Here is a 576,716-nt window from a genome sequence, read left to right as displayed (position 1 = left end):
ATGATTGCCCCAGGCAGGGAAAAAATGGTTTTTGGAAAACCATCCACTCTGCTATCCATGACATAATTTAATGATGTTAAAGGCAAAGGTAATGTTGATTTTCGCACTAATCAAATGACATGCTTATCTACTTTAGGAGTCACCTCCCTTTTTAAACAATCCCCAGCTGAAAGAGGATAATTGTAATTCCATTTCTTAGGAATTCTAAGCGTCTTATTGGGCGTAGCCCAAGCCTCTTCCACAATTTCCGTCAGCTGATCTGACCCTGGAAACTCAGTCTTAACTGTTTGGGATGTTTAAACACAGGTGCCTTGGATTTTTACACAGGCTCTGCTGAATCCTTTAAGGATAGAATGGCTTTCATTGCTTTAATTAACTCAGCTATATCCACTGAGCTGAGACCTTCCTCCTCCTCTTCATATGTCAAAGTAGAATTTATTGAGCTTTCTTCTTCCGATGAATCCTCATCTGAATCATTTGTAGCCTGTGAGGGTGAAGATTTACTTACCACTGTCTTAGCTTGTTTCTTTTGAGAGGCTGCTGCTAGAAGTGATACACCATAGGTGGGAAGCTGCATGTAAGGGTTAATAGTGAAAAGGAGGGCGCTAAACATAACAGAGGATAGCAACACCAACCTAACCAGGATAGCACAGCTCTCCCCACAACAAAACGGGACCACAATGGCAGGCCAACCAAATACTTACTCAGGTAAGCAGGAATCGAAACACTGAGGTGGTCACCCAGTATCCACTATGGACTAGGAGAAAAGGAATTACCCGTAGGTATTAAATTCCTATTTTCTCTAACATCCTAGTGGATACTGGGGAACTGTACTTTAGTACCATAGGGAAGACCCAAAGCTCCCAAATGGGGGGGGGGAGAGTGCTGGGACCCCTTTAAAACTGCCTGATCAAACTGTAGGTCATCCTTGGCCAAGGTGTCGTACTGATAGAATTTCACATAAGTGTTCGAACCAGACCAAGTAGCAGCTCAGCACAACTGTAAGGCAGAGACATCCCGGGCAGCTGCCCGGGAAGAGCCCACAGACCTCGTTGAGTGGGATGTCAGCAAAGGCAGAGTATAGGTCTGTTGAATGGTTAACCTGAGCTAATGAGCAATTGATTGCTTAGAAGCTAGATGACCAATCTTGTAGGCATCATAAAGGACAAACTGCGAATCAGAGTTCCGATGATGATCCGTCCTCTTGACATAAATCTTCAGAGCCCTCACCACATTCAAGGACTCTGGCCCAATGGAAGCATCAGACAACACCGGAACCACAATGGGTTGATTCACATGAAAAGCTGAAACCAATTTTGGCAAAAACTGAGGTCGGGTCCTGAGTTCCGCCCTGTCTTCATGAAAAATCAAATAAGGGCTCTTACAGGATAAGGTCCCCAATTCAGAGACACATCTGGCAGACGCCAACGCTGATAACATCACTGTCTACCAGGTGAGACATTTTAACTCCACCTTATGTAAGGGTTCAAACCAGTCCAATTGAAAAAAGGACAGAACCACAATGAGATCCCACAGAGCCGTGGGAGGTACGAAGGACGGTTGCATATGAAGAACTCCTTTTAGGAAAGTTTGAACTTCCGGCAGCATGGCAAGTTGTTTCTGGAAGAAAATAGAAAGCGTCGGAATCTGGACTTTGATGGAGCCTAAACATAAGCCCATATCCACTCCCGCTTGCAGGAAAAGTAGAAAACGACCAATTCTAAATTCCATGGGAGGAACCTTTCTACTTTTACACCAGGAAACATACTTTTCCCAGATATGATGATAATGTTTTGACATAATCATCTTCCTGGCCTGGACCATGGTGGAAATAGCCCGGGAGGGAAGACTTTTTCTTGATAGAATCTCCCTCTCAACTTCCAAGCCGTCAAACGTAGCCGCTGTAAGTCTGGATAGACGAACGGACCTTGTTGAAGAAGATCCTCTTGGAGCGGCAGAGGCCAGGGATACTCCAGAGCCATGGTTAGGAGGTCAGAGTACCATGCCCGCGAGGCCAATCCGGGGAAATTAGAATTACTTAAACACTTTCCCTTCTTAGTCTTTTTAGAACCCTTGGGATTAGCGATAGAGGAGGGAACAGGTACACAAACTGGTACATCCATGGTGTCATCAGCGCGTCCACTGCTACAGCCTGTGGATCCCTCATTCTGGAACAGTAACGGCATAGCTTCTTCTTGAGATGAGAAGCCATCAGATCTATCTGTGGACAGCCCCACCGGTGAATTAACTGTTGCAACACCTGGGGATGTAGGCCCCATTCCCCTGGATGGAGGTCGTGTCTGCTGAGGAAGTCTGTTTTCCACTCCTGGAATGAATATGGCTGAGATGGCCCTTGCGTTGGCCTCCATCCAGAGGAGGATTTTTGACACCTCTCGCATTGCCGCTCTGCTTCTTGTTCCCCCTTGCCGGTTTATGTACTCCATCACCGTGCCGTTGTCCGATTGAACCTGGATCACCAGATCCTTCAGGAGATGGGAAGCTTGCAGAAGAGCATTGTAAATTGCCCCGAGTTCCAGGATGGCAGAGCAGATTTCTGATTTGACCACATCCCCTGGAACTGGACCTCTTGGGTCACAGCCCCCCAATCCCGGAGGCTGGCATCCGTTGTCAGTAGAATCCATGAGTGGATATTGAAATTCCTGCCTTCTACCAGTTGAAGAACTTATAGCCACCATAATATAGAAATCTGGGCTTTTGGAGATAAGGTCACTTCCTGATGCATGTGAAGGTGAGACCCTGACCATTTGTCCAGCAGATCCAGATGAAATGGCCATACATGAAATCTGCCATGTTGGATTGCCTCATAAGCAACTTCCATTCTGCCTAGCAAGCATATGCAAAGATGTATGGATACCTTGCGAGGACGGAGCACCAATCGGACCATAGCCTGGATAGCCAAGGCCTTGCCCATCGGAAGAAACACCTTTTGAGACACTCTATCCAGAATAATTCCCAGGAACTGAAGGCATTGGGTCGGTTCCAGGTGAGATTTCTGAAAATTTAGGATGCACCCATGATCCGTAAACAGGCGAGTCATCAGATCGATGCTGTGCAGTGGATGCTGCCTGGACATAGCCTTTATCAGGAGATCGTCCAAGTAGGGGACAATGTTGACTCCCATCATGCGCAGTTGCAGCATCATCTCCACCATGACTTTGGTGAAGACCCTCTGAGCCACATGGGAATGTGTAGGTAAGCATCCTTGATATCTAGAGATACCAGGAATTCCCCCTCCACCAGACCAGACACCACTGCACGCAGAGATTCCATCTTGAATTTGAACACCCACAGATATGGGTCTAGAGACTTCAGGTTTAAGATGGGTCGCACTGAACCATCTGGTTTTGGAATGACAAAAACACTGGGGTAAAAACCCCTGTTGTGCAACAGAGGAGGTACTGGAACAACCACCCCTGTGTGCAAAAGTTTTTGAATAGCCTCTTGCAAGGTAACTTTTGCAGCGGTCAAAACTGGTAAGCACAATTTGAAAAATCTGTGAGGAGGAAGTGCTTGAAATTCCAGCCAGTATCCCTGGGAAATGAGGTCCCTCATCCAAGGATCCTGGCAGGATTTTGCCCACACGTGGGCGAAGTGTTGGAAGTGAGCACCCACCTGAAAGTCGCCTTGCTGCTGGGGCCAACCATCACATTTTTAATAGAAAGGAAAGGGGAAAAGGAAGGGACTGTTGCACAGGAATGGTTGTATCTATCTCATTCAGGTGTATGTAAAAGGAAAAGCCCCTAATCTTGGTACTGTATCAATTAATTATACAGATAACGGGGATGCTACCACAGATCATGTAATAGTACATATAGCAAAAAAGGGAAAGAAAGAAAGGATCTGTTTTTGGTGCACAAATGTACATTTGTCTGCCAACCGTCACATGGAAGGCTTAGCGGCAGGGGTTCCGGTGGTCTGGTCCAGGGATGCAGCAGTTGCAGGTTTTCGGGACTTACCACGAGATCCTCTCGGAGTGGTGGGTGGTGCCTCCCCAGCCCCTGCCTCTGAATCTTGCCACACGAAAGGAATGCAAGGAGCGTCCTGTGTAACAACGTCTAGCAGGTGGTGCAACCGACGGCAGATAGGTAGACTTGCCCACCATTGCCTGGGAGATCCATTAATTTAATTTGTCCCCAAACAAGGCATCACCTGTAAAGGGAAGATTTTCACCACCCTTTTTGGAATCAGCGTCCACTGATCATTGCCGTAACCATAGAGCTCTACGTGCCAAAACAGCCATAGCAGTAGTGCACCCATTTATCTTACACAATTCCTTAATAGCCTAGCTCATAAAATTAGCAGCATCCTGTATGTGTTGCAGCAGAGTAATGACCTCATACTGGGGCAGAGTGTCTAATCCATTAATAATATTATCGGACCACTTGACTACTGCCCTGGAAATCCACCCACAAATTATTGTGGGGTGCTGTGCTATGCCTGCTGCCATATATATTGCCTTGAGAGTGGTCTCAATTTTACGGTCAGCTGGCTCTTTTAGGGATATAGCCCCCAGCACCGGCAGAACCAATTTCTTAGACAGTCTGGACACCCACATATCGACTGACGTGGGGGGTTTCCCATACTTTCCTATCCTCAGCTGGGAGGGGACAGGTAGCTAAAAACCTCTGAGGAATTTTACATTTGTTCCAGGGTTTAACCATGTCTCCCTGGCCAGGGAGTTTAATTCCTTAGATATAGGAAAAGTGACTGAGGTCTTTGGTCTAACATTAAAGTACAACTCTTCATCTGGTTCTACCTCCTGATCCGGTATCTGAACAACCTCTCTTACTGCAAAAATGAGGGCCTCCACCCCGGGGGACAGAGAGCTGTCCTCATCCATATCATCATCATCATCATCATCCACAGCAGGCTGGTCAGAGTCAGACTGGAGCACCTGTGGCAGTGAGCGTTTATGTGAAACCAACAGAGGGGGCTGAGAAGCCTTTTTGGTATCAGCTGCTTTTGCCAAACAATCAATAGACTGTTTTAACACCTGCCTCTCCTTTTAAGCAGCAGCTAATTCTGAATTCACATTCTGAATCATGCTTTTAAAACTATCTAGCCAGTCAGGTGCCTGTGAGCTGTGTCCCTGAGGAGATAAGAAGCACTGTTCACACGAGGGACCCCGCTGAAGAAGGGGTAGCGTTACAAGCAGCACACATAACCATGTCAACAAACATCTTTACACAACTGTAATACAGCGCAGCTCACTGAAAAACACCTCCACACAGACCCTAGAGCAGGCATGTCCGATCTGCGGCCCTCCAGCTGTTGTGAAACTACATATCCCAGCATGCCCTGATATAGTTTTGCTGTCATAGAATGCTAAAGCTGTGTCAGCGCATGCTGGGATGTGTAGTTTCTCAACAGCTGGAGGGTCACAGTTTGGACATGCCTGCCCTAGAGAGCCCCTGGAGTGACAGTGAGGAATGGAGACCAGCACACAGAACACAGCAGCACAGTGTGTGAAATTATGTGTACAACCTGATAGAAGTGCAGCGGCGTCACCGCTGGTGTGCTCCCCCCTGCCATGACCCCCTGGTACCAGTACAGAGTCTGTAACAGCGGGGGTCCGTGAAGGAGCAGCGTGCATGCAGCCTTGATGATCCGCAGCAGCAGGAAATGGCACCTTCCCTTCTCTGGTCCAACTCTCCCAGAAGCCCCACCCCCTGTTAATGGCACGTGGTCCCCTAAGTTTTATACTGGGCATGAGCCCCGAGCCAGTGTAGTCAGCGGCTGGCACCGTGGCTCATGGCCCGTGACCGCCACTGGACATGCTGCCAGAACCGCACCGGGGACCCGCTAACCAGGACCTCGGTGTTAACACTCACTGCACCTATCTTCGGCATCTGTTAGAGGGTGGTGGTTAGCTGCTCGCCTGGGCACACACACTAACGGTGTGCAAAAAGCACCTCAGGAGCTCAGTGTCCTGTCAGCTGGGATTATGAACCATTAACCCTCTAAGTCTTATGAAGCAGGTAGACTGGTTGCCAACCAGTACTACCTGAAAATAAATAACTAAAATAAAAAATGAAGGAAACTCTCTGGAGCTCCAGAAAAATGGGCACATTTTTCTAAACTGAGTCTGGTAGGAGGGGCATAGAGGGGAGGAGCCAGCACTCACATACACCCACTAAAGGTTTCAAAGTGCCAGGCTCCAGTGTATCCGATCTATACCCCATGGTACTAAAGTATAGTTTCCCAGTATCCACTAGGACATTAGAGAAAAAATGGTTAAAAATAGAAATAAAAACCCACAAGCATAATTAGCCCCTAGCTCTTTGAGCTGAACCTGGTTCAAAGAACACAGGGGTAAAAATGTGTGAAGCTCCCATGTATTTTAAGAACCACCACCAGGCTCTTGGACTGGTTTTGGTTTCACAAATATTGGGGAGGGGGAGATATAGAGTCCAACCAGCACAGGGCTCCACAAGTCAGGGAGGTAATACCACAGTCTTGATTATATTGATCCGTGTGACTGTAGTATTAACCCCTTTAACTAGTCAGTTCTGTCTGGGGTTACCTGGGGAGTGGGGAACCCCCAGTAAAGGGGTTCCCCTCAATAGGCACACAAGACCTGGGCTGAAACCTGGGGCTATCTCCGGCACCCCTGGGCTATATGTGCTGAGTTGATAATCCATTAGTTTGGGTTTAGTAAAAAAAAAACGCTGCATTGTCTTTTACAGGAGAGACTGCAGGTCCCACAAGCTTCCACCACATGCTGGTACTTTGAGAACAAGTACCAGCATGTGGGGCACTAAAGGCCCATTGATACCTATAGTCCTTCCATAAAATAAATATTTAAAAAATACAAGACACACCCTGAAAGTATAACTTTAATAAGCACCCTTGCACACTTACATTCACACATTCTTTCCTACACTCCCTGTAACCATTTGGTCCTCTTCTCCAGTAGCATAAACAAAGCCTGTAAAACAAGTCCCCATTCACCTATTCCTAGTGTAGCTCACATCTTCTTCAGTCCAAGCAGGCATCCAAGGGGTTAAAAAAATAAACTTAAAACCAGAACAAAGACATACATGAGGAAATGTATATGTTAACACATACACCTACTTTCACAAATGATTGGTCATGTCATTAGGCAAGCTACCAGTGAATCAGCAGGTGCCTGCATAGGAGCACCTGCACTGTCATTCAAAATTCCCCCTAGACTTCAATGGTGGGAAACTTCCACTGCAGTATGTGGTGGGAACTGCTACATTGCATACTATAATTGGAACCGCAATGTTTCTAGAACTCAACCTTGCTCCCCCAGGAAACCCCCACCAGGGCTAACACATTAGGGGGGTTAATGCTAATCAAAATAAGGTGTCTGCTGGCTGTGGCATTACCTTCCTGGCTAGAGGAGCCTGGTGCTGTTTTAAAAAAATCCAAACCAATCCAAGAGCCTAGTGCTAATTCTAAATACACATGTTGGACCTCACACATTTTTTCCACTGTATTTTTTTAACCAGGGTGTCTCAAAAAGCCGAAGGCTGGTTATGCTTTACAGTGGGTTTTTTTTTTCTATTTTTAGCCCCTTTTTTCAAATTTTAACAGAGAAGCAGTGTATAGATTTCACTGATCTGTGCATGCTTCTTTTCTGTGCATGCTTCTCTAAACACAATGCTGGAAAGTGCATTTTGCTTCGAGTTGCACAATTCAAAGGCGTGTTTGCAGAAAAAATTCTAGGTAAATTCCTGTGTTTCAGTGTTGTCTATGGAAATTACATCCAAGTTTGTACTTTGGTGTATATGTCCATGTCCACCCCATGTTTTGAACTTCTATTTGAACTAACATATTTTTATCATTTAGTATAGTTCCGTGGTTGAAAAAAAAGCCTAAGCACTCCCATGTTTGCCAAATAAGGCAAACATGGAGCTTAACAAATTTACCCCTCCGAGTCTAGAAGAGAGGTAAACTAAAATGAAAACTTGAAAATCAGTGCTGCTTACAAAAAAAAACACACTAAGGCAGTAAAACACACTGTATGTTCAGAAACATCAAAATCCTTGAGAATTGGTTAAAAGTATGTCCACGAGAGCAATTTGTGAGCCTGACCTTTCTGATACTGTGCTCATAGAGAAGCCTCCTTTCTTATTTCTGTTAGAGATGAGCGAGGTTCGGTTTTACTCGGTTTTACTCATTTTCTGTACCCTTTGCAAATGTGGGGATGAGCAGCACAAGTCAACATGCTGACATAGAAATTGAGGATGCTACAGTGGAAGCGCAATAGGATGAGGGGGATATGTGTTGGGCTGATGCTGGCGCTAATGAAAAGGTTGATGATGAGGATGTTGTTTGTGTAAGTCAGTCACCAGTGGAAGCAGTTCTTGCCTGTGATAAGAAGGCAATTGTCATGCCAGGGCATAAGACCAAAAAAAACAGCTCCTATATGGGGATTTATTTTTAACCAAATCCTGACAACAGTTGTCAAGCCAACTGTAGTGTTTGTAAAGCCACAGTAAGTAGTGATAGGGAAGCTAACCATCGAGGACAAAAAAATGAAATAGTAACTTGCGCCCAAACTGCAGCTTGGCATTCGCCCAAAAGAGCACCACTTCTTTCTAGATACAAAATGCTACTTCTGTATATTTTGTATATAGAAAGATTACCATTCAAGAACCTTCCTGTTATGTCAGTTACATAGAGTTCATGAAGTTTTTGTCAAAATCAGACTTCTAAAAAAGAACTAGCAGTCCAGCATCAGCTAGCTCCCTTCTCTCAACTATATACCATCACCTGCTATCTTCATCACCAACACCACCTTCCTCATTGATTTCCTCACTAATCAGAGGTAGTCATGCATCAAATTTGATAAATATGACTCCTCCCCTATTCAGGATTCCTCAAATGAATCCTTGAGCACTACACCTGAGGCTGCTGCTGGCAGTGAATCTTCATCCCGAAAAGGGATTACCCAATTCTAAATCTCCCTACACGTGTTACAACTGCCTACCTGCACTGCAACATGGTTTTGTCCAATTGCTTTCTTTTTTGGTTTGCTAAAAAACCTAAATAACCCCATAGTGCTGACAACCTAAGGAATGTCATAGCAAAATGGCTTACCCTGCATGGGCTCTCCTTAAGATTTGTGATTTATGATATTGCCACAAATAATGAGAGCATTACATCTCGTGAATTCAAACACATCCCATATCTTGCTCATACACTCAACGTGGTGGTACAGAGGCTTTTGTAAAAATGACAGGTATGTATAGGAGATGCTGTCTGTGCCCCCCCCTCCTACACACACACACACACACACACACACACACACACACACACAGAATTGGGACATTTTTGGCATTCAGCAGCTATATGCTTCAGTGGATTGAGGAATAGCAAAAAAAAAAAAAACTACACAACAAGCCATGACACTGGGAGAAGAGGAGAAATGTACCTTAGTCCAGCACAGTGGAGAATACTTTCCATGCTGTGCAAGTACTGAAATCAAAGTAGTCACCTGTGAATTGAGTTCAGACACTGCCAGCTTGAGGACCTTATTCAGAGATGGATGCAGATCACTGCATATGCAGCCAGATCTGCGTCTATCTCCTCATATGCTGGGGGCGCCCAGCATGTATAGTAACACCTCACAATACATCCACAATACCATTGCAGACACATCAAATTAAGTTTGACCCCTGGCTGTGCTGTCAGGCAGTTCACGGACATTTTTTTCAATTGAAGTGACTCCATGATGTCATGCAGATGCCCATAAACCGCTCCCGGCCTGCCCCCATTCAACTTGCCCTGTCTGTGATACGCTGCGTCACCACCACCCTGACGACCGCCATTGTCACTCACCTTACGGCCACATCCTGGAAGGATGTGGTCACAAGGTGTAGGGTCTTGCACATGCACTGTGGCCAGTGTGCATGCGCAGACCACCCCGAATGCAGTCACTGTGTACAGATGTGCATCTGCATTCCGGTCTGAATGAGTCAGGTGATTCCTCTAATAAGACATTTGGAAAAGCAGCTTGAGAAATTGAAGGAGGATCTGAAACTAAGCAATTCTGCTAAGTATGTCAGACTTGTAGATCAAGTCTTTTATTCGCTTTGCCAGGATTCATCTTAAAATTAGATCACTATATTTTGGTGACTTGCCTCATCCTAGGTTTAAGTCATATGTCATGTCCTTCTTTTCAACTGACCCAAATGTTAAGAGATACAAAGAGCAGCTGGTGAGCAAGTTGTCAGCTCAAGGGGCATAAAACACGACAACATCTCCTCTGCATTTTCCTAAAAGACCCACTGGTGATGCAGATTAGTCAACAGCATTTTAACTTCTGGTTGGGTCTAAAAGAATTGCCCAAAATTAGTGACACCTCTACCATAACTCCATCTGATATGGTCACCATCCATAGAATGATGGAAAATTATTTTAATGACAGTAAACAAATAGGCATGTCAGACAGTTCCTTTGACCACTGGAAGGAAAAAAAAGGCAATTTGGATGTCTTTGTACAAACTCACTTTGCATGACTTAAGCTGCCCAACCTTAAGTGCGTACTCGAAAAGAGTTTTCAGCACAGCCTGGAACCTTTCCGGCAATCAGCACAGGAGGCAACTCAGTCAAAATGTGGAAAAGATTATTTTCTTCAAAATGAACTACAAATTCCATGAGCAAGACCTTTACAGCAATTACTTAAAAGTACAGAAACGTTTGTAATGGTAGATTCCAGTGGGGAGGAATTAATAGAGCGAATAGAGTGAAGATGATGTACACACCGATGAAGGTGAGGATGATATCAAAGATGACATCTTGCCACTGTAGAGTTCATTAACAGACCTATTATTTTAGCTGCCTTAATCCCATCATAACAGTAGCTTGTTTTGTGGGGGCCCTAATAAACCAAGCACTTCATCCACAAAAGTGGCAGTCCCTGTCACTGAAGTACTTGGTTTGTTAAATTGTGCATGTCCTTTACAACATAAGGGTGGGTAGGATGGCTCTAGGACAATTCCATCTTGCACCTCTTTTCTTTTCTGGCGCAGCTGTTTGGCAATGCTGCATAGATGTGCTAGAAACTGCCGTGCATTTGTACCCCTGCTCTGCTGCTTAGTAATCAGCCAGCTAGCTGCAATCGTTACCCAATATTGGTGAAAACAATATTATGAGCTGTGAGGTAGTAAATAAGACTGGAAATTACTAGAAATTAATTTTATTCAGGTTAATAATATTGTAGGAACAAAAAGGGCCAGTTTTAAGTAATTTTAGCAGCTTTTATCAGTTTTTACAAAAAATACAGATCCAAAACCAAAACACGTGAGGGTGGTTTTGTCAAAACGAAAACCCGACAATAAATTTGAATCAAAACACTGGGCTTGGAACACATCTCTACCACAAACTATCATATGTCTTATGAATAACCAACAGCTGAGCTGGTGTTTGTTTACAAATATAGTTATATAAAGCAATAAAACTAATTCTGCAGACATAGAATTAAGGGTTAAAGCTCCATTTGCCATTATATTTTTAATAATTCAGCTTATGTTTTACATTCATATTAGAAGAGTGTAAGCAAGCATGATTATAATAAACTCTGCAATCCAACATAGAGCAAAATTGGGGTGCTTAGCATAATTTTTGGACAAAAAAATATGAGTCCACCAACCAAGACCAGGTAACCTCATCTGGTGAGTCCTTAACAGTAAGGTTCAAGTCCAGGGCACATGCCAACTGCCCCAATGCATTACACTAGTGAGAGGTTAAAGTTTTAGTAAGTGTTGCATAAATAAAAAGCAGAAGTTATGAGTTAGGAGTGTTACATTGGTGAGAAGTAATAATTAGACTGTTAAAAAAGCAATGGGCTAATTCTGAGTTGCATGGAAAAGCAAACAAGGCAGTGTCTATTGGTGTCCATCCATCTGAGTTTATGCAAATGGGATACAAACTCCTTCTGTAGATGCATGATGCATGTGGATTGTGGAAATAGCATCGTTGTCATGCAAAGTGTTTCTTATACAAGAAGTATTTTGTTTACTGAAAGCGCTTCTACAGCTAGTTGAGCAATTATTTGGAACTGCGCATGAGCAAAAATGAACAAAAACCCACACTGTGTATGTGTTACATAGGGTGTACACATAAAGCTGCTGTTATGATCAATTCAGAGAGCATCAGAAAATGTAAAAGTGATGACAGTTCTATTATTATTTACAGTTTCTTATATAGCACAGCATATTCCATTGTGTTTTATCATTGAAATCAATAGTGATAAAACAGTCGGAGCAAGTAATGCGTGTGGCTGAGAGATGCTGATCTTGTGCAGATCGGAGAGGTTGGGTTTAGATATAGTATTTGAGATAAGCAAAGAGATGTATGTTGGTGTAGTTTGGTTAATGGCCTTATATATAGGCAAAAGTAGTTTATATGGAATACGGTAGAATACAGTTAACTAATGGAGGGACTGACAGAGCAGATCAGCAGACAATGAACATTTAGCAAGGAAGATCAGCCTCACAGCTGTATTCAAAGTGGACTGTAGTGGTGAGAGCCTGTTTTTGGAAAGACCAGTAGACCAGTAATGAGACAATTGCAATACTCGATGCAGGAGTTAATGAGTGCATGGATTAAAGTTTTTGCAGTGTCTAGTGTAAGATATGATTGTATTTTGGATATCTTTTTTAGATGTATGTAACATAATTTAGAGACTGATTGAATGTGGGAAACAAAGGACAGTTCAGAGTCAACAGTGACACCTAGGTAGCGAGCTTGTGGGGTAGGATTGATTGTCAAGTGACTAAAAGTGATAGAGATATCAGGTTAACTACTATTGGCCGGTGGAAATATAATTAATTCTGTTTTGGAAATATTAAGTTTGAGGTGGCAAAATGATATCCAAGATGAAAGGGCAGAAAGACATTCACACCGCAAAAATAACCCGGTATCAACCCAGTATACTGCCGGGTCAACGCAGGTCGCTGTGTGATGTGAAAGGGGCCATGGTCGAATTCCTGGGTAGCCTGACATGGTAATTCAACACGGGAATAAAGCAGTGTTATTCCCGGGTTAAATAGCAGGTCAGGTGCAGTGCGAATGGGTTGCCGAGTCGATGCGACGCAGGACCCGTTCACTACATAGGGATCTCATATCCCAGTGCCACCTCCACACCTGCCCCACATGCCGGATTTGCCCTCACCCGTGATAGCAACCCGACCTGGCATATTTCTGGGTCGAGGTGACAGTGTGAAAGGGTCCAATCCGGGTCCCACCAGGAAAGGACCTGTTTCCAATTCCCAGGTGGGACCCAGCATTGCGATGTGAAAGGCATATGAGTGACACATACCAATACAGATGGTGACAAATCTTGGGAGGATAGGTAGATTTGAGTATCGTCCACATACAGATTATACTGAAATCCATTGCCAAGAGATGTGGTAAAGAGATTGAGAAAAGCAGACGATCCAAGACTGAACCTTATGGTTCTCCAATTAATAGAGGTAGCAAAGAGGTGGATTCAGATAAACTTACTGGGCGGTGTCTGGTAGAGCACACACAAATGGTCTGTTCAGTCGGAGTATCATGGGCAAGTCAATGCAAGTGGTTCTATTCAGAGATGCACAGCCACAAGGAAAGGAAGCCATGGTCAGACAGAGAAACTGGACTTGCCATAGGGCTGGTGCAAGTTTTGATAGTGGCATATGATGCACCAATCGGTATTACTGCATGCATGGGCACTAAGAGTGGCCATCTCAGTTCTTTCACATTTGGCCACATGGTTGTGAAGGAGTTTTAGAACAGTTTGGGACAGCAATGAGCAGAAATGTAATTGACATTGCCGTTAAGTAAGAGACATATTTATTTTTTTCTGCAAAGCTGTAACAAACCAAAATATTTCAGCTTTGTAAAGATACATAGCCTTAAGAAAGCCACATACACTAATCATCTACTGTGTATTGACTACACATGCAATGATCAAAGTCAATATTTTGTTTTCCAGCATGCTGATCAATGAGGTACAAACACATATGCAATATCAGGACTTTTTGACTATATCATTAATTATATAACTGTATGTTTGGCTTATACTAATATTTTCATTCTCCTCAAATTCTATTCTATAGTATCTTGAGATTGCCAAATCCAGATATACAGTATTGATGCGATTAATAAATTGAACACTGAAATTCACTATGAACACAAAATAATTGAGAACAAATATGAACTAAATACCTATATAATAACCAGATATGTAGCAAAGCACAGCTTAAATATTATACAACTAAAACATCTTGATGAACAATGACAATAATATTCATTGTAAAGGAAACAATTACTAAACTACTTCGAAGTACATGAATCGACTTCTTAGAATCTAAAATACATGATTTCTTGAAGAAGCTTTATAGCAAAAAAACAACAAAAAAACACATTTATGGCAACATCCTATTAGCATATAATAAAGGTAATGCTTTTAAAACCGTCTCAGAGCCTATGTTTATAACTTTAAGTCATTCTGTCACTTATCTGGGGAAATATCCTTGTAGCCAGGGCTATTATGGCCAAATGTCATGTGCAATCAAAGTGAGAATACATGGACAAACATTTTCAATCTCAAATACACCAATTTTTTCTGCAGAAGCATCATCCATCTCAGTTAAGGTGGCAGGTCCTGAAGCATGTTACTTTACAGTGAAGAACAGGCAACAAACATAATTTACTACTTAGACATGAATCTCAATGGATATACAGACTCTCTCTGATGTATCCTTGTGGACTAAGCCAGAATTATGCACTTAGGTGCCTATTCTAATTCAGAAAATATAGCAAGGCTTGTTTTCACTTGCTATTTCTCTGCGACATACTTTATCATTGTCATATTTATTTCAAAAATTACACATCAATGTAGTTTATCTGTAATGCTGTATAACGATCTATTTTCTCTTGACCTCAATGGGAAGATGTACACTATAATGCATAGTGCAACATGTTCTTAGTCTAGTCAGTCCTATGTCGTAAGGTAACATTTTTGTGAGATGACATCTATGGAAACAGATGTCTCAAGCTGACCAGGATAGATCTTTAGAACTTATTTGGGTTAAAATGGTTTGTCTTAGATTCCTAGTATTTTTAGATGGCAGGTAAACTATAGGAACTGAACATGATGCAGACCACCTTCTTATATATTTAATACATGAGAATTAGCATTAATCTTCCTAATAGGTGCAAGAATTGTTAATATAATTTCTTACACTGCTTTACACACTTTTCCATATTTGATGGTACATTCTTTTCTAAATTACACAAAGTGATCCAAAGAACACATAACTTTGAAAATCTATTAAATAATTCAGTACAGTAGCTGGTAATAAGAGAATCTCCAGATGATCAAGAATAGCTAGTCAAATCTAGAGAAAACTAGCATTCTAGGATTTGTGATCCAAGCCACAATTCAAGACACCAAGGTTAGACTGAACTATGGGAATACCTACACAGTGCATTGGCATACTGTGATTAAGCAAATACATGGTCAAGTCACATTATTATGACCACCAGCTAGTAACCGCTTCGGAGCCCTATACGCAGCAGGGTTCTCTGAACTGTCATTTTAGGCACACGTCCAGCAGTGACCGAACATGTCAACAGGAGAGTGTGGACAGCCATTTTTTCACCTTCATCATATCCTACATGAGGTAACTAGTGATGTGCACCGGACATTTTTCGGGTTTTGTGTTTTGGTTTTGGATTCGGTTCCGCGGCCGTGTTTTGGATTCGGACACGTTTTGGCAAAACCTCATCGAAAAATTTTTGTCGGATTCGGGTGTGTTTTGGATTCGGGTGTTTTTTTCAAAAAACCCTAAAAAACTGCTTAAATCATAGAATTTGGGGGTCATTTTGATCCCATAGTATTATTTACCACAATAACCATAATTTCCACTCATTTCCAGTCTATTCTGAACACCTCACAATATTATTTTTAGTCCTAAAATTTGCACCGAGGTCGCTGGATGGCTAAGCTAAGCGACACAAGTGGCCGACACAAACACCTGGCCCATCTAGGAGTGGCACTGCAGTGTCAGGCAGGATGGCACTTCAAAAAAATAGTCCCCAAACAGCACATGATGCAAAGAAAAAAAGAGGCGCACCAAGGTCGGTGTGACTAAGCTAAGCGACACAAGTGGCCGACACGAACACCTGGCCCATCTAGGAGTGGCACTGCAGTGTCAGACAGGATGGCACTTCAAAAAAATTGTCCCCAAACAGCACATGATGCAAAGAAAAAAAGAGGCGCCCCAAGGTCGCTGTGTGACTAAGATAAGCGACACAAGTGGCCGACACAAACACCTGGCCCATCTAGGAGTGGCACTGCAGTGTCAGGCAGGATGGCACTTCAAAAAAATTGTCCCCAAACAGCACATGATGCAAAGAAAAAAAGAGGCGCACCAAGGTCGCTGTGTGACTAAGATAAGCGACACAAGTGGCCGACACAAACACCTGGCCCATCTAGGAATGGCACTGCAGTGTCAGGCAGGATGGCACTTCAAAAAAATTGTCCCCAAACAGCACATGATGCAAAGAAAAAAAGAGGCGCACCAAGGTCGCTGTATGACTAAGCTAGTATACTTGACAACACAGAGGTAGGTAGAGCAGTGGCCTACTGTACCGTAATGATATATATTATATACTGGTGGTCAGCAAACTGTGCAAAACAGAAATGCACCACAGGTATGGATGGATAGTATACTTGACGACACAGAGGTAGGTACAGCAGTGGCCTTCCGTACCGTACTGCTATAAATACTGGTGGTCACTGTGTCAGCAAACTGCAAAACTAAAATGCACCACAGGTATAGAATGTAGATGGATAGTATACTTAATGATGACACAGAGGTAGGTACAGCAGTGGCCTTCCGTACCGTACTGCTATATATAGTATACTGGTGGTCACTGTGTCAGCAAACTGCAAAACTAAAATGCACCACAGGTATAGAATGTAGATGGATAGTATACTTAATGACGACACAGAGGTAGGTACAGCAGTGGCCTTCCGTACCGTACTGCTATATATACTGGTGGTCACTGTGTCAGCAAACTGCAAAACTAAAATGCACCACAGGTATAGAATGTAGATGGATAGTATACTTAATGACGACACAGAGGTAGGTACAGCAGTGGCCTTCCGTACCGTACTGCTATATATAGTTTACTGGTGGTCACTGTGTCAGCAAACTGCAAAACTAAAATGCACCACAGGTATAGAATGTAGATGGATAGTATACTTAATGACGACACAGAGGTAGGTACAGCAGTGGCCTTCCGTACTGCTATATATAGTATACTGGTGGTCACTGTGTCAGCAAACTGCAAAACTAAAATGCACCACAGGTATAGAATGTAGATGGATAGTATACTTAATGACGACACAGAGGTAGGTACAGCAGTGGCCTACTGTACCGTAATGCTATATATTATATACTGGTGGTCACTGGTCAGCAAAACTCTGCACTGTACTCCTCCTATATAATATTATACTGGTGGTCCCCAGTCCCCACAATAAAGCAGCACACTGAGCACAGATATGGAGTGTTTTTCAGGCAGACAACGTATACTGGTGGTCACTGTCAGCAAAACTCTACACTGTACTCCTGCTATATAATACAGCTGCTCCCCAGTCCCCACAATTAAGCAGTGTGAGCACAGATATATGCAGCACACTGAGCACAGATATGGAGCGTTTTTTCAGGCAGAGAACGGATAACTGGTGGTCACTGATCAGCAAAACTCTGCACTGTACTCCTCCTATATTATACAGCTGCTCCCCAGCCCTCCCCACAATTAAGCAATAGTGCACAGCACAATCAAGTTCAACAATAACGGAGAGGACACCAGCCACGTCCTCTCCCTAACATTTCCAATGCACGAGTGAAAATGGCGGCGACACGCGGCTGCTTATATAGAATCCGAATCTCGCGAGAATCCGACAGCGGGATGATGACGTTCGGGCGCGCTCGGGTTACCCGAGCCATACGGGAGAATCCGAGTATGCCTCGGACCCGTGTAAAAAGGGTGAAGTTCGGGGGGGTTCGGTTTCCGAGGAACCGAACCCGCTCATCACTAACATATACACGCACAGCACCTGACACACACACATACATGCGCAACACCTGACACACACACATACACGCACAACACCTGACACACAAGCACGCGGCAGCTGACGCATATACACGCAGCATCAGACACACTAATCTACACACGCAGAACCTGACACACATATTCACACGCAGCACCTGACACACACACATACACGCACAGCATCAGACACACTAATATACGCACACACATACACGCACGTAGCATTTAATACACACATATACATGCGCAGCACCTGACACACACAGCACCTCACACACGTATGGCAGCACCACATGTATGTACACTCACGGCACCTCACACACACACGTACATACACGTGCGGTACCTGACACTCTTATGGGTGACCTAAAATAATCTTATGGTTTACCGCAGACCGCAAGGTTACCACCATTGAGTATAATGGGAGATTGCTATCCTCCATTAATTGCCTATGCGCTCCCGGCCTGATTGACAGGCCAGGAGCAGACAGCCAAGTAGGTGAGCGCTATGATGTGGTGTTCCCTGATTGGCTGCCTCTAGTGACAGGAGTCATGAGGGGTCCCGGCATTCAGGAAAAGGCGATACATGTGTAAACATGTATCCCCTTTAGTTGCGTGGACCGGGTTGTTTCCTTTTATTTATTTATTTTCCCTGTGGATGCCTACTTGAAACAAAGAGGACCGATCTCCGCCAGATTGTTGGTGAGTTTTTTTAATTCTTTTTTTTGCAGGTACCCTAATGGATTCTGCTGGAGAAGGGGACGTGAATGGCAGCGTGGGATGTACAGTAGGTTAGTATGTGTGAGTGTGTGTGTTTTAATGAACTTATACTGTCACGGTGTGTGTGTCTTTATTTGAATATTACTTTTGTTGTGGGACTACAGGTACCAGTGGGCCCTTTAATGTCCTGCATGCTGGTACTTGTGGTTCTCCAAGTACCATCATGCGGGGAGGCTTGCTGGGACCTGTAGTTCCACAACAACAAAACAATATATACATTTTTTTTTTATCAGCCTGGCACCTAAAGCCCACGGGTGCTGAGGACAGTCTCAGGTTTCATCCCTGGCCCTTGGGTGCATGGAGGGGGGAACCCCTTATTTAAGGGGTCTCCACTCTCACAGGGAACCTCATCAGGGGTGACTAGTTGGGTGAGTGATACTGTGGCCGCAGGGACCTGTATAAAAGTGTACCCCGGCTGCGGCAGTACCTCCCTGGCTAGTGGAGACAGGTCCAAGAGCCCGGTGCTGGTTGTTGAAATACGGGGAACCCCTAGTCAATTTTTTCCCCATATTTTTGCAACCAGGACTGTCCGGGAATGGTTAAGCTCTTGGGGCGGACCTGCACATTGTTATTTTTTTACTATTTCTTTACTGTTCCATACAGAAGCATGCACGGATCACATTGATCTGTGCATACTTCTGGCTAAGTGCACAAAGTAATGAAAACATATCTTAAAAAACACATGTTTTTATTACTAAAAACTGTATGTTTCCTTTACTAAAAAAAATGGAAAACATTGCATGCGACTCCCATTTTTACCGAAAAGATCACACCCTATTACATTTGCGAATTTTAGCAACAATTTGCACGTTACAAACGTGCAGTTTGATGCAGAGGCGTCACCGGGTGCGGTGACACCCGGTGCGCACACCTGGTCTCCCAGCACGCTTATGGCAAAAAAAGGGGGCATGGCCTTATAAACAGGGGGCATGGCCTCATGGGGATCATGGAATCGTCACTCTGGATGCATGCGCAGCATCTCCAGAGATGCTGGGCTGCCCCCCAGAGACAGTCTCCATGTGCTGTTGGTTTCTCTTCTATGACAGGAGCCGGGTGCTGTATGAGACTTTCACACTGCAGCACCTGGCTTCTGTAACCGTGGAGGAGCTGACATTTGGTGTCACCCCCCTCCAGGTGTCACACCCAGGTGCGAGCCACACACCCCTGCCCCCACCTTGTGGCACCACTGATTTGATGAGATTTTTTTAGGCACCCGAAAAATTGCATTCCATTACATTTGGCCCCAAATTTTTATACTTACAGTGAAATATTACATTTCTGAATTAAAAGAATACATTGAAAAAAAGCTATGAAATTCCATAGACAAAAAACCTTACGGTTTCACATGTGCCATTAAGGCTTCTTACACATGCATGCAATTCAGAAACCTGTTGTAACTCTTCCACTCAGACTACAAAAAGCAATGAAATTCTGATCATTGAGGCTGACGCCTTAATGGACGTGTTCCTTGTGCAATACAGATATGGTATGCCATCACACCCTGTGGGTAAGTGCAGATTCAGCACTCTCACAGAGAGAGATTGCTGTCACTCAAGCAATGGTGGAGCTGCTAATTCACAGATTTGTGTGCTCATTGGAATACACACATGGGGGTATATTTACTAAAATTCGTAATTTACTGAATGAGGTTAAAGTTCAAACACGAATGACATCGAATGTGTGAAATTGCAACTTTTTGAATTTTTTACGACTCATTTACTATGCTGTCGTATTCTGCATTTTTGAGTTTTCCGATGTTGATGTCATTCAGGCAGTGTTTTACGGGAGTGAATAGTAAAACACTGCCGACATTAACACAATGAATCTCAGCCGGATCTGTGAGATCCGTGCAGGGCTTCATTGTGCACCTTTAAAAATAAATTAAAGTGTTAAAAATCCCCCAAAAAATGCGTGGGGTCCCCCCTCCTAAGCAAAACCAGCCTCGGGCTCTTTGAGCCGGTCCTGGTTGAAAAAATATGGGGGGGAAAATGACAGGGGCTCCCCCATATTTGATCAACCAGCACTGGGCTCTGCGCCTGGTCCTGGTGCAAAAAATACAGGGGACAAAAAGCATAGGGGTCCCCGTATTTTTTTGTACCAGCACCGGGCTCCTCTAGTCAGAGAAATAATGCCACAGCCGGGGGACACTTTTATATAGGTCCCTGCGGCCCTGGCATTAAATCACTAACTAGTCACCCCTGGCCAGGGTACCCTGGAGGAGTGGGGACCCCTTAAATCAAGGGGTTCCCCCCTCCAGCCACCCAAGGGCCAGGGGTGAAGCCCGAGGCTGTCCCTCCCATCCAAGGGTGGCGGATGGGGGGCTGATAGCCTTGTGAAAAAATAAGAATATTGTTTTTTGTAGCAGTACTAAAAGTCCCAGCAAGCCTCCCCCGCAAGCTGGTACTTGGAGAACCACAAGTACCAGCATGCGGTGGACAAACCGGCCCGCTGGTACCTGTAGTACTACTACAAAAAAAATACCCCCAAAAAAACAGGACACACACACCGTGACAGTAAAACTTTATTACATACATGCACACCTACATACACACATACTTACAGTACAGGGTTAGGTGCGCCAGATGGACAATAATCTATTTGTGTAGGAGAAATGATGTGGTGATAATGATACTCAGACTAGATGTTATAACTAATACGAATATTTCTTTATTTATACCAAAAAGATGTGGGGGTGGGGGGGGTTTGAGCGGGATTTAGGTATTGATGGGAGAGGGGAGTGAACACGAATAGATACAATTAACGTGTATAGGGGATTATCTGTGGGTACCGGATAAAATAAATTGTTTTTGTTGCTGTAACTTTAGTGGGGGGCACTCAGATCGGTGGCGTCCCACCTCTGTAGTGCCTTGAGTCTCGTTATGCTGTCCAGAGCACTACAGAGGTGGGACGCCACCGATCTGAGTGCCCCCCACTAAAGTTACAGCAACAAAAACAATTTATTTTATCCGGTACCCACAGATAATCCCCTATACACGTTAATTGTATCTATTCGTGTTCACTCCCCTCTCCCATCAATACCTAAATCCCGCTCAAACCCCCCCCACCCCCACATCTTTTTGGTATAAATAAAGAAATATTCGTATTAGTTATAACATCTAGTCTGAGTATCATTATCACCACATCATTTCTCCTACACAAATAGATTATTGTCCATCTGGCGCACCTAACCCTGTACTGTACTATATTCCTATAGAAGTTTGAGGCACTTCGAAAAACAGGTAGCAGCCTTAGGACAATCTAAATACGCAAATACATGAGCACTGGAGTACCTTCTTTTCTAATACACACATACTTACCTATGTTCACACGAGCCTTGGTCCACTTCTCCATGTAGACTCCACGGGGTACCTGTGAAAAAAATTATACTCACATAATCCAGTGTAGCAAGTGTAGTCTTTATAATCCACGTACTTGGCAAAAAAACAAACCGGAAAACCAAACCACGCACTGAAAGGGGTCCCATGTTTACACATGGGACCCACATGGGACACATGGGACGATGTGGCGCTCCCTGATTGGCAGAAGGGACCCTCTTTGACAGGAGTCAGGGGGGGTCCTGGCAGTTGGGGAAAGGGGTCCCATGTGTAAACATGGGACCCCTTTCAGTGCGTGGTTCGGGTTTCCGGTTTGCGGGAGAGGCTTGCTGGGACTTTTAGTACTGCTACAAAAAACAATATTCTTATTTTTTCACAAGGCTATCAGCCCCCCATCCGCCGCCCTTGGATGGGGGGGACAGCCTCGGGCTTCACCCCTGGCCCTTGGGTGGCTGGATGGGGGGGACCCCTTGATTTAAGGGGTCCCCACTCCTCCAGGGTACCCCGGCCAGGGGTGACTAGTTAGTGATTTAATGCCAGGGCCGCAGGGACCTATATAAATGTGTCCCCCGGTTGTGGCATTATCTCTCTGACTAGTGGAGCCCGGTGCTGGTACATAAAAATGGGGGAGCCCTACGCTTTTTGTCCCCTGTATTTTTTGCACCAGAACCAGGCGCAGAGCCCGGTGCTGGTTGATCAAATATGGGGGAACCCCTGTCATTTTTTTACCATATTTTTTCAACCAGGACCGGCTCAAAGAGCCCGAGGCTGGTTTTGCTTAGGAGGGGGGACCCCACGCATTTTTTTTCCTTAAATTTAATTCTTTCACACCCCTTCCCACTGATAAACATGCACGGATCTCACGGATCCATGCATGCCTATCAGAACACGGTAAAAAAAAAGCAGGTCTATTTTAAAACTGCTTTTTTTTATGATTTGTATTTTTTCACGGCAGTGTTTGGCTATTGCCGGCAGTGTTTGTGAAATAGAATTTTTAGTAAATTACCGAGTTGTATCAAATAACAGCCGTATTTGACCGATGGTGTATTCATTCGTATTTTTTTTCTTTGACTTCAAAAAAAATACAAATGCCCTCATCACTGCCGAGATTTGAGTTTAGTAAATTCCCGAGATGACACTTTGATGAAAAAACACCAAATCGGTCAAAATCGGGAGCTTAGTAAATATACCCCATGCAGTCTATGCAACTGAAGTCCTGAGCAGAAGACAAAGCTGCTCGGATGAGGTAAGAGTGGTGTTGTTTGGAGGGAGGAGACAGAGCAGTGTGGATGGGGGGACAGAAATGTGTGGATAGAGGGAATACTAAGCAGTACTAATGGGGGGACGACAAAGAAACATGGGATAATTCAGACTGCAGCTGCAGCGATCGCAGTCTGAATAACTTTCTGGAGTGCGCACGCACAGCAGCCGCACTGCACGTGTGTACCCCCCAGGAGCCCAGTGAGATGCTATCAGCATCTCACTGGCTGTGCTCGCCTTGCCTGATTGACAGGCAGAAGCGGTCGCGGGGCAGGAGGGGGGCATGCCAACGGCACTAGAACACCATTGGCAGGGCAAGGTCAATACAATGGAGGCATTTCTGGACCATTGGTGGGGTGGGCTGCAGCGGTTAGCCCCTGCCAAGCGTGCAGGAGCTGCGCTGGCAGGGAGCTACTTGTCAGGTACAAAAGCATCGCCGCAGTGTGATGCTATTATACATGGGGGAAGGGGGGTGGGGCCTGACATGTGGGGTGGACTAGCCCGGTGCTGGGCATCCCCCCCCCCCCGCATGTCAGAGTAAATTATCGTAGATGTGCTACATTTACCACATCTGCGATCAACTCTAAATTACCCCCACAGTTGGGGGGGAGGTAAGACAGTGCAGCAGATAAGGAAAAAGTGGCACAGATGGGGGAAAGACAGTGGCACAGATTGTGGGGAGACAGAGCTGTGTGGATGAGGGGGAAAGAGCAGCACAGATGTGAGAAGGGTAAAAGCAATACAGATGGAAAGAAACGGCATGGATGAGGGGAATACAGTCCCAACATCGGAGGGGTTAAGTATTTTTACCTTCTCTTGGGGGGTGGCAGCAAGGCCTAATCCTCTGGTGGGGTGGCTAGGGCAACTCCCCCCAACTGTGACCCATGGAACTTACCTTCAGGATGTCAGCTTCATGAATGGGGTAAGAGAGGTGTGGATAGGGGGTAGATTAAGCAGCAAGTATGGGAAGGGAGACAGAGGGGTGCGGATGGGGGGCAACGATGCAGATGGGTTGAAAACACTGGCATAGGTGGGTAGAAAACTGGTGCAGATGGGAGAGAAGATAATGTGGCATGTATTAGAGGAGGCAGCATGAAGAGGGAAACACTGAGCAGCACAGAGAGAAGGAAACGGTATGGACAAGGCACAGATGGGGAAAAACAGATGGTGCAGATTAGTTCGTACAGACTAACACACATGGGAGATAACAGCAGTAGGGATTGGGGAAGACAGAGCAGCATGGAGGTGTATAGGGGAAGTGTAGATGTATAGACCGTAGATGGGGTATTATAGTTTTAGCAATTAACCAAGATGTTTGAGGGAGCTAAATGTTTATACTAAATGAGATGGATGTATGGAGTGAGAAGGATGTAGGAACAAGATGGGATTGTTGTAGTGACCGAATGGGATGGTTGTGGGCACTGAGTGGGATGGGTGCACCACACAGCTGCTCAGACCTTCAGCTGCACAGACTGCATGTACGTATTCCAATGAGCACACAAATCTGTGAATTAGCAGCTCCACCATTGTGTGAGTGACAACAATCTCACTCAGGCCCTCATTCCGAGTTGATCGCTCGCTAGCTACTTTTAGCAGCCATGCAAACGCATTGTCACCACCCACGGGGAAGTGTATTTTCGCTTTGCAAGTGTGCAAACGCCTTTGCTGCCGAGCTCTGCAAAAACATTTTGTGCAATTTCAGAGTAGGTCTGGACTTACTCAGCCCTTGCGACCACTTCAGCCTGTTCATGTCCGGAAATGGACTTCAGACACCCGCCCTGCAAACACTTGGACACGCCTGCGTTTTTCCAAACACTCCTAGAAAACGGTCAGTTGCCACCCACAAATGCCTTCCTTCCTGTCAATCTCCTTGCGATCGGCTGTGCGAATGGATTCTTCCTTAAATCTATCGCTCAGCAACGATCTGCTTTGTACCCGTACAACGCGCCTGCGCATTCTGGTGCATATGCATGCACAGTTTTGCCTTTTTTTTACCTGATCGCTGCACTGCAAAAATTGGCAGCGAGCGAGTAGTGCAAACTACAGGCATGATCAACAGCCTATAAACTGATCTTTAAGTAGGAATACCATCCATGTCATTGCAATGAAATCTACAATACACTCCCAATGAGAAGCCAAGAAATAAAATTGGCTTAAACAAACAAGCAGGGCATACCAACACACAAGTACTTAACATAAAATCATGCCTTCACCCAATTTACAGTTAAGTGTAAGTAGTTATTCCAATTTATCTACAATAATATATCATAACGCACTAAAATTTAAAAGCAGATGTCGGATTACTATATCTTTAATTCAGATGTTTACCTATTCACATATTTTCAAAGCAAAACTAAAGTTGCATTTGTCTGCATTGATGATGTTTACCCGATGATGAAAAGGAGAGAGGAGGAGTCAATTCACAATCAATACAGTATCAGCTGAAGGTGTAACTAATAATGCCACTGAAACATCAAAATTATTCTTAAATTCTAGTTACACATAGGAAAATGTGCAGTTAGGATAAATGGGCACACCGCAGCCTATAGCCAAAGAACATAGGAGTAGATGTATTAAACTAACTGTTAATTTACATATTGAAGCTGATTGGCTGGTGCATTTATCACCTTGCACATATCACTGGTTTATCACTCATGCCTTCTCCAGGTTAATACATCTGCCCCATAGATAGAATAGAACCATGTGAAATACTGCATGACAGTAGAACTGGTAATGTGTTTATTACTGCAGTGGCACTGGTGGTGTGTATACTCCTAATAAGAGAGAAAATGATGGTGAACACTCTAAAAACTAGGAACTGACAATCAGAATAATTAGTGAAATTGAGAAAGTTAGCATAATTTTTGGCAACAAAATATGGGACCACCTACCATGATCAGGTGACGCCATCAGGTGGATCCCTAACATTCCCAAGGCATCACACAATTGAGTAGCAGTGTAAATGTGACCTGGTTACTAAAAAAAAGTAAATTAAAGAGGCTGTGGCAGTTTTTCATAAATCTGCTCCAAAAGGCCTTTAATATATTAAAGTGAAACTAAAATAAATGTAAATAAAAAAAGGTATGAAAACACCCTTTTCACATTATTTTAGTGACAAAAATTAATAAATCTGCTCCTTTCTACCAAGAATTCAGCACTATTGTGATGCTAAATCATTTTATTTCTTTTTTTATTCAGAAGAAGCCCAACATTCAAAAGCATTTAGCATTGTACATAATGACTACAACTACATGGTCTTTGGCGGATTGAACACCAGGGCCAATATTTACTAAGAATTCGAGTTTGTCCGATTTGTGTTTTTTTGTCTAAGTCCCAATCCGGGAATTCACTAAGCACCAATCTCGGCAGTGTTTGGACTATTCGTAATGGTTTGATTTGCCAAGTTCCGAAATACGAATGAATAGACCATCGGTCAAACGCGGCTGTTGTAACATAGAATACGGGAATTCACTATTCATTCGTATTTGGGTGTTAGTTTCTGAGTGCTCAATTGCGGTCGTATTTTTTTGTGATTCGGTAAAAAAAGCGGCAAAAAAATAGACTCAAAAATCAATCACACCTGAATACGGATGCCTATAAAAGGATGTTAGGCCCATTTCAATACACCTACACTCAGAAATGGCAGCAGGACTGTGGGCCAGTGATCTTTTGTGTGCTGTGGGATTCCTCAGACTCAGACATCAGCCTGTAAGTACCCAGGGCCAAGAAACTGAACATGGTCAGCAGGTTGTACAGGTTCCGCGGAGGCTGCGTAGGCCTCGTTTTTTTAGGGGGCGTTTAAACTTGAACGCATTGTCCGATGATAAGGTCATACAGATGTTCTGTCTAAATCGTAACAACATTTTCCGTCTGTATGACCTTGTCAAACTGGGCCTAGACCCTGAGACAGCACGCTCTCGCCCTGTCTCAGGCCTGCACAAATTCCTGGCTGTGTTGCACTTTATTGCTACTGGCAGCTTTCAGGCTGTGTCTGGGGATGTCATAGGAATCTCACAGCCCTCATTTTCCAGAATCTTAACACAGGTGATGTATACCTAACTACCTCTTCTGTTTTTTGTTGGTTTTAATTTCTCGGTGGCCAGTTCTGTCCTAAAATCTCATGTTTTTTGTTCTTTAAAATATACACACAGGTGTTGGCTGTTTTGCAGCCCCACATCGAGGCCTCAATCTGCTTCCCTACCCAGGAGTCTCAGTGGCATGCCGTCAGGGTAGATTTCTATGAGCTGGCTGGCATGCCCAATGTGCTTGGAGCCATAGATTGCACACACATTCAGCTGAGACCACCTAAGGGAAGGCAGCACATATATACAAATCGCCATTTCGAACACTCCACAAATGTGCAGGTGGTTTGTGATGCAAATCTCAAAATAATGAGTGTTGTTGCTGGTTACCCTGGGGGCTGCCATGACTCCTTCATCCTCAGTCAGTCATCCCTCTTTGATAAGTTTGAGGACGGACAAATGCCAGATGGATGGCTGCTGGGTATGTAATTTGATATGTGTAGGTCTGCGTATACTTTGTCCAAATACAGGTGCAGATGTATTAACCTGTAGAAGGCATAAGGAAGTGAGAAACCAGTGTTCTGTGCAAGGTGATAAAGGCACCAGCCAATCAGCTCCAATATGTAAATGAACATTTAGGAACAGTTTGTCTGCTGCCTTTATTACCTTGCACATATCACTGGTTTATCACTTCCTTATGCCTTCTACAGGTTAATACATCGGCCCCACAGTGTGTTACTTATGTGTTGCTGTATCTTAACTAGTGATGTGCAACGGAAATTTTTCGGGTTTTGTGTTTTGGTTTTGGGTTTGGTTCCGCGGCTGTGTTTTGGGTTCGGACGCGTTTTGGCAAAACCTCACTGGAAATTTTTTGTCGGATTCGGGTGTGTTTTGGATTTGGGTGTTTTTTTCAAAAAACACTAAAAAACAGCTTAAATCATAGAATTTGGGGGTCATTTTGATCCCATAGTATTATTAACCTCAATAACCATAATTTCCACTCATTTTCAGTCTATTCTGAACACCTCACAATATTATTTTTAGTCCTAAAATTTGCACCGAGGTCGCTGGATGGCTAAGCTAAGCGACACAAGTGGCCGACACAAACACCTGGCCCATCTAGGAGTGGCACTGCAGTGTCAGACAGGATGGCACTTGTAAAAAATAGTCCCCAAACAGCACATGATGCAAAGAAAAAAAGAGGCGCAATGAGGTAGCTGTGTGACTAAGCTAAGCGACCCTAGTGGCCGACACAAACACCTGGCCCATCTAGGAGTGGCACTGCAGTGTCAGACAGGATGGCACTTGAAAAAAATAGTCCCCAAACAGCACATGATGCAAAGAAAAAAAGAGGCGCAATGAGGTAGCTGTGTGACTAAGCTAAGCGACCCTAGTGGCCAACACAAACACCTGGCCCATCTAGGAGTGGCACTGCAGTGTCAGACAGGATGGCACTTGAAAAAAATAGTCCCCAAACAGCACATGATGCAAAGAAAAAAAAAGGCGCAATGAGGTAGCTGTGTGACTAAGCTAAGCGACCCTAGTGGCCGACACAAACACCTGGCCCATCTAGGAGTGGCACTGCAGTGTCAGGCAGGATGGCCCTTCAAAAAAATAGTCCCCAAACAGCACATGATGCAAAGAAAAAAAGAGGCGCAATGAGGTAGCTGTGTGACTAAGCTCAGCGACCCAAGTGGCCGACACAAACACCTGGCCCATCTAGGAGTGGCACTGCAGTGTCAGAAAGGATGGCACTTGAAAAAAATAGTCCCCAAACAGCACATGATGCAAAGAAAAAAAGAGGCGCAATGAGGTAGCTGTGTGACTAAGCTCAGCGACCCAAGTGGCCGACACAAACACCTGGCCCATCTAGGAGTGGCACTGCAGTGTCAGACAGGATGGCACTTGAAAAAAATAGTCCCCAAACAGCACATGATGCAAAGAAAAATGAAAGAAAAAAGAGGTGCAAGATGGAATTGTCCTTGGGCCCTCCCACCCACCCTTATAAACAGAACATGCACACTTTAACGAACCCATCATTTCAGCGACAGGGTCTGCCACACGACTGTGACTGAAATGACTGGTTGGTTTGGGCCCCCACCAAAAAAGAAGCAATCAATCTCTCCTTGCACAAACTGACTCTACAGAGGCAAGATGTCCACCTCATCATCATCGTCCGATTCATCACCCCTTTCACTGTGTACATCCCCCTCCTCACAGATTATTAATTCGTCCCCACTGGAATCCACCATCTCAGGTCCCCGTGTACTTTCTGGAGGCAATTGCTGCTGGTGAATGTCTCCACGGAGGAATTGATTATAATTCATTTTAATGAACATCATCTTCTCCACATTTTCTGGAAGTAACCTCGTACGCCGATTGCTGACAAGGTGAGCGGCTGCACTAAACACTCTTTCGGAGTACACACTGGAGGGAGGGCAACTTAGGTAGAATAAAGCCAGTTTCTGCAAGGGCCTCCAAATTGCCTCTTTTTCCTGCCAGTATACGTACGGACTGTCTGACGTGCCTACTTGGATGCGGTCACTCATATAATCCTCCACCATTCTTTCAATGGTGAGAGAATCATATGCAGTGACAGTAGACGACATGTCAGTAATCATTGGCAAGTCCTTCAGTCCGGACGATATGTCAGCACTCGCTCCAGACTGCCCTGCATCACCGCCAGCGGGTGGGCTCGGAATTCTTAGCCTTTTCCTCGCACCCCCAGTTGTGGGAGAATGTGAAGGAGGAGCTGTTGATGGGTCACGTTCCGCTTGACTTGACAATTTTCTCACCAGCAGGTCTTTGGAAAGAGAGATACAACGTAGGTTTTAAATCTAGGATCGAGCACGGTGGCCAAAATGTAGTGCTCTGATTTCAACAGATTGACCACCCGTGAATCCTGGTTAAGCGAATGAAGGGCTCCATCCACAAGTCCCACATGCCTAGCGGAATCGCTCTGTTTTAGCTCCTCCTTCAATGTCTCCAGCTTCTTCTGCAAAAGCCTGATGAGGGGAATGACCTGACTCAGGCTGGCAGTGTCTGAACTGACTTCACGTGTGGCAAGTTCAAAGGGTTGCAGAACCTTGCACAATGTTGAAATCATTCCCCACTGCGCTTGAGACAGGTGCATTCCACCTCCTTTGCCTATATCATGGCCAGATGTATAGGTTTGAATGGCCTTTTGCTGCTCCTCCATCCTCTGAAGCATATAGAGGGTTGAATTCCACCTCGTTACCACCTCTTGCTTCAGATGATGGCAGGGCAGGTTAAGGTATTTTTGGTGGTGCTCCAGTCTTCTGTACGCGGTGCCTGAACGCCGAAAGTGGCCCGCAATTCTTTGGGCCACCGACAGCATCTCTTGCACGCCTCTGTCGTTTTTTAAATAATTCTGCACCACCAAATTCAAGGTATGTGCAAAACATGGGACATGCTGGAATTTGCCCAGATGTAATGCACGCACAATATTGGTGGCGTTGTCCGATGTCACAAATCCCCAGGAGAGTCCAATTGGGGTAAGCCATTCTGCGATGTTCTTCCTCAGTTGCCGTAAGAGGTTGTCAGCTGTGTGCGTATTCTGGAAAGCGGTGATACAAAGCGTAGCCTGCCTAGGAACGAGTTGGCGTTTGCGAGATGCTGCTACTGGTGCCGCCGCTGCTGTTCTTGCTGAGGGAGGCAATACATCTACCCGGTGGGCTGTCACAGTCATATAGTCCTGAGTCTGCCCTGCTCCACTTGTCCACATGTCCGTGGTTAAGTGGACATTGGGTACAACTGCATTTTTCAGGACACTGGTGAGTCTTTTTCTGAGGTCTGTGTACATTTTCGGTATCGCCTGCCTAGAGAAATGGAACCTAGATGGTATTTGGTACCGGGGACACAGTACCTCAATCAAGTCTCTAGTTGGCTCTGAATTAACGATGGATACCGGAACCTCGTTTCTCACCGCCCAGGCTGCCAAGGCCTCAGTTATCCGCTTTGCAGCAGGATGACTGCTGTGATATTTCATCTTCCTCACAAAGGACTGTTGGACAGTCAATTGCTTACTGGAAGTAGTACAAGTGGTCTTCCGACTTCCCCTCTGGGATGACGATCGACTCCCAGCAGCAACAACAGCAGTGCCAGCAGCAGTAGGCGTTACACTCAAGGATGCATCAGAGGAATCCCAGGCAGGAGAGGACTCGTCAGACTTGCCAGTGACATGGCCTGCAGGACTAATGGCTTTCCTGGGTAAGGAGGAAATTGACATTAAGGGAGTTGGTGGTGTGGTTTGCAGGAGCTTGGTTACAAGAGGAAGGGATTTAGTGGTCAGTGGACTGCTTCCGCTGTCACCCAAAGTTTTTGAACTTGTCACTGACTTATGATGAATGCGCTGCAGGTGACGTATAAGGGAGGATGTTCCGAGGTGGTTAACGTCCTTACCCCTACTTATTACAGCTTGACAAAGGCAACACACGGCTTGACACCTGTTGTCCGCATTTGTGTTGAAATAATTCCACACCGAAGAGCTGATTTTTTTTGTATTTTGACCAGGCATGTCAAGGGCCATATTCCTCCCACGGACAACAGGTGTCTCCCCGGGTGCCTGACTTAAACAAACCACCTCACCATTAGAATCCTCCTTGTCAATTTCCTCCCCAGCGTCAGCAACACCCATATCCTCATCCTGGTGTACTTCAACAGTGACATCGTCAATTTGACTATCAGGAACTGGACTGGGGTGCTCCTTCCAGCACTTGCAGGGGGCGTGCAAATGGTGGAAGGCGCAAGCTCTTCCCGTCCAGTGTCGGGAAGGTCAGGCATCGCAACCGACACAATTGGACTCTCCATGGGGATTTGTGATTTTGAAGAACGCACAGTTCTTTGCTGTGCTTTTGCCAGCTTAAGTCTTTTCTTTTTTCTAGCGAGAGGATGAGTGCTTCCATCTTCATGTGAAGCTGAACCACTAGCCATGAACACAGGCCAGGGCCTCAGCCGTTCCTTGCCACTCCGTGTTGTAAATGGCATATTGGCAAGTTTACGCTTCTCCTCAGACGCTTTTAATTTTGATTTTTGAGGCATTTTACTGATCTTTTGTGTTTTGGATTTTACATGCTCTGTACTATGACATTGGGCATCGGCCTTGGCAGACGACGTTGATGGCATTTCATCGTCTCGGCCATGACTAGTGGCAGCAGCTTCAGCACGAGGTGGAAGTGGATCTTGATTTTTCCCTATTTTTTTAACCTCCACATTTTTGTTCTCCATATTTTAATGCGCACAACTAAAAGCCACCACAGGTATACAATGTAGATGGATGGATAGTATACTTTATGGATGACGAGTGACGACACAGAGGTAGGTACAGCAGTGGCCTACCGTACTGCTATATACAGTATAATGGACCTGGTGGACACTGTCAGCAGACTGCTAAACTATTAGTATAAAAAAAAAGCCACCACAGGTGTACAATGTAGATGGATGGATAGTATACTTTATGGATGACGAGTGACGACACAGAGGTAGGTACAGCAGTGGCCTACCGTACTGCTATATACAGTATAATGGACCTGGTGGACACTGTCAGCAGACTGCTAAACTACTAGTATAAAAAAAAGCCACCACAGGTATACAATGTAGATGGATGGATAGTATACTTTATGGATGACGAGTGACGACACAGAGGTAGGTACAGCAGTGGCCTACCGTACTGCTATATACAGTATAATGGACCTGGTGGACACTGTCAGCAGACTGCTAAACTACTAGTATAAAAAAAAAGCCACCACAGGTATACAATGTAGATGGATGGATAGTATACTTTATGGATGACGAGTGACGACACAGAGGTAGGTACAGCAGTGGCCTACCGTACTGCTATATACAGTATAATGGACCTGGTGGACACTGTCAGCAGACTGCTAAACTATTAGTATAAAAAAAAAGCCACCACAGGTGTACAATGTAGATGGATGGATAGTATACTTTATGGATGACGAGTGACGACACAGAGGTAGGTACAGCAGTGGCCTACCGTACTGCTATATACAGTATAATGGACCTGGTGGACACTGTCAGCAGACTGCTAAACTACTAGTATAAAAAAAAGCCACCACAGGTATACAATGTAGATGGATGGATAGTATACTTTATGGATGACGAGTGACAACACATAGGTAGGTACAGCAGTGGTCTACCGTACTGCTATATACAGTATAATGGACCTGGTGGACACTGTCAGCAGACTGCTAAACTACTAGTAATAAAAAAAGCCACCACAGGTATACAATGTAGATGGATGGATAGTATACTATTACTTTATGGATGACGAGTGACGACACAGAGGTAGGTACAGCAGTGGCCTACCGTACTGCTATATACAGTAAAAATGGACCTGGTGGACACTGTCAGCAGACTGCTAAGCTACTAGTATAAAAAAAAAGCCACCACAGGTATACAATGTAGATGGATGGATAGTATACTTTATGGATGACGAGTGACGACACATAGGTAGGTACAGCAGTGGCCTACCGTACTGCTATATACAGTATAATGGACCTGGTGGACACTGTCAGCAGACTGCTAAACTACTAGTATAAAAAAAAGCCACCACAGGTATACAATGTAGATGGATGGATAGTATACTTTATGGATGACGAGTGACGACACAGAGGTAGGTACAGCAGTGGCCTACCGTACTGCTATATACAGTATAATGGACCTGGTAGACACTGTCAGCAGACTGCTAAACTACTAGTATAAAAAAAAGCCACCACAGGTATACAATATAGATGGATGGATAGTATACTATTACTTTATGGATGACGAGTGACGACACAGAGGTAGGTACAGCAGTGGCCTACCGTACTGCTATATACAGTATAATGGACCTGGTGGACACTGTCAGCAGACTGCTAAACTACTAGTATAAAAAAAAAAGCCACCACAGGTATACAATGTAGATGGATGGATAGTATACTTTATGGATGACGAGTGACGACACAGAGGTAGGTACAGCAGTGGCCTACCGTACTGCTATATACAGTATAATGGACCTGGTGGACACTGTCAGCAGACTGCTAAACTACTAGTATGAAAAAAAAGGCACCACAGGTATACAATGTAGATGGATGGATAGTATACTTTATGGATGATGAGTGACGACACAGAGGTAGGTACAGCAATGGCCTATCGTACTGCTATATACAGTATAATGGACCTGGTGGACACTGTCAGCAGACTGCTAAACTACTAGTATTAAAAAAAAAGCCACCACAGGTATACAATGTAGATGGATGGATAGTATACTATTACTTTATGGATGATGAGTGACGACACAGAGGTAGGTACAGCAGTGGCCTACCGTACTGCTATATACAGTATAATGGACCTGGTGGACACTGTCAGCAAACTGCTAAACTACTAGTATAAAAAAAAAGCCACAGGAGTGTTTTTCAGGCAGACAAACATATACTGGTGGTCACTGTCAGCAAAACTCTGCACTGTACTCCTGCTATAGCTGCTCCCCAGTCCCAACAATTAAGCAGTGTGAGCACTCAGCACAGATATATCATGCAGCACACTGAGCACAGATATGGTATGGAGCGTTTTTTTCAGGCAGAGAAGAGAACGGATAAAAAACTGGTGGTCACTATCAGCAAAACTCTGCACTGTACTCCTCCTAACAGCTTCTCCCCAATCCTCCCCACAATAGTAAAATAAACTAGCAAAGCAAAGCAATCAGATCAACTGTAGTGTCTCGTATAAATGGAGAGGACGCCAGCCACGTCCTCTCCCTATCAATCTCAATGCACGTGTGAAAATGGCGGCGATGCCCGGCTGCTTATAGAATCCGAATCTCGCGAGAATCCGACAGCGGGATGATGACGTTCGGGCGCGCTCGGGTTAGCCGAGCAAGGCGGGAGGATCCGAGCCTGCTCGGACCCGTGTAAAAAAAGGTAAAGCTCGGGTGGGTTCGGTTTCTCGGAAACCGAACCCGCTCATCACTAATCTTAACATGAATCACGTTACTATATCTGTCTTTTAGGTGATGGAGGATATGGCTGTTTCTCTTGGCTTCTAACTCCATTGTCCCGACCTGATACCCCTGCTGAACACAATTACAATCATGCACATAAGTCCACGCGGAATGTGATAGAAAGATGTTTTGGTGTGCTGAAATCTAGGTTTCGGTGTCTGGATAAGTCTGGTGGCCTTTTGTTGTATAGTCCCTCCAAGGTGACTCAAATTGTGTTCTGCTGCTGCTTTCTTCATAACATGTGTTTGCAACAACATCTGCCACATGTTGAGGAGGAGGAGGAGGAGTAGGAGGAAGAAAGCAGCCAGCAAGCAGAGGAATTAGAGACATCTGGTGATACTTGGAGTACAGATGTAGGGAGGCAGGTTAGGCAAGAGATCATCACTCGCTATTTCTAAGGTAAGTTTGGTTTGCTTATTTCATTTGTTGTGTAATCATAAATAGATGTTTGGGCATTTTTATTGGCAAAACCATTACTCAGAATGTGTCTGTCTCCTTGACACATACAAACATACTCTCGCTTTATGCAAAACAAATGTCGCATGTGTATTGTGTGTATTTGTAAACTCAAAACAACAGATTATGAGTGGCATGCATGAAGTCTGGATAAGTGTTCGTAAACTTGCAGTGCTAATTTATTACCAGCCCACAAAATCCATTTAGTATTTCACTTTAGCATTGTGTGTAACGTCTTAATGCACAGGTTCACAAACTCGGCCCTCAGGACCACACACAGTGCATTTTTTTCACGTAACCCAGTAGAAGCACAGGTTTATGAATTACTCACAGACATATGTTAAAAGGTTCACAGGTGGAGCTAATTATGTCACTTGTGATTCTGTGAGTAGACCTGCAAAACATGCACTGTGTGGGGTCCTGAGAGCCGAGTTTGACAACCTGTGTTCCCAAAAAACACTCCTCAACATATAATATGTTAGCCTTGAGGAATACATGTGTCCCTATGTGTGATGCTCCACCATATTTAAGAGACACAAACTTACTGTAATCAGGATTAATTTATTTCCAAATGTTTGATGCAGTAAACTTGATGATGTGTAAGTAAATACAGTTTGCCACATATATACATTATTATACACATTTTTTGTTTTTTGGTTAAAAAGTTCTTATTGGTTGGTTTCTGCATCATGGCCCTCATTCCGAGTTGATCGCTCGCAAGGCGAATTTAGCAGAGTTGCTCACGCTAAGCCTACGCCTACTGGGAGTGTATCTTAGCTTCTTAAAATTGCGACCGATGTATTCGCAATATTGCGATTACAAACTACTTAGCAGTTTCAGAGTAGCTTCAGACTTACTCGGCATCTGCGTTCAGTTCAGTGCTTGTCGTTCCTGGTTTGACGTCATAAACACACCCAGTGTTCGCCCAGACACTCCCCCGTTTCTCCGGCCACTCCTGCGTTTTTTCCGGAAACGGTAGCGTTTTTATCCACACGCCCCGAAAACGCTGTGTTTCCGCCCAGTAACACCCATTTCCTGTCAATCACACTACGTTCGCCAGAGCGAAGAAAAAGCCGTGAGTAAAAATACTATCTTCATTGTAAAATTACTTGGCGCAGTCGCAGTGCGAATATTGCGCATGCGTACTAAGCGGAATTTCACTGCGATGCGAAGAAAATTACCGAGCGATCAACTCGGAATGAGGGCCCATGTGTAATAACATTCTTACTAATTTTTAACACACACAAACATGTCCCAACAATGCTGACATTCATTTTGACAATGTTTTGTTAAATATTCAATGCCAACATATTAAAAGCTTTTTACGCAACTCAATTGTGTTCTTCTTGTAATGTTGCATAGAGAAGAAAGGTAAAATAGTTATCAATAACATTGTCATTTGGATTGTCTGCAGGCAAAGAGAATGATTGGAATATAGAAAGAGTAATGATTAGAAAAAAATCAAGTGTTCAGTTTACTTCCTGCTTAAGACATTCTGCCTGGCTGCCAATTATTGTGTCTGCAGGCAAAGGGAATGATTGGAATCTAGAAAGAGTAATGATTAGAAAAAAAATCAAGTGTTCAGTTTACTTCCTGCTAACATGTATGTGTGGCTCCATCAACATTTCCCTACTCCAATACCAAAATAAATGGTAAAGAAGAAATGTGTGTACAAATGTTATATTGTTGTTTGTACCACTTATAATTAATGATGTTGTAAAAATTGTCAAGGAGCTAAGTGTGATATATTTTTTGCCAAACATACACTGACTAACTATTTCAAGTTACTTATCACAAATGTCTAACTTGTATTATATTCCCTTTTTTTTGGTGGCTGCTTGTCCTGCCCTTTGCCTTTAGCACTGTCATGTTGTCGTGCTCTGGTGGAGCGTCTTGGTGGTGATGAGACTGGCGTGATATTTGGAGTAGTCGTACCAGAACTGCTGCTTGTTTGCTGTTGGTGCATGCATCTGAGTGTTTCATTCAGGTTAGTGAGGGTGGCATTGAGTTCACGTGTAGCAGCATTTTGATTGTCTACAATTCGGAATAAACTATCATTTATCTTTTGATTGTTTTGAAAAATGTTCATATAACTTTGCTGTTGTCTGTGCTGTTCTTCCATTAGTCTGTGCTGTTCTTCCATTATGCACTGTAAGTTGCCCATGACCTGTGTAATGTCTGTACGCATGAGTTCCATGGTATTGCCTATTCTGGTTGTTTGTTCATTTTGTCTACTCAGATTTCTTGATATTCTTCTGAGGTGAGATGGTAGGCTTGCAAACATTTGTGTCTGCCTATGCAGGCAATCTTCATTAGTGGCCTGCTGTCTAGCCCAAATGGTCCAAAACACCTGATCAGGGCCTTGTGTTACTGGTGTTGTTGGGCTGTGTTGTGGTGGTGGTGTGCTTTGCTGTGGTGGTGTACTCACAGGTGCTGGGGGGCTCATTCCTTGCCTTAATGCCTGCATTTCTAAGATGTTTGTCTCCTCCATGTCACTGTGTTGCTGTTGTTGCGGAGGGATGCTGTTCCCAGGACTAGAAGCTGAAATGTTAAACAAATCTCCGTTAGCTATCCATATGTTTGAGAAATGTAAACAAATCACTACACATGGAACACATGTCATTCACTGTTGCTTTCAACTATTCTGCCTAGCAACATCATCACTCAGAACTTAAATACATACATATGCCTGTTTGTGGTAAATGTGTCTGGTTACTTAATGGTGAAAGCAAACACTTTAGTTTTATTGTAGCTCACACATACTCTACCATAAAAACACATTGCAATCCATAATGTGTTACCTTATAGCAGGGATAGGGAACCTTCGGCCCTCCAGCTGTTGTTGAACTACACATCCCAGCATGCCCTGCAACAGTTTTAGCAAGGCCAAATAGCAAAACTGTAGCAAGGCATGCTGGTATGTGTAGTTCAACAACAGCTGGAGGACCAAAGGTTCCCCACCCCTGCCTTATAGCTTTGATCAAACAAACATAGTAATGTTTTTTTTATGTATTTTGCAATGTTACCTCAAACACACATGTGAAATTTGGAAAAACAACCTTACTTTTTACAATTATAAAAATATGCTTTTTTGTTGCAGCATCTTACACACAATGTCATAGTGTATGGCTCAAGTGGACATACATATCTTTACTGGATGTGGACAAGGCCATTTAGGTTGGATTCCATTTCAGCTTTTACTTACTGCGGTAAGTATCTAAGTTTTTTTATGTGTTTTGCCTTAATGCGGTTATGATAAATTTTGATGACGTTCAGAATTTTTTGACATTTATTTCAGTTTGATACTCACAATCAAGATGAGGGGAGTGTGGATGACGTGTTGGAGGTGTGTCCAAAATTTGGAGTGGGGGTACCGAACATACGGACGATAATCTTCGTGGCGGGGTAGCCTGCTGTGGCTGGTGCGAGACATACGACCTTGCTTTCTTTTCGGTCACAGGTTTTTTGTGTTGATGTCTTACAGAAGTGCCACTTCTGCTGCTCCATACTTCTTTTGATGGACCTTTTAATGAAAGTGCAAATTTGTTATGGCTATTCCTTTACAAACATACCCTATACTACAATGGACACTTTACCTGCTTCCGCAGCGTCATCATCATCAGATGTGATAGGAGTGGCCGACGAGTAGTACTGCTTTTTACAACCACTGTATAAAATTAAAATAAATAAAAAATTCATGCTATTGTGGATAAATCCACCCATTATGCTTATAAACATTTATTCTTTAAGAAATGTTTGTTTTTTTCAGGAAAAAAAACATAAGGAGCGGAAACCCCAAAAAAAGAAAAATAACATTGTCCAATAGATATATGCACTATGGCACAATCAACACAGGAAAACATGTACAGGACACTGACATAGGCCACAAGTAAAAAAAAAAACACACACATCTTCATTTTGTATTGAAAGGATAAATATTACAGATGCAATATAGAAATTGCTATGGGATGTGGCACTCCAAACATACATTACCACTATATGAGCCAAACCAAAATGTAGCAATATTTAACTAATTACACTGCAGTGTGGTGTCACGGTACAAATACAAGCTTAAAATTATCAATGAAATAGTGTTATTATGTGTAAAAATTTAACATTATCTAATAATGACATTACACATGTAAGTGGTTTCCAAACCACTTTCCACTACTCCAGCCTCTAACATGACAGCCACTGTTTTTAAAACATTGCACATGGATCACATAAATATATAACATAGTCACAATTTTTTTTTTAAAAACGCACAAAAGGAAAACATTATTGCAGGCCAATTCAGAGACACACCAAGTCCAAACTACACATGCAAAATATCTTTCATAAAAACACATGACATACAATAAAGTAAGATGTTACATTGTCTTTTGTATAAAACATTAACCAAAACAACGTATTTGCTGACACACACTTGAAGATGGGAGTAATATGCAACATCGCATGACACACATTTAAAAATAAAAAAACAAAAAAAAATAAAAAATGTAAATGCAAATACACATGCTCACCATTCTTCCTGGGCCTATCTGAATCCCGGACATGGGTTGCAGAGACAACTTCAGGAGGTATTACACTCCGCATGGGCTCCTCATACTCCAGATATCTTGCAATATAGGGCTGCCCACCACCGGTTTTCCAAGCCGACTTGGCCTCCTTGGCCATTTTGGACTTGACACGTCGCTTTATGTCTTAGTACCGTTTGCGGCACGTGTCCTCCGTCCGCTTGACCACCCCCTCACTATTGACAGCAGCAACAACTTTCGCCCACAACACCGTCTTCCTCCATGTTGGCACCTTGGAGGACTCAGGGCCAAATAGCTGCCTCTGATACTTCATCAGCTCCCGCACCAATGCCACATTTTCAGCAAAACTAAACTTTACATCCCGCCCAGTCTTAGTAGTGGTGCATGGCTGCGGAGCACTCTGACTGTCACTATCACTTGAGGCTGCTGCAGCAACCTCACCCACCTCCTCCACCTCACTAACCTCACTCACACTCACCTCCTCCACCTGACGACCTCCTCCCCCTCACTCACACCCTCCACCTCACCCACCTCTGAGTCACACATAATTGTGTGTTTAAACACTTAACACAGAAAAAAAAATAGACAAACAACACACTCCTCCACTACCACTACACAACTCACACACACACACACACACACACACACAAACACTGACAAGGGACTATAAAGAAAAATAACTTGGACTAAAAATGAGACAAAACCACAAAAAACAAGACAACAAGAATGACAAGACGACTTTCAAACACAATACCAAACTCAAAAATCGCTACCAACACTCGTCACCAAACCACAAATTCACCTACCTCCACAGCACAACCTCCCTCCTCCTCACCACTAACTAAACCCACAAGGTGCGGACGGTTTGGCGCGTATTTATATGGTTGCGCACAGACACTCCTACCATCTGAAACACAACCAATCACGAACGGAGATGAAAATCGAAACTGAAAGTGAAAATGCGGCCGCGGGAAAAAAAAAACCCTGCCGCGTTTAACTTAGGAAAAAACCCACCAAAAACAACAAAAACACGTACGCAAACGACAATATCGGCCGTAAATGTGCCCAAAAAAAACGACTGGCATCGACATCGGAAAATACGACAACCATAAAGTCGACTGCTTCGTAACTTTGCGTATATGGATTCAAAAAGTTGCATGAAAATGCACCCGATACAAAACGAGTTTAAACACTACACAAACCGACTCAAACACAAATATTAGTAAATACTGGCTCATGTTTTTATTAAAGACAAAATTACATCAAAACATGATTTAAAAGCGTCAACTCCAAATCTTCAACCTGGTTTTGCCTTTAAAATGATTGCCACTTTAAAATACCAGGCAGACTACTGGGAACTTTCTGATGCCTGTAAGTTGCAGGCTATTCAATTCCAAATTAAAAGACAATCTTATAACAGGTCTGGAGCAAGGTTCCTTGGCAGCCTAGGCAAGACATCAGCTTACTGTCCCTCCCCCCAACCCACACACCAATGTGCCCCTCAGGCATTGGCGCCTCTATAATGGGTGCACACAGGCACCTGGGGCCAGGGGGGCCCACACTGTACACTTTGAACCCATAGTATTATACTAATCCCTCAGGAGTCCTGCGGTGGCCAGCACTTGTGACATAAATGACTGGGGAAATGGTGGCTTTTTTCCCAGTAATTCATGCATGCAGTGTAGTTATGTCCTCAAGGATAAGGCAAAGACGCCATTTACCCTGAGTCCTGCACATGCGCTTTAGACTCTGGCACACACACACACACACACATATATATATATATATACATATACACACACATGAGTTGAATGACACTTGTTAACGTAACTCAGCTGCCGGGGTGCCTATCACGAGTAGTGCATACCATAAATCTCACTTGTCATCTCTTCCTATGAAAGAGCGATTTATGGTGTTATATATATATATATATATATATATATATAGGCAAGTGTCCAGAGATTGGAGGTGCACTCATCCAATAAATAATTCTCAGCGACTTTTCTTAATTCACAATAACTTTATTAGTAAAAATTCGGCTTATTCAGTCGACGTTTCGATCCTCTGTTTCGGGATCTTTCTCAAGACAAGCTTCAAAAATATAATCAATGCTCACAAGGCATCATATATTGATTTCTACAAAACAATGGACAATACATACATAAACTCAAAGCAATACATTACATGGACTTAAAACAAAAAGACAAAAAGGCATATAGTAGTGGACCACCGCGTCACTCAAGCCCACTCCGCACCCAGTGAGATACAGATGGAACACCAAAAATTCAGTGGGTGAACACCTTCACCACAAATGCGAGTCATCAACTACTAAGACTCAGGAGACAAAATGTATATATATAACTCAGCAAACTTACTCAGCTTAATCAATATATCGGGTTCAGACAATACCAAGGCTGCATGGCTAGTAAGGCCCTATGCAACGTAGATTCTGAAAAAATACATCAATATAAGTGTCTAGAAAAACTTAGACAAGTGCAACATATCTCAAACCACTAATGTGTTATTACACATTGGAGTACTTACATGTGTGGAAATAAAACTCATGAAAACAACTTAGACAACTCCATTGATCACTGCAAGAGATATATGGTACATATAATCAGACATCCAATATGTCTGGATCTTACTACACAGAAATCTCATGGTGGTAATAACTCATAACCCAAGGAATACTTAGGTACTCACCCACAAGGATCTGGTCCTAACAGCCTCAGCAGCCACACTGTTGCACCACTAGTGGCAAGCCATTAAATACCCCTTCACCGGAAATGGAGCGTGCACCACTCTAAACGAACCCCACTGCTGAAAACTCGGGGTACGGGAAAGCTGGAGGAGCACAAAAACACCCCCACCTATTCTGAAGGTCTGCGCCTGTCAGGCAGTCAAATTCCACATCGCCACGGCTATTCACTAACACTAAATCATGAGGATGCCGTCCGTGGAACGCACTGCGCTCCACGGCCCTGAAACCGGAAGTGTCAGACGTAGTAACAGGAAAATTAAATCTCGTGGACGCCATCCGTGGAACGCATTGCGTTCCACGGCCCCAGGGACGGAAGTACCCGACGTCATGACGGGAACATGATACGGCGCACACGGCGCTCGCCATGACGACCGTGGAACGCATTGCGTTCCATAGCCCGGGAGACGGACACACTCCTCCAGAAGGAAGGTGGCCTATAGAGGCTGCAGCGATCAATGTATGATAATCAAAGTAAATAAATAGATAAATTCTATGGGCATACAATACTACTTTAAGTATACCTCAGTGGAGCCTGATGAAAGGATGATAAGGGACTGGGTCTTATCCTAAAAATTCCAGTCCTCAGGAAGTGGGTAAAACAAAAAATCTCAAACATGGGTGCAGTGATACTCGAGGTGACGCGGTGGCAACAACACCAGACATAATAAAATTTACAAATAAACAACACATTAAAATTAAAACAAAACATAATTCATACGACGCAACCTGACATCCAACAGACCATTATTAAGCTTAAATGACCTACCCCCCAATATTCTCCTTGGGTGGGCATAAGATAAAATGATGTACTCATGGTAGGGTATGTACTTTACTCAGTAAGAATAAACATGGTCTAGTTGTGTACAGGTTGCGTCGTTCACATATACCAAATAACGAAAAAACTCCACGGACCCACAAGGTCCCCTGCCTCATTGGCTCCTAACCTGTTCATACTGGTGAACTTTTAATTGAAAATAGTATCATGATAGTATTGTATCCTGAGTGGGCTAATTCACTGTATGAGAACTACGGAACAAATCCGCTAGGGACCTGACTGTACTAATCGTTCAGAGAAAAACATTCATGGCAGAATGCTCGTTGAGGCCTTTAGGGGAGACAGTATTGAGATGGGAAATCCAGAAGCTCTCCCGTTGACGTAAGGCGAGAGTACGGTCCCCACCATATGGCATTGGTGGAACCCAATCTATGAGCCTACATTTAATATTTGCCACCTGATGTCCTCTTTGCAGGTAGTGTCTGGCAACGGGTTTGTCGGTGATACCAGTTTGAATAGCAGTCCTAATGGACAGCCGGTGGTTTGCCATTCGTTCCCTAAAACAACGGGTGGTAAGCCCTACGTAATATAATCCACACGGGCAGGTGAGTATGTAGACCACAAAGTCAAACCTACAATGTAGGTGATACCTGATTTTAATATTTCTCCCTGAGTGCGGGTGCGGGAAAGTGGGACCAGTAAGTAGAGATCTACAGGTGGTACATTTACCGCATGAGAAACAACCCGGTTTGCTACTCATGATCTGGAGAAAATTCAATTTGGTCTCAGGTACCACTGTGGGTCTCATTAGAATCTGTCTCAGGTTGGGTCCTCGCTTATAGGCCATCATGGGTTGGTTCATATGTATAAAGGGTAACCCTGGGTCTGATTTTACAATGGGCCAGTGTTTACGTAAGGTTTTACACGTGAACTGTGCGTAGTTGTCATACTTAGTCGTAAAGACCATGCGGTTATCAGTGGCCGTAGCCTTGGGTACAGTCTCGTTAAATTTGCGTCTGGCCTTTTGTAGACTGTTGTTAATCACCTTGGTGGAATAACCTCTCTCACTGAACCTGTACTTCATTTCTTCAAGTTGTTTCTCCCTATTAACCGCATCATTGTTTATGCGCATCACTCGCAAAAATTGTGAGATGGGTAAATTGTTCTTTAAAGAGGGGGGATGGAAACTGCTTGTTAATAAAGTGGTGTTTCTATCAGTAGCTTTTCTAAATACCGAAGTGACGAATTTTCCATCGTTGATGGACACTTCAACGTCTAGAAAGTGTACAGAGTGGTCAGAACTCTCACATGTGAACTTAACCGGACTCTCTAGTAAATTAAGGCTACTGACCATCTCCGAGAAGGCTTCCTGTGTATCTTCCCATATCAGGAAGACATCATCGATAAATCGTTTATAAAACGAGATCCTTGAACCATATACGGGCAAGATCCGTGTCTCCTCGAAGTTGGACATGTACAAATTTGCATACGCGGGTGCCAAATTGGAGCCCATAGCTGTGCCCGATACTTGCAAAAAATAAGAATCTTTGTATTTGAAATGATTCAGATCCAAAACAAGTTGGATCAATTCCAAGACAAATTCTGTGGGTACATTTTCAACCGGATTATTGGTGAGCACCCCCTTGATGGCTTCAATCCCTTCGATGTGGGGTATAATCGTGTACAGAGATTGTACATCCATCGTACACAAAAGGTAATTGCCCTTGGGTACTTCAGTCTGCCCAAGTTGATACAGAAAGTCACTAGTGTCGCGGATATAGCTGCGACATTTACTAACATGGGGTTGAAGTATGGAATCAACCCACCTGGCTATGGGCTGTAGCAATGAGCCTTCAGCTGCAATAATAGGTCGTCCGGGCGGTTTGATCAATGTTTTATGGATTTTTGGGAGTGTATAGATAATGGGGCATTTGGGCTCGTCTATACTCATGTAGTCAAACAAATCCTGGTCAATCCAATTACTCTCAAGCCCTCTTTTTAGACTCTGATCAATGGTCTTCTTGATCGAGGGTATCGGATTGGTCGTAACCTTACGATACACGTTGGTATCTGCCAACTGTCGACTCACTTCGAAGTCATAATCTGTCCAATCTTGGACTACCACCGCCCCACCCTTATCGGCGGGTCTTATTACAATGGAGGTGTCGTCTCTCAACTTCTTAAGCGCCTTTCTTTCGCCAGGGGTTAGGTTATCAAAGAGGCGTGGTGGTTTAAACTTTTGGACATCGTCCTTGACCAGTCTGAGAAAAGTCTTCATGCTAGAGTTCTGGGTAGTAGGATCAAATTTGGAACTCTTTTTAAAGGTTTTTTTGTCAGCAGATTTCGGCTGGCCAGCAAAATATTCCTTGAGTCTCAGATTTCGTCCAAACCTGTACTGATCCACATCACCTTGGAATGTGTGGTGTGGAAAAGTAGGGACAAATGACAATCCTCGTGTTAAGAGACTTAACTCAGACTGATCGAGGTCACGTTTGGATAAATTAAATACCAGATCTAATTCTGTTTCCTGCGCCCCCTTCTTTTTACGACCGCCCCTCCTCGTGAGGGTTCTGTGCCTCGTGAGTCCCCGTGGGCTGGTGGAAGACCCTTGGGTCCCGATGCTGTATCTAAAAAATGTGAGGTGTTACCTCGCTGTGTATCGGATAGATCAGTATCTGATGTGGTTAGGGAAGAGGTCATCTCCCTCGGGAACGGGGCATGTCTACGCTTTCTGAAAAAACGGCCTGTTCTTTCACCCTGCTGTGTATTGGGTAGAAAGACTACAATCACAGGTGGATTCCTATAGGAAGGAACTTACCTCGTTCAAGAGAAAGAAACTTTCCACTGTAACAGCAGACTATCAAAACCACACTGTGTATCGGTGGTTGTTAGGCAACAGTAATACACAGCAGGGTGAAAGAACAGGCCGTTTTTTCAGAAAGCGTAGACATGCCCCGTTCCCGAGGGAGATGACCTCTTCCCTAACCACATCAGATACTGATCTATCCGATACACAGCGAGGTAACACCTCACATTTTTTAGATACAGCATCGGGACCCAAGGGTCTTCCACCAGCCCACGGGGACTCACGAGGCACAGAACCCTCACGAGGAGGGGCGGTCGTAAAAAGAAGGGGGCGCAGGAAACAGAATTAGATCTGGTATTTAATTTATCCAAACGTGACCTCGATCAGTCTGAGTTAAGTCTCTTAACACGAGGATTGTCATTTGTCCCTACTTTTCCACACCACACATTCCAAGGTGATGTGGATCAGTACAGGTTTGGACGAAATCTGAGACTCAAGGAATATTTTGCTGGCCAGCCGAAATCTGCTGACAAAAAAACCTTTAAAAAGAGTTCCAAATTTGATCCTACTACCCAGAACTCTAGCATGAAGACTTTTCTCAGACTGGTCAAGGACGATGTCCAAAAGTTTAAACCACCACGCCTCTTTGATAACCTAACCCCTGGTGAAAGAAAGGCGCTTAAGAAGTTGAGAGACGACACCTCCATTGTAATAAGACCCGCCGATAAGGGTGGGGCGGTGGTAGTCGAAGATTGGACAGATTATGACTTCGAAGTGAGTCGACAGTTGGCAGATACCAACGTGTATCGTAAGGTTACGACCAATCCGATACCCTCGATCAAGAAGACCATTGATCAGAGTCTAAAAAGAGGGCTTGAGAGTAATTGGATTGACCAGGATTTGTTTGACTACATGAGTATAGACGAGCCCAAATGCCCCATTATCTATACACTCCCAAAAATCCATAAAACATTGATCAAACCGCCCGGACGACCTATTATTGCAGCTGAAGGCTCATTGCTACAGCCCATAGCCAGGTGGGTTGATTCCATACTTCAACCCCATGTTAGTAAATGTCGCAGCTATATCCGCGACACTAGTGACTTTCTGTATCAACTTGGGCAGACTGAAGTACCCAAGGGCAATTACCTTTTGTGTACGATGGATGTACAATCTCTGTACACGATTATACCCCACATCGAAGGGACTGAAGCCATCAAGGGGGTGCTCACAAATAATCCGGTTGAAAATGTACCCACAGAATTTGTCTTGGAATTGATCCAACTTGTTTTGGATCTGAATCATTTCAAATACAAAGATTCTTATTTTTTGCAAGTATCGGGCACAGCGATGGAAAATTCGTCACTTCGGTATTTAGAAAAGCTACTGATAGAAACACCACTTTATTAACAAGCAGTTTCCATCCCCCCTCTTTAAAGAACAATTTACCCATCTCACAATTTTTGCGAGTGATGCGCATAAACAATGATGCGGTTAATAGGGAGAAACAACTTGAAGAAATGAAGTACAGGTTCAGTGAGAGAGGTTATTCCACCAAGGTGATTAACAACAGTCTACAAAAGGCCAGACGCAAATTTAACGAGACTGTACCCAAGGCTACGGCCACTGATAACCGCATGGTCTTTACGACTAAGTATGACAACTACGCACAGTTCACGTGTAAAACCTTACGTAAACACTGGCCCATTGTAAAATCAGACCCAGGGTTACCCTTTATACATATGAACCAACCCATGATGGCCTATAAGCGAGGACCCAACCTGAGACAGATTCTAATGAGACCCACAGTGGTACCTGAGACCAAATTGAATTTTCTCCAGATCATGAGTAGCAAACCGGGTTGTTTCTCATGCGGTAAATGTACCACCTGTAGATCTCTACTTACTGGTCCCACTTTCCCGCACCCGCACTCAGGGAGAAATATTAAAATCAGGTATCACCTACATTGTAGGTTAGACTTTGTGGTCTACATACTCACCTGCCCGTGTGGATTATATTACGTAGGGCTTACCACCCGTTGTTTTAGGGAACGAATGGCAAACCACCGGCTGTCCATTAGGACTGCTATTCAAACTGGTATCACCGACAAACCCGTTGCCAGACACTACCTGCAAAGAGGACATCAGGTGGCAAATATTAAATGTAGGCTCATAGATTGGGTTCCACCAATGCCATATGGTGGGGACCGTACTCTCGCCTTACGTCAACGGGAGAGCTTCTGGATTTCCCATCTCAATACTGTCTCCCCTAAAGGCCTCAACGAGCATTCTGCCATGAATGTTTTTCTCTGAACGATTAGTATGGTCAGGTCCCTAGCGGATTTGTTCCGTAGTTCTCATACAGTGAATTAGCCCACTCAGGATACAATACTATCATGATACTATTTTCAATTAAAAGTTCACCAGTATGAACAGGTTAGGAGCCAATGAGGCAGGGGACCTTGTGGGTCCGTGGAGTTTTTTCGTTATTTGGTATATGTGAACGACGCAACCTGTACACAACTAGACCATGTTTATTCTTACTGAGTAAAGTACATACCCTACCATGAGTACATCATTTTATCTTATGCCCACCCCAGGAGAATATTGGGGGGTAGGTCATTTAAGCTTAATAATGGTCTGTTGGATGTCAGGTTGCGTCGTATGAATTATGTTTTGTTTTAATTTTAATGTGTTGTTTATTTGTAAATTTTATTATGTCTGGTGTTGTTGCCACCGCGTCACTTCGAGTATCACTGCACCCATGTTTGAGATTTTTTGTTTTACCCACTTCCTGAGGACTGGAATTTTTAGGATAGGACCCAGTCCCTTATCATCCTTTCATCAGGCTCCACTGAGGTATACTTAAAGTAGTATTGTATGCCCATAGAATTTATCTATTTATTTACTTTGATTATCATACATTGATCGCTGCAGCCTCTATAGGCCACCTTCCTTCTGGAGGAGTGTGTCCGTCTCCCGGGCTATGGAACGCAATGCGTTCCACGGTCGTCATGGCGAGCGCCGTGTGCGCCGTATCGTGTTCCCGTCATGACGTCGGGTACTTCCGTCCCTGGGGCCGTGGAACGCAATGCGTTCCACGGACGGCGTCCACGAGATTTAATTTTCCTGTTACTACGTCTGACACTTCCGGTTTCAGGGCCGTGGAGCGCAGTGCGTTCCACGGACGGCGTCCTCATGATTTAGTGTTAGTGAATAGCCGTGGCGATGTGGAATTTGACTGCCTGACAGGCGCAGACCTTCAGAATAGGTGGGGGTGTTTTTGTGCTCCTCCAGCTTTCCCGTACCCCGAGTTTTCAGCAGTGGGGTTCGTTTAGAGTGGTGCACGCTCCATTTCCGGTGAAGGGGTATTTAATGGCTTGCCACTAGTGGTGCAACAGTGTGGCTGCTGAGGCTGTTAGGACCAGATCCTTGTGGGTGAGTACCTAAGTATTCCTTGGGTTATGAGTTATTACCACCATGAGATTTCTGTGTAGTAAGATCCAGACATATTGGATGTCTGATTATATGTACCATATATCTCTTGCAGTGATCAATGGAGTTGTCTAAGTTGTTTTCATGAGTTTTATTTCCACACATGTAAGTACTCCAATGTGTAATAACACATTAGTGGTTTGAGATATGTTGCACTTGTCTAAGTTTTTCTAGACACTTATATTGATGTATTTTTTCAGAATCTACGTTGCATAGGGCCTTACTAGCCATGCAGCCTTGGTATTGTCTGAACCCGATATATTGATTAAGCTGAGTAAGTTTGCTGAGTTATATATATACATTTTGTCTCCTGAGTCTTAGTAGTTGATGACTCGCATTTGTGGTGAAGGTGTTCACCCACTGAATTTTTGGTGTTCCATCTGTATCTCACTGGGTGCGGAGTGGGCTTGAGTGACGCGGTGGTCCACTACTATATGCCTTTTTGTCTTTTTGTTTTAAGTCCATGTAATGTATTGCTTTGAGTTTATATATGTATTGTCCATTGTTTTGTAGAAATCAATATATGATGCCTTGTGAGCATTGATTATATTTTTGAAGCTTGTCTTGAGAAAGATCCCGAAACAGAGGATCGAAACGTCGACTGAATAAGCCGAATTTCTACTAATAAAGTTATTGTGAATTAAGAAAAGTCGCTGAGAATTATTTATTGGATGAGTGCACCTCCAATCTCTGGACACTTGCCTGAATATTGTGGGCCTACCAAAACTTGGAGAATCCCACTAGGAGCACCCCACTGTTGTTATTTTTCTTGATGTGAGTGCAGGAGTATACATGTTCTATATATATATATACATATATATATACATATATATATATATATATATATATATATAAATAAATAAGAGAGAGAGAGGGAGATGTTTGTCCCAGGTTTCCGGCCTATGTATTTTAATCCCCCAGGAAATGTCTGTGTTGCTAGACAGATTTGATTACAGTTTGGGCTTTCAGTAGAAAACGTAAATGGGTCCTGGGCCTGTGAATGATAAAAAGATAGGGCTTCATCCACGAGGCCCATTTCGTGATTTTAGGCCTTCAGCCTTAGCGCAGACTAATTTAGTGCCCTGCCTTTAATGCCCTGTAAGTCTTGTAAAAGCTATACCAGGGCTTGGCTCAGGGTCTGACTACCTGGGGAAACATGTAGCAGGGGAAAAAAATAAAGGATAGGTACTATAATTTTTTTTAGGTGGCACTCTTAATTAATTATAACTTACCTTTTCTTTTTTCAGAAATAAAATCAATATAATGCTCATTGTGTAGTACACCACCATATAGGACAGAAATCAACAAAGAATTTTCAAAAAGTTTTTAAAAGAGAAAACAAAACACATAAAGGCAGAGTATGTATAATGTGAGACTACACCAGTATGTAATCTCAGATCAGTATATGTAGCTATACGTTTGCCAAGTAACACGCAAAATATAGATATATATCAATAACTTAAAAAAAATGTTTCAAGTGAAAGATGATTCTTTTAACCTATTATTGTCAGTTATTGATATTGTAGCACATAAATGATCGGAGAATAGGTCACAATATAGCATTGTGATTTGATACATATACAGTAATCTCCCATGCATAGGGGTACAGTGTTAGATATCACTAGGTAAAATCACGTGTCCTATGTGTGTAATCAATAAATCAATGATCATAGAGTTGTTCCAATAGCAGTCGAGTTTCATACCAACAGATATATAGCACAGAGATAAATTGCTTATTAAACAGAAGTTTATCACAACAGTAGATATATATATATATATCTTAAAGCTATCAAACTGCAGAGCGATGGTAGTTTCTCAAGTGTCTGAAATACTTATTTAATTGTACGGAAAAGCCAGACCTCTTGGTTCACCATACTTACAGTACTTACATACACTACATACAGGATAGATAAAATTAAAGGGACAGAGGGAGAGGGAAAAGGCAAGAAAGGATATATCATTAGGTGGTAAAGCAGGAGGTGCCAAGCAGTCCACTGTGCGCATTAACACCTGTGCAAAAGAAGCCACCCAGGGTGGTTAAGGCACAGGGGCTGGTTGAATCAGCCATTGTGGGTTTGCATATAGCATTTAACACACAAACTGTCCTGCACAAGGTCCTGTGGAGAAAATGCTGCTGCACGGGCCTTACATGAAACCAGCACAGGTGCATTTTCCTCTTTTATTACCTTTGCCTTTGGAAGACATTGTAAACAGATAACTAAAAGCTAAGCACACACAATGTACAGCTTTAACAATTGCAAATGTGACCACCTTTACAAAACACAAATGTAATTGTGAAGTACCACAGGCCTGAACCAGTGGCGGAACTAGCGACGAGCGGTGGGCCCAGGTGCGACAAAATGCTTTGGCCCCCCCCATCCCATCCAAGTCCACCCCCTCACCCCTGGAGAGGATCTGGTGAGGGGGACCTGCTCAGGGCCAGAGAAATGGATACCTAGCAACAGTGCCGTAACTAGACATTTTAGCACTGTGTGCAAGAAACGGCATCGGAGCCCCGCCCCTGCATGCAAAACAGGGGCAGTGCGCGCCATAGACGCGTGCAAAAATATATAGGGGCGTGGCTTCACGGGGAAGGGGTGTGGCCACAAAATAATACAATTCATAAAACAGCGCACAGTAGTCTCCATTATTCAAATTACGCCGCACAGTAGCACCACTACACCAGGTAGAGACCCTTTTACACCTTACGGCAGACAGATTCCCCTTTTTACACATTACGGCAGACAGCGTCCCCCTTTTTACACATAACGGCAGACAGCGTACACTTTTTACACATAACTTCAGACAGCGTGCTCTTTTTACACATAACAGCAGACAGCGTGCCCTTGTTACACATAGCGGCAGACAGCGTGCACTTTTTACACATAACGGCAGACAACGTCCCCTTTTTACACATAACGGCAGACAGCGTCCCCTTTTTACACGTAACGGCAGACAGCGTGCCCTTTTTACACATAGCGGCAGACAGCATCCCCTTTTTACACGTAACGGCAGACAGCGTGCCTTTGTTACACATAGCGGCAGACAGCATGCACTTTTTACACATAACGGCAGACAGCGTGCCCTTGTTACACATTACGGCAGACAGCGTCCCCTTTTTACACATTACGGCAGACAGCGTGCCCTTTTTACACATAGCAGCAGACAGCATGCACTTTTTACACATAACTGCAGACAGCGTCCCCTTTTTACACATAACGGCAGACAGCGTGCCTTTGTTACACATAGCGGCAGACAGCGTGCACTTTTTACACATAACGGCAGACAGCGTGCCTTTGTTACACATAGCGGCAGACAGCGTGCACTTTTTACACATAACGGCAGACAGCGTGTCCTTGTTACACATTATGGCAGACAGCGTGCCCTTTTTACACATAGCGGCAGACAGCATGCACTTTTTACACATAACTGCAGACAGCGTCCCCTTTTTACACATAACGGCAGACAGCGTGCCTTTGTTACACATAGCGGCAGACAGCGTGCCCTTGTTACACATTACGGCAGACAGCGTGCCCTTGTTACACATTATGGCAGACAGCGTCCCCTTTTTACACATTATGGCAGACAGCGTCCCCTTTTTACACATTACGGCAGGCAGATTCCCCCTTTTTACACATTACGGTAGACAGTCCCCCTTTTTGCACATTAAGAAAGAAAGAAAAGAAAGAAAGAAAGAAAGAAAGAAAGAAAGAAAGAAAGAAAGAGAAAAAGAAAGAAAGAGAAAGAAAAAGAAAGACCCCGGGACGGAGAGAAGGAGGAGGAGGGAGGTGGAGGAGGGAGCCGCAGCAGCGCTGTGCTATTGGTGGAGGCGCTGCTGCTGTCCCAGTCCTTCACCATAGGCTGTTCTCCGCCACTGTGAATGCTAAGATGCGCTTCACAGCGGCGGAAGAGAGCCTATAGTGAAGCAGAGGGACAGAAGCAGCAGCAGCGCCTCCACCAGAAACAAAGCGCTGCTGCGGCTCCCTCCTCCACCTCCCTCCTCCTCCTTCCCCCCGTGTCCGCTGCGCTCCTCTCCGGGCGGCTGTGTGCTGTGGGCAGCGGTTGCCCGCAGCACACAGCGGCATGTACTGTAGTATGAGTATTTGACTTCAGTGCCCATTGCAATTGTTATTTACTTGCATTGTATGTGACTTGTTCTAGCCCTGCTGTCTAACTGCATTTCTGTCTGTTAGCTATATATATCCCTATACATTCTGTCTGTTAGCTATATATATCCCTATACATTTTCTATTCTATTTAGCTATATATATCCCTATACATTTTCTATTCTGTTGTGTGCTGCATTTCTGTCTGTTAGCTATATATATCCCTATACATTCTGTCTGTTAGCTATATATATCCCTATACATTTTCTATTCTATTCTATTGTGTGCTGTGGGCAGCGGTTGCCCGCAGCACACAGCGGCATGTACTGTAGTATGAGTATTTGACTTCAGTGCCCATTGCAATTGTTATTTACTTGCATTGTATGTGACTTGTTCTAGCCCTGCTGTCTAACTGCATTTCTGTCTGTTAGCTATATATATCCCTATACATTTTCTATTCAAACAGCCCTGAGTACAGGTGTTCAGGACAGAGGCAAAACTACCGCCAGTGCAACCAGTGCGTTGCACTGGGGCCCACCACTGTCCAGGGGGCCCAAAGCATGTAATGAGTCAAAGAAAGAAAGAAAGAAAAAGAAAGAAAGAAAGAAAGAAAGAAAGAAAGAAAGAAAGAAAGAAAGAAAGAAAGAAAGAAAGAAAGGAGAGAAAGAAAGAGAGAAAGAAAGAGAGAAAGAGAAAGAAAAGAAAGAAAGAAAGAAAGAAAGAAAGAAAGAAAGAAAGAAAGAAAGAAAGAAAGAAAGAAAGAAAGAAAGAAAGAAAAAAAGAAAGAAAGAAAGAAAGAATTATACTTACTCTCTCCGCTGGCTCAGTCTCCTCGGTGCAGCTTCTCCAAAGACCCCGGGACGGAGAGAAGGAGGAGGAGGGAGGTGGAGGAGGGAGCAGCAGCAGCGCTGTGCTATTGGTGGAGGCGCTGCTGCTGTCCCAGTCCTTCACCATAGGCTGTTCTCCGCCACTGTGAATGCTAAGATGCGCTTCACAGCGGCGGAAGAGAGCCTATAGTGAAGCAGAGGGACAGCAGCAGCAGCAGCGCCTCCACCAGAAACAAAGCGCTGCTGCGGCTCCCTCCTCCACCTCCCTCCTCCTCCTTCCCCCCGTGTCCGCTGCGCTCCTCTCCCGGCGGCTGTGTGCTGTGGGCAGCGGTTGCCCGCAGCACACAGCGGCATGTACTGTAGTATGAGTATTTGACTTCAGTGCCCATTGCAATTGTTATTTACTTGCATTGTATGTGACTTGTTCTATCCCTGCTGTCTAACTGCATTTCTGTCTGTTAGATATATATATCCCTATACATTCTGTCTGTTAGCTATATATATCCCTATACATTTTCTATTCTATTTAACTATATATATCCCTATACATTTTCTATTCTATTGTGTGCTGCATTTCTGTCTGTTAGCTATATATATCCCTATACATTCTGTCTGTTAGCTATATATATCCCTATACATTTTCTATTCTATTCTATTGTGTGCTGTGGGCAGCGGTTGCCCGCAGTACACAGCGGCATGTACTGTAGTATGAGTATTTGACTTCAGTGCCCATTGCAATTGTTATTTACTTGCATTGTATGTGACTTGTTCTAGCCCTGCTGTCTAACTGCATTTCTGTCTGTTAGCTATATATATATCCCTATACATTTTCTATTCAAACAGCCCTGAGTACAGGTGTTCAGGACAGAGGCAAAACTACCGCCAGTGCAACCAGTGCGTTGCACTGGGGCCCACCACTGTCCAGGGGGCCCAAAGCATGTAATGAGAGAAAGAAAGAAAGAAAGAAAGAAAGAAAGAAAGAAAGAAAGAAAGAAAGAAAGAAAGAAAGAAAGAAAGAAAGAAAGAAAGAAAGAAAGAAAGAAAGAAAGAAAGAAAATGAAAAAGAAAGACAGAGAGAGAGAAAGAGAGAAAGAAAAGAGAAAGAAAAGAGAGAAAGAAAGAGAGAAAGAGAGAAAGAAAGAGAGAAAGAGAGAAAGAAAGAGAGAAAGAGAGAAAGAGAGAAAGAGAGAAAGAGAGAAAGAGAGAAAGAAAGAAAGAAAGAAAGAAAGAAAGAAAGAAAGAAAGAAAGAAAGAAAGAAAGAAAGAAAGAAAGAAAGAAAGAAAGAAAGAAAGAAAGAAAAAGAATTATACTTACTCTCTCCGCTGGCTCAGTCTCCTCTGTGTAGCTTCTCCAAAGACCCCGGGACGGAGAGAAGGAGGAGGAGGGAGGTGGAGGAGGGAGCCGCAGCAGCGCTGTGCTATTGGTGGAGGCGCTGCTGCTGTCCCAGTCCTTCACCATAGGCTGTTCTCCGCCACTGTGAATGCTAAGATGCGCTTCACAGCAGCGGAAGAGAGCCTATAGTGAAGCAGAGGGACAGCAGCAGCAGCGCCTCCACCAGAAACAAAGCGCTGCTGCGGCTCCCTCCTCCACCTCCCTCCTCCTCCTTCCCCCCGTGTCCGCTGCGCTCCTCTCCGGGCGGCTGTGTGCTGTGGGCAGCGGTTGCCCGCAGTACACAGCGGCATGTACTGTAGTATGAGTATTTGACTTCAGTGCCCATTGCAATTGTTATTTACTTGCATTGTATGTGACTTGTTCTAGCCCTGCTGTCTAACTGCATTTCTGTCTGTTAGCTATATATATCCCTATACATTCTGTCTGTTAGCTATATATATCCCTATACATTTTCTATTCTATTTAGCTATATATATCCCTATACATTTTCTATTCTATTGTGTGCTGCATTTCTGTCTGTTAGCTATATATATCCCTATACATTCTGTCTGTTAGCTATATATATCCCTATACATTTTCTATTCTATTCTATTGTGTGCTGTGGGCAGCGGTTGCCCGCAGTACACAGCGGCATGTACTGTAGTATGAGTATTTGACTTCAGTGCCCATTGCAATTGTTATTTACTTGCATTGTATGTGACTTGTTCTAGCCCTGCTGTCTAACTGCATTTCTGTCTGTTAGCTATATATATCCCTATACATTTTCTATTCAAACAGCCCTGAGTACAGGTGTTCAGGACAGAGGCAAAACTACCGCCAGTGCAACCAGTGCGTTGCACTGGGGCCCACCACTGTCCAGGGGGCCCAAAGCATGTAATGAGTCAAAGAAAGAAAGAAAGAAAGAAAGAAAGAAAGAAAGAAAGAAAGAAAGAAAAAGAAAGAAAAAAAGAAAGAAAGAAAGAAAGAAAGAAAATGAAAAAGAAAGAAAGAGAGAGAGAAAGAGAGAGAGAAAGAAAAGAGAAAGAAAAGAGAGAAGAAAGAGAGAGAGAAAGAGAGAAAGAAGAAAGAAAGAAAGAAAGAAAGAAAGAAAGAAAGAAAGAAAGAAAGAAAGAAAGAAAAAGAAAGAAAAAAAGAAAGAAAGAAAGAAAGAAAGAAAGAAAGAAAGAAAGAAAGAAAGAAAATGAAAAAGAAAGAAAGAGAGAGAGAAAGAGAGAGAGAAAGAGAGAGAGAAAGAAAAGAGAGAGAGAAAGAGAGAAAGAAGAAAGAGAGAAAGAAGAAAGAAAGAAAGAAAGAAAGAAAGAAAGAAAGAAAGAAAGAAAGAAAGAAAGAAAGAAAGAAAAAGACTTATACTTACTCTCTCCACTGGCTCAGTCTCCTCGGTGTAGCTTCTCCAAAGACCCCGGGACGGAGAGAAGGAGGAGGAGAGAGGTGGAGGAGGGAGCCGCAGCAGCGCTGTGCTATTGGTGGAGGCGCTGCTGCTGTCCCAGTCCTTCACCATAGGCTGTTCTCCGCCACTGTGAATGCTAAGATGCGCTTCACAGCAGCGGAAGAGAGCCTATAGTGAAGCAGAGGGACAGCAGCAGAAGCGCCTCCACCAGAAACAAAGCGCTGCTGCGGCTCCCTCCTCCACCTCCCTCCTCCTCCTTCCCCCCGTGTCCGCTGCGCTCCTCTTCGGGCGGCTGTGTGCTGTGGGCAGCGGTTGCCCGCAGTACACAGCGGCATGTACTGTAGTATGAGTATTTGACTTCAGTGCCCATTGCAATTGTTATTTACTTGCATTGTATGTGACTTGTTCTAGCCCTGCTGTCTAACTGCATTTCTGTCTGTTAGCTATATATATCCCTATACATTCTGTCTGTTAGCTATATATATCCCTATACATTTTCTATTCTATTTAGCTATATATATCCCTATACATTTTCTATTCTATTGTGTGCTGCATTTCTGTCTGTTAGCTATATATATCCCTAAACATTCTGTCTGTTAGCTATATATATCCCTATACATTTTCTATTCTATTCTATTGTGTGCTGTGGGCAGCGGTTGCCCGCAGTACACAGCGGCATGTACTGTAGTATGAGTATTTGACTTCAGTGCCCATTGCAATTGTTATTTACTTGCATTGTATGTGACTTGTTCTAGCCCTGCTGTCTAACTGCATTTCTGTCTGTTAGCTATATATATCCCTATACATTTTCTATTCAAACAGCCCTGAGTACAGGTGTTCAGGACAGAGGCAAAACTACCGCCAGTGCGTTGCACTGGGGCCCACCACTGTCCAGGGGGCCCAAAGCATGTAATGAGTCAAAGAAAGAAAGAAAGAAAAAGAAAGAAAGAAAGAAAGAAAGAAAATGAAAAAGAAAGAAAGAGAGAGAGAAAGAGAGAAAGAAAAGAGAAAGAAAAGAGAGAAGAAAGAGAGAAAGAGAGAAAGAGAGAAAGAGAGAAAGAGAGAAAGAAAGAAAGAAAGAAAGAAAGAAAGAAAGAAAGAAAGAAAGAAAGAAAAAGAATTATACTTACTCTCTCCGCTGGCTCAGTCTCCTCGGTGTAGCTTCTCCAAAGACCCCGGGACGGAGAGAAGGAGGAGGAGGGAGGTGGAGGAGGGAGCCGCAGCAGCGCTGTGCTATTGGTGGAGGCGCTGCTGCTGTCCCAGTCCTTCACCATAGGCTGTTCTCCGCCACTGTGAATGCTAAGATGCGCTTCACAGCAGCGGAAGAGAGCCTATAGTGAAGCAGAGGGACAGCAGCAGCAGCGCCTCCACCAGAAACAAAGCGCTGCTGCGGCTCCCTCCTCCACCTCCCTCCTCCTCCTTCCCCCCGTGTCCGCTGCGCTCCTCTCCGGGCGGCTGTGTGCTGTGGGCAGCGGTTGCCCGCAGCACACAGCGGCATGTACTGTAGTATGAGTATTTGACTTCAGTGCCCATTGCAATTGTTATTTACTTGCATTGTATGTGACTTGTTCTAGCCCTGCTGTCTAACTGCATTTCTGTCTGTTAGCTATATATATCCCTATACATTTTCTATTTAAACAGCCCTGAGTACAGGTGTTCAGGACAGAGGCAAAACTACCGCCAGTGCAACCAGTGCGTTGCACTGGGGCCCACCACTGTCCAGGGGGCCCAAAGCATGTAATGAGTGAAAGAAAGAAAAAGAAAGAAAGAAAGAAAGAAAGAAAGAAAGAAAGAAAGAAAGAAAGAAAGAAAGAAAGAAAGAAAGAAAGAAAGAGAAAGAAAGAAAGAGAAAGAAAAAGAAAGAAAGAGAGAGAGAGAAAGAGAGAAAGAAAAGAGAAAAAGAAAAGAGAAAGAAAGAGAGAAAGAGAGAAAGAGAGAAAGAGAGAGAGAGAGAGAGAGAGAGAGAGAAAGAAAGAAAGAAAGAAAGAAAGAAAGAAAGAAAGAAAGAAAGAAAGAAAGAAAGAAAGAAAGAAAGAAAGAAAGAAAGAAAGAAAGAAAGAAAGAATTATACTTACTCTCTCCGCTGGCTCAGTCTCCTCGGTGCAGCTTCTCCAAAGACCCCGGGACGGAGAGAAGGAGGAGGAGGGAGGTGGAGGAGGGAGCCGCAGCAGCGCTGTGCTATTGGTGGAGGCGCCGCTGCTGTCCCAGTCCTTCACCATAGGCTGTTCTCCGCCACTGTGAATGCTAAGATGCGCTTCACAGCGGCGGAAGAGAGCCTATAGTGAAGCAGAGGGACAGCAGCAGCAGCAGCGCCTCCACCAGAAACAAAGCGCTGCTGCGGCTCCCTCCTCCACCTCCCTCCTCCTCCTTCCCCCCGTGTCCGCTGCGCTCCTCTCCGGGCGGCTGTGTGCTGTGGGCAGCGGTTGCCCGCAGCACACAGCGGCATGTACTGTAGTATGAGTATTTGACTTCAGTGCCCATTGCAATTGTTATTTACTTGCATTGTATGTGACTTGTTCTAGCCCTGCTGTCTAACTGCATTTCTGTCTGTTAGCTATATATATCCCTATACATTCTGTCTGTTAGCTATATATATCCCTATACATTTTCTATTCTATTTAGCTATATATATCCCTATACATTTTCTATTCTATTGTGTGCTGCATTTCTGTCTGTTAGCTATATATATCCCTATACATTCTGTCTGTTAGCTATATATATCCCTATACATTTTCTATTCTATTCTATTGTGTGCTGTGGGCAGCGGTTGCCCGCAGCACACAGCGGCATGTACTGTAGCATGAGTATTTGACTTCAGTGCCCATTGCAATTGTTATTTACTTGCATTGTATGTGACTTGTTCTAGCCCTGCTGTCTTACTGCATTTCTGTCTGTTAGCTATATATATCCCTATACATTTTCTATTCAAACAGCCCTGAGTACAGGTGTTCAGGACAGAGGCAAAACTACCGCCAGTGCAACCAGTGCGTTGCACTGGGGCCCACCACTGTCCAGGGGCCCAAAGCATGTAATGAGTCAAATTGACTCATTACATGCTTTTGGCCCCTGGACAGTGGTGGGCCCCAGTGCAACGCACTGGTTGCACTGGCGGTAGTTTTGCCTCTGTCCTGAACACCTGTACTCAGGGCTGTTTGAATAGAAAATGTATAGGGATATATATAGCTAACAGACAGAAATACAGTTAGACAGCAGGGCTAGAACAAGTCACATACAATGCAAGTAAATAACAATTGCAATGGGCACTGAAGTCAAATACTCATACTACAGTGGTAGGTAAAACTAGTGCATGTATAACCTGGCCACAGGTATACAAGGAGACAGAACGCAACAATCCCAGAGCCCTGCAGCACACCTGTTCCCATTTGAAATGTGGCTCAGAGACTCTTGCAAGAGAAGCATGTGGGAGAGGAGCAGACCAGAAACGAGAGACCCAGCTGTGGAATCTGGCTCTGGGCTGGGGAAGGGGCTGCTGGGAGAGTGCTTACCTCCCCCTGGCTGACATCATCCACCAGGTACTCCGGCCTCCATTGTCCCCAGCGCCGGTATATATATATATATATATATATATATATATTTATATCAAACAATGAAGTCGGCACTCACATAACTGACCAAAAGGTATGTCGCTCCGGTGCCCTTCATGAAGCAAAAACTCCAGCATGCACACAAGTCGAAGGGCGGCACTCACGAGACTTCCAAACACAGAATGAATCAGACGGACAGCGTCACGGTGTTCAACGTTTCAGTCTATTTGCAGACTTGTTCTTGAAAAAAGTCTGCAAATAGACTGAAACGTTGAGCACCGTGACGCTGTCCGTCTGATTCATTCTGTGTTTGGAAGTCTCGTGAGTGCCGCCCTTCGACTTATATATATATATATATATATATATATATATATACACAGGTTGAGTATCCCATATCCAAATATTCCGAAATACGGAATATTCCGACATACAGACTTTTTTGAGTGAGACTGAGATAGTGAAACCTTTGTTTTTTGATGGCTCAATGTACACAAACTTTGTTTAATACTCAGTTATTATAAATATTGTATTAAATGACCTTCAGGCTGTGTGCATAAGGTGTATATGAAACATAAATGAATTGTGTGAATGTACACACACTTTGTTTAATGCACAAAGTTATAAAAAGTATTGGCTAAAATTACCTTCAGGCTGTGTGTATAAGGTGTATATGTGACATAAATGCATTCTGTGCTTAGATTTAGGTCCCATCACCATAATATCTCATTATGGTATGCAATTTTTCCAAAATACGGAAAAATCCGATATCCAAAATTCCTCTGGTCTCAAGCAATTTTCCTAACTGGAATACTGACTAATGACTGATATCAGTCATTAGTCAGTATTCCAGTTAGGAAAATTACTCCCTTCGCCAAGCGCACACCTTGCTAAGGTGAGGGAGTGTTTACATCTACCTACTGGATTCTGCTGTCAGAGTTATCAAAATCCATGTATAACCTGTTGTAAAAAAATTCTCATGTCAAAGACTTTTATGAATTCTTTTTGTATTATATAATAATAAATATTTTATTCTAATTGGCTTTGGGCCATTTGTTTGGGTGACTTTCTGGTGAGGGGTTATCCACTGCAGGAACCCAAGAAATCCAATTATCCATAGTATAAGATACACCTACTTGGAAGGACTTCCGCTATATCTATACATCAAACAGAGCGCGCTCAGGATTTGTGTTTTCCATATATATATATATATATATATATATATATATATATATATGTATGTATAGTAGATTTTATGTAACACCTAGGGAGTTTACCACATTACACTTAGAAAACAGTTCTGAGATTTAATGCTTAGTTGATATGATAAAATTCATACTAGCTTACAATGTGAATAATAAGAGGTGAGTACTGCAGTATTAATGAACAATGATGTCAATTATAATTTGGCAATACTGTACATGATAAAAGTAATCGACATAAAAATTGTATACATGTAGTGCAGTAGTACTACAGTAAATGAACATGCTTTGTTACCAGACAACCACAAGAGGGTGCCATAATACCATTTCTATGTATTAAGTTTATTTTGGATAGTAGAAAACATTGAAAATGTGTCCTCAAAGTAATGTCACTTAGGGATCAAGCACATGACAATAAGATATTAAACTTTGTTTTTAGTGTGTATGTATACAGGAAAATATAAGGGAAAGAGCAATTGGTCCACAGCTGCATGAGTCTGAGCAGTGAGGGCATATATTCATTGTTACTGTATATTAAATGCATAAATAACGAAATATTACAAGCAGCATGGTACTGTTTTGTGCAAAAATAAATACACTATTAGGCTTCATATAAATCATAGTAACATAGTAACATAGTATCTGAGGTTGAAAAAAGACAATTGTCCATCGAGTTCAACCTATTTGTGGTGTCCTCTGCATGATGATTTGACTAAATAGTAACTATAATGCATGACTATGCACCATACCCCTGGATATCCTTATCCAATAGGAATTTATCTAACCCATTCTTAAAGGTGTTGACAGATTCCGCCATTACAACTCCCTCGGGCAGGGAATTCCAAACACGTATTGTCCTTACCGTGAAAAAGCCTTTACGCCGTATTGTGCGGAATCTCCTCTCCTCTAACCTGAGCGAGTGTCCACGAGTCCTCTGTGTTGATCTAACCAAAAACAGGTCCCGCGCAAGCTCTGAGTATTGTCCCCTTATATATTTGTAGATGTTGATCATATCCCCTCTTAGTCTCCGCTTTTCCAATGTAAACATGCCTAGTCTTTCAAGCCTTTCCTTGTATTCCATCGTCTCCATGCCCTTAATTAGTTTGGTCGCCCTCCTTTGTACCTTTTCAAGCTCCAGGATATCCTTTTTGTAGTACGGTGCCCAGAACTGTACACAGTATTCAAGGTGTGGCCTCACTAGTGATTTATATAATGGGAGTATAATACTCTCGTCCCTAGCATCAATACCCCGTTTTATGCATGCTAATATCTTATTAGCCTTCTTTGCTGCAGTCCTACTTTGGGTACTACTGCTTAGCTTGCTATCTATGAGGACACCTAAGTCCTTTTCCAGTACAGAATCCCCTAGTTTTACCCCATTTAGTAGGTAGGTGTAATTTTTGTTCTTGTTACCACAGTGCATTACCTTACACTTGTCTGTGTTGAAGCGCATTCTCCATTTGGCTGCCCATGCTTCTAATTTAACTAAGTCGTTCTGAAGAGACTCGGCATCCTCCTCTGTATTTATAGCCTTACACAATTTGGTATCATCTGCAAAAATTGACACCATGCTCTCTAGACCTTCTGTTAGGTCGTTAATGAAAATATTGAACAATAGCGGTCCTAATACTGAGCCTTGCGGCACACCACTTAGCACTTCAGTCCAAGTTGAAAAATATCCATTAACCACAACGCGCTGCTTCCTATTATCTAACCAGTTTTTGACCCAAGTGCATATTGTGCTTCCTAGCCCTGATTCTTGTAGCTTGTATATAAGTCTCATGTGTGGTACAGTATCAAACGCTTTGGCAAAGTCTAAAAAGATTACATCCACGTCTTTACCCTGATCTAGGTTTGCGCTTACTGTTTCATAAAAGCCAAGTAAGTTGGTTTGACAGGATCTGTCCTTCATAAACCCATGTTGATTCCTTTTAATGACCTTATTGGTTTCAAGGAACTTCTGAATACTATCTCTTAGAATACCTTCCAATACTTTCCCCACTATAGATGTAAGACTAACTGGTCTATAATTACCTGGTTCAGCTTTGCTTCCCTTTTTGAATATAGGCACTACTTCCGCTATACGCCAGTCTTTGGGAACCATACCTGATATAACTGAATCCTCAAAGATCAGAGATAGCGGTTTTGCCAGTTCAGAGTGAAGCTCCATTAGAACCCTTGGATGAATACCATCGGGCCCTGGTGATTTATTAATCTTTAAATGTTTTAATCGGTGACAGACTACTTCCTCGCTTAAATAAGTACCTATCAGTGTGATATTGTCCTTATTGAGATTGTGTGTCAGTCCCTGAATTGGGTCCTCTCCAGTGAATACTGTTGAAAAAAACTCATTTAGTGTGTTCGCTATGTCATTATCATTTTTGCTTAAGACTCCCAACGTGTCCTTCAAAGGGCCTATACTCTCCTTTTTTAATCTCTTGCTATTGATTTATTTAAAGAATTTTTTGGGATTTGCTTTGCTTTCTTTTGCTACTAGTTTTTCAGTTTCTACTTTAGCCGCTCTTATTTCCTTTTTGCAATTTTTGTTACATTCCTTATAGTGCTGAAATGACTCTGCTTCCCCGTCAGATTTGTATTTTTTAAATGCTCGCCTTTTCTTGCCCATAAGTTCCTTAATCTTTTTGTTAAGCCACATCGGTTTATGATTTTTATTCCCTTTTTTGCTACTCATAGGAATATATTTGAGTGTATTTTTAGCTAGCAGGAATTTTAGTACCTCCCATTTCTCCGTAGTATTTTTTCCTAAAAACAAACCTTCCCATTCAATATCCCTGAAAAATACCCTCATCATTTCAAAATTTGCTTTGCTAAAATTTAAAGTCCTAGTTGAGCCAGTATAGGGCTGTTTGTAGAAACTGATATTGAATGTGACCATATTATGGTCGCTGTTTCCTATGGGTTCCCCTACTATAATACCCGATACCAAATCCTGATTGTTTGTTAATACCAGGTCTAAGATTGCATTGTACCTAGTTGGTTCCTCAATTAGTTGGACTAGGTAGTTATCATTTAGTGTGTTTAAAAACATACTGCCCCTAGCAGTATCACATGAATCGTTTTTCCAGTTTATCTCTGGATAGTTAAAATCTCCCATCACTACTATGTCTCCTACTCCTGCTGCTTTTTCAATTTGCTTTAGTAACAATTCATCATCAGATGCGTTGATACCAGGCGGCCTATAGCATACACCCAATACTAACTTTTTTGTTCCTTTTTCCCCGCATGCAATTTCTACCCATAGTGTCTCAACAGTGTCTACAGTACCCTCCTGAGTATCTTCCCATATATTAGGTTTTAAAAACGGCTTTACGTACAGACACACCCCTCCACCCTTTTTATTTAGTCTGTCTCTCCTAAACAGTGTATAGCCCTCTAGATTGACTGTCCAGTCATGAGATTCATCCCACCAAGTTTCAGTAATGCCTATAATATCATACTGTTTGCTTGCTGCAAGTATTTCTAGTTCACCCTTTTTACCAGTAATGCTTCTGGCGTTTACATACATACAACTAAGATAAGTATTTTCCCTTGCATTAGGGACATCTTTCACCTTATGTGGCAAGGATGACCTGTAATCGTCATTGGTTAGAGCTTTGGTAAAATCCCTTTTAGTACGCATGTTAATAACCTTACTGCCTGCTTTTACCCTCCCCCCAACTTCTCCCCCATTTTGTTTACTACCGCCATCCCCACTATTCTCACTGCATGACCCGTAGTTTTTAGCTAAACCCTCCCCCCATGCTCCTAGTTTAAAATCTCCTCCAACCTTCTAACCATCCTTCCCCCCAGCACCGCTGCCCCCTCCTCAGTCAGGTGCAATCCGTCACGACAAAAGAGATGGCGTCTGACTGAGAAGTCCGCCCAGTGTTCCAGGAACACAAACCCCTCTTTCCTGCACCAATCCCTAAGCCACACATTTACCTCCCTAATCTCCCTCTGCCTCCCTGGACTAGCGCGTGGCACGGGTAATAATTATAATATATATATAGTCCCCAATAGAAAGACGGCACTCAGAGACTTGAAAATGCAAATGTAACAAGCTGTATTGAGATCAACATTTCGGGGTGCAACCCCCTTTCGCAAGATTCCATCACAGCACAAACAGACATAATAAGAATGTACAACAACTTACCCTTTAAGTAACCCACCACAGAGTGCACAAGGAGCTCCCGCCGGCGTCCGCGTCCCCAGGTGCTACCGCAGCTCTCAGCACAACTTCCAGTCTGCGCGTTCAACCTGACGGCGGAAGTCCGACCTGCATTCCACCTGTTCCTATGGCAACGCCATTGAGTCTAGGCGGAGCAGCGCTTCCCTAGCCATCCCAGTGACGGCTCAGTATGTGATGAGAGTCTGACAGCGCATACACGGGTCGCAGTCACTGCAGCGGTAGCTCCATAACCTTCACCTATGTGACAATAAACTGTTTTTAATTTATTGTCACATAGGTGAAGGTTATGGAGCTACCGCTGCAGTGACTGCGACCCGTGTATGCGCTGTCAGACTCTCATCACATGCCGAGCCATCACTGGGATGGCTAGGGAAGCGCTGCACTGCCTAGACTCAATGGCGTTGCCATAGGAACAGGTGGAACGCACGGACCGGAAGTTGTGCTGGGAGCTGCGGAAGCACCTGGGGACGCGGACGCTGGCGGGAGCTCCTTGTGCACTTTGTGGTGGGGTACTTAAAGGGTAAGTTGTTGTACATTCTTGTTATGTCTGTTTGTGCTGTGATGGAATCTTGAGAAAGGGGGTTGCACCCCGAAACGTTGATCTCAATACAGCTTGTTACATTTGCATTTTCAAGTCTCTGAGTGCCGTCATTCTATTGGGGACATTGTATTATTATTTGGATGGAGCACCTGAGCCCGTTTGTCTTCAGTTCCTGAGTGCCGGCTGCTTATGGAGGATATATGTTGTACGGGGGATTACGATCCACTTAGTACCTGTTGCAAGGCACCTATTAAGTTTTTATACAGTATCACAGCACCGTGTGTTCTAGCTTTCCTGTTTTATTTAAGACAACATGGAAGTAACCCAGGGATCATCTGGAATGGTGGACCCGGAGGGTTGTCATGGAGTGTATACCCCTAGAGGGGAAACGTTTAGTTTCACAGATGTGGAAATTGAAAAGACTTTATTTAAGGAGGATGTCACCATCACAGACCCTGTGTTGAAAGCTGAATTTGTATATAATCATCTATACAAATTAAAACACCGGGAAATAGATAACTTGTTGCATGGCTCATTGCTATCTGAGTACTACAGAGAACGCAAGATCCCACGTGGCTTTCGGGTACTTAATGTCCCGACTATTGGCAGACAGAATCCTGAATTCGTAAGAAAATGGATAGCCATATTAAATAAGTGTGCCCTGAACTTGATGATTCTCGTGGTAGAGGAAGCCGGTAAGGAGTTGTCATCCACTAGAACCAAAATTGAGGAATATGAAAAAGTACATAGAAAGATCTTGGAGGAAGATCCTAAATGTGAGTGGATGTCTAAACTGGAACAACAATGTAATAAATACAAGAACGATTTGATCAAATTTAAAAATAATAAAAAGCAAATTGTGGATCAAGACTATGAAGAAAATGCTGTCTATCGATGGCTAACGGGTGGTGGTAAACAAAAACCACAACAACACCCAGGGCAAATAAGAAAACGCCGCCCCTGGCAAATGAGAAAAACGAATATGGAAACACCACCTTCCACTACAGGTCAAAGTGATAGTGACTTTGTCTTTATAGATTCTGACGACAATACTCGAGGGCAGACAGTCCTTTTAGGGGCGGAAGCCCAAGGACATTCCTCAAAAAATCTGCCACCCGCCGGGGTGGTCAAAACAAGATGTGTCCAAGGAAAAATTACAAAGTGAACTAATTTTCAATTTGTCTGACCGGGTATTGACTGAGGAGGAAATCCAGGTGCTTAATAAAGGACTATCATATGTTCCTACAAACTTTCATAATGAATTCCAATGGAGGAAGGATCTTCATAGCTTCTCTAGGAAGCTACGCCTCAGGGAGTTCTATCAGAGTAAACCAGCTCCTGATAATGTCCAAGCACTCAGTGAGTTTATAAAATGTAATTCCACTTCTTCATTTGATCCCATTTCTACAAATCCTTTGATTAAGACTTTTGTTAGACTCATGGATGAAGCAGTCACCAAATACACCAGCAATCCAGCTCCAGTACGTCACAGTCTATCTAACATGGAATATAAAGCGCTCAAAGATCTGGAAGCATACCAGGATATCATAATCAGGCCTGCAGACAAGGGCGGGGCAATTTGTGTAATGAATATTACAGACTACCGCGCGGAGATTGAAAGACAATTGTCTGATACCGGTGTGTATGTTAGACTTTGTGGTGATCCCACCACACAGTATCAAAAAGAATTGCATGATATCTTGTCTTTGGCCAAACAAGAAGGAAAAATATCTTTGAAGCTATTTACTATTCTGTATCAATAATTTCCAGTGGTTCCTATCCTTTATACACTTCAAAAGCTTCACAAGAACCCTGTGCAACCGCCGGGTAGACCCATCATCTCGGCGAGGGACTCGATGTATCAACCAGTTTCACGCCTACTGGATCATATTCTTCAGCCATTGCTTCCGCGAAAAAAAGTATTTTTGAAGGACACCACTAGCTTTTTAAATCTACTGACAAGTTTCAAGGAGTTGCCGTCCAATACACTATTATGTTGTTTGGATGTTTGCAGCCTCTATCTGTCTATCCCACACGATGAAGGTCTTGATGCGATGAAGTTGTTCTTAAGTGAACATCTATCTACTAATGTGTTTGATCAAAAGTTGTTCCTCCAACTATTATCTCTGACTCTACATCGGAATTTCTTTCTTTACGATGGAAAATTCTATCGTCAAGAACAGGGCTGTGCCATGGGATCTTCAGTCGCACCATCATATGCGAATATATATATGTTTGCGCAAGAAGAGAAATTGTTCTTCTCAGATGAGAACATTTCGCAACATATATTGTTATACACTCGTTATATAGATGACGTGTTTCTGTTATGGTCAGGTGGTGCATGTCGATTTGAGGAGATGATGACATCCATCAATGCACTTAACAACTCTATTAGATTCACATACACATATAGTGAGGAATCCGCTCAATTCCTAGATGTGATGGTTCGAGTCAAGGATGGCATCTTGTCCACAGAGATCTATTATAAACCTACTGACAGGAATACGATCCTAGCGGCATCCAGCCATCATCCGGAAGCCCTGAAAAGGGGACTGCCATTCTCCCAAATGGTGAGGGTAGCAAGAATAACCAGTGACTCCAAATTGGTACCCAAGCTTTTGGATGACTTAATTAACAGATTCTCACCACGGGGCTATGATGAGAAGGAACTGCTTCAATCAAAACACAAAGTACTGACATTAAAACGTGAAGAATTATTGGGTACTAAGATCAAGGACAGCAAGAAAATCTTGCCATGGTCAAGTGACTATACAACAGCAAGTCCCATTATTAGACGTGCCTCCCAAGCTCTGTGGCCCATTGTGAAGTCAGATGGAGATTTGCTGTGTATGAAAAATATCCTGCCTGTGGCGGCTTTTAGACGTGGACGCAATCTGAGAGATTTTTTTGGTCCACACGGACATTACCGGATGAATATTCCTAAAACCCCCAATGTGTACTTTAAGGCTCTGGGATGCTATAAATGTGCACAATGTGAAACTTACAAATTCATGATCAGCACTAAGACGTTCAAACATCCCCACAATGAGAGGATTTATAATATCCGACATGTATTGACGTGCACTACTACGCATGTGGTATACATTATAGTATGCCCATGCGGGTTTTATTATGTGGGCCAAACTATTAGAAAGTTCCGTGAGCGGATGGCATTACATAGATCTGCCATTAAAGCGTCCCTTTCGGGCAAGGAAATCGAACAACCGGTGGCGAGACACTTTAAAGCACAGGACCATTGTTTATCTTCTCTGAAATATTTTATGATTGATCATGTGAAGGAATCGATCAGAGGTGGTGATAGATCTAGAAAATTATTGAACCTAGAAACTAGCTGGATCTTTAGGCTTAATTCTGTACAACCTTACGGCCTGAATGAAAGAATCAATTGGAATTCCTTAACCTAATGCTTCATTCTGTATTAGTACTCTTATATACTATATGATAGAATATCTAATAATTGATCACTATTTGTTTGAGCAATAACCATTTAATTCTGTTATTGGTGTATTATGCAGCTCTGTCTATCCTCTTACAGACGTCCCATTGAAGTCAATAGTTATTATGTTAGTCTTTATACACTTTGCATTTTAACTGTTTTTAATATATTGTCACATAGGTGAAGGTTATGGAGCTACCGCTGCAGTGACTGCGACCCGTGTATGCGCTGTCAGACTCTCATCACATGCCGAACCGTCACTGGGATGGCTAGGGAAGTGCTGCACCACCTAGACTCAATGGCGTTGCCATAGGAACAGGTGGAATGCAGGTCGGACTTCCGCCGTCGGGTGGAACATACGGACCGGAAGTTGTGCTGGGAGCTGCGGAAGCACCTGGGGACGCGGACGCCGGTGGGAACTCCTTGTGCACTTTGTGGTGGGGTACTTAAAGGGTAAGAAGTTGTACATTCTTGTTATGTCTGTTTATGCTGTGATGGAATCTTGAGAAAGGGGGCTGCACCCCGAAACGTTGAACTCAATACAGCTTGTTACATTTGCATTTTCAAGTCTCTGAGTGCCGTCTTGCTATTGGGGACATTGTATTATTATTTGGATGGAGCACTTGAGCCCGTTTGTCTTCAGTACCTGAGTGCCGGCTGCTTGTGGAGGATATATATATATATATATATATATATATATATAAAAATGCGAAAGCCCTCACTCACTGACTGACATCACTACTTCTCTTACTTCCCAACATGTTAGGAAGCTGAAATTTAACATAGTTTTCCTATTTCCCATCTGAAGAATACCTATGTACTTGGAATTTTAATAAACCTCCCCTAAGGGAATGAAAAGGGGGTTGACACAATGACATCATCACCGATGCGTGGCTTGCTTTGCGCGAACAATAACGCCCAAACGGACAATCGGATCAAAATTTGGATTGCACCTCCAGTGTGTAGTATTACATTAACTACAAAAATGGTCCTATCACCTTTTCCCATATCTGCTACAGGTGCTCCTCAGGTAACGCGAAGGACCATTGATTAAGATTCACTTACATTAAGACGTCTCAAATTTACATCTCTATAGATTTACCAAATTTTGAATACCTATTTATATTTACAACAGTGAAAATCAGAAACTCTTGTGTGAAGAATAGGTAGAACAGCTAGTATACAGTATATCCCTAAATATTTGTTATTAGTAGTTTAGTTTTTTATTATACATTGTGGAGTTTAACGTATGCTCGAATTTTCCAATTTTAGGTTGTATTGCAAGATTTTTTAACTCATTCCTGCTGTACCACAGATATCTGCTCCACTCCATGTGTCCATATATACTGTAGTATAGTATAATATAATATAGTATAGTAGTCTATTTTTTTTCTATGAACAATTTAAGCACTGAAACCAGGATTGAACAATTATACATATCACAACTATAAACATGTCAATGAAGATTACAAAACATGTTCTAATTACTTTATATTCATGACACTCTTGATTAAAATACAAGATTTCCCAATAAGCACTAACCAGCAACATCATCCCCCTACAAACATCAGAAAATTGTTCATCAAAATATTAGCCCACCTTATGCATTTTGGAAGACAAATGTTTGTCAGCAGAATTAAGTATTAGGTCCTATTGTACCTCAACTACACTGAACAGCAGAATAAAAGGAGATTTATCTAAAAATTCTGCAAAAAGCAAATTTACAACTTCTGTAGAGCAGCATGGTAGTGCAAAGAATCTAGAAAATTGCATTAGTATTATTCTATATTTACACAGTTTAACAAGCGGTTTGAAGAGCCAAATTAAGAGCATATAAAAGCACAGTATAAACACACCAGGATATTACTTGCAAACAAAAGTACATTGCAAACATAACCAGACAAAAATAGGATTTTAATTACCTACCGATAAATCCTTTTCTCGTAGTCCATAGAGGATGCTGGGGTTCACATTAGACCATGGGGTATAGAAGGGTCCATTAGGAGCCATGGGCACTTTAAGAGATCAGTAGTGTGGGCTGGCTCCTCCCTCTATGCCCCTCCTACCAGATTCAGTCTAGAAACTGTGCCCGCGGAGACGGACTTTACTTCTAGAGAAGGAAATACACAGATAGTGGCGAGATTCATACCAGCTCACACGTACAACAAAAGGAAAGCCAAGCTAACCAACTTGGAATGATTCAACAACGGCTGAACCAACAAATTGAACCAAGTAACAATGCAGGAATATGAAGCACTGGGAGGGCACCCAGCATCCTCTACGGACTATGAGAAAAGGAATTACCGGTAGGTAATTCAAATCCTATTTTCTCTTACTTCCTAGAGGATGCTGGAGTCCACATTAGTACCATGGGGATGTACCAAAGCTCCCAGTATGGGAGGGAGAGTGCTGAGGTTCCTGCAGAACAGATTTACCAAACTTTAGGTCCTCAGAGGCCAAAGTATTGAACTTGTGGAACTTAGCAAACGTGTTCGACCCTGACCAAGTAGCTGCTTGGCAAAGCTGAAGAGCCGAGACACCCCGGGCAGCTACCCAGGAACAACCCACTTTACAAGTAGAGTGGGCCTTAACAGATTTTGGACACGGCAAGCCTGCTGTAGAATAAGCATGCTGGACAGTGAACCTGATCCAGTGAGAAATTGTCTGCTTAGAAGCAGGACACCCAAACTTGTTGGGATCATAAAGGACAAACAGAGTGTCCAACTTCCTGTGATGAGAAGTTCTCTTCACATAGATTTACAAAGCCCTCACAACATCCAAGGACTTTGAGGTAATTGAAGAGTCAGTAGCCTCTGGCACCACAATAGGTTGATTAATATGGAAGGCTGACACAACCTTTGGAAGAAACTGCTGACGCATTCTGAGCTCAGCTCTATCCTCATGGAAAATTAAATAGGAGCTCCTACAGGACAATGCCCCCAATTCTGACATGCATCGAGTAGATGCCAACAGAGTGACCACCTTCCAAGTAAGAAACTTGATGTCCATGTCCTGTAAAGGCTCGAACCAATCCGATTGCAGGAACTGCAGCACCACATTTAGATCCCAAGGTGCCATAGGAGTCACAAAGGGTGATTGAATATGCAGAACCCCTTTCAAGAATGTCTGAACCTCAGGAAGAGCTGCCAATTGTTTCTGGAAGAAAATGGACAAGGCCAAAATCTGTACCTTTTATGGAGCCCAAGCGTAGGCCTACATCCACAGCTGCTTGCAGAAAGAGGAGAAACCGTCCAAGTAGAAACTGCACCGCAAGAAACTTCTTGGATTCACACTAAGACACATACTTTTTTCAAATTCGATGGTAATGCTTTGGCGTTACTCCCCTCCAAGCTTGTATCAGGGTAGGACTGTCCAAGCTAAGATCTGGCGTTCAACCTCCATGCCATCAAACATAGCCGTGGTAAGTCTTGATAGGCAAATGGCCCCTGTTGGAGAAAGTCCTCGCGAAGAGGACTCGGATCCTCCAGCAGTAATTCCAGAAGATCCGCATACCAAGCCCATCTTGGCCAGTCCGGAGCAATAAGGATCACCTGAACTCTTGTTCTTTTTATGAGCTTGAGAACCTTTGGGATGAGCAGAAGTGGAGGGAACACATACACCGACTGGAATGTCCACGGAGTGACTAGTGCATCCACCGCCACTGCGTGTAGGTCTCTCGACCTGGAACAGTACCTCCGAAGCTTCTTGAGGCGAGAGGCCATCATGTCTATCAGAGGTACCCCCCATCGGCTTGTAACCTCTGCAAACACCACCGGATGGAGGCCCCATCTCCTGGATGGAGATTGTGTCTGCTAAGGAAGTCCGCTTCCCAGTTGTCCACTCCCGGAATGTAGATTGCTGACAGCACCACCATGTGCTTTTCTGCCCAGAGGAGAATTCTTGTTACCTCTGACATCGCAGCTCTGCTCTTCGTTCTGCCCTGTCTGTTTATGTAGGACACCTCTGTGACGTTGTCCGACTGAACCTGAATGGCTTGATTTTGCAGAAGATGTGCTGCTTGTAGAAGGCCATTGTAAATGGCCCTCAGTTCCAGAACGTTTATTGGAAGGAGAGATTCCTGACTGGACGACCTTCCTTGGAAGTTTTCCCCTTGGGTGACTGCTCCCCAACCTCCGAGGCTTGCTTCCATGGTTAGGAGGATCCAATTCAGAATCCCGAACCTGCGGCTTTCAAGTAGGTGAGACGTTTGTAGCCACCAGAGGAGCGAAATTCTGGCTTTCGGCAACAGGCGTATTCGCTGGTGCATGTGAAGGTGTGATCCGGACCATTTGTCCAGGAGATCCAGTTGGAAGAACCTCGCATGGAAACTTCCGTACTGAAGAGCCTTGTAGGAGGCAACCATCTTCTCCAGAAGACGAATGCAATTATGAACCGATACCCTGGCTGGTTTCAGGAGTTTCCGGACCATTGGTTGGATCACCAACGCTTTCTCCACTGGTAGAAACACCCTCTGTACTTCCGTATCGAGTATCATTCCCAGGAAGGGCAGTCTCCTTGTCTGCTCGAAATGTGACTTTGGAAGATTCAGGATCCACCCATGATCCTGGAGTAGACAAGTTGAGAGAGCAATACTCTGCAAAAACTTCTCCTTGGATGATCTGCTGATAAAAGCGTCTTCCAAGTATGGAATTATGTTCACACCCTGTTTGACATGGTCAGCGCACCTGCAACTGATAGTATGAAAAGCACAACAACAACTTTTTTTCCTGCAATGTTTAAGGGCTGCAGGTGTTGATGCGCAGACCATGTTAAATTTTTATAGGTGCTCGATAGAGAGCATCCTTAGTTACGGTATTGTGACATGGTATGGTGGTTGTACGTAAAAAGATCGGTGTGCATTAGAGAGAAATAGGAAAACTGCTAGTAAAATCGTTGGTATACCGCTGCATATCTTTTATGAGTTGTATAGGCATAAGGTTTAAAGGAAAGCTAGGAGTATTTTATCGGAAAGCGAGCATCCCTTCAGTGAGTTCTTTGTCAAACTTCCATCCTGAAAGAGGTTTCGTGCTTTGTTAGCACAAACCAGTCATTTTAGGAGCAGTTTTATTCCATCTGCAGTACGGATGCTAAATGTATGATCGTATTAATTTTATGTTGTGACTGTGTCGCCTGCTACTTGATGCTATGTACTATTGCAATTTCGTCTGTCAATTTGTTTTGGCTGATGACAATAAACTGAACTTGTTTGTGGAGGAGTAGCATCATCTGTGCCATGACCTTAGTGAATACCCTAGGTGCTGTGGAGAGGCCAAATGGCAGTGCTAGAAACTGATAGTGACAGTCCAGCAGCGCAAATCTGAGATAAGCCTGGTGGGGCAGCCAGATCGGAATGTGAAGGTATGCGTCCTTGATTTCCAGGGATACCAGGAATTCCCCCTCCTCCAGACCGGAGATCACCGCTCTCAGAGACTCCATCTTGAATTTCAATTCCCTCAAGTAGGGGTTCAATGACTTTAGGTTTAATATTGGCCTTACCGAACCGTCCGGTTTTGGTACCACAAACAGGTTTGAGTAATAACACTTGTGTTGTAGGTGGAGTGGAACAGGAACAATGACATTTGTTTGAACCAATTTTTGAATGGCATCCTGTAGGACAGCGCCGTCTGTCAGCGAAACTGGTAAGCCTGATTTGAAGAATCTGTGAGGTGGTAGTTGTTGAAACTCCAGTCTGTATCCCTGGGCCACAATATCCTTTACCCAGGGGTCTAGGCATGATGACGCCCAAATGTGACTGAAGACTTTTAGTCTTGCTCCCACCTGCCCGACCTCCAGGCAGGGAAGTCCACCGTCATGCTGAAGATTTTGAGGAAGCAGAACCTGGCTTCTGTTCCTGGGAACCTGATGCTACAGGTTTTTTGGACTTTTCCCGACCTCCTCTAAAGAAGGTGGGAGGGGGTTTCGGTTTCTTTAATTTTGCGGTCCGAAAGGACTGCAGTGTAGGCGAAGGAAAAGACTTCCTAGCCGGTGGTGTTGCTGAGGGAAGAAAAGTTGACTTACAGTTGCCGTGGTGATCATGCATCTAAGGTGACCTGTGAAGGGTAGGTTCTCCACACTTCTCTTGGATTCCGCATCTGCAGTCCATTGGCGTAGCCAGAGCCCTCTGCATGCCGAGACCACCATAGCAGTAGCCCGTGCATTCAGCATGCCAAGGTCCTTCATGCCCTCCACCATGAACCCTGCAGAATCCTGTATGTGACATAAGAACAAATCAATGTCACTTCTATCCAAAGTATCTAAATCTTCTGAAAATGTGCCTGACCATTTTACTATGGCTTTAGAAATCCACGCACAAGCAATAAATGAACGTAAAGCGATGCCATTAGCTGCGTATAGTGATTTGAGTGTATTCTCAATCTTGCGTTCAGCCGGTTCTTTTAAAGCGGTTGAACCAGGAACAGGTAAAACCACCTTTATTGACAACTTAGATACAGATGCGTCAACTATAGGGAGGTTTTCACACTTTTTTCTATCCTCTTCAGGAAAAGGGAAAACAATGAGAACCCTTTTTGGGATCTGGATTTTTTTCTCTGGGTTTTCCCACGATTTTTCAAACAAAGAGTATAGCTCCTTGAAAGCCAGAAAGGTAATCGAGGATTTCTTATTTTCTGTAAAATAAGATTCCACCACCTGTTCAGGTACATTCTCAAAAATGTGTAAAACATCCCTAATGGCTTCAATCATTAGTTGCACCCCTTTTGCCAGGGATGCATCCCCTCCCTGCATGTCCCCATCACCGCCCCCTGTATCAGAGTCGGTATCAGTGTCAGCTTGCATTATCTGGGCAAGTGTACCCTTTTGTGGGTATGTAGGTGGGGTTTTTGATGAAGTAGTGGGGGCCAAATACTGTAACCCCTCCACAGATTTCCTCAAAAACTGCGTCTTCTTCTCAGTATGTGACATCCTTGTAGAAATCTGGGATATCATTTAGAGATGAGCGGGTTCGGTTTCTCTGAATCCGAACCCGCACGAACTTCATGTTTTTTTCACGGGTCCGAGCAGACTCGGATCCTCCCGCCTTGCTCGGTTAACCCGAGCGCGCCCGAACGTCATCATGACGCTGTCGGATTCTCGCGAGACTCGGATTCTATATAAGGAGCCGCGCGTCGCCGCCATTTTCACACGTGCATTGAGATTGATAGGGAGAGGACGTGGCTGGCGTCCTCTCCATTTAGATTAGGGTTGAGAGAGAGAGAGAGAGATTGACCTGAGGCTGTGATACTGTAGAAGAGAGTGCAGAGTTTAGTGACTGACGACCACAGTGACCACCAGACAGTGCAGTTGTTTGTTTTATTTAATATATCCGTTCTCTGCCTGAAAAAAACGATACACACAGTGACTCAGTCACATACCATATCTGTGTGCACTGCTCAGCCCAGTGTGCTGCATCAATGTATATATATATCTGACTGTGCTCAGCTCACACAGCTTATAATTGTGGGGGAGACTGGGGAGCACTGCAGTGCCAGTTATAGGTTATAGCAGGAGCCAGGAGTACATAATATTATATTAAAATTAAACAGTGCACACTTTTGCTGCAGGAGTGCCACTGCCAGTGTGACTAGTGACCAGTGACCTGACCACCAGTATATATAATATTAGTAGTATACTATCTCTTTATCAACCAGTCTATATTAGCAGCAGACACAGTACAGTGTGGTAGTTCACGGCTGTGGCTACCTCTGTGTCGGCACTCGGCAGCCCGTCCATAATTGTATATACCACCTAACCGTGGTTTTTTTTTCTTTCTTTATAGTCATACTAGTTACGAGTATACTATCTCTTTATCAACCAGTCTATATTAGCAGCAGACACAGTACAGTGCGGTAGTTCACGGCTGTGGCTACCTCTGTGTCGGCACTCGGCAGCCCGTTCATAATTGTATATACCACCTAACCGTGGTTTTTTTTTCTTTCTTTATACATACATACTAGTTACGAGTATACTATCTCTTTATCAACCAGTCTATATTAGCAGCAGACACAGTACAGTGCGGTAGTTCACGGCTGTGGCTACCTCTGTGTCGGCACTCGGCAGCCCGTCCATAATTGTATATACCACCTAACCGTGGTTTTTTTTTTCTTTCTTTATACATACATACTAGTTACGAGTATACTATCTCTTTATCAACCAGTCTATATATTAGCAGCAGACACAGTACAGTGCGGTAGTTCACGGCTGTGGCTACCTCTGTGTCGGCACTCGGCAGCCCGTCCATAATTGTATATACCACCTAACCGTGGTTTTTTTTTCTTTCTTTATACATACATACTAGTTACGAGTATACTATCTCTTTATCAACCAGTCTATATATTAGCAGCAGACACAGTACAGTGCGGTAGTTCACGGCTGTGGCTACCTCTGTGTCGGCACTCGGCAGACCGTCCATAATTGTATATACCACCTAACCGTGGTTTTTTTTTCTTTCTTTATACATACATACTAGTTACGAGTATACTATCTCTTTATCAACCAGTCTATATTAGCAGCAGACACAGTACAGTGCGGTAGTTCACGGCTGTGGCTACCTCTGTGTCGGCACTCGGCAGCCCGTCCATAATTGTATATACCACCTAACCGTGGTTTTTTTTTCTTTCTTTATAGTCATACTAGTTACGAGTATACTATCTCTTTATCAACCAGTCTATATTAGCAGCAGACACAGTACAGTGCGGTAGTTCACGGCTGTGGCTACCTCTGTGTCGGCACTCGGCAGCCCGTCCATAATTGTATATACCACCTAACCGTAGTTTTTTTTTCTTTCTTTATACATACATACTAGTTACGAGTATACTATCTCTTTATCAACCAGTCTATATTAGCAGCAGACACAGTACAGTGCGGTAGTTCACGGCTGTGGCTACCTCTGTCTCGGCACTCGGCAGCCCGTCCATAATTGTATATACCACCTAACCGTGGTTTTTTTTTTCTTTCTTTATACATACATACTAGTTACGAGTATACTATCTCTTTATCAACCAGTCTATATATTAGCAGCAGACACAGTACAGTGCGGTAGTTCACGGCTGTGGCTACCTCTGTGTCGGCACTCGGCAGCCCGTCCATAATTGTATATACCACCTAACCGTGGTTTTTTTTTCTTTCTTTATACATACATACTAGTTACGAGTATACTATCTCTTTATCAACCAGTCTATATATTAGCAGCAGACACAGTACAGTGCGGTAGTTCACGGCTGTGGCTACCTCTGTGTCGGCACTCGGCAGACCGTCCATAATTGTATATACCACCTAACCGTGGTTTTTTTTTCTTTCTTTATACATACATACTAGTTACGAGTATACTATCTCTTTATCAACCAGTCTATATTAGCAGCAGACACAGTACAGTGCGGTAGTTCACGGCTGTGGCTACCTCTGTGTCGGCACTCGGCAGCCCGTCCATAATTGTATATACCACCTAACCGTGGTTTTTTTTTCTTTCTTTATACATACATACTAGTTACGAGTATACTATCTCTTTATCAACCAGTCTATATATTAGCAGCAGACACAGTACAGTGCGGTAGTTCACGGCTGTGGCTACGTCTGTGTCGGCACTCGGCAGCCCGTCCATAATTGTATATACCACCTAACCGTGGTTTTTTTTTCTTTCTTTATACATACATACTAGTTACGAGTATACTATCTCTTTATCAACCAGTCTATATATTAGCAGCAGACACAGTACAGTGCGGTAGTTCACGGCTGTGGCTACCTCTGTGTCGGCACTCGGCAGCCCGTCCATAATTGTATATACCACCTAACCGTGGTTTTTTTTTCTTTCTTTATACATACATACTAGTTACGAGTATACTATCTCTTTATCAACCAGTCTATATTAGCAGCAGACACAGTACAGTGCGGTAGTTCACGGCTGTGGCTACCTCTGTGTCGGCACTCGGCAGCCCGTCCATAATTGTATATACCACCTAACCGTGGTTTTTTTTTCTTTCTTTATACATACATACTAGTTACGAGTATACCATCTCTTTATCAACCAGTCTATATATTAGCAGCAGACACAGTACAGTGCGGTAGTTCACGGCTGTGGCTACCTCTGTGTCGGCACTCGGCAGCCCGTCCATAATTGTATATACCACCTAACCGTGGTTTTTTTTTCTTTCTTTATAGTCATACTAGTTACGAGTATACTATCTCTTTATCAACCAGTCTATATTAGCAGCAGACACAGTACAGTGCGGTAGTTCACGGCTGTGGCTACCTCTGTGTCGGCACTCGGCAGCCCGTCCATAATTGTATATACCACCTAACCGTGGTTTTTTTTTCTTTCTTTATACATACATACTAGTTACGAGTATACTATCTCTTTATCAACCAGTCTATATATTAGCAGCAGACACAGTACAGTGCGGTAGTTCACGGCTGTGGCTACCTCTGTGTCGGCACTCGGCAGCCCGTCCATAATTGTATATACCACCTAACCGTGGTTTTTTTTTCTTTCTTTATACATACATACTAGTTACGAGTATACTATCTCTTTATCAACCAGTCTATATATTAGCAGCAGACACAGTACAGTGCGGTAGATCACGGCTGTGGCTACCTCTGTGTCGGCACTCGGCAGCCCGTCCATAATTGTATATACCACCTAACCGTGGTTTTTTTTTCTTTCTTTATACATACATACTAGTTACGAGTATACTATCTCTTTATCAACCAGTCTATATTAGCAGCAGACACAGTACAGTGCGGTAGTTCACGGCTGTGGCTACCTCTGTGTCGGCACTCGGCAGCCCGTCCATAATTGTATATACCACCTAACTGTGGTTTTTTTTTCTTTCTTTATACATACATACTAGTTACGAGTATACTATCTCTTTATCAACCAGTCTATATATTAGCAGCAGACACAGTACAGTGCGGTAGTTCACGGCTGTGGCTACCTCTGTGTCGGCACTCGGCAGGCAGTCCGTCCATAATTGTATACCACCTAACCGTGGTTTTTTTTTCTTTCTTCTTTATACATACATAGTTACATAGACATCTCTTTATCAACCAGTCTATATTAGCAGCAGACACAGTACAGTACGGTAGTTCACGGCTGTGGCTACCTCTGTGTCTGCACTCGGCAGGCAGTCCGTCCATAATTGTATACCACCTAACCGTGGTTTTTTTTTCTTTCTTCTTTATACATACATAGTTACATAGACATCTCTTTATCAACCAGTCTATATTAGCAGCAGACACAGTACAGTACGGTAGTTCACGGCTGTGGCTACCTCTGTGTCTGCACTCGGCAGGCAGTCCGTCCATAATTGTATACCACCTAACCGTGGTTTTTTTTTCTTTCTTCTTTATACATACATAGTTACATAGACATCTCTTTATCAACCAGTCTATATTAGCAGCAGACACAGTACAGTACGGTAGTTCACGACTGTGGCTACCTCTGTGTCTGCACTCGGCAGGCAGTCCGTCCATAATTGTATACCACCTAACCGTGGTTTTTTTTTCTTTCTTCTTTATACATACATAGTTACATAGACATCTCTTTATCAACCAGTCTATATTAGCAGCAGACACAGTACAGTACGGTAGTTCACGGCTGTGGCTACCTCTGTGTCTGCACTCGGCAGGCAGTCCATAATTGTATACTAGTATCCATCTCCATTGTTTACCTGAGGTGCCTTTTAGTTGTGCCTATTAAAATATGGAGAACAAAAATGTTGAGGTTCCAAAATTAGGGAAAGATCAAGATCCACTTCCACCTCGTGCTGAAGCTGCTGCCACTAGTCATGGCCGAGACGATGAAATGCCAGCAACGTCGTCTGTCAAGGCCGATGCCCAATGTCATAGTACAGAGCATGTCAAATCCAAAACACCAAATATCAGAAAAAAAAGGACTCCAAAACCTAAAATAAAATTGTCGGAGGAGAAGCGTAAACTTGCCAATATGCCATTTACGACACGGAGTGGCAAGGAACGGCTGAGGCCCTGGCCTATGTTCATGGCTAGTGGTTCAGCTTCACATGAGGATGGAAGCACTCAGCCTCTCGCTAGAAAAATGAAAAGACTCAAGCTGGCAAAAGCAGCACAGCAAAGAACTGTGCATTCTTCGAAATCCCAAATCCACAAGGAGAGTCCAATTGTGTCGGTTGCGATGCCTGACCTTCCCAACACTGGACGTGAAGAGCATGCGCCTTCCACCATTTGCACGCCCCCTGCAAGTGCTGGAAGGAGCACCCGCAGTCCAGTTCCTGATAGTCAGATTGAAGATGTCAGTGTTGAAGTACACCAGGATGAGGAGGATATGGGTGTTGCTGGCGCTGGGGAGGAAATTGACCAGGAGGATTCTGATGGTGAGGTGGTTTGTTTAAGTCAGGCACCCGGGGAGACACCTGTTGTCCGTGGGAGGAATATGGCCGTTGACATGCCAGGTGAAAATACCAAAAAAATCAGCTCTTCGGTGTGGAGGTATTTCACCAGAAATGCGGACAACAGGTGTCAAGCCGTGTGTTCCCTTTGTCAAGCTGTAATAAGTAGGGGTAAGGACGTTAACCACCTCGGAACATCCTCCCTTATACGTCACCTGCAGCGCATTCATAATAAGTCAGTGACAAGTTCAAAAACTTTGGGTGACAGCGGAAGCAGTCCACTGACCAGTAAATCCCTTCCTCTTGTAACCAAGCTCACGCAAACCACCCCACCAACTCCCTCAGTGTCAATTTCCTCCTTCCCCAGGAATGCCAATAGTCCTGCAGGCCATGTCACTGGCAATTCTGACGATTCCTCTCCTGCCTGGGATTCCTCCGATGCATCCTTGCGTGTAACGCCTACTGCTGCTGGCGCTGCTGTTGTTGCTGCTGGGAGTCGATGGTCATCCCAGAGGGGAAGTCGTAAGCCCACTTGTACTACTTCCAGTAAGCAATTGACTGTTCAACAGTCCTTTGCGAGGAAGATGAAATATCACAGCAGTCATCCTGCTGCAAAGCGGATAACTGAGGCCTTGACAACTATGTTGGTGTTAGACGTGCGTCCGGTATCCGCCGTTAGTTCACAGGGAACTAGACAATTTATTGAGGCAGTGTGCCCCCGTTACCAAATACCATCTAGGTTCCACTTCTCTAGGCAGGCGATACCGAGAATGTACACGGACGTCAGAAAAAGACTCACCAGTGTCCTAAAAAATGCAGTTGTACCCAATGTCCACTTAACCACGGACATGTGGACAAGTGGAGCAGGGCAGGGTCAGGACTATATGACTGTGACAGCCCACTGGGTAGATGTATGGACTCCCGCCGCAAGAACAGCAGCGGCGGCACCAGTAGCAGCATCTCGCAAACGCCAACTCTTTCCTAGGCAGGCTACGCTTTGTATCACCGCTTTCCAGAATACGCACACAGCTGAAAACCTCTTACGGCAACTGAGGAAGATCATCGCGGAATGGCTTACCCCAATTGGACTCTCCTGTGGATTTGTGGCATCGGACAACGCCAGCAATATTGTGTGTGCATTAAATATGGGCAAATTCCAGCACGTCCCATGTTTTGCACATACCTTGAATTTGGTGGTGCAGAATTTTTTAAAAAACGACAGGGGCGTGCAAGAGATGCTGTCGGTGGCCAGAAGAATTGCGGGACACTTTCGGCGTACAGGCACCACGTACAGAAGACTGGAGCACCACCAAAAACTACTGAACCTGCCCTGTCATCATCTGAAGCAAGAAGTGGTAACGAGGTGGAATTCAACCCTCTATATGCTTCAGAGGTTGGAGGAGCAGCAAAAGGCCATTCAAGCCTATACAATTGAGCACGATATAGTAGGTGGAATGCACCTGTCTCAGGCGCAGTGGAGAATGATTTCAACGTTGTGCAAGGTTCTGATGCCCTTTGAACTTGCCACACGTGAAGTCAGTTCAGACACTGCCAGCCTGAGTCAGGTCATTCCCCTCATCAGGCTTTTGCAGAAGAAGCTGGAGACATTGAAGGAGGAGCTAACACGGAGCGATTCCGCTAGGCATGTGGGACTTGTGGATGGAGCCCTTAATTCGCTTAACAAGGATTCACGGGTGGTCAATCTGTTGAAATCAGAGCACTACATTTTGGCCACCGTGCTCGATCCTAGATTTAAAGCCTACCTTGGATCTCTCTTTCCGGCAGACACAAGTCTGCTGGGGTTGAAAGACCTGCTGGTGACAAAATTGTCAAGTCAAGCGGAACGCGACCTGTCAACATCTCCTCCTTCACATTCTCCCGCAACTGGGGGTGCGAGGAAAAGGCTCAGAATTCCGAGCCCACCCGCTGGCGGTGATGCAGGGCAGTCTGGAGCGACTGCTGATGCTGACATCTGGTCCGGACTGAAGGACCTGACAACGATTACGGACATGTCGTCTACTGTCACTGCATATGATTCTCTCAACATTGATAGAATGGTGGAGGATTATATGAGTGACCGCATCCAAGTAGGCACGTCACACAGTCCGTACTTATACTGGCAGGAAAAAGAGGCAATTTGGAGGCCCTTGCACAAACTGGCTTTATTCTACCTAAGTTGCCCTCCCACAAGTGTGTACTCCGAAAGAGTGTTTAGTGCCACCGCTCACCTTGTCAGCAATCGGCGTACGAGGTTACATCCAGAAAATGTGGAGAAGATGATGTTCATTAAAATGAATTATAATCAATTCCTCCGCGGAGACATTGACCAGCAGCAATTGCCTCCACAAAGTACACAGGGAGCTGAGATGGTGGATTCCAGTGGGGACGAATTGATAATCTGTGAGGAGGGGGATGTACACGGTGATATATCGGAGGGTGATGATGAGGTGGACATCTTGCCTCTGTAGAGCCAGTTTGTGCAAGGAGAGATTAATTGCTTCTTTTTTGGGGGGGGTCCAAACCAACCCGTCATATCAGTCACAGTCGTGTGGCAGACCCTGTCACTGAAATGATGGGTTGGTTAAAGTGTGCATGTCCTGTTTTGTTTATACAACATAAGGGTGGGTGGGAGGGCCCAAGGACAATTCCATCTTGCACCTCTTTTTTCTTTTCTTTTTCTTTGCATCATGTGCTGATTGGGGAGGGTTTTTTGGAAGGGACATCCTGCGTGACACTGCAGTGCCACTCCTAAATGGGCCCGGTGTTTGTGTCGGCCACTAGGGTCGCTAATCTTACTCACACAGTCAGCTACCTCATTGCGCCTCTTTTTTTCTTTGCATCATGTGCTGTTTGGGGAGGGTTTTTTGGAAGGGACATCCTGCGTGACACTGCAGTGCCACTCCTAGATGGGCCCGGTGTTTGTGTCGGCCACTAGGGTCGCTAATCTTACTCACACAGCTACCTCATTGCGCCTCTTTTTTTCTTTGCGTCATGTGCTGTTTGGGGAGGGTTTTTTGGAAGGGACATCCTGCGTGACACTGCAGTGCCACTCCTAGATGGGCCCGGTGTTTGTGTCGGCCACTAGGGTCGCTAATCTTACTCACACAGCTACCTCATTGCGCCTCTTTTTTTCTTTGCGTCATGTGCTGTTTGGGGAGGGTTTTTTGGAAGGGCCATCCTGCGTGACACTGCAGTGCCACTCCTAGATGGGCCCGGTGTTTGTGTCGGCCACTAGGGTCGCTAATCTTACTCACACAGCTACCTCATTGCGCCTCTTTTTTTCTTTGCGTCATGTGCTGTTTGGGGAGGGTTTTTTGGAAGGGACATCCTGCGTGACACTGCAGTGCCACTCCTAGATGGGCCCGGTGTTTGTGTCGGCCACTAGGGTCGCTTATCTTACTCACACAGCGACCTCGGTGCAAATTTTAGGACTAAAAATAATATTGTGAGGTGTGAGGTATTCAGAATAGACTGAAAATGAGTGTAAATTATGGTTTTTGAGGTTAATAATACTTTGGGATCAAAATGACCCCCAAATTCTATGATTTAAGCTGTTTTTTAGTGTTTTTTGAAAAAAACACCCGAATCCAAAACACACCCGAATCCGACAAAAAAAATTCGGTGAGGTTTTGCCAAAACGCGTTCGAACCCAAAACACGGCCGCGGAACCGAACCCAAAACCAAAACACAAAACCCGAAAAATTTCAGGCGCTCATCTCTAATATCATTCCCCTTAAAGAATCCACCCATGGGGGTTCGGATTCAGAAGGCTGAGACAGTATATTGCAGTCCTGAGTACATGGAATAGACTCCTCATGAGAAGATAAACACTGTGCAGCACAGGACACCGAGTCCTTAGACATGGTAATGTGGGATACACACACACACAAAAATGTCAGATGCAGTTTCCCCCCAGAGTACCTACAGAGAGCCTAAGGAGCCAGCCACACAGCACCCTTTGGAGCAGTTATTATGATAAAAGCCCAGTGCTGAGAAACCAACCTTAATAGGTTGATTATTACTGACACTTCACTCCCCCCCTGTCTATAACACCCTGGTACTGCAGTAACTGGAGTTATGTGGCGGGTCAGCGCTTCCTGTCAGCGTTTCTTCTGTGTCTGCAGGGAGGAAAATGGCGCATGTGAGTACTGGATCCACTCTGAGGAGAAGCCCCACCCCCTGCAATGGCGCATGGCTTCCCGCACAAATGTGATTATACTGGCTAGAGGTCTCTATGCTAACAGCGGGATTAGCCCGTGTTAGTGTCTGTGACCAGTTTAGGGTGACTGAGCTGGCCCAGTATGCCACTCCAAGCGCCTACACAAAGTGTTGCTGAGCCTTCCAGGAGCGCAGCCTGTCAGAGCTGCACTCCCACCCTTGTGCCACCATACCCGCTGGCGACCCGCTAACCGGGACACTGGCGCTGTACTCACCACTCTTCTTACTTCTGGCTCTGTTAGAGGGTAGCGGCCGTGCTGCGGGACTGAGCGGTCACCTCGTGGACTTGCGATCATCACCCTCAGGAGCCCAGTGTCCTGTCAGTGGAGATAGAGAACCATTAACTTCTAGAGTTGGTTCCTACTCCCCCCCCCTAAGTCCCACGAAGCAGGAAAGCTATTGCCAGCAGCCTTCCTGTACCTAAAGATCTAATTAAAATATAAAAAATTAAGAAAACTCCTAAGAGCTGCACTAGCTGTGACCGGCTCCTCCGGGCACATTTTGTAAACTGAGTCTTGTAGGAGGGGCATAGAGGGAGGAGCCAGCCCACACTATTGATCTCTTAAAGTGCCCATGGCTCCTAATGGACCCATCTATACCCCATGGTACTAATGTGGACCCCATCATCCTCTAGGACATAAGAGAAAACAATACGTAAATTAATTTCCAGAACTCTACGCCTGTTCAATCATGAAATTTGACTTCTCTTCAAAGCTGTAATCAGCAATGATTATGGTATAGATATGGTGCAGACATACCAGTAAGGTATAGTATATTGGAGGTGAAGCACATGAAATATTAATATACACAATAGGCATATCAGTGGAGATTTAATAGCATCAATGATTGCCAGAGGTGCGGGATGCCGGCCGATCTCGGACAATAACCAAGCCAAACCCATGTAAATGACTGTTGGTTTAAAAAAAGTCTGAGATCAGCTGGCACCTCTGGCAATTTTGGATGCAATTACATTTCACCTATAGTCAGTACACACAAACAAATGAGGGGATGCTTGCTGTGGAATATCACATACTCCATGAAGCAACCACTGGTGGTTTGGAAGCAACAGCATATGACACTGCTCCTGTTTACTGGGCAATTCCTACCTGCTCCAGTTTTACCAAGATCTCTACCAAAGATTCCTTTATAAGAAAATTCTAAGCATGAATATTCTTCTCAACTGATTTCTGAGTTTTCTTCCACTCCATACCCTTTCCACTTGACTTGAATACAATAACTGTTTCTGCCTGATTCAGGAATCCAGTATTTGCCCAACAATTAATTTATCTTGTCCTTCATCTTAACTGGTCAGAGTGGAGGTAGAAGCCAATTTTACGGGTGAAATATGAATGACATATCTTTTTCTCTATGGAATGTTGCTCTAAAAAGGACTCAGTGAGCTTACAGAAATCATATATTATAGAGATTTTAGATTTGCAAAAAATACAGAAATTATGAACATAGGGCCTGATTCATGTTTGTATGGCATTGCACAGCCACAAGCAAGCAGCTGTGCAATTCCATCTCTTTAAAATTCTATTGCAGCATTCTATCTCCTACAGACTCCCCCTGTTCGCATTAGTGAGGATCCTGAACTCTATTGCGGGTATTCCTGGCGAAGAGCATAAGCATGTTTGACTATGCACCATTGTTTGCAGTTGGACTATTCCTGGCTGACTTTAGGATTTAAACTTCCTCAATGTCAGCGTCCGGAGTCTTACCTGTACACTGGGGCTGTGGGGCTAGCTTCTCTGGCGGTGTGCGGGCAGCGGCAGAGGTGTGCTGCTGCGCCGGATCCGTGGGCAGCAGTGGCGGCAGTGAGGGGTTCCGCCCGTGGCGGGGGGACGCCGCTACAGCAGGTCGCTCTGCTGAGCCGTTGCTAGGAGACCAGAGGCAGTGAGCAATGTGGAATTGCAGAAAGGTCTGCATTACTGGGCGCTGCCATGTTGGAGACCAAGTTTTAAGCATAGTTCCTGTTTCTTCCAGCCAATCCAGGGGAAGCTCTACCTATAAAAGGGGTCTGTTTAGGACAGGGATGCCAGTGCTTCAAGTTACAAATCTGTGCTTCAGCCTGCGCTCCCAGGATCCTTGTCGTATTCTGGTTACTCCTGCTCCTGCTTGGTCGGTTCTCTGTTGCTGCTGCAGTCCTGCCGTTCCTAACCTGCTACTGCCTGTGGAAGCGCTCCTGGAAAACCCGGTCCAGTAAGACTCTTTGGGCACAGTCGGCCCCGGGTCTTCTGCCTCGTCTTTCAAGCCACACTCCACAGATCTACTTCACCAGCCACGTCTTTGTACTACCGACCACAACCTGCAGATTGTTATCTTCAGCCTCATCCTCCAAACCACAGTCCATAGTCCTTGTCTCCAGCCACGTCTTTTAACCACCATCCAGTTCCACAGTTCATTATTAACAACCTCGTCTACCAAGCCACAACCTGCAGTTCTTTATCTGCAACTACGTTCTTTAACCATCGTGCTCCAGCCACAGTTCTCTACCTCAGCCCTGTACATAATAAATACTATTCATTGACTTTCAACCTCGCCTACGTTCTTCATTGCTCCGTGTCCTATGCGAAGGAACTATATCCAACCCCCTCATCGTGTTCACCCACAGCCATCTACCTCCTCGGGTAAGTCTCAGCTGCCGGATCCTCAAACTTTGCTAGACGTGACAATCAATGTAAAAGTGAAAACATATTTATTGAAGGAGGCAGTGGCGGAACTAGCACTGCACAAAGGCTCTGCGCAATGAAGAGGTCCAAACCCAGTGGCATTTCAATGAGTCAAACTGACTCATTTACATGCTGCTGCCAGCAGCTGCCCCCAACGAGGAGCTGCCCTCCACATACTGAAGTTCTACCGGGGTACAGTAGGTGGTAAGTAAAATGATTTATATTTGTCACCCACTGCCTGCCAAATTATGCCTCTGCTCATTACCCACTGGCTGTCCCTGTCATTCTCTTTCTCTCCCCCATCACCCACACCATCTTTTTCATCTACGCTCAGACACCCTCAGCCTCTCATCACTCTACCTCACCCTGTAACCCTCTCCCAACCACCTTCTGCCTCTCCCTTTTAGACTCTCCACTTTTCCTGTCTGCCTGACACCCACTGCCTCTCCGTTACCCTCCCAATCCAAACTCAGCCACTCCTTGTCATTTTTTTCAGGGCAGCTAAAGGCCAAAAATTTCTCACTGACATAATCAGTAAATGTATTAAGTAAATTGTGCTCACTTATTATCCTTAAGTTCAACTATATGGTGGTGGACATGGTTGCACTTTTGTTTGCGTATTTTATGTTTACCAGCACTGGTAATGCCTAACACATTGGTCAGAAATCATTTGTTTGGAGCTGGACCACCAACTTGTGGCAACCCTGCCAGTGCCCGGTTTCGAAATCATAATTTTAAAATGAAGTGCCTATAGAATGTTCAACAAAACTTAAATAATAAAGAAAAAGTAGTAAAGAAAGAATTATGGATAGTAATTTTTCTTTTAATCTCTTTTTCCGTTTGCTAATTAAAAAAAATAAAAAAAATTACATGTTATTAAGGAGCATATGTCAAAACAACAACTTCAAATGCCATGTTATACATTGTGAGAAAATGTAAGATTTGCATTTAAGGGGGTAAAACATATAAATGCTGTGTAAACCTTGGGTTGAACATAATTGGGGAAACATGATAGAGAATAAGCAATTCAATTTTGGGCACACATTCACAAAAGAACAATGTAATTGAACTGGAGAATGGATAGGGAATGGCAACTAATCAAACCAAGGATATGGATAATCTTAGATCTGAGCAAGTTAAAATTATTGCAGCAGAGAATATTAACCCTTTTATGCATTAATTATGATAACCATTTTTTTTTTTAATCTTGCATTAGGTTATTAGTATTCAGGGCTTCTAAAAACACAAGATAGCGAGTTGGTTTTTTTAAAGTTGGTATGGTTCCAATTTGTCCTGATGCTTATAGGAGTATATATATAGGAGGCGGTGACTATCTGAATGCAGGACAGCAAAGTTAGCAGCCCTGCTATCTAATCTGAATGACCCCTATAAATCAGCAACAGAAAAGAAAAGTTATTTTATAACTTTAAAATATACCCCTTTTTAATAAAGAGAAGCAATAGGTTATAGCAATGTCAGAGATAATGTATGCTCTGTTCATGAACCCATTATAATTTCTGAATCACACATTGAATTGGTAAAAAGAAAAGAAAAAGAAAAAACTGCTCTCTCATCGTCAAATGCAGTTCATACTTATAGTAATCTGTCACTGATGACCCAATGTATACGTATACATTACCTTCAGATCATTCACTCCACCCACCACATGCTGCAGTTCCTATTACACCATCACAGGCCTCTATTCTTCAATCCCTTGGCATTTAAAAAACACACATGCACAGTTGTGGAAAGCGAGCAGGTTGGAAACTTCCTTTCCCCTGTAACCACTTACGTCCCTTGCTCACCACCAGTTTCAAAGAGTAAACAAATAGAAGTGCTACCCAACAGACGGCCCTGCTTTTTGAAGAACAGAACTTTTAATTCTCGCTTTGTGACTCCCATAACTACAGCTCCTGCACTTAACATGAGAAAACTGCAGGCCCTCTGGCATACCCAACCAGGTCCTTTGTAATGCCAGATCTATAAAAAACACGACTGCTACGATTGCTGACCTTATTGAATCTTCAGATCTAGCCTGTATGTTACTTTTCTGGATTGTTTTTTAAACCTGCTCTGCTATATTTGAATAAAAATATTTAACATAAATCCCTGAAGCGTGTGGGCAGATACATTTTTCTCAGCCATTTTATTTAGAACTTATTGCATCTGTAGTAAGTTTGGTAGAGGTCCGCCATGTACTAAAGCTGTCAAAAGAGAGTCTCTAAAGGATATGATTTAAAAATAGCTGTCCACTGTAGTGACCTTTAAGGATGAAAGGTTTCAGGGAACATGACCAGTCTATAAAACATATACCTAACATTCTGTGGCGACCTGTTTAATTTAAGGTCCCCACAGGTTAAAAAAAAAAGATATAATCTGCAGCATCATTGTTTAGACACAATAAAATGTAGAATACAAGAACAGATATTAGTAGCTACTGTAGAAAATTGTTCCTTAAACCTGGAAGAAAAAAAATCTATCAAAAATAAAATAGACAGAGCACAAGATAGTACCTTGATCAAGGGATTTTCCAGAATAGAGCCAGAAAAGTGTTTTCCCCACCTCTAGAATTTTAAGTCAACTAGACTTTGAGGAAATGTTTAAATATGGTATACACATGGATTTTCAAACTATGAAACACAGAATAAGAAATTAAAAATATGAACAAGAAAATGAAGCGCCAATGTCTTTTGTGACAAAACGCGTTAGAAATACTCCTTTTCCATTGGAATTACTCTCTGTTACACCGTGGACATCACTACCGCTGCCGGCTACATCCCGCTATCAGCTGCTGCCGCGCTTCATAGAGTGCACTGCAGGTGTCACCACTGCTGTCGACTTCATTCCGCTCCAAGTTGCAGCTGCATTATATGGAGCACGACCATGCAAGGTCCCATACTATCCGGATCCATTTGGCACTGTGATCTTCACCGATATTTAAACCATCACCATCTGTAGAAACGGACTTGAGATGACTTCGAAGTAGATATAACCTGAGGAAGCTCTGATTATCCCAACCATTGGGAGGAAAAAAACCCTGCTACATAGTGTCTCTAGCCACTGCAACATTCAGCTACATTCTGATACAGTGACCTAGTCTGGTGTGCCCTCAGGTGCTTATTGATATATGAGACTCCATATTGCTACTTAAGGAACACGATTTACATTTGTCTGAATACTAACTCGGCTTTTTCTAGAGCTCTGCTTTTTTTAAACACTTTATTGCAGTCTAAAGCTATTAATATCCTTTGTAAGGATTTCTGTAAATTCCTGTCCTGCTATTAACCTCTTCTACACGTTTTATGCATTGCTGCTTGGACTAACTACATCAGTTTAATTTTGGAGGTGGATAATTATCTGTTTTTTATGTACAGATCTGATTCTACCATTTGTGTACAAAGTGTGTGTTTTTATAAATGTTTGCATATTAAATGTGTAACTTTTTGACATTTCCGGCACTTTTATTATTTAATGTGTGATTAAAAATATGAAACTACAAAAATGGTTCTGATCGGAGGTACAGAGTTTAAGGCAGAAATTAGTTTGCATTTTGATTTGTAGTACCTTCATTAACCATAATCCAACAAATAGTGGTTCTGTCATTGAATCCATTCATCTAATTACTGTTAAGTACTAAATTTATGAATTTACCATGAACATTACTTAGTGGAGCACTCAATGATGGCCATCTGTGGCAGTCAGTTATTGAGTAGCAGCCAGAATCATACCCAGTCTACTGTTATCTAAATAAGTAACCCTAATATGAACCTTTGATATACCCTATTTTTAAAACTATAGTTATCAAGGTGGCAACTTTAACTGGCTACTTAATTCATCCATTTTTGGCATGCATGATATTATTTATATTATTCCCCCAATTATCAAAATGACAACAGCCTTATTTGGAAAGATAGCCACTCTGGCATACAATGTTATTTCATGTGCATTATAATGCTTGAGTTTAAAAATAACAGATATGGTTGCCTTATGAAACATCTAACATACTGGTAAAACTGGCACAACAAGTGATCATCCATTGTATGCGTTCTTCACATAAAATCATATACAGTATGTAAAAATGTGGACTTTAAACATGTCTAAAGTGTGCTTGTCTGATGTTGATGCGAAAGTATTTACATAATGGATTCTTAATGTGACATCTGATTTTTTTCATTGCAACATCTTAGTGGTGTGGATAAGTCACCAACTTGGATGATCATTACCTCAAGATATGTAGTACCATCATAAATCAGAGCAATCTTATCAAAAGCAGTTCTATAAAAACAGACAATGCAAGCCGACAGTCTACAGTATTTGAAATCATTGTCAAGTTAAAAAATTACCAAGTTAAAATTTTAATTTCATGAAATAGAAGATTCCTTAAAGTGTGAATAGGACTAGGAGATATCAATCTTCAAATGTCACCAACATTGAAAGTTTTTGAATATTAACAAAGGAAAACAAGTTGACTGAACTTGGTAATGACTTAATTAATTTTACATCAGCTGCATCGGAACTGTGGAAAAAACAAATCAAAGCTGAATATTCATTGCGTACTTGAAGAGCATTGAAAGATATGCTATGGTTTGCAAACACGTATCTTTGAGTCTGGATTTTCTACCTTGGCCAATATCAAAACAAAGCACAGGGTGCAACAAGATGTGAGGGATGACACAAGTTTTCTTTCTAACATTGAACCAGGAATTAATAGGCTATGTAAGGTTCACCAGAGTCAATTATCCCATTAAAATGGATAGTTTTCATTCATTGTTTTGATGAGACTTCAGTCTCTATTGCTTACCGGTCAGGGCACTATGGGGTGCTGTTGGCAGCTGGCCTCCACTGCTGCCGTGGCAGCTGCAGGAACTTTGTCCTCTGAGTCTTAGTCAGCGGCGGCTTTCTCATTGTGCCAGTTAGCATCTGTGTACTGGTTGTGTGGTGGGTCCCAGTATCCCACAAAGCAAATCTCTTAACTGGTTCCAGAGCACTGGTGCCACCATGTTTGGTCAGATCAGCTGACCAGTGCTCCAATAGGAAATCAGTTCCTGCACTCCTGCCTAATACACTTTCAGTAGTTGCCATAAAGGAGATCCCTGTTTAGAGCCAGGAAGCCACCAGTGCAATGTCTCTCTGCTCTCATTATGACTTGGGTACCTGTGCTCCTAAGAGTGTTTCCCTGGAGGTTTCTCCCAAAGATTCCTTTTCAGACAAAGCCTCAGTGATACCAGCCAGGTGTCCAGCTAACATTTTGCTGACACCAGCCTGGTGTTCAGCCAAAGCTTTACCATTTTAGCCCGGTGTCTAGCTAATATCTCACCAGAACCTGTCCAGTGTCCAGCTAACATCTCCCTGGTACCAGCACAGTGTTTTGCCTAAAATCTCACTGGTATCAGCTTGGTGTCCAGCTACCATTTCACTGCAATCAAGCCAGTGTCGAGTTAACATCACAACAGTCTCAGACATGTGTTCAGCCAAAGTCTCACCGGTACCAGCTCGGTGTTCTGCCAAAGTCATACTGGTTCCAACCCAGTGCTTAATCTAAACATCATCAGTACCAGCTCGGTGTCCAGCTATTGTCTCACTGATCCCATTCCTGTATACAGCCAAGAGACCCCACTACTCCGCCTAGTGCCCAAGAGCCTTCAGGCCCAGTCTAGTGGTTAACCTCAGGCAACCAGGACTTGTCCAGCTGATTGTTAAATATTTTAAAGCACTACTTCAGAGTACAGCACCAGTTTGGCACGATCCAGCAGTCTCCTCCCACTATCCGGATTCAACATGGAGGTCAGCCACTAATTTCCCTGGGATCCCTACTCCACATCTATCTTTGCTTCAGCAGTAACTTTGACTCCTGCACATGTACAAACACTTTATCCCACCACTCAGATTTCACCCATCAGCTCCATTGGCAGCATCAAGCCTTGACCCAAGTTCGGGAACACAAACAGACCCAGTCCTGATTGTGACAGAATGATGGCTTGTTTCAGACACCCTTATTTGCTTGAGTTTTATAACATCCAGCAAACCTTTTTTTTTTATTATTTCTCAACCAAGCTCTGTCAGTTCTGCTGTCATATAAATGAACATTAAATACACAGGGAAAATGTAATACTGTACACCTTTAAGTAAAACTAATTTATATAAACATCTAGTATAGAAAAGTCAGATTCCATACATTTATTGTCACTATCAAACAAATTTGACAATGAAATTCAGTTTGTACAAGACACCAAGACAATGGTAAAAATGAGAACATAGGTATAAGAAAAAAACCACACAGTAGCACACTTGATGAGATATGACACATTATTCCCAATAAATGTTTAACATGCGCACGGCAGTTGGGAAGAAGTTATTCCATAAACGATTTGGTGAATAAAGCATGCAAAAGGTTGTTGATTTAATGCTAACGATCATGTTATCTAAAGAATTTTATACCAATGCGCAGATTACAAGTTAAAGGGTTTGTTTTTATATCCTACTGTATTTAAGTAAGTCAATGATTAATGACTAGCTGGCAATCTCCTCTATCATACAAAAGTTAATTTTTCACAAAAGATATAGGGGGACATGTAAAAATAGGATTTTAATACCTACCGGTAAATCCTTTTCTCTTAGTACGTAGAGGATGCTGGGGACTCCAAAAGGACGATGGGGTATAGACGGGATCCGCAGGAGACATGGGCACTTTAAGACTTTAAATGGGCGTGAACTGGTTCCTCCCTCTATGCCCCTCCTCCAGACCTCAGTTAAAGGAACTGTGCCCAGAGTAGACAGACATTTCGAGGAAAAAGGATTTTGTTAAACTAAGGGTGAGATACATACCAGCTCACACCACAACACACCGTACAACATGGCATTTCACTAAAACCAGTTAACAGCGTGAACCAACGAGATCAGCAACAGGCTGACCCTTACCAAAATACAACCTTTCTGTAACATAAGCAATAACTATATACAATTACTGCAGATAGAGTCCGCACTGGGACGGGCGCCCAGCATTCTCTACGAACTAAGAGAAAAGGATTTACCGGTAGGTATTAAAATCCTATTTTCTCATACGTCCTAGAGGATGCTGGGGACTCCAAAAGGACCATGGGGTTTATACCAAAGCTCTCAACCGGGCGGGAGAGTGCGGATGACTCTGCAGCACCGATTGAGCAAACAGGAGGTCCTCATCAGCCAGTGTTACGCACACCAGTGCTAACAGGAGTATACCGGTGTATGAACAGAGAGGGAAGCGAAGCAAACGAACTCACAGACAGTATAACATAACATACACAGAAGGTGATGGAATAACTAATAAACACAAAGTGAACGGAGAAGCCCAAAGGCTCAGGAATTGGGTGTCTCCCTAGTGTCAGGAATGCTCAGATGGAATAGAGCGGACAATGAAGCGAGGTGTAGTGATTTAACATGTGGAGCACCTGAAATGATGTTGCTAAGAGCAACAGAAAAAACCCCAAAGGGTTACCAACGGGTGTGGGAATAAACTCCTTGGTCAGAGATAGAAATATAGACACAAGGAGAGTATCCACAATACTAACCCCCACTTGCAGGGCACAGGTTCAGCTTACTGCCACTAAACTGACACCTGGACGCCCTGCACAGTGAGGGAGGATTAAGCAAGCAGGTCTGAGAGTACAGCCGCAAAGCCGGTTCACAGAATAGCAAAAGAACCTCAGCAGGTCAAACAACTGACTCCAGTCTTACTGCTAGGTCCGGATTGACAGAATGAAGTACCGAATCCCAAGGCCTATTCGCAGTAAGCAACAAGTAAATACAAAGTCACGCAGTACTAGCTAACTCTCTGGAACTGACTAACAAACAAAGATTCAGCAGCATTTGCCTAGCCTGAGAGGATGGTTTATATAGCAGGTGCTGTCCACGCCCCACTCAGACCTCACAGACTGTGAGCACAAAACCAGCACCGGATTCCCTGCCGTGCACAGAGCCTGTAACCACTACACAGTAAAAACCCGGACCGGAGTATCAGCTGCGCTCAGGTTACTTCGCTAACACTTGCCTCCCGGTTACCATGGCGACGTGGCAGCACAGAGCAGGAGATCCTAACAGTACCCCCCTCTGACGAGGGGTCAAAGAACCCCTACCACCGGGTTTATCAGGGAACTGCGAGAAGAAAGAGCGTATCAGTCTGGGGGCATGAAGATCACAACTGCGCACCCACGACTGCTCCTCCGGGCCATACCCCTTCCAGTGCACCAAAAATGACAGCCGACCCCGAACCATCTTGGAGTCAAGAACCCTTTCAACCACAAACTCCCTCTGACCCCGTATCAGAAGAGGAGAAGGTCTTCCACTGGAAGAAGGATTACTAACCGCCAGTTTTAAAAGGGAACAATGAAATGTTTTATTGATACCCAATGAACGGGGCAGATCTAACTGAAATGCCACCGGATTGATAACCCTGGTGATCTTATAAGGGCCGATGAACCGGGGGCCTAACTTATGAGATGGCTGTCTCAACTTCAAATTCTTGGTGGACAACCAGATGAAGTCTCCTAATTTGAAGCTGCAGGGTCTTCTCCGCTTATCAAAAACCCTTTTGGTCACTAATGACACAGACACAAGGGCTTTCTTCACTTTCCTCCAAATACCCCTAAGGACCGAAACAACAGAGGAACCAGGGGGTCAAAAGAATTGGCCTTAGGATGATGCCCATACACACAAAGGAAGGGAGAGATTCCTGTAGCAGAGTGAGCCGCGTTGTTATAGGCAAACTCCGCCATGGACAGATGAGCAACCCAGTCAGTATAACACTTGGAGACATAACACCTGAGGAACTGCTCCAAGGACTGGTTCACCCTCTCAGTCTGCCCATTAGACTGTGGATGGTAGCCTGACGACAAGCTCACAGAAATCTGGAGATCAGAACAAAATGCCCTCCAGAATTTGTCCATAAACTGGGATCCACGGTCAGAGACCACATCAAGTGGCAACCCGTGGAGGCGCACAACATGCTGCATAAATAACTCAGACAGGCATCTGGCCGATGGCAACCCAACCAGTGGAACGAAATGCGCCATCTTCGAAAACCTGTCAACGACAACCCAAATGACTGTCATCCCCGAGGATTTGGGCAAGTCCACCACAAAATCCATGGAAATGTGGGTCCATGGCTTAGACGGAATAGAGAGTGGATGTAATGGGCCGACAGGAACCCCTCTAGGAGTTTTATTTCGGGCACAAACGTCACATGCCCGAACCCTCTGATCCACATCCCTAGCCACCGAGGGCCACCACACCGCCCTAGACAGCAACTCCTGAGTTCTGGCAATACCCGGATGCCCTGCCGACCTCTTGGCATGGAATTCCAGGAACACTCGCTGTCTTAACCTAGGAGGCAAAAACAAGAGACCTACCGGAAGGTCTGGAGGAGCCTGCTCCTGTGCTCTAAGGACTAATGACAAGAGGTCCTGGGTAATGCCCACTTTAATACATGATGGGGACACAATGGGCAATGGCTCCTTGGAGGTCTCTTGAACTGGAGCAAAACTCTGCGAGAGCGCATCAGCCTTGATGTTTTTTGACCCAGGGCGATATGTTATCAAAAAATTAAAGCGAGCAAAAAACAAAGCCCATCGTGCCTGCCTGGCATTGAGCCGCTTCGCTGACTCTAAATATGCCAGATTCTTATGGTCGGTGAGAATTGAGACCACAAACTTAGCCCCCTCAAGCCAGTGTCTCCACTCCCCGAGTGCATCCTTTATAGCCAACAATTCCCGGTTACCCACATCATAATTCATCTCGGCAGACGAAAATTTACGGGAAAAGTAAGCACAGGGATGAAGGCGATAATCAGACACCCCCATCTGAGAGAGCACTGCCCCAATACCTATCTCAGAGGCATCCACTTCTACCACAAAAGGACGCTCTGGATCTGGGTGTCGCAGCACCTTGGCCGAGACAAATGCCCTTTTGAGACGGGCAAAGGCCGCTTTGGCCTCACAAGACCAGTGAGCAACATCTGCCCCTTTCTTACTGAGTGCCACCAAGGGGGCCACTATAGACGAAAATCCAGCGATAAACCGTCTATAAAAATTCGCAAAGCCCAGAAAACGCTGAAGCGCCTTCAAACTAGTGGGCTGCACCCAATCCAGGACTGCCTGTACCTTAGAACCCTCCATTTGGAAACCTTCTGAGGAGATAATATACCCTAGAAATGCGATTTGCTGGACTTCAAACTCGCACTTCTCCAGCTTCGCCCCAAGCTGGTGGTCTCTGAGTTTCTGGAGGACTAAGCGTACATGCTTCCGATGTTCCTCCAGGGAATGAGAGAAGATTAGGATGTCATCTAGATAAACAACTAAGAATCTATCCAAATATTCCCTGAGCACATCGTTCATGAATTCCTGGAAGACTGCCGGGGCATTAGAGAGCCCAAAATGCATCACCAAATATTCATAATGCCCTGAGTGGGTATTAAAGGCAGTCTTCCATTCATCCCCCTCTCTTATTCGGATTAGATTGTAAGCACCGCGTAGGTCAATCTTAGAAAAAATGGTGGCAGTACGAAGCTGGTCAAACAAAACCGAAATGAGAGGCAGTGGGTACGAGTTTTTAATCGTGATACGGTTCAATTCCCTGAAGTCGATGCAGGGTCGCAACGAACCGTCCTTTTTACTCACGAAGAAGAACCCTGACCCAACTGGGGACTGTGAGGGTCTGATAAATCCCTTAGCCAAGTTCTCCTGAATGTACTCTGCCATAGCCTGAGTCTCAGGACGTGACAGGGAGTACAACCTGCTCTTGGGAAGCTTAGCATCCGGTAACAAATCAATGGCACAGTCATAGGGGCGATGGGGAGGTAGTACCTCCGCAACTTTTTTGGAGAACACATCCGCAAAATCTGCATAACATCCTGGCAATCCTGGCAAACTTAGCTGCGAGAGCCTGACTGGAAGGCTCAAGCAACTCCTGAAACAATCACTACCCCAACTAAGAATCTCCCCAGAGACCCAGTCAAATTGAGGGTTATTGGCCCTTAACCAGGGTAACCCCAAAACCAATGGGGCAAAAGAACAGACAGTCACATAAAAACACAATTTTTCAGAGTGTGTGGCTCCAATAAACAAAGGAATTTGGCTGGTGCAGGAGGTAATTTTACCCTGGGACAATGGTTCCCCGTTTAACCCACAGATCTCAATCTCTGATGCCAAAGGTACTGAGGGAACAGAGTGTTCCAGGGCGAATTGATGGTCCATGAAAACCCCATCGGCCCCACTGTCAACAAAGGCCTCAGTCTTGACAGTTTGACCGAGGATCTCCAAAGTCACCGGAATGAGAAAAGTATTTTTGGGAAATTCTGACTTCTGGCCTGACAGGATATTTCCCATCACCCTCAGGCCCTGAAGTTTTCCGGTTTTTCTGGGCATGATACTACAACATGACCTTTATTCCCACAGTACAAACACAAACCCTGCTGTCTCCTCCGCGTCTTCTCACGCGAGGAGAGGCGGGTAGCCCCAATCTGCATAGGCTCCTCGGAATATTCCTCAGAGTCTGAGGTTCCCTTGGGAAAAAAGGAAACTGCGGTCTCCCTTTCAAGCCTACGCTCTCTCAGCCGTCTATCCACCCGGATGGATAACTGCATGAGCTGATCTAAGCTATCAGGCGTGGGATATTGTACCAGTTGGTCCTTTATCTGGTCAGAAAGGCCCCTTCGGTACTGGTTTCTCAGGGCTGGGTCATTCCACTGGGTATCATGAGCCAACCTCCGAAACTCCGTACTATAAACCTCAGCTGGCCGTCGCCCTTGCTTAAGAACCGTAATCTGAGCCTCGGCTAAACCTATCTTGTCATGGTCATCATACAAAATGCCCAGTGCCGTAAAAAAAGCATCAACACTTTTAAGCGACGGACAGTCAGGCTGTAACCCATATGCCCAGACCTGTGGGTCTCCTTGTAGCAAGGAAATCACCATGCCCACCCGCTGAATCTCCGACCCAGAAGACTGGGGCCTAAGCCTGAAATATAGCTTACAGCTCTCCTTGAAACAAAAGAACTGCGAGCGATATCCAGGAAAACGATCCGGGAGATTTACTTTCGGCTCCTTAACCCCTGAACTTGCCGCTGCTGCGGGAGCTCCGCTAGCGGCCTGCGGGGTGTTCATTTTAATGGACATCTCATTAAATTGTCGAGTCAGGACCTGCACCTTATCGACCATCTGTTGCAAAGTATTTTGAGGGGTATGCTCCATATTCCCACAAAATTTCAACAGGAGTAGGGCTGCTGAATATGTTACGCATACCAGTGCTAACAGGAGTATACCGGTGTATGAACAGAGAGGGAAGCGAAGCAAACGAACTCACAGACAGTATAACATAACATACACAGAAGGTGATGGAATAACTAATAAACACAAAGTGAACGGAGAAGCCCAAAGGCTCAGGAATTGGGTGTCTCCCTAGTGTCAGGAATGCTCAGATGGAATAGAGCGGACAATGAAGCAAAGTGTAGTGATTTAACATGTGGAGCACCTGAAATGATGTTGCTAAGAGCAACAGAAAAAACCCCAAAGGGTTACCAACGGGTGTGGGAATAAACTCCTTGGTCAGAGATAGAAATATAGACACAAGGAGAGTATCCACAATCCTAACCCCCACTTGCAGGGCACAGGTTCAGCTTACTGCCACTAAACTGACACCTGGACGCCCTGCACAGTGAGGGAGGATTAAGCAAGCAGGTCTGAGAGTACAGCCGCAAACCTGCTGGGTTCACAGAATAGCAAAAGAACCCCAGCAGGTCAAACAACTGACTCCAGTCTTACTGCTAGGTCCGGATTGGCAGAATGAAGTACCGAATCCCAAGGCCTATTCGCAGTAAGCAACAAGTAAATACAAAGTCACACAGTACTAGCTAACTCTCTGGAACTGACTAACAAACAAAGATTCAGCAGTATTTGCCTAGCCTGAGAGGATGGTTTATATAGCAGGTGCTGTCCACGCCCCACTCAGACCTCCCAGACTGTGAGCACAAAACCAGCGCCGGATTCCCTGCCGTGCACAGAGCCTGTAACCACTACACAGTAAAAATCCGGACCGGAGTATCAGCTGCGCTCAGGTTACTTCGCTAACACTTGCCTCCCGGTTGCCATGGCGACGTGGCAGCACAGAGCAGGAGATCCTAACAGCCAGGGTATCAAACTTGTAGAACTTTGCAAAAGTGTTTGACCCCGACCAAGTAGCTGCTCGGCAAAGCTGTAAAGCCGAGACACCTCGGGCAGCCGCCCAAGACGAGCCCACCTTCCTAGTGGAATGGGCTTTCACCGATTTCGGAAATGGCAAACCAGCCGTAGAATGAGCCTGCTGAATCGTATTACAGATCCAGCATGCAATAGTCTGCTTAGAAGCAGGAGCGCAAACCTTGTTGGCCGCATACAGGACAAACAGCGCCTCTGTCTTCCTAACCCGAGCCGTTCTGGCTACATAAATTTTCAAAGCTCAGACCACATCAAGAGATTTGGAATCAGCCAAGGCTTCAGTAGCCACAGGCACCCTTTGGTAGAAATTGTTGACGAGTCCTCAACTCTGCTCTATCCTCATGGAAAATCAGATAGGGGCTTTTGTGAGACAAAGCCGCCAATTCGGACACCTGCCTTGCGGACGCCAAGGCCAATAGCATGACCACCTTCCAAGTGAGAAATTTCAACTCTACCTTTTGTAAAGGTTCAAACCAATGCGACGTAAGGAACTGTAACACCACATTAAGGTCCCATGGTGCCACAAATGGAGGTTGGATGGGTAGCACGCCTTTCACGAAAAGTCTGCACTTCTGGAAGTGAGGCTAATTCCCTTTGAAAGAAAATTGATAAGGACGACACCTGCACTTTAATGGAGCCTAACTTCAGGCCCGCATCCACACCTGCTTGCAAAAAGTGGAGAAACCGCCCCAGCTGAAATTCTTCTGTAGGAGCCTTCTTGGATTCACACCAAGACACATATTTTCTCCAAATACGGTGATAATGCTTTGCCGTTACTTACTTTCTAGCTTTGAGTAGAGTGGGGATGACTTCCCCAGGAATACCCTTCCTAGCTAGGATTTGGCGCTCAACCGCCATGCCGTCAAACGCAACCGCGGTAAGTCCTGGAACACACACGGCCCTTGCTGTAACAGATCCTCTCTGAGAGGAAGAGGCCAGGGATCTCTTGTGAGTAATTCCTGACGATCCGGATACCAGGCCCTCCGTGGCCAATCGGGAACAACAAGTATCGTCTGAACCCTTGTTCTTCTTATGATCCTTAACACCTTTGGGATGAGTGGAAGCGGAGGGAACACATAGACCGACTGAAACACCCACGGTGTCACTAGTGCGTCCACTGCTATTGCTTGAGGGTCCCTCGATCTGGAACAATATGTCCGAAAATTCTTGTTGAGGCGAGACGCCATTATGTCCAGTTGAGGAAGTCTCCAATGACTTGCCACTTCTGCAAAGACCTCTTGATGAAGACCCCACTCTCCTGGATGGAGATCATGTCTGCTGAGGATGTCTGCTTCCCAGTTGTCCACTCCTGGAATGAAGACCGCTGACAGAGCGCTTGCATGTTTTTCCAGGCAGCGAAGAATCTTGGTGGCCTCCGCCATCGCCGCTCTGCTCTTCGTTCCGCCCTGGCGGTTTACGTGCGCCACAGCTGTGATTTTGTCCGACTGAACCAGGATAGGCAGGTCGCGAAGATGCTCCTCCTGCCGCAGGCCGTTGTAGATGGCCCTTAACTCCAGCACGTTTATGTGCAGACAAGCTTCCTGGCTTGACCATTTTCCCTGGAAATTTTGTCCCTGTGTGACTGCTCCCCAACCTCGGAGACTCGCATCCGTGGTCACCAGAATCCAATCTTGGATTCCGAACCTACGACCCTCTAGAAGGTGAGAACTTTGGAGCCACCACAGGAGAGAAACCCTGGTCCTGGGGACAGGCTTATCTTCCGGTTCATCTGTAGATGGGACCCGGACCACTTGTCCAGCAGGTCCCACTGAAACGTTCTTGCATGGAACCTGCCAAACGGAATGGCCTCGTAGGCCGCCACCATTTTTTCCATCACACGAGTGCAGTGATGAATCGACACTCTTGGCAGTTTCAGAAGTTCCATGACCATGTTCTGGATTTCCTGAGCTTTTTCCAACGGGAGAAAGATCCTCTGCAGGTCGGTGTCCAGAATCATGCCCAAAAACGATAGCCGAGTCGTCAGAATAAACTGCGACTTTTGTAAATTTAGGAGCCAGCCATGCTGTTACAGCACCTGCAGGGAGAGCGCAACGCTTTTCAGTAACTGCTCCTGTGATCTCACCTTTATCAGGAGATCGTCCAAGTACGGGATAATTGTGACCCCTTGCTTGCACAGGAGCACCCTCATTTCCGCCATTACCTTGGTGAAAATCCTCGGGCCGTGGAAAGACCAAACGGCAATGTCTGAAATTGGTAGTGACAATCCTGAACAGCGAACCTCAGGTACGCCTGATGAGGAGGATATATGGGGACATGTAGGTACGCATCCTTTATGTCGACTGACACCATAAAATCCCCCCCTTCCAGACTGGAGATCACTGCTCGGAGAGATTCCATCTTGAATTTGAATTTTTTTAAATAAAGGTTGAGGGATTTTAAGTTTAGAATCGGCCTGACCGAGCCATCCGGCTTCGGGACCACAAACAGGGTTGATTAAAACCCGACTCCCCGTTGTGACGGGGGTACCGTGACAATGACTTGCTGTTGACATAGCTTTTGTATTGCAGCACATACTACCCTCTCTCTCTGGAAGAGAAACTGGTAAGGCCGATTTGAAAAATCGGTGCGGAGGCACGTCTTGGAATTCCAGCTTGTATCCTTGGGTCACAATATCCAGCACCCAAGGATCTAGGGCCGAGCGAACCCAGAGCTGACTGAAGAGTTGATGACGTGACCCCACCGGTGCGGACTCCCGCAGCGGAGCCCCAGCGTCATGCGGTAGACTTGGTTGAAACCGGGGAGGACTTCTGTTCCTGGGAGCTTGCCCCAGCCGGGGATCTTTTACCTCTTCCCTTACCTCTGGCCGCGAGGAAGGAAGAACCACGTCCTTTCCTGAACTTATGCGACCGAAAGTACTGCATCTGGTATTGAGGTGTTTTCTTTTGCTGTGGAGGGACAAAAGGCAAACAGGAAGACTTACCCGCGGTAGCTGTGGAAACCAGGTCCGCGAGGCCCTCACCAAACAAAACTTCACCTTTGTAGGGCAGAGCCTCCATAGCATTCTTAGAGTCAGCATCACCATTCCATTGATGAGTCCACAATGCCCTCCTAGCCGAGATTGCCATGGCATTGGCCCTTGATCCCAAGAGGCCCATATCCCTCGCAGCCTCCCTTAGATAAACCGCTGCGTCCCTGTGACCCAGGGTCAAAACTATGCTGTCCCTATCCAGGGTCTCTATGTCAGGTATGGTTCCCCAAAGACTGGCGTATAGCGGAAGTAGTGCCTATATTCAAAAAAATTCAAAAAGGGAAGTAAAGCTGAACCAGGTAATTATAGACCAGTTAGTCTTACATCTATAGTGGGGAAAGTATTGGAAGGTATTCTAAGAGATAATATTCAGAAGTTCCTTGAAGTCAATAAGGTCATTAAAAGGAATCAACATGGGTTTATGAAGGACAGATCCTGTCAAACCAACTTACTTGGCTTTTATGAAACAGTAAGTGCAAACCTAGATCAGGGTAAAGAGGTGGATGTAATCTTTTTAGATTTTGCCAAAGCATTAGATACTGTACCACACATGAGACTTATCTACAAGCTACAAGAATCAGGGCTAGGAAGCACAATATGCACTTGGGTCAAAAACTGGTTAGATAATAGGGAGCAGCGCGTTGTGGTTAATGGATCTTTTTCAACTTGGACTGAAGTGCTAAGTGGTGTGCCGCAAGGCTCAGTATTAGGACCGCTATTGTTCAATATTTTCATTAACGACCTAACAGAAGGTCTAGAGAGCATGGTGTCAATTTTTGCACATGATAACAAATTGTGTTAAGTTATAAATGCGGAGGGGGATGCCGAGTAGCTTCAGAACGACTTAGTTAAATTAGAAGCTTGGGCAGTGAAATGGAGAATGCGCTTCAATACAGACAAGTGTAAGGTAATGCACTGTGGTAACAAGAACAAAAATAACACCTACCTACTAAATGGGGTAAAATTAGGGGATTCGGTACTGGAAAAGGACTTAGGTGTCCTCATAGATAGCAAACTAAGCAGTAGTACCCAAAGTAGGACTGCAGCAAAGAAGGCTAATAAGATATTAGCATGCATAAAACGGGGAATTGATGCTAGGGACGAGAGTATTATACTACCGTTATATAAATCACTTGTGAGGCCACACCTTGAATACTGTGTACAATTCTGGGCACCTTACTACAAAAAGGATATCCTGCAGCTAGAAAAGGTTCAAAGGCGGGCGACCAAACTAATTAAGGGTATGGAGACGCTGGAATATGAGGAAAGGCTTGCAAGACTAGGCATGTTTACACTGGAAAAGAGGAGATTAAGAGGGGACATGATCAACATTTACAAATATATAAGGGGACAATATACAGATCTTGCGCAGGACCTGTTTTTGGTTAGATCAACACAGAGAACTTGTGGACACTCGCTCAGGTTAGAGGAGAGGAGATTCCACACAATACGGCGTAAATGCTTTTTTACGATAAGGACGATACGTGTTTGAAATTCCCTGCCTGAGGGAGTTGTAATGGCCGACTCAGTCAACACCTTTAAGAATGGGTTAGATAAATTCCTAATGGATAAGGATATCCAGGGTTACGGGGCATAGTCACGCACTATGGTTATTATAAAAAAAGAGGGGTAAAACGTAACAGCAGTCATCAACTTCAGTCAAAATTTTATACAAAATAATCGTGCATAGGAGACCACAAATAGGTTGAACTCAATGGACAATTGTCTTTTTTCAACCTTGGATACTATGGTACTATGTCAGATAAGTTATCTGCCCACTTTTCAATAGCGCTACTCACCCATGCTGATGCCACAGCCGGCCTGAGTAGCGTACCGGTAGTAACAAAAATAGATTTTAAGGTAGTTTCCTGTTTACGATCCGCAGGATCCTTAAGGGCTGCCGTGTCAGGGGACGGTAGCGCCACCTTCTTGGACAAACGCGCCAGGGCTTTGTCCACTGAGGGTGATGATTCCCACCGTAATCTATCCGGCGAGGGGAATGGATACGCCATAGCAATTCTCCTGGGAATCTGCAGTCTCTTGTCAGGAGACTCCCAAGCCTTTTCAAAAAGAGCATTCAATTCATGAGAGGGAGGAAACATTACCTCAGGTTTCTTTCACTTAAACATACAGACACTTGTGTCAGGGACAGTAGGGTCTTCTGTGATATGCAACACATCTTTAATAGCCGCAATCATGTACTGAATACACTTTAGGATGTAACTTGGCATCATTATAGTCGACACTGGAGTCGGAATCCGTGTCGGTATCTGTGTCTGCTACCTGGGTAAATGGACGTTTCTGAGACCCTGAGATTGTGATAAAACATCACCCATAGATTGTCTCCATGCTTGGTTCTGAGACTCAGAATTGTCTAACCTCTTATGCAAAAAAGCCATACTTGCATTTAAAACTTTCCACATATCTACCCAATCAGCAGTCGGCGGTACCGACGGAGTCACTCCCACATTCTGTTCAGCTCCCTCACCAGCCTCCTCCTGGGAAAAGCATTCAATTTCAGACATGTCGACATACACGTACTGACACCCCCAAACACACTGGGCTATAGGGTACAGACCCACAGTAAGGTCCTTCAGAGAGACAGAAAGGGAGTTTGCCAGCTCACACCCAGCGCCCCACCGGTCTGAAGGAATTAACCAATGCCCCATACCTGTAAGCGCTTTTTATATAATAATAATCAACACCAAATTGCTGTGCCCCCCCCTCCCTCATTTTGTGCACCCTGTTACTTGTGGTAGCAGTGAAGGGCCAGGAGCGAAGTCTCTGCAGCTGTGCTGTGGAGAAAATGGCGCTGGTTTGAGCTGAGGAAGCCCCGCCCTCTAAATGGCGTGCTTCGGTCCCGTGTTTTTTTTAAATACTGGCGGGGGTACCTATACATTGCCTAGAAAATGTGTATACATATAGCCAGGTTAAATATGAGGTTTTATTGCTGCCCAGGGCGCCCCCCCTGCGCCCTGCACCCATGTAGGGCCATTTGTGTAAGGGAGCAATGGCGTGCAGCGCGACCGCTGCGCTGTAACTCCGGAAGATCTGAAGTCTTCTGCTGCCTTTGAAGTCTTCTTGCTTCTTTACTCACCCGGCTTCTCTCTTCAGTCTCTGTGAGGGGGGCGGCGGCGCGGATCCGGGAACGAACAGCTATGCGCACCAAGTGATCAGACCCTCTGGAGCTAATGGTGTCCAGTAGCCTAAGAAGCAGAGCCTTTGAACTCACAGAAGTAGGTCTGCTTCTCTCCCCTCAGTCCCACGAAGCTGGGAGCCTGTTGCCAGCAGTGCTCCCTGAAAATAATAAACCTAACAAAAGTCTTTTGTAGAGAAACTCTGTAGAGCTCCCCTAGTGTGCAACCAGTCTCCTCTGGGCACAGAATCTAACTGAGGTGTGGAGGAGGGGCATAGAGGGAGGAGCCAGTTCACACCCATATAAAGTCTTAAAGTGCCCATGTCTCCTGCGGATCCCGTCTATACCCCATGGTCCTTTTGGAGTCCCCGGCATCCTCTAGGACATAAGAGAAAGCCTGTGAAAAGAAGGAATTTAGTGTGATTACGGAGAGTTTGTCCAATGTTTTAAAGCAGAAATAATTTAAAAGTAAATTCAGGTTTGTTTTGCCTTTTAAATGATTGCTGCTTTCAAACATTGGCCAAACTCAGTGAAATTGCACCACTGCCTGCATATCACTAGCTATTACAATTCCCCCATGCTATATTCTTTATAGTATTATGGCTTCTACTTCATGATGCAGCAGTTTTTCTGTATGCGACATGTTGCAATTAATAAAATACCTATTATTCTTTTAAAACTAAAAAGGAATATTGGTCATAAGAGAATGACCACTTCCTTATGTTAAAAATGTAGTTAAATTCAAAAAGTGCTATACTGATGTGGTCTAATAAAGACCTTAATTGATTTGTCGAAAAGGTCATAAGCCTAATTCACTTAAAGGTCATATATTACTATTTAGTAATGATTGTGTGAAACCCAGAAAATAAATATGGACTGCTACTGCAAGGTTGCCACAGAAGAGGAGGGGAGCAAAAATGGTATCCGTTCACATGGTCGACCATGTTATGGTCGACAGTCATTAGGTCGAACACTATTGGTCGACATTGATATGGTCGACATGGAAACATGGTCGACACATGAACAGGTCGACATGAGTTTAACTTTTTTTTCTTTTGGGGAACTTTTCCATACTTTACGATCCACGTGGACTACGATTGGAACTGTAATCTGTGCCGAGCGAAGCGGTAGCGGAGCGAAGGCACCATGCGAGGGGACGCGGTGCACTAATTGGGGTTCCCAGTCACTTTACGCAAAAAACGACACCAAAAAAAGTAAAAAAACTCATGTCGACCTTTCATGTGTCGACCATTTTCATGTGTCGACCATGTGTCCATGTCGACCATGTCAATGTCGACCAATAGTGGTCGACCTAATGACTGTCGACCATAACATGGTCGACCATTTATACCGGAACCAGCAAAAATAGGTTGCAAGCAGCAACGATGGGAATCCCTGGCATGCTACCAGTCAGACAAAAAAACAAAAAGCAATAACTACAGCCTCATACCTCAAAATCATCAATTTCGAGACAATTTTTTCATGCAGGCAAATATTACCAGAATTCAGCAAAATTATAGTCAAATTGTCGTTATTTTTTTTCACCTGGGTAGCAATATCAAATGTGAAATATTTTAGTCTCCAGAAATGTGAGACAAGATGTGCGGTGCAGCGGGTAGCACAATATGTGCATTGTGGGATTTGCTATCCAGACCAAATTGAATAACAATTATGGGAGCTGAAGATAATGATCTAGGAGGATGAAACTTCGGCAATAAATTACTACCATGGGGTAGAGCATTTTCCATACCCAAGCATTTTCAATTTCTTAAAAATGTCCATTTTTAATACATGCTTATACATATAAATATGTATGCAAAACAACTTCTTGCAGGACTTGTCCTGCAAGAGAAACCAGCAGAGTATGGGCATTCCTGCTGCAGTGATGCCTGGGAGAGATGCTGCTGAGTGGGAATGACATTGGGCTGCCCGATCACTGTGGCATCAGTCATCAGGACTGGGGCAAAGCCATGGCACTACACTGCAGGCCAGGTGATGTTGGACTGCCCGATAACTATGACCAGTGATGCAGAGGAGCTGGGAGAAAGACTGGTGGATGCTGCAATATAACCTTCTGGTAGCTGCAGAGTGCGCATTTCTGACTGGAAAGCCTGGTCTGGCTTAGTTGTATCTGATGTGTCCAACCCAGGAAAGTGGTAAAGGATTAAGGAGAGATAACCAGACTGCTTAAAGCAAGTGAACCCTAGCGGGGGAGGGGGGTCATATTTAAAGTGTTTTCCTCCCAACCTGTATTCCTCAATCCCTGTTCCTCGTCACAGTACCTTACATAGTCTGATATAGCTCCTACACTAGCTGATATTTGGTACTTCACCTGTAAATAAGACTTTCTCACTCACTTTACATCAGGGAAGACTGGTTTAAACCAAATGTTTTTTAAACTTTTTTACTATGCTGTGACTTCTTAAAAATAGCCCATTCTAAGGACACATCCCCCCCTACCGCGTATTTCTCCACGTTCTTGTTACTTGTGGTCTTAATTTCAATGAGCTGAGCTAATGCAGTGAATATATATATATCTATATAAATATATCTATATATATCTATATATATATATATATATATATATATATAACCAGTTCCAGACCCGGCACTCCTCAGTATACAACAGTTCAAATGCCTGGGGCCCTCTCCAGCAAAAGCAATTGCATGTAAGCCTGATGACGGTTATTCAATAAAACCGAAACATTGCCAAGACGGGGTGATGTCCTGTTCATTTGAATGAAGTCCTACGAGTGCCGCTCTGATCCATAACTATATAACTATATATATATATATATATATAAACCAAAAAGATGTCTCTGTGGAGCGCACTTAATAAAAAATGATCTGGTGTATTCGTATCTGATTACTGATTAGATGTAATTTATAGTATTTATATCTGGTTACTGATAGAGGATGACCATACAAAAACACCCTTTTCTTTAAACACTTGTTATTTATTAGTAAAAACAATTTAAATCCTCATTTCTATTAAAAAGAATTGGTAAACATTTTCACGATGTATTGTTGTTCAATAAAGATACAATAATAATTTTCAACTTTTCAGAACAAAAAATTTATAAGTTTTCACCCAACGCGTTTCGTCTTTATGGCGACTTCTTCAGGGGTGTTCTCTTAGGGTGTGATCCAAAAATAAAAAAATAAATAAAATAGATAAAAATAAATAAAAAGAACAATAAGAAAGAGAAGGTATATGCACAAAACATAATTATATCGGTGTCTAGATTAGCTGACATCGTTCAGATTTATTTTATCTGTTTATTCAATAGAAAGAAACATTTCTCGGGCTGAATTCCAACATCAATAAAGGCTTATAACATATAATCTGGTAATGATTGTCTAATGAATGACTCCACAATAAATTCATAGATTAATATAGTATTACTTACTTATGAATAGCAAGTTATTTAATTTTAAACCACTGTATTTTTATAAAAATATGGTCCATAATTTGCCTATTTGAATAAATAAAGGTTCAAATTGTAATGATTGCATTATTTTACCTATTTATAGTTTAACTACTAATACTTACTGTAACTTATTATAAATACTGTCTAAAAGAGAGTCCTATTGGATTTTTACTTTAAATACCCTCATCCCATTTGGAATGAATGAGGGCATTGACATAGTTTCTTTTCTATTATGTAGCTATACCATTATTACTTTTTTGTCTTCTAGTCAACAGTTCAATTTTTTAGGTCAACCGTATGTATTATGACTAACTTGAAGTAAAAAAACAAGTTGGTCTTATCTGTGTAACTATGTTGTTGCAGGTCCTAAGTGTATATATGTACGTATACATAAAAATTATACATATGCACGTTGGGTGTGGTTCATCAAATCGACAGTGTCTAGGTCGACAATGTTTAGGTCGACCACTATAGGTCGACAGTCACTAGGTCGACATGGATGGAAGGTCGACAGGGTTTGTAGGTCGACATGTGCTAGGTCGACAGGTCTAAAGGTCGATATGAGGATTTTTTGTGTCATTTTCTTCGTAGAGTGACCGGGATCCCAAATTAGTGCACCGCTTCGCTCGCCATGCTTCGGGTATGGTGCCTTCGCTCCGCTACCGCTTCGCTCGGCACACTTTACCGTTCCAATCGTAGTCCACGTGGATCGTCAAGTATGAAAAAATTCAAAAAAAGGAAAAAAATGTGAAAAACTCATGTTGACCTTTAGACCTGTCGACCTAGCACATGTCGATCTAGAAACCCTGTCGACCTTCCATCCATGTCGACCTAAACATTGTCGACCTAGACACTGTCGATCTTCAGACCGGATCCCATGTACGTTAGGTATATATATTTAATATTTATTTATTTCACAATATTAATTGATACTCTATCTGGTAAAATAAATAGAAAAAGATACATTATTCTGACAAAATGCATTATTTGTTCTTTTGTACATATTAGGTTGGTATTAATGTAAAATGTACGTCTTTTGAAAGACTCCAATAGGGGGGAGGAAAAATAAGATGAGAGGAGGGGACAAAACAATAAAGGTCAACTCATATTAGGGGGACGAATAGTAGTCCTATTCACTTATTACACTTAACTAATTAAATCAATTACTTTAGGTTATAATCATATGGGAGAACAAGATAATTGAGTCTTATTTATTTTTTTATATTTTTTTTTGCATTTAACCATTACATTTATGGAGGGTTAAGGGAATTATAAGGGTCTATTACACTATTTAGTAGGATAATATTATGAAGGGATAAATTATTTATACACTCACCAATAAAATAATGAACGAATAATTAATTAAATTAGGCAATTAACTATTTAAAGTATTTATTAGGACACACATATGGGTTCTTCACTAATTAAAAAAATTAAAAAGCACATATAAACAAAATTAGTATAATTAAAGATATAATTAAAGTATTATTAAATGCTTAATATATTGGAATTATTAACTACATATTTACGGGATCAATAGACACACATATTAACACTTACTAATATATTTCAAGCATCACTTAATAGATATTTTTTCACTAAACCCAAAAGTAAACACTGATATTATTTGTTTATTGGTAAACATTCTCATAAGCAAATATCAATAATAGGTGCCATAGCGGGTCAATAACTTGGCATAATGATGTATGTACCAGGTAGAGGACACACTACAATTAGCGCTGATTGTATATAATAATAAAAAAATGCTGTACATTAGAACGTGTTGCTAGGAGACGGGATGTGCGGGATGACATAGTGCACGCCGATAACGAGGCCGTTAACACATATACTTAGTATTGGACTGAGTCAGTTGCTAGGAGACAGGACGTACGTAATGACGTCAGGCACATTGGGAACGAGGCCTGAATGCACATACCAGTACTTCGGTTGTTGCTAGGCGACGGCCGAAGTACTGGTATGTTGTTGCTAGGAGACAGGACGTGCGTGACGTCACACACATTGGGAACGAGGCTTGGAATAGATATATTAGTACTTCGGTCGTTGCTAGGCGACGGGACGTGCGCAGTGACGTCACACCCGCTACAAGGAGGCTTGGAGCGCACATAGGAGGTGCTCTATGTCCCATTATTATCAATTAAAACTTTTATTTTAGTTTCTTTAAAATATTAATTGTCTGTGTCGGTTTGTCAACATTAGGTTTGGTTTGGTCATATGAATCAGGAGGCCATTATAAACAAAGTGACTTTATAAAAAGATTAAAATGAAGAAATAAATATAATTAGTAATTCTATCAATTAAACAATTAATCAAATGGGATAGGAAGTGATGTAATTAGCTAAGGTACTTAAATAGGGAGACCCTGAGCCCAGCATTCATTCCACTTTTGGATCTCCATGTATGCGGACACATAGGAGAGCTGCTGGTAAGCTATAAGGGCTATTTTTGAACCCTATTTTATTATGGTCTAATTTAAGATCTTTAGCAATGTTTTATCTTTACTAGGGAAATAAGAGGTTTAAGATTACTCAGTCCATATTTGAATCCTTGTTTTTTGACATACGAAAAAGCTGTGGGTAAGCTACGATATGATAAAATAATTGCTTTATGATCTAAATACAGATCGATATTAATATATTGTTTTTTTAATAGGGAGATTAAAAATAAAAAGTTTGATAAAGCACTTACAAGTTACCACTTTGAATATTAATATAAACTATCAGTGAGTATTCTATTTTTTGGTTATTTGAAAAAACAAATTAATTTATTTTAAATACATATATATTTATACATACATACATCTCATTGTAAGGCGGTCTCAAGTAGGAATTTCTATCAAACATTGCTAAATCGTGGAAGTCTAGGATTATTATTTTTTATAATAATTTACAGTATTAGTAGTTAAACTATAAATAGGTAAAATAATAATACAACCATTACAATTTGAACCTTTATTTTTTCAAATAGGTAAATTATGGACCATATTTTTATGAAAATACAGCGGTTTAAAATTAAATAACTTGCTATTCATAAGTAAGTAATACTATATTAATCTATGAATTTATTGTGGAGTCATTCATTAGACAATCATTACCAGATTATATGTTATAAGCCTTTATTGATGTTGGAATTCAGCCCGAGAAATGTTTCTTTCTATTGAATAAACAGATAAAATTAATCTGAACGATGTCAGCTAATCTAGACACCGATATAATTATAAAAATGGTGATCACCAGCGCTAAGTTATATAAAGTATATATAATACACTAGTTATATCAATAAAAAAATCTAGGACGGTAGGTTATGTTGAAAAAGTATATATAGTATATTTGATAAGAACAATATCTTAAAATCACAGATGTCTTTGCAACACAATTAAAAATTGATTATCCATATGAAATGACACATCCACACATCCCCTCAATAAGATATTATATCATACCCCGGCTAGGACTCCCTCTGGAATTATGTCCATATAAATTGCTGGAGAATTGATGAAAACAATGGAGTTCAGAATGTCCCTTTTAAGCATACCAATGCAAGCGTTTCCAAGCAGATAGGGAAAAACTCCAATTCCTCCACAGATGGTAGTGTCCAAGGGAAATGCTGTCCAATTGATGCCGTATGGGTAATGAAAAAGAGAATGTCCAACGGTGTTGAGGGGATTTTTAAAGATGTGTCCGGCAGTCTCTAACTCAACGCGTTTCGCTGGTATTAGCTCTCCTGAGGAATCCAATAAAGAATAGACATTTTAAGTAAACAAATAGTGGTTGAGTGCGTCCAAGAAAATGCTTCTTTCTTCTTTTTTCTTTGGCAGCTGCAGAATGAGCCTGCTGAATCGTGTTACAGATCCAGCGAGCAATAGTTTGCTTTGAAGCAGGAGCACCCAGCTTGTTGGATGCATACAGGATAAACAGCGAATCAGTTTTCCTGACTCCAGCCGTTCTGGCTACATAAATCTTCAAAGCCCTGACTACATCAAGCAACTTGGAATCCTCCAAGTCACGAGTAGCCGCAGGCACCACAATAGGTTGGTTCAAATGAAAGGATGACACCACCTTCGGTAGAAATTGCGGACGAGTCCGCAATTCTTCCCTGTCCATATGGAACACCAGATAGGGGCTTTTACATGACAAAGCCGCCAACTCTGACACACGCCTAGCCGAAGCTCAGGCCAATAGCATGACCACTTTCCACGTGAGATACTTTAGCTCCACGGTCTTAAGTGGCTCAAACCAGTGGGATTTCAGGAAACCCAACACCACGTTGAGATCCCAAGGTGCCACTGGTGGCACAAAAGGGGGCTGGATATGCAGCACTCCCTTAACAAACGTCTGAACCTCAGGAAGAGACGCCAGTTCTTTTTGAAAGAAAATGGATAGGGCTGAAATCTGGACCTTTATGGACCCCAATTTTAAGCCCATAGTCACTCCCGACTGTAGGAAGTGCAGGAAACGGCCCAGCTGGAATTCCTCTGTAGGGGCCTCCCTGGCCTCACACCAAGCAACATATTTTCGACATATACGGTGATAGTGCTTAGCTGTCACATCCTTCCTAGCCTTTATTAGCGTAGGAATAACTTCATCCGGAATGCCTTTTTCCGCTAGGATCCAGCGTTCAACCGCCATGCCGTCAAACGCAGCCGCGGTAAGTCTTGGAACAGACAGGGCCCCTGTTGCAACAGGTCCTGTCTGAGAGGCAGAGGCCATGGGTCCTCTGTGAGCATTTCTTGCAGTTCTGGGTACCAAGTCCTTCTTGGCCAATCCGGAACAATGAGTATTGTTCTCACTCCTCTTTTTCTTACGATTCTCAGCACCTTGGGTATGAGAGGAAGAGGAGGAAACACATAGACCGACTGGAACACCCAAGGTGTTACAAGTGCGTTCACAGCTATCGCCTGAGGGTCCCTTGACCTGGCGCAATACCTTTTTAGCTTTTTGTTGAGGCGGGACGCCATCATGTCCACCTGTGGTAGTTCCCATCGATTTGCAATCTGCGTGAAGACTTCTTGATGAAGTCCCCACTCTCCTGGGTGGAGGTCGTGCCTGCTGAGGAAGTCTGCTTCCCAGTTGTCCACTCCCGGAATGAACACTGCTGACAGTGCTTGCACGTGATTCTCCGCCCAATGAAAAATCCTGGTGGCTTCCGCCATCGCCACCCTGCTTTTTGTGCCGCCCTGGCGGTTTACATGAGCCACTGCGGTGATGTTGTCTGACTGAATCAGCACCGGTTGGTTTCGAAGCAGAGGCTCCGCTTGACTCAGGGCGTTGTATATGGCCCTTAGTTCCAGGATATTGATGTGCAGACAAGTCTCCTGACTTGACCACAGCCCTTGGAAGTTTCTTCCCTGAGCGACTGCCCCCCATCCTCGGAGGCTTGCATCCGTGGGCACCAGGACCCAGTCCTGTATGCAGAACCTGCGGCCCTCGAGAAGGTGAGCACTCTGCAGCCACCACAGAAGAGACACCCTGGCCCTGGGGGATAGGGTGATCAGCCGATGCATCTGAAGATGCATCCGGACCACTTGTCCAACAGATCCCACTGAAAGATCCTCGCATGGAACCTGCCGAAGGGAATGGCTACGTATGACGCCACCATCTTTCCCAGAACTCGCGTGCAGTGATGCACCGACACCTGTTTTGGTTTTAGGAGGTCTCTGACCAGAGTCACGAGCTCCTGAGCCTTCTCCGCCGGGAGAAACACCTTCTTCTGGTCTGTGTCCAGAATCATTCCCAGGAAGGGCAGACGTGTCGTAGGAATCAGCTGCGACTTTGGAATATTCAGAATCCAGCCGTGCTGTTGCAACACTTCCTGAGAGTGTGCTACGCTGATCAGCAACTGCTCTCTGGACCTCGCCTTTATGAGGAGATCGTCCAAGTATGGGATGATTGTAACTCCTTGCTTTCGCAGGAGCACCATCATTTCCGCCATTACCTTGGTAAATATTCTCGGTGCTGTGGACAGACCAAACGGCAACGTCTGGAATTGGTAATGACAGTCCTGTACCACAAATCTGAGGTACTCCTGATGAGGTGAATAAATGGGGACATGCAAGTAAGCATCCTTGATGTCCAGAGACACCATAAAATCCCCCTCTTCCAGGCTTGCAATGACCGCTCTGAGCGATTCCATTTTGAACTTGAATCTTTTCAGATAAATGTTCAGGGACTTTAAATTCAATATGGGTCTGACCGAACCGTCCGGTTTCGGTACCACAAACATTGTGTAATAGCAACCCCTTCCCTGTTGAAGGAGGGGAACCTTTACCACCACCTGCTGGAGATATAACTTGTGAATAGCCGCTAACACTACCTCCCTTTCCATGGGGGAAGCTGGCAGGGCCGATTTGAGGTAACGGTGAGGGGGCATCACTTCGAATTCCAGCTTGTATCCCTGAGACACAATCTGTATAGCCCAGGGATCCACCTGTGAGCGAACCCACTGGTGGCTGAAATTTCGGAGACGCGCCCCCACCGCTCCCGGCTCCACCTGTGGAGCCCCAGCGTCATGCGGTGGATTTAGTGGAAGCCTGGGAGGACTTCTGTTCCTTAGAACTAGCTGTATGGTGCAGCTTCTTTCCTCTACCCCTGCCTCTGGCAAGAAAGGATGCACCGCTGACTTTCTTGCTTTTTTGTGAACGAAAGGACTGCATTTGGTAATACGGTGCTTTCTTAGGCTTTGAGGGAATATATGGCAAAAAATTTGACTTCCCAGCCGTAGCTGTGGAAACTAGGTCTGAGAGACCGTCCCCAAACAATTCCTCACCCTTATAAGGTAAAACCTCCATGTGTTTTTTAGAGTCGGCATCACCTATCCATTGCTGAGTCCACAGGACCCTTCTGGCAGAAACCGACATTGCATTTATTCTAGAGCCCAGCAGGCAAATGTCCCTCTGGGCATCCCTCATATATAAGACAGCGTCTTTTATATGCCCCAGGGTTAGTAAAATAGTATCCTTGTCCAAGGTATCCAGTTCCTCAGACAGAGTATCTGTCCATGCTGCTACAGCACTACATATCCAGGCCGACGCAATTGCCGGCCTCAGCAGAGTACCTGAATGTGTATAAACAGACTTCAGGATACCTTCCTGCTTCCTATCCGCAGGATCCTTTAGGGAGGCCGTATCCTGTGACGGCAGGGCCACCTTTTTAGATAAGCGTGTCAGAGCTTTGTCTACCCTAGGGGAGGATTCCCAGCGCATCCTGTCCGTTGGCGGGAAAGGGTGCGCCATAAGTAATCTTTTGGAAATCAGCACTTTCCTATCAGGGGAATCCCACGCTTTTTCACATAACTCATTTAACTCATGTGAAGGGGGAAAAGTCACCTCTTGCTTTTTCTCCCCAAACATATAAACCCTCTTGTCAGGGACAGGGTTTACCTCTGATATGTGCAATACATCCTTCATTGCTATAATCATGTAGCGGATGGCTTTAGCCATTTTAGGCTGCAATTTTGCATCATCGACACTGGAGTCAGAATCCGTGTCGATATCTGTGTCAACAATTTGGGATAGTGGGCGCTTCTGAGACCCTGACGGCCTCTGCGCTGTAGGATCAGGCATGGGCTGAGACCCCCACTGTCCCAAGTCATCAGCTTTATCCAACCTTCTATGCAAGGAGTTTACATTATCATTTAACACCTTCCACATATCCATCCAATCAGGTGTCGGCGCTGTCGGTGGGGACACCTCATTCATCTGCACCTGCTCTGCCTCCACATAGCCCTCCTCGTCAAACATGTTGACACAAGCGTACCGACACACCACACACACAGGGGATGCTCTATATGAGGACAGGACCCCCACAAGGCCTTTTGGAGAGACAGAGAGAGAGTATGCCAGCACACACCCCAGTGCTATATGACCCAGGAATCACACTTAGTGTTTACCCAGTAGCTGCTGTATATGTAATTATTGCGCTAAATTTATGTGCCCCCCCCCTCTCTTTTTACCCTTTTTCTACCGTGAGTCTGCAGGGGAGAGCCTGGGGAGCTTCCTCTCAGCGGAGCTGTGGAGAGAAAATGGCGCTGGTGAGTGCTGAGGAAGACGCCCGCCCCCTCAGCGGCGGGCTTCTGTCCCGCGATTCTGTGTAATAAAATGGCGGGGGCTCATGCATATTACAGTGCCCAGCTGTATAAATGCTGCTTTTTGCATGGAGGTACTCAATTGCTGCCCAGGGCGCCCCCCCCCTGCGCCCTGCACCCTACAGTGACCGGAGTGTGTGGGCGCAATGGCGCACAGCTGCAGTGCTGTGCGCTACCTCATGTGAAGACAGGAGTCTTCTGCCGCCGATTTTGACGTCTTCTGGCTCTGCGAGGGGGACGGCGGCGCGGCTCCGGAAACGGACGACCAAGGTTAAGATCCTGTGTTCGAACCCTCTGGAGCTAATGGTGTCCAGTAGCCTAAGAAGCGCAACCTAGCCGCAGTTAGTAGGTTTGCTTCTCTCCCCTCAGTCCCACGTAGCAGAGAGTCTGTTGCCAGCAGAAGCTCTCTGAAAATAAAAAAACCTAACTAAAATACTTTCTTAATAGCAAGCTCAGGAGAGCTCACTAAAATGCACCCAGCTCCTTCCGGGCACAGATTCTAACTGGGGTCTGGAGGAGGGGCATAGAGGGAGGAGACAGTGCACACCAGTAGTACTAATTCTTTCTTAGAGTGCCCATTCTCCTGCGGAGCCCGTCTATTCCCCATGGTCCTTACGGAGTCCCCAGCATCCACTAGGACGTTAGAGAAATTGAATTTTCCCAATAAGGACTAAGTAACATATTGCCAACCTAAGGCAACACCTCTATTCCTTGTTTCGAATCAGTCTTGGCCTGCCAAGACCATAACCAAAGTGCCCACCGGGCGCAATAATAGAGGTTGAAACTTGAGAACTTACCTAACATCCATAGATGACAAGCCAAATATTACTTGATTTGCAAATGTGATCTTTAGAAGCAAAAGATGGGCTAAGGAACGGCCCTGTTGTAGGCGTAACTTGAGCTGTGTTGCCTCTGCAACTACTGCTGTTAACCCAAACCCCAACTAAAGCAAGTCCAAGCAACACACCTGCTGCATGTCTTTAGCAGGGCTAAATGCTTACGCTGCGACTGTTGTTAGCTGAGAGTGGACTAGTTAACTTATTAGAAAGTTTGAAACTAAAGAGTCTACTGGTGTGACATTTCTGAGTAAGATATCGCCGTAGTAATTAAACATAAATCGCTTTGCACTGAAAGCTTTTATTTGGATTTAATAAGACCTCATTTGTTTCCTGATAAAGGCTCCCGGCACCGGGATGCTGGTCGCCGGGAGCCCGACCGCCGGCCAGCCGTAGTGAACCCATTCAGGACTAGCATTAACTGTAACACAGAGGGAACCATAAATTATGAGACACATGCTACCTACTGTTATGATTTGAACAATACATTCTAATAGTGTGAAAGTGTTATTGTGAAACAGACTTCGCCGCCTCACGTTCTTTTTCGTACAGCAGACAAATGTGATCTCAAATCAGCCATCACACCTGCCATGATCGCTTAAGGAAAATCAGGGCAGTGGTCCTTATGTGGACCAGTATGTACAAAACACACTGTGCAAGTGGATACTGTTCCAGTTATTATTCCTGCCGACAGACCGTAATAGAATGAAACAATAGGCCTCACGAATGAGCTATATAATAAAAATAAATAAATAACATGTGTGTACTTGAGCGTACTACACACTGGTATGTGCAGTATGTTTTTACTGATATAACAATATTAACACCCCTGCCCCCTCCAGTGGCCATGTGGTGTAGGACCGACCAAAATCCTGCAGGAAGAGACAGGAAATAGAAAATGGCATCCCAGCATGTTATTTTCATTATTTTAAACACACCTCTATCTCTCTCTCTCTATATATATATATATATATATATATATATATATATATATATATATATATATATATATATATATATTATATATATATATATATATATATACACATACTGTATATATATATATATATATATATACACACACATATGTACATTCACAGTATAGGCTTATTGCCTGTCTTGCTCTTAGATGTGTAAACATCACTAACACATATGAATATACACCAGCTAATACTGTCACAGCTTAGTATTAAGATCAGGGAAATAGCTGAACTGGGGCTTTGAGATATATATATATATATATATATATATATATATATATATATATACAATGCAGCAGGCCCGGCACTCCACGAGTAGTACTAGAACTGGGTTTGGTGCCCTTACACAAACAGCATGTAGGGAGACAAACGTACGGCACTCACAACCTCTTGGCAGCAAAAAATGACAGGAAACCGTTCAGGAATACAACGTTTCAAACTCTATATTGAGTTTTTCGTCAGGTAAACATATAAATACAAACAATAACTCACCTTATATCCCCTCCAAACTACCACCACCAGCCCCGTGATTGCACGCGCCGCCGGGCGCAGGAGACCCGGCCCGTCCCTCTGACGCAACTTAGCTGACGTCACCGCGTAACCACGCGGCGCGCGTCATGTGTGTAGCTAAGCAACATGATAAACAACGCCGCTTCATAACACCATGGCAACATACTTAATACAATGCGGCAACTGCACAGACAGTACTAATCCGTGTAGCAGACAAAAGCAGCTAACATCAAAACCATCATAATTGCAGGGACTGATAGTATCAATATTGGTACTTGTTCAACTTACTTAAGAGCAATTTTTACATAGACTTTAGATACAAATATAACATTAAAGCGTCATCAAGGACCAACTAAAATTAAATACATGTTATTAAGCTGCAACTCCAAAGGAGAACATTACTATAGGGCACAGAGGGGCAGATTTATTAAGCTCGGTGAAGTGATAAAGTTGAAGGTGATAAAGGACCAGCCAATCAGATCCTTACTGCCATGTCACAGGCTGGGTTTGAAAATTGACAGTTAGGAGCTGACTGGCTGGTCCTTTATCACCTTCCACTTTATCACTTCACCGAGCTTAATAAATCTACCCCAGAATCATCTCAGCACTAATCATCATGTTGTCATGTCCCAATCTACTGTGTATATAATAGAACCTCAGCAGTTAATGATCTTAACGAAAACTAATAAATGAATTCATTTCATTTAACCCTTTAGGATGTATGACATCCAACCTATGGATCCACTCTGATTCTCTCTTTAAAAGTTTTAAATTCCGGTTACCACCTCTGCGATCTATAGGGATATGGTCAATCATTCTGTAACGAAGACAATTTAATGGATGTCGTGCTTCGACAAAATGGCGGGCAACAGGTTGCTCGCTAGTACCTTTATTGATGGCCAATCGTATTGAAGAGCGATGTGCCGCCATCCGCTCCTTAAATTTGCGTTGGGTTTTCCCAATGTAAGAGAGCCCACATGGGCATAGCAATTGGTAAACCACGTGGGTACTCTCACACGTGAGGTGGTGACGGATCTTATATTTGGTGCCCAAATGTGGGTGACAAAATGTGTCGCCGGGGATCAAAAAGTTGCATGTTGTGCAAGAACATTTAAAGCAACCTTTACGGGCAACAGACAAAAAATGTTGTTTAGTATGGGGCAGGTCACTAGATATATCGGTTTTAACCAATAAATCCCTGAGATTTTTTGAACGGGAGTAACATGGTCTAAGATTACTGCCTTGTAGGCCAACCTCAGTGTCTGAAGCTATGACAGGCCATAATTTTTTAGACACAGCATTAATAATTGGTGACGCTGTAGTGAACCGATTTACCCAATTAAATTTATTGGTATCACACTTGGGTACTTGTTTCTGAAGTAAACTATCCCTATTCAATGCCATGGCCCTTTCTTTTGCACCCAGGAGCTCCGCATATCTGTACCCCCTAGATACACATTTGGTAATTAAATTATCAATTTGAGCGGCAGCCAGTGCATCGTTAGTATTAATTCTCCTGATCCGTACCATCTGAGAGAAGGGTACACTCTTTTTCACATGTATCGGGTGGCAACTATTAAAATGTAGCAAGGTATTTCTATCAGTACTTTTAGTGAATAACGTAATGACTAAGGTGCCATGATCATTTTTAATTGTAACGTCTAGAAACGCAATCTCGGTTTGGCTCATGACATGGGTGAATTTTACTGGAGAATTAGATGCATTGTGTCTAGACATAACATCTTCAAATTAATTTCTTGTCCCGGTCCAAATCAAAAATAAATCATCAATGAACCTGGTGTAAAATAAGATACATGACGAAATAGCAGGATCACAAAACATAAATGCATTAGCATAACGGGGCTGGTGGTGGTAGTTTGGAGGGGATATAAGGTGAGTTATTGTTTGTATTTATATGTTTACCTGACGAAAAACTCAATATAGAGTTTGAAACGTTGTATTCCTGAACGGTTTCCTGTCATTTTTTGCTGCCAAGAGGTTGTGAGTGCCGTACGTTTGTCTCCCTACATGCTGTTTGTGTAAGGGCACCAAACCCAGTTCTAGTACTACTCGTGGAGTGCCGGGCCTGCTGCATTGTATATGGGTCACAGTTCTACTGGATCGGACCAGGGCACCTGAGGCTTCATTTATCCAGGTCAAACTACAGCTACTGTCTTCGTGGATTCTGCATGAACTTTTGGAGATGGTATGTGCTTTGGATATATAATATTACCATTCTCTATGGCTTGTATTCATTTGCACTTTTAAAATTTCTGTTTTGCACCAACACTATATGGGTTTGTGGTAATCCCTCTGCAATATAAACATTCACTATGGCCGAACCACTTGCTAGCAACTGTGCATTCTTTAATCCACTACTGGTGCCACTGCACGATACTTTCAGTTATTCTGAATCTGAATCAATCTTGCACAATGAACATATGACAGACCAGACTGAGGGCTTACCTACTGACATTATTTTCCGTGACCTGCTAGCTATGAAGAAAAAAGAAATTGACTTTCATTTACATGGGGTCTCCCTGAGTGATTACTTTCGAGCTAAACAAATCCCTAGGGGATTCAGGGTAAGAAATTGCCCCACGATCGGACGCTTTGATCCAGCCTTTTGCAAGAAATGGGTCAATATTTTAAACAAATGTTCGTTCGACCTCATGCTTTTGGTGATCGAACAATCAAGAAAAGAGGTTTCTTCTATAAATGCTAAGGTCGCGGAATTTGAATTAAAACACACTGCCTGTTTACAGTCTGATACGGATACTGATTGGTTAGGGAAACTTAACAATCAATTGTCTATCTATAAAAAGGACCTACTAAAATTTAAGCGTGAGAAGCTACGCAAAGTGCAGCTTGACTATGAACAACATCAGGTATACCGATGGCTATCTGGTAATAGAGAATCCAAGTCTTTTGAATATAAGAAACCTTTTTTCAGAAGAAGCCGTGTACAAAAATCCCGGGGTGATACCGATTCCTCACAAGATGGCAGCAGTGCAACCAGCGATGGTGAAAGAGTTAAAACTAACCGAAAAAACAAACCCATTATCCCTTTAGCTGCAGAGACGCGGAATCGCGTCCGACAAGATCGAGAAGATTCAACCGAAGAGGTGGGCAAAACAGACGACAAAAATTCTTCCAAAAAACCACCGCTTCAGACCAGGAAGAAGTAATTTTCAACTTATCCTCTTACTCTTTAAGTGCAAGTGAAACTAGCCTTCTTTCAAAAGGATTATCCTTTATTCCAAGCACACACTTTAATGATTTCCAATGGCAAATTGAAAAATACGGCCTGCATAGGCAATTAAAGATTAAGGAATTTTTCTCAAAAGCGGATCAAAATACGACGTCCAATGAGTCGATGGTTATTCCACCTCAATTAAAGAAGATTCAGGAAAAATCTCTGTTTGACCCCCCCTCAAATAATGCATCTATTAAAACCTTTATGCGGATGCTTGAGTCAGACACTCAGCAGAATATTAAGAAAGCAAGCTACCAGCACTCTAACATCACTGCACTGGAAAAAGAAGCTATTAAAACCTTATCGCAAAATGAGCAATTGATAATCCGCCCTGCTGATAAGGGTGGAGGAATTGTACTACAGGACATTGATGACTACCGGGATGAAATATTACGCCAGTTGGCCGACACCACGGTATATCGGAGATTGGATGGGGACCCTACACCGCAAATCTATAAGAGATTACGAGAAGCGTTGCTGCTTGCACTTGATGCGAAGATGATTGATGATAGGATTTTTTCAATCTTGTTACCTAAATTCCCCATAACACCTATATTATACACACTCCCTAAAATTCATAAGGGAGTGGTACCACCACCTGGACGCCCGATTGTGTCTGCCCGGGGTTCGCTTCTACAGCCAATCTCAATCTATTTGGACTCCATCTTACAACCTATGATACAACAACACAGACATTTCCTACTTGACACTACCTCTCTCCTTAACAAATTAACCCAGTTTGACATTTTACCAACTGATGTGTGGCTAATTACAGCCGATGTCTCGAGCCTTTATACAATTATCCCCCATGAGGAGGGGATCAGGGCTGTTAAGGAGTTATTGTTACAACAGGGGAATGTTGATGAGTCACATGTTGAGATATTGTTGACCCTATTGGAGATTGTTTTGACATGTAACTTCTTTCTGTTTGACAACAAAATATATCTCCAGACTACTGGCTGTGCCATGGGGTCCTCTGTGGCCCCAAGTTATGCTAATGCATTTATGTTTTGTGCCGAACAGAAAATTTTCTTTGATGATCCTGCTATTTCGTCATGTATCTTATTTTACACCAGGTTCATTGATGATTTATTTTTGATTTGGACCGGGACAAGAAATGAATTTGAAGATGTTATGTCTAGACACAATGCATCTAATTCTCCAGTAAAATTCACCCATGTCATGAGCCAAACCGAGATTGCGTTTCTAGACGTTACAATTAAAAATGATCATGGCACCTTAGTCACTACGTTATTCACTAAAAGTACTGATAGAAATACCTTGCTACATTTTAATAGTTGCCACCCGATACATGTGAAAAAGAGTGTACCCTTCTCTCAGATGGTACGGATCAGGAGAATTAATACTAACGATACACTGGCTGCCGCTCAAATTGATAATTTAATTACCAAATGTGTATCTAGGGGGTACAGATATGCGGAGCTCCTGGGTGCAAAAGAAAGGGCCATGGCATTGAATAGGGATAGTTTACTTCAGAAACAAGTACCCAAGTGTGATACCAATAAATTTAATTGGGTAAATCGGTTCACTACAGCGTCACCAATTATTAATGCTGTGTCTAAAAATTATGGCCTGTCATAGCTTCAGACACTGAGGTTGGCCTACAAGGCAGTAATCTTAGACCATGTTACTCCCGTTCAAAAAATCTCAGGGATTTATTGGTTAAAACCGATATATCTAGTGACCTGCCCCATACTAAACAACATTTTTTGTCTGTTGCCCGTAAAGGTTGCTTTAAATGTTCTTGCACAACATGCAACTTTTTGATCCCCGGCGACACATTTTGTCACCCACATTTGGGCACCAAATATAAGATCCGTCACCACCTCACGTGTGAGAGTACCCACGTGGTTTACCAATTGCTATGCCCATGTGGGCTCTCTTACATTGGGAAAACCCAACGCAAATTTAAGGAGCGGATGGCGGCACATCGCTCTTCAATACGATTGGCCATCAATAAAGGTACTAGCGAGCAACCTGTTGCCCGCCATTTTGTCGAAGCACGACATCCACTAAATTGTCTTCGTTACAGAATGATTGACCATATCCCTATAGATCGCAGAGGTGGTAACCGGAATTTAAAACTTTTAAAGAGAGAATCAGAGTGGATCCATAGGTTGGATGTCATACATCCTAAAGGGTTAAATGAAATGAATTCATTTATTAGTTTTCGTTAAGATCATTAACTGCTGAGGTTCTATTATATACACAGTAGATTGGGACATGACAACATGATGATTAGTGCTGAGATGATTCTGTGCCCTATAGTAATGTTCTCCTTTGGAGTTGCAGCTTAATAACATGTATTTAATTTTAGTTGGTCCTTGATGACGCTTTAATGTTATATTTGTATCTAAAGTCTATGTAAAAATTGCTCTTAAGTAAGTTGAACAAGTACCAATATTGATACTATCAGTCCCTGCAATTATGATGGTTTTGATGTTAGCTGCTTTTGTCTGCTACACGGATTAGTACTGTCTGTGCAGTTGCCGCATTGTATTAAGTATGTTGCCATGGTGTTATGAAGCGGCGTTGTTTATCATGTTGCTTAGCTACACACATGACGCGCGCCGCGTGGTTACGCGGTGACGTCAGCTAAGTTGCGTCAGAGGGACGGGCCGGGTCTCCTGCGCCCGGCGGCGCGTGCAATCACGGGGCTGGTGGTGGTAGTTTGGAGGGGATATAAGGTGAGTTATTGTTTGTATTTATATGTTTACCTGACGAAAAACTCAATATAGAGTTTGAAACGTTGTATTCCTGAACGGTTTCCTGTCATTTTTTGCTGCCAAGAGGTTGTGAGTGCCGTACGTTTGTCTCCCTATATATATATATATATATATATATATATATATAGTGTCACGCCACTGTCATTTTCTCCATCGCAGCAACTGCATGTGACGTGACACAGCCACCCTGAAAATGGCCCGTACCAGCCCTTATTTTCGCTGCACCGCCCCCCAACAACCCTCTGCCCTGCGAATGCCTTTGCCTGTCAACCAGGCAGAGGCATTTGCATTACTGGGAAACGATTGCATCTTCCTGCCAGCATAGTATGGGCCCTGCACACTGGGCCAGAATTGGGGAGTATGCGATCTCATTTCAGATGCATCGCATACTGAATAAGGCTCTATATTTTGCTTATCAAAGTCTAAAGCAAATCAAGTAAGGCCGATGCCCGGTGTTCCTAATGCACTTGCAGTATGGAGGTGACTAAGACCTGATCACTGTGCTGCTAATGTTGCTGACCTGCAATCGGATAGTCGCCGCCCAAGGGGGAGTGGAAATTCACCAGTGCAAGTGTGCACGCAGGCAGCTGCAAATCCGTTCGCACCTCACTCAGTGTGTGTAATCTCTGTGTAAACCAGGACTTACTCCTACAGTGCGATCACAATCCTGTCGGTGACCGGGGATGCCCGTTGGCGGACGCGCATGCACATTGCGTTGCATACGCATGTGCAGTTATGACCTGATTGCACGCTGACCGAAAACGCACAGCAGCGATCAGGTCTGAATCAGGCCCTATGTTTGATATATTTGTGCATATGCTTAACAAACAGAAAACTGTGGGGATGAAAAACTATTTGTATCTATATGCATGTTACAATAGAAATTGTGAAGAGTTTTATTTCTTTTATTAAGTGAACACAGTCTTGTATACTTGCCAGCATCACATCCAGATTTGTGGTGAAAGGTTACATCGGGTCTCTGTCTATAAGCTATGGCTGTCACAGGAACTGCCAGTTAGGCCTCTACATAAACTGAGTAAAGTGGCCACCCGGCAATGTAGGGTACTCCAGTGGTCACCTATCCTCTCCAATGGAAAGCAGTAGCACCTATTTCTTATCTTTCTGCACTATCATCACTGCCACCTCCTGCTCACTCATCTGCCATCCAATGCAACACAAATGGCTTGACAGCAGAAGCAATTGGGCAACTAGTGTTCTACACTGAAGAAACTTGTCAGTAAAACGGACATCTGATATTACAAGGAACCTGCTGTGCACAGCAGGTAACCCTCTCAGCACATGACCAGAGACTAGCAGTCAGAGGCTCCAGCATCTACCTAAAGTGGCCCTTAGCCGACAGGAAACCTTTCTTTTTTAACACCTCCCTTTGCCTCTCTTTTTCTGCTATTATTTTTAACTGGGAACCAAGCATTATATTCACCATTGTGTACCATACACCTTGTGTAACTGCCATATCTGCAGCAAAGATATGCCTGGTGTGAGAGGCAGTAGCATACTTCTGTGCAGTAGCAGACACTATCCATTTTCACATACACTCTCTAAGGGTACTTTCATTACTGTTCCATCGTGGTGTCACCTTGCTCTGACCTTCAACAGAGTTCACTATAGATATGAAATAGTTGAAAGCAGATACCTACTGCTCTTCCTTCACCCCTACATACAGGATACTAAAACGGACCCGCTCCCTTGCTTTATACCCTGCAGTTAAACCACACGTAATATACCCAATTCTGTTGGTACTTTCAGTAAAAACGTGTTGGGCCAGGTGAGTACCAGTGTTAACACCTGGGAATACCAGGTACTGCTGGCCTCACTAGGTGCTTAGCAAGAAGCAGCAGTCCACTTTCATGACACTGCTGGGGTCTTTGACTGATCAATAGAATCCTTTCTTGTCTTTTCCCTCTCCCTCCTTCCCTTTAATTTTATATATCCTGGCAAAAGTATGGTGAACCAAAAGGTCTGGTTTTTCCTAATAATGAAATAAGTATTTCAGAGACACTTTGAGAAACCAAAACAAATACTACCATCATTCTGCCATTTGATATATTTATGACATACTGTATATATCTACTGCTGTGATAAACTTCTGTTTAATAAGCAATTTATCTCTGATATACTTATGTTGGTATGAAACTCGACTGCTCTTGGAACAACTCTATGATCATTGATTTATTGATTACACACATAGCACACATTGTGATTTTACCTAGAGATCTCTAACACTGTACCCCTATGCATGGGAGAATACTGTATGTGTATTAAATCACATTGCTATTTTGTGACCTATTCTCCGATCATTTACGTGCTCCAATATCAATAACTGACAATAATAGGTTAAAGAATCATCTTTCACTTGAAAACGTATTTTTTTTCAAGTTATTGATATATATCTATATTTTGCGTGCTACTTAGAAAACGTATAGCTACATATACTGTACTGATCTGAGATTATGTATGTACCACATCTCAGGTGTGGTGGCTTAGCTCCCCACAGGTTACGATTCCCAATAGATATCCATGTGGACAGTTTTGTGACAGTTTATTTATGCTAGCCCATGGGGTCCTATGTTCTGAACGTGAGCCCTACTATTCTAATAATCAAGAAAAGGATATTTTTAATAGACTTACCATGGATAAATCTCTTTCTGCGAGGTACACTGGGTTCCACCGGGAATACATCGGGGTGTGGAGATGGATCTTGATCCAGAGGCACCAACAGGCTAAAGCTTTAGACTGCCCCAGAATGCATTGCAGGGCCTCCTCTATAACCCCGCCTCCAGGCACTGTGAGCTCAGTTTTATTAACCAGTCCAATGCAGAAGCAGGTAAAAGAGAAGGCAGATGTTAGTCACATAGAACCACGTTCTCACGACAGGAGAAGGGACTAGCGGCTAATGCCATACAAACCCAAAGAAGCTAAGTGCGTCAGGGTGGGCGCCCTGTGGAATCCAGTGTACCTTGCAGAAAGAGATTTAAACATGGTAAGTCTACCATAAATCTCCTTTTCTGCAGCGGGGTGCACTGTGTTCCACAGGGAATACATCGGGGATGTCCTAAAGCAGTTCCTCAAGGGAGGGGACGCACCTTAGCGGGTATGAGAACCCAGCGTCCAAAGGAAGCAACCTGGGAGGCGGAAGAATCAAAGGCATAGAACCTATGAAACGTGTTCACTGAGGACCACATAGCCACCTTGCACAATTGTTCTGCGGACGCGCCACGACGGGCCGCACAAGAGGGTCCAACAGACCAAGTAGAATGGGCTTTAATAGCAGCAGGAGCTGGGAGTCCAGCCTGTGCATAAGCTTTTGCAATCACCATTCTAATCCATCTGGCCAAGGTTTGCGTATTCGCAGGCCAGCCACGTTTGTGGAAACAAAACAGTACAAAGAGGGTATCTGAACTCCTGATGGAGGCAGTCCTCTCCACATACATACAGAGAGCCCGTACCACAGCCAAAGACCGTTCTTTGGAGGACAATTCAGAAGAGATGTAGGCTGGAACCACAATCTCTTGATTAAGGTGAAAAGATGACACCACCTTAGGTAAATAACCAGGGCGAGTTCTAAGAACTGTTCGGTCATGATGAAATATCAAAAAGGGTGGACGACAGGACCATGCGCCTAAGTCTGACACCCTTCTAGCAGAGGCAATATAGCCAGCAGAATCAGGACCTTGGCTGTGAGCCATTTAAGGTCCACTGACTCAAGAGGTTCAAATGGAGACTCTTGCAGGGCATTCAGGACAACAGACAAATCCCATGGAGCCACAGGAGGGACATAGGGAGGCTGAAACCGCAGTACGCCCTGAGTGAATGTATAAACGTCAGGCATAGACGCAATTTTTCTCTGAAACCACACCAAGGCAGATATGTGAACCTTGAGGGATGCCAGACGAAGTCCTAAATCCAGACCTTGTTGCGAAAAAGCCAGAAGACTGGAAGTACTAAACTTGGAAGCATCGAAATTCTTAGCAGCACACCAGGTGAAGTAAGAATTCCAGACCCTATAATAAATCCGTGCAGAAGCCGGTTTGTGGGCCTTTAGCATACTTTGGATAACCGCCTCAGAGAATCCTTTGGCCCTCAGGATTGAAGCTTCAAGAGCCACGCAGTCAAAGCCAGGCTGGCCAGGTCCTGGTAGACACAAGGGCCCTGAACGAGGAGGTCTGGGCGTTGAGGAAGTAGAAGAAGACGCTCTAATCGACAGACCCTGCAGGTCTGAGAACCAATGCCGTCTGGGCCTCGCTGGAGTGACTAGAAGTAGTATTCCTCCTTCTTACTTGAACTTCCGTAGTACCCTGGGCAGAAGTGACACTGGAGGGAAAACGTAGGGCAGCCAAAAGTTCCATGGAATTGCCAGTGCGTCCACGAACGCTGCCTGAGGATCCCTTGTTCTGGAACATAAGACCAGAACTTTGTGATTGTGTCATGATGCCATCAGGTCTACATCTAGTAGACCCCACTTGTCCACTAAGAGTTGAAAGACTTCCTGCTGAAGACTCCACTCTCTGGCATGCATGTCCTGACGACTGAGGAAATCCGCTGTCCAGTTGAGGACTCCCGGAATGAACACTGCCGACATTGCTGGCAGATGGCGTTCCGCCAGACTAAGGATTTTTGACACCATCATTGCCATGCGGCTTCAAGTGCCGCCTTAATGAGTTATGTATCATTTGAGACCTGATCCGATGGAAAGGATTAACCTCTGCAGAAGGCGGGAAAGGAATCGAGCGTACTCTACCATGTTGAAAGCAGACACCTTGAGGCCTAGTACTTGCATCGCCGAGTGTATCGACACTCTTGGGCGAGAGAGGAAGCAACTGATCATGTCCTGAAGTTTCAAGACATTCTCTGGAGACAGAAACAGTCTATGGCTGTATGTGTCCGATAGTGCCCCCAGGTGCACCATGCTCTAAGCTGGGACCAGTAGGGACTTCTTCCAGTTGATGAGCCACCCGTTGGCTTGTAGGAAGTTTACCAGCAGTTGTAGGTAGGAGGACATCGTGGGAGTTTGCCATAATCAGCTAATCGTCCAGTCACGGCAGGATCCTGACTCCCTGGCGATGGAGATGAGCCGTCATCATGGCCATAACCTTAGTGAAGATCCGAGGGGCCGTGGCCAGTCCAAATGGCAGAGCCTGGAATTGATAGTGAAGGTTGCCAATAGCAAACCACAAGTATTGCTGATGTGATATGGCAATAGGCATATGCAGGTAAGCATCTTGTATATCAAGGGATACCATATAGTCTCTGGGTTCCATGGCCAGTACAACTGAGCGCAGTGTTTCCATACGGATCTTGGACACTCTCACAAACTTGTTCAGTGATTTGAGGGTGAGAATAGGCCGGAAAGACCCTTCAGGTTTCGAGACTAGGAACATGGTCGAGTAGTATCCTCTGCCTCTCTGGGACAGAGGTACCAGCACTACCACTCCTGTAACCAGGAGGTAACGCACAACCATCTGTAGAGCTTGCGCCTTTAACGGATCTGAAGGGATAACCGTTGTGCAGAACTAGCGAGGAGGACGTCTTTTGAAAGAGACTGTGTACCCATGAGACAACTTCTCGCATCCATGCATCTGAAGTGGTCATTAACCAGACCCGGATGAATCGTAGAAGTCGCCCCCTCCACCCTGGGATTCCCCTGGGAGAGGCCTGTCCCGTGTCATGCAGCAGACTTGTCATGAGAAGCAGGTTGATAAGCAGCCCAGGATTGTTAGGCCTTGGGCTTAGTGGTTGCTGGGAGCACGAGACAATCTCGGGTATGCCTGACCTTCGCTTTCCCTTAAGGCCGAAAGCAGGGAAAAGTGGTACTTTTTGCCTTCTGTGCGGGAGTAGCATTTGGTAGAAAGGCAGTCCATAATAGCCGCCGATTCAGATCCAATTTTTAATTAGGTCTTCCCCAAATAAGATGTTCCCAGTAAAGGGGAATACCTCTAAGGACTTTTGGGGTCCAGGTCCACCTTCCATGACCTCAACCACAGAATACGGCGAGCCAGGACAGACGTATTCGACGCCTTGGCAGGCAACACACCCGCCTCAGTGGACACCTCCTGGTATAGAAAAAGGTGGCAGTGGTATTGTGAGACAGGGAATGTCTGGCATTGTCAGATATAGCCTCAGGCAGCTCTACCTCTAATGCCTGATCCAGTCATCAATCTATTTTGTAGCCCCAAGAGGACGCAATCGTGGTCTATGTACAACACCCATAAGGGAGTAATAGACTTCAGGCATCCCTCCACACACTTATCTGTCGCTTCCTACACTGAGGGGACAGTGGTAAGAGGCAGAGTGGACGACACCCGATGGGTGACACGAGTTCACTAGCAGTGAATTACCTACTTGTTATATAACTCTGCAGGGGGAGGATATCAAGCTAATGCCTGTTGTAGACAGGGGGAATGTCTTCCATGGATTAGACCAGGGGTCTTTTCAGATGCACACTTAATGGTCAGATGTGGTAACAGTTTTATTTACCCTCTGACCTGTGAACATACCAGTTTACTTAACAACAGTAGGGGAATCCTCTTATAATCAGTGACTACTAGTACTTGCTTACAAGTAACCACAAGGGCAGTGGTGTCATTTAGCAATGGAAAATCCTTGTCAGGAACACCTAATATAGGGACTGACAGGACAGCATGATCCCCCTCTCTTCAAATAAAATATTAGAGAGATTATTGGATAGGGAGGAGGAAGCAGCCCACTTAGATGACCCAGAGACATGAGAGTGACCTGGAATAGTGTTTTGTCTGACCAAGGAATGAGTCATACACTACAATCCGCGAGGTAAAATGTTCCTTCCCAAAGCGGAATAACCATGGGGACCATCAGTGACTGTAATATTACAAGTGGTCCAATAGGGGGCATAAAGCGTTCAACTAGAGTACCCAGTAGGTTTGAGAACACAGCCCAGGTTGGTTCCTGATTGATTGCAGGAGCTGCAGACTGACTGGGAGATGTATGAGACATAGTACACAGACCATCACACAAACTTCCCCCTCAGATAAATCTGTTGTGCATGCTCTGCAGGATGCAGGAGCATCCCCAGATTTATTGCCCTACATGTTAAACATTATACACAAATGCAACAGAGAACGGTTTAGTACGATGAAGCCAGACAGAGTACAATACCTGCAAATAAATCCGATAGCATGTGACCGAGTACACAGTAGAATACACGTATAGGTAAATACTGTGACGCACTATATATTGATCCAGATGCACCTAGTCCCCTAGGGTATAGTATACAGTGATAGATATATCTGGAATACACCGCAGTGAATTCACATAGCAGATACAGGCACACAGTCACGTTTAGAATGCAGATAATTATTTTCATGACAAAACTGCATTGGATTATTATATGAATATATATATATATATATATATATATATATATATATACATACATAGGTTGAGTATCCCATATCCATATATTCCGAAATACTGAATTTTTTTGAGTGAGAGTGAAAAAGTGAAACCTTTGTTTTCTGATGGCTCAATGTACACAAACTTTATTAAAGTTATTAAAAATAATGTGTTAAATGACCTTCAGGCTGTGTGTATAAGGTGTATATGAAACATAAATGCATTCTGTGCTTAGACTTGGGTCCCATCACCATGATATCTCATTATGGTATGCAATTATTCCAAACTACGAAATAATCCGATATCCAAAATACTTCTGGTCCCAAGCATTTTGGATAAGGGATACTCAACCTGTGTGTGTATGTATATATATATATATACACTGCTCAAAAAAATAAAGGGAACACTTAAACAACACATCCTAGATCTGAATGAATGAAGTATTCTTATTAAACACTTTGTTCTTTACATAGTTGAATGTGCTGACAACAAAATCACACAGAAATTATCAATGGAAACTAAATTTATTAACCCATGGAGGTCTGGATTTGGAGTCACCCTCAAAATTAAAGTGGAAAAACACACTACAGGCTGATCCAACTTTGATGTAATGTCCTTAAAACAAGTCAAAATGAGGCTCAGTAGTGTGTGTGGCCTCCACGTGCCTGTATGACCTCCCTACAATGCCTGGGCATGCTCCTGATGAGGTGGCGGATGGTCTCCTGAGGGATCTCCTCCCAGACCTGGACTAAAGCATCCGCCAACTCCTGGACAGTCTGTGGTGCAAAGTAGCGTTGGTGGATGGAGCGAGACATGATGTCCCAGATGTGCTCAATTGGATTCAGATCTGGGGAACGGGCGGGCCAGTCCATAGCATCAATGCCTTTGTCTTGCAGGAACTGCTGACACACTCCACCCACATGGGGTCTAGCATTGTCTTGCATTAGGAGGAACCCAGGGCCAATGCCTTCATCTTGCAGGAACTGCTGACACACTCCAGCCACATGAGGTCTAGCATTGTCTTGAGACGTCTGAGGATCTCATCTCGGTACCTAATGGCAGTCAGGATACCTCTGGCGAGCACATGGAGGGCTGTGCGGCCCCCCAAAGAAATGCCACCCCACACCATTACTGACCCACTGCCAAACCGATCATGCTGGAGGATGTTGCAGGCAGCAGAACGTTCTCCTTGGCGTCTCCAGACTCTGTCACGTCTGTCTCATGTGCTCAGTGAGAAACTGCTTTCATCTGTGAAGAGCACAGGGCGCCAGTGGCGAATTTGCCAATCTTGGTGTTCTCTGGCAAATGCTAAACGTCCTGCATGGTGTTGGGCTGTAAGCACAACCCCCACCTGTGGACGTCGGGCCCTCATACCACCCTCATGGAGTCTGTTTCTGATCGTTTGAGTAGACACATGCACATTTGTGGCTTGCTGGAGGTCATTTTGCAAGGCTCTGGCAGTGCTCCTCCTGTTCCTCCTTGCACAAAGGCGGAGGCAGCGGTCCTGCTGCTGGGTTGTTGCCCTCCTACGGCCTCCTCCACGTCTCCTGATGTACTGGCCTGTCTCCTGGTAGCGCCTCCATGCTCTGGACACTACGCTGACAGACACAGCAAACCTTCTTGCCACAGCTCGCATTGATGTGCCATCCTGGATGAGCTGCACTACCTGAGCCACTTGTGTGGGTTGTAGGGAGGTCATACAGGCACGTGGAGGCCACACTACTAAGCCTCATTTTGACTAATTTTAAGGACATTACATCAAAGTTGGATCAGCCTGTAGTGTTTTTCCACTTTAGTTTTGAGGGTGACTCCAAATCCAGACCTCCATGGGTTAATAAATTTGATTTCCATTGATCATTTTTTTGTGATTCTGTTGTCAGCACATTCAACTATGTAAAGAACAAAGTATTTAAGAATATTTCATTCATTCAGATCTAGGATGTGTTATTTTAGTGTTCCCTTTATTTTTTTGAGCAGTATATATATATATATATATATATATATATAGATAAAACAATGCGCGGTCTGAGACCGGATGTATATATCAGAATACTCGTACAATATATTCTGTCACAGGTACACTTGCTCTTAACGAACGCTGTCTTAATATCGACATGTAGAATACTAGAGTGTTTGTAAAACCACGGTGCTGATGTGCAGGCGGGTTTACAAAGGACACCTTGCCTTGCAGTCCCGGAGACGACCAGTCGCTGTAGCAGCCACGTGAACCAGGAGAGCATCTGCAACCGTGTGCCTAGAGCCGGAGCGTCTCCGCCGCAAGTACCCGGGAACAGAGCCAGTGGGAGTATGTGACGCCGTTGGGGAGGTGATGGATCTGCAGCACAGTATGTCACTCTGACATATGAAGTGCTGCAGCCCTTGAAGCTATCTAAAAAGCTTTTTCAGGGCTGCCTAGCGCAGCCCCCCTGTTAAGTGACCTACTTTATGCAGGCACCAACTCTAAAACTGAGCTCACAGTGCCTGGAGGCGGGGTTATAGAGGAGGCCCTGCAATGCATTCTGGGACAGTCTAAAGCTTTAGCCTGTTGGTGTCTCCGGATCAAGATCCATATCTACAGCCCAATGTATTCCCTGTGGAACACAGTGTACCCCGCTGCAGAAAGTAAAGTCTCAGTGATCAGTTAGTATTCCATACTGTAACCTTCTTTATAAATGGGGCTATGCATTTACTATAGAGCTGCACATATGCACCTAGCAATATATTTACCTAAAATTATTAGAAAAACAGCAAACCTATTTCTTGACTAGTATCAGAAGTTTTCAAAAGTTAAATTTGCATACATTCTTGAATACAACGGAAAGCTCCATATTAGGCCACATTCAGAATGTGGATAGTTTTCTAACAATTGTAATGCATGTCTTATAGCATATGTATTGTACTGACAAACTTTTTTTCATACTTTAATGTAGCTGTATCATTAGCATTGACAATTACAACTAACCTACTGTATGTGCAAGTGATTTTTCTGAAATAGGCACCCCCTGAATGTACACACAATTTGAACACGATGCAGCTGCATCAACACTCTCATGAACTAGTTTTCTTCTGTATGAACACCCAGTTAACACCCAATTTGTGTATGAAGAAAAAGACATCCAAAATCTGTCTGACTCAAAATTGCCTAGAGACAAGCAAAAATGCATATATTTGTTGTACTGTATGCAGCGTTTGTTAAAATAAGAATTTACTTACCGATAATTCTATTTCTCGGAGTCCGTAGTGGATGCTGGGGTTCCTGAAAGGACCATGGGGAATAGCGGCTCCGCAGGAGACAGGGCACAAAAAAGTAAAGCTTTACTAGGTCAGGTGGTGTGCACTGGCTCCTCCCCCTATGACCCCCCTCCAGACTCCAGTTAGGTACTGTGCCCGGACGAGCATACACAATAAGGGAGGCATTTTGAATCCCGGGTAAGACTCATACCAGCCACACCAATCACACCGTACAACTTGTGATCTAAACCCAGTTAACAGTATGACAACAGAAAGGGCCTCTTAAAGATGGCTCCTTAACAATAACCCGAATTAGTTAACAATAACTATGTACAAGTATTGCAGATAATCCGCACTTGGGATGGGCGCCCAGCATCCACTACGGACTCCGAGAAATAGAATTATCGGTAAGTAAATTCTTATTTTCTCTATCGTCCTAAGTGGATGCTGGGGTTCCTGAAAGGACCATGGGGATTATACCAAAGCTCCCAAACGGGCGGGAGAGTGCGGATGACTCTGCAGCACCGAATGAGAGAACTCCAGGTCCTCCTTTGCCAGGGTATCAAATTTGTAAAATTTTACAAACGTGTTCTCCCCCGACCACGTAGCTGCTCGGCAGAGTTGTAATGCCGAGACCCCTCGGGCAGCCGCCCAAGATGAGCCCACCTTCCTTGTGGAGTGGGCTTTTACAGTTTTAGGCTGTGGCAGGCCTGCCACAGAATGTGCAAGTTGAATTGTGTTACAAATCCAACGAGCAATCGACTGCTTAGAAGCAGGTGCGCCCAACTTGTTGGGTGCATACAATATAAACAGCGAGTCAGATTTTCTGACTCCAGCCGTCCTTGCAATGTATATTTTTAAGGCTCTGACAACGTCCAACAACTTGGAGTCCTCCAAGTCGCTAGTGGCCGCAGGCACCACAATAGGTTGGTTCAGATGAAATGCTGATACCACTTTAGGGAGAAAATGCGGACGAGTCCGCAGTTCTGCCCTATCCGAATGGAAGATTAGATAAGGACTTTTATAAGATAAAGCCGCCAATTCAGATACTCTCCTGGCAGAGGCCAGGGCTAGTAACATAGTCACTTTCAATGTGAGATATTTCAAATCCACCTTTTTCAATGGTTCAAACCAATGGGATTTGAGGAAATCTAAAACTACATTTAGATCCCACGGTGCCACCGGAGGCACCACAGGAGGCTGTATATGCAGTACTCCCTTGACAAAAGTCTGGACCTCAGGGACAGAGGCCAATTCTTTTTGGAAGAATATTGACAGGGCCGAAATTTGAACCTTAATGGATCCCAATTTGAGACCCATAGATAATCCTGATTGCAGGAAATGTAGGAAACGACCCAGTTGGAATTCCTCCGTCGGAACCCTCCGATCCTCGCACCACGCTACATATTTTCGCCAAATGCGGTGATAATGTTTCACGGTGACTTCCTTCCGTGCCTTAATCAAGGTAGGAATGACTTCTTCTGGAATGCCTTTCCCTTTTAGGATCTGGCGTTCAACCGCCATGCCGTCAAACGCAGCCGCGGTAAGTCTTGAAAAAGACAGGGACCCTGCTGTAGCAGGTCCCTTCTCAGAGGTAGAGGCCACGGTTCGTCCGTGAGCATCTCTTGAAGTTCCGGATACCAAGTCCTTCTCGGCCAATTCGGAACCACTAGTATTGTTCTTACTCTTCTTTGCCGTATGATCTTCAATACCTTTGGTATGAGCGGCAGAGGAGGAAACACATACACTGACTGGTACACCCAAGGAGTTACCAGTGCGTCCACAGCTATTGCCTGTGGATCTCTTGACCTGGCGCAATATTTGTCCAGTTTCTTGTTGAGGCGAGACGCCATCATGTCTACAATTGGTCTTTCCCAACGGTCTATTAACATGTTGAAGACTTCTGGATGTAGACCCCACTCTCCCGGATGAAGATCGTGTCTGCTGAGGAAGTCTGCTTCCCAGTTGTCCACGCCCGGGATGAACACTGCTGACAGTGCTATCACGTGATTCTCCGCCCAGCGAAGAATCTTGGCAGCTTCTGCCATTGCACTCCTGCTTCTTGTGCCGCCCTGCCTGTTTACATGGGCGACCGCCGTGATGTTGTCCGACTGAATCAACACCGGCTTTCCTTGCAGGAGAAGTTCCGCCTGGCTTAGAGCATTGTAGATTGCTCTTAGTTCCAGAATGTTTATGTGAAGAGACTTTTCCAGACTCGTCCATACTCCCTGGAAGTTTCTTCCTTGTGTGACTGCTCCCCAGCCTCTCAGGCTGGCGTCCGTGGTCACCAGGATCCAATCCTGAATGCCGAATCTGCGGCCTTCTAATAGGTGAGCCTTCTGCAACCACCACAGAAGTGACACCCTTGTCTTTGGTGACAGGGTTATTCGCAGGTGCATCTGCAGATGCGACCCTGACCATTTGTCCAACAGATCCCTTTGGAATATTCTTGCATGGAATCTGCCGAATGGAATTGCTTCGTAAGAAGCCACCATTTTTCCCAGGACTCTTGTGCATTGATGTACTGACACTTTTCCTGGTTTTAGGAGGTTCCTGACCAGATCGGATAACTCCTTGGCTTTTTCCTCTGGAAGGAAAACCTTTTTCTGAACCGTGTCCAGAATCATTCCTAGGAACAGCAGACGAGTTGTCGGGATTAAATGGGATTTTGGAATATTCAGAATCCACCCGTGTTGTCTTAGCACCTCTTGAGATAGTGCTAAAGCTGTCTCCAGCTGTTCTCTGGACCTTGCCCTTATTAGGAGATCGTCCAAGTATGGGATAACTAATACGCCTTTTCTTCGAAGAAGAATCATCATCTCGGCCATTACCTTGGTAAAGACCCGATGCGCCGTGGACAATCCGAACGGCAGCGTCTGAAACTGATAGTGACAGTTTTGAACAATGAACTTGAGGTACCCCTGGTGTGCGGGGTAAATCGGAACGTGTAGATACGCATCCTTGATGTCCAAGGATACCATAAAGTCCCCTTCTTCCAGGTTCGCTATCACTGCTCTGAGTGACTCCATCTTGAACTTGAACTTTTTTATGTAGAGGTTCAAGGACTTCAGATTTAGAATAGGCCTTACCGAGCCATCCGGCTTCGGTACCACAAATAGAGTGGAATAATACCCCTTTCCTTGTTGTAATAGGGGTACTTTGACTATCACCTGCTGAGCGTACAGCTTGTGAATGGCTTCCAACACCCTCTCCCTTTCGGAAGAGACGGTTGGTAAGGCAGACTTCAGGAAACGATGAGGAGGATCCGTCTCTAATTCCAACCTGTACCCCTGAGATATTATCTGCAGGATCCAGGGGTCTACCTGCGAGTGAGCCCACTGCGCGCTGTAATTTTTGAGACGGCCCCCCACTGTCCCCGAGTCCGCTTGAGAGGCCCCAGCATCATGCTGAGGTTTTTGCAGGAGCCGGGGAGGGCTTCTGTTCCTGGGAAGGAGCTGCCTGTTGGTGTCTCTTCCCTCTTCCTCTGCCTCGTGGCAGGTACGACAAGCCCTTCGCTCTCTTATTTTTGTAGGAGCGAAAAGGCTGCGGTTGAAAGGTCGGTGCCTTTCTCTGTTGGGGAGTGACTTGAGGTAAAAAAGTGGATTTCCCGGCAGTAGCCGTGGCCACCAAGTCTGATAGACCAACTCCAAATAACTCCTCCCCTTTATACGGCAAAACCTCCATGTGACGTTTTGAATCCGCATCGCCTGTCCACTGTCGTGTCCATAAGGCTCTTCTGGCTGAAATGGACATAGCACTCACCCGAGATGCCAGTGTGCAAATATCCCTCTGTGCATCACGCATATAGATAAATGCATCCTTTATTTGTTCTAACGACAGTAAAACATTGTCCCTATCTAGGGTATCAATATTTTCAATCAGGGATTCTGACCAAACTACTCCAGCACTGCACATCCAGGCAGTTGCTATAGCTGGTCGTAGTATAACACCTGCATGTGTGTATATATTCTTTTGAATAACTTCCATCTTTCTATCTGATGGATCCTTAAGTGCGGCCGTCTCAGGAGAGGGTAACGCCACTTGTTTGGATAAGCGTGTGAGCGCCTTGTCCACCTTAGGGGGTGTTTCCCAGCGCGCCCTAACCTCTGGCGGGAAAGGGTATAATGCCAATAACTTTTTTGAAATTATCAACTTTTTTATCAGGAGCAACCCACGCTTCATCACACACGTCATTTAATTCTTCTGATTCAGGAAAAACTGTTTGTAGTTTTTTCACACCATACATAATACCCTGTTTTACGGTATCTGTAGTATCAGCTAAATGTAACGTCTCCTTCATTGCCAAAATCATATAACGTGTGGCCCTACTGGAAAATACGTTTGAATTTCTACCGTCGTCACTGGAATCAGTGCCCGTGTCTGGGTCTGTGTCGACCGACTGAGGCAAAGGGCGTTTTACAGCCCCTGACGGTGTTTGAGGCGCCTGGACAGGCATTAATTGATTGTCCGGCCGCCTCATGTCCTCAACTGACTGTTTAAGGGAAGATAAACCCTCACGTAATTCCACAAATAAAGGCATCCATTCTGGTGTCGACCCCCTGGGGGGTGACATCTGCATATTTGGCAATTGCTCCGCCTCCACACCAATATCGTCCTCATACATGTCGACACCACGTACCGACACACACCGCAAACTCACAGGGAATGCTCTAATGAAGACAGGACCCACTAGCCCTTTTGGGGAGACAGAGGGAGAGTCTGCCAGCACACACCACAAAGCGCTATATATACAAGGGATATCCTTATATTAAGTGCTCCCTTATAGCTGCTTTAATATATATATATATATAGCCATTAATGTGCCCCCCCTCTCTGTTTTACCCTGTTTCTGTAGTGCAGTGCAGGGGAGAGACCTGGGAGCCGTTCTGACCAGCGGAGCTGTGACAGAAAATGGCGCCGTGTGCTGAGGAGATAGGCCCCGCCCCTTTTTCGGCGGGTTCTTCTCCCGCTATTTTTCCAGTCAGGCAGGGGTTAAATATCTCCATATAGCCCCTATGGGCTATATGTGAGGTATTTTTAGCCTTGTATAAGGTTTATATTTGCCTCTCAGAGCGCCCCCCCCCAGCGCTCTGCACCCTCAGTGACTGCCCAGTGAAGTGTGCTGAGAGGAAAATGGCGCACAGCTGCAGTGCTGTGCGCTACCTTATGAAGACTGAGGAGTCTTCAGCCGCCGGTTTCCGGACCTCTTCACGCTTCAGCATCTGCAAGGGGGTCGGCGGCGCGGCTCCGGGACCGGACTCCACGGCTGGGCCTGTGTTCGATCCCTCTGGAGCTAATGGTGTCCAGTAGCCAAGCAGCAAATCCACTCTGCATGCAGGTGAGTTTACTACTTTCCCCCTAAGTCCCACGTTGCAGTGATCCTGTTGCCAGCAGGACTCACTGTAAAGAAAAAAACCTAAACTAAACTTTCTCTAAGCAGCTCTTTAGGAGAGCCACCTAGATTGCACCCTTCTCGTTCGGGCACAAAATCTAACTGGAGTCTGGAGGGGGGTCATAGGGGGAGGAGCCAGTGCACACCACCTGACCTAGTAAAGCTTTACTTTTTTGTGCCCTGTCTCCTGCGGAGCCGCTATTCCCCATGGTCCTTTCAGGAACCCCAGCATCCACTTAGGACGATAGAGAAAATTTAGTAGTTGTGGTGCATATATGGAGGTGCTGTAACACATAATAAGGCCCAATGTCTTGCTATTATTATCCTTTATTTGCTATGATTGTTCAGCCAAATAAGCAGATGGAGAATACCAAAATAGACTTTTTAAAGGAATCCATCAATTTCATTTTAAATAACAATTTTTTCTGGTTTAAAAATCATTATTATCAACAAGTACATGGGACAGCCATGGGAACGAAATTCGCCCCTGCATACGCGAATATGTTCATGGGATACTGGGAGGATGTGTGTATTTGGGAAAACAATCCATATCTTAAACATATAATATTATGGAAACGTTATATAGACGACATTTTATTTGTATGGAGAGGAGAAGGTAATGTCCTACAAAAATTCTGTGAAATCTTAAACACGAATTCATGTAACATACATCTCACGTTTGATATCAGCATCAAAGAAGTGCATTTTCTGGATTTATGGATATATGTTGAGGACAATATCCTCAGAACAAAGAACTATACGAAACCGACAGACAACAATTTGTATATCTTAAGGACAAGTAATCATCACTCCACGTGGCTGAAAGGTATTCCAGGAAGCCAGATACAAAGAATAAGGAGAAACTGTTCCGAGATAAAAGTTTTTGATGAACAAGCATCAGAAATTATTACCAGATTTGTAGAAAAGGGTTATGACAAAGAGGAAATAGAACATACGGTAATGAAAATAAGAAACACAGAAAGAACCACACTACTTAAATATAAGGAAAAACCCAACACTCAAATGAAGAAAATACCTTTTATCACTCAGTTTAACACACAACATCGGGAAATCGAAAAGGCCATTAAAAAACATTGGCACATTCTAAAATGCGACCCTCTCCTAAAAGAAATCATCCCGGACAAACCACATTTCGTATACAAAAAAGCGAACAATTTAAAATCACGTCTAGTCAAAAGCGCCATTCCAGAGAAGAAAACAGGGAGAATAAAAACTACGGGCTTCCACAGATGTGGAGATTGTATCATGTGTAAATCTCACACAACCACCCCCAGAAAAGTGAATGAATTCATAGCCACAAGAACTGGCAAGAAATATCAGATTAAAGAATTCATAACCTGCAATAGCAGTAATTGTATTTATTTAATCCAGTGCAGTTGCAACTTGCAATACGTCGGTCGCACCTCAAGAAAGCTCCGGGAGAGATGGGGAGAACACACACGTAATATCAAAAAGGGATTGGACAAACACAATTTATCCAACCATTTTAGGGAAGAACATCATTGTTCATTGGACTCCATCACGGCGGTTATAGGGATTAAGAAAATAGAAGGAAATTGGAGAAGAAAAGACACCAACACACTACTGGCTAAAACAGAAATGAAATATATATATGATATGAAAACACTGTCTCCAACAGGTTTAAACTTAGAATTCGAATTGAAATGGTTCCTATAGATGGTTCTTTTTACAGTGGCCAACATCGATAGATTTTTCCTTTTTCACGGCCCTTCAATTATCAATCAGTCACCCATCCAGAGTATAGATGTTTGTCCATATACAATAGTCCTGGGCTTTTTGTTAGATGTATTATATTCTTTATATGTATATTTTTGCTATATGTATATTATTAATATCTATTGATGTTTGACTCATCAGTATATAATTGCGGGCAATGAACCTTTACCAAAACCTAGATAGAAGAGATAACATTAACCACCTCCCATCTTTTTACCATGGTCCCACTATTAAAATTATTAGTATATCTCTATAGACATGTGGAATATAACATTCATATACTTCTCTTAAGCTCCCCACTATAACATATCCTCCTCTATATATATATATATATATATATATATATATATATAGAGGTTTGCCCCTTTTTTATAATATAATAGGAGGTTTTATTATACCATCTAACTGGAATACACATATTGGTGATTTTCTTGTTGAAGTACAACGGGGGAGAATTATGCCATTTACCCTTTAATGTATAATGAGCACTCGACATTAACTTCATTCATTCAAAGTACTGATCTAGGAAGTGAATCCTATTGGCTATCCCTAATAGGTTGCCACGACAACCAGATTCGTGTAACATTAACAAATACAGTTATGGTATTTTAACATACACTACCCCAGATAAGGTATATTCAACTAAGTAACTCGTGTATTATTTCATGAACTTCTAAGCCCCTAGGATTAATAACATAGACACGTACATTAAAACTCCCTTCTTGTACATCACTTCCGCCATTACATCTAGGCACACCTCCCCTTTTTATATAACCTTTAGGAACAAAGGCATCTCAGTCAGCTCATCACGACCCGCGTGTGGCTGTTTTCTTACGGTTTATTTTTAAAATAAGAAAAAGGCTTTTAGGGTGCGCTGCCACAATCCCGTAAAGGTGGAACGCACATTTCCGGTATCGTACACCCGTGGAACGCATTAGGGAGGAAGTACGTCATCCGAACTTCCTGTGTACACCACGTTGCCCCGCAGTATGCGTTCCACGCCGGCTCAGTCTCATTTCAAACACGGAGACAGGAAATGACTACCATTGGCTAGTCATACAGTTTGCTATGACAACCCGTTTCATTGTATATTTGATTAATTTAACCTCTGTATGTTTTTTAATTGTGTAAACTGTGTATCTTTTGGATATTGTTGTGCCATGGCCATTCATATGGGCCTTTCTTGTGGCTTTTATCTAACCATATATCTGTATTTCCTCCATTATGCTATTCAAAGAGGTGGGATCTCACAGAGCATAAATAGATTGCTCTGGGATCCATACCTTCACTATCACCCTGAGGAAGACTAAAGTAGTCGAAACGCGTTGGTGGCATGCTTGTTTGTTAAGAACTTGGTGACCCTTGTCTTTTGGCGTCTCCCAGCAGTTTTGGGTAAGATCATTTGGACCCTTCATATGTTTCTTGCCCTCTTTTGGGATTACTACAACTGCCGAGGCAAGGTGACCCAGGCTCTCACGATTTTTAATGTAAATATTTTATTTATTTTTATGGAATAAAACTCATTTGCTATGAGTACGTCTATTGGTGGAAATTGACTACAGATATAATTTGAAAGAACCCGCTACGGGAACATACCTCGTATTCTTCAAGTAAGATCACGTGTAAGCGTGTTATTTTGAACACCTATTATTTCAAGTTTGAAGGATACCTTTATGTGTTGTCCATTCATCTGCCTATATGTAAGCCTAAGAGTGAGCATCTGGTATTCGTTATATATCACTTGTGTTTGGGTGGTCCCTTTACATGATATAAAAACACAAAGCAAAAGGGGATTTATTTTTATTTTCATTTCTTCCCTGATCCATCATACCCACGGTAATGGGTGTCTAAGAAATACTACACATTGGATTTGTTCTTTTGTGTAATTTTTTCACATGTTCTGCATCCTGGAGAGCAATCACAGACATCAGGAATCTGTTGAGAGTGAAGTCATACCCTTAGAAGTTTTGAAAGATACCTTTATAGGAGTCTACATACATTTGTCAAAGTAAGCAAGAAGTGAGCATTTGGTTAATTCTGACCGATACACTTTCCGGGTGGTCCCAGAATATCTTACACAGACACGGAGGAGGGGAGAATTCACATCCCATATTCCCGCAGTATAACTCTGATTACGTCTTAAAGAACTACTACACATTGGAAATTTCTTTTTTCCTTGTTTTTCCTTCTTTTATGTGCCATCGGATTGGAGAAAATTCCGTGAAACATTTGACAAAAACTGTGAGGTCTTCTGAATTACTATTTGATACTATATTCACTGTACCTAGTGTCTAAGCGCATTTTTGTATATAACCTGTGCATTATACATTTGTTCATTTTCCGGTTGATAACTCCGGAGCATATACTTAGTTGCAGCAGTGACATTTCCAGCACAGGGAGGTATTATCTTTTGTTTTGTCTAAATAAGCAGATGGTGTCCATTTACTTGTCAACATGGTCGATGTCATGAAAGATATTGAGTAAAGTGGATACAAAGGTAATTAATTGAAAGTAAGTTCTGTAGAAACTTTACCAGTTTATATGAATAAATACTTAAAAAACTCAACAAATAATGAAAAAATAGGATTTTAATACCTACAGGTAAATCCTTTTCTCTTAGTCCGTAGAGGATGCTGGGGATGCTTCAAGAACCATGGGGTATAGACGGGATCCGCAGGAGACATGGGCACTTTAAGACTTTGAATGGGCGTGAACTGGCTCCTCCCTCTATGCCCCTCCTTCAGACTCCAGTTACAGGAACTGTGCCCAGGGAGACGGACATTTCGAGCAAAAGGATTTATTTAATTTTTAAACTAAGGTGATATACATACCAGCTCACACCTCAAACACGCCGTACAACATGGCATTAAACAAAAACGCATGCAACGGCATGACCAACATCAGCCACAGACTGACTGAACTTAACACGAGTTTAACCATAACCAAACTGCAGATACAGCCCGCACTGGGACGGGCGCCCAGCATCCTCTACGGACTAAGAGAAAAGGATTTACCGGTAGGTATTAAAATCCTATTTTCTCATACGTCCTAGAGGATGCTGGGGATGCTTCAAGGACCATGGGGTTTATACCAAAGCTCTAGAACGGGCGGGAGAGTGCGGATGACTCTGCAGCACTGATTGACCAAACAAGAGGTCCTCCTCAGCCAGGGTATCAAACTTATAAAACTTCGCAAAGGTGTTTGAACCCGACCAAGTAGCAGCTCGGCAAAGCTGTAATGCCGAGACCCCTCGGGCAGCCGCCCAGGATGAGACCACCTTTCTGGTAGAATGGGCTTTCACCGATTTTGGTAACGGCAATCCTGCCGTAGAATGAGCCTGCTGAATCGTATTACAGATCCAGCGCGCAAGTCTGCTTGGAAGCAGGAGCCCCAATCTTGTTGGAAGCCCACAGGACAAACAGAGCCTCTGTTTTCCTAATCTGCGCCGTTCTGGCGACATAGATTTTCAAAGCTCTGACCACATCGAGAGGCTGGCACCACAATAGGCTGGTTTGCGTGAAATGATAAAACCACTTTTGGCAGAAATTGCTGACTAGTTCTCAACTCCGCTCTATCTGCATGGAAGATTAAATAGGGGCTTTTGTGAGACAAAGCCGCCAACTCAGATACCTGCCTAGCGGATGCCAAGGCCAACAACATGACTACTTTCCAAGTAAGGAATTTTAACTCAACCTTACGTAAAGATTCAAACCAATGAGATTGCAGGAACTGCAATACCACATTAAGATCCCACGGTGCCACAGGGGGCACAAATGGAGGTTGTATGTGCAGCACGCATTTCGCGAAGGTTAAACTTCAGGAAGGGAGGCCAATTATTTCTGAAAGAAGATTGATAAGGCCGAAATTTGTACTTTAATGGAGCCTAACTTTAGGCCCACATCCACACCTGTTTACAAAAAATGGAGCAAACGCCCCAGCTGAAAATCCTCCGTAGGAGCCTTCTTGGATTCACACCAAGACACATATTTTCTCCAAATATGGTGGTAATACTTTGCTGTTACTTCTTTTCTAACCTGAAAAAGTGTGGGAATGACTTCACTGGGAACACCCTTTTGGGCTAGGATTTGGCATTCAACCGCCATGCCGTCAAACGCAGCCGCGGTAAGTCTTGATACACACACGGCCCTTGTTGTAACAGGTCCTCCCGTAGAGGAAGAGGCCAGGGATCTTCTATGAGCAACTCCTGAAGATCTGGATACCAGGTCCTCTTTGGCCAGTCTGGAACAATGAGTATCGCCTGAACCCTTGTTCTTCTTATCACCTTCATTACCTTTAGAATGAGAGGAAGTGGAGGGAACACATATACCGACGGAAACACCCACGGTGTCACTAGGGCGTCCACCGCTATCGCTTGAGGGTCCCTTGACCTGGAACAATATCTCTGAAGTTTCTTGTTGAGGCGGGACGCCATCATGTCTATTTGAGGAATTCCCCAACGACTTGTCACTTCTGCAAAGACCTCTTGATGAAGACCCCACTCTCCTGGATGGAGATTGTGTCTGCTTAGGAAGGCTGCTTCCCAGTTGTCCACTCCTGGAGTGAAGACCGCTGACAGAGCGCTTGCATGTCTTTCCGCCCAGCGAAGAACCTTCCTGGCCTCGGCCATTGCCGCTCTGCTCTTTGTTCCACCCTGGTGGTTTATGTACACCACTGCTGTTATGTTGTCTGACTGAATCAAGATGGGCAGACCGCAAAGATGTTCCGCTTGCAGAATGCCGTTGTAAATGGCCTTAATTCCAGAATGTTTATGTGCAGACAAGCTTCCTAGCTTGACCATTTTCCTTGAAAATTTCTCCCCTGTGTGACTGTTCCCCAGCCTCGGAGACTTGCATCTGTGGTCACCAGGATACAATCCTGAATCCCAAACCTGCGTCCCTCCAGAAGGTGAGAACAGTGCAGCCACCACAGAAGGGAGATCCTGGTCCTGGAAGACAGGGATATTTTCCGGTGCATGTCCAGGTGAGACCCGGACCACTTGTCCAGCAGGTCCCACTGAAACACCCTGGCATGGAACCTGCCATACTGAATGGCCTCGTAGGCCGCCACCATCTTCCCCAGCAACTGAGTGCATTGAAGAATCGACACTCTTGCCGGTTTCAGAATCTGTTTTACCATGTTCTGTATTTCTAGAGCCTTTTCCACTGGAAGAAAAACTCTCTGTAATTCTGTATCCAGAATCATACCCAGGAACGACAGCCATGTCGTCGGAACCAACTGTGATTTTGGCAAGTTTAGGAGCCAACCATGTTGTTGCAGAATCGTCAAAGAGAGCGCAACGTTTTTCAGCAATTGTTCCTTGGATCTCGCCTTTATGAGGAGATCGTCCAAGTACGGGATAATTGTGACTCCCTGCTTGCGCAGGAGAACCATAATTTCCGCCATAACCTTGGTGAAAATCCTCGGAGCCGTGGACAGACCAAACGGCAACGTCTGAAATTGGTAATGACAATTCTGAACAGCAAACCTCAGGTAAGCCTGATGTGGAGGATATATCGACCTACACCATAAAATTCCCCTCCTCCAGACTGGAGATCACTGCTCGGAGAGATTCCATCTTGAATTTTAATTTTTTTAGAAAGAAATTGAGGGATTTTAGGTTCAGAATCGGCCATCCGGCTTCGGGACCACGAACAGACTTGAATAAAAGCCGTCTCCACGTTGTGATTGGGGGACCTTGACAATAACTTGCTGCAGACATAGCTTTTGTATCGCAGCGCATACTACTTCCCTTTCCGGAAGAGAAGCTGGTTAGGCCGATTTGAAAAATCGGTGAGGGGGCACATCTTGAAACTCCAGTTTGTACCCTTGGATCACTATTTCTAGCACCCAAGGATCCAGGGCCGAATGAGCCCAGTCCTGACTGAAGAGTTGAAGACGTGCCCCCACCGGTGCGGACTCCAGCAGCGGAGCCCCAGCGTCATGCGGTGGATTTGGCAGTGGCCAGGGAGGACTTCTGCTCTTGGGAGCTTGCCCCAGCCGGCGACTTTTTTCCCCTTCCTTTACCTCTAGCAGCAAGGAAGGAGGACCCTTGTCCTTTTTTTAATTTATTAGACCGAAAGGACTGCATCTGATAAAGAGGCGTCTTCTTTCGTTGTGCAGGGACATATGGTAGAAAAGATGACTTACCCGCGGTAGCTGTAGATACCAGGTCCGCGAGGCCCTCACCAAACAAAACACCACCTTTATACGGCAGAGCCTCCATAGCCCTCTTAGAGTCAGCATCACCATTCCATTGATGAGTCCATAATGCTCTCCTAGCCGAGATTGCCATGGCATTGGCCCTTGATCCCAAGAGGCCAATATCTCTTGCAGCCTCCCTTAGATAGACTGCAGCGTCCCTGATATGACCCAGTGTCAAAAGAACGCTATCCCTATCCAGGATGTCCAAATCAGATGATAAGTTATCTGCCCACTTTTCAATTGCTCTACTCACCCATGCCGATGCCACGGCAGGTCTGAGCAGCGTACCCATAGTGACATAAATAGATTTCAAAGTAGTTTCCTGCTTTCAATCCGCAGGATCCTTTAGGGCCGCCTTCTTGGACAGCCGTGCTAGAGCCTTGTCCACATTGGGGGTTGACTCCCACTTTTTCCTATCCTCAGAGGGGAATGGGTATGCCATAATAATTCTTTTGGGAATCAACAACTTTTTGTCAGGAATTTCCCAAGCCTTTTCAAAAAGAGTGTTCAGTTCATGAGAGGGAGGAAACATTACCACAGGTTTCTTTCCTTTAAACATACAGACCCTTGTATCAGGAACAGCAGGGTCCTCAGTGATATGTAATACGTATTTTATTGCCACAATCATGTACTGAATGCTCTTAGCCAGTTTAGGATTCAATCTGGCATCACTATAGTCGACACTGGAATCAGAGTCCGTATCGGTATCTAAATCTGCTATCTGGGTAAATGCACGATTCTGTGACCCCAAAGGGGTCTGAGCTTGTGACAATGCATCCTCCATAGATTTCCTCCATGTCTGGTTCTTAGACTCAGATTTATCTAATCTCTTAGTCAACCGAGCCACATTTGCATTCAAAACACTCAACATATTTACCCACTCAGCGGTGCCGACAGGGTCACTCCCACCGCTTTTTCAGTCCCCACTCTGGCTTCCTCCTGGGAGGAGCACTCAGCCTCAGACATGTCGACACACACGTACCGACACCCACAATCACACTGGGCTATAGGGGACAGACCCACAGCAAAGCCTGTTAGAGAGACCCAGAGGGAGTTTGCCAGCTCACAACCCAGTGCCTATCCCGGTACTGAAACTTTATATACAATGCCTCAGACCTGTTAGCGCTTTTATAATAAAGATAATAGCACCAAATCTACTGTGCCCCCCCCCCCCATTTTGCACAGTTACTTGTACAGCAGTATGGAGGCCAGGGCCAGCGTGTCTGCAGCTTCTGTGAAGAGAAAATGGCGCTGGTCAGAGCTGTGGGGGCTAAGCAACGCCCCCTCACCGGCGCGCTTCAGTCCCGCTCATTTTAACATTTTTCATATAACTTTTGCCACTTACTTTCAGGTCCCCATGCTGCCCAGGGCGCCCCCCCCTGTGTCTTTGGGAGCATGGCGCGCAGCGTGACCGCTGCGCGGTACCTCGAGACCTGAAGTTTTCTGCTGTCACTGAAGTCTTGGTTTCTTCTTTTACTCACCCGGCTTCTTTTTTCTGGCTCTACAAGGGGGGGGTGACGGCGCGGCTCCGGGAACGAGCAGCTAGGCGTACCAAGTGATCGCACCCTCTGGAGCTAATGGCGTCCAGTAGCCTAAGAAGCAGAGCCTTTGAACTTACAGAAGTAGGTCTGCTTCTCTCCCCTCAGTCCCTCGAAGCAGGGAGCCTGTTGCCAGCAGAGCTCCCTGAACATAAAATACCTAAGTCTTTTTTCAGAGAAACTCAGTAGAGCTCCCTTGTTTGTGACCAGTCTCCCTGGGCACAGAATCTAACTGGAGTCTGGAGTAGGGGTATAGAGGAAGGAGCCAGTTCACGCCCCTTTTAAAGTCTTAAAGTGCCCATGTCTCCTGCGGATCCCGTCTTTACCCCATGGTTCTTGAAGCATCCCCAGCATCCTCTAGGATGTATGAGAAAGTCCTTACTCTGAAAGTAAAGTTCATGCCAGATAACCATTCCAAATACCACAATACTAATAAGGTAATATAACAGAGAAGCGTAATCATTTCATCAAACTTCAGCCTAAAAAAGTGAATCATTTATGCATATTTTCCCAATGCAAAGCACATGAGAGTCTCAAATCCACATTTACCAAGAAAACACCTAGGGTGGAATTCAAATGATATATCACGCCCAATCTCCTGTCTAAAATGATCCCTGTTATCGTGCATATCGCGCCCATAGCAATCAGGTTTAGCCGTGTAAATGGTTGGGTGCCTCGCTACTCCAAGTGTAGCAAGCTGAAATAATGATACCATGCCCCTGAGGGCAGAAACAGAATGGGTGTGGAAAGGGGTGAAAAGAATTGAATCCCGCCTCTAATCTGGCTATCTCTACCCACCAGAAAAGTTTTGCATCCTCCTCTAATTTGAAATGCTGATCAGAATGTTCTCCAACGAAATGGAAGAAATTTAGCAAAACATTTTTCAGGGGAGGTAGTCAGGAGACCACCAGTGACAATACAGACGCCGGAATCCCACCCCATTGCATACCCGACAGTCGGCATGCCGACTAATAGGGACTATTCTCACTCTTGGGTGTCCATGGGCATGTCGAGTGCAGCGAGCCCGCTAGGGACTTTGTTCCACTCACCCCCCCTTCCCCGAGCATCTGCAAGCCGGGATTCCGGCGTTGGCATGGTGAGACCGCCAGTCATGCATACCCAACCCTTTTACAGCATGATAAACAACCTTTAATGTGCCATAGCAACAGTATTGCACTATTATGAGTCTGAGTTGAAATTTTATTCAAAGTACAGTACACTAGACTAGCAACATTAGCAAAAAAAAAAAAAATCATATACAATCTAAAAGGATATAGTTTTGGAAAGAAAACTAATTTGAGCAGACACACTCTTGTTTTATAGTGAAGTATATTTTACAGCTTATTATATTTTACAGCTTATTATAATTTAATAAAAATTAATGAGAGAACTTCATGTAGGAAATGTAAAAGCAGCAACATAACAGTACATTTTGTTGTAAAGGTAACATAAATCTGGGGTTCACCTATGCAAATTACAATACATTACATTTATTGTACAGCACTGAAAGTTTAGGTAACGGTATACCAATATAAAAGTTGAATGAAAGCATAAAAAAGCAATGGAGAGCAAGCTTTTAAACAGTTAACACCCTTTACTATTATTTAAATATATAAAAGTCCAAAGAAGCTTGGAATACTTAAAATATTTTAATAAAAATGTAATTTTCAAGTTCCTTTCCATATAAACATTACACTACAAATAGAATTTACATTATTGAATATAATCATCTTAAAATTAGAATTGCAATTTTTAAAACATGCATTGTGTCAAGTGAAACAACTATATATTTATGTGTACAAACGACCATTTGGGGTATATTTGCGGAAAATATCTGAACATCTCACTTTTCAAAATAAAATCATTAACAGAAATATTATATAATCCCATGGTTTCTGGTACCAGATGCCTTTTATTCCACCACACAAGATAAAATGTAAGACTGCCCACAATGCAAACAGAATGCTTATCATACTACTCATTTATAGTATGCTTTCCATTGGCAGAACTTTTGTGATTACCTTAAGTTAGTTAATGCAAAATTTTAAAATACTTATTAACCGCCAATACTTTGTGAAACGCAGTAGAAAAATATAAACTACAGTAGCAGTTTGGAATAAAAAAAAAAAGTCATACGACAACCTTGAAGACCTACTACATCAACCTCACATTTCTCCAAAGGTTGATCACCTTTAAAATACTTATAGATTATCTTTATGGTAAACATGTAAAATCACACTGAGAAAAAAATGCCATGTGATGGGGTTCCTGATAAATTTTGACGCAGGATCCAGAATTTATATTTCTATAGGAACACTGCACAAGTATCCTTTAAACAATAAGCAATATGTAAATATATTTAGAACAGCCTAACATATGACTATGTGCAGTTTAAAGTAATTATATATATATATATATATATATATATATATATATATATATAAAACAATACCATTATATATCTTACAAATAAAATATGTATCTTTTGGTAATATTAAGTCTATTATGGTAAGTATAGTTTCAAATTTGTAAACTAATTTTGTAGGGGTCTGATTATAACATTTCCACACATTTTTCTTATTTTAAAACTGCAAAACATTGAAAGGATGGCTATAGATTGTGTACTTTGCATAAAGAGTGACAGTCAATACTAGTCTAACTTTACAAGATAACTGTGAAAGACTTCAATATTCTGTTCTAAACACTATTAAGACATAGAAGAGACATAGCCAGTACAACTCCATTACACCTCTTGTCCTGACTATGGTTAGGTCAAGAGAATGCACACGTATATTAAACAAAACAGGTCACCAGGCCAGGGATTACTGTTTTATTTACTTACTATAGAGTGACTTATGCTCTATACAATTATGGGGAATTGTAATTGTAAAACTGAAAACTTTTTAAAACAAAGATGCTGTACATATAAAACAATTGTTCCACTATAATACTATTGAAGGTAACATTGAAAAGTGCAAGTCCACAGTAATTAGGTATCACTAGACTTCAGTGAATTGCAACTCATGCAGATATAATAGGAGCTTTGACAAATTATTGATTTATAGAAGGGTCCTGAAAACTTTTCTTTAAGCACATTTAAATAGCATGTTGTTGCCCAGTGACAAAATAGACGAACAGGTAACTAGAAGAGTTAAATTTACATTTGCAAAATCAAAAAGGATTAAAATAAATCGAGCATGTAAAGCAATTGCAAGAAATACTAAAACTTTACTATTTACCAGAATTAAACACAACATTTCATACACAGGAATGAGACAAAATATGTTAGTTTTTATCATCTTTAAAATCAAAATATTCCTTACAATATGTACATTTTACAGTATAAAAAATAGCAAAACACAAGAATGTACACGCAGAGATTTCAAGTATTTAAAGCACAAACAATATTTGTAATTTTTACTCACTAAAAAATTTGAAGCTTGAAAGAATAAAATATATTTCCCCTATGGCAAGTGCATTTCAAACCTGTAGTAACCAAACTGCTTACACTTAATAAGCCATGATATAATCAACTGCGATTTTCTAGCCATAATAAGATTAGAGGAAACATTTTAACATTGAACATTTGCCAAAGTATAGTTTTTACAACTCTAAATAGTTTTCTCCAAAACATAGGTTACAGAGTCTGAAGCTTTTATGGTCTTAAAACAGTGCAATTAAAAACATTTTGTGTAAAGAACTTTGTTTTAAAATGCTAATACCTTAAAATGCAAAGACCAATTTTCTTCTACACACTACGCAACATTTCCAACTAAATATAAATTAGTTATTGTATATTTAGTAAGAAATTTATTATGATATTACATGTGCATTGGTGTTAAAAATTTATTAAAAACATTTTAGATTTAGTGATAGTTTAACATCAAAGAAAATATAATGGGCAGTCAGATGTACAATATCAAGTTGTTTCTGGAAAAAATAATCCCGTGACAATAAAAAAGAATGGCACAACCTAGTAAGAAATATAACTGCTAGCAAAAGCTCATTTATCGTTTACTTTTACTTTTATCACTATGGTCCCTGCTCCTATCTTTGTGGTGCCTATCCCGCTCTTTTTCCTCTTCTCTGTCCCTGTTTCTGTCCCTATTTTTTTCTTTTTCATGAGCACGATCCTCACTCTTCGATTTATCACCATTCCTTCCTTCTTTACTTAATTTATCAGAAGCTCGAGATCTTTCTTTTTCTCTGTGTGACTCATCACGACTTTTCCGATCTCTATCATGACTTCTTTCTTTATCTCTATCCCGACGTCTGCTTCTTTCAGAGTCTCTGTCACCATGCTTGTCACCTCCAGATTCCTTTTCATGCCTCTTATCTCTTGAATGATGAGATTCACTATAAAATCTCTGTCTATGTTCACTTCTTCTCTCCCGACTAAGACTTCTGTCAGAAATACGATCTTGTTTATCCCATGGATCACTATGACGCCTTTCTTGACCTCTATGATCTTTATGATACAACTTCTGAGGTGACTGGTACATTACTTGTTCAGCACCTAAAAGCGGTCCAGTTGTAACATGTCCAAAAAAATTAGGTGCTTGTCGAGCCAATTGAAGTGTTGGGTGCCAAGCAATTAATGGATTATGCATATTGGCTTCTGCTGAAAGAAACCTTGGTGGCCTTGGAAAACCAATACCTAATGGTGTTGGTAGCAGAGGTGGTATATGAGGAGTATAAGGAAATATTGGATTACCCTGCAGAGGAAAGCTGGCAGTGTGTTGGAATGGAAATGGTGGAGGGGTGCTCTTTAAAGGTAGAAACGGCGGTGGTTGTAACCTCAATGCTGAAAAATTTCCAGCAAATGCAGGAGCTGGAATTTTACCTGAATTTTCTGAGTGTGAATCATCTGGTGCTTGTGACTTATTTGCAGCCAATGCTCGTCTAAATTGTTGCAGGGGGTCTGTCTCATCGATAAGCAGATCTGGAGGAAACAGTTTAGTATTTTCAGGTTTTGATGCTTCAGTCATTTCGGTTTCATTTCGGGTGCTTTTTGACCTACCACTTTTAGATATATTTAAATCATTTTCTTCGTTAGAATGTTTCTTTGTCTTATCTTTTTTGTGTCTCGATGTGCTCTCAGGAGATTGTTTATTTGCTTCATTTTTGTGCAAATCAAAATCTTTTAAATCAGAAGAATTAGTCTGATTGCTTCTTCCAGCTGCTTGTCTAGGGTCCCTTTTAACATGTATTGATTTTGGAGATTTCACAGGGCTTTCAGTAGCATCTACAGATGCTGATGTATAATCATCAATATCACTTTTAGTCACATGAATTGGAGACAAATTTGGATTTGTTGTTTGAATAGTGTCCTGCTGAACATCCACAGACTTTTTATCTATTATTTCTTCACTTGAACAAACATTTATTGTAGCTAAAAATGCTTCAGTAGAAACATCAGGAGGTTTACCTTTGAGTGAAAGGACTGATGTTGTTCCAAGTCGGACTGTTAGCGGAGATGGAATATCTTTTATTTCTTCTATAGTGTTGGGAACTGTATCCATTTCTATATCATTATCAAGCGACTTTTCAGAAATTAATGGTTCATCATTAACTTGAACTTTAATCTCTTTTAATGGCTTTTCAATATTTGCAGTAATACTTGTTGATTTATGTTCAAATGCATGTTCTGTAGTGCCTAAAAGAGACTGCAATATGTCATCATCAGGTAAGGGTTTGTTTGCTAGATCTAGAGTAGACTGTGGATTTTCCCACCCAACTAGTACACCTGGGAGAAACCGTAATGGCTTCGGAGGCTCACGCTTGATTGCCTCTGGTACAGGTTCAACAACCACTTGAGGTTCCTCTGTATCTGAAAGCTGTGGCCTGTTTCTATTCTTGTGTAATACAGTAGTGAAGGAATTAAAAAAATCATTTTCATCATCATCATCTTCATCATCGTCATTATCTCCAGGCTCAATTCTATTCCTTTTTTCTGGGACACTAAGTAATGACCCTAAGTGTTCATCATCAGGGTTTGTACTGTGTTGCCTCTTCACTTTCTGGCGAATTATCAAGGCCAAAAGTAGATTTGGTCTACGAGCTTCCAGACCTATATGAAAAATAAAAATACCACTGGGAATAAATAACAAAGTTTAGAATCCAACAATTAAAAAAGTAATCATTTAATTTTGTACTATATAGTTTTAAAGAGGATCAGTTAACAGTATGGCATGGACTTTTATTTCATTTTGTGAAAGAGAGGCACTGAAATTCTTAAAAAAAAAAAAAAAGCCCTAAATATGTCTATCCTCTTCTACAAGTTAGTGTTACAAATATTTGGATCTAGAGGGAAGGAAATGCTGAAATTATGCAGCTTAGCTAACATTATCAAGCATGTGAAAGTTGTTGCTGGATAAACCCGTCTCTCTTTGGAATGTGAAGTGGCAAGATCGACAATTATATATCATAATCAGTTAACAAATAAGTCAGATAAAATACAGTACAATTGCTACAAAGTTTAAAAACCTACCAGGTCCATCAAAGGGTACAAAAAAATGTGGGATTTTTTCTGAGGCACCTAATGGAATGAGATACATGTCTTTCACCAGCCTCATGTTATTTGCTACTACACCATAGCGTTTCCGGCTACTAAAGTAGGAATATAACAATGTATACGATATCTGATCTTCCTCTGTCTCTGGACTGAAGCGTATTACACATGTTTCCTAAATATGAAAATAAGAGATTTTAGTAAATGCAGCTTAAACCATGGAATACAAATCACATATATAATTACAGCTAGAAGTATGTGAAAGAAGTATGTCTCGATTTATACAATAATCATTCTTCCCTGTGCTGCTCTTGTATCAGTCTGTCAACTACGGCATTTTCCAACTACTTTCCTCCAATATGATACATAATATTAAAATAGATTTGGGAAGCCTCATCACTGACCACCATTAAATAGTGTTTAAAATAAAATAAACCCTCTAAAACTCATTCTCAATAAAAAATAAAAACAGATAATAATTGACTGTATAAGTATTTGTCCCGTTTAGAAGGATACATCTAAAACAAAAAACCCACAGCAGACAACTAAGCATCCATGAAAAAAAGGCTCTTGTAAGGAGGTCCCCATGTAGCCTAATACTCTGGCTGTTATTTTGACAGAAACCTTCGATGGTACAACACCCAGTGTACTTCACAAATCAAATGGGGAATACACACAGAGCAATTTTTGCCTATTTTCTGTCAAGATCACTTAGAAATTAAGCACGGATCGCTCCGTGTGTACACCCCATAGCGTTGGCAATGCGCAGTCCAGATCTTTAGCACATGCAGGCAAGAACTAGTTACATCGCCTAGCATATGCATAAAGAACACTGCTGATGTGTACTGAGCGATCTGTGCTAACCTAGATCGCTTAAGCACAAGTCGCCCCGTGTGTATGCCCCATAAGGCTGCAATCTAAAAGGGGTTCAACATATTTTGTCAACATTCATCATTTCAACATAAGAATTTTGACAAAACATTCTTGGTGGCCCAGCAGTGATTTAAGATATTAGGCAGGTCTGGCAGATCCAGCGGTGTCTTCAGAGTCCGGTGGTGATGTGATGAGGACTTCCAGCATGCAGATCCTAACTCTAACCCCTCTCCCTAGTACCTAACCCTAACTCTCTAAAGCCTAACACTAATCCCCCCCCCCCGCAGTGAAAACAGTTGGCATTTCAAGAATGTTGACATTTCACATTCAAAATAGTGAACGTGTTAGTGTTTTGCACATGATCCTATGCTGACAAAGTGGTGGCGAAATCATGATTGTCGACTTTGTAAATGTTTGGATATTGCCTCACCCTTTGTTCAAAACAAGTATTAAATAAAACAATGTATTATAGCGGCACGAAGCAGGAAGAGACGTCGACAAGATGTATGAACATATTGTCTGCTGCAGCAGGGGGGGGGGGGGGGGGGGAGTGAAAACTCCCCTCTCCGGTGATGACCTCCCCCCTAAGCACACAGTACATCAGTTCAGTGCTGACGTGCTGTGTCTCCCTGTCCGGCCAGCTCCTCTGCATGGGATCTTGCTACTCACGTGAGATACCCTGAGCAGTCCGAAAGCCAGCCACAGCCAGGGTCAGGTCTGTCCCTGCTGTAAAGATAGGGCATCGCCACCTGCAGCTGTCGAAATTGTCATGTGAGGGTGTTGGAACGGTCAGAATCATACATTGCTCCCTCATATCGTCGTGCTATCTTTTAGATAGCAGTGCCTATTTGGACATAGGCGCTTCACTGATCTCGCACTGTTGCTGTAATACATAACGCACGCTGATACTGCTTCTCCCGTATAATGACAGGTCATGCATTCACCTCTTAATCTACTAATGTAGGCTCTTAAAACCATTATAATTTTGGTGGATTTAATAATCCTTGAAATGGCTTCAAATAATTAGATTTATTAGGTAGCAAAATATGACCTTATTAAAACTTAGCTTACAAAGTAATAATACAGATTTGTAGATAATAACAGCAGCAATCAAAACGCTGGATGAATTCAATTCTCAGCGATGGGCCACCCCAATGTTCTGCAGAACCCTGAAAACTACGGAAGCCCAACATTGCAAATTTGTAGCGCATCTCTTTCGGGTGCAAGGGAAAACTAGCAATTTTCAGTTTTCCAGAAAGACTCCACATACAGATGTGTCCTCAAACATCTTTGCTGTAGTCATGCCAAACAGCCCTTCTTGGCACACTCTTCTAGCATCTTTTTTACTTCTTTTTGTCGACAATCAGTCTTACTCGCAACACAATGCAACTAGGAAGTATGAGGAGACTGTGCTGAAAATAAGACATTTGTAAATCTGTGTGCGAATGAGTCTCTAAAACTGTACACGAAGTGCTACAATGTAGCAGCAGCAGCAGCTTTTTTCCAATACATGTTCTGTTCTGCTTCATATACAGACTCACTCACGCACAATAGTGTCTAATAAAATTATTCAGCACATTCTCTTCGTTCATCCTAGCCACATTGTGTTGTGAATAAGATGCATTTTCAGCAACAAAAAAAAAAGACACCCTGCATTAACAACGTAGCATGGGACCTGGTGGCTCACTCACACCAGGCATCTTGCGCTTTATGACCTATTGAAGCTGGATGTATGAGGACACTGTATCACGGGGAAGACATTCCAAATGATGAGTCAGAATAAACTTATAGCCTCAAAGCCAGATGCTATGTTTAAAATAAAAATTTCTATAAAATTGCGCAGTAAAATGGTATTAGCTGCCTAATATACTCCAAAATAGGACTTCTCATAGATGCTAAATATAAAATGCAAAATATAAAGTGCAACATTAGGCGCTATTATATTAGTGTAAGCATGTATTACCCACACTAATAATATCACAACATTTACCTTTTAAGGATGATTACAATCTAGTTTACATTTTCCCTGTGGTGGTATTATTACTGTGGGTAATACATGCCTATGGTAATATAATAGCGCCTGATGTTGCAATTTATATTTTGCATTTTATATATTTATGAGACGTCCTATTTTGGAGTGTATTAGGCAGTTAATACCATGGTGCATACTAATGGTGCGTATTTCAGATGCTATGTTTAATGGAAGACTTAAGCTGGGTACACACCCATATAATCGTTGTCCCTTTCTCCTGATATAAGGTGAACGGCCGTTCATAACGTCCCTGCAATGGTTGGGACAAAGAGGTTGCATCTCATGTGCTGCAAAGCTGACCTACCGATCCCCACCGAGCTGCTCCCCCAATAGTTCAATATTTCAAGAGAATTATAATCTAGAATGACGATAACCAGAAGAATACAACCACATTTTGAAACTATCAATGCTGTAAATTGCCTACTCAAAAGACCTCAATACTATCATAAATGTGAGAAATGAAACTATTGCTCACTAATGGTCCCACTTCTACTGTACCTTACGCACATGAAGCAATACTGCAAAAAAACATAGGAAACACTTGCAGTGCTCAGTTGTGTACCTACAGTACATACCCCCAGAAGCTCTTCTCACTGCATTTATACATGTATTAACACAAGTGAACTGACTGCTTTTTTAGTCAATTATGGCATTAAAAAACATTGTTTTTTTATTTGACATTTAATTTGTTTTAATCATTGGTAATCCAATTTCATTCTATGATGTAGTAAAATTAGGTATGAAAAACGTCGAAGAGGTTGAATGTCCCAACATATTGAACATTCTCTAGATGCTTATAAATTACAGCCTTTGACAGGATGAAGTTTGGCAACAATGGATAATACCTTTGTTCCAGAGGCCTTTATCTTTTCTACATAATCCCAAACAGTCTGTGGAGAAATTCTTCCACCTACTTGGATGCTCTCAGGAAGGTCCTAAAATAAATAAAACATTTTTCTTATGATCAATAACTACAAAATCAATTACTAAAATTATAAAATACAGACATTCACATAAGAATATTTTACAAACGAAATGCATAGCATGTCAAAAGATATATATATATATATATATATATATATATATATATAAAATAACAATTACCGTATATACTCGAGTGTAAGTCAACCCGAATATAAGCCGAGGCACCTAATTTTACCACAAAAACCTGGAAAAACTTATTGACTCGAGTATAAACCTAGGGTGGGAAATGCAGCTCTAGCCGTACACAGCCCTCATAGTGCCAGATATGCCATCATACTGCCAGATATGCCCCCACAGTGCCAGATATGCCCTCATGCTGCCAGATATGCCCCACAGTGCCAGATATGCCCTCATGCTTCCAGATATGCCCCACAATGCCAGATGTGCCAGATATGCCCCACAGTGCCAGATATGCCCCACAATGCCAGATGTGCCAGATATGCCCCACAGTGCTAGATATGCCCTCATGCTTCCAGATATGCCCCCACAGTGCCAGATGTGCCCTCATGCTGCCAGATATGCCCCACATTGCCAGATGTGCCAGATATGCCCTCATGCTGCCAGATATGCCCCACAGTGCGAGTTACTTACCCTCCATCGCTCCCGCGCTGTCTTCTGAAGGAGGGACACGGAGGGCACAGCGCGCGGCTCTCCTGTGTCCCTCCTGCGTCTCCGGCGTGTGTGTGTTAAAGGAAGTGCCGGTTCGTGCACTTCCTTTAACACACACACGCCGCCGGAGACGCAGGAGGGACACAGGAGAGCCGCGCGCTGTGCCCTCCGTGTCCCTCCTAAATACTGACTCGAGTATAAGCCGAAGGGGCTTTTTCAGCACAAAAAAAAGTGCTGAAAAAGTCGGCTTATACTCGAGTATATACGGTACTTAGCCCAAAAACAAAGTAAAGTTAATTTACAATGTACACTTGACACACGCCACAAAACACCTTTGTTTTTCAACAGTGTACCCCGATTGTCCATGACTCTTCCGTGAACTTGGGAAAAGATGTGTGGAGAATAAAAATATTTAATGGGTCTATTGTGTTACATCACCTCCTGTCTCCGCAGATTAACCCCATTTAAAAGAATATTTTTTTGTATTTAAAACTACTGCTTAGTGCAGCATCATTGGGTTCATAAAAAAGTTAATAACAATGGCACATCGGGACTCTATTACCTGTCACTTAGTGTGTGCAAAGCTTTATTATACTTCTTGGAGACCTATACACTTAAATGAAACTGGGAAAGGAGAAACATTTGCAGGCACACAAACACCTGGCACACAAACACGGTGCCATATAAGGGTGGTCTTCAGTATGCCGACTGACGGGATCCCGGAGCACAGTATACCGGCGCCGGGATCCCGACAGCCGGCATACCGACACTTATTCTCCCTCGTGGGGGTCCACGACCCCCCTGGAGGGAGAATAAAGTAGCGCGCCACCGCGCCCGTAGCGTGGTGAGCGCAGCGAGCCCGCAAGGGGCTCATTTGCGCTCGCCACACTGTCGGTAAGCCGGTATGCTGGTCGCCGGGAGCCCGACCGCCGGCATACCATAGTGAACCCCCATATAAACTACCGATATGGACAATATAGTCTATATCTGTAGAAAACATAGTGCATATCGCACCGTGTGCATATACTTTACGATGCCGATACGCGGTCAGTTTCTCAAGAAAAAATAGACTGTGCAGGCATGGCAATGTTCACTATAATTGTGTAAAATCTAGTGAATATTGCACGTGTTTCCAGTAGTGACCGATATAAGCTTGCGATACCGATCTACGCCCTTCTGAAATATCACCCCAATATTCGAATGAGCTGTCATCTGCCATAGCCAAAATCGCACGTACATACAGTCAAAATCGCAAGTAAGTATAGTCAAGATTGGTGGTTCTGGGCTCCGGGGAGTTCAAGGGAAATCGCATAATCAAAATCTCACTGTGTGTATGCACCTTTAAAGCTTGTACTAAATAAAAAACAAACAAAAGGAGAAAAAAAAAGCAAAACACCACTTACCCAACAAATTGGTGCCTCTATACAAGGATGCTAAGAGTAGAAACCAGAAAAAAAAAAAAAAAGTGTAGCCTACCCCATCCACTTGAGTATCAGCCCCCACAGAAAAGTCAAATAAAAAAATGCTTTCCACAATAGCTAATCCTTGTTGGCTGAAAATGATGGGGGAATCTCAAGGGCTCTAGCCTTTTATGATTTTGTTCTGGTCACTTGCAGCGTGCAGGATAGTCATTTTTTATAGAAACGTTTTTGTTTCTTTAACTCATTTTCATTTTGTATGTGGACTATTATTGATCAAAAAATTACTACTACTGTTTGGATGCCCAAAGTGCCAAGTTTTCACATATTTTCTCTCGCACTTCATGAGGCTGCGAGAAAATACAATGTGACCAAAATGGCAGAACAACGGAATTGCTGTCGTCGGGCACCATCTAGTGGCAGCCGCAATTAAAACCCGGGTGGTACGTATACACAGATTCTCTGGATTCTCTAGTCAGATATCATTAATCAGTGGTATGTGGTCAGTATACCGATAGTCGGGATCCCGGCTGTCACAATACCACCGCCAGGATCCTGACAGGGCCACTATACCGCTGCCGGTATACCGGCGAGGTAGGTGATTCCCCCTCTATGGGTGTCCACGACACTCATAGAGGGAGAATAGAACCTGTGGCGAGCACAGCTCGCCACCGAGCCCGCAAGGGGCTTCTTTGCACTTGCCCCCCTGCCGGCATTCCACCGCTCGGGATGCTGATGTAAGGATCCTGACGTTCGGCATCCTGGGTGGTGGGATCTCATACCGATCCCTAATCAGTATCTGGTGGTTGCTTAGAGACTGTATGTTTGTGTCCCTGCTATGGACCACACAACAGCTCAGTGTGGTGGACACTCCTCTTCTTAGGACTAAGTGGAAGCTACTAGCCTGCTGATGGGTTTGATGAGCGATTTAATTTGCTTTAACAGGCTTTTTGCACACACAACTGTTTACCATTACATTACTTGCCATGTGTCTGTTTTTGGCTTTTAATCTATAGTTGTTTGTGTGTTTATATGAACACTATGTATTATTATTTTTTTAACTGTGATGGGTGTGTCTACCCAATTACTGAATGGTATGCGGCGTGATTTTAATGAGTGTTGGGGTATATATTGGGGACAGAGTGTCCTACTTATTTTAGCTTGAAAAAGGTGGTGGAGACCAGGATCAGGCACCGAACAGCAAAGCTTTGAGCCTCCCAGGATGCACTGGATAACTCTCCCCTCATACCTCGCTCACAGCTCAGGCTCTTCAGTATTAGTTAACAAGCCTAAAGCAGGAGCTGGAGAGGAGAGAAAGAAGAATGGTACACACAGGAAATACACTCTCACTTATAGGAGAAGGGAACTGGTGACTGAGAAAGTAACCCAATTCAGCTAGGTGCCTCAGGGTGGGCGCCCTGTGGATCCCATGTACCTTGAAGGAAAAGAGTTAACGAACGCAAGTTTTACCATAATGCTTTCTTTTCTTCTTCAGAGCCCATGGTCTCCACAAGGTTACCACTGGAGATGTAGCAGTTGTATTAGGGAGGGAATGCTCCTACGCTGAAAGGAGGACATTGCGGCCAATGGGTTTGCATACTGAGAGGCAAACGTATCAAAGGCATAGAACTTAAGAAACGTATGGGCAGAAGACCAAGTAGCGGCCTTTGATAAATTGTTCAGCAGACGCGCCACAGTAGGCTGCCCACGAAGGACCCACAGAGCGAGTAGAGTGAGCAAAGACTGTACTTGGAACAGGAAAATCAGCCTGCATGTAAGCCTGTGAGATGGTCATGCGGAGCCAACTTGCCAATGTTTGTTTATTGTCTGGCCAGCCCCGCTTGTGGAATCCAGAGAATGCAAAAGGAATCAGTTTTCCTAATGCAACTAGCCAGGTTTGTTGACATTGAACTTGGATACTACCTTAGGTAGATATCCCTGTTTAGACCAAAGGGCAACCCTGTCATTAAAAATCAAAAAGGAGGGTGCTCCCAAGTCAGAGACCATAAGACGATGGCCAATAGATATAGAGCCTTTGTGGTCAACCGTTTGAGGTCCACATTATGTAATTGTTCAAAGGGAGGATGTTGTAAGAGCTAGAGAACCAAGGACAAACCCAAGTAGACAATGGAGGAACAAAGGGAGGTTGAATCCGGAGTACTCCCAGTAAGAAGGTAAGTACTTTAATCTTCCTGATGTAAACTGGGAGGTGTCTGTTGCTAGTTCCACTAGAAGTAGGAACATTTTATAATTCCCTTCAGGGAGCATCCCTCCACCAATTGGTGTGGGAGCCCACTCGGAAAGACGCAATATTAGACTTAATACTTACAAATGGAGACAGATTATCGGACGTAAAAGTGGGTGAAAACCTGGGATCCAGTGATCATCAAGCAGTATGGTTCAGCATTAAGACAAAGACTGACTCGTCCCATACAAAAACAAAGGTGTTGGATTTTAGGAAGGCTGATTTTGTAGGGATGGGAAAATGTGTAAGCGATTCTTTGGCAGAGTGGAGGAACTTGGAAACAGTGCAGGAGAGGTGGGAAACATTCAAATGTGCAATATTGAAGGCAACAGACCTTTGTATCAAAACTGTTAGGAAAAACACAAGGAAAAGGAAGCAAGTGTGGTTTGCAAAAGAAGTAGCAAATATTGTGAGAGCAAAAAAGATGGCTTTTAGGAAATATAAGCAGACACAAAATAATGAAGACAAAAAGATATATCTTGTTAGACAGAAGGAGACAAAGAAGGTAATCAGATGTGCAAAGGCACAAGCTGAGGAGAAAATGGCCCAGTCAGTGGGTAAAGGAGGCAAAACTTTTTTTAGGTATATAAGCGAAAAGAGAAAAACAAAAGGCGGAATTATAAAACTAAAGACGGACACTGGGAGTCTTGTTGAAGGAGACAATTTAATAGCAGATCATCTTAATGATTATTTTTGCTCAGTATTTACTACTGAAAGAGAGGGGAAGGGGCCACAGTTAAGTTGCAGGGATATTCAGGAAAATGAAACAAGTACATTTACAGAGGAGAAGGTCCTAACAGAACTCTCAAAGCTGAAAGTGGACAAATCTATGGGGCCAGATGGGATACATCCAAGGATATTAAAAGAACTTAAAGAGGTGCTGGTAGCACCATTGACAGAATTATTCAACCAGTCATTAGCTACAGGAGAAATTCCAGGGGACTGGAAAAGAGCAAACGTAGTCCCACTGCACAAAAGTGGAAGCAAGGAAGAGGCAAACAACTACAGACCAGTGAGTCTTACATCAGTAGTAGGGAAATTGATGGAAACACTCTTAAAAGAAAGAGTTGTAGATTATCTCAAATCCGGCAATTTACTGGATCCCAAACAGCATGGATTCACTGGGGGGAGATCATGTCAAACAAATCTTATTGACTTTTTTGATTGTGTGACTAAAGTGATGGATAAAGGTGGAGCCATGGATATAGCTTATCTAGACTTTAGTAAGGCTTTTGACACAGTTCCACATCGCAGATTGCTAAATAAACTTGAAAGTTTGGGATTGGATATTAGGATTATTGAATGGATAAGATCTTGGTTGAAGGATAGAAAACAGAGAGTTGTGGTAAATGGAGTGCATTCACAGGAGGGAAATGTTACCAGTGGAGTACCCCAGGGATCTGTACTTGGACCAGTGCTTTTTAATATCTTTATTGGTGACATTGCAAATGGCATTAAAGGGAAAGTATGCCTTTTTGCAGATGACACAAAGGTATGCAACAGGGTAGACACACCAGGTGGGGTAAAACAAATGATTGAGGATCTAGGTAGACTAGAGGAATGGTCAAGAGTCTGGCAATTACAGTTTAATGCCAAAAAATGCAAAATCATGCACTTGGGTCTCAAAAATCCTAAAGCTAAATACAGTATTAATGGCACTATACTGGAAACTACTGAGGAGGAAAGGGATCTAGGAGTCACTATTTCAGATTACTTAAAAGCAGGTAAGCAATGTAACAAGGCAATGAGGAAGGCTAGTCAGATGCTTGGCTGCATTGGGAGGGGAATCAGCAGCAGAAAGAAAGAAGTAATAATGCCACTGTATAGGTCATTGGTACGGCCTCATCTAGAATACTGTATTCAGTTCTGGAGGCCATATCTTCAAAAGGATATTAATACATTAGCAACTGTACAAAGGAGGGCAACTAAAATGGTGCATGGCCTACATCACAAAACATACCCAGAAAGACTAAGAAATCTCAATATGTATAGTTTGGAGCAGAGAAGGGAAAGGGGGGACATGATAGAAACTTTCAAATATATGAAGGGTTTTAACAAAGTCCAGGAGGGAAACATTCTCCAAATGAAGAGAAGCAATAGGACACGAGGACATGCACTGAGACTGGAGGGGGGGAGGTTCAGGGGAAATTTGCGGAAAAATTATTTCACAGAAAGGGTAGTGGACAAGTGGAATAGCCTCCCATCAGAGGTGGTAGAGGCTAAGACAGTAGAGCAATTTAAACATGCATGGGATAGACATAAGGATATCCTTACAAAGAAATAAGGATCAAATAAGGTTAGTGTTAAAAAATAATATAAAAAGAAAAAAAAAAAATAAGGGGCAGACTAGATGGGCCAAGTGGCTCTTATCTGCCGACAAATTCTATGTTTCTATGTTTCTACATCTGAATGGAGTAAGCCTTCTCTGGAACCAAATGGACAGAGCAGAGAGACGAACTTGAATAGATGCCAGACGGAGACCCATGGTAAGGCCCACATTGAGGAATATCAGAAGTTTAGGTATCCGACATACCAGAGGATCATAGTGGCAATGAGCACATGACTGGAAGAGTGCCAGATGCAGTAATAAATTTGAGCTGATGCTAGTTTCCAAGCATGGTTTGTATAATCACACTGGAAAACCCTTATCCCTTAGGAGGGATAACTCAAAAGCCACGCCATCAAAGACAAGCAAGCTAGGTCTGGGTGTAGACAAGGACCCTGTGAGAAGATATATGGTCGAAGAGGAAGTGGAAATGGCTCGTCTATCGAGACACACTGGAGATCTGTGACCCATTGGCACCAGGGCCATGCCGGAGCCACTAGAATGATCCTGCCGGCTTCCTCTTTGAATTTGCGCAGTACTCTAGGAAGAAGAGACTGGAGGAAAGAGATAAGCCAGACGAAAGTTCCATGGGACTGTGCGTCCACGAAGGTTGCATCCGGATCTCGCGTCCTGGCCCCGTACACGGGTACCTTGAGGTTGTGTCTGGAGGCCATGAGGTCCACGTCTGGGTGACCCCATTTGTTCGCCAGAAGCTGAAAGACGTCTGGGTGTAGAGACTACTCTCCGGCGTGCACGTCTTGTCGACTGAGAAAGTCTGCTTCCCAGGGATAAAGATTGCAAAGATGGCCGGAAGATGCGTTTCTGCCCAGGTAAGAATCTCTGCTACTTCCTGCATAGCTGCAGCACTGCGTGTGCCTCCCTTCCGATTGCTATAAGCCACTGCTGTGGCATTGTCAGACTCTGGGAATGCGCAATTCACTCTGATATGGATATTTATTATCACATAAAATTAATCTTTTAAAAATACATACAAACACATATATAACTAGATGCCGGCCAGCATCACATAAAAATAGTGATATATAAGTTTAACCAGTATATTACCAATAGGTCTAGTAATTTTATAACATATCACTTGGTTCTATTGTATACCTAATATACCTCTTATCTTAAATTTTACACACTAAAAAACCAATGAACCATTAGTGACTTTTTCTTCTGGACTATGGATAGTATCACTTCAAGTAAATTTAAAACCAACAAATGTCCAGCGCTTTTTTATGGTTTTTAGCATCCAGCAATGCTGGGTATTTCTTTCCTTTTTAATATTTATATTCTGTCCCAGCATAAGATAAATGTCTCGATCCAAGCCAGAAAAGTCTCTCTCCTCAAGTGAGAACCATCCACATTCGATTAAACACTTGGAATCACCTTAACCCTATTTCGGGCTTCTGCCGTTTAGCTAAGCAGATCATACATGATAACGCCTCTTAAAAGCAGGTATAATGTTCCACTTTTTCAGGGTATAATACTGTGCCTGTAAGGTGTTCTTTGGACGATCGCTCCCGGCTAGTGTAGCCTTATCTGGAGTCTCCGGGTTCTCACTGCGGCGTAGTTATTTTCTCAACCACGGTGGAGTTTCATATGCCTGCGGCCGGCCGGCCCGTTAGTGTCTCCGCTGCTATCTCTTGTGACGACAGACGCGTTTCTCCGCCTTCCACTACATCGGCGGCTTCCTCAGTGTCACTGAGGAAGCCGCCGATGTAGTGGAAGGCGGAGAAACGCCGATGTAGTGGAAGGCGGAGAAACGCGTCTGTTGTCACAAGAGATAGCAGCGGAGACACTAACGGGCCGGCCGGCCGCAGGCATATGAAACTCCACCGTGGTTGAGAATATAACTACGCCGCAGTGAGAACCCGGAGACTCCAGATAAGGCTACACTAGCCGGGAGCGATCGTCCAAAGAACACCTTACAGGCACAGTATTATACCCTGAAAAAGTGGAACATTATACCTGCTTTTAAGAGGCGTTATCATGTATGATCTGCTTAGCTAAACGGCAGAAGCCCGAAATAGGGTTAAGGTGATTCCAAGTGTTTAATCGAATGTGGATGGTTCTCACTTGAGGAGAGAGACTTTTCTGGCTTGGATCGAGACATTTATCTTATGCTGGGACAGAATATAAATATTAAAAAGGAAAGAAATACCCAGCATTGCTGGATGCTAAAAACCATAAAAAAGCGCTGGACATTTGTTGGTTTTAAATTTACTTGAAGTGATACTATCCATAGTCCAGAAGAAAAAGTCACTAATGGTTCATTGGTTTTTTAGTGTGTAAAATTTAAGATAAGAGGTATATTAGGTATACAATAGAACCAAGTGATATGTTATAAAATTACTAGACCTATTGGTAATATACTGGTTAAACTTATATATCACTATTTTTATGTGATGCTGGCCGGCATCTAGTTATATATGTGTTTGTATGTATTTTTAAAAGATTAATTTTATGTGATAATAAATATCCATATCAGAGTGAATTGCGCATTCCCAGTTTTGTGTTTTTTCTTGTGGTTCCATAATAAGGGTCAAAACCAAGGACCCTTTTGGGATTGCAGCATTTCATCTGTAGTCAATCAAAGCGCCAGGTGTGTGTATTTTTTGGTTTTTCAATTGTCAGACTCTACTTGCACGGGGGAGCCGTGCAGGTGGTCTTAAACCATGTAAAGGCTCTGGTAAACTGCCAGTAGATCCCTTTCTGTTGGGGACCAATGGCCTTGAAAGGAGTGACTGTCCGTGACAGCTCCCCACCAGCAGAGGCTGGCATCCGTTGTGAGAAGAACCCAGTGTAGAATCCAGAATGGGTGATCTTTGTCCAGGTTGGGAGTTATGTAACCAGGAGAGGGACATTCTTTCCTCCTGAGGCAAAATCATTGTCTGATACTTCATCTGCTGGGGATGTCCATTCCATCTGGCGAGTATTAGGCATTGTAGACGCCTGGAGTGCAATTGGCCGTATTCCACAATGTCAAAGGTGGATACCATGGAGCCCAGGGTCTGCATTGCCGAGTGAGTAGAAACCCTGTGACTCTGGAGTAGGTTGCATATGCGCAATTGTAGTGCTGTAACTTTTTCCGGAGATAGAAAGATGCTTTGCACGTGAGCATCCAGCAGAGCCCGTGATGGAGCATCCTCTGAGACTTGATGAGAGAGGATGTGGCCTAGTTGATAAGCCAACCGTGACATTGTCACTTGTAGATAGTGGAGGACCTCTGGAGACAGACAGAAGAGGTTGCCTAGGTTAGGGAGCATACGTATTCCCTGCCGTCGTCGAAGATGAGCAGCCATCACTGCCATCAGTTTGGTGAACACCCTGGGGGCTGTGAAAAGACCGAAAGGTAGGGCATGGACTGGAAATGCTGATGAAGGACAGCAAATCAAATATATTGTTGATGACAGGGTGCTATAGGTACATGGAGGTATGTATCCTGTATATCCAGGGAGACTATCAAAGTCCCCAGGGCCACATAGCCAGGACAATGGAGTTTCAATTGGAAACCTGGGCACCTTGAGTTATCTGTTCAGTAACTTAGCGATTTAGGATGGAACCTTCAGACCAACTGGGTTTCTGAACCAAAATGAGCGTAGAATAGAAGCCTTGGACTGTTTGGTTCCCCCAAAGGGAGGCCTGCCCCATCAGGCAGAGGGTTTATCTTTTGGTTTGGCAGCTGTGCGCCTAGCCGCCCAGGCTTGCTTGGGTTTAGGTTTAGCAGCCTTTCTGGAGTCAGACTACCTAGGAAAGGTCTGACCTCTGCCTTGAGGGTGAAAGAGGGTGCGTAGAGCCGAGTGACGGCAAGCTGTTTTAGAAGTAGCTAGGTTGCTAACAATCTTGTCCAATTCTGGCTCCAACAGAAATTCACCTGTGTATGGAAGTGCTTCCAGGGTTGTCTTAGCGTCAGAGTTTGCCTTCCATAAGCGAAGCCAAACAATATGGCGTGCTGATACAGAAGCCCAATGTAATAGGTGGCATCTCTGATGTTAGCAATCAGTGACGCTTGTTCCGTGGTAGCTTCAGACTGGAAGCTGTTTTCAAGGGCATCTGCACAATTTTCAATGGCTTTAGCCATCCAGGCTGTGGCCGGTCTGGCCGTGGCACCTGTAAGTGAATATAAAGATTTCAGACACGCGTCCAATTGTCTATCCGGAAGGTCCTTAAGTGAGGAGACTGTTAGAATAGGAAGAATGGAACTTTTAATTAAACGTGTTACATGAGCATCGACATTGGTGGATTTTCTCACTTTGTACAATCAACTGTGGGCAACGGATAAAAGGAGCTCAGCCTTTTTGGAAACTCAGCTAGTACCACACAGATTATCAAAAGATTTTGGGACCAGTTCAGTATCTTCGGTCTGTAGCGAGAATTTAACCATCCTAACTAAGGCAGCCACATTAAGTTTGGATTTCAACTCATCCTCCACCAAGGAAGGGGTCTGCGTCAGACACCTCAGCCTGATCTGCTGCAGCAGAAGATTACTCAGAATCTGAGAGTGGCGTAGACTGAACGTGGCACAGCACGCTTAGTGACAGTAGGTGTAGTCACCTGGCCCTGCAATATATTCTGAAATGCAGCTGATGAAGCAACCAGACTCGGTACAGAGTTAGAGAATAAGTCCAACTAGGGAGGATGGACAGGTGGGGTTGATACAGACTGATAAACAGGCTGTATTGGCTGTGGAAGACCCATAGGAGGAGCCACAGGTGGGGTTGCAATATGGTCAGCAATTTCAGCCAGTATTTTAAAAAAAGATGCCGATGGAGGCTCTTGTGCTGGAGATGGGGGAGCTGATGTACCCGGAGGTACAAAACAAGCTGTGCCTCTGTGTTACATGTTTTACGTGCTACCAGAGTAGGTGCCCCAGTTTAACTGTCTTGCCTCTGTTAGACATAACTGCAAGGAGTGTACACACACAATATGGTAATGTACAGCGTGTAACTGAGAATAGTATGTGACAATGAGCCTGCACAAATACAATTCACTTGTAATGTGGACCTAGTAAACCCTGTATACACCAGGGTCACTGTAGAAAGAAAGATACAGGGACAGCAATACAATTGTACAGAGAGAAAAGCACAGATAGAACTAGCATAAGTCACATACATTACAGACAATACAATTTAACTGCATTGGACACTGATATCAACTAATCAGCTATTATGTTAGAGCTGGTAGGATGCAGTGCTGTGTATAACCGGACTCCAAGAAGAGGTATACAGGGAGATCAATCCCAACGTTCCCGGAGACCTGCAGAGCTCTTGAAATAATGGCCAGCTTCTCTGTGAGGAAGGAGGGTGAGGGAGGGGCAGCGCAGGAAGCCCTCAGCGGAATGGCGCCCTGAGCTGGGGGAAGGGCCACTGGGTAAGCGCTGACCTCCCTTTGCTGACATCCACCTCCAGGTTCCTGGCCTGTAATTTGTGTCAGTGGCACAGTAACGTTAAGCCCTGGTAGTCTAGTGGGTCCCAAGGTCACGCAATGGTGTGGGATCATGTCAGCGACGTCGGTCTGCTACCCGGGACCGTCGGTATAGGACTGCTGCGATTGCGGCTCCCGCAAGCAGGAACCCTGCCTTACCTTGTCCCCAGTGGTTCCGGGTGCAGTCCGGGGTACCCCTGTGTGCATCTGCTAGTAGGTGTCAGGGTCCCGCCGAAATCACTGAGCCATGGCTGGTGTCGCGGTGAGGGTGATGGACCATCAGCGCTGGCATTTCCTGGACTGAAAAGCGCTGTATGCTCATGTAAAAAGTAGAAATAAAAAGTGAAAAATCAATTTTAAAAGCTTCGGCTGCACGATGCAGACCCACTATTCAGTGGTGACCAGCTCCTGCTGACACCAACCAAAAACTGAAGAGCCTGAGCTGTGGGCGGGCTATGAAGAGCTTTGCTGTTCGGTACCTGATCCTGGTCTCCACCAAGCATACCCTATTGTTAACCCTGTGGAGACCATGGACCCTGAAGAAGATGTTGCTGTTTTGCAAAAATGGTTAGTGCACACCCTCATTGAAATATATATATATATCATACACTTCCCTACACCTACCAGTTAAGGTACCCTGAATATTCGGGGTCACCATCAGCCTGCCCCCGCCCGCTCTGCCCCTGCTGATCCTGTGCCTCCACCTGTTCCGTACAAACCCCAGCCCCCTACTTTTATACTTCCCCTGTTACAATGCCTTTTCTGTGGCACTGGGTTTCTCTCATCTCTCTCGCAGTGGGAGTCGATGTTCCCGACTCCTATAGCACGCACATTGAAGAAACTGGTCAAACCTTAGAAAATGTTATGGCTGATCGGTCAATTCATATTTATTAATAGTTAATTATTTAATGCACACATATTTTGAAGTACTGTAATATGTAGTCATTAACATCAATCCCCACCCTAGTAGAGTTTACAATCAATAATACCTTCTACATGTGTACACACACACATCCTCATATATCTATGCTTATCACACCATACGGCGCCACTGGCGTATTTATAATGGGTGCACACGAGCCCCAGGGATCCAGGGGGCTCACACCACATACCCATTTTCCCAGACCCAGAGATCTGTCACCTCCTGCTATTCCATGAATTTTGCATCCTATACTACTTTCACACAGGCACAAAAATCCCAGGTGTTTGCACGTGACTGTGCATCAACCCAGGAATTTTGTGTGTTTGAAAGCATTTCACCAGGGTCAGGGCTGAGACCTGGGAATTTACCAGCTTTTAGACTTGGCAAATTTCCGGCTTGCATATCTGAAAGGGGTATTAGTAACTTTTAAGATGCAAAAGGATGAGCATAAAATTTCAGATAAAGCATAATGATGCGTAGTGTGCATCTTTTTCCTGACTTTTACATCTTAAGTTGCCTATATAGAGATAAATGTTATACCCTGCGTGCTGCGGGACTGCGAGTCTGCCCATATTTTTAAAGTGGCAATCATTTACAAGGCAAACCCAAATTGGTTTTGTCTTGTAAATGATTGCCGCATAAACTATACAGGTAGACTCTAACAAAAATCCGCACCTCCAGCAGCTTGCAGGCTATTACGTTTAGCCAATAGTATACTCAGTATTTAGGATTAGTATTTTGTTGCAAAGGAATCAGTATAAAGTCACAGATTAAGATGTATATTTTCCCAAAATGTGCTCTGGTGCACCACATGGGCTATTTAGGATAGGTGTATGTGGACACATCTATATTCACTAGGGATAGGGTCATTCCATGCCAGTACACCCAGGCATGACACCCACCAACTCGGATTTTCATTAAACTTTGTACACTTGATACTACCACAGAACTACTAAACCATGTCAAATTTTTCTGCTGTAAGCCTCATAGTTTTTGAGATACAGTATAGGGGGTAATTTTTTTTTTAAATTGATGAAAAATGCCACTCCTGATGCTCCATTTTTTTCTGAGGTGTATCTGGGAAAAACAATCACATCTCAGTGCCTGATCCACGTATCATTTTTAAATTTTGACCCTTTGACAATTGAAGTATGGAGATTTAGGTAAAAAATGTTTTAGCAATCTTGCTTAACTCCGAGAGTTCATTATACATTCCCTAATGGGAAGGTCAGTCAAGGTCTTCCACACCAAACAATTTTTTTATGGACTTCTTTTGCATGAGTGCAATATCATGCTGAAACATCCCCTGAACTTTTTGCAAAAAAGTTGAATGTGCACAATTCGCTGGAAGGGGCCCAGGCCAAACCATAAAAACAGCCACAAACCACTATACTTCATCAACCAAATTTCACAGTTGACAGTACACATTAGGGCTGGAAATGCTCTTTTGATTTTTGACAAACCTACAATTGTCAGTCTGCAAGTTGGAGGATGTATGACTTTTTACCAGAGAATGCATTTACAATGCTCCAGATTCCAATGGTGCTTTGCTTTACACCACTCCAGCCAACATATGTGACTAAGAGGCTTGTAAGCGTCTGAAGCATTGGCGTTTCTATAATGGGTGCAATGTGTGCGGTGCACATGGGCCCCTGAGTCCAGGGGGACCGACACCGCACCCATTGTAATACTTACCGTTCCGGAGTCTAGTGCTGCGATCTCTGTGGAAATCGACGCCAAAATGGTCGCCTAGCATGCGTGGTAGCCAAATTGGTCCCCGACACATGGCGGGAGCCATGCTTCCGGAGACCTGCGCATGTGCAGTAGACTCCGGCACAATGCCGGAGTCTACAGCGTCGTACAGAGGAGGGGGTCCCCCTGGAGGTGCACACGGGCCCTCTCCTCTGTCGAAACGCCCCTGGTTTGAAGGTAAATGAAAACCCAATCCATGTAGCTCTCAAACACCAGTTCTTGTGCAGTTGATTTCAGAGGTAGTTTGGAACTTGATGAATGTTGCAACATAGGACAGATGATTTTTAAACATTATATCCTTCAGCACTGAGCAGTCATGCTCTGCGAGCTGGTGAGGCTTAACACACAATAAGTGAAAGGAATAGAGTTAACAACAATTTCTTGGCGCAATTTGAAATAAAGCAGTTAGTAATAATGAGTCACCTTTTTCATATACTGTACAAGACAAATTGCACTATAACCTATATACACACAGAAAATACTTATCATCTCAATGTCTTATTTATATTTTTACCACTCCAATGGTAGATCCAGATACATGAAAAAACCACCTAAGACACAATATAGTGTAATATCAACACAAGTCCTTCATAGCCACCAACACGTGAATGTAGGGGGAATATCAGGATTTTGGTACTTACCGATAAATCCCTTTCTCCGATTCCACAGGGGCCACTGGAGTGCAGATACAATGGGGAAATAGTAGGTAGTAACTGGGAGCTGGCACTTTAAATTTATAACCATGTGACTAGCTCCTCCCCTACTATGTCCCCCCTCCAAGCCAGTCTAGTTAAAACTGTGCCCGAGGAGAGCTGGAAAAGACCAACGTCAAAGTAGAGGAGGTTCGCTAAGTCAACTAAAACAGGATAACACCAAGGAAACCTGGAAATATAATGAGAGGTTATAGGAAACAAAATGCGTAGTCACATAGTGACATGCAACCCGATAATTGTAGAAGGAGGAAACAGCGCTGGGTGGGCGTCCAGTGGCCCCTGTGGAATCGGAGAAAGGGATTTATCGGTAAGTACCAAAATCCTGATTTCTCCTTCATCCACTAGGTGCCACTGGAGTGCAGATACAATGGGGACGTCCCAGAGCTCCCAAGACGGGAGGGAGAGCGCTGAGAGTCCTGCAAAACCGCTTGGCCAACCTGTGACACAGAGGCCGCAAAAAAGAGTCAAATGCGTAAAACGTAATCAACGTATGATGACCCGACTAAGCGGCATCGCAACATAAAGCATTCATGGAAACCCCGTGGGCGGCCGCCCCCGAAGATCCTCCAGAGCGCGCCGAAATGGAAAACGGAGGCTCTCGAGCAACCGCCAAATAAGACTGTCTGATGGTCAGATGTATCCATGCTGGTACCCCGGCTATTTAGTACGGGAGCATCGTACAGAACAAAGAAGAAAACAATTTGTCGAATAGCCGAAGACCTCTGTAGAGAGAGTCGGCGAGCCCTGACAACATTCAAAGAGGGCCGAAAACACAAGTGTCAGATTTATAGGAAAAACGGACATCACCCCTGGAAGAAACGACCGCTGAATATGAAGCTCAGCCGTAACCCTAGTCGAAAGGGGGAGTTGCCAATAGAGTACTCCCTGAAAGAGAGCCCGAACTTACGGCCGCCAGGCTAATTTCTTTTGGAAGAAAACCGAAAGAGCAGAGACCTAAAATTCAGGTCAACCTAGTTGAAACGCAGCCGAGCAAACCACCCGGAGAAACCAAAGAAGACGGCTAAATGAAAAACCAAAAGGGGAAAACCCTTGTCATCCACACTAGGCCACATAAAGTTTCCAAAAGTGGCAAAAGCGAGAAGAGGTAACAGACTTCCGAAATCGGGGCCCAGTAGGCATAACCGAACTAGGGAACTCCTCACTTCTGAGGTCTTGTGAACAGTCACGCCGTTAAACGAAACCAGTGTAAGACTGAACAAAGAAGAGGACCCTGTTGAAGTAGACAGTCCTGCAGAGGTAGGAGCCAAGGCTCCTGTACTGACAACAGGTGCAGGGTGGATCTTTAAGTCATGTGCGGCCAAACCGGAGTCACCGGGAGGACTAGCGCGCATTCTCCCCTCCTGTGTCACCGAAAGTGAGGTAGAAATAGAAAAAGGAGGCAAGATAGACTAACCAGAAACTCCAAGGAGCCGTGAGGGCCTCCTCGGCTACTGCCACGAGAGCTCACGTCCGAGAGTAGTAAAGGGTTAAATAGTCAGTCAGAACGCCCTGAGGTCGATCCGAAATCTCCGCCAACAGCGGACCAGCTGACAAAACTCCGGGGAATGTCCCCTCACCTGGGTGTCTGACCTGGCGGCTTGACCTGGAATGAAGATTGTTGTCCTCCACTTCAGAGGGGAAAGTAGGCGACCACTCACTGCGTCGCAACTTGACTGAAGAAAAAAAGTAACTGGTCCCGAGGAAGGAAAAATCCCTCCGACGGACCGAGTTGAGAACCGTCTACGAGGAGCATAAGTTGGACATGTGTCGAATCAGAAGTTTCTGGACCCTCCGGATATTCAGAAGCAACCTAATCTGCAGAGTGGGTTTCCAGCAGTAGATTGTCCAGTTAGGGAACAAACGTCACTCCCTGCCTTTCAAAAAGAGCCATTCTGTGATCTTCCTGAAACTGTGGGAGCGGAAGAGAGACCAAAAGGACTGACAGTGGAAATGAGTATCCTGTAATGCGAATCTGAGAAAAGCCCGATGAGGAAACCCAACGGAAATCAGTAAACAGGCATCCCTGAAGACAAAGGACGCGTAAAAAACCCCTCTCTTCTTCAAACTAGTAATCACAGACTGAAAGGATTCTAAGGCCAGAATAGGCCTGGCCGAGCCATCTGGCTTCGGCACGGGAAAAGAAAGGCCTGAGAAATGCCCCGATTCAAATGATATGTGAAAACAGGGATCAATACCCTTTGCGGTTAGAAGCATCTGGAGCGCTGCCTGCAGTATGACCTTCTTCGTAACCCGGCCGACCCATGCCGAGGGACCCCTGAGACGGTTGGACTCCAAAATCGAGTCTGTAACCGCCCAAGCCTTCCCAGTCCTCCCAGGAAGACCACAGACATGCGCCTACCCTGGGACCTCCCAGGTGGTAGGAAGGTCTGACCTGCGGTGGGTGTGTTGGATGACCTAAAATCAGACTGGACCGAGGATGCTGAACCTCTGCTTCAGCCTGTTACCATGAGATCCCTTGGTGACGGAGATACCTCCCCTGTCATGGAGTCGAAAACCTGAAAGGGCATGGAAAGATCTAAAGGAAAGACCGGTAAAGGTCCGTCTTGGAGCTGAAAAGTAGACTTACACCCAATGGTCCGAGAAATCATGCAGGAAGTTCCTTCCCGTGAACCAGCTGCCCATTAGGATTCCATGTTCGCCTGTCACTGTCGCAGCCCCAGAGGTTGTCGGGTTAAGACAGCCCAAGCGAAAATGCAGGTTCCGAGTATACAGACGTGGAGACCTCAAAAGAATATAAAGCAGAATCGTGACTCTGATCTGTCCCCAAAGCATCAGTTGATCCTGATGCAAATCATCCTGTAACCTAGAGGACAATTGTTCCACAACCTACCTGCTCCGAACAAGGTCGAACCCCTGCTGCGGCCTTTGTCTCTCAGATGGATCCTTCAGCAAGGTTGCCCCAGGAAAACGGCAGCTTGTTGGACCGGCGATACATTGAGGGGTATACCCTGGAGAGGCCTGATATCGTTTCCTGCTATCTGCGGGAAAAGGATAGGCAAACAAACATTGTTTGATACCTGAAATTGTGCATTCGGATGTCTCCCGGCCGCCTACCGGAGCATGCCCAGCTCATCCGAAACTGAACAAGTCGCTGTCCTTTCCTCCTTGGCGTCAAACCCCAGAGGGACCTGAAGTGTCCGACCTCTTTACCTGCAGCACCAGACGAACTGCTGTACAATACGCCTCAATATCCTGAGATACTGGTTCAGACTCCACCGAAACATAATCAGTATCCTGGACATCTCTCGCCTCCTTAAAGAGAGGCCTCTCATCTGCAGTGTAACATGGAGGTTAGCAAGGTCCTTTTAGAAACCTGGAGAGGAGAAATGACGTACAAGGTCTCTGGTTAACAGTGACATCACCTGCATAATCTGAGCTGTTCAAACAGGAGCGTGCTGTAGCTGCGTTGAGGGCTAAGCAGATGGCTACACCGCACAATCCACACCTAACAGGGATTTCTCTGACTGTCCCAGGTGATACGAACGAAAAGAGAAAAGGTGGGTTAAAGAAGCGTAGCCCTATGTAACGTCTGCACTATAACGTGCAGTGACAGATACGTTTCAAATAAACTTATGTCTGGAGCAGCAGAGACCTGAACTGGTAACGCTGTGCTGCGGGTTAGGAGTCTTAGCCACTAGGCTATGAGAGCTCCCCTTAAGTTTTTTTTTTTTTGTATGTCCCCGCTATTAGCGTACTGAGCCACCGCGGCTATTCTTCTGATGCCACACACAGTCCCCCAAATTACCAATAGCATTATTACCAAGTGGAAGTGTACCGCTAAATTAAGAAGAACCGGTGCAACACATGTTTCTCGGAGGCTCCGCTGGTTTCTCAAAATGGCGGCCAGCCTGCGAGAAAAGCCGGGGGAAAATGTTATGTGGCAAGAGCTATGTGGAAATCGGTGTTATTATAAAACATTGTGGAAGTGTTTTGTTGTATCCACTATATATGGTATTAAATATATATATATATACACACACACACACACACACACACACACACACACACACACACACACACACACATATCTATCTATTTATTTATAAACATATATATATATATCATATACATACCCCTATTGAACCCAATAGGGTAGAGAAATACATATGCCCGGGTGATATAAATATATTATATATATACCCATAGTGAACTCCATAGGGTAGAGAATATTATATATATATATATATATATATATATATATATATATACACACACATACATACACACATAGCCCATAGGGTAGAGAAAACCTGGGTTCCTGCGTAATATGCTATATTAGCCCTGTCTATGCAACTAGACCTGAACCTTATTGAGACTGTTAACAAGCAGGCTTCCTCTATGAAATGCCCGGCACAGGTCTCCCCTGCAGGGAGAGATCCCTCTGGGCTATATAGAGCGCTGTGAGCCGCGGCCGGGGAGCAGGGAGCCCGCTGAGGAAAGCGGGATTAAGGTCCTTCCCCTCCTTATGTATCATGCACAGTACAGCCAGGCATGATACCATGTCAGTGAAGGGGAAGGAGCTTTCAGCGCCGTGAATGAGGCGGTGAGCGGCATGCTGCAGCGCCCGGGGAGCGGGAGCGCTGAGCCCGCTGTACAGAGCGGGAGTTAGCTCCGCCCCCCCCCCCCCCCCCCCGTTTCGGCGCCAAATTTAAAACTAACCCGCTTCAGTGTAGCTGAAGCGGTGAGCGTCCTGTATCCCCCGCCGGCAATGTATGCCGCGGCCGGGAAGCGCTAAGCCCTCTGCACAGAGCGGGCGCTGTGCAGAGCGGGCTAAAGCTCCACCCCCACCCCAATGGCGCCAATTTCAAATTTTAAGCAAAGGGTATGTTTTACTGGGGCCTTCATTAGAGGGGAGCTGGGATCTCTCTGGGTGAGCGCCCACACAATTGCCCTACTATTACTCAGAGCACACTGCACAGGTAAATATTAGCAAACAAACAGTGGGCACACTGTAAATGTAAAACCATACAACAGTGGAAGGGGAGACATTTTACTCACCGCTGTCCCGATGGAGAGGCCCCGACACGCGCCGCACGCAGCGGTGTCCGGCCACGTATTGCTGTCGGAATCCTCTGCCGACGGAGCGGCCCTGACACACGCCGCACGCAGCGGTGTCCGGCTACTGATACTCACCGCTGCCTTGCTGCCGGAATTTTCTGCTGGTGGAGTGGCCCCGACACGCGCCGCACGCAGCGGTGTCCGGCCAGCTCAGGAGAGCTCAGTGTCTCCTTCAGCCGGGTCCCATCCCGAGCCGCACGCAGCTGCGATGGGACCCCGCCGGCAGCTCCCGCGGTGCACACTGGCAGTGGCAAAACTGCCAGTCTGTGATTGTAAGTAAGAAAAATAAAAATAATAAAGAAAAAAGAAAAAATTCTTCAGATAAAACCCAAGTGAACCAGCTCCCTCAGGCACTAACTAAGACTGGCTTGGAGGGGGGACATAGTAGGGGAGGAGCTAGTCACATGGTTATAAATTTAAAGTGCCAGCTCCCAGTTACTACCTACTATTTCCCCATTGTATCTGCACTCCAGTGGCCCCTAGTGGATGAAGGAGAAATAGTGTTATTCTTTTACAGATTCCTTCGAGCAGATGTGCTTCGCGTCTCAGCGTGTAGAAATACACAACGTGTCATAAAGATAACAACTGATGCTCACATAAATATTAAATGTAAGCCTGCTGTGTATATGCATATAAAGGTATCTTTTCCACCATCACTCCATTGCTCGCTTATGAATTAGTGTGATCATATATAAACCCAGCATCAGACTGTTAAAAACTATGACATATATTTTCACAACAGACTGACATAGGGCAATACGTTTTCCAACAACAGCTGACATTAGGGTCAAAGATTACACAGTCACCAGTCACAGAAGAGTGGAATCCTGGGATAATCCCATGCTCCAAACTGTTGTATGGCCCAATGTTGCTGGCACGGAAGCACAATTATATCCCCTGGTCACTAGTCCCAAATCACAGCATCTACACATATACACAGCAAGCTTACATGTAATATTTATGTAAGCATCAGTCGTCATCTTTATGACACATGGTGTATTTCTACACGCTGCGACGCAAAGCACATCTGCTAGAAGGAATCTGTAAAAGAATAACACTATATTCCCCCTACATTCACGTGTTGGTGGTTATGAAGGACTTGTGTTGATGATATTACATTATATTGTGTTAAATAGAATTTTTTTTTTTTTGCATGTACTGGATCTACCACTGGAATGGTGAAAATATAAAAAAGTCATCTGGATGATAAGTATTTTCTGTGTGCATACAGGTTATAGCGCAATTTCTGGTTGTTTTTCTGTAGTATATTGTCACACAATAACTGAAATTATAGTTGACTAGCCCAGCTCTAAAATGGCACATATCTGAGTGACTTGTTGAAAAGATTGCATCATATAACAGTGCCAAAGCGAAAATCAGTGAGCTCTTCATTATGACCCATTTTACTACTAATGTTTTACTATGGATTTTTCTGTTTGCTTTATTTTATGCACCTGGTATCACTAGAAGTTGGTGAAATTTGCCAAACACTAAGCAGGCGAGTCCACATACTGCCCTTCAGAGTACAATATTTCAAGCACTATAATGGCACCATTACGGTTTCAAACCAAACTACCATTACTTTCTTACCTCTGTTAAATGCTCTAAAGATCCAGATACCGGGTAGGCCTTGATGATAAATTTTGCAACAGAAGGCATATTAAGATACCCTTTCCAAATGTAATTTAATCGAGCCAAGAAGGTAGATTCATCTTCAGCTGTGTCAGTAATATTAAATGGTTCCGAGCTGAAAAAAATTTATGAAAAAAAATAAGATTTTAAACCTACCGGTAAATCTTTTTCTCGTAGTCCGTAGAGGATGCTGGGGACTCTGTAAGGACCATGGGGATAGACGGGCTCCGCAGGAGACATGGGCACTTTAAGAAAGACTTTAGGTCTGGGTGTGCACTGGCTCCTCCCTCTATGCCCCTCCTCCAGACCTCAGTTAGAGAAACTGTGCCCAAAGGAGACGGACAGTACGAGGAAAGGATTTTTGTTAATCCAAGGGCAAGATTCGTACCAGCCACACCAATCACACCGTATAACTTGTGATAAACTAACCAGTTAACAGTATGAAAACAACATAGCATCAGTCCAAGACCGATGAAAACTATAACATAACCCTTATGTAAGCAAAACTATATACAAGTCTTGCAGAATTAGCCCGCACTTGGGACGGGCGCCCAGCATCCTCTACGGACTATGAGAAAAAGAAAGATTTACCGGTAGGTTTAAAATCTTATTTTCTCTTACGTCCTAGAGGATGCTGGGGACTCCGTAAGGACCATGGGGATTATACCAAAGCTCCCAAACGGGCGGGAGAGTGCGGATGACTCTGCAGCACCGATTGAGCAAACAGGAGGTCCTCCACAGCCAGGGTCTCAAACTTATAGAACTTTGCAAAGATGTTTGAACCCGACCAAGTAGCAGCTTGGCACAGCTGTAGTGCCGAGACCCCTCGGGCAGCCGCCCAAGACGAGCCCACCTTCCTAGTGGAATGGGCCTTGATTTTGGTAACGGCAATCCTGCCGTAGAATGTGCCTGCTGAATCGTGTTACAGATCCAGCGAGCAATAGTCTGCTTTGAAGCAGGGCACCAACCTTGTTGGCTGCATACAGGACAAACAGTGCTTCTGTTTTTCTGACTCTAGCCGTTCTGGCCACGTAAATTTTCAAAGCCCTGACCACAGCAAGGGACTCGGAATCCTCCAAGTCACGTGTAGCCACAGGCACCACAATAGGTTGGTTCATATGAAAAGATGACCCCACCTTAGGCAAGAATTGAGGACGAGTCCGCAATTCCGCTCTATCCATATGGAAAAACCAGATAGGGGCTTTTATGAGACAAAGCCGCCAATTCCGACACTCGCCTAGCCGAAGCCAAGGCTAATAACATGACCACCTTTCAAGTGAGATATTTTACCTCCACCGTTTTAAGTGGTTCAAACCAATGCGACTTAAGGAAACTCAACACCACGTTAAGGTCCCAAGGTGCCACCGGAGGTACAAAAGGAGGCTGAATATGCAGCAATCCCTTCACAAAAGCCTGTACTTCTTGGAGAGAAGCCAATTCTTTTTGAAAGAAAAATGGATAAGGCCGAAATCTGAACCTTAATGGAGCCTAATTTTAGGTCCAAATTCACTCCAGTTTGTAGGAAGTGAAGGAACCGTCCCAGATGGAATTCTTCCGTAGGAGCATTCCTGGCCTCCCAAGAAACATATTTTCGCCATATACGGTGATAATGTTTAGAAGTCACGTCCTTCCTAGTCTTTTTCAGCGTAGGAATGACCTCATCCGAAATGCCTTTTCTGCTAGGATCCGGTGTTTAACCGCCATGCCGTCAAACGCAGCCGCGGCAAGTCTTGGAACAGACAGGGCCCCTGTTGCAACAGGTCCTGTCCTAGAGGAAGAGGCCACGGATCTTCTGTGAGCATTTCCTGCAGATCCGGATACCAGGTCATTCGTGGCCAATCTGGAACAATGAGAATTGTTCTCACTCCTCTCTTTCTTGTTATTTTCAACACCTTGGGTATGAGAGGAAGAGGAGGAAATACATAGACCGACTGGAACACTAGGGCGTCTACAGCTACCGCCTGAGAATCTTTTGATCTGGCGCAATACCTCTGGCTTTTTGTTGAGGCGGGACGCCCTCATGTCTATCTGGGGTAATCCCCACTGACTTGCAATCTGTGTGAAGACTTCCGGATGAAGTCCCCACTCTCCTGGATGCAGGTCGTGTCTGCTGAGGAAGTCTGCTTCCCAGTTGTCCACTCCCAGAATGAACACTGCTGACAGTGCGCTTACATGAATTTCCGCCCACCGAAGAATTCTGGTGGCTTCCGCCATTGCCACTCTGCCCCATGTGCCGCCTTGGCGGTTTACATGAGCCACTGCAGTGATATTTTCTGACTAGATCAGAATTGGTTGGTCGCGCAGTAATGTCTCCGCTTGACGTAGGGCGCTCAGTTCCAGGATGTTGATGTGAAGACAAGTCTCTTGACTTAACCAAAGACCTTGGAAGTTTCTTCCCTGTGTGACTGCTCCCCAACCTCGGAGGCTTGCGTCTGTGGTCACCAGGATCCAGTCCTGAATGTCGAACCTGCAGCCTTCTAGAAGGTGAGCACCCTGCAGCCACAACAGGAGAGATACCCTGGCCCTGGGGAACAGGGAGATCAACCGATGAATCTGTAGATGTGACCCGGACCACTTGTCCAGCAGGTCCCACTTGAAAGTCCTCGCATGGAGTCTGCCGAAGGGAATGGCCTCGTATGATGCCACCATCTTTCCCAGGACTCGAGTGCAGTGATGCACTGACACCTGTTTTGGTTTCAATAGGTTCCTGACTAGAGTCATGAGTTCCTGAGCATTTTCTATCGGAAGATAAACTCTTTTCTGGTCTGTATCCAGAATCATGCACAAGAAAGTCAGACGAGTCGTCGGAACCAACTGCGACTACAGGATATTGAGAATCCAGCCGTGTTTCTGTAACACCTTCAGTGAAAGTGATACGCTGTTCAGTAATTGCTCTCTTGATCTCGTTTTTATGAGGAGATCGTCCAAGTACGGGATAATTGTGACACCTTGTTTGCGCAGGAGCACCATCATTTCCGCCATTACCTTAGTGAAAATCCTCGGGGAGGTGGAAAGCCCAAACGGCAATGTCTGAAATTGGTAATGACAATCCTGTACTGCAAATCTCAGGTACGCCTGATGAGGTGGATAAATGGGAACATGAAGGTATGCATCCTTTATGTCCAGAGATACCATAAAATCCCCCCCTTCCAGGCTGGCGATGACCGCTCTTAGCGATTCCATCTTGAACTTGAACCTTTTCAATTATAGGTTCAGGGATTTTTAAATTTAATATGGGTCTGACCGAACCGTCCGGTTCCGGGACTACAAACAGGGTTGAGTAATATCCCCTTCCTTGTTAAAGCAGGGGAACCTTGACCACCACCTGTTGAGGATACAATTTGTGAATTGCATTTAACACCATCTCCCCTTCCTGGGGAGAAGCTGGGAGGGCCGATTTGAAAACCCGGCGAGGAGGCACCTCTTTGAATTCCAGCTTGTAACCCTGAGAAACAATTTCTATTGCCCAGGGATTCACCTGCGAGTGAACCCAGATGTGGCTGAAAATTCGAAGACGTGCCCCCACTGGGGAGGCCCCTTAAGCGGAGCCCCAGCGTCATGCGTGGATTTTGCAGAGGCCAGGGAGGACTTCTGTTCCTGGGAACTAGCTGTGTTGTGCAGCTTTTTTCCTCTGCCCTTACCTCTGGCAAGAAAGGATGCACCTCGTACTTTCTTGTTTCTTTGTGATCGAAAGGACTGCATTTGGAAATGTGGTGCTTTCTTAGGCTGTGAGGGAATAAAAGGCAAAAAATTTAGATTTACCAGCTGTAACTGTGGAGACCAGGTCCGAGAGACCTTCCCCAAACGATTCCTCACTCCTGTAAGGTAAAACTTCCATATGCCTCTTTGAGTCGGCATCACCTGACCATTGCCGGGTCCATAGGACTCGTCTAGCAGAAGTCGACATAGCATCTTTGAGCATCTCTCATATATAAGAGAGCATCTTTTATATGCCCTAGGGTCAATAAAATGGTATCCTTATCTAGGGTCTCAATTTCCGCTGATAAGGTATCTGTCCATGCTGCTACAGCACTACAAACCCAGGCCGACACAATTACCGGTCTGAGTAAGGTACCAGAATGTGTGCCAATGGACTTCAAGGTAATCTCCTGCTTGCGGTCAGCAGGATCCCTGAGGGTAGCCGTATCTTGGGATGGCCGCGCTACCTTTTTGGATAAGCGTGTCAATGCTTTTTCCACCCTAGGGGAGGAATCTCACAGTATCCTGTCCGTTGGCGGGAAAGGATACGCCATAAGAATCCTTTTGGGAATCTGCAGTTTTTTGTCTGGAGATTCCCAAGCTTTTTCACATAATTCGTTTAACTCATATGAGGGGGGAAAGGTTACCTCAGGTTTCTTTCCCTTATACATGTGTACCCTTGTGTCAGGGACAGGGGGTTCCTCTGTGATATGCAAAACATCTTTTATTGCAATAATCATATACATTTAGCCAATTTTGGCTGTAATTTTGAATCATCGTAGTCGACACTGGAGTCAGAATCCGTGTCGGTATCTGTATCTATTATTTGGGATAGTGGGCGCTTTTGAGACCCCGAAAGTCCCTGCAACATAGGGACAGACATGGGTTGACTCCATGGCTGTACCCTAGCTTCAGCTCTAATCTTTTGAGCAATAAATTTACATTAGCACATAAAACATTCCACATATCCATCCAGTCAGGTGTCGGCGTTATCGACGGAGACACCACATTCATCTAGGAGAGCCTTTTACCTCAGGCATGTCGACACACGCGTACCGACATACCACACACTCAGGGAATCCTCTTATCTGAAGACAGTTTCCCCACAAGGCCCTTTGGAGAGACAGAGAGAGAGTATGCCAGCACACACCCCAGCGCTATATGACCCAGGAAAAAACACAATAAATATATGTTTACCCAGGAGCGCTGTGTATATATGTATATATGCGCCTAATTATGTGCCCCCCCCCCCTCTTCTTTAAAACCCTCTTTCACTGTGGTATAAGCAGGGGAGAGTCCGGGGAGCTTCCTCTCAGCTGTGCTGTGGAGAAAATGGCGCTGGTGAGTGCTGAGGGAGAAGCCCCGCCCCCTCGGCGGCAGGCTTCTGTCCCGCACAAATACACAAAAAATTGGCGGGGGCTCTTATATATATATATACACAGTGGTCAGCTGTATACATATATACTTTTGCCAAAGAGAGGTTCATATGCTGCCCAGGGCGCCCCCCCTGCACCCTTACAGTGACTTCCGTGTGTGAGGTGTATGGGAGCAATGGCGCACAGCTTTACTGCTGTGCGTTACCTCAGTGAAGATCTGAAGTCTTCTGCCGCCTCTGAAGTCTTCTTTCTTCTCATACTCACCCGGCTTACATCTTCCGGCTCTGTGAGGAGAACGGCGGCGCGGCTCCGGGACGAACTCCAGGGTGAGACCTGTGTTCCGACTCCCTCTGGAGCTAATGGTGTCCAGTAGCCTAAGAAGCAGAGCCTTGAAACTCACAGAAGTAGGTCTGCTTCTCTCTCCTCAGTCCCTCGATGCAGGGAGTCTGTTGCCAGCAGGCTCCCTGAAAAAAAAAAAAACCTAACAAAATACTTTCTGACAGGAAACTCAGGAGAGCTCCCTGTAATGCACCCAGTCTCCTCTGGGCACAGTAGTAAACTGAGGTCTGGAGGAGGGGCATAGAGGGAGGAGCCAGTGCACACACAGACCTAAAGTCTTTCTTTAAGTGCCCATGTCTCCTGCGGATCCCGTCTATCCCCATGGTCCTTACGGAGTCCCCAGCATCCTCTAGGACGCAAGAGAAATAAAAATGAACCATTATAGTTTTAAACGGTTATTTTCTTCACATTGTGTACTAGACTCTGAGAAAAGACTTCGTTATGGGAATACAACATGGAGCCTAGTACGAGACAGTCAAATACAGATAAAGGTATTCGGAAAAATTATTATACCCATGATAAGTAAATTCCAAATTAGGACTACAGATGTGTTCACATACATCTAGCCTCCCTGCACATTAAACAGCCCTTCTAGTCACAAACCCTTTAGTAGCAACAAGCGTCTTTATGTGCCACTTTTTCCATTAAAATGAGCCGTATTCACAAAATGATGCAAATAGGATGCACAAACAGCTTTTGCTGATTAAAATTCTATGCAGCATGTCTATATTCTGCGTGCGACCGTGGCTGTATCTGCGTTCCAAATGCTAGAAATCACTGTAATATACCATTTCTCATGCACATACAGCCGCAGATGCACAAAGAATTTAAGCACGCAACATATCATTTTAAACACCAGAGTCCGCTTGTGTGTCGTATTTGCATAGCAGTGCGAATAAGATGCATTTTGGCAATAAAATACGCCCGATGCTAACGGTGTTGTACAGGACCTGTCAGGAATCTCTCACTACATGACGTATTGAGGCAAGATATATGAGGACACAACTGTACATCGGTGATTACAAACAGGTACACGTTTATACTTCATGCTAGCAAGTTAACATAATATTATAGACCAGTATACTTATTTTAGACCAGTGTTTATAAAATTGACTAAATATATTGTTTTTTTTACTAATTTCTGAGGCCGTGCGGCATGTCAGTATCTAGATTATTATTTTTTTAAAATAAATTACTTAAATTGTCCCTGACTTGCTGCTACTATTAATTTCATGATGCTTATAACATTATTCTGTGCAATGCTCTGTAAGTTAACAAAACAATGTAAATCAGTTTTCTCGATCATTTATGTTATTTGTACCCCCAACCTTTGTAAAGCAATACATTTCTAATGAACATTATTGCTGCTGGATAAAATATTTAGGTCTTGTGATACATGAAGGAAATAATAAGAATTTACTTACCGATAATTCTATTTCTCGGAGTCCGTAGTGGATGCTGGGGTTCCTGAAAGGACCATGGGGAATAGCGGCTCCGCAGGAGACAGGGCACAAAAGTAAAGCTTTTACAGGTCAGGTGGTGTGTACTGGCTCCTCCCCCTATGACCCTCCTCCAGACTCCAGTTAGGTACTGTGCCCGGACGAGCGTACACAATAAGGGAGGATTTTGAATCCCGGGTAAGACTCATACCAGCCACACCAATCACACCGTACAACTTGTGATCTAAACCCAGTTAACAGTATGATAACAGAGGAGCCTCTGAAAGATGGCTTCCTAAACAATAACCCGAATTAGTTAACAATAACTATGTACAAGTATTGCAGATAATCCGCACTTGGGATGGGCGCCCAGCATCCACTACGGACTCCGAGAAATAGAATTATCGGTAAGTAAATTCTTATTTTCTCTATCGTCCTAAGTGGATGCTGGGGTTCCTGAAAGGACCATGGGGATTATACCAAAGCTCCCAAACGGGCGGGAGAGTGCGGATGACTCTGCAGCACCGAATGAGAGAACTCCAGGTCCTCCTTTGCCAGGGTATCAAATTTGTAAAATTTTACAAACGTGTTCTCCCCTGACCACGTAGCTGCTCGGCAGAGTTGTAATGCCGAGACCCCTCGGGCAGCCGCCCAAGATGAGCCCACCTTCCTTGCGGAATGGGCCTTAACAGATTTAGGCTGTGGCAGGCCTGCCACAGAATGTACAAGTTGAATTTTGTTACAAATCCAACGAGCAATCGACTGCTTAGAAGCAGGTGCACCCAACTTGTTGGGTGCATACAGTATAAACAGCGAGTCAGATTTTCTGACTCCAGCCGTCCTTTAAATGTATATTTTTAAGGCTCTGACAACGTCCAACAACTTGGAGTCCTTCAAGTCGTCTGTAGCCGCAGGCACTACAATAGGCTGGTTCAGGTGAAACGCTGATACCACCTTAGGGAGAAAATGCGGACGCGTCCGCCGCTCTGCCCTATGTCGAATGGAAAATTAAATAAGGGCTTTTATAAAACAAAGCCGCCAGTTCAGATACTCTCCCGGCCGAAGCCAGGGCCAGTAACATAGTCACTTTCCATGTGAGATATTTCAAATCCACATTCTTTAGTGGTTCAAACCAATTGGATTTGAGGAAATCTAAAACTACATTTAGATCCCACGGTGCCACCTTAGGCACCACAGGAGGCTGTATATGCAGTACTCCTTTGATAAAAATCTGGACCTCAGGGACTGAGGCCAATTCTTTTTGGAAGAATATTGATATGGCCGAAATTTGAACCTTAATAGATCCCAATTTGAGACCCATAGACAATCCTGATTGCAGGAAATGTAGGAAAACGACCCAGTTGAAATTCCTCCATCGGAGCACTCCGCTGCTCGCACCACGCAACATATTTTCGCCAAATACGGCGATAATGCTTCGCGGTGACTTCCTTCCTTGCCTTTATCAAGGTAGGAATGACTTCTTCCGGAATGCCTTTTCCTTTTAGGATCTGGCATTCAAACGCCATGCCGTCAAACGCAGCCGCGGTAAGTCTTGAAAAAGACAAGGACCCTGCTGAAGCAGGTCCCTTCTCAGAAGTAGAGGCCACGGATCGTCCGTGACCATCTCTTGAAGTTCCGGGTACCAAGTCCTTCTTGGCCAATCCGGAGCCACTAGTCTTACTCCTCTTTGCCGTATAATCCTCAATACCTTTGGTATGAGAGGCAGAGGAGGAAACACATATACCGACTGGTACACCCAAGGTGTTACCAGCGCGTCCACAGCTATTGCCTGCGGATCTCTTGACCTGGCGCAATATCTGTCCAGTGTTTTGTTGAGGCGAGACGCCATCATGTCCACCATTGGTTTTACCCAACGGTTTAATAGCATGTGGAAAACTTCTGGATGAAGTCCCCACTCTCCCGGGTGAAGGTCGTGTCTGCTGAGGAAGTCTGCTTCCCAGTTGTCCACGCCCGGGATGAATACTGCTGACAGTGCTATCACGTGATTCTCCGCCCAGCGAAGGATCCTGGCAGCTTCTGCCATTGCCCTCCTGCTTCTTGTGCCGCCCTGTCTGTTTACATGGGCGACTGCCGTGATGTTGTCCGACTGGATCAACACCGGTCTTCCTTGAAGCAGAGGTTCCGCCTGGCTTAGAGCATTGTAGATTGCTCTTAGTTCCAGAATGCTTATGTGAAGAGACTTTTTCAGGCTCGACCACACTCCCTGGAAATTTCTTCCCTGTGTGACTGCTCCCCAGCCTCTCAGGCTGGCATCCGTGGTCACCAGGATCCAATCCTGCATGCCGAATCTGCGGCCCTCCAATAGATGAGCCTCCTGCAACCACCACAGAAGGGATACCCTTGTCCTCGGCGACAGGGTTATCCGCAGGTGCATCTGAAGATGCGACCCTGACCATTTGTCCAACAGATCCCTTTGCATGGAATCTGCCGAAAGGGATTGCTTCGTAAGAAGCTACCATTTTTTTTTTTTTTTCCCAGGACTCTTGTGCATTGATGTACAGACACCTTTCCTGGTTTTAGGAGGTTCCTGACCAGGTCAGATAACTCCTTGGCTTTTTCTTCGGGAAGAAAAACCTTTTTCTGAACTGTGTCCAGAATCATCCCCAGGAACAGCAGACGAGTTGTCGGCATTAATTGGGATTTTGGAATATTCAGAATCCATCCGTGCTGCTTTAGCACCTCTTGAGATAGTGCTAAACCCATCTCTAGCTGTTCTCTGGACCTTGCCCTTATTAGGAGATCGTCCAAGTATGGGATAATTAATACGCCTTTTCTTCGAAGAAGGAATATTATCTCGGCCATTACCTTTGTAAAGACCCGAGGTGCCGTGGACAAACCAAACGGCAGCGTCTGAAACTGATAGTGACAGTTTTGTACAACGAACCTGAGGTACCCCTGGTGTGAGGGGTAATTGGAACGTGGAGATACGCATCCTTGATGTCCAAGGATACCATAAAGTCCCCTTCTTCCAGGTTCGCTATCACTGCTCTGAGTGACTCCATCTTGAACTTGAACTTCTTTATGTACAGGTTCAAGGACTTCAGATTTAGAATAGGCCTTACCGAGCCATCCGGCTTCGGTACCACAAAAAGAGTGGAATAATACCCCTTCCCTTGTTGTAGAAGAGGTACCTTGACTATCACCTGCTGAGAATACAGCTTGTGAATGGCTTCCAAAACCGTCTCCCTTTCTGAGGGGGACGTTGGTAAAGCAGACTTCAGGAAACGGCGAGGTGGCTCTGTCTCTAATTTCAACCTGTACCCCTGAGATATTATCTGCAGGATCCAGGGATTTACCTGCGAGTGAGCCCACTGCGCGCTGTAATTCTTGAGACGACCGCCTACCGCCCCCGAGTCCGCTTGCGAAGCCCCAGCGTCATGCTGAGGCTTTTGTAGAAGCCGGGGAGGGCTTCTGTTCCTGGGAAGGAGCTGCCTGTTGCTGTCTCTTCCCTCGTCCTCTGCCTCGTGGCAGATATGAATAGCCCTTTGCTCTCTTATTTTTAAAGGAACGAAAGGGCTGCGGTTGAAAGGTCGGTGCCTTTTTCTGTTGGGGAGTGACTTGAGGTAGAAAGGTGGATTTCCCGGCCGTAGCCGTGGCCACCAAATCCGATAGACCGACCCCAAATAACTCCTCTACGCATCGCCTGTCCACTGTCGTGTCCATAAAGCTCTTCTGGCCGAAATGGACATAGCACTTACCCGTGATGCCAGTGTGCAGATATCTCCCTGTGCATCACGCATATAAAGAAATGCATCCTTTATTTGTTCTAACGACAGTAAAATATTGTCCCTGTCCAGGGTATCAATATTTTCGATCAGGGACTCTGACCAAACTACCCCAGCACTGCACATCCAGGCAGTCGCAATAGCTGGTCGTAGTATAACACCTGCATGTGTGTATATACCTTTTTGGATATTTTCCATCCTCCTATCTGATGGATCTTTAAGTGCGGCCGTCTCAGGAGAGGGTAACGCCACTTGTTTTGATAAGCGTGTTAGCGCTTTGTCCACCCTAGGAGGTGTTTCCCAGCGCTCCCTAACCTCTGGCGGGAAAGGGTATAAAGCCAATAACTTCTTTGAAATTAGCAGTTTTTTATCGGGGCACCCGACGCTTCATCACACACGTCATTTAATTCTTCTGATTCGGTAAAAACTACTGGTAGTTTTTTCACACCCCACATAATACCCTGTTTAGTGGTACCTGTAGTATCAGCTAAATGTAACATCTCCTTTATTGCCAAAATCATATAACGTGTGGCCCTACTGGAAAATACGGTTGATTCGTCACCTTCACCACCGGAATCAGTGCCTGTGTCTGGGTCTGTGTCGACCGACTGAGGCAAGGGGCGTTTTACAGCCCCTGACGGTGTTTGAGGCGCCTGGACAGGCACTAATTGAGTGTCCGGCCGCCTCATGTCGGCAAACGACTGCTTAAGCGAGTTGACGCTATCCCGTAATTCCACAAATAAAGGCATCCATTCTGGTGTCGACCCCCTAGGAGGTGACATCCTCATATTTGGCAATTGCTCCGCCTCCACACCAATAACGTCCTCATACATGTCGACACACACGTACCGACACACAGCAGACACACAGGGAATGCTCTATACGAAGACAGGACCCACTAGCCCTTTGGGGAGACAGAGGGAGAGTCTGCCAGCACACACCAAAAAGCGCTATATATGACAGGGATAGCCTTATGATTAAGTGCTCCCTTATAGCTGCTTTTATATTAATATATATTGCCATTTATTTTGCCCCCCCTCTCTGTTATACCCTGTTTCTGTAGTGCAGTGCAGGGGAGAGACCTGGGAGCCTTCCTGACCAGCGGAGCTGTGACAGAAAATGGCGCCGTGTGCTGAGGAGATAGGCCCCGCCCCTTTTTCGGCGGGCTCGTCTCCCGCTATTTAGTACATTTAGGCAGGGGTAAATATCTCCATATAGCCTCTGGGGCTATATGTGAGGTATTTTTAGCCTTTTTAAAGGTTTTCATTTGCCTCCCAGGGCGCCCCCCTCCCAGCGCCCTGCACCCTCAGTGACTGCCGTGTGAAGTGTGCTGAGAGGAAAATGGCGCACAGCTGCAGTGCTGTGCGCTACCTTAAGAAGACTGCAGGAGTCTTCAGCCGCCGATTCTGGACCTCTTCTTGCTTCAGCATCTGTGAGGGGGCCGGCGGCGTGGCTCCGGTGACCATCCAGGCTGTACCTGTGATCGTCCCTCTGGAGCTTCATGTCCAGTAGCCAAGAAGCCAATCCATCCTGCACGCAGGTGAGTTCACTTCTTCTCCCCTCTGTCCCTCGTTGCAGTGATCCTGTTGCCAGCAGGAATCACTGTAAAATAAAAAACCTAAGCTAAACTCTCTAAGCAGCTCTTTATGAGAGCCACCTAGAATTGCACCCTTCTCGGCCGGGCACAAAAATCTAACTGGAGTCTGGAGGAGGGTCATAGGGGGAGGAGCCAGTACACACCACCTGACCTGTAAAAGCTTTACTTTTGTGCCCTGTCTCCTGCGGAGCCGCTATTCCCCATGGTCCTTTCAGGAACCCCAGCATCCACTTAGGACGATAGAGAAAAGAGAGAGTTATGATAAAACGTACCTTAGTTAACTGTTTCTTCTAGGTCCATGGGATCCACAGGTTTAACCCTGGGGAGTCCCAAAGCATACCTAGGGGTATGCTGGTGGAGACCAGGACTGGCACCAAACAGTAAGCTTGCAAGCCTCCCAGGATGCACTTGGCTCCTCTCCCCCTCATATCCCGGACCCATGCTCATGCACTTTAGTTTTAGTAACAAGTCCAAAGCAGGAGCTGGAAAGAAAAGAGAGAAGGAAGGATGGTACACACAGAAAACACACTCTTACATACAGGAAAAGGGAACTGGTGACTGTAACAGTAACCCATTGAAGCTAGGTGCGTCAGGGTGGGCGCCCTGTGGATCCCACGGACCTCGAAGAAACAGAGTTGACAAAGGTACGTTTTACTATAAGTCTTTCAATTCTTCTTCAGGTCCATGGTCTCCACAGGGTTAACCCTGGGGAGTCCCAAAGCAGTTGTAATAGGGAGGCAACGCTCCTAAGCTGAAAGAAGGACATTGCGGCCAAAGGTTGCATCTGGAAGCAGATGTATCAAAGGCATAGAACCTAAGAAATGTGTGGGCAATAGACCATGTAGCAGCTTTGCAGAGTTGTTCAGCAGATGTGCCACGGCGGGCTGCCCACAAAGGACCCACAGAGCGAGTAGAGTGAGCAGAGACTATACTTGGAACAGGAATGTCAGCCTGTGTATACGCCCGTCTGGCCAGCCACACTTGTGGAATCCTTAAAGGATGAATATGGAATCCGTCTCCCGAAGACCATAAGAGCACAGACCACATCTAACAAAGCTTCCTCTTGTGAAAAGCCGGGTTCTAGAAAGACAGGTACCACAATGGTTTCGTAGATATGGAATTTAGACACTACCTTAATAGGTATCCTTTTAGTTTGAAGGACTGCACGGTCCTGAGAAAAATAAAGATTGGGGAGCGACAGGAGAGAGCTCCCAAGTCCGAGGCCCTGCGTGCTGAAGCGATGGCCAGTAGAAAGAGGGTCTTTGCAGTTAACCACTTGAGGTCTAGCGTTTCCGATGGTTCAAAAGGAGTCCGTGACAAGGCCTGAAGAACGAAAGACAAATCCAACGGAGCCGCCGGAGGGATAAATGGAGGCTGTATTCTGAGTACACCCTGAAGGAAGGTACATACATCTGGTTAGAGAGCCAGTCTCTTCTGGAACCAGACCGATAAGGCAGAGACCTGGACCTTCAGAGAAGCCAGGCGAAGACCTATGGCAAGGCCCACCTGTAAGAAGGTTAACACCCTAGGGGTATGGAGAACAGTACGATGAGCGCACCACTGGAAGTAGGAGTGCTATTTACGATAATATATGCAGACTGAGACTGGTTTCCGAGCCTGAAGCATAGTCTGAAATAACGTACAGGAGAAGCCTTTTCCCTTAGGAGGGATGTCTCAAGAGCCACGCCATCAAAGACAGCACAGCAGGTCCAGATGGAGACAGGGTCCCTGAGAAAGTAGGACTGGATAAAGAGGCAGAGGGAAGGGTTCGTCTATGGAGAGATTCTGCAGATCCGAGAAAAAATGGCATCTGGGCCATGCTGGAGCCACCAGTATGAGCGTGCCGCCACCCTCCTTGAATTTGTGCAGTATTCTGCAAAGGAGAGACAATGGAGGGGAGAGATAGGCCAGAGGAAAGATCCATAGGACTGTGAGTGCATCCACGAAGCTTGCTTCTAGATCTCTTGTCCTGGCTCCGTACACTGGAACCTTGTGGTTGTGTCTGGAGGCCAGGAGATCCACGTCTGGCAGACCCTATTTGCGTACCTGAATCTGAAAGACATCCGGGTGTAGAGATCACTCTCTAGCGCGATCATCCTGGCAACAAAAAGTCCGCCTCCCAGTTGAGTCTTCCTGAATATTGCAGAGATTGCTGGAATATGGGGTTTTGTCCAGGCTAGAATCAGAGTTACTTCCTGCATCGCTGTCGTACTGCGAGTGCCTCCTTGCTGATTTATATAAGCCACAGCCGGCAAAACACGAAGTAGGATCTGAGTCATTTGAAGAGCCCGGTAAACCGCTCGAAGCTCGAGCACATTGACTGGGAGAACTCTGTCCGTCTGAGACCAGCGACCCTGAAAGGAGTGACTGCCCGTGACATATCCCCACCGTCAAAGACTGACAAGGACATGCGAACCTTCTGCATCAGAATCAGAGTCTGAAACTTGATTTGTGTCGGTAGGCCACTCCACCTGGCGAATATCAGGTGTTGTAGAGGCCTTGAGTGAAATTGAGTATATTGCTCCATGTCGAAGACTGATACCATGGAGACCAGGTCTGCATGGTCACATGTACCGAGACCTGGGGACTGTGAAGCAGGTTGCGGATGCGCCACTGTAATGCCGCAATCTTGTCCTGAGGAAGGAAGATGCATTGTACGCTGGCATCCAGCAGTGCTCCGAGGTGAAGCATCCTCTCAGATGGTGTGAGAGAGGATTTGGCCAAGTTGATTAGCCAACCATGGCTCTGCAGAAAGGACATTGTCATCTGGAGGTGACATTCCAATATTTCCGGAGATTGTGCCAGAAGAAGGAGGTCATCCAAGTATTAGAGGATTCAAATCCTGTGCCATCGGAGATTGGCTGCCATCACCGCCATGAGCTTGGTGAACCACCCTGGGAGCTGTATACAGTCCAAAGGGTAGGGACTGAAATTGGAAATGCTGATTGAGAGCAGCAAATCGGAGATACCTTTGATGACAGCGTGATATAGGGACATGTAGGTATGCATCCTGTATATCCAGGGAAACCATATAATCCTGCATAGTCAGAACAATGGAAAGGAGAGTCTCCATACAGAACTTGGGTACTCTGAGGTACTTGTTCAACAGTTTTAGATTCAGAATGGGACAGTACGACCTAACTGGCTTCTGAACCAAAAAGAGTGTAGAATTAAGAACCCCCTTGTTGAGGTTGTGGAACAGGAATGGTAACTCAATTCCTGACTGTAGTAAATGAATGACCTCCATCAGTGCCTGTGCTTTGCCAGGATCCATTGTAGTGTCTGGGAGGATGCTTCAGGAAGGAGAGAGACTAATTGTTGGACCCCGGCATCGTTCATGATATGACTCCATGCCTGGGAAAACTGAGTAAGTTGGCCTCCCACCATGGGGTCCCGTCCCATCAGGCTGAGGGCTTATCCTCAGGTTTGGTATGTGGATGACGAGCAATCAAGCTTGCTTGGGATTGGGTTTGGAGGCCTTGCTGGTGCAAGACGAGCATGGAAAGGAATGACCTTTAGTCTTGCCTTGTGGACGAAAAGACAAAAGTTCGAGGCCGCCCTGAGGAAGCTAAAGGCAGGTAAGCCGTCTTAGATGTCACCATGTTTTCGACAATCTTGTCCAGTGTTGGTCCAAATAGGAACTCGCCTGTGTACAGAAGGACTTCTAGGGCTTTCTTGGTGTCCAAATCCACCTTCCATGAGCGGAGCCACACAATGCGGGAGCTGGAATGGAAACTGCCAAAGCCTTAGAAGATAACAGCACTATGTCCAGAGCTGCTTCACCAATGTAGTAGGCCGCATATCTAATGTTGGCAATGACAGCTGATTGTTCCGTGGTCAGATCAGCCGTGAAACTCCGTTCAGGGTGATCAGCCCAAGTCTCCATGGCCTTATCGACTCATGCTGTGGCAGTAGCCGGCCTGGCAGTCGCCCCTGTAAGGGAGTACAAAAATTTAAGACACACATCCAATTGTGTATCCGGTAAAAATCAAGCAGCAGCACTAGAATAAGTCACATACAATGCAGAAAAAGAGGATTTTGGTACTTACCGATAAATCCATTTCTCTGAATCCTTTAGGGGACACAGGAGCATTCTTAGACAGTAGAGGGGGTGTGAAGCTTGCAACCGGAGGTGTGGCACAATCTAAAATTAGCATCGTCTGCACAGCCGGCTCCTCCCCCTTCACATCCCTCCTCCCTCAGTTTGGAAAATTGACTGAGAGAATAGGAACCGAACCGTACAACATATCAAACAGCATCCAAGAAACTTCTTTAACCGAAAAACAAACGCTGTTTGTAAGAACTGTATGAACACAGCAGGCTGACAGCACCGAGGCGGGCGTCCAGTGTCCCCTAGAGCAGAGGTTCTCAAACTCGGTCCTCAGGACCCCACACAGTGCATGTTTTGCAGGTAACCCAGTAAGTGCACAAGTGTATTAATTACTCACAGACACATTTTAAAAGGTCCACAGGTGGAGCTAATTATTTCACTTGTGATTCTATGAGGAGACCTGCAAAACATGCACTGTGTGGGGTCCTGAGGACCGAGTTTGAGAACCTGTGCCCTAGAGGATTCAGAGAAATGGATTTATTGGTAAGTACCAAAATCCTCTTTTCTCTTTCATCCACTAGGGGACACTGGAGCATTTTTAGACAGTAGGGGACATCCCAAATTTAACCCCCTGGGAGGGAGTGCTGTCGGTGGCCTGCAAAACGAATCGTCCGAACTTAGAATCTTCGGATGCAAAGGTATCAAACTTGTAAAATTTCGCGAACGTGTGGGCTGAGAACAACGTCACCGCTCTGCAAAGCTGAGTAGTGGAGACACCTCTGACAGCCACCCAGGAGGCACCCACCGATCGGGTGGTATGAGCACCCATCTGAACCGGAACCTGTCTGCCACAGGAAACATAAGCATGCCAAATGGCAAGTCTAATCCATCGAAATATAGATGTTGTGATGACTGCGCAAAGTACACTGTAGAATTAGCAGCACATACACTTATAGAAAAAAATCACAATATTTTCCACAAATTGCAGTATAGAGTAAAAGAAAATGTATGATTGCGCTTACAGTGTACACAGATGTAAAATTCTAGATGCGAGGCTCTCATATGTAACAAATGAGAGAAACAATGGATCGTAAGGGAATGATCCCTTCGATGATGTAACTGGAAAAAAGAAAAGCAATAGTGCAAGTATGCCAATGGGATGTACAATTTCCTTTAATGATCTGTATATCAAACTCACAGACGCAGATATTTTGAAAGCATGTCAAAATATGATGATTCACGGTTAGGAACAATTGATGGAATTCATACTTCTTTCTTGTAATAGGATTGGAAATACTGGAAGATAATAAAAAGTGCAATAGTGCAAAAACCTTATGTGCAAATAAGCAATTTAATAAGCACCAAAAGCACTCACAAACATAGAATAAAAAAGGGCTTGTAATAATGTGCTGGTAGATGGAGTCTATACTTATCAAGAGATAAGTCTCGTAGAGGTCCCACAGAGTTCCGGATACTCGAGGGGGTTCTCAGGGAAACTCCAAGTCCAGTAGGTCCAGGTATAGCCACAGCTGCTTAATGGCAAGTCTAATCCATCGAGTCAAAGACTGGTTAGAAGCCGGTCAACCCTTCTTTAGCCCATCATATAGAACAAACAAATGGTCCGACTTTCTGAAGGACGACATAACTTGTACGTATACCCATAAAGCTCGGACAACATCCAAGGACACATCCTCATCTGTGAGACCCTGGAAAGATGGGACCACAATTGGTTGGCTTACATGAAACCCCGAAACAACCTTAGGAAGGAAATCCGCTCTTGTACGGAGTCCCGCCCGATCCTCATGAAAAACCAAAAAAGGACTTTTACACGATAAGGCTCCCAACTCAGAAACCCGCCTAGCCGAAGCCAAGGCTAGCAATAACGTTACCTTCCAAGAGAGATATTTCAGGTCTGTTCTCGCTAACGGCTCAAAGAGTGGCGATTTCAAAAATTCCAACACCAAATTTAAATCCCATGGCGCAGTGGGAGGACGAAAAGGGGGCTGTATCCTCAGAACCCTCTGTAAAAAGGTTTGAACCTCTGGCAAGGATGCCAACCGCTGTTGAATTAGAATGGAAAGGGACGAAACCTGAACCTTCAGAGAGCCTAGCCGCAGACCTAACTCTAGGCTGGCCTGAAGAAAAAGTAAAAGTCTGGATAAGTGGAAGGTCGTCGAATTCCACCCCCGTTCCTGACACCAATCCATGTACTTCTTCCAAATTCTGTAGTAGTGCATGGCTGTGACCGGCTTCCTAGCGGCAATCATCATAGGAATGGCCGGTCTAGGTATCCCTCTGCTTCTTAAGATCCGGGTCTCAATAGCCACGCCGTTAAACGCAGCCTGTTCAGGTCCGGATGGTGAAACGGTCCCTGAGATAGCAGGTCCTCTCTCTGAGATAACCGACAAAAATCGTCCGCTAATAACCCTCATAGGTCTGAGTACCAACTCCTGCGGGGCCAATCTGGTGCGATTACAAACGCCTATACTCTTTCTCGTTTCAACCTCTTCAGAACCCTGGGTATGAGTGGGAAAGGTTGGAAAGATGTAAACCTTCTTGTAACACCAAGGAAGTGTTAATGCGTCCACTCCTGCTGCTGGATCCCTTATCCTGGACACACATCTGGGCAGCTGGTGGTTCTGTCGAGACGCCTTAACGGCGACTTGAGGTAGACCCCATCTCCTCACCACCATGTTGAAAATCCGTGGATGTAGGCACCACTCTCCTGGATGCATATCCTGGCGACTGAGATAATCTGCTTCCCAGTTCTCCACACCTGGAATGAACACTGCAGAGAGGATGATGTTTCGCCTTTCTGCCCACAACAAAATCTTCGTGGCTTCTTTTAACGCCATCCTGCTCTTTGTTCTTCCTTGACGGGTTATGTAAGCTTTCGTTGTGACACTGTCCGAATTAATCTTTACGTATTTACCCATGACCAGGTCTTCGGCTAGGAGAAGCGCATTGTAAACTGCTCTTAGTTCGAGAATGTTTATGGGTAATCTGCTCTCCTGTAACGTCCATCTTCCCTGAAACTGACGGTCCTCTAATACGGCACCCCAACCTCTGAGACTGGCGTCCGTTGTCAGGATCCTCCAATCCCAAATGCCGAATCTCTTTCCTGCTGCGAGATTTTTGTGAAGTGATCACCAAATCAAGGAGACTCGCACGTGCGGTTGAAGTCCGATTCTCCGATGAAAAAGCCAGTGCGAACCAGCTCCTTGAGCAATGAGGTTCATCTGGAATGGTCGGGAATGAAGGCTGCCGTACTGGAGAGCTTCGAACTACGCCACCATTTTCCAGAGAAGTCGCACACAGAGGTGCAGAGACACCGTCAGTGTCCTTAGTAACTGAGCCGCTAACTCCTGTATGTACTGGATCTTGGACTCCGGCAGGAAAATTCTCAATTGCAACGTATCCAGGATGAGACCGAGGAACTGAAGCCGTTGAGTTGGAATGAGGTTGGATTTCTGGAAGTTCACATTCCACCCATGTTGAATGAGAAATTGGTGAGATGTCTGAGCATCCTTTATCAGCTTCTCTGGAGAGGAGGCCTTGATCAGAAGATCGTATAGATAAGGTATTATCGTGACCCCTAATAGCCTCAATCCTGCAACCATGATCGCCATGATCTTCGTGAAGATCCTTGGAGCTGATGATAGACCGAATGGCAGGGCTCTGAATTGGTTATGATCCTTCACCAGTGCAAACCTTAGGTAAGCTTGGTGGGGAGACCAAATTGGGATATGCAGGTATGCATCCTTTATGTCCATGGACACCATGAACTCGCCCTGTTCCAAACCTGCAATGAACGACTGGTTTGATTCCATTTTGAATTTGTAGATCTTTAGAAACTGGTTTAAAACTTTTAAATTGAGTATCGGCCTGACTGTCCCGTCTGGCTTTGGCACGACAAAAAGATTGGAATAGAAACCCATTCCTCTCTGAGAGGCGGGAACTGGAGTAATGACCTCTGATTGTAGTAATTTTTGAATTGCTGTCAGTAGTGCATTTACCTTCTGAGAGCACCGAGGCAAACCCGTTGTAAAAAACTGACTGTGAGCATTTTGTACCCCCTGGGAGATTATGTAGTTTATCCAAAGATCTGGCGAGGTGTTGGCCCAGATGTCCCGAAAACCTTCCAGACGTGCGCCCACTAAGGGTGATCCCAGGTGGGCTGGGAGACCGTCATGCCACGGTCTTGTCAGCAGCTTTATCCTGCTTTCTGGTTGCTGCCTGTGAGCGGCATCTACCTCTACGTACTTGTGTACCAAAACCTCTTCCTCGGGCTCGAAAGGACTGCGATCTAAATAAATTAAACGCCGGTCCCGAATAACCTCTCCTAACCTGCGGTGCGGTTCTCATATAAGGAGTAGGCAGAATGGTGGATTTCCCTGCTGTAGCCTGCGAAATCCACTTATCCAACTCTGAACCGAAAAGCATCTCACCCCCAAAGGGGATGGATTCTACCGCCTTCCTGGTGTCAGAGTCTCCGTGCCTTTCTATGAGCCACAAAATCCGTCTAGCCGATATGGCCGATGCGGAGATGTGCGATGCTATTCTGCTAAGATCCTTTGAGGCTTGACACAAGTATGAAGCAGATTCTCGAACGTGTTCCGCCAGTTAGGTAATCTCTTCCAAGCTATTTTCCTCCTCAATAGCTTGTACAATACTCCCAGACCATGCGCCCATGGCCTTGTTGGCCCAAGCACATATGATCGCAGGTCTCTGTGTTGCACCTGCTGCTACGAAAATTGACTTTAAAGCTGTGTCAACCTTATGATCTGCAGCATCCTTTAAAGTCGTTACATTAGGTATTGGTAAGATTGTCTTCTTCGACAAACCTTCCAAGGAAAGCATCCACTACAGGAGAATTCTCCCACTTATCCATTACAACCTTGGGTAGGGGATAAGTCACTTGAAACCTCTTCGGAAATTGAAATCGCTTGTCCGGCTGTTTCCAAGCCTTCTCCATCTGAGATTGGAGGGACTTAGGAATGGGAAACACTGCTGAACGCGGCTTTTGGGATTCGAATAAATCAAATTCTTCTGGCTCCTTTACGTCTTCTGCCTTAAAGTTTAGGATCTCCTTTAGCGCTTCTATTAAAGACTCAATACCCGAAATTGCAGAGTCATCTAATGGAAAATCGGCGTCTAGGGTAGATTAACTCACCTTCCTCTGTATCAATGAGAAGACCCTCTTCCTCCTCTGATTCCGGTATAATAGGAAGAGGTCTTTTAACTGCCTTGCGCACGTTCGCTTATGCATGTGCGGGTGGCGTTAGCTTGATGAGAAATTCCTCCATCGTCTTAGAGAATCCTGCAGCCCATTCCGATTGCTGCTTGCGTGATTCTGCCATCTCCTTGGAGATTCTATTTGCAAGGTTGTCTTCCCATGACCGAATCAGAGCACTGCTTCCAGGTGGGGCATCCTTGTCCAAGCAGGAGTCGCACACCCCGGAGCTGCCAACCCGCGTGCTCTTCTTGTTACATTTCGTACAAACATAACAGGTCTTGGAAGTCTTGGTTGGTGGTTTAGACATGTTAATTAAACCCCTTACCAGGGTATTACGCAGGTCTTTCACCCTTTAAACTAGGAAGCGAAAGACTGAGAAATGACGTAAGAGAAGGTATCGGATCTGGCTGGAATTACCTGTCCCTTCTCATATATATATATATATATATATATATATATATATATATATATATGGAGCAGGCCAACCCCCACACCCCAACTGTAAATCGGCTACAATGTTAGAGTTGGTAGACGCCTTCTTCCGTGTATTTTCGCCGGGATCTTTGAATGAGAAGTCAATTGAAAATATAAGTTTTATATATATATATATATATATATATATATATACTACAAAGGTACCGGCTCTCCCATAACCAACTTCAGTATTGCGCCGGGTGCCCGTGCTGTATAAAGTAATACACTGTTCCACAAAGGCACAGCACTCCAGACGACTTCTATAAACAAATGACAGACGGCAATTTGATCAGCAACGTTTCAATGTATTGTACATTGTCCTCAGGCTGAGGACAATGTACAATACATTGAAACGTTGCTGATCAAATTGCCGTCTGTCATTTGTTTATACAAGTCGTCTGGAGTGCCTTTGTGGAACAGTATATATATATATATATATATATAGATATATATAGATATATAGATATATATATATATATATATATAAAGCAAGTGGAAAGACTGCGGCACTCGTGATCGATGATAATAAAGGTGCTGTTTATTGGATCAAGTCCATCATAAAAATGCCATATAGAGCCAACGTTTCGGTGCCATGCACCGTTTTCAAGGCAGGCATGAACAAGTGGAACAAACAATACAAATGAATAACACTCACCTAAATAGGAGAGAAGTCACCGCCACGGGAGAGCCGGGTCCGGCGCGCGCTTCCGCCAGCTGAAGCCGCGGGTGCGTCACGTCCGGTGACGTCAGACAGCATCCGCTTTGGTTACCTTAGCAACGCGTCCCGTTGCCCTAGCGACGCGTCTGTTTGCCGGGCCAACTGCAGGAAACCTCTGACTGATCTCCCCGGCCCTCACCGCGGGTGCCTACATACAAAACACAAGAACATGATCCGGTAGTGAATAAACAACAAAAAAAAACAAAAAAACAGACACAAAGATAATCATTAATCATATGTTCTATGAAAAAAATCACTACTATGGAACATGCATATGATGAACAGCAGATGATTACAACAGCCCACGGCAGCAGCGTGCAAAGCATTGCTAGATGGAGCAGTTCCATAGGCTAGCATGTTTAAGGTGCAGGTCACACAGGTGGTCAGGACCTAGTGTTACTCAAATATGGGTCCCTACGGTGAGAATGCAGCAGTTGAGACACTAAGGAAAAAAAGAAAACAAGAGAGCCTCACTACGAGGCTATCAACGAAATACATTCCAGTTAAGTCTCTCGTTCATTCCATGGGGGGCTACAGTGTTCAGAACATGAATCCACCTGCTCTCACACTTGAGCAGTTTACCGTCACGATCACCTCCTCGAATGGACACTGGTATGTGATCAATCAGAATATGTTTTAATTGCGCTAAGGTATGTCCTGCAGAGAGAAAGTGACGGGCCACAGGTTGGTCTGCCACCTTAGTCTTTAAGGCTTTGCTGATTGCTGAACGATGTAAGGCCATACGTTCGCGTACCGTCCGTGTTGTCTTGCCCGCATAGTACTTATTACATGGGCAGAAAATGATGTAAACTACATGGGTGGATAGGCATGATAGTGCAAAGTTGATCTTGAAGCTGCGATTGGTGTGTGGGTGTTTAAAGCAACTACCTGTGATCATATGGTTACAAGTAGTGCATCGTGGGCATTTGTAACAGCCGGGAGGTCTGGTCATAAAATGTGGTTCCACTGCTGTTTGATTAAAACCGGTAATATCGGTGTGGACCACCATATCGCGTATATTTCTTCCCCTAGTAAAACAGGCCATTGGTTTTTTGTGTCAAAAGCATGGTAGGTCTTTGTCTGTCGCGACAATTGGCCAAAGTGCCCGACTGGCCCTTTGCACAACCTGGCTTGAAGTAGTAAACGCCATTTTCCATGGTAGGACTATGTTATTTGTGCGGTCACGTGGGAGTAACAACTGTTCTCGGCCCATAGATAGGACCTCCTGTTTTTGTTGCTTTAAAGATGTTAAACTGTATCCCCTAGTGACAAATTTGTCAATGACACCATCAATCCCTCTTGCAGCTGTGGCGGGATTGTCTGCGATTCTGGCCACCCTCATCATTTGGGACTTGGGCAAACCCCGTTTAAGGGGTTTGGGATGGTAGCTTGATGCCAATAGGAGTGTATTTCTATCAGTAGGTTTAGAGTACACCTCCGTGTGCAGGCCGTCCGATTGAAGTGTAACAAGGACATCTAAGTAATGAATCGAAGACATGCTATGTTGGAAGGTCACCTTAATGGTAGACTCTCTGCTGTTGATGCCTTCAACCATCTGGTGAAGCAATTCTTCACTACCGGTCCATAAGATGAACAAATCATCGATGTAACGCATGTCAATTTTAATGTGTCGTCGGTAGTCATCGTTATGAAAAAACATGATTGCCTCCTCATAGAACATAAAGATGTTCGCGTAACTGGGTGCCACATGGCTACCCATAGCGCAGCCTGACAATTGGCGATAAAATTGACCATTATAGATGAAATAATTTCTAGTAAGAGTGAGTTCTAAAAGCTGCATGAACAGGTCTATATCCATGTCATTGATGCCTTGAGATTCATAGAACTGTCTAGTGGCCGCCAGTCCCTGCTGATGGGGGATGGATGTATACAGACTGTTAATATCAAGCGTGCATAGTATGCTATTTGGTGGCACTTCACTAATCGCCGATAACCGTAGGAGGAAGTCCGTGGTGTCCTTGATAAGAGTGGGTTGGCTCATCACATGTGGTTGTAGAATACAGTCAAGGTACATGGAAATGGGATGATAGAGGGAGTTACGGGCTGAAATTATGGGTCGTCCGGGAGGTTGGGTCAGGTTTTTATGAATCTTTGGGACGGTATACAAGACCGGACAGACGGGAAATGGCTGTTGAAGTGCTTTCAAAAGTTTAGAATCAACTTCACCCCGCTGGTGTGCCAGTTGTAATAGATCTTGAAGTTCCTTTTGATACTGGATAGTTGGATCTCTAGGTAATAGTTGGTATACTTGTCCATCAGCGAGTTGCCTATCAATCTCAGCCATGTAGTCAGATAAGTTCTGAATCACAATGGCGCCCCCCTTATCGGCAGGGCGCACTGTGATGTCACGGTATCCAGATAGGTCACGTAGAGCCTGGGACTCTTGACGACTCAGGTTATGGTGAATTCTAGGTTGCGCTTGAGCAAATTTCTGCACTGAATTATCCATTAGTCGAGTAAAGGTCTTGATTGAACTATTAGTGGATGTTGGATCAAACGTGGACATACTTCTCCTGGATAGGAACGCCTGTGTAGGTGTATCCTGTCTAAGGGGGTCTGAATGTTGAAAGAATTCCTGTAAGCGAAGAGACCTGGAAAACTGATGTAGTTCAATATTCCAATTAAGATCATTGTGAGGGTTGGTGGGGACGAATGACAATCCCTTACTTAAAACCTTTTCTTCAAATTCCGTGAGTCGTCTGGAAGATAAATTATATATTATTTTCTTTTGTTCTTTAGAGAGTTGCCTTCTTTTTTGCCTCTCGTTTTGACCCCCGCGGCGGGTGGCTTGGTGCTTAAATTGGACTCTTTCGGGGCCGGTGTTGTGCTGGCTAAAGGGATTGAAGGTCTGTACTGCATCTGTACTTTTGGGAGCTGCATGCCCCCTCTCGGAACCGAACACCACCTGCTATTTAACATTGTTTACAATTTAGCTGTTGCCATACAGCTTAACAAGTCATCGAGTTGCTACACAAACACAAGATGGACAGTGCAGATACAGCACGGGCCTATTCCAGCAGCACACAGACGAGGAAGTGGAGAACATCCTATTCAAAGACGAGTGGCCTAATAAAGATATATTGCTTCCAGTGGAGGAAGTCTGTGAACAACTAGTCAAACTCAAAAAACGAGAGACCGATTATCTCATGCATGGGATTTCTCTTACTAAATATTATCGACATCATATGATCCCTCGTGGATTCCGGGTGCGCAATGCGCCCACCATTGGACGGTACAATCCTGACTTTTGCCAAAAATGGATTGGCATAGTCAATAAATGCAGCTTGGATCTCATGCTCTTGGTCATACAAGAATCAGAACGAGAACTGAAGCTGGCACGTGATAAAATTTCAAAGCTGGAAGAGTGCCATCATGAGGTCCTGACCAGCGATGTGAACATTGACCTTTACTTGTCAATTAAAACTAAAATTGAGACCTATCAAAACGAGTTAGTGAAATTCAAAACCAAGAAGTTTGAGACTGTACAGAACGATTATGAGTCCAATCGTGTGTACCACTGGCTTATGGGAGGCGAGAATCGCATGGCAAAATCTACAGGACCTTATTCAAGGCAAAGCTGGAGGAGGCGGCGCGAATTGAGAGGGAGAGATGCCCCTACTTCAAATAGCGACAGCGAATTTGTGACCCGCGAATCCGATGACCCTTTAGAAGGACCTTCAATCCCTTTAGCCAGCACAACACTGGCCCTGAAAGAGTCCAATTTAAGCACCAAGCCACCCGCTGCGGGGGTCAAAACGAGAGGCAAAAAAGAAGGCAACTCTCTAAAGAACAAAAGAAAATAATATATAATTTATCTTCCAGACGACTCACGGAATTTGAAGAAAAGGTTTTAAGTAAGGGATTGTCATTCGTCCCCACCAACCCTCACAATGATCTTAATTGGAATATTGAACTACATCAGTTTTCCAGGTCTCTTCGCTTACAGGAATTCTTTCAACATTCAGACCCCCTTAGACAGGATACACCTACACAGGCGTTCCTATCCAGGAGAAGTATGTCCACGTTTGATCCAACATCCACTAATAGTTCAATCAAGACCTTTACTCGACTAATGGATAATTCAGTGCAGAAATTTGCTCAAGCGCAACCTAGAATTCACCATAACCTGAGTCGTCAAGAGTCCCAGGCTCTACGTGACCTATCTAGATACCGTGACATCACAGTGCGCCCTGCCGATAAGGGGGGCGCCATTGTGATTCAGAAATTATCTGACTACATGGCTGAGATTGATAGGCAACTCGCTGATGGACAAGTATACCAACTATTACCTAGAGATCCAACTATCCAGTATCAAAAGGAACTTCAAGATCTATTACAACTGGCACACCAGCGGGGTGAAGTTGATTCTAAACTTTTGAAAGCACTTCAACAGCCATTTCCCGTCTGTCCGGTCTTGTATACCGTCCCAAAGATTCATGAAAACCTGACCCAACCTCTCGGACGACCCATAATTTCAGCCCGTAACTCCCTCTATCATCCCATTTCCATGTACCTTGACTGTATTCTACAACCACATGTGATGAGCCAACCCACTCTTATCAAGGACACCACGGACTTCCTCCTACGGTTATCGGCGATTAGTGAAGTGCCACCAAATAGCATACTATGCACGCTTGATATTAACAGTCTGTATACATCCATCCCCCATCAGCAGGGACTGGCGGCCACTAGACAGTTCTATGAATCTCAAGGCATCAATGACATGGATATAGACCTGTTCATGCAGCTTTTAGAACTCACTCTTACTAGAAATTATTTCATCTATAATGGTCAATTTTATCGCCAATTGTCAGGCTGCGCTATGGGTAGCCATGTGGCACCCAGTTACGCGAACATCTTTATGTTCTATGAGGAGGCAATCATGTTTTTTCATAACGATGACTACCGACGACACATTAAAATTGACATGCGTTACATCGATGATTTGTTCATCTTATGGACCGGTAGTGAAGAATTGCTTCACCAGATGGTTGAAGGCATCAACAGCAGAGAGTCTACCATTAAGGTGACCTTCCAACATAACATGTCTTCGATTCATTACTTAGATGTCCTTGTTACACTTCAATTGGACGGCCTGCACACGGAGGTGTACTCTAAACCTACTGATAGAAATACACTCCTATTGGCATCAAGCTACCATCCCAAACCCCTTAAACGGGGTTTGCCCAAGTCCCAAATGATGAGGGTGGCCAGAATCGCAGACAATCCCGCCACAGCTGCAAGAGGGATTGATGGTGTCATTGACAAATTTGTCACTAGGGGATACAGTTTAACATCTTTAAAGCAACAAAAACAGGAGGTCCTATCTATGGGCCGAGAACCGTTGTTACTCCGACGTGACCGCACAAATAACACAGTCTTACCATGGAAAATGGCGTTTACTACTTCAAGCCAGGTTGTGCAAAGGGCCAGTCGGGCACTTTGGCCAATTGTCGCGACAGACAAAGACCTACCATGCTTTCGACACAAAAAACCAATGGCCTGTTTTACTAGGGGAAGAAATATACGCGATATGGTGGTCCACACCGATATTACCGGTTTTCATCAAACAGCAGTGGAACCACATTTTATGACCAGACCTCCCGGCTGTTACAAATGCCCACGATGCTCTACTTGTAACCATATGATCACAGGTAGTTGCTTTAAACACCCACACACCAATCGCAGCTTCAAGATCAACTTTGCACTATCATGCCTATCCACCCATGTAGTTTACATCATTTTCTGCCCATGTAATAAGTACTACGTGGGCAAGACAACACGGACGGTACGCAAACGTATGGCCTTACATCGTTCAGCAATCAGCAAAGCCTTAAAGACTAAGGTGGCAGACCAACCTGTGGCCCGTCACTTTCTCTCTGCAGGACATAACTTAGCGCAATTAAAACATATTCTGATTGATCACATACCAGTGTCCATTCGAGGAGGTGATCGTGACGGTAAACTGCTCAAGTGTGAGAGCAGGTGGATTCATTTTCTGAACACTGTAGCCCCCCATGGAATGAACGAGAGACTTAACTGGAATGTATTTCGTTGATAGCCTCGTAGTGAGGCTCTCTTGTTTTCTTTTTTTCCTTAGTGTCTCAACTGCTGCATTCTCACCGTAGGGACCCATATTTGAGTAACACTAGGTCCTGACCACCTGTGTGACCTGCACCTTAAACATGCCAGCCTATGGAACTGCTCCATCTAGCAATGCTTTGCACGCTGCTGCCGTGGGCTGTTGTAATCATCTGCTGTTCATCATATGCATGTTCCATAGTAGTGATTTTTTTCATAGAACATACGATTAATGATTATCTTTGTGTCTGTTTTTTTGTTTTTTTTGTTGTTTATTCACTACCGGATCATGTTCTTGTGTTTTGTATGTAGGCACCCGCGGTGAGGGCCGGGGAGATCAGTCAGAGGTTTCCTGCAGTTGGCCCGGCAAACAGACGCGTCGCTAGGGCAACGGGACGCGTTGCTAAGGTAACCAAAGCGGATGCTGTCTGACGTCACCGGACGTGACGCACCCGCGGCTTCAGCTGGCGGAAGCGCGCGCCGGACCCGGCTCTCCCGTGGCAGTGACTTCTCTCCTATTTAGGTGAGTGTTATTCATTTGTATTGTTTGTTCCACTTGTTCATGCCTGCCTTGAAAACGGTGCATGGCACCGAAACGTCGGCTCTATATGGCATTTTTATGATGGACTTGATCCAATAAACAGCACCTTTATTATCATCGATCACGAGTGCCGCAGTCTTTCCACTTGCTTTACAATACTTCACTGAAGGCACCGCAAATGATTCATATCAGCGACGAGTGACGGTTCATTTCTGCTTTTATATATATATATATATATATATATATATATATATGTATATACACACACTGCTCAAAAAAATAAAGGGAACACTAAAATAACACACCCTAGATCTGAATGAATGAAATATTCTTATTAAATACTTTGTTCTTTTCATAGTTGAATGTGCTGACAACAAAATCACACACAAATTATCAATGGAAAACGAGTTTTATGGTAAGAACTTACCTTTGCTAAAACTCTTTCTGCGAGGTACACTGGGCTCCACAAGGATTGGACAATGGGGTGTAGAGTAGGATCTTGATCCGAGGCACCAACAGGCTCAAAGCTTTGACTGTTCCCAGAATGCATAGCGCCGCCTCCTATATCACCCCGCCTCCCAGCACAGGAGCTCAGTTTTTAGTTAACCAGCCCAATGCAGTAACAGGAAAAGAGACAACAACGGTTAGTAGCCACATACACCACACTCTCACGACAGGAGAAGTGTCAGCGGCTAATGCAATACCAACCCAAAGAAGCTAAGTGCGTCAGGGTGGGCGCGTTGTGGAGCCCAGTGTACCTCGCAGAAAGAGTTTTAACAAAGGTAAGTTCTTACCATAATACTCGTTTTCTGCTGCGGGGTACACTGGGCTCCACAAGGATTGGACAATGGAGATGTCCTAAAGCAGTTCCTTACGGGGGGGGGGGGACGCACTGAAGCGGGCACAAGAACCCGGCGTCCAAAGGAAGCATCAGTATCGAAGGCATAGAACCTTATGAACGTGTTCCCTGAGGACCATGTAGCCGCCTTGCACCATGTTGGGCCGCCCAAGAAGGTCCAACAGACAGAGTAGAATGGGCCTTAATGTGATCAGGAGCAGAGAGACCAGCCTTTACATAAGCATGTGCAATCACCATTCTAATCCATCTGGCCAGAGTTTGCTTGTGAGCAGGCCAACCACGTTTGTGAAATCCAAACAAAACAAAGAGAGAATCAGACTTTCGAATAGAAGCAGTTCTCTTTACATAGATACGGAGAGCCCGTACCACATTCAAAGACCGCTCTTTGGGAGACAAATCAGGAGAGACAAAGGCTGGAACCACAATCTCCTTATTAAGGTGAAACAAAGAAACCACCTTAGGTAAATATTCGGGACGAGTCCTAAGAACCGCCCTGTCACGGTTAAAAATCAGATATGGGGAACTACAAGACAAGGCACCCAGATCCGACACTCTTCTAGCAGAGGCAATAGCCAGCAAGAACACCACCTTAAGGGAAAGCCACTTAAGGTCAGCTGAACCAGGAGGTTCAAATGGAGGCTCCTGCAACGCCTCCAAAACCATCGACAAGTCCCAAGGAGCCAATGGCGGGACATAGGGAGGTTGGATACGCAACACACCCTGAGTGAAAGTATGAACATCAGGTAGAGTCGCAATTTTTCTCTGAAACCACACCGACAAGGCAGAAATATGAACCTTAAGGGAGGCCAGACGCAGGCCTCAATCTAGGCCTTGCTGCAGAAAAGCCAGAAGTTTGGCTGTACTAAACTTGGAAGCGTCATAATTGTTAGATGCGCACCAAACAAAGTAGGAATGCCAGACCCTACGATAAATCAGAGCAGAAGCCGGTTTCCGGGCCCTTAACATAGTTTTAATGACCCCTTCAGAAAACCCTTTAGCCCTCAAGACGAAAGCTTCAAGAGCCACACCGTCAAAGATAGCCGGGCTAGGTCCTGGTAGACACAGGGGCCCTGAAAGAGGAGGTCTGGGCGTTGTGGAAGTAGAATTGGACGCTCTGACGATAGGCCCTGCAGGTCTGAGAACCAGTGCCGTCTGGGCCACGCTGGAGCTATGAGAAGCAGATTTCCTTTTTCTTGCTTGAACTTCCGAATTACCCTGGGCAGGAGTGACACCGGAGGGAACACGTACGGCAGCCGAAACCTCCACGGCACCACCAGCGCATCCATGAATGCTGCTTGAGGATCCCTTGTCCTTGCTCCGAAGACCGGAACTTTGTGATTGTGTCGAGACGCCATCGGATCCACGTCTGGAAGACCCTACTTTTCCACGAGGAGTTGAAACACTTCTGGATAGAGGCCCCACTCGCCGGCATGCACGTCCGGACGACTGAGAAAGTCCGCTTCCCAATTCAGGACTCCCAGAATGAATATTGCCGATATGGCCGATAGATGGCGTTCCACCCAACGTAGAATCCGTGAGACTTCCTTCATTGCCAAACGGCTTCGAGTGCCGCCTTGATGATTTATGTAAGTCACTGTGGTGGCGTTGTCCAACTGTACTTGAACAGGACGGTTCTGAATTAAATGCTGGGCCACGTTCAACGCATTGAAAACCGCCCGCAATTCCAGAATGTTGATCGAGAGAAGAGATTCCTCCTTGGTCCACCGACCCTGAAGGGATTGTTGCTCCAGCACCGCACCCCAACCTCTTAGACTGGCATCTGTCATCAACAGGACCCAGTTGGATATCCAGAAGGGACGACCCCTGCACAATTGTTGGTCCCGGAGCCACCAGTGTAGCGACAGACGGACCTCCGGAGTCAAGATCATCATTTGAGATCTGATCCGGTGAGGCAGGCCGTCCCACTTGGCTAGAATCAGCCTCTGGAGGGGGCGAGAATGGAATTGAGCATACTCCACCATGTCGAATGCTGATACCATTAGGCCCAGCACCTGCATTGCCGAATGTATCGACACCTGCGGACGAGAAAGGAATCTTCAGGACTTTCTCCTGAGACAAGAACAACCTCTGGTTGTGAGTGTCCAACAACGCTCCCAGGTGCACCATGCTCTGAGCAGGGACCAGGGAGGATTTCTTCCAGTCGATGAGCCACCCGTGGGCTTGTAGAAACCGGACAGTCATATCCAGATGATACAGGAAAAGATCTGGGGAATATGCCAGGATTAACAAGTCATCCAGATATGGCAGTATCCTGACCGCTTGACGGCGGAGTACCACCGTCATCACCACCATAACTTTGGTGAAGACTTGCGGAGCCGTTGTTAAACCAAAAGGTAACGCCCGAAACTGGTAATGTAGGTTGCCAATAGCGAACCTCAGGTATTGTTGATGTGACACTGCTATAGGAATATGGAGGTAAGCATCCTGTATGTCCAGGGAGACCATGTAGTCCCCAGGTTCCAAGGCCAGAACTATAGAGCGAAGGGTTTCCATACGGAACACGGAAACCTTCACAAACCTGTTCAATGCCTTGAGGTTGAGAATGGGCCGGGAGGACTCATTCGATTTCGGGACTAGAAACAGCGAAGAATAGTACCCCCGGCCCCCCTGAGCAAGAGGCACCTGTATGACGACTCCTGTATCCAGTAGGGTCTGTACCACCGAGTGTAGAGTTTTTGCCTTTGTCTGGTCCAAAGGGACGTCTGTCTGGCAAAATCGATGAGGGGGGCGGTATTTGAAGGCTATGGCGTAACCTCGAGTGACGACTTCCCGTACCCAGGCATCTGAAGTGGTCTTCAACCATTCCTGGGTATACCCTAGAAGCCGGCCCCCCACCCTGGTATCCCCCAGGGGAAGGCCCGCCCCGTCATGCGGCAGGCTTATCGGTCTTGGCAGCTGGCTGACGGGCAGCCCAGGCTCTTTTGGGCTTCGGCTTACCAGGTTTGGAAGTGCGGGCCTGCTTATGGTACGCCTGACCTTTTGCTTTACCTGAAGGACGAAAGGTGCGAAAGGACGTACCTTTAGCCTTCGACACAGAAGGAGCGGTATTAGGCAGACAGGCAGTTTTGGCAGTAGCCAAGTCAGCCACAATCTTATTTAAATCCTCCCCAAACAGAAAATCTCCTTTGAAAGGGAGTACCTCCAGGGTTTTTCTAGAGTCCAGATCCACAGACCAGGATCTCAGCCACAATATCCGGCGAGCCAGGACTGACGTAGCAGAGGCCTTGGCTGCTAGGATACCGGCATCAGAAGCAGCCTCTTTAATATATCGAGAAGCTGTGACAATATATGGCAAGCATGGTCTAGCATGGTCAGAAGAGATTTCAGCTTCTAACTCCAAGGCCCATGTTTCAATAGCCTCTGCAGCCCATGTAGCTGTAATGGTGGGCCTTTGCGCAGCACCCATGAGGGTGTAAATCACTTTCAGACAACCCTCCACACGTTAATCCGTAGGCTCTTTTAGAGACGTGATGGTAGTGACAGGTAGAGCTGAGGAAACCACCATCCTAGCCACATGTGAGTCACATGTGAGTCTACTGGAGGAGGCGTTTCGCAATTTTTAGACAGCTCCGGCGCGAGGGGATAGCGAGCCAGCATCTTCTTTTGAGGCACAAACTTCGTACCCGGGTTTTCCCAGGGTTCCTGACGTATATCCACTAGGTGGTCAGAGTGAGGTAAAACTTGCTTAACCACCTTCTGACGCTTGAACCTATCTGGTTTCTTAGGAATGACGGATGGCTCGGGATCATCCGTAATCTGCAGAATTAACTGAATAGCCTCCAAAAGATCAGGAACATCCACATGTGAACTACCCTCTCCATCAGCCTTATCTGAGTCAGAACCTGAGGGGTCAGTATATGTGCCGTCTTCATCAGACGAGGTGTAAGTGACAGCAGTGGATTGTGAGGAGATAAGCGCTCGCTTAGAGGACCTCTTGGACTTAGGCGAGCGTTGGTCAGACTTTTTAGTAGTCAAGGACTGGTTCAACTTCTTTAATTGAGCAGATAAATCGTCCGCCCACGGCGGGTTAGCTGCAGGGACCACATACGGTTGTACCGGCATTGGGGGTTCCATAGGGGGAGTTAGTTTATGAACTAGCGTATGCAGAAGCGTGGAAAAAGCGGCCCACGGTGGGTCAGTATGTGCCTCCATTGCCACAGTCCCACTGGGGGGCAAGGAGCCCCCAGAATCAGAGCCCACAGCTGCTATATTCTCCTCATATGTGCCTGTGGCTTCAGCAACACCAGCAGTGTGTTCCGCCCCAGAACCGTTACCCTCAGAAGCAGACATGATATAACTTGCAGTATGAGGTTAACACAGTACAATTATCAGCAGCACTATACCTCTGAACCCAAACCCCTGCGCAGTGTAGTCAGCACTAGCAGAGATAAAGGAGAGATATGGTGACTAAATCACAGAGAAAAATACGTAATACAGTATATCTTTGTGAAAATCCTATATTAGATAACACCTGACGCACCAAGCCCCCTCAGATTATGGAATATAGGGATAGCAGGTTGAGTGAAAGACACGAAATGGACACCACTAAGCTATCAAATGAACACACAGAAAGTCACAGTTTGTACAATGCAGAGGTTATTACTGACAATAATACTGCACTGGACTAGCTTACACAGCTATATAACAATATATATAACAGTACACAGTAAGAACTGGATGTACATCACAGGGTAATTGTACTATAAAACCCTGACTAAGTGCACTCTTTCTTAACTATCACTGTCTAAAAAGGCAGGTAGAATACTTAAGTGTCATGTACAGGCACAGCGCTGACAACCAGGCGGCTTTACATATGAGGATTTGCCCAAGCAGTCCCAGGAACAGTGAGCTGAGGGATAATGGCGCCGCAGACACTGCAAAGGGAGTGAGGAAAAGACAGCTATGCAGCTCCAGGGTGGGAACACTTGCTAGAAATGGTGCCCTGGGGCTGGGGCTTCAGGTCTAAGCCTTATCCCCTCTGCTGGCAAAACCACCGGGTACTGTGGGTGATATAAGAATTGGTTTAGAGAGAAAACCTGACCTGCGCCCATGCCCTGGTGATCTAGTGGGATCGCCTGTACTGCCACAGTGTCCACCGCCAGCGCGTGTGGCCCGCCTCCCACTGACCGCGCCGGATCGCGATAAAGACCGGGTCCCGCAAGCGGGACCCACTTACCACCTCCCGAAGCGCGGGCACGCGATCCTGGAGAGCCCCAGCCGTGTGTGTCTAACGTATAGAAAACCGGAGCCTCCGCTGTAGGTACCCGGCAACCAGGGCTCGAGAGTGTACCGCGCCGCTGGGGAGAGCTGGAGCTGCAGCAGTGAATGTCACAAGACATTTACCACCGCTGCTGCCCTTGAAGTCTTCACTTTTTACCTCATAAAAAGCTTTTCTTAGGGCTGCTTGGAGCAGCCCCCCTGTTAAATGCCTGCTTACTGCAGCACCAACTTACAAAACTGAGCTCCTGTGCTGGGAGGCGGGGTGATATAGGAGGCGGCGCTATGCATTCTGGGAACAGTCAAAGCTTTGAGCCTGTTGGTGCCTCGGATCAAGATCCTACTCTACACCCCATTGTCCAATCCTTGTGGAGCCCAGTGTACCCCGCAGTAGAAATCAAATTTATTAACGCATGGAGGTCTGGATTTGGAGTCACACTCAAAATTAAAGTGGAAAAACACACTACAGGCTGATCCAACTTTGATGTAATGTCCTTAAATCAAGTCAAAAGGAGGCTCAGTAGCGTGTGTGGCCTCCACGTGCCTGTATGACCTCCTTACAACGCATGGGCATGCTCCTGATGAGGTGGTGGATGGTCTCCTGAGAGATCTCCTCCTAGACCTGGACTAAAGCATCCGCCAACTCCTGGGCAGTCTGTGGTGCAACGTGGCGTTGGTGGATGGAGCAAGACATGCTCAATTGGATTCAGGTCTGCGGAACGGGCGGGCCAGTCCATAGCATCAATGCCTTCGTCTTGCAGGAACTGCTGACACACTCCAGCCACATGAGGTCTGGAATTGTCTTGCATTAGGAGGGACCCAGGGCCAACCGCACCAGCATATGGTCTCACAAGGGGTCTGAGGATCTCATCTCAGTACCTAATGGCAGTCAGGCTACCTTTGGAGAGAACATGGAGGGCTGTGCGGCCCCCAGAGAAATGCCACCCCACACCATTACTGACCCACTGCCAAACCGGTCATGCTGGAGGATGTTGCAGGCAGCAGAACGTTCTCCTTGGCGTCTCCAGACTCTGTCACATGTGCTCAGTGAGAACATGCTTTCATATGTGAAGAGCACAGGGTGACAGTGGCGAATTTGCCAATCTTGGTGTTCTCTGGCAAATGCCAAACGTCCTGCACGGTTTTGGGTTGTAAGCACAACCCTCACCTGTGGACGTCGAGCCCTCATACCACCCTCATGGAGTCTGTTTCTGATCGTTTGAGTAGCATTTGTGGCTTGCTGGTGGTCATTTTGCAGGGCTCTGGCAGTGCTCCTCCTGTTCCTCCTTGCAAAAAGGCGGAGGTAGCGGTCCTGCTGCTGGGTTGTTGCCCTCCTACGGCCTCCTCCACGTCTCCTGATGTACTGGCCTGTCTCCTGGTAGCGCCTCCATGCTCTGGACACTACGCTGACAGACACAGCAAACCTTCTTGCCACAGCTCGCATTGATGTGCCATCCTGGATGGGGGCTGCACTACCTGAGCCACTTGTGTGGGTTGTAGACTCCGTCTCATGCTACCACTAGAGTGAAAGCACCGCCAGCTTTCAAAAGTGACCAAAACATCAGCCAGAAAGCATAGGAGCTGAGAAGTGGTCTGTGGTCACCACCTGCAGAACAACTCCTTTACTGGGGGTGTCTTGCTAATTGCCTATAATTCCCACCTGATGTCTATTCCATTTGTACAACAGCATGTGAAATTGATTGTCAATCAGTGTTGCTTCCTAAGTGGACAGTTTGATTTCACAGTAGTGTGATTGACTTGGAGTTACATTGTGTTGTTTAAGTGTTCCCTTTATTTTTTTGAGCAGTGTGTATATATATATATATATATATATATATATATATACACAGGTTGAGTATCCCATATCCATATATTCCGAAATACGGAATATTCCGAAATACGGACTTTTTGGAGTGAGTGTGAGATAGTGAAACCTTTGTTTTTTGATGTCTCAATGTACACAAACTTTGTTTAATACACAAAGTTATTAAAAACATTGTATTAAATGACCTTCAGGCTGTGTGTATAAGGTGTATATGAAACATAAATGAATTGTGTGAATGTAGACACACTTTGTTTAATGCACAAAGTTATAAAAAATATTGGCTAAAATGACCTTCATGCTGTGTGTATAAGGTGTATATGTAACATAAATGCATTCTGTGCTTAGATTTAGGTCCCATCATTATGATATCTCATTATGGTATGCAATTATTCCAAAATACGGAAAAATCCCATATCCAAAATACCTCTGGTCCCAAGCATTTTGGATAAGGGAGACTCAACCTGTATATATATATATATATATGCTGGCAGGGTGGCGGCACTCAGAGTCTTTACTCACGTAAATAGCGAATGGCTTTTATTTAAGGCATCAACGTTTCGGGTAGGCACCCGTCGTCAGGATAGCATTATGCTATCCTGACGACGGGTGCCTACCCGAAACGTTGATGCCTTAAATAAAAGCTATTCGCTATTTACGTGAGTAAAGACTCTGAGTGCCGCCACCCTGCCAGCATATGCTTTGGGAACAAATCCCTATGGAGGGCACCGGAGCAAGTACAGCTTTCTAAATGCTAGTGCCGGATGATTCAGTTTATTTATATATATATATATATATATATATATATATATATAATAAGAATTTACTCACCGGTAATTCTATTTCTCGTAGTCCGTAGTGGATGCTGGGAACTCCGTAAGGACCATGGGGAATAGCGGGCTCCGAAGGAGGCTGGGCACTCTAGAAAGATTTAGGACTACCTGGTGTGCACTGGCTCCTCCCACTATGACCCTCCTCCAAGCCTCAGTTAGGACACCGTGCCCGGACGAGCAGACATAATAAGGATGGATTTAGAATCCCGGGTAAGACTCTTACCAGCCACACCAATCACACCGTACAACTCGTGATACTATATCCAGTTTGACAGTATGAAAACAACTGAGCCTCTCAACAGATGGCTCAACAATAACCCTTTAGTTAACAATAACTATTTACAAGTATTGCAGACAATCCGCACTTGGGATGGGCGCCCAGCATCCACTACGGACTACGAGAAATAGAATTACCGGTGAGTAAATTCTTATTTTCTCTAACGTCCTAGTGGATGCTGGGAACTCCGTAAGGACCATGGGGATTATACCAAAGCTCCCAAACGGGCGGGAGAGTGCGGATGACTCTGTAGCACCGAATGAGAGAACTCCAGGTCCTCCTCAGCCAGGGTATCAAATTTGTAGAATTTTGTGGAATGGGCATTTACAGATTTTGGCTGTGGCATGCCTGCCACAGAATGTGCAAGCTGAATTGTACTACAAATCCAGTGAGCAATAGACTGCTTAGAAGCAGGAGCACCCAGCTTGTTGGGTGCATACAGGATAAACAGCGAGTCAGATTTTCTGACTCCAGCCGTCCTGGAAACATATATTTTCAGGGCCCTGACAACGTCTAGCAACTTGGAGTCCTCCAAATCCTTAGTAGCCGCAGGCACCACAATAGGCTGGTTCAGGTGAAACGCTGACACCACCTTAGGGAGAAACTGGGGACGAGTCCTCAATTCTGCCCTATCCATATGGAAAATCAGATAAGGGCTTTTACATGATAAAGCCGCCAATTCTGACACTCGCCTGGCTGAAGCCAAGGCCAATAACATGACCACTTTCCACGTGAGATATTTCAGATCCACGGTTTTTAGTGGCTCAAACCAATGTGATTTTAAGAAACTCAACATCACGTTGAGATCCCAAGGTGCCACAGGAGGCACAAATGGGGGCTGAATATGCAGCACTCCTTTCACAAATGTCTGAACTTCAGGTACTGAAGCTAGTTCTTTTTGAAAGAAAATCGACAGAGCCGAGATCTGTACTTTAATGGAGCCTAGTTTTAGGCCCATATTCACTCCTGCTTGCAGGAAATGTAGAAATCGACCTAGTTGAAATTCCTCTGTTGGGGCCTTTTTGGCCTCGCACCATGCAACATATTTCCGCCATATGCGGTGATAATGCTTTGCCGTAACATCTTTCCTGGCCTTAATAAGCGTAGGAATGACTTCTTCCGGAATACCCTTTTCCTTTAGGATCCGGTGTTCAACCGCCATGCCGTCAAACGCAGCCGCGGTAAGTCTTGGAACAGACAGGGCCCCTGTTGTAGCAGGTCCTGTCTGAGCGGTAGAGGCCACGGGTCCTCTGAGAGCATCTCTTGAAGTTCCGGGTACCACGCTCGTCTTGGCCAATCCGGAACCACGAGAATGGTGTTTACTCCTCGCTTTCTTATTATTCTCAATACCTTTGGTATGAGAGGCAGAGGAGGGAACACATAAACCGACTGGTACACCCACGGTGTTACTAGAGCGTCCACAGCTATCGCCTGAGGGTCCCTTTACCTGGCGCAATATCTTTTTAACTTTTTGTTGAGGCGGGACGCCATCATGTCCACCTGTGGTTTTTCCCAACGGTTTACCAGCATCTGGAAGACTTCTGGATGAAGTCCCCACTCTCCCGGGTGGAGGTCGTGTCTGCTGAGGAAGTCTGCTTCCCAGTTGTCCACTCCCGGAATGAACACTGCCGACAGTGCTAGTACATGATTCTCCGCCCATCGGAGAATTCTTGTGGCTTCCGCCATCGCCATCCTGCTTCTTGTGCCGCCCTGTCGATTTACATGGGCGACTGCCGTGATGTTGTCTGACTGGATCAGCACCGGCTGGTGTAGGAGCAGGGATTTTGCTTGACTTAGGGCATTGTAGATGGCCCTTCGTTCCAGAATATTTATGTGAAGGGAAGTCTCCTGACTCGACCATAGTCCTTGGAAGTTTCTTCCCTGTGTGACTGCCCCCCAGCCTCGAAGGCTGGCATCCGTGGTCACCAGGACCCAGTCCTGTATGCCGAACCTGCGGCCCTCTAGAAGATGGGCACTCTGCAGCCACCACAGTAGCGACACCCTGGTTCTTGGAGACAGGGTTATCAAGCGATGCATCTGAAGATGCGATCCGGACCACTGGCCCAACAGGTCCCACTGAAAGATTCTGGCATGGAACCTGCCGAAGGGAATTGCTTCGTAAGAAGCCACCATCTTTCCCAGGACCCGCGTGCAGCGATGCACTGATACCTGTTTTGGTTTCAGGAGGTCTCTGACTAGAGATGACAACTCCCTGGCTTTCTCCTCCGGGAGAAACACTTTTTTCTGGACTGTATCCAGAATCATACCCAGGAACAGTAGCCGTGTCGTCGGAACCAGCTGTGACTTTGGGATATTCAGAATCCAGCCGTGCTGGTGCAGCACCTCCTGAGATAGTGCTACTCCCACCAACAACTGTTCCTTGGACCTCGCTTTTATTAGGAGATTTCCAAGTACGGGATAATTAAAACTCCCTTTTTTCGAAGGAGTATCATCATTTCTGCCATAACCTTGGTAAATACCCTCGGTGCCGTGGACAGTCCAAACGGCAGCGTCTGGAATTGGTAATGGCAATCCTGTACCACAAATCTGAGGTACTCCTGGTGAGGATGGTAAATGGGGACATGCAAGTAAGCATCCTTGATGTCCAGGGATACCATGTAATCCCCCTCGTCCAGGCTCGCAATAACCGCCCTGAGCGATTCCATCTTGAACTTGAATTTTTTTATGTATGTGTTCAAGGATTTCAAATTTAAAATGGGTCTCACCGAACCGTCCGGTTTCGGTACCACAAATAGTGTGGAATAGTAACCCCGGCCTTGTTGAAGTAGGGGTACCTTGATTATCACCTGCTGGGAATACAGCTTGTGAATTGCCGCTAGCACCGCCTCCCTGTCTGAGGGAGCAATCGGCAAGGCAGATTTTAGGAACCGGTGGGGTGGAGACGCCTCGAATTCCAGTTTGTACCCCTGAGATACTATTTGAAGGATCCAGGGATCCACCTGTGAGCGAGCCCACTGATCGCTGAAATTCTTGAGGCGGCCCCCCACCGTACCTGGCTCCGCCTGTGGAGCCCCACCGTCATGCGGCGGACTTGGAAGAAGAAGTGGGGGAGGACTTTTGCTCCTGGGAACCTGCTCTTTGTTGCAGTCTTTTTCCCCTACCTCTGCCTCTGGACAGAAAGGACCCGCCTTTTCCAAGCCTGTTTTTCTGGGTCCGAAAGGACTGAACCTGATAAAACGGCGCCTTCTTAGGCTGTGAGGGGACATGGGGTAAAAATGCTGACTTCCCAGACGTTGCTGTGGAAACTAGGTCCGAGAGACCATCCCCAAATAATTCCTCACCCTTATATGGTAACACTTCCATGTGCTTTTTTGAATCTGCATCTCCTGTCCACTGGCGAGTCCATAAGCCTCTCCTAGCAGAAATGGACAATGCACTTACTTTAGATGCCAATCGGCAGATTTCCCTTTGTGCATCTCTCATATATAAGACTGAGTCTTTTATATGGTCTATGGTTAACAGGATCGTGTCTCTGTCTAATGTGTCAATATTTTCTGACAGTTTATCTGACCACGCAGCGGCAGCACTGCACATGCAAGCTGACGCAATAGCTGGCCTAAGTATAATGCCTGTGTGTGTATATACAGACTTCTGGATCGCCTCCTGCTTTCTATCAGCAGGTTCCTTGAGGGCGGCCGTATCCGGAGACGGTAGTGCCACCTTTTTAGACAAACGTGTGAGCGCTTTATCCACTCTAGGGGGTGTTTCCCAACGTGACCTATCCTCTGGCGGGAAAGGGAACGCCATTAGTACCTTCTTAGGAATTACCAATTTTTTATCAGGGAAAGCCCACGCTTCTTCACACACTTCATTTAATTCATCTGATGGGGGAAAAACTACGGGTAGTTTTTTCTCTCCAAACATAATACCCTTTTTAGTGGTACCAGTAGTTATATCAGAAATGTTTAACACCTCTTTCATTGCCTCAATCATACAGTGAATGGCCTTAGTGGGCATCAGGTTTGACTCATCGTCGTCGACACTGGTGTCAGTATCAGTGTCGACATCTGGGTCTGCTTGAGGTAGCGGGCGTTTTAGAGCCCCTGACGACCCATGCGACGCCTGGGCAGGCACGAGCTGATAAGTCGGCTGTCCCACATTTGGCATGTCGTCGATTTTCTTATATAAGGAGTCTATACGTGCACTCATTACTTTCCATAAGCCCATCCACTCAGGTGTCTGCCCCGCAGGGGGTGACATCCCTTCTAAAGGCATCTGCTCCGCCTCCACATCATTATCCTCATCAAACATGTCGACACAGCCGTACCGACACACCGCACACACACAAGGAATGCTCCGAATGAGGACATGACCCACAAAAGCCCTTTGGGGGGACAGAGTGAGAGTATGCCAGCACACACCAGAGCGCTATATAATGCAGGGACTAACTGAGTTATGTCCCCTATAGCTGCTTTTTATATTATATATGTATTGCGCCCAAATTTAGTGCCCCCTCTCTGTTTTTACCCTGTTCTGAAGTGTAGACTGCAGGGGAGAGCCAGGGAGCTTCCTTCCAGCGGATCTGTGAAGGAGAAATGGCGCCAGTGTGTCTAAAGGAGATAGCTCCGCCCCTTTTCCGCGGCCTATTCTCCCGCTTTTTTCTGGATTCTGGCAGGGGAATTTACCACATATATAGCCTCTTGGGCTATATATTGTGGTATTTTTGCCAGCCAAGGTGTTTTTATTGCAGCTCAGGGCGCCCCCCCCCCAAGCGCCCTGCACCCTCAGTGACCGGAGTGTGAAGTGTGCATGAGGAGCAATGGCGCACAGCTGCAGTGCTGTGCGCTACCTTGGTGAAGACTGATGTCTTCTGCCGCCGTTTTTCCGGACCTCTTCTTGCTTCTGGCTCTGTAAGGGGGACGGCGGCGCGGCTCCGGGACCGAACACCAAGGACTGGGCCTGCGGTCGATCCCTCTGGAGCTAATGGTGTCCAGTAGCCTAAGAAGCCCAATCCGGCTGCAAGCAGGCGAGTTCGCTTCTTCTCCCCTTAGTCCCTCGCTGCAGTGAGCCTGTTGCCAGCAGGTCTCACTGAAAATAAAAAACCTAAAACTATACTTTCTTTCTAAGGGCTCAGGAGAGCCCCTAGTGTGCATCCAACCTCGGCCGGGCACGAAATCTAACAGAGGCTTGGAGGAGGGTCATAGTGGGAGGAGCCAGTGCACACCAGGTAGTCCTAAATCTTTCTAGAGTGCCCAGCCTCCTTCGGAGCCCGCTATTTCCCATGGTCCTTACGGAGTTCCCAGCATCCACTAGGACGTTAGAGAAATATATATATATATATATATATATATATATATATATAAAAGCACTTTGCAGGAGATCCTCACCTAACCTAATATATAGACTATACCAGCAGAGGGCGCTGTTAGCTCTGACATTTTATATTATAAAAACTGAACAGCAGGGGGAGCTAAGACCGTCCCCCTGTCCTTCATAAGGGGTGGGGGGTAGGGGAAAGGACCATCCTGCCCCTCAGGTTGGCGCCTGAATGTAGATTTAACATGGCCGTCACTGAATAATCTTGGTCACTCATTAGTACCGAGCCCTCTCCCCACGCGGCCGAGGAATCTAACTAGCCGCGTGATTCTTATAGCGGCATCTGTCCCCCGCCAGCGCACGCGCACTGTGGGACCGTCCTCATCCAGTCCCACAGCGACGTTTCTCTACTCTGTAGTACCAGCCAGAGAGAAGAGCTTCCTGCTCCAGCGACCGAGCCTACCCCTCAGCCACGCTGCAGACATTGTCCTCCGGCCAGCGCGCCCGCTGCGGGACCTCTCTCATCCCGTCCCACAGCGGCGTCTCTCTACATTGCAATACCCGCCGGAGAGGAGAAGTGCCTCCCTGCGCTGCTCCTCACGCGACCGAGTCCCCCCCCCCTCAGCCGCGCTGCAGACACCATGCTCCGGCCAGCGCGCATGCCGCGAGACTGCTCTCATCCAGTCCCACAGCGGCGCCTCTCCACACACACATACCTGCTGGGGAAGGGCTGCCCTGCACTGCTCACACGACCGAGCCTTCTCCTCAGCCACACTGTCTTGCATAAAATGGCGAGTGTGCGCACGTGCCATGGGACCTCACTCACCAGTCCCACCGCGGCGCATCTCCCGCACAGTTCCAACTAAAAACGAATGCACTGTGCTGCTCAAATATACAGAGCGGGATCTATAAGGTAATCCTATGCTAGCTATGCAGTTCTATGCTAGGGCCCTGATCAGACCAGTACTCACACGGAATAGTCCACTGCTCTATGAAGAGGATCTCCTGTGGAGAGATGCAAGTCCCTTCAAAAGGGATCTTTGTCTCCCCAAATGTTATCAGCCTTGTCCCCTTTTTAGAAGGTTGATGCAGCAATTATAAGTTTTAGTCAGGAGCTATGATGCTCCACGTGCTGTACCTCCAGCACAATTTTCCAAACTGAGGGAGGAGAGATGTGAAGGGGAAGGAGCCGGCTGTGCAGACAATGCTAATTTTAGATTGTGCCACAGCTCCGGTTGCAAGCTTCACACCCCCTCTACTGTCTAAGAATGCTCTAGCGTCCCCTAGTGGATGATAGAGAAAATAGAATTTTAATACCTACCGGTAAATCCTTTTCTCCTAGTCCGTAGAGGATGCTGGGGACTCCAAAAGAACCATGGGGTATAGACGGGATTCGCAGGAGACATGGGCACACTATAAGACTTTGAATGGGTGTGAACTGGCTCCTCCCTCTATGCCCCTCCTCCAGACCTCAATTATAGGAACTGTGCCCAGGGAGACGGACATTTCGAGGAAAAGGATTTTTGTTAACCAAGGGTGAGAAATACACCAGCTCACACCACAACACACAGTACAACATGGCTTTTAAGCAACACCAGTTAACAGCATGAACTAAAAACATCAACAAGCTGAACATAACCGATACACAGCCTTCGTGTAACAGAAGCAATGACTATCAACACAACTGCAAATAACAGTCCGCACTGGGAAGGGCGCCCGGTATCCTCTACGGACTAGGAGAAAAGGATTTACCGGTAGGTATTAAAATCCTATTTTCTCTTACGTCCTAGAGGATGCTGGGGACTCCAAAAGGACCATGGGGTCTATACCAAAGCTCCAGACCGGGCGGGAGAGTGCGGACGACTCTGCAGCACCGATTGAGCAAACATGAGGTCCTCATCAGCCAGGGTATCAAACTTGTAGAACTTAGCAAAAGTGTTTGAACCCGACCACGTAGCTGCTCGGCAAAGTTGAAGCGCCGAGACTCCTTGGGCAGCCGCCCAAGATGAGCCCACCTTCCTGGTAGAATGGGCTTTCACTGACTTCGCCAACGGCAATCCAGCCGTAGAATGAGCATGCCGAATCGTATTACAGATACAGCGTGCAATCGTCTGCTTGGAAGCAGGAGCCCCAATTTTGTTGGGAGCATATAGGACAAACAGAGCCTCTGATTTCCTAATTGGAGCCGTTCTGGCGACATAAATTTTCAAAGCTCTCACTACATTGAGAGATTTTGACAGACACGGCATCCGTAGCCATAGGCACCACAATAGGCTGGTTTATGTAAAACGAAGAAACCACCTTCGGCAGAAATTGTTGACGAGTCCTCAATTCCGCTCTATCCACATGGAAAATCAAATAGGGGCTCTTGTGAGACAAAGCCGCCAATTCCGACACCTGTCTTGCGGACGCCAAGGCCAAAAGCATGACCACTTTCCAAGTGAGAAATTTCAACTCAACCTTTCGCAAAGGTTCAAACCAGTGAGACATAAGAAATTGCAACACCACGTCAAGATCCCACGGTGCCACGGGTGGCACAAACGGAGGATGGATGTGCAGCATCCATCTGAACCTCTGGAAGGGCGGCCAATTCTTTTTGAAAGAAAATAGACAAAGCCGAAATCTGCACTTTAATGGAACCTAATTTCAGGCCTGCATCCACGCCTGCCTGCAAAAAATGGAGGAAACGACCCAGCTGAAACTCCTCCGTAGGAGCCTTCTTGGCTTCACACCAAGACACATACTTTCTCCAAATTCGGTGATAATGCTTCGCCGTGACCTCCTTTCTAGCCTTAAGGAGAGTGGGTATGACTTCCCTGGGAATACCGTTTCGATCTAGGATTTGGCATTCAACCTCCACGCTGTCAAACGCAGCCGCGGTAAGTCCTGGAAGACGCACGGCCCCTGCAGTAACAGATCCTCTCTGAGAGGAAGAGGCCAGGGATCTTCTATGAGCAATTCCTGAAGATCCGAATACCAGGCCCTCCTTGTTCTTCTTACGATCCTCAACACTTTTGGAATGAGTGGAAGTGGAGGGAACACATATACCGACTGAAACACCCACGGAGTTACCAGGGCGTCCACTGCACTGGCTTGAGGGTCCCTTGACCTGGAACAATATCTCTGAAGCTTCTTGTCCCAGCGGAGAACTTTTGTGGCCTCCGCCATCGCCTCTCTGCTCCTTGTTACGCACTGGCGGTTTATGTACGCCACCGCTGTTACGTTGTCCGACTGAATCAGGACAGGTAGAGTTTGAAGAAAGTGTTCCGCTTGCAGAAGACCGTTGTAGATGGCTCTTAATTCCAGAACGTTTATGTGCAGACAAGCCTCCTGGTTTGACCATTTTCCCTGGAAATTTCTTCCTTGTGTGACTGCTCCCCAGCCTCGGAGACTTGCATCCGTTGTCACCAGGACCCAATCCTGGATCTCGAACCTGCGTCCCTCTAGGAGGTGAGAACTTTGAAGCCACCACAGGAGAGATATTCTGGTCCTGGAAGATAGACTTATTTTCCGATGCATGTGCAGGTGAGACCCGGACCACTTGTCCAACAGGTCCCACTGAAATACCCGGGCATGAAACCTGCCAAACGGAATGGCTTCGTAAGCTGCAACCATCTTCCCCAGCACCCGAGTGCATTGATGAATCAATACTCTTGCCGGTTTCAGAATCTCCTTGACCATGGTCTGGATTTCCAGAGCTTTTTCCGCTGGGAGAAATACTCTCTGCAGTTCCGTGTCCAGGATCATGCCCAAGAAAGACAGCCGAGTTGTCGGAATCAACTGTGACTTTGGCAAATTTAGAATCCAACCATGTTGTTGCAGAATTGTCAGGGAGAGTGCCTCGTTTCTTAGCAACTGCTCCTTTGATCTCGCCTTTATCAAGTGATCGTCCAAGTACGGGATAATTGTGACATCCTGCTTGCGTAGGAGTACCATCATTTCCGCCATTACTTTGGTGAAGACCCTCGGGGCCGTGGAAAGACCAAACGGCACCATCTGAAATTGGTAATGACAATCCTGCAACGCAAATCTCAGGAAAGCTTGATGTGGAGGATATATTGGGACATGTAAGTAGGCATCTTTTATGTCGACTGACGCCATAAAATCACCCCCTTCCAGACTGGAGATCACTGCTCGAAGAGATTAAATCTTGAACTTGAAAGTTTTCAAATACAGATTGAGGGATTTTAGGTTCAGGATTGGTCTGACCGAGCCGTCTGGCTTTGGTACGACAAAGAGGCTTGAATAAAACCCTTCTCCCCGTTGAGACGGGGGCACCGTGACAATGACACGCTGTTGACACAGCTTTTGTATCGCAGCACTCACTACTTCCCTTTCTGGAAACTGGCAAGGCTGATTTGAAATATCGGTGGGGGGGCACCTCCTGAAACTCCAGTTTGTACCCTTGGGACACTATGATATCACCTTGAAAAAGCTGTGTACAACAGCGAAACGCGTCGGTGGAGCAGCTGGACTCTAACACATCTTCATCCTGAGACGAGAGCCAAATAAGTCGGATATAGGAACCCTCATTACAGCGAGTTGGCTATACAAAAAACGGACCTGTGTCTACTATTGGACTAAGCAGCATCTTGAACCAAGTCATTGGAAGGTCCACCTCTCCAACAGCAGTTGGTAACTATTCTACTCACCAAGCTTTTGTTCCTGGACTTTGGCATGATTCATATGGATGAACTTGTTCATTTGAGTTCCAGCAAAAATTTACAAAAACGTCTGCAGTGCTAAATTATGCCCTAATCTTTTATTCAATTAACTGTTGCAACAATATGTTTTTTTAGAAAGAATTTATTAAAATTGTGTTATTCAACCTAGTCTCTTAGCGCCAACTTTTATTTGTATATTTCTGTTGTCAGGCCTAACTAGCCTTATATGTTGGCAGCATTTTAGTCAAGCAGTTCATGATCAGCGCCAATCAAATTACTTGGTAATTTATTTTTCACACTATGTCTAACTATGGGACACTATGTCTAACTCCCAAGGATCCAGGCCCGAGTGAAACCAGACCTGACTGAAGAGTCGGAGACGCGCCCCCACCGGTACGGCCTCTTGTAGAGGAGCCCCAGCGTCATGCGGTGGACTTGGCAGAAGCCGGGGAGGACTTCTGCTCTTGGGAACTTGCCACAGCCTGTGACCTCTTTCCCCTTCCTCTTCCTCTCGCAGCAAGGAAGGAGGATCCTCGTCCTTTTTTTAATTTATTGGGCCGAAAGGACTGCATCTGATAGTGGGGTGTTTTCTTCTGTTGTGCAGGAACATAAGGTAAAAATGACGACTTACCTGCGGTAGCCGTAGACACCAGGTCAGTGAGGCCGTCACCAAACAGGACACTACTGTTAAAAATGGTAACGACTCCATCGCCTTCTTAGAGTCAGCATCAGCATTCCATTGATGAATCCACAATGCTCTCCTTGCTGAGACTGCCATTTTCCTGCTTACGATCCGCAGGATCCTTCAGGGCTGCCGTGTCAGGAGACGGAAGCGCCACCTTTTTGGATAGACGCGATAAAGCTTTGTCTACCATGGGGATTGACTCCCACTTTTCCCTGTCCCCAAATGGAAACGGATATGCCACTGGAATTCTTTTGGGAACCTGTATCTTCTTGTCAGGATTTTCCCAAGCCTTTTCAAAAAGAGTGTTCAGTTCATGAGAGGGAGGAAATGTTACCTCAGGTTTCTTTCCTTTATACATACAGACCCTAGTATCAGGAACAGCAGGGTCCTCTGTTATATGCAACACTTCTTTTATTGCCACAATCATATACTGAATGCTCTTAGCCAGTTTTGGATTTAATCTGGCATCACTATAGTCGACACTGGAATCAGAGTCCGTGTCGGTATCTGTATCTGCTATCTGGGTAAATGCACGTTTCTGTGACCCCGAAGGGGTCTGAGCTTGTGACAATGCATCCTCCATGGATTTCCTCCATGTCTGGTTCTTAGACTCAGATTTATCAAATCTCTTAGTCAACCGAGTCACATTTGCATTCAAAACACTCAACATATTTACCCAATCATCCGTCGGTGGTGCCGACACGGTCACTCTCACAGTATTTTCTGTCCCCACTCCAGCCTCCTCCTGGGAAGAGCACTTAGCCTCAGACATGTCGACACACACGTACCGACACCCACAACCACACTGGGGCTATAGGAGACAGACCCACAACAAAGCCTGTAAGAGAGACACAGAGGGAGTTCTGCCAGCTCACAACCCAGCGCCTATCCGGTACTGAAGCGAGTAAAAGACTGCCCAGACCTGTTAGCGCTTTATATTTAAATAATTAGCACCAAATCACTTGTGCCCACCCCCCTCCCCAGTTTTGCACCCTGTTACTTGTACAGTAGTGTGGGAGGACAGGCTCAGCGTCTCTGCAGCTTCTGTGAAGAGAAAATGGCGCTGGTCAGAGCTGTGAGGGCTAAGCCACGCCCCCTTCATGGCACGCTTCAGTCCCGCATAAATTACATATTTATACTGGCGGGGGTCCGTAATTAGTGCCTAGGCACTGTTTACACATCTGCCAGTGCTATTTGAGGATCCTATGCTGCCCAGGGCGCACCCCCTGTGCCCTGCACCCCCTGTGCCCTGCACCCTGTAGTGCCGTTCTTATGTGGGAGCATGGCGCGCTGCGCGGTACCTCAAAAGCCGTCTTCTGCCGTCACTGAAGTCTTCTGATCTTCCTATACTCACCCGGCTTCTGTCTTCCGGCTCTGCAAGGGGGGTGACGGCGCGGCTCCGGGAACAAGCAGCTAAGCGCACCAAGTGATCGAACCCTCTGGAGCTAATGGTGTCCAGTAGCCTAAGAAGCAGAGCCTTTGAACTCAGAGAAGTAGGACTGCTTCTCTCCCCTCAGTCCCACGATGCAGGGAGACTGTTGCCAGCAGTGCTCCCTGAAAATAATAAACCTAAGTAAGTCTTTTTTCTGAGAAACTCTGGAGAGCTCCTCAGTGTGCATCCAGTCTCACTGGGCACAGAATCTAACTGGAGTCTGGAGGAGGAGCATAGAGGGAGGAGCCAGTTCACACCCATTCAAAGTCTTATAGTGTGCCCATGTCTACTGCGGATCCCGTCTATACCCCATGGTTCTTGAAGCATCCCCAGCATCCTCTAGGACATATGAGAAAGTAAAAAGAGTAAAAAATAAATACATTTTAAAAATCAGATAACTAAAAGCTTGGGCTGCAGAGCTGCCAGCTCCCGCTGGCACTGAAAAAAAAATGAAATGCCTGAGCATGGGGGCGTGGTATGAGGGGAGAGCAGTCCAGTGCATCCCGGGAGGCTCACAGGCCTACTGTTCGGTGCCAGTCCTGGTCTCCACCAGCATACCCCAAGGTTAATCCTGTGGAGACCAAGGACCCCGAAGAAGAAAAATATTTTAGAATAAAAAAATACTAGAATTGTACATGTATTTTTCAGTTATTACCAGTTAAGAAAAATTTACAATAAATCTATACTGTCCCATTATGAAGGTGCAGCCAAGCACCTTAACAGGCTGTCGAGCTTATGGTAGAAATGCCACAGAGCACAGGCTGACCACATGTTCACATGTTCCTATGAAGTTTGCCAGTATCTATGCCGCCAAATTTTTTTGCACATGCTATTTTGCACCAATTCTGCATGCTTAAATGCACTGTATTGACTTGTGATGGAAGTACCATTAAGTTGTACTGGGCTTGGCTTTTCTGGTTTATTCTGTATATGTTTAGGTGATTGACATGGCAGAGCACCCAAACATTGCTTTATACTAATACTTGCAAAGTATGCAATATTAAATTTTTTCTATATACTATATATCAATATCAAGGTCTTACTATAATGTAGGGGAGTAGATATCCCTAAGATACTGCTTTACCTATGTGTGTCCTGGGTGTCCTACCCTGTCATTACAAAAAATATTTAAAATACCCTTTAATGTTACAGAATGTACCATTGGGTGTACTTGTACCCCGGGCTGAGAACCACTGACTTACATGAATACGCAAGTGTTCCACATAAATAATAAGATTCATTGCAACTTACTTTTCTCCAAAAAAATCAGCAGGTTTACTGATATTTTTTTACTGTAATTCATTGCACATTGAGCAATTAGAAAACAAGAAAGGATCCTGGGCAGACTTTCTTCTGACAACATACTAGGAGAGATGTAAGGTAGAGGGTAGAGCTGGCCTGTCAGCAAACATTTTACACATGCATTACGACTGGCTTTCAGTCTGCCCTACTGCAGATGCCACAACTTAAAGAATCATCATGGTCCTGCAGATGTACAAATAGGATGCTGAACGCTCTAGGCAAATGAGTTCCCAGGGGAAAATCTTTTAGCTCAGCACATAGCGCACAAGACAAGGGGTCCTCTTTAATAATACTGTAGGTCTATTTTTTTTTGTAAATCACAAATAAAGGAAAAATACAGAATTTCAAATGTGATTTTTTGTTGTTGTAAAAATGTGTTTGGGTCATATACTGGCACAACACAAAACTATTACCTTGCAACTGAAAAGAATGTTTCCTTTGGAGATTCAGGTTTGTCAGCTTCTAATATATTTATATTTAGAGCAACAGAGGATGGTGCATCTGTTGTGTTATCAGCTTCATCTGAATGTTTACGCATAATATCCACAGAAACTTTCACTTTCTTCGGTGACAGATCTTCAGCAGGAGGTGCCATTCGACCTTAACATAAAATGTAAATACATTTTTACTTTACTTTTCATTAAAGCTACATCATTTCTGAATTCATGCAAACTAAAAATCCAAAAACAAAGTATTCCTTATTTTAATACTTATAAGTGTATGCACTGCCCAACTTGGCCAATCTTTTGGGCAGCAATACTCTATAGGCCGGGACACAGTAGCCGATCCCAGGAGACGCGGAAATACCCGGTAGGGTGCCGGCAACACTTGCCGATGCTGGCAGGGAAGGCAACGACAGTGGGGGAGTGGCGGGGGGGAACGACAGCCATCGTACACTGGACGAGATTGTGAAAGATCTTGCTCAGATCGGCCCTTCTGAGCGAGATCTTTCACTTTCTCATCTAGTGTGTATGGGGCTTTAGTCCCTCTATCAACCAAACATGCAGTGGGGACATTAATTCTGTTTGACTTCTTATTTGCATGTACATATCAATGGGATCAAAGTGTAGAAACTAAGTAAAATGTAAGCAATTTTTTTTAATTCTAAAATTGGGGTTCATAGGGAGCACTGGGGTACAGTGGAAGTACAGGCACTTTACATTTTAAAGCTTATCTGTAAGCTTCTCCCTCTCTATACACCACACCTACTGTGAACCTTAGTGTATTTAAAGTGCCTCAGAGTGTTGAGCTTTATTCGGTGCTTCAGATGAAGTGATAGTTTAGTTTTGTTTACTTTAGGTCTGCAGAGAAGCCGCACACTGCGCTAACTTTGCTGGATCAGGGGGTTGGTGGCACCATAGCTTTAGTCCTAATGCTGGAGGCACCAGGACTGCAGGTTGGTATTCATTAGGGATACATACCTAAGGGAGCTAGTGGCCATACAGTTAGTAAGACTTTGCCTATTAGAGACTAGGGTATAAGAGGAGGCCATGCTATTTCTTTGGGGAAGGTGTCCCCGCCATCCTTACGCACCTCCTTCTTGGGGGACTCTCAAACTCTCTGAAAAACAATGCCAAAAGGTGCAGCTATTACAGGAATTCCATGACTCCATTTCTATACTCCGTCTACATTAAGCGTTATTTCCCTCAGATTCAATGGACCTGTAGGCTTTCAGGCTCATTCTCCTTTTGCTAATGGTGTCCTGGTTTTGTTCTGTAGCGGTTTGTTTTGTTCCACTCTGTCAGATTACAAAAAAGCAAAGTCTACAAGGGTACAGTTGCTGTCTAGTGGCATTTCACTTCACCAGCTGCTTCAGTATTCCGCCGAGACATTAAGGTCATACCACCAGGTTAGAAGTCTAGAAAGGAATGTGGCTATTAAAAAAAAATTATGGATTTTTGTCTTACCTGGTAAAATCAAGAGCAGAGAGCTCAAAAAACATGCAAAGTTCCAAGAAGTTTATGGAAAGCTTCCTGTGACAGCTTCCGCGCCGCATAGGCTGGCATCTGTCTTTAGAAGGACCAAGTCCTGAATCAGAAATGGACGACCCTTGTGTAGGTGAGAGGCCTGGAGCCAGCACAAAAGGGAGAGATGCGTGTCCTTGGACAGCACTATAGTATGTTTGAGGTGCAGAGGAGAGCGGTTCCACCGTAGGAGGATTTCCAGCTGTAGTGGTCTGGAATGGAACTGCGTATATTCCACCATGTTGAAAAAGGACACCATCTTGCCAAGAACCTGCATGCAAAGGTGAATAGAAACCCTGCGCAGATTGAGAAACTACTGAATTAGAGTCTGAAGACAGAGCAACTTGTCTCTGGGAAGAAAAACCATCTGGACTCGAGAGTCCAATAGTTACTAAATGTAACATGTTTGCGAGGGGGTTAAGATGGACTTGCACCGGTTGATCAGCCGTCCGTTTGACTGCAGTAGGTCCAGGGTCAGATGGATGTGCTCCTGTAGAATGTCCGAGCAGGGGAAGGGCTTCTAGGTATGGAAGGAAATGTACCCCCTGGAGGCGAAGGTGTGCTGCCATGACCTTCAAGAAAACTTGTGGTGCAGTCAAAACACTGAAAGGCAGTGCACAGACCTGGAAGTGATTTCACTGAACAGCAAATCGAAGGAAGCGTTGATGGTCTTCCCAGATGGGAACATGTAGGTAGGCGTCTTGAATGTCCAAGGAGGCCATCAAATTGCCCAGTTGCACGGTCTGCATGATGGACCGTAGTGACTCCTGCCTGAATTGGGGAACTTTGCAAAATAAGTTTAACTTCTTTAGGTTGAGACTGCATCGAAATAACCCGTCGGACTTTTGCATGAAGAGTAGGTTGGAATAAAAACCTGTACCCCTCTTGGGGGCTGGGACTGGGAGCTACTCCTGATGCCAGAACTGATGTGTTGGAAGCCTAAAGGGATAGCAGCTTGTCAATCGTCTAGTGGAAGACTGGTGGAAAAGTATTGTAGAGGTGGCGTAACCTCGGGACACAATGTCTCATACCCAGGTGTCCTATGCACCACGCCCCATCCACACATCAACGCATAGCAGGAGATGTCCACACACAATGGGAGGTCCATTGTGGAGGCCCACCCAGTCAGGCTGCCGGCTTGTCCATTGTCTTGGGGGCCTGGCGGCGATCCGACCAGAACTGGCTGTCTTAGGGTGTTTGGAGGAAGGAGCCTGAACTCTGAAAGAGGTTTGACTCCTAGATTTGCCCTGCGGATGAAAAGAGTGAAAAGAAGACTGTTTTTTTTTCGGGGCTGCAGAGTGTGCAAGAAAGTAGTCTTAAAGGCTGCCAGAGTTGCATCGATTTTATCGAGCTCTGGCCCAAAGAGGACGTCTCCAGAAAACGAGAGGGCTTACAGGTCCTTCTTAGAACCATTATTAGCATGCAAAGAATGGAGCTATATTGATCGACTAGAAGCCACGGAGGAAGTTAAAATCTTTGAAGCTAGGGTGCCAGAATCATGGGCCGCCTCTCCTAATTATGTATTGGCCACTCTGATATCCACAGGAGAAAGGATAAAAATTGAGAGGCAAGTTCATACAAGACCTTGAGTGGAGACCCTCATCCAAAGAATCTATCCAGCTTCCTATAGCTTTGTCAACCTAGTCCGAAACCAAAGCTGGGCAAAAGGTTGCCCCTGCATTAGCAAAGACTAACTTTAGGAAAAGTTCCAGTTTTCTGTCGGGTCCTTAAGAGACGCAGCATCTTGGATACGTAGGGTGGTGGACTTCAACCTTGCAATGTTTGTGTCCACTGGAGGTGGGGTGTCCCACTTAATTTTTTCAGTCCCATTCAGTAACTGGGTAGAAAGAGGAGATATGCTTAGATACCAAGAACTTTTTGTTCGTTTTTAACCAAGTATCTTTCGGGAGACCTCCAACTGAGCCGAAGGAGGGAAAACCAATAGATTCTTTTTCTTCCGTTTTCTTCTTCTCCCTTTTCTTCCATACTTTTCATCTCCTTCTGGTCCTTCATTGCCGCAACAGATCTGTGGGGGTCTGTTTCTGGCTCTCTGCTCTTCATAGCAACTTCTTGGCTGTCATTCTCAGTGCACTGGTGTGCTACACTTCTTCTGTGTATGGAGCACCCTCTATTGCTCAGTGTGCTGAACTGCAGCCTTTTTAAGACTTTGGATCAGCTGTCCTGTGATGTCAGTTTGGCACCTAATTGAAATTGCCCTATTTATTCAACCCCACTCCATGCACCATATGCATCATAGTGGTGTCAGCGTTATTAGGTCTCCTGCTTGTGCTTCAGTGTTATTTCTGTACTTAATTCCAGTGTACAGTATGATCCGGCTTGTATATCCATTCTGCTCCTCTGCCTGTGACTGACATTAACCTGTAGTCTCGTTCTACAGCTTTGTAAGTGACCCTGATCTCCACTTGCCTGGCTATTTTTCTGTCTTTTGCTTTTTGTACTGTGCTTGCATTCATATATAGTCACTACTGTGGACCAGTGAGAGAGACGTGACCTGGGTATCCAGAAACACTTATCTTTGTGGAAGTTATTGGTAAAAAACAGGGCTTTGTTAGACTCTGCGCCTTGACTATGACAGTGATAACAATGGTCTGAATTCCTATATCTGCTATGTGTCACAATTAGGAAGGAACATCAAAGGGTAACAGTTAGCAGGTAAGAAACAGTATTACCAATACAGAGCATTCTCATTTAGTCTGACCACAGCTCCAAGGGTCTTCAGAAAGATTGTAGTTGTGTTAGCAACACCTCTATGATCCAGAGTGTGACATTCCTCAATAGCGTCACAATATTTTGGTCAAAGCTTATGTGCTGGAAATTTAATTGATGTCCAACTTGACTCGTTCTAGCTTTGCTTTCAGGAGACTGCTCTTCAACACCTGGCAACAGCGAGTGCTTATGTTGAAGGGCACGTTCATCTTGTTACAGGATTTCATACTAGTTGGCTCATAAATAGACATATCGACATTTTTACATGAAAATCATCTGGAGGATGGTCTGAATCTCTGAGGTGGGCAAATATGCACAGTTTCAATAAAGGTAGTTACAAACAAAACTAATTCAGAAATACTTCAAGTCTACCTCAGTCGAGTGTGACCATTCTACATTTGGGATTGGATACTAGTAATTGATGTACATCATGCAACCTCCAAATTCAAACAGTCGGCACACCGACTAACAGGGATTATTCCCACTCGTGGGTGTCCACGACACCCATAGAGTGGGAATAGAATCTGTGGAGAGTGCAGCTCGCTACCGAGCCGGAAGCGTGGCGAGCGCAAGCCCGCAAGGGGCTCTGTTGCGCTCGCCCCCCGCCGCCATTCTACTGCCGGAATCCAGCGACCGGTATGCTGGCCGTCGGGATCCCCAGTGCCGGTAAACCATATCCAACCCCTAGTAACAACGGATGTCAGCCTTTTGGGCTGTGTAGTTACTACTCAGGTTTGTTTCCAGGGTCCGAGCAACAGACTGAAGAGATGATTTACACTATGCTCAAGGCTAGGATACGAGATCTAGCCAGAAATTACCAGAGTATATAAAAATAAGAATTTACTCACCGGTAATTCTGTTTCTCGTAGTCCGTAGTGGATGCTGGGAACTCCGTAAGGACCATGGGGAATAGCGGGCTCCGAAGGAGGCTGGGCACTCTAGAAAGATCTTAGACTACCTGGTGTGCACTGGCTCCTCCCACTATGACCCTCCTCCAAGCCTCAGTTAGGTACTGTGCCCGGACGAGCGTACACAATAAGGAAGGATTTTGAATCCCGGGTAAGACTCATACCAGCCACACCAATCACACCGAACAACTCGTGATATGAAACCCAGTTAACAGTATGAAACGATAGAGCCTCTCAACAGATGGCTCAACAATAACCCGATTTAGTTAACAATAACTATGTACAAGTATTGCAGATAGACCGCACTTGGGATGGGCGCCCAGCATCCACTACGGACTACGAGAAACAGAATTACCGGTGAGTAAATTCTTGTTTTCTCTAACGTCCTAGTGGATGCTGGGAACTCCGTAAGGACCATGGGGATTATACCAAAGCTCCCAAACGGGCGGGAGAGTGCGGATGACTCTGCAGCACCGAATGAGAGAACTCCAGGTCCTCCTCAGCCAGGGTATCAAATTTATAGAATTTTGCAAACGTGTTTGCCCCTGACCAAGTAGCTGCTCGGCAAAGTTGTAAAGCCGAGACCCCTCGGGCAGCCGCCCAAGATGAGCCCACCTTCCTTGTGGAATGGGCATTGACAGATTTAGGCTGTGGCAGGCCTGCCACAGTATGTGCAAGCTGAATTGTACTACAAATCCAACGAGCAATAGTCTGCTTAGAAGCAGGAGCACCCAGCTTGTTGGGTGCATATAGGATAAACAGCGAGTCAGATTTTCTGACTCCAGCCGTCCTGGAAACATATATTTTCAGGGCCCTGACAACGTCTAGCAACTTGGAGTCCTCCAAATCCTTAGTAGCCGCAGGCACCACAATAGGCTGGTTCAGGTGAAACGCTGACACCACCTTAGGGAGAAACTGGGGACGAGTCCTCAATTCTGCCCTATCCATATGAAAAATCAGATAAGGGCTTTTACATAATAAAGCCGCCAATTCTGACACTCGCCTGGCTGATGCCAGGGCCAATAACATGACCACTTTCCACGTGAGATATTTCAGATCCACGGTTTTTAGTGGCTCAAACCAATGTGATTTCAAGAAATTCAACATCACGTTGAGATCCCACGGTGCCACCGGAGGCACAAATGGGGGCTGAATATGCAGCACTCCTTTCACAAATGTCTGAACTTCAGGTACTGAAGCTAGTTCCTTTTGAAAGAAAATCGACAGAGCCGAGATCTGTACTTTAATGGAGCCTAGTTTTAGGCCCATATTCACTCCTGCTTGCAGGAAATGCAGAAATCGACCCAGTTGAAATTCCTCTGTTGGGGCCTTTTTGGCCTCGCACCATGCAACATATTTCCGCCATATGCGGTGATAATGTTTTGCCGTAACATCTTTCCTGGCTTTAATAAGCGTAGGAATGACTTCCTCCGGAATGCCCTTTTACTTCAGGATCCGGCGTTCAACCGCCATGCCGTCAAACGCAGCCGCGGTAAGTCTTGGAACAGGCAGGGGCCCTGCTGTAGCAGGTCCTGTCTGAGCGGCAGGGACCAAGGGTCCTCTGAGATCATCTCTTGAAGTTCCGGGTACCACGCTCTTCTTGGCCAATCCGGAACCACGAGAATTGTGTTTACTCCTCGCTTTCTTATTATTCTCAGTACCTTTGGTATGAGAGGTAGAGGAGGGAACACATACACTGACCGGTACACCCGCGGTGTCACTAGGGCGTCCACCGCTATCGCCTGAGGGTCTCTTGACCTGGCGCAATACTTCTCTAGTTTTTTGTTTATGCGGGACGCCATCATGTCCACCTGTGGACGACCCCATTGATTTACAATCATTTGGAAGACTTCTGGATGAAGTCCCCACTCTCCCGGGTGGAGGTCGTGCCTGCTGAGAAAGTCTGCTTCCCAGTTGTCCACTCCCGGGATGAACACTGCTGACAGTGCTAGTACATGATTCTTCGCCCATCAGAGAATTTTTGTGGCTTCTGCCATCGCTGTCCTGCTTCTTGTGCCGCCTTGTCGATTCACATGGGCGACTGCCGTGATGTTGTCTGACTGGATCAGCACCGGCTGGTGTAGGAGCAGGGATTTTGCTTGACTTAGGGCATTGTAAATGGCCCTTAGTTCCAGAATATTTATGTGAAGGGCAGTCTCCTGACTTGACCATAGTCCCTGGAAATTTCTTCCCTTTGTGACAACCCCCCAGCCCCGTAGGCTGGCATCCGTGGTCACCAGGACCCAGTCCTGTATGCCGAATCTGCGGCCCTCCAGAAGATGAGCACTGTTCAGCCACCACAGAAGAGACACCCTGGTTCGTGGAGACAGGGTTATTAAACGATGCATCTGAAGATGCGATCCGGACCACTTGTCCAACAGGTTCCACTGAAAGATTCTGGCATGGAACCTGCCGAATGGAATTGCTTCGTAAGAAGCTACCATCTTTCCCAGGACCCGCGTGCAGTGATGCACCGATACCTGTTTTGGTTTTAGGAGGTCTCTGACTAGAGAAGACAACTCCCTGGCTTTCTCCTCCGGGAGAAACACTTTTTCTGGGCCGTGTCCAGAATCATTCCCAGGAACATTAGACGTGTCGTGGGGACCAGCTGTGACTTTGGGATATTCAGAATCCAACCGTGCTGGCTCAGCACTTCCTGAGATAGTGCTACTCTCACTAACAACTGTTCCTTGGATCGTGCCTTTATTAGGAGATCGTCCAAGTATGGGATAATTAAAACTCCCTTTTTTCGAAGGAGTATCATCATTTCCGCCATAACCTTGGTAAATACCCTCGGTGCCGTGGAGAGTCCAAACGGCAGCGTCTGGAATTGGTAATGGCAATCCTGTACCACAAATCTGAGGTACTCCTGGTGAGAATTGTAAATGGGGACATGCAGGTAAGCATCCTTGATGTCCAGGGATACCATGTAATCCCCCTCGTCCAGGCTTGCAATAACCGCCCTGAGCGATTCCATCTTGAACTTGAATTTTTTTATGTATGTGTTCAAGGACTTCAAATTTAGAATGGGTCTCACCGAACCGTCCGGTTTCGGTACCACAAATAGTGTGGAATAGTAACCCCGGCCTTGTTGAAGTAGGGGTACCTTGATTATCACCTGCTGGGAATACAGCTTGTGAATTGCCGCTAGCACTGCCTCCCTGTCTGAGGGAGCAATCGGCAAGGCGGATTTTAGGAAACGGCGGGGTGGAATCGCCTCGAATTCCAGCCTGTATCCCTGAGATACTATTTGAAGGATCCAGGGATCCACCTGTGAGCGAACCCACTGATCGCTGAAATTCCTGAGGCGGGCCCCCATCGTACCTGGCTCCGCTTGTGAAGCCCCACCGTCATGCGGCGGACTTGGAAGAGGAAGCGGGGGAGGACTTTTGTTCCTGGGAACCTGCTGTTTGCTGCAGCCTTTTTCCCCTGCCTCTGCCTCTTGACAGAAAAGACCCTCCTTTTCCCCGCTTATTTTTCTGGGATCGAAAGGACTGAACCTGATAAAATGGCGCCTTCTTAGGCTGTGAGGGGACATGGGGTAAAAATGCTGACTTCCCAGACGTTGCTGTGGAAACTAGGTCGGAGAGACCATCCCCAAATAATTCCTCCCCTTTATAAGGCAAAACTTCCATGTGCCTTTTGGAATCTGCATCTCCAGTCCACTGGCGAGTCCATAAGCATCTCCTAGCAGAGATAGATAGTGCACTTACTTTAGATGCCAGCCGGCAGATTTCCCTCTGTGCATCTCTCATGTATAAGACTGAGTCTTTAATATGGTCAATTGTTAACAGGATCGTGTCTCTGTCTAGTGTGTCAATATTTTCTGACAGGTTATCTGACCATGCAGCGGCAGCACTGCACATCCAAGCTGACGCAATTGCTGGTCTGAGTATAATGCCTGAGTGTGTATATACAGACTTCAGGATCGCCTCCTGCCTTCTATCAGCAGGTTCCTTAAGGGCGGCCGTATCCTGGGACGGTAGTGCCACCTTTTTTGACAAACGTGTGAGCGCTTTATCCACCCTCGGGGGTGTTTCCCAACGTAACCTATCCTCTGGCGGGAAAGGGAACGCCATTAGTAATTTCTTAGGAATCACCAATTTCTTATCAGGGGAAGCCCACGCTTCTTCACACACTTCATTTAATTCATCTGACGGGGGAAAAACTACAGGTAGTTTTTTCTCCCCAAACATAATACCCTTTTTTGTGGTACCTGGATGTAAATCAGAAATATTTAACACCTCTTTCATTGCCTCAATCATGCAGCGAATGGCCTTAACGGGCATTAAATTTGACTCATCGTCGTCGACACTGGCGTCAGTATCCGTGTCGACATCTACTTGTGCCACCTGAGATAACAGGCGTTTTAGAGCCCCTGATGACTTTTGAGACCCTTGGACCGGCACGAGCTGAAGACTCGGCTGTCCCGCAGTCGGCATGTCGTAAAAATTTTTATGTAAGGAGTCTATACGTGCACTTATTTCTTGCCATAATACCATCCACTCAGGTGTCTGCCCCGCAGGGGGTGACATCTCTGCTAAAGGCATCTGCTCCCCCTCCACATCATTATCCTCCTCAAACATGTCGACACAGCCGTACCGACACACTCCACACACACAGGGAATGCTCAAATAGAGGACAGGACCCACAAAAGCCCTTTGGGGGGACAGAGTAAGAGTATGCCAGCACACACCAGAGCGCTATATATATACAGGGACTAACTGAATTATGTCCCTAATAGCTGCTTATACTGTATACAGTGCCAATTTAGTGCCCCCCCTCTCTTTTTCCCTCTTACTGTATTGTAGAAATGCAGGGAAGAGCCAGGGAGCTTCCTTCCAGCCGAGCTGCGAGGGAAAAATGGCGCCAGTGTGCTGAGGAGATAGGCTCCGCCCCTTTTTCGCGGCCTATTCTCCCGCTTATTTTGGGATTCTGGCAGGGGTATTTACCTCATATATAGCCCCAGGGGCTATATATTGAGGTATTTTAGCCAGCCAAGGTGTTTTTATTGCTGCCTCAGAGCGCCCCCCCCCCCAGCACTCTGCACCCTCAGTGACCGGAGTGTGAAGTGTGTATGAGGAGCAATGGCGCACAGCTGCAGTGCTGTGCGCTACCTTGGTGAAGACAGGACGTCTTCATGCCGCCGATTTTCCGGACCATCTTCCTGCTTCTGGCTCTGTAAGGGGGACGGCGGCGCGGCTCCGGGACCGAACATCACGGCTGGGCCTGCGGTCGATCCCTCTGGAGCTAATGGTGTCCAGTAGCCTAAGAAGCCCAATCCGGCTGCAAGCAGGCGAGTTCGCTTCTTCTCCCCTTAGTCCCTCGCTGCAGTGAGCCTATTGCCAGCAGGTCTCACTGAAAAAAAAAAATTCTAAGACTATAACTTTCTAAGAGCTCAGGAGAGCCCCTAGTGTGCATCCAACCTCGGCCGGGCACGAAATCTAACTGGGGCTTGGAGGAGGGTCATAGTGGGAGGAGCCAGTGCACACCAGGTAGTCTAAGATCTTTCTAGAGTGCCCAGCCTCCTTCGGAGCCCGCTATTCCCCATGGTCCTTACGGAGTTCCCAGCATCCACTAGGACGTTAGAGAAACATTTTAATGGTGTGAGAGGTAGGGGTTTCCTACTTTGTCCTTTAGGTTGTCCAAGTTGCTGTTTTTACAAGAGTTTCTTTCCAGGAAGGTTGAGACTTAGTTCCCTGAAGCTTCAGGTTCCAGCTCTTTGTTTTTTGTTTTTTTACATAACACAAGTGAGGAAACCAAGGGTTAGGCTAATGGACTTTTATAGCCCTGGTTCTGCTCCACCACTACTATTGGACTTTGATTAAAGTGGTGCGTCTAAGCACATGGCTTTTTGGCACTACTAGTGTCACATTATCCAGCACATCAATTTGATTTAATACTGTACATATATTTTAAAATTGTATTGTGAATGTTGCTATATATTGAGAACATACAGTGTGCCAATGTTGTGATACGTTCCTAAGATAAAGCTATGTTATTATAACCAGTTATATACTTGACAATATGTATTTAATACTTGGCTAGTATAAGCAACCTGTTGTATTTTACATTGCAATCTGCAAGTAGATATAGTCTAGACCACAAACTCGGTCCTCACGACCCCACACAGTACATGTTTTGCAGGTCTCCTCACAAAATCACAACTGAAATAATTAGCTCTATCTGTGGACCTTTTAAACTGTGTTAGTGAGTAATTAATACACCTGTGCACCTGCAGGATTACCTGCAAAACATGCACTGTGTGGGGTCCTGAGGACCGAGTTTGAGAACCACTGGTCTAGACGCATCGACTTTCTGTGAGTAAAATGCCATTGTGTTAAGATTGTAACCTGTAATATATGTTGATATCAAATGTAAATGTTTCTACGGTATTGGTGGGGAACGTCACAGATAATAAGATTACACTTGGAGGCTGGATTAGCAGACTGTGAAAAGACAATATATACAGTATAGGTAATAGGCTATTGTCCACAGTTAACTCCAGGGCAAGCAAGTCTTTGCACCTCTAGTTATATGTTAATTAGGCTATTGTGATCAGTCTTTGACTATTAGCTAGACTCTAAGACAATGTCTAAATCAAAAAACCTTACTTGTCACTGTAATACATGAATGTGATTTAAAAATACTATGTTAATTATTTAACTGTGCGACATCAGTTACATTGTGGTGTGTAGGGAATTGATGTCATGTATTTCCTGTGGGAGGAGATGTAAGCATAAAATGAAGGATTTAATGTTGAGTAAATAAGCTCTAGAGAGCTTTGAGTGAAGAACATCTGATGCAAGTGTGGGAGACACTTATCAGCACAGCTTGAGGGACTCGCATGTTGTGGTACTAAACAGGAATCTAAGTTCCGTTCGTACAGAGTGCCTTGGGGACAGTCAACTGTTATTGGTGTTACATTGCAGAAGAGATGCTACCAAGGGCCTGTCAATGACATACCCAGGACACTGAACTTCCATCTACAGGACACTGTTTCTCACTTAGCTATTGAGTGATGTATATTTGGAAACTTGCTGTTTTACTATGCCTTGTTAATGTACACTATCAGTACTAATAAAATGGTGTTGAACGTGGCCCTGGTATCGGTCCAAGTGATCTAAAGCAGTGGGTCTCAACCGCGGTCCTCAAGTACCCCCAACAGTTCATGTTTTCCAGGTCTCCTCACAGGATTGCAAGTGAAATAATTTGCTCCACCTGTGGGTCTTTTAAAATGTGTCAGTGAGTAATGAATACACCTGTGCACCAGCTAGGAGACCTGGAAAACATGAACTGTTGAGGTACTTGAAGACCGAGGTTGAGAACCACTAATCTAAAGGACCCCATATCCTCACAACTGGACTGTGGAAATTAACGCCTTACAGCATGTGGTTGTTCAAGGTTGTGGAGTTAAATTTCCTTAATGAAAGACCATTTTCTTTTATCCATATCTTCAGCTTTCAGTTCGGAGCACTATGTTTTGTACATTTCCTATTCTCATTTTAAATGAATACATGAGGAGTAGGCTACAATTTTATTCATAAAAGTTATTATATTCATTATTCTCAATAGAGTGCGTCCATGCCTGAAACTGGGTACCACTTTCTCTTACACCTGAGTACCGGGTCCGATCCGGGATGTTTAACCCGGCTACAACCCGTGTCGACCCTGCCGTTTCCACTGAACTTCAACACGGGTTATTCCCGGGTCGGATCTCTTTGCACTTAACCCAGGTAAGCTCTGTAAAAGCCTATTGATGTAATTAAAAATTTACTTTTTACTGTCTCATCAAGATGATGTCACGAAAAGGAACAAAAAGGAGGGGTGAGGCCTGCTCACAGCTCTGACTTCAGAGTGTCTGTTTGTTTGCAAGCTGCTTCAATGCCTGCATGTGCGCAGCGGTGTCTGCATGTGCCCAGCATGTCTCCCAGGGATAACATCATCTTCCTGTGCCCCAGAAGCACCAATCAGTGTCTCAGAGCGTTACTCGGGTCTGAAAACACGGGAAATGACCGTTTCCACTGCACAATTACCCGGGTCATTACTGTGTTCAACCCAGGTAGCTAACCGGGTAGGATTCCAGGGTCACTCAACCCGTGTTGAGCCGTTTCCACTTACTAAAAACCTGTGTCGATGTGCGCCCCCGTGCAAAAACACAGGTAAATTTAGCTAGTGGAAAAGGGGTATCAGTAGATGGACAGCACCAACCTCTGCATGTATAGAAATACCTACATGGCAAGAAGAGGTATTTGAGTAACATGTACAGCTCTTCCCCCTCCCGCTTTTTGTTCATTAAACAGTATCTTGTTCATTCCTCGAAGCTTAACAACAACCAAGCAGCTAAACATCAGACTCAGAATAAACTGAGCAGCACAAAGTCAAACTGAATTGTGGCACATTCTAAATATTTATACAACAGATATTTTAACTCCATGGTCTTGGCTGCTGACTGGTAGGTTTCTGAGAAAACTAAACAAATTTGTAGTATGGTTACCATGCGACATATAGGGGGGAATTCAATTGTAATCAACCCTGATCTCCCGTCTAAAGTGATGGGATATTGCAGGAGCGATATTCAATTGATTTCACCCATCGCGCTCATTAGTGGCAAGTTTAGACGCGTAAAGCGGCTAAGCCTGACTAAACTAATGGGCGCGATCGGGAAAAGTGATGTTTGGACGCCCAAAAGGATCACTTTTCACACATTTTTGCACCATCTAGTGGCTATCGGCCAGAAATACATTTGAATCTTGCTCATTAACTATTTTTTATTTTTTTTAAAGCAGGCTAAAATGCGCTTACTCACTGGGGTACATGTTTGAGCCTTTTTTTTATTATCTAGTTAGGAATAAACTATAAACTGAAGTGGGGTTTTAAAATTTAAGATACGTTTCACTCAGTGTAGTAATTAAATATGAACCCCTAAAAAGCAGATTGGCATTCAGTAAATACTATCTTTCACATTTACTTTACATGCCTAAATAGTAAGATAATATAATACCTGTACAGATTTTACAATTCAAATCAAAAAGATGGTTTTTGTGCTGTGCTGTCGTATCTGATGTACTTTCAACAGGTATATCCGTATCTTTTTGCAGTTCTTCCTCCTTTTCTACTGGTTTAGCAACAGGTTCCTAAAATGAAATAAGGAATTTAAAAAACAATGTTTATCATTTCAATAAACTTCATACAATAATATTAACATCTTAAAGTAGAAAAAGGTAAAATTCCAGGGAATACATTTACTATGCAAGCAGTTTGCCAAAGTCACAGATGAATGCGGCATAGTAAACCAGTAGTTTACAAATGGCAATAGGAATGAGTGCCAAACCAGGCAACATGGCAAATGTGACCTGAATATCATCATAATTTGTCATCATAGAGCTACACATACAGGAAATAAAAGCATTTATTTTATTCCTTCAGCCATTCCCATGGCAATAAGGATAAGGGTAGTTAATATTACATATTAAAAAAAAAGTAACAATTAGTTACAAAAAGGTTCATTTAAAAACAACACACAAATAATCCTTACATATTGAATACTTGGCTAGAATATTAATAACAATTTTATTAATAAAGCATTTCCATATTACTAAGTGTTGTACACAGAGATCGTAACATACAAACTGCTTACGACGACTATGACCATTTTTATTCGGCATGGAGGCTGAGACACCGAGCATAGACATTTTTTCTCTATGTCCATAGAAATTTTGTTAACAACTGCTACCACAAGAATGACGCATAGGTCATCAATGGAGGAGCTGGGACTGTGGCTATTCAATTGTGGGGAAAGGTCATACTTGGGGAAACAATTGAGGTACATAATTATAGATATCACTGCACTGATGAAACCTTAAATTGCCTTTATAAAGACATGTAAAATGAAGTACCAAAAATATTTTATTAACCACTTGCCTGGCATGGTCGAATCAGACACGATCACACCAGGCTGGGCTTTTCCCTGACATGGTCGTATCTGATGCGACCAGTCAGATACGCCCACTCAGAGGGACCTGCCAGCCCACCCGCAACTGCCACGGTCCTACCCGCAGTATCCTGATCACTGCTAGCTACAGTGATTGGGCAGCCCTGTGGCACCCCCCCCCCCCACCCCCCATCTGGCGGAAACCCTCCCCCCTTCCCGATCACTGTGTGCAGTGATCGGGCATCAGTGGCTGCGCAGCTTTGCCCTGCATCCAGCCTCCTCCCTGTGTCTCAATCACTGTAGCCAGAAAAGATCGGGCAGGCCGCCCAGCTCTTTCCTGCCTAGAAAAAAAAAAAAACGGCTGCGGTTTTGCACCCCTATCCCCACTCCTGTTACGATCACTGTGGCAAGCAGTGACAAGGCAGCCCAGCGTCACCACCCCCCTACATCTCTCCCCACTACAACAGGAGTGATGGTGTTCCATTGTTGACAGATGTTCCGATGTTAAAAAATATTTTCTTTTTTTTTTTTTATATAAAAAAAATTGAGTTTTTTTATCTAATAAATACTTTGGGTGTTATTTAGACTTGGGCGCAGGCCGTACGTTCGCATGCAGCGGCCGCATCCAGGTGGTCTGCGCATGCAGGTGGGGGTCGGGGCATTTCAAACAGGGGCTGGCCGGTACCAATTTCAGGGGTGGCTACGTGTGACGGCAGCAGACCACTTTACAGCGCAGCCAGGATTCAAGCTTAGTTCCGCTGCGTCCGCAATATAAAATTGCAGACACATCGGGAGGCAGCCTCATACATGCTGGGCGGCCCCCAGCATGTGAGGAGCTGAACGCAGATCTGGCTGTGTAAGCAGCAATCTGCGTTCATCTCTGAATAGGGTCCTTTGTGGAGCATCACAGGTGATCAAGCACACGTGGAGAAACAGAATGACTTAATGATCAATGTTTGCCACTCTGTGTCATGTATAAAGCTAAAGTTTGCAAACTGTTACTCTGATGTGTAATGTCAATAGCTTCACACTGGATTTCATTTAACATACACAGAGGTAATGTGCACAGACTGGTATTGGGATGCGCACAACTGTTTTCAATGTTGCGGTAGGAGAACATATATTACATCACCGGGTTGCAGATGTAATCGTGCTACAATTGTGATCAGTTTATTTTACCCAACATTTCTTTAACAGTCAAAAATGCCAAACATGTTATAGAAGGTTTGGTCACTACACTTGAATTCCTTAATGCTTTTATTTAGGTGATGCATTCAAGTTTGCACTTGTGGAAAGTCATACTTTATTATTTATTTAGTAATCATAAGGGCAGATTCAATTGTTTTTGCGCCCCTTGCTGGTCATCTTTAGCAATGGGCGTCTATCAGGATTTATTCAAATTGTTGCTCCGATTAGACGCACATTGCTAGTTACGGCACCTAATGTGAGTGGGTATCCCGCACAGGACTAGTAGAAGTATAAACTATATATAAAGAACCAGCATATCAAAGATTAATCATGTAGACTACACAATTTTGTACGGTAAACTGGAGGTGCTCCCCGGGATTGAATATTGAATACTCCGTTTCAGTGAAGGACTCAAGAAATGATCCAAAGAAAATCCCTTTGTGGAGCACTCTTTTGTAGAAATGGTCTAGTACCTAAAACGTACAACACTGTGGGGTATATGCAATTGCGGTCGAATTCCCGAAATAGTCGAAAAACTTGACTTTTTCGCCCCAAAAAAAATAATAAGAATTTACTTACCGATAATTCTATTTCTCATAGTCCGTAGTGGATGCTGGGAACTCCGTAAGGACCATGGGGAATAGCGGCTGCGCAGGAGACTGGGCACAAAAGTAAAAGCTTTATGACTAGCTGGTGTGCACTGGCTCCTCCCCCTATGACCCTCCTCCAAGCCTCAGTTAGGATACTGTGCCCGGACGAGCGTACATAATAAGGAAGGATCTTGAATCCCGGGTAAGACTCATACCAGCCACACCAATCACACCGTACAACCTGTGATCTGAACCCAGTTAACAGTATGATAAACGTAGGAGCCTCTGAAAAGATGGCTCACAACAATAACAACCCGATTTTTGTAACAATAACTATATACAAGTATTGCAGACAATCCGCACTTGGGATGGGCGCCCAGCATCCACTACGGACTATGAGAAATAGAATTATCGGTAAGTAAATTCTTATTTTCTCTGACGTCCTAGTGGATGCTGGGAACTCCGTAAGGACCATGGGGATTATACCAAAGCTCCCAAACGGGCGGGAGAGTGCGGATGACTCTGCAGCACCGAATGAGAGAACTCCAGGTCCTCCTCAGCCAGGGTATCGAATTTGTAAAATTTAGCAAACGTGTTTGCCCCTGACCAAGTAGCTGCTCGGCAAAGTTGTAAAGCCGAGACCCCTCGGGCAGCCGCCCAAGATGAGCCCACCTTCCTTGTGGAATGGGCTTTTACAGATTTTGGCTGTGGCAGGCCTGCCACAGAATGTGCAAGCTGAATCGTACTACAAATCCAACGAGCAATCGTCTGCTTAGAAGCAGGAGCACCCAGCTTGTTGGGTGCATACAGGATAAACAGCGAGTCAGATTTTCTGACTCCAGCCGTCCTGGAAACATATATTTTCAGGGCCCTGACTACGTCCAGCAACTTGGAGTCCTCCAAGTCCCTAGTAGCCGCAGGCACCACAATAGGCTGGTTCATGTGAAACGCTGAAACCACCTTAGGGAGAAATTGAGGGCGAGTCCTCAGTTCTGCCCTGTCTGAATGAAAAATTAGGTAAGGGCTTTTATATGATAAAGCCGCCAATTCTGAGACACGCCTGGCTGAAGCCAGGGCTAACAGCATGACCACTTTCCATGTGAGATATTTTAATTCCACAGTGGTGAGTGGTTCAAACCAATGTGACTTTAGGAGACTCAACACTACATTGAGATCCCAAGGTGCCACTGGAGGCACAAAAGGAGGCTGTATATGCAGTACCCCTTTGACAACGTCTGAACTTCAGGCACTGAAGCCAGTTCTTTTTGGAAGAATATTGACAGGGCCGAAATTTGAACCTTAATGGACCCTAATTTTAGGCCCATAGATAGTCCTGTTTGCAGGAAATGCAGGAAACGACCCAGTTGAAATTCCTCTGTAGGGGCCTTCTTGGCCTCACACCACGCAACATATTTTCGCCAAATGCGGTGATAATGTTTCGCGGTTACATCCTTCCTGGCCTTGATCAGGGTAGGGATGACTTCATCTGGAATGCCTTTTTCCTTCAGGATCCGGCGTTCAACCTCCATGCCGTCAAACGCAGCCGCGGTAAGTATTGGAACAGACAAGGTCCCTGCTGGAGCAGGTCCTTTCTTAGAGGTAGAGGCCACGGGTCCTCCGTGAGCATCTCTTGAAGTTCCGGGTACCAAGTCCTCCTTGGCCAATCCGGAGCCACGAGTATAGTTCTTACTCCTCTCCTTCTTATGATTCTCAATACTTTGGGTATGAGAGGCAGAGGAGGGAACACATACACTGACTGGTACACCCACGGTGTTACCAGAGCGGACACCGCTATCGCCTGAGGGTCCCTTGACCTGGCGCAATATCTGTCTAGTTTCTTGTTGAGACGAGACGCCATCATGTCCACCTTTGGTTTTTCCCAACGGTTTACAATCACGTGGAAGACTTCTGGGTGAAGTCCCCACTCCCCCGGGTGGAGGTCGTGTCTGCTGAGGAAGTCTGCTTCCCAGTTGTCCACTCCCGGAATGAACACCGCTGACAGTGCTGTCACATAATTTTCCGCCCAGCGAAGAATTCTTGCAGCTTCTGCCATTGCCCTCCTGCTTCTTGTGCCGCCCTGTCTGTTTACGTGGGCGACTGCCGTGATGTTGTCCGATTGGATCAATACCGACTGACCCTGAAGCAGAGGCCTTGCTTGACTTAGGGCATTGTAAATTGCCCTTAGTTCCAGGATATTTATGTGAAGAGACGTTTCCATGCTTGACCACAAGCCCTGGAAATTTTTTCCCTGTGTGACTGCTCCCCAGCCTCTCAGGCTGGCATCCGTGGTCACCAGAGTCCAGTCCTGAATGCCGAATCTGCGGCCCTCTAGAAGATGAGCACTCTGCAACCACCACAGGAGAGACACTTTTGTCCTTGGAGATAGGGTTATCCGCTGATGCATCTGAAGATGCGATCCGGACCATTTGTCCAGCAGATCCCACTGAAAAGTTCTTGCATGGAATCTTCCGAATGGAATCGCTTCGTAAGAAGCCACCATCTTTCCCAGGACCCTTGTGCATTGATGCACTGACACTTGTCCTGGTTTCAGGAGGTTCCTGACTAGCTCGGATAACTCCCTGGCCTTCTCCTCCGGGAGAAACACCTTTTTCTGGACTGTGTCCAGAATCATCCCTAGGAACAGTAGACATGTCGTTGGAATCAGCTGCGATTTTGGAATATTTAGAATCCACCCGTGCTGACGTAGCACTACCTGAGATAGTGCTACTCCGACCTCTAACTGTTCCCTGGACCTTGCCCTTATCAGGAGATCGTCCAAGTAAGGGATAATTAAGACGCCTTTTCTTCGAAGAAGAATCATCCTTTCGGCCATTACCTTGGTAAAGACCCGTGGTGCCGTGGACAATCCAAACGGCAGCGTCTGAAACTGATAATGACAGTTTTGTACCACAAACCTGAGGTACCCTTGGTGAGAAGGGTAGATTGGGACATGGAGATAAGCATCTTTGATGTCCAGAGACACCATATAGTCCCCTTCTTCCAGGTTCGCTATCACTGCTCTGAGTGACTCCATCTTGAATTTGAACCTTTTTATGTAAGTGTTCAATGATTTCAGATTTAAAATCGGTCTCACCGAGCCGTCCGGCTTCGGTACCACAAACAGCGTGGAGTAATACCCCTTTCCCTGTTGTAGGAGGGGTACCTTGATTATCACCTGCTGGGAATACAGCTTGTAAATAGCTTCCAGTACTGCCTCCCTGTCGGAGGGAGACGTTGGTAGAGCAGACTTCAGGAACCGGCGAGGGGGAGACGTCTCGAATTCCAATTTGTACCCCTGTGATACTACCTGCAGGATCCAGGGGTCCACTTGCGAGTGAGCCCACTGCGCGTTGAAATTTTTGAGACGGGCCCCCACCGTGCCTGAGTCCGCTTGTAAAGCCCCAGCGTCATGCTTAAGACTTGGCAGAAGCGGGGGAGGGCTTCTGATCCTGGGAAGAGGCTGCCTGCTGCAGTCTTTTTCCCCTTCCTCTGCCCCGGGGCAGAAATGAGTGGCCTTTTGCCCGCTTGCCCTTATGGGGACGAAAGGACTCAGTTTGAAAAGACGGTGTCTTTTTCTGCTGAGAGGTGACCTGGGGTAAAAAGGTGGATTTCCCAGCCGTCGCCGTGGCCACCAGGTCCGATAGACCGACCCCAAATAACTCCTCCCCTTTATACGGCAAAACTTCCATATGCCGTTTGGAATCCGCATCACCTGACCACTGTCGTGTCCATAAACTTCTTCTGGCAGAAAATAAGATTTTACTTACCGATAAATCTATTTCTCGTAGTCCGTAGTGGATGCTGGGGACTCCGTCAGGACCAAGGGGATATAGCGGCTCCGCAGGAGACAGGGCACAATAATAAAAGCTTTAGGATCAGGTGGTGTGCACTGGCTCCTCCCCCTATGACCCTCCTCCAAGCCTCAGTTAGGATACTGTGCCCGGACGAGCGTGCATAATAAGGAAGGATATTGAATCCCGGGTAAGACTCATACCAGCCACACCAATCACACCGTACAACCTGTGATCTGAACCCAGTTAACAGTATGATAACAACGAAGGAGCCTCTGAAAAGATGGCTCACAACAAGAATAACCCGATTTTTGTAACAATAACTATGTACAAGTATTGCAGACAATCCGCACTTGGGATGGGCGCCCAGCATCCACTACGGACTACGAGAAATAGATTTATCGGTAAGTAAAATCTTATTTTCTCTGACGTCCTAGTGGATGCTGGGGACTCCGTCAGGACCATGGGGATTATACCAAAGCTCCCAAACGGGCGGGAGAGTGCGGATGACCCTGCAGCACCGAATGAGAGAACTCCATGTCCTCCTCAGCCAGGGTATCAAATTTGTAGAATTTAGCAAACGTGTTTTCCCCTGACCAAGTAACTGCTCGGCAAAGTTGTAAAGCCGAGACCCCTCGGGCAGTCGCCCAAGATGAGCCCCCTTCCTTTTGGAATGGGCTTTTACCGATTTTGGCTGTGGCAGGCCTGCCACAGAATGTGTAAACTGAATTTTATTACAAATCCAGCGAGCAATCGTCTGCTTAGAAGCAGGAGCACCCATCTTGTTGGGTGCATACAGGCTAAACAGCGAGTCAGATTTTCTGACTCCAGCCTTCCTGGAAACATATTTTTCAGGGCCCTGACAACGTCAAGTAACTTGGAGTCCTCCAAGTCCCTAGTACCCGCAGGTACCACAATAGGTTGGTTCATGTGAAAAACAGAAAACACCTTAAGGAGAAATTGAGGACGAGTCCTCAATTCTGCCCTGTCAGAATGAAAAATTAAGTAAGGGCTTTATATATGATAAAGCCGCCAATTCTGACACACGCCTGGCTGAAGCCAGGGCTAATAGCATCGTCACCTTCCATGTGAGATATTTTAAGTCCACAGTGGTGAGTGGTTCAAACCAATGTGACTTTAGGAAACTCAAAACAACATTGAGAATCCAAGGTGCCACTGGGGCACAAAAGGAGGCTGTATATGCAGTACCCCTTTTACAAACATCTGAACGTCAGGCACTAAAGCCAGTTCTTTCTGGAAGAAATTCGACAGGGCCGAAATTTGAACCTTAATGGACCCTAATTTTAGGCCCATAGACAGTCCTGTTTTCAGGAAATGTAGGAAACGACCCAGTTGGAATTCCTCTGTAGGGGCCTTCTTGGCCTCACACCACGCAACATATCTTCGCCAAATGCGGTGAAAATGTTTTGCGGTTACATCCTTCCTGTCTTCGACCAGGGTAGGGATGACTTCATCTGGAATGCCCTTTCAGGATCCGGCGTTCAACCGCCATGCCGTCAAACGCGGCCGCGGTAAGTCTTGGAACAGACAAGGCCCCTGCTGGAGCAGGTCCTTTCTTAAAGGTAGAGGCCACGGGTCTTCCGTGAACATCTCTTGAAGTTTCGGGTACCAAGTCCTTCTTGGCCAATCCGGAACCACGAGTATCATTCTTACTCATCGCCCTCTTATGATTCTCAGTACTTTTTGTATGAGAGGCATAGGAGGGAACACATACTCTGACTGGTACATCCACAGTGTTACCAGAGCGTCCACCGCTATTGCCTGAGGGTCCCTTGACCTGGCGCAATATCTAGTTTTTTGTTCAGGCGGGACGCCATCATGTCCACCTTTGGTTTTTCACAACGGTTTACAATCATGTGGAAAACTTCCCGATGAAGTCCCCACTCTCCCGGGTGGAGGTCATGCCTGCTGAGGAAGTCTGCTTCCCAGTTTTCCACTCCCGGAATGAACACTGCTGAGAGTGTTATCACATGATTTTTCGCCCAGCGAAGAATCCTTGCAGTTTCTGCCATTTCCCTCCTGCTTCTTGTGCCGCCCTGTCTGTTTACGTGGGCGACTGCCGTGATGTTGTCCCACTGGATCAATACCGGCTGACCTTGAAGCAGAGGTCTTGCTAAGCTTAGAGCATTGTAAATTTCCCTTAGCTCCAGTATATTTATGTGGAGAGAAGTCTCCAGACTCGATCACACTCTCTGGAAATTTTTTCCTTGTGTGACTGCTCCCCAGCCACTCAGGCTGGCATCCGTGGTCACCAGGACCCAGTCCTGAATGCCGAATCTGCGGCCCTTTCATAGATGAGCACTCTGCAGCCACCGCAGAAGAAACACCCTTGTCCTTGGAGACAGGGTTATCCGCTGATGCATCTGAAGATGCGATCCGGACCATTTTTCCAGCAGATCCCACGTAAAGGTTCTTGCGTGAAATCTACCGAATGGGATCGCTTTGTAAGAAACCACCATTTTTCACAGGATCCTTGTGCAATGATGCACTGATACTTTTCCTGGTTTTAGGAGGTTCCTGACTAGCTCGGATAACTCCCTGGCTTTCTTCTCCGGGAGAAAACATCCTTTTCTGGACTGTGTCCAGAATCATCCCTAGGAACAGTAGACGTGTCGTCGGAAAAAACTGCGATTTTGGAATATTTAGAATCCACTCGTGCTGTCGTAGAACTACTTAAGATAGTGCTACTCCGACCTCCAACTGTTCTCTGGACCTTGCCCTTATCAGGAAAGCGTCCATATTTCTTTTAAGAAGAATCATCATTTCGGCCATTACCTTGGTAAAGACCCGGGGTGCCGTGGACAATCCAAACGGCAGCGTCTGAACTGATAGTGACAGTTCTGTACCACGAACCTGAGGTACCCTTGGTGAGAAGGGCAAATTTGGACATGTAGGTAAGCGTCCCTGATATCCAGTGACACCATATCGTCCCCTTCTTCCTGGTTCGCTATTACTGCTCTGAGTGACTCCATCTTGATTTGAACGCTTGTATGTAAGTGTTCAAATATTTCAGATCTCACCTAGCCGTCTGGCTTCAGTACCACAATATAGTGTGGAATAATACCCCTTCCCTTGTTGTAGAAGGGGTACTTTGATTATCACCTGCTGGGAATACAGCCTGTGAATTTTTCCCAATACTGCCTCCCTGTCGGAGGGAGACGTTGGTAAAGCAGACTTCAGGAACTTGTGAGGGGGAGACGTCTCGAATTTCCAATGTACACCTGGGATACTACGTGTAGGATCCAGGAGTCCACTTGTGAGTGAGCCCACTGCGTGCTGAAACTCTTGAGATGACCCCCTACCGCACCTGAGTCCGCTTGTACGGCCCCAGCGTCATGCTGCGGACTTGGCAGAAGCTGTGGAGGGCTTCTGTTCCTGGGAATGGGCTGCCTGCTGCAGTCTTCTTCCCTTTCCTCTACCCCTGGGCAGATATGACTGGCCCTTTTGCCCGCCTGCCCTTATGGGGACGAAAGGACTGAGACTGAAAAGACTGTGTCCTTTTCTGCTGAGATGTGACTTGGGGTAACAAAAGGTGGATTTTTCAGCTGTTGCCATGGCCACCAGGTCCGATGGACCGCCCCTTTATACGGCAATACTTCCATGTGCCGTCTGGAATCTGCATCACCTGACCACTGTCGTCTGGCAGATATGGACATCACATTTACTCTTGATGCCAGAATGCAAATATCCCTCTGCGCATCTCGCATATATAGAAATGCATCCTTAAAATGCTCTATAGTCAATAAAATCTTGTCCCTGTCAAGGATATCAATATTTTCAGTCAGGAAATCCGACCAAGCCCCCTCAGCGCTGCACATCCAGGCTGAGGCGATTGCTGGTCGTAGTATAACACCAGTATATGTGTATATACTTTTAGGATATTTTTCAGCTTCCTATCAGCTGGCTCCTTGAGGGCTGCCGTATCTGGAGACGGTAACGCCACTTGTTTTTATAAGCGTGTGAGCGCCTTATTCACCCTAAGGTGTGTTTCCCAACTCGCCCTAACTTCTGGCGGGAAAGGGTATACCGCCAATAATTTTCTATCGGAGGAAACCCACGTATCATCACACACTTCATTTAATTTATCTGATTCAGGAAAAACTACAAGTAGTTTATTCACACCCTACATAATACCCTTATTTGTGGTACTTGTAGTATCAGAAATATGTAACACCTCCTTCATTGCCCTTAACATGAAACGTGTGGCCCTAAAGGAAAATACGTTTGTTTCTTCACCGTCGACACTGGAGTCCGTGTCCGTGTCTGTGTCGACCGACTGAGGTAAATGGGCGTTTTTACAAGCCCCTGACGGTGTCTGAGACGCCTGGACAGGTACTAATTTGTTTGCCGGCCGTCTCATGTCGTCAACCGACCTTGCAGCGTGTTGACATTATCACGTAATTCCTAAATAAGCCATCCATTCCAGTGTCGACTCCCTAGAGAGTGACATCACCAATACAGGCAATTTGCTCCGCCTCCTCACCAACATCGTCCTCCTACATGTCGACACACACGTACCGACACACAGCACACACACAGGGAATGCTCTGACAGAGGACAGGACCCCACTAGCCCTTTGGGGAGACAGAGGGAGAGTTTGCCAGCACACATCAAAAACGCTATATTATACAGGGACAACCTTTATATAAGTGCTTTTCCCTTATAGCATTTTAATATATATATACATATCGCCAAATAAGTGCCCCCCCTCTCTGTTTTAACCCTGTTTCTGTAGTGCAGTGCAGGGGAGAGCCTGGGAGCCTTCCTCACAGCAGAGCTGAGCAGGAAAATGGCGCCGTGTGCCGAGGAGAATAGGCCCCGCCCCCTTTTCGGCGGGCTCTTCTCCCGGAGTTTGTGAGATCTGGCAGGGGTTAAATACATCCATATAGCCTCAAGGGCTATATGTGATGTATTTTAGCCATAAAAAGGTATTATACATTGCTGCCCAGGGCGCCCCCCCCAGCGCCCTGCACCCTCAGTGACAGTTGGTGACTGTTGGTGAAGTGTGCTGACAACAATGGCGCACAGCTGCAGTGCTGTGTGCTACCTTATGAAGACTGAAAGTCTTCTGCCGCCTGTTTCTGGACTTCTGGACCTCTTCAACTTCGGCATCTGCAAGGGGGGTCGGCGGCACGGCTCCGGGACGAACCCCAGGGTGAGACCTGTGTTCCGACTCCCTCTGGAGCTAATGGTGTCCAGTAGCCTAAGAAGCAAATCCATCCTGCACGCAGGTGAGTTTTCTTCTCTCCCCTAAGTCCCTCGTAGCAGTTAGCCTGTTGCCAGCAGGACTCACTGAAAATAAAAAACCTAACTTAAACTTTTATTCTAAGCAGCTCAGGAGAGCCACCTAGATTGCACCCTTCTCGTCGGGCACAAAAATCTAACTGAGGCTTGGAGGAGGGTCATAGGGGGAGGAGCCAGTGCACACCACCTGATCCTAAAGCTTTTATTATTGTGCCCTGTCTCCTGCGGAGCCGCTATATCCCCTTGGTCCTGACGGAGTCCCCAGCATCCACTAGGACGTCAGAGAAATGGACAGCGCACTTACTCTTGATGCCAGGGTGCAAATATCCCTCTGTGCATCTCGCATATATAGTAATGCATCCTTTAAATGCTCTATAGTCAATAATATACTGTCCCTATCCAGGGTATCAATATTTTTAGTCAGGGAATCCGACCAAGCCACTCCAGCGCTGCACATCCAGGCTGAGGCGATTGCTGGTCGTAGTATAACACCAGTATGTGTGTATATACCCTTTAGGATATTTTCCAGCTTTCTATCAGCTGGTTCCTTGAGGGCGGCCGTATCAGGAGACGGCAAAGCCACTTGTTTTGATAAGCGTGTGAGCGCCTTATCTACCCTAGGGGGTGTTTCCCAACGCGCCCTAACCTCTGGCGGGAAAGGGTATAATGTCAATAATTTATTAGAAATCAGCAGTTTTTTATCGGGGGAAACCCACGCTTTGTCACACACCTCATTTAATTCATCTGATTCAGGAAAAACTATGGGTAGTTTTTTCACACCCCACATAATACCCCTTTTTGTGGTACTTGTAGTATCAGAAATGTTCAAAGCCTCCTTCATTGCCGTGATCACTTTAGAGCCCCTGACGGTGTTTGAGACGCCTGGACAGGCACTAACTGATTTGCCGGCTGTCTCATGTCGTCAACAGTTTTTTGCAAAGTGCTGACACTGTCACGTAATTCCTTCCATACGACCATCCAGTCAGGTGTCGACTCCCTAGGGGGTGACATCACTATTACAGGCAATTGCTCCGCCTCCACATCATTTTCCTCCTCATACATGTCGACACAATCGTACCGACACACAGCACACACACAGGGAATGCTCTGATAGAGGACAGGACCCCACGAGCCCTTTGGGGAGACAGAGGGAGAGTTTGCCAGCACACACCAGAGCGCTATATATATATATATATATATACAGGGATAACCTTATATAAGTGTTTCTCCCTTCTATAGCTGCTGTATTTGTATTATCTGCCAATTAGTGCCCCCCCTCTCTTGTTTTACCCTGATTCTGTAGCAGGACTGCAGGGGAGAGTCAGGGAGCCGTCCTTCCAGCGGAGCTGTGAGGGAAAATGGCGCTTGTGTGCTGAGGAGATAGGCTCCGCCCCCTTTTCGGCGGCCTTTTCTCCCGCTTTTTTAGGAAAACTGGCAGGGGTTAAATGCATCCATATAGCCCAGGAGCTATATGTGATGCATTTCTTTAGCCATATAAGGTTTAAAACGTGTTTTATTGCGTCTCAGGGCGCTCCCCCCCAGCGCCCTGCACCCTCAGTGACCGGAGAGTGAAGTGTGCTGAGAGCAATGGCGCACAGCTGCAGTGCTGTGCGCTACCTTATTGAAGACAGGAACGTCTTCTGCCGCCGATTTTTCCGGACCTCTTCGCTCTTCTGGCTCTGTAAGGGGGCCGGCGGCGCGGCTCCGGGACCCATCCAAGCTGAGCCTGTGATCGTCCCTCTGGAGCGAATGTCCAGTAGCCAAGAAGCCCAATCCACTCTGCATGCAGGTGAGTTCGCTTCTTCTCCCCTTAGTCCCACGATGCAGTGAGCCTGTTGCCAGCAGGTCTCACTGAAAATAAAAAACCTATTTAAACTTTTACTCTAAGCAGCTCAGGAGAGCTACCTAGCATGCACCCTTCTCGGCCGGGCACAAAAATCTAACTGAGGCTTGGAGGAGGGTCATAGGGGGAGGAGCCAGTGCACACCAGCTAGTCATAAAGCTTTTACTTTTGTGCCCAGTCTCCTGCGGAGCCGCTATTCCCCATGGTCCTTACGGAGTTCCCAGCATCCACTAGGACGTCAGAGAAATCGACAATGCAATTCAGTACTTTCCGTCAAAAAAACGGACTTTCAAAATTCGACTTTTTGAAATTCGACATTTGTCAAATTCGACATTTCTGCAATGGTACAAATGCAGCAATTCGCCAAAAGTATATTCAATTGAAGTTTGGAAATTCGACAACCGTGCTTTTAGACAGTAAATTCGTCATTTTCAATCCGCCACACTTTGGTGGGGGAATCTAATAAAAAAAATTTAAAACATGTTTTTTTTATTGGTAATAGCATATCTATTTATATTAGAAGGGATTAGGTAATTGGTTTGTCTATTTTGGAGGCACAAGTATTATTTATATATTTTTAAAAATATTATTTATTTATTTATTTTAAATGGAATGGTAAAATCCCGGAAAAAAATGGCGTGGGGTCCCCCCTCCAAAGCATACCCAGCCTCGGGCTCTTCGAGCCGGTCCGGTTCTAAAAATACGGGGGGGGAAATGACAGGGGATCCCCCGTATTTTTAAAACCAGCACCGGGCTCTGCGCCTGGTGCAAAAAATACGGGGGACAAAAAGCGTAGGGGTCCCCCGTATTTTTTACACCAGCATCGGGCTCCACTAGCTGGACAGATAATGCCACAGCCAGGGGTCACTTTTATACAGCGCCCTGCAGCCGTGGCATTAAATATCCAACTAGTCACCCCTGGCCGGGGTACCCTGGGGGAGTGGGGACCCCTTCAATCAAGGGGTCCCCCCCCCAGCTACCCAAGGGCCAGGGGTCAAGCCCGAGGCTGTCCCCCCCCATCCAAGGGCTGTGGATAAGGGGTTGATAGCCTTGAGAAATTTAAAGGAATATTGTTTTTTCCAGTAGTACTACAAGTCCCAGCAAGCCTCCCCCGCAAGCTGGTACTTGGAGAACCACAAGTACCAGCATGCGGGAGAAAAACGGGCCCGCTGGTACATGTAGTTCTACTGGGGAAAAAATACCCAAATAAAAACAGGACATGCTCACCCTGATAGTAAAAATAAGATTTTACTCACCGGTAAATCTATTTCTCGTAGTCCGTAGTGGATGCTGGGCACTCCGTAAGGACCATGGGGAATAGACGGGCTCCGCAGGAGACTGGGCACTCTAAAAGAAAGATTAGGTACTATCTGGTGTGCACTGGCTCCTCCCACTATGACCCTCCTCCAGACCTCTGTTAGGATACTGTGCCCGGAAGAGCTGACACAATAAGGAAGGATTTTGAATCCCGGGTAAGACTCATACCAGCCACACCAATCACACCGTATAACTCGTGATACTACACCCAGTTAACAGTATGAAATATAACTGAGCCTCTCAACAGATGGCTCAACAATAACCCTTAGTTAGGCAATAACTACATACAAGTATTGCAGACAATCCGCACTTGGGATGGGCGCCCAGCATCCACTACGGACTACGAGAAATAGATTTACCGGTGAGTAAAATCTTATTTTCTCTGACGTCCTAGTGGATGCTGGGAACTCCGTAAGGACCATGGGGATTATACCAAAGCTCCCAAACGGGCGGGAGAGTGCGGATGACTCTGCAGCACCGAATGAGAGAACTCAAGGTCCTCCTCAGCCAGGGTATCAATTTTGTAGAATTTAGCAAACGTGTTTGCCCCTGACCAAGTTGCAGCTCGGCAAAATTGTAAAGCCGAGACCCCTCGGGCAGCCGCCCAAGATGAGCCAACTTTCCTCGTGGAATGGGCTTTTACTGATTTAGGATGCGGCAATCCAGCCGCAGAATGCTCCAGCTGAATTGTGCTACAAATTCAGCGAGCAATAGTCTGCTTAGAAGCAGGAGCACCTATTTTGTTGGGTGCCTACAGGATAAAAAGCGAGTCAGTTTTCCTGACTCCAGCCGTCCTGGAAATATAAATTTTTAAGGCCCTGACTACGTCCAGTAACTTGGAATCTTCCAAGTCCCTAGTAGCCGCAGGCACTACAATAGGTTGGTTCAAGTGAAAAGCTGATACCACCTTAGGGAGAAACTGGGGACGAGTCCTCAATTCTGCCCTATCCATATGGAAAATCAGATAAGGGCTTTTACATGACAAAGCCGCCAATTCTGACACACGCCTGGCCGAAGCCAAGGCCAATAACATGACCAACTCCACGTGAGATATTTCAAATCCACAGTTTTAAGTGGCTCAAACCAATGTGATTTTAAGAAACTCAACACCACGTTGAGATCCCAAGGTGCCACAGAAGGCACAAAAGGGGGCTGAATATGTAGCACTCCCTTTACAAATGTCTGAACTCCAGGCAGTGAAGCCAGTTCTTTCTGGAAGAAAATCGACAGAGCCGAAATCTGGACCTTAATGGAACCTAATTTTAGGCCCATAGTCACCCCTGACTGTAGGAAGTGCAGAAAACGACCCAGTTGAAATTCCTCTGTTGGGGCCTTCCTGGCCTCACACCACGCAACATATTTTCGCCAAATACGGTGATAATGGGTTGCGGTTACTTCTTTCCTGGCTTTTATCAGCGTAGGAATGACTTCTTCCGGAATGCCCTTTTCCTTTAGGATCCGGAATTCAACCGCCATGCCGTCAAACGCAGCCACGGTAAGTCTTGGAATAGACAGGGCCCCTGCTGTAGCAGATCCTGTCTGAGCGGTAGAGGCCATGGGTCCTCTGATATCATTTCTTGAAGTTCTGGGTACCAAGCTCTTCTTGGCCCATCCGGAACCACGAGTATCGTTCTTACTCCTCGTTTTCTTATTATTCTCAGTACCTTTGGTATGAGAGGCAGAGGAGGGAATACATAAACCGACTGGTACACCCACGGTGTCACTAGAGCATCCACAGCTATTGCCTGAGGGTCCCTTGATCTGGCGCAATATCTAGTTTTTTGCTTAGGCGGGACGCCATCATGTCCACCTGTGGCCTTTCCCAACGGTTTACCAACAGTTGGAAGACTTCTGGATGAAGTCCCCACTCTCCCGGGTGTAGGTCGTGTCTGCTGAGGAAGTCTGCTTCCCAGTTGTCCACTCCCGGAATGAACACTGCTGACAGTGCTAAGACGTGATTTTCCGCCCATCGGAGAATCCTTGTGGCTTCTGCCATCGCCATCCTGCTTCTTGTGCCGCCCTGTCGGTTTACATGGGCGACTGCCGTGATGTTGTCTGATTGGATCAGTACCGGCTGGTTTTGAAGCAGAGGCCTTGCCAGACTTAGGGCATTGTAAATGGCCCTCAGTTCCAGAATATTTATGTGTAGGGACAACTCCTGACTTGACCAAAGTCCTTAGATATTTTTTCCCTGTGTGACTGCCCCACAGCCTCGAAGGCTGGCATCCGTCGTTACCAGGACCCAGTCCTGTATGCCGAATCTGCGGCCCTCTTGAAGATGAGCACTCTGCAGCCACCACAGTAGAGATACCCTGGTCCTTGGAGACAGGGTTATCAGCCGATGCATCTGAAGATGCGATCCCGACCACTTGTCCAAGAGGTCCCACTGAAAGGTTCTTGCATGGAACCTGCCGAATGGAATTTTGCTTCGTAAGAAGCTACCATTTTTCCCAGGACTCGTGTGCAGTGATGCACCGATACCTGTTTTGGTTTCAGGAGGTCTCTGACTAGAGATGACAGCTCCTTGGCTTTCTCCTGCGGGAGAAACACTTTTTTCTGTTCTGTGTCCAGAACCATCCCCAGGAACAGCAGGCGTGTGGTAGGAACCAGCTGTGACTTTGGAATGTATAGAATCCATCCGTGCTGTTGTAGCACTTCCCGAGATAGTGCTACTCCGACCAACAACTGCTCCTTGGACCTCGCCTTTATAAGGAGATCGTCCAAGTACGGGATAATTAAAACTCCCTTTTTTCGAAGGAGTATCATCATTTCTGCCATTACCTTGGTAAAGACCCTCGGTGCCGTGGACAGTCCAAACGGCAGTGTTTGGAATTGGTAATGGCAATCCTGTACCACAAATCTGAGGTACTCCTGGTGAGGATGGTAAATGGGGACATGTAGGTAAGCATCCTTGATGTCCAGGGATACCATGTAATCCCCCTCCTCCAGGCTTGCAATAACCGCCCTGAGCGATTCCATCTTGAACTTGAATTTTTTTATGTATGTGTTCAAGGATTTCAAATTTAAAATGGGTCTCACCGAACCGTCCGGTTTCGGTACCACAAACAGTGTGGAATAGTAACCCCGTCCTTGTTGAAGTAGGGGCACCTTGACTATCACCTGCTGGGAATACAGCTTGTGAATTGCCTCTAGCACAGCCTCCCTGCCTGAGGGAGTTGTCGGCAAGGCAGATTTGAGGAAACGGCGGGGGGGAGACGCCTCGAATTCCAGCTTGTACCCCTGAGATACTACTTGAAGGATCCAGGGATCCACCTGTGAGCGAGCCCACTGATCGCTGAAATTTTTGAGGCGGCCCACCACCGTACCTGGCTACGCCTGTGGAGCCCCCGCGTCATGCGGTGGACTCAGAGGAAGCGGGGGAAGAATTTTGATTCTTGGAACTGGCTGACTGGTGCAGCTTTTTCCCTCTTCCCTCGTCTCTGTGCAGAAAGGAAGCGCCTTTGACCCGCTTGCTTTTCTGAAGCCGAAAGGACTGTACCTGATAATACAGTGCTTTCTTAGGCTGTGAGGAAACCTGAGGTAAAAAAATTTCTTCCCAGCTGTTGCTGTGGATACGAGGTCCCAGAGACCATCCCCAAACAATTCCTCACCCTTATAAGGCTCTATGTGCCTTTTAAAGTCAGCATCACCTGTCCAGTGTCGGGTCTCTAATACCCTCCTGACAGAATGGACATTGCATTAATTCTGGATGCCAGCCGGCAAAATATCCCTCTGTGCATCCCTCATATATAAGACGACGTCTTATGTTCGCAAAATAGTATCCCTGTTTGACAGGGTTACAGACCACGCTGCAGCAGCACTATCTGCAGGTCTCAGTCTAGTACCGGAGTGTGTAAATACAGACTTCAGGATAGCCTCCTGCTTTTTATCAGCAGGTACCTTCAAAGTGGCCGTATCCTAAGACGGCAGTGCCACCTTTTTTGACAAACGTGTGAGCGCCTTATCCACCCTAGGGGATATCTCCCAGCGTAACTTATCCTCTGGCGGGAAAGGGTACGCCATCAGTAACTTTTTAGAAATTACCAGTTTCTTATCGGGGGAACCCACGCTTTTTCACACTTTATTCACTCATTTGATGGGGGAACAAAACACTGCCTGCTTTTTCTCCCCAAACATAAAACCCTTTTTTAGTGGTACTTGGGTTAATGTCAGAAATGTGTAACACATTTTTTATTGCCGGGATCATGTAACGGATGTTCCTAGTGGATTGTGTATATGTCTCAACCTCGTCGACACTGGAGTCAGACTCCGTGTCGACATCTGTGTCTGCCATCTGAGGGAGCGGGCGTTTTTGAGCCCCTGATGGCCTTTGAGACGCCTGGGCAGGTGCGGGCTGAGAAGCCGGCTGTCCCATAGCTGTTACGTCATCCAGCCTTTTATGTAAGGAGTTGACACTGTCGGTTTATACCTTCCACCTATCCATCCACTATGGTGTCGGCCCCACAGGGGGCGACATCACATTTATCGGCATCTGCTCTGCCATCACATAAGCCTCCTCATCAAACGTGTCGACACAGCCGTACCGACACACCGCACACACACACAGGGAATGCTCTGACTGAGGACAGGACCCCACACAGCCCTTTGGGGAGACAGAGAGAGAGTATGCCAGCACACACCAGAGCGCTATATAATTTTGGGATTAACACTATATTGAGTGAATTTTTCCCAATAGCTGCTTGTATATACAATATTGCGCCTAAATTTTGTGCCCCCCCTCTCTTTTTAACCCTTTGAGCCTGAAAACTACAGGGGAGAGCCTGGGGAGCTGTCTTCCAGCTGCACTGTGAAGAGAAAATGGCGCCAGTGTGCTGAGGGAGAAGCCCCGCCCCTTTTTTAACTTACTTTCTCCCGCTTTTTCTGGAATACTGGCAGGGGTAATTTTACATCTATATAGCTTCTAGGACTATATATGATGTAAATTTGCCAGCCAAGGTGTCATATATTGCCCTCAGGGCGCCCCCCCCCAGCGCCCTGCACCCTCAGTGACCAGAGTGTGAAGTGTGCATGAGGAGCAATGGCGCACAGCTGCAGTGCTGTGCGCTACCTTGGTGAAGACCGAAGTCTTCTGCCGCCGATTTTCCGGACCTCTTCTTGCTTCTGGCTCTGTAAGGGGGATGGCGGCGCGGCTCCGGGAACGAACACCAAGGCCAGTTCCATGCGGTCGATCCCTCTGGAGCTAATGGTGTCCAGAAGCCTAAGAAGCCCAAGCTAGCTGCAAGCAGGTAGGTTCGCTTCTTCTCCCCTTAGTCCCTCGATGCAGTGAGCCTGTTGCCAGCAGATCTCACTGTAAAATAAAAAACCTAAATATACTTTCTATTACACACATGTCGACACACATACTTACCTATGTTCACACGCCGACCTCTGTCCACTAGTCCAAGTAGAATCCACGTGTACCTGTGAATAAAATTATACTCACCTCAATCCAGTGTCCAGATTATAATCCTCGTACTTGGCAAAACAACAAAACGAACACCCGGACCAAACGGACTGAAAGGGGTCCCTTTCCACGAATGCCGGGACCCCACGTGACTGCTGTCACAGAAGGTCCCTTCAGCCAATCAGGAAGCGCTACTTCGTAGCACTCACCTGATTGGCTGTATGCGCGTCTGCATCGCACAGCTCCCTCCATTAGTTTCAATGGTGGGAACTTTGCGGGTAGCGGTGGGGTTACCCGCGGTCAGCCGCTGACCGCGGGTGACCTCACCGCTGACGCAAAGTTCCCACCATTGAATATAATGGAGAGGCTTTGCGATGCGCTGTCTGACAGCTCAGACGCGCATACAGCCAATCAGCAGAGTGCCAGGACGTTGCGCTCGCTGATTGGCTGAAGAGACCTTTCTGTGACAGCAGTCACGGGGGGGTCTCTGCATTCGGGGAAAGGGGTCCCATGTGTAAACATGGGACCCCTTTCAGTCAGTTTGGTTCGGGTGTTCGTTTTTTTTTTGTGCCAAGTACGAGGATTATTTTAAAAGATCCGGACACTGGATTGAGGTGAGTATAATTTTTTTCACAGGTACCCCGGATTCTTCAGTGACGAGGGGGGCGTGGCAGTCGGCGGGTCAACATAGGTAAGTATGTATGTGTCGGCATGTATGAAAAAAAGTTTTACTTTCACGGTGTGTGTCTCCTGTTTTTATTTGGGTATTTTTTTCCCAGTAGAACTACAGGTACCAGCGGGCCCGTTTTTCTCCCGCATGCTGGTACTTGTGGTTCTCCAAGTACCAGCTTGCGGGGGAGGCTTGCTGGGACTTGTAGTACTACTGGAAAAAACAATATTCTTTAAAATTTCTCAAGGCTATCAGCCCCCCATCAGCAGCCCTTGGATGGGGGGGGGGGGGGGGACACAGCCTCGGGCTTCACCCCTGGCCCTTGGGTGGCTGGGGGGAGGGACCCCTTGATTGAAGGGGTCCCCACTCCCCCAGGGTACCCCGGCCAGGGGTGACTAGTTGGATATTTAGTGCCACGGCCGCAGGGCGCTGTATAAAAGTGACCCCCGGCTGTGGCATTATCTGTCCAGCTAGTGGAGCCCGATGCTGGTGTAAAAAATACGGGGGACCCCTACTCTTTTTGTCCCCCGTATTTTTTGCACCAGGCGCAGAGCCCGGTGCTGGTTTTAAAAATACGGGGGATCCCCTGTCATTTCCCCCCCCCCGGATTTTGAGAACCAGGACCGGCTCGAAGAGCCCGAGGCTGGTTATGCTTTGGAGGGTGGACCCCACGCACTTTTTTTTCGGGTTTTTTACCGTTTTTTCCCGTTTTTAAAAAATTGGATCAAAATCCGTCAAATCGGCCTTTTTTCGACAGCGGGACTGTCGAATCCGTTTTTTATTGAATATGGTAAATTTCGGCACCCACTTGCCGGAATTTGACGGTCGAATTGTGTCGAATTAAAAAACGGGTGAAAAATTGCCGCGATTCGCCGCTAATTGCATATACCCCTATATCTGGGGCACATATCAATAATTTAGTGTACTCTGTAATAAAGAATTTGTGGTGGTAAATAAAAATTATATATTATTCTCCAATGAGACAGGCAGCATTTTTTTGATTTAATTAATTGCTTCAAATTGTATTCAAAGACGGTCTCCCAATTTGAGGTACATTCACAGTGAGATTTATTTATATATCTAACACCGGGTGGTCTTTAGTATGCCGAATGGCCGGGATCCCGGCGCACAGTATACCGGCGCCGGAATCCCGACACCCGGCATACCGACAGATATTCTCCCTCGTGGCGGTCCACGACCCCCCTGGAGGGAGAATAAATAGCGCGCCACCGCGAGCGCAGTGAGCCCGCAAGGGGCTCCTTTGCGCCGCTCGCCACGCTGTCGGTATGCCGGCGGTCGGGCTCCCGGCACCGGTATGCTGGTCACCGGGAGCCCGGCCGCCGGCATACCATACTACACCCCTAACACCAACGTGTCTCACTGTATTATTTCATCAAGTTGTGGGTCTTTTTATGCATAGATTACAGTTGATAATTGCAAGCATCATATTCAAGCTTCGTGGCAGCAATGTCCAAAATTATATATAGATATTTTAATTGCATTTTATAAATCAATGTTTTTTGTAATAGTGGTAAAGGAAAAATAAGTGAGGGATTGAAGGGTAATTTGCATTTTATAAATCAATGTTTTTTGTAATAGTGGTAAAGGAAAAATAAGTGAGGGATTGAAGGGTAACACATGTTAATGATTAAATGTGGTGAAGGGAATTCTGTAGATTTGTAAAAGGGTTGCTACACAGGGGCATTAATTAGGCATATGTGTAATCTTAAAGCCTACCTAATTGTATTTGCAAAGTCTGTACACTAAGCTGGAGGTAAGCTTTGACAGCAAACTGTTAATGCTCTATTAAAAGTATGTACAAAATACGTTTTATCTGTGCCACTAACATTTGAAATAAATATAAAGGCTGAGAGAAAAAGTAGGGGTTTGTGTCTGTCGCCTCTCTGCAAGCACTGCCATTTTTCTAGGTTCTTCAGGACTGACAACATCCACAATGATGTTTGATAGTATTGAAATTTGAATTAAAAGGACAGACCATTGCAATCATAACTAGTTCAGGAAATAAGGGAATCACACAATAAAGACTCAATGAACAAAATGTCAAATGTTTACTTCAGTGTCCATGACTTCTGGTTCTTTCATAGGAGCATCACTTTCTATTTCGATTTCACCTTTATGTGTAATTTTAGTGATTGGGCGTCGTTCAACTTCACGCTGTTCTTTTTCAATCATTTCAATGGTCTATAGAGGGAAGAAAGAGCATATGACTAAAGCTTGCAACACAATGTAACATCAGCATAATACATGGCAACTGCATAATATTGTGGAGTGTGGTCATTAAACGAGCAAAAACTTACTATTACAATAACACCTTTAAAATTGATTATCACTCTCTTAGAAAATACAGTCACATGTTGTCAAATTGGATAGTGATCATTTTTGTTAACTGTGCATCTTGATCAGTCCATAGTATAATTCATTTTATTTAACTGTAAAAAATCTGATCTAACACATAACTCCAGTATCAGAAAAAAATGTCAGCAGGAAATTAACAATGAAGGCATTTGCCTTGTCTATATTTAAAATAATGGAACGTAAACTTAACATAACAGTAGCAATATATTACATGTCTATTTTCCCTCTGTCGCCAAGCTGCAAGCTCTCTAGACGCCAACTCTTCTGGAGTCATCTTAATGAGATGTTCAGGGGTGATATCACCTCTCAGTACTCTCTTGTATAAAACCTAGAAAACAAAGATAAAACAGATTGTGTTTATGATTATTGCAATACACACCAGACAAATAACATGTTGCATTAATTAATATAAGGCTGTAATATTTTCAAACTTACATTGTTTTTAGGATCTTTCAAGTTAAACATTAAGCTTCGGTACTTATTTTTATACTTCGAATCTGTATCTCGATAAAATGAAAATAATTCCTTTTCAATCTTGGCTGATACTTTTGTAGCTCTTTCTGCAGGAATCTTTGAAGTTGATTCCGAAAGCCTGGTCAAAGAAACAGCAATAAACCAATCTTTAGAAGTATCATACTGATTACATGAAAGACCAGTGCCTTAGAAGTGTAACAATGATTCAAAAAGCCAGCACAGATAAGAATTATTTTAAACATTAATGGTGTTGAAACTGTGAACTGTAAATTATATAGGGCAGTGGTTCTCAACCTCAGTCCTCAAGTACCCCCAACAGTTCATGTTTTCTAGGTTACCTAACTGGTGCACAGGTGTATTCAATACTCACTGACACATTTTAAAAGACCCACAGGTGGAGCAAATTATTTCCGCGGTTGAGAACCACTGATATAGGGCAGAGGTAGACAATTAGATGTTTAAAGGGTCTCAAAAGGGTTTCTTCCCATATGGGGATGACATAACTTTTGCAGAAAAACATCATTCCCTTTTGTGAGAACAGAGCAGCACCATAAAAAGAGGATTTTGGTACTTACTGATAAATCCATTTCTCTGAATCCTCTAGGGGACACTGGAGTCCTATACAGTAGGGGTGTGAAGCCTTGAACCGGAGGTGTGGCACAATCTAAAATTAGCACTGTCTGCACAGCCGGCTCCTCCCCCTTCACATCCCTCCTCCCTCAGTTTGAAAAATTTGACTGAGAGAATAGGACATGACACTATAGCACATGGCGAGGAACCGAACCGTACGACATATCAAACAGCGGCCAAGAACTCTTAACCGAATAAGGAACGCTGTCTATACGAACTGTTTAAAACAAGAACTTTGAACACAGCAGGTTGACAGCACCGAGGCGGGCGTCCAGTGTCCCCTAGAGGATTCAGAGAAATGGATTTATCGGTAAGTACCAAAATCCTCTTTTCTCTTTCATCCACTAGGGGACACTGGAGTCCTATACAGTAGGGGACGTCCCAAAGTTTACCCCCAGGGAGGGAGTGTTGTCGGTGGCCTGCAAAACTAAACGTCTGAACTTAGATTCTCCGGACGCAAAAGTATCAAACTTGTAAAATTTCGCGAACGTGTGGGCTAAAGACCACGTCGCCGCTCTGCAAAGTTGAGTGGTGGAAGCACCCCTGGCAGCCGCCCACGAGGCACCCACTGAACGGGTAGTATGAGCACCCGTCTGAACCGGAACCTGTTTGCCACAGGAAACATAAGCTTGCCGAATGGCAAGTCTAATCCATCTAGACAAAGACTGCTTAGATGCCGGCCAACCCTTCTTTGGCCCATCATAAAGAACAAACAAATGGTCCGACTTTCTGAAGGACGACGTAACCTGTAAGTATACCCGTAAAGCTCGGACAACATCCAAGGACACGTCCTCATCTGTGAGACCCTGGAAAGATGGGACCACTATTGGCTGGTTTACGTGAAACCCCGAAACCACCTTCGGAAGGAAGTCTGCTCTTGTACGGAGTTCCGCCCTATCCTCATGAAAAACTAAGAAAGGACTCTTACAGGATAAGGCTCCCAACTCAGAAACCCGCCTAGCCGAAGCCAAGGCAAGTAATAACGTAACCTTCCAAGAGAGATATTTCAGGTCTGTTCCTGTCAACGGCTCAAAAGTCGGTGACTTCAAATATTCTAACACCAAATTTAAGTCCCATGGTGCCGTGGGAGGACGAAAAGGTGGTTGAATCCTCAGAACCCCCTGTAAAAAAGGTTTGAATCTCTGGCAAGGATGCTAGCCGCTGTTGAAAAAGGATGGAGAGAGCCGAAATCTGAACCTTCAAAAAACCCAGTCTGAGTCCTCCCTCTAGACCGGCCTGAAGGAAAAGTAGAAGTCGAGATAAGTGGAAGTTCGTTGAATTCCATCCCCGTTCCTGACACCAAGCCATGTACCGTCTCCAAATCCTGTAGTAGTGCCTGTCTGTGACCAGCTTCCTAGCGGTAATCATTGTAGGAATGGCCGTTCGTGGAATCCCTCTGTTTCTTAAGATCCGGGTTTCAATAGCCACGCCGTCAAACGCAGCCTGTTCAGGTCGGGGTGTAGAAATGGTCCCTGAGATAGCAGGTCCTCTCTCTGAGGTAACCTCCAAGGATCTTCCGCAAGTAACCCCCGCAGGTCGGAGTACCAACTCCTGCGGGGCCAATCTGGTGCGATTAGAATCGCCCACACTCGTTCCCGCTTTACCCTTTTCAGAACCCTGGGTATGAGTGGGAATGGTGGAAATATGTAAACCCTCCTGTAACACCAAGGAAGCGTTAATGCGTCCACTCCTTCTGCTGCTGGATCTCGAGTCCTTGACACATATCTGGGCAGCTGATGGTTTTGCCGAGACGCCATTAGGTCCACCTGAGGCAGACCCCATCGTCTCACAACCATGTTGAAAATCCGTGGATGTAGGCACCACTCTCCCGGATGCATGTCCTGGCGACTGAGGTAATCTGCTTCCCAGTTCTCCACACCTGGAATGAACACTGCCGATAGGATGATGTTTCGTCTTTCTGCCCACAACAAGATCTTTGTGGCTTCTTTTAACGCCATCCTGCTCTTTGTTCCTCCTTGACGGTTTATGTAAGCCGTCGTCGTGACATTGTCCGACTGAATCCTGATGTGTTGATTCATGACTAGGTCTTCTGCTAAGAGAAGCGCATTGTAAACTGCTCTTAGTTCGAGGATATTTATGGGTAGTCTGCTCTCCTGTAACGTCCACCGTCCTTGAAACTGATGGTCCTCTAGGACGGCTCCCCAACCTCTGAGACTGGCGTCCGTTGTCAGAATCCTCCAAGCCCAAATGCAGAATTTCTTGCCGGCTGCAAGGTTCTTGTGTAACGACCACCATATCAAGGAGACCCGTACTTGCGGTTGAAGTCTGATTCTCCGATGGAGAAGCCAGTGCGAGCCTGCTCCCTGAGCAATGAGGTTTATTTGGAATGGTCGGGAATGAAGTCTGCCGTACTGGAGAGCTTCGAACGACGCCACCATCTTCCCGAGAAGTTGCACACAGAGGTGCAGAGAAACAGTTTGCGTCCTCAGTACCTGAGCCACTAATCTCTGTAGGTCCTGGACCTTGTTCTCTGGCAGGAACACACGTAATAGTACCGTGTCCAAGATGAGACCGAGGAATTGAATCCGTTGAGTCGGTATGAGGTTGGACTATTGGAAATTGACAATCCATCCATGTTGAATTAGAAATTGATGGGATGTCTGAACATCCTTGAGCAGTCGATTCTGAGATGGTGCCTTGATCAGTAAATCGTCCAGATAGGGTATAATCGTTACCCCCAACAGTCTCAGTCCTGCAACCATGATTGCCATGATCTTTGTGAAGATTCTTGGGGCTGATGATAGACCGAACGGCAAGGCCCGGAATTGGTAGGGATCCGCCAACAGTGCGAACCTTAAGTAAGCCTGGTGAGGAGTCCAGATTGGAATATGCAGATATGCATCTTTTATGTCCATGGATACCATGAACTCGCCCTGTTCTAAGCCTGCAATGACCGATTGGATTGATTCCATCTTGAATTTGTAGACCCTTAAGAACTGGTTGAAAACTTTTAAATTGAGTATTGGTCTGACCGTTCCGTCTGGCTTTGGCACGACAAAAAGATTGGAATAGAACCCCGTTCCTCTCTGAGAAGCGGGAACCGGAATAATGACCTCTGCCTGTAGCAATTTTAGAATTGCTGCCCATAGTGCCCTTGCTTTTTGAGGGCAATGAGGTAATCCTGTTGTAAAAAACTGACTGTGAGGCCTCTGTTGAAATTCCAGTTTGTATCCCTGAGAGATTAAGTTGTTCACCCAAAGTTCTGGTGAGGTTTTGGCCCAGATGTCCTGAAAACCTTCCAGTCGGCCGCCCACCAAGGGGGACCCCAGGTGAGCTGGGAGGCAGTCATGCCACGGTCTTGTCAGTAGGTTTATCCTGCTTTCTGGTTGCTGCCTGTGAGCGTCCTCTACCTCTGCCCCCACGTGCTTGTGTACCGAAACCCCTTCCTCGGGCTCAAAAGGACTGTGCTTGTGTACCGAAACCCCTTCCTCGGGCTCAAAAGGACTGTGATCTAAATGAAGTAAACGCTGGTCCCGAATAACCTCTCCTAGTTTGTGGAGCGGTTCTCGTATAAGGAGTAGGCAGAAAAGTGGACTTCCTCGCTGTAGCCTGCAAAATCCACTTGTCTAATTCTGGTCCGAACAGCATTTCACCCCCAAAGGGGATGGATTCTACCGCCTTTTTGGTGTCAGAGTCTCCCTGCCATTCTCTGAGCCATAAAATCCTTCTAGCCGATATGGCCTATACAGATATGCGCGATGCTATTCTGCTAATATCCTTAGAAGCTTGACACTAGTACGATGCAGATTCTCGAATGTGTTCCGCCAGTTGGGTAATCTCTTCTAAGCTATTTTCCTCCTCAATAGCTTGTACAATACGGCCGGACCATGCACCCATGGCCTTGTTGACCCAAGCACAGACGATCGCAGGTCTCTGCGCTGCACCAGCTGCAACAAAAATTTACTTTAACGCAGTAGTTACGTTAGGAATTGGTAAAAAAATCTTTTTTGACAACCTTCCTAGTGAAGCATCCACTACAGGCGGAGTCTCCCACTTGTCCATTACACCCTTAGGTAGGGGATAAGTTACCTGAAACCGTCTCGGAAATTGAAACCGTTTGTCAGGTTGTTTCCAAGCCTCCTCTATCTGAGATTGGAGGGATTTAGGAATGGGAAACACTGCTAAACGCGGCTTTTGGGATTCGAACAAATCGAAATCTTCCGGCTCCCGTATTTCCTCGTTCTTAAAGCTTAGTATCTCCTTTACCGCGTCAATTAAGGAGTCTGGACCTGAGATTGCCGAGTCCTCTTCTGGAAAGTCGGCGTCTAGGTTAGGTTCAATTAACTCACCTTCCTCCGTATCAAGAAGAAAACCCTCTTCCTCCTCTAATTCTGGTATCACAGGAAGAGTTCTTTTAACAGCTTTGCGCACACTCGTTTCTGCGTGTGCGGGCGGCGTTAACCTGATGAGAAATTCCTCCATCGTCTTTGAGAATCCCGCAGCCCATTCTGATTGTTGCTTGCGTGATTCTGCCATCTCCATGGAGATTCTATTAGCAAGGTTGTCTTCCCATGCCTTAGCCAGAGCACTGCTCCCAGGTGGAGCGTCCTTGTCTAAGCAGGACTCGCACACCCGGGAGCTGCCTTCCCGTGTGCTCTTCTTGTTACATTTCGTACAAACATAGCAGGTCTTGGTTGCCTTAGACATGTTGTTTTTAAAACCCTGTACCAGGGTAGCCCGCAGCGCTTTCACCCTTTCAACTTGGAAGAGAAAGACTGGGAGATGACGGAAGCGAAGGTACTGGATCCGGCTGGAATTACCTGTCCTTTTCGTATATAAAAGGAGCAGGACAATATCTTTACTTTAATTAAAAAAAAATAAAACACCAGCCGACTCGCAATCCTCACACCCCAACTGTAAATCAGCTACGATGTTAGAGTTGGTATTCGCTTGCTTCCGTGTATTTTCTGCAGGATCTTTGAAACAGAAGTCCCTTGAAAATATAAATCTTTTCAGGAGATCCTCATAACCGTATATATATTATACACCAGCAGAGGGAGCTGTTACCTAACGCTCTCTCTGCTATATTATACTATGCACTATGCAGGCAGTGCAGCAGGGGGAGCTAATTCTTTAATAAACAATCTTCCCTTATGTACTTCACTGGGGGGAGGGGGAGGACCCATCCATTATCCCAGCCTGGCGCCATAATCATTAAATATGGCCCCCACTAAATGTCCTTTAAGACTGTATGGAAGCACTTGCCGCTGCCCCATATATCGTTGCTATTTCCTCCTCAATAGTTTATTGATTTTTTTTCCCCCTCCACTATTTGGCGCGCTCCGGACCCGCTGGCCGGCGCGCGCCGGGACAGTTTCCCGTAGCGGTGCCTGTGCTCCGCTTCAGCTGTCAGTCTCCGTCGCTGTGCAGCGTGCCGCTCTGCCGTCTCTCTCTGCTCAGAGAGGAAAGGCTGAGTCCCGCGCCGCACTCTGCTCCCGCGCCCGCCGCAGTAGCTGCAAGAGGGGATCTAATTCTATTACAGGAGGCAGCAGTGATAAAGGGTGACATTAAATAAGGAAGGCAACCCAAAAAAAAAATATTACATGAAGTACCCTAGCCTAAGCTACTTATACAGTACTCACTGTTAGAGGACTTGGAGGATCTCCTGTGGAGAGATGCAGGTCCCTTCAATAGGGATCTTTGTCTCTCCAATATATATGTGTGGCTTTGTCTCCCTTTTATTAGGTGGACGCAGCACACTCTGTTAGATTTTAGTCAGGAGCTCAGTGCTCCACGTGCTGTACCTCCAGCACAATTTTTCAAACTGAGGGAGGAGGGATGTGAAGGGGGAGGAGCCGGCTGTGCAGACAATGCTAATTTTAGATTGTGCCACACCTCCGGTTCAAGGCTTCACACCCCTACTGTATAGGACTCCAGTGTCCCCTAGTGGATGAAAGAGAAATGTGTTTAAGCAGTCCTGTTGTGAACTATTACAAAATGCAACTGCTGCAGAGTACCTTATACCAATGAGGGGTAGGCTAGGTCTTGTTTTGGGACAAGTCAAAAAGTAAACTAACCCTTCCATCAATGTAGCAAAGGAAGACTAGGTCATTAACTGCTGTCAAACACTGGTAAGGCTCACATCCAGAAACCATGCACTATACTGGGGCTGCACGCAAACCCTACTTACAAAGTTAAATTATTTTTCATGAAAGTACATGACATAGTTGAACAAAGACAACCTTGCCATCATGTGTGCCGTATGGTTGGGATACCTGCCTAAGATCTGCTTTCCATCACTGCATTTAGGAGTTGTACATAAGAGGACACCAGCATGCAAAAAAGCCACCAAGTGATATTGTAGAATAACATTATCCTCCTTTGAGATGGGGCCTCTGGACCCACAGTTTGAGGTCTGCTTAGAGGTAGTTAATGATAGCTCTTAATAACCTGGGATTATGAAGATCTTCAGATTTGACCCACAATACCTCTTCATGCTCATAACATTATCAATGGACAAGATATTTGGGAGCTCACTTGTTGTGGTCCAGGGAAATGTAACAGGTGGGCTTATTCAACACAGTTGAAGTGCCTTTCTAAATGGAGTATCTTTACACTTACGTTTGTGCGCCTGCGCAGAAGTGGGAGCACACACTGTCTGTAAAAACTCATCCCCCAAACACACCTGAAGAACTTGCATTCCTTTAATTTAGTGAATAGATAAAAAATGTTTTGTTGATTTTTAAATACAATTTTCCTGAATCACTAAATATGAAAGCTCTTATAGCAAGTGATCCCAACATGATCCCAAAATAAAACTTTTCTTTGATTGCCCCAGTAAAAATAAATGTCCGAGTTTGGCTGGCATTCTGCACAGCCACTGGACTTAGGCTTCATTACATCACTCTATCCTTGTGTATCAATGCCTATTTCCCCACAGATTGTAAGCTTGCGAGCAGGGCCTTCCTACCTCTATGTCTGTCTGTTTTTACCCAGTTTTGTTCTATTACTGTTGTTCTAATTGTAAAGCGCAACAGAATATGCTGCGCTATATAAGAAACTGTTAATAAATAAATAAATAATAAATCATGGCCTAAGAATGAGTATAAAGAAGTCTCGTCTACTAGTAATTATTTAGATGCTGTTCCTAGGAAGTACAGTATATGGTGTTATTATGTCGACAGAGTGCTCTCTGTATCCACATCTAAGGTTACACAGCATGAGATAGGTCATTTAGATTTTCCTCTCACTATCAGAACTTGAAAGAGTTTAATAATAGGCTGAGTTCTCTATATGAATAAAAATAATGTAATGCTGACTTTAACCTCTAGAGGGAACTGTTGCATCACTTTTCATGTTACAGTCTGATCCTAGAGCTAGAGCATGGGTCTTCAACCTGCAGCCCTCCAGCTGTCGTGGATCTACACATCCCAGGATGCCCTGCCTTAGTTTTAGCATGCCTTAATAGCAAAACTGTGGCATGGCATGCTGGAAGATGTAGTTCCACAGCAGCTGGAAGGCCGCAGGTTGAAGACCAATGACCTAGAGGATAACGTCAGAAGTATACAATTTGTGGCTAATGACATGTGGTTGTATAATTAGCCTGTGTTTCCTTGTGTTAGCTATGCCTCCAGTTGTATGGGATTGTAGGCTTATATACATTTCTAGCATTAACCCTGTCTCCTGTCTGTGAAAAGTGCAGTGTAGTTAAAATCTCACGACTCAGTAGACCTATAGTGCTATTGTCTCTCACTGCTGGTCCCATCGGCTGTCTGTCACAGGCTTCAGCCACTCCCCTAACACCTTAATCTGGAGCAGTCATTGGTGGTCAGCTGGGAGCTCCACTGCTGGACTGCACCAGCCCCGCCCCACTCTGCTGCTGCTACTCATGCTCACAGCAGGCACCGTATACTCCTAGTTTCAGGCGCCACTGTAACTTGCTGATCGTGACCAGGAACTGACGGAAACCGCTCTCAATGCAGCTGTAAACAGCCCTCTCAGGCTACACTCCTCCTGTTGCCTGGCCGCCCGCTTATAGCTCAGTCTATAGCTCAGTCGCTGGCTCAGGGTAGCCAAAGGGTGAGCGCTGGAGGGGGAATGCCAGTCTGCCGCCAACCACACTCCTTTTTATACCACTTGGACACCTGCAGCGAGGTAGCTTGCGGCCCCCCAGGTTCTCGCCATTGAGGCTCCGGCAGACACTGAGAGGTGGTACGTGGGTGCTCTAGATGATTCCAGAGACCCTTACAGTGCTGATAACCATTACCCACTTTTTTACACCCTATTCTGTACTACTCTGTAAACAGGTTCCGTCGCACACAGATATGCAAGTTTCATCTATCAAATTAATTAACAGTCTCCTGGTGCATCCTAGCTGTATCGTGTTGTATCTAAGACGCACTTTTAGCAAAAAAAATACACCCAACGCTATAAGGAGTCTCACAGGAGCGGTCAAGCTCACTAGGGACAGGCAAATCCTGCAGCATGGTGTACTGAGGCTAGGTGTATGAGGACACATCTGTAACTGCATGAAGTCAGTCAGCACTTCATTTAGTGCCAAATGAAGTATAAAGTAACAATGGGGCAGATGTATTAACCTGGAGAATTGATAAACCAGTGATAAGCGCGAGGTGATAATGCACCAGCCAATCATTACAGATTTGAAAAATGACAGTTGGGAGCTGTGTGGCTGGTGCGTTATCACCTTCCACTTATCACTTCTACATGCCTTATACATCTGCCCCACATTTTAGCTACTTGGCAGCCTTCTGCAGGAATCAATTGTGTATCATAATTTATCCCTGAGAAGGGCTGCCATGCAGCTCTAATGCACTAGATATTGTTACTTTCTAATGCAATTAGGCAGATTGTCTGAACTAGAGGACACAATTTCAGGGACTCTAATAAAATCCTAGCTACTCAAATCCAAAAATGTTTGAATGAAAATGCTGTAGAAGAATTAGTAAATAGTAATCAGATTCACTGAAGAGAAAGTTGGGGACCTTACTTGGGCCAGATTAGGAGTGTCTTTGAGTATGCCTAGCAACTGTAGTTTCCAGGTGACTAAGGGGTCTATTTACTAAGCCTTGGATGGAGATAAAGGAGGAGAGGGGATTAGGAGGGGGTTAGGTTTTGGCACCACAGGGGAAAGGATAGGTTTTTGCTGCGGGAAAGGAGGGTCAGAGTTAGGAGGTAGGGAAGAGGGGGGGGAGTGGCATAGTTTACTAACCCCTGTCTGGATTTCGACAATCGTGATGCCGAAGTCAGTATTCTGACCGTCAGCATCCCGCCCGGCAGTATATCACACTGAACCCCATCGAACACATCATATAGTGTGTACCTCCCAAATCTGTCAAATATTGAATCAACCCATTGTATGTTCATGCTCTGAGGAAAGGTGATGGATTAAATGTGTGGTAGCTCTCGAGCCATTTTTCAGTCAAAAATAATATTAGAAAAGATGCACATTTAAATATAAATGGATAGTACTCCTATGGTAATGCCTTTAATAAGTTGGAATCTTGGTTGTCCAGCATATGTTATACAGTAACTCCAAAAGAATTTCTCCAAATGTGTTATCCCAGACATAATATACAAGTATAAAGTAAAATATGCCAACTGGTATTTGCATTTTTTTTAGATTATCAAAACTAATGAAGCACATGTGAACAAATCTAACACTGAAGCTATTGTCACCATCACATTTCGTTCTATTTTTTGCATTTGTCGCAGATAAATATATTGGTAAAGGCAACAGTTAACTTCAAATATTAGTAAACTTGCTACAAAGAAATCTTTACATCCTCAACCTTAGGCAATACAAAATAATATAACAATGACTTTCTGCCCTGTAAAAAGCAATTCCTCATCTAACATTACAACTTTAGCACCAGCATTATGATATATGTAATCTTGGTGATATTGCTTCTGTATTTTGTTCATATACCAATGTGCTTATGTAGAGATCTAAACTTTAGACATACCTTTTGACTAATATGTCTTTTAAAGAGTGACGAACACTTTGTCTTATTTGGTCAACAGATGGCTTTGGTGTAGAAGAAGTAGTAGTAGTAGTAGTAGTAGTAGTAGTAGGTATACCAGATGTCGAACCCTTTCTTTCTCGTTTCTTTCTTTTAATATCTATCTTTTCATTAACACCTGCATGAGAACGAAAATTAAATATGTTGAGGAAAGTAGGGAAGGTAACAATACTGGATATTTAAACTAAATGACATTGAACATATGGCTAAGACTGTAAATGCACTAATGTGCAACTTCAAAAATCAGCTTCTATGTTTGAGAAATAATATACATTATTTTTATCTGCTCTATTAGTAGATAAAAAAAAATTAGCATAAAATACAAATTATAAAACCAGTTCAAGGTTTTAAAATATACTAACAATACTAACCCTGAGGGAACGTTTTCTATGGACCATCGTACCTTAATACTCAGCACTCACCTATGATAACTATGGTGTCTTGTTTTGTATGTTTATGTAAGGTTGTATTTTTTGTATGTTTATTGGTGCGGCTGTAGGTATAAGTACAGGAGTCTTAGGGGTATATGCAATTAGCGGCGAATCGCGGCAAATTATCGCCGTTTTTTTAATTCGACACAATTCGACCGTCCAATTTCGGCAAGTGGTTGCCGAAATTCACCATATTCAATGGAAAACGGATTTGACAGTCCCGCGGGCGAAAAACGGCCGATTTGCGGGATTTTGCCGCGATTTTAAAAAACGGTGAAAAACCCGAAAAAAAATGGCGTGGGGTCCCCCCTCCAAAGCATAACCAGCCTCGGGCTCTTCGAGCTGGTCCTGGTTCTAAAAATGCGGGGGGAAAATTGACAGGGGATCCCCCGTATTTTTAAAACCAGCACCGGGCTCTGCGCCTGGTGCTGGTGCAAAAAATACGGGGGACAAAAAGAGTAGGGGTCCCCCGTATTTTATACACCAGCATCGGGCTCCACTAGCTGGACAGATAATGCCACAGCCGGGGGTCACTTTTATACAGCGCCCTGCGGCCGTGGCATTAAATATCCAACTAGTCACCCCTGGCCGGGGTACCCTGGGGGAGTGGGGACCCCTTCAATCAAGGGGTCCCCCCCCCCAGCCACCCAAGGGCCAGGGGTGAAGCCCGAGGCTGTCCCCCCCATCCAAGGGCTGCGGATGGGAGGCTGATAGCCTTGAGAAAATGTAAAGAATATTGTTTTTTCCTGTAGTACTACAAGTCCCAGCAAGCCTCCCCCGCAAGCTGGTACTTGGAGAACCACAAGTACCAGCATGTGGGAGAAAAACGGGCCCGCTGGTACCTGTAGTTCTACTGGAAAAAAAATATCCAAATAAAAACAGGAGACACACACCTTGATAGTAAAACTTTATTACACAACTGCCGACACACATACTTACCTATGTTGACCCGCCGACTGCCACAGTCTCCCGACAATCCGGGGTACCTGTGAAAAAAATTAGACTCACCTCAGTGTCCGGGAGATAATCCACGTACTTGTTAAAAAAAGAAAACGAACACCCGTACCAGCGGACTGAAAGGGGTCCCATGTTTACACATCAGACCCCTTTCCCCGAATGTGCCGGGACCCCACGTGACTCCTGTCACTGAGGTCCCTTCAGCCAATCAGGAAGCGCTTCTTCCGTGGCGCTCACCTGATTGGCTGTGCGCGTCTGAGCTCAGACAGCGCATCGCACAGCTCCCTCCATTACTTTCAATGGTGGGAACTTTGCCGTCAGCAGCGGGGTTACCCGCGGTCAGCCGCTGACCGCGGGTGACCCCACCACTAACCGCAAAGTTCCCACCATTGAATATAATGGAGAGGCTTTGCGATGCGCTGTCTGAGCTCAGACGCACACAGAGCCAATCAGCAGAGTGCAAGGACGTTGCACTCGCTGACTGGCTGAAGAGACACTTCTGTGACAGCTGTCACGGGGGTGTCCCCTTTCAGTCCGCTGGTACGGGTGTTCGTTTTGTTGTTTTGACAAGTACGTGGATTTATCTCTGGACCCTGGATCAGGTGAGTATAATTATCTTTTATTTTCAGGTACCCGTGGATTCTACTTGGAGAAGAGGACCGACTGCTTCGTGTCAACATAGGTAAGTATGTGTGTGTCGGCAGTGTGTAATAAAGTTGTACTTGTCACGGTGTGTCTCCTGTTTTTATTTGGGTATTTTTTTCCCAGTAGTACTACAGGTACCAGCAGGCCCGTTTTTCTCCCGCATGCTGGTACTTGTGGTTCTCCAAGTACCAGCTTGCGGGGGAGGCTTGCTGGGACTTGTAGTACTACTGGAAAAAACAATATTCTTTCAATTTTGACAAGGCTATCAGCCCCCCATCCGCAGCCCTTGGATGGGGGGGACAGCCTCGGGCTTCACCCCTGACCCTTGGGTGGCTGGGGGGGGGGAACCCCTTGATTGAAGGGGTCCCCACTCCCCCAGGGTACCCCGGCCAGGGGTGACTAGTTGGATATTTAATGCCACGGCCGCAGGGCACTGTATAAAAGTGACCCCCGGCTGTGGCATTATCTGTCCAGCTAGTGGAGCCCGGTGCTGGTTTTAAAAATACGGGGGATCCCCTGTCAATTTTTCCCCCGCATTTTTAGAACCAGGACCAGCTCGAAGAGCCCGAGGCTGGTTATGCTTTGGAGGGGGGACCCCACGCCATTTTTTTTCTGAATTTTACCATTCCATCTAAAAAAAATAAAAATATTATTTTCAAAAATATATAAATAATACTTGTGCCTCCAAAAAAGACAAACCAAGTACCTAATCCCGTCTAATATAAATAGATATGCTATTATCAATAAAAAAAAAAAACACAAAAAAAAACATGTTTTAAAATTTTTTTATTAGTTTCACCCACCAAAGTGTGGCGGATTGAAAATGTCGAATTTACTGTCTAAAAGCACTGTTGTCGAATTTCCAAACTTCAATTGAATATACTTTGGTCGAATTGCAGCACTTGTATCATTGCAGAAAAGTCGAATTTGACAAAAGTCGAATTTGACAAAAGTCGAATTTCAAAAAGTCGAATTTTGAAAGTCCGTTTTTTTGCCGGAAAGTACTGAATTGCATTGACGATTTTTTTTTTTTTTGCGAAAAAGTCCCGAAATTCGACAATTTCGGGAATTCGACCGCAATTGCATATACCCCTTAATACTGCAATAATACTGTTTATTGCTTGTGTGATACAGGAGGCACAATGCTGCTATTGGTACAGTTAACATATGCAAGAAACCTATTTGCAGATGTGGTTGCCTGGGAGGCTCCTTTAGAGTGCCTCTTTCCGTATTGTACTTTGTACATACGTTTCCCTACATGCACTTATAGTGCAACAACCTAGATGTTGTGCTGCGTTGGGTGACTTGCCTTTTACCGGTAGTGTTCCCCTGGATGAGTATAATGTTTGTCAGGGAAGTAAGTCATCTACTTGAGAGTGCATCTTCCCATAACATATTGTGTATATATGTCTCCCTTAGTAACACTTAAAATGTAACAACCCCAGTAGAATGATGGTTATCTGGGATGTGAATAAACTCCTTTTTAAGGGAGCCCTTCCATATATGTGTCCTATGTTTCCATGAACCTGGTGCAGTAGTTACTAGGGCGTCCCAAAATAGGTTTCTTCCATACACTGATTGTACCAAAAGGAGCACTGGGAATCCCATATCAAACAAGCAATAAACAATATGAATGGGGCCCTTCAATAATAAAAATTATATACCCACAAATCTGACTACCGTGTGGCATAACTAACCCTGGCTTACACACACACACACACATATATATATATATATATATATATATATATATACCGTATTTGCCGGCGTATAAGACGACCCCCAACATTTCCACTCAAAATATAGAGTTTGTTATATACTCGCCGTATAAGACTACCCCCTTCCACACACCAAATAAAACGTAAAAGAACATCAGATTTGTGACATACTGTATATTATGACCTGATAAGAGATTTGGATAGGGAGTATTTATCAAGGTATGCATAAGAAGGGGGGAGGGGGCGAGGAGAAAGTTGTAAAATGTATAAAAGTATACCCCTGTGTGCATTTAGTGTTACCGGTTTCACATGAGTGCCATTAGTATTAGTATTAGTGCCATTACAGTACCTGTCATTGTCACCATTGTACGGCCACAACGCGACTGCAGCGCCTCCGGCCAGTCCCTGCAGCTCCCTGTAATTGGCACTAGTGACCCGCCGCGGCCGCACTGGATATCGCGCGATACTGGATGGTGAGTAGAATGAGGTGGGCGGGCATCGGGAGGCCACTATGGGCACCGGGCGAGTATCGGAAGGCCACTATGGCAGCTATGTCTATCCCAACTGAAGTGCACCCGGCGTATAAGACGACCACCCCACTTGGAGGCATGTTTTTCAGGGCAAAAAAGTAGTCTTATACGCCAGCAAATACTGTATATATATACTACCCACGAAGCAAACACACGAAGCTGTCCGTCTCTTCATTCTTCTATTGAAAGTCTTGCGAGTGCCGCCTTCGTGGGTAGTATATTGGAGTCTATTTGACTTAAGGAGGGCACCGGAGCATTTTTGTGGGACAGTAAGTGAGTGCCGACCCATTTCTGCATATATATATATATATATATATATATATGTTGAAAACGGTCCGGCACTCCAATAACTGGTGCAATTGTCCCTGGTGCCCTCACTTTCTGATGGGTAGATGCAGTGCAAATGATGTGCGGCACTCAGGATTAAGGAAAAGAATCACCACCAGCGTTCTATCAACGTTTCAATTTTACTGAGAGATCCTGATGACAATTTTCTCAGTAAAATTGAAACGTTGATAGAACGCTGGTGGTGATTCTTTTCCTTAATCCTGAGTGCCGCACATCATTTGCACTGTATATATATATATATATATATATATATAAAAAGAGGATTTTGGTACTTACCGATAAATCCATTTCTTTGAATCCTCTAGGGGACACTGGAGTCTTATACAGTAGGGGTGTGAAGCTTGCAACCGGAGGTGTGGCACAATCTAAAATTAGCATTGTCTGCACAGCTGGCTCCTTCACATCCCTCATCCACCAGTTTGGAAAATTTGACTGAGAGAATAGGACATGATACTATAGCACCTGGCGGGGAACCGAACCGTACAACATATCAAACAGCATCCAAGAAACTCTTAACAGAAAAACCAACGCTGTTTGCACGAACTGTTTGAACAAGAACTTTGAACACAGCAGGTTGACAGCACCGAGGTGGGCGTCCAGTGTCCCCTAGAGGATTCAGAGAAATGGATTTATCGGTAAGTACCAAAATCCTCTTTTCTCTTTCATCCACTAGGGGACACTGGAGTCTTATACAGTAGGGGACGTCCCAAAGTTATCCCCAAGGGAGGGAGTGCTGTCGATGGCCTGCAAAACTAAACGTCCAAACTTAGAATCTCCGGACGCAAAGGTATCAAACCTGTAAAAGTTTGCGAATGTGTGGGCTGAAGACCACGTTGTCGCTCTGCAAAACTGAGAAGTGGAAGCACCTCTAATAGCCGCCCATGAGGCACCCACTGATCTGGAATTATGAGCACCAGTCTGAACCGGAACCTGCTTACCACAGGAAATATTAGCTTGCCGATTGGCAAGGCTATTCCATCTAAACAAAGACTGCCTAGATGCTGGCCAACCAGTCTTTGGACCATCGTAGAGAACAACCAATGGTCCGACCTTCTAAAGGACGACGTAACTTGTACGTAAATTCGTAAAGCTCGGACAACATCCTAAGACACGTCCCCATCTGCGAATCCCTGAAAGGATGGGACCACAATCGGTTGTTTAACGTGAAACCCCGAAACGACCTTAGCAAGGAAATCCGCTCATGTAAGGAGTTTTGCCCTATCCTTCTGGAAAATTAACAAAGGACTCTTACGTGATAGGGCTCCTAACGCCGAAACCCTTCTGGCCGAAGCCAAGGCAAATAATAACGTGACCTTCCAAGAGATATATTGCAGGTCTGTTCTTTCCAACGGCTCCAAAGATGGTGATCTCAAAAATTCCAACTACAAATTGAAGTCCCACTGCGCAGTGGGAGGGCGGAAAGGAGGTTGTATCCTCAGAACCCCCTGTAAAAAGGTTTGAACCTCTTGTAAGGATGCTAACCGCTATTGAAATAGGATGGAGAGAGCCGAAACTTGAACCTTCATGGAACCTAGTCTTAGTCCTTCATCTAGACCAGCTGGAATGAAAAGTAGAAGTCTGGATAAGTGGAAGTTCGTCGAATTCCACCCATGTTCCTGACACCAGTCCATGTACTTCTTCTAATGTCTGCAGTCGTACATGGGAGTAACCAGCTTCCTAGCAGCGATCATCTTTAGGAATAGCCGTTCTTGGTATCCCTCAGTCTTTTAAGATCCGAGTCTCAACAGCCACGCCATGAAACGTAGCCTGTTCAGGCCTGAGTGGAGGAACGGCCCCTGATATAGCCGGTCCTCCCTTCGAGGTAACCATCAAGGGTCCTCCGCTAGTATCCCCCGTAAGTCCGAGTACCAACCTCTGCGGGGCCAATTTGGTGCTATGAGAATTGCCCATACTCGCTCTCGTATTACCCTTTTTGGAGAATTCGGGGTGTGAGTGGGAAAGGTGGAAAAATGTAAACCTTCTGTAACACCAAGGAAGTGTCAGCGCGTCCACTTCGTCTGCTGCTGGATCTCTTGTCCTGGACACATACCTGGGCAGCTGATGATTTTGTCAAGACGCCATCAGGTCCACCTGAGGTAGACCCCATCTACTCACCATCATGTCGAAAAACTGTGTAAGCACCACTCGCCTGGATGCATGTCCTGGCGACTGTGATAATCTGCTTCCCAGTCCTCTGTTGACCGCTGACTATATCTTCGGCTAAGAGAAGCGCACTGTAAACTGCTCCCAGTTCGAGAATGGTTATGGGTAACCCGCTCTCCTGAAACTGATGGGTCTCTAGGACAACTTCCCCAACCTCAGACTGGCATTTGTTGTGAGAATCCTCCAATCCTAAAATCCGAATTTCTTGCCTGCTGCAAGGTTGTAGTGGAACGACCACCCAATTAAGGAGATCCGTATCTCTTGTGGAAATCGGATATTTCGATGCAGGAGCCAGTGTGACCCTTGTCCCTGATCAGTAAGGTTCATTGGGAATGGCCGTTAGTGAAGTCAGCCGTACTGTAGCCTTGAAAGACGCCACCATCATCCCGAGAAGTTGCACAGAGAGGTGCAGGGAGACCGTCTGTGTCCTCAGTACCCGAGATACTAGCCTCTGTATGTCCTGGATCTTGTTCTCTGATAAGAATGCCCTCAATCTTACTGTGTCCAAGATGATAAGATGTCTGAGCATCCTTGATGAGCCGTTCTTGAGAGGAGGCTTTGATCAGGAGATCGTCTCAATCCTGCCACCATTTCTGCCATGATCCTCGTAAAGAGTCCTGGGGCTGATGATAGACCGAATGGTAGGACCCTTAATTTGTAAAGGATCCTTCACCAGTGCAAATCTTAAGTAAGCTTGGTGGGGGTCCAAATCGGGATATGAAGGTATGCATCCCTTATGTCCATGGATACCATTAACTCTCCTAGTTCCAAACCTGCAATAACTGACTGGATTTACTACATCCTGAATCAGCAAACCGTTAGGAATTGGTTTAAAACTTGTAAAACTTAGTAATGGTCTGACCGGCCCATCCGGTTTTGCACTACCAAAAGATTTGAATAAAATCCCATTCCACTTTGAGGATCCGGGACTGGCGATATAACCCTTTGTATGTAGGAGTCTTTGAATTTGCCACCTGTAATGCTACTGCTCGCATCGGACACCTAATCCCTCGTGCTGTAAAGAACCGGACTATGTGTACGTTTCTGAAAGTCTATCCTGTCACTGGGAAATATCTTCCAATACTGCGCCCACCAAGGGGGACCCCAGTTGAGCAGAGAGACTGCCATGCCATGGGTTTGTCAGCAGGTTTGTTCTGCTTTCTGGGTGTCGACATTGAACGACTCCTACCACTGGTTCCACTAGTCTGTTGCTCCAAAACCTCTCCTGGCTCGGGACGACAGTGAACGAATGAATTTAAACACTGGTCCCAAGTAATCTCCACAAACGTGTGAAGTGGTTCTCGAGTAAGAAGTAGGTAGAAAGGTAGATAGGTAGATTTCACTGCAGTTGCCTGCAAAATATACTTGTCTAACTCAGGACCAAATAACATTCTCTGAGCCATAAAATTCTTCTAGCCGAAATGGCAGGAACCGAGATGCGGGACGTTATTTTATTAGCGCCCTTTAAAGCCTGGCACATATAAGTAGCTGATTCTCGAATATGCTCTGCTTACTGAGAAACCTCCTCCATGCTACCTATTTACGCCCAGTCCATGTGACAATGTGCTGGTACAAAAATTGCTTTTGATGAAGTGTGCGACCTGACATATCCTTTAAAGCGGTCACGCTAGGCCTAGGTGACATTGCCTTCTTTGAAAATCCCCAATAGGCGGCAACTTCCATTTAACCATTACACTTTTTGATAAAGGATTCTTAAATTCAAACCTCCTTGGCATTTGAAAGCGTTTATCAGGTTGCTTCCAAGCATTTGCCATCCGAGTCTGGATAGTTTGAGGAATAGGGAGCACTACTGGCAACGATTTGTGGGATACGACTCAATCGAAATCTCTCTGGATCCTTAACTTCTTACTCCCTGAAGTTTAAGGTCTCCATAACCGCTTCTATAAGGGAATCTAAACTCCTGATCTAAGGCAGACTTAATTATCTTGCCTCTTTATCTATAATAAGACCCTCTTCCTCCTTTGTGTAAGATGAGGAGGGTTCTCTTAATCGCCTTGTTCGCATTGCTTAATGCTTGCGCAGGAGGGATTAATTTAAATCAGAAATTCCTCCATAGTCCTTGAGAATCCCTCAGCCCTTTCCGACTGCTGTTTGCGGGATTCTGACATTTATTTTGAAATACCTGTCAGGGCTTGCTCCCATGACCTTGGCGGAGCCTTCCTCCCGTGCTGGGCGCCCTTAACTAGACAGGCAACGCATACCCGGGAGCCGCTCACCCTTGTGCTCATCTTACTACATTTTGTGCAAACATAATAAGTCTTAGTGTTCGTGGTAAGTGCTTTTGACATTTGAAGCAGTACCCCATAGAGCGCTCCTCAGTGCTTTCCCCCTTTATAATAGGAACAGAAAGACTGTAACGGGTGATGGGAGTAAAGGGACACTGGATTCATCTAGCTGGATCTTTTTATACACTACACACAAAACAAAAAATAGGATTTTGGTACTTACCAGGTAAATCCTTTTCTTTGAATCCATAGGGGGCACTGGAGTACTCTAGGGATATGGACGGTTCCACAGGAACTAGGCACTGAATAAGTTAAAATTTGAGACTACTTCTCCCCTCCATATCCCAGAGTACCTCAGTGTTTTTTTACTGAGCCGAACAGGAGCTATAGAGGTTAATGGAGAATTACATATAACAAACGGACAACAATAAAGTTGACACATAACGTTACTGACAACTATCAGTTGACACTAACCCAATAAACTTGCTAATTTGAACCAGTTGGTGAGAGTGTGTTACCATAAGATCCCCTGAACTTACCACAAGCCAGGAAAACTGCTCTGGGTGGGCGTCCAGTGCCCCCTATGGATTCAAAGAAAAGGATTTACCTGGTAAGTACCAAAATCCTATTTTCTTTTTCATCCACTAGGGGTCACTTGCGGCATCAGCATCTAGCTTTGGCCGTCTAGTGTTACAGGTGCCAAACAGCTCTCCCGCCCAGGGGGGAAACTTTGGTACGTCCCTAGAGTACTCCAAAGTATCAAACTTGTAAAAGCGCACAAACATGTGCACTGAAGACCATGTAGCCGCACTGCAAAAGCTGTGTCGTAGAACTCCACGACCAGCTGCCCATGAAATTCCCGGAGAACATGTGGAATGAGCTGTTACTGATGTAGGCGGCTGTAACCTAGCATGAAGGTAAGCCTGACGTGTGGTCAGTTTTATCCATCTGGATAAGGTCTGCTTAGAAGGTGGCCAACCCCTCTTGGCCGCATCATAGAGGATAACAACGTATCCGTCTTAGGAACTGTAGACGTTCGGAATACATAAACGCGTAATTCGCGTACCCCAACCAAAATTCCAGAATCTCCTGTTAACACAGGAACTACTATCGGATGATTGATGTGAAAAGAGGACCCTACATTTGGTAGGAAAGCGGGATTCGTCCAAAGTTCCGCTCTGTCATTATGAAACACTAAATACGGTGGCTTGCATGACAAGGCACCCAAATCTGAAACCCGCCCTGCCGAAGCTAAGGCTAGGAGAGAAATTGTTTCCCAAGCGAGAAACTTAATATCCACTTGTTGTAAGGGCTCGAAATAAAAAGACTATAAGCAATCTAAAACCAGATTCAAGTCCCATGGCGCAGTAAGTGGAGTGAAATGGAGGCTTAACTTTGAGGACACCCTGCATAAAGGTGTGTACCGACGGCAATAGAGCCAATCTTCTTTGAAAATAAATTGATAACGCAGATATCTGCACCTTTAGTGTGGATAAACGCCGACCTCCATCTAACCCCATCTGTAGACATAACAAAAAAGATGATGTCGGAACTTCCGAACTTTACACCAACCTATATAGGCACGCCAAATTCTGTAAAAATGAGCTGCTGTAACTGGCTTACTAGCATGCAACATGGTTGGTATAACCTATTCTGGAATGCCCTCTCTTTTTAAGAGGGCTGTCTCAACAGCCACTCCGTCAACGCCGCCGCGCTAAATCGGAGAAAAAGAACGGACCCTGTTGTAACAGGTCCGGACGCAGTGGGAGCGGCCAAGGAACGTCCGCGAGTAGACCGCGAAGATCCGAAACCAAGCTCTCCGAGGCCAATGAGGCGCCACCAGTATGACTTTGGTGGACTCTCTTTTGATCCGTTTTAGCAATAGAGGGAGCAGCAGAAAACGGTGGAACAGATATACGAGACTGTATGGCCACGTGATTGTGAGAGCATCCACCGCCACTGCCTTTGGATCTCTCATTCTGGACGCGTACTGGGGCGTTTGATAATTGTGGTGAGATGCCATCCGGTCCACTTGCGGGTAACCCCACCTCTTGACCAACATGTGAAACACTTCTGGATTTAATGCACATCCTGGATAAAAAATCCAGACAGCTGAGATAATCCGCCTCCCAGTTGTCCACTCCCGGAATGAATACTGCCGACAAAATCACCTCGGCCCAATTGAGGATACGAGCTTCTTCCCGCATGGCCATGCGGCTTTTCATTCCTCCTTGTTTGTTGATGTATGCGACCGCCGTCGCGTTGTCTGACTGCACCTGAACAGCCTGAGCCTGCAGCATGTGCACTGCTTGTTGTAGCGCATTGTAAATTGCCCGGAATTCCAGGACATTTATAGACAGCAATCTTTCGTGATCCGCCAAGAGACCCTGGAGCTGAAAATTTTGAACTACAGCTATCCAACCTCTGAGACTCGCGTCCGCCTTGAGAATTATCCAATTCCAGGCGCCGAACCGTTTCCCTGCGGTTAGATTCTGTACCTTGAGCCACCAGAGTAGCGACACTCTGGCCTTTGGAGACAACCTCACCCTGCGGTGAATCTGCAGAAGAGAGCCCGACCATTGTGCGAGCACATCCAGTTAAAAAGGACGAGAGTGAAGTCTTCCGAACTGAAGCGCTTCGAAAGCCGCCACCATTGTGTCTAATAGGCGAATGCACAAATGAACTGAGACTGTGCGTGGCTTAAGCACTAATTGTACCAGATGACGAATGACCTGTACTTCTGTTCGGGTAGGTAAATTCTTTGATTTACCGTATCGAGAATCATACCTAGGAATTGAAGTCGATGAGACAGAATCATTCAGGAATTCGCGTAGACAATGGTAGGAAAACAGATTCCCCCCCTCCCCCCCCCCACCCCCACCTGGTCTGTGATCTATTCTCGTCTGGAACGTAGCCAAAGTGGACGTTGTGTGCCACTAGCGAAGCTGAAACGCAAGAACCAACTGCCAACGTCACAGAAGCTGTAGGCAGCAAGAAGTGTAAGGTGGTCTTTATTTAGGGCAAACCTGAACTGGAGTGCCCTGCCACTAGAGCCTTGTTACCTCAAACCCTTACCAAAGCAGGGCGAAGCAACAGCCGTACTGCTGTATAGGGTACACTCCGATAGGTAGTTAAAAGCCCAATAATTGCAATTGTCTCTCATTGGAAATTGTTCAGCCTTCGCTGAGAACCTAACGTACTGGCCTGGTGCTATGGAGGGCTGGCGGCGAATCGACCGCAACAATTTAGCTGAAAACAGTAAAAAAAAATATATATATTTTTTTTCCCTCAGGCAGTACATGCGCCCGCATTTCCCCCCAAAGAGGACCGGTAAGGGTCTGTCTGTGCAGTCGTATTTGTCCGACACACTGTGTAACCGACTCTGCAGCGAAGCTGCGTGTTTGATTATGCATTAGACTTAGTGATCATGTACCCCGACCAGTGAGTACACCACGGAAGTAATCTGTGTATAAACCTGCATTACCGTGCATGTGGTTACCAGCAATAGTGAATCTTCCTGTAGAAACATGCTGTCAAAAACAATTAATAAATTAATAAATTAAATTCCTAACAACCCCCCGCTCCCCCAGAGGCTGAGTGTTGTAGGGCAGCAACCTCCTGCAAAGAACCAGGAAGTAATGTTAAAAATGGTGTCCTACCATGTTTTCTTTTTTTATTTATAATTTTTTTTTTTTTTTTTTATATATTACACCTGTTAAACCAGGATCTGAACCAGTGTCCATGTAATCACAAAGTTCACTGTGGGCGGGAAGCCTAACCACTTGGCTACAGAGCCACCTGTAAAAATAATAAGCAAAGTTGCTGTTTAAACATCAACTCTGGTTATGAAATGGTTGCTGTAGTGACTTGCAATCCAGATGGGACCTGAACCCACAATCCTTGGTTTAGGAAGGTAGAGTCCTATCCATTAGGCCACTGGGGATCTGGGGAGGTGAGGCCTGAACTCACAATGTTTGCAGTGCTCAACAGATACTGTTTAATAAGCACTGTGTGCCGACCAACTGCGTCACTGTAGTCTTGCTTATTGAAAAATAGATTTTAATGTCAGCATATTATATATATATATATATATATATATATATATTGTGACAAGAACACTGGGATAGTGTTTGAGGGCAGGTATATTTGTCCCAGGTTCTTGTCTTACATGTTTTAGAAAATGTTAACTTCTAGGAAAAATGCTTTTTGTTTTGTCTGAACCTTTTCAGTTTGCTGTAAAAGCTGGGTAAAGGCTCTGAGAGAGAGATAAGGCGAGTTCTAGACATTGGGCCCAGTTCGGGTCTTTGGCCTCACAGAGGGCTAATCAGGGTTTCAGCTGTGTAAGTGTGTTATAGTGCTGCTAACCTGATTAGTATGGGCAGACTGCCTGGGAAGGCTGAGGGATCTGTGTGTGAGAGACACGCTTTCTGATGCAAGTGAGCTATACAGTATGTACTGAAGAACTCTGTGTTTTGTTTAGTGACAGTTAGGAATATCTTATGTTTAGTTAGTGCCGGACAGGCAAGGTATTTTTATTTTGGGGTTTGTTTTATTTTCTGTTTCAATAAAACTGGCCGGGGTCAGTTGTACCAGAAACTGGACTTGTGTTGTTCCTCAGCTGCTGCGTGCTACCATATTCCCCAGGAAAAGGCGCCTTGCACCCCTACAGTGTTACAACTTGGTGGAGAATGCGAGCAACCCCGTTCTGCGCATAAGTGAAAGCAGCAGCTTTGTGAGGCCTGCAGAAAACGGTGGTTTATGCAGATACAGCCCAGTGTGAAGTTACTGAGACTCACCCCTGAGGGTTTGATATATGTCTTGGGTGAAAGCAGCTACAAAGCCGCCTGAAAAATCTGTCGACATGGAGGATCTGCTTAAAGCCTTGCTGCAAGCTACAGCGGCTCAGCAGGAGGCCAACCGACAGCAGCAGGTGGCAATGGAGGAAAATAGGAGACAGCAGCAGGTGGCTATTGACGAACTTTACCGGCAACAGCGTCAGGATAGAGAGGCCTTAACAGAAGTGGTGCAGAGCCTTGCAGCCCGGATTGGAGATGTGGCCGTCAGTGCTCCGACCAGCTCTAGTTCTATACGGGCCAGTCACTTCTTGCAGAAAATGACAGAGGCTGACGATGTGGAGGCCTACTTGACCACGTTTGAAAGGACTGCAGAGCGTGAGAACTGGCCAAAAGCACAGTGGGCCAGTCTGCTGGCACCTTTTCTGTCAGGTGAGCCCCAAAAAGCGTACTTTGATTTAAGCCCTGCTGAGGCTCGGGACTATGATAAACTAAAGACTGAGATCCTGACCCGCCTGGGAGTCACGCTGTCAGTACGAGCACAACGGGTGCACCGTTGGGTGTACGCCATGGAGAAGCCTCCGCGCTCTCAGATGCACGACCTTATTCAGCTAACAAAAAAATGGCTACAGCCAGAGACATTAACTGGTCCCCAGATGGTTGAAAGAGTCGTCATGGACCGCTACTTGAGATCTTTGCCCATGGTCCTGCGCAAGTGGGTGAGCCATGGAAACCCGGGTACTGCTGACCAATTAGTAGACATGGTAGAGCGGTATTTGGCAGCAGAGGAACTACTGATGACCACCCAGCAACCCATAGATCCTCGACAGCGCCCTTCAGTAAAGACTGGTAAGACTGTTCCGTGGGAAAACGTTGCTGGGCGGTTAAGAGAACGCAAGGCTGGAGAGACTGTAAACACTGGCCCTGGAGACAGGCCAATGGGGCTAGAACGGTCTATGTTGCCCAAACGGGTTGATAATCGTGTGGTTAAATGTTTTAGATGTGGTATGCCAGGTCATGTTGTTGCCAATTGCCCAGTCATGCAAGAACCCATGCAATGTGATGCTGCCTTTGAATGTCGCAGAATGTCTTTCTTTGCTAGGTTAGCCTGTACTGTGGTACCTTCACCTGAGCTGGAAAAACAAATGTGTGATGTGTTCTTAGAGGGTAACCGGGTAGAGGCCTTGCTAGATTCAGGAAGTTTAGTTACCCTCGTGAAAGCTGGGTTAGTGAACCCCTTAAAGGTCCAGCAAATACCTATTGGGGTAACTTGCATACATGGGGATACCCAACATTATGCCACTGCTGAGGTGAATATAGAAACTTGTTGTGGGTCAGCAATGGTTAAAGTGGGACTGGTCCCTACCTTGGTGCATGAGGCCATAATAGGGAGGGATTTTCCTCATTTTTGGAAACTGTGGGAATCACGGTTATCAACAGATGTGAGAAGTAAAAAGCCAGTTGATAATACCGGTGATTTTATGGATGTACGTGGGTCTTCGGAACTTTCTGGCCCTTTGCCTTTTGCTAGTTTGGCTGGGGAAGTGACAGATGGGGAGTCCAGTGAGGACCCTCTTGCCGGGAACAGAGACATAGTAGTTAGAACTGAAAGCGTGCCTGACCTGGAGGTAAAGAAGGATCTGTTTGCGTCTGAACAGTTAAAGGATCCTACCTTAATAAAGGCTAGAGAGAATGTTAAGATTGTTAATGGGGAACCTGTGGTACCAGGTGACAGGGTTACGTATCCCCACATGGCCATCTGTAATGAGCTCTTGTACCACATTGTCAAAAGGGGTGAGGATGTGGTAGAACAGCTGGTAGTTCCCCAGCCTTATCGGAGAACGGTACTAGATTTAGCTCATAGTCACGTTACCGCAGGACATTTAGGGGCAGAAAAAACCACTGAAAGAGTTTTACAAAGGTTCTTTTGGCCAGGGGTTTATAAAGAAGTGTCTGAATATTGTTCTTCCTGTCCTGAATGCCAGTATCATGCCCCTAGACCCCATTTCAGGAGCCCACTAGTTCCCATGCCTATTATAGAGGTCCCGTTTGACAGAATAGCCATGGATCTCGTGGGGCCCTTGTTAAAGTCTGCTCGGGGCCATCAGTATATCCTGGTAATTATGGACTATGCCACTCGATATCCTGAGGCTGTCCCTTTACGCACTATCACAACCAAGGCGATAGCTAAGGAGCTGGTGCAGGTATTTAGTAGAGTGGGAATACCAAAAGAAATTTTGACTGACCAAGGTACTCCATTTATGTCAAGGATCATGAAAGAATTGTGCAAGTTATTTAAGGTCACTCACCTCAGGACGTCCATCTACCATCCCCAAACTGACGGGTTGGTGGAAAGGTTTAATAAAACATTAAAAAGTATGTTAAAAAAGGTTGTTGAGAGAGATGGGAAAAACTGGGATTGTTTGTTGCCCTACTTGTTAATGGCCATCAGAGAAGTTCCTCAGTCCTCTACGGGGTTTTCTCCATTTGATTTGTTGTATGGTAGACACCCCAGAGGGCTGTTGGATATTGCCAAAGAGACGTGGGAAGGACAGCCCACTCCTTATAGAAGCGTTATTGAGCATGTAACACAAATGCAGGATAGGATTGCAGCCGTGGTACCTGTTGTCAGAGAGCACATGGAACAGGCCCAAAGTGCTCAACAGAGGGTCTATAACCGGAGTGCCAAGATACGGGAATTTGCTCCTGGAGATAGAGTTCTTGTTTTGGTACCCACTGTGGAAAGCAAATTCCTAGCTAAATGGCAGGGTCCATTTGAGATTAGGGAAAAAGTGAATGAGGTTAATTACAAAGTATACCAGCCGGGAAAGAGAAAACCCGAACAGATTTACCATGTTAACTTAATCAAACCCTGGAAAGATAGGTCGTCTCTGTCAGCGGAGCCTTGCCCTTCGGTGTCTTCACCCCGGTTGCTTCCCGCAGTGAAGGTGTCAGAGACATTATCAGCTGATCAGAACAATCAGGTTAAAGAATTTCTCATCCAAAATAGGGAGGTATTTTCAGAGCTGCCTGGCCGAACGACCATAATAAAACATGACATTGTCACAGAACCAGGGGTCAGGGTTCATTTAAAGCCATATAGGATTCCTGAAGCTCAGCGAGAAGCTATTTCTAAGGAAGTTAAAACCATGTTAGAACTTGGAGTCATAGAGGAGTCTAACAGTGAGTGGTCCAGTCCCATAGTGCTCATCCCGAAGCCCGACGGTAGCATACGCTTCTGTAATGACTTTCGTAAGTTAAATGAGGTGTCCAAGTTTGACGCATACCCCATGCCCCGTGTGGATGAGCTTGTAGAAAGGCTGGGATCAGCCAGGTTTCTCACCACATTGGACCTGACCAAAGGTTACTGGCAAATACCTTTATCTGATAGCGCCAAAGAAAAAACAGCCTTTTCGGTTCCGGAGGGGCTGTACCAGTATAAGATGTTACCCTTTGGGTTGCATGGGGCTCCAGCAACCTTTCAACGGGCGATGGATAAAATTTTGAGGCCCCATAGAAAATATGCAGCTGCCTATTTGGATGATGTGGTAATTCACAGTACAGACTGGGGGTCCCATTTGGTTAAAGTACAAGCAGTACTGGACTCAATCAGAGAGGCAGGGTTAACTGCTAACCCAAAGAAGTGCTGCCTCGCAATGGAGGAGGTCAAATACTTGGGCTTCACCATAGGCAGAGGTCTGATTAGGCCCCAATTGAATAAAGTTGATGCTATTCAAAACTGGCCTCGTCCAGTGAATAAAAAACAGGTAAGGGCTTTTTTGGGAATTACTGGGTACTATAGACGGTTTATTCCTAATTTTGCGACCACAGCGGTGCCGTTGTCAGACCTTACCAAAGGGAAGCAGTCAAATGTGGTGAAATGGAACCCTGATGCAGAAAAGGCGTTCCAAGCGTTAAAAGTGGCTTTGTGTTCACAACCGGTGTTGATAACACCAGATTTTTCAAAAGAATTTGTGGTACAGACAGATGCCTCAGAGGTAGGGATAGGTGCTGTGCTGTCCCAAACCAGAGATGGGGACGAACACCCTATCATTTATTTGAGTAGGAAACTCAATGAGCATGAAAAAAGGTATGCCATTGTGGAAAAGGAGGCTTTGGCCATTAAGTGGGCACTAGATACCTTGAGATATTACCTCTTGGGTAGACAATTCAGACTAGTGACAGACCATGCCCCTTTAAAATGGATGTATGTAAATAGAGGCAAGAATGCTCGTGTAACTAGATGGTTTCTAGCGTTGCAGGACTTTAAGTTTACTGTCGAACATAGACCGGGAACACAATTGGCCAACGCAGATGCATTGTCTCGCATCTTCTGTTTGGGGGCTACAAGTGTTCCGGCCCCTAGGTCGAAACAGGGGAGGGGGATATGTGACAAGAACACTGGGATAGTGTTTGAGGGCAGGTATATTTGTCCCAGGTTCTTGTCTTACATGTTTTAGAAAATGTTAACTTCTAGGAAAAATGCTTTTTGTTTTGTCTGAACCTTTTCAGTTTGCTGTAAAAGCTGGGTAAAGGCTCTGAGAGAGAGATAAGGCGAGTTCTAGACATTGGGCCCAGTTCGGGTCTTTGGCCTCACAGAGGGCTAATCAGGGTTTCAGCTGTGTAAGTGTGTTATAGTGCTGCTAACCTGATTAGTATGGGCAGACTGCCTGGGAAGGCTGAGGGATCTGTGTGTGAGAGACACGCTTTCTGATGCAAGTGAGCTATACAGTATGTACTGAAGAACTCTGTGTTTTGTTTAGTGACAGTTAGGAATATCTTATGTTTAGTTAGTGCCGGACAGGCAAGGTATTTTTATTTTGGGGTTTGTTTTATTTTCTGTTTCAATAAAACTGTCCGGGGTCAGTTGTACCAGAAACTGGACTTGTGTTGTTCCTCAGCTGCTGCGTGCTACCATATTCCCCAGGAAAAGGCGCCTTGCACCCCTACAGTGTTACAACTTATATATATACAACAATGTATATTCACACATACTCAGACCTTATAATATATATATATTTCATATATGCATACATACACACATACACATATATATTATAAACCCATATACATATATCCAGATATATCCTGATTCAGAGGTATAATCATTTTAAGAAGTCTAAAACTAAATGTGACCACTCACAGGCTTAAAAAACCTGAGATGTCTGCTGCTTAACCGCAGCTTAGTTAAAGGGTCCCGTATCCAGTGTGGTGTGGCTGTAGATTTAAAAGTACCTACAGCACCTTGTATTCCCAGGTGGGTAACCAGGTCCAACACTGCTCAGCTTCCAAGATCAGATGAGATCGGGCGTATCCAATTGTGGTGTGGCTAAGTGAATTAAGCAAAGCTGCTGCAGGTGAGCCTGAACTCACAATGCTTGTAGTGCTCCACAGATACTGTTTTATAATCACCATGTGCTGACCAATTGTATAACACATCTTACTTTACAACAGTGAACAAAGCCAGTATTTGGCTGACCACAGCCATGATCCAGATTTGTAGTCTTTGGGATAATATTATTATAAACAGTTATGATAAGAATAATAGTCTTTGCTGGTGTCTTACTCATTATACAGACAGACAATACAAAAAACAACTTGCGCGAGCAATATGCCTGATTCCAAATTCCCCTTAACACCCCTGCGCCTTCAATGGAGGAGAGATGTAATACAGGAAATTCTGGAAAAACAACAGGAAAAATGGTTAAATATGCAGACTTATAATTATGTAAGCAGATTTAATAAACATACTATGTTGCATTCAAACCTGCACATATATGAGCAGCATGTTTAACAAAGACTTAATCGCCTATTGTAATACAAATGCAGCGCTGCTGTATTCCAGTAAACATACTTTCTTTTATCAACAAGAGTTGAATCATGAGATTTTATCCAGTGACCCCGACATTTCTGTGTGCAGGGAACATCACTGTGGCATCAAAGTTACTCACTAGGCTATGGAGCCTGCCTTTGACAAAAACTCTCATTTGTGTGACCCCCTCCCCACCCCCCACCCCCCCCGGTGCTCCGTGTATCACTCTCTATACACGGAGCCGGGCTATGGTGGAGAGGGAGCCGGAAGCGGCATCGAGGGCCGGGGAGCACGCTGCATAGAGCCGTGGAGCGGCCTATGCATAAATCAACGTGGCCGGCGCGGCTCAGAGCGGCGGGGGACACAGCATAGACAGCAGCGCTGGAAACGGCGGCGGGCGGCTGAAGGCAGCGGCCGGCGGCCACACACACACAGTATCCCACACAGCGGGGCGGCAGCGTGAGCTGACCGCCCCGTTCAACATACCTGGACCCTGTGGTGAGGGCTATGACGGGGCTTCTCTATAAGTTTTGTCCAGCCTTTACTGCAGGTTTTAGACCTGCCCGTGGCAGTGAGGGAGCTCTTTTTAGAGAGGTCCGACACCCACAGCTGCTTCAGCAGCTTCCACTATGCCAAACCCTCGCCTTTCTGGAAGGGGGGAAGGGATGTGGAACATTGAAAAATCAAAAAATAAATCCAATAACTGTGGAGAAACTCCACAGGCCTAGTCGCTCGGTGAGCACCGAAAAAACACTGAGGTACTCTGGGATATGGAGGGGAGTAGTCTCAAATTTTAACTTATTCAGTGCCTAGTTCCTGTGGAACCGTCCATATCCCTAGAGTACTCCAGTGACCCCTAGTGGATGAAAAAGAAAATAAAAATTTATAGTAATAATATCACCAGCCTCGTTGCAACCCTCGCACACCCAACTGTATTTCAGTTCTGAGGTTGGGGTTGTGATCCAGTCGTTCCCATAATTTCATCGGGATCTTTTGTTTAGAAGTCCCTTGAAAACCTAAAGCATAAAAATGCCTGTCAGAATACATTGAAAATCCATTGCAGCAGAGTCCTAAATACAAATGTCCAGTAGAGGGAGTAATGCTCTATTATTATAACCCCTCCCTCTGCTCCGACTGGCCAGGAAGCCTGTCTATTCTAAAGGTAATAACGCCTGAGAGAGTCCTTTTGGGGCCTCTATTTAGTTTTAAAAATGGCCGCCATTTATTTAATAAATATATATTACTAAAGCTCTCTGGGTCCTTCCTAGGGTCACTCTCCCCCCTTTACGGCTGCCCCAAGCCGGACTTACTAGCAAGAGGGTCAGTTTCTATTCCTTTCCCCCTTTGTCGTCACCCTCAGCGCTCCGCTGGCGGCGGGAAGGGCCGTGAGACCATCTGAGCAAGCGGTGAGATGGACGCACGTCCCAAGCGCCCCGTAGTGTGTGTGTGATGCTGCCGCTGACAGGCGCGCTGTGTCTCCCTCCGCTGGCGGCGGGAGAGGGCGAGAGATCATTTCAGCATGCCGCAGGAGGTCAGCGTGCTTACCCGCTGTATGTGAGGATGCTGCCGCTGACAGCCGCGATGTGTCTCCCTCAGCCCTCCGCTGGCAACGGGAGTGGGCGAGAGACAATTTCAACGTGCGGCGGGAGGTCAGTGCGCTTCCCAACTGTATGTGAGGATGCCGCCGCTGACAGCCGCGATGTGTCTCCCTCCGATGTAGAGGAAGGGGGGGGGCGGCGGCGGGGGAGCTGACATCCAGGGTGGAAGCCGGCCAGTTTGAGCCCGCGCTGTGTATATAAAAGAAGGGGGAGCGGCGGGGGAGCTGCGCTGCTAGCATGCCAGGACTTAAGTTACAGGAAGCCTGGAGGCAGCAACGTGCACACTGGCCAGATAATAATAATAATAATAATAATAATAATAATAATAATAATATTTTTAACCCTCAAGTTGTGGGAATTGGAAGGAGTCTGCTAATAGCCTCTGCCTTTCTAGCTAGGGCCCATATTAACCACCAGTACTCACTGCCCATGGAAATTCTGACTCTGTGCTCCGGATTTTCCGTAGAGAGATGCAGATCCCTTTATCTGGGATCATTGTCTCTCTAATCCAAAGGCTTTTGTCCCCCTTTTCATTAGGTTGACGCAGCCTGAGTTTTCTGTAATGGAGCAGGAGCTCCCTTCAGTGCCTGTTACCTCCTAGGCACAATTTTTCAAACTGGGGGATGAGGGATGTGGAGGAGGAGGAGACGGCTGTGCCGACAATGCTAATTTTAGATTGTGCCACACCTCCGGTTGCAAGCTTCACACCCCTACTGTATAAGACTCCAGTGTCCGCTAGTGGATGAAAGAGAAATATATATATATATATATATATATACACACGATCATTCTTGTGCATGTGTATCTTGCTGCTTGTTGACACTTTTTTTGGAATACAGTGTGGGATTTTGGATAAGGGATACTCAACCTGTACGTGTTTTGAAACATTTAAGGTTTTTTTTTCCCCATTTGCCATTTTAATCAATATGAATTTGGGACTCCACATTTCCACCGGTCATGTTTCTGTGTACTACCTTTTCAGAAAGATTTTCTATACATTTTAATATTAACAAATTCTATTTATTATTCTGGATCAGATTCTATTAGAGCCTGTTTGGTTTCACTATACATCGATTTTGAGTTCTTTTTAATCGTTTACTCAAGATCAAGTTTTATGGATATATACAGTATATGGGTACCTTTAGGTCTCAAACTCACTGGGTACAACCATAACATTTCAACTCCCAGAAAAGGATAAACAAAACCCATATACTCCCACTGATGCAGCAAATAGAATAGGTCCTGCTCTAAGTGAGAGTGGAAGTCAAGCTTAGAATACAGATGATTATTCTCCAGGTCTCTAGTTTACTTTTTACTAGTTATCATTTAATTATTTGTCCTCAGATACAGTGCATCCGGAAAGTATTCATAGCGCTTCACTTTTTCCACATTTTGTTATGTTACAGCTTTATTCCAAAATGGAATAATTTTTTTTCCCCTCAAAATTCTACACACAATACCTCATAATGACAATGCGAAAAAAGTGTTTTTGAGACTTTTGCTAATTTATTAAAAATAAAAAACTAAGAAATCACATGTACTTAAGTATTCACATCCTTTGCGCAATACTTTGTTGATGCACCTTTGGCAGCAATTACAGCCTCAAGTCTTTTTGAATATGATGCCACAAGCTTGGTACACCTATCTTTGGGCAGTTTCGCCCATTCCTCATCGCAGCACATATCAAGCTCCATCAGGTTGGATGGGAAGCATCGGTGCACAGCCATTTTCAGATCTCTCCAGAGATGTTCAATCGGATTCAAGTCTGGGCTCTGGCTGCGCCACTCAAGAACATTCACAGAGTTGTCCTGAAGCCACTCCTTTGATATCTTGGCTGTGTGCTTAGGGTTGTTGTCTTGCTGAAAGATGAACTGTCGCCCCAGTCGGAGATCAAGAATGCTCTGGAGCAAGTTTTCATCCAGGATGTCTCTGTACATTGCTGCATTCATCTTTCCATCTAGCCAGACTAGTCTCCCAGTTCCTGTAGCTGAAAAACATCCCCACAGCATGATGCTGCCACCAACATGCTTCACTGTAGGGATGGTATTGGCCTGGTTATAATCGGTGACTGGTTTCCTCCAAACATAACGCCTGGCATTCACGCCAAAGAGTTCAATCTTTGTCTCATCAGACCAGAGAATTTTGTTTCTCGTGGTCTGAGTCTCCTTCAGGTGCATTTTGGCAAACTCCAGGCGAGCTGCCATGTGCTTTTTACTAAGGAGTGGCTTCCGTCTGACGCCTTTACCATACAGGCCTAATCCTTCTGGAAGGTTCTCCTCTCTCCACAGAGGAATGCTGTAGCTCTGACAGAGTGACCATCGGGTTCTTGGTCACCTTCCTGACTAGGGCCCTTCTACCCAGATCGCTCAGGTTAGACGGCCAGCCAGATCTAGGAAGAGTCTTGGTGGTTCCGAACTTCTTCCATTTACGGATGATGGAGGCCACTGTGCTCATTGGGACCTTCAAAGCAGCAGATATTTTTCTGTACCTTTCCCCAGATTTGTGCCTTGAGACAATCCTGTCTCGGAGGTCTACAGACAATTTGTTTGACTTCATGCTTGATTTGTGCTCAAACATGCACTGTCAAGTGTGGGACCTTATATAGACAGGTGTGTGCCTTTCGAAATCATGTCCAATCAACTGAATTTACCACAGATGGACTCCAATTAAGCTGTAGGAACATCTCAAAGATGATCAGTGGAAACAGGATGTACCTGAGCTCAATTTTGAGCTTCACTGGAAAGGCTATAAATACTTATGTACATTTGATTTCTTAGTTTTTTATTTTTAATACATTTGCAAAATTCTCAAAAACACTTTTTTCACGTTGTCATTATGATGTATTGTGTGTAGAATTTGGAGGGAAAAAAATATTTTTTTTTTCCCATTTTGGAATAAGAAAAAGTGAAGCACTGTGAATACTTTCCGGATGCACTGTACACTGATGATTTTTTTTTTTAACCTTTATTCAGCACAGTTTTGATTAAATACATATCCCTTTCCTATTTTTATTATTGGACACATGCTTGCACTGTGCTGGGACAAGAACATTCACATGAATGTGTATTCTCATATTTCCTAAAAATTAATAATGGGCCTGTTTCAGAGGTGGATGCAGAAGTGTCCACAGCTGCATTTATTGGCTGTCGCCAGTCTGAGACTTTATGTAAATGCCGCTACAAAGGCCTTTCCTGATAAACATTCATGCGTATGTATGTGCAGGGGCTTAAGACACCTACGTTCAGTATTTCGTCTTGTGCACCTTTAGCTAACACCATCAATACTTGCACAAGCCCTAGGACAGAGTGGCCTCCTGTGTAAACGATTTGTGTTTGAGTATGCAAACACTTCAGAGGCACTTCCATAACATAGCCCATCTCCATTCATTTGTTTAGCCACATGCCTGTCATCGCCAGGAAAACCCAATATATTTTCAAAACACTTGTATGAGTGTGTCTTAAATCGCAACTGCGACTCTGTACAAACACAATTGGGAAAATCATTTAGTTGGGCAGTAGCAAATAAAATCATTCAACTCCATATAAATCGGTATTGCGTGCCCTTTGCTAGATATTCTGATTTATTTTCTTCTAGTGTCCCGTGTTGCCATTTTATATATGTTATTCTATGCCAGTGGTTCCCAAACTTTTTTGAATCCCGGTGCCCTAGAGTATCAAAATTGTTTTCACGGCACCCCTAGGCCAAAAGTTTATTATTGAGAAATTCAGATAAAAATATTAAATGAAGTGAATTTTGTTTATATCTTATACTTAGGTTCAAACATGTGGTGAGGGACATGATTCGGTTCTGTTTGTCCACATATTTTATGATTGGACACAACCACTAGTTTTGTTTTTACATTGACTAGAAATCATTTGAATTAGTCCTGGTCGACCAACCCAGGGCACCCCTGCAAGTGCCCTGCGGCACCCAGTTTGGGTACCACTGTTCTATGCCTATGTCACCTTATTTATCTTTTCCCAGGATTTTTTTTTTTAGAAACTGATAAAAAACTTAGATTTTTGTTTTATCACAGTGCATTGCTCATTTTGTGGACTCATTCTGGTCTGCTCTGTTGATTACTTACAAATGAAACAAAGTACTTTAATTACTAGATGCACTGAGGATTACATTTCCATCATTTATTAGAATTCATAGTAATTTGTGACTTATAAACTCTACTGTGGCCAGGTTTATTCAATTAATCAAATAATGTGTTTTATATTGCGTGAAATCATACAAATCAGTGCAATGTTAAACTGTGTAAAAAAAAATTCAAGAGTTGTTTATATTCAATAATGATACCTGTATTGCAAAAGTGCAAATCTCATGTAAAACTAGTAAAAAGGTTAGATTTAATTATAAATGGCCAGACCCTAAGAAACACAAAATATAGTTTAAGAATTGATGGCATGTAGAGAACAGCTCATATTACCAGACTTTGTCATCTTTTCTTCATGACATGAAGCAGTAGTAGAATCCTTTGCAGACTTTTCACGTCTCTCATCAGATACACGGTGGACAACTGTTGCAGACTGCATAGTCTTACGAGAGGATGCGTGTTTTTTATTTTCTGAATCCTTACTTTCTATAACATGCCTACAATCTCCAGAGTTCTAAAACCAAAAAATAACTTCAGAAATCAGTATACAAAACAGGTTGCCATGCATTTTTATTTAGTTACTCTTATATCACTAAAATATATTTAAAATATACAGGAGAATAAAGTAAATTGGTTTTATTATGATTTGGCATTTGACTGGAGAATCACTTTGGTGTGACAGGTGAACAATGTTTCCCTTTCACTGCGATTCATGATATGCTGACTGGGTGGGGTTCACTACGGGTGGCCGGCGGTCGGGCTCCCGGCGACCAGCATCCCGGCGCCGGGAGCCCGACCGCCGGCTTACCGACAGCTTGGCGAGCGCAAATGAGCCCCTTGCGGGCTCGCTGCGCTCGCCACGCTACGGGCACGGTGGCGCGCTACGCGCGCCACACTATTTTATTCTCCCTCTATGGGGGTCGTGGACCCCCACGAGGGAAAATAATTGTCGGTATGCCCGCTGTCGGGCTCCCGGCGCCGGTATACTGAGCGCCGGGAGCCCGACCGCCGGCAAACAGAAGACCACCCGACTGGGTGTACTAACAGATTAGCAGTTCTCTGATAAGAAATTTGATGCACTCTAAAGTACCGCTCTGACACTGCCCATCTAGAATGGTCAACTGGAAGACCTACATAACTGTTGGATATAGTTCTGGTTATAGAAATTATTATTAACATCTAACTTACATTCAATAATACACATAATATATTGTTGCTTTAGAATCCGTACACGTTCAAAGCTAAAAACAGATTTAGGCCCGAATTCAATTAGCATTAAGGTTTGAATTAGCCACGATGTGTGCCTGGGCATATTCAAATACAGCCCACAGTCTGCACTTGAAGTGAATTTCTGTTCACCACCTACTCCGGATGCAAGAAACACAAATCTGAGTTAATTTGGGTTTTCTACCCTTATCTCAAACTCGTTAACTCATAGCTCCACGTACTTATCACAGAATCTTTCAGTTAATGCGCGTTAGCCACAGATTTACAGCGCAAGGAAAATGTCTTGTAATTAAATAGCTCCGGGTGTAAAAGTCCGGGTTATAACTCATCCACTTGACTTTGCTACAGCATTCTTCTGTGTTGCTTGCAGGATCCTGTTCCTTCTACTACCTCTTCCCATGTCACACTTGCTTCTATATTCTTTACTCCTACAGTATCAGATGTAGCCCTGCACTCACGTAATGCTGCTAGTGGACTGAAGTGATTGCATTACTAAAATTTGGATTTTTTTACTTACCGTAAAATCTCTTTCTCTGAGTCCATCTGGGGAACGCTGCGCACTTACACTTGGGTTAAGAGTGTGAGAGTATGGAGTTTGGCACAAGCTATGAAAAGAACTAACTCCTCCCCCTCTAACCCCTCCCATCAACCCCCTGTTCACTGGAAGCACTCCTCAGTTAAAGTTTAACAAAGCCGAGAGAGAGAAAACAAAACCAACAATCAATAACCAGACAAGAGGGAAGGGATCGCAGCATCCCCCAGATGGACTCAGAGAAAGATTTTACGGTAAGTAAAAAATCCAAATTTCTCTATCATCCATCTGGGGAACGCTGCGCACTTACACTTGGGTGATATCCCAAAGCAAGCCAAAGAGGGGGGGGGGGGCACACAGGCGGGAAATCTGCCCCTAAGATCAGACGCCCAACAGAGGCATCGCATCCCCTCATACCAAAAGTATGGAAACAATAGAATCCTGTGAAGGTTGCCGCTCTACACAGCTGCACAATAGAGGCACCTCCGCGAACAGCCCAGAAGGACCCAACGGCCTGAGTCGCACAATTCCACAGAGGGTCAAGAACAGGAACAGCAGAGGACACATAAGGCTGACGGGTATCTGATGTGACCCAACAAGCCTCAGCGTTCTTAGAGACCGGTCAACCTCGCTGGGACGCACCACTAAGAACTAACAACGTGTCCGTACGGCGAACTTCGAATGTTTCGGTTCCAGGTTTGTCTTGAACAGAGGTCTCAATATACACTGGTCTCTAGCATTAGTGCACTGAGCCACAGCTCCTGTGTTAAAAAAAAAAAAAGTTTTGTATGTAAAACCACTCTATCCCAATAGAAAAACCAACAAAGGTGGACTGCAGTAAAGGACTGCCAACTCAGAAACACACCGAGCTGAGGCAATGGGCAAAAGAAAACAAAACCACCGTAAGAGGAAGGAATCGCCACCCAACAGAGTCACAGGAGCTACACAGGGAAACTGTATATGCAAAAAGCTGCGAAGGAAACACTGAACATCCGTAAGAATGTTGGTAACCATCTCTGGAAAAGAAAATCTAGAGCAGAACCCTGTATCTGCAGATAAGAAGACAAAGTCCTTCTGACAACTGTTCTGCAGAAAGGACAAGAGGCGAAAAAGAATAAGAACTTCAGCTGAGAGGCCTTTATATTCGCACCAAAAGATGAAACGTTTTACTGGGCACTGTGATTGGTTTGCGAGCCTGAAACATAGTCAGGGCTACTGACTGAGGTAAACTTATTGCTCTGATGATGCTGTTCTCCACAATCACGCCGTCACCATCAGACGAGACAAATCCTGGTGATGACACAGTTTGAAAGTGAAGATCTGGCCGAAGAGGTACACTATAAGGAGCCTTGGCCACCCTGGTCTGAAGCATTGCAGAGCAGTTTCGACAGGCAAATCCGGAGAGATTTAGTTAGACCGAAAGAGTCACTGGTCAAATGCGCTGAAGCACTCACTGGATCTTGCCAGAGGCAGAAACAAATATGCCAGATGAAAGTGACAAGGCGCTAACACGGCGTCCATGATTGCCACAAGAAGATCCCCGGAGTGATCACCATACCAGGGAAGTCCTTTTTGCAGATACGCATTACCCTGGAAACATGAACCGCTACATCGTCCCAACGTGAGGGAAGAGGTGGAAACCAATTAACTCAGTAGTCTATTTCTTATTCCTATCCTGAAGCATCCTCCCTGACAGGATTTATTTTACTAATTTCCTGAGATAAAGCCTCAAAATGTGGATCAGAACCAGGAACGAAATAGAGGGAGGTGCAGTACTCCGCCAATTGGTGGTACAGCCTGAGGACGCAATCATCCTGCTTGAGGTAGCCATCTCAGACAGACACCAGGAAGTATAATATTAAGACCTGCCTTATAAGTGACCATAACTAGAGATTATGACAACTAGGACAAATGATTGTCCTTTGAAGTAACTGAGCTATAGTGTCTGTCAAGGACCTGGCTCACTGCACAGCATAAGCTGCGTAAGGAGCGTTTAGCTCTGTGCAGCCATTTTGGCAATTTATAGGTACATAGTGCACAAGAAAAAATAAACAGTCTGTCTTGTGTCTTGACATAGAAATAACGAAAGGAAAACAGACTACCAACAACCACTGCTTTAGATGAAAGTATTGACCACGGAGTATTTTACATTAACTCAGCCATTAACATTTTACCAAGGTTTGTGGGCTAAGTAGTAAACAGAGTACCAGTCCCTTGTCATAGTGCAGCAAAGGCAGACTCTGACAATACCAGTATTGTGTACTGGTCCTGTGCGTGCTGCAATACCAGGTTAATGTGTAAAGTGGACAGAGCAAGCTCCTCTTCTATCTTACTAAAAATTCATGTGATATATGGTCCCTAAATAGGGAGCGTATCAGATATTAAACTGATAAATATTACACCTGAACTTTGCTAAAAATAAGAATTTACTTACCGATAATTCTATTTCTCATAGTCCGTAGTGGATGCTGGGAACTCCGTAAGGACCATGGGGGAATAGCGGCTCCGCAGGAGACTGGGCACAAAAAGTAAAAGCTTTAGACTAGCTGGTGTGCACTGGCTCCTCCCCCTATGACCCTCCTCCAAGCCTCAGTTAAGATACTGTGCCCGGACGAGCGTACATAATAAGGAAGGATCTTGAATCCCGGGTAAGACTCATACCAGCCACACCAATCACACCGTACAACTCGTGATCTGAACCCAGTTAACAGTATGATAACCGTAGGAGCCTCTGAAAAGATGGCTTCCAACAATAAACAACCCGATTTGTTTGTAACAATAACTATATACAAGTATTGCAGACAATCCGCACTTGGGATGGGCGCCCAGCATCCACTACGGACTATGAGAAATAGAATTATCGGTAAGTAAATTCTTATTTTCTCTGACGTCCTAGTGGATGCTGGGAACTCCGTAAGGACCATGGGGATTATACCAAAGCTCCCAAACGGGCGGGAGAGTGCGGATGACTCTGCAGCACCGAATGAGAGAACTCCAGGTCCTCCTCAGCCAGGGTATCAAATTTGTAGAATTTAGCAAACGTGTTTGCCCCTGACCAAGTAGCTGCTCGGCAAAGTTGTAAAGCCGAGACCCCTCGGGCAGCCGCCCAAGATGAGCCCACCTTCCTTGTGGAATGGGCTTTTACAGATTTTGGCTGTGGCAGGCCTGCCACAGAATGTGCAAGTTGAATTGTACTACAAATCCAACGAGCAATCGTCTGCTTAGAAGCAGGAGCACCCAGCTTGTTGGGTGCATACAGTATAAACAGCGAGTCAGATTTTCTGACTCCAGCCGTCCTGGAAACATATAATTTCAGGGCCCTGACTACGTCCAGCAACTTGGAGTCCTCCAAGTCCCTAGTAGCCACAGGTACCACAATAGGTTGATTCATGTGAAACGCTGAAACCACCTTAGGGAGAAATTGAGGACGAGTCCTCAATTCCGCCCTATCCGAATGAAATATCAGGTAAGGGCTTTTATAGGATAAAGCCGCCAATTCTGATACGCGCTTGGCTGAAGCCAGGGCCAACAGCATTACCACTTTCCATGTGAGATATTTCAAATCCACTGTGGCAAGTGGTTCAAACCAATGTGACTTTAGGAACCCTAAAACTACATTGAGATCCCAAGGTGCCACTGGAGGCACAAAAGGAGGCTGTATATGCAGTACCCCTTTGACAAACGTCTGAACTTCAGGCACTGAAGCCAGTTCTTTCTGGAAGAAGATCGACAGGGCCGAAATTTGAACCTTAATGGATCCTAATTTTAGGCCCATAGACAATCCTGCTTGCAGGAAATGTAGGAAACGACCCAGTTGAAATTCCTCCGTAGGGGCCTTCTTGGCCTCACACCACGCAACATATTTTCGCCAAATGCGATGATAATGTTTTGCAGTTACATCCTTCCTGGCCTTGTTCAGGGTAGGGATGACTTCATCTGGAATGCCTTTTTCCTTCAGGATCCGGCGTTCAACCGCCATGTTGTCAAACGCAGCCGCGGTAAGTCTTGGAACAGACAAGGTCCCTGCTGGAGCAGGTCCTTTAGAGGTAGAGGCCACGGGTCCTCCGTGAGCATCTCTTGCAGCTCCGGGTACCAAGTTCTTCTTGGCCAATCCGGAGCCACGAGTATCGTTCTTACTCCTCTCCTTCTTATGATTCTCAGTACTTTTGGTATGAGAGGAAGAGGAGGGAACACATATACCGACTGGAACACCCACGGAGTTACCAGAGCGTCCACCGCTATTGCCTGAGGGTCCCTTGACCTGGCGCAATATCTGTCCAGTTTCTTGTTGAGACGGGACGCCATCATGTCCACCTTTGGTTTTTCCCAACGGTTTACAATCACTTGGAAGACTTCTGGATGAAGTCCCCACTCCCCCGGGTGGAGGTCGTGTCTGCTGAGGAAGTCTGCTTCCCAGTTGTCCACTCCCGGAATGAACACTACTGACAGTGCTATCACATGATTTTCCGCCCAGCGGAGAATCCTTGCAGCTTCTGCCATTGCCCTCCTGCTTCTTGTGCCGCCCTGTCTGTTTACGTGGGCGACAGCCGTGATGTTGTCCGACTGGATCAATACCGGTTGACCCTGAAGCAGAGGCCTTGCTTGACTTAGGGCATTGTAAATGGCCCTTAGCTCTAGGATATTTATGTGAAGAGACGTTTCCATGCTTGACCACAAGCCCTGGAAATTTCTTCCGTGTGACTGCTCCCCAGCCTCTCAGGCTGGCATCCGTGGTTACCAGCATCCAATCCTGAATGCCGAATCTGCGGCCCTCTAGAAGATGAGCCTTCTGTAACCACCACAGGAGAGATACCCTTGTCCTTGGAGATAGGGTTATCCGCTGATGCATCTGAAGATGCGATCCGGACCATTTGTCCAGCAGATCCCACTGAAAAGTTCTTGCATGGAATCTTCCGAATGGAATCGCTTCGTAAGAAGCCACCATTTTTCCCAGGACTCTCGTGCACTGATGCACTGACACTTGTCCTGGTTTTAGGAGGTTCCTGACTAGCTCGGATAACTCCCTGGCCTTCTCCTCCGGGAGAAACACCTTTTTCTGGACTGTGTCCAGAATCATCCCTAGGAACAGTAGACGTGTTGTTGGAATCAGCTGTGATTTTGGGATATTTAGAATCCACCCGTGCTGACGTAGCACTACCTGAGATAGTGCTACTCCGACCTCTAACTGTTCCCTGGACCTTGCCCTTATCAGGAGATCGTCCAAGTAAGGGATAATTAAGACGCCTTTTCTTCGAAGAAGAATCATCATTTCGGCCATTACCTTGGTAAAGACCCGTGGTGCCGTGGACAATCCAAACGGCAGCGTCTGAAACTGATAATGACAGTTTTGTATCACAAACCTGAGGTACCCTTGGTGAGAAGGGTAGATTGGGACATGGAGATAAGCATCCTTGATGTCTAGAGATACCATATAGTCCCCTTCTTCCAGGTTCGCTATCACTGCTCTGAGTGACTCCATCTTGAATTTGAACCTTTTTATGTAAGTGTTCAAAGATTTTAGATTTAAAATTGGTCTCACCGAGCCGTCCGGCTTCGGTACCACAAACAGCGTGGAATAATACCCCTTTCCCTGTTGTAGGAGGGGTACCTTGATTATCACCTGCTGGGAATACAGCTTGTGAATAGCTTCCAATACTGCCTCCCTGTCGGAGGGAGACGTTGGTAGAGCAGACTTCAGGAACCGGCGAGGGGGAGACGTCTCGAATTCCAATTTGTACCCCTGTGATACTACCTGCAGGATCCAGGGGTCCACTTGCGAGTGAGCCCACTGCACGCTGAAATTCTTGAGACGGCCCCCCACCGTGCCCGAGTCTGCTTGCAGAGCCCCAGCGTCATGCTGAGGACTTGGCAGAAGCGGGGGAGGGCTTCTGCTCCTGGGAAGAGGCTGCATGGTGCAGTCTTTTTCCCCTTCCTCTGCCCCGGGGCAGGAACGAGCGGCCTTTTTCCCTCTTGCCCTTATAGGGACGAAAGGACTGGGTTTGAAAAGACGGTGTCTTTTTCTGCTGAGAGGTGACCTGGGGTAAAAAGGTGGATTTTCCAGCCGTTGCTGTGGCCACCAGGTCCGATAGACCGACCCCAAATAACTCCTCCCCTTTATACGGCAATACTTCCATATGTCGTTTGGAATCCGCATCACCTGACCACTGTCGCGTCCATAACGTTCTTCTGGCAGAAATGGACATCGCACTTACTCTAGATGCCAGGGTGCAAATATCCCTCTGTGCATCTCGCATATATAGTAATGCATCCTTTAAATGCTCTATAGTTAATAATATACTGTCCCTATCCAGGGTATCAATATTTTCAGTCAGGGAATCCGACCAAGCCACTCCAGCGCTGCACATCCAGGCTGAGGCGATCGCTGGTCGCAGTATAACACCGGTATGTGTGTATATACCTTTTAAGATATTTTCCAGCCTTCTATCAGCTGGTTCCTTGAGAGCGGCCGTATCAGGAGACGGTAACGCCACTTGTTTTGATAAGCGTGTGAGCGCCTTATCTACCCTAGGGGGTGTTTCCCAACGTGCCCTAACCTCTGGCGGGAAAGGGTATAGTGCCAATAATTTATTAGAAATCAGCAGTTTTTTATCGGGGGAAACCCACGCTTTATCACACACCTCATTTAATTCATCTGACTCAGGAAAAACCACTGGTAGTTTTTTCACACCCCACATAATACCCTTTTTTGTGGTACTTGTAGTGTCAGAAATGTTCAATGCCTCCTTCATTGCCGTGATCATGTAACGTGTGGCCCTACTGGACATTACGTTTGTCTCGTCACCGTCGACACTGGATTCAGTATCCGTGTCAGGGTCTGTGTCGACCATCTGAGGTAACGGGCGTTTTAGCGCCCCTGACGGTGTCTGAGACGCCTGAACAGGCACTAATTGATTTGTCGGCTGTCTCATGTCGTCAACAGTTTTTTTGCAAAGTGCTGACATTGTCACGTAATTCTTTAATTACTACCATCCAGTCAGGTGTCGACTCCCTAGGGGGTGACATCACTAACACAGGCAATTGCTCTGCTTCCACATCATTTTCCTCCTCATACATGTCGACACAATCGTACCGACACCCAGCACACACACAGGGAATGCTCTGATAGAGGACAGGACCCCACTAGCCCTTTGGGGAGACAGAGGGAGAGTTTGCCAGCACACACCAGAGCGCTATATATATACAGGGATAACCTTATATAAGTGTTACTCCCTGTTATAGCTGCTGTATTTATATATTAGCTGCCAATAGTGCCCCCCTCTCTGTTTTACCCTGTTTCTGTAGTGCAGGACTGCAGGGGAGAGTCAGGGAGCCGTCCTTCCAGCGGAGCTGTGAAAGAAAATGGCGCTTGTGTGCTGAGGAGAAAGGCTCCGCCCCCTTCACGGCGGCCTTTTCTCCCGCTTTTTTCCGGAAACTGGCAGGGGATAAATGCATCCATATAGCCCAGGAGCTATATGTGATGCATTTTTTTTAGCCATATAAGGTTTTTATATCGTTTTTATTGCGTCTCAGGGCGCTCCCCCCCAGCGCCCTGCACCCTCAGTGACCGGAGTGTGAAGTGTGCTGAGAGCAATGGCGCACAGCTGCAGTGCTGTGCGCTACCTTATTTGAAGACAGGAACGTCTTCTGCCGCCGCTTTCTCCGGACCTCTTCGCTCTTCTGGCTCTGTAAGGGGGCCGGCGGCGCGGCGGCTCCGGGACCCATCCAGGCTGAACCTGTGATCGTCCCTCTGGAGCTAATGTCCAGTAGCCAAGAAGCCCAATCCACTCTGCAGTCAGGTGAGTTCGCTTCTTCTCCCCTTAGTCCCACGATGCAGTGAGCCTGTTGCCAGCAGGACTCACTGAAAATAAAAAACCTATTTAAACTTTTACTTCTAAGCAGCTCAGGAGAGCCACCTAGCTTGCACCCTTCTCGTTCGGGCACAAAAATCTAACTGAGGCTTGGAGGAGGGTCATAGGGGGAGGAGCCAGTGCACACCAGCTAGTCTAAAGCTTTTACTTTTTGTGCCCAGTCTCCTGCGGAGCCGCTATTCCCCCCATGGTCCTTACGGAGTTCCCAGCATCCACTAGGACGTCAGAGAAAGGCTGTTAATAAGCAACTATCACTTGCACATTGGTTGTAGTTGGTGGGCTACGTAATAGAGGCAGTAAAAGTCCCACATACCAGCTATTGAATAAAGCTATACCACCAATTTGGTGGACTAAATGCTGAACACAGTAATAGCCACTATATTTACTGTAGTGCCCATAATTTGTGAGGAGAGGGCATTGTTTGTGCATGACAACACAGGTAGGATATTCTAACAAGCAAATATCATGTGTATATTTGGCATAGTTGCTGGGCTAAGTACAGAAACCTGCAATAGTCCCAGAATACTTGCTATTGTGTATATTATACTATAGGCAGATCACTTGTAAAGTTACCACCCTGTGGGCTTGTTACTGATCACAGTAATAGTCCCACTATTTTAGTGCAAAGAAAGACAGTGCTCCCCCTCCCCCTCATGCTGAGCTGCTGACATGTGATCAGGAGCTTCCTGCAGTGCTGCTGGGGGCAGGGCCTAATCGGGTGAGGCAGTTTAGACTGGTTTGAGGGCACCAAAACACCCAGCAACTCCCTACAATAAAGATAATAACAATGTTTCTGTCCAGAGTTGGGCTAGAACTTAGGTCTCTATACATATTGGACTCTTGCACTAGTGTGCTGAGCCACAGCCTTATGGCTGAAGAAATACAGAGAGAGGGACTTAGTATGCAGCAAAGAAGCTGCACAAAATGGCTCCTGACCAGGACCTGAGGCACTAGTCCCAGGAGTCAGCGCAGCCGCACCTCAGCCACATACAGTCCTTCATACAGCCCTTACAGTGACCCAGCCAGGGCACAGGAGACATACAACCAGCAGACACACAGCATGGGGGACTCAATCTGAGGGACAGTCGTATGCTAGTATGAGAAGGGTCACAGCCCAGCACTACCTCAGTAGGCTGAGGCTGTTTCTACCTGACCCAGTGCCTCCTCGAATTCTGTGAGCCGGAAGGGAGAGACCCAGGGACCTCAGCGGTGTAGTGACTCCCCAGAGGCAGTGCAGAGTGAGAAATAGAGCTCACAGTAGCTCTCTAACCTAACTATTCTCACTCTGGATGTGTTTGTCGCCAACATTAGGGACTAAACACCAAACAAGAAAACAATTAGAAATAAAACCTAACTAAAAGCTAGGAGCAAAGAGTGTGCCTTCACTCCAAGGCACAAAACTAAAACTGAGGAGTGCTTCCTGTGAACAGGGGGTTGATGGGAGGGGTTAGAGGGGGAGGAGTTAGCTCTTTTCATAGCTTGTGCCAAACTCCATACTCACACACTCTAACCCAAGTGTAAGTGCGCAGCGTCCCCCAGATGGATGATAGAGAAATATTCTATACATTTGTGAAAATTCAGATAATCTGAATGGCCACATGTTCTTCTATTAAAGCCGACTTCAAGATCGGGAACATTGGAGCATGCAGGAAATGAAGACAATAAAAATAATACCCCTTTCAGACTCACATAGCTGGGTCGCGCCCGGGAATGTGTACACAGGTGCGACCCTGCTTGAGACCCCTTTCAGACTTAGGGCCCGACCCGCTACCGGAGGCTGCGTTTGGAGATAATCATCTCCAAGCACCGCCTCCTCCAATGCAGAAAACGGGTGCCGGGTTGCCTTGACCAGGCTTACCCATTCACACTGCGCGCATCCCGGATCGATTCCAGCTTCAACCCAGGTCACGACCTGGGATGAAATGCCGGGATGCTCGACCCGGGATATTCTTTCAGGACCCTTTCACACTGAGCAAATTACCGGGTTGATGCGCATTCATGTGCAATAACTCGGGAAATATTTGTCAGTGTGAAAAGGGTATAAGATGCTCTCAATCTAATCAAAACTTTTATATACAATGTACAATTGAGGTCTTTGTTTACATTAGCTGTATTCCTAATTTAAACAAATAATACACCTAACTCACGATAGGCAGCACTGTTTTTGAACAAGTTTCTTTTTACCCTGAGAGAATAACCAAACCGAGTGGGAGATATATCAAACAGTATAAAGTGAGGCAAAGTGGACCAGTGGAGAAGATGCCCATAACAACAAATCAGCGTCTACCTATCATTTTCTAGAATGTACTTGATAAATACTACCTTAAATCTGATTGGTTGCAATAGGCAACATTTTCACTTGTCCACTCTTTTCACTGCTTGATACACCTCCCCAGTGTTCCTACAGAGCTGCAGTGGTGTAGAAAATAAAGGGGTTTGTGAGACTAACCAATGGTGTATTAGGTTTAGGCTAAAGAGATAAGGCAAACATGTAGACATTTCAGGGTATTCACAACTCTGCATAAAGTTGTATGCACTATATAAAACGGTAATTTTTTTATTTTTTAATCAGAGACAAAGCAAACAGGCAACAATGACATTTGGGTTACAATACAGTACAGTACCTTTTTGGAAATCTTAACTTTGTGCTTTATGGGATCATCCACCGTTTTGGATTTTTCGTGTGTTAAGCTTGGGCAACCTGTCATAACTGGTTGATCAGTCTCCAATGTTTTAAGATCTTCGTGTACATCTATGTCCTGATTAGCACCAGAAACAACGGTCTCTGCAGTATCCATCTTTTCTTCTTCTGCACAACATTTAGCACATATATACTCTTTGTCATCCACTTCCATTTGCTGTGCTTGAGCAAGGCTTAAGCCAACACATTCTCCATGAAACCAATCATCACATCTTCCACAACCGACCATGAACCTGATGAATAAGATTATATGTTATTTTAAGACAAATTTGTAAAGTAATTTAATTGTGCACTTTTGGATAAAAGCATACATGTAGATTTGTTGAGCAGGATTCCATTTAATTATGGCTACCACTGCTACTGATCATAAAAAACACACAGTATGAATGGCACTATTTAAAGTTAGTAGCAGAAAACTCACAGTTCTCTCCTGAACGAGTGTATAGCCGATGTTAGGAAGAGGTAAACTGCAGAACCCGTACCATTCAGTGTTTTTTTTTTAATGCTAAATGGACAGGTGCTGCTGTGTAAATAAATCTATATACAGGTTGAGTATCCCATATCCAAATATTCCGAAATACTGAATTTTTTGAGTGAGAGTGAGATAGTGAAACCTTTGTTTTCTGATGGCTCAATGTACACAAACTTTGTTTATAACACACAGTTATTAAAAATATTGTATTAAATGACCTTCAGGGTGTGTGTATAAGCTGTATATGAAACATAAATGAATTGTGTGAATGTACACAAACTTTGTTTAATGCACAAAGTTATTAAAAAATATTGGCTAAAATGACCTTCCTGATGTGTGTATAAGATGTATATGAAACATAAATGCATTCGGTGCTTAGATTTAGGTCCCATCACCATGATATCTCATTATGGTATGCAATTATTCCAAAATACGGAAACATCCGATATCCAAAATACTTCTGGTCCCAAGCATTTTGGATAAGGGATACTCAACCTGTATTGGTGATAACCCTTGCCTAACGGTAACATGCAGTGCTGCTGAGCAACATCCAAAAGGAAGAACACATTTATGTCATGTCTTGAACGAATCCTGCTGGCACCACTGCATCAATTATATGAAAAAATAATAGAGTTATGGTAAAACTTATCTTTGTTAATGCTTTTTCTTCGAGGTCCATAGGATCCACAGTGAGAGACATTGGGATGTAGGTGTTTGGAAAGGACAGGGCACCAAACAGTTAAAGCTTTTAGAGCTCCCAAGATGCTCCGGTCCTTCCCTCCTATACCCCACCCACAAGCACAGGCTATTCAGTTTTATCAACATGCCCAAGGCAGGAGCAGGATAGGAGTGAAGGAAGACTGGTACACACAAGAAACACACTCTCACTAAATAGAGAAGGGACCGGTAGCCAAGAGAAGAAACCCATAGAAGCAATGTGCGTCAGGGTGGGTGCCCTGTGGATCCTATGGACCTCGAAGAGAGAGAGTTAACAAAAGTAAGTTTTACCACTACTCTAATTTTCTTCTTCTGGGTCCATAGTCTCCACAGGGAGAAACATAAGGGATGTCCCAAAGCAGCTATTTAAGGGAAGGGAAGCTCCTTAGTAGAGAGGATCCAGTGTCCAAATTAAGCATCCTGAGGGGTAACTATATCAAAGGCATAGAACCTAAGAAAGGTGTGAACAGAAGACCGCATGGCTGCTATGCACAGTTGTTCAGCAGAAGTGTCACAGCGGACTGCCCACGAAGGACTCACAGAGCGAGTAGAATGGGCAGAGACTGTAGCCGGCAAAGGGCGGTCAACCTGCGTGTAAGCCTGTGAAACAGACATGCAAAGCCATCTGGTCAGAGTCTGCTTATCAGCTGGCCAGTCCCTCTTGTGAAAGCCATAGAGGACAAAGAGAGAATACATTTTCCTGATGGAACTGGTACATAAATATGAAGAACCCGAACCACATCCAAGGAGGCTTCTCTTGCTGAGAGGTCCAGGGATTGGAAGGCTAGAACCATGATATCTTTGTTAAGGTGGAAACTGTACCCTACCTTAGGGAGGTAGCCAGATTGGGTTCGAAGGACAGCTCTGTCCCGATGAAAGATCAGGTAGGGTGACAGGAGAATGCCCCTAAATCCAGCACCCTTCGGGCAGATGCAATAGCCAGTCAACCACTTGAGGTCCACTGAGTCCAGAGGTTTAAACGGGGGCTCCTAAAGTGCTGACAAATCCCACAAAGCCACTAGAGGGACAAAGGGAGGTGGAATACGAAGTACACCTTAAAGGTGCGAAAATCAGGCAGTGGAGCAATTAGTGCCTGGAACCAGACTGACAGAGCAGAGATGTGCACTTTCAGAGATGCCAGACGGAGTCCGGGATCCGAGGATCTGGGAAACTCCAAAAAGCATGATTTGAATCACAGAGCAGTAGAAACCTTTGGACTCTAGGAGGGATAACTCAATATCCATGCCGTGAAAGACAGGCAAGCCAGTTCTGGGTGCAGACAGGGACCCTGTGACAAGAAGTCTGGTCGCAGAGGTAGTAGAAATGGAGCGTCTACGGAGAGAATCTGCATATTGGTGAACCATTGGCACCTGGGCCATGCTGGAGCTTTAAACAGGACGATGCCTTCTTCTTGCTTGTACTTGAGAAGAAACCTGGGAAAGAGGGAGACCAGAGGGAAGAGGTACGCCAGATGGAAGGTCGAATTCACTGCCAGGGCATCCACAAAGTCTGCTTCGGGGTCTCTTGTTCTGGACCAATACACTGTAACCTTATGGTTGTGTCGTGAGGCCATGAGGTCCACATCCGGTAGGCCCCATTTGTCCAGGAGGATCTCAAAGACTTCTGGGTGTAAAGCCCATTCGCCGGCGTGTACGTCGTGATGGCTGATAAAGTCCACCTCCCAGTTGAGTATCCCTGGGATGAACACTGCCGAAATGCCCAAGAGATGACGTTTCTGCCCATCTGAGAATGGGCGCTACTCCCTGCATTGCCAACAGACTGCGAATGCCTCCCTGATGATTGAGGTAGGCCACCGCAGTGGCGGTGTTGGACTGGACCTGGATGGGCCTGCCCTGGAGTGAGTGCTCTGTAAACAGCTCGGAGCTCCAGGATGCTGACTGTCAAGTAACTCTCGGTGGGTTTCCAATGGCCCTGAAAGAAGTGTTGGACAGTCACTGCGCTCCATCCACAGAGACTGGCATATGGGGTAAGAAGAACCCAATCCAGAATCCAGAAAGGGTGACCCCTGTCTGTAGCCAGCAGGAAAGGCACAGGCAAACTTATGGAGAGAGGACCAATCAATGTGTGGTACCTGATCCGACGATGTTGCCCATTCCACCTGGATAGTATTAGGTGTTGAAGGGACCTGGCATGGAACTGGGCATACTTCACCATATCGAAGGTGATTACCATGGACCCCAAGACCTGCATTGTGAGTTACTTGACACTCGGCTGCCGTAAAGTACTAGAGTACTCGTTCCCCCAGGAGGAGGCCCACCCTGTCAGGCTGAGGGTTTATCTGCAGACTTGGTGGCTGGACGTCTGGAAGCCAAAGCCTGTTTCGGGACTTGGAGGCCTTCATGGAAGTAGATTGTCGAGGGAAGGACTGTCTTTTAGCTTAGGTGGGGGCTAAATGACCAAACTGAAGATATCCGAGGCTGCAGGGTAGATGCTGAGGGCAGGAAAGCAGTTTTAGAGGCTGCAAGGGTAGCCACTATGTTCTGCAACTCTGCACCAAAAAGAACCTCCCCAGTGTAAGGCAGTGTTTTGAGGGTCTTCTTGGAATTAGTGTCAGCTTTCCAAGAGCGCAGCCAGATAATTCTGAAGGCTACTACCGAAGTAGCAGACACCTTGGAATGTATGAGGCCGGTATCCAAAGCCGCTTCACCTAAGTAGGAGGCTGCTTCCCTAATATGGGTGATGTGAGACAGCTGTTCCCTGGCAACGTCAGAGGAAAAGCTTTCCTCTAAAGCCATTTAATGGCTCCTGTAAGAGAATAGACCGATTTAAGGCAAGCTTAATTTTTCTATCCGCAGTCTCCTTCAGGGAAGATGCAGTCGAGATAGAGAGGGTAGAGCTCTTAACCATGTACGCCACGTTGGAATCCACTGTAGGGGGAATCTCCCACTTGGCACAATCAGCAGAAGGGAAAGGGTAAAAAGAAACCTGGTGTTTTGGTATCTGGAACTTATTAGGGGTACTCATACGCATGAGGTCATTAAGCTGATCTGACTGAGGAAATTTAGCCTTTACAACCTTCTGGCGTTTGAAAAGCAGAACATTTGGTTTAGGAGCAGGCTCCTCCTCTTCTATTTGTAGAATGGATGTCACTGCTCGCAGTAGCACAGGTACATCCAAGGTAGAATGATGCTCCTCCTCACCTTTAGGGGACTCAGGAAAAGAGAGACGTCTGCCTCATCAGCCTCCCCAGATGACCCCTCAGAATCGGAAAGCTACATAGACTGTGAGAATGGCACAGCAGGCCTAACTGCTTTAGTGGTTAAGGGTCTGTCCCATTGTAACATCTGTTGAAAGGCTGTAGAAGTTTGGGCCAGGTGAGGATTCCCCTTACCTATCCAGCCCGTGCTCCGGCCGCAGTCTGGGCTGTCCCCCGGGAGCCGGCTAGCAGAGATCCCCCGGTGCCAGCCAGAATCACCATTCCAGTTACTGGTGTTGCGGCGCGAGTGGGGAGTTGACAGATCAGCAGCGCTGGTGTCCTTAGGACTGCCTAGTGCTGCTTACTCAAATTCAAGTAAAGGAAAAATAAATAAAAACTGAACCCAAAAGCTTGGGGCTGCTTAAAAGCTGCCCCACTGTTAAAAGGTGCATCCGGCTCCTGCCGGCACCAAGACAAAAATAGCCTGAGCTGTGGCGGGGTACAAAGGGGGAAGGACCGGAGCATCTTGGGAGCTCTAAAAGCTTTAACTGTTTGGTGACCGGTCCTATCCAACCGCCTACACCCCAATCTCTCTCCTTGTGGAGACTATGGACCCTGAAAAAGAAAAGGAAATCTCATACAAAAGGATGGCAAACTAAAGCCTGTGAATAAAAATGTTTTTGGTTAGTTACTATTGCATTAGATTGTGGTCTCTAGTTAGCGCATATAAAAAAAAAAGTAAAATAATTAACATGTGACTTGGAACTTTTCTGCTGAAGTTCCATATTTAATTTCAAAAAACAGACCTACATGGGAATATTGAGCAGCAGATTTGGGGTGAAATCTACAAAATCTATCTATAAATACAATGCACTGTTTAAAAACACATATATATTAAGATTGACCTTTGTTTTTGGTCAATACTTCTCCTGTGTAGGGTACTAATTGCAAAACGACAAGGAGTTACATTGGTTGTCTCATATGTCAAATATAAGATTATTATGCCATCAATCTCTTTTCTGTAAAGTACTCCATGGCAGCCATACTATAAACTAGTAAATCCTTCCCAAAGGATAGACAGGGAAATATATCAGACTGCCTAATTCCTCTATATAGCTTAGCATCTCTTATTCTGCCTTGTTTTTGTGTGGCTTTTTCAAATGAGATAAAATGATATATTTCATAATGTTGTTGACTGCCATGGAGCACTTGGTAAGAATCATTGGTGAGAAAACACTTTCAAAATTTTTTTTATTATTATTATTACTACTACCATACTATGGGATGTACCCAAAAAATAAATAGGGAGAGCTATAAACTTAAAAGGTACATACTTATGTAACTGAATACAACATTTTTTATTTTATTTTGTTGCCCATTGAAGAACTTGATTTCTACAGTGGGTAACTAAAATATGTGAAGCAGAATTACTTGTAAATGTGTGAATAACACAGCATGATGCTGCCATGCAGAGATCCTTCACTGATTGCTGTGGCTTTCGTGCCCATGAAGCGGTCACTGCCCTTGTTGAGGATGCCTTGGGGACTTTGAATACCTTATGAATTATATATATATATTTATTGCTGTTTTGGTCCTGACAACAGGGTTTGGAGCCCCGAAACGTTGATCTATAGGATTAAACTGGTTTTGTCTAAATTGCTGCCTCTGAGTGCCCTTTCTTTTCTGGACAACTATTTCTTCTGGAACCTGAGTCATTTGAGATAGATATATATATACACACATACACACACACATACATACATACATACATACATACATACATACATACATACATGCAAACACACACACAATGAGTTCTCTAATGCATTTAGAGGTATAGGTATTGTAATGGTTAGTATTAGTATTACCACCTCACAGCACTAAGGTCATGGAACGATTCTCACCATAACCCTAACTCTGTGGTGTTAGTATATTCTCCCCATACTTGCATGGGTGTCCTTCAGTACTCCGGTTTCCTCCCACAATCTAAAAAATATACTGGTAGGTTAATAGACTCCTGACAAAAATTAACCCTATTGTGTAAATGTGTATATGTACATGGGCAGACTAGATAAGCCAAGTGGTTCTTATCCGCCGTAAAAAACGGGATTTTGGTACTTACCGGTAAATCCATTTCTCAGATTCTACAGGGGACACTAGAAGATCATTACGGTGGGGTATAGATGGTGGTCAAGTGGAGCTGGCACTTTAAATTCTTTAGAATTGTGACTGGCTCCTCCCCTCTATGCCCCCCCTACAGACCAGTTTGAAAACTGAGCTCAAGAGAAGATGTCTCGATACAAAACGACAGAGGAGAAAAAGAGCCAGAACATTGAAATACATTATATATATATATATATATATATATATATATCCCTACCTGAGATGGCACCTGAGCAGCGAGATTTGGAAGGGGAGTGCCGGTCCTAACAGACTCTGTATGTATGTATGTATGTATGTATGTATGTATGTATGTATATATATATATATATATATATATATATATATACACACACACACATTATATATATTTATATATATATTTATACATATACACACACATTATATATATATATATATATATTTATATATACACACACACACATACACAGTGGGGCAAAAAAGTATTCCACCGATTGTGCAAGTTGACCCACTTAAAAAGATGAGAGAGGTCTGTAATTTCCATCATAGGTACACTTCAACTGTGAGAGACAGAATATGAAAAAAAAAAACCTAGGAAATCACATTGTCTGATTTTAAACAATTTATTTGTATATTTTTGCAGAAAATAAATATTTGGACAATCAAAAAGTTTAACTCAATACTTTGTAATATGACCTCGATTGGCAAATACAGAGGTCAAACATTCCCTGTTGTTCTTGACCAGGTTTACAAACACTGTAGCAGGTATTTTGGACACTCTTCCATGCAGATCTTCTCTAGATCTGTCATGTTTTGGGGCTGTCGCCGTGCAACACGGACTTTCAACTCCCTCCACAGATTTTCTATTGGGTTGAGGTCTGGAGACTGGCTAGGCCATTCTAGGACCTTGAAATGCTTCTTATGGAGCAACTCTTTAGTTGCCCGGGCGGTGTGTTTGGGGTCATTGTCATGCTGGAAGACCCAGCCACGTTCCATCTTCAATGCTCTTACTGAGGGAAGGAGCATTTTTGCCCAAAATCTCACGATACATGGCCCCATTCATCCTCTCCTTAATACGGATCAGTCGTCCTGTCCCCTTTGCAGAAAAGCAGCCTCAAAGCATGATGTTTCCACCCCCATGCTTCACAGTGGGTATGGTGTTCTTGGGATGCCATTCATCATTCTTCTCGCTCCAAACACGGCGATGGGAGTTTATACCAAAAAGTTTGATTTTGCTCTCATCTGACCACATTACATTCTCCCAATCCTCCTCTGGATCATCCAGATGGTCACTGGTAAACTTTAGACGGGCCTGGACATGTGCTGGCTTAAGCAGGGGGACCTTTCAGGCGCTGCAGGATTTGAATCCATGACGACGTAGTGTGTTACTAATGGTAACCTTTGTGACTATGGTCCCAGCTCTCGAGGTCATTGACCAGGTTCCACCGTGTAGTTCTGGGCTGATTCCTCACCGTTCTCAAGATCATTGATACCCCACGAGGTGAGATCTTGCATGGAGCCCCAGGTCCAGGGAGATTGTCAGTGATCTTGTATTTCTTCCATTTTTTAATAATTGCGTCAACAGTTGATCTCTTCTCACCAAGCTGCTTGCCTATTGTCGAGTAGCTCATCCCAGGCTTGTGCAGCTCTACAATTTTGTCCCTGGTGTCCTTAAGACAGCTCTCTGTTCTTGGCCATGGTGGAGAGGTAGCAGTCTGACTGTTTGAGGGTGTGGACAGGTGTCATTTATACAGATAACCAGTTCAAACAGGTGCCATTAATACAGGAAACGAGTGGAGGATAGAAGAGCTTCTTAAAGAAGAAGTAACAAGTCTGTGAGAGCCAGAAAACTTGCTGCTTGGTAGGTGTCCAAATATTTATTTTCCACAAGAATATACAAGTAAATTGTTTAAAAATCATACAATGCGATTTCCTGGGGGGGTTTTCAGATTCTGTCCCTCACAGCTGAAGTGTACCTATGATGGAAATTACAGACCTCTCATCTTTTTAAGTGGGTCAACTTACACAATCGGTGGCTGTCCAAATACTTTTTTGCCCCACTGTTTGTGTGTGTATATGTGTATATATGTGTATATGTGTATATATGTGTATATATATACATACATACATACATACATACATACACACACACACACACACACACACACACACACACACACAAGAAACAAAAGTCACTGTTATCAGTCAACCAAACCATGAATAACTGTGAAGAAATCTCCCACACTGGGGACACTAAACCAAAAGACGTCCAGCGCTGGGAGGGCATCCAGTGTCCCTTTTGGAATCAGAGAAATGGATTTACCGGTAAGTACCAAAATCCCATTTTCTCCTTCATCCACTAGGGGACACTAGAGGATCATTACGGTGGGGACGTACCAGAGCTCCCATTACGGGCGGAAAAGCGCTGAGAGTCCTGTAGTACCACTCGGCCAAACTGAGAAGCCGAAGCCACAAAAGTATCAAACTTGTAGAACTTGATAAAAGTATGTTTCCCAGACCAGGTTGCCGCTCTACACAACTGCGTCAAAGAAACTCTTCTAGCAACCGCCCAGGAAGAGCCAACTGAACAAGTTGAATGGACGGACACCGAAGTAGGTGGAGGCAGCAAGATACGCCTGTCTAATAGCAAATCTAATCCAACGAGCTAATGTCTGTTTTGAGGCCGGCCAACCAGGCCTGGCGGCATCATAGAGAACAAATAGAGCATCCGTCTTGCGTAAGTCAGCTGTTCTCTCTACATAAATCCGCTGGGCCAGAACAACGTCCAGGGATCTGGAAGAGGGAGAGTCGACAGAGTACCGGGACTACAATAGGCTGATTATTTGAAAAGCTGAAAATACCTTAGGTAAAAGAGACCTGTGAGTGCGGAGTTCTGCTTTGTCCTCATGGAAAATCAAATATGAAGGACAGCATGAGAGAGCTCCTAACTCAGAGACTCTCCGAGCTGAGGCCAGAGCCAACAGTAAAACCACCTTCCATGTAAGAAATTTGAGGTCCAGCGATTCCAGGGGCTCAAACAAGGATGATTGTAAAAACGAGAGAACCGTATCCAGATCTCAAGGAGCTGTGGGAGGGACAAACGGTGGCTTAAGACATATAACCCCCTGAAGAAAAATCTGTACCTCAGGCGGTAAAGCCAATTTTCTTTGGAAACAAAATGGAAAGGGCGGAGACTTGATCCTTTAGTTACCCTAGGCTCAAACGCGCCGAGAAGTCAGCCTGGAGGAAAAGCAGAAGCCTGGCCAACCTAAAGGAAGTAGTTGAGAAGTGACGGAGCTCACACCATGAGATGTACAGTATGACCTCCAGATGCGGTAATAGTGTCTGGAAGTGACTTCCTTTCTAGCACTCATCATAGTAGGAATTACTGGTGTTGGGATGACCTTTTGTCTTAAAAGTTCCCTCTCAACAACCATGCCATCAAACGTAGCCGCTGTAAGTCCAGATAAATGAAAGGACCATTTAATAGTAAATCCTGTCTCAGAGGTAGCGGCCACGGGTCGTCTATTTGTAACTGAAGTAGGTCGCTGTACCAAGTTCTTTGAGACCAGCCCGGAGCTACGAAGAGAACGCTAATGGCCTTCCGTTTGATTCTCTTGAGGAGGCGCGGTAATAGGGGAAATGGAGCAAAAGGGTACACGAAATGTAAAGTCCAAGGGATCGTCAATGTGTTGCCCGCCTCCGCCTCTGGATCTCTGGTGCGATTGCAATACCGAGGATGTTTGTGGTTCCTCCTGTACGCCATGAGATCTCTCTGCGGGAGTAACCATCGATGAACCAGTTACTGAAAAACCTGAGGATGCAGTTCACATTCGCCTGGATGCATATCCTGACGACTTAAGTAATCGGCCTCCCAGTTCTCCACATCTGGTATGAACACCCCCGATATTGCTACTGCATACCTTTCGGCCCATAGTAGGATATTGGTGACCTCCTTCATAGCGGCTCTGCTGCAGGTTCCGCCTTGGCGATTTATATATACCACTGCCGTGGTATCGTTGTCTGACTGCACACACATTGCAAGTTCTTGTAGGAGATGACTGGCCAATAGGAGAGCATTGCATACAGCCTGAAGTTCCAGAATATTGATAGGTAGAGTCTGTTCTTGGAAAGTCCAGAGTCCCTGGAATTTGTAATCTAGAGTCACCGCTCCCCATCCGGAGGCTGGCATCCATTGTGAGAAGCACCAAATCCGTGAGGTCAGAGACCCTGCCTTTGGACAGATTTGTCGTCTTCAGCCATCAAAGCAATGACAGACGCATCCTGGGGCTTAGCTGAACTATCTGATGATACAAAGATGCGAACCTGACCATTTGAAAAGGAGATCTAGTTGAAACGGCCTGGAGTGGAACCTCCCTACTGTACTGCTTCGAACGCAGCTGCCATCTTCCCCAGAAGACGAATGCAAAGATGAATTGAAACTCTGCGATGTTGTAAGACCAACCGAACCAACTCTTGAATGGACTAAAACTTGTCATGAGGGAGAAATATCTTCTGAAGCAGTGTCCATGATCATCCCTAGGAACTGAATTCGCTGTGTCGGCTGCAAATGAGACTTCTGGACAGTTATGATCCATCCGTGTCTCCTGAGTAAATCCTGGGCTGTTCTCATATCGTCTACTAACTTCTCCGATGACTGGGCCTTTAGGAGAAGATCGTCTAAGTACGGGACAATGTTCACCGCTTGAGAGCGCAATCCATCATCACTGCCACCACCTTTGTGAAAACTCGAGGTGCTGTAGAAAGACCAAAAGGTATGGCTTGGAACTGAAAATGTTAATCTTTTACCGCATATCGGAGAATGGGACGGCCAAATTGGTATATGGAGGTAAACATCCCTGATGTCTATTGACACCATAAAATCCCCTGCTTCTAGACCATTTATGACTGAGCACAGGGACTCCATCTTGAATTTAAATATTCTCAAAAAATGATTGAGACTCTTCAAATTCAGAATGGGTCTTACCGAGCCGTCCTGCTTCGGCACCATGAACAAACTGGAATAAAATCCCTGTTTTTGCTGGTGGAAGGGTACTGGAACTATGACACCCTTTTCCTGTAGTTTCTGTACTGGCAGGAGAAGAGAATCCCGACGCTCTTGTGAAACTGGTAAATCTGTTGTAAAATATCATGGAGGAGGGTTTAACTGAAACTCGAGTTTGTACCCCTGTATAATAATGTCTCTTACCGAGGCCTGTGTGCCGGTTTCCGACCAAATCTGTCTGAAATTTAGAAAACGAGCTTCCACACTGGGATACCCCAGGAGGGAAGGGAGCCCGTCATGCGGTGGGCTTAGTGGCCGGTTCAGGATCCAGCTATAAGGCAGCTGTAGCTGCTGCATGCCAACGTCCTCTGCCATTGCACGTCCTCTGAATTTTGCCGGAACCCGAAAGACCGGAAAAACGGTCCAGAATAAGTCGTCCTGGGAGGTGGAGCTGCAGAAGGAAGATACGTCGACATACCTACCATGGCCTTGGAGATTAGTGTCCAGTTCCTGACCAAACAGGAACTAGCCATTCAACGGTATTGGTTTACCGCCTTTTTGGGAGTCTGCATCCGCTTGCCATTGCCTAAGGAAGAGCGCACGGCGTGCTGAAATTGACAAGGCCAATATCCTGGATCCGATGGTTCCAGCATCCTTGGATGCTTCCCCCAAATATACAGCAGACTCTCTGATATGTTCTGCCAGTGTAATCAATTGATCTGTAGGGAGACCAGATTGTAAATCCGTTACCAATTGTTCTGCCCAGGCTTTTATCGCCTTGTTAACCCACGTACCAACCAGGGTAGGGCGAATAAGTACCCCTGCTGCTGAGTAAACAGACTTTAAGGCATTTTCTAACCTGCGGTCTGCTTGTTACTTTAATGAGGGAGCGCTAGCTACCGGTAAGACAGTTTGCGTGTGAAGACTCAGCTACGCGATCACCGTGCTCCGGAGTGTAGCTCCGCCCCCCGCCTCTGGCGCCTGTGCTAAACGGGGAATTTAAAAATGGTCTGTCTCTAAGCGGTCAGCACTGAAGTACCACTGCTGTGCAGAGCGGCTCCGGTACTCAGCGCAGGGAAACACTGTGCCCTGCAGTAAGCTGCTCTGGAGACTCTGCTAGTCAGAGCTCCGTGTATACTCACCCCCTGCCTTGCTGAACCGGCTGGGAAATGGTTGTGGGGACCCTAGCAGACAATGCATGCAGTCTCTGTACAAGTACCTCCGGGACTGATGTCTCTGTAGCCGGGACAATGGCTGCAGTTTAAAGAAACTGTGCCAAAGTCCCATCTGCAGCTCCCACTTTGCAGACAGACAGGGGCAGTAGGCTGCCTGTCTGTCCTCAGCTTGAAAATATAGAAATCTTTGGAGAAGCCCAGAGAGGACCGGCTCCCTCAGGCACATTTTTCCAACTGGTCTGTAGAGAGGGGGGGATAGGGGGAGGAGCCAGTCACAATTCTAAAGAATTTAAAGTGCCGATTCCACTTGACCACCATCTATACCCCACTGTAATGATCCTCCAGGGTCATCTGGTGGATGAAGGAGAAATCTATGTTTATGTTTTAAGTCTATTTAGTTTGCTCCAGCCCTTCTCTTGCTCACGTGGGAAGAACAAACAGGTGTTCTGCCTTCCGGATATTTGACTTGCAATAAATACATTTAAATGGCTCTTATGAGATCCAGGAGTATGCAATTTTTTTCTTTGTCCACATTCTTGGGTTGAGCATAGAAGGACAGTAATGTCATTTCTTGATTCAGATGGACTAAAGACACCACTTCAGGTTCAAAGGCTGTATTGGTCCTCAATACCACTGTCTATAAAAAACATTTAGGAAAGCTTTTCTAGCCAGTAATGCTTGCAGTTGACACACTCTACTGGCCAGCAACAAAATAACTTTAAGTGTCAAAACTTTACGTTCCACTGTGCAAGGGCAGCCATCAGGGGGGGGACCTGTGGGGTCTGGAGTCCGGGGCCCTTATAGAGAGGAGGGCCCACCACTGGTTCCTACAACACCTGGAGAGCTGCACAGGCAGCGCAACAACGGCAGGCTGATGTGCATTGAGTACTTAAAACAAGCCTTCCCTGCACATCAGCTCTAAGAATCGTTCCTGCAGGTCCGCAATGCTCCACCCATATGTCATGTCATGATGTGTGACAGCACATAGGGGTGGAGCGGTGCAGCAGAACCTTTTTTTTGGGAGTGGGTCCTGTCTATTTTGTCACTCCCGGGTCCCACAATTTCTGATGCCAGCCCTGCTATGTGCTATGACAGACTTAACCTGACGATAGGTTGTTTGAATTTGTTCAGTCCAGCTCCCCCTTCTTTTCTGTATATGTGTCTATGTATTGTACACTTGAAGGTGAGGCTCCTTCACTTTGGCACTGGCACCCCTCCCATTGACTGTTTTAATTAGCAGAGCTTCCTTTATTTCAGATCACACATTAATAAGGGCTCTATTTGAAAGTAAGACCTAGATAAATTTATATAATGTGACAGTATTACAGATATTAGGGAACCATGAAATGTAGTCACCTGGTCGCGGTGCATGGGACCAGATATTTGCAGAAATGTGTGCTAAGATCTTAATTTATACTCCATGCTAATAGTGAGGGTTTATTTAAATTATTTTTACAATCAGTGTTCTTAGAGCTAGTAATGTGCATCAGCATTTTTCTTCCTCCAACACAGTATAAGAAGCAATCCAGCTCCCCTGTCTTTACTCTATATATCTGAATTGCTTGACAGACCCTGACAGTTTTCTTTTGAGTGCAGAAATTTACACTTTCAGAGTTGCTGGTGTAAATCCCTTAATAAATCCATCATGTATTAACTCTAGCACTTGTGAGAATGTTGATTTAATTGGAATAAATTTACGGCCCGATTCAGATCTGATCACTGTTGTGTGATTTCGAAGGGCACCCGATTTTCGATAGACTGCGCATGGATTGTAATGCGCACGCGCGAGCCCAAACAGCAAAAGAATCCAGCAAAAAAAATTTAACGCTAGGTGTACGAAAGGTGATTGACAGGAAGTGGACATTTGGGGGTGGTAACTGGTAGTTTTCTGATAGTGTCAGGAAAAACGCAGGTGTTCCCAAGTGTTTTAAGGGAGGGTGCGTGGCGTCAGCTCCAGCCACAAACAGCCTGTTGCTATCACACTGTAGGAGTAGGTCCTGGGCTACGCACAGACTGGAAAAAACATTCAATGGTGAGTTGCAAACGGATTTGCAACTGACCGGTGTGTGCAGAGATTTTCGCAAGGCGTACGCAGACATGCACGGGGCGGGTATTCACTCTGTTTGGGCAGTGACTATGTGATCCCAAACCTCTACAAATTCGCAGAGGAAAGATCAGGATTGAATCAGGCCCTTAGTACCACCCAAGAAAAAAAATCTCTCTACACTTTATAGTAGGCTTCCGTGATGGAAAAAATAAGATTTTAAACCTACCGGTAAATCTTTTTCTCGTAGTCCGTAGAGGATGCTGGGGACTCCGTAAGGACCATGGGGATAGACGGGCTCCGCAGGAGACATGGGCACTTTAAGAAAGACTTTAGGAATGGGTGTGCACTGGCTCCTCCCTCTATGCCCCTCCTCCAGACGTCAGAGAAACTGTGCCCAGAGGAGACGGACAGTACGAGGAAAGGATTTTTGTTAATCCAAGGGCAAGATTCATACCAGCCACACCAATCACACCGTATAACTTGTGATATACTAACCAGTTAACAGTATGAAACCAACATAGCATCAGTCCAAGACCAACGAAAACTATAACATAACCCTTATGTAAGCAAAACTATATACAAGTCTTGCAGAAGTAGTCCGTACTTGGGACGGGCGCCCAGCATCCTCTACGGACTAGGAGAAAAAGATTTACCGGTAGGTTTAAAATCTTATTTTCTCTTACGTCCTAGAGGATGCTGGGGACTCCGTAAGGACCATGGGGATTATACCAAAGCTCCCAAACGGGCGGGAGAGTGCAGATGACTCTGCAGCACCGATTGAGCAAACAGGAGGTCCTCCTCAGCCACGGTATCAAACTTATAGAACTTTGCAAAAGTGTTTGAACCCGACCAAGTAGCAGCTCGGCATAGTTGTAGTGCCGAGACCCCTCGGGCAGCCACCCAAGACGAGCCCACCTTCCTAGTGGAATGGGCCTTGACCGATTTCGGTAATGGCAACCCAGCCGTAGAATGCGCCTGCTGAATCGTGTTACAGATCCAGCGAGCAATAGTCTGCTTTGAAGCAGGGGCGCCAACCTTGTTGGCTGCATATAAGACAAACAGTGCTTCTGTTTTTCTGACTCTAGCCGTTCTGGCCACGTAAATTTTCAAAGCCCTGACTACATCAAGGGACTCGAAATCCTCCAAGTCTCGCGTAGCCACAGGCACCACAATAGGTTGGTTCATATGAAAAGATGACACTACCTTAAGCAAGAATTGAGGACGGGTCCGCAATTCCGCTCTATCCATATGGAAAACCAGATAGGGGCTTTTATAAGACAAAGCCGCCAATTCCGACACTCGCCTAGCCGAAGCCAAGGCTAATAACATGACCACCTTCCAAGTGAGATATTTTAACTCCACCGTTTGAAGTGGTTCAAATCAGTGCGAATTAAGGAAACTCAACACCACGTTTAGGTCCCAAGGCGCCACCGGAGGTATAAAAGGAGGCTGAATATGCAGCACTCCCTTCACAAATGTCTGTACTTCTGGGAGAGAAGCCAATTCTTTTTGAAAGAAAATGGATAAGGCCGAAATCTGAACCTTAATGGAGCCTAATTTTAGGCCCAAATTTACTCCAGTCTGTAGGAAGTGAGGGAAACGGCCCAGATGAAATTCTTCCGTAGGAGCATTCCTGGCCTCACACCAAGAAACATATTTTCGCCATATACGGTAATAATGTTTAGCTGTCACGTCCTTCCTAGCCTTTATCAGCGTAGGAATGACCTCATCCGGAATGCCTTTTTCCGCTAGGATCCTGCGTTCAACCGCCATGCCGTCAAACGCAGCAAGTCTTGGAACAGACAGGGCCCCTGTTGCAACAGGTCCTGTCGTAGAGGAAGAGGTCACGGATCTTCTGTGAGCATTTCCAGCAGTTCCGGATACCAGGTCATTCGTGGCCAATCTGGAACAATGAGAATTGTTCTCACTCCTCTTTTTCTTATTATTCTCAACACCTTGGGTATGAGAGGAAGAGGAGGAAATACATAGACCGACTGGAACACCCACGGTGTCACTAGGGCGTCTACAGCAACCGCCTGAGGGTCTTTTGATCTGGCGCAATACCTCTGTAGCTTTTTGTTGAGGCGGGATGCCATCATGTCTATCTGGGGCAGTCCCCACTGACTTGCAATCTGTGCGAAGACTTCCTGATGTCCACACTCTCCTGGATGCAGGTCATGTCTGCTGAGAAAGTCTGCTTCCCAGTTGTCCACTCCCGGAATGAACACTGCTGACAGTGCGCTTACAAGATTTTCCGCTCAGCAAAGAATCCTGGCGGCTTCCGCCATTGCCACTCTGCTCCTTGTGCCGCCTTGGCGGTTTACATGAGCCACTGCGGTGATGTTGTCTGACTGGATCAGAACTGGTCGGTCGCGCAGTAAGGTCTCCGCTTGACGTAGGGCGTTGTATATGGCCCTCAGTTTCAGGATGTTGATGTGAAGACAAGTCTCTTGACTGGACCAAAGACCTTGGAAGTTTCTTCCCTGTGTGACTGCTCCCCAAACTCGTAAGCTCGCGTCCTTGGTCACCAGGATCCAGTCCTGAATGACGAACCTGCGGCCTTCTAGAAGGTGAGCACTCTGCAGCCACCACAGGAGAGATACCCTGGCTCTGGGGGACAGGGTGATCAACCGATGCATTTGTAGATGCGACCCGGACCATTTGTCCAATAGGTCCCATTGGAAAGTCCTCGCATGGAACCTGCCGAAGGGAATGGCTTCGTATGATGCCACCATCTTTCCAAGGACTCGAGTGCAGTGATGCACTGACACCTGTTTTGGCTTCAATAAGTTCCTGACTAGAGTCATGGGTTCCTGAGCTTTTTCTATCGGAAGATCAACCTTTTTCTGGTCTGTATCCAGAATCATGCCCAAGAAAGTCAGACGAGTCGTAGGAACCAACTGCGACTACGGGATGTTGAGAATCCAGCCGTGTTGCTGTAACACCTTCAGTGAAAGTGACACGCTGTTCAGTAACTGCCCTCTTGTGCTCGCTTTTATGAGGAGATCGTCTAAGTACTGGATAATTGTGACTCCTTGCTTGTGCAGGAGCACCATAATTTCCGCCATTACCTTAGTGAAAATCCTCGGGGCCGTGGAAAGCCCAAACGGCAACGTCTGAAATTGGTAATAACAATCCTGTACCGCAAATCTCAGGTACGCCTGATGAGGTGGATAAATGGGAACATGAAGGTATGCATCCTTTATGTCCAGAGATACCATAAAATCCCCCCTTTCCAGGCTGGCGATGACCGCTCTTAGCGATTCCATCTTGAACTTGAACCTCTTCAAGTATAGGTTCAGGGATTTTAAATTTAAAATGGGTCTGACCGAACCGTCCGGTTTCGGGACCACAAATAGGGTTGAGTAATATCCCTTCCCTTGTTGAAACAGGGGAACCTTGACCACCACCTGTTGAAGATACAATTTGTGAATTGCATGTAACACTATCTCCCTTTCCGGGGGAGAAGCTGGTAGGGCCGATTTGAAAAACAGGCGAGGAGGCACCTCTTCGAATTCCAGCTTGTAACCCTGGGAAACAATTTCTATTGCCCAGGGATCCACCTGTGAGTGAACCCAGATGTGGCTGAAAATTCGAAGACGTGCCCCCACTGGGGCGGACTCCTGTAGGGGAGCCCCAGAGTCATGCGGTGGATTATGTAGAGGCCGGGGAGGACTTCTGTTCCTGGGAACTAGCTGTGTTATGCAGCTTTTTTCCTCTGCCCTTACCTCTGGCAAGAAAGGACGCACCTCGTACTTTCTTGTTTCTTTGTGATCGAAAGCACTGCATTTTATAATGTGGTGCTTTCTTAGGCTGTGGGGGAATATAAGGTAGAAAATTTTAATTACCCGCTGTAGCCGTGGAGACCAGGTCCGAGAGACCGTCCCCAAACAATTCCTCACCCTTGTAAGGTAAAAACTCCATATGCTTTTTTCCATATGCATCACCTGTCCATTGCCGGGTCCATAGGACACGTCTAGCAGAAATGGACATCGCGTTGATTATAGAACCCAGTAGACTAATGTCTCTTTGAGCATCTCTCATATATAAGTCCGCATCTTTTATATGCCCTAGGGTCAATAAAATGGTATCCTTATCTAAGGTCTCAATATCCGCTGATAAGGTATCTGTCCATGCTGCTACCGCGCATATATACCCAGGCCGACGCAATCGCCGGTCTGAGTAAGGTACCAGAATGTGTGTAAATGGACTTCAGGATAACCTCCTGCTTGCGGTCAGCCGGGTCCCTGAGGGTAGCCGTATCTTGGGATGGCAGCGCTACCTTTTTGGATAAGCGTGTTAATGCCTTATCCACCTTAGGGGAGGTTTCCCACCGTATCCTGTCCGTTGGCGGGAAAGCATACGCCATAAGAATCCTTTTGGGAATATGCAGTTTTTTGTCTGGAGATTCCCAAGCTTTTTCACATAATTCATTCAACTCATGTGAGGGGGGAAAGGTGACCTCAGGTTTCTTCCCCTTATACATGTGTACCCTCGTGTCAGGGGGTTCCTCTGTGATATGCAAAACATCTTTTATTGCAATGATCATATATCGAATACATTTAGCCACTTTTGGCTGTAATTTTGCATCATCGTAGTCGACACTGGAGTCAGAATCCGTGTCGGTATCTGTGTCTACAATTTGGGATAGTGGGCGCTTTTGAGACCCCGAAGGTCCCTGCAACATAGGGACAGACATGGGTTGACTCCCTGGCTGTTCCCTAGCTTCAGCTTTGCCTAATCTTTTGTGCAATAAATTTACATTAGCACATAAAACCTTCCACATATCCATCCAGTCAGGTGTCGCGTTGTTGACGGAGACACCACACTCATTCTCTCCTCCTCCTTCCCCTGAAAGCCTTCTACCTCAGACATGTCGACACACGCGTACCAACACACCACACACTCAGGGAATCCTTATCTGAAGACAGTTCCCCCACAAGGCCCTTTGGAGAGACAGAGAGAGAGTATGCCAGCACACACCCCAGCGCTATATGACCCAGGAAAAAACACAATATAATTATATGTTTACCCAGTAGCGCTGTATGTAATGTATAATTGCGCCAAATTATGTGCCCCCCCCCCCTTCTTCAAAACCCTCTTTCACCGTGGATAAGCAGGGGAGAGTCCGGGGAGCTTCCTTTCAACGCTGTGCTGTGGAGAAAATGGCGCTGGTGAGTGCTGAGGGAGAAGCCCCGCCCCCTCGGCGGCGGGCTTCTGTCCCGCTCAAATATTCTGAAACTGGGGCTCATCATATATACAGTGCCCAACTGTATATATGTCTATTTTTGTCAGAAAGAGGTTTATATGCTGCCCAGGGCGGGGCGCCCTCCCCCCCAGCGCCCTGCCCCCTCTAACAGTGACTGCCGTGTGTGAGGTGTAGGGGAGCAATGGCGCACAGCTTCACCGCTGTGCGTTACCTCAGTGAAGATCATGAAGTCTTCTGCCGCCTTTGAAGTCTTCTTTTCTTCTCATACTCACCCGGCTTCTATCTTCCGGCTCTGTGAGGAGAACGGCAGTGCGGCTCTGGGACGGACGGCAAGGGTGAAACCTGCGTACCGATCCCTCTGGAGCTAATGGTGTCCAGTAGCCTAAGAAGCAGAGCCTTGAAACTCACAGAAGTAGGTCAGCTTCTCTCCCCTCAGTCCCTCGATGCAGGGAGTCTGTTGCCAGCAGTGCTCCCTGAAAATAAAAAACCTAACAAATTACTTTCTGACAGGAAACTCAGGAGCAGGGCCGGTGCTAGGGTGTTCGGCGCCCCCCTGCAAACTATAAATTTGCGCCCTCCCATATTCCTTTGGCGCGCGCCGGGAAAAGGGGTGTGGTCTCACAAGTAAGGGGCATGGCCATACAATAGTACCCCCATTTAAAATTACGCCACAATGTAGCACAATCTTATTAATCTTATACGTAATGCCCTACCCGTAGTAGTAGCGTCCTTATATGTAATGCACCCCAGTAATAGTAGCATCCTTATACATAATGCCCCCCAGTAGTAGTAGTGTCCTTATACATAATGCCCCCCCAGTACTAGTAGCGTCCTTATACATAATGCCCCCCAGTAGTAGTAGTGTCCTTTTACATAATGCCCCCCCCCAGTAGTAGTAGCATCCTTGCACATAATCCCCCCCAGTAGTAGTAGCATCCTTATACATAATGCCCCCCCCCCCGTAGTAGTAGTGTCCTTATACATAATGCCCCCTTAGTAGTAGTAGCATCCTTATACATAATGCCCCCCAGTAGTATCGTCCTTATACGTAGTGCACCCCCAGTAGTAGACGCGTCCTTATACGTAATACCCCCCAGTAGTAGTAGCGTCCTTATACCTAGTGCACCCCCAGTAGTAGTAGCGTTCTTACATGTAATGCCCCCCCCCCAGTAGCAGCGTCGTTATACGTAATTCCCCCCTAGAAGTAGTAGCGTCCTTATACGTAATGCCCCCCCAGTAGTAGTAGCGTCCTTATACGTAGTGCACCCCCAGTAGTAGTAGCGTCCTTATACGTAATGTCCCCCCAGTAGTAGTAGCGTCCTTATACGTAATGCCCTCCCAGTAGTAGTAGCGTTCTTATACGTAATGCGCCCCCAGTAGTAGTACCGTCCTTATACATAATGCTCCGCCCAGTAGTAGCATTGTTATACGTAATGCCCTCCAAGTAATAGTAGCGTCCTTATACATAATGACCCCAAGTAGTAGTATCGTCCTTATACGTAATGCCCCCCCCAGTAGTAGTAGCGTCCTTATACGTAGTGCACCCCAGTAGTAGTATCGTCCTTATACGTAATGCCCCCCCCCCACAGTAGTAGTAGCGTCCTTATACGTAATGCCCCCCCCCCAGTAGTAGTAGCGTCCTTATACGTAATGCCCCCCCAGTAGTAGTAGCGTTCTTACATGTAATGCCCCCCCAGTAGTAGCGTCGTTATACGTAATGCCCCCCCCAGTAGTAGCGTCCATAAAGCGCGCGCACAGACATACCTCACACACACACACAATTCACGCATATATACACACACACTTCTCTCTCACCCTCCACTTACCTAAGCCAGTCTCCCTCTGTACAGCAGCCTGGTCTGTGTAGTTCCACCCCCTTCTGGCCCGTTTAGCCACGCCCCATTCCGTCCTGTGTAGCTCCGCCCCCTTCTGTCCCGTACTCGGCGCTGTCACACAGCACAGGTGAGGGGAGGGGAGGGAGGAGGCTTTTCATGCTGCAGGTGCCCGCTGCCAGTGCCTGTCATACAGTGACAGACACAGCACTGGCAGCAGGACCAGCAGGAGGGGGGACAGGACGGCGCAGCAGGGAAGGGATGCAGAGCAGGGGAAGCGCCTATCCGTCCCAGCGCCTCCCTGCACTGCATCCCTTCGCTGAGCGGGTAGCGCCGGGCCTGCTCAGGAGAGCTCCCTGTAATGCACCCAGTCTCCTCTGGGCACAGTAGTAAACTGAGGTCTGGAGGAGGGGCATAGAGGGAGGAGCCAGTGCACACCCATACCTAAAGTCTTTCTTAAAGTGCCCATGTCTCCTTCGGAGCACGTCTATCCCCATGGTCCTTACGGAGTCCCCAGCATCCTCTAGGACGTTAGAGAAAAGGAGTTAGAAGACTATTACAGGCAAACTTTAATGATTCAGCAGCTCCCACTCAAATTTAAAGTCAGACTTGCAAGATGGATGAAGAACCAGTCCCTGATATAATCAAAACAACTAGGTTGACAGAGGCCAGGGTTCCTCTAATGACATCTTGTGAACTACAGTGAACCAGGATCTTCTTGGTAGAATCGCAGATTAGAGAGTTTGACCAGTTTTTTTAGGCCCACACTTTTTGAACAGGTAAGAGATCTTTTGGTGGATCACACCAACTGGGTGTGGTGAAGCAAGGGGATTTGCTTGTAAATGTGTTTTGATAATAAGTTCTCCCTGTAATATTCTCATGTGTCATCTTGCCAATGGAACTGTATTATTGAGGAAAACATTCCCAATATATGGAAACTTGTGCAAACTTGTATCTTGCTTTGTGATTAGACTAAGGGTACCTATACCTGTATTTTCATGCATCTTTCCTCTCACAGCACAACTGCGCCATGAAGGGTTAGAGTTAATAGACTCTTCATAATTTATGACCCAACCATGGTCCTACAGAAATAATATAACCTGACTCTTTCAAGCCTGTAGTTCTCTCGACATTTCTGTAATCTCAACATTTCTGTAATCATAGGTCGGCAAGATATGCCCAAATTTCCATCTTGTTTTCTTAACTCCGTAACTGTGACCACAGTTTTTGTTAATGTTCTTTGGTGATGCTGAACGACCAAATGGGAGGCATGAAAAAACTGATCATGGTCGCCTAGGACACAAGACCTCACATAAAGCTTGATGTTTGGCAAGTTGAATATGCAAATAAGGTTCTTTGATGTCTATGGAGGTTAAGAATTCAGAATTAACCTTGTCTCCGGCAGGATCCACAGGTTATCCACAGGATAACAATGGGATATGATGGAGCGACAGCAGATTTCCACCAATCAGTCAAAGCTTTCTGGCCTTCCAGCATGCAACGGGCCCGTCCATATATCCCCGCCCCCTGGCTCAGGCAAATCAGCTTTTTGTTTGGTGCGGCAGAAGCCGGACCATGGTCAGAGCGCTGCTGGATTGTTAGCAGCCCCAAGCTTTCTTATTTTATTTTTATAGTCTTACTGTTTTTTGAGTGATCTTTCGTAACAGCGTCTTATACGCATTTTGGAAAGAGTCGCTCCAACAACTCTCCACCGGGCAGTGACAACACTTACCCACGAGTACAGTGCTGTTTCGGCGGGCGTCTGTGTCGGATATACTATCAGGTCCATCAGACGTTACCAGGCTGTGTTCGGAGCACAAGGAGAAGGTAAGGCATCGGCTCCGCGTAGCACATGGAATACGGACACAGCCGCACTGTTTTGGGAGGAGACTACCAAACAGTAGCTGACGCGCCGCCACCACGGGTGCTCCAGCGCTAGGGCTTAGGGATCAGAGGCTCCAGGAATAGAATGAGGCCGCGATCCCTAGGGTTGATGTCAGCAGTGGGGAGTCAGACGCTCTCCTGGTCGCCCCCCCGGTTCATGACCAGTTTCCGCCGAGTCTCCTGCCATGAACTGTTTCCTCGCTTCCATCTCAGACGCTACCAACTACACTGGGAGACGAGGGGACCTGATCGCAGCATAGGCAGCTGTGTGACCGTGGCGTCTGTGTTCACTGATTGCTACCACGAGGGGACCCGGTCGCAGCATAAGTGGCTGCGTGACAGGTGCGTACGAGTTCACTGCGGGCCCGGTCACAGCATAGGCGGCTGTGTGACCGGTGCGGCTGTGTTCACTATAGCTTCATGAAGCGGCAGTGTACACTAGTAGCGTCTGGATCCACTCAGCGTTCACTAACGCATTGATCGATCTTGGAAGCGGGGTAAGTCTCCCTGTATCCCACTCTACTGAGTACGGGCTATACAGCACTAAATCTCTATATACTGTTTTGAGTATGAATAGTTAGGTAAGTGCCTATTGCATATGAGTCTGTATACCATTACTGTTGTTTCTGTCGCATTGCGTCTGAATACGTTACATATGTTAAACATGATTCAGTAAATGTGTTCTCCTACATATTTAAAATATTAATGTAGTTGACGATGTGCTCATATTGCTTAATATACTAATGTATAACATGTGACTGACTGCTAGTATGATGCTGACTTTGCTACAGGTTTGTCAGGTTATTTTACAGATCCTCAATGCTGGTCCATGAGGATCGAATGGATATCATTTTAAAAGGTAAAGTGAAGCAGTCACAAAATTGTGTAGTGCTGATTATTTATCATGTAATAAAGTGACAATGGTGAGGACACTCATACCATGTTTGAAGCTGTATTATCCTCTTATTATCTGGTTCAGGATGGCTTGTATGCATAATGTTTAGCTCAGCAAGGCAGATGCAGGAACAAGTGTATCCACTTGGGGCTATATTTACACAAGCTTATCCAGGTTCCCCAAAATCCTGTACCAAGAATAGGGTTACAAGCCCTTACATACAGCAGCAGCTTCTCAGAATCAGTGGTAAGTAAATCTTCACTCTCGCAGACTACACATTGCTTAGATTCATCATATGAAAAAGAGGTAGGTCTCAGCTCTCGAATATACCTGAGTTAATTGAAAGCAATAAAGCCATCTTATCCTTAGAGGATACAGTAAAGCCTGTGTTAAAAACCAAGGCATCTGTGTTTAAACATCCCAATACTTTAGTTCCAAGAAAATCAAGGAAGAGGTTGGGTTACGCCCAATAAAAAGTTAGAATTCCTAAGAAATGGAATTCCTATGATCTGCTTCCAGCTGGGGATTGTTTAAATAAATAGGGGAGATGGCTCCTAATGTAGATAAGGAGAATCTACAATAGCTTTACTGTCTAGGGCTGTCATGAGGCCAAGCCTTGGCTTCGGCTTAAATGGCAAAGACAGTGGTTGCCTGGGCTGATGCAATGTAAGGAGATTTTTTCAAGAACATGAATCTCATATAAAAGATTGCAATGTTCCTGGAAGCATTGGATATGTGCAAAATATTTACTCCAGGGCATCAGCCCTAACTATACCTGCTCATAGAGCAGTTTAGCTGGGTACATGGAAGATCTACAACCACACCACACTGGATATGCCCAATCACACCAGATCTTGGAAGCTATGCAGTGTGGGGCCTAGTGAGTAATACCAGGTACTGTAGATGGAACCATTTTCTTGGTCTAAAAATATTCCTTTTTGGTAAGAATTGATAGATATTCCGGAGTTAGAAGCAAACTCCGAGAAAGTCAGGAATCTTCCACATACAGTTCACGCGTTGATATTACACTATCAATAGAAGCCTGTCATAGGCTGAAAACCACGTCAGTGTGATTTCAAATTAGGAAACCATTGAGCTACCAGAAGATCTACAGTGAGGGCCTGGTTAGTACTCGGATATCCGGGAATATCAGGTGCTGTAGAAAAATAAAACCATCAGCGGATGGTGTGGGCTCCTCCTGGGAGATCCCAGGTTGGGGAGCCGACTTCATCAGGTCACACAGACCTGGCATGGTATCTCTAGTTATGTTTCGCCTTCAAAACAGCCTATCTCGGCTATAGACGAAGGCCTGGCTTTGCAAGAAGCAGGTCAGAAAATTGCTATGGTCAGGAATAGTCATTCCAGTTCCTATGGCAAACAAGGACAAGGTTTTACTTCAACCTGGCTTAATCGGAAGACAAATGAGTCAATTCGGCTCATGCTAAATCCAAAAAATGCTGAGCAAATACATTTGGAAACATGGAATCATTATGTTCCTTATGTGTGGCATGGAGCCAGGGGTTTTTTATGGATCCCTGGATATATAGGATGCCTACTGTCAAAGTCGAAAAATATTGTAGCACATACACCACGTACTAACCACACACACACATGCCCGCTGCGCATGCACTTGTTCCGTCGTCCGTGCACATATCCGCAATTTGCGTATGATCGCTCCCGCGGACCTGCGCGTGGTATGGGTAATTATGGCGGAGTTTGTGAGCGCATAGAGGGTTATCAGAACATTACATATTTAACCCAAATAGTGCACATTGTACACATAGCCCCCTGCACCACATCAGAAAGAAATAGCTGTTTAAAATGGTTACAGAACAAAGGGATTCACCTTTACAGGATAGGAGGGGACAGAACAAGGTTACAAGGTGGTGTTTGGTATGCAGCTGTAGGGTATTTTAAGGGAAACATTCTGGTGTTGGTTTGAGGAAGATCGCATGTTCCTGAGGATAGTTAGATGCAGAAGCAGAAATAATAAGATTTTACTCACCGGTAAATCTATTTCTCGTGGTCCGTAGTGGATGCTGGGGACTCCGTAAGGACCATGGGGAATAGACGGGCTCCGCAGGAGACTGGGCACTCTAAAGAAAGATTTAGGACTATCTGGTGTGCACTGGCTCCTCCCCCTATGACCCTCCTCCAAGCCTCAGTTAGGAACTGTGCCCGGAAGAGCTGACACAATAAGGAAGGATTTTGAATCCCGGGTAAGACTCATACCAGCCACACCAATCACACCATATAACACGTGATAGGAACCCCCGGTTAACAGTATGATAACAATTGGAGCCTCTGAAGATATGGCTCACAACAAAACCCGATTTTTGTAACAATAACTATGTACAAGTATTGCAGACAATCCGCACTTGGGATGGGCGCCCAGCATCCACTACGGACTACGAGAAATAGATTTACCGGTGAGTAAAATCTTATTTTCTCTGACGTCCTAGTGGATGCTGGGGACTCCGTAAGGACCATGGGGATTATACCAAAGCTCCCAAACGGGCGGGAGAGTGCGGATGACTCTGCAGCACCGAATGAGAGAACTCCAGGTCCTCCTCAGCCAGGGAATCAAATTTGTAGAATTTAGCAAACGTGTTTGCCCCTGACCAAGTAGCTGCTCGGCAAAGTTGTAAAGCCGAGACCCCTCGGGCAGCCGCCCAAGATGAGCCCACCTTCCTTGTGGAATGGGCTTTTATTGATTTAGGCTGCGGTAATCCTACCGCAGAATGCGCCAGCTGAATAGTGCTACAAATCCAGCGCGCAATAGACTGCTTAGAAGCAGGAGCACCCAGCTTGTTGGGTGCATACAGGATAAACAGCGAGTCAGTTTTTCTGACTCCAGCCGTCCTGGAAACATAAATTTTCAGGGCCCTGACTACGTCCAGCAACTTGGAATCCTCCAAGTCCCTAGTAGCCGCAGGCACCACAATAGGTTGGTTCAAGTGAAAAGCTGAGACCACCTTCGGGAGAAACTGAGGACGAGTCCTCAATTCTGCCCTATCCATCTGGAAAATCAGATAAGGGCTTTTTCAAGACAAAGCCGCCAATTCTGAAACCCGCCTGGCCGAAGCCAGGGCCAACAGTACGCCCACTTTCCACATGAGATATTTTAATTCCACAGTCTTAAGCGGTTCGAACCAATGTGATTTCAGGAATGCCAAAACCACATTGAGATCCCAAGGTGCCACTGGGGGCACAAAAGGAGGCTGAATATGCAGAACTCCTTTGACAAAAGTCTGAACTTCAGGCAGTGAAGCCAGTTCTTTCTGGAAGAAAATCGACAGAGCCGAAATCTGGACCTTGATGGACCCCAATTTGAGGCCCACCGTCACCCCTGCTTGCAGGAAGTGTAGGAATCGACCCAGTTGAAATTCCTCCTTCGGGGCCTTCATGGCCTCACACCAAGCAACATATTTCCGCCAAATGCGGTAATAATGTCTTGCGGTGACATCCTTCCTGCTTTGATCAGGGTAGGGATGACTTCCTCCGGAATACCCTTTTCCTTTAGGATCCGGTGTTCAACCGCCATGCCGTCAAACGCAGCCGCGGTAAGTCTTGGAACAGACAGGGTCCCTGCTGCAGCAGGTCTTGTCTGAGCGGCAGAGGCCAAGGGTCCTCTGCCAGCATCTCTTGAAGTTTCGGGTACCAAGCTCTTCTTGGCCAATCCGGAACCACGAGTATGGTTTTCACTCCTCGCATTCTTATTATTCTCAGTACCTTGGGTATGAGAGGTAGAGGAGGAAACACATAAACCGACTGGTACACCCACGGTGTCACTAGAGCGTCCACAGCGATCGCCTGAGGGTCCCTTGACCTGGCGCAATATCTTTTCAACTTTTTGTTGAGGCGGGACGCCATCATGTCCACCCGTGGTCATTCCCAACGGTTTACCCGCATTTGGAAAACTTCTGGAAGAAGTCCCCATTCTCCCGGGTGTAGGTCGCCCATCGGAGAATCCTTGTGGCTTCTGCCATCGCCATCCTGCTTCTTGTGCCGCCCTGTCTGTTTACATGGGCGACCGCCGTGATATTGTCTGATTAGATCAGTACTGGCTGGTTTTGAAGCAGGGGCCTTGCTTGGCATAGGGCATTTTAAATGGCCCTTAGCTCCAGAATATTTATGTGAAGCGAAATCTCCTTGGAAATTTCTTCCCTGTGTGACTGCACCCCAGCCCCGAAGGCTGGCCTCCGTGGTCACCAGGACCCAGTCCTGTATTCCGAATCTGCGGCCCTCTAGTAGATGAGCCCTCTGCAGCCACCACAGCAGCGACAACCTGTTTCTGTCGACAGGGTTATCCGCTGTTGTATCTGTAGATGGGACCCGGACCATTTGTCCCACAGGTCCCACTGGAACGTCCTTACGTGGAACCTTCCGAATGGAATTATGCTTCGTACGAAGCTACCATTTTTTTCAGGACTCGTGTGCTTCCACTGGAAGAAACACTCTTTTCTGGTCTGTGTCCAGAATCCTTCCCAGGAACAGAAGACGTGTCGTCGGGACCAGCTGTGAATTTGGAATATTGATAATCCAGCCGTGCTGTTGTAGCACTTCCCGAGAGAGTGCTACCCCCACTACCAACTGTTCTTTGGACCTCGCCTTTATCAGGAGATCGTCCAAGTACGGGATAATAAAAACTTCCTTCTTGCGAAGGAGTATCATCATTTCGGCCATTACCTTCGGTGCCGTGGACAACTCCAACGGCAGCGTCTGGAACTGATAGCGACAGTCCTGTACCACACATCTGAGGTACTCCTGGTGAGGAGGGTAAATGGGGACATGCAGGTACGCATCCTTGATGTCCAGGGAGACCCTGTAATCCCCCTCGTCCAGGCTCGTAATAACCGCCCTGAGCGATTCCATCTTGAACTTGAATCTTCTGATATAAAAGTTCAAGTATTTTAATTTTAAGATGGGTCTCACCGAACCGTTCTGTTTCGGTACCACAACCATTGTGGAATAGTAACCCCTTCCTTGCTGAAGGAGGGGCACCTTGACAATCACTTGTTGTGATTATAGTGTTGAATAGCCACCAACACCGCCTCCCTGGCAGAGGGAGGTGCCGGTAAGGCAGATTTTAGGAAACGGCGGGGGGAAGAACGTCTCGAACTCCAGCCTGTACCCCTGAGATACTACTTGAAGGACCCAGGGATCCATGTGAGAGAGCACACTGGGCGCTGAAATTTCTGAGACGGGCCCCCACCGTACCCGGGTCCGCCTGAGCAGCCCCAGCGTCATGCTGTGGACTTAACGGACGCAGGGAGGACTTCTGCTCTTGGGAACTAGCTGTGTGCTGCAGCTTTTTCCTCTACATTTGCCTCTCGGCAGAAAGGATGAGCCTCTAGCCCTCTTGCTTTTCTGGGGCCGAAAGGACTGTACTTGATGATACGGTGCTTTCTTTTGTTGTGGGGTAGCCTGTGGCATAAAAATCGATTTCCCAGCAGTAGCTGTGGAAACGAGGTCTGAAAGACCATCCCCAAACAGTTTTACCCCCTTATAGGGCAAAACTTCCATGTGCCGATTCGAGTCGGCATCGCCTGACCATTGCCGAGTCCATAACCCCCGTCTGGCGGCAATGGACCTAGCGCTTATTTTTGATGCCAGCCGGCAAATATCCCTCTGTGCATCACGCATGTATAAGACCACGTCTTTTATATGCTCTATTGTCAGCAAAATATTGTCCCTATCCATAGTAATTTTCCGACAGGGAATCTGACCACGCAGCGGGAGCACTGCACATCCATGCCGAAGCAATGGCTGGTCGCAATATAATGCCCGAGTGTGTGACTATATCTTTCAGGGTAACCCCCTGCTTTTTATCAGCAGGTTCCTTCAGGGCGGCCGTATCCGGAGACGGTAGTGCCACCTTTTCTGATAAGCGTGTAAGCGCTGTATCTACCCTATGGGGTGTTTCCCAACGTGACCTATCCTCTGGCGGGAAAGGGTACGCTGCCAATTACCGTTTAGAAATTATCAATTTCTTACCGGGGGAAGACCACGCTTCCTCACACACCTCATTTAATTTCTCAGATGCAGGAAAAACTACTGGTAGTTTTCTCTCACCAAACATAATACCCTTTTATGTGGTACCTGGGGTATTATCATAAATGTGTAATACATTTTTCATTGCCTCAATCATGTAACGGGTGGACCTATTTGGAGGGTACACTAGTCTCATCGTCGTCGACACTGGAGTCGGTATCCGTGTCGACATCTGTTTCTGCCATCTGAGGTAGCGGGCGTTTTTAGAGCCCCCCATGACATTTGAAACGCTGGAACAGGCACAAGCTGAGTAGCCGGCTGTTCTGTGTCGTCGACCTTTTGTGTAAGGAGTTGACACTTTCACGTAATCCTTCCATAAGTCCAACCACACCGGTGTCGATCCCGCATGGGGTGACATCACATTTACAGGCATTCGCTCCGCCTCCACATCATTATCCTCCTCATACATGTCGACACAGCCGTACCGACACACAGCACACACACAGGGAATGCTCTGACAGAGGACAGGACCCCACAAAGCCCTTTGGGGAGACAGAGGGAGAGTATGCCAGCACACACCAGGGCGCTATATATCACAGGGATATCACGTATAAGAGTGTATTCCCTTATAGCTGCCTATATATATTGTATACTGCGCCTAAATTGTGCCCCCCCTCTCTTTTTAACCCTTTCTGTAGTATTGACTGCAGGGGAGAGCCAGGGAGCTTCCCTCCAACGGAGCTGTGAGGGAAAAATGGCGCCAGTGTGCTGAAGGAGATAGCTCCGCCCCTTTTTCGCTGACTTTCTCCCGCATTTTTATGGATTCTGGCAGGGGTTAAAAAGCACCTATATAGCCTCTGGGGCTATATATGGTGCCAGTTTGCCAGCCAAGGTGTCAGTATTGCTGCTCAGGGCGCCCCCCCCCCCCCAGCGCCCTGCACCCATCAGTGACCGAAGTGTGTGGTGTGCATGAGGAGCAATGGCGCACAGCTGCAGTGCTGTGCGCTACCTTGGAGAAGACAGAGGTCTTCAGCCGCCGATTTTCCGGACCATCTTCATGCTTCTGGCTCTGTAAGGGGGACGGCGGCGCGGCTCCGGGAACGGACGACGAGGTCGGGTCCTGTGTTCGATCCCTCTGGAGCTAATGGTGTCCAGTAGCCTAAGAAGCCCAAGCTACCACCACTTAGGTAGGTTCGCTTCTTCTCCCCTTAGTCCCTCGATGCAGTGAGCCTGTTGCCAGCAGGTCTCACTGAAAATAAAAAACCTAACAAACACTTTCTTCCTAGGAGCTCAGGAGAGCCCCTAGTGTGCATCCAGCTCAGCCGGGCACAGAAATCTAACTGAGGCTTGGAGGAGGGTCATAGGGGGAGGAGCCAGTGCACACCAGATAGTCCTAAATCTTTCTTTAGAGTGCCCAGTCTCCTGCGGAGCCCGTCTATTCCCCATGGTCCTTACGGAGTCCCCAGCATCCACTAGGACGTCAGAGAAATAAGTTTAAACTGTATTTACTGTATATTATGTATGCGGGGGGAATCCAGAGGAGACCACCCACAAGAGCAGTAAAGAAAGACATCGCCCACCTATTCAAACAGACCTATGACCTCTCCTGTACTGTAAATGACCATCCCTGTGTCCAATGAACAAAGAGATTACAGTATCCATTGTGTTATGTTTTGGATGAAGTGAATAAAGAGAGCCTGCAGCAGGCTTGGTCACACAAGACTCTGAACGCTATCTACCTGATGAGCGGAGGACTGGTCCAGGTTGCGCAAGCGAATATTCTCACGTATGTACATTGACTGTAGCCATTATTCTGTTGTAGATTTATCTTGTTAGCCTTGTAGAGTATAACTTGTATTGTTATTCCCTTTCAAATAATCCACTGTGGCCTTAGAACCCAGCGGTTAACTACAAATCGGTGTTGTCTCCTCATTTCCCTGCTAGGGTTTAAAGTGTATTTAACTGTATAAGGTTTAAGAGTGTATTGATAAGGTGTGTACGCACAGAAAGTACTTCATACCGTCAGCGCTGTGTAAGGTTTAAGGTGTAACATCATTACAGTGCTTTGCGGCACAAGGTTTAGAGTGTAAGAATAACTTTGCATTGCATTACGAATAAGGTTTAAAGTTTATTAAGTGTGTGCGCACGCTGTGCGTACTCTGTACACCCAGCGCGGCGTGTGTACGCTAAGTACGTACAACGTACGGGACTCTGTACGCAAATAGTGTGCGAAGTGAGTAGCATGTGTATTAAGTCTAGTGGCCGCAGCGGCTCCATGGTAAAAGTGTGTTTAAAGGTATAGCTTTATGGTTTAAGATAATATCGACATTATCAATTGGGGGCTCTCACGGGATATCACGTTCTTAATGATGCACTGTACATTACAAACGCGGCTGTAATTGACCGGCTAATGATGGACGCATCGCAAAATGCTGAAGAAAAAAACATCCACGTTAATGTATTGTTGTGGTATCAGTAAGACGCTGATATGAAATTTTAAGGGACAAGGCGTTTCTCATAATATTTAAGATGCTAAAATGTATTTTTATTGTTGCAAAACAAGGTTCAAATGGGTCATATTGTGTTTGATTCAGATTGGATTATCTGTTTAAGTAGGTTTAAAAGTATATTTAAAAGTTTGCATAGCTTTGATATAGTTTTATTTTTAACTCAGACCTAAAATAACTTCAGGGGCTTGCATGGTGTGTGATTTCTTTGTGATAAAGGAAGCCGCATGGTTTGTCCTCCATTTTGGACTAACCACATGGCCTGCCCACCATTTTGTGTAACCCTCATGGATGTTGAAGGGGGAGGAGCAGCGGCCATTTTGGGAAGGTCATTTTTTCTAAATGGCTGATTTTCAGTCTGCTCAAGAATAATCAGCTCTCCCTGGTCACAATCAATCACCATTTATGAGTTACCAATGCATTTATTTAACCCATGCCATAGTCAATTACAAATAGTTTCAGATGGGGCTTAATGAAAGTTAATAGTAAGATGAATACTTGATGTAAGAAGTACACACAGACAAAAAAAACAAAGTTTTTTTTCTTTGGTTTGTTTTTTCTTTTACCTCTGAGATTTAGCTAACTCTGCTTACTATAAGATAGCCATTGAAATGCAAATTAACCTGTGTAACTGCTTTTTCTTAGCAGTGAACAACCCTCTTGAACAGGCAGTCAAAAAGCACACAATATTGATATGCAAATTAGAGACTTTAAAGGAAATGCATTCATTTCAGTAGGTGTGTACTGTGTGGGGGTTCTATGAGAGTCAAGTGTTAAATATAATATAAATATATATTATATATAATATTATAATTATGTGTATATTTATATCAGTGTATGTTCTGCAAGATGGCTATCCAATCTGAATCATACCATTTGAAATATTGATTCTTACTAGATTCATTTAGACCTGTGTAAAAGACGGAGAAATTTGTTGCTATTTAGTTAAAAATATAGACTAAAATATTAAGGAAGTAAAACGTAAAACACAAATACAGTCTGGCCTAGTTAAACAGGTTTATACAGAAAGATACTGTGTTGTGTTAAGTAAACGATTATAGGTAATATCACTTACATTTATAGAAGTGTGGGATTTGTACTACTGCGGACGTACGGTCTTTGTACACGTGTCTTGGACAAAGTACGGGACTGCGTACGCAACGTAAAGACGTACGCACGGTCGCATGTTTACGCAATGTGCGTAAGGATACGGCCGCTAAGTACAAATTACACAATAGCATTGTTTAGTTTAGGCGCGGGACGGTAGCCACACGATAATAGCACAAATTGCTCAGTGTCCAAGATTTAGTTTAAATAAAACCTTTTTTACTGTATTACCTCTGGTACTAAGGCTGTTTATCTGAATGAAAGTTAATTTTCTGTACAGAAAAACCTACGTGTATTTGAGTGAACGAGCGTGAGTGTGCAAACAATAAAGGTATTGTGGACCCAGGGAATTCGGGATCCCGTAGGAGACCACACCAGGTGAGTGGAAACTTGGTGGCGTGAGAGTGGCTTGCTCACGTTAACATAGATTAAAGTACAAAGGAGCAAGGTAGCAGATACCGCAGGCCAGAAGGTCAGCGAAGGTTTAGAGTACCGCAGACCAAAAGGTCAGCAAGGTTTTTGTTTAGGTGCCGCAGCCCAGGGGGTTAGCGAAGAAACCCATATAGGCCCGTTTTGATACGCTCCGGCTGAGGTTTCGCAGACTGAAAAATCGATTCCATTGGTCGTACGGCGGATAAGTAACAGTTACCTATACGCTGTGCAATTGTACCGCGCGTTCGTGAGTGCAATACTTAGCGCAAGGTGATACCCTTTTTACGAGCTTTGCGTAAAATCGCGGGATCATTAGCGCTGGGTGTAGCATACGCAAGCGTGATTTGTGTAAAAAAAAAATTTTGTTTTAAGGGAGTTTCGCTGGTCACTCAGGAAATCTCCAACAACCAATATTTACTGGGAAGGGTAAGCCACTCCCATATACTTTCAGTAAATAGAGGTTACACAGGGGCCCTAGGTTGGATACTAACTTCGCTGACGACAGCATTTGGTAGTATTGGCCAACGTGGGCGTGAGAGCACTCGTTGAACTTTCACCGTTGCCTTATATTGAGTATTTTGTTTTTTTGTGGGAATTAGCTGAGAAGGCAATACTTGCAAAATATGGGGGCCAGTTGCTCAAGTAAGGGACGTGCAACCAGGGTTCAGGTTGACATTCCGCGGCCCAGGGGGTCAGCGAGGTACATAATGTGTGAGAAGCATGGATCACACACTTACGTTTTTTGCAATGAATGGGAACGTATGACTGCGGAAGATAGGGAACCATTCCCTAGGGTAGGCAGTTTTGAACCAGAGGTGTTGCAGAATTTAAGGTTTAGGATATGTCTGATAAAATCCCGAAAACAAAGGGTCAGACACACAAACTGTTTAAATTTATGGCAGCAAGAGGGCGATATGCAAGGGAAATTAACATATGCAGCCGGTTCCAAACCTAGCGGGAATGAGAACACAAACACGCCATTGTCGACACAGGTCGAAGGGGAACAGGAGGCTACAGTCAATGATACATCCGTAAATGACAGTAATATGAAAGAGCAATCTATTAACCCTAACTTTTGCAAAATGTGTCCTGTTTTGAAGTCTCTCCAAGGTTTTAGGTCACAGGAAGATGAAGGATTCAGCCAAATCGTAGCTCTCCTCCAAGCAGTCATGTTGCAGGAAACTCAGGTGGGACCTGTCCAACCAGGTATAGCAGTAACAGTATTCCCCAATGAAAGAACTGGTGAGGTCACAGCTACCGGTAAGTATGAGACAGTTAATTGCACAGAAACAACAACACCACACAGTAAACAGATTAGGAACGGAATGGTAGGATTACACCCCGTCTTGGAAATGGTAACTCCCAATGGGGGAACCGATAGTCAGGAAGTAGTCCTCACCGAGAATAATGCAATGTATTGCCCGTGGCCCAGAGATGAGCTGCGATCAATCATTTCAGAATTCCCCGACCCTCGGAAGCATTTAGCCAGATGTCAGAAATTTATCAGAGATCTGGGTAATGTGTATGAACCGACAAACCAACATTGGCGGACATTTTTCAAAGCATGCCTACCCCCTAATATTGACACCCAAAAATTTACCACTGATTGTAGATTAGAGTCGGATAGTCCTATGACTGACAGAAACAATCAGGAAAATATAGAACAAATTAATAAGCAACTAGAGTTGTGTTTTCCCACTGAGTGGAGAAGAATTTTCTCCATAAAACAGAGGGAAAATGAAATGACATCTGAATATTTCCACGAGCACTGCAGGAAATGGACAGCTACATGGGGGTATTAGATGCAGGGAACGATACGAATTACAGGAAGGTAGCTGTGTCTGTGCTAATGGACGATTTGAAAAACCGGCGAGGAGGCACCTCTTCGAATTCCAGCTTGTATTCCTGGGAAACAATTTCTATTGCCCAGGGATCCACCTGTGAGTGAACCCAGATGTGGCTGAAAAGTCGAAGACGTGCCCCCACTGGAGCGTACTCCCTCAGGGGAGCCCCAGCATCATGCGGTGGATTTTGCAGAGGCCGGGGAGGACTTCTGTTCCTGGGAACTAGCTGTGTTGTGCAGCTTTTTTCCTCTGCCCTTACCTCTGGCAAGAAAGGACGTTCCACGTACTCTTTTGCTTTTATTTGAACGAAAGGACTGCATTTGATAATGAGGCGCTTTCTTAGATTGTGAGGGAATATAAGGCAAAAAAATCGATTTACCTGCCGTAGCTGTGGAGACGAGGTCCGAGAGGCCCTCTCCAAACAATTCCTCACCCTTGTAAGGCAAAAACTCCATATGCCTCTGAGTCGGCATCACCTGACCACTGTCGGGTCCATAAGACTCGCCTAGCAGAAATAGACAAAGCGTTTATTCTGGAACCCAGTAAACTAATGTCTCTTTGAGCATCCCTCATATATAAGACAGCATCTTTTATATGCCCTAGGGTCATTAAAATGGTATCCTTATCAAGGGTCTCAATATCCGCTGATAAGGAATCTGTCCATGCTGCTACAGCACTACAAACCAAGGCCGACGCAATTGCCGGTCTGAGTAACGTACCAGAATGTGTGTAAATGGACTTCAAGGTAACCTCCTGCTTGCGGTCAGCAGGATCCTTGAGGGTAGCCGTATCTTGGGATGGTAGCGCTATCTTTTTTGATAAGTGTGTCAAAGCCTTGTCTACCCTAGGGGAGGATTCCCACCGTATTCTGTCCCTTGACGCGAAAGGATACGCTATAAGAATCCTTTTGGGAATCTGCAGTTTTTTGTCTGGAGTTTCCCACGCTTTTACGCATAATTCGTTCAGCTCATGTGAGGAGGGAAAGGTGACCTCAGGTTTCTTTCCCCTATACATGTGTACCCTCGTCTCAGGGACAGGGGGTTCCTCTGTGATATGCAAAACATCTTTTATTGCAATAATCATTTATCGAATACATTTAGCCACTTTTGGCTGTAATTTTGCATCATCGTAGTCGACACTGGAGTCTGAATCCGTGTCGGTATCTGTGTCTACTATTTGGGATAGTGGGCGCTTATGAGACTCCGAAGGTCCCGGTGACATTGGGACAGACATGGGTTGACTCCCTGACTGTACCCTAGCTTCAGCTTTGTCTAATCTTTTGTGCAATAAATTAGCATTAGCACTTAAAACATTCCACATATCCATCCAGTCAGGTGTCGGCTCTGCCGACGGAGACCGTACATTCATACACTCCTCCTTAGGTGAGCCTTCAACCTCAGACATGTCGACACACGCATACCGACAAACCACACACACCCAGGGAAGCCCTTTTCTGAAGACAGGCTCCCCACCAGGCCCTTTGGAGAGACAGAGAGAGAGTATGCCAGCACACACCCCAGCACTATATGACCCAGGAAAAAACACAGAATGTTTACCCAGTAGCGCTTTTCAAGTATGTATATGCGCCAATTATGTGCCCCCCCTCTACTTTAAAACCCTCTTTCACCATGGTATCAAGCAGGGGGGAGAGAGGAGCTTCCTCTCAGCGGTGCTGTGGAGAAAAATGGCGCTGGCGAGTGCTGAGGGAGAAGCCCCGCCCCCTCGGCGGCGGGCTTCTGTCCCGCTCAAAATTCTTAAAAACATGGCGGGGGCTCTTTATATACATGTACAGTGCCCAGCTGTACATGTATATATGTACATTTGCCACAGGAGAGGTTTATATTGCTGCCCAGGGCGCCCCCCCTGCGCCCTGCACCCTTACAGTGACCGATGTGTGTGAGATGAATGGGAGCAATGGCGCACAGCTTCACTGCTGTGCGTTACCTCTATGAAGATCAAGCTGTCTTCTGCCGCCTCTGAAGTCTTTTCCTCTCATACTCACCCGGCTTCTATCTTCCGGCTCTGCGAGGAGGAGGACGGCGGCGGGCTCTGGGACGGACGGCGAGGGTGAGACCTGTGTACCGATCCCTCTGGAGCTAATGGTGTCCAGTAGCCTAAGAAACAGAGCCCTGAAACTCGGAGAAGTTGGTCTGTTTCTCTCTCCTCAGTCCCTCGATGCAGGGAGTCTGTTGCTAGCAGGCTCCCTGAACATAAAAAACCTAACAAAAATACTTTCTTTACAGGAAACTCAGGAGAGCTCCCTGAAATGCACACAGTCTCCACTGGGCACAGTATCAAACTGAGGTCTGGAGGAGGGGCATAGAGGGAGGAGCCAGTGCACACCCAGATCCAAAGTCTTTCTTAAAGTGCCCATGTCTCCTGCGGAGCCCGTCTATACCCATGGTCCTTACGGAGTCCCAGCATCCTCTAGGACGTTATAGAAAAAAGTTATCTACTATCCTATATATTGTCTCACTACATATTCTGAAGATGGAAGGGATTTATTTTGGATTGAATATAGGCTCAAGTATTTACACATAAATGAACAATATAGATATGTCCTCATACATCTTTGCTGCCAAGAGACCCTCTATTTACCATGTGAGTGCAATTATAGACACAGGCACTGCTTGATCATCTATATAAGACTTCACTATAAGGTTCTTATTGTTTTATTATATATTACCGTACTACATATGAGCTGATCAATAGTGGTAAGTCATCACAGATTTGGATTTGTAGTGGCGACGGTATTAGGGTCCCACACACACAATCAGTGTGGATTAGGAATGAAGCCACCAATGAAACCTGCATGAAGTATCTGGTATACTGATCTAACAAGTTAATGTTTTATTCTTTAGCTTTCCTTTTTTCTTCCCTATTTTGACTTGATGCATATTTTCAATCAATCTATAAATTTAAGAAAGTATTGGAGCATATGTTCAACAAGAGCTATTTGTGTTATTTGTTGTCTATATAGATGTCAGCTTACATTTATGGGCCCTAAACTTAAGGCGACCTACCCGACGGCCGATACGGCAAATGGGCGACCCAGCGGTGGGGGGAGAGGTGACGGGAGGAGTTAAGATTCTTTACTCCCCCCGTCACCCTGCTCCATAGCAGTGCAAGCTAATATGGACGAGATTGTCCATATTGGCTTGCATGCATAAGCGACCTGGCACCAAGGGTGAGCGAGCGCAAGGCCGTGCATCGTTCATCGTGGGTGCCTACACGCTGAACGATATGAACGAGTTCTCATTCATTAATGAACGAGAACGTTCATATCGGTCAGTTCTATTGCCTAATGTGTAGGGCCTATTAGACTCTGTGTGAGTGCAGCACCACTGGGGACGCATGTGTCACCAATCCACTGGATCTTTAAAGAACATTCCAATTAATCAGCAGAAAGAAAGTTCTAGAAATCAACTCTGCCACAGTTGTGTTTACTCTATGTACTGCTCACCAGGTCAAAAAAATCTTCATCTTGAACAGTAAACATAAGGTCAGTTCTGGACCGATCAGCTTGTTCTTCCACTTCTTCAGCACTATTTCCATTATTACTTTATGACCCAGAAGTACCTTTTGTGGTGCAATCTTCCAGTGTATACATTGTCTTACACAGCCTTCAAAGCAAATTTCCCCACACTGCACGTGCACTACAACATGCAACTTGCAGTCCCCTTGGAACCAGCCCTCACTATCACAAATTGCAGCAGCAGGGAGATGTATCCCTGGGTTGATAACAGCACATGTATGCCCCTATAGACAAAAATTAACAAGCATCTCCCTACTCTATTATACCCCTTTCACATTGCACAAATAACCCGGTATCGACTCAGCATATTGCCGGGTCGACACGGGTTAGTGTGCGATGTGAAAGGGGCCTTGGAGAATTTCTGGGTCACCTGACCCGGTAAATCAACCTGGGTAATAAGAAGGGTTATTCCCGGGTTGCATACCGGTTCAGGCACAGTGTGAATGGGTTGCTGGTTTGATGCGACCCGGTACCCATTCACAGCACAGGGAGAGGCGGCGCGGAGATGAGCTCATTTCCCAGCGCCGCCTTCACCCCCGCTGCCGGATCCGCCCCCCGCTGCTGTGGCAACTGACCCGCATATTGCCAGGTCGGACAATCAGCGAAAGGGGTAGCAGAGTCTCTAATGCCGGATCCCAACCGGGAAGAATCTGTTTCCAATTCCCGAGTGAGATCCGGCATTGGAGATGTTAAAGGGGTATTACTAAAGAGATTAAAAAAACGAAAAGAAAAAAAAAGATAAGGGGAACATGAGGAGCTAGACTATGTAAAGGAAGTGGGTGGTCTGACCTTTTTCCCTGTTTCTTTCCCTTGAGGAATGGGTTATTAACCCACAGTATATCTGCCATGGAGGACAGAAGAAGAAATAATGTTTGATGCTGAGCTGATGTTACACAATATAAACAATAAATGTATGTCTGACATAGGAAACAAAGCATCTTCCTTAATAGATCTAGGAACTTGTGCAACTAAACAAGTGTAATAATAAACTATTGCATCAGATAACAAAAAGCTAGACATTACCGGTAAATGTGATAGGGTGTGAGAAGCTGGAAGTGTTGGAGGTTGGCACTTTAAAAATATGGGCATTCTCGCACAATCATTTACAAGGCAAAACCAGCTTGGTTTTGCCTTGTAAATAATTGGCGCTTTGCAAATACTGCCATTTCGTACAAACTCCCGCTCCTACAACTTCTCGCACCGCATTACATTTAACCCTTTATATTTTACTGCTACAGATGTGACACGAGTCATCTTAAACAGTATAATGTAATATTCATGAGTTTTGCAACATTGCTTTTAATACATCTTTAAATTTTAAATTTTAACAATGATGACAAATTCAGTGAGCATTACAGAAACACATTACTTTCTTTTTCTCCCTTTCATTATACAAAAATTTACCTACAGCAAAGGAGCAAGTGTTCTCGATACCACAGGTTCTCACTATTGTAAAGGTGGGGTGCAGACTGCAGTCAGTAATTAAATTCTGCTTCCTCCCCGAAGAGTCCCCCCTTCCCATAACCTGCTCCCAGCTGGATAAGGACAAGCACTTGCAATACCATGGGCGTGACAAAAGAAATAGGATTTCCCATAGCAACTGAATAATGGTAAAATAATCGTTCTGGTAGACTTACCGTTGATAACTCTATTTCTCCTAAGTCCACAGGATAACATTGGGATATGAGGAAGCAACAGTGGATTGGCACCAAACGATCAAAGCTTTTGGCCTCCCAGAATGCAATGGGCCCATCCCTATATCCCCGCGTCCTAGCTCAGGCAAATCTGTTGTTTTCCAAAGCTCAAGGCAGGAGCATCAAAGAAAGCCCTAATCATCCGAGAAGAACACACATGCACACCCTACCGTACAAGAAGGAAGAGGTTAGTGAGTGAAAGGATCCTCAAATCAGGTGCGTCAGGGTAGGATCCCTGTGGACTTAGGAGAAATAGAGTTATCAACAGTAAGTCTACCATAACGAGTAATTCTCCTGCATGGTCCACAGGTTATCCACACAGGATAACATTGGGATGTCCGAAAGCAATTTAGTGGTGGGGATGCTCCTGACTGGACAGGAAAATCCTTTGCACGAATTCAGCGCCCTGATAGGCAAAGGTATCAAAGGTATAATGTCTATTGAATGTGTTAATGGAAGGCCATGTGGCTGCCTTACATATCTGTGCTGCTGAAGCACCACAATGTGCTGCCCATGACGGACCTACCTTACAAGTAGAGTGAGCAGAAACATTAGCCAGAACAGGGAGATCAGCTTGAGAAGATGCTTCTGAAATCATCATTCAAAGCCATCACGCCAGTGTTTGCTTGTCTGCAGGCCATCCTCTCTTGTGAAATCCGTAGAGAATGAAGAGTGTCTGTTTTTCTGATGGCGATGGCACTGGTACGATCAACGTAGATCCTTAAAGCACACACTACGTCCAAAGATGCATCTCCCGCAAAAAGGTCTGGCCCTTGGAAGGCCGGGACTCCAATTTCTTCGCTAAGGTTGAATTTAGACACCACCTTAGGAAGATACCCAGATTTGGTTCTGAGAACCGCTCTATCTTGATAAAAAAAAAAAATCATAAAAGGAGGGCGACATAACAATGCACCTAAATCTGAAACTCACCTAACTGAAGCAATAGCTAAGAGAGAACTTTAGCTGTCAACCATTTAAAGAGCCACTTATTTTAGTGGTTCAATTGGGGCACTTTGAAGGCCCTTTAGGACTAAACTTAAGTCCCAAGGTATTGTAAAAGGAACAAAAGGAGGTTGAATGTGAAGCATTCCCTGGAAAAAAAGTGTGCAAATCCTGTAGGTTAGCAGTTTTCTTTTAGAACCATATAGTCAATGCTGACACTTGCAGTCTCAAGGTAGCCACCTTTAGACCTTTGTCCATTCCTGACTGAAGGAATACTAGGACTCTGGAAACTCTAAAAGACCTAGGGTCAAATTTCGGGTCACTGCACCATTGAATATAGGCTTGCCATATTCGGTGATAAATGCGAGCTGAGGAAGGTTTCCTTGCTCTGAGCATTGTTTGAATTACATGTTGTGAGAAGGATGGAAGTCTCAAGAACCATGCCGTCTTGCTGTCAGGATGGAAGTCTCAAGAGCCACACAGTCAAAGACAGTCGATCTAGGTGCTTGTGATAGCAAGGACCTTCAGACAGTAGATCTGGACGTTGAGGGAGTAGGAGTGGAACATCCATCGACATCCTCTGCAGATCTGTGTACCAATGTCTCCTGGGCCAAGCCGGAGCTATTATTATCACGGCGCCCCTTCCTTGTTTTGCCTTTCGCATTACCCTGGTTAACAGGGCAATTGGTGGAAACACATAGGCCAAATGAAAGTCCAATCTCACTAACAGGGCATCGACAAAGATTGCTTTGGGATCCTTTGTTCTTGACCCGTATGCAGGAACTTTGTTGTTCTGACGGGATGCCATGAGATCCATCTCTGGTAACCCCCCACTTGTCTACCAGAACTTGGAAGACCTCGGGATGCAAAGCCCATTTGTTTGCATGAATGGCATGTCGACTGAGAAAATCCGCTTCCCAGTTTAGGAGTCCAAGAATGAACACTGTGCACAAGGATGGATGATGAAGTTCTGCCCACTTTAACGTGTGAATTACCTCCTTCATTGTGTTTTGGCTGCGAGTCACTCCCTGATGGTTGAGGTACACTACTGCCATTGCATTGACGAAGCGGATTTGGAATTATATCCTTTGCCTGAATAAGTGCCATATATATGGCCCGAAGTTCCAATATATTTATTGGCAGGCAACATTCTTCCTTGGTCCACTGCCCCTGGAAGCAACTTCTTCTCGACACTGTACCCAGCCCTGAAAGCTGGCATCCGTTGTCAGAATTTCCCAATCTGATATCCAAAAGGTTCTCCCTTTGTACAGAAGGGATGTCTGTAGCCACCAGGCTAATGACCTCCTTACTCCCAGAGGAAGGACCATAGTCTGTGTTTTTATTGTCTGATGAAAACCATTCCATTTGGAAAGGATCAGACATTGCAAAGGTCTCGAGTGGAACTGAGCATACTCCACCATGTCGAATGCCGACTACATCAACCCCATCACACATTGCTGCATGAATGGATGCCTTTTGACTGTGAGGGAGCTCCTGAATTCTTGACTGAATTTTGGATATTTTGTTCAGAGGTAAAATTATTCTCTGAAGACCCGAATCCAACACAACCCCCAAGTGAGTTATTCGTTGTTGACGGAACCAGGGACGAATTTGCCCAATTTATGAGCCAACCGTTTCTCTGCAAACAAGATATTGTCTGTTGCAGATGACACTGAAGCAATTCCTGAGATTGTGCTAGGATTAATAAGTCATTGAGGTATGGAAAAATCCTTATCCCCTGCTGACGGAGATAACATGCCATTACCACCATAATTTTGGTGAATACTCTGGGAGCTGTGGCCAGTCCAAATGGTAGGGCCTGAAACTGAAAATGTTGCTGGAGGATAGCAAACCTGAGATAGTGCTGATGGGACAGTGCTATAGGAACATGAAGGTAAGCATCCTGGATATCTAGGGATACCATAAAATCCACCGACTCCATGGCCAAAATAATGGAACGTAAAGTATCCATTTGAAACCGAGGCACCCAAATGTACTTGTTCAGCACTTTGAGATTGAGTATGGGCCGGAATGACCCATTTGGCTTCTTGACTAAAAACAGGATGGAATAAAAACCTTGTCCTCGTTGCGCAGGAGGAACTGGAATTATCACTCATGACTGAAAAAACTTCTGAACACTTGCAAAGCGCTGGCCTTCATTTCAACTGGAGACGAGCTGGTACAAAAAAAAACTTTGAGGAGGGTGTTTATTGAAAGCAAATGCATAACCGTGAGATACCGCTTCTTGCACCCAGGCATCTGTGGTGGACTGCTGCCAGTTCTGTGCAAAATGAAGAAGTTGACATCCCACCCTGGGGTCCCCAGGTGGAAATCCGCACCATCAGGCTGATGGCTTATCGTCTTCTGATTTGAAAGCCAGCCCTCTGGTAGCCCAATGCTTTTCAATTTTACCAGACTTGTCAGATTGAGACTGTTTTCCATAATCCTTTCCTTTTGCTTTTCTTTGAATCCGACAGGGTCGAAAAGTCGGAAATCTAGGTTTAGATTTGTGTGTGGAAGGAAACTTCACTTTCTTGGAGTCTGCTTCTGACTCCAAAATACTGTAAATTCTTTACCAAAAAGAATATGTCAAGTAAAAGGCAAAGACTCCAGAACCTTCTTGGATTCTGAGTCAGCTTTCCATGTACGTAGCCAAACCGCTCTGCGAGCTGCTACTGCTGAGGCTGATGCATGAGAGGCAAGTGTAGCCATATCCAAGGCTGCTTCTTCCACAGAAAATAGCAGCCTGTTTGATATGTGCAATATGGGATTTTTTATCTCTAGATGCCATTGAAAGATCATCCTCCAATGCATCAGCCAAGGCTGACACTGCTTTTGCCATCCAGGCTGAAGCCATGGCTGGTCTTATGATTTCCCCTGACAAAGGGAAAATGTTTTTTATAAAACAATCTATTTTCCTATCCGTGAAATCATTTAATGATGTTAAAGGCAGAGGTAATGTAGAATTTCGCACCAATCAAATGACATGCGTATCTACTTTGGGAGCCATCTCCATTTTTAAACAGTCCCAGCCGGAAGAGGATAAAGGGAATTCCATTTCTTTGGAATTCTAAATGTCTTACTGGGTGTAACCCAAGCCTCTTGCATAATTTCCGTCAGCTGTTCTGACCCAGGAAACTCAGTCCTAACTGCTTTGGGATGTTTAAACACAGGTGACTTAGAGTTTACCAAAGGCTCTGCTTCCTCCTCTAAGGATAGAATGGCTTTCATAGCACTAATTAGCTCAGGTATGTCTACTGAGCTGAGGCCTTCCTCCTCTTCTCTGTATGCAGACCCTGAGTGCAATGAGATCTCATCCTTCGACGAGTCATTATCTGAAACATGTGTAGACTGTGAAGATGTTGTTTCATGTCTATGTGATTTACTTACCACCGGTCTTACAGCCTGTTTTTGTTGAAAGGCTGCCGTTTCCTGTACTGGGTGTGATAAACCCCAGGTGGAATGTTGCATGTAAGGGTTAATAGGGTAGCCTATTCCTGGTATAGGAGCTGGCATTCTCTGCTCAGCTATACTGGATGTCTGTGCAAAAGCAGCCCATGGTGGTTCAACTTGAACCTGTGCCTGCCTTGGATTATTCAACAGGCTTTGGTGAAAGCTAAAAATGTGCACATACTCCAAATTGAAGCAGATCCTGAGAGGTCAACCCAGCTATGCAAGTCAAACATGAAATGGGTGCTGCTGTGGTGAGTGTATCCTCCTCACCCATGCCTCTCTTAGATATGATAAATAAATCAAACACCTGTACAGGGTTTACTACACAGTTTTGACTGCAATTACTTTAAAATTTGTTAAAGTGACATACAATCCGATCCCTCCCTGCCTTGCACCAGCATTGAGTATCGGAATACACAGAAACTGACAGAATTACGGTAAAGTCAGCAATCACACTAGCAATGAGTCACAGGTTATACATTAGTATAATAAGCAATATGAGGACATAATCAATTACAGTAACATTTTCAAATATGTAGGAGAAACACATTACTGCATTACTTTATATAGGAGTTTAACCGTATTTAGTCGCACAGCGAAAGAAATAGCAGCAATACAATACTTTACAGACTCATATGCATCAGGCACTTATCCAGCTATTCGTACTCAAAGGTAGATAGAGACTTTGGGCCTAATTCAGACCTGATCCCTAGGCTGCGTTTTCGTACAGCCTGCAATGTGGTCTGAAATGCGTATGCACCGCAGTGCGCAGGCACGTCGGTCTGCAGCAACGGAGAGCGATGGGATGGTGCGAGAAAAGTGATCGCACGGGCGATCGTAACGTGACCGACAGGAAGAGGCCGTTTGTGGGTGACAACTCACTGTTTTAGAGGAGTGTCCGGAAAACGCAGGAGGGACCAGGTGTTTGAAGGGAGGGTTTTTGACGTCAGCTCCGGCCCCAATCATCGCACTGGAAGAGTAAGTCCTGGTCTGTGCAGAAGCTCTCCTGCACATGCGATCACACCCCTGCACAGCAATTTCCCCCTCCCCCTGTAGGCGGCGACTACCTGATCGCAGGGATGCAAAAAGCGCACCCTAACGATCAGGTCTGAATTAGACCCTTAGTGCTGTATTACCCAGCTCAGGAGAGTGGGATACAGGGAGACTTCACCCCGCTTCCAAGATCGATTAATACGTTGAGTGGATCCAGATGCTATTAGTGTACACAACCGCCCCGTGACCAACCGCCCCGTGACCCTACAGTGAACACCAACGCACCAGTCATACAGCTGTCTATGCTGCGACTGGGTCCTTTTAGATATACAGCGTCTCAGACGGAAGCGGGAACTGAGAACATGGCGGGAAACTCTGAGGAAACTGGTCATGAACCGGGGGGGGGAGGAGCAACCAAGGGAGCGTCTTACTCCCCACTGCTGACCACCCTAGGGATCACAGCCTCATACTACCCCCCTGGAGCCTATGATCCCTGAGGCCTAGCGCTGGTGCACCCGAGGTGGCAGCCACGTCAGCGACTATTCGGTAGTCCCCATACCGAAACAGTGCGGCTGTGTCTCATGTTTCCCCTACTAAGCGGAACCAATGCCTTACCTCCTCCCCGTGCTCCGGCCACAGCCTGGTAACCTCTGCTGGACTTGCTAGTACATCCTACACAGACGCCCGCCAAAACAGCAATGTAGGCGTGGGTAAGCGTTGTCGCGACCCGGCGGGGAGCTGTTGGAGCGACTCTTTCTAAGGTACGTATAAGACGCTTTTTAGAAAGATGGCTCAAAGAAAACTAGTGAGACTATAAAAATAAAATTTAAAACTTATGTCTGATAAAAAAAACAGCAGCCGATTGACAATGGTCCGGCTCATGCCGCACCAAACAAAAAACTGATTTGCCTGAGCCAGGAGGCGGGAATACAGGAGACAGGGCCGTTGTATTCTGGGAGGTCGAAAGCTTTGATCGTTTGGTGCCAGTCCACTGTCGCTACCTCATATCCCAATGTTATCTTGTGGATAACCTGTGGACCCTGCAGGAGAAAACAAGTTAGCGCAATGTAAAATTGATGAATATTACCAGCAAGTATGAAGGTTACTTCATATACAATTTCACATGATAATGAAACTGAGCCTCTGGAACATTTGCAATGCAGTGTCCCCTAAAAGAGCCCAATTTTTTATCAGTATGTCTTAAGAGAAACATTTAAGGGATAAGGGCCTGCTTCAGAGATGTATGTAAATGCATTCACAGCTGCAAAGAGCTGTCTGGATTTGTAATAAGGCTCCCACCACCAGATTTGAGAGTTCCAGCATACATAGACGCTGTGTCAGTCACAGTTCAGTCAATTATATAGCTTCTGAGTAGCCCTACGGACAACTGCAGAAGATAATTGCTCAACTACAAACAAATCGGGTTTGCGCACTACTCTGAATCAGGCCTTAAATCCAGTGGCAAAATATCTGTGGATGGACAATAATGTGAAAATGCACTCTTATCAAGTGCTCCTGGCTCATACTGTATATGTACATCATATTAACCTTCAATAAAGCATGATGTGATTGCACTTGCATACAAACCTTCTGCTGATGTTAAAACTGAGCTGAACCCAATACTTTAACTGAACTCTTCAATTCAACACATGAGCATTACAATTTAACATTCACTGTAAAAGTGGTGTTCTGCAAAGGTGCTGCTGGGCTGGTCATATATATGGGCATTAAGAGATCAATGAAAATTATACAAAATGAAAATATAAGAACTGAACTGCTCAGGAAAAGCTACACTCTTCTGATCAAAAACATGGGGCACTATAGAATTATGAAGAGGCCTACCTATTTCCATGAAGCTTTCTGCAAGAACTGCAATGCCTGGTTGGATTCCAAACATACTTGTCACTTGGAGAAGTTACTTCTGTCCCTTCTTTTTTTACAGTAGGAATGTTATCTGGAATAAACAATGGTGGCTCATCAACAGATATACTTTTACTACTCCTTCTTTGGCGAGGCGGAAGAGACTTTTTTAGTTTAGTTTTTTCTTCCGAATGCTCAATTACTTCTTTATGTTCTCCATCATCCTTTGTCTGATTGCTGGCTTTTGATAAAACATGTTTGGTGAGAGACTTGTCAGAAGAATGGGACAAGTTCTTAGAATGTACATGAGATGCCACATGAAGAGTTTCCTTTACATTTCTTTGATCCTCTCTTAATGCTTCATCCAGTTGTTTTAACAGTGCAGAAGAATTACCTTTTTTACCAACTGAAAATGGTTTCTTCTTTAATTTAGTCTTTAAAGGAACATTATCAACATTTGTACTTTCAGGTCTTTTTTTCTTTACCTTAACAACTTTCAGTGTTTCAGACAGACTCTCAGATTTAGGACTGGGAATTGTATTTGTTTTAAATCTGCCCTTTTGAGTTTTAGAATTTAAGCTATCTTTTGAAATAATGTTTTTGGGAGTGTTTTTTGCAGATATTACCAATTTAGCTGAATTAGATTTTAGTTTTTTTGCACCTTTTCGCTTCCGACTTAATTTTCTGCAAACATCAGTCATGACTGGTATCAATTTTTCGGCAGCCTGTACATCATCAGCTTCCCAGCCTTCTGTATTATTTTGAACACCACTATCTAAAATGGACAATTCTGTATCAGAAGTAGATTTATTAATAGGATTTAAAACTTCAGTAGCTATGAAAGGTGTTTCAGTATCAATGTTCTCTTGGATAGAGCTGCCAGCAGCATTCTGCAACACACATTCATCATTAATTTCTGAATGAACCAATGGTTTAACACCCAAGTTACATTCAACAACTCCAGATAAAAGTGCAAGTTCCTGATGGACTTTATCATAAATTACATCTGTCTTGCTGTCTGCAGGTTGAAACATTTCATTATTAAAAACTTTTTCTTCAACAGGTGATTCCAAGACTTGATCTGCTGTTTGACCTCCTTGTGCATTATTTAGCTCATGTTTTGTATTTTCTTCCATTGCTTCATTAGCATTTGCACTTAGCATAATAAGAGCACCTTCATGTAAAATTTCAGCCTGCTCTTCTCTTTTTATTAAGACACTATCTGTATTAGATACAATGTCATTTACTGTACTAGAACACTCCTCTTTTATTGAAATGTTATCATCTGTAATTATTTTATCCTTAAGTTCCTTTTTTGCTATTCTTGTTGATCGCCTTGAATTTATAGGAGACATGCTTATTTGTTCTGATTGAATCATTCCTTTACTGCTTTTATCATTAGTTTCCATATGCAGAATATGCTCCTCATCTTCCACTTCATCAGTTGCTTTATCTTGTCTGGAAGGGTCAGCTTTTTTTGGACTCAAAACATTTACTGAATTTAAAGACTTCTCAATAGCACTTTGTCTCATGGTTCTTGAGGGTTCTGTTAAAACATAAATGCCATAGGGATATCAATATTATTATTACATTTAGTTTTATTAAAGAAAACAAAATATGCTGTCGAAGTCGGAAAATATTATGGTACACACATCACGTACAAACACCACACAGATGGCCTCCATGCGCGTACTTGTTCTGCCGTGCGTGCGCATATTCACAAGTTGCGTATGACCGCTCACGCGGTAGTGCGTATTAGCGCGTGGTATGAGTAACTACGGTAGCATTTGTATTTGCACGGAAAAGCCACAAAGACATATCTCATAATTAAGATCAATTTGGGTTTGGAGAGCGGACTAAAATAGGCGCAATGCAGCCAAGGTGCTAAAAGGCCTAGATAAATGTCACCACATTTAAAACAAGAAATACAATATGCAAAATTTTAAGCCCTTCTTTACACACTCGGCGCAACATACAAAAATACGTCCCTTATTTTCTTTCTTTCTTTTGGATGTCAAACTTCCTCCTCGTATTTCTTCTAGTGAAATAGGTCTCAGCTCCGTATGTTCCGGAAAAATAAAAAACAAAAACACCACCAATGTGCAGTTTCTTCTTATTTACAAATAGTCTCTATATACAATGTCTCTATAGTGAGATGAAAAACTTCTGCGTACCAAGATTCTTATGAACAAATATCACTATGTTGCTTAAAAGTAGGTTTTATCCTCTAAAACCTACTAAAACCTACTTTTAAGCAACATAGTGATATTTGTTCATAAGAATCTTGGTACGCAGAAGTTTTTCATCTCACTATAGAGACATTGTATATAGAGACTATTTGTAAATAAGAAGAAACTGCACATTGGTGGTGTTTTTGTTTTTTATTTTTCCGGAACATACGGAGCTGAGACCTATTTCACTAGAAGAAATACGAGGAGGAAGTTTGACATCCAAAAGAAAGAAAGAAAATATCTCATAATTAATCCACATAGTGCAAAATGTACACATAGGGGTACATGCAATTGCGGTCGAATTCCGGCTGGAATTCGACCGTTTTTAAATTCGACACAAATCGACAGTCGAATTCCGGCTGGGGGGTGCCGGAATTCGACATATTCAATACAAAACAAATTCGACAGTCCCGCTGTCGAAAAACGGAGGAATTGACGGATAAGTGCGTCCTGGATCCGACTTTTCCGACGGCGCAGAAATGGTTAAAAAACACGGGGAAAAAATGTGTGGGGTCCCCCCTCCTAAGCATAACCAGCCTCGGCTCTTTGAGCCGGTCCTGGTTGCAAAAATACGGGGGAAAAATGACGGGATCCCCCGTATTTTTACAACCAGCACCGGGCTCTGCGCCTGGTCCTGGTGCAAAAAATACGGGGGACAAAAAGCGTAGGGGTCCCCCGTATTTTTTGTACCAGCACCGGGCTCCACTAGCTGGACAGATAATGCCACAGCCGGGGGACACTTTTATACCGCTCCCTGCGGCCGTGGCATTAAATACCCAACTAGTAACCCCTGGCCGGGGACCCCTTAAATGAAGGGGTCCCCCCCAGCCACCCAAGGGCCAGGGGTGAAGCCCGAGGCTGTCCGCTCCCATCCAAGGGCTGCGGATGGGGGGCTGATAGCCTTGTTGAAAATGAAAGAATATTGTTTTTGCAGAAGAACTACAAGTCCCAGCAAGCCTCCCCTGCAAGCTGGTACTTGGAGAACCACAAGTACCAGCATGCGGGGGGAAACGGGCCCGCTGGCACCTGTAGTTCTTCTGCAAAAAAAATACCCAAATAAAAACAGGACACGCACACCTGTGTCGAAAATGCCCCGTTTTTCGACTTTTTTGGGAATTCGACCGCAATTGCATATACCCCATAGCCCACATGCACCACACCAGCAAGTTATACTTTTTTAAAAGGTACAATAACAAAGGGATTCACCTTTACAGGATATGAGGGGACAGCATTAGGTTAGGAGGTGGTGTTTGGTATCTAACTGTAGGGAGTGATTCCATGGTAACTCAGGTTACAAGTGACACTCTAAGTTGACATTTAAACCAATATTTTTACCACATAAAAATAAGATTTTACTTACCGATAAATCTATTTCTCGGAGTCCGTAGTGGATGCTGGGGTTCCTGAAAGGACCATGGGGAATAGCGGCTCCGCAGGAGACAGGGCACAAAAAGTAAAGCTTTTTCCGATCAGGTGGTGTGCACTGGCTCCTCCCCCTATGACCCTCCTCCAGACTCCAGTTAGGTACTGTGCCCGGACGAGCGTACACAATAAGGGAGGATTTTGAATCCCGGGTAAGACTCATACCAGCCACACCAATCACACCGTACAACTTGTGATCTAAACCCAGTTAACAGTATGATAACAGCGGAGCCTCTGAAAGATGGCTTCCTACAACAATAACCCGAATTAGTTAACAATAACTATGTACAATTTATGCAGATAATCCGCACTTGGGATGGGCGCCCAGCATCCACTACGGACTCCGAGAAATAGATTTATCGGTAAGTAAAATCTTATTTTCTCTATCGTCCTAGTGGATGCTGGGGTTCCTGAAAGGACCATGGGGATTATACCAAAGCTCCCAAACGGGCGGGAGAGTGCGGATGACTCTGCAGCACCGAATGAGAGAACTCCAGGTCCTCCTTAGCCAGAGTATCAAATTTGTAAAATTTTACAAACGTGTTCTCCCCTGACCACGTAGCTGCTCGGCAAAGTTGTAATGCCGAGACCCCTCGGGCAGCCGCCCAAGATGAGCCCACCTTCCTTGTGGAGTGGGCCTTTACAGATTTAGGCTGTGGCAGGCCTGCCACAGAATGTGCCAGTTGGATTGTGCTACAGATCCAACGAGCAATCGTCTGCTTAGACGCAGGAGCACCCATCTTGTTGGGTGCATACAATATAAACAACGAGTCAGATTTTCTGACTCCAGCTGTTCTTGCAATATATATTTTTAATGCTCTGACAACGTCCAGTAACTTGGAGTCCTCCAAGTCACTTGTAGCCGCAGGCACTACAATAGGCTGGTTCAGATGAAATGCTGACACCACCTTAGGGAGAAAATGCGGACGAGTCCGCAGTTCTGCCCTGTCCGAATGGAAAATCAGATATGGGCTTTTGTAAGATAAAGCTGCCAATTCTGACACTCTCCTGGCAGAAGCCAGGGCTAGAAGCATGGTCACTTTCCAAGTGAGATATTTCAAATCCACCTTATTTAGTGGTTCAAACCAATGAGATTTTAGAAAATCCAAAACTACATTGAGATCCCACGGTGCCACTGGAGGCACCACAGGGGGCTGTATATGCAGCACTCCCTTAACAAAGGTCTGGACTTCAGGGACTGAAGCCAATTCTTTTTGAAAGAAAATCGACAGGGCCGAAATTTGAACCTTAATAGATCCCAATTTGAGACCCATAGACAATCCTGATTGCAGGAAATGTAGGAATCGACCCAGTTGAAATTCCTCCGTCGGAGCACTCCGATCTTCGCACCACGCAACATATTTTCGCCAAATTCGGTGATAAAGTTGCACGGTTACTTCTTTCCTTGCTTTAATCAAAGTAGGAATGACTTCTTCCGGCATGCCTTTTTCCATTAGGATCCGGCGTTCAACCGCCATGCCGTCAAACGCAGCCGCGGTAAGTCTTGAAACAGACAGGGACCCTGCTGAAGCAAGTCCCTCCTTAGAGGTAGAGGCCACGGATCTTCCGTGATCATCTCTTGAAGTTCCGGGTACCAAGTCCTTCTTGGCCAATCCGGAACCACTAGTATCGTTCTTACGCCTCTTTGCCGTATAATTCTCAATACTTTTGGTATGAGAGGCAGAGGAGGAAACACATACACCGACTGGTACACCCAAGGCGTTACCAGCGCGTCCACAGCTATTGCCTGCGGATCTCTTGACCTGGCGCAATACCTGTCCAGTTTTTTGTTGAGGCGAGACGCCATCATGTCCACCATTGGTCTTTCCCAACGGGTTACCAGCATGTGGAAGACTTCTGGATGAAGTCCCCACTCTCCCGGGTGAAGATCGTGTCTGCTGAGGAAGTCTGCTTCCCAGTTGTCCACTCCCGGGATGAACACTGCTGACAGTGCTATCACATGATTCTCTGCCCAGCGAAGAATCCTTGCAGCTTCTGCCATTGCACTCCTGCTTCTTGTGCCGCCCTGTCTGTTCACATGGGCGACTGCCGTGATGTTGTCCGACTGGATCAACACCGGTTTTCCCTGAAGCAGAGGTTCTGCCTGGCTTAGAGCATTGTATATTGCTCTTAGTTCCAGAATGTTTATGTGAAGAGACGTTTCCAGGCTTGTCCAAACTCCCTGGAAGTTTCTTCCTTGTGTGACTGCTCCCCAGCCTCTCAGGCTGGCGTCCGTGGTCACCAGGATCCAATCCTGTATGCCGAATCTGCGGCCCTCCAATAGATGAGGACTCTGCAACCACCACAGAAGAGACACCCTTGTCCTTGGAGACAGGGTTATCCGTAGGTGCATCTGAAGATGCGACCCTGACCATTTGTCCAACAGATCCCTTTGGAAAATTCTTGCGTGGAATCTGCCGAATGGAATTGCTTCGTAAGAAGCCACCATTTTTCCCAGGACTCTTGTGCATTGATGTACAGACACCTTTCCTGGTTTTAGGAGGTTCCTGACAAGCTCGGATAACTCCTTGGCTTTTTCCTCCGGGAGAAAAACCTTTTTCTGAACCGTGTCCAGAATCATCCCTAGGAACAGCAGACGAGTTGTCGGCATTAACTGGGATTTTGGAATATTCAGAATCCACCCGTGCTGTTTTAGCACTTCTTGAGACAGTGCTAATCCCATCTCTAGCTGTTCTCTGGACCTCGCCCTTATTAGGAGATCGTCCAAGTATGGGATAATTAATACGCCTTTTCTTCGAAGAAGAATCATCATCTCGGCCATTACCTTTGTAAAGATCTGAGGTGCCGTGGACAATCCGAACGGCAGCGTCTGAAACTGATAGTGACAGTTTTGTACAACGAACCTGAGGTACCCCTGGTGTGAGGGGTAAATTGGAACGTGGAGATACGCATCCTTGATGTCCAAGGATACCATAAAGTCCCCCTCTTCCAGGTTCGCTATCACTGCTCTGAGTGACTCCATTTTGAACTTGAACTTCTTTATGTACAGGTTCAAGGACTTCAGATTTAGAATAGGCCTTACCGAGCCATCCGGCTTCGGTACCACAAAAAGAGTGGAATAATACCCCTTCCCTTGTTGTAGAAGAGGTACCTTGACTATCACCTGCTGAGAGTACAGCTTGTGAATGGCTTCCAAAACCGTCTCCCTTTCGGAGGGGGACGTTGGTAAAGCAGACTTCAGGAAACGGCGAGGTGGATCCGTCTCTAATTCCAACCTGTACCCTTGAGATATTATCTGCAGGATCCAGGGATCTACCTGCGAGTGAGCCCACTGCGCGCTGTAATTTTTGAGACGACCGCCCACCGTCCCCGAGTCCGCTTGAGAAGCCCCAGCGTCATGCTGAGGCTTTTGTAGAAGCCGGGGAGGGCTTCTGTTCCTGGGAAGGAGCTGCGTGTTGCTGTCTCTTCCCTCGACCTTTGCCTCGTGGCAGATATGAATAGCCCTTTGCTCTCTTATTTTTAAAGGAACGAAAGGGCTGCGGTTGAAAAGTCGGTGCCTTTTTCTGTTGGGGAGTGACTTGAGGTAGAAAGGTGGATTTCCCGGCTGTAGCCGTGGCCACCAAATCTGATAGACCGACTCCAAATAACTCCTCCCCTTTATACGGCAAAACTTCCATATGCCGTTTTGAATCCGCATCGCCTGTCCACTGTCGCGTCCATAAAGCTCTTCTGGCCGAAATGGACATAGCACTTACCCGTGATGCCAGTGTGCAGATATCCCTCTGTGCATCACGCATATAAAGAAATGCATCCTTTATTTGTTCTAACGACAGTAAAATATTGTCCCTGTCCAGGGTATCAATATTTTCAATCAGGGACTCTGACCAAACTACCCCAGCACTGCCCATCCAGGCAGTCGCTACAGCTGGTCGTAGTATAACACCTGCATGTGTGTATATACTTTTTTGGATATTTTCCATCCTCCTATCTGATGGATCTTTAAGTGCGGCCGTCTCAGGAGAGGGTAACGCCACTTGTTTAGATAAGCGTGTTAGCGCCTTGTCCACCCTAGGAGGTGTTTCCCAGCGCTCCCTAACCTCTGGCGGGAAAGGGTATAATGCCAATAATTTCTTTGAAATTATCAGCTTTTTATCAGGGGCAACCCACGCTTCATTACACACGTCATTTAATTCTTCTGATTCAGGAAAAACTATAGGTAGTTTTTTCATACCCCACATAATACCCTGTTTAGTGGTACCTGTAGTATCAGCTAAATGTAACGCCTCCTTCATTGCCAAAATCATATAACGTGTGGCCCTACTGGAAAATACGGTTGATTCGTCACCGTCACCACTGGAGTCATCGCCTGTGTCTGGGTCTGTGTCGACCGACTGAGGCAAAGGGCGTTTCACAGCCCCTGACGGTGTTTGAGTCACCTGGACAGGCACTAATTGATTGTCCGGCCGCCTCATGTCGTCAAACGACTGCTTTAGCGTGTTGACACTATCCCGTAGTTCCATAAATAAAGGCATCCATTCTGGTGTCGACTCCCTAGGGGGTGACATCCTCATATTTGGCAATTGCTCCGCCTCCACACCAATATCGTCCTCATACATGTCGACACACACGTACCGACACACAGCAGACACACAGGGAATGCTCCTAACGAAGACAGGACCCACTAGCCCTTTGGGGAGACAGAGGGAGAGTTTGCCAGCACACACCAAAAGCGCTATATATATATCAGGGATAGCCTTATAATAAGTGCTCCCTTATAGCTGCTTTGTTATATCAAACTATCGCCATAAATGTGCCCCCCCCTCTCTGTTTTACCCTGTTTCTGTAGTGCAGTGCAGGGGAGAGACTTGGGAGCCGTCCTGACCAGCGGAGCTGTGAGAGGAAATGGCGCCGTGTGCTGAGGAGATAGGCCCCGCCCCTTTTCTGGCGGGCTCGTCTCCCGCTATTTAGAAAAATTAGGCAGGGGTTAAATATCTCCATATAGCCTCTAGGGCTATATGTGAGGTATTTTTAGCCTTTATAGGTAATCATTTGCCTCCCAGGGCGCCCCCCTCCCAGCGCCCTGCACCCTCAGTGACTGCCGTGTGAAGTGTGCTGAGAGGAAAATGGCGCACAGCTGCAGTGCTGTGCGCTACCTTTTGAAGACTGCAGGAGTCTTCAGCCGCCGATTCTGGACCTCTTCTGACTTCAGCATCTGCAAGGGGGCCGGCGGCGTGGCTCCGGTGACCATCCAGGCTGTACCTGTGATCGTCCCTCTGGAGCTTGATGTCCAGTAGCCAAGAAGCCAATCCATCCTGCACGCAGGTGAGTTGACTCCTTCTCCCCTCAGTCCCTCGCTGCAGTGATCCTGTTGCCAGCAGGAATCACTGTAAAATAAAAAACCTAGCTAAACTTTTTCTAAGCAGCTCTTTAGGAGAGCCACCTAGATTGCACCCTTCTCGGTCGGGCACAAAAATCTAACTGGAGTCTGGAGGAGGGTCATAGGGGGAGGAGCCAGTGCACACCACCTGATCGGAAAAAGCTTTACTTTTTGTGCCCTGTCTCCTGCGGAGCCGCTATTCCCCATGGTCCTTTCAGGAACCCCAGCATCCACTAGGACGATAGAGAAATATGCTTAGGAGTACTAAATAATGATTAGCCTACTAATAATACATTCTTCTTTATTTCCACATGTTCAAACAATTAAAAATAATTGCACATAAATGAATACAAATTGTTTTTGTGTGGTAACTCAGGTTACACTAAAAAGACACAGCTTTTTTTTAAGATCATATAATGTAATATTTCTGCTCTTATTGAGGTGTGAAGTTGCTACAATTTATTTATGAAAAAGCCACTAAATCATAGATGATGATATAACATATTACACATGTTTATGATAAGAAATGAATTATTTATAAAAAAAAATCTTGGTAACTCAGGTTACAGGGTATGGTAACTCAGGTTACAAGAGGCAAAAATGTTGATGGAAGTGCATTCTCTGGGTCCTAGGTCTTTTGATACACATCAATTTCAGTATCAAAATCATACACCATTCTATTTCCTTGCATTACTAGCCTTGGAGTTAGTAAAAGATACAGGATATGACACATATGATACATCAGAATCATCCACTTTAAAACGCATGCCAATTTTGCCAACCAGATTTAGACACATGATCTTAACCTCACCATCATCTTCCATTTCACTCTGGCAGACAGCAACATAACGATATGATGTTTTGCGCTCTCCATCAAACTTAACAAGAACATACGTTCCAGGTTTGATTTCTTCAACCCTGGGCCTATCTGGTTCATGAACTTGGGCTTCATCTTCTGATGGAGAAGACCTGTACACTTCCTTGTAAAAGTTATTCCTGGACCTCTTGTTCACAGACTTAGCATGTTTTGTTAACATGTAGCCTTTGGGTTCAAACTCTTCTAAACGCAGGCAATGGACTTTTCCCTAATTTTTTTTCAAAATAGCTTCTCTTTTCATTGCTGGAAGCGTTTTTAATGCATCTTTTCTTTTCTGACTGCTTTTTTTTCACTGCAAGCCTATGAGCTGCTTTGTACTCATCATATTTTCCTTCATCCTTCAATTTCTGTCTCCTTCTCCTCATTTTTTCCGCTGGTGTTAGTGCCATCTTACAGTGGGATGCGGTCAAGATCCCGCCGGACGGAATCCCGGCGGTCGAAATACCGATACCGGAATCCTGACCGGTACAATCCCGACATATTCTCCCTCCGTGGGTGTCCACAACACCCATAGAGGGAGAATAAAATAGTGTGCCAAGCGTAACGAGGCACTGTGCCCGCAGCGTGGCAAGCGCAGCGAGCCCACAAGGGACTGCGTTCCGCTCGCCACCCCTGTCGAGATTGTGCTGGTCAGGATTCCGGTGTCGGTATTTCAACCGCCAGGATCCTGTCCAGCGGGATTTCATACTGATCTCCTTACAGTAATACCCCTTTTCCACTAGCTCAAAAAACACGGGTAAATGCACGGGGGCGCGTATTTACCAATGTTCTTTAATAGCAGAAAAGCCCCCCCCCCCTCCCCTGCAAAAACTCTGATCAAGTGACCCGTGAATCCTACCCGGGTAAATACCTGGGTAGGACACGGGAATGATCCGGGTAGGGTTGTAGTGTAAACGGAAGCCGCGTCGATGCGACACGGCTCCCGTTTACACTGTATGGAAGGGCGGCACTGGGAGATCATGTGATCTCCCAGCGACACCCCTGCCGCGTCACTAGCAGCATCACCAACCTGGTAATATGCCGGGTTGGTGAGCGCAGTGGGAAAGGGGGCTGAGCTCGGGCCGCAGTCGGGTAGCACCCGTGTCAAGCTCCCGGCTGCGAACCCGTGCTCAGTAGGGGAAAAGGGGTATAATTCTTATACAAAACAGATAAAGATAGCTTAATTATTTTTTTTAAGTTCATACTAATCCAGTTAATTCATATGTATGTTACACTAAAAAAATTCAAAATATATTGCATTAAAAAACTGATAATAAAATTAATAGCTTGTCTTGTTACTCAGGTTACACAAGGTAACTCAGGTTACAGAATTGAATAGCATTTTTCATGACTTAAATGTGAATTACATTTTTTCATTTTTATAGAGTCGAGTAATATGCATGACAAATGTATACAAAAACAAGTATAAACTAGCAGTATTATTATTTACCCTTATAAAAAAAAAAGAATTCCATGTTTTGGTAACTCCGGTTACATGCTAACAGTAGGCTTAAGAAACCTAATAATATGCAAAATCAAAAAGGTATTGGGATGTAGTTTTCAATTATTCCTAAACATAAAATATAAATGAATACCACTTAACTTTTGCTTAACTGCTAACATGTTAAAATTTCAAAATTTTTACTTCTAAATGAAAGTGAAAGAATCATATCCAACTAGCCTGAGAAACACATGGATATGTGGAAGCCACTAATCTAGTGAAAAAAAAGTGTTTTTGTTAAAAAAAATTAGTGCTGCCACTTACTTTAACATCTTGTGCTTCAGAATAAACTGAAATAACAATTCATTTTTAATTTTTTAGTACTTTGTCCATGTTTTCATGGAATCAACCTAGGGTATTTTAAGGGCAACATTCCGGTAGCAATTTGCAGAAGATAGCACGCTCCTGCGCATAGATAAGCACAGGAACAGAATATTACTATTATACTGTATTTACTGTACTCTGATATTCGGAGGGAACCCAGTGGAGACCAACTGCAAGTGCACCTGGGACCAGGCATCGCCCACCTATTCAAACCAAACTATGACCCCTCCTGTACTGTAAATGACCAGCCCTTTGACCTATAGTTGTCGAGATTACAGTTTCTATTGTATTATGTTTTAGCCAAATGTATAAAAAGCCAGGCTGCCTGGCCCGTTTCTCTCTCTCTCTGAAGGTCATCTTGCTTGATTGACTGAGCACCGGGATCGTGTGGCGCTGGCGAAACAAATGTATGTACCATTGATTGTAGCCTCTTTTCTCTTATTGTGATTGTATTGTTATTGTAACCCCCTTTTTGCAATTATATGTTGGTGGGTCGGATCCCAGCATTTTAAATACAATTGGTGTCGTGTCTCTTTCCTTCTAAGGTTTAAAGTGTATTTCAGCCACACGTGTAGCTGCATTGTGCTTTCAGCATGTCGGTGTGTGTGTACGCTAAGTTAATAAAAAGTATGTATGTTAAAGATTGCATCCAGCAGCCACAGCTGCTCGAATTTCAGTGTAAAAGGTATTGCTTTTTCTGTCCCGGTATGTTAATCAACATTAACAATTAGTGGCTCGGCCGGTTTTCACACACATTCATAGACTGGCAGACCATAGCAGACTTTGATCTATCAGCAAAGGGTGGAGACGCATCTTTAAGTGAAACCTTTTCCTGGTTGCTAGGGTGTTTTAAAACTCTGTTTTGTGCTGAATTAGATCACGTCTGCTCTGTCTAGTCTACAGAAGTGCTGATGGAACCAGGAAGAAACAGGGGGAAAAAAAAAGTTATTTAAAAATCCGTGTATAAATCGAAAAAAAAGGCTATTTAAAAAACTGTGTCAAATTTTTTGGCGCCAAAAGGCGTACATAAAGCGTACGGATACTTTGCATACTCTCTCACATATTGTTGCCATAGGTTACTAGTCATTTTAGACCTGTGTGAAATCGGATACATTTGTTTGCTATATAAATTTTACATAAGTGTATTAAGGGTGTAATTATAAAACACAAAACGCAGTTCTGGCCTAGTCGTTAAAGGTTTATACAGAAAAACTGTGTTGTGTTTGTGAGCGATAGTAGCTTTTATTGCTCATATTTATAGAGACTGTGTGGTTTGTTGAATTGCGGACGCACGTTTGTACACGTGGTACGGACAAAGTACAGGGGCTTGCACGTGGCGCAGGGTCGCACACGTGGCGTAAAGGCATGCATGGTCGCGTGTTTATGCAAGGTTGCGTAGGATTGCGGACGCAAAGTACAAATCACACGATAGCTGTTCAACTAAAGGCGGGATAGTATACATTTAATACAATAGCACATAACTATCCAATTTCAAAAGCAGGTTACCTTAATACTTTGTTTAAACTGTATTACCTCTGGGATAAGACTACTAGTCAAAAGGAGTGATATTTTCTGTACAGAAAAGAAAAACAGTGTATTTGAGTGAGTGAAAGTAGGAGTGGATGTATTGAACCCCCGAGGAGAAATCGGGATCCCGTGGAAACACTGGGTTAGTAGAGGCTCAGTGGCGTAAGGGTTCACAACCCTACGTATTGTCTAGGTCATGGGTCTTCAAACTCGGCCCTCCAGCTGCTGTGAAACTACACATCCCAGCATGCACTTCCTCAGTTTTGGCACGCCTTTATAGCAAAACTGTGGCAGTGCATGCTGGGATGTGTAGTTTCACAGCAGCTGGAGGGCCGAGTTTGAAGACCCATGGTCTAGGTGATCTAGGTGGTCTGAAGTGGTCTAGGTGATCTAGGTGGCCCAAATCTAGGTGGTCTAGAGTGGTCTAGGTGTTTCAGGTAACAGCGATCGTAGGGCAGATAGATAACAAGTATCTATACGCTGTGCGATTGAACTGCACGCCTGTGTGTTCTACACAGCAAAACGCGATACTATTGTGTCATATGCGCTTTGGAAAGCATACGCAGGCATGATTGTGTAAACAAGGGGTTTTTCTTTGATAACGTCGGGAAATCTCCCTGGTGGGCATCTACTGGAAAAGGTGAGCAATAGTTATTGAAGTTTTCTATTTTTCACCTTACAAAAATTCCAGTTGAAAGATACCAAAAAAGGAATTTGTCGCTGCCTCTCTCAGGAAAATATTCCAACAGTACCTCCAACGAGAGAAATCACGGTGCTGTAAGGTCTGATAGGAGCCCTAAGTTGGGTACATCGTGATCCACTATCAACAGTGTATTGTAGTACTTGCCAGCGTGGGCGAGAGCGAGGGAAAGGCACTCGAGTAACTTTCACCATCTGCTTGTATTGTGTATTTTGGTGTTTGTGGGAAAAGACCCACAAATATGGAAGCCAGTTGCTCAATCGAGAGACGTTTAGTCAGGGTTCAGGCAGGAGAAGTGCGGCCAAAAGAGTCAGCAAGGTTTATTATGTGTGAGAAATATGGTCCACACACGGAGGCTTTTTGCAATGAATGGGTGCGTATGACTGCTGAAGATAGGGCACTATTACCTGGGATGGGTACTTTTGAACCAGAGGTATTGCAGAACATAAGGATTAGAATATGTCTGATTAAATCTAGAAAACAAAGGATCAGACAGACCGATTGTTTAAATCTGTGGCAACAAGAGGGGGAGGTGCAAAAGGAACTGGCTCACACAGCAGGTTCTAAACCTAGCGGGAAAGCGATTGCAAGCGCACCACCACCGCCATATGTCGATGGGGAGAAATTGGCTACAAACAATGGTGCATTGGTAAAGTATAGAAAAGTTATTAATCAATGTGTTAACACTAACCCTTGCCAGTTGTATCCCATTTTAAATTTTCCCCAGGATTGTGAGGAGGATGATGAGCCCAGCACGATATTGGCACTCTCTCTAGCAGCCACCATACAGGACACCCAGGTGGGCACGGCCCAACCACCAAGAGTAGTAGCAATACCCCCCAGAGGAGGGGTGAGTGAGGTTGTGTCCACTGGTAAGTACGGTACCATATACTATGCAGAGACAATAGCTCCTCGTATTATAGAATCAAATCAAAATGATATAGTTGAACTAAATCCTGTCAAGGTGATTGCAGTCCCTAATGGGAAAACTGACAGTCCGGGAGTAACTCCCATCAGGAACATTGCCATGCATCGTCCTTGGTTCCGAGCTAAGGTCAGAATTCCCCGATCCCAGAAAAGATCGTCGGATGCCAGAAATTCATTAAATAATTAGGTAACGCCCATGAGCCCATGAACAAGGATTGGCGGACAGTGCTAAAGCGAGTTTACCCTCAAATATTGATATCCCAAAATTAATAACGGATTGTAAATTAGACGCAGAGGTACCTCTCACTGATGAGTACAATGAGGAGAATGTACGGCAAATCAACCTGCAATTCGGAGTGTATTTCCCTACTGTTGTTAAATGGAATAAAATCTTCTCCATAAGACAAAAGGAAGGTGAAATGGCATCCGAATATTTCCATAGAGCACTGCAGGAAATAGCAAGATACACTGGGATCGAGGATATTAAGAAGAATGCACACCACAGGGAGGTAGCTGTCTGTGTTAATGGTCGGTTTAAAGGAGGCACTAAGGACAAGAGTTCAAACCTCTCTACCTAATTGGAGAGGTATCTCGGTGGCTGCGCTGAGAGAGTCCGCTATCGAGCATGATCGTAACATCAGTAAGCACAGGGAGTCGCAAGGAGATAAGCTGGTGACAGTAAGTATACAGGCTCTTACAGCAAAACCCCATCAGCCAAAACCCCAGACCCCTGATGTTTGGAAAAAGCGGAGAATATGTTACATTTGTAAAAAGGAAGGACATTTTGCCCAGAATTGCAGGAGTAGTAGGACACATAACGTATACAGACCCCCTAGACCTGAATACGAACCACACTACAATTCACATAATTGGGATCAGGGACCACATAGAAGAGATTACGAGCCACGTAGAGGGGAAACAAGGAGGTACCCACACAGGAGAGACTGGCAGGCCTCCGAAAACTCACAGCTACCCTCCTCACATATTGTAGCTGCCAATGCGCTGCGGGAGGGTCCCACTACACAATAGGGGTTGGGCCACACCTGTAGTCTGCAGCCAGTGAAGTTGATTGCTAGCCTTGGTAGTGAACCTGAGGTCATGGTTGATGTAGCTGGTGTACCATTACCTTTTCTTGTAGATACAGGGGCGGCCAGGTTAGTGTTAAATTCCACAGCAGGTGTAAAAACCACGGGTAAAACGATTTCGGCAATGGGGGTAACAGGAACGGTGCAACAATACCCTTGGAGTAGACCTGCAGAGATTACGATAGGGCCTTTGCAGGCAAAACATTCCTTTCTGCTGGCTGCATCGGCTCTGACTAATCTACTCGGCAGAGATTTGTTGTGGGGGTGTTCTTAGATATACCTGGGAGCCATGCTCAAGAAGTGCAAGATATATTAGACACCCCTCAAAGGCTAATGTCGCACTCTACTGTTATAGACACGTGTCCATCGCAGGTAGAGGAAATTATCTCACAAATACCGGGTTCCCTATGGACCAAAGATGGACAGGACACTGGATTGATGGCGAGTGTAGCTCAAGTAGCAGTACAAGTAAAAGATGGCAGGATAGCTCCAAAAATCCCTCAGTATCTTCTGAAGCCAGAGGTAGAATTAGGAGTGTACCCTGTCATAGAGTGGCTGCTACAGCAGGGCATCCTAGTCAGGAAGTCCAGCACCGCCAATAGTCCCATCTTCCCTGTGAAAAAGAGTGGGGAGGGGTTACAGGCTAGTGAAGGCTCTAAGGGGGATAAACAAAATAGTTGAAACCCAATTCCCTGTAGTGCCCAATCTAGCTGTCATCCTCATGCAGATTCCCTCTACCGCAAAATTCTTCACTGTCATTGACCTCTGTTTTGCTTTCTTTTCTGTCCCTCTTCACACTGACAGCCAATAACTCTTTGCCTTTACTTACAGGGGAGTATAGTACACCTGGACTCGTCTCCCCCAAGGTTTCATTGACAGCCCGAGTATTTTCGCCCAGGCCTTGCATGACTGTTTGCAATCCTTTCAACCTGAGAGTGGATCAGTGCTAATACAATATGATGACTTGTTGTGTTCTGACTCACTTGAGTCGTCGTTGGCAGATACCAAACAGCTTGCTTCTTCTTTCCCAGACAGGACACAAGGTTTCAAGGGATAAGCTGCAGTTTTGCCGGACCAGGGTTAAATACTTGGGACACTGCTTGACACAAGGATTTAGGCACCTGACCGCTGATAGGATACAGGCAATTCACGACATGACTCTGCCACAAACTCAGCAACAGATCCGCACGTTCCTTGGAATGTGTGGGTACTGTCGGAACTGGATTCCAAGGTTCTCTATACTGGCACTACGTTTGCAGGAGATGGTCTCCTCGAACAAACCAGAACAGGTCTCTCACACAGATGTGTCCGAACTGGCGTTTGAGAGACTAAAACAGTGTTTATCACAGGCACCTGCGTTGGGAATGCCAGATTATGAGAAGCACTTTGAATTGTACGGTACTGAAAGTGCTAGGTGCGCGGCAGGAGTTTTAACACAGAGACATGGTGATGCCAGCAGACCGGTAGCCTACTACAGTGCACAGTTGGACACTAGCACGGTCTCTCCCCACTTGCTTGCGAAGTCTTGCAGCGATAGCTATGCTGGTAAGTAAAAGCGAGGACGTAGTGTTAGGACATGACTTGACCATCCATACACCTCATGCAGTATCAGCCTTGCTAAACGCCACCAAAACCAGACATGTCTCATCTGCTCGGTTTACAAAGTGGGAATTATCACTGATGGCCCCTGTAAACATCACCATTAAGAGATGCAGCTCACTAAATCCTGCAACATACTTGCCAAGTGTGCCTGGTCATGCACAAAGGGTGGAGGATGAGAACGATGGTGAAGGAGGATTTAGTGTAGATACTTATACGTATGATTGTATGGAATACCTGCACCAAACTTTCACTGCGAGACCTGACATTAGTGACAACCCACTGGAAGGAGTAGACTTTACCTTCTACACTGACGGTAGTTGCCACAGACAGACGGATTCGGGAGACCTGTGCACCGGATATGCAGTTGTAGATGACGAAGGTATTATAGAAGCTGAACCCCTTGGCCCACCACACTCAGCACAAGTCGCTGAGCTGGTCGCCCTGACCAGAGCATGTGAGTTGGCCAAAGGTGAGTCAGCTAATATATACACGGACTCTAGGTACACCTTTGGAGTGGTGTATGATTTTGGGGCCCTGTGGCACCTCAGAAATTTCATGATGGCAGCTGGCACACCTGTAGCGCATGCATCCCACATCAAAAGGCTTCTGACAGCAATACAGGAACCAGACAGAGTGGCTGTTATCAAGTGTAAAGCACACACTTACAACCGAGACCCAATCTCACTTGGTAACAGCCGGGCAGACGAAGCTGCAAAGTCAGCAGCAAGCACCCCCATACAGACGAACATCACATCACTGATGACATTTAACACGGTCAACACACAACAGTTAATTGAAATGCAAAATTTGTGTTCCCTACAGGAAAAGGCAGTCTGGAAGGCGAAGGGATATGGCCAAGAGTCCTCAGGACTTTGGACAGATGGACACGGTAAGCCAGTGGCCCCCAGAACATATCTTCCAAGTCTAGCTGAGGCGGCACACGGTCTGACTCATCTGGGCAAAGAGGGTATGTGCAAGCTGGTAAGAGCCTACTGGAGTGCACCAGTATTCCCTTCTCATGCAGGTAAGAAAGCAATGACATGTCTTACTTGCTTGAGGAAGACTATTGGCAAGGCAATACCAACGGAGCCATCCCATATCCCTCCTACAGACGGACCGTTTCAGGTAATACAAATCGACTTCATATAGTTACCACCCTGTAGGAATTTAAAATATGTATTAGTATGTACTGATGTGTTTTCCAACTGGGTAGAAGCATTCCCCATTGCCACAAATACTGCTATGTTCATTGCAAAGAAAATCGTGCAGGAATTTGTGTGCAGATATGGTATCCCTAGAATGATTGAAAGTGATAGGGGTACCTATTTTACAGGTGAAGTCTTTCAGGTCATGTGCAAACTGATGGGAATTAATAGCAAGCTGCACACTCAGTACCGACCACAGGCGAGTGCGAAGGTGGAGAGAATTAAAAGCACTATTAAGAATAAGCTGAGCAAAGTAATGGCTGAAACTGGATTGTTGTGGCCAGAAGCATTGCCACTAGTGTTGTACAGCACCAGAACCACTCCCAGGTCACCGCTTAAATTATCACCCTTTGAAATTCTTTTTGGTCGACAACCCCATGTAATGATAGACCCTCAGGATGATTTGAAACGCAATAACAAAATAACTGTGCAATACTTGGTTAGGATGAGCAAGCAGCTGAGAAATCAACAAAGAAATCTAAAGTTGGTGATTCCTGACCTACCGAACAGTAATTGTCATGACATTGAGCCTGGGGATTACGTGATGATTCTAAATTTTTTACGCTCAGGTTGCCTCATAGGTGGGAAGGACCGTATCAAGTTTTGTTGACCAGCACGACAGCACTAAAGGTCGCCGAAAGAGAGACTTGGGTCCACTCATCCCACTGCAAGAAGGTCGCTGACCCGGAGAAAACTCGTGACAAAGAGCAAGGTGAAGAGAACCTTGTATCACTAGAGTGTTTATTCCGGGAAAGCTGAGACAGGACTGTTGAAACGGCACCTAAGCGCGGAGAACAACAAGATCAAAGACGGTTGTCGTACCATTTTTCTTTTTTTTCACCTCCCACTGCACTTTTCTATCTTTCCTCCTTCTTATTTTCCTTTTTTTTCCCTTAACGGAATGGATCTACCTCAAGAGACTGCGTTTCGGGTTTTTCTGGTAATTCTGTTTTTGATCAGGACAATCTGTTTTGGTGAGGGTCCCAGAGACGTCGAGCAAGGATCTGGAATGGGTTCTGATGGTGAGTACGGAATTGTAGGATCTCAGGAGCAGCACATTACTCTAGTAAAGGCTGGTATCAGTAAGCGCTCTGGTAGTCATGGAGCTCGGAGGCAATGTGAGAGGTTATTGTCTGATGAATATTGTATTTGTAGGTATTGCGAGAACATAGTCGAAGATGGGTGCATCCAGAGATGTCAGTCGAACATTAATATCGACATGGACCGACATCCGTTGAGTGATTATCACTCACTAGTGGGTAAGGTCTTAAACCAGACAGAATGCTGGGTGTGCTCACAGGTACCTCAAGGACAGAGTAAGTCAGGATTAGTGCCGTACCCTTTAACGATAGATGAGGTACTCGAATTACGGGGTGGGAGACCGGTGGACAATTAATTCAACATATCTATGCCCCCTAGCTTGAAGCTTAACCAGTATCATGTAGATAGATCACTAATGTATTTTAATATTTCCAAAAACCAGGAAATTGGGAAGTAACGTGGAATAACCAGACAATGACCTTTTTCGCACAGAGCTGATAGGATATCTATCGACTCTGAACTTGTACGCAAGATAGCCAACAGTGGGAAGTATTTTTCGGTACCGGTATACACGTGGAAGCAAAACCATGTGGGTTGGAAAGGTATCGCAGGGGTATTGTGCCCATGTCATCCAGCCCGATACTTGTACTGAACAAATGAGAGAACTAGGGATTGGTTTCTTTACATGGAAGATTTGCAATATGGTGTTGTTACATTTTGTCCCCTATGTTCTCCCAGACGATGCCTATTTTATATGTGGGAGGAAAGCGTACAAGTGGCTTACTCCGAGCTCTGAGGGATTGTGTTATATTGGGAGAGTACTACTAGAGGTCATGACCATAACCAACAACAAAATGAAAGACGTTCACCGCAACGCTCAGGCTCCTTATACTCATACCCATTATGAACACATCATCAAGAGACACCTCATAGGGCAGAGCACACAGCCTCTGATTTGATCCATGAATCCACAGGGATTCAGTTCCTTCTCACATTTGATATCACCCGTACTGCCAGAGCAACTATAAATTATAGATATATCCATGCGCTGGCGAACTTGATAGATAATATCACCGAGATGTATGATGACACCTTCAGGTATACGGGAAGGAAGTTACAAGCCTACAAGAAGGAACTGATTCAGCACAGGATGGTCCTTAATTACATTACAGCTGTGACAGGTGGGTACTGTGTTACCCTGGCAACTCAATATGGCGTGAAGTGCTGTACGTATATTACGAATAGCACTGATGACCCCACGGAGATCATCTATCAAAAGATGGATGAGATCTTACAGTTGAAGTGGGAGTTCAGGAGGAAGCACAACCTTACCTTGACGGCTGTGAGTAATGAACTGACCGGCTGGGTCTCACGGTTGAACCCACGCAAATGGTTCTCAGGGTTAGGAGAGTGGGCACACAATGTTATTATGAGTGTGGGAAAGTTTCTCCTTTGTATCCTGGGAGTTATCATAATTATTGGTCTGATATTCAGGTGTGTTCGAATTTTAACGCGGCGCAAGCATGGCACAAATTTGATGAGTCTAAGGAGCGGGGGCGTTGTTACAGCAGCAGATTTGATTTATGACCCATCTGTAGAAACAGTGTTATGATAAGGAATTCAAATTAATTTCATGGCCTGTTTTCTTTCACCATTTTTCTCTTTTTCCCCCTTTACCCAGAGACATCCAACAGGAAAAGATGTCAACCCTACCCAAATGTTTATGTGAATGTATTTTTATATATGTGTCTTATCTTCATCTCTACAACCTCCAGTTAATGGCACACAGTCGACAGGCGTTATCCACATATAGTAGCACTCACATATATTCCCCCTCCTTGTATCATCAACTAAATGTGCTCCCCATTTGTTGGTACTAGAAGCCGAAAAGGTAAGGGTCAAAAGCCCTTACCCGAAAGGAGCTCGGTAGTTTTTGTTTGCCGATTTACAGACCCTTAACACGGGATGAGAAGGATTTAATGTATACTTCGCAATACCTCAAAGCTTACTTAGAACGTATACGGCACGATGATACATGGCCCTCAGACATTGATTCATACATACATGCTTTTTAAAATCCCACTAAGCTATACATTTCCCACCTACAACTCTCCCCCGATCATCCAAACTTTGTATATATTGCATAAATAATATTTCCATTTTATTAGTTAAGAGTGGCAGTTATTGATGACTGCCAAAGGGTGGACTGTCGAAGTCGGAAAATATTATGGTACACACATCACGTACAAACACCATAGAGATGGCCTCCGTGTGTGTACTTGTTCTGCCGTGCGTGCGCATATTCGCAAGTTGCGTATGACCGGTCACGCGGTAGTGCATATTAGCGCGTGGTATGAGTAATTACGGTAGCATTTGTATTTGCACGGAAAAGCCACAAAGACATATCTCATATTTAATCCACATAGTGCAAAATGTACACATAGCCCACATGCACCACATCAGCAAGTTATACTTGTTTAAAAGGTACAATAACAAAGGCATTCACCTTTACAGGATATGAGGGGACAGCATTAGGTTAGGAGGTGGTGTTTGGTATCTAACTGTAGGGTATTTTAAGGGCAACATTCCGGTAGCAGTTTGCAGAAGATAGCACGCTCCTGCGTATAGATATGCACAGGAACAGAATATTACTATTATACTGTATTTACTGTACTCTGATATTCAGAGGGAACCCAGTGGAGACCAACTGCAAGTGCACCTGGACCAGGCATCGCCCACGTATTCAAACCAACCTATGACCCCTCCTGTACTCTAAATGACCAGCCCTTTGACCTATAGTTGAAGAGATTACTGTTTCTATTGTATTATGTTTTAGCCAAATGTATAAAAAGCCAAGCTGCCTGGCCGGTCTCTCTCTCTCTGAAGTTCATCTTGCTTGATTGAATGAGCACCGGGACCGTGTGGCGCTGGCTAAACAAACGTATGTACCATTTATTGTAGCCTCTTTTCTCTTATTGTGATTGTATTGTTATTGTAACCCCCTTTTTACAATTATATGTTGGTGGGTCGGATCCATGCTATAACATCGGATACATGCTAGTGACCGATTATTGAGGGTTATATCCAGTGACTTTGATACCATTTGAGCAGTCTCCTAGCCAGCAGTGTGGAATTTTAAATAATTATTATTTACAGGCTTATGTGGCAATATATTTACTGATTTTATATTGTCAATTTTATATGGTAATAAATGTGTTGAATAATTGTACAAGACTTTTAGAGTTTTAAATTCATTTTTATCATGAACAACTAGCGCTGGTTTCTTTTGTTTTTCACAATTGGTGTCGTGTCTCTTTCCTGCTAAGGTTTAAAGTGTATTTCAGCAACACGTGTAGCTACATTGTGCTTTCAGCGTGTCGGTGTGTGTACGCTAAGTTAGTAAAAAGTACGTATGTTAAAGATTACATCCAGCAGCCACAGCTGCTCGAATTTCAGTGTAAAAGGTATTGCTTTTTCTGTCCTGTATGTTAATCAACATTAACAATGCCCAATTGCTGCAGCACATTAGGAGTTCTGCTGTACTCAGAACTACCTGAAAAAACAGACAAGACATACAGATGTGTCCTCATACATCACTGCAGCCCCTCTCGGCAGGATTCGTCCCGTGAGACTCTGCTAGCGTTGGGCATCTTTGCTGCCAAAAATGCACCATAGTCGCAACACGATGTGTAGAGAACGCACAAGGAGATTGTGCTCATCAATTTGATATGCAATGCTTGTATATCTGTGTGAGGGGAATACATATGTAATCCCAGGGGTCAGGATGCTGGCTGTCGGTATCTCGACAGCAGCATCCTGCCCGCTAGAATGCTGGAAGCGTGGAGAGCGCTACGAGTCCCCCTGCAGGCATGCTGCACTCGCCACAGGATCTATTCCCACTCCATGGGTGGACACCCACAAGTGGGAATGGCCGCTGTGAGCAAGTATTCCGTCTGTCAGCATTGTTGGGATTACAGCGTCGGTATCCTGACCGCCGGGATCCAGACAGCCGGCAAATTGATTGCCACCTCTGTGTGCAACTGAGGGCCTAATTCAGACCTAATCGCAGCAGTTTAATCTTCATTTAATGGGCAAAGCTACTGTATATGCACTAAGATTTTACTCACCGGTAAATCTATTTCTCGTAGTCCGTAGTGGATGCTGGGACTCCATAAGGACCATGGGGAATAGCGGCTCCACAGGAGTCTGGGCACAACTAAAAAAAGCTTTAGGACTACCTGGTGTGCACTGGCTCCTCCCTCTATGACCCTCCTCCAGACCTCAGTTAGGATACTGTGCCCGGAAGAGCTGACACAATAAGGAAGGATTTTGAATCCCGGGTAAGACTCATACCAGCCACACCAATCACACAGTATAACTCGTGATACTATACCCAGTTAACAGTATGAAATATAACTGAGCCTCTCAACAGATGGCTCAACAATAACCCTTTAGTTAAACAATAACTATATACAAGTATTGCAGACAATCCGCACTTGGGATGGGCGCCCAGCATCCACTACGGACTACGAGAAATAGATTTACCGGTGAGTAAAATCTTATTTTCTCTGACGTCCTAAGTGGATGCTGGGACTCCGTAAGGACCATGGGGATTATACCAAAGCTCCCAAACGGGCGGGAGAGTGCGGATGACTCTGCAGCACAGAATGAGCAAACTCTAGGTCCTCCTCAGCCAGGGTATCAAACTTGTAGACTCTTGCAAAAGTGTTTGAACCCGACCAAGTAACAGCTCGGCAAAGTTGTAAAGCCGAGACCCCTCGGGTAGCCGCCCAAGAAGAGCCCACTTTCCTCGTGGAATGGGCTTTTACAGATTTAGGGTGCGGCAGTCCAGCCGCAGAATGTGCAAGTTGAATCGTGCTACAGATCCAGCGAGCAATAATCTGCTTAGAAGCAGGAGCACCCAGCTTGTTGGGTGCATACAGGATAAATAGCGAGTCAGGTTTCCTGACTCCAGCAGTCCTGGAAACATATATTTTCAGGGCCCTGACTACGTCCAGTAACTTGGAGTCCTCCAAGTCCCAAGTAGCCGCAGGCACCACAATAGGTTGGTTCACATGAAAAGCTGATACCACCTTAGGAAGGAATTGGGAACGAGTCCTCAATTCCGCCCTATCTATATAAAAAAATCAGATAAGGGCCTTTGCATGACAAAGCCGCCAATTCTGATACACGCCTGGCCGACGCCAAGGCCAACAGCATGACCACTTTCCACGTGAGATATTTTAGCTCCACGGATTTAAGTGGCTCAACCCAATGCGACTTCAGGAAATCCAACACCACGTTGAGATCCTACGGTGCCACTGGATGCACAAACGGGGGTTGAATATGCAGCACTCCCTTAACTAAAGTCTGAACTTCAGGCAGTGAAGCCAGTTCTTTTTTGGAAGAAAATGTACAGAGCCGAAATCTGGACCTTAATGGAACCCAATTTTAGGCCAATAGTCACTCCTGACTGTAGGAAGTGCAGAAATCGACCCAGTTGAAATTCCTCCGTTGGGGCCTTCCTGGCCTCACACCAAGCAACATATTTTCGCCATATGCGGTGATAATGTTTTGCGATCACATCATTCCTAGCCTTAATCAGCGTAGGAATGACTTCCTCCGGAATGCCTTTTTCCTTTAGGATCCGGTGTTCAACCGCCATGCCGTCAAACGCAGCCGCGGTAAGTCTTGGAACAGACAGGGCCCCTGCTGCAGCAGGTCCTGTCTGAGCAGCAGAGGCCATGGGTCCTCTGAGATCATTTCTTGAAGTTCTGGGTACCAAGCTCTTCTTGGCCAATCCGGAACCACGAGTATAGTTCGTATTCCTCTCCTTCTTATTATTCTCAGTACCTTGGGCATGAGAGGCAGAGGAGGGAACACATACACCGACTGGTACACCCACGGTGTTACCAGAGCGTCCACAGCTATCGCCTGAGGGTCCCTTGACCTGGCGCAATATATTTTTAGCTTTTTGTTGAGGCGGGACGCCAACATGTCCACCTGCGGCCTTTCCCAATGGTGTACAATCATTTGGAAGACTTCTGGGTGAAGTCCCCACTCTCCCGGGTGGAGGTCTTGCCTGCTGAGAAAGTCTGTTTCCCAGTTGTCCACTCCGGGAATGAACACTGCTAACAGTGCTAACACATGATTTTCCGCCCATCGGAAAATCCTTGTGGCTTCTGCCATCGCCATCCTGCTTCTTGTGCCGCCCTGTTGGTTTACATGGGCGACCGCCATTATGTTGGCTGACTGCATCAGCACCGGCTGGTGTTGAAGCAGGGTCTAGCCTGACTTGTGTAAATGGCCCTTAGTTCCCGAATATTTATGTGTAGGGAAGTCTCCTGACTCGACCATAGTCCTTGGAAGTTTCTTCCCTGTGTGACTGCCCCCCAGCCTCGAAGGCTGGCATCCGTGATCACCAGGACCCAGTCCCGTATGCCGAATCTACGGCCCTCTAGAAGATGAGCACTCTGCAGCCACCACAACAGCGACACCCTGGCCCTTGGAAACAGGGTTATCAGCCGATGCATCTGAAGATGCGACCCGGACCACTTGTCCAACAGATCCCACTGGAAGATCCTTGCATGGAACCTGCCGAATGAATTTTCTTCGTGAGAAGCTACCATCTTTCCCAGGACTTGCGTGTATTGATGCACCGACACCTGTATTTATTTTAGGAGGTCTCTGACTAGAGATGACAACTCCTTGGCCTTCTCCTCCGGGAAAAACACTTTTTCCTGTTCTGTGTCCAGAACCATACCCAGGAACAGTAGACGCGTCGTAGGAACCAGCTGCGACTTTGGAATATTCAGAATCCAGCCGTGCTGTTGTAGCACTTCCCGAGATAGTGCTACTCCGACCAACAACTGCTCCTTTATAAGGAGATCGTCCAAGTACGGGATAATTATAACTCCCTTTTTTCGAAGGAGTATCATCATTTCGGCCATTACCTTGGTGACTACCCTCGGTGCCGGGGACAGACCAACGGCAACGTCTGGAATTGGTAATGACAGCCCTGTACCACAATTTTGAGGTACTCCTGGTGAGGAGGGTAAATGGGGACATGCAGGTAAGCATCCTTGATGTCCAGTGATACCATGTAATCCCCTTCGTCCAGGCTTGCAATAACCGCCCTGAGCGATTCCATTTTGAACTTGAACCTTCGTATATAAGTGTTCAAAGATTTCAATTTTAGAATGGGTCTCACCGAACCGTCTGGTTTCGGTACCACAAACATTGTGGAATAGTAACCCCGGCCTTGTTGAAGGAGGGGTACCTTGATTATCACCTGCTGGAAGTACAGCTTGTGAATTGCCGCTAGTACTACCTCCCCTTTCTCCGAGGGCAGCAGGCAAGGCTGATTTGAGGTAACGGCGAGGGGGAGTCACCTCGAACTCCAGCTTGTATCCCTGTGATACTACTTGCAGAACCCAGGGATCCACCTGTGAGCGAGCCCACTGGTCGCTGAAATTCCCGAGACGCGCCCCCACCGCACCTGGCTCCACCTGTGGAGCCCCAGCGTCATGCGGTGGACTCAGATGAAGCGGGGGAAGATTTTTGATCCTGGGAACTGGCTGTCTGGTGCAGTTTTTTCCCTCTTCCCTTGTCTCTGTGCAGAAAGGAAGCGCCTTTGACCCGCTTGCTTTTCTGAAGCCGAAAGGACTGTACCTGATAATACGGTGCTTTCTTAGGCTGTGAGGAACCTGAGGTAAAAAAAATTCTTCCCAGCTGTTGCTGTGGATACGAGGTCCCAGAGACCATCCCCAAACAATTCCTCACCCTCATAAGGCAGAATCTCCATGTGCCTTTTAAAGTCAGCATCACCTGTCCACTGCCGGGTCCCTAATACCCTCCTGGCAGAATGGACATTGCATTAACTTTTGGATGCCAGCCGGCAAATATCCCTCTGTGCATCTCTCATATATATAAGACAACGTCTTTAATATGCTCTATGGTTAGCAAAATAGTATCCCTGTATAGGGTATCAATATTATCTGACAGGGTATCAGACCACGCTGCAGCAGCACTATCCATGCTGAGGCAATTGCAGGTCTCAGTATAGTACCTGAGTGTGTATATACAGACTTCAGGATAGCCTTCTGCTTTTTAACAGCAGGCTCCTTCAAAGTGGCCGTATCCTAAGACGGCAGTGCCACCTTTTTTGACAAACGTGTGAGCGCCTTATCCACCCTAGGGGATATCTCCCAACGTGACCTATCCTCTGACGGTAAAGGGTACGCCATCAGTAACTTTTTAGAAATTACCAGTTCCTTATCGGGGGAACCCACGCTTCATTCACTCATCTGATGGGGGAACAAAACACTGGCTGCTTTTTCTCCACAAACATAAAACCCCTTTTTTTTTTCTTTTTTTTTTAGTGGTATTTGGGTTAATGTCAGAAATGTGTAACACATTTTTCATTGCCGAGTGCAACGGATGTTCCTAGTGGATTGTGTATATGTCTCAACCTCGTCGACACTGGAGTCAGACTCCGTGTCGACATCTGTATCTGCCATCTGAGGTAGCGGGCGTTTTTCAGCCCCTCATGGCCTTTGAGACGCCTGGGCAGGCGCGGGCTGAGAAGCCGGCTGTCCCATAGCTGTTACGTCATCCAGCCCTTTACATAAGGAGTTGACACTGTCGGTTGATACCTTCCACTTATCCATCCACTCTGGTGTCGGCCCCACAGGGGGCGACATCACATTTATCGGCATCTGCTCCACCTCCACGTAACCTTCCTCCTCAAACATGTCGACACAGCCGTACCGACACACCGCACACACACAGGGAATGCTCTGACTGAGGACAGGACCCCACAAAGTCCTTTGGGGAGACAGAGAGAGAGTATGCCAGCACACACCAGAGCGCTATATAATACAGGGATTAACTCTATAACTGAGTGATTTTTCCCCCAATAGCTGCTTGTATACACAATATTGCGCCTAAATTTGGTGCCCCCCCCCCCTCTCTTTTTAACCCTTTGAGCCTGAAAACTACAGGGGAGAGCCTGGGGAGCTGTCTTCCAGCTGCACTGTAAAGAAAAAATGGCGCCAGTGTGCTGAGGGAGATAGCCCTGCCCCTTTTTCGGCTGACATTTCTCCCGCTTTTTTTATGGATTCTGGCAGGGGAATTTATCACATATATAGCCTCTGGGACTATATATTGTGATTTTTTTTTGCCAGCCAAGGTATTCATATTGCTGCTCAGGGCGCCCCCCCCCCAGCGCCCTGCACCCATCAGTGACCGGAGTGTGAGGTGTGCATGAGGAGCAATGGCGCACAGCTGCAGTGCTGTGCGCTACCTTGTTGAAGACCGAAGTCTTCTGCCGCCGATTTCCAGGACCATCTTCATGCTTCTGGCTCTGTAAGGGGGACGGCGGCGCGGCTCCGGGACCGAACGATCGAGGTCGGGTCCTGTGTTCGATCCCTCTGGAGCTAATGGTGTCCAGTAGCCTAAGAAGCCCAAACTATCTCCAGTCAGGTAGGTTCGCTTCTTCTCCCCTTAGTCCCTCGTAGCAGTGAGTCTGTTGCCACCAGATCTCACTGAAAATAAAAAAAATAAAATATACTTTCTTTTCTAGGAGCTCAGGAGAGCCCCTAGTGTGCATCCAGCTCAGCCGGGCACAAGATTCTAACTGAGGTCTGGAGGAGGGTCATAGAGGGAGGAGCCAGTGCACACCAGGTAGTCCTAAAGCTTTCTTTAGTTGTGCCCAGTCTCCTGCGGAGCCGCTATTCCCCATGGTCCTTACGGAGTCCCAGCATCCACTTAGGACGTCAGAGAAAAATTTGCTGCTGTGATCAGGTCTGAATTAGGACCTAATGTTGCATATACACTAGGCGATTTTGAGCTCAAAGTAGCTCACTTTTGGCGTTTTGAGCTACTTTGAGCTCAAAAGCACCTAGTGCGTATAGCCAGGCGGTGAGCGCTGATGCGCGCTCCCGCATCATAGCCGTCCGTCTAACCTGTTTTAGCGGCCGAGTGAACCACAGTGTCTCCTACTGTGGAAAGTGGTTCACCCCCGTGAAAATCGCTGCACCGGATGAAAATCGCTCAGTGTGTATGCAGTGTGCGATTTTCCGGCCACTGATTTTCACATCATCGCTTTGCATACACACTGGGCAAAAACGTCCAGTATGTATGCACCTTAAGTCTCTGTATCTGTATACAAAGTGCTACAATGTAGCAGCCTCAGCTTCGTTCCAACACAAGTTCAGTTGTGCTCTATATACAGACTAAAATACATACACACACAAAATAAGTGTCGCATATCAAATTAATCAGCATAGTCTCCTGGTGCATCCTAGTCTTATTGCGACTAAAACGTATTGTGAGTTGCACAGGACATGCTAGCTCACCCGTGCCAGGCATCTGACGCTGTGTGGCATATGTAGTCTAGATGTATGAGGATGTATCTGTCCACATAATTTATTCACAAAAATCACTGAAAAAGAAGGGTAATACTGCAGTCATTGGACCCTATTCAGTAAGGATTGCAAATTCTGCCTTTTAGCAGAATTTGCAATCATTTTGCTTGCATGCTGGGGGCCGCCTATCGCAGGGCAAGGCCAGCCAGCCTGCTACCCGCCGCCCCGTGTCCCCCCCACCCCCTGCAACTACGCTGAAATTGCGGTTGCACTGCAATTTCTGCATGTTAGCAGAAAGTAAGGAATTCATCATCTTTGTGAACAGAGAGGTTGTGTGTGACGTCATGCAGCCGCCCAGATCACACCCACGCCCCGTTCGCGCCACCACACCCGTTTCTATGACGCTGCCCCCGTAACGCTCCGTGTTCGCCTAGGAAACAAAGCGTTGCCGACCCCCTCCCGCGCCGTGAACACCTCTGCCTGATTGACAGGCAGAGACGTTCACCTTTACTGCAGGGCGCCCGCATTAATGCGTAGGACAGGCCCTGCGCACGCATCGTCGTCGTATTTTTTGCGGTTGGATCGCGAGGTGCAATCCGACCTGAATAGGATCCAAAGTACTTATATTTGCTATCAGAGTTGGAGAATTTAAATTTGCGGTAAAATTATAGCATTTTGGAACAACATTACTTCAGTGTGTACCTAGCTTAATTGAATTCAGTCCTATGTATTTTAGATATAGGGGTATATTCAATTGCGGTCGAATTCCGGCTGGAATTCGACCGTTTTTGGATTCGACACAATTCGACAGGCGAAACCCTCCCGCCGGGACCCGAATTCGACATATTCAATAAATAACGGATTCGACAGTCCCGCTGTCGAAAAACGGACCAATTGACGAATAGAGGGCGGCCGGGATTCGACTTCATGGACGGCACAAAAGTGTTCAATAAATCCTGAAAATAAATGCGTGGGGTCCCTCCTCCTAAGCATAACCAGCCTCGGGCTCTTTGAGACGGTCCTGGTTGTAAAAATACGGGGGGGGAAATGACAGGGGTTCCCCCGTATTTTAACAACCAGCACCGGGCTCTGCGCCTGGTCCTGGTGCCAAAAATACGGGGGACAAAAGACGTAGGGGTCCCCCGTATTTTTAACACCAGCAGCGGGCTCCACTAGCCAGAGAGATAATGCCACAGCCGGGGGACACTTTTATATTGGTCTCTGCGGCCGTGGCATTAAATCCCCAACTAGTCACAAGAGTGACCCCACATAACCTTGCGGTCTACCGCTGACCGCAAAGTTCCCACTATTGGATATAATAGAGCACCTATGCGCTACATTGTATCTCGAGTGCGCCGCCTGACTGACAGCTCAGACGCGCACAGCCAATCAGGAGAGTGCCATGACGTAGCGCTCCCTGATTGGCTGAAGGGACCCTTTTTGACAGCAGTTACGGGGGGTCCCGCCAGTCAGGGAAAGGGGTCCCATGTGTAAACATCGGACCCCTTTCAGTGCGTGGATCGTGTTTTTCGTTTTTTTTATTTTGCCAAGTACGTGGATTACAAACAGAAGAGGACCGATCTACACTGGATTGTTGTGAGTATAATTTTATTTACAGGTACCCCGTGGATTCTACGTGGAGAAGGGGACCGACTATTCATGTCAACATAGGTAAGTATGTATGTAAGTGTGCATGTATGTAATAAAGTTGTACTATCACGGTGTGTGTGTGTGTGTATTGTTTTTATTTGGGTATTTTTTTGTAGTAGAACTACAGGTACCAGCGGTCCCGTTTTCCCCCGCATGCTGGTACTTGTGGTTCTCCAAGTACCAGCTTGCGGGGGAGGCTTGCTGGGACTTGTAGTTCTGCTACAAAAAATAAGATTTTAATACCTACCGGTAGATCCTTTTCTCTTAGTCCGTAGAGGATGCTGGGGACTCCAAAAGGACATGGGGTATAGACGGGATCCGCAGGAAACATGGGCACTTTAAGACTTTAAATGGGTGTGAACTGGCTCCTCCCTCTATGCCCCTCCTTCAGATCTCAGTTATAGGAACTGTGCCCAGAGGAGACGGACATTTCGAGCAAAAGGATTTTGTTAAACTAAGGGTGAGATACCTACCAGCTCACACCACCACACACCGTACAACATGGCCTGTAACTACAACCAGTTAACAGAGTGAACCAAAACGATCAGCAACAGGCTGACCTTAACCAAAACACAACCATTGTGTAACATAAGCAATAACCGTTAACAAGTACTGCAGATAGAGTCCGCACTGGGACGGGCGCCCAGCATCCTCTACAGACTAAGAGAAAAGGATTTACCGGTAGGTATTAAAATCCTATTTTCTCCTTCGTCCTAGAGGATGCTGGGGACTCCAAAAGGACCTTGGGGTTTATACCAAAGCTCCAGACCGGGCGGGACAGTGCGGATGACTCTGCAGCACTGATTGAGCAAACATGAGGTTCTCATTAGCCAGGGTATCAAACTTGTAGAATTTTGCAAAAGTGTTTGAACCCGACCAAGTAGCTGCTCGGCAAAGTTGTAATGCCGAGACACCCCGGGCAGCCGCCCAAGACGAGCCTACCTTCCTAGTGGAATGTGCCTTCACCGAATTCGGTAACGGCAATCCAGCCGTAGAATGGGCATGCTGAATCGTATTACAGATCCAGCGTGCAATAATCTGCTTAGAAGCAGGAGCCCCAACCTTGTTGGAACCAGAAAGGACAAACAGCGCCTCTGTTTTCCTAATACGAGCCGTTCTGGCTACATAAATTTTCAAAGCTCTGACCACATCGAGCGATTTAGATCAGCCAAGGCTTCAGTAGCCACAGGTACCACAATAGGTTGGTTCATGTGAAACGAAGAAACCACCTTTGGGAGAAATTGTTGACGAGTCCTCAATTCCGCTCTATCAACATGGAAAACCAAGTAGGGGCTTTTGTGAGACAAAGCCGCCAACTCTGACATCCGCCTTGCGGACGCCAAGGCCAATAGCATGACCACTTTCCAAGTGAGAAACTTCAACTCAACCTTTTGTAAAGGTTCAAACCAGTGTGACGTCAGGAACCGTAACACCACGTTAAGGTCCCATGGAACCACCGGGGGCACAAATGGAGGTTGGATGTGCAGTACCCCTTTCACGAAAGTCTATACTTCTGGAAGCGAGGCCAATTCCTTTTGAAAGAAAACAGATAAGGCCGAAATCTGCATTTTAATGGAGCCTAACTTTAGGCCCGCATCCACACCTGCTTGCAAAAAATGGAGAAAACGACCCAGCTGAAATTCTTCCGTAGGCGCCTTCTTGGATTCGCACCAAGACACATTTTCTCCAAATACGGTGGTAATGCTTCGCCGTTACCTCTTTCATAGCATTCAGTAGAGTCGGGATGACCTCTCCGGAAATACCCTTTCAAGCTAGGATTTGGCGTTCAACCGCCATGCCGTTAAACGCAACCGCGGTAAGTCTTGGAACACGCACGGCCCTTGCTGTAATATATCCTCTCTCAGAGGAAGAGGCCAGGGATCTCCTAAGAGTAATTCCTGAAGATCCAGATACCAGGCCCTCCGTGGCCAATCTGGAACAACGAGTATCGCCTGAACCCTTGTTCTTCTTATGATCCTTAACACCTTTGGGATGAGTGGAAGTGGAGGGAACACATAAACCGACTGAAACACCCACGGTGTCAGCAGTGTGTCCACTGCTATTGCTTGAGGGTCCCTCGACCTGGAACAATATGTCTGAAGCTTCTTGTTGAGGCAAGATGCCATCATGTCTATTTGAGGCAGTCCCCAACGACTTGTCACTTCTGCAAAGACCTCTTGATGAAGACCCCACTCTCCTGGATGGAGATCGTGTCTGCTGAGGAAGTCTGCTTCCCAGTTGTCCACGCCTGGAATGAAGACAGCTGACAGAGTGTTTGCATGTTTTTCCGCCCAGCGAAGAATCCTTGTGGTCTCCGCCATCGCCGCTCTGCTCCTTGTTCCGCCCTGGCGGTTTATGTGCGCCACCGCTGTTATGTTGTCCAACTGAATCAGGACGGGTAGGCCGCGAAGGAGATGTTCTGCTTGTAGGAGGCCGTTGTAAATGGCCCTTAATTCCAGAATGGTTATGTGCAGACAAGCTTCTTGGCTTGACCATTTTCCCTGGAAATTTTCCCCGTGTGACTGCTCCCCAACCTCGGAGACTTGCATCCGTGGTTACCAGGACCCAATCCTGGATCCCGAACCTGCGACCCTCTAGAACAGAGGTTCTCAAACTCGGTCCTCGGGGGCCCACACAGTGCATGTTTTGCAGGTCTCCTCACAGAATCGCAAGTGAAATAATTAGCTCCACCTGTGGACCTTTTAAAATGTGTCAGTGAGTAATTAATACACCTGTGCACCTGCTGGGTTACCTGCAAAACATGCACTGTGTGGGCCCCCGAGGACAGAGTTTGAGAACCTCTGCTCTAGAAGGTGAGAACTTTGGAGCCACCACAGGAGAGAAATCCTGGCCCTGGGGGATAGGCTTATCCTCCGTGCATGTGTAGATGGGACCCGGACCACTTGTCCAACAGGTCCCACTAAACAGACCTGGCATGAAACCTGCCAAACGGAATGGCCTCGTAGGCCGCCACCATTTTCCCCAGCACTGGAGTGCATTGATGAATCGACACTCTTGCCGGTTTCAGAAGTTCCTTGACCATGTTCTGGATTTCCCAAGCTTTTTCCAATGGGAGAAAAACCTCTCTGTAGATCCGTGTCCAGAATCATGCCCAAGAACGACAGCCGTGTTGTCGGAATCAACTGTGACTTTGGCAAATTTAGGAGCCAGCCATGTTGCTGCAGAACCGTCAGGGAGAGCGCAACGTTTTTTCTTAACTGCTTTTGTGATTTCGCCTTTATCAGGAGATCGTCCAATTACGGGATAATTGTGACCCCTTGCTTGCGCAGGAGCACCATCATTTCCGCCATTACCTTGGTGAAAATCCTCGGGGCCGTAGAGAGACCAAACGGCAACGTCTAAAATTGGTAGTGACAATCCTGAACAGCGAACCTCAGGTACGCCTGATGAGGAGGATAAATGGGGACATGTAGGTAAGCATCCTTTATGTCGACTAACACCATAAACCCCCTTTTTTTCCCCCCTCCAGACTGGAGATCACTGCTCGGAGAGATTCCAACTTGAATTTTAAACTTTTCAAATAAAGATTGAGGGATTTTAAGTTCAGAATCGGTCTGACCGAGCCGTCCGGCTTCGTGACCACAAACAGGCTTGAAAAAAACCTTCTCCCCGTTGTGACGGGGGTACATCGACAATGACTCGCTGTTGACACAGCTTTTGTATTGCCGCACACACTACCTCTCTTTCTGGAAGAGAAGCTGGCAAGGCCGATTTGAAAAATCAGTGTGGAGGCACGTCTTAAAACTCCAGTTTGTATCCTTGGGTCATAATTTCCAGCACCCAAGGATCCAGGCCCGAGAGAACACAGACCTGACTGAAGAGCTGAAGAAGCGCCCCCCACCGGTGCGGACTCCCGCAGGGGAGCCCCAGCGTCATGCGGTGGACTTGGCAGGAGCCGGAGAGGACTTCTGCTCCTGGGAGCCTGCCACAGCCGGCGATCTTTTTCCTTTTCCCTTACCTCTTGCCGCAAGGAAGGATGACCCACATCCTTTCCGGAATTTCTGCGACCGAAAGGACTGAATCTGGTATTGAGGCATTTTCTTTTGCTGTGGAGGAACAAAAGGCAGAAAAGAGGACTTACCCATGGTAGCTGTAGAAACCAGGTCCGTGAGGCCTTCACCAAACAAAACTCCACCCTTATAGGGCAGAGCCTCCATAGCCTTCTTAGAATCAGCATCACCATTCCATTGATGAGTCCACAATGCCCTCCTAGCCGAGATTGCCATGGCAATGGCCCTTGATCCCAAGAGGCCAATATCTCTCGCAGTCTCCTTTAGATAGACTGCAGCGTCCCTGATATGACCTAGTGTCAAAAGCACGCTATCACTATCCAGGGTGTCTATTTCAGATGACAAGGTATCTGCCAACTTTTCAATTGCGTTACTCACCCAAGCCGATGCCACGGCCGGCCTGAGCAGCGTTCAAAAAGAGCGTTCAGTTTATAAGAGGGAGGAAACGTTACCTCCGGTTTCTTCCCTTTAAACATACAGACCCTTGTCTCAGGGACAGCGGGGTCTTCCGTGATATGTAACCCGTCTTTTATCGCCACAATCAACTTTGCATCATTATAGTCGACACTGGAGTCGGAATCCGTGTCGGTATCAGTGTCTGCTATCTGGGTAAATGAACGTTTTTGGGACCCCGAGGGGGTCTGAGTGTGTGGTACCACCTCTCCCATGGATTGTCTCCATGCTTGGTTCTGAGACTCCGATTTGTCCAACCTCTTATGCAACAATGCCACACATTTATTTAAAACACTCCACATCTCAACCCAATCAGCAGTCGGCGGTGCCGACGGAGTCACTCCCTCATTCTGTTCAGTCCCCACGCGAGCCTCCTCCTGGGAAGAGCATTCAGCTTCTCACATGCCGACACACGCGTACCGACACCCCCAAACACACTGGGCTAAAGGGGACAGACCCACAGTAAGGCCTTTCTGAGAGACAGAGAGGGAGTTTGCCAGCTCACACCCAGCGCCCCACCGGTCTGAAGAATTAAACAATGCCCCAGACCTATAAGCGCTGTTTTATAATAATAATAAATAAGAATTTACTCACCGGTAATTCTATTTCTTGTAGTCCGTAGTGGATGCTGGGAACTCCGCAAGGACCATGGGGAATAGCAGGCTCCGAAGGAGACTGGGCACTCTAAGAAAGAATTAGGACTACCTGGTGTGCACTGGCTCCTCCCTCTATGCCCCTCCTCCAGACCTCAGTTAGGGAAACTGTGCCCGGAAGAGCTGACACAATAAGGAAAGGATTTGGAATCCCGGGTAAGACTCATACCAGCCACACCAATCACACCGTAAAACTCGTGATACTATACCCAGTTAACAGTATGAACAACAACTGAGCCTCTCGAATAGATGGCTCCAAACAATAACCCTTTAGTTAGGCAATAACTATATACAAGTATTGCAGACAATCTGCACTTGGGATGGGCGCCCAGCATCCACTACGGACTACGAGAAATAGAATTACCGGTGAGTAAATTCTTATTTTCTCTGACGTCCTAGTGGATGCTGGGTACTCCGTAAGGACCATGGGGATTATACCAAAGCTCCCAAACGGGCGGGAGAGTGCGGATGACTCTGCAGCACCGAATGAGCAAACTCAAGGTCCTCCTCAGCCAGGGTATCAAACTTGTAGAATTTTGCAAACGTGTTTGAACCCGACCAAGTAGCAGCTCGGCAAAGTTGTAAAGCCGAGACCCCTCGGGCAGCCGCCCAAGAAGAGTCCACCTTCCTCGGATTGCTTTAGGATGCGGCAGTCCAGCCGCCGAATGTGCAAGTTGAATCGTGCTACAGATCCAGCGAGCAATAGTCTGCTTTGAAGCAGGAGCACTCAGCTTGTTGGGTGCATACAGGATAAATAGCGAGTCAGTTTTTCTTACTCTAGCCGTCCTGGAAACATATATATTCAGGGCCCTGACTACGTCCAGCAACTTGGAATCCTCCAAGTCCCGAGTAGGCGCAGGCACCACAATAGGTTGGTTCACATTAAAAGCTGATACCACCTTAGGAAGGAATTGGGAGCGAGTCCTCAATTCCGCCCTATCCATATGAAAAATCAGATAAGGGCTTTTACATGACAAAGCTGCCAATTCTGATACACGCCTGGCCGACGCCAAGGCCAACAGCATGACCACCTTCCACGTGAGGTACTTTATCTCCACGGTTTTAAGTGGCTCAAACCAATGCGACTTTAGGAAATCCAGCCACTGGGGGCACAAAAGGGGGCTGAATATGCAGCACTCCCTTTACAAAAGTCTGAACTTCAGGCAGTGAAGCCAGTTCTTTTTGGAAGAAAATCGAGCCGCGGTAAGTCTTGGAACAGACAGGGCCCCTGCTGCAGCAAGTCCTGTCTGAGCGGCAGAGGCCATGGGTCCTCTGAGATCATTTCTTGAAGTTCTGGGTTCCAAGCTCTTCTTGGCCAATCCGGAACCACGAGTATAGTTCTTACTCCTCTCCTTCTTATTATTCTCAGTACCTTAGGTATGAGAGGCAGAGGAGGGAACACATAAACCGACTGGTACACCCACGGTGTCACTAGAGCGTCCACAGCTATCGCCTGAGGGTCCCTTGACCTGGCGCAATATCTTTTTAGCTTTTTCGTTGAGGCGGGACGCCATCATATCCACCTGTGGCCTTTCCCAACGGTTTACAATCATTTTGAAGACTTCTGGATGAAGTCCCCACTCTCCCGGGTGGAGGTCGTGTCTGCTGAGGAAGTCTGCTTCCAAGTTGTCCACTCCCGGAATGAACAGTGCTATCACGTGATTTTCCGCCCATCGGAGAATCCTTGTGGCTTCTGCCATCGCCAACCTGCTTCTTGTGCCGCCCTGTCGGTTTACATGGGCTACCGCCGTGAAGTTGTCTGACTGGATCAGCACCGGCTGGTGTTGAAGCAGGGGTCTTGCCTGACTTAGGGCATTGTAAATGGCCCTTAGTTCCAGAATATTTGTGTGTAGGGAAGTCTCCTGGCTTGACCATAGTCCTTGGAAGTTTCTTCCCTGTGTGACTACCCCCTAGCCTCGAAGGCTGGCATCCGTGGTCACCAGGACCCAGTCCTGTATGCCAAATCTGCGGCCCTCTAGAAGATGAGCACTCTGCAGCCACCACAGCAGAGACACCCTGGTCCTTGGAGACAGGGTTATCAGCCGATGCATCTGAAGATGCGATCCGGACCACTTGTCCAACAGATCCCATTGAAAGATCCTTGCATGGAACCTGCCAAATGGAATTGCTTCGTAGGAAGCTACCATCATTCCCAGGACTCGCGTGCAGTGATGCACCGACACCTGTTTTGGTTTCAGGAGGTCTCTGACTAGAGATGACAACTCCTTGGCTTTCTCCTCCGGGAGAAACACTCTTTTCTGGTCTGTGTCCAGAACCATCCCCAGGAACAGTAGACGCGTTGTAGGAACCAGCTGTGACTTTGGAATATTCAGAATCCAGCCGTGCTGTTGTAGCACTTCCCGAGATAGTGCTACGCCGACCAACAACTGCTCCCTGGACCTCGCCTTTATAAGGAGATCGTCCAAGTACGGGATAATTAAAACTCCCTTTTTCCGAAGGAGTATCATCATTTCGGCCATTACCTTAGTAAATACCCTCGGTGCCGTGGACAGACCAAACGGCAACGTCTGGAATTGGTAATGACAGTCCTGTACCACAAATCTGAGGTACTCCTGGTGAGGAGGGTAAATGGGGACATGCAGGTAAGCATCCTTGATGTCCAGTGATACCATGTAATCCCCTTCGTCCAGGCTTGCAATAACCGCCCCTGAGCGATTCCATTTTGAACTTGAACCTTCTTATATAAGTGTTCAAGGATTTTAAATTTAAAATGGGTCTCACCGAACCGTCCGGTTTCGGTACCACAAACATTGCGGAATAGTAACCCCGTCCTTGTTGAAGGAGGGGTACCTGGAGCTGTTGGCAAGGCTGATTTGAGAAAACGGCGAGGGGGAGACGTCTCGAATTCCAGCTTGTACCCCTGAGATACCACTTGTAGAATCCAGGGATCCACCCGTGAGCGAGCCCACTGGTCGCTGAAGTTCCGGAGACGGGCCCCCACCGCACCTAGCTCCGCCTGTGGAGCCCCAGCGTCATGCGGTGGACTTAGAGGAAGCGGGAGAGGACTTTTGTTCTTGGGAAGTGGCTGTATGGTGCAGCTTTTTCCCTCTACCTCTGCCTCTGGGCAGAAAGGACGCGCCTTTAACCCGCTTGCCTTTCTGGGGCCGAAAGCACTGTACCTGATAATACGGTGCTTTCTTTGGCTGTGAGGGAACATGGGGTAAAAATGTCGACTTCCCAGCTGTTGCTGTGGAAACGAGGTCCGAGAGACCGTCCCCAAACAATTCCTCACCTTTGTAAGGCAAAACCTCCATGTGCCTTTTAGAATCTGCATCACCTGTCCACTGCCGAGTCCACAATCCTCTCCTGGCAGAAATGGACATTGCATTAATTCTAGATGCCAGCCGGCAAATATCCCTCTGTGCATCTCTCATGTATAAGACTGCGTCTTTAATATGCTCTATGGTTAGCAATATAGTGTCCCTGTCGAGGGTATCAATGTTATCAGACAGGGAATCTGACCACGCAGCAGCAGCACTGCACATCCATGCTGAAGCAATAGCCGGTCTCAGTATAATACCTGAGTGTGTATATACAGACTTCAGGATAGCCTCCTGCTTTCTATCCGCAGGCTCCTTTAAGGCGGCCGTATCCTGAGACGGTAGTGCCACCTTCTTTGACAAGCGGGTGAGCGCTTTATCCACCCTAGGGGATGTCTCCCAACGTATCCTGTCCTCTGGCGGGAAAGGGTACGCCATTAGCAATTTTTTAGAAATCACTAATTTCTTATCGGGGGAAGCCCACGCTTCTTCACACACTTCATTCAACTCATCAGATGGGGGAAAAACCATTGGTTGCTTTTTCCCCCCAAACATAATACCCTTTTTTGTGGTACCTGGGTTAATGTCAGAAATGTGCACCACATTTTTCATTGCCGTAATCATGTAACGGGTGGCTCTGTTGGAATGTACACTAGTCTCACCTGCTCCGCCTCCACATAAGCCTCCTCATCAAACATGTCGACACAGCCGTACCGACACACCGCACACACACAGGGAATGCTCTGACTGAGGACAGGACCCCACAAAGTACTTTGGGGAGACAGAGAGAGAGTATGCCAGCACACACCACAGCGCTATATAATGCAGGGAGTTACACTACACAAGTGATTTACCCTATAGCCGCTATATATATAGTATTTGCGCCTAAATTTAGTGCCCTCCCTCTCTTTTTTACCCTATTGAGCCTGGAAACTGCAGGGGAGAGCCTGGGGAGCGTCCTTCCTGCGGAGCTGTGAGAGGAAATGGCGCCAGTGTGCTGAGGGAGATAGCCCCGCCCCTTTTTCGGCGGACTTCTCCCGCTTTTATAATAATAATGTGGCAGGGGTATTTTACACATATATAGCTTCTTAGGCTATATTATGTGTGATTAGCCACTTTAAGGTACTCTAGTTGCTGCCCAGGGCGCCCCCCCCCCCCCCCCCCCAGCGCCCTGCACCCATCAGTGACCGGAGTATGTGGTGTGCACAGGGAGCAATGGCGCACAGCTGCAGTGCTGTGCGCTACCTTAATGAAGACCGGAGTCTTCAGCCGCCGATTTCCGTGAAGATCTTCATGCTTCTGGCTCTGCAAGGGGGACGGCGGCGCGGCTCCGGGACCAGACGACCGAGGCTGGGCCTGTGTTCGATCCCTCTGGAGCTAATGGTGTCCAGTAGCCTAGAAGCCCAAGCTAGCTGCAAACAGGTAGGTTCGCTTCTCTCCCCTAAGTCCCTCGTTGCAGTGAGTCTGTTGCCAGCAGATCTCACTGAAAATAAAAAACCTAATAAATACTTTCTTTACTAGAAGCTCAGGAGAGCCCCTAGTGTGCAACCAGCTCGAGCCGGGCACAGATTCTAACGGAGGTCTGGAGGAGGGGCATAGAGGGAGGAGCCAGTGCACACCAGGTAGTCCTAATTCTTTCTTAGAGTACCCAGTCTCCTTCGGAGCCCGCTATTCCCCATGGTCCTTACGGAGTTCCCAGCATCCACTAGGACGTCAGAGAAATAATAACCAACACCAAATTTTCGTGCCCCCCCCCTTGTTTTTAACACCCTGTTACTTGTGACAGCAGTGAAGGGCCAGGGGCAGCGTCTCTGCAGCAAGCTGTGGAGAGAAAATGGCGCTGGTCAAAGCTGGAGGACGAAGCCCCGCCCCCTACATGGCGCGCTTATGTCCCGCATTTTTTTTATACTGGCGGGGGTCTCCTAACAGTGCCTCCGCACTGTATATACATGGCAGTCCTTATTTTTGAGGTTTTTTATTGCTGCCCAGGGCGCCCCCCCTGCGCACTGCACCCATGTAGTGCCTGTGTGTGCGGGAGCAATGGCGCGCAGCGCGACCGCTGCGCGGTACCTCAGGAAGACTGAAATCTTCTGCCGCCTTCACTGAAGTCTTCTTTGCTTCGGTTACTCACCTGTCTTCTTTCTTCAGGCTCTGTGAGGGGGACGGCGGCGCGGCTCCGGGAACGAGCAGCTAGGTGACCCAAGTGATCAGACCCTCTGGAGCTAATGGTGTCCTGTAGCCTAAGAAGCAGAGCCTTTCAACTCACAGCAGTAGGTCTGCTTCTCTCCCCTCAGTCCCATGATGCAGGGAGCCTGTTGCCAGCAGCGCTCCCTGAAAATAAAAAACCTAACAAAAGTCTTTTTAGAGAAACTCAGTAGAGCCCCCCTAGTGTGTGACCAGTCTCCACTGGGCACAGAATCTGAGGTCTGGAGGAGGGGCATAGAGGGAGGAGCCAGTTCACACCCATTTAAAGTCTTAAAGTGCCCATGTCTCCTGCGGATCCCGTCTATACCCCATGGTCCTTTTGGAGTCCCCAGCATCCTCTAGGACGAAGGAGAAAACAATATTCTTTTTTTGACACAAAAGGCTATCAGCCCCCCATCCGCCGCCCCTGGATGGGAGGGACAGCCTCGGGCTTCACCCCTAGCCCTTGGGTGGCTGGAGGGGGGGGACCCCTTGATTTAAGGGGTCCCCACTCCTTCAGGGTACCCCGACCAGGGGTGACTAGTTGGGGATTTAATGCCATGGCCGCAGGGACCGGTATAAAAGTGTCCCCCGGCTGTGGCATTATCTCTCTGGCTAGTGGAGCCCGGTGCTGGTGTTAAAAATACGGGGGACCCCTACGTCTTTTGTCCAACGTATTTTTGGCACCAGGACCAGGCGCAGAGCCCAGTGCTGGTTGTTAAAATACGGGGGAATCCCTGTCATTTTTTTTCCCGTAGGCTCAAAGAGCCCGAGGCTGGTTATGCTTAGGAGGGGGGACCCCACGCATATTTTTTTCAGGATTTTTAACCATTTCACACCCCTTCCAACTGAAAAACATGCACTGATCTCTCCATATTATTGTAGTTAGTAAAAAAAAAAAAAATTTCTTTAAAAAAAATCGATTAAATAATACTTGTGGCTCCTAAATAGACAAACCAAGTAGATAATCCCTTCAAATATAAATAGATAAGCTATTAGCAATAAAAAAAAGCACCAAAAAATACATGTTTTTAAAAAATGTTATTAGATCACGACAGAAAAATGAGGCGGAATGAAATTGACGAAATGACTGTTGTAGTGTTCACTCTAGGTGTCTTTCACAGGGCGCTGCGCCCTGCCCCTTTTTTAGACCCCTGAATCCCGCCCTGCCCGTTTGTTTGCGCCCTCCCGCCCCGCACTTTGCTGCCCGCTGGACCCCGCCACGCCGCCAAACACACTAAGCACACTGCACTGCATTTTTATTATCACTGAGACTCCGTGCATGTGTCGAGACGGAGACCTCCGCGGCCCGCCCCTCCCCGTCCGCCTTGTCCCGCCCTGTCATTAGCTGTCAGCGTCCTCTATAGGTCTGCTCAGGGTCTGGTGAGACAGGAGGGCTGGGTTTGCCTCTCCCGCCGAGGCAAACCCAGCCCACCTGTGTGGATGAATGTTTAAAAGGAGACGCCAGGGAGGATCACCCGGCCGCCATCTTTAATACCGCTCCGCAAGTGGGGCTGGGTGATCAGCGCTCCCCCTCTGTGATGTAAGTACTCAGTACGGTAGTACATAGATCATTCTTTGTTTCACGTGGAGAAGCCCCCTCTAACCCATACAATGACGAACTGAAATAGAGCAGAAATGTAACGGTAACTTGCAGTGCAATACTATCTGTGTTTTATAGTGCAGTTCTTTCAGAATAAAACAGTGGTACTCCCATCTCAGAGGGATTCTTTGTACAATATATAGCTGTGGATAAGTGTTGTGCCTTGTACCAGTGTTCCCTCACACCCCGGTCTGTATGTATCCTCCCCTCACACCCCGGTCTGCATGTACCCTTCCCTCACACCCCGGTCTGTATGTAACCCCCCCCCCTCACACAAGGTCTATGTATCCCCCAGACCCTGGTCTTTGGGGGATACATAGACCTTGTGTGAGGGGGGGGGTTACATACAGACCGGGGTGTGAGGGAAGGGTACATACAGACCGGGGTGTGAGGGGAGGGTACATACAGACCGGGGTGTGAGGGAAGGGTACATACAGACCGGGGTGTGAGGGGGGTACATAATATGCAAATAAGAATACATTATATATATATATATATATATATATATATATATATATATATAGTCTTCTTATATAGCTGAAATACCTTGCTTTTTATATAACAAATCTGTGCATCCACATTTAAGGTGTGAGTAGACTGTCACAAGTGGTTTTTATATTTTATAAGTTCAAGTTGTATGTTGAAGAGATTTAGGGCTCAAAATAGAATAAATATATATTTGAAAAAGCTACCATTGCATGACCCACTGCACTCTGTTGGACTATTGGTCCTATTGTGTGGAGTTTGTATATTCTTCCTGTGCTTTTCACATTTTTTATTTTTTTCACATTTTTCAAGATTAACTATCCACGCGAACTATAACTTATAGTTCGCGTGGATAGTTAATCTTGAAAAATTTGAAAAGCACAGGAAGAATATACAAACTCCACACAATAGGACCAATAGTCCAACAGAGTGCAGTGGGTCATGCAATGGTAGCTTTTTCAAATATATATTTATTCTATTTTGAGCCCTAAATCTCTTCAACATACAACTTGAACTTATAAAATATAAAACCACTTGTGACAGTCTACTCACACCTTAAATGTGGCTGCACAGATTTGTTATATAAAAAGCAAGGTATTTCAGCTAATAAGACGACTATATATATATATAATGTTATTTGCATATTCCCTCACACCCCGGTCTGTATGTACCCTCCCCTCACACCCCGGTCTGTATGTACCCTTCCCTCACACCCCGGTCTGTATGTAACCCCCCCCACCCTCACACAAGGTCTATGTATCCCCCAAAGACCAGGGTCTGGGGGATACATAGACCTTGTGTGAGGGGGGGGGGGTTACATACAGACCGGGGTGTGAGGGAAGGGTACATACAGACCGGGGTGTGAGGGGAGGGTACATACAGACCGGGGTGTGAGGGAATATGCAAATAACATTATATATATATATAGTCTTCTTATTAGCTGAAATACCTTGCTTTTTATATAACAAATCTGTGCAGCCACATTTAAGGTGTGAGTAGACTGTCACAAGTGGTTTTATATTTTATAAGTTCATTAAGTTGTATGTTGAAGAGATTTAGGGGACAAAATAGAATAAATATATATTTTAAAAAAGCTACCATTGCATGACCCACTGCACTCTGTTGGACTATTGGTCCTATTGTGTGGAGTTTGTATATTCTTCCTGTGCTTTTCACATTTTTTTTTTTTTCACATTTTTCATGATTATCTATCCATGCGAACTATAAGTGGGAATAGTAACCTGTCCGAATGTTCAGAACCATCAGGAACAGCCTGGAGTAGTGATAGCTAGCATAAATATGAATGCACCATCCAATCATTACAGGTTTTACATGACAGGAACTGACTGGCTAATGCACTATAATCACTTCTCCAAGTTTAATACATCTGCCCCAGTTTACTTTATGACTTGGGGGCCATTATTGAATGGTCATCATAAATGATGACCATAATAATTAAGGGCCCCCAAATCATACAGCATCCTCATGACATAAGGTGCAACACTTAAAATTCTATAAGTTAATTGAAAAATCTGTCCACATTTATTACTTTCTTTTTTTTTTCTAAAGCTGGCACATCCTCATCCTCGTCTCTATGTACTCAATCACATGACACACTATCTGTCACATCCATCACTGCACCTCTGACTCCTGGCACTCCACACCACAGGCTCCATAGCAGCATATTCTGGCTCCTTCTTTGATCCTCACGGCTCACCGGAGTCCTCAATTTGCCTCAGGTGAGTATGCTGGTACTGAGAGTAAACAGTGCGGCTCTCATCCGAGGGAGCTTGAGTGTGTTAAAGTGTTTTGTTCTTCCACAGAAAGCTGGCTCATCCTCATCCTCATCTCTGTGTACTCCATCACGTTAAGCAATCCGATTGCATCAACTGGCGCATCACTCCACACCACTGTGGCTCCAAAGTGGCATATTCTGGCTCCTTCTTTGATCCTCTAGGCATCCCCGGAGTCCTCAATTTGCCTCAGGTGAGTATGCTGGTACTGAGAGTAAACAGTGCGGCTCTCATCCGAGGGAGCTTGAGTTTGTTAAAGTGTTTTGTTCTTCCACAGAAAGCTGGCTCATCCTCATCCTCATCCTCGTCTCTGTGTACTCCATCACGTTAAGCAATCCACTGCATCAACTGGCGCATCACTCCACACCACAGGCTCCAAAGTGGCATATTCTGGCTCCTTCTTTGATCCTCTCGGCATCCCCGGAGTCCTCAATTTGCCTCAGGTGAGTATGCTGGTACTGAGAGTAAACAGTGCGGCTCTCATCCTAGGGAGCTTGAGTGTGTTAAAGTGTTTTGTTCTTCCACAGAAAGCTGGCTCATCCTCATCCTCATCTCTGTGTACTCCATCACGTTAAGCAATCCGATTGCATCAACTGGCGCATCACTCCACACCACTGTGGCTCCAAAGTGGCATATTCTGGCTCCTTCTTTGATCCTCTAGGCATCCCCGGAGTCCTCAATTTGCCTCAGGTGAGTATGCTGGTACTGAGAGTAAACAGTGCGGCTCTCATCCGAGGGAGCTTGAGTTTGTTAAAGTGTTTTGTTCTTCCACAGAAAGCTGGCTCATCCTCATCCTCATCCTCGTCTCTGTGTACTCCATCACGTTAAGCAATCCACTGCATCAACTGGCGCATCACTCCACACCACAGGCTCCAAAGTGGCATATTCTGGCTCCTTCTTTGATCCTCTCGGCATCCCCGGAGTCCTCAATTTGCCTCAGGTGAGTATGCTGGTACTGAGAGTAAACAGTGCGGCTCTCATCCGAGGGAGCTTGAGTGTGTTAAAGTGTTTTGTTCTTCCACAGAAAGCTGGCTCATCCTCATCCTCGTCTCTATGTACTCCATCACGTTGACCAACCATTGAACCAACTGTGCATCACTCCACACCACAGGCTCCAAATAAGCATATTGATCCTTCTTTGATCCTCTTGGCTTGAATGACAGGAGACCTCAACTTGTCTCAGGTGAGTTTGCTGGTACGGAGAGTACAGTGGCTCTCATTCTAGGGAGCTTGAGTGTGTTAAGTGTTTTTATTTTTTTTTATTTTTAGAAAACATGCCTACTCTTAAAAGGAAAGTGAAAGAACATGAAAGAAAAACCAAGGAAATAGGCAAAAAATGTTTGAAAATCAATCAAATGTTTTCAGGAAAAAAGAAGGTAGGAAAACATTTACATACACCCATTTTAAACCCCTGTAAGAAAGTGTAACAAATATTTGAATTTAGATTATGATTTTTATTAATTACAGAAAATAAATGCAGCAGAGTTAGATCCTGTACCCAGCACCTCTGATCCTGTACCCAGCACCTCTGATCCTGTACCCAGCACCTCTGATCCTGTACCCACAGATAATCAATGCACTTCCCAAGATAATTCACTGGCCACAGTTAACACAAATTGCAGCAATGTAGATGACTCGGTATCGACGTCATGTAATGTCATTGTTAATGAAAACACCATAGATGTGCATTCTCAATCCTCCATCTCTCTTGCCAACTGTTCTCAGAATTTAGAGTGTGACACCTCACCCCCTATTATTTTGGATGATGACCTATCTGAAGAAAGGTGCTCTTCTAATGAAGATACAGATATAATAAATGACATTGGGGTTAGTGCTTCTCCAAAAAAAAAGTCAAAACATAAAGTTGGTTTCCAAATAAAATGGAAAAGAGAGTTTCCGTGGCTTAGTTGTAAAAAAAATGGTGAAAGAGAATCTCTACTCTGCAAGCTGTGTTTAAAACATCTGTTGAACGACACAAAATACAACAAATCTCCATGGATGAATAGTGGGATGAGCACAGTAAGGCGCGATAAAATTAAGGAGCATTCTGTTTCCGAGATGCACAAGGCAGCAATGCAAACTGAAATAATCGGTTGTAATGCTGAGGCTTCACAGAACAGAAAAAATAGACCAGAGTCAGAGGAATTCAAAGCTGTGGAATGTGCTATGAAGTGCCTGGATTTTCTAATCCAGCATAATATACCACATACAACTGTTTTTAAACCATTTGTTGTTTTCTGTATAGAAGAATTAAAGTCTCCAGTTTTAGCCCCTCTGAACAAATCTAAAAATGCCTCATATACAAGCTACCAAACAATCAACGAATTTGTTAATTCGATGGCCAGTGTTCAAAGAGAGAAAGTTATCTTGTCTTTACAGAAGAGTCCATCATTTTCAGTTATGTCAGATGAAACTACTGATGTCAGCAACAGAAAACACTTGGCAACTGCTGCAAAATATATAAAAGATGGAGAAGTCAGTGTGTCCTTTATTAATGATACAGAAATTCCAGATGGAAAATCAGAAACTATTTTCAATGCTCTTTCACAGACTATAGAAGACTGTGGAGGGTTTGAGAAATTAGTAGGCTTTGGAAGTGACGGCGCCAGTTCAATGGTTGGTCACCGTGATGGAGTAGCAGCCAAACTAAAGGCCAAAAATAATAAGATTATTTCAATACATTGTCACAATCATCGTTTAGCTCTTGCAACAAAAAATACATTTGAATCTTTGAATCCTTTCCTGAAAATGGATGAAGTATTAACAAGTATTTACAAATACTATAAATACAGCTCTGTGAGGAGCAAAACTTTGGAAGAAATACAAAGAGTATTTACTAAATGTAAGGGAACAAAAATAAAAAAGGCTAGCCACACAAGATGGCTATCACATGAAAATGCTATTAATTCAATAAGAATTAATTATCATTCGATCATTGTCGATTTGGAAAATGCTGTTGTAACTGGACAGTCAAGGACTACAAGTGGTGTGAGTGGGCCAACTGCTGAAGGACTTCTCAAACATCTGAAAAATTTTCATTTTTTTCAATTAATTCACTTTCTTTGTGATGTACTGAGCCTGCTTTCCAAATTAGTTTTAATCTTTGAAAGAAGAGATATTGACTTGTCTACAATACACAGCAATGTTTCCATTACGCTTGGTGCTTTGAAAAATTTAAAGCGTAAGCCTGGGGGTCAGTTTTGCAGGAACCTGGAAAATGCTGCAAGAAAAATAGGAATTCAGGCTCCTATAGCAGCAGAAAATTGTAAGTTTGAAGAAGATGCAAGGTGTTTTCTAGATCTATTGGTCCAAAACATTTCAGAGAGGATGCATAATATAGCTATACTTGATCATCTAAGTGTCTTAGATATGAGGCATCTTAATGCAGACAAAGGTGTGGGATTTTATGGTGTGGCCGAAATGGCACAGCTTGCTGATTTTTATCAACTGGACGAAGATCTTCTGTTATCAGAATGGGAAGACTTTAAATCTGTATTCTTACAAACGGAAGAAGAAAATTCTGATAATGAAAGATTGTCCATGGTCAACGTGTACAAGACTTTAGAAAAATCTGAAGACACAATTGGCGTAGCATTTCCTCTAATTCAGAAACTTGTTTCAGTTGGCTGTGTTCTACCACTCTCAACTGCTGAAGTTGAAAGAACCTTTTCGCAAGTTAAATTAATCTTAACAGATCACAGAAACCGTCTCAAGGTGGAAAATGTCAACAGCATATTAGCCATTAAGCTAAATGGCAAGGTAAACTACAGAGAGGCGGTAAAGCACTGGATGAAAAAGCAAAGAAGAATATTTTCTTGTAGACCACACACAGCTGGCCACCGACCACACTCTACAATCAGAAACACCTGTACTGTAGATTGTGAGCAACAACCAAGGACAACGCACATAAACTGACCCACCCAAGCTACTTGGAGCCCAACTTTCCAGTTCAAAAAGGTGAGTACCAAGTAAATGTGGGAGGAGGGAGAGTATTCCTACTTAGAGGTGGTGGAGTGGCCCTAGTATGTCCATAATCCTGTTATCAGAGTCCCTTTTCTGCTGTGTTCTTTAGTTCTTCAAAGCACAAGCCCTTATTTTTGTGTGGAAGAATTGTACGAGACTAAAAATCTATGGTGGTCTTACAATTCTACTCCAAGGAATAAGCTGTGCTTTGAAGAACTAGGAATGCAGTACAAATGGACTCTGATAACATGCAGTCAGTTTATGTTGTATGGTTCTGTTTCAGCTTCAGCACAGCGCCTAAGAGGATATTTACAGCCAGTGACAAGACGGCATCCGCCTGAGCCTGCATAAATAGTTGGACAGCTGTGGCGATTGCTCTTCTTCAGTTACCAAATCTGCACTCAACATTTCAGATGACAACCGAGGACTCTGCACCTGAGCCACCCAAGCTACTTGGAGCCCAACTTTCCAGTTCAAAAAGGTAGAGTACCAAGAAAATGTGGGAGGAGGGAGAGTATTCCTACTTAGAGGTGGTGGAGTGGCCCTAGTATGTCCATAATCCTGTTATCAGAGTCCCTTTTCTGCTGTGTTCTTTAGTTCTTCAAAGCACAAGCCCTTATTTTTGTGGGGAAGAATTGTACGAGACTAAAAATCTATGGTGGTCTTACAATTCTACTCCAAGGAATAAGCTGTGCTTTGAAGAACTAGGAATGCAGTACAAATGGACTCTGATAACATGCAGTCAGTTTATGTTGTATGGTTCTGTTTCAGCTTCAGCACAGCGCCTAAGAGGATATTTACAGCCAGTGACAAGACGGCATCCGCCTGAGCCTGCATAAATAGTTGGACAGCTGTGGCGATTGCTCTTCTTCAGTTACCAAATCTGCACTCAACATTTCAGATGACAACCGAGGACTCTGCACCTGAGCCACCCAAGCTACTTGGAGCCCAACTTTCCAGTTCAAAAAGGTAGAGTACCAAGAAAATGTGGGAGGAGGGAGAGTATTCCTACTTAGAGGTGGTGGAGTGGCCCTAGTATGTCCATAATCCTGTTATCAGAGTCCCTTTTCTGCTGTGTTCTTTAGTTCTTCAAAGCACAAGCCCTTATTTTTGTGGGGAAGAATTGTACGAGACTAAAAATCTATGGTGGTCTTACAATTCTACTCCAAGGAATAAGCTGTGCTTTGAAGAACTAGGAATGCAGTACAAATGGACTCTGATAACATGCAGTCAGTTTATGTTGTATGGTTCTGTTTCAGCTTCAGCACAGCGCCTAAGAGGATATTTACAGCCAGTGACAAGACGGCATCCGCCTGAGCCTGCATAAATAGTTGGACAGCTGTGGCGATTGCTCTTCTTCAGTTACCAAATCTGCACTCAACATTTCAGATGACAACCGAGGACTCTGCACCTGAGCCACCCAAGCTACTTGGAGCCCAACTTTCCAGTTCAAAAAGGTAGAGTACCAAGAAAATGTGGGAGGAGGGAGAGTATTCCTACTTAGAGGTGGTGGAGTGGCCCTAGTATGTCCATAATCCTGTTATCAGAGTCCCTTTTCTGCTGTGTTCTTTAGTTCTTCAAAGCACAAGCCCTTATTTTTGTGGGGAAGAATTGTACGAGACTAAAAATCTATGGTGGTCTTACAATTCTACTCCAAGGAATAAGCTGTGCTTTGAAGAACTAGGAATGCAGTACAAATGGACTCTGATAACATGCAGTCAGTTTATGTTGCATGGTTCTGTTTCAGCTTCAGCACAGCGCCTAAGAGGATATTTACAGCCAGTGACAAGACGGCATCCGCCTGAGCCTGCATAAATAGTTGGACCCTTCTGTTTTGAACAGCTGACACCTACATCTACTCCAGATGACCTGTAGGACGTTTGATCAGCTACCTGCATCCAATCCACATGGTACTATTATTATAACTTGTATAAAATGCTAGGATTAGTGTTTATTTTAGCACCTTCACAACCTGTGCAGTTCCTCCTGCCTGGGGTGTCGTTCTGTACTCTAGTGCTTCTATCACAAGTCTACCACTGAAATAAAGACCAGAGTGATAGAAGCACCAGAGCAGAGGACGACACCCCTGGCAGGAAAGAATAACTGCACAAGTTGTGACAGGTGCAGGATGATAGAACACTGTAGTTGTAATCTATACAGTAGAGCTACATTGGTGATGAATGGACCACAAATACTTTTATTTAACACTCTTCACTTTCAAATCCTTGTCCGCATGTAAAAGGTAAACATTAAATAAAATGGGTGCACAAACAAAAAACCATGAGTCTTTGTACTCATTTTTAGTTAAGACACATGTCTAAGCATTACAGTATGGACATAATCGTGCCCTCCCGAATGAAAAATGTGCCCTCCCGAATGAAAAATGTGCCCTCCCGAATGAAAAATGTGCCCTCCCCGTGATCAGCACCCTGCCCTAAAAAATTCCTAGAGTGAACACTACTGTTGAAAAGCACTGTTGTCGAATCGACATTCTTCCATTGAATATACTTTTGTTGAAAAGCCGCATTTTTAACATTGCAGACATGTCGAATTGAAAAAATGTCGAATTGAAAAAAGTCGAAAATTAAACGGCAGGTTTTTTGTCCAAAAGTACTGTATTGAATTGTCGAATCAAATTCGACAGGTTTTTTGTGTCGAAAATGACCAGTTTTTCAACATTTTTGGCAATTCGACCACAATTGAATATACCCCTTAGCGGCTTAAAAAAAAATTTAACACTAAATTTTGGCTGTGTAATTTCTAAAAAAAAAAAAAAAAACAGCCGTGACACTTACCATGTGCTTTCAAACGTGGAGATTTCCTTACTGATTTTACAGAAGGATCATCCAATTGGCTAACATTCTTGTTTGGTAGAATAAGATCCACTTCATCAGTGACATCAACACCAGTTACTTTATCTACACCAACATCCATTATATCATCAAGACCGACTCCTTAGGGAAAACAATAAAAATAAAATTAGTACGGAATAGATGGAGTAGTGCAGGTTTTCATATAGTGAATAGCAAAATTACACAATGATACTACTGTCACACTTTGAAGTGCAGTACGCAAGAGAAAAAAAAGTGTGTGTGGCTTCATTTTTTTTTTTGACACACCTGTAATATAATTATAGTTATTATTATAAACATACAGGCTCCAGTGACCATCTCTCTCTCAAGCTAGCCAGCTAAGAAGACACAGTGAAGTGGCATGCTTTTGTAAAATAGTAACCACGTCACTCACATCTTTCCTGCAATCTGAAGTCAATCCCCTCCCCCTTCAATGAGTGACAGGGGCAGTAGGGTGGTGTGAGTCACATATACAGCATCCGGTACTGTGCCGCTCGCAAAAGTGGTCACTGAGACTGTAGACAAAATCCCGTTAAAACAAGGTATTTTATGACGAAAATCCCATGGAATTTGTGAATCCAAAGTTAGCCGAGATCGTGGGATTAGATTCCCTAGTTGTGCGTGAACTATTTGTGAAAACTCTAAAAGTTGTGCGTGAACTATTTGTGAAAACTCTAATGGTGATAACAAAATATATTTTAGATAATCATTTCATATAGTGTCAGCAAGGATAATTATAATTGGAGCATATGCAGAGGTTGCAAAAGTTAATAGTGGTATACAAAGTATAAAATTATTATTGAGCTGTGATCTTTTTACTTTCAAATATCTAAAAAGTAAGGTTCCCATATTTGCATAAGGTGCTATTAACAGAAAGCAGGATAACAACTTGCTACAGAAAGATAGATAAAATACTGTGCCATGAAACAGCCAATACAACTTAATTTATACACAGTATAGGGTTATGCACATATCATAAAAATGTGATCGGCTGAGCGCCTATTCCAGCTAGAGCTAGCCAGCCTCAGTGGTCAGAATGCAGTCCATGATCCAGGTAAAAAAAAGACCCAGCATGACCACTTCCTTGTGCTGGAGAAGGATGGTGACCATGATACATTCCTAAGGGGATTTGAAAGTACTTGCCCACACCTTGCACTGGAACCCAGTGAGTGGGCCAGCTATTTAACACCAGGACTGAAAGGGAAAGCGTTGGAAACATTTTCCGACCTTCCCCAAGAACTAGATGGATTACTTCACCACAACCCCCCCCCCCCCTCTCTGTGGAGTCAGTAGCACTGAAAGTGTGTTTATTAACCCCTGCAGGAGCGGATATCAGCTCCTTGAAAGGCAATCCCCATTCCCCTTGTAGAGCTGAAGGGGGTGTGCAGTCAACTGAGGAGCAGTGTGTGTTTAACCACTTAACTAACGATTTTTTTCCTCAAAAACAACTCCGAAATTGTCGGGGGGTTTTATGAGTGAACTAGGTGAAGAACTTTAATTTAACCCTATTCAAAATGATTTTAGTAATAAAAAAATATATATATTTTTCAAACATCAAAACATCGATCGGGAACATCCCGTCCATCAGAAACATCATGACCAGCGTGGCTGTCATTTTGAAAGCCGAACAGCCTCCAGGTATATAGGGCGGGTCTGGGGGCTCTGGGTGGCTTGGGGGGGGATTTAATTTACACTCCCCAGCGGCTGCTATTGCCTGCAGCCGCTGGAGGGGGGGTCCTGCCGTGCTAACCGATCAGCAGTGCAATCAGTAGGGGAGGGTGCAGGGAGGCAGAGGGACCTTCCGGTCCCTCTGGCAGCAGCAGCGGAGGGAAGTTTCTCTTCCCTGCAGCTGCTAACACTGTCTATCTGACTGGTCGCATCCTGTGCGACCAGGTCAGATAAAGCACTTGCAGGCATGGTCGTATCTGATGCGACCAGGCCTGGCAAGTGGTTAGAAGCATGTCAGAACACAGACCAAGCTCTAGCATCTGTAAGATCTCATGCTACTCAAGCGTGTGCAGAAGGTGACCAAATGGAATATTTTGGGTAAATGGGCTTTTGTAAAGAAAGACTAAGGTGAAAGGCGGGCATACAGCTGTAACTGCTGAGAGGCAACAAGTGGTGGGTGCCACAGTCCTATAGGGAAGGGTTGCTGAAGGTAGCCCATGTGATTCCCCTGGCAGTACAATAAGGTGTGACCAGAGCCAAGGCCCAGTTAATACACTATTGCTACTGACCTGGCATCATGCCATGCATACCAGGTATTTGGGAAATCTGTTGATTTAAAACAGGCCGTCTTAATCCCCTTGCCAGTCGTCTCAGAACCTTTTAAAAGGGTTGCTTTAGACATCGTGGAGCCCCTAGCTATTCCCAGTAGCTCTGGGGAGGAATTCATTTGACAGTGGTAGACTATGCTACCTGTACCCCTTTCACATCGCACAAATAACCCGGTATCGTACCGGCATATTGCCGGGTTGACACGAGTCAGTGTGCGGCGTGAAAGGGCCATGTCCGAATTCCCGCCTGACCCGGTAATTCAACCTGGGTAATAAGAAGGGCTATTCCCGGGTTGAATACCGGGTAAGGAGCAGTGTGAATGGGTTGCCGGGTCAATGCGACCCGGTACCCATTCACAGCATAGGGAGAGGCGGCGCAGAGATAAACTCATCTCCCAGCGCCGCCTGCGCCCCCTCACCGCTATGGCAACCGACCCGGCAATTTGACGGGTCTGGAAGCCAGAAGATGGTCTCCAATGCGGATCCCACCTGGGAAGGACCCGTTTCCAATTCCCGAGTGGGATCCGGCATTGGAGATGTGGAAGGGGTACTGGCATCCATAAGCAATGGTCCTGTCATTCATCTGGGCAGATAAGGTTGCTGCTGCCCTCAAAGCAATCTTTTCCAGGTGGAGTTGCCAAAGGAAATATTGACTGACCAAGGTATCCAGTTTATGTTGAGCCTTAAAAGGATGCATGTGGATCATCTCATACCGACCCCCTATTGGCCCTAGACGAATAGGCTCATGGAACGCCTCAATGACTCCCTGAAACAGATGTTGGAGTCCCATGGAAGAGTGGAAAAGTAAGCTGGTCACCCCTGAACAGTCGGTGGTACACTATGTAGTACAGTTCAAGTAGAAACTGCAATCACTAATGGGAATGGTGCAGGATAATTTGAAAGCTGCACAGGCAAAACAAGGACCCTCACAATAGTATTGTGCATCAATGATTTGAATTATGTAATGGCACAAGAGGCAGGCCAGAAAAGACAGAAAATCTACCACATTAACATGACCAAAGTATATCATGACAGAGAAGCGTGTGTTTCAGTTGTGTGTAGCTTACCCAAAAATTAACACAAATCTGACCCCTTGTTAGACCTGGCAGTTGCTCCCCAGGGAGGTGGCATATGCAACTACTGAGAAGGAATGCCTAGCTATTGTGTGTGCACTGCAAAAGCTGCAACCATACTGTAGCTCTATGGGAGAGACTTCACAATAATTTCTGGCCACAGCCCACTCAGCTGGTTGAACAAGGTTGCCAGGGGTAACGGTAAATTGCTGAGGTAAAGTCTCCTTTTTATCATCAGTACACAATCACTAATCTACACAAAAAAGGGGCAAAGTACAGGGATGCCGATGGACTCTCCTGGCAAGGTGGCGAGTTAGTCACTGTGGCACATAGACGTATGTGATGGATGATCACCATCTCTCTGCATCATTCTTACGAGGGAGTTATGGCAATTCCTTAAAGTAACGTGTCAGGACTGGATGCATGCAACTGTGCTCCCTGAGATGTGAATTATAGTGCTCCCAAAAAGACTATAGTGCAACAATGTATATTCTGTAAGGAAATGTCAGTTTTAAAACAGTATGCCAGCCTGTAATTAACTAGCCTGAGTCACAAGCACCAGCCATGTGGTCTAAAGAAATGTATTGATGCTCTTCAGAGCAGGGGTATGTAGAAATTACACTTTCCTCCTCGCAAATCTACATTCAAAGGACAGGTTACGTTCTTCTAAAAATAAGGGGGAGGGTAGTGCTGATAAGGGATTTCTTGCTTGCCATAAACTGCTAGCAGGATGAAGGATCCAATATCCTGCCAAAAGTATAACTATTGAGCCATATTCCTTTGAGGCCCAATGACCAACTTCCTGGGTAAAAATACTTTTCTTAAAGTCAGAGAGATATATAACGTACTGTCCTCTGAGACATCTAATTTGCATTTATGCAAGCTTTGTGAGAACAAAGAAAGCTCTTGCAGCATGGAAAGGGAAGCTGTGGAACTATATGGATCAAAAGCAGACACTGCAAGGGAGTAGCTTTGTACTGGGAGTGGTCTCAGTTTCTGATTCTCGTGGTCTCCCCCTACTCAGAAAGCCCTAAAATCTCACAGTAAGATTTAGGTTTCATGACTTTTATACCTTTTTATTTACTTTAAATCAATATGTGCATCCCATAATTGTATACCATGCTTGTTTGCCTTTGTAGCTTAACCCTGGAGTTATTTTCTCAATAAATCCTAAAAATTTATCAGCAATATCTATGTGCTTTAAGAATTCAGGTGGCTGTTAGAGGCCCATACTACATATATGTGTAAGTGTACATTTTTGTTAGTGTGATTTTAGCGTCTGGTTATCGCAAGAGCACTATTCAATACTCTGCATGGTGGCAGTTCGAGTAAACCCCATGTCACAACCACCCAACTGCGTCATTTTGGAATATCTGAGCACAGGCTTGGGCTGAGTGCTAAGACAAGCTCCATAACCAGTTTGTGAAAGAAGTAACATGTTGACTTCTTAAGAATGCAGTGCTAGTTAAATACAGTTCTATGCTTTGACATTTCACAAGAGTCCTCTCATCGCCATTAGGCTGTTTCTCTTATCATTCATAGCGTCACATCAGTTGTAAGTTCGTGGGCTGGAGGAGACATGGTCAACATTGAGGTGCATACAAATACGTCAGTCATTGTTGCTGCAGTAACGCCATACAGCCAATCTTGGCACGCTAGGTCGCGTGATAATCTTCTAGTATCGGACGTCATTTTTGTCAAAAATGCAATCTGAATCTGTACATGAAGTGCTACAAAGTAGCAGCCACAGCTTTCTTCCAATACAAGTTCTTATTATGCTTCATATACAGACTCAATCACACACAATATACAAGTGTCATATCAATTTAATCAGCACAGTCTCCTCCTAGTCACATTGTGTTATGACTTTCAGCAAAAAGAGACGTCAGATATTAGCAGAGTTGCACGGGACCTTGCAGCTCACTCACGCCAGACATCTCGTGCTGCATAGCAGACTGAGGCTAGGTGTATGAGGACATATCTGTAGTGTTATCTATTTTCCGCGTCTAAAGTAGTGTTCCCTTTAGGATTAGGGCAGAGCAGGGCGCAGATGTGCTGGAGCACAAAGGCGCATGGGCTTGCAAAGGAGGCACGGCTGGTTGGCAAGGTCCGCCCCCTCTGTGTCACTAATACGGGTATGCCCGAGCCGTGGCGTCTCTTATGACGGTATGCCCAGAACCTACGGAGGTGCTGGGCTTCCCCCAAGCTCTCCCTTTAATGTGAATAAATTCTGTGCGTGTGCACGCGGCCTTTATTCATGCAGCAGTCAGACTGTTTTAGCAGGGCGCCACTAAAGGAGCAGGACGCACTTTGCCCTTTAAAAATCGGGCAGGGCACGGAGCCCTGCTAAAACAGCCTAGCGTGAACACATTAAAAGTCAAATCAGCAGCTGAAATTCATCACCAACTTATCGGGGTGTGCAGTGATAACGTCATGTTACGGAAACAGGTTTGATGTGCTGCCTGTGGTGGACATGCGTGGCTGGCAGGATCGCTGCTCATCTTTAATGTCTGTCCTGCAGCTATGAAAAGCAGTGCACAAAACCCAACTGAAAGCAGGCTGATTTATCAAGGATAACATACAGAAGTTAGCACTTAAGCTATTTGATAGTATTTTATATGGGGGTTGTGGGCTGTTTGGTTATGATGTTTTGTTCACATTAGTGGTGGCAGTTGTATAATGAACAGAGGTTATGGGGCTGATGTAGCAACAGGTTTTTTTTACATTAAAAAAGTGATCAAATTCACTTTTCTATATTTTTTGCATTTTTGAAGTATCGTCTGAATGTATGTACATTTTTTGGGGTTATATATAGTATTTATTTTTCGCAAAATAAAAAGGAGATTTATGGTAGCCTTACCATTGTTAAATCTCTTTCTGCGAGGTACATTGGTTCCACAGGGAAAACATCGGGGTGTAGAGATGGATCTTGATCCAGGCACCAACAGGATAAAGCTTTAGACTGTCCCAGAATGCATTGGGGCATCCTGTATAACCCCGCCTCCAGGCACTGTGAGCTTAGTTTAGTTAACCAGTTTAGTTAACCAATGCAGGAGCAGGTAACAGAGAAGGTAGATGTTAGTCACATAGAACCATGGTCTAACGTCAGGAGAAGGCACTAGCAGCTAATGACAAACAAACCCATAGAAGCTAGGTGCGTCAGGGTGGGCGCCCTGTGGAACGAATGTACTTTGCAGAAAGAGATTTAACAATGGTAAGTCTACCATGAACCTCCTTTTCTGCAGCGGGGTACATTGGTTGGTTTCCACAGGGAAAACATCGGAGATGTCCTAAAGCAGTTCCTCATGGGAGGGGATGCGCCGTAGCAGGTATGAGAACCTGGCGTCCAAAGGAAGCATCCTGGGACGCAAAAGTATCAAAGGCATAGAATCTAATGAACGTGTTCACTGAGGACCACCTAGAACAATTGTTCAGCGGACGCGTCTCGGCGGGCCGCCCAAGAAGGTCCAGCAGACCGAGTACAATGGGCTTTAATAGCACCAGAAGCTGGAAGACCAGCCTGTGCATATGCTTGTGCAATCACCATTCTAATCCATCTTCCCAATGTTTGCTTCTTCGCAGGCCAGCCACGTTTGTGAAAAACAAAAAGTACAAAAAGGGTATCTGACATCCTGATAGAGGCAGTCCTCTCCACGTAAATACGGAGAGCCCGTACCACATCCAAAGGCCGCTCTTTGTAGAAAAAAACAGAAGAGATAAAAGCCGGAACCACAATCTCTTGGTTGAGATGTAAAGAAGACACCACCTTAGAACTCACCTTGATTATCTACCTAAGAACTGCCCGGTCACAATGAAAAATCAGAAAGGGTGGATAACAGGACAAAGTGCCTAAGTCAGACACCCTCCTAGCAGAGGCAATAGCCAGTAAGAACAGGACCTTGACCGTGAGCCATTTAAGGTCCACTGACTCAAGAGGCTGAAATGGAGACTCTTACAGGGCATTAAGGACAACAGACAGATCCCATGGAGCCACAGGATGGACATAGGGAGGCTGAATCCATAACACACCCTGAGTGAAAGTATGATCATCAGGAATAGACGCAATTTTTCTCTGAAACCACACCGACAAGGCAGAGATATGAACCATGAGGGAGGCCAGACGAAGGCCTAAATCCAGGCCTTGTTGTAGAAAAGCCAGAAGTCTGGAAGTGCTGAATTTGTAAGCATCGTAATTCTTAGCAGCACACCAGGTGAAGTAAAAATTCCAGACCCTGTAATAAATCCGCTCAGATGCCGGTTTGCAGGCCTTCAGCATAGTTTGGATAACCGGCTCGGAGAATCCTTTGGCCCTCAGGAGTGAAGCTTCAAGAGCCACGCCGTCAAAGCCAGCCTGGCCAGGTCTGGGTAGACACAAGGGCCCTGAACGAGGTGGTCAGGGCATTGAGGAAGTGGAAGAGGACACTCGTCTATCGACAGACCCTGCAGGTCTGAGAACCAATGTCGTCTTGGCCACTCTGGAGCGACTAGAAGTAGTATTCCTCCTCCTTGTTTGAACTTCCGCAGTACCCTGGGCAGGAGCGACACTGGAGGGAACATGTTTGGCAGCTGAAAGTTCCATGGAATTGCCAGTGCATCCACGAACGCTGCTTGAGGATCCCTGGTTCTTGATCCGAAGATCAGAACTTTGAGATCGTGTTGAGATGCCATCAGGTCTACATCTGGTAGGCCTCACTTGTCCACTAGGAGTTGAAAGACTTCCACTTCCACTCTCTGGCGTGCACGTCCTGATGACTGAGGAAATCCACTTCACAGTTGAGGAATCCTGGAATGAACACAGCAGATATTTCTGGCAGATGGCGTTCTGCCCACGAAGGATTTTTGACACTTGAACAGGCCTATTCTGTATCAGATGCAGGGCGAGAGACAAAGCATTGAACACTGCCCGTAATTCCAGAATGTTTATCGGGAGGAATTAATTCTCCATGGTCCACCAACCCTGGAAAGAGTATTGCTCCAACACCACGCCCCAACCCCTCAGACTGGCATCCGTAGTTGGTGATCCAGAAGGGATGGCCCCTGCTCAACTGCTGGTCCTGTAGCCACCAGGTCAGCGACAGACGAACCTCCGGAGTCAAGGAGATCATGTGAGACCTGATCCGATGAGGCAGGCCATCCCACTTGGAAAGGATTAACCTCTGCAGGGGGCGGGAATGAAATTGAGCGAACGCTACCATGTCGAACACTGACACCATGAAGCCTAGTACTTGCATCGCTGAGTGTATCGACACTCTTGGGCGAGAGAGGAAGTATCTGATCCCGTCCTGAAGTTTCAGGACCTTCTCTGGAGACAGAAACAGCCGCTGACTGTGTGTTAAAGAGCCACCCGTGGTCTTGTAGGAAGTCTGTCGTCAGTTGTAGATGACTGAGGCGGGCATTCTCACAAACTTCAGTGATTTGAGGTTGAGAATAGGCCGGAAAGACCCATTGGGTTTCGGGACTAGAAACACGGTCAAGTAGTATCCTCTGCCCCTCTGGAACAGAGGTACCGGCACTACAACTCCTGTATCCAGGAGGGAACGCACAACCAGATGTAGAGCTTGCAACTTCAACGGTTCCGAAGGGATAATCGTTGTGCAGAACTGGCGAGGGGGACGTCACTTGAAAGAGACAGCGTACCCGTGAGACAACTTCTCGCAGCCATGCGTCTGAAGTGGTCTTTAACCAGACCTAGGTTAATCGCAGAAGTCGGCCTCCCACCCTGGGATCCCCCAGGGGGAGGCCCGTCCCTTCATGCAGCAGGCTTGTTGTGTTTAGAAGCAGGCTGATAGGTGGCCCAGGATTGTTTTGCCTTGGGCTTGGTGGTGTTGGGAGCATGAGATTGTCTTGGGAATGCCTGACCTTTTGCTTTCCCTTGAGGCCGAAAAGGAGCGAAAAGTGGTACCTTTTACCTTCTGTGCAGTAGGATTAGTATTCGGGAGAAATACAGTCTTAGCAACTGCTAAGTCAGTCACAATCTTATTGGGATTGTCCCCAAATAGGATGTCTCCCTTAAAAAGGGAGTACCTCCAAGGTCTTCTTGGAGTCCAGGTCCACTTTCCACGACCTCAACCACAGAATACGGCGAGCCAGGATGGAGGTAGTCGATGTCTTGGCCACTAACACACCTGCCTCAGAGGACGCTTCCTGAATATAATAGGCGGCGGTGGTCATGTGAGACAGGTACTGTATGGCAATGTCAGATATATCCTGAGGCAGCTCTTCCTCTAATCCCTGAACCCATGCTTCAATTCCTTTTGCAGCCCAAGAGGCTGCTATAGTGGGTCTATGTACAGCACTTGTAAGGGAGTAAATAGACTCTACACGCTTATCTGTCGGTTCTTTCAGTGTGGTGACAGACAGAGTAGATGACACCACGAGACGGGTGACATGGGAATCCACCGGTGGTGAATTTTCCCACTTATTACACAACTCAGAAGGGAGAGGATAACGAGCTACTATCTTTTTAGATAGGGAGAATTTCTTTCCTGGCGAAGACCAGGGTTCTTGACGTATGTCTACCAAATGGTCAGAATGCGGTAATAATGTTTTAGTTACCTTCTGACGTTTAAAATAGCTATTTTGCGCAATGCTTGTTTGACTATGATGCACTGAATTGTTATGGGGTTATAAAGTTTTGATTATTTTTCAAAAATCCGTGGAGTGCCGTCTGGTTCCTATACTGTGGAGGAGACTAGCCAGTCCAGACCAGGGAACCATATTGTTTGTATATACATTTATATATATATATATATATATATATATATATATATATATATATATATATTGTATACAACTATATTGTATACAACTATTTTTCACCAGCTTTTCCTGATGATTTTTGTAATAGACAGCCATTGTTCTTGTAGTTTCACTAGTAAATTGCGCTTTTTTTTCTAAAATTATATGGTTATAAAATTTACTTTTTTTAATATAAATATATATACACTCCCTTCCTGCGCTATTTGGATTGTGTATAGTTAGCGGAAGATTAACAGGATTCCTTATTTTACAGAGTTCCCTGTTAGAAAGAACGGAAAATGGAAAATGTGTAGAAGTAGTGAAATTGGCGCCTAAAGGTTGTTATAATACCCAAACTTGATCAAACCATCTACTAGTATTGTATCATTTTGTAAAAAACAATCCGTAGGTTCCAGTCCATAAATTTATTTTAAATTCATAAAAAGCAACATCAGTGTCCGTATTCATATAGATGTTCTCTAGTAATTTCCAATAAGAACAAGTGTGCACATATTTATTTTTGTTTTATCAGCAAAGAACACTAATTGATGGGGGTGCAAACTATAAGAAAACAGTTTTGTCCCTCCGTTCAAAGTCATTTGTATTAGGTTACTGTAAGAGAAGATTTCGGATGCCTCTTCTCTGTGCAAACACAGTGTGTGTATCAAAACAAAAAAAATACTTATCTCCAAGGCGCTACACTACATAGTCTGTCATATACGATTTACATGAACCACCTAACACCACAAACAGAAAACTTGGCATTTATAGCAGGTAAATTAGTATGGCGCCAATCTATATCCCAATTAAAAATCTAAAATGCACCATCCTGTGGTAAATAGTAATCCTTAAAGAAGGCAGTTAGTTTGGCCTGTCCCTTCTCGCTCCACAATTTCCAAAACACTATCTCGAAAAGCACAGAAATACACAATAGTGGATTAGCTAGGTTAATTTCCACCCACTGATAAAAATTGGAAAGTGCCCCTTCCAGATTTTTGTATCTGTAAAGTTGTATTACAGAGGGGGGTCTTTTAGGTATTTCAGAGGGATAGCATCCTGGGTGTCGGGATGCTGACAACTTCTGGTGGGGTATGCTGCATGCCCTGATATCGTGTCTGAATACCCCACCAGATGGTCGAGTACTACTGAAATTATTCCTTGATCCTGGTTTCCTAAGTATCATACGCCTTTTTCTAGAACTGATCAGGCACTTTAGGCCACGTGTTTAATGTTCTGTGGCCGGTCTGGTTGATGTGAGTGTCCAAGAGCAATTTCATCTACGGCATAATTCTTTGATGGTAAATACCTAAGTGAGATGTACCCCTGATGAAATCTCAGTACGAGACGAAATGCGCTGGGTTATCTGTCTTTTGTGATATGACCTCCAAATTACACTAATAGAAGAAATAGACCGTAAAAATAAGAATTTACTCACCGGTAATTCTATTTCTCGTAGTCCGTAGTGGATGCTGGGTACTCCGTAAGGACCATGGGGTATAGACGGGCTCCGCAGGAGACTGGGCACTCTTAAAAGAAAGATTAGGTACTATATCTGGTGTGCACTGGCTCCTCCCTCTATGCCCCTCCTCCAGACCTCAGTTAGGGAAACTGTGCCCGGAAGAGCTGACATTACTAGGAAAGGATTTGGAATCCAGGGTAAGACTCATACCAGCCACACCAATCACACCGTACAACTCGTGATAACTATACCCAGTTAACAGTATGAACAATAACTGAGCCTCTCTTAACAGATGGCTCATACAATAACCCTTTAGTTAAGTAATAACTATATACATGTATTGCAGAGAGTCCGCACTTGGGACGGGCTCCCAGCATCCACTACGGACTACGAGAAATAGAATTACCGGTGAGTAAATTCTTATTTTCTCTGACGTCCTAGTGGATGCTGGGTACTCTGTAAGGACCATGGGGATTATACCAAAGCTCCCAAACGGGCGGGAGAGTGCGGATGACTCTGCAGCACCGAATGAGAGAACTCAAGGTCCTCCTCAGCCAGGGTATCAAACTTGTAGAATTTTGCAAAAGTGTTTGAACCCGACCAAGTAGCAGCTCGGCAAAGTTGTAAAGCAGAGACCCCTCGGGCAGCCGCCCAAGAAGAGCCCACCTTCCTCGTGGAATGGGCTTTTACTAATTTAGGATGCGGCAGTCCAGCCGCAGAATGTGCAAGCTGAATCGTGCTACAGATCCAGCGAGCAATAGTCTGCTTTGAAGCAGGAGCACCCAGCTTGTTGGGTGCATGCAGGATAAATAGCGAGTCAGTTTTTCTGACTCTAGCCGTCCTGGAAACAAAGTTTCAGGGCCCGGACTACGTCCAGCAACTTGGAATCCTCCAAGTCCCTAGTAGCCGCAGGCACCACAATAGGTTGGTTCAAATGAAACGATGATACCACCTTAGGGAGAAATTGGGGACGAGTCCTCCATTCTGCCCTTTCCATATGGAAGATCAGATATGGGCTTTTACATGACAAAGCCGCCAATTCTGACACACGCCTAGTCCAAGCTAAGGCCAAAAGCATGACCACTTTCCACGTGAGATATTTTAGCTCCACGGTCTTAAGTGGCTCAAACCAGTGGGATTTTAGGAATCCAACACACGTTAAGATCCCAAGGTGCCACTGGAGGCACAAAAGGGGCTGATTATGCAGCACCCCTGTGACAACGTCCGAACTTCAGGCAGTGAAGCCAGTTCTTTTTGAGAGAAAAAGGGATAGGGCCGAAATCTTGGCCTTTATGGATCCTAATTTTAGGCCCATAGTCACTCCTGACTGTAGGAAGTGCAGGAATCGACCCCCCTGGAATTCCTCTGTAGGGCCTTCCCGGCCACACACCAAGCAACCTATTTTCGCCATATACAGTGAAAAAGTCTTGCTGTCACGTCTTTCCTAGCCTTTATCAGCGTAGGAATAACTGCATCCGGAATGCCCTTTTCCGCTAGGATCCGGCGTTCAACCGCCATGCCGTCCAACGCAGCCGCGGTAAGTCTTGGATCAGACAGGGTCCCTGTTGCAACATGTCCTGACTGAGAGGCAGAGGCCATGGGTCCTCTGAGAGCATTTCTTGCAGTTCCGGGTACCGAGTCCTTCTTGGCCAATCCGGAGCAAAGAATATTGTTCACACTCCTCCGTTTATTACAATTCTCAGCCCTTGGGTCTGAGAGGAAGAGGAGGGAATATATAGACCGACTGGAACACCCACGGTGTTACTAGTGCGACCACAGCTATCGCCTGAGAGTCCCTTGACCCAGCATAAAACCTTTTTTATCTTTTTATTGAGGTGGGACGCCATGTAGTACACCTGAGGCAGTTTCCATCAATTTGCAAAACTGCGTGAAGACTTCCTGATGAAGTCACCACTTTCCCGGGTGGAGGTCGTGTCCACTCCCGGAATGAACACTGCTGACAGTGCGCTTACTTGATTCTTCGCCCAGCGAAGAATTCAGGTGGCTTCTACCCTCGCCACCCTGCTCCTTGTGCCGCCCTGGCGGTTTACATGAGCCCCTGCGGTCTGACTGAATCAGAACCGGTTGGTCGCGAAGCAGAAACTCCGCTTGACTTAGGGCGTTGTATATGGCCCTTAGTTCCAGGATATTGATGTGAAGGCAAGTCTGTTGGCTTGACCACAAACCTTGGAATTTTCTTCCCTGTGTAACTGCCCCCCACCCTCGGAGGCTTGCATCCGTGGTCACCAGGACCCAGTCCTGAATGCCGAATCTGCGGCCCTCGAGAAGGTGAGCACTCCGCAGCCACCACAGGAGAGACACCCTGGCCCTGGGGGATAGGGTGATTAACCGATGCATCTGAAGATGTGATCCGGACCACTTGTCCAGTAAGTTCCATTGTCCTTGCATGGAACCAGCCGAAAGGGATGGCCTCGTATGATGCCATCATCCTTCCCAGGACTCGAGTGCAGTGATGCACTGACACCTGTTTTGGTTTTCAATGGATTCCTGACCAGTGTCATGAGCTCCTGAGCTCTCTCTATCGGGAGATAAACCCTCTTCTGGTCTGTGTCTAGGATCATGCCTAGGCGAGGCAGATGAGCTGTAGGAACCAACTGTGACTTTGGAATATATAGAATCCAGTCGTGTTGCCGTTTCACTTCCAGAGAAGGTGATACGCTGTCCAGCAACTGCTCTCTTGATCTCGCTTTTATGAGATCATCCAAGTATGTGATAAGTGACACCTTGCTTCCGCAGGAGCACCATCATATCCGCCATTACCTTGGTGAAATTGGTAATGACAATCCCGTACCGCAATTCTGAGGTACGCCTGATGAGGTGGATAAATGGGGACACGAAGGTATGCATCCCTTATGTCCCGATTCATTTCAGGCTTGCAATGACCGCTCGAGGCGATTCTTGAACCTGAACCTTTTCAGGTATATGTTCAGGGATTTTAATACAATATGGGTCTAACCGAACCGTCTGGTTTCGGGATTATAACATGGTCGAATAATAACACCCTCTTGTTGAAGGAGGGGACCCTTGACCACCACCTGTTGAAGACACAATTTACGAATTGCAGTTAACACTGGCTCCCTCTCTTGGGTGGAAGCCCGCCATGTCCTCTGTGAGGGGGCATCTTCTCACAGTCCAGCCTGTATCCCTGCGATACAATTTCTATTGCCCAGGGATCTAACAGGGAGTGGACCCACTTGTGGCTGAACTTACGAAGGCGTGTCCCCACCGGGCCTAGCTCCGCCTGTGGAGCCCCAGCGACATGCGGTGGATTTTTGTAGAGGCCGGGGAGGACTTCTGTTCCTGGGGACTAGCTATGTTGTACAGCTTCTTTCCTCTGCCCCCGGCTCTGACAAGAAAGGATGCACCTCAGACTTTCTTGTTTCTTTATTCGAAAAGCTGCATTTAATAATGTCGTGCTTTCCTAGGCTGTGCAGGAATGGAAGGCAAAATATCAGAATTACCAGCTATAGCTGTGGAGACCAGGCCCGAGAACCTTTCTCCACACAATCCTCAGCCTTCTATATGCCTCTTAAGTCGGCATCATCTGTCCAATGTATATTCTACAGGACACGTCAAGCAGAAATCGACATAGCTTTTGTCTCTAGGACCCAGTATACTCATGTCCCTTTGGACATGCTTTATAATTATATATCGATCACTTAAGACAGCATCTTAAAATATTTATATGCATACTAGGGTCTCAATCTCTGCTGATAAGGTACCTGTCCACGCTGCCACAGCGCTATAAACCCATGCCGACACAATCGCCGGTCTGGGTAGTATACTAGAATGTGCACACTATCTGCAGGATCCCTGAGAATAGCTAGTGCAAACAGGACACCCAAGGGGAAGATTCTCAACACATTCTGGCCCTAGTGGGGAAAGGATACAGCCTGAGAATTCTCTTGTGGGAAGCTGCCGTCTCTTTTCTGGAAATTCCCGCTCTTTTTCCTCATGAGAGGAGGGATATTTACCTCAGCTTTCTTCCCCTTAACATGTGTACTCTCGTGTCAGGGACAGATGAGTCATCAGTGATATGCAAATCATCTTTTATTCCAATAATCATATATTGAATATCTTTTAGCCCTCTTGGCTGTAACTTTGCATTATCGTAGTCGACAGTGGAGTTAAACTCTGTGTCGATACTTTGTTATTTTGGATAGTGACCATAGAGACACTCTGAAGGAATCTGTGACATAGGGACAGACCAGGGTAGATTTCCTTTCTGTTCCCTAACCTTTTGTGCAATAATTTTACCTCAGCATTTACACATATCCAAACAGGTGTCGGCGTTGTCGACGGAGACACCCTCCCACACACATATCCGCTCTATCACCTCCTTAGAGGAGCCTTTTACCTCAGACATGTCGACACACGCGTACCGACACACACCACACACACAGGGGATGCTCTATTTGAAGACAGTTCCCCCACCAGGCCCTTTGGAGAGACAGAGAGAGAGTATGCCAGCACACACCACAGCGCTATATAATACAGGGATGTACACTATACTGAGTGATTTTTCCCCTATAGCAGCTTATATACACAGTTTTGCGCCTAAATTTATGTGCCCCCCCTCTCTTTTTTACCCTTTGTGTACCAGGATACTGCAGGGGAGAGCCTGGGGAGCTTCCTTCCAGCTGAGCTGTGAAGAGAAAATGGCGCCGGTGTGCTGAGGAAGAAGGCCCGGCCCCCTCAGCGGCGGGCTTCTGTCCTTTTATGTACTTTAATGGCGGGGGTTAATGCACATATACAGTTTATCAGACTGTATTATGTGCTTTTCGCCAAGTAAGGTACTCTAATTGCTGCCCAGGGCGCCCCCCCCCCCCAGCGCCCTGCACCCATCAGTGACCGGAGTGTGTGGTGTGCTAAGGGAGCAATAGCGCACAGCTGCAGTGCTGTGCGCTACCTTAATGAAGACCGGAGTCTTCAGCCGCCGATTTTCAACTTCTCTTCGTTCTTCTGGCTCTGCAAGGGGGACGGCGGCGCGGCTCCGGGACCGGACGACCGAGGACTGGGCCTGTGTTCGATCCCTCTGGAGCTAATGGTGTCCAGTAGCCTTAGAAGCCCAAGCTAGCTGCAAGCAGGTAGGTTCGCTTCTCTCCCCTCAGTCCCACGTAGCAGTGAGTCTGTTGCCAGCAGATCTCACTGAAAATAAAAAAACCTAACAAATACTTTCTTTTCTAGGAAGCTCAGGAGAGCCCCTAGGGTGCATCCAGCTCTGGCCAGGCACAGATACTAACTGAGGTCTGGAGGAGGGGCATAGAGGGAGGAGCCAGTGCACACCAGATATAGTACCTAATCTTTCTTTTAAGAGTGCCCAGTCTCCTGCGGAGCCCGTCTATACCCCATGGTCCTTACGGAGTACCCAGCATCCACTAGGACGTCAGAGAAACACAATTTACAGCTGTTAAATAAAATAAGTGATATATACAGGATAACAGCAGCTATGTTCATAAGTCATATAATTTAATCTTTTCCAAATCACTGCTCAATAACAAGATGCAAAAATTATCACGTTAAAAATCATAATGGGGTCAATTCAATTCGGCAACTTATGAATAGCGCCGGGAATTAGCTCCCGACGCTATTCAATTCAGCTCCAGTTAAGTCGGCGATGTCCCGTTCTCGCCGACTAAACAGGTTGAATTGTCGGGAGAACGGGCATTCTCCGACTTAACTCCACGGCGCGAGGCTGATTCCCGACAGAATCAGCCTTGCGCCGGCCGCGAGGAAGCACTTTTGTCGGGTTTCTTCTCTCATCCCCGGGGATGAGAGAAGAATTCCCAACAATTGCGGGTAACTAGCAGCTGAATTGAATAGCGTCGGGAGCTAATTCCCGCCGCTATTCATAAGTTGCCGAATTGAATTGACCCCAATGTGTCACATAGACAGTCTCTCTCTGCCTGGTTCCAGTAATGCCCACATGACTCCAGTGACAGTTACACAGGCATACCTGCGGATAAAGGAGGGGCAGTGCAAAATAAGAATTTACTTACCGATAATTCTATTTCTCGGAGTCCGTAGTGGATGCTGGGGTTCCTGAAAGGACCATGGGGAATAGCGGCTCCGCAGGAGACAGGGCACAAAAAGTAAAGCTTTAGGATCAGGTGGTGTGCACTGGCTCCTCCCCCTATGACCCTCCTCCAAGCCTCAGTTAGGATACTGTGCCCGGACGAGCGTACACAATAAGGAAGGATTTTGAATCCCGGGTAAGACTCATACCAGCCACACCAATCACACTGTACAACCTGTGATCTGAACCCAGTTAACAGTATGATAACAGCGGAGCCTCTGAAAGATGGCTCACAACAATAATAACCCGATTTTTGTAACTATGTACAAGTAATGCAGATAATCCGCACTTGGGATGGGCGCCCAGCATCCACTACGGACTCCGAGAAATAGAATTATCGGTAAGTAAATTCTTATTTTCTCTATCGTCCTAGTGGATGCTGGGGTTCCTGAAAGGACCATGGGGATTATACCAAAGCTCCCAAACGGGCGGGAGAGTGCGGATGACTCTGCAGCACCGAATGAGAGAACTCCAGGTCCTCCTTAGCCAGGGTATCAAATTTGTAGGATTTTACAAACGTGTTTGCCCCTGACTAAATAGCCGCTCGGCAAAGTTGTAAAGCCGAGACCCCTCGGGCAGCCGCCCAAGATGAGCCCACCTTCCTTGTGGAATGGGCATTTACATATTTTGGCTGTGGCAGGCCTGCCACAGAATGTGCAAGCTGAATTGTATTACACATCCAACTAGCAATAGTCTGCTTAGAAGCAAGAGCACCCAGTTTGTTGGGTGCATACAGGATAACAGCAAGTCAGTTTTCCTGACTCCAGCCGTCCTGGAAACATATTTTTCAGGGCCCTGACAACATCCAGCAACTTGGAGTCCTCCAAGTCCCTAGTAGGCGCAAGGCACCACAATAAGCTGGTTCAGGTGAAACACTGACACCACCTTAGGGAGAGAACTGGGGACGAGTCCGCAGCTCTGCCCTGTCCGAATGGACAAACAGATATGGGCTTTTTTGAGAAAAAACCCACCAATTTGACACTCGCCTGGCCCAGGCCAGGGCCAAGAGCATGGTCACTTTTCATGTGAGATGCTTCAAATCCACAGATTTGACTGGTTTTAAACCAATGTGATTTGAGGAATCCCAGAACTACGTTGAGATCCCACAGTGCCACTGGAGGCACAAAAGGGGATTGTATATGCAATACTCCCTTGACAAACTTCTGGACTTCAGGAACTGAAGCCAATTCTTTCTGGAAGAAAATCGACAGGGCCGAAATTTGAACCTTAATGGGCCCCAATTTGAGGCCCATAGACACTCCTGTTTGCAGGAAATGCAGGAATCGACCGAGTTGAAATTTCTTCGTGGGGCCTTCCTGGCCTCACACCACGCAACATATTTTCGCCACATGTGGTGATAATGTGGTGCGGTCACCTCCTTCCTGGCTTTGACCAGGGTAGGAATGACCTCTTCCGGAATGCCTTTTTTCCCTTAGGATCCGGCGTTCCACCGCCATGCCGTCAAACGCAGCTGCGGTAAGTCTTGGAACAGACATGGTACTTGCTGAAGCAAGTCCCTTCTTAGCGGCAGAGGCCATAAGTCCTCTGTGAGCATCTCTTGAAGTTCCGGGTACCAAGTCCTTCTTGGCCAATCCGGAGCCATGAGTATAGTTCTTACTCCTCTACGTCTTATAATTCTCAGTACCTTAGGTATGAGAAGCAGAGGAGGGAACACATACACCGACTGGTACACCCACGGTGTTACCAGAACGTCCACAGCTATTGCCTGAGGGTCTCTTGACCTGGCGCAATACCTGTCCCGTTTTTTGTTCAGACGGGACGCCATCATGTCCACCTTTGGTATTTCCCAACGGTTCACCATCATGTGGAAAAACTTCCCGATGAAGTTTCCACTCTCCCGGGTGGAGGTCGTGCCTGCTGAGGAAGTCTGCTTCCCAGTTTCCACTCCCGGAATGAAACACTGCTGACAGTGCTATCACATGATTTTCCGCCCAGCGAAAAGTCCTTGCAGTTTTTGCCATTGCCCTCCTGCTTCTTGTGCCGCCCTGTCTGTTTACGTGGGCGACTGCAGTGATGTTTTTCCCACTGGATCAATACCGGCTGACCTTGAAGCAGAGGTCTTGCTAAGCTTAGAGCATTATAAATTTACCCTTAGCTCCAGTATATTTATGTGGAGAAAAGTCTCCAGACTTGATCACACTCCCTGGAAATTTTTTCCTTGTGTGACTGCTCCCCAGCCTCTCGGGCTGGCCTCCGTGGTCACCAGCATCCAATCCTGAATGCCGAATCTGCGGCCCTCTAGAAGATGAGCACTCTGTAACCACCATAGGAGAGACACCCTTGTCCTTGGATATAGGGTTATCCGCTGATGCATCTGAAGATGCGATCCGGACCATTTGTCCAGCAGATCCCACTGAAAAGTTCTTGCGTGAAATCTGCCGAATGGAATTGCTTCGTAGGAAGCCACCATTTTTACCAGGACCCTTGTGCAATGATGCACTGACACTTTTCCTGGTTTTAGGAGGTTCTTGACTAGCTCGGATAACTCCCTGGCTTTCTCATCCGGGAGAAACACCTTTTTCTGGACTGTGTCCAGAATCATCCCTAGGCACAGCAGACGTGTCGTCAGGATCAGCTGCGATTTTGGAATATTTAGAATCCATCCGTGCTGTTGTAGCAGTATCCGAGATAGTGCTACTCCGACCTCCAACTGTTCCCTGGACTTTGCCCTTATCAGGAGATCGTCCAAGTAAGGGGTAATTAAGACGCCTTTTCTTCGAAGAAGAATCATCATTTCGGCCATTACCTTGGTAAAGACCCGGGGTGCCGTGGACAATCCAAACGGCAGCATCTGAAACTGACAGTGACAGTTCTATACCACGAACCTGAGGTACCCTTAGTGAGAAGGGCAAATTTGGGACATGAAGGTAAGCATCCCTGATGTCCCGGGACACTATATAGTCCCCTTCTTCCTGGTTCGTTATCACTGCTCTGAGTGACTCCATCTTGATTTGAACCTTTGTAAGTGTTCAAATTTTTTTAGATTTAGAATAGGTCTCACCTAGCCTTCTGGCTTCAGTACCACAATATAGTGTGGAATAATACCCCTTTCCTTGTTGTAGGAGGGGTAATTTGATTATCACCTGCTGGGAATACAGCTTGTGAATTTTTTCCCATACTGCCTCCTTGTCGGAGGGATACCTTGGTAAAGCAGACTTCAGGAGCCTGCGAGGGGGAAACGTTTCGACATTCCAATCTGTACCCCTGGGATACTACTTGTAGGATCCAGGGGTCCTGTACGGTCCCAGCGTCATGCTGAGAGCTTGGCAGAAGCGGTGGAAGGCTTCTGTTCCTGGGAATGGGCTGCCTGCTGCAGTCTTCTTCCCTTTCCTCTATCCCTGGGCAAATATGACTCTTATAGGGACGAAAGGACTGAGGCTGAAAAGACGGTGTCTTTTTCTGCAGAGATGTGACTTAGGGTAAAAACGGTGGATTTTCCAGCAGTTGCCGTGGCCACCAGGTCCGATGGACCGACCCCAAATAACTCCTCTTCCTTTATACGGCAATACACCTTTGTGCCGTTTGGAATCTGCATCACCTGACCACTGTCGTGTCCATAAACATCTTCTGGCAGATATGGACATCGCACTTACTCTTGATGCCAGAGTGCAAATATCCCTCTGTGCATCTCGCATATATAGAAATGCATCCTTTAAATGCTCTATAGTCAATAAAATACTGTCCCTGTCAAGGGTATCAATATTTTTAGTCAGGGAATCCGACCAAGCCACCCCAGCTCTGCACATCCAGGCTGAGGCGATCGCTGGTCGCAGTATAACACCAGTATGTGTGTATATACTTTTATATGATATTTTCCAGCCTCCTGTCAGCTGGCTCCTTGAGGACGGCCCTATCTATAGACGGTACCGCCACTTGTTTTGATAAGTGTGTGAGCGCCTTATCCACCCTAAGGGGTGTTTCCCAACGCGCCCTAACTTCTGGCGGGAAAGGGTATACCGCCAATAATTTTCTATCGGGGGGAACCCACGCATCATCACACACTTCATTTAATTTATCTGATTCAGGAAAAACTACAGGTAGTTTTTTCACATCCCACATAATACCCTCTTTTGTGGTACTTGTAGTATCAGAAATATGTAACACCTCCTTCATTGCCCTTAACGTGTGGCCCTAATAAGGAATACGTTTGTTTATTCACCGTCGACACTGGATTCAGTGTCCGTGTCTGTGTCGACCGACTTAGGTAAACGGGCGTTTTAAAACCCCTGACGGTGTTTTTGAGACGTCTGGACCGGTACTAATTGTTTGTCGGCCGTCTCATGTCGTCAACCGACCTTGCAGCGTGTTGACATTATCACGTAATTCCCTAAATAAGCCATCCATTCCGGTGTCGACTCCCTAGAGAGTGACATCACCATTACAGGCAATTGCTCCGCCTCCTCACCAACATCGTCCTCATACATGTCGACACACACGTACCGACACACAGCACACACACAGGGAATGCTCTGATAGAGGACAGGACCCACTAGCCCTTTGGAGAGACAGAGGGAGAGTTTGCCAGCACACACCAAAAAACGCTATAATTATATAGGGACAACCTTATATAAGTGTTTTCCCTTATAGCATCTTTTTATATATTTCTAACGCCAAATTAGTGCCCCCCCTCTCTGTTTTAACCCTGTTTCTGTAGTGCAGTGCAGGGGAGAGCCTGGGAGCCTTCCCTCCAGTCTTTCTGTGAGGGAAAATGGCGCTGTGTGCTGAGGAGATAGGCCCCGCCCCTTTTTCGGCGGGCTCGTCTCCCGCTCTTCAACGGATTCTGGCAGGGGTTAAATATCTCCATATAGCCCCCGGAGGCTATATGTGAGGTATTTTTTTGCCAAAAAATAGGTTTACATTGCCTCCCAGGGCGCCCCCCTCCCAGCGCCCTGCACCCTCAGTGACTGCCGTGTGAAGTGTGCTGAGAGCAATGGCGCACAGCTGCAGTGCTGTGCGCTACCTTAAGAAGACTGAGGAGTCTTCTGCCGACGATTCTGGACCTTCTTCTCTTTTCAGCATCTGCAAGGGGGCCGGCGGCGAGGCTCCGGTGACCATCCAGGCTGTACCTGTGATCGTCCCTCTGGAGCTAATGTCCAGTAGCCAAAGAAGCCAATCCATCCTGCACGCAGGTGAGTTCACTTCTTCTCCCCTAAGTCCCTCGTTGCAGTGATCCTGTTGCCAGCAGGACTCACTGTAAAATAAAAAACCTAAGCTAAACTTTTCTAAGCAGCTCTTTAGGAGAGCCACCTAGATTGCACCCTTCTCGGCCGGGCACAAAAATCTAACTGAGGCTTGGAGGAGGGTCATAGGGGGAGGAGCCAGTGCACACCACCTGATCCTAAAGCTTTACTTTTTGTGCCCTGTCTCCTGCGGAGCCGCTATTCCCCATGGTCCTTTCAGGAACCCCAGCATCCACTAGGACGATAGAGAAATTGGGAATGGAATTCACTAGTAAAATGAATCTCCGCATGTGCAGGAGGTTCCTTCTATAATACTCATATTCATTAATTTTATTACACACAGGGCAGTACAGAAATGTGTATTTTCCACAAGTAAATGTAAACTATTACGGGTTAGCCCACATATAGCCCAGAGGCAGCAATTAATGCAGCTATCTGCTTGCACCCTCCAGAGGTGCAAGCAGAAATTCGAGGACAGTGTCAGGACACAATGAGAATAATGACCAGTTATGCTGTATCATGCTTAAAAACTACAGAGTGGAAACAAATAAAGTAGGAAGCAGTTTTTATAAGTAAAGTATGACACAAAGGCAAATTTAATACAGAAAATTACAGATAGGATTGATATTTTTCTTGAAAATTAACACTTTATTGACCACTAGAACAAGATAAGGAATTGGACATTACACATAGTGTAAATTTGTGAGAAAAAAATCCTCTATGTAATACATATTTGGGTTGCATCCAGTTCTGCAAGCCAAACAGGAACCATGCACATGCGTAGGGCATGCATATGTTTATTACATGATAAAGAGACAGGGTAAGAATATAAATTGTAAATGGTGAAAACATAGGTTAATATATTGGGGTTGGTTCAATTAGGAGCAATGCCTGTAATATATCATTGTTACTGTGTTGGAATGCCAGGAACGGTCTTTCATTATCTTTCACGCTCTAAATTGCACATTTTAGTTTGCAGCCCCATAGTGATGCGTATTTAAAAGGTATGATATAGGTGCTACCTACTGTATGGAGGCACGTGGAATTGCAGATGATTGATTGCACCCTGTTGTGGGAATAATAAGATTTTACTTACCGATAAATCTATTTCTCGTAGTCCGTAGTGGATGCTGGGACTCCGTCAGGACCATGGGGAATAGCGGCTCCGCAGGAGACAGGGCACAAAATTTAAAAGTTTGACCACTAGGTGGTGTGTACTGGCTCCTCCCCCTATGACCCTCCTCCAAGCCTCAGTTAGGATACTGTGCCCGGACGAGCGTACACAATAAGGAAGGATTTTGAATCCCGGGTAAGACTCATACCAGCCACACCAATCACACCGTACAACTTGTGATCTGAACCCAGTTAACAGTATGACAAACGTAGGAGCCTCTGAACAGACGGCTCACAACAATAACAACCCGATTTTTTTGTAACAATAACTATGTACAAGTATTGCAGACAATCCGCACTTGGGATGGGAGCCCAGCATCCACTACGGACTACGAGAAATAGATTTATCGGTAAGTAAAATCTTATTTTCTCTGACGTCCTAGTGGATGCTGGGACTCCGTCAGGACCATGGGGATTATACCAAAGCTCCCAAACGGGCGGGAGAGTGCGGATGACTCTGCAGCACCGAATGAGAGAACTCCAGGTCCTCTTTAGCCAGGGTATCAAATTTGTAGGATTTTACAAACGTGTTCTCCCCTGACCACGTAGCTGCTCGGCAGAGTTGTAATGCCGAGACCCCTCGGGCAGCCGCCCAAGATGAGCCCACCTTCCTTGTGGAATGGGCCTTGACAGATTTAGGCTGTGGCAGGCCTGCCACAGAATGTGCAAGTTGAATTGTGCTACAAATCCAACGAGCAATCGTCTGCTTAGAAGCAGGAGCACCCAGCTTGTTGGGTGCATACAGTATAAACAGCGAGTCAGATTTTCTGACTCCAGCCATCCTTGAAATATATATTTTCAATGCTCTGACAACGTCCAGCAACTTGGAATCCTCCAAATCGCTAGTAGCCGCAGGCACCACAATAGGCTGGTTCAGGTGAAACGCTGAAACCACCTTAGGCAGAAAGTGAGGACGCGTCCGCAGTTCTGCCCTGTCCGAATGGAAAATCAGATATGGGCTTTTATACGATAAAGCCGCCAATTCTGACACTCTCCTGGCTGAAGCCAGGGCCAGTAGCATGGTTACTTTCCATGTAAGATATTTCAAATCCACCGATTTGAGTGGCTCAAACCAATGGGATTTGAGAAAATCCAAAACTACATTAAGATCCCACGGTGCCACTGGGGGCACAACCGGGGGCTGTATATGTAGTACTCCTTTTACAAAAGTCTGGACTTCAGGAACTGAAGCCAATTCTTTCTGGAAGAAAATCGACAGGGCCGAAATTTGAACCTTAATGGACCCTAATTTGAGGCCCATAGACAATCCTGTTTGCAGGAAATGTAGGAATCGACCCAGTTGAAATTCCTCCGTCGGGGCCTTCCTGGCCTCACACCACGCAACATATTTTCTCCAAATGCGGTGATAATGTTGTGCAGTCACCTCCTTCCTGGCTTTTACCAGGGTAGGGATGACCTCTTCCGGAATGCCTTTTTCCCTTAGGATTCGGCGTTCAACCGCCATGCCGTCAAACGCAGCCGCGGTAAGTCTTGGAATAGACACGGTCCCTGCTGAAGCAGGTCCCGTCTTAGAGGTAGAGGCCACGGATCTTCCGTGAGCATCTCCTGAAGTTCCGGGTACCAAGTTCTTCTTGGCCAATCCGGAGCCACGAGTATCGTTCTTACTCCCCTTTGCCGTATAATTCTCAGTACTTTTGGTATGAGAGGCAGAGGAGGAAACACATACACTGACTGGTACACCCATGGTGTTACCAGAGCGTCTACAGCTATTGCCTGAGGGTCTCTTGACCTGGCGCAATACCTGTCCAGTTTTTTGTTGAGGCGGGACGCCATCATGTCCACCATTGGTCTTTCCCAATGGACCACAATCATGTGGAAGACTTCTGGATGAAGTCCCCACTCTCCCGGGTGCAGATCGTGTCTGCTGAGGAAGTCTGCTTCCCAGTTGTCCACTCCCGGGATGAACACAGCTGACAGTGCTAACACATGATTTTCTGCCCAGCGGAGAATCCTTGCAGCTTCTGCCATTGCCCTCCTGCTTCTTGTGCCGCCCTGTCTGTTTACGTGGGCGACTGCCGTGATGTTGTCCGACTGAATCAACACCGGCTGACCCTGAAGCAGAGGTTTTGCCAGGATTAGAGCATTGTAGATTGCTCTTAGCTCCAGTATATTTATTTGAAGAGACGTCTCCAGGCTTGACCACACGCCCTGGAAGTTTCTTCCCTGTGTGACCGCTCCCCAGCCTCTCAGGCTGGCATCCGTGGTCACTAGGACCCAGTTCTGTATGCCGAATCTGCGGCCCTCTAACAGATGAGCACTCTGCAACCACCATAGCAGAGACACTCTTGTCCTTGTGGACAATTTTATCCGCTGATGCATCTGCAGATGCGATCCGGACCATTTGTCCAGCAGATCCCACTGAAAAGTTCGTGCATGGAATCTGCCGAATGGAATCGCTTCGTAAGAAGCTACCATTTTTCCCAGGACTCTTGTGCATTGATGCACAGATACTTTTCCTGGTTTTAGGAGGTTCCTGACTAGATCGGATAACTCCCTGGCTTTCTCTTCCGGAAGAAATACCTTTTTCTGAACAGTGTCCAGAATCATCCCTAGGAACAACAGACGTGTCGTCGGGATCAGTTGGGATTTTGGAAAATTCAGAATCCACCCGTGTTGTTGGAGCACTACTTGGGTTAGTGCTACTCCGACCTCCAGCTGTTCTCTGGATCTTGCCCTTATCAGGAGATCGTCCAAGTAAGGGATAATTAAGACGCCTTCTCTTCGAAGAAGGATCATCATTTCGGCCATTACCTTGGTAAAGACCCGGGGTGCCGTGGACAATCCAAACGGCAGCGTCTGAAACTGATAATGACAGTTTTGGACCACGAACCTGAGGTACCCTTGGTGTGAAGGACAAATTGGAACATGAAGGTAAGCATCCTTGATGTCCAAGGACACCATAAAATCCCCTTCTTCCAGATTCGCTATCACTGCTCTGAGTGACTCCATCTTGAACTTGAATTTTTGTATGTACAGGTTCAGAGATTTTAGATTTAGAATCGGTCTTACCGAGCCGTCCGGCTTCGGTACCACAAATAGCGTGGAGTAATACCCCTGTCCCTGTTGTAGGAGGGGTACCTTGACTATCACCTGCTGAGAATACAGCTTGTGAATGGCCTCCAATACCGTCGCCCTATCGGAGGGAGACGTTGGCAAAGCAGACTTTAGGAAACGGCGAGGAGGGGACTTCTCGAATTCCAACCTGTAACCCTGAGATACTACCTGCAGGATCCAGGGGTCCACCTGCGAGTGAGCCCACTGTGCGCTGAAATGTTTGAGGCGACCCCCCACCGCCCCTGAGTCTGCTTGTAAGGTCCCAGCGTCATGCTGACGCCTTTGTAGAAGCCGGGGAGGGCTTCTGCTCCTGGGAAGGAGCTGCTTGTTGCAGTCTCTTACCCTTTCCTTTGCCTCGGGGCAAATAGGAATGTCCTTTTGCTCGTTTGTTCTTATAGGAACGAAAGGACTGCGGCTGAAAAGCCTGCGGCTTTTTCTGCTGGGAGGTGACCTGGGGTAAAAAGGTGGATTTTCCGGCCGTTGCCGTGGCCACCAGATCCGATAGACCGACCCCAAATAATTCCTCCCTCTTATACGGCAATACTTCCATATGTCGTTTGGAATCCGCATCACCTGACCACTGGCGCGTCCATAAACTTCTTCTGGCAGATATGGACATCGCACTTACTCTTGATGCCAGAGTGCAAATATCTCTCTGTGCATCTCGCATATAAAGAAATGCATCCTTTAACTGCTCTATAGTCAGTAAAATACTGTCCCTATCCAGGGTATCAATATTTTCAGACAGTGACTCCGACCAAGCCACGCCAGCACTGCACATCCAGGCTGAGGCGATTGCTGGTCTCAGTATAACCCCCGTATGTGTGTATATACTTTTTAATGTATTCTCCAGCCTCCTATCAGCTGGATCCTTGAGGGCGGCCGTATCAGGAGACGGTAACGCCACTTGCTTTGATAAGCGTGTGAGCGCCTTATCCACCCTAGGAGGTGTTTCCCAGCGCGCCCTAACCTCTGGCGGGAAAGGGTATAATGCCAATAACTTCTTTGAAATTAGCAGTTTTCTATCTGGGGTAACCCACGCTTCATCACACACTTCATTCAGTTCCTCTGATTCAGGAAAAACTATCGGTAGTTTTTTCACACCCCACATAATACCCCTTTTTGTGGTACTTGCAGTATCAGAGATATGCAAAGCCTCCTTCATTGCCGTGATCATATAACGTGTGGCCCTACTGGAAAATACGTTTGTTTCTTCACCGTCGACACTGGATTCAGTGTCTGGGTCTGTGTCGACCGACTGAGGTAAAGGGCGTTTTACAGCCCCTGACGGTGTCTGAGACGCCTGGACAGGTACTAACTGGTTTGCCGGCTGTCTCATGTCGTCAACCGACTTTTGTAGCGTGCTGACACTATCCCGTAATTCCATAAACAAAGCCATCCATTCTGGTGTCGACTCCCTAGGGGGTGACATCACCATTACAGGCAATTGCTCCGCCTCCACGCCAACATCGTCCTCATACATGTCGACACACACGTACCGACACACAGCAGACACACAGGGAATGCTCTGATAGAAGACAGGACCCCACTAGCCCTTTGGGGAGACAGAGGGAGAGTTTGCCAGCACACACCCAAGCGCTATAAATATATATAGGGACAACCTTAATAAGTGTGTTCCCTTTATAGCAGCTCAAATATTATAAATATCGCCAATAAGTGCCCCCCCTCTCTGTTTTTACCCTGTTTCTGTAGTGCAGTGCAGGGGAGAGTCCTGGGAGCCTTCCTCGCAGCGGAGCTGGGCAGGAAAATGGCGCTGTGTGCTGAGAATAGGCCCCGCCCCCTTTTCGGCGGGCTTCTTCTCCCGGTTTTTTTGGAACCTGGCAGGGGTTAAATACATCCATATAGCCCCAGGGGCTATATGTGATATATTTTAGCCAGAATAGGTATATTACATTGCTGCCCAGGGCGCCCCCCCCAGCGCCCTGCACCCTCAGTGACCGCTGGTGTGAAGTGTGCGGAGAGCAATGGCGCACAGCTGCAGTGCTGTGCGCTACCTCATGAAGACTGAGACGTCTTCTGCCGCCGGTTTCTGGACCTCTTCTCTATTCGGCATCTGCAAGGGGGTCGGCGGCGCGGCTCCGGTGACCCATCCAGGCTGTACCTGTGATCGTCCCTCTGGAGCTAGTGTCCAGTAGCCTAAGAAGCAAATCCATCCTGCACGCAGGTGAGTTCACTTCTTCTCCCCTAAGTCCCTCGTTGCAGTGAGCCTGTTGCCAGCAGGACTCACTGAAAATAAAAAACCTAACAAACTTTTTCTAAGCAGCTCTTTAGGAGAGCCACCTAGATTGCACCCTGCTCGGACGGGCACAAAAACCTAACTGAGGCTTGGAGGAGGGTCATAGGGGGAGGAGCCAGTACACACCACCTAGTGGTCAAACTTTTAAATTTTGTGCCCTGTCTCCTGCGGAGCCGCTATCCCCATGGTCCTGACGGAGTCCCAGCATCCACTAGGACGTCAGAGAAATAGATTTTACTATCTAAACTTCTTCCTATGCTGTTGAATTAGATGTAAAAAAAAAAAAAAAACACCACACAACAATATTAGGCATTATAATGGCATCAGAAAGTTTGGGACCTCCAACTCTCAGGGATTTTGTAAGATCTGCTGGTTTAACAATACATGTCTACCAAAATAAGCTATCAGACTATGAAACTTTATATACAGCATAAGATCTTGGCCATTAGGATCATACTATTTATACAGATCTGCCATAATACTGTAAGGGGAGCTTAGACAAGGTTCCAGTTTTCTGAACAATGTATTGTAATAGTGGGGGTAATATTAGAAGAAATAAATTAAGATAAGTTATGGACCAGATAAAGCCCCATAAGTCCATGATCTACTGAGGAACACGCATCTCAAAGGCAATTTCATTTATTCCAATTGATGGCCCAGTACTTGACAAAGTGAGTGATAAACTTACTGCAACTTCCAGGGGTGCACTGGGATATTTAAAGAGCAGAGCCTGTGTTTGACATTAACATACACCAAAGGCTACGAACTACTGCGCTGAAGAATATACTTTTTTTTTTTTTTATATTTAACATGCTCTTTTTTACTCCACTGCAGCAAGTTGCAAGGTTCAGAGGGCGGTACTTCTCTAAGCAGGTAGAGATGAGTGACAGCTTTATAAGCTTGCTGAGCAGAAATACACTGTGTGAAATGGTTGATGCGCACACAGAGCAGAACCAGTGTTGTCATAGTAACATTAGTTTTTTGACCTTTATTCTTATCAGGACACAGTCCTCAAAATTTTGAAGAATCTTCAACTGCCTGTAGTGAAGTGGGGAGAAAAAATGTTCTGTTTTAAAAGAGCTACACTGAAATGTCAGGGTAACACTAAACAACATACAGTATTTTACTCCATGGTTCATATCTGAAATTCTATAGGAATTAGTCATACTTTAAGATATAGGAATATAGCATCTTTATTTAATTCAATGGGACTGATTCAGTTGTTTTACCCAGAGGCTACCACTAGGGGGTGCAAAACAGAGCAATTCAGTTATTGCTCCATTTAAAGTAATATTCCTTCTCACAGCCTGCTGAGGTGCAAGAAGAAATTTGCGCTAAATCGGTACTTCAGAACAGGAGTTTGGACGCCCAAAGCAGGATTTTAGATGGGTTTAGACGTTTTATGCGGCTAAACCCTGACTGTTTGGGCGCCCAAACAACAATCAAAGTGTGACAATTCCCTAAACAGTGTCGTTTATAAACAGAAAAATTATACGCCCCAAACAGCTGAATCGGCCCCAATGTATAAAAAAATGTAAAAAAAAAAATATATATATATATATATATATTATGATTTTTGTTAAGGCAAAATATCATAGTGATCTTAAATAACAGGTGTTTCAGAAATATCAGGCTAGTCTCAAAGGAGAACATTTCTGCATTCCAATAGTTGATTAATTTATAAGGAATGTGGAAAATTCATATAGTCACATTTAAGTTAAAAAAACATTAACAAACCTGTTGAAGGTGGTATTTGGAAATTGTGTTCAGTATTGTCCAAAACCGGTAAACAGAATTGGGTGCTTGCAGATCCAAGCATGGGATCCTTGTCACTGAGCATGTTCTTCAAGGAGTCTTCTATGACATGTTGGCTTGTGGCAAATTCGTCACAGCCTTCACTTTCCAGGTTAGTGACTAGAAATAGGGCATCATCCAAGTGTTCAGTAGGGATTAAATGGTTGAATGTGTCAACTATATCCATGAAGAATTCTGTATATTTCAATCCTATAAATAAAAAAACGTATATTTAATTGCACTGATTTAACAATTCTCAGTTATCGAACTGTACTCACATATCCTACATTTTGAAATTAGGGCCTTATTCAGGTTGGTTCTAACCTGCAGTTTCCCGATGGTCGCATTGTAGAAATGCAAACGCCTCGTTCGAGTGGGAGGGACGGGGGCGAGGGCGTCGCAGATGAACATCGCAATGAACTGCAATAATTCTCAGTGTCCAGAACGCAAATGCAGGAAGGAGGTGCTATGCATCTCCTCCTGCGTTCGCATTGTTACGGATTGTATCTGCAAAGCTGCAAATACAATACTTACCGAATTAGACCCTTAATATGTCTAAGCAAGTTTGAGAAATGAAATAAAGGTCATTTATTTTGCTAAATGTGTCCCACAATAAGCAAGAAACATATTTCCCAAACACTACAATATTATTTTAATTATTTCACATGTAAGTCAGTGATTACAGTTTAAACTATTAATTCCGATATTTACTGGCTTTCATACTCGGGGATGGGGGGGGGGAGATCCAAATAGCCACCGTTATTCACTGTGGGCCAATAGATCCCCTGTGAATATTCACTTACCCCCGACTGCATTCTGCAGTTTGCAATTAGCGGGGTTTTCTTTTTTCGAACTTATCCCAGATTCTATTCAATTGTTTTGCGTGTCCAATTTCCTGTCTAAAGTGATGGGAGTTCTCAGGGCACAATTCAATTGTTTGTTTTTTAATCACGTCCAGACAAGCGTTATTACGTCCGTTATAAGGTCAGTTTTTGGTCTTTAATATTGTCAAAACACCCAAGGGGGGGGGGGGGGTGATTTACTGAAGGCCAAGTAGATTTGAAGGGGTTTTTAAGTTGTTTTTCCAGGAGATTTTTTTGTAGCTTCAATCAGCTACATTTACATTACATCACAATCTGTGAAAGAAGAGACTTATTTCGGATAGGCTGTCTTGTCTATGAAACAACATTTATCAGGCATTAACTCATTTTGTGTCGGAAACAGTCCAACAATGAGGTTTTTTTTTTTCCTTTTATCTGGTCATTCATACGTGCAAAGTCGGATTAGAAACAGAGGATTATTCCTCTGTTAAGTATATGTTAAAACAACTTTACTACAGAACAATTTGGCCCACTATTATTTCAAATAAAGTGCAGAGTACTTGGCAGCGGGTTCACTACGATATGCCGGCGGTCGGGCTCCCGGCGACCAGCATACTGGCGCCGGGAGCCCGACCGCCGGCTTACCGACAGTGTGGCGAGCGCAAACGAGCCTATTGCGGGCTCGCCGCGCTACGCGCGCCACACTATTTTATTCTCCCTCCAGGGGGGTCGTGGACCCCCACGAGGGAGAATAAGTGTCGGTATGCCGGCTGTCGGGATCCCGGCGCCGGTATACTGTGCGCCGGGATCCCGTCAGTCGGCATACAGAAGACCACAAGACCACCCCTTGGCAGCTTTACCAGATATGTTTTTCCTCCTGAACTGTCCACAACTTGAATAATAAAAGCTGTATCTTTTGATTCCTTCCAAAGTTATAGTGAAGTAGATGGAAACCAATACTTGCCCCCTTTGGTTAATATGCCCACCAGATTGTGGACATATATTCTCCTATCATCCCCTTTTATGGACTTTATAAGCAATCACTCCACAATAAAGAGTATCCAAATTTATATGCAAAGAAATAGAGGAACAGTTTAGTGCAACACCATTTTACTAGAATATTAACAAAAGGCTTTATTGAATACACTGCAATAAAATAATCTCATTAATCCAGCAACATAAAGGGAAAATTAAATTGTTGTTTAGGCACCCATACCTAATGGGCGCCTTAGTTCAGCAATTCATTTATTTGCCAATCTGGCATGGCTGTGTGATTTCTGCTCACAGTCTCCAGGGGTGAAGGCAGAAATCTGCTAGAGTCAACTGTCCGGGCGCACTAACCAGGAATTTGCATGGGTTTAGCAGCTTTGGGGTATATTCAATTGACGCCGAAAGCGGCCGTCTGTCGAAAAGACGTCAGTTTTCGACTTTTTTAGGTCGGAAGGGGTTCCAACCTATTCAATATATTCGACAAGTCAAGGAATTCGACTTGTCGAAAAGCAAGTGGATCGGCGGAATAGCTGCCGATCCACGTGCTTGGTCGAAAACGGGTCCAAAACCGACAGGTTTTGGCCCCCTTTTCAACCATCTCACTTCGACTTTAAAAAAAAGTCGAAGTGAGATGGGGAGAGCAGCGCCGGAGACTGGGGAGCTGAGTGGGGACGGGCAGAGCAGAGGCAGGGACCGGGTGAGCAGTGACCTCGCTTGCTGGAGCTGGGTGGACGCTGCCGTGATGCAGGGACAGAGAGGAGGGACTGGAGAGGCAGAGAGACTGGGTGGGGGGGAGCATCTGCCAGCGGCTCTCTCCTCCCTCCCTCCCCCCCCCCCCCCCGGCGCCTCAATTCGACTTTTTTAAAAGTCTGATTGAGAGGTCATTTGAATAGCCCAGGTCGGATCCATTCCGACAAATGAAAGTCAGAGTGGATCCGACTTCAATTGAATATACCCCTTTATGCGTTTCAACAGAGTGCACTGGGGCACGAAAAGTGCAATAAGTAATGCATTCGCGTCTGGTCAGCAAAACAATTGGATAGCTCCGTCGACCACCCATTACCCTCAACACCCTAAAAAACAATTGTATTCTCCGCAGTCTGATAGTGTTCTACCTTTAATGCAGTCAGGAATGTCTGAGCAGAACATACATAGAAAATAGTTGTGGTCATTAGGGGCCGATTCAGTTGCTTGGGGCATCTAATTTTCCCATCTAAACGGGAATGTTTAGGCACCCAAATTGTCACAATTCAATTGTTGTTTGGGCGCCCATGTATATTGTGCCAAATAGACAGGGTTAAGCCGTTTAAAACGACTAAACTCATCTAAAGTCCAGCTTTGGGAGTCCAAACTCCCGTTTGGACGACCAAGGTGCGAGAAGAAAGGTCATCCCCACAGCTACCGGGTATCTAAATGGAGCAACAATTGATTTGCTCCGTGTGCACCCATTGGTGGTAGCAGCGGGGGAAAACAATTGAATCGGCCCCATCAAATTTTGTCATCTTATATGCAATCAGATGCAACAAAACCGATTGACAAGACAGCACTATTCATTTAATATGCAACACTTGTACATCTGTGTGCAACAGAGTATACAAAACACAAAAGAACTTGGAACGGAAAAAAAATGCATCTCAGCTTTGTATTCAGACTCAAGTCACAGATATGTATGGCGTGACTGCAGCAATAGTGTATGAGGACATACTGTATCTGTACCTCTGACACAACCTGCCTCTTATTTCCTCTGTATGTTGGTATCACAAAGGTCTGTCCTTGGCTCCCTTGCTCTTATTTCTGTACATCTTCTCCTTTCCTTTCCTTTGGAAATGTCATCAGCTTCTTTGGCATCCAGTACATTCCTAAGCTGATGACACTCAAATCTACCGCTTCTGCATATTTTCTGACACCCCTAACGGCCTCTGCCATCTCATCCTGGATATACTACCACTTTCTGAAACTTAAAATGGCTAAGACAGAACTGATTTGCTTCCATTCTTGCAGGATCTCTCCATGCCATCATCACCCCCTTTTATGAATTCCTAACATCCACCCGTTTTGTCCCCCTTGTCTGCTGCCTTGGATACCACTCTCATTCCCACTACCCATATTTAGGGCAGCTGTTATTCATGCCACTTCCAGCTCTGTAAAATGTCTAGTGTTTGGCCTTTCCTCACTCCAGATACCACTAAAATCTCCAGCTCATGCCTTTACCACTGTTACCTCCTTTCTATTTCGCCTTTTCCTACTCCAATCTATCCTTAATGCTACAGCCCCTATCATTTCTTCTCTTCTCATTCAGCATGAGCATTCCCCCTCCGCAACCACCTTCCCAAGCAACCTACCCCCTACAGCTATGGGCGAGCCAAAAGTGTCCCTCCAGTTGAACTACACATCCCAGTATGCCTGGCAACATTTTTAGCAACACCAAATCGCAAAACTTTGGTAGAGTATGCTGAGATGTGTAGTTTTATATCAGCTGGAGGGTTACTTATTGCCCACCCCTGCCCTACAGATTGCAGTTTAAAGTATTCACAATTACATACATATAAAGCCTTTACTCACTCTTACCCCAACTACATCTACAACCTCATTTCTGTCCATCCCCACTTCTGCCCGCTCCTGCTCTGACTGCTGCCTGATCTTCACTATGTCTGTTTTTTGCAGCAGCACACCCCACCTTCTGAAAGCACTACCTCGCCAAATACAACTTTGTTCTAGTGTACCCAGATTTAAATCCTGCTTTAAAACATATTTTCCCTAAAGCCAAAGAGCCCTCCTCTTAACTCTTATCTTATCCTAATAATGTGCCTGCCAACTTCACCCTCCAATGTTCCCATATCTTTGTTTAAAGTTAGCTCTCCAGGAAGACCATACTGTTGTTTACCAAGACCCCTTTGGAGATTCTGACATGGTCTGCTACCCCATACGGTGTGTACAGGATCATTGACAGCTTGTGGCCTTACGACTCATTACTGGCTTCTGACTCATTCATTTAAACTTGTGATTGACAGCTGTAAACAGTGACCTAGGTTATGATTAACATGTTCTAAAGTATGAAAACACTATACTTTATATTAAATTTAAAAGCAAAGCAATCAAAATATACTTTTATTATTACTGTGAAAGTCTATGAAAAATAAAATAACACTGCAGCCCCAGGAGATTATGCCTTCTTTTGGTAGTAAATGGGAACATATGTTTTAATTTTGAAAGAATTGCACAAGGTAAATCAGCATTACAGGACTAATGGAGTTTACATTGCATAAAAAGCTACGGAAATATTAGTAGAGACAAGGAAACAACAAAAACAACTGTGTTTGAACTGCCAGATCTCCTCGTATACGCATGCTTAATTCAGGGCTCAACAAATCCCAGGGGCCAGGTAGCCATGGCCCCTAGATTCTGCTGCTTGTCTATCAGATTTTAGAGGGAGGAAGCAAATCCTCTTCAACCCCAGCGGGTATTTTTGGAGGAGTGCCTGTATTGTGGCGGCCATTTCTTGCACAGGAGTGCATGTGCTGAATGTCTGCTCCGGCCTGCGCTCACTGTTGTGCCTTCTGTCCCATCCTGCTCTGTCTGCTGTCTCCAAACTTCGGTTGCACAGAGATCTCCAATAAGAGGGTCTATGCATGCCCAGAGATTGCAGCTTCGGAGGGGTAGTGATGTGGGCGCAGGGTAGGAGGGATTGTTTGCCTGGGGGGAGGCAATGGAGTGGTTGTTTGTCTGGAGGTACCACCTTCAACTGTATGGCCGTGATTTTTGTCCCGCGGGGGTTAGCTGCTCATTAATGTGTCCGCGCGGGGTGGGGGGTGGTTTACCTGCAGTGAGGATGCGGAGGGCTAATATGCCGGGGGCATGCCCCCTTGGCTGTTTTGCCTGGAGGTGTGGGGGAAGCTGGGCAGTAATGTGGCTTCGGACATTTTTTATTTATCTATTTATTTATTAATTATTTTTTTTGGGGGGGGGGGGTCTGGCTCCTTTCATTCTGGCTTCTAGATTATAGAAAAATATGTCAAGCTTTGGCTTAATTGAAGGTCCAATGCCTGGCCCTATATTTACTAAAACAGCTAAGGAGCAATTTAATTGTTCTTTGGCAACGAACAAATAGAGGGCAACTACAAGCAGCAATTCAATTGTTCTGCAGTTGGGGATCGAGTGCCGCCATTTTTTTTTATTTTTTTTTTGCAGCCTCCAAAGGTGGTGAGCAGAAATGTGTAAAAAGTTTATAGTTTTTGGCACCAAAACAGGACTGTCTGCAACAGAGCCAGGACTTTAGTCAGGTTTAGCAGCTTTATGCAGCTAAACCCTATGCTTTTGGGCAATCAGAAGTAATGGGTGCCTGATCGGAGCAACAACTGAATTGCTCAGAAGGAGCGCCCATTACTGAGCACCAGATAAAACAACAACCCTAAAAGTCTTCCTTTTCGCAATTAATTTTTTTTTTTAAATAAATGTATAACGAGATGAAAAAATAAAATAAAAAAGTGCTATGAATGTTAGTCTTAGCCTAAATGTAGCAGCATAGTTGAGGAGTCACACTAAACAACATGACAACATGGAGAGAATGCAACAGTTTTGCTGATGGGTTCGAGTCCCTTGGGCAAAGTACTTTTTTAATATTTTTAATAACAACGAATACGCCCCCTTCCAACTTGCTCGCTGAATGCAAGACAATTGCACCTTATTTAAAATAAAATATATGTATATGTATATATATATATATATATATGTGTTCCCTCGAGAAATTGTAGTGGGCAGGGTGCCGGAGTATGGGGGCATATGTGTGTGCGTGTGGCGTGCCCGAAACAGGGCGTGGCCATACATAATAGGGGGCATGGCCATGCAACGTCACTAAAGTGGCTAGTGCAGCCCACAGATGTTTCTACAGGGGGCGTGGGCGGCGTCACTGTTGGGGGCGTGCCCAGCACCTACGGAGGTGCTGGGCTTCCCCCAAGCTCTCTCCCACAGCGTAAATGGATGCCGTACGCATGCGCACGGCATCTTTACACGCTGGGAGGGCAGGAAGCGGGCGGCTGTTTTAGCAGGGCGCCATTGAAAGGGCAGGGCGGATTTTGCCCTTAAAAAAAAAAAATCGGGCGCGGCGCCTTGCTAAAACAGCCTAGCGTGAACACTAATATATTTAGAGATAAATTTACAGGTGAAATTAACCCTATATAGTTTGTGAACTGAAGTAATATTGTTATGTTGTGTGGTTTAGTAATGACTTTACACCTGAGATGTTTTGAATATGTGGGAAACATCTGAATTTATATTGTTAACATAGAGATGCAGTTATACTTGAGCACAAGTGTGTTACTTAGAATTTCAGTGAGTCTCCATGATTGGCCAGAAAATCTAGACATTAGGATAAATGTGGAGCCAGTAATGTTTGGGACACACCCCCTGATGAAGTCCTAGAGTGACGAAACTGGTTGGGCGTGGTTTAAAGCACGTGAGTGGCATGGTGACGTCACCTGCCTGGTCCAGTGGACGCCAGACGAGCAAGTATCTATGCTGGTTGCAGTGATTGAGATTGTGGTACCAGCAGCCATCGGAGGCACTGGAATACAGTTTTCACACTGTTGATTTTAAACTGTGATGTATGTGATCTTTATATTTGCGTGTTACTCACTGAGTGCACCCTCTATTCTTTTACAGTGTGTGTGTGTGTGTGTGTGTGTGTGTGTGTGTGTGTGTTTCATTCAATCTAATCAAGCCTTATACTCCAGCTAACAGAGTATAAATTTTAGTTTTTTCAATACATACTGTATAAGAGTACCTATTTGCCGTGATTCAATTATGCGGAGATCAACAATAACCGTTTATTTATGAAAATACATTAATAAAAAAAATACATGTTATAAATTTGCATATACATATATATACATATATATATATATATATATATATATATATATATATATATACACACATACACACACACACACACACACAGGTTGAGTATCCCTTATCCAAAATGCTTGGGACCAGACATATTTTATTTTCTGTATTTTGGAATAATTGCATACCATAATGAGATATCATGGTGATGGGATCTAAATCTAAGCACAGAATGCATTTATGTTTCATATACACCTTATACACACAGCCTGAATGCAATTTTAGCCAATATTTTTTATAACTTTGTGCATTAAACAAAGTGTGTCTACATTCACACAATTCATTTATGTTTCATATACACCTTATACACACAGCCTAAAGGTCATTTAATACAATATTTTTAATAACTGTGTGTACTAAACAAAGTTTGTGTACATTAAGTCATCAAAAAACAAAGGTTTCACTATCTCACTCATTAAAAAAAAGTCCATATTTCAGAATATTTGGATATGGGATACTCAACCTGTATGTATATGTATATTTTATATATATATATATATATATATATATATATATATATAAACAGAAAGTTCAGCACTCACCATAGCAAGCTCACTTATCCTCACAACATCAATAAATAAATGATGGGGGTTTAGTTAGTGAATTGGCCAATGCACGGAAGCCTGCATACCGCTCGCCAAGGTACCCCACCTTATGAGTGGTGAGTGCAGATATTGCACCCTGCTTCTGGGGTGGCGAGTGCTGTGGTTTTCTAGATTTGTTTGTATATTACGGGGTTAATCTTTGGTTAACTCTTATTAACCGTGGTCACAGGCCTTTTCATGCACCCCTGTGTAATCTCACTTGTTCTAAACCTGTGTCAGCTGCTCCTGAGTAATTTATCAGCCAGTGTAAGGTGACTAGTGTACCTTTAAAAGCCATAAGATGCATGGCAGATACACATTAAACCTAGTGGGCATGTGTGCAGTATATTATGTGTGATACAGTTGCCAGGTTTTAATTTTTGAGACTTTGTAATAGTGTAGGACCTGCATGAAGGTGGGGTACTTTGGCGAGCGGTATGCAGGCTTCCGTGCATTGGCCAATTCACTAACTAAACCCCCATCATTTATTTATTGATGTTGTGAGGATAAGTGAGCTTGCTATGGTGAGTGCTGAACTTTCTGTTTGTATATATTTGGGTTGGTGGCCATGGGCTGCATGCACCCCACCCTATGAGTGGTGAGTGCAGATATTGCACCCCGCTTCTGGGGTGGCGAGTGCTGTGGTTTTCTAGATTTGTTTGTATGTATATATATATATATATGTGTATGTATATATATATATATATATATATATATATATATACACATACACACACATACATACACACACAAGAAAGATTTTCACATGCACCGTCATAGTAACCAGTCACAGCACTATAGATAAGACACTGGAGCCCACTGGCACAACAGTAGTGCCCAATCAGTGTAGTAACTGGTTACCAGATTCAAGTGCAGGAACGGAATATTATCATAATTCTCATTTCTCTAGCATCCATAAGGGATATTGGGGACATATTACTACGATGGGCATAGACGGGGTCCAAAGGAGCCAGTGCACTTTAAATTTCTTCAACTGGGTGTGCTGGCTCCTCCCCTCTATGCCCCCTCCCACAGGCAGTTTAGAAAAAAGTGCCCTCAGGACAGGATGCACACTCTGCTAGCCAGAGTTTTCTTCTTCATTTTATTTAAAACGTTTGTTTATTTCGGTATGCTGTTTGGGCAACAGCATACCTGCGCCGTGGGAGTAAGAGGGGGGGGGGGGGGGGAACGGTCACCGGCCTTGCGCGGTGCAGAGCAGCTTCACCGCTGCAGGACCATCGTCCTGAGGGGTTGTTTGTTCAGAGGGGCACTGGCCCTTGGCAGTCGCAACCACAGCCCACCACACACCCCTAACAGATGCCTGAAGGTGAACGTCGGTGGTGAGTACAAACCCGGGGGCCCCGCTAGGGAGGGATCCCCCGGTTCAAGGTGCGGCTGTCGTACGGGTGAGGAATACGGGTTCCTCCTGGGGAGGGCCCACTATAGCCCCTGTGTAAAGCTGGCTAGCGGTTGGCTGAAGTAAGCATTCATGTGAGGTTACAGCATGTTTTGGAGACATTGCCAGTAAAAATATATTCAGTAGCTCCAGCGCCATTACGGGGGGCGGAGCTACATCTGAGCAGGCTCAGCTGCATTTTGGCACCTTCCTCTGCATAAGCAGAAGACTCATACAGATCCTCCAGACGCTGACACACGCTGGATCACTGGTACCAGGTGTAGTTTAGGGGGAGAGCCGCTATTTGTGCACATTACTTATTCCTAAAGGAGAAATCGTTGTAAACATCAGTTTTCACTGATATAAAAATGCTGACAGCCTCACTGGGGTTCTCTAGTATTGGGTGTGCTGGTGGATTCTCTTCCTCTGTGTCTCCTCTCACATACAATAGGGTAGGCTTGCATTGAAAAACGGTCTGTATTTTAGGTGTATTGTTGTGTGTTACTTTTCATCATGGTAAAACACAAGTTATGCAGTATGTGTAACACCAGATTCTCCCCACTCTTATCTGGTTCCATTTCATGTGAGCAGTGTAGTCAGTCCTCACAAAACGTTGAGGAGAACGTGGGGTAGGGTCACGAGCCTTCCTGGCTGAGTGCAATAAAAACTATGATGTCCGATATGTCATCTCAGCTCACTGCAAATGCCCACAAAACACAAGAACTGTAACAAGAAGTAGCAGATCTAGCTGCCAGGGCTGATGTTCCCCATCCCCCTCTCTCTACTGCAGGTCCACATAAACATGCTTTACCTGCACTTCTATTAGATACTGATGATAATATACAGGATGATGGGGACGATGTGGATCCCATAGATGGGTATTCACTCCTACACAGGGTACTGAACCCCTCATTTTAGCTATAAGGGATGTGCTAAAGCTTCCCCTAGAGGACGCTGCAAATCAGCAGTTTTTCCTCCCTGAAAACTGACTGTCACATTTCCTGATTCTAAAGAATTAGATGATTTATTTAAGCTAGCCTGGAAAAATCCAGATAAGAAATATCAGGTGTCAAAACTGTTTTTGCATACATTCTTCTTTGCCCCCGAGGGCAGGAAAGTTTTGGGAAGAATCTCCGGATGTAGATGTCTCAGTCTCTCGCCTCTCTAAGAAGGCGGTACTCCCGGCTCCGTGCTCCTTTACAGTAAAGGACACGGGGGATAGAAAAATTGAGACCACACTAAACTCTATCTACATTGCTGCAGGTATATCTCAAAGACCGGTCATTGCAGGTTGCTGGATGACACATGCAATTCATTCCTGGGCTACTCAAATTCAGGAGGGTCTCTCGGGTGACATGACCCTGGTTATTACGGTAACTTTCCTAAAACACATTCAGGACACGGCGAAAGTCATCTGTGACTCCCTCAAGAGATTGGCAATATTAATGCTAGGACCACTGCTATGGCTGTGTCAGCACGCAGAGCCGTATGGTTGTGTCAGTGGATTGCAGATGCCGACTCCAAGCACAATGTGAAATATCTTCCCTTTGCAGGTGAATGGCTCTTCAGAGGCAAATTGGACATATGGATCTCCAAAGTTACTGCTGGGAAATCCACGTTGCTTCCCTCGGGGGCTCCAACTGCTAGACAGACCTACCCGGGACCGCCTACTCAGTCCTTTCGGTACACCAGATTTTGATCTAGGGCCAGGTGCATCCAATGCAGCTAGAGACACTAGAGGTAAACCTAAGAAACCAGCCGTTGCTGGCTCTCAGGAACAGAGCACCAGTTCAGCTTCCGCGAAAATCTCAGCATGACGGTGCCCGCCCACCCAGGAGAATCTTGATTTGTGAGATCGGTTACGTCACTTCAGCCACATCTGGGAAAATTCCTGCCAGGACGACTGGGTAAGGGACCTTATTTCTCAGGGTTACAAGCTGGAGTTCGACGGTGCTCCTCCCCAACGATTTTTCAAATTTAGCTTACCAGCTTTGAAAAATATGGGTGTTACGCTACTACTGGCCATCATAAAGTTGGTCCAGTCCCAAGTCATTGTTACAGTACCCTTGCAACAGGAAGGACAAGGTTACTACTCCAGTCTGTTCGTATTGCCAAAACCAGATGGGTCCGAGAGGCCAATTTTGAATCTGAAGTCCTTGAATCCTTACCTAAGGGTTTTCAAATTCAAGATGGAATCTTTGAGAGCAGTGATCGCAGGCCTGGAACAATAGGAATTCCTAGTGTCCCTGGATATCAAGGACGCCTACCTCCAAATCCCAATTTGGCCTCCTCATCAGGCCTATCTGAGGTTCACCCTGCTGAATGATCACTACCAGTTCCAGGCATTACCCTTCAGCCAGTCTACAGCTCCGAGGGTGTTCACAAAGGTGATGGTGGAAATGATGTTCCAGCTCAGAGTCCAGGGGGTCAACGTGGTCCCTTACCTGGACAATCTCCTGATAAAAGAGAGTTCCAGGGCGCTTCTACTGCTCCATATAGATCGCACTATTCACCTTCTGTCCCACCACGGGTGGATCCTCAATCTACAGAAGTCCCACCTGCAGCCATCCCAGCGGCTCCTGTTTTTGGGAATGCTACTGGATACTGTAGCGCAGAAAGTGTTCCTGCCAGAGGACAAAGTGAGAGCTCTCCAGGAAATGGTTCGCATGGTTCTCCGACTGACTCGAGTATGCATTCATATTTGCAGAAGATTGTTGGGAAAGATGGTAGCCTCATACGATGCCATTCAGTATGGAAGACCCTTTCAATTGGACATCCTGAACAAGTGGTCCGGTTCCCATTTTCATATGCACCGGATGATTCAACTGTCACCCCAGGCCAGGATTTCACTCCTGTGGTGGCTGCAATCTTCCAATCTCCGGGAAGGTCGACACTTCAGGATTGGATTCTCCTCACGACGGATGAGAGTCTGAGAGGATGGGGAGCCATCAACCAAGGGGTGCAGTTCCAGGGCAGGTGGTCTGCCCAAGAGGCACTACTTTCTATCAACATTCTGGGACTTCGGGCTATCTACAATGCTCTGATTCAGGCCTCCCTTCTGCTCCGGGATCAGGCAATTCAGGTACAGTCAGACAACGCCACGGCTGTGGCGTACATCAATCGACAAGGAGGGACAAAAAGCCGGGCTTGCATGCGAGAAGTATCAAGAATACTCCTCTGGGTGGAAAGAAACGCAAGAGCACTGTCTGCAATCCTCATTCCGGGAGTGGACAACTGAGAAGTAGACTTCCTGAGTCGCCACGATCTCCAACCAGGGAAGTGGGGCCTACATCCTCAGGTGTTTTAACAGATCGACAGGTGGGGTTGCCCCCAGATCAACATGATAGCATCTCGCCTCCACAACAAACTTTGCAACTAATGCTCGTGAACCAGAGACCCTCAGGCGTGCGCAGTGGATGCACTGACGTCACCTTGGCCTTACCAGCTGGTTTACGTATTTCCTCCGATTCCGTTGATCCCAAAGGTGCTCAAGAGGATCCGGCATCAAAGAGTACAAGCACTTCTGCTTGCCCCGGAGAGCGTGGTATGCGGATCTTCTGGGAATGTCCGTAGAAGACCCTTGGCCTCTGCCAGTAAGAAGGGATCTTCAGCAAGGTTCGTTCGTCTACCCGGACTTACGGTGGCTTTGTTTGATGGCATGGAAGTTGAGCGGAACATCCTAGCTCACAAGGGACTTTCCAAAAAGGACATTGCCACTATGGTGCAAGCCAGGAAACCTGTGACGTCAAAACATTATCGTATTATCTGGCGGAGACATGTCTCCTGGTGCGAGGAACGCACATTTCCATCTGCCGAATTCCACTTGGGTAGAGTCCTTCGTTTCCTGCAGGCTGGGATCCATTAAGGTCCAGATTTCAGCTCTTTCAATCTTCTTCCAAAAGAAGTTGGCTATGCTGCCTGAAGTTCAGACCTTTTTGCTAGGGGTGCTTCAAATACAACCTCCGTTTGTACCACCTACGGCACCTTGGGATTTTGATGTTGTGTTATGATTTCTGCAGTCCTCCTGGTTTGAACCTCGGATGACGGGGTGGAAGACAAGTACCTCACGTGAGCCCAGTGATGTTACTGGCCCTGGCTTCGGCTAGGCATGTCTCGGAATTGGGGGCCTTATCGTGTAAAGGGGGGTACTCACGGAGCGATCGCTGCTTAAAATCTAAGCAATCTGACTAGATTGCTTAGATTTTAAGCACGATCACTCCGTGTGTAGCCCCCTCAGCGATAGCGATGCGCAGCCCCGCGCATCGCTATCGCTGCTGCTAGATTGGCCTGCATGCAGGCCAATCTAGCGGGTCGCTCACTTCACCCGCTGGGTGAAGTGAGCGGCCCCCCGTCTCCCCCCGCACGCTCAGCACAGATCGCGCTGTGCTGAGCGCCGGGAGAGATGTGTGCTGAGCGGTTCGCTCAGCACACATCTATCTGACATCGGCCAGTGAGTACTGGCCTTAAGAGTCCTTACTTGGTCTTTTACGAGAACAGAGCGGAGCTCAGGACTAGACAGCAGTTCCTGACGAAGGTAGCCTCTGCAATTCATTTGAATCAATCTATTGTGATCCCATCCAGTTCTGCTACTTCTGGCACTGGATGCGGTGCAAGCCTTGAAGATCTATGTCAAGAGGACGCCACCCTTGAGGAATAGCACCCTCACAAACCCCCGTGACAAAACATCGCCAGCTTTACCCACCACCAAACCTCTAGTGGTAACAGATCCCAGTGGCAAAGCCTCCTCACCCAAGTGTCAATGCAACCCCCCCACACACACACACACACACACTGTTTAGTGCTACCCACCTTCAAGTGTCCCTATGCGTGTAATTTTGTTTATTTTTATTGTATAATTCCCCCCCAGCTAGTAATATCCACCTCATTTCAAGTGATTACCCCCTCCCTCCCCACCTCGCTGCAGAGATAGCCCAGCGGAGCGTGGGGCAGGGGGGGCTGATCATCAGTCCACTCTACTGCAGCTGATCTCTGCACACGCAGAGATAAGCATAGACGTATGGGGAGGGGAACTACCTTCCTCTCCCACCACTTTCAGTTCCGGCGCATGCGCTCTAGAATGCCACTTGCAAGGCATTCTAGGAAGCAATTTCGGGAGTAAGGTCGGCAGTCAGAGACCGCCTCGTCTCTCTCAGGGGACCGCTGCAAATGTAGGAAGTCCATTCTGTACTTGTTCATAACGGATTTCCTCCATTTAAAACGGGGGACCCAGCGGGCGATCTAGATGTATGTGATGCTACCAAGAGGTGACAGACACCTGGCTGTGGTCACATCACATACAGTCAAGTAGTTAAAAGATATATTTTTATAGTTTAACAAATAAATAATAAAATGTAAAAAAAAAAAAAAAAAACTGATTGGGGATGGTGATATATCAGACAGAGAGGGAGGTGCAGGGTGTTAAAGAGAGGAGCGGGGTGGATCGGTAAGGAGTGGCTCGGTGGAGTAGAGGAATGAGCAGTGCAGGTGTCAGAGCGGGGGTTACTTCAGCAATAAGAAATATATGTTTATATATGGATTGCTTTTCTATTTTTTTATAAGCTGACAGGGGCTGATGCCAGCGGGAGGGGAGGAGGTGCCACTGGACACAGTGGGGTCAATTCAATTTGGCGACAGTACAATAGCGCCGGGAATCAGCTCCCGCCGCTATTCAATTCTGCTCGAGTTAAGTCGGCGAATGCCCGTTCTCCAAGACTTAACAGGTTGATTTGTCGGGAGAACAGGCATTCTCCGACTTAACTGCCCGGCATATGCTGATTCCCAACAGAATCAGCCTTGCGTCAGCCGCGCCAGCACTTTCGGCAGATTTCTGCTCGAGAAGAAATCCCAACAATTAAGTGTCACATGGCGCTGTATTGAATAGCACCAGGAGCTAATTCCCGGTGTTATTCAACTGTCGGCAAATTGAATTAACCCCAGTGATTGGGACATGCTGGAGCTGCATGGCTTCTCCCTGCCAGTGGATGCTCCCACAGTGGATGACCCCGGCGGTTTCTGCTCTCTGCAGCCACCGGGTGTATGTTCACAGTGGGAGCAGGTAGCACTGGATGACCCCGACAGCTTCTGCTCTCTGCAGCCGCCTGGTGTATGCGCTCACAGTGGGGGCAGGTAGCACTGGATGACCCCGACAGCTTCTGCTCTCTGCAGCCGCCTGGTGTATGCGCTCACAGTGGGGGCAGGTAGCGCTGGATGATGCTGGATGATGCTGGGGGGGGGGGGTTGCCACAGGTAGTCCAATCACTGCGACCAGCAGTAATCAGGACACACTGTGGGAGGAGCCAAGGGTGCAAGGGGATCAGGAGGTTTCTTTGAGATTGGCGGCTATGGGAAAATTATCTTCCCACAGAAGCAAAGTACACATTACTAATGCTGGCCATACACTTGTGCGATACCCCACGACGCGACATCGTGGGGCATCGCACCGGCAGTTCAGGTGCAATGAAATCGCACCTGAACTGCCAAAGTGATTACCATGCGATCATGCGATAGATCGCATGGTAATCACATGGTGGGCACATCACCGCCGAGTGAGAGCGGCCTCAGGCCGCTCCCGGCGGGTGTCCATCGCACAACGCAGTGAGATATCTCATGTGGGCTTAAAACCACATGCGATCGCACTGCGATGCAAGAAATATTAAGTGCAGCACATAATATCTTGAGACGCGATATTCGACCGGCGTGCCCGCGCATCGCGTCTCAAGGTACTAAAATGTGCATACAATCCTTCGATTTCTCTCACAGATGTGGTCAAAATCGAAGGCTAGTATCGATAATCTCATAAGTGTATGGGCAGCATTACTGGTCGCATCAGAGGCGACCATGTCAGGAAAAGCCCAGCCTGGTGTGGTCGCATTTGATGCGACCATGCCAGACAAGTGGTTAGTATACAGTTTGTCTGGTTTACTAATGACTTTAAACTGAGATTACTGTGTTTTGAATATGTGGGAAGCATCTGAATTTATAATGTTAACATAGAGATGTAGCTATACTTGTTCATAGGTGAGTTACTTATATTTGAGTCTCCATGACTGGGCAGAAAATTTTGACATTAGGATAAAATGTGGAGCCAGTAAGGTTTGGGACACACCCCCTGATGAAGTCTTAGATCACTGGCTGGGTGTGATGTGAAGACGTGAGTGGTGTGGTGATGTCATGTGCCAGGTCCAGTGGACACAAGGTGAGCGAGTGTCTATGGTGGTTGCAGAGACTGTTTTAACGCTATTAATTTCAAACTGTGATGTATGTGCGCTTTTATTCTTTAGTAAAGTTATACTTAAGGCCCATACACACTAGCCGATTTTGAGCTCAAAGTAGCTCAGTTTTGGCATTTTGAGCTCAAACTCAGCCAGTGTGTAGGGCCGGGCGATGAGCGCTGATGCGCGCTCCTGCATCATCACTGGCCGCCACCGTCCGTAAGGCTGTTTTACTAGCCGAGTGAACCACTTTCCACGGTCTCCTACTGTGGAAAGATCACCCCCCATGAACATTGCTGGGCACAGTGAAAAATAGCTCAGTGTGTATGCATGGAGCTATTTTCCTGCCAGTGATGTTTACATTATCACCCAGCATACACACTGGGCAAAACCACCCAGTGTGTATGCACCTTTACATGTTACTAACAGAGTATTACATGTGCTGGAAACTGTTGCCTCTGGTTAAGGTTAAGTGGAGGTGGCTGCACTGACTTTGGTTACCATTGGAAACGGACAGTAAAAAAAAAAAAAAAAAAGAAGAATGGACTAATTTGCGCATCCAACTGCTACTAACCTATATGTATATATTTATAAAAAATAAATAATAGTAAAAAAAAGTTGACATTAAGGGGTATTTCAAATGTTTTTCCCTGCAGCCACCACTAGATGGCACCCGACGGAGAAATTCAATTGTAGCTCTGTTGCGAGATTAGCCGCTGGGAGACACATTTCAACTTGTATCACTTTGTCCCAGACCTTCGGATACTGCCGATACACCCTGAGCAATTTAATGAATGACAGACCAAGCTCTCATTCCGTCCTTAATTAAACTGCAAAATATCACATACGACCCACAGTAGCACACAATCATGCATACACACTACATAATATGCACGATTTGTCAATCCAATATGACAAATCGGGCAAGTATCGTTTAGGTCTGTACATGCCAAAGTCTGATAGTGATCTAACCTTCCTGCAGTCAGGCACGTCTGAGCAGGAAAAAGTACAAATGGTTGCGATCATTTATAGTTTCCTACTGGAGCAGGAATCAGCGTTAAGTGCGGATTAAGGGCTAGTTGTGGGCCATTAATTGAACGTCACTGGGCACTTTAACTGGATGTCAAATTTGTGCAGTAAAGTCTGCGGCTAACGGATTTCTCTCCTAACATTGCTATAATTTCTAGTACCCGCACTAAGGTCCATTTTTAGTCACTAGTTTATCACTGAACTGTGTGAGAAAATACACACAAACACATGGAGAAGACAGAAATTATACAATAGAGCCCTGGACCAACCCAGACTTTGAGCTGCTTTGTGAGGGGTTCCTCAGTGACAGAGCGTGCCTGGCAACCTCACACAGGGTGCAGAGTGTTTTATGGGATGCCCCCACTCTCTGTAAATGTACATTCCAATGTTCTGTCTAGAGGTGACTTCAGATAAAGACCAAGCAAGTACACGTGCAGTAATTCTGAAGTGACTTCATCCTACGGTCAGGTTGCATTGCACACTTCTGCATGGCCAGAGGACTCCAGCTGAAAAGCTGCTGAAGGAGAGCAGAACTTTATTAAAGCCCCTTCATCCACACATTATGACACTTCTAAGGAGAGATTATTTAAGGAAGCTGTAATCTAAACCAGCCTAGCTGTTTAAACAGTCAGGACAGACTGTGTGGAGTGTTTAATGTGCCGTGTCAGAACAGAGTGCTAGCTTACTAGGCACATCGGTCAAATAACTTAAAACCAATTAAATGGCACCAAAGCCAAAAGAAAGAAGAAAAAAAATGGAGCAAAGTAGATATCAATAGATGCAAACATTTCTGTCAGATACACAGACTACTAAGGAATGGTTTACCAGGGCAGCATGTGTAGTTTCCCTACCAAGCTCTAGTATAAAGTGCAGCACACTGCAGCAGAGATTAGCATCTGGTCATGTGCACAAATCATATTACTGTGCAGGCTGACATACTGTAGGTAACAGTACATGTAACTATAAACCCTACCATCTAGGAGGCGGCCAGCTGTAGCTACACAGTAGCAATACAAAGATACAGTACACGATAAAACCGAGAAGCAGGAGGAATAGACACATCACGCACTGTATAGGCATACTGATCAGGCCTCAGCAAGATAAAAACACGCATGTGCGTCCAGTTATAACCATGGGGACACTAGCATACATGACACTGAGTGCTAGACGTCGCCATGTGTATTCCACCATCATGCATGTACACAAAACACACGCAGAAACGAGCTGACATCCATTCCCTCACGCGGCCACACGGAACAGCCCCGTGTAATAGGGAACAACACATGCAGGCTCTGCACAACGTGACACCCCGCAGCAGCATTATACACACACACCCAGAAGTTGGGAGAACGGGCAATCGTCTGACGAGGCCTGCGGTCATAGCACCGATATTGGCCGTAAACACAACTTCAACCACCAGTAATTCCACAACCAACACTGAGCCCATAAGCAGTGAGCGGGTGTGCTAGTGCCTCTCATTTATGTTTCCCCCCCGCCTGCAGGTCACTTACCGAGGTGGGGGCGGTCACGGGTGACGAGCTGCTCATTTCTACGGCCTATTTCCTCGCGCGCTGCTAATCGCGAGCCAGTGCGCGTGCACACATGCCTGTCTCTCTCGCTCGCACTACCATGGTCACGTGACCCGCTGCGCGCATAACTGCTGCTGCTGCTGCAGAGAGAGGGGAGAGACGGCGGTGCCCTGCGCGCGGCCGGATGGCGGAGAGGAGCAGGAGCTGCCCTGGGCGAGCGCAGCCGCTCTCTCTCTTTTTTAAAAATATTTTATTATTGAGGGAGCTAAAGTTCTTAGAGTTATCTAACCACTCTGTAATGCACAGAGTACAAGCTATATCAACTCTGCAATATACAGCAAATCATCTTTAGGGTGTGTACACACTGTGAGATATTTTCTTTCGATTTTGACTATATAGAACAAAATCTCAAGAAAAGTAAGTGCAGATTGCAAGGTGAAAGTCACCTTGCGATCCCGATTCCATCCCGATGCGCGGTCCCGCCAGGTCGGCATCTCAAGAAAAGATAGACTGTGCAGGCAAGTCAATCCTTGCTAGATCGGTGTACTATCTAGTTCATCTCACATTTCAATTACATCTCACATAAGCCAAAATCATAAGCACACATAGTCCATATCTCAAGAAAAGTTAGTCAAGATCTGTGCTATCTGGGCTCCAGGGAGTTCAAGGGAAATCGCAAGTGAAAATCGGGCTTAGCAAGGATCTCACCATGTGTACACACCCTTCTAAAAGTTACATCTCTGAAATACAAATGGGTTAAGTCAGGGACATAGCAAGGGCCAGATTAACAATGGGGCGGCTGGAGCTCCAGCTCCAGGCCTCTACATAAAAAAAGGCCCATCACTATGGCAGCATGATTATTACTAGCCAGCAGCTGGCCACATGGAAGGCAATAAATCATAACTATTATGATTGCATTTCTATTTCTCTTACGTCCTAGAGGATGCTGGTGACTCCGTAAGGACCATGGAGTATAGACGGGCTCCGCAGGAGACATGGGCACTCTAAAGACTTTAGATGGGTGTGCACTGGCTCCTCCCTCTATGCCCCTCCTCCAGACCTCCGTTAGATCCTGTGCCCAGAGGAGACTGGGTGCATTGCAGGGGAGCTCTACTGAGTTTCTCTGTAAAAAACTTTTATTAGGTTTTTTATTTTCAGGGAGCACTACTGGCAACAGGCTCCCTGCATTGTGGGATTGAGGAGAGAGATGCAGACCTACTTAAATGATAGGCTCTGCTTCTTAGGCTACTGGACACCATTAGCTCCAGAGGGTCGGAACGCAGGTCTCACCCTCACCGTTCGTCCCGGAGCCGCGCCGCCGTCCTCCTCACAGAGCCGGAAGATAGAAGCCGGGTGAGTATAAGAAGAAAGAAGACTTCAAAGGCGGCTGAAGACTTCAGATCTTCAATGATGTACTGTGCAGCGGTAACGCTGCGCGCCATTGCTCCCGCATTTACACACACACTGGTGGCACTGTATGGGTGCAGGGCGCAGGGGGGGGCACCCTGGGCAGCAATTATGAAAACTCTAGGGACACTGGCATAGATATATACTGCGGAGGCTGTATATTGCAAAAAACCCCGCCAGTATAAGGATTTGAGCGGGACCGAAGCCCGCCGTTGAGGGGGCGGAGCTTGATCCCTCAGCACTAACCAGCGCCATTTTCTCCACAGCACGCTGCAGAGAAGCTGGCTCCCCGGACTCTCCCCTGCTGAACACATGTACAGAGGGCAAAAAAGAGGGGGGGGGGGAGCACATTTATTTGGCGCAGTGAGTATATTTATATAAAAGCGCTGTACTGACTGGGATTTTATTCCAGTGTCCGGTGGCGCGGGGTGTGTGCTGGCATACTCTCTCTCTGTCTCTCCAAAGGGCTTTATTGGGGGACTGTCTCCATATATATATATATATATATATATATATATCCCTGAGTGCGTGGGGGTGTCGGTACGTTTGTGTCGGCATGTCTGAAGCGGAAGGCTCATCTAAGGAGGAGGTAGAGCAGATGATTGTGGTGTCTCCGTCGGCGACGCCGACACCTGATTGGTTGGATATGTGGAATGTTTTAAATACAAATGTGTCTTTATTACATAAGAGAATGGACAAAGCAGAGTCCAGAGAAAAAACAGGGAGTCAATCCATGGCTTTGGCTGTATCACAGGGCCCTCCAGGGTCTCAGAAACGCCCCCTGACCCAAGTAGCAGGCACTGATACCGACACAGATTCTGACTCCAGTGTCGACTACGATGGTGCGAGGTTACACTCAAGGGTGGCCAAAAGTATTCATTATATGATTATTGCAATAAAATAAGATTTTAAACCTACCAGTAAATCTTTTTCTCCTAGTCCGTAGAGGATGCTGGAGACTCCGTAAGGACCATGGGGTATAGACGGGCTCCGCAGGAGACATGGGCACTATAAAGAACTTTAGAATGGGTGTGCACGGGCTCCTCCCTCTATGCCCCTCCTCCAGACCTCAGTTAGAGAACTGTGCCCAGAGGAGACGGACAATACGAGGAAAGGATTTTGGTAACCTAAGGGCAAGATTCATACCAGCCCACACCATCAACACCTTATAACCTGGAATATATGAACCAGTCAACAGTATGAAATAAATAGCATCAGTCAAAGACCGATCCAAACCGTAACATAACCCTTATGCAAGCAATAACTATATACAAGTCTTGCAGAATGTTGTCCGCACTGGGACGGGCGCCCAGCATCCTCTACGGACTAGGAGAAAAAGATTTACCGGTAGGTTTAAAATCTTATTTTCTCTAACGTCCTAGAGGATGCTGGGGACTCCGTAAGGACCATGGGGATTATACCAAAGCTCCAAAAACGGGTGGGAGAGTGCGGATGACTCTGCAGCACCGATTGAGAAAACATGAGGTCCTCATCAGCCAGGGTATCAAACTTGTAGAATTTAGCAAAAGTGTTTGAACCCAATCAAGTCGCCGCTCGGCAAAGCTGTAATGCCGAGACGCCTCGGGCAGCCGCACAAGAAGAGCCCACCTTCCTAGTAGAATGGGCCTTTACCGAATTAGGTAACGGCAATCCAGCCGTAGAATGAGCCTGCTGAATCGTGTTACAGATCCAGCGAGCAATAGTCTGCTTAGAAGCAGGAGCGCCAACCTTGTTGGCTGCATACAGGACAAACAGTGCTTCTGTTTTCCTAACCCGAGCCGTCCTGGCTACATAGATTTTTAAGGCCCTGACTACATCCAGGGACTTGGAATCCTCCAAGTCATCCGTAGCCACAGGCACCACAATAGGTTGGTTCATATGAAATGAAGAAACCACCTTAGGCAAAAATTGAGGATGAGTCCTCAACTCTGCTCTATCGACATGGAAAATCAAATAGGGGCTCTTGTGAGACAAGGCCGCCAATTCAGACACACGCCTTGCAGATGCCAGGCCAACAACATGACCACCTTCCAAATGAGAAATTTTAATTCAACCGTTTGAAGAGGTTCAACCAGTGAGACTTCAGGAACCATAACACCACGTTAAGGTCTCATGGTGCCACTGGGGGCACAAAAGGAGGCTGGATATGCAGCACTCCCTTCACAAAAGTCTGGACTTCTGGGAGAGAAGCCAATTCCCTCTGAAAGAAAATGGACAGGGACGAAATCTGTACCTTAATGGAGCCTAATTTTAGGCCCAAATTCACTCCAGTCTGTAAGTGGAGAAAACAGCCCAGATGGAAATCTTCCGGAGGAGCATTCTTGGTTTCACACCAAGAGACATACTTCCTCCAGATACGGTGATAATGTTTCGCTGTCACCTCCTATCTAGCCTTTATCAGAGTAGGGATGACCTCGTCCGGAATGCCCTTCCCAGCTAGGATCTGGCGTTCAACCGCCATGCCGTCAAACGCAGCCGCCGTAAGTCTTGGAACAGACAGGGCCCCTGTTGCAACAGGTCCTCTCTGAGAGGAAGCGGCCACGGATCTTCTGTGAGCATTTCCTGCAGATCCGGATACCAGGCCCTTCGAGGCCAATCTGGAACAATGAGAATTGTCTGTACTCCATTTCGTCTTATGATTCTCAATATTTTTGAGATGAGAGGAAGAGGAGGGAACACATAGACCGACTGAAACACCCATGGTGTCACCAGGGCGTCCACTGCTACTGCCTGAGGGTCCCTTGACCTGGCACAATACCTCGGAAGCTTTTTGTTGAGGCGTGACGCCATCATGTCTATTTGAGGAAGTCCCCAAAGACTTGCTATTTCAGCAAAGACTTCTTGATGAAGACCCCACTCTCCTGGATGGAGATCGTGTCTGCTGAGGAAGTCTGCTTCCCAGTTGTCCACTCCCGGAATGAATACCACTTACGTGATTTTCCGCCCAGCGCAGAATCCTGGTGGCTTCCGCCATTGCCACTCTGCTCCTTGTCCCGCCTTAGCGGTTTACATGAGCCACGGCTGTGACATTGTCTGATGGAATCAGAACCGGTAGGTCGCGAAGAAGATTCTCCGCTTGACGGATGCCGTTGTATCTGGCCCTCAATTCCAGTATGTTGATGTGTAGACAAGCCTCCTGGTTTGACCACAGTCCCTTGAAGTTTCTTTCCAGTGTGACTGCTCCCCATCCTCGGAGGCTCGCGTCCGTGGTCACCAGAACCCAGTCTTGAATGCCGAACCTGCAACCCTCTAGAAGGTGAGTACTCTGCAGCCACCACAAGAGAGATACCCTGGCCCTGGGGGACAGGCTGATCTTCTGATGAATATGTAGATGGGACCCGGACCACTTGTCCAGAAGGTCCCACTGAAAGGTCCTCACATGGAACCTGCCGAAGGGAATCGCCTAGTAAGAAGCCACCATCTTTCCCAGGACTCGAGTGCATTGATGGACCGACACCCTTTTCGGCTTCAACTAGTCCCTGACCAAGCTCTAGAGTTCCTGGGCCTTTTCCATCGGGAGAAAAACCCTTTTTTGTTCCGTGTCCAAAATCATGCCTAAGAAAGGCAATCGGGTCATTGGAACCAACTGTGACTTTGGTAGATTGAGAATCCAGCCGTGCTGCTGCAACACCCTCAGGGAGAGTGACACGTTGTTCAGCAACTGTTCTCTCGATCTCGCTTTTATCAGGAGATCGTCCAAGTACGGGATAATTGTGACTCCCTGCTTGCGCAGGAGCACCATCATTTCTGGTGAAAATCCTCGGGGCCGTGGAAAGTCCAAACGGCAACGTCTGAAATTGGTAATGACAATCCTGTACAGCAAACCTCAGGAACGCCTGATGAGGAGGATATATGGGGACATGAAGGTATGCATCCTTTATGTCCAGAGACACCATATAATTTCCCCCTTCCAGGCTGGCGATGACCGCTCTGAGCGATTCCATCTTGAATTTGAACCTGTTCAAGTATAGGTTTAAGGATTTTAAATTCAGAATGGGTCTGACTGAACCGTCCGGTTTCGGGACCACAAACAGGGTTGAGTAGTACCCCGTCCCCTGTTGAAGCAGGGGAACTTTGACCACCACTCGTTGAAGACACAGTTTTTGAATTGCACTTAAAACTACCTCCCTCTCTGGGGAAGAAGCTGGTAGGGCCGATTTGAAAAACCGGCGAAGAGGCACATCTTCGAATTCCAGCTTTTAACCCTGGGAAACAATTTCTATTGCCCAGGGATCCACCTGTGATTGAACTCAGACGTGGCTAAAAAGTCGAAGACGTGCCCCCACTGGGGCGGACTCCCTCAGCGTCATGCGGTGGATTTAGTAGATGCCGGGGAGGACTTCTGCTCCTGGGAACTAGCTGTAGCTGGCAACTTTTTCCCTCTGCCCTTACCTCTGGCGAGAAAGAAAGATCCCCGTCCACTTTTGGATTTATGCAACCGAAAGGACTGCATCTTTGGCTGTGAGGAAACATAAGGTAAAAAAGCGGATTTACCTGCGGTAGCTCTGGAAACCAGGTCCGTGAGACCTTCCCCAAATAAGTCCTCACCTTTGTAAGGAAAAACCTATATATGCCTCTTTGAGTCGGCATCACCCGTCCATTGGCGGGTCCACAGGGCTCGCCTAGCAGAAATCGCCATTGCGTTGGCTCTGGAACCCAGTAGGTCAACGTCTCTCTGAGCATCTCTCATATATAGGACAGCATCCTTTATATGACCCAAGGTCAGTAAAATGGTATCCTTATCCAGGGTATCAATGTCAGCAGACAAGGTATCTGTCCACGCTGCTGCTGACAGATTAGCGGTAATTGAGATCAGCTGTTTTCTGTATTAGTTAGGGTATTTAGAGAGACGGATGGGAGAGCAGTATACGCTTCTGAAGAACTATGAAAGTTTGAAACGCGTTAAGCGTGTACTCTCCCGCTTTACTTGTGACCCCGTTTGAGCTTTACCATCTGCACTGGACGCTGAGGGACTGTGTTGGATCCTGGTTTCCGGAGCCATTATCCTAGGGTGCTTCATCCACCTGGCCCCTTCCAGACCTTGCTTCCTGTGGCTGTACTTCTCATTGGGGATTTACCTATATGCTTTTATTCCATCTATTTGATGTAAGTGCACTGTTTAAAAATAAACCTTTGTTTTTAAAAAAAGGATAATTGCACTATTGCACTTTCTTCTGCTGTTTATCTTTTATGAGGTCCAGCTGCATTTGTTTGATATTAGCGTTGGATATTATAAGGACTGTTACCATCCAGTCCTTTGTTGCTGTACTGCCAATGAAGATCTATTTTATATGCCACTGATCTCATCTGTTTGGTGTAAGTGCAATATTAAAATAAATTCAGGCATTCCAAAAAAAGGATAATTGCACTATTGCACTTTCTTTTTGTCTTATATTTTTTAGTGATGAGCGGATTCGGTTTTACTCGGTTTTACTCGGTTCTCAAAATAGAATCTTATTGGCTATCCAAAACACGTGACATCCGTGAGCCAATAAGATGCCGTTTTGAGAACCGAGTAAAACCGAGTAAAACCGAATCCGCTCATCACTAATTTTATGAGAATTGGATCCATCTGCCTATAATCAACGTTGGATTTTTACTCATCTCCTGAAATACCAGTGTATGTGATCAATTGATTTTAATTATCCACTGGGTGTGTGTTTGTAAACCTGGCTTTTATAGGAGCGCTTTAAGTTTGTATCTCTCCTTTTTCCCTCAATCTGTGTGTTTTAAGTGTAAAGGGATATACACTTTGAGATATAATTTTTAGCTGCACCTGTGAATTAATCTGCGCATGTTTTTAAACTATTTCTTAATTATAAAAGTCTCCTGCCTGCGATCAGCAGGATCCTTGAGGGCTGCGGTATCTTGCGACGGCAGCGCCACCTTTTTGGATAAGAGCGTTAACGCCTTGTCCATCCTGGGGGAGGATTCCCACCGTATCATGTCCTTAGTCAGGAAAGGATACGCCATAAGAATCCTTTTGGGAATCTGCAGTTTCTTGTCTGGAGTTTCCCAAGCCCTTTCAAACAACTCATTTAACTCATGAGAAGGGGGGAAGTAACCTCCGGTTTCTTTTCTTTAAACATGTGGACCCTCGTGTCAGGTACAGAGGGGTCATCCGTGATATGCAACACATCTTTTATTGTAATAATCATATAATGAATACTTTTTGCCAACTTTGGCTGCACACTCGCATCATCGTAGTTGACACTGGAGTCAGAATTTGTGTCGGTATCAGTGTCTGCTATTTGGGATAGTGGGCGCTTCTGAGACCCAGAAGGGCCCTGTGACATAGTAAAAGGCAAGGATGAACTCCCTGCATTTTCCCTTGACTCCGCTTTGTCCAACCTTTTATGTAATAAATTCACATTTGCATTTAAAACATTCCACATATCCAACCAATCAGGTGTCGGCGTTGCCGACAGACACCACACTCATTTGCTCCACCTCCTCCCTAGAAGAGCCTTCCGCTTCAGACATGCCGACACACACGTACCGACACCCCCACACACTCAGGGAAATATCCAATATGGAGACAATCCCCCAATAAGGCACTTTGGAGAGACAGAGAGAGAGTATGCCAGCACACACCCAGCGCCAATGACCCTGGAAAACAATTTCCCAGACACACAGTGCTTTAATATTATTCAATATACATTCACTGCCAAATTAAGTGCCCCTCCCCCCCCTCTTTTTAAGCCCTCTGTCACCGTGTTCAGCAGGGGAGAGTCCGGGGAGCCAGCTCTGCAGTGTGCTTTGGAGAAAATGGCGCTGGTCAGTGCTGTGGAATCAAGCTCCGCCCCCTCAGCGGCGGGTTTTGGTCCCACTCAAAAATACAATACTGGTGGGGGATTTGTATATATATTGCCTCCTCAGCCCATATATACTAAAATGCCAGCCTAGAGGTTTTATATTGCTGCCCAGGGCGCCCCCCCCTGCGCCCTGCACCCATCCGTGCCTCAGTGTGTGTTGTGTGTGGGAGCAATGGTGTGCAACATTACTGCTGCGCGTTACCTCAGTGAAGATCAGAAGTCTTCTGCCGCCTGTGATGTCTTCTTTCTTCTAATACTCACCCGGCTTCTATCTTCCGGCTCTGCAAGGAGGACGGCGGCGCGGCTCTGGGACGAACGGCTAGGGTGAGACCTGCGTTCCGAACCCTCTGGAGCTAATGGTGTCCAGTAACCTAAGAAGCAGAGCCGATCACTTAAGTAGGTCTGCTTATGTCTCCTCAGTCCCACGATGCAGGGAGCCTGTTGCCAGCAGGGCTCCCTGAAAATAAAAAACCTAACAAAATTATTTTAATCAGAGAAACTCAGGAGAGCTCCCCTGTAATGCACCCAATCTCCTCTGGGCACAAGATCTAACTGAGGTCTGGAGGAGGGGCATAGAGGGAGGAGCCAGTGCACACCCATTCTAAAGTTCTTTATAGTGCCCATGTCTCCTGCGGAGCCCGTCTATACCCCATGGTCCTTACGGAGTCCCCAGCATCCTCTAGGACGTAAGAGAAAAGATGTTTTGCATATCACAGATTACCCCTCTGTCCCTGACACAAGGGTATGCATGTTTAAGGAAAAGAAGCCTGAGGTAACCTTTCCCCCATCTGATGAGCTGAACGCATTATTTGAAAAGGCTTGGGAAACTCCAGACAAGAAACTGCAGATTCCCAAGAGAATTCTTATGGCGTATCCTTTCCCCGCACAGGACAGGTTACGGTGGGAATCCTCACCCAGGGTGGACAAGGCTTTGACGCGCTTGTCCAAAAAGGTGGCGCTACCGTCTCCAGACACGGCAGCCCTCAAGGATCCTGCTGATCGCAGACAAGAAACTACCTTAAAATCAATTTATGCACATATGGGTGCCTTGCTCAGACCGGCAATAGCGTCGGCTTGGGTATGTAGCGCAGTAGCAGCATGGGCAGATAACTTGTCATCTGACATTGATACCCTAGATAGGGATAGCATTTTATTGACCTTGGGTCACATTAAAGATGCAGCCTTATATATGAGAGACGCTCCGAGAGACGTGGGGCTGTTAGGTTCAAGAGCCAATGCCATGGCAATTTCTGCTAGGCGAGCCCTGTGGACCTGCCAATGGACGGGTGATGCCGACTCAAAGAGACATATGGAAGTTTTGCCTTACAAGGGTGAGGTTTTATTTGGGGAGGGTCTCGCGGACCTGGTTTCCACAGCTACCGCAGGTAAATCTACTTTTTTACCTTATGTTCCCCCACAGCAAAAGAAAACTAGTGATGTGCACCGGACATTTTTCGGGTTTTGTGTTTTGGTTTTGGATTCGGTTCCGCGGACGCGTTTTGGCAAAACCTCACCGAAAATTTTTTGTCGGATTCAGGTGTGTTTTGGATTCGGGTGTTTTTTACAAAAAACCCTAAAAAACAGCTTAAATCATAGAATTTGGGGGTCATTTTGATCCCATAGTTTTATTAACCTCAATAACCATAATTTCCACTCATTTCCAGTCTATTCTGAACACCTCACACCTCACAATATTATTTTTAGTCCTAAAATTTGCACCGAGGTCGCTGGATGGCTAAGCTAAGCGACACAAGTGGCCAATACAAACACCTGGCCCATCTAGGAGTGGCACTGCAGTGTCAGGCAGGATGGCACTTCAAAAAAACAGTCCCCAAACAGCACATGATGCAAAGAAAAAAAGAGGCGCACCAAGGTCGCTGGATGGCTAAGCTAAGCGACACAAGTGGCCAATACAAACACCTGGCCCATCTAGGAGTGGCACTGCAGTGTCAGGCAGGATGGCACTTCAAAAAAACAGTCCCCAAACAGCACATGATGCAAAGAAAAAAAGAGGCGCACCAAGGTCGCTGTGTGACTAAGCTAAGCGACACAAGTGGCCGACACAAACACCTGGCCCATCTAGGAGTGGCACTGCAGTGTCAGGCAGGATGGCACTTCAAAAAAATTGTCCCCAAACAGCACATGATGCAAAGAAAAATTAAAGAAAAAAGAGGTGCAAGATGGAATTGTCCTTGGGCCCTCCCACCCACCCTTATGTTGTATAAACAGGACATGCACACTTTAACGAACCCATCATTTCAGCGACAGGGTCTGCCACACGACTGTGACTGAAATGACTGGTTGGTTTGGGCCCCCACCAAAAAAAGAAGCAATCAATCTCTCCTTGCACAAACTGGCTCTACAGAGGCAAGATGTCCACCTCATCATCATCCTCCGATTCCTCACCCCTTTCACTGTGTACATCCCCCTCCTCACAGATTATTAATTCGTCCCCACTGGAATCCACCATCTCAGGTCCCTGTGTACTTTGTGGAGGCAATTGCTGCTGGTGAATGTCTCCACGGAGGAATTGATTATAATTAATTTTGATGAACATCATCTTCTCCACATTTTCTGGAAGTAACCTCGTATGCCGTAGCTGAGCGGCTGCACTAAACACTCTTTCGGAGTACACACTGGAGGGGGGGCAACTTAGGTAAAATAAAGACAGTTTGTGCAAGGGCCTCCAAATTGCCTCTTTTTCCCGCCAGTATACGTACGGACTGTCTGACGTGCCTACTTGAATGCAGTCACTCATATAATCCTCCACCACTCTTACAATGGTGACAGAATCATATGCAGTGACAGTAGACAACATGTCACTAATCGTTGGCAGGTCCTTCAGGCCGGACCAGATGTCAGCACTCGCTCCATACTGCATCACTGCCAGCGGGTGGGCTCGGAATTCTTAGCCTTTTCCTCGCACCCCCAGTTGCGGGAGAATGTGAAGGAGGAGATGTTGACGGGTCAGGTTCCGCTTGACTTGACAATTTTCTCACCAGCAGGTCTTTGAACCTCTGCAGACTTGTGTCTGCCGGAAAGAGAGATACAACGTAGGTTTTAAATCTAGGATCGAGCACGGTGGCCAAAATGTAGTGCTCTGATTTCAACAGATTGACCACCCGTGAATCCTGGTTAAGCGAATTAAGGGCTCCATCCACAAGTCCCACATGCCTAGCGGAATCGCTCTGTTTTAGCTCCTCCTTCAATGCCTCCAGCTTCTTCTGCAAAAGCCTGATGAGGGGAATGACCTGACTCAGGCTGGCAGTGTCTGAACTGACTTCACGTGTGGCAAGTTCAAAGGGTTGCAGAACCTTGCACAACGTTGAAATCATTCTCCACTGCGCTTGAGTCAGGTGCAATCCCCCTCCTTTGCCTATATCGTGGGCAGATGTATAGGCTTGAATGGCCTTTTGCTGCTCCTCCATCCTCTGAAGCATATAGAGGGTTGAATTCCACCTCGTTACCACCTCTTGCTTCAGATGATGGCAGGGCAGGTTCAGGAATGTTTGGTGGTGCTCCAGTCTTCTGTACACGGTGGCTGAATGCCGAAAGTGGCCCGCAATTCTTCGGGCCACCGACAGCATCTCTTGCACGCCCCTGTCGTTTTTTAAATAATTCTGCACCACCAAATTCAATGTATGTGCAAAACATGGGACGTGCTGGAATTTGCCCAGATCTAATGCACGCACAATATTTCTGGCGTTGTCCGATGTCACAAATCCCCAGGAGAGTCCAATTGGGGTAAGCCATTCTGCGATGATCTTCCTCAGTTTCCGTAAGAGGTTGTCAGCTGTGTGCCTCTTCTGGAAAGCGGTGATACAAAGCGTAGCCTGCCTAGGAACGAGTTGGCGTTTGCGAGATGCTGCTACTGGTGCCGCCGCTGCTGTTTTTGCTGCGGGAGGCAATACATCTACCCAGTGGGCTGTCACAGTCATATAGTCCTGAGTCTGCCCTGCTCCACTTGTCCACGTCCGTGGTTAAGTGGACATTGGGTACAACTGCATTTTTTAGGACACTGGTGACTCTTTTTCTGAGGTCTGTGTACATTTTCGGTATCGCCTGCCTAGAGAAATGGAACCTAGATGGTATTTGGTACCGGGGACACAGTACCTCAATCAAGTCTCTAGTTGCCTCTGAATTAACGGTGGATACCGGAACCACGTTTCTCACCGCCCAGGCTGCCAAGGCCTGAGTTATCTGCTTTGCAGCAGGATGACTGCTGTGATATTTCATCTTCCTCGCAAAGGACTGTTGGACAGTCAATTGCTTACTGGAAGTAGTACAAGTGGTCTTCCGACTTCCCCTCTGGGATGACGATCGACTCCCAGCAGCTACAACAGCAGCGCCAGCAGCAGTAGGCGTTACACTCAAGGATGCATTGGAGGAATCCCAGGCAGGAGAGGACTCGTCAGACTTGTCAGTGACATGGCCTGCAGGACTATTGGCTTTCCTGGGTAAGGAGGAAATTGACACCGAGGGAGTTGGTGGTGTGGTTTGTAGGAGCTTGGTTACAAGAGGAAGGGATTTAGTGGTCAGTGGACTGCTTCCGCTGTCACCCAAAGTTTTTGAACTTGTCACTGACTTATGATGAATGCGCTGCAGGTGACGTATAAGGGAGGATGTTCCGAGGTGGTTAACGTCCTTACCCCTACTTATTACAGCTTGACAAAGGCAACACACGGCTTGACACCTGTTGTCCGCATTTGTGTTGAAATAATTCCACACCGAAGAGCTGATTTTTTTTGTATTTTGACCAGGCATGTTAATGGCCATATTCGTCCCACGGACAACAGGTGTCTCCCCGGGTGCCTAACTTAAACAAACCACCTCACCATCAGAATCCTCCTTGTCAATTTCCTCCCCAGCGCCAGCAACACCCATATCCTCATCCTGGTGTACTTCAACAGTGACATCTTCAATTTGACTATCAGGAACTGGACTGCGGGTGCTCCTTCCAGCACTTGCAGGGGGCGTGCAAATGGTGGAAGGCGCAAGCTCTTCCCGTCCAGTGTTGGGAAGGTCAGGCATCGCAACCGACACAATTGGACTCTCCTTGGATATTTGTGATTTAGAAGAACGCACAGTTCTTTGCTGTGCTTTTGCCAGCTTAAGTCTTTTCATTTTTCTAGCGAGAGGATGAGTGCTTCCATCCTCATGTGAAGCTGAACCACTAGCAATGAACATAGGCCAGGGCCTCAGCCGTTCCTTGCCACTCCGTGTCGTAAATGGCATATTGGCAAGTTTACGCTTCTCCTCAGACGCTTTTAATTTTGATTTTTGGGTCATTTTACTGAACTTTTGTTTTTTGGATTTTACATGCTCTCTACTATGACATTGGGCATCGGCCTTGGCAGACGACGTTGATGGCATTTCATCGTCTCGGCCATGACTAGTGGCAGCAGCTTCAGCACGAGGTGGAAGTGGATCTTGATCTTTCCCTATTTTAACCTCCACATTTTTGTTCTCCATTTTTTAATGTGTGGAATTATATGCCAGTAACTATCAATAGCAATGGCCTACTACTACATATACTGCGCACAACTGAAATGCACCACAGGTATGGATGGATAGTATACTTGACGACACAGAGGTAGGTACAGCAGTGGCCTTCCGTACTGTACTGCTATATATAGTATACTGGTGGTCACTGTGTCAGCAAACTGCAAAACTAAAATGCACCACAGGTATAGAATGTAGATGGATAGTATACTTAATGACGACACAGAGGTAGGTACAGTAGTGGCCTTCCGTACCGTACTGCTATATATAGTATACTGGTGGTCACTACGTCAGCAAACTGCAAAACTAAAATGCACCACAGGTATAGAATGTAGATGGATAGTATACTTAATGACGACACAGAGGTAGGTACAGCAGTGGCCTTCCGTACCGTACTGCTATATATAGTATACTGGTGGTCACTGTGTCAGCAAACTGCAAAACTAAAATGCACCACAGGTATAGAATGTAGATGGATAGTATACTTAATGACGACACAGAGGTAGGTACAGCAGTGGCCTTCCGTACCGTACTGCTATATATAGTATACTGGTGGTCACTGTGTCAGCAAACTGCAAAACTAAAATGCACCACAGGTATAGAATGTAGATGGATAGTATACTTAATGACGACACAGAGGTAGGTACAGCAGTGGCCTTCCGTACCGTACTGCTATATATACTGGTGGTCACTGTGTCAGCAAACTGCATAACTGAAATGCACCACAGGTATAGAATGTAGATGGATAGTATACTTAATGACGACACAGAGGTAGGTACAGCAGTGGCCTTCCATACCGTACTGCTATATATAGTATACTGGTGGTCACTGTGTCAGCAAACTGCAAAACTAAAATGCACCACAGGTATAGAATGTAGATGGATAGTATACTTAATGACGACACAGAGGTAGGTACAGCAGTGGCCTTCCGTACCGTACTGCTATATATAGTATACTGGTGGTCACTGTGTCAGCAAACTGCAAAACTAAAATGCACCACAGGTATAGAATGTAGATGGATAGTATACTTAATGACGACACAGAGGTAGGTACAGCAGTGGCCTACTGTACCGTAATGCTATATATTATATACTGGTGGTCACTGGTCAGCAAAACTCTGCACTGTACTCCTCCTATATAATATTATACTGGTGGTCCCCAGTCCCCACAATAAAGCAGCACACTGAGCACAGATATGGAGTGTTTTTCAGGCAGACAACGTATACTGGTGGTCACTGTCAGCAAAACTCTGCACTGTACTCCTGCTATATAATACAGCTGCTCCCCAGTCCCCACAATTAAGCAGTGAGAGCACAGATATATGCAGCACACTGAGCACAGATATGGAGCGTTTTTTTCAGGCAGAGAATGGATAACTGGTGGTCACTGATCAGCAAAACTCTGCACTGTACTCCTCCTATATTATACAGCTGCTCCCCAGCCCTCCCCACAATTAAGCAATAGTGCACAATCAAGTTCAACAATAACGGAGAGGACGCCAGCCACGTCCTCTCCCTAACATTTCCAATGCACAAGTGAAAATGGCGGCGACGCGCGGCAGCTTATATAGAATCCGAATCTCGCGAGAATCCGACAGCGGGACGATGACGTTCGGGCGCGCTCGGGTTAACCGAGCCATACGGGAGAATCCGAGTATGCCTCGGACCCGTGTAAAATGGGTGAAGTTCGGGGGGGTTCGGTTTCCGAGGAACCAAACCCGCTCATCACTAAAGAAAACACCACAGTATCAGATGCAGTCCTTTCGGGTGCATAAGTCCAGAAGAGGTCGGGGCTCTTCCTTCCTCGCCAGGGGTAAAGGTAGAGGGAAAATAATGCCTGCTACGGCTAGTTCCCAGGAGCAGAAGTCCTCCCCGGCTTCTACTAAATCCACCGCATGACACTGGGGCTCCGCGCCAGTGAAGGCATGTCTTCGACTCTTCAGCCAGGTCTGGGTTCAGTCAGACGTGGATCCTTGGGTGATGGAAATTATATCCCAAGGCTACAAGCTGGAATTCAAAGAGGTGCCTCCTCGCCGATTTTTCAAATCGGCTTTACCAGCTTCTCCCCCAGAGAGGGAAATAGTTTAAGCTGCAATTCAAAAACTGTGTCAACAGCAAGTGATTATCAAGGTTCCCCTAGTCCAACAGGGGAAGCGGTACTATTCAACTCTGTTTGTGGTCCCGAAACCGGATGGCTCGGTCAGACCCATTCTGAATCTAAAATCCCTAAACCTGTACTTGAAAAAGTTCAAATTCAAGATGGAATCACTCCGGGCAGTTATCTCCAGCCTGGAAGGGGGGATTTTATGGTATCTCTAGACATAAAGGATGCATACCTTCATGTCCTCATATATCCCACTCATCAGGCGTACCTGAGATTCACTGTACAGGACTGTCATTACCAGTTTCAGACGTTGCCGTTTGGGCTTTCCACAGTCCCGAGGATTTTCACCAAGGTAATGGCAGAAATGATGGTGCTCCGGCGCAGGCAGGGAGTCACAATTATCCCGTACTTGGACGATCTCCTGATAAAAGTGAGATCGAGAGATCAGTTGCTGAAAAGCGTGTCACTCTCCTTGAGAGTGCTGCAGCAGCATGGCTGGATTCTAAATCTACCAAAGTCACAGTTGATTCCAACAACTCGGCTATCTTTCTTAGGCATGATTCTGGACACGGAACAGAAGAGGGAACTCCAGAACATGGTCAGGGACCTGCTAAAACCAAAAAGAGTGTCAGTCCATCAATGCACTCGAGTACTGGGAAAAATGGTGGCGACCTACGCGGCCATCCCCTTCGGCAGGTTCCATGCGAGGACGTTTCAGTGGGACCTTCTGGACAAGTGGTCGGGGTCCCATCTACAAATACATCTGAAAATAAGCCTGTCCCCCAGGGCCAGGGTGTCTCTCCTGTGGTGGCTGCAGAGTACTCACCTTCTCGAGGGTCGCAGGTTCGGCATTCAAGACTGGGTTCTGGTGACCACGGACGCGAGCCTCCGTGGATGGGGAGCAGTCACACAAGGAAGAAATTTTCAGGGACTATGGTCAAGCAGGGAGGCTTGTCTACACATCAACGTACTGGAATTGAGGGCCATATACAACGGCCTACGACAAGCGGTGAATCTTCTTCGCGGCCTACCGGTGCTGATTCAATCAGACAACGTCACAGCCGTGGCTCATGTAAACCGCCAAGGCGGGACAAGGAGCAGAGTGGCAATGGCGGAAGCAAACAGGATTCTTCGCTGGGCGGAAAATCACGTAAGCGCTCTGTCAGCAGTCTTCATTCCGGGAGTGGACAACTGGGAAGCAGACTTCCTCAGCAGACACAATCTCCATCCAGGAGAGTGGGGACTTCATCAAGAAGTTTTTGCAGAGATAACAAGTCATTGGGGACTTCCTCAAATAGACATGATGGCGTCACGCCTCAACAAAAAGCTTCGGAGATATTGTGCCAGGTCAAGGGACCCTCAGGCAGTAGCGGTAGATGCCCTGGTGACACCATGGGTGTTCCAGTCGGTCTATGTGTTCCCTCCTCTTCCTCTCATCTCAAAAATATTGAGAATCATAAGATGAAAAAGAGTGCAGACAATACTCATTGTTCCAGATTGGCCTCGAAGGGCCTGGTATTCAGATCTTCAGGACATGCTCACAGAAGATTCGTGGCCTCTTCCTCTCAGGGAGGACATGTTGCAGCAGGGGCCCTGCGTGTTCCAAGACTTACCGCGATTACGTTTGACGGCATGGCGGTTGACCACCGAATCCTAGCTGAAAGGAAAGGTATTCTGGAGGAAGTCATCCCTACTCTGATAAAGGCTAGGAAGGAGGTGACGGCGAAACACTATCACTGTATCTGGAGGAAGTATGTATCTTGGTGTGAAGCCAAGAATGCTCCTGCGGAAGATTTCCACCTGGGCCGTTTTCTCCACTTTCTACAAACAGGAGTGGATATGGGCCTAAAGTTAGGCTCCATTAAGGTACAGATTTCGGCCCTATCAATATTCTTTCAGAAGGAATTGGCTCTCCCTGAAGTCAAAACTTTTGTGAAGGGAGTGCAGCACATCCAGCCTCCTTTTGTGCCCCCAGTGGCACCATGGGACCTTAACGTGGTGTTACAGTTCCTAAAATCACACTGGTTTGAACCTCTTCAAATGGTTGAATTAAAATTTCTCAATTGGAAAGTGGTCATGTTGCTGGCCTTGGCATCTGCAAGGCGTGTGTCTGAATTGGCGGCTTTGTCTCACAAGAGCCCCTATTTGATTTTCCATGTGGATCGAGCAGAGTTGAGAACTCGTCCTTCATTTCATATGAACCAACCTATTGTGGTGCCTGTGGCTACGGGGGACTTAGAGGATTCCAAGTCCCTTGATGTAGTCAGGGAATTAAAAATTTATGTAGCCAGGACGGCTCGAGTTCGGAAAACAGAGGCACTGTTTGTCCTGTATTCGGCCAACAAAGTTGGCGCTCCTGCTTCTAAGCAGACTATTGCTCGCTGGATCTGTAACACAATCCAGCGGGCTCATTCTATGGTTGGATTGCCGGTACCAAATTCGGTAAAGGCCCATTCCACTAGGAGGGTGGGCTCTTCTTGGGCGGCTGCCCGAGGTGTCTCGGCATTGGAACTTTGCCGAGCGGCTACTTGATCGGGTTCAAACACTTTTGCTAAATTCTACAAGTTTGATACCTTGGCGGAGGAGGACCTCATGTTTGCTCAATCGGTGCTGCAGAGTCATCCGCACTCTCCCACCTGGTCTGGAGCTTTGGTATAATCCCCATGGTCCTTACGGAGTCTCCAGCATCCTCTAGGACGTAAGAGAAAATAAGATTTTAAACCTACCGGTAAATCTTTTTCTCCTAGTCCGTAGAGGATGCTGGGCGATCGTCCCAGTGCGGACTGAATTCTGCAAGGCTTGTATATAGTTACGCTTACATAAGGGTTATGTTACAGTTTTGATCAGTCTCTGGCTGATGCAGTTTTGTTTCATACTGTTAACTGGTTCGTATGTTCCAAGTTGTACGGTGTGGATGGTGTGGGCTGGTATGTATCTTGCCCTTAGATTAACAAAAATCCTTTCCTCGTACTCTCCGTCTCCTCTGGGCACAGTTCTCTAACTGAGGTCTTGAGGAGGGGCATGGAGGGAGGAGCCAGTGCACACCCATCTAAAGTCTTTAGAGTGCCCATGTCTCCTGCAGAGGCCGTCTATACCGCATGGTCCTTACGGAGTCCCCAGCATCCTCTACGGACTAAAACAAAACAATAAATAAACAGCGCTACCAGGTGTTGGTATTCAAATCAATATATAAAATTTAATACAAACAAATTAATATAAAAAAAAACACACATTAAAATCAGATGAATCGAACAAGCCTCATGTGCCAGTAATACGACCAAATGGTATTTCTATGGACTCATAAAAAGGCCAAGTGATGGTGGAATTGTTCCAATGCTTTATAATAACATATCCTGCACGGATAACCATAAGATAATTACCGGATCCTGGGTGGAAGATAGCAGGGTATCCCACCTAGCGCGGTGATGATGATTCTGTCCTGCGCAAATGTGAATGGTGGTTCTCCCTTTTTGTTAAATGTCCACATACATGGATCGGTCTCCGGATAGATGAGTGTTAGATGGGTCAGAGCTCTGAAGACCACTGCGGGTCATCCCAAACATTTGTATCCAATTTTATGGTAAAGCAATGGATGATCTGTACCATAGATTCTCTGGCCTTGGCGATGTCCTGGTCATAGGCTGGCAGCCTATGACCATTCACATTTGCGCAGGACAGAATCATCATCACCGCGCTAGGTGGGATACCCTGCTATCTTCCACCCAGGATCCGGTAATTATCTTATGGTTATCCGTGCAGGATATGTTATTATAAAGCATTGGAACAATTCCACCATCACTTGGCCTTTTTATGAGTCCATAGAAATACCATTTGGTCGTATTACTGGCACATGAGGCTTGTTCGATTCATCTGATTTTAATGTGTGTTTTTTTTTTTATATTAATTTGTTTGTATTAAATTTTATATATTGATTTGAATACCAACACCTGGTAGCGCTGTTTATTTATTGTTTTGTTTTGCTTCATATGGTGACTGACTATCACCTTTATTTAACAGCTGCTTTGGGAAAACAACTCTGTTAAAGCGCCCGGAGAAAAAGTATACTGATTTATCAGTATATATTTTTTCATCAAATATCTCTCCTCTACGGACTAGGAGAAAAAGATTTACCGGTAGGTTTAAAATCTTTTTTTTTTTCTCACAAAATGATGCAATCTTTTATTTATATATTTATATATATTAGGAGACATTGGCGCTGATAGTGTAGGGGTGTACATGCCCACATGGCTCTTACCACATCCACACAGCACTGATCACACCTCCCAATTTCTCACAATAGGTCCCTGAATATTTTCAGCTCCAGGCCCAAGCGGCCCTTAATCCGGACCTGGGCATAGCCAGAACTTTGTGGGCGCTATAGCAACATTTTGGAGTGGCCTCTATCCCTATGCATCTAGAGAGACATCTTTCCACAGTAGTTGTTAACTTTGTACCCCATAATAGTGCCCTAGTATATTTCTGAACCATAGTAGTGCCTTAGCCAATATTATGCCCCTTTGTAGTGCCCCAGTTTATTTTATGAACCATAGTAGTTCCCAAGTTCACATTATGTCACATTGTAGGGCTGCCAGCAGTAGCGGATCTTGCTATGGGCAAGCAGGATTTTTGCCTGGGGCGCCGCCTTCCAGAGGGTGCAGCCGCCGTGCCAAGATCCGCTACTGGTGTCAGCCGCACATAGGGGGTCATTCCGAGTTGTTCGCTCTTTATTTTTTTTTCGCAACGGAGCGATTAGTCGCTAATGCGCATGCGCAATGTCCGCAGTGCGACTGCGCCAAGTAAATTTGCTATGCAGTTAGGTATTTTACTCACGGCATTACGAGGTTTTTTCTTTGTTCTGGTGATCGTAATGTGATTGACAGGAAGTGGGTGTTTCTGGGCGGAAACAGGCCGTTTTATGGGAGTGTTTGAAAAAACGCTACCGTTTCTGGGAAAAACGCGGGAGTGGCTGGAGAAACGGAGGAGTGTCTGAGCGAACGCTGGGTGTGTTTGTGACGTCAAACCAGGAACGACAAGCACTGAACTGATCGCACTGGAAGAGTAAGTCTCGAGCTACTCAGAAACTGCACAGAGAAGTCTTTTCGCAATATTGCGAATCTTTCGTTCGCAATTTTGATAAGCTAAGATTCACTCCCAGTAGGCGTCTGCTTAGCGTGTGCAATGCTGCTAAAAGCAGCTTGCGAGCGAACAACTCGGAATGAGGGCCATAGATGCTAGAGGTCATTATTAACCTCTAGTGTCTATGCGGTGCTATTGGAGAGACGTCATGACGTCTCCCCCATAGATCCGAGGCGCGGCGCCGGCGGCCGGAGTCGGAGGGCAGCAGCGGTTGGGGAGCAGGGATTGTAAGTATTTATTTTTATTTTCTACTTTACAGCGGGCACAGTACTGGGGGCAATTCTCCAGAGGGCACAGTACTGGGGGCAATTCTACAGGGGGCACAGTACTGGGGGCAATACTACTGTGGGCACAGCTACAGGGGGCATGACTGACCATGCCCCTTCTCCATGAAGCCACACCCCTATTTTTTCACCCGTGGCGCCGCAAGGTCTAGATCAGGCCCTGGCTGCCAGTACACGTTATGCAACACATTGCCCCCATTCATGGTATGACAAAGCGTCCCAAGTTCATACCCTCCAACTGTATCTTTTTGGTCGGTACAGTACCGTTTTTTTATGGTCTGTACTGGCCAAAAAGGGCTTTGTACCAATTTGTGACTCACTAAATCTCCATTGAAAGTATAGGAAAGGGGGCATGGCCACGCCCCCTTTACCTGTGGCCACGCCTCCTTTTCTTATTTGTAACGGTTTTTAAGTGTAAAAAACTTAATATTGTGCCACATTATAGTGCCCATTTCATATTATGTCCTATTAAAGTGCCCCAGTTCATATTATGCCACACTATAGTGCCTTTACTTCATATTGTACCACATTACAGAGCCCCAGTTCATATGTCCCATTACAGTGCCCCAATTTCATATTATGCCACACTACAGTGCCTCTACTTCATATTGTACCACTTTACAGTCAGTACTCCAGTTCATCTTATGAAACATTATAATACAATCCAGTACAGTTTATACCACTGTTAGGGTCTCCTGCCCTGTGCTGCCACGTCGTCATGGCAACCGGGAGACAAGTGCTAGTGGAGTAACCTGAGCGCAGCTGATACTCCGGTTCGGGTCTTTTGCTGTGCAGTGGTTATAGGCTCTGTGCACGGCAGGGGATCCGGTGCTGGTTTTTGTGCTCACAGTCTGTGAGGTCTGAGTGGGGCGTGGACAGCACCTGCTTTATAAGGCCTCTTTTCAGGGTAAGCAGATGCTGCTGAATCTTTGTTGGTTAGTCAGTTCATGAAAGTTAGCCAGTACTGTGTAGCTTTGTATTTGTTTGTTGCTTACTGCAAATAGGCCTGGGGATTTGGTATTACACTCTGCCAATCCAGACCTAGCAGTAAGACTGGAGTCAGTCGTTTAGCTTGCTGGGGTTCTGTTACTACTCTGTGAACTTAGCAAGTTTGCGGCTGTATTCTAAGACTTGCCTGTCTAATCCTGTCTCACTGTGCTAGGTGTCAGGGGTCAGTTTAGTGGCAGTAAGCTAAAACCTGTGCACTGCAAGTGAGAAATAGGATTGTGGAGATTCTCCTTGTGTCTATCATTCCATCTCTGACCAAGGAGTTTACTGCCACACCCGTTGGTAACCCTTTAGGGTTTTGCTGTTGCCCTTAGCAACAGCATTTCGGGTTCTCTACGTATTAAAACACAACATCTTGCTTTTCCATCTGAGCAGTTCTAATACAAGGGAGATACTCAGTTCCTTAGCCTCTGGGCTTCTCTGTTCACTTTGTGTGTATTTTGTTACCCTATCACCTTCTGTGTACGTTATGTCATATCCCCCAGTTTGTCTGTGAGTCCATCTGTTTTGCATAACAGTTCAAACACCAGTACATTCCTGCAGACACTGGAGTGCATAACAGTTCTGACACCAGTACTTTCCTGCAGGCACTGGTGTGCATAACATATTCAGCAGCCTAATACTCCTGTTGAAATTTTGTGGGAATATGGAGCATACCCCTCAAAATACGTTGCAACAGGTGGTCGATCAGGTGCAGGTCCTGACTCGACAATTTAATGATTTGTCCATTAAAATGCACACCTCCCAGGCTGCTGGCGGAGCTCCCGCAGCAGCAGCACCTGCAGGGGTTAAGGAGCCGAAAGTAAATCTCCCGGATCGTTTTTCTGGAGATCGCTCGCAGTTCTTTTGTTTCAAGGAGAGCTGCAAGCTATACTTCCGGCTTAGGCCTCAGTCTTCTGGGTCGGAGATTCAGCGGGTGGGCATAGTGATTTCCTTGCTACAAGGAGACCCACAGGTCTGGGCATATGGGTTGCAGCCTGACTGTCCGTCGCTTAAAAGTGTTGATGCTTTTTTTACGGCACTGGGCATGTTGTATGATGACCCTGACAAGACGGCCTCAGCCGAGGCTCAGATTTCGATCCTTAAGCAAGGGCGAAGGCCAGTTGAGGTTTACTGTACGGAGTTTCGGAGGTTGGCCCATGATACCCAGTGGAATGACCCAGCCCTGAGACACCAGTACCGAAGAGGTCTTTCTAACCAGATAAAGGACCAACTGGTACAATATCCCTTGCCTGATAGCTTGGATCAGCTCATGCAGTTATCCATCCGGGTGGATAGACGGCTGAGAGAGCGTAGGCTTGAAAGGGAGACTGAGATTTCCTTCCTTCCCAAGGGAACCTCGGACTCTGAGGAATTTTCTGAGGAGCCTATGCAGATTGGGGCTACCCGCCTCTCCTCGCGTGAGAAGACGCGGAGGAGACAGCAGGGGTTGTGTTTGTACTGTGGGAATAAAGGTCATGTGGTAGTATCATGCCCAGAAAAGCCGGAAAACTTCAGGGCCTGAGGGTGATGGGAAATATCCTGTCAGGCCAGAAGTCAGAATTTCCCAAGAAGACTTTTATCATTCCGGTGACCTTGAAGATCCTCGGTCAAACTGTCAAGACTGAGGCCTTTGTGGACAGTGGGGCCGACGGGGTTTTTATGGACCGCCAATTCGCCCTGAAACACTCTGTTCCCTTAGTACCCTTGGCATCGGAAATTGAGATTTGTGGGTTAAACGGGGAACCATTATCCCAAGGTAAAATTACCTCTTGCACTAGCCAGATTTCTTTGTTTATTGGAGCCACACACTCTGAAAAATTGTCCTTTTATGTGACTGTCTGTACTTTTGCCCCATTGGTGTTGGGGTTACCCTGGTTAAGGGCCCACAATCCTCAATTTGACTGGGTCTCTGGGGAGATTCTTAGTTGGGGTACTGATTGTTTCAGGAGTTGCTTGAGCCTTCCAGTCAGGCTCTCGCAGCTAAGTTTGCCAGGATTGCCAGGGTGTTATGCAGATTTTGCGGACGTGTTCTCCAAAAAAGTTGCAGAGGTACTACCTCCCCATCGCCCCTATGACTGTGCCATTGATTTGTTGCCAAATGCTAAGCTTCCCAAGAGCAGGTTGTACTCCCTGTCACGTCCTGAGACTCAGGCTATGGCAGAGTACATTCAGGAGAACTTGGCTAAGGGATTTATCAGACCTTCACAGTCTCCAGTTGGGTCGGGGTTCTTCTTCGTGGGTAAAAAGGACGGTTCGTTGCGACCCTGCATCGACTTCAGGGAATTGAACCGTATCACGATTAAAAACTCATACCCACTGCCTCTCATTTCGGTCTTGTTTGACCAGCTTCGTACTGCCACCATTTTTTCTAAGATTGACCTACGCGGTGCGTACAATCTAATCCGAATAAGAGAGGGGGATGAATGGAAGACTGCCTTTAATACCCACTCAGGGCATTATGAATATTTGGTGATGCCTTTTGGGCTCTGTAATGCCCCGGCAGTCTTCCAGGATTTCATGAATGATGTGCTCAGGGAATATTTGGATAGATTCTTAGTTGTATACTTAGATGACATCCTAATCTTCTCCCATTCCCTGGAGGAACATCAGAAGCATGTACGCTTAGTCCTCCAGAAACTCAGAGACCACCGGCTTGGGGCGAAGCTGGAGAAGTGCGAATTTGAAGTTCAGCAAATCGCATTTCTAGGATATATTATCTCCCCAGAAGGTTTCCAAATGGAGGGTTCCAAGGTACAGGCAGTCCTGGATTGGGTGCAGCCCACTAGTTTGAAGGCGCTTCAGCGTTTCCTGGGCTTTGCGAATTTTTATAGACGATTTATCGCTGGATTTTCGTCTATAGTGGCGCCCTTGGTGGCACTCACTAAGAAAGGGGCGGATGTTGCTCACTGGTCTTGTGAGGCTAAAGCGGCTTTTGCCCGTCTCAAAAGGGCATTTGTTTCGGCCAAGGTGCTGCGACACCCAGATCCAGAGCGTCCTTTTGTGGTGGAGGTGGATGCCTCTGAGATGGGTATTGGGGCAGTGCTTTCTCAGATGGGAGTGTCTGATAATCGCCTTCATCCCTGTGCTTACTTTTCCCGTAAATTTTCGCCTGCCGAAATGAATTATGACGTGGGTAACCGGGAATTGTTGGCTATTAAGGATGCACTCGAGGAGTGGAGACACTGGCTTGAGGGGGCTAAGTTTGTGGTCTCAATTCTCACTGACCATAAGAATCTGGCATATTTAGAGTCAGCGAAGCGTCTCAATGCCAGGCAGGCACGATGGGCTTTGTTTTTTGCTCGCTTTAATTTTTTGATAACATATCGCCCTGGGTCAAAAAACATCAAGGCTGATGCGCTCTCGCGGAGTTTTGCTCCAATCCAGGAGACCACCGAGGAGCCGTTGCCCATTGTTTCCCCATCATGTATTAAAGTGGGCATTACCCAGGACCTCTTATCATTAGTCCTTAGAGCACAGGAGCAGGCTCCTCCAGACCTTCTGGTAGGTCTTTTGTTTGTGCCTCCTAGGTTAAGACAGCGAGTGTTCCTGGAATTCCATGCCAAGAAGTCGGCAGGTCACCCGGGTATTGCCAGAACTCGGGAGTTGCTATCTAGGGCGGTGTGGTGGCCCTCGGTGGCTAAGGATGTGGATCAGTGGGTTCGGGCATGTGACATCTGTGCCCGAAATAAGACTCCTAGAGGGGTTCCTGTTGGCCCATTACATCCACTCTCTATCCCATCTAAGCCATGGACCCACATTTCAATGGATTTTGTGGTGGACTTGCCCAAATCCTCGGGGATGACAGCCATCTGGGTTGTCGTTGACAGGTTTTCGAAGATGGCGCACTTCGTTCCACTGGTTGGGCTGCCATCAGCCAGACGCCTGTCTGAATTATTTATGCTGCATGTTGTGCGTCTCCACGGGTTGCCACTTGATGTGGTCTCTGACCGCGGATCCCAGTTTGTGGCCAAATTCTGGAGGGCATTTTGTTCCGATCTCCAGATTTCTGTCAGCTTGTCGTCAGGCTACCATCCGCAGTCTAATGGGCAGACTGAAAGGGTGAACCAGTCCTTGGAGCAGTTCCTCAGGTGTTATGTCTCCAAGTGTCAGACTGACTGGGTTGCTCATCTGTCCATGGCGGAGTTTGCCTATAACAACGCGGCTCACTCTGCTACAGGGATCTCTCCCTTCCTTTGTGTGTATGGGCATCATCCTAAGGCCAATTCTTTTGACCCCCTGGACTCCACGCCTGGTGGTTCCTCTGTGGTTTCGGTCCTTAGAGGTATTTGGCGGAAAGTGAAGAAAGCCCTTGTGTCTGTGTCATTAGTGACCAAAAGGATTTTTGATAAGCAGAAAAGACCCTGCAGCTTCAAATTAGGAGACTTCGTCTGGTTGTCTACCAAGAATTTGAAGTTGAGACAGCCATCTCATAAGTTAGGGCCCCGGTTCATCGGCCCTTATAAGATCACCAGGGTTATCAATCCGGTGGCATTTCAGTTAGATCTGCCCCGTTCTTTGGGTATCAATAAAACATTTCATTGTTCCCTTTTAAAACGGGCGATTAGTAATCCTTCTTCCAGTGGAAGACCTTCCCCTCTTCTGATACGTGGCCAGAGGGAGTTTGTTGTTGAAAGGATTCTTGACTCCAAGGTGGTTCGGGGTCGGCTGTCATTTTTGGTGCACTGGAAGGGGTATGGCCCGGAGGAGCGGTCGTGGGTGCGCAGTTGTGATCTTCATGCCCCCAGACTGATACGCTCTTTCTTCTCGCAGTTCCCCGATAAACCCGGTGGTAGGGGTTCTTTGACCCCTCGTCAGAGGGGGGGTACTGTTAGGGTCTCCTGCCCTGTGCTGCCACGTCGTCATGGCAACCGGGAGACAAGTGCTAGTGGAGTAACCTGAGCGCAGCTGATACTCCGGTTCGGGTCTTTTGCTGTGCAGTGGTTATAGGCTCTGTGCACGGCAGGGGATCCGGTGCTGGTTTTTGTGCTCACAGTCTGTGAGGTCTGAGTGGGGCGTGGACAGCACCTGCTTTATAAGGCCTCTTTTCAGGGTAAGCAGATGCTGCTGAATCTTTGTTGGTTAGTCAGTTCATGAAAGTTAGCCAGTACTGTGTAGCTTTGTATTTGTTTGTTGCTTACTGCAAATAGGCCTGGGGATTTGGTATTACACTCTGCCAATCCAGACCTAGCAGTAAGACTGGAGTCAGTCGTTTAGCTTGCTGGGGTTCTGTTACTACTCTGTGAACTTAGCAAGTTTGCGGCTGTATTCTAAGACTTGCCTGTCTAATCCTGTCTCACTGTGCTAGGTGTCAGGGGTCAGTTTAGTGGCAGTAAGCTAAAACCTGTGCACTGCAAGTGAGAAATAGGATTGTGGAGATTCTCCTTGTGTCTATCATTCCATCTCTGACCAAGGAGTTTACTGCCACACCCGTTGGTAACCCTTTAGGGTTTTGCTGTTGCCCTTAGCAACAGCATTTCGGGTTCTCTACGTATTAAAACACAACATCTTGCTTTTCCATCTGAGCAGTTCTAATACAAGGGAGATACTCAGTTCCTTAGCCTCTGGGCTTCTCTGTTCACTTTGTGTGTATTTTGTTACCCTATCACCTTCTGTGTACGTTATGTCATATCCCCCAGTTTGTCTGTGAGTCCATCTGTTTTGCATAACAGTTCAAACACCAGTACATTCCTGCAGACACTGGAGTGCATAACAGTTCTGACACCAGTACTTTCCTGCAGGCACTGGTGTGCATAACAACCACATTACAATGACATACCTCCCAACTTCTCATCTGTCTAAAGCGGGAGACATGCGCTCCCGAAAAAGGGGTGTGACCTAAGAAAAGGGGGCGTGGCTCCGTGGCAGGATCCACAATTGCGAGCCACGCCCCCGTTTTGTCACTGAGGGGGCAAACCCAGCGCTCTGTGAGTCGCTGGCATGCCCCCTCTTCCTCTAACTCCAGTGTATAGACGCTGTGCGCATGCGCACAGCATCTATTCACCGCTGCTCTGACACTACAGCCCGCGGGTGGGACAGCGTGACAGTCCCCAAAAAACGGGACTGTCCCGCAAAAATCGGGACAGTTGGGAGGTATGCAATGAGCAGGTCCAGGGACATATCTAGATATACTGCAGGCCCCAAGGCAAAAGTTTGTAAGGGCCCCTATTTACCGCCCAGTGGTTAAAACTGTATTTCTCTTACGTCCTAGAGGATGCTGGGGTCCACATTAGTTCCATGGGGTATAGACGGGTCCACTAGGAGCCACTGGCACTTTAAGTTTGAGAGTGTGGGCAGGCTCCTCCCTCTATGCCCCTCCTACCAGACTCAGTTTAGAAAATGTGCCCGAAGGAGCTGGTCACAGCTAGGGGAGCTCCTAGAGCTTCTTTAGTTTTAGTATTTTTTTAAGAGTTAAGTTAGGCACAGGGAGGCTGCTGGCAACAGCCTCTCTGCTTCGTGGGACTTAGGGGGGAGTATTGTCCGCCCTGAGGGGTTTTGAGCCACTATCTCCGCTGACAGGACATTAGCTCCTGATGATCGTTAGCCATCCCAGGTGACCGCTCACTCCTGCAGCATGCCGCCACCCCCTATCAAAACCAGAAGATTCCGGTGGCGAGTGAGCCACCAGCCCCCTCAGCAAGCAGGGAGCCAGTGTGAAGATGGCGGCAATAGGGTGGGAGCGCAGTATTAACTGCGCTCCAGAGGCTCGTCGGTACATAGTGCGGCACTGTGAGGGGCACCCTGAGCCAGCACCTATACCCTACACTGGTCAGCAAGCCTGTCAGGGACCTTGGTTACACTGCCAGCAGAAATCCTCAGGCCAGTATAAAGAATTGAAGAGCGGGAAGCAGCGCCATGTTCAGGGGGCGGAGTTTCTCTTCAGAGCAGACCCAGCAGCGTTCAGCGTCATTTTCCTGCCTGCAGATTCTATACAGAGACGCTGACAGGGAGAGCTATCCCTCCAAGAACCTCCAGCTATCCTGTGCGGTACCAGGGGGTTGTAGAAGGGGGGGGGGGGAGCTGTGTAAATACTATGTAGTCTATTAAGGTACACAGTAAGTGCTAGATAGTTGTATTATATCTACCTCAGTAAGCGCTGTGTCTGACATTTCACTGTGTGTGTGTGTGTGTGTGTGTGTGTGTGTCTGTGTGTGTGTGTGTGTGTGTGTTTGTTGTGTCACATAGCCATGTCTAGGGACTCTGTGTCATATGCTGCAGAGGATGTTTCCTCTCAGGATGAATCCATTCCATGTTCACAGAAATGTAATGTCTTGTCTCAGATCCCAATTAATGAGCCTGAGTGGTTGTCCTCTATTAAGGGGATGATCTCTCAGATCTCTACAAGGGTAGATCATACTGAGACTGAAACTCAGGTGTTAAAGAACTCTATGGCAGTTTGGTAAGGTTCTGTTCCTATTCCTGCAAAATCTCCTAGTATGTTCCCACGGAAACGTGCACTTGCCAAGAATATGCAAGATGATATGGATATTGACTCTGATACAGCAGACGGTGATGGGGACGTGCTGAGGGGGGGTGGCATCCCTTGCAAAGGGGGTGCAGCTCATGATTGAGGCCATTAGATATGTGTTAAACATTGACATGCCACCTGAGCAGGTTGAGGAGGCTTACTTCACTGACAATAAGAAAGCCTCGCTAACCTTCCCTGCGTCAAAAGAATTAAACGCTATATTTGAAAAATCCTGTGAAAACCCGGATAAAAAATTCCAGATCCCAAAAAGGGTTCTGGGTGCTTTTCCCTTCCCTGAGGAGGATAGAAAAAAATGGAAAAACCCACCCATAGTTGACGCATCTGTCTCCAGACTGTCTAAAAAGGCGGTTTTACCTGTCCCTTGATCTACCGCGTTAAAAGAACCGGCTGATCGTAAGATTGACACTACGCTCAAATCCATATACACTGCTTCAGGAGTGGTGTTAAGGCCCACTATTGCCTGTGAATGGATTGCTAAAGCCATAGTAAAGTGGTCAGGCACATTACTAGAGGATTTGGATACAATGGATAAAAGTGACATTGAATTGTTTCAGGATTCTGCGGGGTTCCTGGTGAAATCCAAGAAGGACCTGGGTACGCTGACTGCATGGATATCTTCCATGTCGGTCACAGCTCGCAGGGGACTCTGGCTACGCCAATGGCCTGCAGACGCGGAATCCAGGAGAAGTGTGGAGAACCTACCCTACAGAGGTCAGGCTCTTTTTTGGGAAGCATTGGATGCGTGGATTTCCACAGCAACCACGGGTAAGTCACCTTTCCTTCCCTCTGCTACACCTTCTATGAAGAAACCATTTTCTTCAGCTGTGTCGCAGTTCTTTCGAACTGCTAAGGCAAAAAAGACCAAGCCTCCTACCACTTTCTTTAGAGGTGGTCATGCAAAATCCAAAAAGCCTGCACCCACAGGCTCCCAGGACCAGAAACCTGCTTCTGGTTCCTCAAAATCATCAGCATGACGGTGGACTGCACAGCCTGGAGGACAGGCTGGTGGGTGCGAGACTCAGACGTTTCAGACACGTCTGGGTGTCGTCCGGCCTGGATCTCTGGGTACAGGATATTGTGTCCCAGGGGTACAGACTGGAATTTCAAAAACTCCCGCCTCACCGATTCTTCAAATCAGGCTTGCCAGCTTTGCTGACAGGCAAGGCTATCCTACGGGAAGCCATCCTAAAATTGGAAAAGTCACAGGTCATTGTCCCAGTTCCACCTCATATGCAAATCAAGGGTTATTATTCAAACCTTTTCATGGTACGGAAACCGGATGGTTCGGTCAGACCAATTTTGAACTTGAAATCGTTAAACCCTTACCTAAGGGTGTTCAAATTCAAAATGGAGTCTCTCAGAGCAGTGATTTCAAGTCTAGAGGAGGAAGAGTTCCTGGTATCCCTGGATATCAGTGATGCGTACTTCCACATTACGATTTGGCTGCCACACCAGGCTTATCTCAGATTTGCACTGTTAGATAGTCACTATCAATTTCCGGCACTGCCTTTCGGCCTCTCCACAGCACCGAGGGTGTTCACCAAGGTGATGGCCGAGATGATGGTTCTCCTCCGCAGACAGGGGGTGAACATAATCCCATATCTGGATGATCTGCTGATAAAGGGATCGTCCTGGGAGACGTTGTTGCAGTCCATTGTTCTCACGACTCATCTGCCCAGGGAACACGGTTGGATCCTGAACCTTCCAAAGTCACATTTGTAGCCGACAAGGAGATTGTCTTTCCTGGGAATGATCCTCAACACGGAAGTGCAGAGGGTGTTTCTGCCGGATGAGAAAGCATTAGTGGTTCAATCAATGGTCTGGGATGTCCTGAAGCCAACCCGGGTATCGGTTCATCAGTGCATTTGCCTTCTGGGAAGATGGTTGCCTCCTACGTGGCTCTACAGAACGGAAGGTTTCATGCTCGGTCCTTCCAACTAGATCTCCTAGACAAATGGCCGGGTTCTCACCTACACATGCATCAGAGTATACATCTGTCGCCAAAAGACAGGATTTCACTCCTCTGGTGGCTGCAAATGCCTCACCTTCTGGAGCGCCGCAGGTTCGGGATTCAGGACTGGGTCCTTCTTATGATGGATGCAAGTCTCCGGGGTAGGGCACAGTCACTCAGGGGGAAACCTTCCAAGGAAGGTGGTCAAGCCTGGAATCCAGTCTTCAAATAAACATTCTAGAACTAAGAGCCATCTACAACGGTCTTCTCCAAGTGGCTCATCTTCTGAGAGATCGAGCCATTCAAGTGCAGTCGTATAATGTAACGACGGTGGCCTACATAAACCGACAGGGCGGAATGAAGAGCAGAGCTGCAATGTCAGAGGTAACAAAAATCATTATCTGGGCAGAAAAGCACGCGGTGGCGCTGTCAGCAATCTTCATTCCGGGAGTAGACAACTGGGAAGCGAACTTCCTCAGCAGACACGATCTCCATCCGGGAGAGTGGGGACTACATCCGTTGGTGTTCACGGAGGTAACAGATCTTTGGGGTGTACCTCAAATAGACATGATGGCCTCCCGTCTCAACAAGAAGCTTTGTAGGTATTGTTCCAGGTCAAGGGATCCGCAAGCCGTGGCGGTGGATACCCTACTGACACCGTGGGTGTTCCAGTCGGTGTACGTTTTTCATCCACTTCCACTCATTCCAAGAGTTCTAAAACTCATAAGGAGAACAAGAGTTCAGGCAATCCTCATTGCTCCGGAGTGGCCAAGAAGGGCTTGGTACGCGGATCTTCTGGGTCTTCTGCTGGAAGGTCCGAGGCCTCTTCCTCTTCAGGAGGACCTACTGCAACAGGGGCCGTTCGCTTATCAAGACTTACCGCAGCTACGTTTGACGGCATGGAAGTTGAACGTCAGATATTAGCTCAGAAGGGCATTCCTAGCAAGGTTATTCCTACCCTGATACAGGCTAGGAAAGGAGTAACGTCTAAACATTACCATCACATTTGGAAAAAGTATATCTCTTGGTGTGAATCCAAGAAGTTTCCTACAGTGGAGTTTCAACTGGGAAGGTTTCTCCTCTTGCTGCAAGCAGGTGTGGATATGGACCTAAGGCTGGGATCCGTGAAGGTCCAGATTTTGGCCTTATCCATTTTCTTCCAGAAACGGATGGCTTCCCTCACTGCGGTTTAGACTTTCTTGGAAGGGGTTCTGCACATCCAGCCTCCCTTTGTGCCACATACGGCACCTTGGAATCTTAACATGGTGTTACAGTTCCTCCATTGTTAGGGACTAACAACGGATTGGTTCGAGCCTCTACAGGAGATTGAGGTCAAGTTTCTCATGTGGAAGACTGTCACTTTGTTGGCCTTAGCCTCTGCTAGATGTGTGTCGGAGTTGGGGACTTTGTCTTATAAAAGCCCATACTTGGTCTTCCATGAAGATAGAGCTGAGCTCCGGACACGTCAGCAGTTCCTTCCTAAGGTTGTGTTAGCATTTCATATCAACCAACCTATTGTGGTGCCAGTGGCTACTGACTCCTCATTTTCATCAAAGTCCTTGGATGTTGTAAGGGCTCTGAAAATCTATGTGAAGAGGACTGCTCATCACAGAAAATCGGACTCTGTTTGTCCTGTATGATCCCAAGAAACTTGGGTGTCCTGCTTCTAAGCAGACTATATCTCACTGGATCAGGTTCACTATCCAGCATGTGTATTCTATGGCAGGTGGGTTCTTCCTGGGCAGCTGCCCGGGGTGTCTCGGCTTTACAGCTTTGCTGAGCGGCTACTTGGTCTGGGTTGAACACATTTGCTAAGTTTTACAGGTTCGATACTTTAGCCTCTGAGGACCTGAAGTTTGGTCAAACAGTTCTGCAGGAGCCTCCACGCTCTCCCTCCCATTCTGGAAGCTATGGTACATCCCCATGGTACTAATGTGGACCCCAGCATCCTCTAGGACATAAGAGAAAATAGGATTTTAATTACCTACCAGTAAATCCTTTTCTCGTAGTCTGTAGAGGATGCTGGGCGCACCGCCCAGTGCTTCGTGACCCTGCAGTGGTTATTTAACTCAGTACTGCTTCATTCTTGGTTAAGTACCGTTTTGTTACTTGGTTTAGTAATATTGGGGGTCATTCCGACCCGATCGCTCGCTGCAGTTTATCGCAGTGCAGCGATCAGGTCGGAACTGCGCATGCACCGGCGCCGCAGTCCACGGCACATGCCAGATGGCCGAAGGCCGTAGTTGCCTAGCGATTGCCTCTGAGGCAGAGGCGGTCACTGGGCGGGGGGTGGCTGGAAGGCGGCATTCAGCTGCCGTTTAGGAGGCGCGGTCCGGCAAACACAGCACAGGCGTGGCCGGACCATTGGGGGGCGGGTTGTGGCGGCTGCGTGATGTCACACGCAGCCGCTGCGACTCGGGGCAGCGAAGAAGTTCTCCCGGCCAGCCACAGAAGCTGCGCTGGCCGGGAGTAACTCCTGAGATGCAAAAGCATTGCTGCTGTGCGATGCTTTTGCATTTCTGGGGGGGGGGGGGGGGGCGTCACTGACATGCGGGGAGGACTAGCCCTGTGCTGGGCGCACCACCACATGTCTGAGTGCTAAATTTAGCACAGCTACGATCAACTCGGAATGACCCCCATTGTTAAGCCGTTGCTGATTTTTCAAGCTGGTTAGCTTGGTTTGCCTGTGTGAGCTGGTATGAATCTCGCCACTATCTGTGTATTATCCTTCTCACAAAGTTGTCCGTCTCCTTGGGCACCATTTCTAGACTGTCTGGTAAGAGGGGCATAGAGGGAGGAGCCAGCCCACACTCTCAAACTCTTAAAGTGCCAATGGCTCCTGGTGGACGCATCTATACCCCATGGTGCTAATGTGGACCCCAGCATCCTCTACAGACTACGAGAAAAGGATGTAACGGTAGGTAATTAAAATCCTATTATTATAACACATGTAACTTTGACAGGGAAGGTGGGCACCTTTCAGCTCTGGACTCCTTAGCAGCTGCACTCCCTGCACCTATGGTAGCTATGCCCTTGGGTTCGGTATATGTTCCCAATAGTTCAACAGTGACCATGTCGACAATGATGAAATAGTCACAACATCGACAAAGTATTTTTTTTATGTATGCCTAAGCCTAAGGCCGGGTACACACTACAGCGGCGGCCAATCGTAGCGATGATCAGGCCAAATTCCCTTTGGCCCAGACCAGCGGGGACTGGCCATACACATATAAAGGATGGAACGACATATCATTCTGTCCTTCATTTACACTGCACGGGGTCGCTTGCAACATCTTCCGTCAGCCCTGGAAGATGTCGCTATTGATTGAAGGGGTAGCGCGCAAATGTAGATGATTTGTCATTACTAAACAACAAATTGTCCCGACATCTCTGTAGTGTGTGCATGGCTTAACATCATAATTGTCAGCTTTCTGGTGTTGACATCCTCATATCCTCTTCAAGACCCAGTACAAGCTATGTCAGCTCTTTAATATACAGCACATGCCCTGTATCCTTATCTTTACAAAGCATGTTAAACTGTCAATGCTGCAATGTCCAACACAGGCTATGTCATCTATACAATTATCCAGTATACTGTAGGCCCTGTTTCTGCAGCGGGGTACACTGGTATTCCACAGGGACTAACATTGGGGTGTAAAGTTGGATCTTGATTCGAGGCACCAACAGGCTAAAGCTTTGACTGTTCCCAAGATGCACTGCACTGCTTCCTCTATATCCCCGCCTCCAGGCACTGGAGCTCAGTTTGTAAGTTGGCACCTGCAGTGCAGGCAGCTAACAGGATGGGCTGCTCTAAGCAGCCCTAAAAAGAGCTTTTCTGAGAAGAAAGAAAACTTCAAGGGACGCTGCACAGGCACTAGTTGCTATATGTCATACTGACATATCGTGCTGCGGCTCCCTCACCTTCCCCAGTGGCGCTGTATTCTCCCGTGCCCTGGTTGCCGGGTACTTACAGCGGAGGTGCTCCGGTTTTATCAGGCACACACATACCACCGCTGCTCTCCTGGATTGCGTGGCCGCACATCTAGGGAGGAGGTAAGAGGGTCCCCCAGATGGTACCCGCCAAAATCACGATCCGGATGCTGTCTCAGGAGATGGACCGTGACGCTGGCGCGCACACTGTGGCCATACAGGGACCACACTATATCCACGAGGGCAAGGAGCACAGGTCGAATTTACTAAAATCCATTTCACATAGGCTCCATAGTACCTGGTGGTGAAGTCCAGCAGAGGGGATAAAGTGCTGACCAGTAGCACCTCCCTCAGCCCCAGGTGCCATCTACAGCAGATGTTCCCTCTCTGGAGCTGAATCTCTCTCCCTCACTCCCTGTCAGCGTTTGGGCGCCATTACACAGAGCTGCGCTGATTCTGGGACTGCTGGGCACAGTATCCTCTGCAAAGCCGCCTGCCTCATCTGCGCTGTGCTTTTACAGGACACTTAAGTATTCTACATGTCGTTTAGACATTGTTAGTTAAGAACAAGTGCATAACTATATGAATATTTAGTACAAGTATTCTGTGATATACATCCAGTGTTTACTGTGCATTGTTATATCTGTATACATACATAGCTCTATGTAGTATTAGCAGTGCAGTTTTATTGTTGTATGTAATAATTTCTGCATTGTACATGTGATTGTGTGTGCCAGTAGCTGCTGTGTGGTTTCCATTCAGTGTATCTCACACATATTGCTATCCCTATATTTTGTACCCTGAGCGGGGGCTAAGTGTGTCAGGGTCATATATATATATATATATATATATATATATATATATTCAAAAAAGGTCGCACTCACATCTTCAAAACAAGCAACAACTGGGGTGTCTCCAATGCCAGAGCATTACAATTATAGAAAGTTAATAGGGGCACTCTCCAGATTTTTGTAATATGCAAAAAATATTCTCATTTATTTTGATATATGTTACATAGTCCACTTGGTCACATGAGATAGTGGTGGTCATTCCGAGTTGTTCGCTATTTTTTTCGTTCGCACAACATATTCGCAAAGTTGCGATTATGTTGTAAAATTGCGAACATCCGCCCCCATCATAAATTTGCTATTTCGTACGCAGTACTACACAAGGTAGGCGTATGCCAAATTACAACGCATTAATGCAAATCCATCGCATACGCACAAACCTCATTGAAAAAATACGATGTCATCGTAGATTTACACATTCCTCTTAAATGTGCTAAGGCTTTAGCAAACAAACGCACAGCAATGGTTTTTTTCCCCTAATTTAGATGACACCTTGCAATTCAAACTCAACAAGCGTCCCTCAATTTAAAAACCAATTAGTGTACTGATTGATTGTGTGCATGACCAATTAAGTCTGCAAAGAATACCTCAAGAACACTTTGTAGGCCTAATTGGACATTACCATGTTTGTTTTTAAACAAGTGCAAGAGATGTGTAAACTGTGCCTGACATAAATGTAAATTGCATAATTTTGTGTGGATGTTTAGTGTGTGAATGTATGTGTTTACATGTTTTTTTTAAATATAACCTACTAACTAACCTAATTTGTATGTAATAAATAAGACTAATTTTTTTTGTTTTGTTTTTGTTTTTTTTGTTAGGTAACCAATTTATGCTTTGCAATATGATTTAAATTTTTACCATTAAAAACATCACAAGCGCATAACGGAGTAAAATAATTTTTTATTTTTTCAACATATTTTTTTTTCCAAAAATGACAAATAAACTTTTGTATAACATTTTTTTGAAAGTAATTTTTGCAAAACTTCTACTTCAGCCAACATGGCCTCCAAATGTGCCTTCATGCGGGCAACGATGACTGCCAGTCTTGTGGGATCTCCAACGGCAACATCTGAAATGCCGAGTAAAAATGCAATTTAAAACATAACTCACATTACCTATTACTTCACAATTCCACAAAGCACACTTTCATATAAAATGATATACATCATGGATGTATAAATGACAAAACAGTAGCATACCAACACACAAGCATACTCAGCAATGTTTGTCATAGCAAAATTAAAATGTGTAAAAGTCTACCACACCATGATGTACATTTACTAAGATGGGAGTTATATTTAGGGTGTGATGTTGTCCATAGCAACCAAACACATTCTACTTCTCTTCTAGAAGGTGGTAAATAACTGTAAATTTGTTTGTGTTTGGTTGCCATGGGCAACATCCAATCTTGAATCACACCCCCAAATTATTACATGTAACACCATACTGGTCTTCAGTCACATCTGGAGTGAAGCAGACTTGTCTTTTGTGCTGTTTGGCCCTGCATCATCACACTGCATATCAACATCTTCAGAAGGACAACATATCCTAGCATGCCCACACTCCCTGAAAGCCTGCCTTACTAAATAAGGTCAAACAGGTTTTGAAAAATGAAATAAGCATTTTGTGAGTGTAACTTTCACAACACAAATCATTGTGTCGTTAGGCTGGCTAACAAAGTGACTCCTGCGACTTTTTTAAAAAAAAATTCCAATACCCAAGCACAATTGTAAAAGTAAAACAACACAAAAAGTAACACTCAGGTCTAAATATGTTGCATATAATGTTTCACATACAAACCTTGTTGTGCAGGCAAACCTGTCGACATAGTGCTCAGCAACCAGATGTAGACACTGTACATATAATGTCCCCCACACAAATGTGAATGCATCATCCATACCATGATGAAGAAGACAAGCATTTAACCAAGACAAAAGCTTGACCACAGTACAACACTGCATTTATTTGAATGTGTTTTTTCTTTAATAAATTTAAAAATAAGGAATGTGTGCGAACTTACTCTCCTCTGCCACTTGGCCACCTCCCTCTAGTGGCACCGGGGCCTCTCTGCCCATTCAGTTGGTGGCGAAGTTGTCTGGCTGGGGGTTGGAGGCTGGATGGGTGAGGTTGGCTGGATGGGGGATGGGTGCTGGATGGGGGAAGGAGGCAGGATGGGGGAAGGAAGGTCCAATTGTGTGAGAGGATGGAAGGGGGAGTTACTTACAGAGGAGGTTTGGGAATGATAGGGTGGGGGTGGTGGTGTGCTTTTTTGGGACACAGAGGGGGAGGGGGGCAGAGAGGGGAATTTGGAAAGAGAGTGGGATTGGGCTGGAGAGGGGGTGTGGGCTGGAGAGGGGGATTGGGCTGGAGAGGGGGATTGGGAAAGAGAGTGGGATTGGGCTGGAGAGGGGGAGTGGGAAAATGAGGGTGAGGTGGCTGGAGAGGGTGAGGTGGCTGGAGAGGGGGTTTTGGCTGGAGAGGGGGATTGGGCAAAAGAGGGTGAGGTGGCTGGAGAGGGTGAGGTGGCTGGAGAGGGTGAGGTAGCTGGAGAGGGGGATTGGGCAGGAGAGGGAGATTGGGCAAGAGAGGGGGATTGGGCAGGAGAGGGGGATTGGGCAGGAGAGGTGGAGGGTGAGCCAGAAGGGGATGGGGCTTCAGAATGTGCCTGTTGTGGCCTCCCAGCACCAGCACCTTGCCGTTGTGCTCGCCCTAGAATGACATATGTAATTTTTAGGTTTTAACATATACATTTAGAACATCAGCATATTCCTATTACTCTGTTCTGTACCATGTTAAAGAGACAGGGGTAACATTACTAAGTTAGTAAAATGTTTATACTGGTGATGTTGCCCATAGCAACCAATCATATTATACATAAACTTTCTTAAGCACCTTCTATCAGATAATATATAGAATCTGAATGTTTGTTATAGCCAACATCACCAGTTCTCCAAACCACCAACATTTTAATAAAAAACCCACTGAGCAGGTTATTGGGTTCAGTTGTCAGCCTGTGTAGTAATTATGCACAACAACATACAGTCAGTACCATACCTCCCATCATGACCCTCTCCAGGAGGGCCAGAATGTTCTGCTCCGTCACTTCCCTCTTAATTTATGATTGTCATCACCTGTGCTGAAACACCTTTATTCCATAAATTAAGTGACAAGTCCAGAAGCAGAGTATTCTGTCCCTCCTGGAGAGGGTCATGTTGGGAGGTATGCAGTACTACTTGCCCTACCCACACACACTCATGTTTATTGTAAGTGTGCAAATGTTCACACTCTCACTTAGTGAAAGTATACAAAGGTTATGCGTAAAATCCGTCATGTAACGAAATGTTACTTATTGCGCCCACGTAGGGTACGGATTTGTTGCCGCAGCTCCGCCAACAAGTCCGGCGTACGCCTTCGTAGGTCGCTCCAGCGTCTCTCAAGCTGGATAACTGACCTCCGGCTGCGGATGCGGGTCCTTAACAAGCGTCTGACCTCCGCGTAGGCCTCGCGCTTTACCCGATTTGGGACAAAGTGCCCTACGCGGCCTACGCGGCGGTCCATCACCGCCACCAAGACGCGGAGCTCACGCCGTGTGAATGGTGCAGCACGCATCATGGCAATGGCATTTTCCATATATGGGCATATATTTAGTGTGTGTTGGCATGTGATTGGTGTAAAATCTATGCTGTCATCTAAATTAACTTTATTGATGTGTGCATTGAATAAACTTTATTGCTGTCTACAGTGCTGTGAAGAGCAGAGGGGTTGTTTCGCTATAGCGGAAATTCGCAGTCGCGGAAGAGCATGATAATAAAAGAACCTACCCTCACAATTCCACACACACACACACACACACACACACACACACACACACACACACACACACACACACATTTTTACTAAAATATTTGAGACAATCTGTGTACTCACCACATTTTGGAGGAACAATCAGCTGCACAGTCAGAAAGTTTACAACATTTAGTATCATATGTGTTGTATTTTGTTTTGAAAACAGGATTAGAAAAAAAAAAGTAATTACAACAATTTAGCAAAAAAAAAATATTTTACAACCAAAATAAACATTGTAAGGTTAACATGTTTGAATATTTACAGAAACAACTAATAATATATTCACACACACCAAAACAATTACACAATGAGCTTTCAATAGCTACCTAAATGACATCAGAGCAAAATGAACATAAACATACAGTGACTTTGTTTAATATTTTTTTAATTTTTAAAAAATCACTATACCTGAAATATTCCCGCACAATGCGTGCCCTTACTTCGTTTCCCCTCCGGGAAACACTCCCCCCACCGACTCTCCGCCCAACCCCTGGCTCCTCATCTGGCAATTCCTCTGTGTGAGGAAGCTCAACGCGACTCCTTACAGCGATGTTATGTAGAATAGCGCACAGGACCACAATTTTACTTACCATCTCCGGCGAATACATGATGTCGCCACCAGTGCGGTGGAGCACACGAAAGCGCCCTTTAAGGACACCAATCGTGCGCTCCACCAGCTGTCTAGTGGCAGTAAGCGCGGAGTTAAATGCCGTCTGTGGTCCTGGCCTGGGCTTACTGTAAGGAGTCATGAGCCAGGGGGTGCAAGGATATCCACGGTCTCCTGTTTGATGAGAAGAAAAGAAAATAATTAGAATCTTACATTTACAAATATTATTGTAAGTAAATAAATAAAAACACTCACCCAATAACCACATGTCTTGTCCTACCATCGATCTTAATCTGTGCCATATCCCTGATTGTCTAATGACATGGGCATCATGGGAGTTCCCCGGGAACTTAGCATTCAGGGACAGGATCTGGAGGGATGGCCCACAAACAACCATTACATTCAGAGAATGAAACAGTTTCCTGTTTCTATAAATTTGTTCATTATGTCTTGGTGGTACAATAGCTACATGTGTGCCATCCACAACCCCAATAACATGTGGGAAGCAACTACCACCTTCCTCAAATTGCCGCTTCACCACATCTAGGGCCCCAATATCCAAAGGCATAGCAATAAATTGCTTAACACGCTTAATAAAAGCCTGGCTGACACGCCGCAGGACCTTACTGAACTGGCCCTGCGACATGCCAACCAGATCGCCCACAACATGCTGGTATGAACCAGTGGCAACAAAATGTAACACAGCAAGGAATTGTGTCAATGCTGGTATTGCTGTAGGATACCTAATGGATTGTTCTAGATCACTCTCTATTATGGAGAGAGTGTCTAGGATTAGATGAGGTGGCAGCCTGTACCTGCGCAAAACCACATCATCAGGCATCCCAAAAAGGAGGACACGGGTACGGAAAATTGGTGGCCTAGCACGCCTCCGTTGCCTTGGATGATGAGGAGCCGGTTGCGGTTGGAGGGCTTGCAGCAGTTGGGGTGGGAGTGGTTCCATGGGTTGGGGTGGGAGGGCTTCAGCTGCCACATGAATGGACATCACCAACTTAAAATGAAGGTAAGAATCATTAAAATAAAAAATAAAAAAACACACATTGTCAGCCATAAACAAAGTCAAAGTGTATGGGTGTTAACTTACTGCAGGAGCATACTCCATTTCTTCAAGAATAAAATACGGGTCCAAAACACAAAATTGGGAACAAAACAAAAACAAACCTTTAGCTAATTATTTCAAACATAGGTTAACATCACTAATCAAAAAGTATTTGAGATTTCAAACATACCCATATAATTACTGCCACAATATATTTAAAAACAACTAAGTATGAATAATGTAAATTAGTTTAAAAAATTAAAAAAAAAAAAAAAAAAGACTGTCCTTTAGTAGCTAATACAGCAAAAATCAGCCCTACTTTGTCAAAAGTAAATGCTTTGTAAACAAAGAAATGACACCTACAAGAGAGAGAAATAGCCTATAACAAATAAGATACACACTTGCTACAAACACACTCCAGGACACAAAGGTATAGGCGACTTACCTGCTCAAGAAATGAAAATTCAAATGTACTAGCAAAAACAACAAAAATGCAGCCTACTTGGGCAAAAAATAAATAATAATCCCAAATCCACAAATGACACACCTACAGGAGACACAGAAGGAGTCTAAGAGATCATATAGACACTTACATCAAACAGCAGCACACACAGGGATAGGCAACTTACCTGCTCAAGAAATGAAGATACAAATGTGGGAGCAAAAACAACAAAAATGCAGCCAACTTGGGCAAAAAATAAATAATAATCCCAAATCCACAAATGAGACACCTACAAGAGACACAGAAGGAGTCTAAGAGATCATATAGACACTTACATCAAATAGCAGCACACACAGGGATAGGCGACTTACCTGCTCAAGAAATGAAGATACAAATGTGGGAGCAAAAACAACAAAAATGCAGCCAATTTAGGCAAAAAATAAATTATAATCCAAAATCCACAAATGAGACACCTAAAAGAGACACAGAAGGAGTCTAATAAATCAAACAAACTGTGTGAACAATATAACATACACACTGTAAAGTACAGGTAAGAAAAAAAACACATATGCCATAATAAAACATTAAAATATCAAACAGATATCCTCCAAAATACATAAACCCAGTTCCATTGCACCACCATACATACTTGGCTTGATAAATGACTAATGTAGGAATACTCACAAAAGAAACTTAGCCAAAAAAACGCACTACGCTATACAAAATGTTAAAAGCGAAAAAACGGACATCTGTCTGCATGACAATGCAAAAATAACTCACTCTGCAAAGTTGTCCCAAAGCTGACCACCTTCGATGAGAACACACAGCAGCTTCAATCATCATACACCCACTCACACAGGCTGCAAACCAGGCTCTTAAATAAGCAGTACAATCAGTCACATAATTAGCATAATTTACACCTGTGTAAATTTCCACTACGCACGCAGCCATAAATAGCTACACACCTGTGCGTACAGACATGCCACTAGCAACATGGCTTCTCGTGAGGAATTGGCAGCAGAGCTGGACCGCGTGCAGCAGCAGGTGTCCGCATTGTCACAAAGACGCATGGCGTTGCGTCGGCAGATGCTGCAATCCGCCTCCGCGGATTCTGAAGAAGCAGGACTCAGTACTAGAGACATTCCAGCTTCTGATCCCCAGCAGTTAAGAGATGATACCCTGCCAGACAGACATACTGGGGTAACTGAGGGAGATTCAGCATTAGCCGCAGAAACACAAAATACACAAGCAGCTAGTGAAGAGGAAGATGGTGAGGAACAGGACCAAAGCTCATAGGCTACTTCAAGGAGAAGAAAAAGGCAGCCCGCATTCACTAAGAGGGAGTTGCGTGTTTTGGTCACACAGGCCATGTCAAAAATACATAGAGGACCAAAAAACATGGGTGCTGCTACCAAAGATAGAATCTGGAGGGACATCACTCACTCTGTGAATGAAGTCGGCTCTATAGTCCGAACATCACAGGAAGTTAGAAGACGGTAAGTGTATATTGGCATTCCATTATCTGTGCAAAGTATTCTTTAAAAACAAATGCATAACATGTGTCCGAGATATTAGATGTGATGTTGCCTATAGCAACCAAATGCAGAACATGTGCCCTAGATATTAGATGTGATGTTGACTATAGCAACCAAATGCAGAACATGTGTCCTAGATATTAGATGTGATGTTGCCTACAGCAACCAAATGCATAACATGTGTCCTAGATATTAAAGCAGGTATTTTTTATTTTTAATATACCTTGCCCCTATTTATCAAAACATATGTAGTTGGGCCGACTTCAAATCCCGCCTGAAGGGCAAGAGGTCTGCGGAGGGGAATGCCTCAAGGGCTACAGGGGGAGGACCAGCTGCCACTGTGGAATACACAGATCTGGAGGAGATGGCCATGGACTGTGTCAGTTATGAGGAGGGGGGAGGGGTGTCTTATATGGACACGGACCTGCCTGAAATACTGACGGCACATGACTTGCCAGGTAAGTTTACACACATATTTGTATTGTTTAATTGTTTTTGTTACAAAAGTCACTAAATTTAAATTTTCAACTCTTTTTCCACACATTCTTCTATTTGCTTTGCACATAACACAGCACAGGGGGGTGATCAGGTAGAGTCACAGGAGGGTTATGTGGCTGAGGCTGAGGTGGAGGGACCTAGTGTGTCTGGTAGTGTGGGACCACAAATCCCACCTATCCAGATTCCAACTGCCCCCCCCCCCCACACAACCCTCTGCTATCCCGGAAATCCTGACTGAAATAGCTAGGTATGGTGAGAGCCTAAATGCTTTTCAGGACAGGATGCTCCGGGAGGTAAGCCAGATAGCTGTCCGGCTCACTGAGCACAGAACCAGTGTGGAGCAAGGTGTAGCTCAACTCTGCCAAGGTCTGGCAGAGATCAGGCAGGGACAAGATCAACTTGCCTCCTCCTTCAAAGACCTTGCAAACTCGATCTTGCAAGGGCTCCAGGCCATCGCTGTCTCCCTTGCCCACAGTGGCAGAGAGCCAGCCACATCGGCTCCCTCCCCTCACCCTGCCCAGGAAGAACATCCCACTGGGCAGGGCCCACGAAGGTTGCGCCGCAGACCAAGCCAAGAAGAACATCAGGCGGGGAAAAAAAAGAGAAAGTGATGTCTCTCCAGATGGGCAGCACCCATGTTTTTCATGTTGGCTCTATGTATTTTTTGTGTTGCCTTGTGTGGCCAGAATGGCTAACTCCCTCTTAGTGAAAATATAGATTTCAGTTTTCTGATATTGTAGCCTGTGAGCTTTTTTTCCTGTACACCAGAGCCATCTTCCTCTTCCTTGCTGTGTATTGTTGTGTTTGTGTGGTGGCTCCTGAATCTAACTCAGTTCCCCAAAAATATATGTCTGGCTGGGTGTTTACACCATATTATTTTTTTTCATTAAAATTATTATTTTGTCAGAAGATGGAGTTTCCCTAGTACTGAGTTCTGCTATGTGATTTGTGTCAGTGGCATCTGCTTGCTGCTTGGTCCATCTTTGCCTGTGATACTCACCTGTAGCCATGTTGTTTGGACCACTGTTAAATTTTTTGCAGTAATAAAAAAAAAAAAAATTCTGTACTTTATTAAAGTTAATGCATTATGTTAATCTTAGCCCAGTAAAGTTTAGCAAGGCATATAGACACTTTGGGAACAAGGGAACAACCAGAATAATCATACAAGCATTGCATCTTTAAAAATGCAACAGGTATGCCTTGCACAACACTTTAATGGCCATATTAAAATAGTATTCATAACTAGGTTTTTGGGTTACTATGGGCAACATGACATAATATTAAACATTGTCAGATATTCAAGCAAAAGAAAAATGTATTATTAAAAATTAAAAAAAAGTGTATGCTGCATTATGTTGGTACAGATATTTGTGATATACAAAGGGTTACATTTTATGTAGTTTAGATGTAGTTTAAGTTTGGTTAATTAAACTTGTTTGCATTTGGTAGCATTTAAAACATTAAAACATGCACTTTACATCAATGTTTAGTTTAAAACTTGGACCAAAAAAATAACCTTATTTGGCAGCGTGACAGATTTATAGATGCTTACAATAATAAACATGTAATGTGTCCACACAATTGCTGTTTGCAGTACTTCAGCAGAGCAGTGTTTAGGAAGTAATTGAGCAACAGATGAATGGGCTCTCCAATTAACTGCTAATTATTGCATACACACTTGTAACACTACTTCGCAAATGCTGAGTAACTGCAGAGCTACTCGGATGCTGCGTCAAGATTGAGAAGATTTGCTATGTTAGGTTTAACACCGAAAAAGCATTTCTGCTAAAAACACGCCTACTGCTAGTTGCATACTCCCACACTAGACGCCCACTTTCACGCCCATGTCATACGATTGCGAAGCCGCGCCTCTGCCACGCCTTCGGCAATCCCCGTTTTCGTTTCTGTGTAACGAGCTGTTTTATTTGTAGTATTTCTGCACAAGTGTCGTTTCGCTATACTCGCGCATGCGTATTTCCGCTTTTGCGCATGCGCAGTTACTTGTTTTCGGCCTATTTGCGATGCGATGACCCGCTGCGATCAACTCGGAATGAGGGCCAGTGTCTCAAGCGCTTTCGGCCCACAACAGGCCTTCCTCAGGAGGCTATACAGAGTAACTGTATAACAAATAATAAAATCAGGCAACAGATAATCCCAGGAATCCAGCAGTAAAGATGGCCATGCCTGACTAGCTCTATATACACCTTATCCCAATTGAAATTGGCACCAAAAACGCCCCCTCATGACGTCATAGTAATGCGACTTATTATACATCAATATACATCTTATATCCAGGCAACATGCCGCATCAATAAAAAGAGAAATAGCTCAATGTACATTCGTGTTGTACACAAGAAGGATAAACCAAATCCCACTTACAAATTAATGTGATCCCGCCACGGAATCCGTGGTTAATTCACAAGAACAGCCCCTCCGGTCAATGAGGTGCTCGCGTCATCAGGACAGAGGAGGGACAGCGGCGTCTCTCCCCAGCCATTCCTAAGCAACGCAGACCACTTCCGGCCCGTGAACCGCATATGTTGCCCGGGCGGAAGTGAGGTTGCGCCGTGTGGAGCCAAATAGGAAGTATCTCCGCAGCATCACCATTATGTTAAATATAATATAGTCAGTATAAAACCAACTTCACCTTATCCCTTATATCAAAGCAACTAGGTACAATCGCCATCCACTATACTGTTTATATCTAAACACCATAACAACACGAATGTACAATACTATTCCAGGTGTTAGAACCAGTCAACACAGTTAAAAACAATCCACATTAAATATTAAACACTACACTATGAATACTAATGGGAAAGTCAATGGGCACACCTATATTAATATTAAAGAGACATTTATCCAATAACTTCCTGTGGCTACATAGCCAACACCTCATGGGGGTGTGAAACAACCCATAATTACCTACCCTTAAGCAGTCACAGTGTATTTGATGAAAAATATATATAAACAAAGAACAATGTGTCTATATATGTGTGATTATTAGACAAACAACACTACTTAATATATACATATACACATATATATATATACAGAATCCACATATGCATTTTTACACACATATAAAACTATATGTGTGTACAATGTGTGTCGGTCAGGATCTATAAATAGCAGCTTAGAACATTTCTCAACAAAAAAAGGAGAAAAAACAGAAAGAAAAACAAAAAAAGATAAAAAGGTCCTTCCTCAACGTAGAAAATGTTTTAAAAGATTAGATACATTGAGTACATTGGGCACCACCGAACCCAATCTATGGATCCACCTTGCTTCTAATTTCTTTAAAGGGGTGATCGGTCTACACCTCTTTTGGGCACTGGAACCCAATCAATTATTCAGCACTTGAGAGAGGCCACTTGACGTCCCGCTGTCAAAAAGTGTTGGGCAACCAGCTTGTCAGTGCGTACTGTCAGGAGTGCTTGATGGATCGAACTGCGGTGATTCAACATCCTCTCCCTGAACGTACAAGTGGTCATCCCCACATAATGAAGGCCACACGGGCATATTAACATGTAAATTACATGATAAAGGCGGCAGTGTAACCTAAATCGGATGTTAATAGATTTCCCACTCAGGGGATGCGGGAACTTATGCCCAACCAGCATGGAGCAGCATGTAACACACCCTAGGCACGTGACGCAGCCCTTCTTTTGTGAATTCAGCCATCCACTTTCTATATTGGCAGTTTGTCTTGCAGGATGCATCAAAAGCTGCTTCAAATTGCGGCCGCGTCTGTATGTCATCATTGGTGGATGTTCAAACATACCCTTGAGCTTAGGGTCAGATTTTATTATTGGCCAATGTCGCCTCAATGAGGATCCAATGCTGGTTCATTTTTCATCAAATTGTGTAATGTGTATCATTCGTGCCCCTTTTACCGGTTTTGGCTCCACACATCTTAAGCGTGCCCTCTCCAAGCAAGCACTGATCATGCTTTTTTTTATACCCCCTCTCCAGGAACCGAGTCTTCATTTCCAAAATGTGTACTTCCGCAGTTACTGGATCCGTATTATTCCTCAGAACTCGCATAAGCTGCAAAATGGGTAAGCTCGACCTGAGCGAGGGTGGATGGTTACTTGTAGCATGTAAGATCGTGTTACGATCTGTCTCCTTTCTAAATAGGGTGGTGCCCAATCTGGTACCTTTACGAAAAATTGTTAAAGCCAAAAAATGAATGGAACTACTGCTTACATGTCCAGTAAATTGTACAGTAGATTCCAAACTGTTCAATTGTTCCAGCATACCATTAAAATCAGCATAAATATATCATCTATAAAGCGTTTGTAGTAGATAACTTTACTACCGTATGTGGGCAAGATATTGGTTGTCTCATATTGATGTATAAAAATGCCTGCATACACGGGGGCCACATTCGAAATAGCAGTTTTTTATGCCCCATGAATTTTTAACAAGTTTTCTTCTCATTTAGTTTTTTTCTTTTCTTTGTGTGTCGGTCAGATGACTCAGTGCTGTTCCACAGTTGAGAGATGCTTGATTTGTATGTATCTATGACAGAAAAAGGGTAGTTTTCCCTGGTAATTGCCTTATAAAAATTATACAGAGTTAGGTCATATTGGAAGTTCTTTGTATGTTATTGATGTTGTAGTTTATAGAATGACCCAATCAGGGACCCCTGCTTTTGATGAAGGCCTTCTATTTGCAGCTGAGAATCAATTGGTATCATTAACAGATGATGATGCAGAGAAGGTCTACTTTGACCATTTTGAGTTCACCAGTTTACCGGCAGAGAAATAAATTGATCTGTTTCATAGAATCACATGTTTGAAGCGTAGAGAGATTGAACTCATGCTTCATGGGCAATTTCCTTATGAATATCACTCTAAAAAGATACCACGTGTTTTTCGAGTGAGCAATACTCCGACCATATGAAGAACTAATGCAGTTTTCTGCACTAAATGGTGTGAAGTATTAAATAAATGCTCACTCGATCTTATCCTGTTGGTTATTGAGGAGGTTGGGTTAGAGCTGGTTAAAATTCATGAAGAAATTGTCAAGTTTGTAAAAACTCATCAGCAGTCATTAAAGGCTGATAAGACGGATATATGGTGTAAAAAAAATTCAGACACAGGTTGAATCATTCAGAGATGAACTGGTAACTTTCAAAAGTAAAAAGTTACAGGCTGTGAACCATGATTATGCTACCCATCAGGTATATAGATGGCTAACAGGTGAAGCTGTGAATACCAGGCGGTTTAGACAAAATAGACCGTTCCGGAACAGGTCTCAATTGAGTACTGATTCATCTACATCACATTCAGCTTCAGACTCTGAGTCTTTAGGTACAAGACCACCGAGTGTTTTTTTAGGGAGAAGCTCACGGGTGGCCACACTAAAAAACCTTGGAGAAGTAGAAGACCCCACCCTAGGAGGGGCGGCTTCAAAGAGAAGAGGGCGAAGGAAGAAGTGTATTTAATTTGTCTGATCATCATTTCACTGAAGGTGAGACTTCCCTTCTGTCACTGGGTTTATCTTTTGTGCCGACATCTAAACATGATGATTTTAACCTAGCGGTTGATCATTACAAATTTGGACGGAAGATGAGGTTGAGAGAGTTTTTCAATGATCAGTCCAGTGACAGTGGGGATGAGATGATTCGATATTCGGTCTTTAAAAAGCCTAGTGTGTTTGATCCGCCGACCTGTAGCCCGAGTATAAGTACCTATTTGAGGATGACTGAAAGTGACTTTAGAAACATTGCTGGGAGGAATTTTGGTAATCTGAAGCCTGAACAACGCATTTCTTTAAATTCATTGTGTAATAATGACAAAATTGTCATTTCTGATTCTGGTACTTACATCAAGTGTGAATACAATCCAATGCCACTCATCAAAAAGAGGGTTGACTCCCTGGTTGGTTGATTGATAGGTCAGTCAGTGGTGGTTGACTGAGCAAATATATCTCTTTTTGAAGGTGGAGTGTCCAATCTGTCCCATGCTTTATACCCTCCCCAAGGTCCATAAGACCTTGGTTAGCCCCCCGGGCAGACCGATCATATCCACCAGGGGGTCCCTCTTACAACCTCTAGCGATGTTTGTGGATACTTTTCTACAGGAATTGATTCCATTCATTCCAAGCTAGTTGAGGGACACAGGGAATTTTTTAATTAAGATCTTGGAACTTGGTGACATTGATGAGAGATTATTACTTGCGACACTTGAAGTGTCATCATTGTATACCATCATCCCCCATGACTTGGGGCTTGAGGCGGTAAGGAAATTACTTATATCAGCTGGTACATTGGTTGTCCCAATTGAGGGGCTCTTAGAATTTTTGGAGCTAATATTGACCAATAACCAATTCATGTAATAGGGTGACTATTATATACAATGCTCGGGGACAGCCATGGATTCGAATGTGGCCCCCGTGTATGCAGGCATTTTTATGAATCAATATGAGACAACCAATATCTTGCCCACATATGGTAGTAAAGTTATCTACTACAAACGCTTTATGGATGATATAGGGTTCACTACGGGTGGCCGGCGGTCGGGCTCCCGGCGACCAGCATCCCGGCGCCGGGAGCCCGACCGCCGGCTTACCGACAGCTTGGCGAGCGCAAATGAGCCCCTTGCGGGCTCGCTGCGCTCGCCACGCTACGGGCACGGTGGCGCGCTACGCGCGCCACACTATTTTATTCTCCCTCTATGGGGGTCGTGGACCCCCACGAGGGAAAATAAGTGTCGGTAAGCCGGCGGTCGGGCTCCCGGCGCCGGTATACTGAGCGCCGGGAGCCCGACCGCCGGCAAACAGAAGACCACCCATGATATATTTATGCTGTGGGATGGCACTGAGTCTGATTTTAATGGTATGCTGGAACAATTGAACAGTTTGGATTCTACTTTACGATTAACTGGACATGTAAGCAGTAGTTCCATTAATTTTTTTGGATTTATTGATTTTTCGTAAAGGTACCAGATTGGACACCACCCTATTTAGAAAGCAAACAGATCGTAACACGATCTTACATGCTACAAGTAACCATCCACCCTAGCTCAGTTCGAGCTTACACATTTCGCAGTTTATGCAAGTTCTGAGGAATAATACAGATCCAGTAACTGCGGAAGTACAAATTTTGGAAATGAAGACTCGGTTCCTGGAGAGGGGGTATAAAAAAAGCATGATCAGTGCTTGCTTGGAGAAGGCATGCTTAAGATGTGTGGAGCCAAAACCGGTAAAAGAGGTACGAATGATATACGTTACGCAATTTGATGAAAAATCAACCAGCATTGGATCCTCATTGAGGCAACATTGGGCAATAATAAAATCTGACCCTAAGCTCAAGGGCATGTTTGAACATCCACCAATGATGGCATACAGATGCGGCCCCAATTTGAAGCAGCTTTTGATGCATCCGGCAAGACAAACTACCAATATAGAAAGTGGATGGCTGAATTCACAAAAGAAGGGCTGCGTCAAGTGCCTAGGGTGTGTTACATGCCGCTCCATGCTGGTTGGGGATAAGTTCCCGCATCCCCTGAGTGGGAAATCTATTAACATTCAATTTAGGTTACACTGCCGCCTTGATCATGTAATTTACATGTTAATATGCCTGTGTGGCCTACCTTATGTGGGGATGACCACTTGTACGCTCAGGGAGAGGATGGCGAATCACCGCAGTTCGATCCATCAAGCACTCCTGACAGGACGCACTGACAAGCTGGTTGCCCATCACTTTTTGACAGTGGGACATCAAGTGGCCTCTCTCAAGTGCCGAATTATTGATTGGGTTCCAGTGTCCAAAAGGGGTGGAGACCGATCACTCCTTTTAAAGAAATTAGAAGCAAGGTGGATCCATAGATTTGGTTCGGTGGTGCCCAATGGACTCAATGAATCTAATCCTTTAAAAAAAATTCTACGTTGAGGAAGGACTTTTTTTTATTTTGTTATTTTTCTTTCTATTTTTTCTCCTTTTTTTGTTGAGAAATGTTCTAAGCTGCTATTTATAGATCCTGACCGACACACATTGTACACACATATAGTTTTATATGTGTGTAAATATGCATATGTGGATTCTGTATATATATATATGTATATATTAAGTAGTGTTGTTTGTCTAATAATCACACATATATAGACACATTATTCTTTGTTTATATATATTTTTCATCTTATACACTTTGACTGCTTAAGGGTAGGTAATTAGGGGTTGTTTCCCATTAGTAGTCATAGTGTAGTGTTTAGTATTTAATGTGGATTGTTTTTAACTGTGTTGACTGGCTCTAACACCTGGAATAGTATTGTACATTCGTGTTGTTATGGTGTTTAGATATAAACAGTATAGTGGATGGCGATTGTACCTAGTTGCTTTGATATAAGGGATAAGGTGAAGTTGTTTTTTTACTGACTATACTATATTTAACATAATGGTGATGCTGCGGAGATACTTCCTATTTGCGCTCTACACGGAGCAACCTCACTTCTGCCCGGGCAACATATGCAGCTCACGGGCCGGAAGTGGTCTGCGTTGCTTAGGAATGGCTGGGGAGAGACCCCGCTGTCCCTCCTCTGTCCTGATGATGTAAGCGCCTCATGGACCGGAGGGGCTGCGCTTGTGAATTAACCACGGATTCCGTGGCGGGATCACATTACTTTGTAAGTGGGATTTGGTTTATCCTTCTTGTGCACACGAATGTACATTGAGCTATTTCTCTTTTCATTGATGCGGCATGTTGCCTGGATATAGAATGTATATTGATGTATAATAAGTCGCATTACTATAACATCATGAGGGGGCGTTTTTGGCGCCAATTTCAATTGGGATAAGGTGTATATAGAGCCAGTCAGGCATGGCCCTCTTTACTGCTGGATGCTTGGGATTATCTGTTGCCTGATTTTATTATTTGTTATGCAGTTACTGTGTATAGCCTCCTGAGGAAGGCCCGTTGTGGGCCGAAAGCGCTTGAGGACACTATCTCATGTGACAAAGTGGACTATGTAACATATATCAAAATAAATGAGAATATTTTTTGCATATTAGAAAAATCTGGAGAGTGCCTCTATTAACTTTTATTTATATATATATATATATATATATATATATATATATATATATATAGTGTTTCACAGGATATACTATTTGGTATCTTTCGCTTTGTATTTTGGTCACCCTATACTGCTTAAATCCTCTGTTTGTGTTCTGCATTTGCAGTCACCTTACACAGGGGTTTTTGGTCCGGTACTGTGTTTGTCTGGCTATATTGTACTACTAAGCCCTAAGGCTATGTTTCCAAGTAATGTCTACTACACAGGGCGGGAATTCCATGGACACTCCTGCCTCATGCAGTGCTGATGCCATGGTTTTACCTGAGGAAATTATTTCAGCTGAGGGTCCAGGTACTGGGTGTTCTGCACCCCCTAGTCAGCCTGCAGCACCGGTGGCACACCAAAACCCACCTTGCTTTCTCTAATATGCTGACTATGCTGGTAACAAGACTTATGCCCCCTGTGGGACCTCCTGTGCCATTACAGCCGCATATTGTCCCTGTAGTTAATCCAATATGGGCGGATACTCTGTCAGCTCTGTTACAGCAATTAAATCAGTCCTTGGTTAAACAAACAACTAACCCTCACCCTCCTAGGACCAAAAGGTCATCTAAGCGGGTAATTTCTTCCTCACAATCCACTCATGGTTCGGATACTTCATCCGATGAAGATTGGGAATATACTGATCCATCAGACACTGATGCAGCTGCTTCTGATAAGTAATCTGTAACACAGGTTAATGTACCCGACCTAGTTGAGGCTATCACAATGATTCTTCAGGTTGATGACCCTTGTGAATGCCAAATTGTTTTCTCACAAATATTTAAAATGCCCGCTCTAATATATATTGCAGATGCCAGGCGCATCTTATTACCATATACGATAAAAGTGCGCTGTACATCGCCAAACACTGCATCCCATAAGAGAAAACAATACACCCACACATTATCTGAGTTCCAAAGCTCATTGATGTATATATTTGTTATTAAAAGGATATGGATTCAATATATATTACAATGTACAGTATACCTATAATTACATGATTACAACTCACACAGTAAGCAGTTAATACAGTTACATACAGTTACATGCCAGCGATACAATACCATTCCCTCAATGCTTATGTCTCTCTCTCTCACCTAAAATCATGCTGGGACTCCATCTTACGCTGAGACCAAAACAGGAACTGACCTCCTGTGTGATCAGCAGTGTGTTATCTAGATTTTGGGGGAGGGATTCATGATGAGTCACTAGTCTCTTTGTATATGCTAATCAGGTTCAGCCTTGTAGACATCCAAAGGGCTGGCCTGAGTTTCCTGTCCACTACCTGTTTGGAATATCTATTGTTCTAATAAAAGTGATTTTAGCTTTTATACATTTAATCATAATTATCCGCTGCAATGTCCCACAACTTCACAACAAGCATCAAATGAATCTACACATCAATCTGGTTGCTTCAATAGTAAACATGACCGGTCTTATGGATGATTCGGTAGCAAGATTTATAGCAGCTCCTGCAAAATTCAAGTTTAACCTATCCCGGGAAGAACGGGTGGCCCTGGATAAACTTTCTGCCTATCAGGATATTGTTATTCGGCCCGCCGATAAGGGTGGGGCCATCGTTATCCTTGATTTAGAATATTACAGAAATGAAATCAATGGTCAACTCTCGGAAGCAGGGGTATATAAAAAGCTGAGAGCCAATCCTGTTTCAGAATATCAGAAGGAACTGTTTGGGATTCTTAAACAAGCTACGGATCAAAACCTACTACCAGACAAAGTGACAAAAGCATTGTATGTGAGTTCCCCAAAGAATCCGATACTTTATACTTTGCCCAAGTTACATAAGCACGCTACCCTTCCACCGGGAAGGCCTATCATTTCCGCGAGGGACTCTCTTTACCAGCCTGTGGCCCAGCTGTTGGATAGTATACTGCAGCCTTTATTGATGTCTCAGAAATCCTTTCTTAAGGATACTACTTCTTTTTTGCTTAAATTGCAGGAATACAATGAGGTTCCACCTCATACTTTGCTGTGTTGCCTTGACGTGTGCAGCTTGTACACGTCAATTCCACACGATGAAGGCATGCGGGCAATGAAATTGTTTCTGGATGCGAATTTGTCCCCTGAACTGTTTGACCATAAGCTGTTCCTCACATTACTGGAATTAACATTGCATCGCAATTATTTCTTGTTTGATGGCAATTTTTTCTTACAGCTACGGGGGTGCGCGATGGGATCATCGGTCGCACCCTCGTATGCTAATGTATATATGTTTGAACAAGAAGGCAGGATGTTCTTTGGTAATCCAGCTGTTAGAGATAATATTCTTATGTACACGAGGTACATAGATGATGTGTTCCTACTGTGGGTTGGAGGACAGGCTGAGTTTGATTCTCTTATGTCGGAGATTAACAACCTTGAGTCTCCCATCAAATTTACCTATACTTGCAGCAGCCACGAAATCAATTATCTAGATGTTAAAATCCGTCTAGAGGATGGCATCATTCATACTGAGATTTACTCTAAGCCCACAGATAGGAACACACTTCTACTTGCCTCTAGTCACCACCCTGAGCCCCTTAAGAAAGGGCTCCCCGCATCCCAAATGATGAGGGTGGCTCGCATTACGAGCGATGCTAAGAAAGTACCACCATTACTTGATGACATGATTGCCAAGTTTGAGTGCCGGGGTTATGACAAACAGCTTTTGGAAGAACAAAAACAAAAGATCATGTTGATGTCTAGATCAGATTTATTACAACCTGGACAAAAGAGCAATCAAAAGATCTTACCATGGGCTTGCGACTTCACCACAGCTAGCCCCATAATACGCAGAGCAACTAAAGCACTGTGGCCTTTAGTTAGCTCAGACCCTGACCTCCCAGTGTTTAAAGAAATTAGACCCATTGCAGCATTCAGGCGTGGCAGTAATCTCAGGGACCGTCTGGTCAAATCCGACATTACTGGGATGGGTAATAAAGCCATCCCGAATGTCTCTTATAAGGCACCAGGGTGTTATAGATGCCCTAAATGTGCTACTTGTAAATATATGGTGGTGTGCAAAGAGTTCAAACATCCCCACATTGATAAAACATATAACATCAGACACGTTATCACGTGCAGCACTTCTTTCGTGGTGTACGTTGTGGTCTGTCCGTGCGGCTTGTTTTACGTGGGGCAGACCACGCGGAAACTTAGTGAGAGGATGGCAGCACACAGGTCGGCCATCAAGCTAACCCTTGAAGGCAAACCCATAGACCAACCTGTAGCGCGTCATTTTAAGAGGGCACATCACACCCTGGATGACATCAGATACTTTGGGATTGACCATGTACCCCTTACTTTAAGGGGAGGTGATAGAGCAAAGGTCCTGTTGGAAAAAGAGTCCAGATGGATAATGAGATTGAATACCTTCTCCCCGGGTGGTCTAAATGATAAGATCAATTGGAATTTACTTTAGATTTGTTTAAAGGGTATAGTGCTTAGATATCTTTATTTATAATAAGTTGTCTTTAATATGTCTTGGATCGATCTCTGTAGGTGGTAATTGGTATGGTATTTAGGTTATATTATATGGCACAAGTAATCCAATGCATTTCCACTCAGTGTATGGTTATGTCACTGTGAATTTGTATATTCATATGTTTTTAATTCTTTCAGCCCGTCTCACCCCTTACCCACGATGAGAGTCACCTTCCTGGACCCACGGATCTACCCCCTGCATTATACGAGCCGCAATATGATCTGTGACACGCATGCTAAGCGTGTCCATGGTAACGGTGGAACGCACGTCCCGCGTGTCCAAGGCAACGGTTACGTCTGCAGAACAGGATGTGACGTGAGATGAGGACAGGAAGTGTGGACTCCGGCGTGTGGCAGCGAGGACGGGCGCCTTAATGTAAGGTATTTAAATGTCTGTTTTGTCTATATATGTTGTTGTCTGTATTTGGTACTGAGGACGGGGCGCAAGCTCCGAAACGTCACGTCTACCTTGAATACAAGTTGATTTGCATACATCAGCCTCCAGTGCCGTTTTTTGGGGATTTATCTGCTGTTTGATATCCAGGCACGGGGCGAAGCTGCTACATTTGAATGGAAGTGCCGGCTGCTATAGAATATATATATATATATATATATATATATATAGTGTTTCACAGGATATACTATTTGGTATCTTTCGCTTTGTATTTTGGTCACCCTATACTGCTTAAATCCTCTGTTTGTGTTCTGCATTTGCAGTCACCTTACACAGGGGTTTTTGGTCCGGTACTGTGTTTGTCTGGCTATATTGTACTACTAAGCCCTAAGGCTATGTTTCCAAGTAATGTCTACTACACAGGGCGGGAATTCCATGGACACTCCTGCCTCATGCAGTGCTGATGCCATGGTTTTACCTGAGGAAATTATTTCAGCTGAGGGTCCAGGTACTGGGTGTTCTGCACCCCCTAGTCAGCCTGCAGCACCGGTGGCACACCAAAACCCACCTTGCTTTCTCTAATATGCTGACTATGCTGGTAACAAGACTTATGCCCCCTGTGGGACCTCCTGTGCCATTACAGCCGCATATTGTCCCTGTAGTTAATCCAATATGGGCGGATACTCTGTCAGCTCTGTTACAGCAATTAAATCAGTCCTTGGTTAAACAAACAACTAACCCTCACCCTCCTAGGACCAAAAGGTCATCTAAGCGGGTAATTTCTTCCTCACAATCCACTCATGGTTCGGATACTTCATCCGATGAAGATTGGGAATATACTGATCCATCAGACACTGATGCAGCTGCTTCTGATAAGTAATCTGTAACACAGGTTAATGTACCCGACCTAGTTGAGGCTATCACAATGATTCTTCAGGTTGATGACCCTTGTGAATGCCAAATTGTTTTCTCACAAATATTTAAAATGCCCGCTCTAATATATATTGCAGATGCCAGGCGCATCTTATTACCATATACGATAAAAGTGCGCTGTACATCGCCAAACACTGCATCCCATAAGAGAAAACAATACACCCACACATTATCTGAGTTCCAAAGCTCATTGATGTATATATTTGTTATTAAAAGGATATGGATTCAATATATATTACAATGTACAGTATACCTATAATTACATGATTACAACTCACACAGTAAGCAGTTAATACAGTTACATACAGTTACATGCCAGCGATACAATACCATTCCCTCAATGCTTATGTCTCTCTCTCTCACCTAAAATCATGCTGGGACTCCATCTTACGCTGAGACCAAAACAGGAACTGACCTCCTGTGTGATCAGCAGTGTGTTATCTAGATTTTGGGGGAGGGATTCATGATGAGTCACTAGTCTCTTTGTATATGCTAATCAGGTTCAGCCTTGTAGACATCCAAAGGGCTGGCCTGAGTTTCCTGTCCACTACCTGTTTGGAATATCTATTGTTCTAATAAAAGTGATTTTAGCTTTTATACATTTAATCATAATTATCCGCTGCAATGTCCCACAACTTCACAACAAGCATCAAATGAATCTACACATCAATCTGGTTGCTTCAATAGTAAACATGACCGGTCTATCTTGTTTCGTTCAAATAATACACATACATGACATTACTTCATTATATATAATTTTAAATCATCATGATGTCTGGCGCTTGATATTATTATAGTTATGTACTGTATGAAATAAGTGTCGAATCCATCTCTGTGGCATATCCGTGTAAATGCGTGTGTTACCATATATTGCTGTGCTCGCTGCGCGTATTTGCAAGTATAGCGACTCATAATGTGTGTAGTTTCTATGTTCTCTTTATGTAATATTTTTGACTTCGACACCCTCCAGATACGTCTAAGAAACCTGATAAATTCAAACATCAGAAAGTTACTAAATTAGTTTTACCACATTCTGAACATTTAGTTGACATACGTCAGGAATCCTGGGAGTCTCCAGGAAAGAAAGTCTCCCTGTCTAAATAGATGCTAGCTCGGTATCCGCTCGCTGCAGAGTTAAGTAAAAATTGGGAAACACCACCTCAGGTGGACTCGGATGTCGCACGTCTTGTGGTGTCTTCTACTCTGCCTGAGCTCTCCTGAGTTTTCCTAGTAAAATGTTGTTTTAGAATTTTTTTGTTTTACAGGGAGGCTGCTGGCAACAGCCTCCCTGCAGTGAGGGACTGAGGGGGGGAGCAGTGTCCGCCCTGCGGGGTCTGAGCCAATGTCTCTGCTGACTGGACGCTGAGCTTCAGAGGGGTCTTATAGTTCTCTGCCACTGGGGTCCGCTTGCCCTAGCAGCATACCGCCACCCCTTTGCAGAGCTGAAGAATCGGTGGCGAGTAAGACACCGACCCCCCTAGCAAGCGGGGGGTCGTGTGAAGATGGCGGCAACAGGGTAGGAGCACAGTATTAACTGTGCTACGGGGATGGCTCAGCGGTACATGGTGTGGCGCTGTGAGGGGTACCCTGTGCCAGCACTACACACGACACTGGTCCAGAAGCCTGTCGGGGTCCCAAGATCTCAGCCAGCACTAAAGCCTTAAGCCAGTATAAACAGAAGAAGAGCGGGAAGACTACGCCATTTTGGGGGCGGAGCTTCTCCTCAGAGTGGACCCAGCAGCGTTTCAGCACCATTTTCGTGCCTGCACAGCGCTGACCAGGAAAGAAGGTCCCTCCATAGCAACTCCAGCTATCTGTAAACAGTACCAAGGGGTTGTAGAAGGGGGGGGGGGGGGGGGGGGTAGGCTGCAATACGACTGTGTATCCTATTAAGTTGCACAGTCAGCGCTGACAAGGGGTCTCCCTTTGGTAAAAGTGCTGTGTGTGGGTTGGCTCCAATCTCTGTCTCTCTCTTGCCACTCTTGGGGGGAAACTCTGTCTGCCCTCACCTGTGTGTGTGTGTGTGTGTGTGTGTGTGTGTGTGTGTGTGTGTGTGTGTGTGTGTGGAGCAGGGCCGGACCGGCCATCTGGCACTTCTGGCACAGGTGGGCCGGTCTGGCAGCTGCAACCCCTCCCTCTTGACACTCCCACCTCCTCGCTGCGGCCGCTGTGCTCCGCGGAGAAGTCCTCTCCGCTTTCGTCCCAACTTCCCAGAATGCCGATGGGGGTGCGACGTCATCGCGCACAGCATTCTGGGAGCAGCCGCGGTGATGGGAAAAGGCCGGGGAGCAGCAGCAGCAGCCGCCCAAGCATGGCGTGTACTACACACGAAGGACCATGTCTGCTGCCTGCCTGAGCCCCTGAGGAGGAGTCCCGCCACCATGCAGATCCCGGCCCCAGCAGCAGCACACACATGGCCAGCTGCAGCATCAGCACTGCAGGGAGAGTTCTGTCCCCTGGCCAAGGTGAGTGCGAGTGTATACATGCACTGGCTGATTCCTCCCTCTCATTTTCTCTCTGTCCTCACCCCCCCCAACCCTCTCTCTCTCTCTTTCTTTTGTCCTCACCTCTTTTGTTCTCACCCCCCCTCTCTCTTGTCCTCACCTCTCTCTTTTGTTCTCACCCCCCCCCCCCTCTTGTCCTCACCTCTCTCTTTTGTTCTCACCCCCCCTCTTGTCCTCACCTCTCTCTTTTGTTCTCACCCCCCCCTCTTGTCCTCACCTCTCTCTTTTGATCTCACCCCCCCCCCTCTTGTTCTCACTTCTATCTCTTTTGTCCTAACCCTCTCTCTGTCTCTTCACCTCTCTTTTCCTCACCCCTCTCTCCCATCCACATCCTTCTCTCCCATCCACATCCCTCTCTCCCATCCACATCCCTCTCTCTTTTTTGTCCCCACCCCCTCTTTCTTTTGTCCCTACCCCCTCTATTTTTTGTCCACACCCCCTCTCTCTTTCTTTTGTCCTCACCCCCTCTTTTTTGTCCCCACCCTCTCTCTTTTTGTACACCCCCCACTCTCTTTGTTTTGTCCTCACCCCCTCTTTTTTGTCCACACCCCCTCTCTCTTTCTTTTGTCCTCACCCCTCTTTTTTTTCCTCACCCCCTCTCTTTCTTTTGTCCTCACCTCTCTTTTGTCCTCACTCCCCCTCCCTCTAGTCCTTACCTCTCTCTGTCTTTCTTGTCCTCGCCTCTCTCTTTTGTTCTCACCCACCCTCTTGTCCTCACCTCTCTCTCCCATCCACATCTCTCTCTTTCTTTTGTCCTCACTCCCTCTCCTTCTTTTGTCCTCACTCCCCCTCTCTCTAGTCCTCACTTCTCTCTCTTTTATCCTCACCTCTCTCTCAGCTTTACCACCTCTTTTGCCCTCACTTCTCTATCTCTTGTTTTCACCCCCCTTTTGCCTCACCCCTCTCTCTTTCTATCGTCATAGCACATAGCATTCTGTGAGCGGCTATGGGGGAAAGAAGTCCTAGGAGCAGCAGCACGGTGTCCGCCCACAATCACCTAGTTTACAGCCTGCCTGAGCCCCTTGCCCTGAGGAGGAGACACGCCACCCATGCAGTCCTGGAACCCGGCCACAGCAGCACCACAGCACATGGTCAGCTGCAGCATCAGCACTGCAGGGAGAGCGCTGCCTCCCACCAAGGTGAGTATGGGTATTCCCATGCCATGGCTGTCTGTCTGTCTCTCATTCTCTCTCTATTGTTCTCACCCTCTCTCTCTCTCTGTCCTCACCTCTCTCTCACTCTCTTGTCCCCACCTCTCACCCCATCCCTCTCTCTTGTCTTCACCTCTCTCTCCCGTCCTTTGTCTCCTGCCCTCACCTCTCATTTTCATCCTCACCTGTCTTTCTCATGCCCTCACCCCTCACTCTCTCTCAAGTCCCGACCTCTATCTCTGTCTGCACCTTTCTCACACTGTCTTTTGTCATCACCTTTCTCTCTCTATCTCGTCCTCACCTCTCTTGTCCTCACCTCCCTCCCTCTCTTTCTTGTCCTTGCCTCTCTCTCTTTCTTGTCCACACCTCTCTCACGCACTCTCTCTCGTTCTCACCTCTGTCTCTCCTGTCCTCACCTCTTTTACTCTCTTCTGTCCTCACCTCTCTCACTCTCTCTCTCTCGTCCCCACCTCTCTTTTGCACTCCCCTCTCCCTCTCTCTCATGCCCTCACCTCTCTCTCAGGCCTTGACCTCTCTCCTACTTGTCCTCACCTCTCTCTCTCTCTCTCTCTCGTCCTCACCTCTCGCGCGCTCTCTCTCTCTCTTATCCCCACCTTTCTCTCTCTTGTCCCCACCTTTCTCTCTCTTGTCCCCACCTATCTCTCTCTTGTCCTCACCTCTCTCTCTCTCTTGTCCTCACCTCTCTCTCTCTCTCTCTCGTTCTCTGTTTGGCTTTAAAATATAGATTGCCTTGCTCTAGATGGGCGTACAGTGAGGAGCTAAACTGGACAGACCTGTGCGCTCAGTCCTTCTCTGCACCTCCGCCAGCTCCCACAGCCTTCTCCTCCACACCATCTTCGAGGCCCACAGCCTCCTCCGCCCCGCGCCGATCACAGCCTCCTCATCCACCACAGCATCCTCTGCTAAATAGGTAATCTTACCCTGCTGCCTTTCACTTTCTCTAGTCTCTACTGTATGCCCTTGCTGTCCCTCTCTCTATCACTCTCCCTGTCCCTATGTCCTTACTGTCACTTTCCCTGTCCCTCCGTCACTCTCCCTGTCCCTCCGTCACTCTCCCTGTCCCTATGTCCTTGCTGTCACTTTCCCTGTCACTCTCCCTGTCTCTCTGTCACTCTCCCTGTCCCTATGTCCCTGCTGTCACTTTCCCTGTCCCTCTGTCACTCTCCCTGTCCCTATGTCCCTGCTGTCACTTTCCCTGTCCCTCTGTCACTCTCCCTGTCCCTATGTCCCTGCTGTCACTTTCCCTGTCCCTCTGTCACTCTCCCTGTCCCTATGTCCCTGCTGTCACTTTCCCTGTCCCTCTGTCACTCTCCCTGTCCCTATGTCCCTGCTGTCACTTTCCATGTCCCTCCGTCACTCTCCCTGTCCCTATGTCCTTGCTGTCACTTTCCCTGTCACTCTCCCTGTCACTTTGTCACTCTCCCTGTCCCTATGTCTCTGCTGTCACTTTCCCTGTCCCTCTGTCACTCTCCCTGTCCCTATGTCCCTGCTGTCACTTTCCCTGTCCCTCTGTCACTCTCCCTGTCCCTATGTCCCTGCTGTCACTTTCCCTGTCCCTCTGTCACTCTCCCTGTCCCTATGTCCCTGCTGTCACTTTCCCTGTCCCTCTGTCACTCTCCCTGTCCCTATGTCCCTGCTGTCACTTTCCATGTCCCTCTGTCACTCTCCCTGTCCCTATGTCCCTGCTGTCACTTTCCCTGTCCCTCTGTCATTCTCCCTGTCCCTATGTCCCTGCTGTCACTTTCCCTGTCCCTCTGTCACTCTCCCTGTCCCTATGTCCCTGCTGTCACTTTCCATGTCCCTCTGTCACTCTCCCTGTCCCTATGTCCCTGCTGTCACTTTCCCTGTCCCTCTGTCACTCTCCCTGTCCCTATGTCCCTGCTGTCACTTTCCCTGTCCCTGCTGTCACTCTCCCTGAATTTTGTCTCATTCCATGTGGCATAATGTGAATTTCGGCTCGTTCAGTGTGCTACAATGTGAATTTCAGCTCATTCTGTGTGCTATAATGCAAATTTCGTCTCATTCCGTGTGCTGTAATGTGAATTTTGGCTCACTCTGTGTGCTATAATGTGAATTTCGGCTCATTCTGTGTGCTATAATGTGAATTTCGGCTCATTTTGGGTGCTGTAATGTGAATTTTGGTTCATACCGGGTGCTATAATGTGAATTTCGGCTCATACCTTGTGGTATAATGTGAATATTGACTCATACTGTGAAAGAGGCGCCAGTACTAGATAGTATAAGGGGTCCTACTATTGTGGTGCATAATTTGAATATGGGGTATATGGTGTGGTAAACTACACTGAAGGACACGCCCCCTTTTGAGTGACCACGCCCCCTTTTTCGGAGCGCGCGAATTACAACCTTCACTTTTCCATACCCCCACTTAAAAATTTCCACTTCAACCACTGGTTGTGTGTATTTTAATAGAGAATGATGTACCCTTGTATGTTGTTATAATATTAATTATATTTGTAAGAGCATAGACTAAGAAGTAGGAGGAGTCAGGAATACTAAGGGGAGGAGTCGCCGAGGTGGGCCTGTGTGCTTCAAAAATGCCAGGGCCTATTTTTAGTCCCAGTCCGGCCCTGGTGTGGAGTGTTTGGTGGTTTCCTTTAGCTATGTCCAGGGACACTGTGTCATATGCTGCAGAGGATATGTCCTCACAGAATGATCCCATTCCATGTAATCAGGATAGCACTGGTTTAGCACAGATTCCAGCAAGGGAACCTGAATGGTTTTCCTCTATCAAATCTTGGATTACTCAGATTTCTGACAGGGTTGCGAGTAATGAGTCTGCAACCCAGGTATTACAGAACTCCATGGCAGTATGGCCCGATTCTGGTACCTCAGGACGCCCGCTATATACCACCACAAACGTGCGCTTGTTAACATCACGCAAGATGACACGGATACCGATTCTGAAACCAGAGACGGTAATGGGGATGTGTTGTTGGGGTCTGCCTCTCTTGCTAAGCGGGTGCAATTAATGACAGAGGCTATCAGGTATGTGTTAAATATAAATTATACCACACCTGAGCAGGTTGAGGAGGCTTTTTTTATTGAAAATAAGAAAGCCTCGCTAACCTTCCCTGCGTCAAAGGAATTTAATGCTATATGTGAGAAAGCATGGGAAAACCCGGCGAAAAAATTCCAGATCCCTAAAAGGGTCAAGGTGGCGTTTCCTTTTCTTGAGGAGGATAGGAAATAATGGGAAAACCAGCCTATTGTTGACGCATCTGTGTCCAGACTCTCAAAGACGGTGGTTTTACCTGTTCCAGGATCTACCGCCTTAAAGCCAGCTGATAGAAAAATTTATAATACACTTAAATTAATGTACACTGCTTCAGGGGCCATATTACGTCCCACTATTGCTAGTGCATGGATTGCAAGGGCTACAGTAAAGTGGTCGGCTACCTTACTAGAGGATTTGGATATGATGGATAGAGGGGATGTTGAATTGTTTTTGCGTAACATTCACGATTCAGCAGGTTTTATGGTAGAATCCATGAAAGACCTGGATTCCATGGCTGAGGGGATCTCTTCCATGTCTGTTTCAGCTCGTCAGGGACTGTGGCTGCGCCAGTGGTCTGCCGACGCAGAATCCAGGGAAAGTGTGGAGTCCCTAAACTACACAGGTCAGGCTCTCTTTGGGGAAGCTTTGGATGTGTGGATATCCACGGCTACAGCGGGTAAGTCTCCGTTTCTTCCCTCAGCTTCTCCTGCTCCGAAGAAATAGTTCTCTTCATTAGCATCTCAGTCCTTCGGCCTAACAAGCCTAGAAAGGCCAAAACTGTCCAATGCCTTCTTTACGGGAGGTCGAGTTAAATCCAAGAAACCTGCTGCTTCAGGTTCACAGGAACAAAAGCCTGCTTCGGGTATGCCAAAGTCCTCTGCATGGAGGTGGGGCCGGTGGGGGTGAGACTCAGACAGTTCAGTCATGTCTGGGTATCGTCCGGCCTGGATCCCTGGGTGATAGATATTGTGTACCAGGGATACAGGCTGGAATTTCAAAATCTCCCTCCTCACCAATTTTTCAAATCAGGCTTGCCAGTTCTACTGGCAGACAGAACTGTACTACAGGAAGCTGTCCAGAAGTTGGTGGAGGCACAGGTCATTGTACCAGTTCCTCCTCATTTACAAACCACAGGTTACTATTCTAACCTTTTCGTGGTACTGAAACCGGGTGGTTCGGTCAGGCCCATTCTGAACCTAAAATCACTGAACCCCCCCTTTCTAAAGGAGTTCAAGTTCAAGATGGAGTCTCTTAGGATGGTAATATCAGGTCTGGAAGAGGGGGAATTCCTGGTATCCCTGGATATCAAGGATGTGTACCTCCACATTACGATTTGGCTGCCGCATCAGGCTTATCTCCGTTTCACATTATTGGACTGTCATTTCCAGTTCCAGGCCCTGCTATTCGGCCTCTCAACAGCACCGAGGGTGTTCACCAAGGTGATGGCAGAGATGATGGTTCTCCTCCGCAAACAAGGGGTGAACATCATTCCATATCTGGACTATCTGCTGATAAAGGCTTCGTCCAAGGAGAAGCTGTTGCAGTCCATTGTTTTCACAACGCACCTACTCAGAGTCCACGGTTGGATTCTGAATCTCCCAAAGTCACATTTGGAACAGACCCAGAGGTTGTCTTTTCTGGGGATGATCCTCGACACAGAAGTACAGAGGGTGTTTCTTCCGCAGGAAAAGGCATTGGTGATACAAACAATGGTCCGGGATGTTCAGAAGCCAGCCCGGGTGTCAGTTCATCACTGCATTCGCCTTTTTGGAAACATGGTGGCCTCTTACGAGGCTCGCCAAAACGGGAGGTTCCATGCTCGGGCCTTCCAACTGGATCTCCTGGACAAGTGGTCAGGATCTCATCTCCACATGCACCAGAGGATTCGTCTGTTGCCAAAGGCCAGGATTTCACTCCTCTGGTGGCTCCAATTGCCTCACCTTCTGGAGGGCCGCAGGTTCGGGATTCAGGACTTGGTCCTTCTAACCACGGATGTGAGCCTTCAGGGCTGGGGCACAGTCACTCAGGGGGAAACATTCCAGGGAAGGTGGTCAAGTCTGGAAACCGGCCTGCCCATCAACTTCCTGGAACTAAGAGCCGTCTACAATGGTCTTCTTCAGGTGGCCCATCTTCTAAGAAATCGGGCCATTCAAGTGCAGTCGGACAATGTAACGACAGTGGCCTACATAAACCGACAGGGCGAAACGAAGAGCAGAGCTGCAATGTCAGAGGTGACAAGAATCATCCTTTGGGCAGAAAGACACGTATTGGCGCTCTCAGCAATCTTCATTCCGGGAGTAGACAACTGGGAAGCAGACTTCCTCAGCAGACACGATCTCCATCCAGGGGAATGGGGTCTCCATCCGGAGGTGTTCAAGGAAATTACAGACCTTTGGGGGTTACTCCAAATAGACATGATGGCCTCTTATCTCAACAAGAAGATTCAACGCTATTGTTCCAGGTCAAGGGACCCACAAGCAGTGGCAGTGGATGCCCTAGTGTCTCCGTGGGTGTTCCGGTCGGTGTATGTGTTTCCCCCTCTTCCATTCATTCCAAGAGTTCTAAAGCTCGTAAGGAGATCAAGGGTTCAGACGATCCTCATTGCTCCGGACTGGCCAATGCGGGCTTGGTACGCGGCCCTTCTGAATCTCTTGTAGGAAGAGTTGTGGCCTCTTCCTCTTTGGGAGGATCTGCTGCTGCAGGGACCATTCGCCTATCAAGACTTACCGCGGCTACGTTTGACGGCATGGAGGTTGAACGCCTGCTACTAGCTCGGAAGGACATTCTGAAGAAGGTCATTCCTACCCTGATACAGGCTAGGAAAGGGGTAACGTCTAAACATTACCATCGTATTTGGAAGAAATATGTTTCTTGGTGTGAATCCAAGAAGTTTCCTACAGTGGAGTTTCAACTCGGACGGTTTCTCCTCTTCCTGCAAGCAGGTGTGGATATGGGCCTGAGGTTGGAATCTGTGAAGACCCAGATTTCGGCATCTTCTTCCAGAAACAATTGGCTGCCCTCCCTGAGGTTCATACTTTTCTGAAGGGAGTTCTGCACATCCAACCTCCCTTTGTACCGCCTATGGCGCCTTGGTACCTTAATGTGGTGTTGCGGTTTCTCCAGTCAGATTGGTTTGAACCTCTACAGGAGGTTGAGGTCAAATTTCTTACTTGGAAGGCGGTCACTTTGTTGGCCTTAGCTTCCGCTAGACGTGTGTCGGAACTAGGGGCTTTGTCCTGTAAAAGTCCTTACTTGATCTTCTACGAAGATAGAGCTGAACTCTTGACACGTCAGCAGTTTCTTACGAAGGTTGCGACGGCATTTCATATCAACCAACCTATTGTGGTGCCAGTAGCTAGTGACTCCTCAATTACATCAAAGTCCTTGGATGTTGTAAGGGCTCTGAAGATATATGTGAAGAGAACTTCTCGTCACAGAAAGTCGGAATTTTTGTTTGTCCTATATGATACCAAGAAGATTGGGTGTCCTGCTTCTAAGCAGACTATTTCTCGCTGGATTCGGTTCACTATCCAGCACGCTTATTCTATGGCAGGACTGCCGTGTCCAAAATCTGTTAAGGCCCACTCTACTGATAAGGTGGGGTCTTCCTGGGCAGCTGCCCGGGGTGTCTCGTCATTGCAACTTTGCCGTGCTGCAACTTGGTCTGGGTCGAACACGTTTGCAAAGTTTTACAAGTTCGATACTTTGGCCTCAATCAGTTCTGCAGGAGCCTCCGCGCTCTCCCTCCCATTCTGGGAGCTTTGGTACATCCCCATGGTACTAATGTGGACCCCAGCATCCTCTAGGACGTAAGAGAAAATAAGATTTTCGTTACCTACCGGTAAATCCTTTTCTTGTAGTCCGTAGAGGATGCTGGGCGCCCACCCTTCGCTTCGTTTTCCTGCAACCGTTATCTGGTTCAGTACGAATTTGTTTAGTTATGTACTGCATTGTTACTTGGTAAGTAATGTTTTAGCAGTTGCTGAGTTTTCAAGCTAAGCTAGCTTGATGTGCCTTGTATGTGTGAGCTGGTATGAATCTCGCCACTATCTGTGTTAAATGCTCTCGAAGATGTCCGTCTCCTCGGGCACAGTTTCTACACTGAGTCTGGTAGGTGGGGCATAGAGGGAGGAGCCAGCCCACACTCTCAAACTCTTGATGTGCCAATGGCTCCTAGTGGACCCGTCTATACCCCATGGTACTAATGTGGATCCCAGCATCCTCTACGGACTACGAAAAAAGGATTTACCAGTAGGTAACCAAAATCCTATTTTTGGGGAAGATCTGAGCAAGATTGTTGCTGACTTAGCGTCTGCAAACATTGCATGTCTGCCGAGTACTAATCCTTTGGTTCCGAAGGCTAAGAGTACCAATTTTCGTTCCTTTCGACCTCCAAGTAGAGCAAAGGGTCAGGCGTACCCGAAACAGGCTCGCACTTCCAAAACCACTAAGCCCAAACCTAATCGTGCCTGGGCTGCCCATTAGCCTGCTTCCAAATCAGACAAGCCTACTGTATGATGGGATGGGCCTCCCCCTGGGGGATCCCAGGGTGGGAGGCCGACTTCTAAGGTTTACCCAGGAATGGTTGAAGACCACTTCCGACGCCTGGGTACGGGAAGTCGTCACTCACGGATACGCCATGTCCTTCAAGAATCGTCTCCCTCATCGATTTTGCCCTGACGAACATCCCTTCGGATCAGGTGAAGGCAAAAACTCTTCATTTGGTGGGACAATCCCTCCTGGACACTGGAGTGGTAGTACAGGTGCCTCTGGCTCAGAGAGGCAAGGGGTACTATTCATCGCTGTTCCTAGTCCCGAAACTGAATTGTTCCACCCGGCCCATTGTCATCCTCAAGTCCTTGAACAAATTTGTGAGAGTCTCCAAGTTTCATATGGAAACTCTTAACTCTATTGTTCTAGCTTTGGAGCCTGGGGACTATATGGTCTACCTTGACATACAGGATGCTTACCTCCATATTCCGATTGCCATGTCGCATCAGCAGTACCTGAGGTTTGCTATTGGCAATCTCCATTATCAATTTCGGGCTCTACCTTTTGGTTTGACTATGGCTCCGCAAGTCTTCACGAAGGTTATGGCGGTTTGACGGCTTTACTCCGCCATCAGGGTGTCAGGATCCTACTGTATCTGGACGACCTGCTGATCCTGGCGAATTCCCCAGAAATTCTCCTCCATCATCTGGATCTGATGGTCCAGTTTCTAAAAGCACACGGTTGGCTCATCAACTGGAAGAAATCTTCCCTGGTCCCTGCTCAGAGCATGATGCACCTGGGGGCATTGTTGGACACTCAAAACCAGCAGTTGTGAGTGTCTCAGGAGAAGGTCGAGCACCTTCAGGACAGAATTTGATGCTTCCTCTCTCGCCTACGAGTTTTGATTCACTCGGCGATGCAAGTACTAGGCCTCATGGTGTCGGCTTTCGACATGGTGAAGTACGCTCAATTTCATTCCCGCCCTCTGCAGAGATTGATTCTTGCCAAGTGGGATGGCCTGCCTCACCGGATCAGGTCTCACATGATCTCATTGTCTCCAGAGGTTCGTCGGTCGCTGAGCTGGTGGCTCCAGGACCAATGATTGAGCAGGGGTCGTCCCTTCTGGATCTCCAACTGGGTCCTTCTGATGACAAATGCCAGTCTGAGGGGTTGGGGCACTGTGTTGGAGCAACACTCCCTTCAGGGTCAGTGGACCAAGGAGGAGTCTCTCCTCCCAATAAACATTCTGGAATTGCGGGCGGTGTTCAATGCTCTGAACCTGGCCCAGCATCTGATACAGAACAGGCCTGTTCAGGTACAGGCGGACAACGCCACCACAGTGGCTTACATAAATCATCAAGGCGGCACTCGAAGCCGCATGGCAATGAGGGAAGTGTCAAAGATTCTTCAGTGGGCTGAACGCCATCTGCCAGCCATATCACCAGTGTTCATTCCGGGGGTCCTAAACTGGAAAGCGAACTTCCTCAGTTGTCAGGAAGTACACGCCGGAGAGTGGAGCCTCCATCCAGAAGTATTTCAACTCCCAGTGGACAAGTGGAGCCTACCAGACGTAGATCTGATGGTGTCCCGACACAATCACAAGGTTCCGGTCTTCAGGGCAAGGACAAGGGATCCTCAAGCAGCGTTCGTGGACGCACTGGCAATTCCATGGAACTTTAGGCTGCCATACGTATTCCCTCCGGTGTCAATTCTGCCCAGGGTGATAAGGAAGTTCAAGCAAAAAGGAGGAATACCACTTCTCATCGCTCCAGTGTGGACAAGATGGCATTGGTTCTCAGACCTGCAGGGTCTCTCGATAGAGCGTCCCCTTCTACTTCCACAATGCCCAGACCTCCTCATTCAGGGCCCTTGTGTATACCAGTATTTGGCCTGGCTGGCTTTGACGGCATGGCTCTTGAAGCTTCAGTTCTGAGGGCCAAAGGATTTTTTGAGGCGGTCATTCAAACCATGTTGCAGGCCCGGAAACCAGCTCCTGCTCAGATTTATCATAGGGCCTGGAATTCTTACTTTGCTTGGTGCGCAGCTAACAATCATGACGCTTCCAAGTTTAGTACGGCCAAATTTTTGGCCTTCATGCAACAGGGCCTGGACTTGGGATTTCGTCTTGCCTCTCTCAAGGTTCATATTTCTGCCTTGTCGGTTTGGTTTCAGAGAAAAATTGCTACTCTGCCTGATGGTCATACATTCACTCAGGGTGTTTTGCGGATTCAACCTCCCTATGTCCCGCCTGTGACTCCTTGGGATTTGTCGGTTCTGGAGGCCTTGCAAGAGTCTCCGTTTGAACCTCTTGAGTCTGTGGACCTTAAGTGGCTTACACTTAAGGTTTTATTTCTGCTGGCTATTGCCTCTGCTAGAAAGGTTTCAGATTTGGGTGCCTTATCCTGTCGGTCTCCCTGTCTGATTTTTCACCGGGACCGGCATTTCTTCGGACATGCCATGTTTATCTACCTATGGTGGTGTCTTCTTTCCACTTTAACCAAGAGATTGTGGTTCCGGCCTTTATCTCTCCCAAATTGTCATCCAAAGTGCGGTCTTTGGACGAGGTATGAGCTCTCCGTATCTATGTGAAAAGGACAGCTTCCATTCGGAAGTCTGATTCTCTCTTTGTCCTTTTTGGTTTTCATAAACGTGGCTGGCCAGCGAATAAGCAGACCTTGGCCAGATGGATTAGAATGGTGATTGCACATGCTTATGTACAGGCTGGCCTTCCAGCTCCTGCTACCATAAAAGCCCATTCTACTCGGTCTGTTGAACCTTCTTGGGTGGTCCGCCGTGGTTCGACCCTTGAACAATTGTTCAAGGCGGCTACGTGGTCCTCAGTTAACACATTCATAAGGTTCTATGCCTTCCATACTTCCGCCTCCCAGGATGCTTCCTTGGGACGCCGGGTTCTTGTGCCTGCTACAGTGCATCCCCTCCCATGAGGAACTGCTTTAGGACATCCCCGATGTTATCCCTGTGGAACCCAGTGTACCTCGCTGCAGAAAAGGAGATTTATGGTAAGAACTTACCGTTGTTAAATCTCTTTCTGCGAGGTCCACTGGGTTCCACAGGGTGCCCACCCTGACGCACTTAGCTTCTTTGGGTTTGCATGGCATTAGCCGCTGATACCTTCTCCTGTCGTGAGAATGTGGTGTATGTGGCTACTAACGGTTGTCGTCTCTTTTGCCTGCTACAGCATTGGACTGGTTAACGAAACTGTGCTCCTGTGCACGGAGGAGGGGTTATAGAGGAGGTAGCGCTGAGCATCTTGGGAACAGTCAAAGCTTTAGCCTGTTGGTGCCTCAGATCAAGATCCTACACTACACCCCCATGTTATCCCTGTGGAACCCAGTGTACCTCGCAGACAGAGATTTACCAACGGTAAGTTTTTACCATAAATCTAATTTTTCTCTTCATTACAAACCACATGATATATCACCTATAGATTTTGCAGTGACGGCCATGACACCTTATCACAGGCCCTAAAAAAGTAAAAATATCCAGTACAGGCTATCTCAATTCAGGCATTATTGTCAGTGTACAAAACATGAGGTATCCATGCATTGACATGCCAGCCCAAATCGCGGGTTTTAGGTTATTGTTTTTGATCTGAATCTCCTTCGTGTTTTGGATCTGTATTTGTTTTGCCAAAACCTCCCTTGCAAGTTTTGGATCTGTATTTGTTTTGGATCTGTGTTTGTTTTTAAATCATAAAAACAGCTAAAATCATAGCTAAAATTTGGGCATGTTTTTGTTCTTACAGTATTATTAGCCTCAATAACATTCATTGCCACTCTTTTCCAGTCAAGTTTGACCACGTTGCAATATTGTTTTCATCCAGCATCGGATCTTGCAGGTTTTGAATTTTATTTAACGGAGTCACATCCAGGACTTTGCATGATTGCACTCCCTTTGCCACGATGTCTGCAATAAAGTGGAAATATGTTGAATTAATACCTAAATTAGTTGTGTATATTGGTAAAAAAAAAAAAACATTTACATGGTACTACATACCTTGTGTGAAGCTTGTTGAAGCAGAACCTTCACCAGGGTGAACATAACTTTCAGGAACAGATTCTACAGTGAGGCTGAAAATAATTTGTACAGATGACTACAGCATCTAAAAATATATATTGTACAATATATATTTTTCATTGTTTGTACTGTGGTCAAAATTGCCTGGAAATGTCTGGAAATTAATGTTATTGAGGCTAATAATACTCTACGAACAAAAAAAGGCCAAATAATGTGATTTTAACTGTTTTTGTAAAAAATAAATAAATAAATAAATAAATATGAAACCAAAATCAGCAAAAATGGTCTGACACAGATCTTTATCAATAACTAGATCAGGGGCCCAAGGAAGGTAGAGTATGTATGTAGCGGAAGAAAGGATTGATTTCATTTGATTTCTCTTACGTTCTAGAGGATGCTAGGGTACACATTAGTACCATGGGGTATAGACGGGTCCCTTGGGAACCATGGGCACTTTAAGAGTTTAATAGTGTGGGCTAGCTCCTCCCTCGATACCCCTCCTACCAGACTTAGTTTAGAAAATGTTCCCGGAGGAGTCGGTCACAGCTAGGGGAGCTCCTAGGAGTTTTTCTAGTTTTTTTTTCTAAGAGTGTTAGGTACAGGAAGGCTGCTCGCAACAGCCTCCCTGCTTCGTGGGACTTGGGGGGGGGGGAGTAGGAACCAACTCTAGAAGTTAATGGTTCTCTATCTCTGCTGACAGGACACTGAGCTCCTGAGGGTGCTGATCGCAAGCCCACAAGGCGACTGCTCACTCCCGCAGCATGGCCGCCACCTCCTAATTTAGCCAGTAGATAGAAGAGTGGTGAGTAGGACGCCGGCGACACGGTAATCGGGTCGCCGGCGGGAAAGGCGGCACAAGGGTGGGAGTGCAGCTCTGACAGGCTGCGCTCTGGAATGCCCAGTGGTACTTGATGTGCGGCTCTGTGAGGGGTGTCCTGGGCCAGCGCAAATACCCTACACTGGTCACATATGCTAACAGGGGCTAATCCCACTGTTAGCAGCTAAATCACCTCAGGCCAGTATAATCTGTAAAAGTGGGAAGATGTGCCATTACAGGGGGTGGGGCTTCTCAGAGTGGATCCAGCACTCACCACGCCATTTTCTCCCTGCAGATCACACTGAAGAGATGCTGACAGGGAGCGCTGCCCTCCACATAACTCCAGCATACCTCTGCAGTACCAGGGTGTTATAGACAGGGGGGAGAGTGTAATAATCACTGTTTAATCTATTAAGGTGATTCAGTCAGCACCGGCTGTTTAGTATGTTAACTGCCTACTGGGGCGCAGTGTGGCTGGCTCCTTATGCTCTGCCTCTCTGAAGGTACTATGGAGGAAACTGTGTCTGCATTTTCCTGTGTGTGTGTGTATAGCTCACATAAACATGTCTAGGAACTCTGTATCTTGTGCTGCAGAGTGTATCTTCTCCTGAAGAGTCTATTCCATGTACTCAGGACTGAATTATACTGCCTCAGCCTTCTGAATCCAAACCCTCATGGGTGGATTCTATTAGGGGAATGATATCCCAGATTTCATCTCGGATAGCTCAAAATGAGACTGAAACACAGGTTTTGAGAAAGTCTGTTGAGGTTTTGTTGTATTCAGCTCCCACTACCTCATCAAAGACCACAATTCTGTACTCTAAAAAGTGTGCTCTTGCCCAGATCATGCAAGCTGACATGGACATGGACTCTGATACAGGGGACGGTGATGGGGATATGAAGGGGGGAGATGCATCCCTTGCTAAGGGGGTGCAACTCATGATTGAGGCTATTAGGGACATTTTACACATTACTGATAAGGTACAGTGGAGCAAAAAAGTATTTGGACAGCCACCGATTGTGCAAGTTGACCCACTTAAAAAGATGAGAGAGGTCTGTAATTTCCATCATAGGTACACTTCAACTGTGAGAGACTGAATCTGAAAAAAACCCACAGGAAATGACATTGTATGATTTCTAAACAATTTATTTGTATATTTTTGCTGAAAATAAATATTTGGACAATCAAAAAGTTTAACTCAACACTTTGTAATATAACCTTGGTTGGCAATTACAGAGGCCAAACGTTTCCTGTAGTTCTTGACCAGGTTTGCACACACTGTAGCAGGTATTTTGGCCCACTCTTCCATGCAGATCTTCTCTAGATCTGTCATGTTTTGGGGCAGTGGCCGGGCAACATGGACTTTCAACTCCCTCCACAGATTTTCTATTGGGTTGAGGTCTGGAGACTGGCTAGGCTACTCCAGGACCTTGAAATGCTTCTTATGGAGCCACTCCTTAGTTGCCCGGGTGGTGTGTTTGGGGTCATTGTCATGCTGGAAGTCCATCCACATTCCATCTTCAATGCTCTTACTGAGGGAAGGAGGTTTTTGCACAAAATCTCATGATACATGGCCCCATTCATCCTCTCCTTAATATGGATTAGTCGTGCCCATTTGCATAAAAGCAGCCCAAAAGCATGATATTTCCACCCCCATGCTTCACAATGGGTATGGTGTTCATGGGATGCCATTCATCATTCTTCTCCCTCCAAACACGGCAAGTGGAGTTTATACCAAAAAGTTCGATGTTGCTCTCATCTGACCACATTACATTCTCCCAATCCTCCTCTGGATCATCCAGATGGTAACTGGCAAACTTTAGACGGGCCTGGACATGTGGTGCCTTCAGCAGGGAAACCTTTCGGGCACTGCAGGATTTCAATCCATGACGACGTAGTGTGTTACTAATGGTAACCCTTGTGACTGTGATCCCAGCTCACTTCAGATCATTGACCAGGTCCCCCCGTGTAGTTCTGGGCTGATTCCCCACCGTTCTCAAGATCATTGATACCCCACGAGGGTGAGATCTTGCATGGAGCCCCACATCGATGGAGATTGTCAGTGATCTTGTATTTCTTCCATTTTTTAATAATTGCGCCAACAGTTGATCTCTTCTCACCAAGCTGCTTGCCTACTGTCGAGTAGCTCATCCCAGCCTTGTGCAGCTCTACAATTTTAGTAGATAGAGAGCACCTTTCTATCAAACTTAATTGATTTTGACAGGTGCTACACCCCCTTTGATATCAAATTATAGTGCTTGATATCGATTTCATATAAATTTGATATCGATTGATATAAAATTTATAGAGCTCGATATCAAACTGTATTAAAAGATAATTGCTTTGAAGTTGTAGCACATCATAGAAATTATGCCAGATAATCAGCGCGTTATTATGTTGAATACATAGCTGTTAATTTTAACATCAGCACACTATGACACAATAAAAATATATATTTTAAAGTAACACAAAGGATTCTCACATTCCATCAGCTAATATTTCAGGCCAGCTCACACATGGAACGATTTAAAAAGGGTATTGATTTTAATTACCAGGTGCATGCATGATTAATGATGACAGCGCAAATTACAAAATTCTTAGATGTACGGAGTAGCACACATCATATAAAAAATACCATAATCAATGTTGACATCTCACATTCCATCAGCTAAAATTTCAGACCATCTCACACATGGAACAATTTAAGGGTGTCTGGCAAAAAGACTATTGATTTTAATTAGCAGGTCCATGCGTGATTAATGATGACAGCGCAAATTACAAAAGTCTTAGATGTATGGAGTAGCAATAATAAATGTTGGCAGTGCACAGCCTGGCAAAATTATAGCATGATTATAGCTACAGACCGGCCAACGCCAATTCTGTTAACGACAAGCAAAGTCACAAAAGCATCTGGTTATTATTAATGTACTTAGAGTTTGATATAAAATTTATAGAGCTCAATATCAAACTGTATTAAAAGATAATTGCTTTGAAAAGAGTGTCACGCAACACCAGTCGCAGAATGTCACGCAACGCCACGCATCAAATCAAGCGGATAAAAGAAGCATATTACACAGTATTAAAACCGGGTAGTTTTAGCGGTATTGATAAATATTATGGTTTGGTTAAAAATAAATGTAAAAGATCCGACGTAAGAAATTGGTTACAAGAACAAGACGCATACACGTTGCACAAACCGGCAAGAAAAACTATAAAAGGAACATGATTTGTGTATCGGGTATAAATCAACAGTGGCAATGCAATTTGGTTTCGCTCATAGATCTGTCAAAATACAACGATGGTATTAAATACATATTAACCGTCATCGATATATTCAGTAAGAGGGCCTGGGCTGAAAGTCTGACCGCTAAGAATGCCGCAACAGTCGCTAATGCTTTTGAAAAATATTCCAGCAGGGGGAGGTGCTGAAGAAGCTACAAACCGATAACGGTAAAGAGTTTCTAAACAGAATCCTAAAGAATGTATTAGAAAAATACCGTATAAATCATTTCACAACCAATAACGATGTGAAAGCGGCGGTTATAGTGCGCTTCAATAGCACTTTAAAAACACGAATGTGGCGCTATTTCATGGCAAAGAATACCTACAGATATATAGACGTTTTACAAGACTTCATACACAGTTATAATAACACATACCATAGAACGATTAAGTGCGCTCCAAACGATGTGAATGACTCTAACGCTTTGAGTGTCTTCAAAGCGACCTACGGTGATTACTTTAGAAGTAAGAAAACACCCGTTTGTTTAGGAGTTGGTGACCACATCCGTATTTCTAAATATAAGTACATATTTCAGAAAGGCTATGAACAGAGTTTTTCTGAGGAGATATTTGTAATACGAGGTGTGAACCCGAAAGGTCTTAAGCCGCTTTACACGTTGGAGGATCTCTACAGTGAGACTATTACAGGCAGTTTTTATCCCGAATAGCTTCAAAGCATACCAAAAAACTATAACAGGGTTTACAAAGTGGAAAAGATTTTCAAAAATAAGATGGTCAGAGGTCGGAAATACATGTTAGTCAAGTGGCGGGGTTACCCCGCAAAATTTAAAAGTTGGGTCGCTGCATCAGAGATAAAAGATATATAAACAAAGAGGACGATGGATGATAAATCGTTCTACATTACATTGCCGAGTAACGCCTCAGCAGCCACATTTCCGCAAAATATGATTTCTAACTATACAACAAAATTGGCTGAACCGATAGACTTAAATGGTGAATGGGAAGTGGCTCTTACAGAGATACAATACCCGCACATGTGGAATACTTTGGATATACAAGATTGTAGGCTACAAATACACAGGACGGCACGCTTTCCAAGTCAGTTGTGGATTTCACAACCGTGTGCGTTAAACCCGGTTTTTATAAAACAATCGATGCGCTATTGGATGTAATCAACGCGGAAATTGGGCGGCATAAACTAGAGGGTGGATTAAGACTAACGTACGATCCGCTTGAATGCATTGTAATATGCGACAGTAAGCAGCTGTATCAACTTACAGCCGGTGATAAACTGACAAGGATCCTTGGTTTCCAACCTAAAACTAAGATTTCTAAACCATGCACTGACATCAAAGGCGGTTAATATACGCTGTATGTGTACACAGACATTATCGAACACCAGAGAGTCGGGGATAGTTATGTACCGCTACTTCGCACTGTTGAAATTAAGGGTTATAACAATGAGGTGATCACAATACAATACGAGAAGCCCAATTACGTACCATTGTGCAAAGCGCATTTTGACACGATAGCCATAGAGCTAAAGAACGACCAGAACGAGAACATGGCATTTAAGTTTGGGAAAGCGATCGTGAAACTACACTTCAGACCAGTGGCGGAACAAGCAAGCGGTGGGCCCAGGTGCGACAAAATGCTTTGGGCCCCCCCCCCCATCCAAGTCCACCCCGGGGGCAGTGCGCGCCGTAGGCGCGCGCAAAAATACATAGTGGCGTGGCTTCGTGGGGAAGGGGTGTGGCCACAAAATAATACCAACACAGTAGTCTCCATTATTCAAATTACGCCGCACAGTAGCACCACTACACCAGGTAGAGACCCTTTTACACCTTACAGCGAACAGATTCCTCTTTTTACACATTACAGCAGACAGCGTGCCCTTTTTACACATAACGGCAGACAGCGTGCCCTTTTTACACATAACGGCAGACCGCGTGCCCTTGTTACACATTACGGCAGACAGCGTGCCCTTTTTACACATTACGGTAGACAGCGTGCCCTTGTTACACATTACGGCAGACAGCGTGCCCTTGTTACACATTACGGCAGACAGCGTCCCCATTTTTACACATTACGGCAGGCAGATTCCTCCTTTTTACACATAGCAGCAGGCAGATTCCCCATTTTTACACATAGCGTCAGGCAGCCCCCCTTTTTTACACATTACGGCAGGCAGATTCCCCATTTTTACACATAGCGTCGGGCAGATTACCCCTTTTTACACATAACGGCAGACCGCGTGCCCTTGTTACACATTACGGCAGACAGCGTGCCCTTTTTACACATTACGGCAGACAGCGTGCCCTTGTTACACATTACGGCAGACAGCGTCCCTATTTTTACACATTACGGCAGGCAGATTCCCATTTTTACACATAGTGGCAGGCAGTCCCCCATTTTTACACATTGCGTCGGGCAGATTACCCCTTTTTACACATAGCGGCAGGCAGTCCCCCATTTTTACACATTGCGGCAGGTAGTCCCCCCTTTTTACACATTGCGGCAGGCAGTCCCCCCTTTTTACACATTGCGGCAGGCAGTCCCCCCTTTTTACACATTGCGGCAGGTAGTCCCCCCTTTTTACACAGTGCGGCAGGCAGTCCCCCCTTTTTACACATTGCGGCAGGTAGTCCCCCCTTTTTACACATTGCGGCAGGCAGTCCCCCCTTTTTACACAGTGCGGCAGGCAGTCCCCCCCTTTTTACACATTGCGGCAGGCAGTCCCCCCTTTTTACACAGTGCGGCAGGCAGTCCCCCCTTTTTACACAGTGCGGCAGGCAGTCCCCCCTTTTTACACATTGCGGCAGGTAGTCCCCCCTTTTTACACATTGCGGCAGGCAGTCTCCCCTTTTTACACAGTGCGGCAGGCAGTCCCCCCTTTTTACACATTGCGGCAGGTAGTCCCCCCTTTTTACACATTGCGGCAGGCAGGCACAAGAAAGAAAGAAGGAAAGAAAAAGAAAGAAAGAAAGAAAGAAAGAAAGAAAGAAAGAAAGAAAGAAAGAAAGAAAGAAAGAAGAATTATACTTACCCTCAGGCTCCTCGGTGCAGCTGCGTCAGACGACGATTCCCGGGCAGTAGAGAATGAGGAGGAGGGAGCCGGAGGACGGAGCCGCAGCAGCGCTTTGTTACTGGTGGAGGCGCTGCTGCTGCTGCCCCTCTGCTTCCCTATAGGCTGTTCTCGGAAGACAGCCTATAGGGAAGCAGAGGAGCAGCAGCAGCAGCGCCTCCACCAGTAACAAAGCGCTGCTGCGGCTCCGTCCTCCGGCTCCCTCCTCCTTCCCCCGTCTGTACCGCTGCTCAGCTCCTATCTCCGGGCGGCTGTGCGCTGCGGGCAGCGGTTGCCTGCAGCGCACAGCGGCATGTAATGAGTCAGTTTGACTCATTACATGCTTGGGCCCCTGGACAGAGGCGGGCCCCAGTGCAGTGCACTGCCTGCACTGCCGGTAGTTCCGCCTCTGCTTCAGACGCCGCAAAACCGAATTTTATTAACTAAACAGAATGGTCGCTGTTAAAAATTATGGCGATCCTGCTCTCTATGCGCAATATTATAAATCTCAAGCAGGTAATGGATTACCCGATTTTCACGGCAGTGCATACATGTACGGTTGCAGATTAGGCGGTATATTTTGAAGTCAGTGCTGCTTTTCCGAAGAGGCCTGGAGTTAGCAAAACCCCACTTGAAGAATGCAGCGTGCAATATCGCAAAGAACATCGGACAAGCTACAACGGCCGTTGTGAATAAATTACATGAGGCAAACCAAGTGAGCAAGATGGTTCGGGATTAATTTATACACGGAAAGGGGCGGTTAAAAGAAAACGGAAGCGTTCGACGCAACTTCCACCTTGGTGCATACCCCTTTTAAACAAAAACCGAGGCAGGTGCAACTTAAATAAAAAAAGGAATCCGAAGCGGAGAGTTAGTGATATTTTTTAAGCATGTCTTTCATAAACAATGAATCCATGGAATGTGCAAAATCTGAGCTTGATCTTTTTGACGTGCCCCCGATCCAAACCAGCATAGAGAAGAGTCTATACGTCGAAGTTCAACCTTTAGCGGCGTTATCCGAGACAGCTCCGCTTGAATTCTATATAGTGGGCGGCGGTGGACACTACTATGATCTGAACAACACGCTGCTGTACGTAACCTGTAAGATCGTATGGTCTGATAACAATCCGATACCACAAGTGGCACAGGCAGCACTTATTAATTACCCCATAGCAACTTTTTTCAACCAGGTGAATGTTTCTTTGGGCGATAGACTCATATCACAATCCAATAATCTTTACGCTTATAGGGCCTACATAGAGACCATACTGAATTATAGCTCAGATGCATTATCCACAAAACACACAACAGAATTATTTTACAAAGATGTTGCTGGAGAACACAACACCAGGGCGCTGGATGGGCTAAACACCGGATTTATAAAACGATCAAACGCAATGGCGCAAAGTCGTACAGTGGAATTGCTAGAACCACTACACTGCGACCTTTTCCATCAACATAAGCTAATCTTAAAACGCTGTTGATTTGAAGATAAAACTCACCAGAAACAAAGACTCATTCTGCTTAATGTTGGCGGAGGCGGACGCCTTTAAAATTCAGATCGTTGCGGCGTCCCTGTTTGTGAAAATAGTTCAGGTTTCACCAGCCGTCCGGATCGGACACGCTCAGGCCTTGTTAAATGGCAACGCAAAATACGTGATTGATCATGTTGGTATGAAAATATACAGCGTACCAATGGGAAGCAGAGTATTTAATTTAGAAAATCTGTTATTAGGCCAAGTTCCAAAAACAGTTATAGCCGCGTTTGTAGACAACAAAGCGTTTTCGGGAGCCTATGACAGGAACCCTCTACATTTTGAACATAAAAACGTAAACTTTGCGTCCCTTTACCTGGATGGTACCCCGCATCCAGCCAAGCCATTTCAACCTGACTTTGAACACGGTAATGCTGTTTGCGAGTAGATGTCACTCATACAGATCACAAATAAGCAGAAATGAGATTCAGGTAAGATAATTGACTGTAAAGAGTACCTCAACGGTTACACGCTATTCGCTTTTGATCTTTCACCTGAACAGGAATGCGCTGAGCACCTCTCGCTAATCAGAATGGGGAATCTATGTGCCGAATTCCGTTTTGCTGACGCATTAGACCGGAGAGTCAATGTGATAATATACGCAATATTTGATAATATCATCAAAATTAATCAAAGGCGTGATGTGCTGTATGATTATCTATAAATGAAATAAATAATTTGAATATGTATCGCATATTTTAACATATTTATCGCATATTTTAACAAATAGCATTACGCAACAGCAAGATGAACACATTACAGATAAACTGCATACTGTACACAGATCCAATGACGTGACTAATTTTTAAAGGTACCTTTTCCGTGCTATACGTTACCGACCAGTAAACTGTTGCAATACCCCTGCGCGTTTGTAATCAATACGCGTAGCAGCGGGCAGCCGGGTGAGCATTGGTTGGCCATTTATTTTAACGAACGGCGTGAATGTTACTTTTTTGATTCTTAAGGGCTAGCCCCCGACAGCACCCTATTCCCAAAGGCTATAATACAATTTTTAAACTTGAATTCAAAAAGTATTTATCACCAAAATAAACAGTTGCAAAATTTTAACACCACCGTTTGCTGCGTATACTTTATATTTTTCACGTGTAAAAATTACAAATATGTGGATGTACGGGCCCGTTTTAGTGTTGACACAAAACTTAATGATCGTTTTGTTTCAGATTTTGTAAGACATCTCCCAAGAAGTCATTGTCAGAGTCATTATGCGGATAGATATATACAGACTTGTGTAATTTGTAACCAACGTTGTGTGTGAAGCATTTTATGTACAATGCGTTGGTTACAAGTTACACGTTGTGTGTGAAGCGTTTTATGTACAACGGATCATAACTATAACGCATTGTACATAAAACGCCTCACACACAACACTGTGTGTGAAGCATTTTATGTACAATGCTGTCTTGTTTGTGTAACTTGTAATCAACGTTTGAAGCAATTTATGTAAAACGCACTCATATCTACGATGCTTTTCTAATAAACAACGTTGTATGTTAAACAGTATATCAATTAGAAACAAAGAACAAAACGCTGTTTTATAAATCATTAGTATATTTTATTGGTATATTCAAAATAATAGTTACAGAAATATAGGCGTTGAATAACACGGTAAAACTTCACATTTAAAACATTACATAACATATTATTGACATAATACAAGTTAAACATTGTGGTGCAAAATACCAACACAAAATACAGTGTATAAAAATAGTATAAATTAGTTATATGTTATAGTTTCAGACATTGTGGCTCCTGAAATAGATTTACTGATCTTTTCCTAGGTAGTAAGTAGCCATGCGGCGTTGTTAATCCCGGGGAACTTAAAACATTTATTCGACTTTTGTTAAGGGTTTTTAGCGACATGGGCGATGTTACAGCGCCATCAGAGTCGTCCTGCTTCTCGGCCTTTAAGTGATCTAGGTACATTCTATTTACCGCACTGCCAATGACAGTTGAGGGAATATTTAATTCAGACATAGCCCGCATAAATTCAGACCAACCGTTCAGTGTATTAAGACTCAACACACTGTGGCTTTGCGTGATGCTTCTTATTAAATCTAACATATTGGAACTTGGTACAGTGCTGCCTTTTTACAGAAACTCCCCTTTACTGTTCCAGTCTGTGATGTGTTTAGAGTGTGTCATTTTACTCAATAGTATTTCACAGTTTTTTTTATACCTAGCATTAACACCGCTCAAAATCTCATGATGAACTGCATCGGTAGCAACCGGCTGTGCTGTGTTATTTGATTCATCAACAGGTTTTGCAACGTGGATACAAGAGCTAAAGTTGACATTTCACTATCAGCCTGTTCACTCAATACCAGATACCTCTGCAACAATGCAGTATATCGCTTTGCCTTTTCATATTCTGATAAATTGTTATTCTGTAGTATTTTTACGATATCTACTTCTACGACCGTGCGTGGCTGTTTTACAAATGTCATCGCTGTTCATAAACGGTCTATCTGATTCTAAGGCACCAGATACACATTCTCAGCGTACTCCATCAGCAATTAGACAAGAGTCCTGTAATTAACGGTATAGCAAAACCAAGCAGCGAACCAATAAAGTTGCACAACTGTTTCACCAACCTCTTCTTTTTTCCAATGGCACATTTCTTATTACAAAGCGATTTTATAAGCTCTCGCTTCTTTTTAAGGTAGTTCAACTGTCGTTGAGCCAATGGTATTTTACCTTTAAGCGTGTTGAGTGCTATCTCACAAATAGCCGTGACTAAATTGATAGAAGCGTTGGATAAAATAGCGTTTCTTTGGGATGGGCTGGCTTTAATTAATGTTTTTAAAAGCGCCCAATTACGTCTTTTCCGGCCCGACATGTTCACCGTTGTTAGAATGACAACAAATGACTAAAGGTTGTATAGTTATAGCTTTATAGAACCACACTTCTTAATGACAAAAGCGACAGGTGTGTCTGGTGGGAATAAGCCGCTTCATAAACGATAATCGTCAAGAGCGTTGTTTCTTAAATCAACCAGTAAATACCCATAAGGGACCTCCATTGTGGATTCACAGGATTCGAGAAAAAAAATTATATTTCAATGGGTACATTTGTCTAGCCAGAATGCCCACCTGCATTTTATCCCTGGGGTTTTTGAACAGGACCATATATTTTGTGTTTTCAATGTATAGTCCTGATCTTTTTACCTTGACAATATGTTTTGGACAAGGTACAGGATACTGAGATTACGATGGTGTACATACTTTGTGAAACCTTTCTCAACCTTAGAATTATTACTAGCCGCGTCCATCAGATCATCAATCACTGTTAAATTAATCTTATCGGGGGAAAAAGTTGATCATCGTTAAAAGACTCAGGTAAATTCTCTATAAAAAGCATACCGGGGAAACCACACAGAAGTTGCATCATATGTGTAGCCGCGTGCTGCAACAGCGTGTTCACAAAATAACTTTTACCCGAATTGGACGGGCCCGCTAAAATACAGGAGAAGGGGTGCTGAAATCTTGTGTCCATCTTAATAGCCGAACGGAAGTGTTGCGAAGATGTCCTTAAGAGCCCGTTTAGAATAAAGACACCTCTGCGTCTTCTGCAAAGTCCGCGTCTCAATCTGCCAGTACTTTTTCACACGTACTATACCAGGTTGATGGATCACAACCTTTTTCTGATCGTCGCCTTTGGGGTTTAAAGGATAATCTAAGACCAGATCTTTCAGACTGTCAAAGTTAAAGTGCTGCACATTATCAACATTGAGCTTTATACCTTTAACTTTTAAACAGGTCTTTCCATTGTTTAGTCGATAACCGTATGACTTGGGTCTGGCTGAGACAAATTCTGTTATATGGGTGCCTGTGGGTAGTTCGCTAGTCAACTCGCCTAAATAATCACCCAATGGTGGGTTCCAGTCACCAGGTCTACTGACAAAAAATACAGAATCTATGTCGTGATACAGACATCTATCTTGTAATCTATCCAATAGTTTGTACAACTCAACACGAGTATAAGCCGTTGTAAAGATAGCTATAGTTACATTTGAAATTGCACCCCTGGTGTAATGGTCTTTGGCATACCTCCATAACTGTATCATTGTCAACAAAGTCCAAAGCGAACACATCATAGTACGATAAGAACGCGTATTCAAAAAGCTTGTCGGGGTCAGTCACTAGACACGTATTGGGCATGTTGCTACGTTGACCAAATTTACCCCATAAGGAATTTAAAAACTATTTTGAAATTTGCCTTTTGGCGGGGTTGATTTCTATGTGATCGGGCCGTAAAGACACACCTTCATTTTTTTGATAGGCGTCTATATACTCTTGGCATTTCACAGAGTCTGTACACCAGTCGGGATAACCAGATGCCTCTTGTTTATCCCTGAGGTGCGTTTTAATGTAACCTGAAAACAATTTGTCAGATCTCTCATCAAAATGCCACACCTCATAGATTTACACACTCTGTACCCCATTTCTACAGCCAAATTTAGTTCCACAGTACAGCAAGTACCGATGAGTGCCTGATTTTCTGAATCATGAATGCACGGCTCAGTCTGTTCAGACTCGGCACATGTGTGACATAATGGAAACATTAATTTACCTCCCATTTTAACCGGCAGAACCGTAAAGAAAATCCCACAAGGCGGTTAAACTTTAACCCTGGCAAAACCAAAATACTTTGTGGCATCACCAAAATCCTTATAAATGATGCACGGGTGTTGTATAGGATATGTTTTGGTTTTGTTAACAAAAAGGTACAGGCTGGTAAAGTCAAAATAGTGAATTTTTTCATCACAATCTGTTTTGTGATACAGCTTTATGGAGTTTGCGCGTCTGCCATAAAGAGCATCACGTGGCTCCAAGGGTTCAGGTAATTATTTACCCTTCAGAAAGGCCTGTAGACCCTCATCAGACTGTAGCATAGACTTCCATTTACAACCCCAGATTTCACGTATATGAAATCCGCATCATTTAAGGTAGTGCAACTTCACCTGCGTCTTGTGGCGCAATTGACCGTAAGTCATTTTAGTCAGTTTGTTTTTATCATCGGCGTTGGAACACGCTCCACAGCCGTGATAAAAACAACCTTGGAATTCAAAGGCTGTGGGTACGCAGTTAATCACAGCGTAACCATCCAGGCTGTATTTACCGACTTTCTTATTGCCCCCTTGTAAAGTGTGTCTTATACTCACACCTTCTTTGTGCTCTATGTACATTCACCACTGTATGGCAGGTGTTGAGTAACGCTTCTGAGTCTTGTGATAGTTATCAACCCAGTACAAGGGCCAGTGTGTTTTCCTGTAAAAATTTACAATGGTACATGTCCATGCAGACGGAAGCCAGCATGGCCAATTGAAAAGGCTCAATATGCCGCTTAACCACATCTTTTTTTTCCTTAGTTATTAAAACCTCCTGTTCTGTCATGGTTAACAGCCGACCTGAAACCCTCACAAACTTTTTGTAATATTTTCACATCGTCTTTACAATATCATATGAGTTCTTTTTGAAAGTTAAATGGTTTGTGTACAATCAGATAATTCATCTTCCATCATGTATTGTGGACCAAAATACTCTATTGATGGCATAGCGCCTATGTAATTTTGGTTATCAGCTGTGTTAAAAAAATGTGGGAAATAACCTTTGGTACCGTCAAACCCCATCGCCTTTGGTAACTTGCTAAGCCGCGTGGGTAAAAAATGTAAAGAGTCGATAAACCTTATCTTTAAATCTTTTACTGTGATGCACATTATGTTGCTGCCTCTAGATAATAATTGCATCTTTAATTTCTCCTTAATCAGCTGGTGCATCACAAAATACGCATCATAACGGCCGGCATTATGGGCTATGAATGTGTAATGTGCAAATTTTGGTTTCATTAACGTCTTTACAAAATCTTCGATACATGCAACACCCTTAAACTCCTAGTCACTGTCACCCGTTAATGTTACAGCGTAACAGTAGTTTGGTATGTGCACCCCCGTCTCCTGCATTCACTCAAAATCATAAAAGATGTATTTCTTTGTGGGTTCTTCCGGCTTGATGGTTTGTATATAACACAAATGGTTCGAAAACCCATCAACGGTCACCTTACACATGGGGCACTTTAGGCCTCGGCAGTTATGGTCTGTTCGCCGGTAGAGACAACACCTGTCACAATATACATGTTCAAGACAGGATATTTTGTGATCAAAAGCTAAAGATCTGTGTAGTTCTAAACAGTTGTTAGATCGACAAAATACCCTACACACCGAACACATAGAAACAGAATTTGACGGCAGATAAGAACCACTTGGCCCATCTAGTCTGCCCCTTTTTTTTATCCTTTAGGCAATCTCAACCCTTTTTGAACCTTAATTCTTTGTAAGGATATTCATATGCCTATCCCAAGCATGTTTAAATTGCTCTACAGTCTTAGCCTCTACCACCTCTGATGGGAGGCTATTCCACTTATCCACTACCCTTTCTGTGAAGTAATTTTTCCTTAAATTTCCCATGAACCGCCCCACCTCCAGTCTCAGTGTATGTCCTCGAGTTCTAACAGAAGAATGTTTCCCTCCTGAACTTTGTTAAGACCCTTGATATATTTGAAAGTTTCTATCATGTCCCCCCGTTCCCTTCTCTCCTCCAAACTATACATGTTAAGATCTTTTAGCCTTTCCGGGTAAGTTTTGTGATGCAGGCCATGCACCATTTTAGTTGCCCTTCATTGTACACTCTCTAGTGTATTTATATCCTTCTGGAGATATGGTCTCCAGAACTGGACACAGTATTCCAGATGGGGCCGCACCAATGACCTATACAGTGGCATTATCACTTCTTTTTTCCTGCTACTGATTCCTTTCCCTAAGCAACCAAGCATCTGACTTGCCTTTCTCATTGCTTTGTTGCATTGCTTTCCTGCCTTCAAGTCACTTGAAATAGTGACTCCTAAATCCCTTTCCTCCTCAGTAGTTTCCATTATAGTACCCTTGATACTATATTTAGCCTTTGGGTTTTTGAGACCCAAGTCCATGATTTTGCATTTTTTAGCATTAAACTGTAGTTGCCACGTTCTGACCATTTCTCAAGCCTACCTAGGTCATCAATCATTTGTTTTAAACCCTCCCGGTGTGTCTACCCTGTTGCATATCTTTGTATCATCTGCAAAAAGGCATACCTTCCCTTCAATACCATCTGCAATGTCACTAACAAAGATATTAAAGAGAACTGGACCAAGGGGTAATTCCAAGTTGATCGCAGCAGGAATTTTGTTAGCAGTTGGGCAAAACCATGTGCACTGCAGGGGAGGCAGATTTAACATGTGCAGAGAGAGTTAGATTTGGGTGTAAAAATAAAGCAGCCAGTATTTACCCTGCACAGAAATAAAATAACCCACCCAAATCTAACTCTTTCTGCACGTGTTATATCTGCCTCCCCTGCAGTGCACATGTTTTTGCCCAACTGCTAAAAAATTTCCTGCTGCGATCAACTTGGAATTACCCCCCAAGTACAGATCCCTGGGGTACTCCACTGGTAACATTTCCCTCCATAGATTGCACTCCATTTACTACAACTGTCTGTTTCCTATCCTGCAACCAGGTTCTTATCCATTTAACTGTTTTATAATCCACCCCCACGCTTTCAAGTTTATTTAGCAGTCTGCGATGTGGGACAGTGTCAAATGCCTTACTAAAGTCTAGATATGCTACATCTACAGCTCCCCCTTGATCTATTATTTTTGTCACAGAGTCAGAAAAGTCAATAAGATTTGTTTGGCATGATCTCCCACCAGTAAATCCATGCTGTTTTGGATCCTGTAAGTTGTTTGATTTAAGATATTCCACAACTCTTTCTTTTAATAGTTTTGACATTACTTTCCCTACTACTAATGTAAGGTTTACTGGTCTGTAGTCACTTGCTTCTTCCTTGCTTCCACTTTTGTGCAGTGGAACTACATTTGCTTTTTTCCAGTCCTCTGGAATAGCACCTCTATTTAGTGACTGGTTAAATAATTCTGTTAAAGGTGTAACCAGCACATCTTTTAGCTCTTTGAGTATCCTTGGGTGTATCCCATCTTGTCCCATTAATTTATCCACTTTTAATTTTAAAAGTTCTGTTAGGACCTTCTCCTCTGTTAATGTACTTTCATCTACCTTATTTTTATGAATGTCCTTGCAACTTAACTATGACCCCATCCCTTCTTCTGTAGTAAATACTGAGCAAAAATAATTATTTAGGTGATCTGCTATTGCCTTGTCTCCCTCTACCAAATGCTCACTCTGTCTTAAGTCTTATCATTCCTCCATTTGATTTTCTCCTTTCACTTATATACTTAAAAAAAGTTTTGCCCCCTTTATCTACTGACTGGGCCATTTTCTCCTCAGCTTCTGCCTTTGTACGTGTAATCACATTCTTAGCATCCTTTCGTCTTTCAAGATACACCTCTTTGTTGTTATTATTTTGAGTCTGTTTGTATTTCCTAAAAGCCATCTTTTTTGCTTTCATAGTAGTTGATACTTATTTTGTAAACCACACTGGCTTCCTTTTCCTGGTGCTTTTCCTAACCATTTTGATACAAAGGTCAGTTGCAATTAGTATTGCACTTTTCAGTATTTCCCACCTCTCCTGCACTCCTTCCAAGTTCCTCCAGTCCACCAAAGAATCACTTAAACATCTCCCCATTTTTGCAAAGTCAGCATTTCTAAAATCCAACACCTTTGTTTTTGTGTGACAGGAGTTGGATCCTGTCTTTATACTAAACCATACTGCTTGATGATCACTGGATTCCAGGTGCTCACCCACATATATGTTGGATATCCTATCACCATTTGTAAGAATTAAATCTAATATTGAGTCTTTGCGAGTGTGCTCCCTCACCAATTGCTTGAGAGACGGTCCCTGTAAGGAATGTAGAAATTGACAACTTGTAGCTGAACGTGCAAAAGACCCCTCCCAATTCACATCAGGTAAATTAAAGTCTCCCATGATTATGACTTCTCCCTTTAAAGCCATTTTAGTGATGTCCAACAAAAGGTTCCTGTCCAAATCCTGCCCCTGGCCTGGTGGTCTATAGATCACCATTATGCGAATAATGTCCTTCTCCTTGGTTTCTATGGTGACCCACAGGGCATCAGTTATGTCAATGATGTACATTGGCAAAACCATCAGGCCACTGAAAGTAAGATTACTGGAGCACATAGGCAGCATCAGGAATGCAAGACAGGATAAAATGAGATTTAAGACACTAACTCCAGTGGCTAACCACTTCTTACAACATCATGGTGGGATCCCAAAGGGTCTTCAAGCCTTTGGTATGAGACACTTTGAATTAGACATCAGAGGAGGGGACCTGGATAGAAATCTTCTTAGATTTGAAAGTAAGATGATATTTCTGATGGATTGTCAGCATCCAAGAGGTTTGAATGAAAACAACAGTTACTTACCTTTCTTATGAGGGGGAATCCAGAGAGGAGCAGTGATTATACTTTTTGACATCATAAAATAATATTTTTTCTATCTGATCTTCTCCTCACGAGAACCTACAGAGGAGGAGTGATTATATCTTTTGATATCATCTCCTTTTCTCTGATGTATCACACGATGAGCTTCTCGTTATGAGGAAGTTTTATATTTTCTTGAAGAATTCTCTTGAATCTGTTTAGGATTTTTACTTACCTCTGATATGAGGGGAGAATAAGTATGTAAGCATAAAAACGATACTCACTATTATGTGAGGGGAGAATCTATATATGGATTGGGACAAGATACATTTATTGATGTTGCGTTTTTTCTGTATATCCAGACCTATGTTAGGATGAATTCTCTTGAATCTGTTTAGGATTTTTACTTACCTCTGATATGAGGGGAGAATAAGTATGTAAGCATAAAAACGATACTCACTATCATGTGAGGGGAGAATCTATATATGGATTGGGACAAGATACATTTATTGATGTTGCGTTTTTTCTGTATATGCAGACCTATGTTAGGATTAAATTATTTTTCTCATTTGGAGTGAGTATTCATAGAATTATTCGACATAAAGACAGAACCATCTATTCATCGGGTATATTTACCTATATATCCCTGCATGGGTAAAGATCATATACATTAGTATATCTTATTACAATTTAGATGACCATTTATGTATATATGACAAACGCGGAGTGATCTCTGAGAGGCAGTAAACTTGCTTATATAAATTATGTGCCTAAAGGTGCACTTATTGAAGTTCATCTTGTCCATTATCTGTATATTCATTATCCAGTAGGGATAGGGCATAGTTAGAGCCATCTACTCTGATGGACTTGATTTATATTGAAACATGTGTAGAAATTTATGTTTAACACAACATTGATACCATCAAAAATTTATTTTAGCAGGAATAGGATAGATACTGCAGCCTAATATAGCATCACATCCATGGATCTTGATTCACATAGATGGGTGTTTGGAGATCTTGACCCATAGGGATAGGCAATATTGGGGAATTTATGAAATTAATAGAAGTTAAAGAGGATGGATATTTACTCCATTCTATTTAATCATTTCTAAGAGTTAGACACATATAGAAAAAGGGTATATAATTAATATTCTCCATACATTTTACTCTGGATAATCACACATTCTATTCACTGCACAATACGCACATTTCATACACATTATGCCTTGTCTAAGAGTCGTCTTTTCACATTTTTATTATCACTTATTGTTTTGTTTTACACGTGCATGCGTCTTGCGCGTTGTGTTTTGTTTTTCACTTCACACTTAATAGCTTTTGAAAGGCAAATTGGATATTGTATATTTCCCCTTATATCACATATCACCATCACATGCTTATCGTTATATATATATATTATATTTTATATCACAATTTCATAATATATCACACACTATTCTCACAATCTATATTTTAGCATTATTATTCATATTTTTCACGGATATTATTTCATCACATTTGTGGGACACGAGTAATAAATGGACTATTATGGACAACAATTATTACGGATTAAAACGGAATCACAATGATATGTAAAAATTAAATTGTTTCATATTTCCCCTTAGAGTACATGTTGATTACCATTCCTATTACAGCGGCGTGTAGCTGCGGAGTTTAGAACATACATCGCTATCATGTTTATAAGCATATGAGCTTACTGTGGATCACCCTATATTTATGTTATAAAATGTGATCGTTGCTTTTATAAGCATATCAGCTTACTGTGAATTACCCCACACTCATGCAGTAAGAGAATGTCATCACTACGTCATATGGTATATATTTATACTGATACCCGGACTTTGTGGTAAACTAAACCCTGTTAATCATATAACATTAGAGAGGTCATAGGAACCCTGGAACAAGTATGGAGGATTATATGATCACATGGTATTTAATCGTAATATGATAGGTCAGCTGCTCCCTTATAGCTACCCCTGGAAAGCTAATCGTGTTTGCCCTGAGGAAGCTGATGTGAAACGTGCACGTTGGGTGTCGTTTCAAAGCGGCACGGATGTGCCTGCTGTTCTCACTGTGAAAAAATGTTGTAAAAATTTAAAAAAAATAGTAATAACATTTATAATAGAACCAGGATTAGCACACCAGAATGGAAAGCTATTTAGAAAATATTTAGATAATGTATTTTGTTTTCTATCTAAAAGTATCTGAGGAGAATCTTAATGTGGATAGTTTACACACTGAATCATGATAATTACAAACGGCTCAGTTGTTAATAACAGACGCTCGCTAACATCCTAGTTTGTCTGTGTCCTGTATGCCGACTATTGTTAGACCCTAGACGGCATCATAAATCTAAGTGATCTAATTAAAATTATCTGTGAAAAATTTTGTAGACACAAAGACAGCTCATATATTGAACCATGCCAAATTACAAGTGCTTTAGCTATCAGTAACAGATATCTGAGGACACTCTGGTCTGTTTGTATCCTGCATGCGGTATATTACTAAAATCTTAGAACGATTTAATATATCCCAATTGTAGGGTTTGAGGACAATTGTAGCGTGTGTATATGGACAGTTTACATACTGGATCACGCTAATTATAAGCAGCCCAGCTGTTAATAGCTGACGCTCGCGGATACTCAGATCTATTTTGTGTCCCGTATGCTGACTATTATTAGGCTGAAGACGGCATAATAAATTAATGTGCCTTAACTATAAGCACTTGTTCTGATGCATATATATGAACAGCTCATACACTGAACAACGTTAAATTATAAGTGGTTCAACCGTCAATAACAGGCGTCTGCGGACATTTAAGTCTATTTGGGTCCTGCCTGTGATATATCATTAGATTCCAGGTGATACAATAAATTAATTTGCTCCATTTGCAGTACTTGAGGATAATTTCAGTGTGTGTAAATGGATAGCTCACACACTGAATGAAGTTAATTACGAGCGGCTGAGAGGTCCGCAACAGATGCTTGCGGACACTTTGGTGTGTTTGTGTCTCTTATGCTGATTATTATCAGATCCCAGTTAGCATAACAAAAAAATGTGTTTTAAAGATATTTGTGGACAATTTTAGTGTACACACATAGACAGTTTGCATTGGGAATAACGCTACATTACAAGCAGCTCAGATGTCAATAACAGATGTCTGCGGATATTCCGGCTTGTCTGTGTTATGCATGTTGTATATTATCACATCTTAGATGACGCAACAAATTAACATGCTCCAGTAAACAGTAAAACTCATATCAAATCTGTCCTTAGTGGTCACAATACAGCGGTGGTTAGGAGAATCGTAACACTGTCAGAACTGATTAGACAGTGATACTAGTTTCAAAATAATCATAACACTGCTAGACCTGTTTAGACACATTATATCCTATCCTCATAAGCCTAGCAAGATAATCTGAGACACAGATCCTGGTTCCTACAAAAATGCAGTAATTTTTCTATATAGAGTATAATGATCAATCACATATAGTGAATATAGTAATTCTTCTATATAGAGTACAATGATTAATCACACACAGTGAATACAATTTAATACAATTTTTATTCATTATAAAGATATATTTCATTAAAAAAGATATATTTCATTAGTCAAGACTTTTTCATATATTTCACATCACCCTTTTTTATTGGTTGATAATAAAAGTTATATTTTATATTTATTAAAACTAATCAAAACTTCTTTTTCTTTGTGCGCCAACTAAGAGACAATCTTCTCTGTCCCTTTTTTTGCCCTCAGTTATGTCATCAATATTTTGTATTAAAGTAGCATTTATGCTTTTTTTCACATACATTGCTACCCATCCTCCTATTCTATCCTTTCTAAATAAATTGTATCCTGGTATAGTTATGTCCCAGTCATGATTCTCATTGCACCATGACTCTGTAATTGCCACAAAATCCAGGTTATCCCTTGTCATTATCGTAATTAGCTCTAGAATTTTGTCTCCCAAGCTCCTAGCATTTGCACACATAGCTTTAATAATTTTGTCTGTGCATTTGTTATTAGTAGCCATGTCTAGACCGTACAACACAAATGACAAGTTTAAAGTTGAAATTACCTGTTTGGGGATGTTGCTCAGTGTTTGATTTTTGTTTTTTTACTAATCAGGAATCACACTCTGCCCTCTACACCACGACTACACCTCACTAATGTAAAGATATAGTACACCTGACCACAATGGCCAAATGATCAAAGGAGGTAAACACCAGAGAGCATGCAATAATAAACTATGTTTCACTGTGCAACTTCCCCACACATGCAATGCCAATTATATGCCAATAAGTACATCAAAAAACATACATGAGTTTGCATAAGAAAGATCTGTAGTGAGCAGATTGGGGATGTCTTATTATAGTTTAAAAAGACAGATAATATTGGTACAGGTGAGAATGTTTTTGGTAAACTATAATCAAAAATTTGAGTAGTTGCAGATGAAGTGTAAAGGTCTTGCAGGGTTCCTATCACAGATTTAAGTTACTCAGGCTGGAGTAGTTTGATGTGTAGATGAATTGGACTCACATTTGTTTGAAAGCTGTCCTTTAGTGGTCCTGATTGTGGATTGATTGTTGTCCTTCTGTTTACCTTCAATTTAACGTCGGTGTAACGTCGAAATTATGTTTAAACTTGTAGTTATCCTTTGAATAATGTCCTATAAAGTAATGGCCAACAAGCCTACTGCCCAAGCCTCCTTAATGCTCTTTAAGTAATGGACCAAGCATGTGAATACACCCAACTCCAATGATCCCTCCCCCGGCAATGGCTAGTAATAAAACAGTTTAAAGAAAATAAACTAACATACCAACCACTGAGATTTATCAGAGTCGTGTCTATACTCAGGAGATAACATTCCAATTTATCAATAGCAACCCATCATGTACATAAGCAATCTAATAAAAAAGCAGATTCCTTATGCCTATAGCAATGCTATCATTCTTAACACCTAATTTGCTAATTAGTAATTCAGTGCAATCAGTAGTGATAATCTACAGCTCTCATTTTCAATAGACCTAGATAAGTATATATTCACAAGCAGTCATTTGTGTGCAATGTTCTGCAGGAGGCTACACCTTAACGCCGTCACCCCATCGTCAATACAATCCGACCTGTGACAAGCCTTACAAAAGAAAAGACAATCGTGATTATTTCTATGATGGTAAGCGCTATGACAACGGCTGCAATAATTTCGGGCACCAAGAAACTCTTTGATACTGAGTATCCCATAAAAGTGACAATCGTGATATAGCACAAACGTTTTTGTAACGGCTGTCTGTACAATGGTATCTCCAGTCTCCGTTGCTGTAATATAGGATTTTAACTGTAACATTTAAGTAATTTAAAAAAATGCAACGTCGCTAAAGCTGACCGCTTTATCAATTGGTAAAGTCAAAGCTTTATCTAGTTGGATCGCTCTCTCTTGTTTCTCTTACGTCCTAGAGGATGCTGGGGACTCTGTAAGGACCATGGGGTATAGACGGGCTCCGCAGGAGACATGGGCACTTTAAGACCTTCTAATGGGCGTAAACTGGCTCATCCCTCTATGCCCCTCCTCCAGACCTCAGTTAGATCCTGTGCCAAGAGGAGACTGGTTGCACACTAGGGGAGCTCTACTGAGTTTCTCTGGAAAAAGACTTTGTTAGGTTTTTTATTTTCAGGGAGCACTGCTGGCAACAGGCTCCCTGCTTCGTGGGACTGAGGAGAGAGAAGCAGACCTACTTTACTGATAGGCTCTGCTTCTTAGGCTACTGGACACCATTAGCTCCAGAGGGTCGGAACGCTTGGTACGCCTAGCTGTTCGCCTCAGAGCCGCACCGCCGTCCTCCTCGCAGAGCCGGAAGATAGAAGCCGGGTGAGTATGAGAAGCAAGAAGACTTCAAAGGCGGCAGAAGACTTCAGATCTTCGTGAGGTACCGCGCAGCCATTGCTCCCACACACACACAAAGCACAGCAAGGGTGCAGGGCGCAGGTGGGGCGCCCTGGGCAGCAATGATTACCTCATAAAAGTTCACTGGCACACATAGATAATTCATGGGCAGTATATACAGACCCCCGCCAGTATTAAAATTAGGGTGACCAAAGCGCGCCATCAAGGGGGCGGAGCTTAGTCCCTCAGCTCTAACCAGCGCCATTTTCTCCACAGCTTGCTGCAGAGACGCTGCTCCCGGACTCCCTTCACCGCTGTATACAAGTAACAGGGTGCATTAATTTGGTGCTAGTGTGATACAAAAAGCGCTTACAGGTCTCGGACTTTTTAATATTTCAGACCGCAGTGGCGCTGGGTGTGAGCTGGCAGACTCCCTCTCTGTCTCTCTAAAGGACCTTATTGTGGGTCTGTCCCCTATATCCCAGTGTGCGTGGGGGTGTCAGTACGTGTGTGTCGACATGTCTGAGGTGGAAGGCTCTTCCAGAGAGGATGCAGAGCAGAATGTAATAGTGACTCCGTCGGCACCGCCGACTGCTGAGTGGGTAGACATGTGGAATGTTTTGAATGCAAGTGTGGCTTTATTACATAAAAGGTTAGACAAATCTGAGTCCCAGAACCAGGCATGGAGAC

General features: G+C 45.4%; 2 protein-coding genes and 1 pseudogene across 6 annotated transcripts; 1 reads left to right on the top strand and 2 right to left on the bottom strand.

Annotated features, from left to right (window-relative positions):
- Positions 1–156,591: 156,591 nt before the first annotated feature.
- Positions 156,592–478,638, bottom strand: PHF3 (PHD finger protein 3). 5 transcript variants are annotated; one of them, XM_063916746.1, is made up of 16 exons: positions 478,501–478,638; positions 459,001–459,267; positions 427,858–428,016; positions 374,822–376,385; positions 325,867–326,176; positions 313,949–314,129; positions 288,216–288,390; positions 277,603–277,759; positions 277,379–277,495; positions 276,865–276,993; positions 253,794–253,926; positions 239,604–239,790; positions 187,442–187,598; positions 165,219–165,308; positions 161,448–161,643; positions 156,592–161,027 (listed from the first exon to the last, which is right to left on the bottom strand). In XM_063916746.1, exons 2-16 carry the CDS (start codon positions 459,242–459,244, stop codon positions 158,965–158,967), a joined length of 5,862 nt encoding a protein of 1,953 aa, XP_063772816.1. In that variant the 5' UTR covers positions 459,245–459,267; positions 478,501–478,638; the 3' UTR covers positions 156,592–158,964. The 5 variants fall into 5 exon arrangements, with proteins under 5 accessions (XP_063772816.1, XP_063772818.1, XP_063772819.1 ...); XM_063916748.1 differs by lacking the exon at positions 478,501–478,638 and adding an exon at positions 478,324–478,443; XM_063916749.1 differs by lacking the exon at positions 478,501–478,638 and adding an exon at positions 477,259–477,737.
- Positions 317,627–317,804, bottom strand: LOC134913235 (U2 spliceosomal RNA; annotated as a pseudogene).
- KIAA1586 (KIAA1586 ortholog) lies at positions 422,124–426,937 on the top strand. The gene is made up of 4 exons (XM_063916017.1): positions 422,124–422,282; positions 422,369–422,475; positions 422,567–424,858; positions 426,905–426,937. The coding sequence occupies exons 2-4, from the start codon at positions 422,374–422,376 to the stop codon at positions 426,935–426,937; spliced, it is 2,427 nt and encodes an 808-aa protein (XP_063772087.1). The 5' UTR covers positions 422,124–422,282; positions 422,369–422,373.
- Positions 478,639–576,716: the final 98,078 nt, after the last annotated feature.

This window comes from Pseudophryne corroboree, chromosome 4, assembly GCF_028390025.1.
Source record: "Pseudophryne corroboree isolate aPseCor3 chromosome 4, aPseCor3.hap2, whole genome shotgun sequence".
In the NCBI taxonomy this organism is placed as follows: Eukaryota; Metazoa; Chordata; class Amphibia; order Anura; family Myobatrachidae; genus Pseudophryne; species Pseudophryne corroboree.
This window is presented reverse-complemented; position numbering and strand designations above follow the sequence as displayed.

Coding starts and splice junctions, on each gene's coding strand:
- KIAA1586 (XM_063916017.1), top strand. CDS start 422,374: ATGCCTACTCTTAAAAGGAAAGTGAAAGAACATGAAAGAAAAACCAAG. Junction 422,476..422,566: donor TGTTTTCAGGAAAAAAGAAG/GTAGGAAAACAT, acceptor TATTAATTACAG/AAAATAAATGCAGCAGAGTT. Junction 424,859..426,904: donor CCATTAAGCTAAATGGCAAG/GTAAACTACAGA, acceptor TGTTTTGAACAG/CTGACACCTACATCTACTCC.
- PHF3 (XM_063916746.1), bottom strand. CDS start 459,244: ATGGATATAGTTGACACATTCAACCATTTAATCCCTACTGAACACTTG. Junction 428,017..459,000: donor CCAAATACCACCTTCAACAG/GTTTGTTAATGT, acceptor GTTTTCCCTAAG/GAGTCGGTCTTGATGATATA. Junction 277,760..288,215: donor AAAGACATATTAGTCAAAAG/GTATGTCTAAAG, acceptor TTCTTTGACCAG/GCTTTCGGAATCAACTTCAA.